Raw genomic sequence first — 559315 nt, 5'->3', positions numbered from 1 at the left:
CAGAACACCAAGCTGGGAATGAGAGTATGAGGAAAGGACAATCTGTTCACAGAAATGAGTTGTTTCAAAGGCAGGCTTGTTCTTGTGTCTTCCCTTAGGAATGTCAGGCTGATCCATCCTGACTTTGTGAAGTCTCACCAGTAATATGAAATAAACTCAAAAATAAACAGCTTTCAAATATGTGTTAAAATGCAGCTTTCAAAATGTCTCACTCATTAAAGTGATATCCCTCATCTGAATATAAGGAGGTGGTAACAGGATCTTCAAAGAGTGGCCATGGAATAAAGGGAGTGCAGTAGGCAGCTGAAGTTTTGGACTCAACGAGCTTGAGTCTTTTCCAACATAAATGATTCTGTGGAGTATCAGGGCTGATGCAGTAAAGGTTGAGACTTTAATCCAAAATAGCTCTTTTTGAAAGTGTTGGTTAAGCTGTTGAAACTCCTGACCGTTCTTGTGTGTGGTTTTCTTTCTTCATCCTGCAACTGCTGAGAGGAAGCCAGGGTAGGACTCTGAAATTAGAACCCTTTCAGTAATCCAAGTTCTTTGTTAGACGAAAATTAAATGATCTCTTGAAATTCCAGAGCTGTAAAAAATCTTTAATTTTCTGAGATTCTCTGTCATCTGTAGGAAGACCATAAAAACAAAGAGCAGAAAGATAATTGATAATGTCCAGTGGAAGTCAGGGAGGCCAAGTAATCTGAGTCATCCAGTAATAAGGAAAGCACAAGATAAATGTGCTCCCACACTTCAGCTCTGAATCATGATTACAGCTTTCTGGCTGGTTCTTGCACTGTTCCTGACGTTAATTAGTACTCATGCTCCTTGTCGAAACACTTCTCCTGTCCTTTTTTATTTGTTGTCCCAGTTCAGTGATGAATTTGGCTATATATGGGCATAGGCAGGCAATCTTAACTCCATCAGCCTTCCTGAAGCTACACATCAGTTGAGCAAAGCAGCTCCTCTGTGTTTTGGCAGAGCCCAATGGCTTGGGATGCAGTGATTTCTCCTTCTTACAGACCCCTGAAGAGTCTTAAAAAATGAAAGGTTTGTTGTTGTGTAGCTTCTGAGAATCAGATTTTGCAGCAATATTCGTGTCCAAACTGGGTGTTTTCTCCTCTTGGTGTTGTGTAATGTGTTAGACACAAGCATTCCAACAGACTCTGGTCTCCTGGTAGTGATTTCCAGACACTGAATTAGAAAGTCATTCAGAATCCTGAAGTGTTTGGGCCAGGCCTGTTATTAATTGTTCTTTTAAGAATCACTCTCTTATATCTTCAAGATGAGCAGAAGGAAGCCCTGAGCTGCCATTCTGTTTACTGGTTTCCATGGAGACACACTCCTGGAGCAGATTAGTTTGCAGCATTGTTCATGAGGGAATTTTAACTGCAAATCCTGGGTGCAGGAGCTGGATCAGGACCTGTTCGCAGTCACAGGGTCTGTGGTGGGACTTTCCTGACATCCCAGCCTGGTGCTAAAACTCCACAGGGAGTGATTATTCCTTTATCTTGCACAAACCCCCAAAGAGCAGTGAAGTGCAGAAGCTGTGGATGTGCTGTTTGAGGTTGTTTGGTGTCTTTGTGAGGGCTGGAGTCCTGTAAGCTCTGTCCATCCCCAGCCCCGAGGCTGCTGACAGCACGTCCTTCGATGTCCAGCTTGGGGACATCATCCTGACCGCCACGGACGGACTGTTCGACAACATGCCCGACTACATGATCCTGCAGGAGTTGAAAAAGCTGAAGGTGAGTGTGTGTCCCCTCAATCTCTCACAGCTTTTGTGTTTGCTAAACCTTTCTAGTTACTACCTTTACTTCTAATACATGAAACCTTTGTGTTTTATGTAAGAACCCCATCACAAAGTGCTGTATCCTTAAAAGGACTTTCAGGTGAATACCCCATGTGAGCAGCACAAGGGACACTGACCCCAGAGGGCTTTCTCTTGGATCTGCATCCAGGCTGAATCCAGAAGTAGCAGCTTGGGCATAAATTTCCCAAGTAACAGCTGGTTCCATGTCAGTAACTGGTGAAGGGAGGAGGAGGGAAGGAGGAGATGTTCAGTAGCAGGTGCTGCCTTTGGCCACACACTGCACCTGCAGGTTGGAGATGATACACAGGGAAATGGAGAATCCTCTCCTGGGTTACCTGAGGATGAGCTTACACTTAAAATAAATTTCAGCTTCTCTAACCAGTAATTCTGACATGGTATGGGCTGTCTGAATTGTGGGTTGCACATGCTTGAAAATCTTCAGTGTTCTGTGAAAAAAAATATCCTGTCAACTTTTCCACATTAGTGACCACAAATGTTCTTTTTAAATAGTAAGAATACATGAAAATATTTTAACTTGGCTGAGAACATTTAGCTTCAGGCTATTTACTTACAGAAAGGAAAATACACTTAAGGAGATATCAATATGTATAAACTCCTTGAGGAAACTATTTTGCTGTGAAATGCAAATAAGAGAATTACAGTGTGGTTTGAAGAGAATTTGGCCTCCTCTTATCCTGCAGCTCCACAGGTCACTAATGTGTCACTGGGGCTGAAGCCACCTCACACCCTTGTCTGTGCACGGGGCAAGGCTGTCCTGGCTGGCCACTGGAGTTGGAATTCCCTTGTGGAAGAAAGCTGAGCTCCACCTTTTGGCGTGTTTGGGAAAGGCACTGGAGTTTCCCAAGAGGTTCAGCCAAAAGTTAATCACATAAATGCCTGCTAATTCCCAAACCTGCGGGGAAGGCTCTTGAAATGACAAGGCATTTAAAAATGGTTACAGACAAAAAGAGCAGCGATTGTCTGTCATGTTGGCTTGAGTGAGAAAAGCCTGGGAGGAAAGCAGCAGAATCACTGAAGCAGGGAAAAAAATGTCCTTAAAACACAGCCTGGAGAAGGTGTGTGTGCTCTCAGTGCATTTTTCTCATCTGACTCTGAAGTGCCCCTTCTCCCCAAGGGTGCTCTTGGGGTGAGAGAGCCAGAGGTGCAAGACTTGCACTCAAGATAAAACAAATACTTCACCAGAGCCTGCCTGGGCGGGAGGGAGGGAAGGTCCTTGCAGGGTGCACTGCAGAGACAGAGTCACCCTTCAGGTGACAGGGTTTAGGCTGTTTTGAGTGTTATTCTTCTAAGTTTCTAAATTCTGGAAATGCTCCAAACCCAGCCTTGAGCTGGTGGGGATTTGAGGTCTGGCTGTCCCTGGTGAAGATCCACAGTTATAACCCAATTTACAAAGCCTAAAGAATGGGGAAGGCTCTGTTTGCAGTGAGGGATCTCCAAACCTGACATGGATCAGCACAAAAACTTCTGTAGACACCTGAGTAAGAATAAACTTCTTTCCTCATGAATTTAGAACTCCAACTACGAGAGCATCCAGCAGACTGCACGGAGCATTGCTGAGCAAGCCCACGAGCTGGCCTATGACCCCACGTACATGTCACCCTTTGCACAGTTCGCCTGTGACAACGGATTGAATGTCAGAGGTGAGAGCTTCTCCTCCTGCTGCTGCTTCTGTCTTGGAGAGATCTTTAGCAAAGTGAAGTTCTGCTGTTCCAAAATCCTGTAGGAAAACAGAACAGTAGCAAATGTGGTTGGCAGGAGAGCACCAAGCTCGTGTGGGATTTGGCAAAGCCCCCAGGGTCTGCACAGGCCATCATGGCCCCGGCAGAGCAGGAGCCTCCCATGGGGAAGCAGCTGGAGCATGGAGAATACAGTGCCCTGATTGTTTTACTTTTAATGTAATCTGTGCATTCCTGCCCCAGGAATCCTGCCTGAGACGAGTTCTCCAGTACTCCTGTACTTACTTGTTGCTTGGATTCGGGTGTGTGGGTGGTGTGTGAGGGTTTTTTGTTCGGGGGTTTTTTTAAGGTCTCATCTTACTGCTGTGTTTCAGCTGAGGTTCTGCCCACTCTTTGGTAGATTTGGGATTGGTTTTTTAGTTGCAATTTGAAACTCTTGTATCATTGGCATCCCCATACTGATCTGTCTGTTGGTTCTACTTCTGTGCTTTAGAAAGGCATTGGCAAAACACCTGGCAGACCTCAGAGACCGAACAAACATCTTTCTTTTAACAATTTTTTACTTTTAAATAAACAAATAAATAGAATTCTGCCAGTAAAGATGTTCTCGTCTCTGTATCAGAAGGGCAGGATTTCCTGCAAGAACCTGAAGCCCCTTTCCTCAGGTAGCAGCTGTCACACTTGGGCTCTGTGTTGCTCCAAGCTCAGTCACTCAGTAATGAAGCTGCAGATCTCCAGACTCCAAGGGATTGCTTTGACTTCCCACATAACAAAACCTCTCTTCTGGGCCATTTCTCCAGGATTTGAATGTGTTGCTCTGGCTGTTGAGGATTGAAAAATAACTATTAAAAATGTTAAGTAGCTTTTAGGAAGACCTGAGGTAATACAGTGCTGGAGAAGATGCTAAAGAGGTGTTGTTTGATTTACAGTGGAAATTCCTGAGGAGATCTGATTTCATGGCTGTTTACGTGTAACAAAGCAGTGTCAGGTGTTTTGTGCATTTATTTAAGAGTCTGCTGAGAACAGGCTTTGTGCTCTGCCAGCTACCAGCAATGTTCAAGGTTCTGACCTCCTTTTCATAGTTTGATCTCACTGGAGCTTGAAAGGAGGGTGGTTTTGTGCTGTGTTAAATGTCACTGCACCCCTCAGTTTGGAAAAGAGGTGGGGGAGGCAGAGTTTGTGGCCACTCAAACTGGGTTTTGAGCACTTAAACCAGTTTTAAAGAGCTCTCCATGGGGAATGTCACAGATCATCAGAAGACAGCCCACTGTGGTTTGATGAAATAAGAGGTTTTTGCTTCTATTGCAGGGGGGAAACCAGACGACATCACCGTCCTTCTTTCCATCGTAGCCGAGTACACAGACTGAGGTCCTGGCGCTGTCCGAGCTGCCCCCGGCCGGTTTCCTGCTGGCAGGATTGTTCCTTCCTCCCCAGCTGCTCCGGGCAGCCGGCCCTGAGCCCGGAGCCTGGCCCGAGACGCAGCTGAGGCCCTTTCTAAGAACCACTCGTAGTCCACTGGTCTTGGTCTGCCAGCAAGAGATGAAGAAGCTCAAGGCTTGGAGCTTTTCTTTGAGAGCTTAGTCCTTGTCCGGAGCAGGGGAGGATCCATCCCACAGCCTTGCTGTGCTGCAGATGTGACTTTCCAAGGAGTAGAATTGGTTGATCACCTTTCAAACTAGATCAATAGGTAACGCCTCCGCACGAGGGCATATTACTCTATTTCCTAGGAACGTTCGCTGTTGTTGAGGGTGTGTTACAGACCCAGTTCCATAAAGCATAGTCTTGTTCCAGTGATAGCCGAGGTTTCGTGTTTCTGAGCTCCGGTTTTCAGGAGATTTATAACTGCTGTAAACATTCTGCTCTTGCCATCCATGGTGTCAGCCTTAGGAGCCTTTTCTAGTACGAGATTTCAAACCTAGTTCAAGTTATATGGATGCAAATGTGTTTTGTGATTTCAGGTGCTTAACTGTGATCTTAAAAGTTCTGCAGATCATTCGTCCATAATGGGCCTGGTTCTGGATGTTTTGGCTGTGGATAATTATTATTTTTTTTTAAACAAAAATTCTAGCTCAGTCTCAAACAGCCAAGCTGGCCACACTTAAGGTCTTTCAGCATTTGAACCCATCTCAGCGTGGGATGATGGTAAATGCTACGGTGGGAGGTTGCACAAAACAGCTCATCCTCAATCCGAGCGTCTTCACTTCGGGTAGATAATTCTGTTGTTGATATAAAACATAATTTGTGTTAATAATTGCCACTCTTTGCTTGTAGAACAGAATATGCTGCACCAGTTTAAGTCCAGTTGATCCTTTCTGACTCAAACAGGCACCTCTTTGCTTCTGCTGCGGCAGCGGCAGCGAGTACGAAAATGGAAACTTAATGAAAATAATCAGCAAAGCTTACATTTCATTTTAACTAAAGTTTAGGGTTTTCAATGATCCTTAATGATGTTTACAGTTATCTAACAGCCACTTTGCAATATGACATTTCCTTTTCAATGACAGTAGCTCACGTTTGTCCCCCCCTTTTCCAGCCAGCTTTCCTTTTCCTTTCCTGAGGCTCATATGAAAGCTGAGAGCTGTAAAGATATATATATTTTTGGTCAGTTTTTCATTAACTTTTTTGCTGGTAGAGAAGTATGTAGAAATAAATTAAAGCCATGTTTTTATATATAAAAAGTCGGGTAATGTTGCTGTTTAGGTGAGTGCAGTTAAACTTGGTCAGTAAGGAATCTTACCTGCTCTCAAGAGGAGATTTTTACTACCTGGTTTATTGTATTAAAACTGTTTAAGTTTGAGGTTACCTCAACTTGTTTAAAGAATTTTTGTGGACTTGTACTGTATATTTGCGTAACTATGTCAAGCTTTTATTTAAGGTCATTTAACATGTACCATGTACATGTCATTTTACTATATTTCAGTGCATCATGCTTGTAACAGGCATTTCATTTATAATAAGTGATTAATTTGGGAGCTCTTCAGTAATTTATCTGCTATTCCTCAATTGGCATAATGTTAGATATCTACTTTAAATCACCTTGTAATTACTCGTCAAAATGCCTTAACTACCCTAACTTGACCAAAATAGGATTTTGGTGAGGGTATGGGGAGGATTATATTAATGAAGAAAAATTAATTAGTTTTGTGACACACAAACAGTGAGTGGTGGAGAACTTTGCACAACCTGTCAGTCCTTGTTTTTAACCTGAACAAGCTGTCTCTGGCTGTCTTGGAGGAATGTATTCACATGCAGAACAGGGCTTTGTTTCTTGTTTGGGAGGGGCTTTTCTCTCCCGACTCTGGGTGTCTTTACATTTATCCAGTATTTACTCTGCACGCTTCTGGATTAGAGCAGATTTGATCAATTCTTCTTTCCCTTTGCCCTTCCCTTCAGGCCATGCCCCTGTGGCCCCTGGCTGTCCTCTGCTCTCAGCACAGTCCCCCGCTCTCCCTGTTTCCCCTTCCCGGCTTTCCAGACCTTTCCCCGGGGACGTGTGTGGGTCAGAGGGTCGGGAATTCCCGAATTCCCGCTCCTCCGGGGCCGGGCGCGCTCCCTGTCTGTATCCGCAAATCCGTTTGCCTCATATCACACCATGACCTGTTGGGTTTTTTTAAATAAAGAACAAATTTGGGTTTTGATTTACAAATCATGAGTTTTTCCCTCACCGGGCACACCAAAGACCAGTAAAGCTTTTAGCTTTTCCATCTGTTTATAAAGCAATACTGTATTATAAAGAATTGATATTTTTATCACATGCTTGATTGTTTTGGGTTTTTTTTAAGACGTGCACTCTGAACATATCAAACCTGATTTTTTCCTATGAACTTAACGCTGTCTGCGCACAACTGATCTTTGGAGAAGGAAGTGACAGGGCCCATCCTATCAAAAATAATTCCCAGCGATGCATGAAGCAGTAACACTTGCTAGGGGTTAGGTTAGTGGGAATGTTCACGAGAGGAATGTACAAGAAAGGTGTTCCCTGAGTTGGAAGCGAGCGGAGCACGGGCTGGCTTGGAGCTGCTGCAGGGGGTTGTGGTTTGTTTCGGGAGCGGGAATCTGGAGGAACAGGAGGAGCTTTGTCCCCCAGGAACCTGGGATTGCTGCAGCAGCGGCCGTAGGGATCGGGGTGGAACAGGGCTAGGATGTGGTGAATTGGAAGAGCTCTGGTTCCTTGCTGTTTTCCTGGCTATCTTTGGGAGAGCTGCGACATACAGTCCTAAATGTCCTTCTTCAGGCTGAAAGCAAAACCAAACCAAAAACCGGATTTGGGACCAGGCAGTTACAAGTGAGTGGAGGAGAGGGGAGAGGCGACCATGTGGCAGGAGTGGGAGGATTTAGTGATGGAATGGCCACCTCTTGGTAAGGGATGTCCTTTCTCCAGCTGCTGTGTGGAGAACCCGACTGTATGCGGTAGTTTCTGACAAAGATAGCTGAAACAATGAAGCAAAATCTGAGTCTGTATCTGAGGATGCTTTTTTGTTGCTGTTAAAATGAGACTATCATCTATGCTTACCTAAGAGGCAATTATGTGAATTTCATGTCTGAGGTATAACTTATGCAGGAATAGTTCTGTAAATACATTTAAATAAATTGTAAAGATATTTAATAAATATAGTATTTATACTAAAATGTGCTTTTTAAAGTCAAAAGCCCTCTGTTTGTTGATGTGGGAATGGGTTGGTGGCACAGAGGCACAGCCAGGGCTGGGAGGGCTGGGCTGTCACTGTGACCTCCCTGCACTGCTCTCAAATGCACACCTGAGCGACACCCGATGCCTTCTGCAGCAGCCAGGCAGACAGATAACCATCCCTTAACTGACTGGGAATTTCGGTGTTGTATTCCAGTGTGACTTTGGAAATACTGCACTGCCCCTGATGTGGGGTGGAGGAGACGCAGGGAAAGGAAAGAATAATGCAAGTCTGAAACACAAACCTTTATTTTTTAAAATGCAGTTCTGTGACAACTTTGTTTTTTCAGTTAAACCCCGGTTCTACAGTGTGTAAAAACCCGAGTTCTCCTGGAGCTGGGCTGGGTTATTTTTCCAGCACCCTTAACCAGAACAGCGGCTTCATTTGCCTGATGTGGTAGCAGAGTTTGAATTCAAACTGAGCCTCTCTCTAGTGAGAGTGTTCTGAGAGCAGAACCCCCAGCAGTTCCTGCAGAACACACAAACCTCAACAGAGTCAGTCGTGACCTAAATTTGTGCCATTACAAGAGCACTGACAATTCCAGAACGTTCTGTGCTGCTGGGTCACAGCAGCAGTGACAAAGGCTGGGCCTGCACTGCACTCGCCACTGTCTGTCCCTGCACCCCTGCACTACAGAACTGGGGAGCTCTGCAAGGCACCCAGCTCCTCCTCAGTGTCACTGGCTGTCACCAAACTCTGGAAGGTGTCACCAAGAGCCTCCTTCTCCTTGTAAGAGACAGCTCCAAAGAATAAGGAGTGGAACTGGAAAATGCAATATTTGTGCAGGTAAGAATTCCGTGATACAAAATTTGGGCATTAATTATTTGTGAAGCTTTTGCCACTTTTAAGATCTTTCTCAGCCAGTGCAACCCACCTGCCCCCCAGGAGTGCTCCCAGCAGTGGTGGGGTTCCACTGCTGACACCGTGGGGAGTTCCCTCACCTTCTCATAAGGAGCCTCTGTGGCCTCTCCTCCCGCTGCCTCGGCCGTGGCTGCTCCTGCTCTGCCTGGCACATCCCTCTCTGTGCCTCTGGGAATATTTTTTACCTCTTGTTTCTCCAGAGCACTTGGGGCTTTTGCTGAGTGCATGCTCGGGGTGTTTCCCTTCTGCTGTGGCTTTTTGGAAGCAGCTGTGTCTGCGTTGCTGGCTCCATCCATGGAGGTCTGGGCAGATTTATCCATGCCAGTCCTTGAGCTGCATTGCACAGGGTAGGACAGGTTAGTAACTGACTTTGTGTTCCACTGGAATATATTTTCTGTTTGTGAAAGGTTACAGCTTTAGAGGAGATTATCAGCATCTTCCCTCTTGCTGCACCCAGATCCCATGGAGATGAGAAAGCAGCAGCTTGTACACAATGTTCTGTCTTGTACCCCCTTATTGCTGCTGTGCTGCTGAGATGTTCCTGAACCCCTGTAGTGCACAGTTTTCCTGTGAAAACCTGAGTTTTTCACCCTCTTAAGGCCACCTGCCCCCTCAGGCCCTGTTACCTGTGCCAGGGCCGTGGGCAGCAGGCAGGCTCTGGGGAAGCTGCTTCCTTCTCAGCCTCACACAAGGTAGCCAGGATAAAGCTGGCCTCCAGCAGCAGATCCTCAAGGCTGAAAGCAATGGGTCTAAACACAAGTATTGAGACCAAACAGCACAGGGAACTACAGATACTGTGACTCTACCTATGAATTAAAAAGGGCCTTCTCTGAAAAGCTGAAAACCTCCTGTATTTGCTACTGAGGAATGAGAGAGGGGCTCCTGTAAGAGATCTCACTGCTCCAATCAGCAAATGCTGTGCAGTAGCAGAGTCAAATTATAGCATTAAACATGTAATTATTAAAATTATATTTATTCAGAAAACATATTGTTTCTTTAAAGTGCTAAATAAATTGCCTTCAGGGGACTGAGAGGCTCAGGTGTCCAGGTAATTTATACACAGGGAGCTTGTCAGTCAGCACAGCTGCCTTGGCAATGCCCAGGTTCAGTGTTTTATGTGGAATTACAAACTCTGGATTGCAGTTTAGCAATGGCTTTTGGTTTGAAATGAAAATCTGCCCTAATCTGCAGTTCAGTGTTCACTGGGTGACTGCAGGGGTCCCAGCCAGGGCAGTTCCCACACCTACTTCCCACATCTGTCGAAGTGGATGGACACAGGAACGCTCGTGGCTTCGGAAAACGCCAGCAGGCCCTGCAGAGAAGGGTAGGGGGTGAAGTGCTCATTAAACCCAGAACATTAATACTGGAATCTGAGTTTATCCCAGCTGCTGTTCACTGGCAAAACGAGGGGGAAAGTCTGCTGCTTTTAAGAGTAATTTCTGTCCTTCCCTGCCAGAGCTTTGCCAGAGGAGGTTCTGCATGGAGAACTTCCCTGGTCACAATGCCTTCCCTGTGGCAGCTGTGCTGTGTCTGCCCAGCACAAACCACATCTGTTTCAGAAGTGTTTTGTTTCCTTTCAAAGGCTCTGAGGTGTTCTGAGGATCCTGGGGTTTAAAGCTAATCCTCAACCAGGTGGTGAAACCCTGCTGCTGGCAGTAGGGCTGGTGGGACACAGCCCAGGGCTATTCCACAGGGACCATCCCGAGTTGTCCTGGTCCAGTCAGGCAAATTAATGAGAAATGTGTTTTCTTCCCAGACAAATTCTTACTTTACCCTCAATTCTTTAAGGCAAAATGTCACTTCAGAATCTACTCCAACTTGAAAGTAGTCAAATTCCTCTGGACTGAGCTGTATCTCAGTAAGCATTGTCCTTGAAAAGTCTGTTCGAGATAACAACAAAGTCAGGGACCCACAGCAGTGAAGTTTGAACCAACAAAGCTGTGAGTGTAACCCTGAGGTTTTTACATAAGCATTGTTTGAACAAATAATTGTTTTTATAGTGGCTAACAGTAATAAACGTTTAGCTTATATACATACTAGAATGAAGTAAAATCCTCAATTTATTTGCAGTACATTGTAGATTTGAATGGATTTTAATAGAACCCATTCCATGTTCTGCTGTGTGATCTAACTTAACATGTGCTGCTGTTCTTGCAGATCTGCTTCTTCCACAGGCATCCATCACAAATAATATTCCCAGCTGCCTATTGTTGCATGGATGGGAAGCCCAAAATGCAGCGTGACTTTAATTAAGAGATTAATCAAAATTGTTGACAATCACCAGAGCACAATGGAAGTGGACTGAGGCTCTTTGTTTTAAATTAGAATCTTTTCCTGACACTTAAGTGGCAACAGGAAATTGGCTGTTCAGTTTCAGGTATTCAGTTTTTTGTTACCATGAGATTATTCTGTGGCTGTCAATGGGTGTGTGAGTCCCGGAGAGCTCAGAGAAATTCCACAGCAGCTTGAGGCCAGGCTGCCAAGGAAGTGTTCCAGGCTATTCCCACTCTTCCCTCTCTCTGCTCAGGAGCTTTGTTTTCTCTCCGAAAGCTCAAACAGGCTCTTTTAAGAAGCTCCTTGTGGCTGTGGCAGGGCTGTTTGTCACACCGTGCAGCCGCGGCTGAGCCACAAAGGAGAGCAGCTGTGGGCAGAGGGGTTCAAAGGACACGGGAGGTGCCGCAGGCAGGGAGATTGACCACAAGCACAGCGCCCTCTCACTGCCCCTCCTCCCTTCCCTCGCTGCGGTTTGGGGATCTCTTTACAACTGTACCGTTTTTTTCACTTTTTTTCTTACTGTAGTCCTGGTAAATGAATGTTTCTGAAGTCCCAAAATGTGTCATTGAAATATGTAATCCCTTTATTTTCGGTAATTTCTGCCCTGTTTCGCTCCAATCAGTTTCTATCACTTGTTGCTTCTCCTAGCCTGTTCCCAGCCCTATTCCCACCCCAGTGCGCCGGGCTCTTCCCAGGTTGGTCATAACAAGCATGAAAAGCATCTCCTTTATTATATGATACACAAGAACCTCTACTTCAAAACCACAATTACATCTTCAAAATTAGTTTGAGTCACACCCCAAGAATCTCCAGCTCGTTCTCCAGCTCCTGGAAATGTGACCATGGCAGTAACAGTGCTGACACTCTGTGCTGTCCTCAGACTAAAATATACTCTCTAATGATATCAATTCTATAATTGTGGTATTCAGATTTAAATAGTTCTTTTTAAAACATAAAATTATCCCCTTTTTCCTGGCAGTTGCCAGGCTGCTGCTCTTGCAGCACAGTAATTACCTCTTTCAAGCCTACAGCAAGTGGCTTAATTTATTTCAATTGGCTGCTCAGTCTGAGATCTGCCACTGACACCAGGAAGATGTTTCAATTTATTTAAATTTATTTAATTTATTAAAACCAGAGGGTGGCAGCATGACTTAAAATCTCTCTCTCTATAATGTTCTGTTAAAAATGTTGTTCAGCCATAAAATTCATCCCACGTTTATGTCGTGACAGTTATTATTCCTGGAGTTCACCTCAAAAAAAAAAAAAAGTTAAAAGCCCAAGTATTGGTTCACATTTTGAATTTCCTTACCAGTGTCTTCCTCAGTGTAACTCTTGAAACAAACTTTCATTGGAGTTACTGACAAGGTTATTTCTTCCTGACTGGTTGGGAAGTGAATCATCACATCAGCCAGCAGCCTATAAAATGTCATTCAATACTAAAATAATTCCATCTATGACTATTTAGCATTCATTACTTTAGAAAGTAAAACTCAAAAAAATATTTCTGTGTTTTGTTACCTGGAGTGGACTTTAAGAATGTTTGGGCACATGTGCTTTGCAAAAACAGCCTGCAAGGGATCACACTCTTGAAATGTCAGGTTATAGGTTTTTACAACACCTGAGTATAAAGGAATAAATGAACAAAAATCAGTGATTGGCTGTAATTTTAAGTTGTTTTTTTTTTAAGTATTAATTTTTCAATAGAGGAAGTAAGTGATTTAGTCCAGCTATATGGAAATAACCCACCACAAACAGGAAATGGAACCCACCTGCCATCTTAGATTCCCTCCATCCTATTACTGTGCCTGGACAGCATCTGAGTTTTTAAGGATCCACAAGAAATAAATGAACAGCAACAAGTGCAACAAATGCAGGGTGGGAAACTGCCTCAGTAATTAACTGGTAAAATAATATTAATGGGAGTGGAATGCAGAACACAAACCCTACAGATCTCTGCCTTTCTGGGTAAGGATGTACTAAGGTCTGCAGACCTAATTCAATGTATTATCCTCAGATCAGTAACCCCAGCTGGATTATTGATAATATAAACCACTGCCTCCAGCACAGCACAGCTCTGTGGGGGGAGATGATGTTTATTTAGGAATTTTGCAAAGACTGATGCTGATGAACATTCCCAGTCCTGCTGGGCTGAGGATGACAGACCTGCTCCTGTGTTGGTAACGGCATTAAATGTTGTGCTTTTGAACTCCCCTGTGACCTTACCGTGCCTGCAGAGGAGCTGAAAGGTGATGTGGTGATCACTGGGGCTGGTGGAGATGCTGCACTTCTCTACATTCCTTTCCAGCACATTTACACATCTAAACACAGGGAGAACTGACTGCAAAAAAATAAATCGGTGTAGAGGTTACCCTCAGAGCAGCTTTACAATAAATATAATTTCCCTGGGTTTGTACCCTGGTTTATCTCAAGCTGCTGCTCTTAAGGCTTCCCCAAACTGCTCTGTGGCTGATCCTCACCCACAATAATTTCAGCTGGAAATTGGGTTAATCTGCTGCTGTGTGTAACAACTCACTAAAATGTACCTTAATTATCAATTTACAGGGGAGGGATAACTGCTTCTCGTTCTGACACGGTTGGGACACGGCTGTCCAGCAGTAATGTTGGAAAAACATGGATGAGAAGAACACACATGCATACGCTGACCTCGAGGAATTCACTGATCTTAAGGCAAGCTGGAAATGGAATCACAGAGTCAGTAGGGTTGGAAAAGACCTCCAACATCACTGAATCCAACCACAGAGGGAACAGAAGTAAAATAATTTATTAAATCAAAACTGTCTCATATTGAATGTTTTAAAAAAAGCTTCCCATGGACTTCAGTGCCACCAGCAAACCTGGAAATTTACATCTCAAAATGATTAAAAATCTATAAAAATACGTACTTTTAAATTGATTTTACAATTATTTATAAAAATAATTGAGTTACACAAACACCCAGAGCTTGTGTTTGAGGTATTTAAGGGACACGATCCATACAGATGAGCAAAGCCACCACTCACACCTCAAAAATTCTTCAGATGTAAAACCAAATATCTCCACTTGTGATTTTCCATTGTCCCAGTGAATCAAGGAGAGCTGATCAGCTGATGAGCTTAGTTTTAACTAAGAAACCTCTGGAGAAAACACTAATTCTGCTGGAAATAGTGTTTGATTAATCAGAAGCATTAATGGATGTGTTCTTCCTGTTGAGTCACAACGGTACAAAACATGTTGTTTTTAGAGGCAGCTCCTGTGTGGTACAAAACTCAACCCTTGTGACCCCTGACAACAGAAATGAACCCCGTGGCATTAATCCAGATGTCCTGGACAACAAAAAAAATCAAAGGATCTTAGGGCAGAGTAGGAATAAAATCTTCCACGATGGAATCTGCATAATTACAATCACAGAAAATATGGCATTTGTCCATACTGAAAGTGGAGGGTGCTGTGAATGTAATGGACTGAAAGGTATCTGTAGGAAAACACAACATCCAATAGTATAAATACTGGGCTTATAATAAAGATTTTAAAATTAGAATAAATAAAATTCACTTACACCTTTTTCTATGGGGTCAAACCAGAATTCATCACTAATCCGTGCTATGGCATGTATTGCTCTTCCAAACACTGCCCAGGAAAGAAAACACTGCAATACGCATTTTAAATTAAAATAAAAAGGTGACACTGCAGTTTCTCCAGAGTAATTCAAGAGGATACATTACAACCTTATACATTGGAAAGAAAACTGATGGTGGGAATGTTACTTTTGCTTTTTAATTAATATTTTCATTATCTAAACCCTCAATGTTTTGGAAAGCCACCTCTCGAGGCACCTCGAGCATCGCCTGTCCCTTTGCAGCGCCTGGTGTTACCACATATTAAGCCACTACGACAAAACTCCACCTCCGGGGTTAGAAACGACATTTAAGAGACAGAAAATCTGAGAAGCAACGGGACATCTGGAGAGACGGAATCCTAAAAAACACAGCGGAACCCAGCAGAGGGCCTGGGGATTTGCCTCCGGCAGAGGCAGAGCAGCTTTTCCCACAGAATGCTGAGCCAGGAACCGCGCTGTGCCTCTGGAGGAGCACAGGGGGACACAGTCAGGCCATGGCATCTCCACCCGGCACAATGCCCGGCCCCGCTGCGATGAGGGAGAGGCGGACTCCCTGCTCCGCTCCCGGGGCTCTTGTCCCGCTCAGATCCGTCCCTGAGGTGCCGGGGGTGCCGCGTTCCCGGTGTCCCGCATCCATCCCCGCCTGTGCCGGGCTCCCCGGGGCCCCGGTACCTCGGAGCTGCGCCCCCCCGATCACGCACTTCATGGCCGCCCCCCGCTCCCCTCACGGCCGCGGAGGGCGGGAAACGCCTCGGGGCGGGGCCTGCGCCGTGAGGAGCCCCGGATGTGGAGCCCTGGGATTGCGGAATTCTGCAATTCTGCAATTGGGAATTGTCCCGAGTTACGCGCAGGAATCGTCGATCCAACCTCTGGCCCTGCACAGACACCCCAGCAATCCCACCTTGTGCATCCCTGGGAGCGGTGTCCAAACGCTCCTGGAGCTCTGGCAGCCTTCACCGTTCCCTGGGGAGCCTGGGCAGTGCCAGCACCCTCTGGGAAAAAACCTTTCCCTGAAATCCAATTTAAACCAGCTCCAGCCGTTCCCTGTCACACAGAGCACAGATCGGAGCTGCCCCTGCCCTGCTCTGGGCAGCACCAGCTCAGCGACAGCCCCAGGAAACGCCCCCGACCCAAAAGAAGGCTGAGCATGGCACTAATTAGCACGGGAAGCAAGAGAATAATTTCCAATATAATACTAATTAACAAAAGAAATATGTAACTTTTAGTCAATGTAGTCAATGAACAGCAATTCCTTTGTTTCCTAAAATGCCCAGGCTTGCGCAGCTCTGAAATAAGTAATCAGCGTCTCTGTCTCTCTCAAGTGTCATTATCGGCTCGTTTTTGGGGACAAATCTCATTTCACGTGTGTAAAAACCCAGGCAGTGGAACTCGGCGCGGGCGCGTTCGGCGCTGTGTTGTCCCTTTGCAGGCGCCGTAGCGGGGGCGGTGCCGGGCGGGTTCCGGGAGGGCCGGAGCGGAGCGGGCGCGATGGTGAGAGCGGGGGGACCGCGGGAGCTCCTCGGGACCCTCACCCGGGACACCCCGGGACCCCCGACACACCGGAACCCCCTGCACGGCCGCAGGAGCCGGGCCCGACGCGACCGGGCCGGGGGAGAGCGGGCGGGAGGGCGGTCCCCAGCTGAGGCGAGGCCCCCAGGGGGTGAGGGCCGGGCCCTGACTGTAGGAGCCCCGTTTATAATTTGTATTAATTTTACCGTAATAGCTTTTTTTTGTTTGTTTTTGTTTTTTTTTTTTTTTGTTTATTATTATTTAACGCTTCTTTCATAACATCGACAATTCATTAATTATTATTTGCCCGTTCATTTGGCTGTGTTTTCTCTTCTGTTGCTTCCTCTCGTTTAACATTGATCATGTTCCGCCCTGTTTCTCATCCCCTGCAATCAACTCCTTCATTCCAATCAGGCTGGGCACAGAGTAAGTCACTCCTTGGCTCTCGCTAACACCCGTGGTAAGGGCTCGTTCGTGTTTCTCCGTGTCACTGGCAGGTGGCTCAGATGAATTTAGGGGCTGCTGGTCAATCCGCGCTCCAGATCACACCCAAATTCCTGGTAAAATCCAAGTGTTTTGTCATTTTAAGCCGCTACTTTAAGCTCCAGGTACCTGTGGTGATTAAACCCCCTGCAGTGCTGTTCATTTGGTTTGGTTCCTGTGGTCTGCCAAGCTTTTCTGTAATGAATGGGAGCTGAAATGTGATTTTTGGGGAAATGTGGGGCTGGCGTTGTCAGCAAAGGGAATGTCTGTGCTGGGTGCACACACTGCTGGCTCGGTGGGGTGTGTGAGTGGCAGGATAATTTTACTAAACATCACATATATAACTGGTACTGCACACTTAGGTCCCTTAGGCAGCAGTAAGACAATCTATCTATTGCCACTTACTAATCCAAATCACTGCTACCCACAGTTACTCTACTCTTCAAACACCATCAAAAATGTCTTTTTTTCCTTCTCCTGGTTTCATTTCAAGTTGGTCACTCGTTGATTTAAAAGCTTTTGTATTGCTTTACCAGTACTTTCAACCATCTGTCTCCAGATGGCTTTGCTGGTGGCACTGAGATGTTCTTAATCTAAAAAAAACCAACCCAAACCAATCAAAAATACTACCCAAGTTAGCCTGAAGGTAACTGCATGGCCTAAAAATCCATGAGGAAAAAGAATCTTAAAAAATACAATTCCCTAGCCTACTTATATTTGTTTATATAAATAAATCCATGCTGTGTCCTTTACAAACACATTTGAGGGTATCATTTTAGGAAGTGCCTCACTAACATGAAGTGGGAGGTAAAAATCTCTTTAATATGGAGCCAGTCTTAGAGTTCCTAGGGCTGAGTGATCCAGGCTTTTCCCAGAGCAGTGCCATAACATTCCCTGCTTTACAAAGCTTCTCCTGCCCTTTTTGCACAATTAATTTGCCCTGTGTTGCTTGCATTATTGCTTTATTTGCAGATTTAAAGCCTATGCTGTTAAGCCATGGCCTTGCATCATCTCAGTCCTTTATTTTGAAGCCTCACACTACATTTTTATTCTGGCATCTGAAACTATAAATGTATAGAAGTGGTAACAGGAACACCGTGCAGTGACCTGGATTGGCTTCTCTGCAGTGCCCTGCTTATATTTTGTTGTTATTTTTTAGCCTTATTCAGTTTTTCAGTGGTTTCTACACTGAGTTCTGAACACCCTTCCTCTTCTGGTCAGCTATTAACACATGTTGCAGATTTGCTGCTTTTTAAAAATATTTTTTGTTTTTATTTTTTTAATAAGGTAAGAGAAACTTGGATGAAGAGTTTTTTTAAGAGAAGTGGCTGCAGTTTAGCCAGGTCTGTGCTTGAAATGTGTTAGAGAGAAAAAACAGTGGGATAGTTTATGGTAGCTCCCAAATTTGTGTAAAATACATCAGGTAGTACAACAGGAATGTGTTATTTTGCACTGTTGGCAACAAAACACAAATAATTCTGCAGACCTGTGTTTGTAAGGCTCCCTCTGCTCATGGTCTGGCAAAGACAATAATTTCCCATGGAACAGAGCAAAATTCCATCACCATTCCATTGTTATTTTAACACCTTTTGGGTCCAAATTCAAAGTGGTGTCTGTGCAGAGGACACTGCAGTGCTGGCTGTGCCCTAACCCTTGTCTGTCACCCTCTCTCCCCTCCTGCCCCTGAAGTTGGTGTTGGTGCTGGGAGACCTCCACATCCCCCATCGCTGCAACAGCCTCCCAGCCAAGTTCAAAAAGCTGCTGGTGCCTGGCAAGATCCAACACATCCTGTGCACAGGGAACCTCTGCACCAAGGACACCTATGACTACCTCAAGACCCTGGCTGGGGATGTTCATGTTGTCAGAGGGGACTTTGATGAGGTAGTGTCTGTTTTTTTTGGGGGTATATTTTACATTTTTTACCTTTGGAGTTCATTCAAGTAAAAGTGGTGAAATGAGTTCCTGAGCTCTCCCCATCTTGGTGTTGCATAGGGGTGGGTTTGAATATAAATCTGTCTAATCTGAGTTTGTTTGTTCTTTTCTTTAATTTTTAGAACCTGAATTATCCTGAGCAGAAAGTTGTGACTGTTGGACAGTTCAAAATTGGGCTGATTCACGGCCATCAGGTGATCCCCTGGGGTGACATGGCCAGCCTGGCACTGCTCCAGAGGCAGTTTGATGTGGACATCCTCATTTCAGGACACACACACAAATTTGAGGCATTTGAACATGAAAATAAATTCTATATCAATCCAGGATCAGCTACAGGAGCCTACCATGCCTTAGAGAAGTAAGTGAATATTGGGGGCAAATTTTTTTTTTTTGTTACAAAACTGAACTACAAACTTGTGAGGGTTAATATTTCAGATTTACATGTCAGGAAGAGGATACTTAGAGTTGTATAACTTAGACAGCTTTACTTGCTTAATCTGGACTGAGACATGAAATGCTCACAGCCTCAGATCTCATGTGCTGCACTTACAGAATTAATTCCCATTTTTCTTGAAATGATTTCTGCTAAATAGTGGTGAAACACTAAGGGGGTTATAGACACACAATCATATGAGTTTTTTCCTCTCTTTTCAGCAACATCATTCCTTCATTTGTGCTGATGGACATCCAGGCTTCTACAGTAGTTACATATGTCTATCAACTAATTGGAGATGATGTGAAGGTAGAAAGAATCGAGTACAAGAAATCCTAAAAAATATTTTTGCTTGTCTGGTATTTTTACCATCTCCTTCTGAGCTGCAAGTTCCAAAACTTGATTGCTCGTTTACAGCCCTGCACTGTTGCTAACAGCTTAACAATGTAACTTGTCATGAATTTAAACAACCTTGTGTTTGCTTTTCTCTGTATGAATTGATTTGTAAAATATTCCATTAAGATAAATGTCTAAATACTGTTCCTTAATGTTGTAATAAACTCCACTTCATAGAAAAGCTGAGCTGGCTGAGGTGACGTTGGGGAAGAATGCAGCAGTTGTGGTGGTTTGGTGTTCACCTTTAAGGGATGCTTGCACTGGGATTGAACAGAGTTTGAGGGCTCTAGGAACAGGCTGGGTTTGCTCCAGAGTCCAGTTTATATTTAATTTTCTCAATTTAAGATTCCCAACTAAGTTAAAGGAGTAAAATGACTTGCTAGACTCTGAAAGGATTACAGTTACCTCGTAATTTCACTGTAGAAAGTTTGAGTCTTTCTCTGATCAGAGCAGTTTCAAATCTCCCTCTGCTTTCATGGATGATGATCTCATGAAGTCTATAACCAGTGAGGAGAGGTTTTCCTTTACTTGTGGCTCACATCTGACACTCCATTTTCTGTGCACTTTGCTCCATGCACAGAGGCTCTCAATGGTGTAATTCCATGTGGTTTTTAAAGCTGCTAAAGATAAATATGGGTTGTTGAAGAAACAGCACCTTGTGGCTCCTCTGGTCCCACAGCTGCAGGGACCTGAATGTATTTAACAGCTCCCCTTTCTCACAACTGCTGTAACTTTCCAACAGAACAGATTTTTATCTTTTGCCTCCCACAGCAGAATGTTTAGAATGGGGGCCAGTTTCCTTGATCTCTGGATTATGACTTTTCCATCAGCTGGAACTCTTATTTCTGTGTCATGAACTGACTAAGTAACTAATTTCTATTCAAAATAAACCTGCTTTGCCCTGGAAAAAAAGATATTTCAGGCTGGTGTCTCAAGAACCTCTGGCTAATTGTACTTCATGCAGTCAAAGCAAAGTTGAACAGAAAACCTTGTCACATGATACTCAGGGAATTCTATTAACTGGAACATGAATTTATTGACAAACTCACAATCAAGAGGTTTATAGAATATTGTAAGGGGCCAAAATGGAGATATATAAGTTTATTTCTTTTTAATTTATACTGTAAGGCCAAAATTGACACACAAGTTTGTTTTTACTGAAATGCCAGAATTGATGCATAAGTTTATTTCCTTATTTACTGTTACTGTCAGGCCTAAATTGATACATAAGTTTGCAAAGTTACACTTACAATTTGTCTACAAAATATTTTACATGAACCACACCCCCTGCAGCTTTATAAAAGTTTATCACAGTGATAACAAGGTTCTCTTGCTGTGGATGACATCTCAGAGTGGTCCTGACAGCAGGCCTGAAGTATAGGAAATAAACTTTGCTCCTTCCCAAAGTTAAAGTGCTGAGTATGAACTGATAACAAACAGGAAATTCTGCTGTCAGTCTGAACTGTTTCTGTGGGGGTGGAGAATGGAGAAGCAGCCTAGAACAGCTGGAAAAATGTGGAGAGGTTGTGGATGCTCTTGGTGAAAGCTTTGGAGTTTTAATCTGATGATCTCTTGAGCAGTACAAGAGTTCTGAATGCACAGCCCCCGCTCCTGCCAGGAGAGGGAGGAGGGAAAAGGGTAAATCTTGACCTAATTTATGGCACTTCCAGGACACAAGACCCCTTTGATCCATTCAGGTACATCTGGAAGGTGAAAGAACAACATTAATAGGGCTTAGGAAAACGGGATGTGATCCAGGACCTGGGAAAGTCCTTGAAAGTGATGCTTAGCATGGCACAGCCTTGGTTCAGGTACAATGAGTTATTTGAATTAATGAAGGGATATTTTATTATATACATGTTACTAAAGTAGATCAGCTAAAATGTATTTTTGCAAGAAGTTGGGTGAAAGTCTTTAGATAAAAAGGAGAAAATATTGCCTGAGGTGCAGAAATGGTTTGTTTTACCTGCAGAAGATGAGAGGCAGAGACGTCTGCCAGAGCAGGGTTTCCACATTTCTCTTGATACTCTTGAATCAGGGCTCTTGCATCGTCAAGGCTGTAAGAAGCAAAAGTTGATCAACTTTGTCAAATGAAGCTCTCTAAAAAGCAACCAATTTAGGCAACAGAGGCAAAAAAGCCAAAGTATGATCCCATAGCTTTGAAGTCAGATGGGCCCTGTCATTTCCCATTAGAGAAAACAAGCCTGGCTTTTTCCCTGGGACTGTTAATAAAACGAATAAATATAGAATGTAAATGTTTATTGGTTCCTGTCCTAGTCTGAGTGTGGGAAAAGTGGTAACAGTGCCCTGCAACCCCCAGGGTTTGGGCTCTGAGTGTGCCCAGGTGTGAGAAGAGCCCAGGTGCTGTGAGACAGCCACAGGTGAATAGGGCCCAACCCAGCTCTGTTTGTGATTTAAGGGCAGCACAAGAGGTGCTTTGAATTCTTGAAAACCTCATGGCAAAACCACCAGTTCTCAAGTCTTCAGTACAGGCAGCTCATTTATTTTTTTTCTGAGCATTCTTACTGCTGAAGCTGTGACTCTGATGCCCCTGAGCTGGATTCACCTAAAGGTAAAGTCAAGGTTTTGATTATTTCACTCTGGTTGCTTCATTTTAACTCCATTTGATCTGATGCTTGTCCAGGCTTAACAATCTGTTACTTGTTCTTGAATGGCTGTAAAATTCTATCCTGGTGAGGTGCAATTTATTTCTTTATTAACCTAACAATACTTTAAAAATCCTTGAAGACTAAGTATTAGAAAACCTCCATGACTTCAAATAGAAGAAAATAAAATAAAAGTGAGATTTAATTTCTGTAATTGCTACCGGTTACACCTGGATTTTTACCATTTATTAACTTACCAGTTATTTTTGACAAAATAATCCACCAGCTCTTTTATTCTGTGGGTGTTTATCAGGTGTTGCTTTAACAGTGGATAATATTTGCTTTTCCAGAACTGTTCATATAGCTTCTCATTGATGATACTGTCCAAAACCAAAGAGCTGATCTATAGATTTAAGTTTTAGTAATGAAAAATGTTAATATTTTAGACAAAAGAGATTTTAGTTTTGAATGGAAGGAGCTCATGGTTTTCATATTGGACTCTATAGAGAATAGGCTTTTTATTTTTAAAATAATAATTTTTTAAGTGCTGTGAAATGGCAGATTTTATGAAAACTGATCCCAGATTCAGAGAGAGAAGCGAGTTAAACTTGCCCATAGGGAGGCAGCTCAAGGCAAGACAAAAGCACAGTTTCTTAAACCCTTTTAGCTTCAAGTACTTATTAAAAAAAGAATGTGGTTCTGCTGCCCTCCAAACAGGGACAGCCCTGAACACAGGGCTATGTACAAGTTTTTCAGCTGCACAACATAAATAAAAATGTATTTTACATTTTTTGAACATTATGTCAAGTAAGGCTGGACAAGATCAGAGGAGAGAATAGAAGAAGGTCCTGCAAACACTTAGCTATCAGAAAAGTTGATATCCAAGCCAAAGGGAAGTGAAGTAAATTTTATTTATTTACCTGGGAAGCAAATGCTACCAATTCTCCAGTGTCCATGTGTTCATCCAATTGTTGCAGCACAGTTTCTTTCTTACAGGTTGATAATAAACCCTTGTGAAAATAAGTTACAAAACATTATTATTCTGTGATTGATTAAAGCAGGAACTCTCCCTTCAGAAAAAGTATTTGATTTATTCAGGGATCTTTTAGAAATTCTGTGTGTAAGCACAAATTTATCAAACCAGGATCTGTGTGCTTGCACTGGAAGTGTTGTTTTTAGTTCTCAAATGGTGTTTTGCTGTAGCTGTCACAGGATTTTTTGACTCATTGCCAGCAGGCAGAGTGTCTTACACTTAAACTGTGATTTGGGGACCCCTTTCTGAGTGGAACTTTCATGACTGGAAGTCTAAAAATTTAAGGTACCTTTACTGGTCCCATTTTGCTGGTGACAAATATGAAAACAGCCTCTAATGCTTCATCCGGGAGAACAATGCAGAGCAGAAATTATGGAAGCAAATGAGAAGAGACAGGAAAATGTCAAGGATGGTGAGGATATGGCTTTAAGGCAGAAGGTTTCTATCACAATTTATGCATATCAGACATCTTCCTTGGAAGTCAGGGGCTTTCAACTCTGCACCCTTCCAGTGTAGGATTCAGTACTTTTCTTACAATCTTCTCTGGCTTGGCTTTTACTGTTTTGTTTTTAACCCCATTAGTTTTATGTGTGGGATCCCATAAAACATCCTCAAATTCTCTAAAGGCAAAGTCAGATGACAAAGCTACTGGGGATGACTGAACTTTCAAAGTAAAAAAAAAGAGGAAGTGTTCACATGATCCCTGTAGAAGCCTTTGAGGGTGGCAAATGTTGAGCATTTATCAGCAGGGATGTGTTGAAGTTAACTGGAATTTGCCTTTAATCTGCTCTGATGAGCAGGACACGCTTAAGGACATTTTCCTTGCAGAGACACAAAACTTCTGATTTACCTGAATTTGCTGCTCTCTCCCTTCAGAGTGAGGCATGACCAAAAGGCACCCCAGGGCAAAAGCTGGGAGGTCCAGCTGGGTGTATTGTTTAGCAATTCCAACCATATCCAGGTCAGCCAGGACAGGACACCTTCAGGAGATCAGGAGAGAAGTTCTCAGCTGTGATTTGTTTAACTGCATGGCTTAGTGCTGTCAGCAAAACTGCCCTGAGATTTGGGAGTCAGGTAGAGCAACACATTTCTGCCTCACATAAATTTCAGAAATGGCCAAGCAAATTGAAGTTTCACCGAATACAAACTCATGAGGATTTTCTAGCCTGAAAAAACTCCCAAATCCAGTTTCTCTTTCTAAGCAGCCTGTTTTGAGGGGAATTGTTGGCCACCTGCCCAGAGCAGAGCTTTGGTACAGATGTGTCTGCACAGTAGTGTAGGCTCCCTGTCCAGATAATCTTTAGGGTCCCTCCCAACCCAAATCTTTTCCATTTCTGAGCTAACTTTGATTCAAGTCAGGTTCTCTGAGCTCCTGGTGGGTCTTTTGAGCAAGTCAGAGCATTGTGGTGAATGAAACGATTCAGCAGCATGTTTTTTACACTGCAAAGGCAATGCAAGTCTGGTTTATGCACAGAATGTTCAGGAGCAGTGTTAGGTCAGGACTGGGCACTCACCTGAGCAGGATCACAAAGCACTCCCGGCACTCCTGGAGCTGTTTGGGACTTGGTGGACACGAGGCTGAGAAAGAAAGAGAAGAAGGTGTAGTAAATCTACCACCAAGTTACTCCAGGAACAGGACAGGGAGTTACAACCTTACCTGTGAGGAAGGGGGACAGGACCACATTGCGCCAGGCTCGGCTGAAGCTGGGAATCTGGTGGTAACAAAGTTTTTTTTCAGATTTCAGCCAAAACCAGATGTAACAGAGTGTGTTATAAACACAGACACCCCAACCCACTGCACCTGGAAGAAGCCTGTCATTATTCCTTTTTATTTATCCTGGATGAATGGTTCCCTAACATTGCTTTCCTTAGCTCAGAGTCTAAGATTTAAGCATATTCTGTCCCATGTTTACTGCTATATTGCACTGTCATAGAAATAATAGGAATTCAAACAGAATCTTTTCATGGCTGACACACAAACACTCCAAATTCCTGTTAAGTGAAGAAAAAGATGGGGAGCCAGACAATGTTTGCTTACCTCCCATAATGAAGGAATCCCAGTAATTGCAACCAAAACTCTTCTTAGATACTGAATCTGGAAAAAAAAAGTTCTTTGGTGTTTCTGAAGATTTGGCAATAATCTATCTTGCATTTAGCTTGTTTTATATGCAGGATGCAAAAGAGTTTCTCAAGGTACCCATGTTCCTTTGACACCTATGGAAATTTGCTTTGTAGTTTAGTAAATTAAATTATCAAGCACACTGCCAGGTACATCTGTTACCTCCTTAGGCACCAGCAACTTTACATAATATTTGACAGTCACAGGCAATTAGGATTCTGAATGGCAACAATCAGGATTTCCATCATCATAAATACATTTCAGGGGTCATGGTATATATGTACACACATGTAAATACATATATGCACAGTTTGTATATATTTGCACACAAGAATGTGCCTATTATGTTATAAATTGATAATAATATGAAGAAAATTTTCAATTTGTTACCATAGGATTTATTCTGAAAGGCTTTTAAAAAATGGAAGTATAACAATTTAAGATCAAAATTCAAATTCCTCAAATCTTCACCAGTTAAGTAGCTCAGAGCTCAAAGTAACCACAGTTTATAGCTTCTTGCTCTTCTCAAATCACTGGGTAAACCCAGCCTTTTTCTCCCCTTGCTGCAGGACTTTATCCTTAAAAATTCCTTACCATATTGAAGCCCAGGAGTTTCTGTAGGAGGCCATTCCAGAGCTGGGGATCATAGACTTTGTATTCCAAGCTCAGCTCTGTCACCAGTCTCACAGCCTGAAGGGGAGCAAGGACATGCTGCATTTTAGCAGAAATTCATCCTCTTCAAACCTTTCCAAGCCACTTCCAAAATTATTGTACACATGGGAGGAAAAAAACCTAAACCATCTACATGTGGTATTTTATTTTCTAATTGTAGGAAGGGCAAAGCTTTTATCTGTCATTTCCAGAGTATATTGAAGAAAAGTGCTTAGAAGAGCCTGTGCTTTGCAGAGGTGTAAATTCATACAATGTGTAACAAAATTTACAAAGGATTAAAAAATCCTACCCTGGGTTCGTGACTGTGGTTCTTCCATAGCCCTTTAATCATGCCTTCCTTAGGGCTCTTGTGGAATGATTCATAAGTGTATGCAATATTCAAGGTCTCAAACTCTGCCAGATAAATGCAGCACTTCAGAAAATACCTGTGAAAATAAACCCCCCAAAGCAGGAGTGATGTTTGTATTTTAATCCATGTATCTGAGCTCAGGGTAACGCTGGAAAGTGTCCTTCTGTTGCTTTAATATGTAAAATAATTCCTCTTACTTGACTTTCTCAATGGGTTTCTTGAAGAGTGATTCCACAGTGTCGGTATCTGCCAGGTAGAGCAAACACCTGAATGCTCTGGTCCTGTGAGCAAACGTCAGCTGAGTGTCACCAAAGGGCTGAGGGGGAAAACACAGTCCCAAAGTTACAACAATTGTCTGAACAACTAGGAAGGATCATCCTAGGTATGTATATCACCCTGTAGTTTTATAGATTTCAGACTATTAATATAGGAAAGAAAAATATTTGTGATATACAGTATCACAAATATCATTCAGTGTGGAAAATCTGGAGGTTACAGTTCTGCTGAAAAAATTTTACCACTCTGCTTTCATTCCACCCAAAGTGAGCCAATGTCTTCCACCAGCTTAAGGCACACTCTAGAAAATGTTTCATGAAGTTGTTTCAGGTAATATCAGTAATAAGTTTAGAAAACCCAGAGTTCAAGGGCTGTTCTTGAGAGTTAATAGCAAAATTCAATGAAAATTAGTTTTAACCCAAAGGTTGGTGAAGGGGGGAAAACAGAGCTCATACAAATCATAAACCATCCAAAACACAGATGCAAAGGCCAAAAGTTGAAGCTCTTGCAGTTAAGCAGATGACATTTGATTTTAATAAGAGGTAAAAAGCTAAAACAAGAATTTAGCAACTCACAGATGTGTCAGATGCTGTAATTGCAAAAAGCATTCTTGAACTGTAATCCATTGGGTGAGACTGAAGTAGGTAAATAACCCTGCAAAAATGGTTTTGTTTTTAATACTGGTACAGCTACTGAAATACAACACATCAAATGTCATTTAAGTGTAAATATTTCACTGTCAAAAAGAGAGCAAGGATATGAAAAAGGAAGGGAAAAGCTTCAAAAAGCTACTCTTAAGCACCTACAGATGTAAATTATTGTCAGTGGCATTTTGTGGTATAAATAAATACTTTATTTTTGATGATTCAAAAGTGATGTCAGCAGAAAGTAAAAATAAGAACAGTGAGTTCTGAATCACACCTCACTGTTAGATTTCATGAAAAAGCCATTTTTAACTGGCAAGTTAAAAATAATTCACCATATTACAGGTAAGACAACACACACACCTTCGGAGTTCTTCGTCCTCCTGTACATCTCCAAAGATTTCTTGGGTTTTCTTTAAAAAGAAATGAAAATTTAGATGAGTTTTCCACATTGTTTGGATAAATAGCTGGGCCATATCCCTGCTTAAAGCAGTGTTTGATGAGGTTGATCTATTTACAGCTGCTTTACTACTTCAGGCTGCACTAAAGGGAGGGTTTGATTCTCTGCACAGAGAGAAGGAAAAGCATTTCAAATCCTTCACACCACAGACATCGGTGTGCTATTTTAGGAAGGTTTTTAACTCTTAGATTCATGAGTACTACAGGCAATTTGTACAGAATAGCCTCAGTTTTTTTGAACAAGTGATGTTTAAAAAGCCCATATTTTATATAACTGGTCATTTTCCTTCAAACCCCAAAGTGATGACTTACTCCTGGGGATGGTGTGCTTGGACACAGCCATTTGGTCAGCAGTTTGTCACAAATTTTGTTCATATCCAAGTTGTTAATCTCAGCAATCTCCTTGGCTGCCACATGGATATCTACAGGAAGAGGTGCATGCAATGTAATATCCAAACCAGAGCTGGGGTTTTTAAAAGAGCTTCTCTTTGCTCCTTTGAGCCTGGATGATGGAAACTGACCTGGATAATCTCTGCCAGCTGGATTTTGGAATCTCTGGTCTATGCTGTGGTGTTCATACAGTAAAACAATCAGATTTGCTGGTTTCCCAATAGATTTTAGATGCTCCCCAGTGTTCAGGTTATTTGCAATCAGGACATTTTCTGTTGCTGCTCTCTTATACTGCAAGTGTAAGTTCCTCTGGAGGACTTCTGCTTTCTCATGTTGCTCATCCTTTAACAAAACACAGTTTTACATAAAAGAGTTCAGAGTCTCACATTAAAAAAGCCTCTTTTACTCAAAAGCAAATGAAAAATCATCTTTTTACAGACTGGACAGGAGGATCTTCTCTTCAGATATGTCCCCACACTTGTACCCACAGGTATTTTTTCTGCTAAGGGGATTAACCACATTGCTCTAGCTAGGAGAAGTATTTTGAAAAAAAATGCAAAGCTACACTGTGAAAGAGACAAAATATGTACAGGTAGGTAAAATTAAGAGATTTTGAGGTAAAATGTAGAAGGAAAAAAGGTTAATATTAAAATTCATGGCTGCTCAAATTTCAGTTTAATTTTGGCATAATTCTCTCTGATCATGTGACTAAGTGCAGAGAACTATTTAGGGTCCTTTGTGCCTCAACAACTCCATAGGAAGTTTGGATTTATCACCAAAGCTGAGATTCACCTTTCCCTGTGAAAGGTGAATAACAGCTAAAGAATCTTGGAAGAGTAAGGAAAAATTAATAATGCTATCGATCAAAGCTGGATCAGCTCCCACCTCATTCTCCTGCAGCAAGAAAAATGCACACAACAGGAGGAAGAACAAATTATTCTTCCCTAAAATTGCCCATTTTTTGTCCATGCTCCAAGAACACCAAGCCTGATTTTTGCAGAAGAATATTCCAGGACAGACTAGATTCTTCTGGGGGTGACTTCCCCAAAAGTATTTCCTATATCAGGGTTGGTTATGGTACAATTTACACACCACTGCCCAAAACACCAAAAATTAAAATACAAACATTAGTATTTTGTAATAACTTCACAACAATCTGGCAAGCAGTTTCCATTACCTCAGCTGTAGTACTCTTTAGCCACTTCTCAGCCAGATAGAGACAGAATTTCAGTGCCTGGACATGGTCAGGACCTTTTTAATTTTTTTAAGAAAAGGAAGGGAAAGAAGTAAATAAGTTTTCATTAATCCTTCTTATGCTATCTACTATATCAGTTTTCTTTTGAAGAATAAAAAAAAAAAAAAGTAGAAGCTATTTAAAACACCAGGAAATATTTTATGTCTAAAGAGCAAAAAAATATTATTTATTTGGATTCAAATAGAGGAGAAAGTGATTAAATTGGGCTGATATATTAGCTCTTGATGGAAAACTTGTCTGAAGATGGTGTGAACATGGAGAAACTTTTGGCAGGACAGCAACTATGATATCAAATGGATGTTTTTCTAACTTACTGCTCCCAGCTGGATGCAGGAGACAAATTCATTTTCATCCTCCAACTTTGCATGGTGTTATTCAGGATCAGTGAACAAATATTTGTTCCCACCCTCGCTCTGCTTGTCCCAAGCCTGTTCTCCCCCATTCCTTCCCCATCCCATTTGCAACTCACCTGTGGGGAATTCCTGGGCAATCTTGTGAGCCATGGCCACAGCCCACTCTGGGTTGACTATGGACAGCAAATAGGACTGAAGTGCCTGCACAGTTTTGACAGTTTCCTTGTTAACAACTGAGGTGCAGCCACTGGTTCTCATTTTGAGTATTTTTGGTTTCAGTTTTTTTTCAAAGACATGTCGAACTGCAGACATGTGGAAAGTATCCAGGGAAACCTGGAAAAATGGTAGAGTAAGAGTTGTCAGAGCTTCTACAGTGAGGCCAACATCATGCAAAAGAAAGATGGAAACTTCTCTTTTTAGGGTGTGGGGGAATAAGATTGAAATCAATTCCTTCAAGCTGTTACTTTACCTTCATTAGTTTGGAAATCAACAGAAGGGTTGGGAAGGTTTCCTCACTGAGCTCTGCAGCTGAAAAGGAAATGTTGCCTGTGAGAGTCTCACAATCCATTGGCAGCTCCCTCTGTGAAATTAAGCACTTCCAGTTTATTGGTGGATGGGGACCTCCATTGGGAGAGAAAGGATCTGATCCTAATTATCCCCACTGGGTTGGAAACTGGGATATGTGGATAAATTTTAGAGGTCTTAGGAGAGGATTTGAGGACAAACCCTGCACTGTATTTATCAGCTCCTCTGAGCAGCAATTTGGGAGCACAAGAAGTGCTTTCAGAAGTAGTTGTGATGAAGACTGCATTCATGAAGAATTACAGTTAATATATAACATAAACTGTGGCACTTTGAAAGTCAGAGATGGCAGAGAAAGGCAATTTGAGATCCTGAACTTACATATAATGTTCCAGAAACACTGGGCAGTTCTGAAGAACAGCAGGTGAAAGGGCAGCCTGGTGTGAGCAACTGGAGACAAGGCAATCATCTGCTCCAAAACATATTGGTGTTCTAGGTCCACTGGTGGAGAAATCCTTGTGTAAGATTTCAGATGTTTGAGGAGACTCAAAGCCTAGGAAAATAAAAAAGAAATCAGAAAATAGAAATGGCTGAGAAATTACTATAAATCACTCTTTAAAGGCTATTTTCTGAGGGAAAGATGTGTACATGGAATAATTAATTTAATTTCAACAGAGCTGAATAGCTCCATCAATAAATAGAGAAAGCAGAATCGGGGTGCCATTAGCAAGGTCACACATCTGGACACACCTGGCTCAGCTGGATGCTGGTGTTCTTCTCATCAGCACTTTGGATCACTCTCAGGACAATTTCCAGAGTTTCATAGTCATATGGATCCAGCTGTTCAAAATAACAATCTGTTTTATAAGCTCTTACATGATTTGTCTTATAAAAGCATACAAAAGTGTTGACTTTTCCCCAATTTTAGTACTAATTTCTGTTTCTTCAGTGTTATGTTAATACAGCACCATGACATAATTCTCTAAAACACTTTCTTAAATCCTAAAATAAGGCAGCAGGATTTTGCAAAGACCAAACAATTCAAACAATTCTGCTGAAAACAAACCCACAAACCCCAAAAAACTCACCCTACAAAAACCCCAACCTTCAAAAATACAAAATGAAACCCCAATCAAACAAAAACAACTCCAGCATATCATTTTTAGCCTCCAACTATTTTTAATGTAGAACTTTTCCAGTGTACTTAGAAGCTACTTTTTTGTTTAATTTTCTGTCTGGTTGTAGAGAAGCAGAAAACTGAAACTTAACATTTACAAGCTGTAAGAAAATTTGGAAAAAACACAACCTTTTCAGTTTCTGTGGAATTATTATTATATGTCATTCAAGTGACATGCAGCAATTTTTAGATGCAGATTCCAGGGAGGTGGCTGTGTTGTTTTTTTGTTTGTGTCTTTATTTTACTTTTTTTTTCTTTACCTTGTACAATATTCCACTGAGGCTCATGACCAGGTCTTTGGTGCTGCTCAGCAGAGGAATTATTTTTAGTGCTCTAGCCAGTAATGTGGAATGAGGTTGCTTCTCACTGCTTTCTGCAGAGTCATCTTCAACATCATTTGAGTTCTGGAGCAGGAGGGTTTCAATGCAAAGCTGCAGTGCAGCATCACTGTCCAGCATGAAAGTGCTAGGAAAAAACAAAACATGATTTTCTCTGTGAGCTTTGGTGTCATCAAAGATTTTCTTTCCTTAAGAATAAATTAATCCAGGGGCAGGATGTATTCTGAATAGCTTTTTTTTTTTTTTAAGGGAACAGTTTTATATTAATTAGGATTTATTTAAAGCAGACAGATTTCAGTGGCCATGGTTGATTTTACAGCAATTGATTTAATGGAATCAGTACCTGCAGTAATTCAAGATGAGATCTGTGTCTACTTCTGGGTTTTGTACCAGCACTCTTATGAGTTCTTTCTTCCTTATTGGTGGCTGTCTAAACACAGTCTCAAAAGAAATCTGCAGATAAAAACAAATTCATCTTCTTAAGAGAGTCTTTTAGACAACATCAAGACTAATTCCTTACACAGTGAAGCTTTGACTCCTTTTAGTTTCAATCCAGACACTTTCAGAGCAGGAAAAAGCAGTAGATTTGCTGATTATCCCCTGTGACAAATAATACTTTAAACTTCAATTTTCTTTTGCGGACCCTCAAATATTGCATTTTCATTTCTGATATTTATTTATGCAGACAAGCAGAAAGAAAAATCAAAAACAAAACCCTAACTTTGCTTACATTTGAACGGGAAATCTGTCTGAAAACTCATCCACATCTCAGATTATATTATTAACTGATTAGTTAATAAAACCCTAAAATAAGTAAATAAATAAAAACTTACACCAAATTTACCAAGCTGGATACCCCATTCTGCATCAATAACCAATTCCTGGAATTTTCTCTTTTCTTCTTCCTCACCATATTGGTCAGCAAGCTCTGCTCCCACCAGAGCTACTGCCTAGAATGAAGGAGAAGGGAAGTGAATACAAGTCTAATAAATAATCTGAAAATCCAGAATCTTGAGCTCTAAATCCTTAGAGGAACTTCAAATAACTCATAAATGATCCCACAACTGTGTAAAATGAAAACAAACCTCAGAGGTGTCAGGGCTACCCCACCTCCTGAGCTGGCAATTCAAAGGTGCTTTAAAATTAACTTTCTCTAAAATATTTTCCTAGCATTGTAGAAAGTAACACAAAAGGTACTTTTATCCAAAATATAACGTAGATCTAAATTCTGATGGGACCTGAAATAAATAATTTCCAGCTTTGGAATAAGTCATGATGAGGTTGAAAATCACATTCATATTGACAGCAGCTTCCCACTGTACAGAGGCAGCTCCTCTCCCAGGGCCCTAAATGAAGGATCTCTTTGACATTCTCTGTTTGCTGGAGAAACTCAAGGCCTTGGGAATTTACCGAAACTCTTCTGTAATTCTGCCAGGAATTGTTTATGATCTCCCACAACTTATTGAACATCTCTTCCTTGGGCAAAATGGTGCAATAGCCCAGGGCCAGGTTCTGATCGATGACACGAGAGTTGAACACCTGTGGTTTGGGAGAAAGAAAATGATAAACTTGAGGAATTTATTTAATTTCTTCAATAGGTCTCTTTGTAACAAGTGCAACACAGGAAAAATACTCCATAATTTAGATGTGTGTTTGGTCTTTAAGTTAGGGAGGAAAAAGAATAAAAATACATTTCAGGATTTAAAATTTAAAATCTGAATATACTGATGCCAGTCTGAAAGTCACTTGCCTTAGTATAAGCTGCCTTAGAAGATGGTAAATTGCAGGTTTTGCACAAAGCTTTTTAAAAACTCCCCACACCTAGGAAAACTACCAATCTAAAACAAACCCAGGATTTCAAGTGAGATAGAGAATACCTACAGATTCTAAAGGCCTTTACTGTCATTTGGAACCCTAAAGGATCCCCTAAAGGTGAGGCTTCCACTGTCCAGAATCTTCCAAGCAGAGCAAATTGAGCAGGAACACAGAACCCACAAGGGGCTCAAGGACTCTTTGAAAAAGGCTCTTCAGGGAGGTGGTTAAGACACCACTGCTAAAGGTGTTTAAAGATGTGGAGATGTGGTGCCTAGGACATGCTCTAGTGGTGGACTTGGCTTTAATTTAAGGATTGGGCTCCATGATCTCAGGGGTCTCTTCCAACTGAAACAATTCCATGTGACTGCCAGGTAGAGCAGAAGAAAGTGGCTCCCTCACCCTTCCCAGGGGATTCTTACCTTGTGTAGTAAGTTCAGGGCAGAGGTCCTGATTACTGAGCTGCTCCTCTGTTTCATAGCTATGAGGAAGCTTCTGGTTTCAGTGAGTAGCAGATCGCTCTCATGTGACTGTTGTGAAGAAAACAGCACCTAATTAAAAATAAAATTCTAAATCTTCAACTTCTTGTCATTTACAGTATAGTAGGAGGTGCTACAGTAATTGTATTTTCAGATTTATTTAAGGCCTTACAAAGTTTTCTTCTAGATAGGAAAAGGATTTCTGTTTTCCAAGTGCTTTTCAATTGAGGAATGGTTCTTGAATAGTCTCCTTGTGACTTTTCCCATACTAAACAATGGCAAAACAACATGAAAGAACAGAGTAAACCATTAACACTCATTCTAGTCTCTGCAGGAAGGCCAGGAATAAAAGTTCAGCTCTGAATGCACCTTGCAAAGTAAGAGGACCATGAAAAAGTAAGAGGACCAGCTCCTTTCACAAACTGACTCAACATCTGATCAAGTGGTGCTAATAGAAGGTCATGATGAGAGCCTTTCCCCTGCCTCCCAAATCCTTAGAGAACCACTCTAAACTTGCTAAAAGTCACCTTTTCACTCAGGGCCAGATCTGAGGTGTTTGAAATGCCATGCTGGAGGCAGGAGCCGAAGGCACAGACCGTGAGCTGCAGGGCCAGCTGGAACTGGCTGCACTCCAGCAGGTTCTGCACTGCTGCAGAGAAGGGAGATCCAACAGGCAGCAGGAAGTTGTGTCCTGTGAAATATTTTAAAAACAATCTCAGAAAGTAATTATGAAGCATATTGTTCTTGGAGTTAATCTAGAGCAGTTTCTCTTTTTTGTCATAAAAGTTATGACTCAGGATATGCCTTAGTTCCCTTTAAAACATAAATTTTCAAGGTTTTTAACTTAATACAGATTCCCATTTTAGTCCAAAGCATACAGATTTTTGACTAGAAGTTGTCTTCTTGGACAGGCCTTGATGATCTTCTCTCATAGTGGTAGAACTTTTGTCCTGAAGTACAAGTTTTGAGATGCTCAAAAATCCCATGGTGGAATGGTGGGAATTACCACCCAAACTAGTGACTTCTGTGCTGAACCAAACCACCCCCTAAAATCTGGCTGTAAGTGGAACATTTAGGCACCTGTGAAAACCCCCTGTGAGTCAGTCATGCTTGTGTAGGGTGAATTTAAACCTCATGTTTTCCAGCGGTCTGTTTAAACTTTCATTGTGGTGGATCTGCCCTCATGCCCCTGGAATTGGGTGATTTTTAAGGTCCTTTCCCACCCAAGCAGTGTGTGATACCTTCCATGAATGTTCTGTGTGCCAGGCTTTGAGACTCCAGGGGGTACAGCTTGCCCTCTGAAAGAGAGAAAATGTTCATCAGCAGTGTGCCAGGAACTCAGCAACACCAGCAAGTCTGGGAGAACCCTAAAAATACCACAGGACACAACACAAAATAGAGACACGTGAACCCCAAGAGCCATTTGCTGCTATTTTCAACTGTGCCTGCTCAGAATTTACTTTCAAGCAGGGAATATTTCCCAGACTCACAAAGGAATCCAACAGTTTTCAATAATTACTGTGTGTGTAAATCCCTTGGATGAGATAGTCAACATTAAACTCTTGATGTGTGGAAAGATGAACCAAACCCAAAGTCATCTTTCCATTCTCTACCCCCTGATGGGTATTTCTACCATGAGTTTGTCTGAGATTTCTGAGGCGGTAATTTCCACACGCAAGATGAATTATTTGTATTTCTAGATAAAATCAGTAAGAAACATAGATTTTCTATTGTCTCAATATTAAGGAGAGCAAGCTTACCATAAATAGGCAGAACAGCAGAAGTGAGTTCATATGCAACTGGAAGAGATGTCTGAGGATCCAGGACTATCCCATCTTCTTTAAAGAAATCATCATATGTCCACTCTTTATAAGGATCTTTATCTCCTCCAGAAGATGTTGTCTAAGTAAGAACATTGTCAAAAGTACACACAAGAAAAAGCAGAGTTAATGAGTCCACTAACAGGTTTCTGTTTTGGAATACAGGAATAGAACATGATGTTCTATTTGAAAGTAGTAATTCTGTTAAATGGCCAATGGCAATAAATCCATTTCCTACCCACAGTGGCGACATTTGTCTTTCATGTTGCAGTTGTTTAGTTGTAAAGCCAAAATGCACTCTTATTCAATTTAATGGAGGCTTTCATAAACATTCTTGGCCAAATATTATAAGCAAACATTTTGCAAATGGACCATTTTCTAGAAAAATAATATTTTGTGGATAAACAAGCCCAGCCACTCTGCTCTACTCCACTCCAGCTGTAAGAGCCCATTCATTTCAAGTAGCCTAAAGCACTGCTTGACCTAAACAGAAAACAAAGCTGCTATTCAAGAGCTTGATCAACTTAAAGTTTTACAGAACTCTTGGGAAAGCTTCCACATAATACATTCATTTAAAAAACAAACCCTCTCTGCCATACTTTCAAGTCAGCTCTCTGCCAGTCCTGGCAGGAGCTGTTTGATAAAAATCACTATTTTCAGCAGTATTTATTATACTGAAATGTAAGTGGAGAATGCTACTTGTGCTTGTCCCACAGCTGCACTGCTTTCAGGACTCAAATCAGTTTATTCTTTAAGCTGAAGAGCACACAAATTCTAGGAAATTTTTATTTGTGGATTTTTTTTGTTGTTGTTGGCTTTTTGATTAAAGAGTGCTGGAGAAATGAGAGGGAAAATAATACATAGAGTGAACAGCACAGAAAATACCTCTGCTGTAAATTCATAGTTGTCCATTTGGCACTGTCCATAAATTTCCTTGGCAAGTGAAGTATATTTACAGAGTTCCAGACAATCCAGCACTAAATCTGTAAAAAATATTAAGATCATTAGCAGGAATGGAAGGTTTGTCTGTCCAATTAAAAGGAAACAATATTGCAGCACTGATTTTCATAGATGCAGATCTAGAAATTCACTTGGTTTTCAGGTTTATTGAACACTGCTTGGAAAGCTGGACTCCCAACATGAGGGAAATGGGAACAGGAATTACCTGGACTGCACAGTGTGGCTGCTTGGCCAGCCAGCTCATGGATCACTGCTGGAAGATCCATCCCATCAGGAGTGATCATTGGAACATCAGCTCCCAGCATATGGCAAAGCCTTTGACACACTGCAAACAGCAGCTTCCCTGTCTTTCCATTCCAGCTGTTTTCATAGAACTCCCTATTAGGAAAGAGAAGGATGTTAAAAAGCCAGTAGTTCTTAGGGCTTTTACATAATTCTGTTCTAATTGTTTAATTAAAACAACCTTTCCTTTGCTCTACATAACTCAAAAAAATGGCAGAAATGTTTCAGAAAAGCCCATTAAAAGTGATGATCTTGAAAAGTTCTGCAGTTTTACCTGCATATATTGACAGCCACTTCTACTTTTCCATCATCCAGGGCCCTCAAGGCCAATTTTTCTCCCAGTTCATGCTCTGAGACTCTCAGGAGCAAAGCCAGTCTGTACAACCTGGATTCAGTGGTAGGGCTTTTGGGCTTGCCACATTTTGAATTACAATTCGCTGCTTGCACATTTCTAGACTTGGATGCAGATCTGACACGTTCGTAAGAGCTTATGTGATCCTCAAGAAGAGCAGATATCAGTGAAGGGTTCCTGTATTCCTCATCTGAGAGAAAGATATCAAAATACTTCTGCAACAACAACAACAACAAAAAAATATATTTGTATCCATGTAACTTCCTTTAAATAGTTTTTTTTTAACCTGCTGTCCTGAGATCTTAATAAATTCTTACAGCACTCTATCATGAACTCTTTGAAGTATTAATAATTAAGGCTTTAGTGAGAGTATCTAATTTTTGGTTTAAATAGACAACTGAGTTCTAATTGGGAACTGTTCCAGACTAGATTAAATTGCTAGATTAGCCTTAGGATCAATTTCAAGTCAATAATAAAAGCAACATTTTCACGCATGTTGTAAATACAATTAGTTTTTAACATGATCCATGTGATAAGAACAATTGGAGTAACTACAGTAAATCAAAAGGGATTTAAAACAATAAAAATACCCACCTGCAGGGTAGCAAGTGTTTCAAACATCTTTAGGTTTTCTTCACATTCACATTTCTTCACGGGATTGTCTGTTGGAGGAGAAAAACAATTCCATTTTGATTCCATTTACACAAGGAAGAGATAAGATGTTGAAGTTGTACCTTTACCTTTTTGAATGCTGAACCAGAATTTAAGGACTTCCACCAGTGTCTTAGTCATAAACATTTGTGTTTTTTGCTGCAGGAAAGGAAGAGATTTGGTTTTTGTTGTTAAAATGTTGCCAGAACAGACTTGGGCTTCAGCTCTTGAAGTACAATGTAATATTCCACAAACTTCTTAAGCAACAATTACCAAGTCTGAGGTACAGCCAGTTGAAAAGCAAAGGAAAACGAAGTTATTTTATATATTAATCCCTTATAGAGCTCTTGGGAAACAGTAAATATTAATAGGTGTAATATGTGTTTATTCCCCAGTCTGTTAGCTCTCACAGGAAATATTTATACCTCTCCCTTTTCAGAATAACTTGTGTGCACACTTTGTGGTGTGAAAAGCCTCTGTACCTCTTCAGGATCATCTGCTCTGTTCTGTAACGCCAGTCTTCCCCACAGAGTCAGTCTCTCTGCAACTTCCTCAGCCTTAGCAAGAGGCAGAGATTTTAACAAAGTCAGAGATTCCTCTCCCTGAAGGGAGAAAAAAACCCAAAATTAGAACAGAAATAATAAAAAGGAAAGGGCATTTGCTTTTGGAAAAGCTGAGTTATGTGTACGTTCTTGTTGTGATGCAATGGCTGCACAATGGCCATGAGGGTAAGCAAGAACAATACATAAAAATATGTGGAGACTTCAGTTCCAAACTCATCTGATCATAACTTTCACCCTATCTTGCCATAAAAGAAGGATAAAGCTCTTACAAAGAACTCATTTTCAATGCTAAACACAGGCAGTTATGTGTCAAATGAATAATTTGAATTAAAAATACGTATACAAACTGCTTACAAGATTTCAGCAATACAACTTGCCCCTGTTTTGTCAAGATGCTTCAGTGTCTGTAAATTGCAGGATCAACTGCCACAAGGTATTTCCCTACCCTTTCTTTGTCAATCAGGTCCATCATCCTCAGGAAGTAGACCTCCCCAGTGGGCAGCATGTAGGCTTCCACAATTTTCAAGGCATCCTCCAAGCAAGTAGGGGTATCTTGTTTGAGAATGTATCTCACAAGCCTCTGTAAGAAGAAAACAGAGATGGACTTTAGTTGGTTGATGTTCAGGAAAACAAAGAAATTAGTTCACACTACTTTACCAATAGAATTGTTCAGTTTGTATCAAGCAAGTTACCTGGAAGCTTAAAACTTTTATCTAGAGAAAAGCTGACTAAAGTGTAACTGGGAGAAAACAGGGCCTGGGGACTGAATTAGCTTGGGAGCTCTGAAAATTTGTCTGGTTCCTCAGGATATCAAGGAACTTCTCCAGAAATACTCATGTTTTCTCCTAATGAAGGGGAGATGTTAAAAGAACCCCAGATTGTAAAAAAGAATCACCAGGTGCTGTTCACTGAGACCTTTGGAGAAATCTAAAGTCCTGCTAACTTACCATTATCATCTGCTTGTCCTTTAAAAGATTGGTATCTCTTATCCCATAGGCTCTCAAAAGCTTCTTCATCTCCATCAGTCGGTAACTTTCCTCCAGTAGCTTCACTCTGGGGACAAATTCAAGCATCATTAACTCCTTTGCTACCCCCAGCTATGGGATTTAACCATCACACCACCTCAGACACACAGTATTTCCCTAGCCAAGGGTAGCCTGTGGATGCTGCTTACTTGACATGATTCATTTCCAGGTGCTGTTTGACCAGCTGCTCCACTGCTGCACTCCATGGCACCACAGCTCCGTGCATTATCTGCAGGACTGCATCAAATTTCAGCTGCAAAAGGGACACAAACAGCTCACTTTTCAAAATAAGCTTCAAAGTAGTCCCTAGAAACATTGTTCACATGTGACTGATCCTTTAGGCAATCTGCACTTGCATAAAGGGCATTTATTGCCATCATATGATGTGTCAAGTTTGATTAGAAAATGCTAGCAGTCATTTATGACACTGTGGTCTCATACATATTAAAATTGGTGAGTTTTCCATGTGATGACATCACAACTACAATTATATCCTCAAAAAACATCGCAGGGGAGATGACTAAAATAGAATAAGAGGACAACACACTATTTTCTCCTCACAGCACTCATTAAAAATGTCCTCAGAGAATTATGTAAAAATAATGTTTTCTCTGAACTGATGTGTTGGAGTCACTAGATGCCTTTCAAAAAATGTACTTACATCTGTGTCAGAGATGCAGCCAATGACAGCCACTGCCTTGGCCTCCCAAGCAGTTTCAAACACTGAAATAGATCGTGTCCTGCAACGCTCCAGCAAATCCTGTGTGTTTTGATAAAGGTGATTAGAACATTTGAAATCAGAAAAGATAGGAGTATCTTATAATATGAACAAAATTGTAAAGTTTTCTGGTCATTAAGGGATTGATACATAACTGAAATAGTAACTATCATTAAGTTCATTGACAGCAATAGGATTAATCTAAATTTAAGCTGGGCCTAAAATTCAGTTGTAAATTCAAATGTTCACTGGACTTGGTTTCTGCTTTCTGATGTTGAAATAGCTTCCTTCAAAAGGAAGAAAATATGGATACCTTGACATACTGTAGAAGCAACTCATCTTTTTGTAGGTTGTGCTCACACAGGTAGGGTTTAATACACTTCTCCAAAATTGATGGGACAAGCTCTGGTGCCAAAATTTTATCAAGCATGCGAAAGACAATAGTGGTTGCATTTTCCTGGGAAGCAGGTGGGAAAAAGCCATGTTAGAACATCAGATGTCAGTGCAAGGCCATTTACATTTCTGATACATAATCCAACATCCAGAGGCCACTGAAATCAACTGAAAGATTTCCAGAGCAAGAATCCCTCTTTAGCTCAAATAAACCCTTTCATTTACAAAGCTTTTCTTGTTCAGCTGTACTTTCAATTTCTCTGTTGCCAATCTTTGTTCCACAGTATATGATCTGTAACAACCTGCATTACCATGGAGTTTGAGCCACACCTTCTCACAGTCTTATATTAATAACCTGAGTTGAAAGAAAATTTGTAACACAAGTTATCAAATAGTCTTAGCTTATGAATGGAAATTTAACCAACATCGATCAGACTCCTCTTTTGTCTGACTTTAAATTACATGCAATAAGATTCTTCTCCTTTTTAGAAGAAACTGAAAACCACTTTTTCAAGTGTCTGCAGGGTTACCTTTTCAAAATCACAGAATGCCAGCCTGCAGTTGTATTTTCTGTACAGATTTCTCAATTCTTGTAAATCATTTACCAGCTTCTTTAACCTCTTTATCTCTTCACAGTCACCACACCTCTGAAACAGTGTTGAGAAGTGAAATGTTAGGAGACAAGACTATTAAGAGGCTGTCATCAACTTTTTTTAAAATCTTTAACCACAAGAAAATTGGAACTTGGTTCTTTCTTTTCATGGAAAAAAGTCAATCTTCACCAAATCCACCAGTGACCTAATAATCATTCACTCCAGCTCTAGCACACAGCATCTGTTTGAAGTTTCTTAGTAACTAATTCTTATTTCTGTTACATTTCTTACCAAAGGAGTCCACTTGCCAAAAGCTGTCACTCCCAGTTCACCTTGATTTTTACTTGTAAAAAATATTTCTGCCACTTGGAGTCCATTTTCAGGCCAGTTTGCCTGTCCAAAATAATTGATATTAGCAAACTATATTATACATCTATAAATACAAGATATACCAAGTTTCTGAAGTGTGATTTACCTTGTCAGTTAATTCAAGGTTTCGAGCAGCTTGTTCCAGCCATTTTGCTAATATTTTCTGGAAAACACAGTTATAAGTAGAGTTATGTTATCTATCAAAGCAAAATTTGCCATTAGAAACTTCTTTCGAAAGAAATAATTTCAAATATAAACTCTAGGGAAAGGAATCCATGGATTCTGGAGGTCTGACAGTAAAGTCATCTTAATATTTACAGTTCTTAAGTCAGTCTCACCTGTCCATCTGGCACAGCACTTTTTGAGAAGGGGATCACAAAATTTTTAAGCCAAACACAAAGTTCCTTCAAAGGAGCAGTGAAATGGATGGCATTGAGCAAATCCCTCAGCATTTTCTCATCAAAGCTGCTTTCAAAATCAGCCTAAAATATTAAACCAGAACAATTATAGATCCATGCAGTATATGTGCATCTGATACTCTGTAGAGCTGTTCCACTAATAGGAAGAGCCAGTAAATTTCACAAACAGAAAATGTCAGTAGTCATAGACAGAAATTAATATGCCTGTTCAGTAAAACTACAGCTTGGTCTTTTTAAATAATTGAAGGAATTTCTTTATAAATCCCACTGCTCTATTCCTTTCAGACTTGTTCTATAGTTTTGTCTTATTGAGAAAACAACAGACATGGAACGGAAAGTCTTGCACTAAAAAATAAAACAGCAGCACACAGGCACTATCTTAAATACGTCATCCAGAGTAAGGAGTCTGTGTAATCATTTTTCAAGGATTTTAAGGTAGACAGCAAATGTCTACTTAAAAATTCTGAGAGCTGTGCTTGCAAGAAAGTGAATGGAAGATTACAAGAACTGCAGAATAAATCAAATTGCCATGACTTAGAAATTATTTCTGACATCAGAAATAGCAGTTTATTCCTAAATCAATAAGGAGTTCAGCCTCCTAAGCATCCAGGTGAACAGGTAATCATTATGGTAATTGATGAGATTCTGCCATGGACCTTTGCTTCTCTGAGGAGCTGTTTTGTAACAGCTCCTGTGAAATTAGGCTGGAAAATTGAAGAGATTTAACTCTCTCAATAAATCCCAGAGATGTCTGTGCCACCTCACCTGATGCCTAAGCCAGAGGTACTGTGCACAAGCCAAATTTCCTTCTTCCAGCTGAAAAACAATAATCTTGAACATGTCCTCATTATTCAGGAATTCTGTCCAAGCAATGCCACTAAAAGTGAGAGAAGGAAGAGAAGCTTCGTTAAACATCATCATCAAAGGAACTGGGGGGAGAATTCCAAAGCTTTTCTACCTAGTGCTGGATGTTGTAAGAAACAACAGAAGTGGTGCTTTGTGTTTGTATAAAATCATAATCCCTCCTATACATATTGAACAACAAAAAAAATCTAAGTATTCGTGCAACAGATAATTTGTGTTTTCAACATACAGGACAACTCCTCTGCATTCTCCCTTCTCCACAGCATAGGATGCGAAACTTCAGGCAGAGAAGGAAGAGCTTGAAGTTTAATGAATTCATATTAAAAAACTAAAATCATCTTAATTTACGTGGTACAGGCTTAACAATCACAATTAAATTTCCTTTAAATCTTAAACAAACCTGAATTTCTCTAGTCCAAAAGCTTCACAGAATGTTGTAAGCCTTGCCTGAGCTCTCAATACCTAAATGCAGATGAGATTTAAGGTTAATATCTGGCTTAATATGTTGTTACATTACATGATTAGAGCACAGATTCTCCTTGAAGGCAGACAAGGCCAGTTTACAACAGGACTAAACAAAATAGAATACCTAAAAGTACTTTAAAAAAGGTTCCACCTTCAATTTATGGAGTCATTACTGTGCTTCTCTTTCATACTATAAAATATATTTTTGTTTAGACTTTTAAAAAATTCAGTAGGGATTTATGGTTACAATTTGAATTTACAGTTTGTAAAACTCTACATTACAATTGTTTATAGAATACTGCAGATCCAAGAAATTTGTGCTCACCTCAGCTATGGATACTGGAGCCCCATCAGATGGTGGAGCATTGGTTCTATTATCTTTCTTCAAGATCTGAAAAAAGGACATGAGGGGGTTTGGGCTGACAAGTCCAGAGAGGACTGTGAGAGCAGTAAAGACAGGAGCAAAAAGTCAGGATTTCTGTAAATTGAGATTTTACAATGTTAGATTGGATCTAACCTGATCCAGTCTAATCTGGTTGGATTTCTGCAAGGATGGAGGATCAGACACATAATGTGTATCTCTCTGGTTCTGTTTGATAAGACTAAAATAAAGAAAACCAAAAAGGTGACCTACTTTGAGCTTTAGTTTAAAAATTAATATTTTAAAGGTACTTAAAAAAACTGCTACTCAAAACTAAACCATGCTTTCTGATGCAAAAATAAAACAGTGAGCTCTTTTTTGCCCTTGAGCAATACCAAGAAGGAGGTTGGAACAAGACTTACTGCTTCTTCATGGCTGGTTACATAGGATTTATAATGCCTTTAGTTTTGCCTTTTGGAATGACTGTAACTGGTTTGTGCCCTTCTCAAGTTGCACAGAAGGGTAGAAGAGAAGTTGAAGAGTAGAAGAAATAGAAACAAATAAACCCCTTACTCTGATTTTAGCATAATTCAGCATTTCTCGGGTGGTTTCATACAGTGGCCACGGAGCATTTATGCAGTAATTCACAACAAACTGGTTGTCCTGTTTGCATAAGGAAATAACTGAAATGAATTACAAGATCCTTTATAATTTGAATTGCTTTAGTAGGGAAAGAGGGTAGAAATAAAAACAAACCTGAATTTTTTGCAAATTTTCTTTGGCTTCATTGCCAAGATCCAATAAGGCTTCCTGGCCATAACTCCCAAGAGAGGCTGAAGCCAGTTTCTCTAAAATGGTGTTTGCTTTTACTTTGTATACAAGCTGTTTAAAAATAATACAAGTATGGTGAGTTATTTTATAAGGTAACATTCCACTGCCTTGGTAATATTTGTAATATTTTTAATACTTTCTATTGGACTATAGGGCAAGAACCTGACTCATAACTTCAGTTACACTCTTTAATCTCAAATGTGTTTATCATGAATGAACAACTCACCTCAACATCCAGTCCAAACTGAATAGCAAAATTCTCTGCTTCAGTGAATTTGTGTTTGTGCAGTAAACGACTTAGTCTGGGGATGAAATAAAATAAAGCACTTCAATATAAGTCCAAATATTAAAAAAACATATAATACAGTGGTTTTTAGAGAAACCAGTACCTATTTTCTGGCAAGGCTTCAGTTAAACTTCTCATCACAACTATAGAAACTGGGTCTTCAGAGGGCCTGAGGATGAGAGGGAACTATGTGAATTTATCACCTCTGTGTGGAAGTAATCTGCTATTTTTATATAATAATGAGCTAGTTACAAACAAAATATTATCTTACATCTGATGCTTTTCATGAATTCCTTCCAAGAAATATATTGTATCCTGTAGTGTGCAATAACAGAAACCATCAGGTGAAATGAAATAAATTTCAAATAAATTCAGAGCATTTTTCTATCCTAAGAGAACTTGAAAAACTTCCCTCGGTAACAGCAGCAGGAACAAGTGGCAGTGCTATTAAGCAGTGCAAGAGACCTCAGACTAAATTTAAATTTTTCAGTTTGCTTCATAACATGGTATTTTTCTCTATCGTTTGAGGACATCACTTAATTTTTCTTTGTATGGTTCCTGCATCGTTTCTAGCAGAAATTGGTTCTAACCTAACAGTACCCTCTTTAATATTTACACATATTAACACAACTATATTTCTTCTAAGAACAGCAACAAAAAAATCATCAAAACCTACTGTGCAAATCCCACTTTGAACAAGGGAAGAAACAAGAGACACTTCCAGAGAATAGAGCTGTTGCATAGTGGGCAATGTAAAAACCATTACACTTCTCATCTATTAAAAAAAAGGGAGAACACAAACAAAGAAGTCAGAATTATTTTTCTCTCTTACACTGGTGAGAAAGCAACATTTGCAGAATAACTTCTGAATTCTTATAGAATCAGAGAGCAGTATTTGTAGGACTTTTTATGGAATACAGATGTCCAGTTTGAGAAAGTTTAATGAAGCTTCAACTGTTGCCTCCCTCTCACTCTGAGCTTATTATGCATAATTCAACAGGTTTAATCTAATTTTTAAAATTATATAATGTTCATCCTGCTATTTGATTTCAGCTGACTGCACTGACTGTACCTGGGGGTAGATACTGAAGGCAGCAGACACATTATTCTAAAGAAATCTGTGAAGGGGTGTAAGATAATAATAAATTTTGCTGCTCTTCCTTGTCTGCCTACCTTAAAAAAACCAAACAAACAAACTCCAAACCACCCATAAAAACCCCAACCAGGGACAGCTTGGCCTGGTCACCACCACAAGAATCCCAACAGCCCTCACTTGCCAGACCCTGATATGTAGATGTCCACTTTTTAGTTCCTCAGAGTTCTCTGTGCCCCAAATATTGTGCCACCTCCATCCCTCTCCCCCTTTTTTTCTTATGAGCAATTGCATTACAATTAAGGAATAGAACACAGGTAAGGAGATTATACCTGTTTGTCATCTGGCAATGTCATAATGATCAGTTTCACATTGGCAAGCTCTTGCCTAATGAATGAGAATGAGACAAAAGAAAGCAAAATTTCCTGTATGAATCTTAGGTTTAAACTGTGAACTATTTTTGCTTCTGTGTTTTAGAAAATTTTGGATTCCATGAAAACAAATACATTTAAAAATCCCTTTCTAATTTAATATATAGCTCTATACATTCTAGCACTTTCTCACTCTTTAGAACAGTAGTTACACTTTTTCACACATTCTGTTTAATCTTAATTTTTAAGGAAATTAATTTCTAAGAACATGCTGTTTTGCATTAGCAAAATCTAGCACTCAGGACTGGTGTAACACTCCACTTACCACGTGACTTGAGAGGAATCTGACTCAGTAGTGAGAAGAAATTCTTCAATATGTATTAAAGGCCAATCCCAAATTAGAGTGAGAGAATAAATATCCCACATGCTTAAGATGTTCTAGATGAAAAAAAATCAGACATGAGTTCATATTTTCCTCATAGAAGACAGTTTTGGAGCAAAATATTGTATTTTGTGGCCTAAATAATGAATAGGAGTAGAATTAAAAAAAAAAATAAAAATACAGGAACAGCAACATGCTCTTAATATAAGGAAATAGAAGCACCTTCATGTTATAGAAACTTCACTTTAAACCTCAAAAAATATGTTTATAAGCTGGTTCAAGAACATTGTAAAGTGAAGATTAAGCCAAATCATTACCCATACCTCTGTATCCAAAACAAACAGCTGATTGTCAAGGACTTGAAGTTTTGCAGCACCTAAAAAATATTAATGCTCATATAAATTCATTATTTTTCTTGAGATATGTATCAGAAGCAAAAAACATATTCAAACACACAACCAAGTGTTGGAAACCTCATGGAACTTCCTAGGACTGTGCAAAGTTTAGCTTAAAGAGAACTGTGATTTATGTAACTATTAAAGTTAATAGTTGAAGGGTTATTGAGTAAAACTGTAATTCCAAAGCCCACATTTTGGTTGTACCTTTATAAAAATGTTCCGTTTGGTACCTGTGAATTTATTAAATATAATGAAATAACAAAAAATAAGTACATTCTGTAATTAAATATGAAACCTACACTCACCTATAAAAAGATAAAACTTTCTTTACCTTGGATCAGACTTGAATCAGCAAAACTTTGAGCAGACACCAGGGCATTGGTGGGGTCCACCTCCCATTTGGAGAGCACATAATCACCTTTACCCTATGAGGAGAGGCAAAGTAAAATGGGGTTAGACAGGAGATATTTGACCACTGACATGTCTGCTTCTACAATTGATCTTTAACTTGGAAAGCTGCAAAACTAAATTTAACTTTATTCCCCTACTGATGTTCAGAAAAAATACACTGATTTCTTTATTTTTAATTTAACTTTTTTCTCTTCTCCTTTCAAGACTGGCCTTTGTTACTGTGATTGTTAAACTCAGCAGTTTTTGGCTCTTTGAAAAGCAGCATTTCAAAATATCCACTTTCCATTCTCATAGAACATAAAAGCTGAATGAAATTACTCTGTGCCTACTGAGGAAAATCCCATTGAATTCAACAGGCTTAAAAAAACAAACTCAGTGAACTTGTTTGCAGTCCCAAATTACATTTCAAAGCATGTCTATGTTTTAATTTCTTTATTAGTTCCTGTACTTAATCAATGCTTTGTTGAATTAGACCTTGCTATTTTAGCAGGCCTTGTTGAAGGAGAGCCTGACTGGAAGATTCTTGCCAACTTTGGTTTTATCTGTGTGCTCAAGGATGGCATCTATAAACAATCCAGCCTGTACAGACCAGGAACCAGTGATTTACTAAGCTCAGAAATTCAGGGTGAAAATATTTACCCCTCATCCATCATAACAAAGTAATTGTGGAAATGACAACAGTTATTTCCTTATGAGAAATAACTATGGAGAGGCTGCAGAAGTGATAACCTTTAAATTTACAGTGAAGGAAATGAAAAGCAAAACAGTGCAAAAAGCTGATGAGCTTCTTTTTCAAGCAGCTGGAGACAAATTTTGTTGTAGATCCAAAAGTGCCATCACTGATCAGATAAAAATTGTTATGATCACGTTCTTAGTGCTTACCCCAATTATCAAATGGATTTTATTCACTGAGTTGATGATCACAAAATCCTGACAGCCCAGGCTGTGATGCTCTCCCGTGGCAATGAAGGTTGTCTTTATCTGTCCTTGTAACTTGTGGGTGGGAGAGGAAGAGGATGTCAACAAATGGAGAAAAATAAGAGTTGTTTATAGTACCAGGGGGTAAAATTTCTCTGCTCATTTCTAAACGTACAGAGAAAGGAACAGTCACAGCTGTGAGGTGGAATGATGGACTGGTAAATAGTCAGTGGAATGTACAGAGCAAAGTTTAGTTACAAACTCTGCATTTTTAACAATTTAACTGGTTTTGAAGGTGTTCCTTACTTGCTTTGCTGTAGTCATATCCATCTTCTCAATTGCTAAATATTAAAAAAAATCAAAATCAGTGTTAAGTAAACTTTTTCAAAATTTTAAAAAGGCACAAAAAAACTTTTTGAATACAGGTATCCCTGTTCCAATGAAATCCCAAGGGATCAGTAGCTTATCCTACCTTCCTGTGTTTTACCAAGTGGGACACACATAATGCAGAAGCATCCATTGCTTGTGAGAATGAACATGTGATAAACACCTAAAAAAACCCAAAAGAAATATTTCAAACTGAAGTATTCAAGAGCAACTAAAGAGAAGACTTGCTTGTAAACAGGACAGTGAAATAATTGTCCCCCCAAAAAAATCATCTGACCAATAGATTTTTAAACAAACTATCTTAAACAAAAATTTTGTCATTTCCAATTAGGAGCAAAATAATATATTCAATTGTGACAGAACAGGGCTGGAGCTTTTAGAACTGAACTACTGAAGTCTGATAGAAGAAGAGAAGGAATTCTTCCTTTTTAAGCATTTTCACATGTTTAGCACAGTCTCAAAAGAAAGAGGTATTGAGCTCTGAATGTTTTTCTCCTATGGCATTTGTAAAATAATTAATGAGATAAAGAATCCTATACAACTTTGCCTTGTACACATAAAATTAACTTTAAAATTCACTTTTCTTTATGCTTTTCTGTATTATTTATTTTGCAATCTCTTTCCCTGAGACCTATTAAAGGGGAACAAAAATCACAAAAATTCAGACAAAAGGGGGAGAAAAAAAATCATCCAGTTCTTACCTGCATCTGCAATATCTTTAACAAAAAAGAGACTTAAGTAAGTCTTTTCACTTGTAGATTGTTCAACCAAAATCTGAAACAGAACAGCATAAAGACTATTATTCTGTATTTCACAAAAAAACAAAAGAAAAAACAAAAAAAAATATTGATCATCAGTTCAAACTTTAAACTTCTTTTTTTCATGAAGTTTCTTGTTTATGAATGTCATTCCTAAATAGATTTTCCTTATTCGTTACTCATGGGAACAGAAGTGCCTATTTCACCTGTTTGGTTAGAATATGTGGTCAAAAAGACAATGATGTTTATACTTATGGTATTTGGAAGAATGATTAAAAAACCTCAAGAAAGTCTAAGACAAAAATGTTTTCAGCAAAATTAAACAGAAAAATTACTGTACCTTTGTTAGCAAGGTTTGTTTTGATGGGATGTGAATAAGATGTAAACTGCCACTTCTCTCACCAACCACAAGGAATTGTTTGTCTTGACACATACCCACTACATCCACGTTAGTATCTGAAAAGTTTCATGGCAAAATGTCAGATATTAAGGTTTGGATTTAATGAATAAATATTAAAACACAAACTGGACAATGCAGTGTCCCAGATTTCTTCAAAACAAGTTATTCTGACTAAATAAAACACAGGAAGAGGTGTACAGGGAGTGGTTTTGGTATCCATTATTCCCACCTCAGTGAAAAGTTAGAAAATATTCTAATTAAATTGTACTGAAATAGTTAATTATGTTCAGAAGCCAAAATCACTTTTTATTACTTAGGCACTAGTTATAATGCTTCCCTTTACAGGCTAGTCAGACACTGGCTATGTTTCCTGTACAAACCTAGGTATTTTAAAATAATAGTATATAACAGTTTTCACTTGCCAACTGGTATTCCAAAGGAAAGAACTCACCAAACTGAATATTCATCAGAAGAGACAGCCCAGTGCTGTCCAGAAGTGCCACAGATTTGTCCACAACAATAATGCTGCCATCCCTGGAGCTGTGTGCATGGAGCTGAGGGTTTACAGAGACCTGGGAAGGGGAAAGTTGTTTCACACAGGAACACTTCAGAAAACACGACACAGAAGCCCAGGTAATTATTAAGAAAGACAAAAGCACAGCTTTGATGGGTTGTACCTTCTCTGAAGATGTGATTTGCAGCAATGTGTCCACCTGGTACAAGGCGGTGCCACACTCGTGTCCCAGCCCCACAGGGAGCTGCCCGGTGTCATCGTTCAGCAGGAGCTCGATATCGTTCCACATCTTTGCCTGGGATAAACATTTCAGGAACATCTTGTAGAGCAGACAGCTCTACTAAAAAGTTACACGGCCACAGACAAGTTATTGGTTTTATTACTGGATGGGGACACCGTGACAGGAGGAAGGGCTGTACAAGAAGACTCTTGAGGATAAACAGCGTATTTAGAACCAAGTGAGCAGTGCGGATCCCTGCCCGGCTGAAGGCAGCTTTGGGGAAACATTTCGCCAACTAAGTTCACAGCCAGAGTCCTCCCCACCATGCTGTGAACACCCCCTGCTCACAGCGACTCCGATGCCCTGCCCTCAGGGACCCTCATCCCCTCTACTGGAGACAAACCCCTGTCCACAGGGATCACCTGTTCACAGGAACCTCCATCCCCTGCCCCCAGGGAACAAATGTCCCTGACAGAGGTGACAAATGCTCATAGGGACCCCCATCCCTCCCTGCCGCCGGTGACATCCCCATTTCCAGACGGACCCCTGCTCACATCGTCTCCCCGATCCCCTCACCGTTGACACTCCCGTGCCCTCATGGACCCCCCGATCCCCTCACCGTTGACACTCCCGTGCCCTCAGGGACCCGGCTGCCCTGACTGCGCCCCCTCAGCCGCTCCTGGGTTTCAATTTGGCGGGAGCCGGGACAGGCTCAACGGGTCGCCGCGGCGGCCAAACTTCTCGAAAGCGAACGCCCCACCCCAACCCACAAAGCACCGCGTTCCCCCACGCCCCCCCCAGCGCCACATCCGGGCACCCGCAGTGAGGGCGGGCGGGGCCGCGCGCGATCGCTGTGGCCGCGCAGCCGACGGAGGTCGAGCCCTGCGAGGACGTTGCTGAGGGGCGGCGGTCCGGGCGCTCGGTCATGGCGGTGAGCGGTGGTCGCTGCCGGGGTTTTGAGGCTGGGGTGGCAGGGAAGGGGCTGGTGGGGGGCAGAGCCGGGGAGGGCCGGGTCGGGAGCCGTGTGCGCGGAGGCACAAAATGGCGCCCGCCGCGCCTTGGGCTGCGGCGCCATGATGGGCTCTGGGAGGGGCGGCCGCGCTGCGCCCACCGCTTCGATCCCCGTCTCCAGAAGTTTCTGTTTCGTTCCTCGGGGCTTGGAGAGAGGCGAAGACTCCCTGGCACTGAGCCCTGGTGGTTTCATGGCTTTGGGGAGAAGTGCTGTGGTCATATTGCCGTTTCTCACGGGGACTGTGGGGCGAAGCTTCCCTGTGAGGGGAGCGACATGGTTCTTGTACCGTGTTAAATTTTTGTTTCTCTTCTATTCTTTGCTCTTCTTTTTTGTGTTTGGTCACAGGCTTTTTTGCGTTCGAATAATTTGCTCCCGTCCTGCTTTTTATGGTGAAAATCGATGGGAAACGTCTCTGCTGTAGTTAGCACTGTCCTTCATGTTCAGGCAGGGTCTAAGTGTAGTTTTTTTTTCTGTGAAAAATTCCATGATTTGTTAATGTACAAAGGCATTTCGTTTCTAAATGGATTGAAGAATCAGTAAGAGTTATCAGAGAGTTAATATGATGTGATTAATTTTTTCAAAAGTTGTTCAATAGTTTGGAGTGTAAAAAAATCCCAAAACTCAAAAAAACTAACAAACAAACAGGGCTTGAAAGTTATAAAACTTTTCATAGTTGACTTTAAGAATTTTTGCGGAGTCTAATCTGGTAGTTAAAAGTTCTTGTCTTGAAAGTTTGAACAGTGGTGAAACAGGGGGACTGTAAACTTCTGGAGAAAGTTAATTTTTTTTTTTTTTGTTATATAACTTACCCTATTAAGAGTAAGATAACATTTTTCTATAAAAGGATTTTAATTATGTACTTTGGTTTTGTACTTAGATTAAAGATACTGCTACTATATTTACAACTTCCTCTAAAGTATAGGGGCTTATTCAAGGTAACACTGAGCCTGTGGCCAGTCTGAGCACTGAGAATAAACTCAGTGAATTCTTTCAGGTTTTTAATTGCTGGGATTTTTGTAGCACAGAGATTTCCCCCAGGTGCAGAGCACAAGGGCAGTAATGAGCAGCACTGTGTAAATAATGAGATTGGTAGCCTTGGAAAATGTGACAGTGGGCTCAGTTTCACTTGGATGTTGTGTTTTAAATCCCAGCTAATTTACATTTATTTTTCTCAAGTAACTTCAAAATGTAAACAGTAGTAGCTGAAATATAAATCAAATGTTTACCTCCAGCATGTCATGAAGAAAGTCTGCCATTAGCACACAGTACATTAATGACAATTTGTAATATCTGTTGTGACTTAAGGAAAAGGAATTGCTTTGTTTCAAATGAGCTTTTGAAGGTTTTCCCATGTTTTGTTCAGTTTGCAAACTGTTCTGCCACTTGCAGGAAAATGCGAGTTCAAGTCCTCTGCTACATTAAATTGTCTTCCTGAATAGCAGTTCTGGGCCAAAGGATGATATAGTGACATCTTCTACAGCCCCACATTGTTCAGAAGGTTTGATTATGACTGGTACAGTGGAGATCAGAACAAGAGCAGTGAACCTGTAAAATCATTAATGAGAGCACGTTCACCTTCTCAGTGTGTGCTTTTTCACTCTGCTCCTTTCAGAGCATCGTCCACCGGTTGTAGTCATTTACCTCTCACACACTGGGTCACAGAGTATCTTGATTTCACAGTATCAGTGTTTGAATTTAGTCAAACTTCGAATTCAGTCCTAGGTCAAGGTTTAGAAGGAGTGGAGGGAACATCTTGGTTTTCATTATTTGGTAAAAATGTGACGTTGGAACAGATGTAAGTGATCTGTGTGTACTCTCATACAAATAAATATTTTTGCAGAGATACTGTTGAGGTGTTTCCTCATTCCAGAGTGAGCTGTCTAACCCTAACACAGTACACCTTACTGCATTTCCCTTCAAAGTTCACTCCATGCTTCAGAACACTGGGGATTTTGTGCTGTGCCTCAGTAATGCCCAAACTTGTCAGGTCACTCAGATCTGCTGGGACAGCACTGACCTTAAGTAATCCTGGTCTTGGACATGCTAAAAAGTGATTGACCTACAAACTTTACTTAGAGAAAACTACCTCAGAGTTTAGTTTTACTGATACTCCTAGAAGTACTTGGAAAAAGTAAAGTACAGTTTAATGTAGTGAGAGAGCAAAATGTGAACTTTTTATCAGTTCTCCTTATTAAAATCTTGGAAAATTAATCTGAATGCAGTTACACAGTTCCCTGCAATTCTCTAAAGCTATTGCCTAAGGACAGGGTGAACACAGCATTGTCTTTGTTAAAAAGAATCAGATGTATCTTCAGAGGAAGCATGAGATAAATTGGTTTTTTTTTTCCTCTGTTTTCAGTCCTAAGCTTCTGTTTCTTAAAAATGGTGTCTTCATGTGCAGGGTAGTGATACAGAACGAGATGGAGTAGTCCCAGAAAAATCTTCTCCAGAAAGAGAGAAGAAAAAGGAACAATCAGATGCCTCCAGTTCTCCCAGAACATCAAAGCATCATTATTCGAGATCACGCTCACGGTCAAGGGAAAGAAGACGAAAGTCAGGTATGGTCTCGATGGAAGCAAATTGCTTGTGGAGCTGAAATCTCTTAAAAGCAATTTTGGGAAAAATAGACAGGCTTAGCCCTAGAAACTTGTTAGAATTGGGGGAAAGTGGATCTACTAACTTTTGAGATGTATTCTAAATATTGAAACTGATGGGGGAAAAGGTCTTATCAGTATTGAGGGGAGTGGGGAAGTGGGGGCATGGCCAGGCCACACCAAACAGGAACCTGTCCCATTTAGTTTCATTTTGATTAGATAAGCATAGACTGGGATACTTTTGCATAGTTGTAACAAGAATAAGGTCACCTGGCAGAAGAACATGATTGGAGTATGATGTGGGGGTTTTTTTCACTGTCAGAGCTTAAATAAATGCAAAGCACTAGGATAACAGCCAGGGTTTGCTTTCTGCAGTAGATAGTCAAATAGTGCTGTTTGTTTTTTAAATCTTGACTTTAAGAGATGGAATAATTGAAAGGAGCTAGAAAGATTATAGCCAGGTGATCTCTTCTTTATCTTGGTAAATGACAGTAAATGTATTCTTCTCCAGATACTGAAGGAAGAAAACACAGAAGCCGGAGCAGAAGCAAAGAGGTAATTAACACTTTGTAGTGTTTAGGTAATTGTACATCTTAAAAAGTATCTTGTAGTAATGCACATATGCGTAAACTTATATAAATGACTTTATGGTAAGTACAAGAAATTGAAAACTTTAAGCTTAAAAATGGATATGGAGAGCCTTTCATAGTGAAGCATGATTGCAGCCATCATGTTGACAAGGTAATAGTTTTATAGAAAATGCTTTCAGAAACTAGTAACTTTTTTTTTCTTTTCTTTTTTTTTTTAATTTTTTTTTAAATTTTTGTGGAAACAGCCAAAAGAGAGAGTTCATGTGGAGAAGTAGAATGGTGTTCTTGATCACTTTTACAGAGCTTCCATTACCCAAAAGCCTTGGGTGGCTTTGTTCCTGGCCAGTGTTCAGGACTTTGAATAATGCATACCTGTCTACTTAGGTGTATTAAAAATAATTCCCCACCGGACTGAGCTCTGTTTATTGCATCCTTTAATTGTAATGGCTGTCATAGCTTGACAAACAAGCTGAGTCAGCTGGAAACATGGCAGTAGCAGCAAAAAATTTCAGAGGGCTGTCTCTTAAAATAAATGAATAAGTGTGTGTGTGAATATATAGGGGAGTGAGAAGAGACAGCATCAATATTGCCTTAAAAATCACACACCAGAGAAGAGCTGAAACAAGCAAACCAGGAGCATCAAAATAGTCATAAAGAAGCTTAAGCTGTGTGGGGCAATAGGCTGGGACAGATAAAGCACTTTTAACCTCAAACCTGGGTCAGGAACTTCTCCTTCCCCCATTCCAATGGAAGCTCTGTTAAAAAGAAAAAAAAAAAAAAGAAGGAAAGAAAAATCTAGGCGAGTTTTTGTGAAATTGAATAATATATTGTTTAGCTCACATGATAACATTTCTATAATAAATCATACTCAGCGTGCTAATGCGCGAAGAGACTGAACTGAAGACGCTGCAGACTCAGATAGCAAAATTATAACCTACTTCATGATAAGGTAACTATTAGTCATTCAAACTCATATTTCCCTTAAAAATATCTTAAATCCGTTATGGGATATAATGGTGGTTTTATTACTTAGTGTGTGTCTGAAAGATGTGATTAAAAAAAAATTCTAAGACTCTTTAATTATTAAAAAAAAAAAGGTTTTTAAAATCCTGTCCAGTGCTTTGCCAAGCTCTAGGATCTAATCGTACACGATTTATTTAGCAGCTTTTAAGTTTCACAGAGTGAACAGATGAGAAATGGTCTCCCACATTAGATGTACTGTTGTCATTCATTTGCAAGATTAAACTCTGTCTAGACTAAATGCTGAATATCGGTAATTCTTCTTAGTATGTATGTGAGAACAATTACTTATATATACTTACAATTAATGTACAGGTAACCTCAGATGTAACAACTGATTATTAAAGGAGTTAAGAATAAAATACTGTGGAAGCAGGAAAATCATCTACTATTCTTGTTTACTTGAAGAGCAATAATCAAATATATTTAGAAATGGATACATATTAATAAAGAATTAGGCTTTTGCAAGTGGTATAAACTAATTACAGCATCTTCTCCAGACTCATTTGAAAGAAAGTTCTGTTGGAAGAAAAGTTTTTATGAGTATTTAACAGATGTAGATAAGCAAAAAAAGCAACAACTTTTGAATAATTGGGATTTATCTAAAACGTATGTATCATGCTTAGTTTGTGACTTGAGCAGAACATTATTGAAACATAAGACTTAAGTGGGCTATGCTTTTGTGCTAGAAAGGTTTCAAAACACACTGGATATATTAAGAAAGGGTGTTGATGTCACGACTTAGTCTCTAAGGAAAGCACTGGCAAAAATCAGGCCTGACCTTGCTAAATATTTTTGGCATTGCAGCTATAAAAAGGAATCTTTTTTTTTAAGAGGCACTGCAGGAAGGAATTGCGGTATAGTGGAGCAGCATATCTGTAATTTAAAACTACTGTGGGAAGTCTGAGTGATGCATGTTCATTTGAAATACTAAAAATGGGATATCAGCCTTGTAAATTACCACTTTTCTTTGTAAAAAGTGTTGGAAGTTACTGAAGAGAGTTTTGCTCTAGAAAATACTTACCTAATGATGACTAGAAGGTTTTTTGGTTCTAAAGGCAAAATAGTTTATCTGGAACTACGTGTGGATTTTAGTAACTTTCTACATGGAAGGCTCAGCCAAATATTAAATAGTCACTGCAACTGTATTTATATATATGCCTATTCATAAATTGACAGGTTCTTTAAGATAGGTACTTAAGTCCTTGGAATAGAGACAGTAACTAAAAATGACAGGTTTTTTGTTACAATGCTTTGAGTCTTATATGGAAGCACTGTAGAGATACCTGGACGGATACCTTAAAAATCCTTTCTAGACAGTGGGAGGAGGGAAAAGGGGAAAAAAATTATAGTGTGCATTTGAAACTTTGGGTAGTTGGTGGCATTAGGTAAAGCAGCTGTGGCTCACGATTGAGTCACACTCCTAAGGTTACTAATGTTGCATCACAACTTAGCATTTTTATCTTCTGATACCCATACTAACTCTCTTTGTTGCACTATTTTCCTGAAAGAACCAACTTCTTCTTAAAACAGGCAAGAAGACATGAATCCAAAGAGAAGTCCTCCAAGAAGCACAAATCTGAAGACCACAATGACAAAGAGCATTCTTCTGACAAGGGAAGAGAGAGCCTAAATTCATCTGAAAATGGTGAGGAGAGGCATAAACGCAAAGACAGAAAGTCATCCAGAGGGAGGAGTCATTCCAGATCCAGGTCTCGGGAAAGGTAAGTTGTTGCATGTGATTATTGTGTGAGTGCGTTTCCAAAAGCCATGTTTGGAATTATTGTAGAGTTCTGAAATACAGCTGAGTTCCATTCCTGACGTAGTGTAAAGCATCAGTTTATATTGAATGTTTCAGTTTTCAGGTAGTGCATTTGTGGATAGTATTTTGCAGATTGCTTCAAAATAAAAGTACAAAATAGCACTAAGGCTTCATATGAGGATGTCACTCATGTTTATAATTGTTACAGAAAATATTAAATGTACCTTACTGTTAGTGACAGGAAAGCAATTATACCTTACAGTGATATGGCTCTTTACCTCCTGAATCATGAGCTTCCTCAGAGGGTGTGCTAGCCAGTCCTTGCCTGGTAGCCCACCCAGCACATTCTGAGGGCAGGAAAATTGCCTGGGGCAAGCAGAACTTCTCCTTTGTAGCTGAGGGATGTGCAAAAAACAGGGTAGAAAGGAACAAGCTTTGGCTAATGACAGGCTGAGGGACTGGATGTGACTCACAAGCTGGAGCTTGGGCACCTCTTCCCAAAAGTCTTGGAATACCATGGAGAGGAGCAGGGTTGTGTTGCCTTGGATTTAAGACTCCTGAATTAGATTAGTTGGGCTTTGTATTTATTTTGAGATGAACACTTTAGTGAACAACTAAAAAATGCAGTGTTGATGAGTATGCCTATTTATAGAAACTGTGCAGTTCTGTTGTGGCTGGTGATGGCGTTTGGTTCTTTTCCCATTTCATCCTTAGACCTACAGCTTAATCTGTTCAAGGCATGAACATTTCCATGTATAGTTTGTAGTCTCCCCACCCTGCCTGATGCATTTTGCCCTGTGGTGATGAACCCCTGTGCAAGTCCTTAAGTACAAACTACATTTGAACTGCACAAGAATATGTGTAAGAATTCGGGGCGTGTGTTTCAGACGTCATCGTAGTAGAAGTCGTGATAGGAAAAAATCCCGATCCCGCAGCAGAGAGAGGAAGCGACGGATCCGATCTCGCTCTAGATCAAGATCTAGACACAGACATAGAAGTAGAAGTAAAAGCAGAACTAGGAGCAGAAGCAGGTAAGTGTTACGTTCCATATACATGGTGATGTTTGGTTGGATGTTTTGTGGTGGGTTTGCCAGTTAATGTCTGTTCAGTGCAGTTAAATGTGTTTGGCTTTTTCTCAGCTGTATTGAGTGGGTTCAGGACTGAGTGGTTTGCTTGGTCTTAAAACATTTGTCCTAGGCATCTGAAGTGTCTCAGGCTCTTGGCTTTTCATAGTGTGACTTCTTGTTAGCAACAGTTCTTAAGTGGGAAGAGCTGAAGAGTAAGAGACAGGTGACCCTTTCCTGTGTTTAATACAATAGTAGTATGGTTGGCATATTTATCCCTTCAGTTTATGTACATATGATAAAAGGAAAGTTTAACTGGGAATGGCTGTCAGAGCACATATACAGATCAGAAGCTAATTCTCATTAGCTCCACAAAATTAACTTATTTTTTTCTGTGATGTGGCAGTTGGTGTGGTGTTAAGGTAAACTTTGGCTCAGATGAATTATTTCTGATATGAATGTACTCTTCAGTGTTAGTGATTACCAGCTTCTGTTTGTCAAGTTTGGCTTGAGTATGTTTATCACATTAATTTTTCTCCCTGAGTGCTTTGATTTCTTCCTTAAGTTCTAGAAGCACTTGGTCTAGACACATACTGGCTTGGTCTGGGTCTGTTTGACAGAGTTGAGATTCCATACCTCACCTGGGATATGCTGGAGTTGCCATTTTCATCACTATACAGAAGTTAATGTTTTTCAATACTGATAATGCATTCAGTGTTTTGGTGTAGTCTCTCTGTATCATCTTTGAATTCTTAATGCCCTGTAGGATTTTCTCAGTGGTGAAGCTGAAATACAACTTAATGACTGCTACAGATGTTTTGTTGAAAGTAGTTTGAATGAAAATCAGTGTCCCTGCAGAGCTGCAAGAAAGTGTTGACTGTCCAGTTCTCTTAATAGTGTTTTCACCAGAATATTTTAAATTGTTCTGTGACTGGTTATGACTACTCAGCATTACAATGGAACATTGGAGTCTTAGCAATCACACTCGTGTAATGCTACAACATCCCTTGTGAAACTGTTCAGAAGACTTATCTTTCTGAAGAAGTAGTTGAATTACGTGGTTTGTGTCACATTTTTGACATGCACTTTCTACCAAACATTGAGCTGGGGTGAGTAGAGCTGGGTCTGCAGTTGGTACATGTTACTTGCATTTAATGGTATTTAAGCTACATTCAGCATGTTGTGCAAGGCTTCAGCTCCCCATTTTTTCCAGTTAGTGTAGACAATGTGCTCTGTTCAAAAGTCAGTTTGAACACTGTGTGTAATGGCTCCATGAAAACTTTGTGTCCCAGAATAAGTTTTGGCTTCTACAGTGGAATTCAAATTGCCTGAAACATCAGATGTGGGAAGAAGAAGTAAGGAGCAAGGGATAGTCATAGCTTAGGAATTTCTCCAACTGGAAACAGGCTTTGTGGGATGCTGGTGGACATAGTGCAAGAATCCTTTTCTTTTAAGTACTGTTTGTGTCTCACAAATCCTTGAGAATGGAAGTCAGTGAGGCATAAATCTTTTTTATCTGGATCTAGAACACTTCATCAAGTAGGGATCAGACAAAGCCTGGAAAAAGAGGTGACTTAGAAGCAGTCCTCAAGGCAGACTGCACAACAAGCCAGATAAATGTGATGTGGAAGTCTACCATATTAAAACTCACCTGTGAAAGTAATTCCCTCATTCCTGACATGAACTTTCTGTTCTGTTATAGTGAGCAGGCTGTGACAGAATAATTTGAATAGCAAAGCTTGACCTTCTCTTGATGGTTCTTTGCATAATCTCAAGCTCAGATTTTCAGGTGATCTGACCTCATCGGCATTTAAACCAATCTTTTGGTTTGCGAGTGCCTAGAACCTCCTGGCAGTTCTTTAGTGGTGTGGCTCTGATTAAATGCTAAGTGGAAAACATGACACCAGCTGCTTGTTTCAAATGGAAATACTTCAATACAAAAGCTCAAATATTTATTTCCTTGATGTTTACCAGTGAAATAAAGCATCACAGACCAAAGACAAGACCAAACAACAATAGTCAGCACGGGAAAAATGAAGGTATCTTTGAAACATGCATTACATCTTATCTCAGGAATGCAGATCTGTCACTTCCCAGTGCCTGAATCTGCATCTTGTCATCTTCTCTGAAAAGATAAGTCTTGCCTCCTTTGTATTCTACCAGATTTGTCATGTAAACAAGGATCTTTTGTGATGTTTGTAGATGCTGCCCAGGTTGCAAACAGAAGAAATAGAATATCTGAATGCCATGAAAAGTGGCTGTTGTCAAGTTAGCCATTATCCCCAGTTAGCTATTGCCCCAAATGGGTGGTAATAACATACAAGTGAAAAAAATAGAGAAACGCCTTTGTGCATCTCAATTTACTGGTTATGGCAAATCTGGGAAAAGTGTGAGTGATACCTCCTGTAAATTAAGCTTTGTTGAGCACTTCCAGTGTCTGTGACTTGTTTGAAACACCAGTGTCAGAGGCTTAAACTGGGATAAACCCTTATCTCTTGTACTCTAGATATTGATGATCCTAGCACGGAGAACTGCTGCTAATACTACCCTGTATATGTATTTTGAGTAGCTCTTGTTTAGATGGGATTAGATACAGGTGTCCTAAGAATGAGTCCTGCTTGGAAGGAGGTGGGGAGAAGTGAGGAAGAGATGAACTGAATGTTTTGGTATTTCACTTAAAAATACATATTAACTGGGTTCTTTTCAGATGGTCAGGCTCAAGGTAATTCATGCTTCAGAGTTCTCTTCCCAAGAGAAACCCAAGGCAAATCATGTGTTCAGCTTAGTAGACTCCCTCAAAGCACATTTAGGGAAGAGGATACAGAGGGAAGCGTAATAGTAATTTCCTGAAGTACTGTTCCACTTCTTAAATTTGGCCTCTTCAAAATTCTCTTTATTAACATGATTACAGTGCTTTGAGGTCTCTTACAGTTTTAAAACATTCTCGTAGCTTGATTCATTCAAGTTCTCTTGCAATTTTTACCAGAAGTTAGATGATTTTTCTTTGGATTTAGAATCTCTAGAGCAGATCTATTTGTTCGGAACACTTGAGTATGAGAGGGTAAATGAATACCCAGAATTGTACATTCTGTTACAGCTGGAAATCTTCAGTTTTAGCTCTGTGTTCTTCCAAGACGACTGTTGCAGTATAGACTGAAAGCTTTTCTTGACAGCTCCAAATTAATCATAAAGCATATTTTCAAAGCTGTAATCAAATACTTTATGAAATATTAAGCTGCATGTGTACCTTCACTGTTTTAGCAAGTGTTAAATTTGGTTACAGAGAGAGGAAGAAAAGAATTGAAAAGCCCCGAAGGTTCAGCAGGAGCCATAGCCGGAGTCCGAGCCCGCCGCCTTTCCGGGGACGAAACACAGCTATGGATGCACAGGAAGCCTTAGCCAGAAGGTCAGAAACTGTGATGGTTTTAATGATACGTGACATTAATAACCTCCTGATGTTGATTTTGCATGCCTAAATATTTTTGTTTTCGTGTACCTCTAGGCTGGAAAGAGCAAAGAAATTGCAAGAACAGAGAGAGAAGGAAATGGTTGAAAAACAGAAGCAACAGGAAATGGCTGCAGGTAGCGCATGTGTATTAGATTAATTCCTCAGCAATACTATGAGTGGAAGATAGGCTTATGTTACAGGAGACTTGCAGTCTTTTCCAACTGTTGGGCAGGTTGTCTGTATGTAACTGTTAATAAGAAAAACAACAAGAACTAGGAAATGTTAAAAAACAAACAGAACTAAAAATAAGAAAAGAAAAATCCCATCAAAAGTTATTGGGGTTTTGTATTACTGAGTGTACAAGAAGAATACAGTATGTTGGGCTGATAAATTATTTCATGGTGGCCATTGGGCTGCTACTTGCTCAGGGGTATTTAGAACTACAAGGTGCATTAGTTTAATTTCTGGTTCTCATTTACTAAAACTACTGGAGACATATGTGTTCTTTAGTTGAGAAATCATATGTATTTTATAATGCATTTGTTATCTGCACAGTTCCAACTTCTATTGAAGGGAAGTGTTTGAGGGGTTTGGCTTTTTTGCTTGATTATGGGGCAGGTTGGTGGTTGGGTTTTGTGCATGTGTTGGGGTTGTTTCCCAAAGTCAGAAATTCTTTCTAGCAAGTTGCCTTTGTTCCTCAGCGGCTGCAGCCACGGGAGGCTCCGTCATCAATGTCGCGGCTCTGCTGGCGTCAGGGACACAAGTGACCCCTCAGATTGCCATGGCAGCTCAGATGGCAGCGCTCCAGGCCAAGGCACTGGCAGAGACTGGCATAGCTGTGCCCAGCTATTACAACCCAGCAGCAGTGAACCCCATGAAATTTGCTGAGCAAGAGAAAAAGCGGAAGATGCTTTGGCAAGGCAAAAAGGAAGGGGTAATGTTGGCTTTTCTTACCTTCATGAACTTGGTTTGGGAATATCTTGCACTTGGTTTAAAGATGCTGATGAATGTTATTTCCAGCTTTCATATCTCTTAGCAGGTTTTAATATCAGCCTGAAGTAAAACTTCAGTAAAACTAAGAGATGGACTTTGATGATCCTTGTGGGTCCCTTCCAAATCAGATTATTCTTTGATATAGGAGTGAAAGGATTAGGATAATTAGTCCTTCAGTGATAAACAGTTGTGACACAAGACTCAGGGAAACCCCCAAATGTCATAAAGCTTCAGAGGTATAGTTGGATATTAGTGCTATTTTTGTGAGTTTACCTACAACTTGGAACTAAACATCAAATCCAGATGGTCTCCCTTTACTGGGAAGGGATGGCTAAGGTATTGAATGTATATATAACCTCTCCTTTGTGGGACTGTAGAGATTTCTCCTGTGGTGGTTGTGTCCTTTCCAATTGCAAATTGCAAAGACAAGTCTGTGGATCTTGCTGATAACTTTGCAGGAGCAGAGTAATGCAATATTAATCCTAACTAAAGTCATAAATACAAATAAGCCTTCAGGCTTTTGTGCTGTGTCAAATGCCTTTGCAGTTAAATGAAGTAAGAAAGGCACCTGTGGAAGTTACTTTTTCAGAAAGTTGCTGTATTTGAGTAGAGCTTTTGCCTGCTGATACTGTGGGGAAAAAGGGCTAGTTTTATAATTGTGTTTTTGTCTCTTGTTAGTCTGGTATAGGTTTTGTTAGGCTGGTTTCCATCTTGCAGCAGTTACACAACAAGCTGCCTTACCTTTACAGACTGTTCCATAAAATGTGGAAAACAAGCCGGTTCCCATGGCAATGGTGGCAGACAAAAGGGAGGGCAGGAGAACCCTGAGTGCTCTCCAGGCAGTTCTTCCTGCATTCTGCTGTGTATTGATAATTGCAATGAACAAATTCGTTTTTCCATAATTTACTTCAAGCCTGAATTCCAGCCAGGCTTCCAGACCTTTGGAAATACTAAAAGAAGGAACATACCTGTGTTTTGAACACCAGGGTTAGGTAGGCTTCCCTCACAAAGAGCTCCTGTGAGGATGCTGCAGGAGGAGTGTCAGACTTGGAAACCTTTTACTTCCAGCTCTGGTACAGAATGGGTTTGTCTTTAGCACTGCTCCTTTGCTTGCTGATCTATTGTGCTATTAATGGAATCTTACGTAAAAAGGTGACACATCTTTTTCTTTTTCTTTTTTTTTTTTAAATCTGAACAGGATAAATCACAATCTGCAGAAATATGGGAAAAACTAAATTTTGGAAACAAGGACCAAAATGTCAAATTCAGAAAACTGATGGGCATTAAGGTAAAAAATTCTGAATATGTAATTAAGTTTATTAATTGCAGGATAATGATTTCACTTTTTATTTTAGTGTACCTTTGCCAGTAAAGATTTTAAGTTAACCTGATGTAGTTAAGAGCTTTTAAGTATTTAGGAAGTTCAGAAGCAGCATCTGAACTTGAATTTAATTCACAAAGCAACTGGGTGAAAGCCTGTGTGTTTATTGACAGAGAAAATCTGCACTAGAATGTTGCAGCAATAAACCCAAATGCTTGAATCCTTACTCTTGTAAGAATTTATGAACCTGATTTTCCCAGAGCTGATGTCTGTGTTGTGTTTCCAGAGCGAGGATGAAGCTGGCTGCAGTTCCGTGGATGAGGAGAGTTACAAAACACTGAAGCAGCAGGAGGAGGTGTTCAGAAATCTGGATGCACAGTATGAAATGGCAAGATCACAGACTCACACGCAAAGAGGAATGGGATTGGGCTTCACATCTTCCATGCGAGGAATGGATGCAGTTTGAAAAATGAAAAAACAAAACAAAAGGCTGTTTTTGAAGTTTGGGACTGTGGAAGGTTCTTGTTCACATGTTGGGTCCTTGTTCACCAAAAAGCTGGCATTCTAGCTTGCATGGGTGTTGCATTGACTTTAATTTATTGAAAAATACAATTTTTTTTGTAAATATCAGATTAGTGATACTGGTGTTAGTGTTGTAATCAGGTTATACCCACTTCCATTAAACTTGACAGAACTAGAGGAGGACAGTATTTTTTAGTTAAAGTTCTACTTTTCAAACCAAGCAGCAGATGGGATGATCTCATACATGGATATTTCGTGTCCACTGTCTTGTGTACTTTTGTACTTTAACCTTGTACAGTTATTTTCAATTCTTGAAACATGAAAGAAACATTGTGTAGATGTTATTTAGCGGTCTGGGCCAATAGGCACATAATCCAGTGCAAAAATACTGGTTAATAATAAAGACATTTTTTTTCTCTAAGGTCACATAGTAATTTGTCTTTTGAGCCAAACTCCCATAAGCCAGTTAAGGGAAGGGAAAAACTTAAGGAGGTTTTGCTTTGGTTCTTTTGAAGTAGGATTTGCCTAAAATACTGTAGTCAGGGGCTTGCTGCAGATGCCCTATATCAAATGCTCTTGCATTGCACGCTGCTGCTGCCCCATCTCTCTCCACCGCTCACCCCTTCTCAGAAGAGGAAGAAAAACTCCAAAAGCGGGAGCGGTGCCGGTTCTGGAGGCACGAGCGCGTCCTCCATTGTGAGTACGACAAGAGCTGCGGTGCTGGCTGTGCCCCGCGCTGCCTACACCTCCCAGCATCCATCGCGCCTCGCCGCCCTCTGCTTGTGTGGTTCGCAGCCCCGATGCACACTGGGAGTCATAGTCCGCCGCGTGCGGCGTCCCGCCCGCTCCGCGCTTCCCGCCGCCCTTTGCCCCCCGCCCCGCCTTTCCTGCGGCGGCCAAGATGGCGGCGGAGGTGGACTTCGGGGACCGCGAGCTCTTCGGGCAGCTGGAGGAGGAGCCCGGGCCGCCCTCACCGCCCGCTCTGGACGAGCCGGACCCGCTGCTGAAGCTCTACGAACGGCTGCGCGACCGGGACGAGACGGTGCAGCGTCTGCGGGCGGAGAATATCCTGGCGGGAGAGGAAGGGCCCACGCCGGGGCGGGGGAAGGCGGGTGCGCCGCTGCTGCCGGTTCCCTTCCGGGCCAGGCGGTCCCGGTCCTCAGGGGGCTCCGGCTTCTCCCCGGGGGGCTGTGGGAAGGAACCCTCGGTCTCCGCGGGGGCCCGAAGCGGGGGAGATGAGTGAGCTGGGCGGTGAGGGGAGCGGAGGCTGGTGCTCCCAGGCTTGCTCAGAGCACGTTTTCCATAGAAATTCTCACCCTCAGAGCGGCCGGGCCCGTGGCAGCCCCAGCTCCGGCCCCGGCACGCGGGGACGGCTGTTACTGAATCCCTGCGTTCTGCCTTGCCAGGGAAAGCAGACGTCTGTGTGTTTACTTTGACAATCCATTTTAAAGCAGCTACAAATAATTTCAAATAGTTGAATTGTGACAGGTTCTCTAAAGGGTTTTTGGGTTTGCCACTGCAACAGAGTTGAATCTGAAATGTGTTATAATTTATTTCCCATTTACAAGTACATGTGTACTACCGTTATGTTTCTTTTGGTGATGATCGCAGATCTTTTTAAATGAAAATGTTATGTATCTGTTAACACAATCACTACACGTAATGGATGGCACTGTTTGGATTGTCACAGCTAGTTCCCTTTTTGTATGTGGTTGTTTTGGGGTTTTTTTTTTCATTTTATTGTGTTTCTTCAGCAACAGGTGGATTTTTAAATAATCCCCTGTGCAGTGAAAGGGAACCCTATTTGTTCTGTGATTGGTGTTTTCTTGCTTGCTTTGGGTGTGGGTTTGTGTCTTTCAAAGAAAATCATAGTCCTTAACAGTAAGTTAACATCAGGAACTTAAAAGGAAGCTGAGAATTCTGACTCGTCCTAGGTACGTTAATACTGACTTGAAACACTATGAATTATATAGAGAAAATATATTTATTTATATGTGTATATGTAAACAGAGTACATTTAAGATAAAAGCTGTGTGTGGTGACAAGCTGCCACATCTTGTTTCCATGTCCCAATCCCTACTCAGGTGTTGGGCTTCTAAAAAGCCATTCCAGTTCCTGAAAAGTCTTCTGGAGTTGAATAGCAGGAACTCAGTTGGTATTGCTGTAACTCTTATTTATTTGTGTATATCTGTTTTGTGAAACTCACTTGGTCTTCAGGGAAACAGTTTTAATGTAAAGTTCAGCAGTGAGGAAAAATTTCAGTCAAATGTTTGATTGAATCTTGGTTAGAAGATTGTAAAGGTTTATTGAAACTAGAGTAGCAGGAAGAGAATTCTGTTCATACAGAATTTAATATTTCTGTAGTGTGAGGGTATTTTGTTTTCCTTCTACCTCACACCAACCTGCTTTGCTTAAGAGGATAATTTCTGTGTAAGTGGATAGGAACTTCTTAAAAATACAGATTTTGTATTGACCAAATCTTCCTCTAGCTGTGGGATCCAGACTCAGCTGTGATAAAACTGGTGGGCAATATTTACTGTACCCATTGTGTGTGTTCTGTGCTGTTCTAGTGGAATCTCTGTGGAAAACCCCAAAGTTGATGGACCTCTGTTGCAGATTTTATTTATGAACAATGTCATTACTAAGTAAGTATTTAAAGAAAAAAACAATCCTGACAGGAAATGGGGGCTTTTTTGTTTATTTGGATATAACAGTGTTGTGCCCAAGTTGTGGATGTAGATTTTATTCAATAACATAAACTACTGAAGCTTAGAGGGGAGAAAGGATAATGGGGAGGATGACAGGAGTTCTGTTCATTAGCTATATCTGTTTTTATCATGAAATGAAGGGAGACTTCCAGGGACTTGGAGTGAGTCTGAAGAGTAGGTTAAATTTCAGAAATGTTGTGGGTAAAATATAAAAAATTAATCTTTCCTTGCCTCTGAAAAAACTCAGGTTTTTTTGCCACACTCAGGGGCTCTCTAATATCAGATTGCATTTATGTTGGTGGAGGTTGGGAGAGGGACAAAAAAGAATTGGATTTTCCCCTTTTCTAAGTTATTTAGTAAATGATAAATGCCTAAGAAAAGAGACATCTGCTCTTTGTTTCAGCCTTGCTCATGTCTTCATCTCTCTGTATTTCATCCCAGGCGGTATCATCAAGAAATTGAAGATTTTATTTATAGTTTAGTTCAAAAATATGAAGAGCAAAAGAAAAGTGAACAAGAAAAATCACACATGAATGCGAAGCCACAGGTACTTTAAAATTGAAATTGTTACAAAATGCTTCCTCTCCATCTCTTTGATGGAAATGTTGAAATACTGCACTGTTAAACTAAGAAAAATCAAATCAAGTAGTTGTCAGACAAATGTTGTACAACAGTTTGTTCCAAGAAATAGAGCCCAGGGCAAAGGAAGAATCCTTTCTGCCCATTAAAATGCTTCTTGAAAATTGTCCCTAGTAAAATTTCAGTGAAAGAAAATTAATAAGTTGATTTAAATAACTAAGAAGAAAGCTTAATGTATCCTCTTCTGATAGTATTTAGCCCAACTCTGAGTATATATAAGAAAACAGATGAACAACAGTAACTGAAAATTTACACTTTCTCCTCCTAGTTTAGAATTTTGGTTCTTAACTCAACATTCACTTTGAGTAAAAGGGTTGAATGGCAAATTAATTATTTTTATTTTTGCTTTTCCTGTCAGCCCTCCAGTGTTGTTTTGGAAGAGGACAGTAAAGGAACCAGCTCGAGTTCTAAAAAAGTGAAAGAAGCTTTTAGTGTAAGTTTTTGACTGTGCTCTTCCATGGTAGGTCTGACTCTTCATTCTCCACATTCAGTGTACACTGCCATTAAAAAAAAATCTGTTAACTGTTGTTATTACACTGATAAATGAAATTTAAATTCAGCATGCTTGAGCTACAACAGTGCAAAAAAAAAATCTTATGTGTACATGTTTGGGCTTGTGTTAATTGTAAATTCTTACAGAATGGGGAAAAAAAAAGCTGGAAGTATTTCAAGCAGTGTAAATTTATAGAAATGCTACCAATCTCACCTAAATACTGACACATTTCTGACAATTCTCTGACTTTTTTTCTACAGGTTGTAGGAAGTGTTCTGTATTTTACCAATTTTTGTCTCGATAAACTGGGACAGCCTATTTTAAATGAGAATCCACAGCTGACAGAAGGATGGGAAATACCTAAGTATCCTAAAACACCTTTATTTTTTTCTGTTTGCCAAATCCAGAGAATTCCAGTGGGTAAATTGAACTCAAATTCTCTTCAGTGGATTGTGTGTTTCTATCAAAACCATACAAGTCATTATAGATGGGATGATTTAATGAGTCATTATTGGCTTTTTTAATTCAAAACAAATAAGTATTTTGATATAATTGACTTGCTGATTGCTATCCTTGGAGTGAATGCCTTGTCCCCTTTAATACATCTTGTGAATTTAGGGATTTCCTTGGCCAGTCTGTAATCAGGGTTGGAGTGACAGCTTCTTGCAGATTGAATAAGTATTCTTCCTCCATAAAATCCACTCATTGGGAGAAGAAAAGGGTTTGGAGAACTCAAACATGCTGTAAAATGCTTTTTTCCAAAAATGGGAGCTAGAGGGAAAGTCTTTTATTAAAATTTAATTATGGTATGCTCTTAACATGCATCCATTTTAAAGTTGGTTCTTTATTGTTTGTTAAAGCCATTGTTTGAAAAATGGAATTGAGGGAAATGCTGAAAAAAGCTGGAAAATGTTGAAATGTTTTTTTAGTATTGATGTCTTCCATGGCAAAAGAAATGACAAGAAATTTCTCAAGTCACATAATCTCCCCAGGTTTCCAGTATTGCTTCTGTCTTGTCCTGTCTCAGGACAAGAAGCAGTTTCAGAGTTCATTTCTGCAACATCCAGTTCTTATGCTTGTAATCAAGGTCATGTCAGTGTTAAAGAATTACTTGTATCTAAATAGAACACAGTTATAGTTATGGTTAGTTACATTTTCTTAGTTACAGTCTCCCAACCTCTGGATGAAGGAAGTAGATGCCTAATGGGAATTGCTCCTTAAATGCCAAGTTAAGTGTAGCTGAACTGATTCTGAGTGAAATGGTTCATCAGGCACTGGCTTCTAAACAACCAAAGTACTGCTCTCAGTGAATCTGTCATTTTGAAACTCTATCAAAATGTGGTTTAATAAGATTACTGTGAAGCATTTCAGAATTAATAGCTGGAAATTTCTGCCAGTAAACAAGAGGGTTGTAGTTTTAGCGAATGCCGATAAAGTATTGGGTAGAAATTTGTAGAAGGAAACAGCTTAAGCTTATCTTAGTAAATAGTTTATAGTAGATATAATTTTATAGTTTATACTCAGAACTTCATATCAAAGACCCATTTGTAACTTATGCAGATGAGTCAGTGTTCTGTTCAAAGCACTATTAAGTTTTCATTGATATTTTAAACAAAATTGAAATTTTGCTTCATCCAGTAGCAGTTCCTTATTGAAATCTAAAGATATCAGCAAGTTTTCAGCCAGATTCTCTCCCTAGATGGACAAGAAATACAAGTAAAACCCAAAAGGTTTGTATGATTCTTAAATATAAAGTTTTGAGCTGAAAAGTTCAGATGCACTCTGTGATTATTGCCCAGTAAATAAACCCTTGGACATACTTGAGCAATGAGTATTTAAATTTAAATTAAATAAATCAGAGCTGAGTATTTTAGTCAGTGGGTCAGTCTTTTTATTGAGTTTCTTTAGGAAGGGCTTTAAGTCAGTTCTTCTGTTTCTTGTCTTTTTAGTGGTTGGTTTGTCATTCTTGCACTGGTGTTGTGTCATGGTTACTGTTCTGTAGAACAACTCCTGTCTGCTTACTTGATAGATTTTTTTAGACAGACTGATCTGAGAATTGATGGTGTAGTTTTTATGGGAGGTGAGAAGTGAGGGGAATTTAGTTTCCAGCTGGAGTTACCTTGGACACATGTTCTTGTGCCACACTTTTTGTCTCCACTTTTGGTTCCCATCCTAATTCAGTAAAAATTAATGTTCAGAAAATAAATCTTCCTTTACAATCTTGGTATTTCACCCCAGTAACCTTGCAAATGTTTCCTGCCAGGGTGTGAATGTAAAGGAAGATTTAAGTTGAAGCCAGCTGCAGTTCCATTCCAGGTTTTCAGTGCAGTTTCACAAAATGTATTACTTGAAACTGTGGGCCAGGACTTTCCAAATAAATGGTTGTACTCTGCTGTTCGTTTCTACTGGTGACTGATTCCCAGTATTGTGGAAGGGATCAGACCTCTGATGATACCATTTCCTATTTCCCTCTGCCCTTTCCTCATTTCCCCTGTTCTCCCTTAGCACTGTGAAATCAGCAATATTCTCTATTTAATGATGGATAGAAGTTTAAGAGAAGCAGAAGACAGCATATGACATCAACAATCATTGCATTTGGTTTTGTCTTTCTTAAATCTAAACCTTAAAATCTGTCAAGAATGAAAATAATTAGGTGTATTTAACATTGCAAAGTTGTTTTCAGGTTTAACTCATTGTGCATTTTTTCAAGCAGGCCCAAACCTCATTGTTTCAATTGTGGTTCTGAAGACCATCAAATGAAGGACTGCCCAAAGGTAAAGTCACCAGTATTCCAAAGACTGCTGCTCTCCAAGCTTTGTGTTGGGTGAAGGAGTGCATAAATTTTAAGCTGTCCAACTCTAAACTTCCCAATTGTATTATCTTTAAGCCACGAAATGCAGCTCGTATAAATGAGAAGAGAAAGGAGTATTTGGAAGCTGTTGGTGATTCGAGCAATCAGAATTTTCAGCAGCGTTACCATGCAGAAGAAGTAGAAGAGAGGTTTGGAAAATTTAAGCCAGGAGTAATTAGGTATCTCTTTTCTTTCCATTTGCTTTTCTGGAATATCTCTTCTGCCTTTGGAGTGCCAGATTTTAGTTGCCAGAGTTTATTATGTCCACCTGCGTCTCTTAACTATGAGTGCATTATGTTTGAATTTGCTAAATAGAATTTTAATAAATTGCAGAGTTATCTTTCAAATGAAAACTCACTGCTAGCTTGACAGTCCTACCCTTTCTCTAATGCAGGGAGATAAGTGTTACTCTTTGACTTCTCAAATTGCAAATTTATTGTGTTCCTACTAAAAATGTATTCAAAAGTCTGCAAATTTTGAGCGTTGAGTGTCCCTTCTTCTCTATTCAAAATGTTCAGAGAAATCATAGTATTGTGTGGCAGTCTCCAAAAAAATCACCAGTAAATTCAGTGTTAGGGTCCACCCTTCCTGTTGATAGCTGCAGTCAAGGCTGTGAGTCAGAAGTAGCAGGTCAAGTAGGTTATTCTTGATGTAGAATTAAATCTAATAAAGTGTTTAAGCATATCAGCAAGGCAAAAGGTTATATTTAATATCAGATCTGGTTTTCATCTGGAGTTGTTATATCTGGGGTTGAAATGCATCACAGTTTGAGCTAAAACTCAGCTATTTTACCTTGACAGCTGAAAACTCCATAAAATACACATAACCTTTTGTCACCAATTAATGGCTTTTTCTGGATGACATTTTGTTTTCTGTTTGTTTTCTTGCCTTAGTGAGGTCCTTCAGGATGCCCTTGGTGTGACAGACAAGAGCCTGCCCCCGTTCATTTACCGCATGCGGCAGCTGGGGTATCCCCCGGGCTGGCTCAAGGAGGCTGAAATGGAGCACTCAGGACTGGCTCTGTATGATGGAAAAGGTGAGCAATGTGGGGCAGGAATGCAGCTTTACAATGAGGCTGTGTGCTGGCTGCACCTTCCTCAGGAGGCAATAAAGTAACTGGTTTGTAAACCTTCATCTTCCTCCTGGAATGGGGAGAAAATGGCAAATCAAGTTGTTTTTATTCATGTTGAAATACACCTTTTTTATCAGCTGGGATGTAACAACAGAACAAGTTCCGTAATGGTTGTGTTGCAAAGGTGGAGACTGTCAGTGGGATTTCACTGTTAGAACCTGGAGTTGTGTTAAACTGCAAGACTTGCAAATCTCTTATTGGCAAATTTCCTCTCCCTTTTTCTCTTAAATTTTATGAAGGAAGCCATATTCCTCAATAAATTACTCTTACATAGGAACAAAACCACCAGCAAGCAAACAACACATTTCTTGGAACCTACCTTACGTAATTTACCAGCTTTTTGCTAATGACCATTTTATGCTGCATCTCACAAAAGTCCTGGTGGCCAAATTCTGAGGGTAGCAAAGGTACATGAGGAGCAGTTGTGTAGGAATACCCAGTTAGGTTTCTGAGGAGGCTTCATGCATGTATCTGATGGATTTGGTCACTGTTCCTGCCTCTCTGAATTTCAAAACTTTCTATCAGTACTTTTATTCCAAACCCCTGTTGTTAAATCCTGTGGCTGTTCTTAATTAACATCAATAATAATTATATTCCATTATAGGTGAAGTTGGAGCAGAAGATGAGAGCTCTCCTCAGCCAAAACGTATCACTTATGATGTGTCTAAGTTGATAAATTATCCAGGCTTTAATATATCCACTCCCAGTGGGATCCCAGATGTGAGTACCTGTTCTCTGCCTTCTGAACAATGTGCTGAGTGTCAGGAATTGCTTTTAGGCAAGAGTTAATGTTTTGTATTCTGCATCTGACAATTTCCCTTTAAGAGTCTTCTTTTTAAGCCCTTGCTTTAGGGCTGGGGGTTGTAATTAATGGGACAGCTGATACTTGTCACGATTCTTGTGCTAGGGTCTGACAGTGTTTCTGTGGGAATTATTTCCATTATGAGACCAACACGAACCTGGAAGGATAGTTTGGTATTTTTTAAACACAAAACTTCACACATGAATGGCTGTTTTTCCATACATGGAGGTTTTCTGAAAATTCTTGGAATATGAAAACCACTGTGGGTGTTTTCATAAATGTAATTTTGATCACAAAAAATTACATCAGACAAGTCAATGCACAACTTCTGGAAAGCTCTGTAACAACACAACTGGAATTAAACAAGTCATAGCAGAAGATCCACATAGTGGGTGCCCTCTTAAGCACAGAGTACACAACAAACCTCCTCTGAGTGCTGCATTTTTATCTTCAAAAGCATTTTAACCACCTGTCAGTGAATTCCATCACTGATCTGAATGCCTGTGCATAAAAAAGAAGCACTTGTGTATTTACACCTTTACATTTGCCCATTTAGTGGCCTCCAAATGTGTTTTTTCGTTCAGTGTTATTAACCAAAGTTCTGTTATTATGCAATATTATTTCTCTTTTCTCTTTTTTTTTTCTTTTTGCTGTAGGAGTGGCAGATGTTTGGTTCCATCCCCATGCAGCCATCTCAACAGAAGGATGTTTTTGCTCACTACCTTTCTAGTTTTCAGGAGGTGAATAACTTAAATCTGTGTATATCTCCTTGTTATTTAAAAAAACACTGTTGCCTTTTAATTAGTGTAGGTCATGATGATTTTTTGCTTGTATCTTCTTTCTGCACAAGGGGACAGACTTTTTAATGACACTAGTGAGGGTGAAATGCTCATCTGGATTATATGTTTTAATGAAAAATGGCTTTATGTTTAAAAATAATTCCATTATTTCACTTAATATAAGAAAGTCCCCATTGTGCAAAGATTTGTAAGCAGTTTGGAAAAGAATTGCTATGAATGGAAGTTTAAGACTCCCCTGATAAATGAGAAGCTTGGTTTCCATAGCCATGGAATCCCTCAAATGTCAATGTCGTTTTACACACTGGGTCCCCAAATGATTGTATAGTTACAAAATTGTTTCTTTCAGCTGGTAACCTTACCCTGTATGGTATAATACTAATTCTTTTTGGTTTTGTGGATATTTCTCACCAGCCAAGTCCAAAATCCAGCAGCAAAAGGGCTGCATCTCAATCAAAGTCTCATCATTCCAAACGACGAAGAGAAGACAGTTCAGAGATAGCAGCAGCTGACATGGAACTGGACTCTGGTACAGCCATTCTGCACTTTTTCTTTCCTTAGTTTCAACTTCTATTTTCAAAATAAGGTGCTCTGAATTTAAATGTGAGAGTTAAAAGGAGAAGCCAATGTGTTAGTAGTCCTTTTTGTCCTTTTGGTGGTAATTAAAGGCAGTGCTGACAGAGGCCAGCAGTGTCCTACTGCAGTGGCATTTGCTGTGATTGTCACTGTGGTTTTCATGTCTTTCAGTACCAAGCAGGAGGTGTCAGGTGGGCTCAGAGCAATTGCAATGTTATGTTAAAAATTCTGATCTCTTTACTTCAGGAGCATCCTAAAGAAACTTCTGCTAAGACCCCCCCAAATCCCTAAATATTTGGATGAAATAACATAAATTTGCAGGCTTACATCTCCTTAAAAATGAGGCAAACTCAAAGGAGGATTCAGTGTTAAGTGTTAGAACAGCTGGAGAAACTTCTGGCTTTCCTTTTGAAATCTGCCATAAGGAATCCTTCAGTATGTCTCACTGTGGAATGAGTTTGTTCTTAATACCTTTAATTTATTTTTTTTTTCCTTGAATGGCTGGCATAGTTGAAATAATAGTTGAAAACATAGTTTTGGTGGATATGAAAACCCTCACAAAGTTTCTTCTGTCTCAGCTGAAAACCAAGGATGAGAAGACGTAAATCTGGTAGTTGATCAGAACATTGACACTTTGAATCTTGTCCTGGTAAGATTTCAGGTTCTAAAAGGTGTGTTTTAATCTCTTTCTAGATCTGGAAGGGTCACAGAGATCTCAAACTCCCAACAATTTTCAGTTCCAACCTCCACTGCCACCTGGATCATCTCCATCAATGTCCACTCCTCCACCTGTGCCACGAGGAACACCCCCCTTGACACCTCCTCAGCCTTCCACACCCACCCACTCTCCCCTCCCTAGGACTGCTCCACCAGCAAACTCTTCCAGTGATAGTCCTCAGCCCAAAATAGTGGACTCAGTCATGGATGAGGATACACTGACCTTGGAAGAGCTGGAGGAGCAGCAGAGGTTAATCTGGGCAGCGCTGGAGCAGGCAGAGAGCACAAACAGCGACTCTGATATTCCTGTTGATACACCTTTAACTGGGAATTCTCTTACATCGTCACCAGCCAGGAATGAAGCAGATCTGGTTGCAGAAGTCAGGTCACCTGAGAAAGTGATCTCAGTGGAAACAGAGTTTTCTGACATCAGTGAGCAGATCCCAGAAAGTGAATGTACTCTAACCAGTCCCAAACTAGAGGATAGCTTGCTTGACTTAAAGGAAAATCCTGATAATGCAGTTTCTGAAGGCCTGCTGGGTGACACCCTGCCTGCTCCCAACCCTGAGGTTAATGAAGGGGAGAACACAGGTGGTAATAAAGTGCCCACAAGCACTGGGTCATCTGTGAAAAAATCTGCAGTTGTTCCTGACATGAGCAAGTTTGCTGCAGGCATCACACCATTTGAATTTGAAAATATGGCAGAATCAACCGGGGTTTATCTACGGATAAGAAGCCTGTTAAAAAATTCCCCGAGAAACCAGCAAAAGAAAAAGACTTAAATCTTAAGTTGTCTTTTGTTTTCTTATGTCCAAATCCCTTCTGTTTCCCCTTCAGTTTTACAAACTCAGATGACCTCCCCCACCTTATGAGAAAGAGAAAAACTTGACAAATTCAGGTTTGCCCTGTTCTTCCTTGGTATAGAAATCAGTGCAGGTTTCCATCTTGACCAGGACCACCAATGCAGCCAGAAAATGTAGAATTTTCCCAAGTTGCATGATTCCACTAAGGAATAACAGGTCTGATGATTTGTTAAGAGCATTTTATTTGCCAATACTCGAGACTCTAAAATGCAGAGTTTGTGGTTTGGTGTTCATTATTTTGGCTAAAATTTATATTGTCCTTGAGTTTCAGGTGGATTGGTGATTTTTTTAATATCTGTCCTTTGTACAATAATCTACACTTTATACATTTTGCTAATTATCCTGTAGATAAGTTTAATATATTCGGAATGTTTTTAAAAAGGTCTGATGTTAAGATTTCCCACATCAAAGTCCTGGCAATTGGAGGAAAATAATTGGGGATTACAGTGCTATTTTCACCATTTCAAGTATTTTTATAAATTATTTATGTGGGTCTGTTTTAATCGCCACTGTATCTTTTGTAGCATTGTCCTTCATGTAAACTTGCTGTACATACATGTTCGTGGTTGTCTACAGAGGTTTAATAAATGAGCTTTTCGCTAAAGAACTTCTAATTGGAGTCCTAAAGCAGAAAAATGCAGCTTTTTGAAAATCAGCTGCTGAAGAAAATTGGGAAAACAAGCTGAGCAAAATCAGGATAAGTAAAGTGAATTATTTTAGAAAAGGCCGCAACTGTTGGCTTCAATAAACTGTTAAAATTCTCGTAGCTATTTAAACAGAACCTTGCCATACCATTCAGTTTTCATAATCTGAAGAGCTGCCCACTTCTGAATGCTTAGAAATGTTATAATCCTGCTGATTTATTGTTCTAACACATTTTTTCTCCTTGTCTCGGGAGGGACCAGTGGCTGAACATTGTTCAGTTGCCAAGAGAGGGAGCTCTAGATTGATGTAAAGTATTCCTTGGAGCTGGTAAACCATTTGTCCTTGCAGAAATGCAGGAAAGGTCTCCCCAACCAAGTGTAAAGCAGAATAAGCCAAAGCATTTTCAAGTATCTAACAAAAAACTTGTGAAGGGGAGTGAATATCTGTAAGATAATGTTAGAGAGTAAACTTAATTCTTTCAAATTCTCTGCTTTGCAGTTGATGCATATTGCCCAAAGATCTTTAAAGTACTTGATATTGGTGCACTGCATTTGAATCTATGAGAACCCCAGGCTTTTGCAGTTAAAGCCTTTATTTCTCTTCCTTTTTTTCTCCCTAAACTTTACAGGAAGGCAAAACCAAAGCGCCTTTATATGTGACTTCTGAGAGGCTGAAAGATCTTTTTGCAGCATTTACCTGTTCAGTTTATTTGGTTGCAGTGGGAAAGCAAGTCAAGGTAAATGTTCATCATATGTTCTAAAATGAATGGCTTTTTTCTTCCTAGTTTATAGAAGAAATAATATTTTTATAACAGGAGTGGACAACAAAATAATGTGCTGTTTCTACTTTCTACATACATTTAAAGAAAGTTCTGTTGGGAAGCATATGGAGGTCTGGCACTTTTTCCTCCTCCTTCCATGGAGTTAAAAGCCAGTAATGACAGTTTACAGGAGCCTTTGTGTGCTGCATCATTGCCACGTGGAGGATAAAGGGATGCAGGGCAGGAGGTGATGATTGCCAGTGCACACCTTTTGGGTGTGTTGTGCTGCTCATATTTGAAACACTAAGTTCTCTCACCACACCTTAAAGATCTGGCTTTAATGGCTCTTAAGAAATGCTGCTGCTTGAGTAGGACATGCAGCCTAAACTAAAGGAGTGCTTGTGATTTCTGTGAGCAAGGCAGAAGAGTACACAAGATAAAAATCATCTTTATGTGCTTAGAACCTTTTAGTGCTCTGTGTGGTCCATTCTCAATCACCCTTCCACATAATTAACTGGTCACAACAGATAAGCAAAACAGTTGTGACTGAAGTACTTTCATTTGTTATTCTTTTGTCTTTCAAACTGCAATGTTATAAATGCTCCTGTAATGCTATTTTTTTTTTCTTAATATATTTGTAATACGTTTTGATCTCAGAAAAACAGGCAGGGACTGTTTAATTTCTGGGTTTATTTTTAGTAATTTAATTTCAAATAAGGATAATCATATGAAATTCCTTGAGAGCACTCAGAGGTATCTTTTAAATTGTTCTTTTAAATCTTCTCTTTGGAATTGTCCTTTCTTTGGAGGTGTCAGTCAGCATGGATAGTGCTGTGAGAAAACTGAACCAGTAAGTAAAACTCCTCCTGCATTTACTCTGCTGTAAGACACACAGTTAATTAGGGACGGGGAGTTATCTCTGCTGCTTCTCTCATGATGAGGAATTCATTCATCTGCATCTCTTAGCTATTTATCTAATTCACTGTTCTATCAAGTGCTACATATTGTTGCACTGAAGATGCTGGTAATCAGTGAGGTTTTTAAGCTGTCAGCTGTAACTACTCAAATGGGTTTTGTATATTAAAACTGCAATCAGATCACACTCTTAAGTCCCAAGGAAAAGCTGAATGGCAAACTATTTTGAGTCCTTTTAAGTGCCATTCCCATGGTGATGGGTGTGGCATAATAACCTAGATTAGAGCTTACTAAAATGAATGAGTAATAAAATCTGTAATGAGGTGGGTATAGCATGAGCAGGCATCACTCAAATTTTCCCACAGATTCCTGTTGGCATAGTCCTCGTGTTTATTTACAGTACTTGGAACACCAGAAATATTTTAAAAGGCTCATGCACGTCTTCAAAAATCAAATCTCTGCAAATATTCTGGGTATTAGTCAGGAGGGAAGTTGTGTCTTAAAAAGATCCAACTTTCTGACTAAATTTTTATAACCCAATTCACAGTGCTCAAAACGTCAAGAAAAGAGACATAGCTGAGATTCTAGAAGCTATCTGAAAGACGTGGTATCTGCTAAAAATAATTATTTCACTGCAAGTTCTGTGAGGCAACAGCATAGCTGGGTAAAAAAAAAAAAAAGGAAAAATGAAGAGGAGGAAAAAGCTCCAATATAATTAAAGTGTTTCAGTTGCCATGGAACCCCGTAGCACCTTCGTTCTGTGCCATGGCTGCGCTGCCCCTGGGAAGGGAATGCCACTGAAGATTGATGCTGTTCCTAAGAATACAGTGCAGAGTCATTGCTACATTTTGAGGGGTGGGAGGGGATGAGTCAGGGGGAGGAACTGGTCGTGATTCCTGGAGTAGCTTGAAAACAGGATGGATTTAATAATGTGGTAATTACTGTGTGACAATTGGACACTTCCTAGACTTCAGACAACTACAGCAGCAGAGATGTTACATAAGATTTTTTGCAACATGTGTTTAGTTGTCACCAGTGACTGAATGAACATTATTTACCCTTTCTTTAGAAATCAGCACTCAATAGGAGCAAAATCCTTCTGCTTTGCTTCGCTGTAGGTGAGAATTCATCTTTTATTGGTATTTACATAAGTGCTAGAATGATTTGCATCTTTATTAATAGACTGGTTTCTCAGTTATCAGGGAAATGAAACACTCATCAAGAGGAACATTATTGTTAATTTAAGTATCTTGTTTAAACCAGAGTGCAGGAAGGATTCTTTTTTAATTTGTTCAAATACTGTTCTCTGTTGTTTTACCCATGTTTTGTAGAACAAATAATGTAAAATTGATGAAAGCTTGTCTTGAGTAGCTCAACAAAGAACATGGGTTTGGAGAGCTTTTTCTTTTATTACTGCTGGGTAGTCTGGCTGGCCTGGGGAAGGGAACCAGTAAGTACATTAGCAGTGAAAAGACTTCTTGCAGCCTTTACAGAAAATAAACTACAGAAAATAGTAGTGCAGATGCTGGGATTTTTGAAGCAGCACTTCTGAGATTAAAAAAAAAAAAAGCAATTAGCTGCCTTTTCTGTAGCAGATGTGACCATCACTTCTGTATAGGAATTGCCAGATGTGCATATTGAAGAGATCGTTCAGATGGAAAAAAAATCTTTACTGAAAATTCTCATACTTGGGTGAATACATCCCATTGAATAGAAAAATGGATTTCTTCAGTCAAGAGATCCTTACATTCAGTTCTTAAAGGACAACATTTTAGCTCTTTAGAAAGCTTCAACAACCTTGGACCCTTCACAAATCTGAAAAAGGGCAGAAACAACTGCAACTAGTGTTTCCACATTATTGAGAACAATTTTAATTTTAAAGGGAGCCTTGTACTTGTGGCCAGGATGCCAGTAGTTATGTCGGCATCCTGAATTTCCCTGGAGCATCCAGCAATTCCTGTTCTTATGGAGTTATGAAAATGCCTATCTATTATTTGTTGCCCGATCTGATCATGCAGATCAGAAAACAGAGCCACAAGGACTGGAATCAAAGATATTCTGGCTTTCAATCATATGTAATCCTGTATAGGGGTGTGGTTTCTAGTACCAGGATCTTTTATTACCATGATTCCTACAAATTGGCTGTGCCCTCCTCATACACAGATGGGTACGGAGGCTGTCAGTCATTTCCAGCTGGGATGAACTGAAGTTACAGTTGCTCCAAAGCTACATTTTCATGGGATGAAGTTGATTCTGGTCAAAGAATGGATAACAAACTCTCTTTTCCTACAGGACTACAGGATCTTGAAGTCTCTTCAGTAGGAAATTCCTGGAAAAAACAGTAGCACATTTCCTTGGTCTGATCTGAGTGACATTCTCTGTTCTTAGTTCATTTTTACCATAGCCTTGCAAGGGAGTGAAGCAAACTATTTACACATTTAAACTATTTTTTATCCATTATTTCCCCACTGTTCCTGCTTCCACATGATGACAAGTTCAACAACAGCAGCACAAAGTTGAAACTTCTAGTTTTCATCTTTAAGCCGTCTTGTGGTTGCTGTGCTCTGTCCTAGATGCATCAGTCTGATATTGCTTATACAATTTTAATGCTGTGCACTGAACTGCGAGCATTTGAGATGGACTTACATGGTTGCAAATTAACTGAGAGACAAAACATCAAATTAATGATGGAGAATTATAGAAACACTTAGAGAAAAACCCATTCTACATTAGCATCAGATCAAAAAAAGCACAAAGGTTCACCACTGCAGCTCTCAAGCCAGCAGATATTTTAGGCAAGTGTTCTGTAAAGTTAGTACAGCTCTCCAATTTCTACCCTTATTGCACTTTTTGTGTTAGGGATTATTTCTATTGCTAGGGGCTGCAGGGTCATTTTTTAAAAAAAAGTGATCCTTTGCTGGGTCTGCACTTCTAAATAGAAGCCAATGTTTAAACCCTGAAGTCCTTATTCAGCAAAACTTTTATCAGATTTTGCAGGGAGAAAGAGGGGTGGCTGTACATGGATTCAAATATCTATTTCACCATATAATGACCATGGCAAGAGATTCTGTTTTATGTTTAGGAAGTGAAATTCTAACAAACATTGCTGAATGCTGATGTAGTTGAAACCTATTATTTGGGGGAGGGCTTCACAGCATTTTGTGCTTTACCGTGCTGGATTAATGCCAAAGAACGAAGCCAAAATGAAACACAAATTGCAATCAGTTCCCAGCAGTGGAACTGCTTTCTCATCACCCTTTTGTTCGAATGGCATCATGCAGAAACCAAACAAGCTATGAGACTGCAAACTGAGGTTTGCTTTGTGAGGAATTCAGCGGTGATGGGCCAGCTCTGGCTGGGCTCTGCTGCCTCTTCATAAGAGGGGAAGAAGTGGAGCAGAGCTCTTTGATTCAGCCTTGGAAATCGGTATTAAATTGTTGATGATGGCGTTGGAGCTGCTGCTCCAGCTGTTTAAACTTTAACAGTTGGATAACGCCAGCTTCCACCGTGTTGCTTCACAAACACAATGAAAATAAAAATATTCAGTACTTTGGGATGATAAATTTCTGCATCATAAATTTCTGGGCATCAGGACAAAAGGAAAATGGAGCGAAGCAGCAGACAGTGAAGTTATTCACCCACTAGAGCGATGTGCTTCACACCTCCCCGTCTGTGCCCACCCTCTCCCCCTCCCACCCAGCCGGGCTGTGCCGCAGCGGCGGCTCCGGGACCACCGGCTGCGGCGGGGTCACCCCGAGCCGGGGCACAGCCGCTCCCTGCCCCGAGCTGCGCCTGCCGCGGGGCGAACAAAGCGGGGGGCGGACAAAGAGAGAGGAGGGGGCGCGGGGAGCTCGGGGGCACCGCCGGTGCCGCTGCTGCTGGTGCAGTCCCCGCCCCGGCGGGCGCAGACGTTGTGCCCGCCCCGCTCCGCCTCCTGCCAGCCGGGGCGGCGCCGCTGCAGAGGGGGAGCGGGAGCAGGAGCAGGAGCGGGAGCAGCAGCCGGAGGAGGCGGCGGAAGCTGCGCTGGCGGCGGGGCCGGTGAGGCGGTGGAGCCGGTGGGGGGGGGCCGCCCTGGGGAGCGCGCGGGGCGACGGCGGCGCCTGAGGGCGGGGGGAGCCGCGGCCGCCGCCTCTCGCCTCGGGGCCTCCGCGCTTCCCGTCCGGGCGCCGCGCTGGGCGGGTCTGAGGGCGCGGGGGTCGGCGCTGAGGGGCCGTAAGGGGCAGCGGCGGGGCCGTGAGGGGAGGCAGTGAGGCCGTGAGGGGCGGCGGGCCGGGCCCCGGCGCTGAGGGCTGTTAGCGGCCGCCACACGTGCTGCCCGCTCCGCCCCGCAGCGGCCGCTCCAGCGGGGGCCCGGCCGAACCCCGGCGGGACGGGACTGAGCAGCAGCGAGGCGGCCTCGTCTCCCTCAGCCCGCGGGGTGGTTGTCCGGAGCGGGGACACGAAGGTCGGATCGCAGCCTCTGCTCGAGTCTCGCCCTGGGAAGCTGCGGCGCTGTGCTATGTTAGTGGTGGCTTGAGTGGCTGATTCTGAGGGAAGAGGTTTGGGTGTTCCCTATATTCTTTGGTAAGTGCTGACCCGCAGTTCCCAGTATCTTGCATTTACATACGGATATTTTACTAATAATCTACCTTGTCGGTTTGGGATTTGTTGTTTTTTTTTTTTTTATGGCCGCTCACCATCCTCGCGTTGTTATAAAAGCTACTGGTTTCCAGGTGAGCTGCTCTGGCATCCCCTCAGGTGGCTCAGGAGAGTTTGCTGCCATGTTCTAGGCAGTGTCAGAGCTGCGGGATTCCCAGGCACAGGCGCTGCTCCAGGCCCCTCTTGTTCCCGCTATAGTGCTGTACCTCAGGCCATGCAGTGCTCCCTTTTCTGTGCCATAGCTGTCATGGGGCACAAGGTAATTAGTGCTGTTACTCACAGGGCAATGCGATTCCTGCTACATAAAAAAATCAGGAGTTACTTCTCCCTTTCATCTTGGTTCTGATTCCATACTTTAAATAATTTTTCAAAATATAAACAAACAAAAGCCAACACCAAAGAAATTTTCCAAAACAGAGCATGGGGAGGAAATTTTACTCTGTAATTGTATATGTTGATGATTAAAAATATGACTGTGAAATGAAGACTTGTTCCCTACCTCTTTGCTTACCCACTGTGCGGAATGGGCAGGGTTTTATAGAAGTTCACAGGTTGCTTTGAGATCTTTGAGCAGAAGGATTTTAAAACATGTGATACTTGTGTTGACACGTAGGAAGAAGAAAGAAAAAGAGGTACAAAAGAGGAAGTGCCTTAATGCCAGCTGCTTTGCAAAGTATTTTACTCAAAGAACAGAAATATGCATTCTGAATTCAATGTAAATTTGAAACTACCAGCGGCAGAGTGGTTTTCCTGAAGTGTGTCCATGTGCACCTGCTGCAAGAGTAGGAAGATTGCAAAGCAGAAACTGTGGAGGAAAAATAAACACCTCCCCTCCACCCACAGCAGCATTTCTTTTTCCAAGGAAAGTTTAACTGTTCATCTTTTACATGTTGAGGATTGTTAGTTCTTGCTTGTAAAATGACAATATTTCAGGATTCTCTTCCTGCCCAGTCCTTGTATATGTGCTGGCAGATTTTCTGTCTGTGCTACAGTGCACTAAATCATTCTGTGTACTGAAGGGAGAGGGATGAGTTGTCTGAAGCAGAAAAGCTTGGAAATGTGACCTGAAATGTCCGTCTCTTTAGGGATCAAGAGGGAGATTTTACTTGGCAAAAAAGAGTTTTACATAATTTGTATGGTTTCACTTAAAGAGAAGATCCCAGCTTTCTAGGGAGGGCAGAACACCAGCTGTCTTGTATGCTCACTCCAGATGTATTCCGTAGGGAATAGCAGCCTCTTTCCTCGCGTGGTTACGCTGTAGGAAGGAGCAGTGCTCGCTCTGCTGATTGCTACGACTTCCTAGAGCTCTTGAAGATTTCCTGTCTGACTTTCAGGTTGTATCTGTTTGCCATCTTCTGACTGTGGATACCCAAGGCAGCCTTTATTTACTCAGCTTGTGCAGATTGCATAATTCCTGTAGTGTTCCTCCCTTTTAGCCCTGTTAAAGTTTTTCTTGGGAGGGACTGAGAATATATAACGATAGATCCTCCTTAAAAAGAAATAGAGAGCTCTGCCTTGCCAATATGATTTTTCAGAGCTGCTTTTCTTTCTCTTTCTAAAACACTCGGGTCAAATGTTAACTCTGTATGTTGAATGCAAGTTTTCTAATGTTTGAACATGACAACCATGAATGAATGCAGCTCTTGTTTAATCCTCTGGCATTCCTTAGGGACTACTGGCTCTGCTGGCACATATAAAGAGTAACTCACTGGAATCCTTATTGGAGCAGCATGTTTGGAAATGCCTCAGATGGATGGTGTTTTGTTATTTCATGAAAGGCAATTGTATACTGCATTAGCTGTAATCTCAGCTGCCCCCCAGCCCCATGCCAGTTCCTGCTGGAGCAACCTTTTCGTTGCTGTTGACCAGCAGAACTCTGTCAGCATCTCCCTGATGATTTAAACACCTCGTGCTGGTGCAGGTGTCTGTCCTCCACATCCATTTGTTTTTGCAGAGTGAAGCTGCACTCTGTGACTGACCCTTAGAAATACCCACAAATCTGATACTGGGCTGTGAAGGATTCAGATGTATCTGAGGACAGGCTTGTACAAGTTTGTGCTTTAATACCCACCTAAGTTTTTCTACTTGGAACATCTCATTAATTATTTGTACAGACTCATAAGAATAGTACCATACGTTCTTTTAATTTATAAGACACATCTCCACTGTTTCCAGAAGAGCCACCATTACAAGCTGTTCATTTCCCCTGATCTTTTTAATCTTACTGTCTATATTTTTAGCTTGTTATGAGGGGAAATTGCAAGGCAGAGAGAGAAACTCAATATTGTATAGAATCAGCTTATTTGACACTCTCATTCTGCTATTCTGCTTGACAGCAGCATCCACTCAATCACAGCAGTATTTATCCAAGTTCTGAATTTGTACTTGTCCTGAGCTCTCTGCCAGCCCTGCAGCAGTCATGGTGCTGATTTCAGAGGCTAAGAACATAGAGAGCTAAAAAGAGACAGCTGACTTGATGTTTTCACCCAGTGTGAAACAGTTACAGTTTCACCCAAGTCTATCAGAATTAAATCCGTACTATAAAAAGCAGCATCTTTGTTTCAGCTGCTTTGGTTGTAATTGTATTAGGGAGAAGTCTTTGTGCCTTTAAATGCCTTGGGATCTGAGGCTGACAGGAGATGATATATTCTTTCCCAAAATTTAAATTGTAGATCCCAAATAAGTTAAACTTGAGACTGCTATTCCAAAGTCATCATTTTATTCTGACTGATTGCACTTACTGGGATGGCTGAAGTGCATTATCATCAACAGAAATTAGTATGGACAATCAAACAAACTGTTCTTTTTCTTACTGAAACGGAGGTGTTTGGGGAAAGACAAGAATTTCCTGAGAAAAATGTAGGAAAATTAGTGAGTGATGATAATGGGCTTACCAGAAGAGGTGACAATTATTTACTTAGTTGGAAACTTTCTCTACTCCTCAATCCTTGACTCCTTCTGTAGGGAATGATGTGCTGAGGAGGGAGGATCATGTGCTTTCTGATCTTTTAATAGACCAGAGCAGCAGTGTTTTTATAATCTGTGTGCACAGTGGCAACTTGAAGTGTTAAGAATTTGCATCATATTAACAATTATCAGCTCTTCCTGATTAATTAAATATAGGCAGAATCTTTTTAAAGATACTGATCAGGCTGTGTTTGAAATAGCAGTAGACTGAGAAAAAAATTACTCACAAATTGCTGGCCTGAAATAGTTTTTTAGACATCCTCTCATTTGTGCTTCATATTCAACAGTCTGTGTTTCAGTGTTTCTTCACTGAGGATCCTGAGTCATTTAGGAATCTGAATGAGCATAGCAAGTTCTAGAATGATAAAACAGGGTGACTTAAAATGTCCTTGATGCAGAATTAAAATCCATAAGCAGAGCTGAAACTTTGATGAATTACCTTCCTCATAGCAGTGCTGTAATATCTGACTGATGGTTTCAGGTCCTAAGCCTCTTACTATCTTTGATCTGATTCAGCTTCTTCTTAGTACAGTTTCTGAGTTACAGAAATTCACCCCACCTTTTCCCTTTCCCTGGCGTGTGCTGGGAAAATCCTGTTTATACAATTTGCAGCAACTATCCTGCACTTCCCAAGGTAGGAAAACAGCCTTGCATCTTATTTAGCAATTTAGCAATTCCCTAAAACAAATTTTCAGTGGATTTAGACCTCATAATGGTTGCCTTTCTTAAGCTCAGTTTTTATATTATCTCCTAACAAACTGATAACCTGCTGCTATCAAATGTATTGATGGCAAATTTGCTTCAGAAATCAGTTGTTCTGAAGGTACTGGGAGAAACTCAAAACTCTTTAAATATAAGTCTCACTCCTGGGCACCTACTTCTGTGAAACTTGTAGGAATAGGACTTATTTTTATTAGAGATCTCCTGCTTTTTATTTTATTTAGTTGAAATTACCCAGCAGGTCAAAATCAAATACAGATTTGCGTGCAAGCCTGGCTGATGTTGAAAGATGATCTAAAAGTCTTTGGTTCTGAATACCCTGGGATCTGTGAACTCACGTGGAGAAGAGTTCCAGTCATCCCTGTGGTACAGAAATACTTCTACTTTAGATTTCAGTTGAAAAATAAATCTGAAGTTGCTGGTTGAGCTGTAGGTTCCCAAGTACTTAATGAGGGACAGTGCTGTGGGGCTTTGGGATTCCCAAACATTCTTCCTCAGTCCCTCTCAGTGTACAAGACAGAGGGAGCATCTTTGAGATCTTAAGGAAAGCGGGATTTGTTCTTTGGAGAAAAACCCAGGAGCTATTTTTGGGGATGTCCTTAGACCCGGGTGCGGTGGTTTGATGGTGGGATGAGTGATGACAAGGCTGAGTGTTTGTGTTACAGCCCTGGGATTGCTCTGGAGATCCCTGTGTGCTCCTCTCTCACTAAACACACACTGCTTGCCTCAGTTGAAGGGATGTTTATCTAAACCAGTTCCCTGGAAAATATAGTTAGAAGGTTTTTCAGGCCCTCTGCCACTGATGGGATAGCTCTGTTTCAGTTTTGTTGGTTTTTGCCACTCTTTGATTCAGGTTGAGTTCCTCACATCAGTGCCACTGTCAGAGGAGCTGTGTCATTCCAGTGGGCAAACTTCCCAAATTCCTGCAGGCTTTGGGCTCGTGTTATTATGGCAGCAAAAGCAAGCTGTGTTTGGGTTAGACTAAAGCCCTACTAAAACTTGCACACAGCAGTAATTTCCTGGAGTTATCCTGGTAGCTACAATGAAGACACTTCAGAAGAGAAAGAATTGCTTTTGCTCTGTTAATTTAATAGTTATGCCTGGTTAAATTAAGGAGAGATGCACTTTTTCAAGAGTCTGTCCCTAGTAAAATTCATATTTATGTTAAAAATAGAATATAAGAAACTGTGGCTGTGAGATTCCTGTAGGTTAAGTGTTTGCCTTTGTGGAGGGTTTACCTCTGGAATTCCTATGATGGTTATGTTGGATTGGGCTGGAAAGCAGAATGTCATAAGGATCCTGAATAAGTTATGAGACCTTCTTGCTTATTTTCTTACAAAGTTTTTATTTCCTGTTCCAGAACCTGCAAACAACAGATATGAAAAGTCTGGATTTCTTTTGTTATTTTCCACCTGATTGGCTGAATTATAAATGCAATTTTTTTCTACCTTTAAAGGTGAGGTACAAAACATTGGTCTGATGGGCAGGTGCCAGCATCATGTTTTGATGTGGACAATAAGCAGAGCATAGTTACCCAAATAAATATGTTTTCATGGCACTTGGCACAAAAAACATTGAATTAAATAATGTCTTCTAGTAGTGATGTATCTGAAGGCTAAATTCAGAACATAACATTATTTGACTAGTTGACATAAAAATCAATGGTTTCTGGAAGACAAAACAAAACTGAAGCTGTGTTTTTAAATGCTCCCTTTCTCTAGTTGCTGTGTGTTGAATGAGTAATCAAATATTGACTTCCTAATGCCAGCTCGTCTTGTATTGAAATCTTAAATTCTTAATTCTGTTTGTTTTCGGTTTTATATATAAATTCTTTCTTAAATTATATTAGTTTCATTGTGACTGATACCTGAAGATGCCTCTAATTCCACAGTGTAATCCCTGAGAAGTGCAGTTAAATCCTCGAGTGATGCTCAGATGCTCAGTTTGGTTTAACAGTGGCCTCTGCAGAGGGTGTTACCTCAGTCCCACCATAATTTGCTGTTTGTGCCTCGCTTTGTTAACAAATGCCTACGGTGCTTTCTGGTGTGTTTCAGTCTGAACTTGCTGCTCATTCAATAAATGCATCAGAGCTGACAAAACACATGGAATTTGCAGTAAGTCAGGAGCGTGAGGGGCAGAGAGAAGTTCATTTGCCTTTTCATTGTCTGGCTTCAGTGGATCAATGCAGAGAGACATGGATGTGAGTTCATTGCTCCAAAATAGTTGTATTTAAATAGTGGGTGGCCAGGAACATCAAGAGTGCTGCATCACTCCAGAGAAGCTCAGCAAAGTGAATGCATGAGGGCTTCCAAATCCATCCTTCTGGTTTAGCAACTTGTAATTGTACAGGGCTGGCTTTGAAGCTGAGTGAGACATTTACAGTGGATATTTGTGCTCTGCAGTATTTCATTGTAAATGTAATCCATTGCTTGCAGAGAGGTTATTCAGACTTTTTGGGTGCCCAGTAAGGAATTTGTCCAACAGACCCAGAATGCAGCAGAGGGGGAGTAAGGATTGAGAAGATTTTTTAAGTTCTAGGATTCAGCTTCTCTTGTGCCCCCTTCATCCAGAATTGTTCCTGTAAGGATGCTGTTTGCCATGTTCCAGTCTGGTCAGTTTGTGCACCTGCTGTACATGAATTACTCCCCCCAGAATCTTCCACAAGTTTGGCTCTGATCCAGCTCATTCTTGCACACAAAGCAATATTCTCCCAAGAGGTAGCAAGCAGCAAAAAGAAGTGCAAGGAGAAGGCATTGATTTTGTTCAAAGCAAAAATGGGGTTGTATTTTTAAATCAGGTATGAATTTCAAAAGCTTATAAAATTCAACTAAAACTATTAAGTGCTTTTGTAAATATATATACTCACTTTTTACACGAGTGTAATAACAGCCCAGGAGACTGCAAATACAGCTTTTGGAGCTGTAGGAATTAGATCTTAATCACAGAGAACATGTTTATGTGCTTTAGTTTTAAGACTGCAATAATTTTAGGAGTTGCGTTCATAACTGTGTAGGGTCAGAGCTCTTGGAGTAACTCATAGACTGGAGCGAAATCTTTCCAGGTTCAAAATTCCAAGTTACTTTCTCCAAACTCCAGATATTTAAGGCATGATTCATGAGCTCCTTCAAGCTTGGCAGCAGCAGCTGGACAAGTATGAAACAGGTATTTAAGAAATGCTGTTCAGGCAGAGATTTCAAACTGTTTCTTGTGTTGAGTTTGTTTTTCTCTCAGGAACGTGAAGTTACTGCATCATGGTGGTCTTTGGAATATGTTTTCCATTTAGCTTTTCTACAAAGGGATTTTCTGATTTATTTTGGTAATTTTACCTTTTCTTCACGGCATGGGAATTTATTTTCCAGGTGCTTATTACTGACTACCACAGGGGTTGCATGTGATGGTCTCTGCTTATAGGGCCCTGTGAGATTTTTCAGCAGTTATTTGTTCTACAAACCCCTTTCAGAACATTTACTCTTTGTCTTTTAGTATGACTGTTTATATGTGTTTTGCAAAGCACCTCTATGCTCAGCACAATGAACAAATTAAGTGGTCTCTTTTTGAGCTTGGAAATGCATTGGCATTGCAAGGCATTTTCCAGCAGTACTTAGTCTATTAATGGTGTTAGCTAAGTTAAATATTAATCTTTTTAATATGAAGTGTTTTGAAGAACTAGGAAAAGCTGGACTTAATTAACTTAGAGGTCTTTTCCAACCTAAACTATTCTGTGGTTCCACTGGTACTCCTAAATTCTTGTAGTGACTACAGGGTTAAGTAGAATGAGGCTTTTCTCTCTGTGTTCTTACTTAATTTAGTTCTTTTTGGAGTACTGTTTGTTGAAAATACTATTGAAAGGAACATTGGACAGCTGCTTTCTTTTTATTATAGGAATTCCTTTTTTGGAAAATATTCTGCTTTTGTAATTTTTTAATTATGTGGCTACATTTTATTTGTTTATTTTTAATATCAACTTGCCAACAGAATTTGTATCTATTACCACATAGCACATTAGTAGGATTTATTTACTTTAACCAGTGGTTCCGAACTTGTTCCTTGATCCTTGCAATCCTTAGAGGTCTTTAAAAAGTAAATAAGAATAAGGATATCATTAATCAGTTAAAATTCATATTGTGTGTAGTCATATATTTCCAATACTGTCACAAGTGAAAAGCCTTTGCTTAAAATCACTTTTTGTGCTCAGTTTTGTTGTTGGTAGAACACTTCAGTGGAATTTATTATCAGAGGCTTTCTGAACCTTCTCTTAGGTTCATGGCAGGATATTTTGGGACACAGTAATATTGGTTATAAGGATCCTTTTTCAGGAGAGCTGAGACAGATTCAAGGGAGGAGAGAACAAATTGAGACAAGCAGTGAGCTGCTGTCTTTTATGAGAATTGAAATGAGATCATTGACATCTGGAGCCTGTTAGGATATGTTGGAGTGTGTAATGCTCAAAATCACTTGATGCAAATTTACGTGTTTTATGAGCTTCATTAGGCAATGCTGCTTCAAAGGCCCTGTCCCTACGACCAGCAGTTGCATTTTAAATATTGCAGTGAGGCAGTCATTTATCAAAAAGTGTTGCCTATAATCTTAGCTTTGATTTTTTTTTTCTGAATTAAGCTACAATTTCAGTACCTCTGAAACCAGAACATGAGGGATTGTGTTACTTCTGGCCTAGTTGAAGGCCTGTGTGTTGAGAAAAGCAAATGACACAGCAAATATATAACCCATGACTGTGGAGAGCAAGATTAAACTATGAATGAGTACCCTGAGCCAAGAAATGCAGTGGTAGAACATTCTAACTTTCTGTTGAGCAGAGCCTTGTTAACCATCTATTAATAAATAATTAACTGAAACTGCCAAAGTCTTATCTGGGTAGTAATGTAGTGTGTGCTTTCTCTTGCTATACATGTCTTTGCACAATGCAGTTGTGGTGGTGCTGGAATGGTCTTTGGGGGCCAAAAAAGAAGTGATGTATGGAAAAGTGCTGGGGAACAGTTCCAGCTTCCAGGCTTTAGGAGAAAATTTCCTTAAGGTGGACTCCCCGTGGCCCAAATTTCCGCCAATTTGGTTTTTGGCACTGACTGTAAACTAAAAAGGACTGACCATGATGCTTCTCCTGTTCCTGTTTTTGTACCAAATCCTTCTTTATCTTGAACAGTTTTTCTGTATGGATTTTGATGGGTTGAGGAAAATAAGGGAATTGAGCATGGAAATGCTAGAATTGGAGAGGAGGGAATAGGGCCTGCAGCCTGAGGAAGAGAGTACATTTTTAAGAGAGAAAAGAAAGCTTTTCAGGCCTTGGTGTCTAATATCAAAGTGCAGTTCTAGAAGATTTCTGAAACCAAAGATAAGGAAATATGATGCAGAGTCATAACTCTGCAGGCAGGTGGGTGACAAACTTCTATCAGCAATAGGAAAAAAAAGCTCAGAAATCTTCCCAGCACTTCATCATTTTCATGGAGCAGAACTTAAATTGTAGGCAAACACAATTACATCCAAGGTGGTAATTCATGCTTTTTAAAATATAACATTGTTACAGACTTAGAAAATGCCTTGAATTTGGCATGGCAGGTCTTGAAATAGCGTAAGGAATGTTTCACTTTGGTGTTTAGGTTCACAAAGCAGTGAATAGATTTTTAGGAATGCTGATTAATATTTCATAATACAGGAGGGACAGATCTTAGACTGGTACATAAACATAGGTTTGGTTTATTCCCCTTGGTTCTCCTTGCTGCAGCAGAGCTGTCTCTCCTGGCAGGTTTGTTTTACCTTTAACTGGGTGCTGAGCTCCCAGTTTGCACCCCTGGGAGGCTGCAGCTGCACAACTTTCTGTCCTGACAGGTGCCAGAGTGCTGAGTAAAGGGCAGGACTGAGACCTGCTTTGTAGTTCTTGTTTGACGTGTTCTGAGCAAACAGTTGAGCAAATTCGCTGCGTGCCCGTTTCCTTTTCCCCTTCAGGTTTGTGTTTAGGTGTGTGCTGCTGCTGTTTAAGTAGTGTTGCTGTTCTGGCAGTGCCTCATATAAAAGTCAGCACAAAGCCAAGCTGTGTTCACACAGAATAGTTTATTCCTTTGAAGAGGGGCGAGAGCAGTCGCCTTGAAGTTCGGCTTTGAATTCGCATTCAAGGTAAAAAAATACAGATTTTTCCTTAGAGATGAAAAAGCCTTTCTGAAGCTTTTGTAATCAGAAAGAAGATGCCTCCGTGGCAAAACAGTTCCCTGAAAAGCTTTGAGCTGCTGGCTTCCAAGTTCTATCCTAGCAACGCTGGGAAGAGTCCCTCCTCTTAGCTGGGGCACTGGTGGGGACTGAAAGCCAGCGTATCTTGTGATCTGAGGTCACAGAGAGCTGAGGTGGCTCTTTGCTTTTCACTTGTCATCATGTAACTCTTAAACAATTTAAGCTTTTCAGTTCCAATCTCTTAGAAACATTACTCCTTTTATCCTCAAATTCCTGGCTGTCTTGATTTCTCTTGCTGTTTTTTCTCTAGTCTCAAGTTGGTTTTGCTGGGATGTTGCAACACTGGAAAAATGTGACTGAAAACAGTTGTGTGTGTGCAGCAGTTAAATCTATGTGTTATGTTAGCTATGCTGTTAAGGGCTTTGTTTTTCTTTCTTAAAATAGTCTTTTAGTTTAAATCTCCAGATAAATACAGCAGCACTCAGCAAAGTGAGTTCTTTTGATGATTCAGATTTTAAATAGGAAGTGGCCTTCAAAAGATGGGGAGTTGGAAATGCTGCTGCTTCCTACTGGAAAGCATTTTTTATACACAGATTGTGCATATATAAAAATCCCTTCTGCAGGAGTTAGCACTGACTTTCCTCATGTCTGAACTTTTTATATACAGGTTTATTCCAGAGTTGAAAAAGCTTGAACAATATATTTCTCCATGTTTGGAAAAAGATAGTTGCTACAGACGAGGAGGATAACCACTGGTATTGCAAAAAGATGAGTATGTTAAAACCAAGTGGACTTAAGGCTCCTTCAAAGACCATCAAGCACGGGGGTACATTGCTGAAAACACCTGCACCTGTTGCTGCTGGTAAGGAATAGTTAAATATCCTAATTATTACGTTATTCATCTTCTGACAAAAAGTACCTTGAATGCTGTATACACTATTTTTACTCTTTACACTGGTGTATTTTTGCTTGTATTTCTGATTTTAAAAAATTGCATGTAGAACTTACAAAAAATCTAAAGGTTATTAATCGGAGATCAAGCAATTTTCCTCAAAGAAACCTTTTCATGATGAAAATGCTTTGGGAGTTTTTGAAGTCAGACCTGTGATTTTTACAAGGTTTTTACAAAAACCTTCATGAAATGCATTCAGTGTGTCTGTCCTTAGATTTTGAATTACTTTTTTCCAGAGATTACAGCATTTGCACAGAAAAATTAGGAGTTGTGATCTCCTAATTAGGGACATTGTTACTTTGAAACTAAGTAATGATGCTCTTTGACATATTAGTGTATTTGATTCCCATTGTTTCTCATTGTGCTTTGATTCCAGCTCCAGCAGAAAAAACAATTCCTAGTGAGAAGACCTCAAGCACAGCCCCTGCAGATGCACACGAGGAGTTTGTGGATGATTTCAGAGTCGGGGAGCGCGTTTGGGTCAATGGGAACAAACCTGGCTTCATCCAGTTCCTGGGGGAAACCCAGTTTGCTCCAGGGCAGTGGGCAGGCATTGTCCTGGATGAGCCCATCGGGAAGAACGATGGCTCAGTGGCTGGAGTTCGCTATTTCCAGTGTGAACCCCTGAGGGGAATATTCACAAGGCCGTCCAAACTGACCAGGAAAGTGGTGACAGAGGATGAAGCCAACGGTACCCAGACAGCTCATGCTTCGAGGGCCACATCCCCAACATCCACATCAGCTGCTAGTGCAGTGTCATCCACTGCTGCACTCCCCCCTTCAGGAATTCCACAGAAAACCCCCCTTGCTGCTAAGGAACATGCAACTCCTTCTCAGATTAGCAATCTTTCCAAAACTGCCAGCGAATCTATATCAAACCTCTCAGAAGCTGGATCACTAAAGAAAGGAGAAAGGGAGCTCAAAATTGGAGATCGAGTGCTGGTAAGATTCCCCTGTTTCTGATTGATTTATTAAAACTCCTGCTAATACTCAAAACTTTTCTGCCATTTACTTGGTCAAGATAATGTAAATTTATGCTCTAGCTTTCTTTGTCTAGTGTCTTCTGTAAGCAAGTTCTTTGCATGCTGTGGGAATATCTTGTCAGTACCAAGATAAAATGGATATTTTGGCAGCTTTTAATCTATTATGTTTTGCCACTGTTTAAAACACAACATTGTGTTTAACAACATAGTTGTACTTTATCTCTCTCAAGAGCTCCAGTCATGCTAAATAAAAACTAAGCGTCTGATATTTCCATGCAGGTCTTCTGCCTTGTCCAGGGCTGTGTCTTTAGAAAGCAAATAGTTCAATAATTGATTGTTCCTGAGTGGTGATAGGCAAGAACAGAAGCAGTCACATAATGCCACTGATCTGCCAGGAATTACATGTGCTCTTGGGGATGTGCCACATTACTTGGCTGCCCCTCCTAAATTCAGACCCCTAAATGCTTCTGCCAGTGTATCATCTCACCTTTTTAAAAGGGAGTTGCTCTGTTAGTGTTAACATTTTTTTTAAATAATTGTCAGAAAACTGGTAGTAGGTTGTGTATGTTATATTTGTCATTTAAAGACTATTTGTGTAGCCTTCATATATAACTGGAATGATCCTTGTATGTCCACCAGATCACTGTAACAGAGACCTGATTTTAGGTTTGATTTACTCGAGTGAATCATTAAGCCAAAGATTTGTCTCACTCTTACTTTGATACTTTGGTCTTTTCTTATTTATGATATAATTTTAGAATTTCCATTACTCAGGTGTGAGTATCCTGGCATAGAAGCATTTCTGGGGTTACTGTAAGGACATTATATAGAATGAAATCCCCTGGATTTTATTGTTTGTCCTGCATTGCCCCACCAGATCATAATTCTGCAGTGAAGGTGGATTGATATTTTAATTAAGTTTGTTGTATTTTTGAAGGAAGAATTTACCTTCTCTTTCTGTTTAAGAAGAGCTTAAAACACAGGGCCAAGTTGAAGAAGGAGACAAAGGTGAAGTGAGGGCAGGGGTTGGCTGACAGCTGGATTTGGGCTGAGATGTGTTTTCTTGGAGTGCCAGTGGAAACAAAGATTTGTGGTTTATCCCTGGCTATTTCTGTCAGAGACTGAGCCCTGTTGTCCTCCAGACAACATGAGGGCTTTAACTACTTGTTTGCCTTTTCCTCAAGGACCTTTGTGAGTCCTACTGGGATGTCCCTTTTGGTTGGGAGAATTCTCTGGTGCTGTGAAGGCATCTCTCTGCCTTCCCTGTGTCTAATTAGTGCAAATTGCAGAAGCAGCGTATCCTATGTGCCACAGTTTGATAATAATAATAAGGTCCCAAATTGTTAAGTAGGACAAGTTAAACTTAATATTTCATCTTCTTTACTACCTCTGTTTGCCTTAAGTCGTCCTCCTGAGTCATCAAATTGTAGTTTGAGGTTTTGGGGTAATTCCTAGCACAGTATGTTGGTGATGCATAACTATAATTTCTATACCAGTATAAGACACACAGGAATGTAAATGTTAAAGGAGCAGGATCCTTGTTTACTCTTTTTTAATCCTTTAGGATCCCATGCTAATTATTTGTAGTAGATTCCAGACTCTGCTGTCATGTCTAATAATAATTCAGATGTAAATATCTTAAGTAGCCAGGTTAGTTCAGATAATCCTAAGCTTAGCTGAATAATTGATTGATCTGTTAATATATTTTTCCCTGACACTGAACTCCTGTTCAGCACTGAACTGTAGAGTTGGGGTGTCACTGAGCAATTCTGGGAACTGTCCTCAGAGCCTCCAACCAACACCAATTTTTGGGAAAGACCTGCCTGTCACTTGCTCAGCCATTCCTACTCCATCAGAGGGACAAATCCACCTGGCCTGCTCCACATCTCTTGGGTTTTACTTACGCTCACAGCAGTCCCTTTTCAGTGATATGTTACACAAGAGGATGAAAGGCTGGGTGGAAGTTGCTGGTCCAACCTCAGCACAGAATTTCCCCTCTAAGTGACAGTGTGGTGTCACAGCCACATGACATGTTCCAGGCTGACCACACCATTGCAGGGCTGGAGGGGCTCAGTGCTGCAACATCCATCAGTTCTTGCAGCTTGGACCAACTGCTGTGAGTATTTTGTGGAGGTTTTTTGATGATTATGGACACGTGGGGAAAACGACTGCTGGGAATTACAGTTTGAGAACAGGGAGCCTCCAGCAGCGTAGAACTGCAGCTCAGAACAATGAATTCATGATAGACAAAAGCTCATTTGGGAGTCCTATTAAAACAGCTAATTGGAAAATGATGTCCTAAAGGGCAAATTCAGAGATGGGCAAGGCACAGCTCATCAGCCAAGATTACATTCCAGAATAGACATCAGATGGCCTCAACTTTATTGATCTTAGTGTGTGATCTCAGGGTGTGGAGAACTGAAGTATTTCAGTCTGTTCATTTTTTTTCCCTCTAACTTGAATTCTAAAATGTCCTTAATGGGAGTTACCTTGAGTGGATCAATTAAATTACTTTAAGTTTATTTTTATTGTTGGTAACTGGCTGATTTTGTGTAACTTCAACAAAAAAGACAAAATTTTACCCCTCTTTTTGTCTGCACAGTCTGGATTAGTAAGGAACAAGAGGCCATTCCGCCAGTGTTTACTAATTCACATCGCAACTTTTTGTTACACAGATGCAAATTGGGCACAAGTTTGAACCTGAAATGTAAAGTTCAATTTCAGGCTTTCCCAGCAGCTCAGCTTCTTTGGAACATTGTCTAGTTCCTGCAGAGATGTTAATGCTGCTCCTCTCCAGGAAGAGAGGCTGTCACTCCTCACATTTGCTTCTGCATTGTCCCAGCAAACTGCTGCCTCAGCGGTGCTTCGATGAGGTGGTTTGAATAAAGGCTGGTAGGAGCACAGAAGTCTTGAGGAGGTGATTAATGCAGTGCATGGCCTGTATTGTTTTGTGTGGAGAGGAAAGATGCCTTAGGCTTTTTTTCTTATTCCTTTGATCTCTGGTGGTTTCACCAGTCTTTTGTACACTTTAAGTTAGAATTAACAAATGCTAAGTGATCTCATATGAGAGCCCTCCCAAACTTCTACAAGAGAACTAATATCTTCAAAATATAAAGGGTTAATAATAAAGGAAGCTTCAAGCAAATGTATCCCTGATTTATTTGACTATGAACACAGGTACTCTACAGATCTTTCCTTAATTCAGATAACATTAGGAAGAATAGTTGTTACATATAGATTGCTTGGGACACTTATTCAGAGTTAAATAAAAATTCCAGAGAATTAAAAGAGAGAAAATTTCTGGAGGGGAAAAAAACCCCCAAAAAACAGAGAAAAGAAATGCCAGAGAAAATAAATTCCACTACAAAAACCATGTAGAGCTGTGAGGTGATCACCTGTGTATTCTCAATACCAGGCTTGCTTGGAGCATCTCATGTGAGGTTTTGCTGAACAGAGAAAAAAAGAGGCAAAACAAGCAGCCTCGCTTTTTCAGGGGGCAGAAAAACCTCTTTTCCCAAAAGACCTTGGATATTAAAAAGACATTGACATCAAAACAGACAGTGCTTCAAGGTATTGGATATGTCAGCTGTGGGTGCCTGCAGAAAAATACTTACAACAATCAGCTGCAACCTTTCCTTGGTTTTCCCCTCAATTTGAAGAAGACATTTCCAGGCCATTAAATTGAGTTGTAAACATCAGAAAAATAACTCATGGTAGACATGAATGCCCGTAAGGGAAATATAATAATTGTGGAGAAATTCCCATTGTCCTGTTGTCTTAGAAGTTCTCTTTCTTGAGATTCCAGAGGAGTCAAAGCAAATCAAACTGAGTGCATACCCAAGTATTCACTGAAGTATTATAACCCTAAATGGATACTCTAGTGGAAAAGGACCTTTAGATATCTGTAGTTTACTCCTCAAAGATGATTAATTGAAACAGCACCCTGTGCTCTGCTGTTTGGGAGTCTCTCATGATAAATATGTCTCCCTCAAATCCCAGTGTATCTGAGCCCTATTCAGCAAGCTTGACCTCTATTTTCCTTTCACTAACAATAAACCAACAATACCTCATGCTAGTATTTGGTAATGTTGAAAATATAGGTAGATAAGTTAGATATATTAAAGAATTATGGTGTATTATGTGTAATTCACTATTCAGCTTTTCATTTGGTGCACTGATGTGTCTTTTACTGGATAAAAGTAGAAGAAACAAAGAAGAATTATTAATGCAGAGAGCAATCCAAATAGCTATGTATTAGGTGTATTTTCCATTCTTAACATATGATGTATGGTCTGGAATCTGGATGTGATTTAACAGTTAGAACATTAACTCTGGACAGCCTGATCTGATACTTGGGGATTCAGTAACACAGGAAAATTGATGTGGAAATCTGCACTTCCTTCACTGCCCTCATCCAGTCTTTCTGGGGTTAATGACACAGTGCCAGAACTGCAGCTGATTTTTCTGCTGAAAATCAGGCTCCAGCTTCAGCATTTGAACCTGCTCTGAATAAGAATTCCTGTGCAAGAAGTGCCAGTGGAAGTGCCGTGCTCAGTGCTAACCCAGATGGGGAAAGAACAACAGAAAACCAATTCAGAAAACAAATTACTTTCAGGCTCAGCCAGTTTGGGTTTCCTGTTTGAGTTGTGGCCAGAAAACCTGTTTGCCCTGGTGTTGCACACTTAGGATTTCTTAAGAGCCCAATGCAAAGTTGATTTTAAAAACAAACAAACAAACCCCCCTGAATTACCCAACCAAAACAAAGCCAACTTGTTAATAAAAGAGAGGAATCTGCTTTATGTGACAACTGTTGTCCACACCAAAAGTTGAAGCAGCTTTGACAGCGTCATCGGCTTTTCCCTGAAGGGACCAGATGCGGTATTTTAAATAAATAAATAAAAATCTTATCAACCTAAGGGGCCTTAGCCTTCTCAAGGGATTAAAGTGCTTTCATTCATTTAACCAGTTACAGCTTCATCACAGTCTGCCAAATCTGCTGCTTCTGGGGCTGAGCTGTAAAGCTGGAACTCGGCCTCTGTCCATATGTTCACAAAAAGATGCAAACTCAATTTACAGGCATGTGCTGATGTGGCCTTTTTGCAAAGTTCTTCCTGTGCATGAGTGACATCTCATTTCTCTTTATTCCATGTTTTACAGAGCTGGCTATAAGTTACTCTGTGCTTTGTTGTTTATTCCCAAGGTCTTTGGTGCTGGAACAGGCAGGGGCTGATAGGAGATTATTGTCAGATTTGTTTCCACCCATGTAACCTATCTGCAAGTAAACATGAGGTAGGGCTGTCAACTGGTTGCATTCCAGGGCTCTGGAAAGCAACCAAGGGAAAAAGAAACCTCACACGTGGCAAGGAGTTTCTCCCTTTAGCATTGTCATTGTGGTGTTTTTAAGGCTTTCTTTTTCTGGATTTTACAACTTTCTGAATAGAAAATACACTTCTGAGCTTAGTCTGTTTAAAAGTCTATGATAATATTTAACTGTTAAATGAAACAGAGATATCAAATATTCATTGGTGGTGTTACAGTTAAAACAGTGCAAAAATATCTGGCACAATGCATACAGGGATGAAAAAGGAAGAAAAATTTGAAAGTTGGGAACATGAGTGGTTTGTGCTCTCCTGGGGTTCTTCTCTCGAGCCTCCTCCATCAAATGTGACAATTTGAACTGCTCAGTCACACTTATGCTTTATTATTGAGCTGAGGTGACTGAGGTATTCTGATGGCTTTATCTTGTTAAGTCAAGGATGAAAGTAATTCTTATATTTATGTATGTCTACTTAGGCACAGTACTGGATGTAATGTATGATGTAGATTAGTTTACTAAGTGGCTGCTACAGCATGAAATACACATGAGAAAATATATGAGGGATGTGGTATCCAAAGGCTTTGCCTTAAATTCATCATCTGGGTGAGTTTCCTTGTGCAAACCTGCTTTCTTTTAATGTTACTTTTAAGCATTTTTCAGGACGTGGCATTAGCTATCTGCTCACAGCTAAGGTGTTAAATTTATCTTAGAGGAAGGCTGGAGTTGTGTCTGAGTCACTCTGTTTTGGCAACTCCTTATTTAACTTCAAATTGCATGCGAGTTCCTGGCCTGTAATGGCAGGGACTGGTGACTCCCCACATGCTTTGGTAGTAGTTGATTCCATTTTTGTGTATGGATTCCCTGGCTCCCTTTCCCTCTCCCTGCCTTCCCAAGGGGGAATATCCAGGAACACGTTGTCCTCAGTCATTTCAACACAGGATGGGAGAAAGAACAGCTTATTTACTTATTTTAGTTTTTGCTTTTTTTTTGTGGTGGTGACGAATTCACATGTGGCTTTTGTAGTATGGAATCGCTGTTAGGGTTTGGTTTTTTTTTTGTTTGTTTCCTTTGAGTTGGATGAACGAATTGAACCTCAATAGCCTGTCAGTTTTAGTTACTAAACTATTTTCTCTGGAAGTGAAGGATTGGGTGGTAGCACAGTGTGTATCTTATTGCACATGAGGTTTTTTTGCCCACTTTGGCCTTGCTTTTGAACTTTTCAAGTTGACTGCAACCAAATTGGGTAAAAGTGGAGAGGTTTCAAAGCAAATTCTTCCAAGTTCCATGGAAACAGCCCAATAGAAGGTGGAGACTCTGCCCACTAGTTCTGGAAAAGCTGCAATTTGCCTTCAGAGAACTTTACACATCACAGAATCCACATGATCAAGGCTTGTCTGAATTCTTTTCCCATCAGTGGAAACATCAGAAGTCACTCTTGCATTTTTAGGTAGTGAAGTCACTCACCCATAATATCCAATACCACAGAAAAACTGCCGTCATTAATTCTGTTAATCACAGAATTGCTGGGTTGAAAAATCTGAATATGGAGGCCAGTTTAAAGTTTGGGAGATGTTCTAGCAATGTTCCTTGATCCAGTGCTGGATGTTGTGTAGGTATTTTTAAAAGGAAATAAGATAGTCTAAAGCAAATATCAATATGTCTAATCTCAGCAAAAAAGGCAGGCAATAACTGATAGAGCAAGCAAATGTTTACAAACCAAAACATGGAAGTTTTGTCAAACACTTTTGCTTCCTTCTCTAAAACTATAGATTTAATAGAGAAAATGCCATTATGGAGTTATGTGGTGGGATTATTATTATTATTTTAAAATCCTGAATACTGTCTAACAGTATAGCTTCAAGATTAGCGCTTGACTTCATTGATAGATTTAAGAATTCAGTATATTTACATCCTTAGTTATTTGAAAAACCCATTGGCATTCAGCAGGAATTCAGAACACAGCTGGAAGATGACTCAAGCAGAGAAAGTATCTTGCAATGAAAGATTTTAAGAACTTAAGATGCTAATATTCAAAGGGAAAAATTGTAGTGTCTTGCTTAAAACTTGTGTGTGCACGTGCATGGTGGATGCTGCAGAGCTCTGTAATCTTCCAAAACAAAGCATGAGAGCCAGTGGCCAGAGGCCACAGTGAAATTTGGTTTATTTGAAATTTAAATATGTTTGAACAATGGAGTGATTAAGTATGAAAACAGCCTGTCAGTGGCAGCATGTTTCCTGATGTATATCAGCTCTGCTCCAAAAACATCCCCACGGAAATTAGCTCAGTACAGTTACAGGGTTAATTACACATGGAACTGGGTGAAATGTAAAGACCTATTCCATGAGAACCAGAGGAGATGATCCCTTTGTCCCCTCTGGCCTTGAAGGGGTGAACAAATCAATTAAACACAATTTCTGTTGCCAGCTGGAAACAGTTCTGCTAAATTTGGAGAAACAAGAGGAAGATGATTCTGATTAGAACCTGATTAGTGGATCCCAGGTGTTTCAAAGGCTGGATGAGTTGTGCTTTTCCAAGTGCTGCACATTGTGGTGCTGAATTGACCTGAAAATGCAGTAATATCTAAGTGATGCTTTCAGGAGTCACCACAAGCTCATGCTCAGGCAGAAGGGGAGACAGAGCAGTTTTTATTCACCTTTTACATCCTCTGGGCAGGCCTGAATAAGGGATATTGTTAACACAGACAACATTCAGACCCTGCCTGTCCTCTTTTCCAGCAGCACTGCTCAAATCACACTCATTTTTTAGAGTATCTCTCTCTTTCCCCCCTGGATAACACTGGTTTATTTGTTTCCTGCTTCTCCTTATCTTTGCAAACGTGACTCCACAGAGGTTCTCACAAGGTCTGACGTGTTTGTCCCCCTGTTCTCACACCAGGAGGTTTTTAACCACTTCAGGTTACCAAACCCATTTTACTATTTCACTTTACCTGGAAGCAAATTAATGTAAGCTCAGGTATAATTGGATAAATGGAATTTAATAGCTTTTTGCAGGCATTTGACATAACTCTAGAGAGTTCCAAGCAAAATTCCTCACCTCACCATGACCTGTAGTCTAACCTAGATTCTCTGGAGTATTACAGCTTCGTATTTTACAGCTTGACTCCATTGAGTGTGGGAACTGACTGAGAAAAGGTCTGGCAGTTCTTTTCTCTATCCATTATTTAGTGACCTGCCTTAGCATGAAAGAAGGTCATGGAAAACTGTCTTTGTGGTAGTGCTCTATTTTTTCATGGAACTTTCAGAAACCTTGTAATAATTTTTCCCCCTGTTTCTTTTAGAAATTGCCGTTTTTTATTTTAGTCCTTCATGCAGTACTGGGAAGTAGATCTGCTGGCAAATGCAGCTAGTTTTGTATTTTGGGGTTGGGATTTTTACCTTTTTTTTGCTGTAATTCTCACAATTTTAAAAAAGTAATTTTTCTGTAACAGATGCTATGCTCTGTAAGTACAATTCTTTTTTTCATAGTGGCTGGAACAGATGAGTTTAATCATGTCAGGATCTTTCTTTCCATTTATGGCGTTATTAAATCTGTATATGTATAGCAACTTTTATAATGAAAAGCCTTTACCACACTGTCTTGTACAGTAACACCTCACATTATACTACTAAGGGAATAAATAATAATAATTATTATTATTATTATTATTATTATTATTATTATTATTATTATTATTATTATTCTCTTGTCAGGGCAGGTGTCGTCACTTGCAAATACTAATTGCAGCTGGAGATAAAAACTCTTTTTGGGAGAGATGTCTGTGAATGATTGGAAGCCTTCACTTGTCTCAGTCTTTATAAATGAGGGCTGACCTGACTTTAAAGCTGAAATTTAGAAAGCTTTTGCTTAAAATGGAGCAAAACTGTTCATATAGACCTTCACTGATTCTCTGAGCACTTGACAGCCACAGGGTGCTCCAGTACCTACTCTTGCAAGGACACACAGAATGTGCAGAGAGATGTAGTAGCTGGTTATTCGAAGAAGCTGGGCTGGCTTTGGTAAAAAGCAGGAATTCTTTGGCATTCTCCCTTGAGTCCTGTTTAAAATAACCCAGGTACCATGGTTACAAGACGAGTCACTTTGCTGCTTCTCCCGGGAATCTCGTGTTGAGCAGCCCCATCTGTTCTGGGATCTGAATTCCTGCATTTGCTGGCTCCCACCAGGCCGTGGGTCACAAGCACTGCAGGGGCTGGAGCAGGTCCAGGGGGCTCTGGGCACTGCCAGTTTCCTTCAGGTTGTGTCTGCCAGATTGTGGTTTGAACGTGGTCTCTTCAAAATAAACCCTTCACATTCTTTACATAAACATGGAAGATGAGCAGGGCCAAGGTATGAAACAGAAAAAGGGGAATATTCTATGCCCAGGTTTCATCTGTGTTATCCCAGAGCCAGCATTACTTCTCTAGAGGTTGATTTGCAGTGTGAGTTGGAGGGAACAGATTGCAGCAGTTTTTCCTGTCCCTAGGAATCCTTGCTTGGAGTTGTTCTGTTCCACCACAGTGCTTCAGACTCCTCTTACCTCACTTACCTCACTCACCTTCCTATGGGAAGGTGGTGGGTGGCTGTGTTTAGGTAATTAATTTGGGTTTGTTTTAAAAAATTACCATGGACACAAACACACACCATAAAACAAGAAAACAATTCCATTGCCTGGCTCATGGGTTCAGCTGAGGAATCTCTCTGTGCAGCCCCAAATCTGACTCTTGTCTTTGAAGGGATGCTCCTTATCTAGGCCATTGTTCTAGTTTTCCTGTCTAATTCCTTAAATGGGTTTCTAGAGCCTCTTTTGATTTAACTCTGTTTTTTCCTTAGAAAACAGAACAAAACTGAGTGAGGAAACAGCTTCTAACCAGAACAGTCTTTTCACTTAAATATATGTTCCAAATTTATCTGTAAAGAAAAACTGCCAAACAAAACAAGACAAACCTAAAGAGACAAAAACCCCTACCCAAACTTGCTAGAAAAGGATTAAGGAGGAGAACTTGGAACTCATATGGATTGATAATGCAGTTAAAATTTATTTTTATGTTTGTACCTAAGATATTTACCCTCTAGAAAAAGTAGCTAATGTCTGAGGGTGAATAACACATCTCCTAATTTAAGGGAAAATACTTCATCAGTGTTATGTATTCCTTCCTCACCACTGTGCCAGAGATCTGGATTCTCTGTAACTCTTGGTGGTTACAATTCTTTTTTTCTAAGCCAGTCCTAGTGCTTGTTTGGGTGTTCTCTGCCAAGAGCACCAAATACCAGAGTTACTATATTAGGCTGAGTCATGATAACTGTAAACTTCGTGTGTTTTTATTCCATGGAGAGGAATAATTTGCCAGGATCTGAAGGTGACCTGAAGTTGTTCCAGAATTGCTTCTAATGGCAGAGAAGGGGCTGCCACCTTAAATGTGGCAGATGCCTCTGCCCCCTTTCTCACTTGAATAATATCAAAACAGGTTCATTATTCTCCCTGTTTTTCTGAGGTTTGTGTGGATTAGGACTCATCAGCTGAAGCCTCATCTTGCCACTGGAGCCAGATGCTGGAGCACAAATGTGTGTGGAAGCTCCTGGGCACTGACTTGGGACTTTGTGGACATGTAAAGTCCTCAGTTCCTCACAGGTGACCTCATGAGTGAGCTCTTCCCAACTGGAATAATGTGAATTCTCTCATGTGCTGTCATTATGCACCTTAATTTATGGCACAATTAGCTCATTGTTCTCTGGTAATCCTGGGAAGCTCCCCCAAGAAATAGAATGTTTGCTGTGAAAATTAAATGAAATACTAATTTACATTTTAGTTGATTAAAAAAGAAGAATCATAGTCTTTAATAGGAGGTTTCATTCAAGCACTCTGCCAAGGCCTCACAATATTCCTGGTTGTACAATGTGTGCTGGAAAACACAGGTGGACATTTTCAAACCATTGCTGCTTTTTCCATGTGGAATTCTGTGAATCTCTTGAAGAGGTTTCCATCACCATGTCTCTGTTCTCACAATGCTGGATGCAGGCTGAACAGATTTGCACAAATTTAGGGCACAACATATTGTCTTCCTGAACTGCAGGAATCCTGTGGCTTTTCCTGGCAAGTGTCAGCCACGCAACACCTTTTCCTTCTTCGCTTAATTTAATTCTTCCATCCCCTGGGTATTAGGAAAAGCTGTACCTCACAGACATTGCAAGTAATTGGAATGGCTGTAAATATTTAATATTATACGTTTGAAAGCCGCTGCTTTCTAGGCTTTCGTTTAGCAGTGTTTGGGCTGGGTTTTTTTTATTCTTGAAAGTGAAGGAAAGATAAAATGGTTCTCCCCTCCCCAAGGATTCAAATAGCTAGTTATATCTACAGTTTTTCCAAGTGCTCTGTATCATGCTTTATATCAGTTCTTTTAAATACAAGAGGGCTGTACTATGTTGTTTATCTGAATTATTCCTTGGAGAAAATATGAAAGGATTTTTTTGTCATTTAATTTCTTTTATTTTTCTTCACAGAATTAGAATAAGAAATAAACAGACCTTATAAATCCTATTCTGCTGGTAGAAATTAATGTGAAACTGCAAAATCTATTGCATTCAGAACATTGGTTATATACTGTGTCTTGTTAAATATATTTTTGGTTGTGAAGGTCAGTATTTGTTCAACATTAAAACAAACTCATAGACAAAAAATTGCATAGTTTGAAATAAGAACTGGTTATGTCATTTGTGTGCTTTGTGAACATGGTTATGCCAAAAGCTTCTTCACTGAATTTGGTATTTTATTTTGGAAATGCATTAAATGCATTACTGCTTCAGGTTGGAGGAACAAAAGCTGGAGTGGTCCGTTTTTTGGGAGAAACTGACTTTGCTAAAGGAGAATGGTGTGGAGTAGAGCTGGACGAACCCCTGGGAAAGAATGATGGAGCTGTTGCTGGCACGAGGTCAGTCCATCCCCATGTTTACTTTATGAGATTTTTATCTGTATTCTCTTCTGGGTTTCTATATTTGCCATGAAATTTTCAATCAGAAGGGAGGCTCTAAACCTGACTTGTCTGCTGGTGGTAGGGGAGGGTTGGTGTGCAATGGTTTGAATTCTCTCATGCCAACACTTCTCTGATATTCGTGGGATGAGCTGATCTCTCCTCCCATGTGAATTTTATTCATAGCCTGGTAATGGAAAACACAGTTTCCTTCTTTTGAATGCCTGTTTGATTTCTCAGCTTGGAAGGAATGCTCAGTTATGAAAATCTCTGGATATCCAGTGGTTGTAGTTAAGGGAAATCTTCCAGCATCCCAGGAGCTGGAAGCTCCTGTTCCAGCAGTTGCCTCCTGGTAGAGATGGGAGCAGTGTAGCTGCTCCCTCCAATAAGTCTCAATCAGAAGGCATTAATTAACATTACAATTTAACTTTCATTCTCATTTGCCATAAGGAATAGTCTTTTACCTCATTAAAAATAGGATTTACGAAGATTGTCCCACCTTAACACAGGTGATCACAGCTTAAAATTGTAAGTGGTTTTTGTCTATATTTAACCAAAGATATGTGTTCTGTATCTTCAAATATGCATAAATGGTATGTATGTAATAAAATATAAAACTATTTGATTTAATTAAAATCTGATTTCTATTTTTAACTGTCAGCCATCACATCTGTTGGCAGCTTAGAGGAATGTGATGAAGGGGAAAGCTGTGGATATAAAACTGAATCTGAATGGAATTTTTTAGGAACTAGAGCTGTAGTGTTAACTCTGAATTTCCAAAGTGATGTGATCATGCTGTTTCAGCCTTTCAAAGTTCCTTTTCCAAACCTAGTGTTAAATAGAATTGCAGTCCAATGTGGATGATACTCCTGATCTAGAATTCTCCATGAACCCAGCCCATGTACGTGAAAAGAAGTTAATTCCTGCTCTCCTCTGCTTGCTTTGCCCTTGGAAGGTATTTCCAGTGCCAGCCCAAGTATGGCCTGTTCGCCCCGGTGCACAAGGTGACCAAGATCGGCTTCCCCTCCACGACGCCGGCCAAGGCCAAGCCCGCGGTGCGCAAGGTGCTGCCCACGCCCACGGCCCTGAAGCGCAGCCCCAGCGCCTCCTCCCTGAGCTCGCTGAGCTCGGTGGCCTCCTCCGTAAGCAGCAAGCCCAGCCGCACAGGACTCGTAAGCTGCTTTTTCCTTGGCATGATTCCCCTTCCCAGCCCCGGGCCCGCCCGAGCTCGGCCCGCGTCAGCCGAGGCCAGAGCAGATCGTGGGCAGAGCACGCTGCGCATTTCATGGTGCTCTTCTTCATTCGAAGCATGCATAAGGGAAGGAAATCTTAGCTAGCCCTGGAGAGCAGCTGAATATTTGAATATTTAATTCAGGCTAACAGAGTGATTGCAATAAGAAAGGGGCTTAGGACATACACAAATTTCTCTGGCTGCAATCTCCATTTAATTCATTTTCCAAGGATCTGGTGTGCACTGAAGCTTCCAGAGATCACACTGGTTTTATTTAAGCAGGAAGCTTCATGTTTGCTAAAATGCTCAAAATTTCCTTTTGCTGTTCAAGAGATGAGTCAGCTGAGAAATGCAGCAGGAGCAATTTCCAAGTCTCTGACGAAAAGCCTCTTTCTTTTCTTTTAGATTTGGTTTTAATCCTATGAATTCATAAAGGCTGAGTGTTGCCAAGTGCAGTGGCTCAGGTGAAATCTAACACAGTACTAATTCCACCTAATACACTTACTATGGATTCTTTTGAAGTTGCTCTGTTACATAAATGTCCTAATCTTTGGTTGCAGCAGTAAAACGGAAATCTGGGAAGGCTGAATTTTGAGAAATCTCTTTTATGGCAATTGAAAACATAGAAATAATTGGGTTTTTCCACAGTCACCCTAGTTTTTAACCATTTTTTTAAAAAAAAAACCACAGTCCATAGATAGATTAATTAGGAAGAAGTGACTCCCAGTGATATGGAACAGGTTCCCTGACCCACTGTCCCACTGACCAGCAGGTGCCCAGAGAGGTGACTTACCCTGGTCCTGCAGGACTCAAGCAGATTAACAGAGGTCAGCAGTCGGTCAGGGCACCAGGGTTAATACCTGACCACAAAAAGGATTTTTATTTGGCACAAACAGTGGGACTTCATTACTTTATCCATTATGGAAGTTGCACATGCAGCTGCAGAGTGCCCTCTAGTTTGGGATCACAGCACTAACACATGAAGCTTTATCCCATGTGCTGTGATCCCCAAAGTTACACCTTGAAAATGCCTAAAATGTATTTGCCTATTTTGTTATGTCCCAGGGATTTTGCATGATTTAGGCCATAAAATACAAAGCTGCTGTAATCCATTATTTCTGGAATTAAAATTCCAGCTTTCTTCCTACTCTTTTTCTCAGGCAGCGTGAACATTTGGTGGCCATCCAAGTTAAAAGGATTGTCTAAATAATTCTGAGACTTTTAAAGAAAAAGTTAAGCTGCTGGGGAAACAAGATTTCCTGTAATCAGTTTTGACCCAGAAGACTTTTCTTGCTTCATTTTCTAGGAAAACTAAAACTTTTCTGGGATTTTCTGGACTCTTACATTGACTGATCAGTTGTTCAAGGCTGTTTCTATTTTCTTTTTCCTGTGTAATAAAAGCAGCTGTCAGAGTAGGGGATCCAGTGATTTAAGGGTCTGTCTGATGCAACTGACATCTGAGTCTGAAGGAAGCTACGTTTCTCTGAGGAGTTTTGAATTTGTTTTGCAATTGCGAGTGAAGGGTGATTTGAAGACCTAAAACTGTTAGAAAGCAATACACTCTGGAATGGGATTTCTTCTGGAAACTGGGAGGGTCTGAAACAGCCAATTAAGCATCAGGGTGAAGGTGGTTTATTCTGTCTGGTGGATTGTCTGGTTTATTCTTGTAGTGGATTGCAGAGTGTGCAGGGTGAGACCCAGGCTGGGAGGAGCTGGGGCAGGGATTGTGCAGCAGTGAAGAGGAGGTGTCTGTGCTGACAGGAGAATAATCCTGTGCTGTGCTCTCAGCTGGGGGTGTTGGCCAGTGCCAGCTTTCCAGGCTGGCTGTGGGCAGCTATTCAGTGTTTTGATCTCTGGAAGGATCATGCTCCTGGTTTTGTGTGATAGGACAGAGCTAAAGGGTAGAACAGCAAGTCTTTGTGCTTTGGGGCTTTTTTAAAAATGGGCTGAGCTGTCATTCTCATTTAATACTTAAGGCAAATTTCTCAGCTGTTATGTCATGCTTAGGAACATCCTGAGCCAGCCTTTGTGTGAGTCTACACCTTCAATTGAGGCCTTTTAATTTTCACTTCATCCCTCCTGCCTCTTCCTCTGGCTGCTCCTCCTTACAGGGCTCTGACCACACACATTGGCCACTATGAAATTCTGAAAATGAAGCCTTTAAGTGTAAAAGGAGAAGGTACAGTAGGTCACAGAAAGCATTTGCTTTACTAACCCTGTGTTTGTGGAGTCTGGAGATACCCACTACATCCGTTTCCTTTCTCTTGGTGCAGAATGATTTTTAATGCATTTATTTTGTGAAGTTGACAGAAACATCTTCCCGGTATGCAAGAAAAATTTCGGGCACCACAGCCCTCCAGGAGGCCCTGAAGGAGAAGCAGCAGCACATTGAGCAGCTCCTGGCAGAAAGGGACCTGGAGAGGGCAGAAGTTGCAAAAGCAACGAGTCACGTCGGGGAGATAGAGCAGGAATTGGCTCTGGTTCGCGATGGGCACGACCGGGTAAGAGAGTTATTGTTCTTCTGAAACAGAGTTAACACAATGGACTTAACACCCAAAATGGGCTTTTCTTATTGCAAAGGGCTGGGAGTAAGAGGTGGTGTGCTGAAAGTAAAACAATCCATACCTGTGAGATCTCCTTTGTGGAGATCTTTGGCTTGATGAGATACCAGATCTACTGAATTTAACTCATTTTTGTTGAACTTCACTGCAGTCTTTGATCATGTCCATATTTGATAACATTCCTGTCACTAGGCCCATCACTTCACCAAATTGTGATTAGTGAGGTACAGGTACATACTTGGAAAAAATTGCTGGATTTCCAAGCTTAGTAAATTTTGGTTTTATTCCTTTTCCATATTAGCACGTGCTGGAGATGGAAGCAAAAATGGACCAGCTCCGAGCTATGGTGGAGGCAGCTGACAGGGAGAAAGTGGAGCTCCTCAATCAGCTCGAGGAAGAGAAAAGGTAACCCCAAACTGTCCTCATTAATGTAATTAATGTTCTTCTTAGGCTCCCCTTGTGATGCAGTTCATCCCAACTCCAGACATGTTTCTCAGTGCTGACTGTTTCCTACATGAATGGTAGAATATATAGAATGTGAGATCAAACTGCTGATTTAGGTCACTTCAGATCATCCAGAAGGGTGAAAAAAGGGGAGAATCAATAAGGATTTAAAGGATTTTAATACAAAATACCCTCTTCAGAGCTGCAGGAGTAGTGAAGCCTTGCTTTGGCACTGGTAGTATTTTAAGGACAGCAGTTTTCCCTCCCTCTGATGCTTCCTGAGAGAGATTTCTCCTTAATGTTCCTGGCAGTTTGCTGGTACAATGGGAATGTTGTCACTGTCATTCTGATTTCCACTTTTGAAAAGTGAGCTTGAAAGCATTTTCTTCCTAAATTACTTGAGTTTTAATGAGTTGTCCCCACAGGAAAGTTGAAGACCTTCAGTTCCGTGTGGAAGAAGAATCCATTACCAAAGGAGACCTAGAGGTAAAATATCTCCAGCTTTGTAAAAAGGATATCTAGGAGGGCACAGAAAGGCAGGAATCATTAAAAGATGCAGTCCTGGTCCAGTAACATGAAAATGATACTCATTTTCTGCAGTCCTTTAGTAAGGCAATTGTTCCAAAATTGGAGGATTGCACCCCAAATTCAATTACACACTTTGGCAAAGGCTGTGCTATAGAACAGCAGCAGTTATTTAGAGAAATTAAATTAATTCATAGAAAATTCTACCTTTTGCTGTTAAAAGTAACCACTAAGAAAAAAAAAATAATTTTGAAGTTACAAAATTGCAAGTAAATATTTATGCCTTTGAAAATGAATATTGAAGACTTGCCCTGTTTGATCAATTTCTTGAGTAATTCCTGTGCTTCCCTTAGGGAAGGTTGATTAATGGAGAGTGTTTTGTCCTGAGAATTTGCACATAAAGTCTAAATAGCAATTCATGTGTGCAACTTTTATCTATTGTTCATAGAACTGTAATGCTGAGCTACAGCGCAGTGTGTTATTGCACAATATGGAAAGATATTCTACAGAATGGAAAACATTTAGGGAAGGATTGCTCTCAGGTATTTGAGAACTGCCAATTTTAATCCCAAAATTCCAATTAATAAGGAAGATACTTTTAGTTGCTCTACTCTGTTGCCTAATCAGAAAGATACTGGAACTTCTTGCACAACATAATGTACCAACTTTTTTAACTGTATTGCTTTAAAGCATTTGTGATTGAAGTGCTAGCCTTATGAAAAATACTCATTTCATATAACATTTCTTTTATTTTAGTCTTCCATTCATTTTAAGATACCTATCTAGACTCTTCATAGAATGCTCTTTTTATTGTTTAATCCATGGAAATATTTTAGTTTTTTATTTTCTGTTAAATCAATTGATAGTCATGGCAAACCACCCTAAAGACTCTGGCTTGTCAGGCTGCTGAACTTGGGGATTTAAAGTGAATTCAAGCTGATGAAATGTCTCCTGTTGTTTATGTTGGAATAGCAGTGCTGAGTCTGTAGGTGAAACAATTTTGTTTGTTTGTTTTTTTAATTTTACTGATAGCGAAAGAGGCAGATTTCGGAAGACCCAGAAAATGTAAGAGGGCACTTCAATGTGCAGAGACATCCCGTGTTAACAGATTGTGTGCAGAAAATGCTTATACTGATTCACTAACTGCATAATCTGTTATTGAGACATTGACTCTGGTATTTTGTGTGCATGTTGCTTTCAGAGCAATTACAACATTTCTTGGAAAGAATGTGTGTAATGACTAAACTTGGTAATGCCCATTAACTGCAGGCAGGGCCAGTGTGGCATTAGAATTCTTCAGGGTCAAAACCTTTGCAACTCACTGAAGAGTCCAGGAGCTTGTAGAAATGACTGACCAGCATCCTGAAGTTATCTTAATTTAAATGTAGGATTTTAGCTGTTTACTTCACAAAGTCCTGCCTGCTCTCCTATGAGATCCTGCTGCTGTTGAATAGGTGACAATTTTTCTGAGGGAAAAAATTCGTCTGTTCTTCATCTTCCCCTATTTGTTTCCTTTCTTATGTATGAAATGCTAAAGGGGGAGATGTTTGAAACCATCTGAACAATTACTGTGCAAAGCTGCCTGATTTTGCTGTATCTTCATGTAGCTCCTCTTCAAATTATGTAGGAAAAATGTGTTACTTGATAACAGAAATGGCCTTGCAAGATGTTTAAGGAGCCCTCTTGCTTCTCCAACTCAGAATAGTGGAATTTTAAAGGTAAATTTATCCCAGGCTGCCTTCTCTGCTGCATCCCCAGATGACACAGGAAATTCTCAAGACTAGAACTGGATCCTGCTGTGCATCTTTAAGGGGTTCCCTTTGCAGAGATCCCTCAGGGATCTGGGTCTCCTCCAGTCTCCCCATCAGGCTGATGCTTTGTTAGAAATAAATCTGCATGTGCCCTTCCTTTCTTTTGTTTTGTGCACTCCTTCTTTGATCCCATCTTTTCTCCTGACTTCCCTGTTCTGATTTTGCCATTAAAAATGGACATCTTCACTTTCCAGAGGAGTTTCCAGGCTCCCTGATCCCAGTGGTGTCCTGTGATTGTATCCCAGCACGAAGGGACTGGAGGGTATCTTGTCCCGTCCTAGAACTGATTGGCAGGATTTGTGGCCTCAGCACAATTTCCCAGTTTGATGGAGAATGTCACAGGCAGGTTTATTCTGGAGTGAAAGAATAGCCAGAACACACAATTGCTGGAAAAGGCTGATGTCTGGCCTCTGAAGTTTGGGGGAATTCTTGGAAGTTCAAAGCAGAGTAAGAATCCCATTTCCACATCACTTCCCTAACTGGGAAGCTCTGGAGAAGGGGAAGATTATTCCTTTAGCTTTGTCTGTTTTTTTCTTTCCTGCTTTTCTTTTCCATCAAAGTTTAAGGTTTACAATCAAATTATTTTCTTCTTTGTGGAGTACTCTCTCTCTTCTCAGTTCTCTGTGTTCTGGGCCGCCTCAAAGAGAACCATAATCATTAAGAACTTCTCTCTACATCATCATCAGAGAAATCTGAGCAGTTCAAAATTTTGCAGTGATTTTTACCTCGGGGAATCTGGAACCTGTCCCTTGGAAATCAGATTTGTTTAAAGGATAATCTCTTGTGCTCTAAATGGGGAAAAAGGTGTCAAGTAAAGATTTCTGGAGAATTCTTCTTTAATGTTTTATTTCAATTTTGGCAGGATTTTAACTTAATTGCCTTTGTAGTATATAAGAGATGGGATTTTAAAAAACTCAGTAATCAGTGATGGTCTGTCTGATCTTTGGAGCAGTAAAGCACTGTCTATAAAATTAATGATCAAGAGTTTGGGTTTTATGTAGCATAAAAAAACTTAAGGTTGCGTATTCCAAAGGCACACAGGGAATTCTGTAACCGTGAGGTTTGGGATTTCTTGGGTTTTAGTAGATCCCCTTGTGGATTAGAGCAAGTAAGGTTTGAACTTCCAGCTTTTAAAGCAGATTGTTTTTCAGACTTACAATTTGGTTGTGGATCAGAACTAAAATACTGAACTGTGTCAGAGAGAAAACTGTAGCCACTTATTAAATATTATTTCCCTTAGAATACTTAATTCCATTTCAAAGGCTTTGGGCAGGAAAAAGAGTAATCTGTTCAACAGATCATCAACAAATCTAAGGAGCAACTTTTAAGTGTCTGTGGACCAAGGAACTCCAAAGTAACATGGCCAACTATTTTCAAGTATTTAAAAAATTATCCCCCTTGGATGTCTGGATGCTTTTGGGAAGGAAGAACTTGCTGCTGCCAGAAGGAATCCTGTGTTTGGAGAAGCAGACAAGAAGCTCATCCCCATCATCTTATTTCTCTTTCATTTTTTTCTCTCCCCTACTTCAGAGGTGCAGGTCAGGTTTGAATTACCTGCTGGACTTTCCCTGCATCTCCCAAACTTCAGGCTCTCTTGCACACCTCAGGGAGTATTTGAATATCAAGCCAGAATATCAAATATTCTGTGTTCTTGCTGAAAATTGTTTGTGAGCAAAAGGCAGGAGGTACCTGCTCACTTGGGTCCATCTGTCCTGCTTCTTTTTAGGAACATGTTAGAATTCTAAACATCTTACTCTTTTCTTACTTCCACATATTCTTCAATATTTTTAGACATTGGTAACTGCAGAGCAACCAGGCTGATTCACTTGATTCACTTTTTTATCTGTTTTTGAGGAATCTTGTTGCTTGTGTCCTTCCTGAAAGAGAAGAGGGGATAAAAGAGGAGGGTTTTGGAGTTACAGATAACCATTCTCTTTCTATTTCTGTTCAGATAATTCAAACCATAGTGACAAAGGAACCCTCATGTTCCCAGGTCTTGGCCAGAAGCATTTTTATGGCTGAGACTTAGAGACAGCTACTATCAAAAGAAGAAAGTTAAAGTTTTGATTTGTTACATGAGCTTCAGTGGAGAGTTTTTGTCCCCCTATTAGTAAGTAATTTTTTTATAAAATCAGCCAAACACATTAAAGGAAGAAGGTGGCGAGATGACAAGGAAAGGGACTTACCATCCTGTTAGAACAGGAAGATATATATGCACATATATATATATTTTTGACATAACTATTCTAATTTGTGCTGAAAACTTCATGTACTGATAAATAACTTCTACTCAGCTGCATGAAACTTTTTTTTTTGTTCACATTTCTCCGTTTGCTATTCATTCATTTATTTATTTGTTTTACACATTTGATTTCATTTTTACGCGCCCATCCATCCACACCTTCAGCCCACCCTCCTCATCCATAGCATTTCCCTGTCCATTTCCCCCCCTTGCATCCTCTCTGCTCACCTGTTAGAAGGCTCTGGCAGCACGGCCTGCATGTGGCTCCTCCTCTTGTGCTGGCATGTGATGGTGGCACCGTTGTGTTCTCTTCCTCTCCCTCTCCACTAACAGACGCAGACCAAACTGGAGCATGCCCGCATTAAGGAGCTTGAACAGAGCCTGCTCTTTGAAAAGACCAAAGCTGACAAACTTCAGAGGGAGTTAGAAGACACTAGGGTAATGGTTTTCCCTGTTTGAATAACGAGCCTGATCTGTGTTGTGGAAGATTTCTGATGGCACAATGCCGAGGGTGACACGTGCTGGAACAGGTCCTTGCTCCTGCCGTAGCCAGAGCTGGAACACTGTAAAAAATTAGATTAATTTTGAGCTTCCATGGGGTGTGTGTGTATGCCTGGACGTGTGACTCATTGAGGAACTCAGGTAAGATGTCTTCACACTGCAAAAGTAATCCTTGGATCCAAAAGTAGCTGGATGGGACCCTGAGTTGACAGAAAGGAACATTCAGTAGCTCATTTTAAAAATTAGCAGAGTTCCTTAAACCCAAAAAACCTAAGACTGAACATACCAGTCCTTTTAACACAAACTGAGTATTTGAGGCTTGGTTTCTGTAGCTGCTGCACTACTTGCTTTGCTAAATCATGGTTTGCAGTGGCTTTTTAGCTCTTTTTTTCCCACCAATGATATAATATACAATATTATATATACATATATATATATAATCCAATTTTAATGGATTTAATGGATTTTTACTGGATAATCCCAGTAATTAGTAATACCTGCTGCCTGTCAGAATATTACTGACATACTTTGTACCAAGTCAGAAGTTCAGCACATGTCAATTCTTAAAGAGAAATATATTTACACACTCACATATATTCATGCTCACACATGGGGATTTTCTTGAAGTTCAGGTGGGATGAATAAAAAAACCCAGGATGAATATAAAACCAACAATTTAATGTGTAATAAGTACTTTTGAAGAGCAGCTGTGGGTAAGTAATATCTTTTCCAGGAGGTCAAAAAAGTAACTTCCTAATTAGAATTAATTCTGGGAGCTTTGCTGTAGCAAATACTGCTCCAACAGTCAGTGAAAAGCTCAGACAGTGTGAGGACATTTCTTCAGAGAGAATGAGCAGGTATAGAAGGGATTTCAGAGGATTTATTGGTTCAAAATGTGTTTGGCATTTTCTCTGACAGTCTTGTAGCTGGTGTGAGATGAATTTGGAAGGAATTATTTCAGCAAAGACCTCAAGGTTTTCCATTCTTTTCCAGTCTACCTTGATATGGTTCTGAGGAACATTTTGTTAATCTTTGATAATACCCATCAGGGTGGTTTATAAGTTTTTTAGCAAGTTATTTTGAGATAATACCAGAAGAACAAATTTTAGTAAATTCTATGTTTATAGACAACATAAGAGTATGAGTGTGGACATTTTTTTCCTTTTTGAAGCAATTTGCAACACTTGGTGGAAGTTTTTCAGCAAGGCCTGAGTGTCTTTGCATGAAATATATCTTTTATAATTCTTCTTTTCTTAAAATGCTGTTGCTCATAGGTGGCCACAGTGTCAGAGAAGTCCCGGATCATGGAGCTGGAGAGGGACCTGGCACTGAGGATGAAGGAAGTGGCTGAGCTCCGAGGGAGGTTGGATTCCAGCAAGCACATCGACGACGTGGACACTTCTCTCTCCTTGCTACAAGAAATCAGTTCTTTGCAAGAAAAAATGGCAGCAGCTGGCAAAGAGCATCAGAATGAGATGAACTCGCTGAAGGAGAAGTTTGGCCTTAGTGAGGAGGCCTTGCAGAAAGAGATCAAGACCCTTTCAGCTTCAAATGAGAGAATGGTAAAAGAAAATGAATCCTTGAAAACCAAGCTTGACCACGCCAACAAGGAGAATTCTGACGTGATAGAGCTGTGGAAGTCCAAGCTGGAATCTGCAATCGCCTCCCATCAGCAAGCAATGGAAGAGCTGAAAGTTTCTTTCAGCAAAGGTGTTGGGGCTCAGACAGCAGAATTCGCTGAGTTAAAGACTCAGATTGAGAAGATGAAATTAGACTATGAGAACGAAATGGCAAATCTAAAAGTGAAACAGGAAAATGAGCGATCTCATCACTTGAAAGAGATAGAGTCGCTGAAAGCAAAACTGGTGGCAGTCACGGAGGAGAAAGAGCAAAACCTGGAAAGCCTGAAGACCAAACTGGAAAGTGTGGAAGATCAGCATCTAGTAGAAATGGAAGACACTTTAAACAAATTGCAGGAAGCTGAGATAAAGGTAAAGGAGCTAGAGGTACTGCAAGCCAAGTACAATGAACAAACCAAAGTTATTGATAGTCTTACACCACAGATCAAAGCTGCTGAAGAAAAGCTTTTGGACCTTGCTGCACTTGAGAAAGCCAATTCTGAAGGTAAATTGGAAATCGAGAAACTTAGCAAGCAGCTTGAGGCAGCTGAGAAACAAATTCAGACTTTAGAGACTGAAAAGGGTGATGGAATTAGCCAGGTTTGTATCAACATCCATCCTTTTAGTTTTCTTTTGCTTTTATTTTACATTTGTACCATTTTAATCTGCTATAGGAAATACATCACAGAAAAAACAAGTTTTACTGAATGTGTATCTTGGGACCATCTGAGGAGGTTTAGAGGAGCATTAACTGGGTCATGTCTCAACAGGTTTCTGCTGCTCCACCTGCAATAAGCAAAAGGAAAAAATTCCTTCTGCACTTCCTTGCTGCAGATTTTGGCATGTCTGTGCTGAAATCTTCCTGTTAAGGAAAAGTTACTTTATTGGCTTGTTTGGGAGAAGGGTCACACATCCTAAGGCTTTAACCTTTGGGGATAGACAAGGGGACCTGGGACTCAGTGGGGAAATACTGCCCTCATTACCTTCCCTTCCTCTGAGAAGGTGATGGAAGAGGCTTTTAAAACAAAAGAAAGCACAGGAAATCCTGGTGGAACTTTTCTTTAAGCCCAGGCCCTGCAGGGATTGTTGTTTTTGGCACTGTTTTACAGCACTTTGGAACCACAGACTGCAACTTGATGCAGGATTTTCCTTGGGTTTGGATAAAACACCTCTGTAAAGCTGATGGCAGTGAAGAGTAGTGGGAAAATGACTGGAATAAAAAAAAAAGTGGGAAAATTTTAGGAAAAAGCTTCCTAAACTCTTCACAGGTGGTTCCAAGATATCAAATTTTTACCTTTGACTGTCTTTTTGAGGCCACACTGGGTTTCTGCACTACCCCTGGGTGTGGTACAGAGCCCTTGGGAAGATTCCCTCCCTCTGTGTGTGTATTGATCTGATCAGCCAATTAAAGCACAAATCAATCAGTTCAAAAAATGAAAACAATAAAGAACCAAAACTACTGATTGAAATAACCCTGAAACTTTGAAATTGTGAGCGTATTCAAAAATGTCTGCCATTTAATAATGTATTCACAATTAATACCAAAAGAACTAAATTTTAATGATTTCAAATCTATTCCAAGATGAAATTAGTGCTGTGATGTATATAGTCATCAGTGGAAATCAGCTTCACTCAGTTAACCCATCATGGTCTTTTCTTCATTTTTTTTAATTTTTCATCTTAGAGTGATTTTAATATTATAGTTATTTCTTTCAGATTCACCTTTTAATTTTCCTAATTTTTCATTCATGTTTGTCATTTTATTTTGCTCCATTTCATCACCTTTGTTAGGCCAGTAATCTGGCCAAAGACCTGCAGGGCAAAGAGCAAAAGCTTCTTGACCTTGAGAAAAACTTGAGTGCAGTAAATCGAGTTAAAGATTCTTTGGAAAAGGAACTTCAAGTTTTGGTGAGTAATACCCCAAAATTTTGACTTTACTCTTTGGATTTTGGGTTTCATGGTGAGAGTATAATTGAAATCTATGGATCAGCTCTGAGAAAAACCTTCCAAAGGTGTTTTACTCGTGATAAAAATGGGAAGGGTTCATGGCTAATGAGATCTGTCTCAGAATAAAAAGAGCATTTCTCCTCAGTCCTATGTTACCAGGTGTTTTGTCTAAATAGAACTCATCTATTTATGGATTGCAGATAAAATTAAATCAAAAGCAGCAGCAGTTTAAATTTAGACTGCTCATTAAGGAACACTAAATGACCCTTTATTGTAGCTGTTGTACCAATTAATGCTTGCTACACACTTCTTATAAATAGTTTTAAATGACATTTCTCATTTAAATAAATTTCCAAATGCTGTGTTGATGGGTGGGGTTTCCCTGGGGAACTACACTGGCATTAGTAACAAAACAATGGAATTTTTGGTCTTTCTATTGCCAATAGTAAATATTCAAACTTGGTGGAAGAGCCTCACTTGCCTTCCTGGAAATCTTCCCTTTTCTTCATTGTCTGGCATCAATTCCTGCTGGTAAAAGTGGAGAACACTGGTAGGAGATAGCTCACAGGGCTGCAGGTGTCCCCTCTGTGCAGCCTGGGAGCAGCAGGGATAAAAACCCCAAATTCTTGTTTCCTACCCTAGGCTCTGTGGCAGCTGATGGAGGAGTTGCTTTAAATGTTGAGATCTGTGCTAAGCTGTAACTCTTAAAACTTGAGATCTGTTTATGATAGGAGCAAAGATTGTTCTGATGTACATGAAAAATACTTTATACAAGTTCAGTGGTTGAGTTGTACTGTTACTACCAAGCCTTACATTAAGTTTTTATCAATTTTTCAGAAAGAAAAGTTTGCTAGTGCAGCTGATGATGCAGAGAATGTTCAACAAGTTATGCAAGGTATGTGCTGCTAAAATGAACAAAGAACTAAAAAGCTGCAGATATTAAATGCCAACAAAATGGCTTTTTAAAACACATTCAAGCTTATAGCTGATGGTACAGCAGTTTCAGTGGCTGTGGAAGGGACAGGATTATTTGTAGCCCCTCTGAAGGGTAACATACCTTGCAAGTAGGTGGAATTGTCTGCATTTAAATAGTTACTAACTTTGTTTTCCGAATTTTACTTGCCTAGAAATGGTGAAAAAGCTGAACCAAAAAGAAGAGCAGTTTGCACTCATGTCTTCAGAACAGGAGCAGCTCAAGTCTAGTTTGACTGGTAAGGAAGGGATGAAATGGAATGTTCTGGAAATGCATCAGCTTTGTGCTCTGGCATGGCTTCTGTAGCCTGTAGGAGGCTTTGCTGTGCCTTTCATCTCTTTACATCTCTGTAAAACCAGTGCAGAGAGAAGCAAAGCACAATTTGTGATTTGTGCCCTGAAGCAAATCTTGCCTGGTGTTGTTGGCATGGGAGAAGTGATCCCAAGGGCTGCCCTTGCCCCTGGCAGTGCCTACCCTGAGGCATTTTTTCACTGGAGCTTCACCTTGTCTTCCTTGTTCATTTTCTGCTGCTCTGCTGAACAGCTGATGAGTGCTTTCACCTGCAAGACCTGCAGGTCTTTTCCTCCATTGCTTCCTTCCCCTCTGAGACAGCAGGACTTGTACTAACATCTGCTGGCCTGAAGTGAATCACTTCTGAAACAAAGGGCTCATGACCAGCTGCTCCTTGCTGTTTCTGAAGAGTCCTTAACCTTGTGCTGCTGTTACCTGCTCAATCAATCATCATCTTTCATTTTAGAGGGGTGATCTGTAAGGTCTGGAGCATCAGTATTGCTGGTTTTAGTTCTTTACAGTTCTCTAGCTGTTCTTTGCATACCCTCCCTCTGAAATTTACAGCTTAAGCACCTTTGTTTTGCTCAGAGATGGAAAGGAAGCTGAGGGAGCGAGAAGAGAGGGAGCAGCAGCTGATGGAAGCAAAAGCCAAACTTGAAAATGACATTGCAGAGATCATGAAGTCGTCAGGAGACAGCTCTGCCCAGCTCACAAGAATGAATGATGAGCTGAGGTTAAAAGAAAGGTATTTCATCACTGTCAGAGCATTGTCACATCAAATCTCCACTCCCACACTCCCAGCTTCTCATTTTATTATTTTGTAAATATCTGAACAAGATGCTCCTGAGTGTCACATTGATATGACAAGTGAGCTTATTCTAGCAAACTAAATCAATCCAAACAGTCTCCTGGGAGTGATTTGAAGAGCATCCAACACTGATCATTCCAAAATTCTTACATAACGTGCTTCTCATTGCCTAGAGTAAATGACCTCTTGAATAATCCAGACTGTTTTGTGATTGTGTTTCATGATTATTTGATTACCTGATAAACTCAGTTTATTTAGATATATAAAAGACTCAAGTCACATTTTTGTGAGAGAAAATTTGGGGTTTTTTCCCAAATATTGTATGTACAATACTGGGGGCAAAGTAACTTGGTCTTCCCTGTGTATACTGAATTTAGCAGAACACTTCTGTTAAACAGTGAAATCTCTTTTTGAATGCTTGGTCAGAATATAGAACTTCAGCACAATCTTTTTCAGCACAGCTCTTTCATCTCTGTGCTTGTGGTCCTGTCAGCAAAAAGTGATGTTCTTTCATTTGGTCTTTCCAGGCAGTTGGAGCAAATACAACTTGAACTTACAAAAGCAAATGAAAAGGCTGCTCAGCTTGAGAAAAACGTGGAGCAGACAACACAGAAAGCTGAGCAGAGTCAGCAGGAAACTCTCAAGATTCATCAAGCAGAACTGAAAAATCTGCAGGATCAATTGACAGACATGGTAAGAACGACTTTAAAAGCACTAAAACTGTGCAGAAATATGGTCCCACTGCTGCTTGAACTGTGTTTTACTCTTTTATTTTCCACCAGAAAAAGCAGATTGAGACCAGCCAACATCAGTTCAAAGATCTTCAGGCCAAGCATGAAAAAGAAACTTCTGAGCTGGTGGCTAAACACGATGCAGATATCCAAGGGTTTAAGCAGAACCTGCTGGATGCAGAAGAGGCTCTGAAAAGTGCCCAGAGGAAAAACAGCGAGCTGGAGGCACAGGCTGAGGAGCTGCAGAAACAAGCAGAGCAGGCCAGAGTAAGTGGCTTTTGTCACTCTGCAAGTGACTTAAAGTTTAAATTTTCAGTCTCAGTGACTTATTCTCTCTCTGCTTCAGCTTTTCATAGCTAGATTTTTGCAGTGTTTCTGTTTTGAACTTTTCCAGGGTATGTGGGTATGGGTTAGGTTAGTTCTTCTCTCAGTTACACAAGAGTTGATGAGATACAATTCTTTGATATCAGTTAACGTTTTATGTTCATAGATCTGGCTCAGCACAGCCTGTTGGAGCCAGATGTCATTCCCTGTGTTTTAATATGCTTGAATTTTAAGATGCATTGTGAACTACTTCATTTAGAAGTGCTACACAGCTTTTGTTTTGTAGTATGGTCTGCAGCTATTCAGTGTGCAGCTTGGCTTTAGAAATTTTAATTTTTCCTCCTGTTTCTTTTACTTTACTGCTTGCTTTCATCCCTCAGCAATTATTTGCTATAATCTTTGTTATAGGATTTAGCAAATTATTTAGTGTATAAATTGACACACAATATTGTCAGCACTGATGTGGTGTTTTGAATTGGAGGGGTCATGACAACATATTTTTGAGAGAATCTTGAGGAAGTAAAACTGAGAATTGGAAGTCAGTTTCTAATAGAACTCCTTGCATTTTAATTCACTTAGAGTCTTGTGAAATCATTCTGTGGCTCTTCTTTTGAATAATTTACAGTCAGACAATTTATTGAGAGTAGTTTTATAAATTACAGGAAATTTTGGATGGAGGAGCCTTTAAATCATGAGTTTTTTAATATTATTTAGCCACTAAAATCTTCTTGTGGATGATGCATGTTCTGTAATGTAACGGGGTGTGTGTCAGCAGCTAAATTCAAACAGTCACTGTGTGTCAGTGTATACACTTTTAAAACTTAAATTAAAATTGCTCTATTTGCCCTTAAAGCACATTTCTCATTTGTCTGCTTGACTTGATTTTTGTTTTCCCTTCTCCCCGACTTTATTTCTTTAGTCCTTAAGCTCTGTGTTAGCCTCATCCAGAAAAGAAAGCGAACAAATGTCAGACAAGATGAGGGCTTTGATATCAGAAAAAGAGACTTTGGCACAGGAGGGGAGTACTTTAAAATTAGAGAGAGGTCCTTTGTTATCAAAACGTAAGGAATTGAAATCAAAGATTTCGTTAATGCAACAAGACCAAGAAGAACTGAAGGCAGAAAATAAAAGAATCCTAAAACAGAAGGAAGAAGCTGAGGCCAAAAGCCAGCAGGAGAGCACAGAAAAGGGAGCTCTGGTTTCTGAGAAAAGCAGATTACTCTCTGAACTGGAGGCACTGCAGGCAGAGCTGCTGAAAGCAGCTCAGGAAAATGAGGCTCTCTGGTCCTTGGAGTTAACCTTGTTCCAAAAGCTGGAGGAACTTCAGGCCAGCAGAGATGCCATGGATGTGATGTGTCAGAAACGTGTCAAAGAATGGAAAGAGATGGAGAGTTTTCTGAAGAGTCTTTTGGAAGAAAAAGATGCAGTTCTAAAAGACAAAGATGATGTTATCCAGAAGCTGGGAACTTCTTATGAGGCCCTGGCCCAAGACCAAAGGGAGCTCCAGCAGCAAGTGTCAACTCTGGCTGCAGAGAGAGATTCAGCCCTAGGGAAGCTCTTGGCTCTTCAAGACAAACATGAGACTCTGCAAAAGGAGCTGTGCAAGATCTTGCTGGGCTTGCAGGAAGATAGGGTGATGCTCCTTGAATGCGCAAAAAAGCTGCAAGTGAGCTTAGGCGAGGCACTCAGTGAAAACCAAGAGTTAAAAGTGAGAGAAGAGGAGATGCAAACACAGCTCACCAAAGCGATGAAAGACACCGTGGAGCTGGAGAATTCCCTTGTGAGTCTCACTTGTTGTCTTGAGGAAATGAAAGCCTCAAGAGAGACACTCAATTTGGAATATAATCAGTTACATCAAGAGAAAGAGGCTCTTTCCTCATCACAACAGAGGCTTTTGGCTGAAAGGGAGCAGCTTCTCAATGAAAAGGAGGCAATTGCCGAGAAGCTTGCGAAGGCCTCAGCAGATGCTGAGCTTTGTGAGCAAATCTGCACTGAGAAAATGAACAAACTGACCTTGGAAAAGGAATCTGTCCTTCAGAAGTCATTGCAGTTTGAAAAGCACAATGAAGCTCTTCTCCAAGAGAAGAATGAACTGGAGACAAAATACTTGGAGCTTCTTGATGAAAACAGGTCTTGTGCAAAGGCAGTTTCTGATCAGAAGAGAGAACGTGAGCTGGACCTCTCATCCAAGAATGCTCTGGCTCAAGAGAATGCCACTCTCCAAGATTCCATTGAAGCCCTGAAGGAAGAACTCAGTAAGAAGACTGCAGAAAATCAAGATTTAATGACCTGTAAATGTGACCTTTCCAGTCTTCTGAAGGAGGCCCAGGATGCCAAAAGAGCATTAGAAGGTGAGCTGGATGCTGCATCACACACAGAGCAGATCCTGTCGTCTTCCTTGGAGACATGCTCCTTTGCCAGGGAAATGCTGACCAGGGAGAGGGATGAGCTGCAGGAGGAATGTCAGAAATTAAACAGAGAAATTTCTTTTGTGAAAGAAACCTTAACCTTGGAAAAGGAAGCTCGAAAACTGGACGAGGAAGTGTTTCTGTTCAGACGTACAGAACTTCAAAGAACCATCTGCTGCTTAGAGAAGGAGCTAAAAGAGCTGAAAGAGAAAAGCAAAGCAGTTCGGGTTATAGCAAAACATGTAATTCAGGTGAAGCAAAACAATGACATGAAACTGGTGAAAATAATGAAAGAAAAATTCTGGGCAGAGAAAGAGCACATCACTTTAAACATGAAGCGACAGAAGAGAGAATATGCTGCCTTGTGCATCACAGCAGCAAAAGTCCGGGACCTGGACAGCTCCCTCTCCAGGAAGATGAGTATGTTTGAACACAAGATGGAGCTGATGGAAAAGAAGACAATGGAATATTTTCAGGGACTGGAAGAACTGGAAGAATTCAAAAGGCTGCTCTTTCAGGATTGTTGCAGACTGTGTGAGAAGGTTGAACTTTTCGAGCAAACTAATAGTGACCTCTCAGGCAAATTGCTGGAGTCTCAGGGCCAAAATCAGATGCTGCAGGAGCAAACGAACAATCTGATTTTGAAAGTAAAAGAAACTGAGACTCTTCAGGCCCAAGCAGTAGTACAGAAACCAGAGGTATTGAAATTCATAGTTAAAAGTCGAGTCTGGGGCTCTTTCTACTAATCCTGAGCGCTAACCCCTGGTGTCCTCTCTTCACTTCACTGCACACTCTGCACTTCATAACACACTGCACTTGTGGGCTCTCTCAATATGGTACTTTGGGGTTGTTGCAAGTTGCAACTGTGAGTCTGAAAGACACTTATTTTTTTTTATTTTTAATATTTTAACTGCAAAAACCTCTGTTGTTGCTGAATGTTGCAAGAAAAGAGTATAAACTGTGAATAAAAGGAAGTTGCGTTCCCTTAATCTGGTAGGAGACACTGAGCAGCTCCTTCTGGTGAAGGACTCCACAGCTTAAAATCTAAAGTAGTAATAGATAAGGTTTTAGATTGGATCTTTGTGCAGTTTTATGTTCAATTACAGCAATTACTCCAAAAAATACAAAAGAATGTGCTGCTTTTATAAATGTAATTGGATAAAAGCAGCGTGAGAGAATGGGAAAGACATTGACAATTCTGGTGTTCTTTTTATTCACAGAAGTGTTTTTTATTCACCACCAACAAATTCTTCATAAAATACTTTGATTTTCAGTTTGTGTGGCTTGAAGCCCAGAAAATCACATTGAATGCAAATTGGAATCAGGAGATTCTATAGATTACACCTGCCTGAGTATTTTAATATCATTATGAAGTATTTCCTTTATGAGGCCATAATGAATATCACTGAAATGATGCAATAATTTGCTTTATCTCTAATTCCATTATTTTCCAAATTTTGGAAATTTTTTTGTAATTCCATATTTTCTGAAAATACACTGGGGTTGTTGGAAGTGAATATCTGTTAAATTATTACTGCCTAAAGAGGTGAGAGGTCTGAGAGCAATCACAGTGGTGGTAATGAGAAATCCAGGAAGTAAAATAGAGGGAATTCCTCAGTGGTGACAAGAGCATGGGGTTATGATCTGTTTCTGCGTGGAATTGAATCTTCTCTTCAGTTCATTTTATGCTTGATGCAGCTCCAAAATGCAAATAAATTCCCAGTTGAGGTCCTTACTTACCTGGGAAGCAGCTGACAAACCACAGAGCTGTGTATAAAATATTGATCTTTTGCTGTCAGAGCTCCTGTTGGGAATAACTATTTTTTTTCCCCACCTCCCATTATATCCAGGAGGCCAAACTGACAGAAGATGTTTTCCAGGCAGTGGAACAGGTGACCAAGGAGAAGGACGCCATTCACAAAGAAAAGATTGAAACTTTGGCCTCTTTGGAGAACTCGAGACAGACAAACCAGAAGCTGCAGAATGAAGTAATCACATTAAATGCTTTTCTGTGAAAAGTTTTGCCTGGTTTGTGAGAGCAACTGTTGAATTACAGAAAATTGAAATAGGCAGGAGAGGAGTCTGTGAAAAATTACTGGAAGGGTGATGGAAAATGCACGTGGTTTTATGGCCATGGTTATTTTGTATTTTGCATGTGGTGTCAATCCAAGGTGCAGCAGTTGCCGTTGGGATCAGTGTCCAGTCAATGTCTTCCCACCACTCTGTGCTGCTGCAGGGCCCGAGGAAGGGGAGGATGCCCTCACCCTTTGATGTTCTGCACTCCCAGAGCACTGGGAGTGAACAGCTGGGCTGCCCTCAGTGTTGGAACAGGGGCGATTTCCAGTGGGATCTGCTGGCACGGGAATTAGAAGTGGTGACGTTCATATGGGAGGGGTTCCCATTCTGGATTAAAAAAATCCACAGGGTCCTGCAATGCCATGAGAATGCTGCAGATTATCTGTTATGTAATAAATACACTGTGGGCTGCATCAAACAAATCAGCTCCACAAGCTCCTGCTGTTTCCGTGGGGGACACAAGCTCAGGAAATCCCATGTCCAACATTTTGTCCCATGCAACAAGATCTCTGCAAGGAATTCATTTCCTGTGGGTGCAGGCACAGCATTCAGCCCTCCTGACTCAGAAAATAAGGTATGGAAAAGCAGAATTGATGAGTTATCTTAGAGGAAGAAAGATCAAGGGGACAGCTGGTTTTAGCTTTGCATTCAAAAAACAAATAATGCTCTGAGTGCTGCAGCAGTTAATGGAGGTGAGGTGTTTTGGGCTTTACCTTGGGTGTTGACACCACATTCCTGGAAACTTCTCTCCAGTAGACTTGTAATTCTTTGTGCTGCCCTATTTGAATGCAGAAGGTCTCAGAACATTTGTTGTTGGACAAACACATCAGTCCAGACTGGGTTAATTTAGGGGGTAAAGAGTGAAAATGGAAGAGCTCCAGCCCACATTTGGCTGCGGGTTGTTTCCTGAGAACTGTGTGGTTTCATTGGTGTAATGAGGGTTTTTTTCCTCTTTAAGTTGGACATGCTTAAACAAAACAACCTGAAAAATGAAGAGGAACTTAATAAATCAAAAGAGCTTCTAAATCTGGAGAACAAGAAAGTGGAAGAACTTAAAAAAGAATTGTAAGTATTTCAGTGTTAAATCTGTTAATTTTTGTGGGTACATTTACCTTTTTCTTTTTTTTTTTTTTTTTTTGTCTTTCACCACCTTTCTGTTATCCTAACTTATAAAGCCAATATTGGGTCAAAATTAAATGTTTGGCATGTGCAAAACTTGACATGAGAATGTTGCTACTAAATTGCTGAAGGGAGTTAAAGCAAATCCTTAGACCATAGTTTAAAATAATTTGTTTGTTGGAGGGTTCTATCACCTGAGGGCAGGAGACGATATTAAAACCTTTATTAGAAGATAATTCTGATTTAATTACAAGTACACCTGGAGTGTTAAGTGGCTTTGTTCATAGAATATTTGATTCTGCTTTTATTTTTCATTGATGACTTTATGAAGTTTATTTCTGTGGCCCCACTATTTCCTTAATGGTGCAAACCAAATCCTACATATGGGATGTGAAACTCGAGTTAATTGTTCATTATTTGAGCTGCTTCATTGAAAAACAGCATTTTACATACTACAGACTCACAATGTGTAACACTGAACACAGACAAATGAACCGAAAGCATTTGATAAAAAGTAATTTGCCCTGTGGAATCTCATTGTAGCAAAGCTGCTGCTGTGCCACAGGGAATAAAGATCCAAATTATTGCTGCTCTGCAGTGGTTGCACATCCCCAGCTCTCAGAGATGTCCTGCATTAAATCACAAACAGCTTTTCACCTGTGCTCCAAGAGGAATTTCTTGGCTCATTGAGTGAGAGCTGGAATCTCGCTGACAGCTTAAGAGCAGCTTTGACTAATTATTATTATTATTATTGTAGTTCCATTTGTCATTTTGTGACAGCTCCAAGGTGACACCAGGGCACAGGACTCAGTGTCTGGCTGTGACTGGCAGCTTGTGCTGGTGGCTTTGGAAAACCTGGGGCCTTGCACAGACCCCTTTGAGAAAGGCAGGATTTCTTTCCATGAGCAATTCCTGCCTCGGTGCTCGTGAGAAATGCCAGAGTTATATGGAACAGCAAGGGGGACTCTGGTTTTATGGAAAGGCAGCAGATATTGGGCTGTAATTTGCCAGGCAGGAATTATTTATAGGAGATGCTGCCTTGAAAATCTCCAGCAGCACAAGGTGTTCTCAGGACCCCAATCACTCTGAGGGGGTTAATTCTGTTATTTCTTAGATTGAATGTGGCCTCTGATCATCAGAGCTGAGACCCTGGGGAGAAAGGGAAGCTTGTCTAGTTTTGTTTTTTTTTTTAATTGATCTTTGCTAGCTGTTTTGTGTGTTGCCCTGTTTAATTATAGGAAGAATTAGCTTGGTGACAGGGATTCCTGAGCAGCAGGGTGTGGGTGGAGAGCACAGCTCAGGGTGAGTTGATGAGGGCTGGGTGAGGAGAGCAGAGGGAATGTGGTGCCTTTGGAGTAGGGGGATGTGACAGGGACAGGGTGTCCTTTGGAAAAGGCTGGGCTGAGGGAAAGCTGCAGTGCCTGTAGGTGCTCCCAGGGCCATCCCTTGGGAATTCTTGCTGTGAACACGGGGGCATTTCAGGCACGCTGACCCCAGAGCTGGGTGTGGGGTTTTTTTAACACCCTAAATAATCTGTGCCTTAATGCCAGAAGAAAGAGGAGGAGGGGTTAGTGCTGCTCCTCAGCAAGGAAACAGGGTTAGAATTTGGTGTGTTCCTGCTCAGCAGGAGAGGAGTCACTGTTAGAGGGGGGAACAGTTTGCTCCAGTCCAGGGGGATCAGGGTGGGAATTTGCCAAGGTGAGACCAGGTATGGTTGAAAAATCAGAGTCCCATGGGATGCTGAACTAAAGTCAGACTTTTGTCTACATGTGCCCAGTAAGAGACAGCAAATCCTTGTATTCTGAAGTGCTTGAATAAATTTCTGACTTAAGGGTTCATCTACTTCCCACAGTTATAAAAGTATTTTTAATATTCCAGTCAGGGTTTAAGTCTGTAGTGTTGGCACACAGGAGTACTGCATCTCCTTTTTTACAAAACAAAAGAGTAACAAAAATAACTATTTAGTGAAATTAAGGGTATCTTTTGTGCTTTTTGAAAGATGTCAAATTTCAAAGATTTTTCTGTTAGTCCCTCCTGTTACAGGCAGCATACTAAATATTTTTAAAAAATTTGTTGCAAATAAACGTATTTTAAGAAAACTGTACTCATTAGTAGCAACACAGGCTGATGAAAGCTGCAAAGCCTTTTTTTCTTCAGCTTTGGTTTTGTCTCATTTGCAGTTTGAGTCTGTTAAAATAATGGAATAGATGAGGTTTTGCTTCCTGTGATCCTGCACTTTTGGATGTCAGACCTGGTAGGGAGTAGTTAAATAAGTGGAGCTCTAAGCTGGTTTTTATCCCGTTGCCTTCTTTTCCAAGTTTTCTTTATTTTTTTATGCTTTTAAGCAATTCTGTTTTACCTCTGGCTGCAAAGTTCTCTTCTGTGAACAGTCCAGGCTGCAACCATCGCCAACCCTCCTGCTCTCCGTTCCCAAATCCCAGCCTCGCTGCCCGTGGGAATTCGCGAGCACCTGAAGCAGTGGCAGGGGAGGGCTGGGTGCAGCCGCAGGGTTCACCCGGGATTGTCACCGTGTCCCCGGGATTGTCACCGCTCTTCCCGATCCCTCCGCCACGTGACCCTGATGTATTTTTCCAAGCTGTGAAGCCGCCTCTCTCCCCCAGTTTTCCCTCGCCTCTCCCGTTCCTATGGTAACGATGCTCTCTGTGTGCTCACAGCGAAGCGCTCAAGCTGGCAGCGGCTCACAAGTCCCAGCAGCTCGAGGCTCTGCAGGAGGAGAACGTGAAACTGGCCGAGGAGCTGGGCAGGAGCAGGGACGAGGTGTCGAGCCACCACAAGGTAGAGCGGCCGCAGCGGGCGGGTGGAGGCTCCGCCGGAGCTCCGGGGCTGCCCCGGGGAGCCTGTGCTGGAAAGGATGAGCGGTGCTGGGAACGTTTGGAAATAAATTTGGAAGCCACCTGCACGGGGAGGTTGGAAGTGCAGGCTGACAGAAGGTTACGTAACCCGGGAAGGATACTTGGGAAGGCTTGGGAATGAGCATAAATTAAACGTGCTTTAGCCAAGTGTATTAACAGAGAGTTGCTATTTCTGTCGGGAGTGATTTTGTTACACAACTGTGGAAATGTCCATCCAGCAGTACTAAGGAAATGTAGCTTTTTAATTCTTAATTCCTTCTCTCCTCACTGAAAACAAAGAGGATTTAGGATGTATTTCAGAATACTGTGTAAAACTACTTGGTTGGACTTGTGCTGTGCATGTGCCTGCTCAAACTTCACACTGTGCTGCAGCCAGGCACTGGGTTCCAGGGAACAGAACCCCTGCAAGGTGTTTTTCTGATGGTACTTTATTTTTTTTTTAAATTTTTTACTATTCTATCTGAACATGTTGTTGTAATCCTAAAATGGGCAAATTACTCAGCTTGTATCACTGGTACTTGCCAAAAGATAAAATAGATTTACAGCCCCTAATGTGAGTTTAGTTCTTGTGGAGCAGTTCCAGTGACAGGCACATTGTGAAGGAATCTTTGGAAGATCTCATCCAAAAGATCCAAAAGCAGGAATGTAGGAGACTGAGGTTTGTGTGTCCTGCCTTTCTGAGAGATCACCTGTGCAGGGAGGGGATCCTGTTCCCTGTGACAGGGCACAGACTCTTCCACCCTGCCACAGGTTTAATATTTTTAAAGCCAAGAGGCTGATTTTTCCCCAAAGGTCTTGTTTGAAGTCCTGAGGATGGGTGATGTCCCTGGCCAGTTTGTAAATCCTTTTAGCTGCTGGCAGGAGTAATGCTCAGGCTCCTTGATCCTCAAGAGCCTTTGGAGGTGATGAGCAGAGTCCCAGACGTGTGGGCTCAGCACTGACTCATTCCCCATCTGAGGAGCAGAGTGGGGAGAGCACATCCCAAACAGCCAGTGGGAGCTGCTCCCCTCTCCCACAGGGTTTCCTAAATTATTTCAGAGTCCTTGAGGCAACCTGTTATTTTCAGGGAGAGTTGTAACTTTAGAAGGATTTGGCAGCATTGGTCAAACCTTTCTGTGTTTTGTCACCCGGAAAGGCCCCAAGGGAAGGGACCCCACAGCCCCCGAGCCACGGGCTGGCCGCGGTCACTGCACTCGGTCTGTGGCCTCCCTTGTTTGCAGCTGACCTTGGGAAGGAATCCTGCTGTGTGCATCCTGCTGGCTGTGGATCTGTCAGCAGGGATCCCTCTCTCACTGCCAGGACAGACAGCTGTGGTGTGGGAAGCACAGGGATGAGTCCATCACCTCTAACTGGAATAGTGTCAGCTCGGCCGCTCCATAGCCTGTCCTGCCTGTGAGTAGATGGTTCCAAGAGCAAGGATCTGGAGGATCTGCTGGAGCTTGGATACACAGCCTGTTTGCCTTCTTCAGCCCTTTGTGTTGGACAGTGTCCCCTTCTGCAAGGAGAGTGTGATCTGAACCTTGGGAATGTGGGAATGCTGCCTGTTGCAGTTCCCAAATGTCGTATTTGATAATGGGGCTGTGAGATCTGGTGAACAGCTCGGCCTCCCAAAAGCCTGGGAGAGGCCTTTGGTGTCCCAACACCTCCCCTCTCTTGTCACACTGTGCTCAGCCACCAGTGGCCACAGGCTTTGGGCTCCCTGGGTTCAGGCTCTCTGTGGGAAGCAGGAAAAATGTCACCACGAAGAATCCTCCAGCAGATTTTGGAGGAGTGTCTGTGCTGGCAGTGAAGGGTCTCCCACAGCAGGATTGTCCAGGAGCTGCACATGGTGCTCCCAAAATTCTGGGCAGTGGGGAGGAAAGCAGAATGCAGCAGAGCTCAGGCTGCAGAGGGTCTGTGCAGGTACCTGTGAAATGCATCAGGAATGGGAAACACAGGATTGGGAATTTTGAGCTGTTGCTGTGGTAACCACATAAATTCTAACAAGTGTGTTGTCAATTGGGTTAGAGAATCTGTGGCTGCTTGTGACACACTTTGCAAAATTAATGAATCCCGTTTCATGAATGATTTATCTGAACATCTAAAGGTTAAAGTGTCTCATGCCAAAGATGCTGAGGGAGCTTTTCTGTATTGATCCATTAATAATTAGCTGATTGTAATTAGTTAAAGAGTCACATTCAGATAGATACTGAGCTCAGGGAACTTTCCTGGCTTCAAATTATTTGTTGTGGCATTTTGGGAGCCTCAGACCTGCTCAGGCATTTGAAGTTCATTGGAGAAGGTGTAGAAATACCCAGCAGCTCAACTGGCCCATCTTTTATTAACGGTGTGCAAGGTCTGCGTCGAGGGTGCTGAGTGTGACTGTAGAGAAATGGCTGTGCTGGCAGAGGGCAAGGAATCCAAAAACCAACTGGGAAGCGTGGTGGGCAGGAGATGGGTCCCTTCACTCTGGAGATCTGCCAGAGGAGAGAGGCCTGGAACCCAGGTGTCACAACCAGGGTCTGGAGAAGCAGCCGAAGCTGCAGCTCCCTGGGTGTAACATTTCTCAGACTTGTAATATTTGTCCCTTTTTGTCACCAGTCTGCACAGATGTCAGGTGCTCACACAGGCTGCCTCTGGGCAGGAAACAGGAGAGAAACTGGGAATCATGGGGGTGCTGCTGGTTGAACTGGGTTTTGACTGGGTTTGACCTGCAGGTAGAACTTGGCCATACCCCCCCAGTGCCTTGGCTGCTGTGCTGTCCCACAGTGCTCACCTGCCTTGAGAGACACATCTTGATTTGCTCTATGAATTATTTCTAGAAGCCTCTCTACACCCTTCTAGTATCTGATTTTTGTATCAATAAAGTTTTCTGATTAAGCCCAGTGAAACGATCCTGGTTAATGCCAAACCTGGAAGGTTTAACAGCACTGCAGCACAGGGAAGGAGAAGGTAACTTGTCAGGAAATGTGGAGGAGATGGCTGCTCTCAGTGAGCTGCATTTAGCTGAGAGCTGGGGGCTGGCAGACACCCTGCCTGCTCGAGGAAACTTGTTTAACACCTTCTGTGCCAAACCTCAGGATCTGCAAAGCGCTGTAAGAATTCCCTCTGTCAGGGACAGGAGCTGTTGTCAGGGCTCTGAGGTTGCCATTATAAATGTATGTGTTCCTGACCCGGTGGATGAACCCTGGAAGCTTGTGAAATCCCACTAGAGCCTGTGCTCAGGGAGTTCTGGTACAGACACTTCTCACAGCAGTAATTTCTGGCTTTGGCCATTGAATAAGAAGGAAGGAGAAGATGGTGAAAAGTAAATAATTTACCTGGAAAATAGTTGTTTTCTTAACCTTTTCAGAAGATCAGTTGTCCCAGTGTTTCTGTGTTGAGCCTTTGCAGTTTTTTTGCTTTGCATTTCCTAACCCAGTTTAGACCCAACAACAATAATTGCAGGTCAAGGCTTTGCAGGTTTTAAGGGCTTTAGAGTGGCCTCACTGAGTTACAGGTTCAGGATGTGATAACAAACATGAGACCAACAGCTTTGGGATCAATAATTTATCTCTGAATAACAGGACAGTAACAAATAGAGATCAGTGGTACAATGATCCAGCACAACAAACCCAGCAATTCCCTAGTGCTGGGCTAAAAGTAATGGCCAGGCACACAAAGGGTTCTTGGGGGGTGTGAGGAGGGTCTGGAAATATCCTTTAACGCTGGTCTCACACCTCTTCTGTGTGCACAGGACATGGAAATGCTCGTAAAGGAGCTCCAGGCCCTCACTAGCTGATGTTTTGGTCACTGAACAGTTTGTGTTTGGGTGCATGTGCTGTGCCAGTAGAAAATCTGCTGCTTTGAGGATCTGGGGGCTCTGCAGCCTCTCCCACGTTTATTTTATGATAATGATGCTCTGATATTTTATACTAAGGAAACAATCTGTAGTATTAACTGGAGTCTGTCTGTACTTGTGTTCTAGCTGGAAGAGGAGAGATCAGTACTCAATAACCAGTTATTAGAGATGAAAAAGAGGTAAGTTGTTCCTGCTGATGTGTGTTTAACCCCACAGAAATGGAACACAAAAACACTGCTAAGAGCTGTTTTTTCTGTTGTGTCATGGTTAAAAGTGCTGAGTTGTTGCACTCGTTGGATTAGAGATGGAACCATCCACGTTTGCTTTAGTTCCACACCTCCCACATTGTGGTAATTCTTATTTGCAGTGGCCAGTTTAATGTTTGGTTTTAGTCTGCTCTGGAATGTTGGATTGTCCCTCAGTCTGATAAAATGTGCATGCACAGATCTGACCCGGCGAGCTCTTGAAAAATAATGGACAGTTCAGTGATGCTGAGGAAGGTTATTAGAGGAGAGGGGAAGAGGAAAGAAAAGTTACTGAGCACTCGCTGCTTTCATGGCTTTGGGCTGTTGAGTTCCTTGTGGGTTACTGCAGCTCGTTCAGCACTGCTTTTAAATGCCAGGAGGTTTTGTCCTGGGTGACTGGGGCATCCCTTTGTAAACTGCTGCTCAGGGAAAGGTCCCAAGTCATAAATTTAAGTGTCTGCAGTGTGTGCATGGGAAGCTGATTGGCCCCTGTGCCTTGAGGGAAATGGGGCCTTTCCAAAAGCAGTTACATAAATCCTTAGAGAACAACACAGCTCCCCACGACACCTCGGCTGTTCCAGGAAAAACAAACCAACCCCTGCTAAATTTCCTGGATTTATAATGGTCACAACAAAGAACAGTGAGTGGCTTTTGGGTGTTTATGCACACACATCCTTGGCCACTCAGTATTATCACTGTTCCCTTCCTCATTCCCTGACACTCTGTTCTCTGGGAGGGGATTGTCCTATCTCCTGCTGTTCCAAAGGCCAGCAGGCACATGGGGTGTTTCCCAAGCCAGTGCTTCCCCAGGAAATGTCAGAGTTGGATCAGCTGAACCTCCAGCTTTAACCAGCCTCACGAGCTGCGTCACCAGCCTATCACTGAACATGTTTGAAAATGTGTTTTCAGTAGTGTAACTCCTGGAAGTCACTTGAGGAAAGGAAGGAAGGAGTGGGGACCAAGTCATTCAATACTTTCCAGCAGTTCTGTTTCACAGAGAACATTTTCAAAGACAAACTCTTTGTAAGTTCTACAGAGGAAGGTGTGTGGTGGCTCTGATCTTCCTTCTCCTGTTTTACTCTGGGTGAGCTGCCTGAAATAATTCAGACAATTATGAAATCAGTGAAGTGAATTTTATCATGACTTTATCTTCAGTGGGTTACACTGAGATGCCCCAGTTTGTGACTGACTTAATGACATTGCTCAGCAGTGTTGAATAAACTGCAGTAGAAGAGGAAAATGAGCAACAGGAACAGGGGAAAATGAGGAATAGGAGCAGCCTGGCTGAGAAAAACTGCAGGCATTGGGGCTCAGAACATGTCAACATGTGGCATCAGTGCTCTTGAAAAAAGTTTGGCTGAAGAAAGAGCTAATTAAGTAAAAATAATGAAAAAAGTCTCTAAATTCCCAAATTGCACAGAACTTGGTGAAGGGAAGATGATAATTTCCTCCTTTTGGCTTAAGAATTCGAACTGCTGAACAAGAGCCATCTTTGTGTTTCAGTCAGGTCAAATCTCTCGTGGTGAATTTCTCACCTCCCTTCCACCCCCAGGAATTCTCTCCCTCTGTTTTAGCATCCCCTTGTATGAAATAATCCAGCTGGGAGTGCTGGGAGTTTGTTGTGATGGATCGTGGGGGGTTCTGTGTGGCTCAGCTCATTGGGTTCAGTGTGGGTTGCTGTCTGACTGTCTTTGAGCTTCGCTGTTTCTCGATACTCATTTCATTCCTCTCTCTTCCCTTTCCTGCCCTTGCTTCCCTTGCTATATCTGTGTGTCTTTAATGGTAAGACTCAAGAAAGTCTATCCACGTTACAATAAATAATTTTATTTATTTTTTTTTTAGTAAAGTTGTTGTACATATTTTGGCTGCCTTTGTCCCTTGGTGTCTTGCTTTTGTTTTGTAAAACACTCAGCTCTATATATATATATATATATAATGAAAAAAAAAATCTATATATTTTTTATCAAAACAGAAAAGGCCATTGGTGCAAATATTGTTCTTCCTTACAGTATTTTGCATTTGTACTCCATGTTTCTAACATGTGGTTCTTGTTATCTTGCATTTTTAAAGCTTACCCAGTAGCACTTTAAGGTATTTGCTTCATTCTTAGAATTTCTTATTTTTGCAGTAAGGGAAGAATCTGGGTGATTTTTTTTTTTAATGTTAAATCAAAACAAACCCCTTTCTCCCACGACTTCCACTCACTGCTCAGAACCTGATTTAAGTTTCTCAAGAAAGTGAAGTTTTAAAATGTCATCTAAATGAAAAAGTCATTTTTATTGTTTTGATTTCCCCCCTGCTGGTAAGCAGATGTTTTGAACTTGAATTGGCAGGAAAAAAGTTTAAGTTCACTAAATATTTTTATTTTTTTTTTTCAAATAAAAGAAATAGTTTCCAAAAGATTTTCCTTGCAAGCTCCCCTAGTGCAGTTATTTCCTATTCAGCACCTGCTCTGTGTGTGACTCCCACTGCACACACGATGCTCCAAGCAGCCAAGACTCTGCCTGGAAGTGACCTGGAAGTGATCCACACTTAGGGACCAGCACCTTCCTTGGCTGTAGCTTCTCCAGTTCCAGCGTTTTTGGGTCCCCCACTGGAGAGATTGTCCAGGGAAAGAAAACCCAAAGCTCCAGCACAGGGATCTTCTTCCCCTCTTGTTTTCTCTCCTCTTTTCTTCTCTCCTTTCTCTCCCTTTGTGTTTTAGCGTTCGAGGCTCCTGTATTGAGTCTGTAAATATTTTATTTCTATCCTTACAACCTGTTTGCCTTTTTCAACCACCTCAGCGTTGTGGTGGTTGAAGCCGAGCCCGACAAACGGCGAATTAACCACATTTGTGCCAAAAGCATCTGTTTGGTCCTGATCTCTCCATGAAGATCTGACCAAGTGGAAACATTGGCTGAATCACAAGCTCTTGAGCATGGGCTGAGCCGCTGGGGTTTCCATCTGCCCTTCCCCAGCTGCGTGCACAGCACGGGGACGCTCGGGAGAAGTCTCGGGTGCAGCAGAGCTTGTGAGCAGCAACTTCCAGATGTGATTCCCACATGTCCTCAGGGTTTACTTCCCAGCAAATCCTGGATTTGCAGCTCTGCTCTGTCAGCAGCACCCCGTGCACTGGTGGCACATCCATTCCCACACCACCATGCGCCTTTGATCCACGCAGTAAAGCACTGGAAACCACGGGATAGGCGGGGCTGGGAATCCTGCAGGAGAACACGGAGGTGGCTGTGGAGCTTTGAGTGCTTTGCTGATTCAGGCTTGGCCAGGGGGTCTTTCCATGCCAGTGCCCTTTGGGGTTTTATTATCAAGACTGTAACTTGTATTTGAAGACAAGATCACACAGTCTGCAAGTTGTGTTTCCACTTCTGTTGATTCTCTCATTGTAAAAATACACCAAAACCAAATCAAATTTTGGTGCTCGTTTGATAGCTGCCTCAGCTTTTCTAAACCCCAGATTCTCCACTTGCTGCTTCCATTCCTGAGTACAATCTGAACAATGAAAGAATTGATTGATTGTGCTCTCATTGTTGAGTTGCCCGTTTATCTCAAGTGGGTGAGGTTTCCTGTGTCTCATGGTCTGGGTATCATGGCTCTCACTAACTGTAGATACCACAGAGATGGAAACTTTTCCATTTGTGCTCGATAGTTGTCTCCTGAGCATCATCCCACGTGGATGGGCTCTGCTCCTGATCCCTCAGCAGCACTGGGGAGTGTAGTGCAGTTTAGAATCCCTGCAGGAGCTCAGAGCCTATTGCAGCACTGCTGCCTGCACCGACTCTTCAAGAGGAAGAGCCAGTTCCTTCTGGAGAAAAGGAAACGGTTTGAAGTCACTTTTTTGTTGTTTTCTTTTTTAACCAAAATCATTCAGCTTGTAAGGAAATTTGCAGCAATGCTCCTGCCATCAGAGGACAGTTACTCAATGAAGGTGTCACAGCAGTGGTGCCTTAAGGCAGGAGCTGTAGGCAGAAGTTGTATCTCTGTTAGATCCATGGAAAATATTGGGAAAGCTGGACATATGTACATGGAAGGGAGTTGTGCCTGCTTTGGAGGGTTTCTTTTTAACTTTTCTCCCATGAAGTAAAACAAATCCCATGTGGTTTCTCTAGGTGCAGGAAATGATGATGTCACTGAAATTAGTGAGGACCAGCTGATATTTCCAGCCTCATCCATGCTTTGCATGACAGCTTGTACAATGAGCTTTGCATGCCTGTTTTGTTGCTTGTTAGTAATTTTCAAGAAGTAACAAAACTCTCAAGTTAGGTTTTGTGGAACATTGTGCAATATGTTTGTTTATCCTGTATCTCCCCAGTCTGTTAACTTGCTCCTTTAAATTCAAATGGATACGGTGCTATGCAGATTCTGGCATGTACTACCTAGGTAAAGTTTTTGCTTTGTTTCCATAGTTGTAACACCTGAAATGTTTGTGCATATACAAAACCTTAGTCAAGTAGTAAACTGTAATTTGTTTTTTAAGAACCACTTCTTAAGTAGTTTAATACTTGAAATTAAATGAAACTACTTTGGGCCGCTACAGTTACCCATTCAATAGATGACTTCTGGTTTTACTTGATTTTCTTTTAGAGAATCAACGTTAAAAAAAGAAATTGATGAAGAGAGAGCATCTCTACAGAAATCCATCAATGTTACTAGTGCCTTGATCACACAAAAAGATGAGGAACTGGAAAAACTCAGACATGAGGTAAATGAGGAATGGATGATTTCAATTTCACTTAAGTTGCAGCCAGAGGCTTTGTGCTGGCTCCTAAAGAGCTGGTTGATCATTTTTCTTTTGTGTGGCATAGTTAAAGCTTAGCATCAAATCTTCAGCTGCCTGTGCTGAGCCAGGTGATTCCTGGCACGGGGTTTTGGTGGTTGTTCAGCCCTTGCTTCAAGGGCCCTGGCCTCGGTGCTCTGGCTTGGTGCTGGAAGGTCCAAGTGTTGTCAAACAACTCTTCCAGATCACGGTGCTCCGCGGAGAAAACGCCTCTGCAAAAACCCTGCAGTCAGTGGTGAAGTCACTGGAGTCTGACAAACTGAAACTTGAGGAAAAGGTGAAGAACTTGGAGCAAAAACTCAAGGAAAACAATGAGCAGCCTTTAACTGTAATGAGCCCCTCAGGTAAAGCGAGAGCCACTCCAGTGTCGGTGCCCTCAGAGCCTGTGATGTGATTTCTGACTGAGCCATGGCCGGAGTCACATTGTACCTTGTTTGGTTTTTTCCTTTAAAGGTGACGCTGCTACTCTGCTTCAGGAGGAAATTGCAAGAGAGAAGCAGGTATTGGATGTGCACATGAGCATGCTAAGCCAGCAGTGGGGCTGTAGGAGAGGGCAATATTCCAAAGACAGTCCCGGGTTTTGTCAGTCAGGTTTTTAATGGGCAGATTTATCTTGTAGCCCCTCATGAAGGGAAATGTCAGTGACAGTAAATATTAAGAATCAAGTGATGAGTGATACTGGAGAAACAGTTCAGATCATGGGAATGTGAGGGAATAAGCAGGAAATTAGGGTGGCAAGTTGTGCCCTGCAGTCTGTCAGACTGCAGCCAGCAGAGCACTCACTGCTCCTTGACCTTTCCAAAGGTTTCTTAGATGTGCATGAGGAAAAGCTGTGACCCACCTGAAGCTGGTGCTTGCCATCCTGGAGAAAGGGGCTCCCTGAGCTCCTGGGGACCTCTGAGCACTGCAGAACTGGACTCAGAACAAGGGCTGGCAGCAGTGGAGAAGGAAGGTGCTCAGCTGGCACAGGAAGATGTGATTCAGAGTAGGACAGTCATAGTGACCTTGTGAAGTGCTGCTTCACAGGGGCCTGTGCCAACAAATGCCTAGAAAATATGGTTAGAAGAGAGTCACCTTCTGCTCATGATAAAAGCCTTTGTTAAATCACTAATGTCAGTCACAGTGATTTAAAAATGTCCTTCCCTGTTGTGCAGCCATCAGAACTGTCATGAATATACACTAACCACCAATCTTTTTCTGGTTTTCTGCTTCCCTGAATTCACCTGCTGATGGCAACCCTTCCTTCCACCAGGGCGAGGTTGGTTCCCCTTCTTTCCTCCTGTTTGTTTGCCAAGTGTTCCTTGGTTACATCCAGCAGTGCTGAACCCTGGGGCTGGGGGAGGTGCCAAACCCCTGCCCCTCTGACTGTCCTTGTCCTTGGCTCTCCTAGATCGACTTCCTGAATTCAGTGATAGTGGATCTACAAAGGAGGAATGAAGAATTAAACTTGAAAATACAAAGAATGTGCGAAGCAGCCCTCAATGGCAATGAAGAGGAGATAAATAACTATGACAGGTACAAATCCTAAAGGAAGCCTTGGCTCTTGTTTTGGGAGCTGTTGGTAGAGTGGGTTGGGAGCTGCACGATGCACCAGCAGCCTGATCTCAGCTGTCAGGAGGGACAGACAGAGCTTTCCCTGGAGCTCAGTGGTTGAATCCAGCCTTCTCTTTACACTGTGGTGTAACTGGGAGTGCATACGGTGCTCTGCAGTTATCAGTCCCAAACACTGGTGTATCGTGACGTGTGTTGTATGACTTGGTGAATCTGGCCCTTTGCAAGTGCAGAAGAGTCTTTGCTCCCAAGAGGCTGTAGCTGTGTTGGGATGGGAGGAACCAATCCAGAGAAACAGAACTAAAACCTATTTGCTGTGCCATGACTTCAGCTCTCTTAAGGGAAAAGAAAAACTACTTCACGTGTGTTTCTTTAAATGTCTCTGTGCAAATATTTGCACAAACAGCAGTTTGTTCAGTAAATATTAGAGTGTAGGGGATTGTGGGGGCACTGCAGGGTGGTGGAGAAGGGTTTGTATCCTATTTTTGGTTGAGCTCTGTGGCGTTTCCTGGGTGTCAGTAACCCCGAGCTCACCGCAGGGCCGTGGGCCTTGCTGCTGTGTGACAGAGGCATTGACTCGTGCCGGTGCTGCTCTTGCAGTGAGGAGGAGAGCCAGTCCAAGAAGAAGCCGCGTCTCTTCTGCGACATCTGCGGCTGCTTCGACCTGCACGACACCGAGGACTGCCCGACACAGGCGCAGGCGCTGGAGGAGCCGCCGCACTCGGCGCACCACGGCAGCCGGCGCGAGGAGCGGCCCTACTGCGACACGTGCGAGGTGTTCGGCCACTGGACGGCCGACTGCAACGACGACGAGACCTTCTGATGCTGGGACAGCCCCACGGACTCTGCACCACCAGCAGCCGCCTGTGCTGAATGTCAGGACAAGGGGCCCCTCGCTCCCCTGCCCGCCCGCTCCAGAATCCCTACAGGCATAAATATTTTGCTCTTCCACTAATAAATACCCCCCCTCCCCCATCCCTTTTTAACAAACTTCAGTGAAAGATAAATAAATGATTTAACAAGTGACTTTATGCTGTTTCTTCCCAGGTTCTGGGTTTGTCCAGCCCTTAATAGGAAATGCCTCTGTGCTGTTGGATCTATTGGTGGGAAAACATGTATAGGAGTGAAGCACTAGAGTTATATTAAAGCTTATTTAAATACCTTAAAAATATGCTGTTAATTTTCATATTTGCACTAAACCATTTTAAGGCTGAATTTGTACATTTAGATTTTTAAGCTTTTTTTTTTGACACTGGACTGAGTTGAGAAATATTTCATCTTTATTTTTATTTACTCCTTTGATTGCGATGTCGCTCGGTGCCGTGAGCTCTGGGTTGTGGTTTGGTGTGAAACGTGGAAATGTGGCAGGTAAGGAACTGCTGGGGGTTTTTGGAAACCTGTATGCTGTGCACACCTGAGACAGTTTGTGGGCCATCCCTGTTTTGCATTCTTTCAGCTTCTCTATAGTGAGTGTGGTGTGTGTGTGTGTATATATGCATATATATAATAAAGTTATATTTTGGAAAAAAAAAATGTATTTTCTGCATTTCCATTCAGAGTGTCAGGGGTTCCATGTGGGGACAGAGGTGCACAGGGGCTGCACTGGAAGTCACAGGATCCATCAGCTGGGAAGAGACCTCTGAGATCACCAAGTCTTATGGCTAAACACCACCTTGTCAACATGACCTGTGCCACGTCCAGACCTTATTTAAATCAGGGACAGCAACTCCACCGCCTCCCTGGGCAATATTTAACCACCCTTACAGTGAAAATTCCTCCTGGTATCCAGCCTGAACCTCCCCTGGCCCAGCCTTCTGGTGCTGTCCCTGTTCCCTGGCAGCAGAGCCCGATCCCCAGCTGTCCTCTCCTGTCAGGGAGCTGTGCAGAGCCACAAGGGCCCCCTGAGCCTCCTTTTCTCCAGGCTGAGCCCCTTTCCCAGCTCCCTCAGCCTCTCCTGGTGCTCCAGCCCCTTCCCCAGCTCCGTTCCCTTCCCTGGACACGCTCCTCAATGTTCTCCCTGAATGGAGGGCCCAGAAGTGGACACAGGGCTCCAGGTGTGGCCCCAGCAGTGCCCAGCGCAGGGGGGAAGCAGTTCCTTGGTGCAGCCCGATGCCTGTGACCACACATGACAGACACACACCCATGACAGGCCCACTGACAGACACACAGACACACAGGGCCGTTCCCCGGCGCTCTGTGCGGCTGCGCGGCCCCGCCCCCCGGTCCCGCCCCGCGGTCACGCGCTCGGCCATGGCGGCGCACCTGAGCTCGGGCCGGGTGAACCTGACGGCGCTGCGCGAGGCGGGGCGGCGCGAGCTCCGCGAGTTCCTGGACAAGTGCGCGGGCTCCAAGGTGGGCACGGCGGGGCCGGGGGGACAGCGGGGACGGGCGGGCTCCAGCCGTGCTGCGGCCGGTCTGACCCCGCCGTCCCTTCCCGCAGGCCATCGTGTGGGACGAGTACCTGACCGGTCCCTTCGGGCTCATCGCGCAGTACTCGCTGCTCAAGGTAAGCGCCGCGGGTGCCGGGGGCAGGCGGCCGGGCCCCGGCGCTCCCGCCCTCGGCTGACGGCCGGGCCTCCACGCAGGAGCATGAGGTGGAGAAGATGTTCACGCTCAAGCCGGGCCGGCTGCCCCCGGCCGACGTCAAGAACATCATCTTCTTCGTCAGGCCCAAGCTGGAGCTGATGGACATCATCACGGACAACGTGCTGAGGTACCGCGGGCGGGGCGGCCGTGAGGAGGGGACGGGTGTGGCCCGAATCACCGTGCGGTTCACACCTGTGCGGGGGCCGAGGAGCGATGTGCAGACACCAAACTGCAGCACGGCCACTCTGCGACTTGAGCGGGGTGCGAGGCACCCTGGGCAGGGGGGCTTCACCTCGGCTGCGATGCAGAGGGTGCGTTCCTCCCTGCGAGGATGTACGCTCCTTCTGATTAGCTGGAAGGAGTCATGCTTGGATTGCTGTGCCTTGTGGGAACTGCAGGACAGCCACGTCCCCCTGCCCTGGTGTCAGAGCTGTGGCTGCACAAGGCTGGACACCGACACTCAAAGTCCAGGAGCTGGCAATAAGCCAGTGCAGCGTTCCTGTTTTGTGTGGATCCAGTGCCCCCTGCCCGTGGGCTGTGCCGATCCCATGTGCAGTGAGTGACCGTGTGCTGTGCTCCTGCTGCGACTTTTCCAGGGAAGACAGAGGCCGCTCTCCACAGAGGGATTTCCACATCCTGTTCGTGCCACGCCGCAGCCTCCTCTGCGAGCAGTGGCTGAAGGAGCAGGGCGTGCTGGGCTCCTTCATCCACCGTGAGCAGTACAGCCTGGACCTGATCCCCTTCGACGGAGACCTGCTCTCCATGGAGTCCGAGAGCGCCTTCAAGGTGCGCTCTCATCTCGTCCTGGAGGGAAAGCGCGATGTGGTTTTGTGCTGGGTGTTGGTGCTGGTGCAACAGCTCTCAGAGGGTTTGTGAGTGACCTGTACAGCAAGGAAAGGCTTTGCAGAGCAAACCTGGCTTGATCCTGAAGCCTGAACTTCCCTGTGTGTTTTCACACTAAATGCTGAAGGTACAGTCACTACACTGAGCTGCTGGTGTCACTGTCACAAGTGGAGCGTTCCTGAGGTTTAAAGCGCTCAGTTGTCACAAGGAGTCACAGCCAGGGAGTGTGTGATGGTTCTCACTGCACTGAGCATTGACAGCTGTCACATCCCAGCTGTGTGTCCTGTGTTCCCAGAGTGCTGCATCCAAGGACAGGACAATTTGGGAGTTTCTTGGCCTTCTCTGTCCTATGTGTGACCCAGAGGACGTGTCAGGGCTTGCACCTGTAATGAGGTGTTGGGTGCTCAGGCTGGCGTAATTAACAGGAGAGTCCTTCCAGTCATTTTTTATTCCATCAAACTGGATTTGTGTCTGGAGTTCAAAAATATTAGTGTCTGGTTATCAAAACAATGATTTGATGCAGTGACAGCACAGATAGTAAGGTCCATATATGCCAACAGCCGTAGTTTGTCCCCAGCCTTTGTCTCCTCTGAACTGTTCCCATGGACCCTGCTGTGCAGTGCAGGCAGCTGTATTGGATTGACACCTTCCATCAGAACCCCTCTTGTTCTTTAGGAATGTTACCTGGAGAGCGACCAGACGAGTCTGTACCATGCAGCAAAGGGGCTGATGACGCTGCAGGCTCTCTACGGAACCATCCCACAGATTTTCGGGAAGGGCGACTGTGCTCGGGTGAGGCTGAACAAATGCATCTTGTTCTATGGAGCTGCCTTAAGGAGTGTTTGGTTAAATGCACTTCTAGGTTATTTTAATTCAGCCATAACACACACACACATCCTTTTTGCTTCTCTCTGATCAGCCTGTGGTTTAATTGGTATTTTTGTGGTGAGGGAGCAGCTTGAGGTGCAAGCAGTGCTTTGGCCATTGCTGTCTTGCTGAGCTGCAGAGAGCAGCAGAGAAGGACTTTTGTTTTCTCAGTCTCATCCTGCCCCATCCATCAGGCAGTCTGTACCTCCTGCCATCCCCTTCCTTTACGAGTATGTGCCTGCAGGGCCCAGAGGTCACATCCATCTGCTGTGGCCTGCACCATAACCAGAGCAATGTGATTTCCTTGCAGCACGTGGCCAACATGATGATCAGGATGAAGCGTGAGTTCCCTGGGAGCCAGAATTCCATATTTCCCGTCTTCGATACCCTCCTGTTGCTGGACCGCAACGTGGACCTGCTGACCCCGCTGGCCACGCAGCTGACGTACGAGGGGCTGATAGATGAGATCTATGGGATTCAGAACAGTGAGTCCTGTGGGAAAGGGATGGGTCTCCTGTGTCCTGGGGCAGATTGCAGTGTGTTGGGTGGGTTTGTGCTTCACTAAATGTGGTGTGGGAGCAGCTCAGCTGAAATCAATGTGGGGTTTGTTCAGTCCCAAGCTGGAGCCCATCAGGATCCACTCTGGCTCTTTTTGGCTGGGAAGGAGAGCCAAGTACAGTCTGTGGTTACTGAAGGGGCAACTTTTGGCTGTTGGCTGGGTGCAGGCACAGTGACACAACAGGGAGTGTGTGAGTGGGAATGTTGTGTGTGCCTTCAGCATCCATCCTGCCTGGATCACACTGTCACATCTCCTGATCCTGCCACACTGAGGGGACAGGGACAATTTGTGAAATGCCATTTTCAGAATGATGTCATGCTTTTCAGGGGATAAGAAAACTCTAGAGAGGCATTTATGGGCTGTAATCCCTCCTGTTGGACTGGACTGGGCTGACTGCTGGGCTGCCTCCAAAGCTCTCTGAAAGCAGGGCAGCTGGCACTTGGGTTCTGGTGTTTGTGCAGGTCCTTGGCTGAGTGCAGGGAGACTCTCCTTAATTAACACACAGCCACTGAGTGGTTTGAGTGTCAATACTGCTTTGCTACTCAGAGCTGTTTCCACAGCCTCCTGATCTTAACTTCTGCTGATGAAGTTCCAGTCCTTACAAGGGTTATTTCTCTGCATTTGACAGCTTATGTGAAACTCCCTCCTGAGAAGTTTGCCCCGAAGAAGCAGGGTGAGGGTGGGAAAGATCTCCCCACAGAACCCAAGAAGCTCCAGCTGAACTCTGCGGAAGAGCTTTATGCCGAAATCCGAGACAAGAACTTCAATGCTGTGGGGTCAGTGCTGAGCAAGAAAGCCAAGATCATCTCAGCAGCCTTTGAGGTGAGGCCTGTGCCCAGCAGTGCATCAGATAATTCACAGTCTCTGTGCAGCAGGAGTGGGACTGGCAGCTCAAGCTGCTCCCACAAAATAATCCTCCATCCAGAGAAAAACCAGGAAGCTGTTCCTGTCTGTTCCCCTGCCCTGGGATGAGGTCAGCTCCACTCAGACTGTTCTGAGTAGGTGTTGGTCAAATCTCCTTCTAAGAAGCCTGTAGTAATGTGGATCCTCGTTTCTCCCCACACCTCTGTTCTGGGGCTTTCCCTCTGCTCAAAGCTTGCCTAACCCACCCTTGTGCTGTGTGAGCCCATAGATCCCATAACAGGAATTGTTCCCTTCAGACTGCAGGAGTCAGGTGCTGCTTCCATCTGCAAGAAGCCAAAGATGATTTTTAGTGTGCTGATCAATGCCACTTGGCTGCTCTTGTTATCTGTTCACTGAAAGGTCTTTTTCCCTTCAGGATGGCAGAGAAAAAGCTTTTAAGCAATAAAAAACCAGAAGGTACTTTCACAGAGTATTATGGCTGGCATCAAAAACAGCAGAAATGTACAAGAGGCAGTTGTCCTGCAGGAGGTTTGAACTGTAAATTCATGCTTGTGTGTCACCTCAGGCAAATCTGGAGTGGGGCATGTTTGTGGCTTTGTTGAAAACATCCTGTTGATAATTCATAAATTGAGATCCATTTTTTTTGACTTTGTTGGGACTCTCAAGAGAATTTGTTTCACTCCTTGATTTTATTTCATTGGGGGTGCTTTTTTAGCCTCTTAATCTCTGCCACATCTAAGACGAGGTAAGTGGTACCTTAACTGAAGTCCTGACTGCTCAGCCTCATCCCCCAGTGCAGGTCTGCTTCTGCACTATTAGTGCTCAAGGTGCTAAAGATGGATTGTTCATACTGCTTGTTAGAAAAAGAGAATTTTAAGAAATTGTCAGCAGTAATAGGTGATAATGAAACATCAGTGTATTGGCAGCAGAGGACTTCCTCAATCACAGGCTCCATCATGACTCTCCTGCCTGCACTTGCCCATTTAAATCCTTCACATATGAGTCAAATTATTACTATTTTTATTCCAACTTGCAGCAAGAGGCAGGTAGCCCAAATGCAGTGCAGACTGCTGGAGCTGAACTCTGCATGGTGCTTCAGCACATCCTCCCTCAAAACCTGGCCTGCTGTTGCCACCAAGCAGAGTGAATGGCAGACCATGCCAGCCCAATTCCTCTTTGTGTGAAAAAGGGAGTTGTCCCTGGTAGGGAAATTGAGGAGCTGGAGTCAGACAAATGTGGATAAAATTATTTACAACACTGGGATAATAAAAAACAACAGATCATGCTGTATTATGTGCTGTCTCTCCCCATGATCCAAATGCTGTTACAGATAATGCTCTGGCTTCAGTATAAACATCTAAAACCCTCTGTCTAAAAGGCTGCATAGCTCTAACTCCCTACAGGGAGTGCAGTAAAAGTTCTTCATGATAAAATGATCTGGTTGGTGTTCCTAATGTGAACAAGGCCTAACCCCAGTGATGGATTTCTTCAGGAAAGGCACCACGCCAAGACTGTTGGAGAGATTAAGCAGTTTGTGTCCCAGCTGCCTCACATGCAGGCAGCGAGGAGCTCGCTGGCGAACCACACTTCCATCGCAGAGCTCATCAAAGACATCACCAGTGAGTAGGAATAATTTAAATCCAGCAGGATGCCTGATAACTTGATGGACATCACTCAGCCTGGCAAAAACTGGCTTTGCTCCATCCAGTGCATCCCTGCTGAAATGTTAAATATAAAACATAAGCTGTCAGTTGCTGTTGTATTGATTTTCATTCTTTTCCCAAAGCATCTGAAGATTTCTTTGATAATTTAACAGTGGAGCAAGAGTTCATGTCTGGAATAGACACAGACAAGGTAAGTAAATAAAGGCAATTAGCCACTCTTACATCTTCAAAAGACTTTTTTTTTTTTCTTTATGTTTTTTTAAGAGAGGAAACATCTGATCTAGTTGGTGTCCAGTGAAATGGATCTCTGAGTTACCCATCACTGCCTGTGCACAGCTGTGGTGCTCGACCTGTTGTGGGGCACCCTGTGCTCTGAGGGATCAGTGGAACTTAGAAGATGGTTAATAAGAATTTTTCAGTGCATCAGGCAAAGTCTGGCTACTGAGTGAGGAGCTGAAATGCTCTGGGGAGAGCCTGGGTGGAACCAGTGCTGGGTCATTGTTTTACACATGGTCCTGAGCTACGTGGGGAGCAGCTGCTCTTTCTTTCTTGCTGTTTTGGAGATGTAGCAAACCAGATCTTTCTATCCAGGTCTGATGGGCACTTTAACAATTCTTTAAATAACTGCTTATGTATTTTATTTGATAGGTTAACAATTACATTGAAGACTGCATAGCTCAGAAACATCCATTAATCAAGATCTTGCGTCTCGTTTGCTTGCAATCCGTGTGCAATAGTGGACTGAAGCAGAAGGTTCTGGACCATTACAAAAGAGAGATTCTCCAGGTTTGGCTCTAACATTTACAGGAATTAATTCCTGAGAAAATCCACATCAGATCTTCAGCTCTATACTTCAACTTCTACATTCCAGACAGACACATCTTACACCTGAATATTGTGTACAGAGGGAGCACTGGGTTTCTGTTTGGGCTGATACTTGGGAGGTGCTTGTGTGCATTACAACATGTTGATACAGAAGTTTATATCACTTTTTACTATTATGATTTAAACACTCTAAATTGGATATACTCTACAGAGATCGTAACTAAAAAACTTTTTTTAAACAAACATCTTTGCTTTTTTTTCTGTTTTGAACACTGTTCATGGGTTATTGCCATGGTATTAAAGGTCATTTCTTCATATTGCAGACTTATGGCTATGAACATATATTGACCTTAAACAACTTGGAAAAGGCTGGACTCCTGAAACCCCAGACAGGTGGCAGGAATAACTACCCAACGATCAGGAAAACGCTGCGCCTGTGGATGGATGATGTTAACGAGCAGGTAAACGGGCATCTCAGCAGCAACCATTACCTCTAACTACAGAATCACGTGCAGCAGGAAAACCTCATTTTTTATTTAATGCTATTGATTTCTTTGAGGCTGTTTTGCAGCATGAAGCAGCTCTGAGCTGCTGCTCCCTCCCTCTCTCTGTGTCCCCCAGAACCCCAATGACATCTCATACGTGTACAGCGGCTACGCCCCACTGAGCGTGCGCCTGGCCCAGCTGCTGGCCCGGCCAGGCTGGCGCAGCATTGAGGAGGTTTTGAAGATGCTGCCAGGGCCCCATTTCGAGGAGAGGCAGCAGCTCCCTACAGGCCTGCAGAAAAAGCGTAAGTTTGGCTTTGTTTTCCTGTGGTTTACAGGGAAATGCATCTCTCTGAGCAGGGAATGAGGCAAATTGATACCAGGGCAGGCAGAGTCCAGGTCTCTGTCTCATCCCTCTGTCCCACAGCAGTGTTAGATTGACCTAACCCTCCTTTGACAAATGGTTTAACTTCTCATCAGAGTACTAAAATAAACCCTAAACTTACACTGTGATTTTAATAAGTAATGTTAAGTGAAAGAGGGTTAGCATCACTCTAAAGCAGAAGCACATCCTGTAGCAACTCCAGAGCTGGGACCAGACTGGATTTCTGTGTCCCAGCCACTAATTCAGGTAATTTGAGTCTGAGTGACAGTTGATGCAGGGGAGCTGTAAAAATCAAACCAAGCCAACCTGGACCTTTTGTGTGAACCCACAGGTCAGCACGGTGAGAACAGAGTGACCCTGGTGTTCTTCCTGGGGGGGGTGACGTATGCGGAAATCGCCGCGCTGAGATTTCTGTCCCAGATGGAGGATGGAGGCACAGAGTACATCATTGCCACTACAAAACTCATCAATGGGACAACCTGGATCAAATCCTTGATGGAGAAACTGGAGCCTGCTCCATTCTAGGCTGTGTGGTGAGATACAGTAAATGTGAGAGGCCCTGTGTAACACAGGCACGTCAGCTGCTGGTCCTGGCACGGCTGCTCCATTGGAGAAACACAGCACTGAAGGAAATTCCTGGGACCAGCTCATGAGCAGTTACTCTCATCCCTTCTGCACTTGTGTTCTAGTTGTCTGTGGAACTTCCAAGTAGACAAGCAGGGTTGGAAGGCACTAATGATAAACAGTGGGAAAGAGAGAGATCCCTGCTCATGGTCTGACCTGGCAGCTGAGCACTGGGGCAGTGGGAATGGGCCCTGCTCCTTCTCTTTGGCAAATTGCTGCTTTTTTTCTTTCAGTTGAGCTTTGCTAGGAGATGTGATTTCTGCCTTTTAACCTCCTAAGGTGCTGAGGAGGCAGGATGCTCTCTATTCCTGACTTCATACCAGTATTCCCAGACTGTCTGTGTCTGTCTGGTGCCTGATACATTCCATGGATGCATTGGATGTGTCAGTCAGAGATCTGTACACAGCTATACCTGTGATCCTTGAGCCTTGTACTTCACTTGTGCCCTGAAGGGATCACTGTGAGATACCTTCTTTGTCCTAGGTACTTCAACCAGACTCTGGAAAGCTCCTCCAGAGTATGAATGACATCAGTGTGTCCTGAGTTTATGGCTGAAGACACACAAACACTCCCTGTGTAGGGGCCAAAAATAGCAAGAGCAGGGACCCAGTAAACAGTGGGTTTAAAACAGACACTTTTCTCACCCCCCTGGTCAGGTTATAAACTGTGGTACTTGCTGTCACAAGCTGGTGTAGAGCTCAGACTTATAAAATGGAATTTTCCATGGGCTTGGTGGCTGGGCCCTTGGTGTGCAAGAGGCAGCTCCTGGCTCGAGGCTGGGAAGGCAGAGCAGAGTCCTTGGTGGTGCCTGTGCTGCTGCTGGGCACTGTCCTTGCAGCCACTGGGGGCTCTTGCACACTCCAGTTCACTCTTGACAGCTAAAAAGAAAGCCCACTCCTCACCTTAAATCACTCCCTTAGCAAACATTTCTGCCTTAGTTATCATGTATAATATGTCCCAATAAATCCCTTAATTTTTCCAAGCTGTCACAGTTGTGACTGTGGGTTTTGGTCTGTTTTATTTTCTAAGAATGAGTTCTGCCAAGTCCTCCAGCTGACTTACTAGAATAAAATAAAGATGTATTTAATCTTTTTTTTTGGAAGTGTTTGTATTCTCTCTCTCTCTCTGGAATACAAAAATGAAATAAAACCCTGCACTGTGGTAGCTGTATCCTTGTCTTCCTGTCCCAGGACAACTGAATAACTGAATTACTTTAATTGAAACTATTTTTCTAACGCCCGGTGTTTTTTAATTAAGGCTCACACAATTTTTTTTACTGTTCTGCCGCCTAACATACTCCATTGGAAGTATTTGTGGAATTTCTAAACTTTTAAAGGAAAAATACAATTTCAGTCACTGGAGACTTTCTATTTCAGGTGGGGAGGTAACTTGTAGACAACAAAAAACATGCTGCAACTAAAGTGATGCAAGAAGAGCAAACATGGATTGTTTGCTCTGCAAGTTCCATTTAAAGAAGCTAATTTCAGAGTATTTAAAAAGAAAACTGAATTAGGTTTGGATCAAAAATTAGATGTTACTGTGCAGAGAAAAACAAGAAATTGACTCAGAGCAACAGACTGTCCTTGGGTTGGCCTTGAAGGTCTTTGTAGTATCACAATGTCCAGACTTTTTTCCCCCAAATCTTAACAGTTGAACTAATCCCAAGGAAATACTGACCAGGCTGGTTACTGCTGTGTAAAAGCTACACCACAGGTGAATAAAGATGGATATAGGAAAACACATAAAGGGTTCGCCTTTCCCCTGGCCAGCAATCAGTAACACTACAGGCTAAACTTTTTTTGATGACAGTTTACACCAGACACTTGGCAAACTCCGAATTCATCACCAGCATTGTGCCTGTTTTCTTGCAGCCTGCACCACATTGAGTAACCACTCCACCTAGACAAAGCCTCCTTCCTGGAACTATTCAACAACAAAATAAAATCCATCCTGACGCTGATCAATTCCCTGGAGGAGCAATTACTATTTAACAGGCTTCCTGACCAGCTGATGATGTTCTGCTTCTGTCCAAGGCCCTGCTGACCATGTGGGTAATAATTTGATAACAAGAGAACCTAATTAAATTAAGGGACCATTTTCTACATCATAATATCTTTGTAGGTAAGAGATTTGATTTGCAGTACATAATCTTCCTTCTCTGCTGTCTGTGTTACTACAAAAAAAAAGAAAATATTACCCAACCTCTGCCCCAAAAGACTTTTACTCTTCATACAACATTAACAGAAGCAGTTTTGCTAAGAATAAACAGAGCCTGGCTCCCTCCTCCCCTCACTGCAAAGGAGCTGCAAGCACTTGAGCTCCAAGAGGTCAGGATGACTCCTAGGGAGGGAGGGTAAGGGTGACACTACAGCAATGACTTGGGGACAGTGCAGGGATTATGCTGCCTTCAGCCCTCACTGACTTTTGGTAAAAGATCCTGGCTCAGCCTCCACAGCCCCAGCCTGGGGATGAGCCCCAGGTGTGTGTGAGCATCCTCCTCCCCAGGTGGCTCACAGAGCACAGAGCACTCAGGGAACAGAGCAAGAGGCACTGCAGCCTTTAAGACAACAGAACAAAACGTGTAAGATGACGTTTTGTTAGAGGCAAACCCCCACATCTCAACAAATGCATGTTTGGATCTGGTGACTCCAAGCCCTGGCACTGGAACTCTGGAAATGCTGTTGCCAAAAGCCCCCAGGAGAAGGGGAGTGTTTGGCTGCTCCGAGCTCCACGGCGCTGTCGGATCATAACCGGTGCTGACCACACCTAGAGCTCAGTCCTCGTGTGGGCTGCACACACACACTCTGCTCCTGCTCCCGGATCACGGCGGGATCAGCCTGCGGCACAACCCCCCTGGAAAAGGGACAGCTGCAGAACAAAACTAGGGAGAAACACCAACTTGCTGAAATAGAGCCCGTCATCTGCCTGGGTAAGCAGTTTATTTCTTTATCAGCATCTTTCTAGATAACCAGAAATCTCGCACAGCCTACGGACAGAAAACTGTAACGCTCTGAACAGCAGAGAAACCACAGCTGGTTTAAAAATGCTGTAACTCCTGTACTGTATACATGTGCCTGAGCTTGGAATGGAATGGCTGAACTTGTTAAACAACACCAAAATGTGAATTCCTTATCACAAGAGCTCCTTAAAAAACATTCTAAGTAGCAGGAGAGGAATTCAGTTTAGTTTAGCTGGCTTTGGGCTGTTCAGAAGTGAAATAATCCTTCTGGATTAGTTTTTATTCTTTTGGGTTAGTTTTTATCCTAAGTCTGATTTTAAACTCCTTTTTTGTGCTTGACCAAAACCATCAATACTGTTGATCAGGCACAGTTGCGATCAAAATTTAAAAGAACATGTAAATTGAAGAGATAATAGAATTTTTAAGTGGGTTTTCACAGCTTCATATCCAAGAAGCCAATGTCTTTAGGGGAAAAGTTGAGATTTAATTTAAACTAACAAATGAGCAATCACTCCCAAAGCAATGCGTACATATGACTATACAATACTGTTAGAAGATGAATTCTAAGGCATCTTATCCCATGCCTCCCATTTAACGGTTATTTTTAACGCAAGATATAAATATTTGCCTGTGCAAACTTGTATTTAAGCCTCAGTTTTCGTCATTCTTAAACAAAAGGCTCAGTTTGTGCCAGTACCTCCATTAGATGCAATTATAGAATTAAATATTAATGGTGGCTTCCTTGGAGGAATTGACCACTTTGATCAGAACATGCTCTTGGTAATGCACCATCAGTGGCTGCTCTGATCCTGACGCTTCCTGGATGCACAGCCACAGCCCCAGGGGAGAGATTCCAGGAGCCAGCTGGACTCTAACAGCCCCCCAGCCTCACCCCCACGGCCGTGCTCACTGCCTGTGTCTGTATTTCCATCTCCTTCCTTAGCAGTCCTGCTCTGGAGACTTTGATCAGATCCCAAACTCTCTTTCAACAACTCAGCAGGACTCTGAACAAGCCCACACCAGTCACTAACAACCTTCCAGGTGGCCATCAGCCCTCCTGACCACAGGATTTCCCCCCATGGCAGGGTGGTGTCCCTGCTGTGAAGACTCACCTCGTCCCTCTGCTTCCAGGCCGAAGAGGAGCCAGCCCCAGGGAGCCGGGAGAGCCATGCCGGACTCCTTCACCATCCACTTCCTCAAGGTGCTGCGGGAGCTGCTGGCCTTCGTGCTGTTCAGCTACACAGTGCTGCTCGGGGCGCTGCTGCTGGCCGGCTGGACCACCTATTTCCTGGTGCTAAAATGAGGGCTCTGCCCCTGCTCCTGCTCCCACGGGCTTTCCAGAGGCACCTGGCTCCATGGCACAGCTCCACACACGGGATGGAGGCCCCTTCCCCCTGCGCCAAACCTGCGAGAGTTTTCTGCTGTCGCTGCCTCATCACGGTCTTATTTTCCTATGTAAAAACAATAAAGGTTAAAAGAAAAGGTATCGTTGTGCATGCACTTTACAGATCCTTTGTGTCTCCTGGATGGTTGTTTCTGTTCTCTGAACTATTTAAAAGCCTCCCACCAGTTTTCTCCTGAGATTCCCACCCTGCCAAGCGCAGCACAGGGGACGGCAAGGATGCAGCACCACTCCAACATCTCTACAAACAAGTCCTGCCTTGTCCTGCTCTGCCTCATTAAGGGTGTGAAGGCAGACACACAGAAATTACTTGTAATTTGTTTTAGAAGTCCTGAAAAAAGACATTTCAAATCAGCACAAGTTTTCCCCCTCCCTACGGTTTTACAAGGTACAGAGTTGTTACCTGGAGCTCTCAGGTGTGCCAGGCTTTTGAACAAATGTTTAAAGCATAGAGTTAGATGAAGAATGTGTAATACAGCACTGCCTCAGTAAAGTAACCTGTGCTGGCTGAGTCTCTGAAATCAGGAGAGAAAATAGGAATTCCTGCTGTAACTAAGAAGAATAGATTTAATTGATGAAGGCCATTTTGTGTGGAATTGCATGGGAAACCTTTGCTGGAGAAGGTGGAGATTATCACTAGCATGGAACTACCCAAAATCAAAGCAGCATCGTGTAGTTTAGAACAATAAAGATTATTGGTGTCTCTGAGCTGGTGGTCACAATCTGTTCCTGCTGGAATTCCCTTTTACTCAATGGAGCTGTTTTCAACACAGATACAAAGTTGGGTTGTTTTAATTTCTTCCTTATCTTGGGGGTTCTGCCCAATGTCCTCATGGACCATAAGCTCTGCATTTCTTTTGTCCAAATCCTTCTTCCCAAGCTTTGTTCACCTTTCCCAGATCTGAGGTCACTGAAATACATCAAGCCCTAAACCTTAACAACACAATTCTACCACCAATTTGGTTTTCTAACACCTGGACATCACTCTAAGCTTGTTGGCTGCTCTATTTTTGTTCATCAGGCTTGAAAGCTACAAAATCAAACATCAAAGAACAGCCTTTCTTAAAAGAGAATTCTTACACATTCCGCATTTTGTTACAATTAGGCAAGATCGTTATCTTCTCCAATCTCCTTCTCATTCCTATCACCTGGGCAAACTGTTGCCTATTTCTGACCCTTGCGATGTTGGACATCCCGGCGAAACACAGAGGAGGTGTCTCCCAACAGCACTTGTGCTCCACAGGGCCGTGAGGGCGGAGGGGACGCGGGGACATCCCTGGGGACATTCCTGAGGACATTTCTCGGTCGCCCCCGCCTCAGCTTCCCGCCACTGCCCTCACGGCCCCACGCGCCGCTTCACGCGCTCTGCGCACGCGCCGCTCTTGGCCCCGCCCAAAACAACCGCACCCCCCGCAGGCGCGCGCGGTGACGTCAATTTCGCGCGCCGAGGGGCCAAGATGGCGGCGGGCGGGCGGTGGCTGTGGAGCTGCTGCTCCGTGCTCAGGTACTGCGGCGGGCCGGGGGACAGGCTGAGGGGGAGCTGCGCTGCTCACGCCGCGCTCCCCACCTGCGGGCTGTAGGTTAAAGAGCACACGGCATAAAAGAAGGAAAACCGACCTGTTGTTTTCATTAAATTGCTGTAGAATAAAAAAATTCCCATTGCTCTGTGCTTCTGTTTTTCCGCTCATGTATTTCCGTGATAGACCCTGACCCCAGGGTGTTTGCACAGCTTGGGTTGTAAGTAAAACTGGTCACAGAGACCCAAGTGTCGCTGGATTGTAACAAACCTGTCACATTTCCCACCTGCATGTACCACACCACACTTTTAAGCATGTTTTTTAACCTGTTTTCCAGCATTATTGACCATCAGCAGTTTGCTGGTATCAGCTAACATACATTTTCTCTCTGAAGTATTAGTAATACACTAGTTAATATGCTTGTCTTTTCTTGCACTTATGATTAAATAGTAATACAAAATTTGAAATAAACTTACTCATCTGCTGTCATGCAGCTGCATCACAGAAACCCGGCACAGTCAGGCTCCCCTTGAACAGCTTCTGGATGTTCTTCTCCTCCTTGATCCCAATTTCCCACGGCACACAGGGATGTTTCTGCTGCTCAACTTTGCCTTTTGCTTTTCCAGACGCAGCTTCCCTGTCCTGGCCAGCGTCCGGCAGCGAGGCCTCGTGGGCAGGAGCGGGCGGTGGCAGCAGGCCGTGGGGCTGGGGGTGGCCCTGTGCGCCGTCCCCGTTGTGGAGGTACCCCCAGCACCCCCTCCTTGCACCAGTTTAACACCCAAACCCGTTTGTCCTGGTTCTCCCCCTGGGGTTTCACCCTCAGGGAGAATTTGGCTGTGTGGCCTCGCTGTGGGGCTTTTCCTCCCCTTTGTGTTGGAGTGGTGCTGGCAGGGAGGGCGATGGGAAGGTCACACAGGTGTCTTGTGTTGCAGCAGCAGAGCTCGGGGTCCCTCAGCAATGATGCCCTGATCAGAAGAGCCGTGTCCCTGGTGACAGACAGCACGGCCACGCTGCTGTCCCAGACCACCTACGCGCTGATCGAGGCGATCACCGAGTACACCAAGGTGAGCTCGGGGGTCTCACCCCTGGCATGAGCTGCTGCTGGCAGTGCCAGCTGCTCTGGCATTAACTACACCTCTTAAACCACGCTCAAAATGGGCTTTTGCAAAATTAATTTAACCAAAGAGGTTTGGGGAGTTGAAGATGTCAGGTCCCTCGGGAGCCATGGAGTCACTGCTCTACACCAAATGTAGAGGTTACTTTTAGCTTTGTTAAGTTGTTGCTTTTGGGTTAAAAGTAGACAATTCCAGAATGGTTTAGGTTGGAAGGACCTTAAAGCTTATCCAGTCCCTTGAGCAGGGACACCTTTCACTATCCCAGGTTGCTCCAAGCCCTGTCCAACCTGACCTTGGATGCTTCCAGGGATCCAGGGACAGCCACAGCTCCTCTGGGCACCCTGTGCCAGGACCCCACCACCCTCACAGCCAAGAATTTTTCCCTAACATCCCATCCAACCTTGCCCTCTGTCAGTGTGAATCCATTCCCCTTCTGCCATTCCATGCTCTTGTAAGAAGTCCCTCTTTTTACTTAGGCAAAATGACCCTGGAACTCAGAGCTGGGGCTGAAGAAACTCATAACAGTTGCTTACATTCCCTGTGTACTGAGTTCTCTGTTCTTGGGCATTTTATTGCCATTCTCAGCCTTTCTAAGGCCATGAACTGAGTTCCATCAGAAGAATGGCATGAGCCATACTTAAATCTGAAACAACAAGACACAGTTTAATTTTGTAAAGTGCCAATTTGAGTAAAGTATTTGCATTCCAGTTTACATCCTTGTCAGTACATCAAGAGTAATGTTGCTAATTAACACCAGGCAACACTGAGACAACACCAGAGCTGTGCAGGTGTCATGGTAACTGTGCAAAATGATTCCTTCATAGGCAGTTTATACCCTGGTGTCTCTCTACAAGCAATACTCCAATCTCCTTGGGAAAGTGAATTCAGAAGAAGTGGATGCAGTCTGGCAGGTGGTCATAGGAGCCAGAGTGGATGTAAGCAAACCTCCCTCCCTCACCATCTGCCTCTCCAGCCCTGCTCTCACTGCTCTCCACAGCTCAGGAGGGCTCTCAGGTCTGTTACACCTTGTTTGATTCTTTCTCCTGCTCCTAGATGACCACCAAGCAGCAGGAATACCTCAGGCTGGAATCCAGCTGGATGACAGCGCTGCGGCTGTCGGAGATGGCGGCAGAGGCCGCGTATCAGTCAGGTGCGCACAAGCAGCCTCTGCCCTTTTCCCTCTCTGAACACAGCTCAAACACACAATGTACATTCAGTTAACATCACAAGTGACAGCTGGTGCCTGGTTTTTAGAGGTGCTGAGCACGTACATTCTGGTTTTGGCTGTGAGGCTGTAGGTGCTTTCTTAGAACTAGGCCGGGAAACTTCATGAGTGGTTTAGGTCAACACCAACCATGGCCAAAAATGTTTGAGGGAGGAGTTCAGTTATTTTTAAATGCAAAGCTCAAACATGGTCCTGGGAGCCACAGAACCAAGGCTGCTTGTGAGTCCAGTAGGGCTTTCCAGCTGGGTTTAGTTATATTAAAAAAGGAAAAGATACTAATTTTTGTTTTTTCTCCCTGGAGAGATTTGAGAGCTCTGAGACTGAGTTATGTACTAGTTTGTGGTAAATGGGCAAAGTTACTGGAGTGGAGAAGGGAGGGAAAGCAGTGAATGTACAGAGACACCCTAATTCTGTAAGTGCCTGGAAAAGACCCAGGAATCTGTGGGAGCATGGGAGGAGAATGATGGGAATTCAGCAGTGCCACAGATATTCCTGCTGCTGCAGGTGCCAGGATGGGACAAGGATTGAAAAGTTCTGGCACAGAAGGAGTGGGCTGGGCTTAGCTGTCAAATTCACTGGCACAAGGTGATCACTCCTATCCACCTCCAGCTGAATCCCACTGGGAAGGGAGAATTCAAGGGAGCTGTGACTTCTCAAAGCAGATGTAAATGAACAGTAAATGCAGTGGGCATTATACAGCCAAACAGCCAGCACAACACAGCAAAGCGGATGATGATCCCATCCATTTCTTTAGCTGAAGGTTTGCTCGGTGCTTCTCTTACCCAGTGTGTCAATCCTTCCCTCCAGGTGCAGACCAGGCCTCGGTGACAGCCCGCAGCCACATCCAGCTGCTGCAGTCCCAGGTGCAGGAGGTGCGGCTGCTGTCCCAGAAAGCAGAGACCAAATTAGCTGAAGCTCAGACAGAGGAGCTCCTAAAAGCCCGAGGAGAGGACCCCTCATTGCCACAGGGTGTTTCAGGAAATACAGATGATGACCCTTACCTTCGGGAGGACTGAACAGAACTGAGCTCTCGGGGTCAATCACAAATTGAACAGTCCCAAGCACTTAAGTGTGGGATGGTGTAAAACTGCTGAAATAAGGCTGTGATTCCATTTTTTTTTTCCCCAAAAAAGGAATGCTTTACAAGTCAAGTATTTGGAAGGCTTCAATTTTGTTTGTAACTTACCTTGTTTGTGATACTTTTGGATTCATTTATTTAAATGTTTATCTATGCAAATGTGAAGACTGTTACCAGGGGTGGCCTGGTGTGATCTGCTCGATGATTCCCAATGGTAATTGTGTCTCTGCTTGGAGGGTCCTGCTGCTCTCTTGGTGTGTTTGTGGGAGCTCATTAGGGATCAGCCAGAGAAGTGTATTTAAAAATCCTTGTTTTTAACCTCTGAGGTAAATGATGTCTGTGAGGCGATGCCTTTATTAAACTGTGCAAAAGCAGCTCGTTGTGGGTGTGTCCATTTGGGGAAAAGATTAGGTCCTGCTTTTTATTTGAATTTAAAAGTTTCTAAGCTCTGAGTTGGCAGTTGCTCCAAATTAACACTGAGCTGCAGTGTTTGCTCTGGAGCTGAGAATTTCTCATGGAGTCACCCAGGCTCTTGGTGCAGTTTTGTTCAGCACAGCAACTTATTTCACCCAGTCATGTCTGGGGGAGGTTCCCTGGGAAGCAAAGCAGGGAGGTTTGATTTTCAAGATACTGTGGTTATAAACAAAATCGTTTTGGCAGCTGCTGTGTACTGTTCCACAAAGCACTGAGCAAAAGAGAGTTTTACGTATTTGAATGCTTCCCAGTGCAAGGGAATCATTATTCAGGAAATAATTATTTCTTTTGCAAGCTTAATGTTTCACTGCAGGTTTCAAAACCACAGGTGTCTCACTGTGTAAATTTCCTAACCTGACAGCTGGTGTGAAATTTGCTTTGTAGAACAGCATCCACTAGAACTTTATCACTGATGATTGGAAGCAGTTAATCCCCATCTACCAGGTTGTGCCAAGAAAACACGCATTAATCAAAAGTTTTTCACCACAGATTAGCATCTGATGTACTGCATCTGTGTCAAGGTTGCTGTTACTAAATTGAGTTGTGCCTGACCAGGGATTTTCTTACCTGCAGCATAAACTCTGTCTCATTTTGGCTGCCTTTGGAACAAATGCAATCTCAGGTGCACAGCACTGTTCATGTACAGATTAAGTGGTAAAAAGAAAATTAACAAACTTTCTTTCCTTGCTCCTCACTGGGTGCTGCTGTATCCAAGGAGGATGGCATAGTCTGGAATTCAGTTCACAGGGAGCTGCCAGTGTCTGCTGTGCCAAACACAGCTCTGGGCTGCAGCATTAGGGAAAAAAACCCCTATGATGAGAGGATTACTTGAGTGGCGGCACAGCCAAGCCCTCAGGAGCTAAATGCACCCTCATGTCAACCTCTAACCACAACTGCTCTCCTTTGGTGCCTTGTGCAGTTGAAGAACATCTGCCAAGCCCCTGACCCGAGTGCACAAACAAGTTGTGTACCTTTCAGCATGCCACAGTAACTACTCAGATGCTTGCATGGCACTGCCAGGAGCCTACAAAGCCAGGAAAGTCCCTCTTCCCCTTTCAGGGCCTGCTCCCAGTCCTGCTGTGACCCCACTTCTGGTTTCACTGCACGTCCTGCGCTTCCTGCCCGAGAGCTGTTCCCACACACGTCCAGCCTGACGCGGCTGGAACCAACCAGTCAGTCCAGCCAAGTCAAAGTGAGGGTGAGGAGCACAAATGGTTCCACATCACCCCCAAAACAGGGCAGAAGGGAGTCCCTCATCTTTGTTAGGAAGTGAGAGCTGCCAGTTGAGGGTTAGCCCACACACCTAAGCCCGCAACAGACATGACATCATGCTCTGTGCTCCTGAGTTTGCATTGGGAATCATCGAGTGGATCACAAAAGTGCTGGCACAGCAGCTCACAGGCCACCACGGTGCCCGCTCTGTCCAGTCTCCTCTCCAGGACAAACCAGCAGCAGTGCCCAGAGAATTGTGCCCAGAACCTGGGGTTTGCTGCTGACACTAAGCCAACACACCTGAAACTACACACAGGCACTTTCTCAGCTACAGTTCATGAACCCTTGTTGGAGCTGCAGCCAGAAAAAACAGCAACAGCTTGCACAAGACCACCCTGAGGATGGACACCCACCAATTGTTCGAGACAAACCCCTGCTCACACCTGGCACAGAAACACTCCTGTGAGGTGGCACCTTCTGCCCCAAGAGCCTGAGTCAACCCTGAGGCTCAGCCAGAGCTACCTCAGCTGCTCCAGAGGGCTAAGAGAGCACATCCTTACCAGCAGTCTCCTCAACATCCCACTGAGAGCTCCCACACCTCTGCTCTCAGCATGTCCCTGTCTATAGGACAAGCAAGAACCTCCTGGCAGTGCTTCCTGGGCACTTGTGAAAGCTCCAGCTCTCCTCTGCTGGAGGATGGATGCTGGGCAGCTGGCACTAGAGACAGTAATTACAACAGGACCACACAAAGGGATCTGCTTTCTCTAATCACACACTTCATATTTTCCTTTTTACTCATTTTTTTTCCCCCTAAGGCTTCCAGGCTTCTTCCTGCTCATCCACAGCTCCAGCTCTAGCAGCAAGACACTGATAAGCTTCACAAACATACTACCAAAACTTAGTTCTATATTTGATATTTTCTCAAATTAGCAACTCCAGCACATTCAGATTAATCACTTTTATGTCAATGCATCTTGTCTGGACAGGGCAGAGAACAGCTCACAGAAAAGGAAGTGGCAAGTATCTATTTCCTCATAACATTATCCTCTTTAATGCAAATACCCAGCACCACATCTCAGCCTTCCCTGGCTTTTAGGGCTCTTAGCTTTCAGGAGACCTAAGAATATTCCCATGTAAATACTTTTCAAAACCGTTTTATTTATACACAACATTACAACAACAACGAACCAAACACCTCCCACACAACACAGGAAGCTACAGCCATTCTTCCTACCACCATGATTACTCAAGGCACACGGCTCCTCTCAAACCAGAACAGAAAGTGTTTGTGCTAAAGTTTCCAGTGCATGTAAACCTGTTGTGAGTTTCTGTAAAAGCCAAGGGGCTGGAAGCAGAGCCCAGTCCCCCATATCATCATCACTGCTGTGTTAAGGCCATATATTTTTGAAGCTTTTCCTTCCCTTTCTCCTGCTGTCTGGTAGGAGCTGTGGGGTTGCTGCCCTGCAGACCCAGCAGGACGTACTGGCCTTTCTTCCATGCCTTCAAGTAATTTCAAATGCTCTGCAACTCGTTAGTCATCGCTGGCTGCCCCACATGAGACTGACTTGGGCCAGCAGTCAGACACCAGGGCAGGTGGCACTTGTGACTTCCCCTAGCACAGTCTGGCTGGGAGGAGCCGAGTCCCCTGTAACATCATGAAGCCACCAGCCACACCCCCATCCTGTGACAATTCAACTGCTTCAAGTAACCCCCGACAGGGAAAGACTCACTGCAAACCAAACCACGACAGCTCCAGTGCGGTCTGTTAGTAACAGACATGTTTCTACCACGACCTGATTTTTAGTTTAAGTACTCTGTCACCAGCCACAATCCCACTGGGCTCATCAGTAGCTCCTTTTCCAGCCCCTGCTGTAGCTGTGCGTCACTGACACCGCACACCTAATGCTGTCATCCTTCACCAGCGTCCACATGATCCACATCTCCGTTGGGTTCAGTCTGTGCACAACCATCAGCTCTTTGTACAAGCAGGGATCAAAAGGATTGAAAGGTCTCTGGATGCCAAAAGTCTTAAAGCCAGCATGGTTCTTTGGGGTCACTGACATCTTTGCCAGACACATTCCCACAAACACATCATCTATGGGGAAGAGCTCCATGTCCTCTGCGGTCCTCTGGAGGTGACGCACTGTCTCTCTAGACATCACATATCCCCCTCCTCCTGCATAGAGAGGATAGAAGGCGGCTCCATACATGGGCTCTGGAATAAAGTATTTGACCTTGGTGTTCCTGATGGGCCGGGCGTTGGCGATCACGTCCCCAACAAAGAGATCCTGTTCAGGGTCCAGCTCCTGGAGGAACTCAACGATGTTGTAAGTGTTGACAAACACATCATCGTCACCCTTCAGCACAAACCTGGCATGCAGGCAGTCCTCCATGAACCAGCGGAGGAAATGCAGCTCCTTGAGGGTCAGGTTGAAGAAGTTGTCAACAAAATCCCACTGCAAGATGTCATCGAACTCCTGGCTTTCGTAAGCCAGCAGCTGGTGCAGGGGCTGCAGCTGGATTTTGGCATCGGAGCGCCCTAGGAGGAACACCAGCCTGATGCGCCTGCCCCTGATGGAGGCCTCCTTCCCCCACGTGTTCCTGATGGCCACACGCCTATCCACGTTGATGGGTGAAGACTTGATGGCCAGCAGGAGGAACAGCTCTTTGCTACACCTGGAAGGCCTCAGCAGGACCGAGAAGTTCCTGCAGTGCTTGTAGGTTAAGAAGATGCGGTGAGGCTCCGGGAGGGCGAGAGAAGAATTGGTAACGGTCAAGTTCGGCAAACACTTGCTGTGCTCAGTGCTGTCCAGAACTGAAGGCTGCAGTCTGTGATCCATCACATCCACTTTCTGCTCTGCTGATGATGTTGCCAACTTTGCCTCCTTCTTCATGTAAAACACCCAGGCCAGCAGCGTGATTGAGAAGGTGTAAAGCGCCAGGCTTTTAATCCTGGGATACATGGCAGCATCCAGAGCTGGACCGGCCCCGGGTGGGCAGATGAAGACGAGCTGTTCCCTCCCACCTGACCTGGGACGGGAACGTGTCTCGGTGCCTGCACTCTGTTCTCACCAGGACCCGGTTGGTGAGGGTGAGGACGGTCCAGAGCCCCCGGCCCCGCCGGGGCGCGCAGACCGGGCTGGAGCCGCCACTCCACGGTGACCCCGCAAGGTAAAACCTCCGCCCTGCTCTGCGGAGGAGCCTCCTCCGGGCACTGCTGTCCCCTCCGCGATCCACCGGGCACTGCTGTCCCCTCCGCGATTCACCGGGAGCTGCTGTCCCCTCCGCGATTCACCGGGAGCTGCTGTCCCCTCCGCGATTCACCGGGCGCTGCTGTCCCCTCCGCGATTCACCGGGAGCTGCTGTCCCCTCCGCGATCCAGCGGGCTCTGCTGTCCCCTCCGCGATTCACCGGGAGCTGCTGTCCCCTCCGCGATTCACCGGGAGCTGCTGTCCCCTCCGCGATCCAGCGGGCTCTGCTGTCCCCTCCGCGATTCACCGGGCTCTGCTGTCCCCTCCGCGATTCACCGGGCTCTGCTGTCCCCTCCGTGATCCACCGGGCTCTGCTGTCCCCTCCGCGATTCACCGGGCGCTGCCGCCGCCCCCGCTGCTCTCCGCAGCTCCCGAGCCCCGCCCGCGGGAGGAGGATGCGGGGGGCTGGCAGAGGCACCGGGGCAGCGTGTCCCCGGCACGGCACACCCACCCTACACCCCCTGCCCGCTCCAGCTCCCGCAGAAGCCCAGCACCAGCCACAGACCACATGGAGCCCCGGGGCATCTCCCAGCTCTGGCGGTTCAGATAAACCAGGCTCCACGCAGCGTTCCCGTGTGGTTTATTTCCACTCACGCCTCTGCTATGGACACATCACTGAGAGTTCTCTGATGCAGTGGCTGCGTCGTCCTGGCTCTGGGTGCTGGCTTCCAAGGGCCACCGAAGCAGCTGCATCTGGAATTGAACCGTCAGCGGCACCAGCTGGAGCTCTTGACCCTCCTCCACTTCAGCAATGTCTTTGTTTTTTCCTTTTCCTGTAGTAAGTAGTACGTTTGTCACTGTCTTGAGACAGTCAATCATCCCAAAGCAGCAGTGTGCAAGGGTGTCAGCACTGACTGGGCCTTGAGGGAAATCTATTTGAATTTGACTTTGGATGATAAGCCCAAAAAAGCCTCTTCAGGCTTTTCAGTTGACCTGAGTGCAGCCTTGCTTTTTGTTATGAAACTACCCTAGGGCAAAAGAAAGGTGAAGAAATAAATTATTTCAAGGATCCTGGAAAATCAAGTGTGGGGTAAAATGAGACCTACGTGAGACTACTTCTGAAGACATCCTTCAATGTCTGGGCAAATGGTTCACTTGTGACAAAGCCCGCTGCCTTTCCTCTTTGAGCCGTCTGGAAGTGATCCCAATTCCTCTGAGAAGACTTATTATTTGTGTGCATTTGCTGACTGAGGGATGCAAATCAGCCTCAGCTCCCGGCTGTGAGAGCACTGGGCCCTGCACAGCCCCACTGGAGCTGGGAGCCATCCCCTGTCCCCCGGGGCATGGCCACTGTCACAGCTCCAAGGAGGTTCCTGGTCCCCAGGTGATGAGCAAACAGCCCTGGAGCAGCTGGTGACTCACGGGACAGGCAGGATGTGCAGACACTGAGCTCAGCAGGGCTCAAGCAGCACCCCCAAAAGCCACAACTGGGGTGTTCTGGTGAGTCACAGCCATGGGACAGCAGGTGTAGCGAGCTGTGGGGCAGCTCGTTTTTAGGCACTGTGAATTTTGCACTCACACTTCAAAATATGCACTCAGTGGCCTCACAATGCAGCCAAGCCAGCCCCCCACCTGCACAGGGACGTGGGGACATCAAATTAAGCACAAATCTCTAATTGCTGTGGGTTTCCTGCAGCACCAGCACTGCCGTCCACACAACAGCACTTTTACCCTCATTCAAGCTGAAAGGAAACCTCCTGCACACACTGACCACACACCAGGGAGGGAAGGAAGGAAGGAACAAGCACTGCTGAAGCTGAGCTGTTTGACAGCAGCTGCCTGCTTCAGCAACAGGGTGAGTGTACATTGCAAATACACATCTTCTTGTGGGGGACAGCAATTCAAGGAGTTCTTTTCAGATCGCTGGGGGAGACCACAGGCTTCTGTGACTGCAGACACAGCCCAGGACTGCAGAGCTCTGCGAGCCTTCCCAAAGATGGGAACCTTGCTGTGGGTGACAGGGCACAGGAAAGCAGCCTGAAGCTCTGTGGGTGAATTGCACTCTTAAATCTGATGCCAGAGCAGGAAAACAAAGCTCCTTTGGTAGCTCTAAGCAGTGCTGGAAGACCTGGCCCTCTCCATGCCCGCCTTGACCCACAAGCAGCTTTTCAGTATTGCTTGGCCAATGCTTTCCTTTCCCACTCTTCCATTACCCCTGATGTGCTGGCACTGCTATTTTTGCAATGAAAACCAAGATTGCTGGAAAAATAACCTGCAAGAGGCAGGGTGAGGTTTGTCTCTGGCAGATTTAGCAACGCTGCTGGCTGAGCAGCCCTGGGCTCTGCCCGGGAGGGGACACACCCGGCGGGGTCAGGGTGGTCTCTTCATGGGTGACAGCAGACTGGGATCTGTTCCCAGACCTGCCATGGGCTGCCTGGGGCACCTGGGGCTCTCTGTCCATCTCATCTCCAAACCAGAGAGAACAATAATCCCCTCTGCAAAGTGCTTGGAGATGTGAGTTGGCAGTGGATGAGGAGCTCGTTATGCATCCCAGGCAGCCCAGCTGCCCGCCCACACCTCCACCCACATTTGGCAGCCCACACAGTGGGCAGCACTTTCCTCACTCAAAAATCTGCTTTGCCCTTCTCCCCTGGCACGGGGTGCTGTAGGTGTGAGTCTCCCAGGGCAGCTGGCAGCCCACCCTCGGTGCCTGTGCAGACACCAGCTCATAAATGAGTCCAGGCTGTGTCTGTCCTGAGAGCCCCACAGTCAATGTCTGTATTCACAGCCCGAGGCTCAGGATGTGAGTAAGTCCCTGCTCCTGTTTGCTCTCTCACACACTCCACCCTCTGCCCCATCAGCTCCAGCCTCTGTCACCTTTGGAAGACGCCTCGATTTTCTGGCTGGCCTGACCTCCTTTCTCTGCTTTGGGTTTTTTACTCTTCTCTTTGCCTTTTTTTACCTCCTGTGAAGAGAGATGTTTCCACAGTAAGGCTGTGTTGAAACTCACTGCCCTCATTCAGTCCTGTGACAGCTTTCATCATCTGGGTGCTGTCACCGGGATTTCAGGAGCAGGAGCACAGCAGTGTGGCTGCTCAGAGGAGGGAATCCAGGAAACAGAAAGTTGGTACAGCTGGTATGTGCTGCCATGCTGAGAGAGGGCACCAGAGGAAGCATGAGTGGCTGGTTACACATTCTGGAACGGAAAAATTAACTCATCTATTTTCCTAGGCCCAGAAAAAGTAGCAGTACTGCTTGCTAATATTAGCTTTAAATAACCACACCAGCAGTGATGGATGGTGGATAGGCAGGGCTATTTCAGCCCCATCTTGAGGAGAGGAGAACTGAGGGATGGATGGATGCCCAGGCCAGAGAGGGCATTTGCTGAGCCCCAGCCTGCAGCCCTGCCCTGGGACAACATGCTCCTTACCTTCTCCTCCAAAACTGGTGGTTCTGGTGGTTTCTCAGGGATCAGGATCCCAAAATCACACACAGTTGCCACCAAGTCCTCTGTGGCCAGCAGGGTCTCCAAGGTCACCCTTGTGGTGCCCAGACTGCTCCGAATGGGAGGGTCACTGCGAAGTTCACATGGCTGCTGCTGCTTCTTCTTTTTCTGCTTGTCCTTGGACACGGGGCCAGGCCTCAGCAGAAGGCTGGGGTCCCTCTTTCAGAGAGAAGCAACCCCAACCCAGCCTCTTGCATCCTGGCCCAGATATGTGCCACCAGCTGCTGCCTTCCCCCCATAGAGAGGGGGGACTTTGGGAGAGGTCTGACTCTCTGACACACCAAGTCGACCCAGGAGAAGGGTCCTTGTTCTCCCATCACTGTTTTTGCAACTCAGATAGAATTTGCACCCTACCTTTGCACTGGTCTTCTTCAGCTCCTGTCCTTCCTTTTTATTTGTGACAGTGTTTTCTTCTGGATCAGCATCCACAGGCCATGAGAGCACCTGGCCAGAGAGAGAAGCTGGCCCAGGGTCACTGCCATCCCAGCCTGCCTCCCAGAGGAAATGTGATACCACTGGCTGGGCCTCCCAGCAGCTCTTTCCCCTTCATCTAGCTCGGCCACACCCTCACCTTCTCCTCCACAACTGAGACAATCGTTCCAGCCTCCAGGTAGGACTTCAGCCCCACCAAGTCCTTGGCAATGTGTTCCTTCCTGTAGCTGCAGTCGATGGTGTCTGCCCAGGGCTGTCCAGGGGTGGCAAACACCTTTGCTGTGTAGGGACACAGAAAAATTCAGAGAAGACCTCTCCCCAGGACAGAAGGACCCCCGGGACACAGCTGGTGCCAGGTCATTATCAGCCCCACGAACAGCCCAGCTGGCACTGCTAGGGACATCCTGATGCCACCATACCCCACAAAGTGCTATAAACCTGCCTGGAGAGATGGGACAGAAGATCTGTAATTCCTCATTACCTGAGTGGGCCTTGGGCTCCTCTGTGGCTGCAGGCTCCTGATGGCTCTTTGTTTCTCCTGTGTTCTGAGCAGAGCTGTCCACATCCAGCATGGCCACTGTGGGACTCTGATGGATTTTTGTTCCCTGGAACAGAGACAGATCTGCCTCCAAAATCCTATTCTCCAGCCTACCTTCATGGGAAGAAGGGACTTCAGTGCCAGGGAAAGGGTCTACCATAGTCAGCAGGGGCTTGTCCTGCTGGATGCAGCCACATGGGAATTCTGTCCCCAGCACTGCTGCTGCCCATGCCAGGCCCATCACCCCATAGCCTGGAGATGCAGTTCCCCCTGCTGTGACCTGCCATGCTGCTTGTTTCCAGGAGCATCATCAGCACCAACCTCAGGGCTGCCCCTGTCCTCGAGTTCCTCTCCCTCTGCAAACTCATAGGTCACATAGTAGCTGTAGGTGATCACTGGACCCTCGGAGCCAACCTCCAGCTGCTGAAAAGCTTCGGGATTAGGGAGTCCCTTCATCTCCCCAATGCTCACAACCAATCGTGCTTCACTCCTGATCAGCTCTGAAAGGAAGACAGTCTTGCCATGAAGCTGCAGTACTTCCTTTCCAGAGAGAGAGGAAGGAACAGAGCAAGCAGAAACCTCCAGGACCCACGTCCCACCTCCTGGCATCCCTCGGTGCCAGTCTGTGCAAATGCTGTGACAAACCACTGCCACGTGGGGTCACTCCAAAGCCACACAAACACCTCCTGCCTTGGCTGCTTAGCTCCTTCAACATTTGATCCTCCAAAAAGCACATCTAGCACATAAACTTAGTGGGGCCATCAAGAGAGGCTTCCCATCCTGGCTGGCCCCAGCCTCCTGCTCTCATGCCAGTCAGGGATGTGCCACAGAGGTGGCACCGCTGTGTGCAGACAGTGCAGCACAATGTGAGCACCTTCCCCAGAACAGATGTTCCTCTTGCCACAGCTCAGGAGGGAAACGCATGGTCTGAAACCAGATGGTGTCTGGGAAGAAAAGCTGAGGCAGGCCAGGACACTGAGGCAGTGCTGGGACTGGGATGGGTTGTTCTTGGGCCTAAGGCTGAAACTACCTCGAGTGTAATTACAGAGCTCAACCACAAGGCAAACCCCACTCGTGAATCACAGGGTCAGCACGGGCAGGCTCAAAGGCAGGGCTCACCTGGCTGCCTTGCCAGACCATGGAACTGCTGCCTCTCGTCAGGCCATATGCGGATGTCATCGAGGATGGACAGCTTGGGCAGGCTGTCCACCAGGAAGCCTCTGTAAGTGGGGATGAGAGCCAGTGGGTTCCCCTGGAGCACCAGGATGCGGAGGTTCTGCAGAGTGGACAGTTGGGAGACCAGCCCCAGCAGGTCCGTGAGGCTGTTAAAGCTCAGGTCAAGGGAGACAAGGTTTGGCCTAAGGAGAGAACCCAGGGTAGGAGGTAAGGCAGCCAGCATCCATTTGAGGAGAGAAGGCTACAGCCCTGAGGCAAAAACAGAAACAAAAATCGTATTTCCCCAGCACAAACTGGGTTGAACTGAGGAAAGCAATCTGGAGGCCAATCCCAAATTTCTGAGACATACAGTCCATTGCCCCACAACACAAAAACATTTCTTTAGCATTCATTGATGACCCCACTGCAGCATTTGGTGATGCAGTCTACCCTTCAGATCCTTACAAACTTCCAGCAGTGGCTTTGGGAAGGACATGGAAAAAGTAAACTGCCCAGGGAAATGGAACTGTGGCAGGCAGGGTGCCAGGGCAGTTCCCCTGCTGATCTCCCCATTCCACACCTTGCTAAGGACCAAGACATACCCATGTCCGGGAATGAGACAGAAGACAGCAAGACAGACTCCTCTGCACAGAGAGTAGACACAGAGCAAAGAAACAACCCTTCTGAATTTTCCCAAAATTCTGTTTTCCCAGAAAGGGCCATCTCCATGGCTTGAGGTCACGTGTTCACATCTGCTCCTTTCCCTTTCAGGAGCCCGTGTTCAGTCTGTGGCATTACCAGAAATCCACAGTGAAGTGCTTTTCCTGGGAAGGGCCACACAGCCGGTTGTAGCCCAGCCCCAAGTGCTGGAGCTCTGGGGGTGGCTGAGCACACAGGTCCTGCAGATCACCCACAGCATTGTAACAGAGCTCCAGGACCTGCCCAGAACAGAAGGAACAACAAACACCTTGGCAACAAGCTGTTCCTGGCACCCCCTCGAGCTCTTTGGCTTTCAGTGTGCTCCCACATGGGAATTCCTGCCCCATCCTACTTGCTCACCTTCAGAGTCCGGGGCAGGTGGGCTGAGGTTACTCTGCTGATGTGGTTGGCACTGAGGATGAGCTCCTCCAGCTGCTGGAACCGCAGCAGACCCTCATCCACCTCCTGCACCTGCAAAAAGCTGGGTTTGGCCAACTTGTCCCTGAGGCACCTTGTGACCAGGATGACATGGAAATGTGTTGATCTGCGTGACATCCGTGTGACACGGATTAGCACAACATCCTGGGGAGGCTGTGGGGAGAAGCTCTACTCTAGCTGCAGCATCTGGGAAGAGCTTGGGATGGAATGGTGTCCTTTTTCCCTCACAGTAGGAAGACAGGAAGGTTTCTGGCCTACAGCTTTATGGGCACCTGCAGCTGCACTTACCCCCTTGTCGAGTATCCGCAGGGATTTGAAAATCTGGAAGACTCTGGAGCCACGGAGGAGCTCAGGTGCCAGCACGGCCACTTCCCGCAGGAGCTGGTCCTGGGGGCTGCAGTCGGGGGGCAGTGCCCAGGGGCTGTGCTGGTCTCTCAGCAGCTCCAGCAGCGTCTCGGGGGTCTCCTCTCCCGGTGGCACGGCCTCCTCCAGCCCCGCTGGCTCTGCCCGGGGGCTCCTGTGGGCATTGAGGCGGGATTTGTTCTGCAGACAGAGAGAGGACAGGCAGTGGCAGCCCTGTGCCATGTCCCATGGCTGTGCCCCCAGACCCCTACCCAGCTGCCGAGGCCACAGGGGAAGTCCTGCAGCCCCAGGTGCTGCAGGTACTCCTGAAAAGCAGCCGAGACGCTGCCGGGTGCTGCCATCCAGCCCCAGCCTGGCAGGGAATCCCCCGGCTCAGTGGCTTGTGTCCCTGTCGCTAGGAGATGGTGCCATGGAACCAAACACTCTAGCAGGTTTGGAACAACACCAAGCTTGCAAGGCTGGGAATAAATCCCTGGTTTTCTGGTTCCCACTGGGTTTTGGGGGCTGCTCCCCACTAGGGAAAGAGCAGGTGGCCTCATGCTGCACTTGCAGGATGCAGAATCAGTGTACTTCCCCAGCTGGGGAGCTGCGGCATGGAATTTGCCATTTCCCTTATCTGTGTCCTGAGTGTCACTCAGGTTTCAGGGAAGAAGCAGTCAGGGTCTCAGTCAGCTGTGAAAGCCCAGCTCTCCACTTTATTGGAGGGCACTGCCACACAACCATGTAAGGCCATCAGAAAACAAGCTCATGGCTGAAGACATCAGCCTCCACACTCGAAAAAAGTAGGTGAGCTCCAGGAACAGAAACCACAGTTGTGTCGCAGGTCAGCATCAGGTCTCCACACACGGATATTAATTTCCTTTTTCCAGCGATAGGTGTTGAGGCAATGGCCACAAATTCCATTTTAGAGAGCTGACAGAGCAGCATGTGTCAGCAGAACTTCACCATATTAATTGCAGTTGCTCTGTGGTGTCTGATGGTTACGTGGTGGAAACCTGAACTTCTCAGGTTGGGTTTTACAGGACGGATGCTGACCTGCTCTGTTATCAGCTCAGCAGCTTATCACAGTCCTGTACAGACCGGAAAGGATGTGCACAGTATGCACAGGTTATGAGATAATGGCATGTCCTGGAGTGGAATAACCAGGTAAAGTGCTGTCCTTAGGAGAAAATGAAGTAAAATCTTCTGAAAGTCTTTGAAAGAAAATTACCAGTGGTTGAATTGCATTTTGTGGAAAAGCAAAGCTGTTAAAATTCTGCTTCTTTTATTTGCATCACTATTCAAAAAACTCAGCCCCATTGCCTTCACTGCTGCACAGAGATACTCCTGCTCTTGGGGAAAACCAGATCCCAGTAATCTTTGGTTGTGCCCATCTGGGAGAGCTGGAAGGGGGCTGGCAGTGCCCAATGGCACCTTTTATGTTACAAGCTCCTGCACCTTCCACAGATGTTCCTGTGGACCACTGATCAACTGCACCTCTGCAGGTTTGGTGCTTCCAAACAAGAAACCCTCCAAGATCACCCTTCTGCCTGAAAGGAGCCATCTGTACCCACAGTGACTTTGTAGGGACGTTCCTAAAGAACGCCACACACAAAGAAACATCTCTCTTTGTCTCCACCAAGTAATAATAAAACCCTCAAATAAAATAAGTGTCTGCCAGAACTGTCCTTTCCATAGGCCATGGTAATTGATCTCTTCCTTGGCATTATTTAGCACTTATTCTCTGTTTTGGTGTGCATGAGAATTTCCTGGATTTGGTTACTGGAAGCAGAAAACAGCCTCAGGGGAGAGACGGGTGACAGGGATGGGGAGGGGGAATCCTGAGCATCCCTTGGGAACAGGGTCTTCCAGGCATCCAGCAAAATTATTTATACATTTATACATGATTTATACTGGATTCCTGACCTGCCTTGCTCACAAACCTTTTTCACTCCCTGCATTGGCCCACTCTTACACTGACTCTGTAGGAGAAGCAATGGGTTTGGGCAGCAATAACGTGCTCCCAACCACCTTTATAAATAAAACAGGAGTTTATGTTCTAAACCCCACACTTTGGAGATCCCAAGGATTTAGATGGGATGGACAAGTATCCCGAGCTCCTTGTCAAAGAGATGACACAGGACACCCTCTATGTCAGTTTGAAACTGCACCTAGATCACAATCAGTGAAGACACATTTGAATCAACTTTTGATATAATCTTTCAAAAAAGAAAAAAACCCCAAATTATCACTGTAAAAAAGAAAAAAAATGCTGTGGGGAAGCCACTGACGCAGGACTCCACAGCACTTAAATACAGCCTGGCTGGCCCCATCCACAGCACTCCAGGCAGGCAGAAGCTCCAGAACCAGCTCCAACGCCAGCTACCAGCAAAGCCACTGCTGTCCCATCCCGCCATGGAATGCAGAACAGGTGGGTGTCACTTACCTTGCTACAGGCTGTAAGGTTGCTCTGGTTGGTGTTCTTCTCTACCTCAGCCACTTCATGCCCATATGCTTTAAAAATGTATCACACTGCATGAAACTATTAAGATTTGCAAAAAACTATGCAGAAGATTGAGACTAATCACTGTATTCTTTCCTTTTGGTTTCCTCTTTTCATCTGAATGCAGATATCAACAGGTTTGCAATCTTCCTCTTCTGTTTACTGGTTCCTTTGGGCTCCATGGCACCGACAGAGACATCAAAAAGCAAAGTGACTACAGGACAGAGGCAGAATCATTTCACTACGGAGATACCGACCTTGGCCATAGTAATACAACAGAAAGCTCACGAGCTGTTTGAATTCTATGTAAGTGCACCATTTTCCATGTGCTGTGCCTATGTCTGTGGAGAAACCTCTTGAATTATTATAAAACACTAGAAAGACCACCAGAAAATAAGTGTTTGGGTTAAAACTTACAGTAGGCTCTTCTCTGTATTTCATGCAAGAAGGAAAGCGTTCATTGCGTTATGCAAGGGCAGCTGGAGCAAGGGCAGCTGCGAAGAGCTTGGGTGACTGCCTCAGCTCATTGCCAGCTGGGATCTTCCTGATTCCCAGTGTTCCTTCTCAGTCTCCTGAGTCCCATTGGGCATCTTCCTGCAGGAATTCAGTCAGAGCACTGGAAACGTGGTGAGAATTGCTCTGCCCTTCAGTCTGACCCTAATGCTTGAGCACTTTTGCCAAATACTCTGCTCACCCAACCTTTCCTTAGACAGGCAAAATGATCACTGAACCCAGGTGTAAATGCCTCAGACAAAGTTCAGTCCTTGGGACCGTGTTTCCAAGAGTATTTTGATAAAAATCAACATTGGCATTTCCTATTAATTCATTCTTGAAATCAAAACCATCTCTTCCAAAACAGATGAAAACACACACAGGCCAAAACAGATCTCTGGAATAGGTACATTTTTCCCCTACAGCAAAGAATAGTACCCACGGTCTAGAAAAGCTGAGAACCAAGGCAAGCAAGGCATGGGGAGAGGAACTGCACACTCAGTGCAATGCCTGCTTGATCAAAGGGATGGAGGTGTTAATACGATTGAACCACAACCAGAAACCCCAAATGAGAAAGGGAAACCAAAGGATTAACAACTCCTCTCTCCTCTTCCTTCCCTGCAGCACAAGTGTATCTCTGCAACGTTCCACCCTGAGCCCTGGAGGGTTACGTCCAAAGCCAGAGATGTGGCAGACAGAATACCCAAATGTGCAGCTTTCCAGGCAAGCTGCTGTGCTTTGCACCACATCCACAACACTCTGCAAACCCTGCGAGGGGACATAGAAACCATCTGCACCGAGAGCTCCAAAGACGTGGTCAAGGCCAACCTCAACCAGCTGAACACCACGCTGAGCCAAGGCACTGCCTTCTACACCTGCAGCAGCCAGGACCTGCCCCAGGTGTATCCCCAGGGCCAGACCATGAGTCTGGCAGACAAAAAAACCTACATCTGGTGGGTTTTAAAGAAATATGAGGACATCATGCAGCTTACGGGAAACCTGTATTCTGAAGCAGCAGTTTGATACGCCATGATGAAAAAATAATGGAAGATGCTGGAGAAGTGGTTAAATGAGATTTGTCAGGGGTTATGGGATCAGTTTGATGCCAGGATAAACATTGATAATGTATTGCCAGTCTCTATAACTATATAATCTAGTTTAATTTAATATTTAAAGGATTAATGTGGTAAATTATTGATTGTATTTATTATAAAACTATTTATGCTGTCTTATTTGCAAGAGCACATAACAAGGAAGGACTAACATGAATCAAGGTAATTTAATTAACCAACCCTGACATATATAAGCAATCAGGAAAGTGTAATTTCAGTAATTTTATTTATATTTTTATCTTGCAGTTATTTTTCAAAAGAAAAGTTGATTGTCAGCAGGCTGATTTTGTACTTCTCTACTAGTGGATTTTATTTATGAATTTGTACAACACATCTATTTTTGTAAATCTATTTAAGCAATTAGTTTATATATTTATTTATTCATATTTTAAACTCATATTTTAATACTGAAAGGGATCTATTTGCTACTTAGTAGATGAATGATTTTACTCATTTCCTGTTACCACCTTTGGATAGAAACTGGAACTTAATAAAATATTAAATGAAACAAATATTTCTGGATTCTCTTTTTACTAACTCTTTTTTACAGTATATTTTGCACTGGCCCTGTTCTGCTCAGACTTCTCCAGGAAAAGGGGGGTTTGATATCAACTGAGTTACATTGCCAGCTGCCCAAAAGTCCGAGGGGGGATCCTAGAAAAGCACTCAAGTTTCCCAAGAGGAACAGAGGGACCAAGCTCCTTGCTGGAGCCAGGGAAAGAATTCTTCCCAAATAGGCCCCATTTCAGCAACAACTCTGGAGATGTGACATAGTGGTGACATTAAGAAGCTAAAATTCCAACATCATATCCTTCATTTTTAATAGAAAAAGAAGAGTGGTTGGAAAAAAATCACTGCCTGGGGATGTGCTTATCCCCAAGGCTGAAGCAACACCTGCCTGAAGCAACACCAGCTCTTCAGGTGGGGTCAGCAAAGCACTCCAGGGAGGAAAAGTCACATCCCCAGGGCTTAAACATCACTGTCAACGACTGGCACAAACCACTTAAGCCTTGCTGAACCAGAGGATTATACAGGGCCGCTCCCTGTGGTTTCCTCTCCCATGCACAGCTTTTGTTTTGCCTTGTAAATGTATAAATGGCTCTACAAAAGTGTTTTCCTTAGAGAGGGAAATGCTTCCTCAGCAGCATAACAAGATGTCAAAGTGAGTCAGATGGTCTGCCCAAACTCACATCATGGGAAGGGCTACCTGAGAAAGAAGAGCTGTTCTTCCCCCGGGTGGGGGGAAACTCAGACCAGTCTCTGCCAAGAGGAAAAGGCACCAGCCCCAGGCAGAACAGTGAGAACACCTGCAGCCCTGTGGCCTTCCTGGTGGTGCAGGGTTACCAGGGCTCAGATAAACCCTCCTCAGCTCTGGAGGGCTGTGAGTTGGGGGATACACCTGTGCCACAGGGAGCATCTCTGCTGTGATTATGATTTAGTCACCAGCAAAGATCTCCTGACAAGCAGTGCCCCATTAATCCTGGTTGAAAACAAAGCTTTCGAGACCTGTGAGGAGTGAAGAGTTTGGATGGAGGAGCCACAGATGGGCTCTGTAAGCAGTGCCAGAAGAGCAGCAGCAGGACCCAGGGATGTGATGAGTCTCATCTTTCATGGGTTTGTTTCCATTTGGTGGCGGAAAGGTACTGGGGGTGTGACGCACACACCTTGTTCCGAAACAGGAACACGTTAAACATCTCTCTGGATGACAACAAGGGCTCTTCTCTGTTTGCACACAGGGAACTTCCCCAACACCCAAATAACCATTCCTTGTCTGCCCACCTCCTGGAGAAAGTGCTCAGGGACGAGAATAGGCGGAGATGAACTCCTGAGGGCAAATATAGGTTAAAATAAATAAATAAAAATCCAGTGAGCATTCCATTCCAATGATTTAGATACAAAGAGAGCCCTGAGCTGTCTGCCCACTGATGGGCCAATTCCCTTACAGCAGTGATTTCATTTCCCCAGAGCAAGTGTAGGTCCACTTTTGGCAGAGTTCAACGATTAGCAGAGCCAGCTACAAAAAGAAACCACCTCACAAACTCTTTTGGCATCTCAGCTGAAGTTACAGCAGCCTCCCTGAAATCACCTCTAAATCAGTAGTACAGAAAGAGTGCTCTGCAGCCACAGCTTCCTCCCAGAGAGCTTTGATAGCATCCCTGCAGTAACTCTGGCATTTATAGTGCTTGGTCAAGTGAAGGCAGGCTGAAGAGTTGGTTTATCACTGTTGAAATAGCACTGCTCTTCACTCCCACCAAAATGCTTTATGTGAGATCAAGCTTCTGATTTCTGAAAAGTTAAATTCAGGGTTTTTGAACCCTGCTGTACCTCCTAGAATTGCAGGCCTGACTCATCAGAAGTTCTCATCAGAAATACCAAGTCAAAGGCACCAATCACAAGGATAACATCAACCAGCACAAACTCTTATGTGGTGATTTTAAAATAAAACCTTTCCTTTCACTCTTTTATTACCTTTCTCTTCAACTAGAGCCTCACTGCTGTTTCCACTAGGCAAAAAAATCCAAAATGTCAGGGAGGTGATAACTGAAGCACAGAAAGCTGGAGTGTCCTACCAGGGAAAAACAAAAATCAGTCAATAAAGACAGATTTATTAATTTCATTTTTTAAATGGACTTAAGTAGCTCAGTGCCTAACACCAACATCAATCCCAAAAGGTGTCCAAACTTCAGCAACTCCATAGAGGATACAGAGCAATGCTCTGGGAATGCCAAACACACAGATCCAAAGGTAACTCCAGCACTGTTCACAGGGAAACGAGCTCTTGTCACCTTTTACAGCTGCAAAAAGGATGCCAGGTGTTGACCCTGGTGTAGAAATAATTCTACTTACCATTTCCCCACCTCCAGTCAGAAAATAGAGGCATTACAACCAGTTTCTTCCAAAAAATATCCTTTATTGTTTTGGTTGTAAATATAAAAAAATGCATTGCACAATTTAACAGACCTACTGAAAGTGCTACATATCAACAGCACAACAGAAGTTGTCATGCAACAGAACAGAAAACCTAAGCAAAGCAAGAGCACAACCTGAAGTCCTCATACCTTCAAGCTTTTTTTTCCTTTTTTCTTAACAAGAATGAATTCCATTCACTTAAAATACATTTAAATACAAGGTTAGAAGAAGAAAACAATCTATTTATTCACTGTATTGTTAAAAGGATTGCTCGTAACATTGATATATTTTGATTGAAAACCCTATTCATGTTGGAAAAGTTCAGATATAAAAAGTTTGGACAATGGCTAGAAATTAATTCCATTATATACCTAAGGTGTGTTTCATTGTAACTGAAGTTACTGCAAGTGAAGAACTCAAGTTTTACAGATGAAGCTACAGTTTGGTTCTACCACTTCTGCTCTAACACAGTAAATGAGCAGAAAATCCAACCAAGAATGAAACCAAAGAAAACAAGAGCTTTAACCAATATTGTGGGAAAATACTGGGGTCCTATAAAAGAAAAAACCCAAAACAAATCATCTCCTCTGAAACTCAAGTGTATAAACTGAGGAGTAATAGAAAAACTCCCAATGTCTCACCTAATTCAAACAACTCCTAAAATTTATCAACAATTCTCCATAGTCCTCCAGACTGATGTGACTGAATCCCTAAAGAACCTGAACTTGATGTCATCAGCCTTTTGATTTCTGGTGGTTTTCCATGCAATAAAGGTGGAAAGGAACCAAAAAATAGAAAAAGGAGAAAACACACTCAACTTTCAGCAGTACCTTCTAGCTGGCAACATCAAGGCAAGAGTTACCCACTTCAGAAATTAAGAAAGTGAAACAGCCTTCAAATAAGCATTATCTTACTGAACATTTCTGCAGTGAGCTTCCCTCTCCGGTTCTCAAACTGCTTTTCTGGAGTTCTGGGCTTTAAAAGCAAACAAAACTAAATTTACCTGTCCCTGTCCCTTCTACCACATGTGAACACAAACACACACGGGAATGTAAAAAAACCTGAAGATACAAAGGGATTCAGTTTTTCAACAGATTTGACAGCCCTTTGTCTTTTCAAGCCGTTTCAGATTTAGAGGGTTAAGCCCTTGCCTGTTTCCTGGGTTTGTCAGAGCAGAGGTTACATCCATGTGTGCACACATGTTCCGGCACATGGCAGTGGAGAGGGCTGGATTCAGCAGGAAAGACACAATTTTTTCCAAACATAGACACAGTTACTCACAACCTCAGTATGAAAGGGTCCACACAGATGTAATGCCACACAGATAAAATCCTCTAAAAAGCCTGGGAAGCCCCACTTCCTCCATTCGTTGAATTTTCCACAGAGCATCATTTTAAGGGGAACAATGGGTGACTTACGATTTATCAAATGCATACATGACACCAAGATCTAAGGCACAGATGGAAACATTCTAGTAGCAACCCCCTTCAAGGAAGCCTTCCCCAGAGGTCTAGGAAAGCATGGAAGAACATTCCAGTCAGGTCAAATGGTATTAACCAAGAATCCTTTGGTTTTGTGCAGAGATCAGACTGTCATGGTGAAGTGTGCGCTTGTCTCTGATCCTACTCCTCAGTAATTCCTTCAATTCCAGTTTGCTCCTGGACCTTCACCCCTTGCTCCTCCTGCTAAAAGGAGGCCAGTAACTAAAATACAAACTAATAACTACACCAGAAAATGCCCAAATTCTCCAGAACTTATGTTTGGAGCCATCTACAATATACCAGCTAATACAATTTGAGGTCAGAAGGAACCAGCTGACAATCCCAGTTTGACTTTGTGCATATCACAGGCCATAAATAAGTTATTTAGCTACTCCTTTACGGAGTGAAGTATGGTGGATTTGACAGAATACGATTTGTATTCAGTTATATGGGGATTCTCCAGAAGTTTAGCACCAGGCAGATGTGCAGCACCTGCAATTCTGTGCAGACTATAGGCACTGTGTGTTTGGCTTGCTTACTTTGGTGACACTGAGGAAATCAGAGTGCTTAAATTATAGAAGAAAGTGTTACCAAACTTTGAAAAAAATAAAGTATTTAAACTCCTCCATGGGTAAGAAATACAGACTAAGGTATTTAAACATAAATTAAAGTAGAAAACTATGCAGGAACTAATACATACGTGGTCCATCTCTTTCCATACCAATCTTTAGTGGTTATACTGTTCAGATGTGAGACATAAACCAGCTTTTTTCCTCCTGTGTTTCCAAATGAAGTGAAATCACTCTCCTCACAAGGCTGACTGATAAAAGAATTCTGATCTGCAATAACAGGGTGACAAGAATATATTGAATCACTGCTTCAGAGAGCAGCCACATCATTTCTGGTAATTGCACTAGTGGAAAGTATCTTTTCACTTTTCCTTTCCTTCCCCCTACACTCTTTGCCTAAGTAAGCAATATTTATTTTTTTTCCTCTTTACGATTTGCAGTTTCTTAATAGTGCTTTGAGTTTGTTTCTGCACCACAATTTGTTAAACAAGCACATTCCCTCCAACTGTAACCAGCTCACAGTGCAACCTGATGGATGAGTTTTCCATCAAAACTGTGAATGGACAAAGTTTTTGGCAGTTCAGGTAAATTACCCCTCCCTGTTCCTTTAAGGTTGCTTTCAGTTTCCAATCCATTCAGTGAGATACGGGATGCTGGGATTTCAGTTCTCAGATCTCCCTGGGCCCTGAAGGATGATTGTACTGCACTGTGCTTGTTGAGACAAAACTCCCACATCATCGATACCAGAAATGGTAAAAATCACACACCATCACTGCTGACAAGCAGGAGACCACACTGCAGGGGAAGCATCACAGGATCTGCTCATCTGAAAAGGTCAGCAAAAACATCAGCTCTTGGACAGCATGCCTGCTGCTTTCTTGCTACAAACCCAGACATGTTTTTAACACACAAAGAGTGAGATCAGCCCACCAAGAAAAGGACATAAGGGACATCTCCAGCTCATCACAGTGTAAAGTGATTTTACTGGAGTCAAATTCACAACTAGTGATAGAAATGGGAGGATTGAAAGCACTGATTCAAAAAAGGATTTACGTATTCAACATTTCTTATCCAGATGTATCCAAAAGATTATTGCTTAACTGATTACAACATTATAAAAGAGCTAGGAATGGATCCCTCCAGAAAATCTAATCACTATATAATTAATAAGAAAACCTGTGCACATTCCTTGGCTGAGACTTGCAATTTTGTTGCTTCTGTCACAGGGACACATGTTTTCATACCTGCCACGAACTTCAAATTTTATGTCAAATCTACTTTAAAAAAAAAAGAAACAAAAAAAACCCAGAAAAGCATTTCCCCCTCTGCCTGTACAGCTACAGGAAGCTGTATTGGTACAAAATGGGCCATTGAGCCTTCCCCTTCAGCCCTCAGTCCCTCCATGAAGGGAGAGGCTCACCTTTTGTGCCTTGTCCTTGCTACAGTGCTGCTCTCACAGAAGGAACTAGCAAAGTTCTTCAGGTTTTTCAGACAGAAAGCAAAAAGAAGAAGCAAAAAAAGACAAAGATGCAAAGAACTGACTGCAAGTCTGTGTGGTTTGATATAGCTTCTGAGATAATAAAAAAGCCAAATTTTTAACATTACAAACTCAATTCTTGTCTCTGAAGTGCTACTACATTTACCTATGGATGTGTTTTCTATGTGCACATTTTGTGAGGATGGCAGCTGAACTGTGCGGAGTGCAAGAAAATAGTTCAATGATTAAACCGACATAAAATTGATGTATTTATCCTAATTGCAGAAATTATACCATCTCAAACTGCTTTCTTGCACTTACTGCACAGCCAGCTACTCCCTTGCAATGGCTATATAAAAAAAATAAAAATCAGCTACTTTATTTACTAGAAAATAAAGCACGTCTTGAAACTGATCAAATGCAATGATACACTCATTAAAATAAAAATACACAAAACACAGCCTGAGATTTTAATTCTAGTATTTTTGCCATGAGTTGACATCACTGACAGATTTTTCTTCTCCTTTGGTTTTTCATATGATCCTGTTTAACAATTTTCACTATTCAAGTAAAACACATGGAACTGAATACCAGAAAACAAAATAAAAAGCACATTTTGCTTTGTGAAATCAGAAGTATTTTTTCCCCTTGAAGAGCACATTCCTTGATGTACAGGATTTACACTTCAGAGAACTGAGGGTGTTTCATTAGTTGCATAAAGATGCATTGATGGAGATCTATTGCTGCCTGCAGGGCTCAAACCTGCTGAGTTTACCTGAGCTTGGTGTTTTTTCTCACGTGACAGAGCACAGCACAGCACTGGAGAGGAACCCAAACGTTCTGACAACGCCGCACCACCTGCACCTCTTCACCAGGCAGGGCCAGGTGCCCTGAACAATGTCTTGGTGATGGAGAGATGGAGAGAACCCTTTCTAAAGTGCACTGACTGGAGGAACCTGGGCAGGCAGGGCCTGGCAGGCTCTCCACCCCTGGGACAAGCACCTCAGTGTCTTTGGTTGTTAGGTCTCCCCAGCTCTCTTGTTCATCTTCACCACAGCCTCCTGTGCCTGCTCCGGCAGCCGCGATGGGTCCGACAGGATCGAGGTGCTCCTGCTCAGGTGCCGCAGGGTGTTCAGCACCACTATTTAAAAAAAAAAAAGAAAAAGGCAGGAAAGCATCAGGAAAAGCTGTTAATCTGACTGATCTTTCTTCTACAAAAGAGAGCACCCCTTGACAGCTATAAACGTAAATTAAATACTTGCTGAAAGAGGGAAAGAATCAAGCAATGATGCCCAAACAGAAGGTCACTCCAAAGCTGAATACAAATCTCAGAGGTCTTCCCTCATTATGAGGTAAATCACACTGCCAAACGTACTCCAACTACAGCCAAGCTTTTGAAATTTAAATGTAAAGTCTGTTTAAATTCTGGTATATTCAACATTTTTTATTTTCTGTCTTCAAAGTCATAAGAGGCTCTTATTTTTTCACTGAGCTAACAAAAAGGAAGTGAAGGTCACATTCAGCATCATGTGCTTTCTTTGCCATCCTCTGACTTTAAAGAAATGTTATTATATTTTCTGTGTTCTGAAGAGCTGCTGGATGGAACTTCACTTACTTGGCCTCAGAACAGGAAGAGAACAGTGCTGATCCAACCAGGCCAGTGCAGTTTCGTTCAGATCCTTAAAGCTTGTTGTGGAAACCATCCCATTGAAGGACTCAAACAATGGCTTAATAATAATGCTGAACTGTAAACCATCAAATGTCAAGGAAGAAAACAAAGGGGGAGTTCAAAACATTCTAAGGGAAAGGCTATAGCAGAGAAAACACTGGATTTCTAAATGGACTTCAACTGCCAGAGGGATTGCAATGTTTAAATAATTGTATTTTCAAATATTTAACACTAAGACTGAGGAAAAAACTGAACCTTAGTTCCTAGTGATATTCACTGTATTTTGCAAAATTCCTCCACACTGACCAAAAGAGAAAAAAAGGGGAATGTGCAAGTTTTTGAACAGCTTCAGAAACTGTAATTTTCTTTCCCCCTGAAATCTTTGCTGTTATCTATATACATGTCCCAAAAGACAGCCAGAGCTGCAGTTACAGCAGTCCACAGAAGATTTCTTGCAGTACAATAACCTAGCAAGAACACCTTGCCTCTGCATTGCATTTCACTTTCCAGTTACCTCTCACATGCTGAGGTGAACAAGTTCTGCAAGAATCCATATCCACACGCGTATGTGGATGAAAACCGAGGACATTTACTATTTAAGTAACTTGGCTTAAAGTCACAGAATCAGAATCCCAAGTTCTTGGCTCTAAAAGTAACCAGCAACCAAAGCCCATGTTCATCAGGCTGATATAAAAGGATACAATCCAAAACTTCCAGTTCTGCAGGGTCCTGCTTCTCACGTACTCATCAAACAATTTCCTCATGTGGTCAAACCTCTGCCGCGTTACAGGAACCCCGGTAGCAGGGAGCTGCTGCTGGCAAGAACTGAAGAGATGTTTGGAGATCAGAATCCCACCAAAAAGGAGACATTTCTTTTCCAGACTAAACTGCAGCAGGAGGAGAGTGTGTATTCCTGGTATCTCTGGCGGAGGGGCTTCCCAGTGCATGATCACACCAGAGTGTAACAGCTCCAGTCAGGAATAAAAATTTTTTTCCCAACAATTTTGCCTATATTTACATAGCTAAGTGATTTATCAAGCTGCTACAAACATTTCTAGTTACAAACAACAAAACTAGAAATGAAGTATAATATAGAACAAAGTAATTTTGGGCATCCATTAAGGACAAGGCACATTAGGAGTTATGGAAAAATTTACAGTACTCCTAAGCAATGTTACAGAAGAAGATATAACAAAGATTCTCATGAAACAGATCAACTTAAAATAAAACCAAGCAGATATTCACCATATTTTGTAAGAAAAACAAAAATATTTTGATTTACTGCTAATTCTAACATCATACCTAACCCTAAAACTTCTGGAGATGGAAGTAAAGTCACTGCACTTCTCAACATGCTTTGCAATAGTACGTAATCATAAACCCACAGAGCAAACTGAGGCACTGGGAAGGTGAAGTAATTTATCACAGTTCTGTTCAGCCAGTGGCAAACTTCTGGAGCCCAAGTTCTGTGACTTATATACTCAACCACAATTTTCTGTAAAAACTGACTGCCTTTGAAAAGAAAACTGCAGCAAAGCCATTGTGAAGAGTGAGAGTTCAGTCACCAATGAGCTTTATAAAAATACCCTCACTGACTTCTCAGAACTGTTCTGACCTGACACATCCTCTCTGATGCTGCCACTGTTGTGCATTCCATGCTCAGAGCTTGCTGAAAATCCACACAGTTTGCACCAGCGCCCATCCCACAGCAGCTCTGTTGTGTCTAACACCCATCTGCTCCCTGGTGTGACACTGAGCACACACTCCCTGCTGTTTGGCCCAGGCACCACTGAAGCTGCTGCTCCATCCCTGGAAGCTCCCCATTCTCACAGGATGGTGGCGTTCAGCTCCTCGATTTCCTCCCGGAGGCGCCTGGTTTCCTCCTGCATCTGTGCCCTCTCCTGCTGCAGCTTGGCGATGTACTCCACTGTCTTCTGGAGCGTGATGGCGTGGCTGATCTAGGCCAAACACAGACACACAGCTCGCTTCCTGCAACAGCCTGAGGTTCATGATGAGTTTGTTCTCCTAACCTGCACTCCAGCACCGTTTAATTTTCCTTCACTGTGTGTAAAAGCACCGGGTCAGGCAGAGCAAAACACTTCAGATACTCAACTCTGCGTTTCTCTGAATCCTCTTCGCACTCCAGTACAGAGAAATGTGGGGTTGTTTTCTTCCATAAATTACGCTTCTACTACTTTGTTGAAAGAACTATTTCAATAATTTAAAATGTTTTATTTCATTATCTGTCCTCTTAAAAATATTTACAGTTCTTACTTAAGTACTGAAGGATGTGCTACGTCTCCAGATAGATTTATAGTGCTGGTGGAAGCACTGCTTGAAGTTGATAATATAAATTATTTAGTTTAGGAAACCTGAAGTTTGGAGGAACCAATTAAAAATCTGAACTTGAGAAATAAAATAACCAGACGTTTCAGTAAAGCTGAGTTTTCAAAGAGGACTTCCTTTAAAAATAGGCTATTCAAGTCAGGAAGTGAAATTCTGTCAACATATCGCCTAAATTTCTATAAAGCTATAAAAGTTACATAAACAAATCAATATGCTGTGCCAAAAGCTTTCCTATTTTCCACGTTTCAAAGCTCCTAATATTTAAAGGTCACTAAGAATTTTGTTGTGCAGATATATCTGTATTTCAGTTTAGTCAACTAAGTTAACTAGTACTTACTTACTACCCAAAGTAAGTTTTTAGTCTGGAGAAACAAACTTGACAATGAAAAATCGGTTGGGCATTTTTTTCTCTGGAAACCCATGCACAAAAGACAGGTGAAAGGGGAAAAAAGGCCCTGATTCTTAAAGACAGCTTGGTGGTGTAAAGAGTCCTAAAGAGATTTGCCAAATCATCTGAACTGACCATGCCTCTGACTTCTGCTAGGAGGCAGAGATTTCAATGGTGTAGGAAATTTTAGCAGTTTAGCTGAGCTTTTCCATTCTAACACTGTGTTCCAGCAGTGTGTTCTGCTGTGCTCAGCTGACCACTCAGCAGTGAAATGATTACCTTTATTAACAAGACTTTTAGAATGGCTCTTTCTTACATTTCACATTAAACTCTAAGTGCTGCTGCAGTACTTACCAATTTGGAGTTGGCTGATACCAAGCTGTTCAGAGCACTGAAACCAATCTTGATATTAGACCTTCGTTTTTGTTCTGAAAGATGTTTCATCCTTCGATTCTGCAGAAATAAAATCAGCTCAGTCTGTGCTGTTCTCCATTACTCCTACTGCAGTGGCTATTTCAGCTACTCAAATTCAGATTTTGTTGACTTGTTGGCATTCACAGTCTCCCCTGGAACAATTCTCCAGAATCTGAATAATGAATTGACAGTGTGTTCATGGACCAACCCACCTCTGACATCTGTATCTATTTTAAGCATCACATGCCAGGATGGTAAAACAGGAAATCTGAAAGGTATATTACTTGGAAGTTCTAGACTTGTACAGCATGTACATGATCTGTTACTTTGAGCAAGGCACTCAGAAGTTTGAAAGATGCTATTTGTCTGTGGAGTGCTTTAGCAGAAAGAAAAGGTCACCCTACACCTCTTTCTAAGCTTTGGCTATGTCATCGGGAAATAAAATATTTAGGATTTATATTAACAAAAGAACAAAGATCAGAAGACACAGAATTGGTCCAGCCTGTGGCAGAAATACCTCACAATCAGTAACAAAGAAAACAACTGGCAGGAGTTTTAGGCACAGGAGGATCCTGCAGCCCCTGGATCCCAGGGCTGGGGAGCTACATAAACCACTGACAGGAGCTCCCAAGGTTGGTATCCATAGAAAGAAAAGACTTTGCAAGCTATAAAAGGAGCTCTAGTAGTTTCTGCTCCAGCACTGGGAATGCTGGATTATTCCAAGGCCTCTGAGCTGCTGAGGACAAAGGGATCTGCAGCCAGCAGATCCATTCCCAAAGCTGGGGCCACACTGCCGCCCTGTGGCTCCTGCCCAGCTCAGCTGGAGCCGGGAACAGCCAGGGATCGTCCCTGGGATGGTTACACGTGTCACAGCAGGGACACACAGAAAGGATGCAGGAAGGCCAAAACAACTCCAGATAGGACTCCAAAAATCCCCACTCTACACAGAGGTGTGTGCCAGGTGTGTGAAGGAAGTGCAGAGACCATAACTGTGTAACAGCCCAGGGATTTCTTTGTTCTGAGTCCCTCTCTGGCTGCACCAGCCCAAGTTGTTCCTATTGCTGCACCACTCAATTACTGCTTTTTCCTGGGAGTCTGCCACAGGAAACCCGGGATGAACAAACTTCTTTAACAGAGTTTGTTCTTTGAGAACACATTCCTGGCAGAGCGGGGCTTTCTGGCATCAGCTCACCATCACCCCACTTTATAATGGAGGAAAGCAATGTGATAAAGCAGTGAAGTGGTTGCCCAAAATCACAGAAAATGCAGGTTTCATGAGCAGAACTGAGATTTCCAGAGCCCTCTATGCTTTGGCAAACTGAAATAACCACATTATCTAGGAATACAAAACTGTTTATTCTAACTAACAGTACAGAGGACCAAAAGCACATACATCTGGAGCCTGGCAAATACCACTGTTTCTCTCTTGTCTTACAGAAGAGTTACTAACAGTACATATCCAAAGCAATTCCTGTCAGAGCAGGTGTGCTTACATGGCTGTAAAACCTATTTCACAGCTGTGTCCTTGCTCTTCCATCTAGTGACCACCTCTGACCATCAGGCAGCCCTACAAATTTGTTCCTTTGTTACCTTACTCTCTAGCAGCAGAACAGGCTGCATCCACTGCTTGTGAGCCAAGCCCTACCAACTCTTAAAAGTAAACTTGCAGCATGGTCAGCAAGAGGCAGTTCTGATTGTTCTCTGCAAAAGATCTAGACCTGAGTAGTAGTCACAGGCTGCAGGTGTCAAACTTACCTTTCTGCCCTGGAGTATCCAAAATGCCATCAACTCACAGGGTACACAGAGACAGACAGGCCAGAAGGGGGTTGGCACTTGCAAAACTGTTAAGTAACTCTCCCTTTCATAACAGAATGAATGAGAGGGTTACAGCTGATTGTTCTGATGGGGTTTTTGTGGAGAAGTTTCTCATACCACCATAGAAAGTGTTCTGACAAGGTCAGCTTGTGTGTGTGAGGTACAACCAGTGCTCGGGTGCTATCTCTAGACCGCCGAGTTCTTACCCCAGTAATTCTCGAAGGGTTTTACAGGTGTAACTCGTAGAGTCTGGAGCTGCTTCTCTGTGGAGCAGCATAGCATCACTGGAGACATGTAAGTAACTCAGCAGGTCAAGAACTTCCCCTCCAGCGATGGCCAGAGCCCTGCAGACTGAAGAGCCCCAACAGAACAATGGCAAAAAGCCACGGTTTAGAACGCTAAGCCTGAAACCTTTGATCAAGTAAACTGACACCTGTCACAACACTCCTGTGAGCCACAGCAGGAACTGCTGTCACAACCATAAGGACCTGCAGAGGTACAGCCAAGACTGGCCCCTCTGGTGACACATCCCTGAGGAGCAGAGTAGATTAGAGTCTGACATTTTGGATTGCAGACCAGCATGAAGGCAGCAGCAAGTTAAGCCCAACACACTAATATGCTACTGTCACGAAACACAGCTTTCTCTAGTCCATGCTCAGACATCAGGACAGTAAAGTTGCTATGAAGGCAAAGAAGAAAAGCCCCTCAAAGGAAAGGACACACACCTTAAATGCAGCCATGGTAGGGTCAGTGGCAGGTTTTCCTGAGCAGCTGTTCTGAGGAGACTGCGGACTGGGGCTCTGCTCAGAGGCACAGGGGGAAGCCTGGCCTGAATTCTGACAATCCCGGCCTTCAGAAAGGAAAAAACATGACACATTAACAAACAACTTTCTGTAGCAAATGTAACTGCTGAGAAGCTTCTACTCAGAACTGAACTGAAATGCAGTTGGCAACCAAATTACACTGTTTGATGCAGCAACCACATGCTAGAAAACATCAAGACTGCTGGGAAAGCTTAGGATATCATGTCACACGATACATCCTGAATAGCAAGATGTAATAGTCCTTTCACACACACACATTTCAGCAAAGGCATGTTGGATGCACAGGCTGTGACTCCATCGTCCTGCTGGACTCCCCCGTTTGTCTCTAAAGGCCTGGGATGTGATGGTGACACTTACAAGCCATTTACCACCAGAACCAGCCCAGGGAATGCTCTGTCAATGCACATGCAAAAGGAGTCTTTGCACTTACCTACGAGGATTGTGTCTCAGATCCTCCAGTCAAAATCAGAGCTATGACACTGAACAACAAACCTATTCAGCACTTCCTACACAGATGCCTTTCATTTCTTGGTGACTATGACAGCACATCCTTTTAGAAAGGAGCCACTTACAGGAAGCACAAAATCACAGTTTGTGGGGATGCTGCACAGTCATTTAAGACAAAAATTGCAAACTACTGGATGCAACTGAAGCTGTGGGGTAGAAGGGCCTGAAAAGCTCTTCCTTCAAAAACTATCTAGGGATCCTCAAGGCCCATTTACACCCTGCCTACTCAACAGAAACACACTTCCATGTGCAGGGGAGAGAATGCTTACGGCTTTCTAACTTACTAGGTGTAGGTGAGGGAACTTGTGAACTGCTACAGTGGGAAGGGATGTGCTCTCCTTTCACCAACACATCCTGGACTACACTAGGAGGGAAGAGATGTGAGACTGTGGACTGGCTTTGTTGACTACTTGGTGCTCGCTGTGCTGGACCAACCAGAATGTTACTACGGAACTCCGTCACCCCGGGAGCCTGGGAACAGCACAGAAACAGCACAGAGGAAAACAGAGAGAAAGAGAGAGCAGGAGGGGCAGTGTGGGGGCAGAGGGAGAGAAGGGATGAGAGAAAGGAGAAAGTGGGGGGAGAGATTAAGAAAGAGAAAAAGAGAGAGAGATTTGTTACCTTGCCTTTCACTAAAAGTAGCAAATTAATACATGATTAACAATCTGATGACATGAAACAAAAGCTAATATATAGGGAATTGGCAGGCACCAAAGTCAGGCTTCTGGCAGGAGACCAGTATCCTTTCATAACTTAAAGCAGTATTATAGCACATCAACAGCATAACATACTAAAATCTATCTCCATCTTCCTGCACACAACATACTGGGGAAACCCACTCACATACCCAAGGCATGTTTTCCAACATGGCAGTGGAAAGGTGAGCTCCCTGGGCTCCTTCCAGCTTCTGCACAGTTAAAGCACCAACCATCCCCATCCACAGCACTCTGAATACAGGCCTCCTTGGAATCTTACTGTTGTGTGAGACAGAGCCTGTCAAGACTATAAAGTGCTTCCAAGCCCATAAAATGCCTACATTAAAAATAAGCAAACATAATGCTGAATGCACTAATGCATACATTGGGTAACAGATGATTTAGTGGACTTGTTACCCGCTTGAGCACATTATGGCTCTCACTACTTGCAAATAACAGGCCTAGAAAACAAATATATAATTTTTTTTTTCTTCTCCTTACTCTGACAATTCCAGCTGGTGCAATTGCAACATTAGACTGAGACGTGGCTGGCGTCAAAATCCCCTCTCTTTTTAAAGGTGCTGGAGTTACAATCACAGCTCTGGACTGTCCCTGAAAGGCAGCTGAAGAACACAATTCAGTTAGAACAGTTAATGAGACAAAAAAGAGATGGAGATTATTTTGTATGAAATAACTTGTCATTAAACACAGGTATGAATCAATGGGCCTCTATTTGGTACTAATTTACTGCAGTATAAAATGCCACCAGTCTTCCAATAATCTCAAACCCTTTAATCCAGTACAAAGGACTTTGACACTCTGGCTATTTCTGAGTTTTCTAGCATCACTGTCACTGCTTCAAGGTGAATTTACAGAGGTATATAGTAACTCAGTGTCTTCATTCTGTCAGAGCTGTGTTTGACAGGAGGAGGACCATCTTCAGCTCTCCTCTTCCATCCACACTTTGGGATCTCAGGCTTGCTCTGCTGACCCAGGAAGTGTCAGTGACTCAATACTCCATGTTGCCTTGTATATATATCTTAAATCCTTTCCCTCAGCACTTCAGCCTACCAGCTTCTTTCACTATCTGGTTTTACAGCTGCTTTAGATGACACACAACCACAAGACAACCAAATGTGATTGGGAATCAGCATCAAAATTCCACAAAATATGCTAAAGTTCCAAGAGTTCTGTAGTACTTAGGCAATAGCAGCAAATGTCTCCACATGAATCTGTGAAGATCTCCATGTAACCAATGCAGATGTGCACTTACTACCACAGCATTCATGCTGACATGGTTCTTGCCCAGTCTAGACAGAACATATGACTTACCACCCTAAACTGTTATTAAGGGAAGAATCAGGCAAAGACACAGCTTCTGTCTAGATTTTGATAAAACAAATCAAACATATTTGGCTTCACTCTTGGCTGTACTGGTTCAGCTCTCCTTTGTCATGATGCAGAAGTGTCAGTTCAGCTCAGCACCTGCCAAGCCACCTCTCTGCATTCAGCATCAGGATCTTAAAAGGACACACACAGCAAGACAGGGAGACAGTGCAGGGTTATCCAATGTCCCCTCCTTGACAGCATCACTTGTGACTGACAATTGTGTTTTGACTCAACTGGAGTTTCTGCACAGCCTCTGTAAGAGAGGCCTATGGATTGCACAAACCTTGTGCCAGCCCTTGCGTGGGTCTGTCTGGAGAAGAGGCTCTGTCACTGACACAGGGAGTTCATTCTTTAAGCATTCCCACATGTAAAGCTGAAATCACAACCCTTCCACTGTTCACTGACGTTCAGCTGGACTTATGACATCTCTATTGACCTCAAGAGCCTACTCTTACCAGTGCATTAATGCCACTGCACAGCCTTGGCCTTTCTGACTTCCACATTTGAGGAAATACAGCAACTAGCAACAATATTTAGAAGTTGCTTTATATGATTCATGTTTCTGTCCTACAGACGCATGTTTTGCAGAACTTTCCTCTCAAAATCAGCACATTTATCGTGAAGTGGTGATAGCAGTGAAGTCTTGCACCTTGCGAGACAATCTGTACAGATTTTTGAGTCCTTATACCACACAACAGTTCTAACACAAGATATAATGTAATTTGCTTTACAGTCAGGAGATGATTTGTTTATCCTGAACACAAATGACAGGCATAAATGCCTCAGTTACAAGTACTGATGTTTATTCTGTTGCCAAAAATAAAGCTCTAGTATTTATATAAATTATTGGATTTGTCCCCTGAGCTTGACGTCCCAGCAGTTTAAGAATATCATGATCCCCAAACACATGCCACTAATCTAAACAAGAAACAAAGCCACTGGTTGCAATGGTCTAGAAGTAAATGGTGGAGTACTGGGAAAGTAATATATGGGGTGAGGAACAACCCAGGAAGCACTGAGAAAAGCAGGAACAAAGACTTTCTGAAAATGAGTTGCCTACAATCTTTACTAGGTGAGAAATGCATGTCTTGACTGCTGAAGGTACATGGACTGTTGGCTTATACTACAGACAGGAGCACTGCCATTAACACCCTTGTGCTACTAATCATGGACCAAATCGATCTTAGTGACATCCTAGAATTACATCTTGGGTCTGGTTCTTCTCCTGAACAGTGATTTTTTTTTGGTGGGTAACCTCACTATCAGGCCCTGGGAGACACACCTACTCCCTAGTAAAGCCTGTTTAACATTACTCCTCCAGGCAGGCTTTTTCTTGAATTATTGTTGCACATTTCAAGTGGCTGAAGTCACTTGGCTCCCAGCCAACACAAGTCTAAAAACAGACTGCAATAATCCCAAGGAAAGCATTCTGCCTGTCCTGCTCCAGCCTTGAGCTTTCCTACAAGAACCACCTCAAGTAAAATTGTTGCTCCTTATTATTATTTGCCTCGTGCAGCACCTGTGGCTCCAAATCCCACCCAGTGTGGAAGTCCCAGTTGTTCCTACCCTGACCTGAAATCTGCTCCTGACTTAAAGCATCTTAAGGGTCTCCAGACTGCTTGGGACAAAGATCTCCAGCTCCCTCAGGAGAATCTCCTCCTCCACTGTGGCTGAATGCTCTGAGGGACAGTTAATCACAACAGCATCACATCTAAAGTTTTATGGGGCAGGAGCACAGCTGGTGCAGCTACATGGCCTATCACAGATAGATGAGAGAGCCAGCACAGATAGAGAGACACCCCTGTGGCAGGTCAGCTTTTCACACTCAACCAAACTGCTTCCAATCCTTGCAGCTGTCCAGAGAATCCCACTCAACAGTGCAGCCACTGTATTCAGCCAGTGGATTCAAGGGTTCTGTGGACACACTCAGAAGCTCTATTTTAACTTATTATGTAAAGCGAGAAAAGCAAGAAGGTCTTTTCCTCCTGCTAGTCCCACTCAGAAAACAAAAACATCCTCCCACAGTGCTCCTCACCTGGGGTGATGAAGGCATTCTTTACCAATAAGGACACTGTTTCAAGCTTCGGAGCAGGCACTGTTTTTTGTGACTGTTTGGGCCTTGTCCCAGCACTGGCCAGAGGAACAGGTTTGGGGAGTGCAAATGTCAGCTGGGACTGCAGCTGGGGCCGGGGCTGCCCCTGCACAACAGCAGTCTGGAAGGCCAGGTTACAAGGCACTCCTGCCCCCGGCTGCTGCGTGGCCAGGACCAGGCTCTGGCTCTGGCTCTGGCTGAAGGTGGTGGCAGGGGCGTTGTGGGTGAGCGTGGCAGAAGCCGTGTGAGTGGTGACCGAGGATTCACAGAGCCCAAACTTGGGGGTTTCTGGAGCAGCGAAGGCGGCGGGCGCGGGGCTCAGGCTGGAGCTCAGCGGCACCGCGGGCAGCGGGGACTGCTGCTGTGGACTCGCGGGCTGCAGCAATGGCAGGGGCGCCTGGAACACTGACATAAAAGTTTGTGGCCCACTGAGAGACGAGTCAGGAGGGAAATCTGCTGGCTGGATGAAAGATCCACTGCTTCTAATGCTGGAACACTGGTCAGCAACAACGTCAGGAATGACAGGAGCAGGTACTGAGGAAGGAATCAGTCCGTCACTGATGTTCCCTGCTGGAAGCGTGGTGGGCAACGAACCCGACGGCAGGACAGGAGACTGAGAGACAAGGAAATATTACTGATTCAGACATGTCTGGACTCCTCCTGAGAAGACATGGCTCATGTCAGAGCCTTCTGTTTAAACCTCTCTTACCTGGGAGGAGTGGCTGCTGCTGTCTGTGGTAGCTGAGCTGACAGCAGACACAGAAGGGAAATAATTACTTGAGCGACTGGGCGTGAATAATTCTGAAATATGAAAAGTCACCTATTAATTTTCTACTTTTCATATTCAACATACAGCATTACTAGATCCCAAAATTCACAGGAATATCAGTATTATTTAGCAAATAATGAAACCATGAGATTTTGCTTCATACAACTGCTGTTGACTCAGCAGTGAATTGCTGTCTTCCAGAGGAACTGATCTCTTTGGGGCTGACTCCTTCAACTTTCATGCAAACTGGGACAATGCAAAAATCAGTCCTATTAAGGGATCATCACACAGACAGCCAAGAGCTGATCCTTAGTGAGTCCCACCAAGTACAGTTATCTGATGCAAACTGCTTGCAGAGCCAGCAAATAGATATGGCTCTTTACTTCTATGCAGATCCATAACCATCCAACTTGTCAGCAATAGTTTAATGTTATGTGGAATCCTCAACAGTGCCATAAAACATTCAAAGACAAACAAAATGTTAAAAGTCTTCATCACCAAGAAGTGTGAAATGGGGAAACCTTAGATGTTTGTAACATTTAACCATTTTTAAAACATAGTTAATAAATCACTGCAATATTTAAGAAACTAAGGAACTCTATATATGTTTCTTACCCTGAAAAGGCTCAAAAGTATCCATAAAATCAAAATTTGGCTGGAGAGGAATAAGCCCTGGTTGAATCATGTCAGCATTTCCTAAGTGTCCTGCAAAATTCAAGAGACAGATTAGATTAATTTCCCATCGCTCACATAATAACAGCAACAGGAATAAAACACTCCACAGCCAGGCTTGGCTAAGATGTTACAGAAAAACTGCTGCTGAAAGGAACTGAGCATCTGCTTCTCTTCAGAACTACTGCACATTCCAGATACCAAAGCCATTGGGGAATGAAACTTTCAGTTACTAAAGTGGAAGAGGTGAAACCTGAAGGCTCTAACTGACATCTGGGACTGCCAAGCTCCTGCTCCCAAACCTCCTGTCTTGCCCCTGCTGCACTACACACAACCTTGTTGGGAAGCACAGCCTGACCCACCACAGCTCATAGCAGAGCATTTTAAAATAAACCACCACCCATTCCATTTTTCTTGAGTACAATCATGTAAACCACGGCTGCTCTGGATTTGCTCAGACATCCATGCAGCAAGGATGCTGAACAGTGGAGATGTGCTGTCCCATCAGACATTCAGAGCCTCCAGACAGAGCTGAACAGCTCTTGGGATTGTTTGTACAGATGAAACTTGCACTGGTTCTACTGGACAAAACCAAACAAAAATACACAGGCACTCCCTTAAAAATACACACACAACTATGCTTTGAGATAAATCACAATGCCTTCGCCACTGATAGACACTGCTCATTACAGATTTATTCAGAGCAACATTAGGGGGCAAAGCTGGGAGCAGCACGTAAGAAGCTAAGAGAGAAATTAAATTCAAATCATTAATTTGGATTCTGTAACCTACAGAATCATAAGACAGCTACATTCCCTGACCTGTTCTTATCTGTATCAGCAATATAAGATAGATTTCTTAGGCAAGACTACAAGAGCAGCAAAGCAACAAACCAGAGCTTTCATAGGGGTTCTCACTGCAACATAACTACAGCCAACAAATACCTATGTCCCTGGAATTTGGCCAGGAAACCAGCTGATGTGAAGAGAGTGTGGAGAACAGGGTGTCCGTGAACTCAGACATGAGCATGTCTGCATCCAAGAGGCTGCCTTCCTCCATGGGGACAGGGGTTTCTCTGCCATACCTTCTTTTTTGCCAGAGAACCACATCATCATCCTGTCAAAGGAAAGGAATAGAGCTCAGGCTGCCTAGCAATTCCAAAGCAGTCTGGTGCAAATCTATAAAAGCACCCTCATTTTTCACATTTTTAAGGGAAGAACCTCTCTCTGAGGAGCTATCAAATGGACTGAAATACATCAGAGATGCTTCTGATATACCAGCAACTTCAGCTCACTGAAACACCACAACATTCTGGAAAAGGTTTTTGCCCAAAACCCAGATATTGACTAGAAGGATGTAAGACAAACAACACTTCCTTGTGTTTACAAAGTTAACACATTACACAGGTATTTGATGATTACACAAGTATTTTTGCACCTAGCTTAACAATCCCTTGGTTTGAATAAAGATGGAATAGCAAGAATGCAAAAAACAACTCAGGTCTTGTGAGATGTATCTGAAACTCTGATGTGCAGTGAAGTAATTGTACTCGGAGTTTGCACAGGACACTTTTTGCCCATGAAATATACAACATAATGTGACTAGGCTTACCCATCCCTCACTACAGGCTGAGTCAAACTGCGCTGCCTTGCAAAAACAGCAAAACAGTGCTTCTGGTCATCAGTTCATATACCCAAAGCAGATTTGATAGTTTAAGGGGACATACTAAATGGTGATACCACAGTTCCTTTAACCATTTTGTCCTTTTATAGGATCCAGATCTGCCTGAACTGTGGGCACAGCAGGAAGATCTGCAACATGTAGCTCCCACATCTTCACAGACCCAGTTACACAAGCAAGGCAGCAGTGCCAGTTACAACTCAGTAACAAAATGAAATCATGTGCCAGCCCTCAAAGAGATTGATCTCTCTGGGCATGCAATGCTAATTCCCATTTCTTCTGTCGCAGCACTTTACATTCAACCTCTCCTCCATCCAATTCAAGCTACAAATCTTACACTGCTCTCTGAGGCACAGAACATGAGGGTGTCTAACCTTAATTAAGGCTTAAGGCTTAAGCAAGATGCTTGTCTTTAGATTTTAATCAAAGCAAGCTACTGCACGTTACAGCTTTGTTATCTACTGCGGGTTCTACAAGCAAAAATGCTGCCACTTCTCAGTGGTGTTACCTACCCTGACCAAACTTGAAAGATCTTCATCTTTGTGTTTCTGTAACTGCAAAAGGAGAACAGAAGAGATGGTGAAGTCAGAATAAGTCCTGTATGTGCCAGTGGAAGCCATGATTTTGCAAAACTTTTAAGACCCAATCATGCACAATTAGTCCCAGCACAATAATTTTTAGTTAAGTGGAACTAATCAGATGAGCATGTCTGTACCAGCTTATCATCTGTGTTAAGTACTCCTGCATGCCAGAAAAAGTGGTAGAAAAACTCGAAAAGCAACAACATAGTCATCAAGCTCAAGCAAACTACTTTCATTATGTAAACCAACAGACCCTTTTCTTGAAGTATGTTCTCCACTTGTGGTATTCCCTAATGACTATTTCAATTCTTCGTTTCCAGTACTTCCCTTCTGTTGCAATGGCCTGAGAACACAAACACATACCATGAATTACACGGAATCACATAAGGGCTGAATATTCAATACATTTCCAAGCAAATATTCAGGCATAAAAAATGCAAAAGAAAGCATGCTAATTCTGTTTGAGCTCATGTATCAGCAGCCCACACTGTCCCAGAGTTCAGCTATCACAGAGCAAATCTGACAGTACTAACTTCATCTTCCCCACAAAAACCAAACACAAGATGATGTCTGACTGCACTGTCAGCATCTCCCACAGCAGCTCAACCATAACCAAGAGTTAAGAAACAGCAAAAAAAAACCCCTTTAAAATTAATTTACTGAAATATAATGTATAAAGCATACAATATCCTGTGAATTTCACAAGGTCACATGCACAAACACATAAGCAAAAGCTGCTATGAATGACACAAAGCAATAGAAATCTGATGTCCAGCTGAGGGAGGACCTTGCAGGCCACACACTGATGGCAACAAAAGGATCAGACAATATGGGTCTTCAATGTATCACAGAGAGCAGTGTGTAAGTTGGGGAGAGCAGACTAATGAGTGCCTTAACTTTGTTTTCGAGGGTCACTTTCAACACAAACATCAACACTGTTCTTTCAAAAACCTGAGACAGTTCCACAAACTCATCTGGAACTCCTCTGAGTTATAAATTATTCTAGAGTTATGCAGTATAGAGAGAGCCACATATTGCCACATCAAGGGCCTCACTGGTTTTCTGCAAGGAGCCAGAGGGCAGATGTTAGTTTTCATTTATGTTTACATGAGCACAAAAATGAAAGAACATAAACTCATATTTGATCTGTCTGTGAAACTACCTCGACACAGAAAAAGAAATTGCTTGTTCTCTTGAAACCACACCTCGCCAATTACATAAAATACAGAAAACTCTCCCAGGGTCACCTAGATTCAGTCCTGAAAATAGTCATCACTCTGATTTCCCACCAACTTCCAGTCAGAAGACAGCAGTGGCTGTCAAAATCTTAACTATTCAAACAGCACTTCTATGACTTATGATTCATTAAACTACAACATTAACATAAGTTACACAGATAACAAATGTCCTTCTGGTTGCATCTGGATCATCCTAATGTGATGAACTCATAAAACCAGGTTTAGTCTGCTTTAAATGGTTCCTTCTAAATAAAAACAGAGCACAGATTGGCTATGCTGCCTTTGCTTCCAGCAGACCAGAAAATCCTGTTACAAACTCCAGAGCTCACTGGGCTGTTCCCAGGGTTTCACACACCTCTGGCCGCCGGTGCTCATCGACATCCACGGAGCCGTCCAGAGGGGTCACAAAGTGGCACACAGGGTTCTTGCGCTTCTCCAGGTCTGAAACAACAACGAAAATGCAAGTGCTGAGCACGTGCAGGGCCTGCAGAGAGCTGTCACTTCAGTGGCAAGGTGTGACAGGGAGCCTAGCCAGGATTCCTTCCAGATAAACAACATGAAACAAGGAGATCTCGGGCTGTGCTCGGAGCACGCCCTCAGTGTGGGCACATCCAGGAAATCCTGATCCAACGGTTGCCTCTGAAACATCAGACCTTGAGCAGATCCCCGAGCTTTTCACCAGACAATAACTGCAATTCTCTTGTTCTCACCGATGTCTTAGGGAAGACCCGCCCCCAGCACGGTACTTACACTGCATGTACCAGGCCCTCCAGATGGCGTTATTGAGACGGATTTTATCTCTCCACTGAAGCTTCAATCCCTTAAAATTTTTCCATTTTGGTGAAACCAACCTTCCACTGCAACAAAAGAGACAACAAATCATTCTGCTTTCAGTTTTCCTTTTTCCCTTCCTTTCAAGACAAAGCATTCCCATAAAACAGCCAAACTGTCAACACATAAAACAGCAACAAACCATGCTTGGCCAGTCACAGCTTTTGCTGTCCACGGCTCACTGAGCCAGGAGCCAGAGATGAATCCGGTCTTCATTTCATTTTCAGAGTTCTCCATAGGAACTAAGAACTGTCACAACTAGTCTCACAAATATCAGTAGGAAAGAAATTAATTTCACTTTTCTCTTTGCCAGTATCACATCTTTTCTAATCCCTGCCTATGCGCTTCCACCAACTGGGATTGAGATTATTTAAAATTAAGAGGCTTTTGCATGTTTGATCAGATACAGTTCTATTTGATTTTCCAGGCTGGTAACACTGGAAAGGAGGAATGAAATGCCAGCTCTGGCTCAAGAAAAAACATAACCTACCAATTCTACACTGGGCACAAAGGTAGACCAACAAGCTAGAAAGAGTAAATTTTCTCCCAAGAAAAGCAAGGCTGGAAAAAGAAATGATTTATGCATGAATGCTCCTGGGAGGTGGAAGGGAAATGGAAGGAAAAAGGAAGAAGCAGCAGGGACTCTAGTAAGCACTGTATAAACAAAAACTACCCAGCCCTTAAAACACACCTTTTATGAATCATTAATCCATACTATTGTCAGGGCAGTAGGAAATACTCATGACACAGTAAATTGCAAACCAGAGATTAAAGTATAAGAACTGTGCCTATCCCAGGTTCTCCTTCTTGTTTGGGGGGGTTTTAGCCCCACATCTTCCAAGTTTGTTTCCTGTGCTGTTTGTGCAACCTTGCTATGAGGGAATAGGACCAACAATACCAACTGCAACCCACACAACAACAAAGGAAACAGGTTCTCCTTGACACAGTATGAGCACCAGGTCAAGGGGTGATGGACACGAAGGACTGACAGGAGCAATGTCACCTACAAGCACTCTGCCCTCTCAGAAGAGATCCCCTGAGCACATGGTCAGTCAGGAATGGTCTTTGCCATGAAGTGCAGTGGCACTGGAGATGTACCAGCACAGACAGAGCCCTGGCACAGGCCATTTGCTTCACACATTCAGTACAAATGAATGCAGAGAGGAATTATTTATCCTTAAAAGCTCATTTCACATTTAAGCTCGAAAACTGCTGTGCAATAGGAAGCACATCCTACAGAAGTGCAAGGCACTTTCTTTGGCTCACTAAAGCCCCCATGCACAGAGCCTGAGGCTGGAGAACTGATAATTCCCAGTTTCCTATTTGGTCTGGGAAACAGCAGTTTTATTAAAAGAAACCTTTTAATAAAACTTGCAACACTATAAACAAGTAAAAAGTCCTCAGCATAAACAAAAGCAACCAGAATGCCAGAGCTGCCATTACCAGGATATTAAACTAACTTTTTTCACATATTTGGCTCACCATTTCTTTCCTCCCTTGCTGACACCACAATTGCTCTCACACTCAGGTACTCCCACAACTCTTGACAGTAATAGAGAAGCAAATGTCAGGTTTCAGTCAAGAGACAGGTAAAGAAAACCAGCTCTGCTCTTTCAATTTTACTACTATATAAAATGTCAGTTGTGGCAACAGGTTGTAGCAATGCACCAGCAGATGAGATGTTGCCTGACTGTGAATTTTTTTCCCCCCTCTTTGTCCTCTTCAAAATTAAACTGCAATGTTATTTTATGCATGAGGAAGCAGATAAAAGACCAGGTATGAAGTGCAGTAGAAGGCAAATTTCCAGCAGCAAGAGAACAGGTAAGTGACCAGATTGTGAGCCCTGTCCATGCCCAGCTGCCCCTTTGGGATGTAGGCTGTACACTGGGCTACGCTACAAGGCTCTGCTGTGGCCTTTGGAATGCTGGTGCTTGATAAAAAATCAAGTATAAACAAAATATGGGACACAAAATGGAACATGAGCATCCCCAAGATAAGCAGACTTGCTGGAGCAAGCAACTTCATTGACTGGGAGTGAGAGCAAACTATGTCAACCATCAGCAAGGAATAGAAAAATTATTGTTAATGTACTTGCGCTGTCACTGGGCTTTAAGTCACTCAGTACCATCAGATTCTGTAGGGTCACGGACATTTAGGAAATCCTTCTGGATTATTTCTTTTCAGTAGTGCATCTACATCTTTGAAATACATCTCCCAAAACTCTATTTCTAAACTTCAAGACTTGTAGTTAATGGAAAGATCTCAAACTATTTAATCTCACTGTTACCCAACCCATGAGTCAGGGCAGAGAGTGGATCTCCACCCATTTAATATTTCTCCCATCACTGCAAACCATCCCAACACCTTCAGTGTTCCCTGCACAGCCAGCTCTGCTTCAGAACCACTTCACACCTTGTCTTTCCTTCTAAACACACACTAAAACAAATATTTTCCTGCTTCTCATCTGTACATTAACAGTTTGGAGACAGGAGATTAAGGTGCTGATGCATCACCAGCACTGACAAAGTGCCTACATGCCTTTGACTAAGAAATCTGTCAACTTAATGTTCATCTCCTCATAGCTCTGTGTGACTCGACAGTTAGCCAAAGCAACAAAACTCTAATAATCTGCACTCAGAATAACAAGAGCAAATGCTTTTCTATAAAAAGACTAAAAGGAACTGTAATCAAGTCTGGTACACTCTTTGCATCTTCAAAGAGCTAATTAAAATTGGAATTAAAACACAAATAGTTTAAAATATTTTCAATTATATTCTTAGAAAATGTTAAACAAGACTAGTACATCAAAAGAAGGAAGTGATTAAGAACCTATTCTTAAAATAATTATTATTTTTAGTTCCCATGGGAGCAAAACACAAGTCCAGCTTGAGGTCATAAGTGAAACGGCTTCAGCCTCAGTGGAGAGGAATCAGCATGAAGCTGACAACAATATTTAGACACTATTCCAAATTCCAAAGTCAATGGAAAGTCAATTACTTTGAACAGCACTGTGACTGAGAGCAGCTGCCTAACTGAAAGCAGTCTTCAGATTTTAAAGCAGCAAAACAACAAGAGAAAAACCCAAACAACTGGAGAGACCATCTGGCTGCTGCTCCTGCCAGCTCTGTAAGACCACACCAACTCCTACAGCAGATGTGGAGCAGCTTCCCAGCAGGTGGATGATCACCAGGTACCTGCAGCACAACCCAAGAGCACACCCATGATCCCGGCCCCCTCTCCAACAGCTGCTGCAGCTCTGCAGGGATGCTGCTTCCAATGAGGGCAGCAAGAGAACATCCCAAGGGAGAACTGGACCCAGCAGTGCACTGTACAAGCCAGGACAGCTGCAGCCACAGCTGGTGGGAATGCTGGTGCTGCACAGAGTGCCCAAGCTGAGCAACACAGGGAGCCAGGCTCCCGGGTGTATCCTGCAGGCAATGCTGCTGCCAGAAGCTCAGCTCATGTAAGCAATGCTGGAAGAACAGGTGACTTTCATGTTCTCCTCACTATCACACAGAGATCAAATCAAAGCAGCTGAAAAAATCACGATGGGTGACTTGCAATGCATTCCAGCAGCTCAGCTCAGTCTCCCATGTAGAAATCTCCACCACCTGAGTCCAAATGTCCTCATCAAGCGATTTGATCACAGCAAACCAGCCAAAAGAGCTTCAGCTCAACAGCCAAGAGAGCTGGAAATCCCCTTGGACGCAGTGACCCCAACGTGCTTTGGAGGGCTGTCAGAGGAGAGGCTGCAGGCACCTGAGGCTGCCACGTCCATCTGTTGCAACATTCACCTACGAGTCCTGGACACACCAAGAGAGACTGGAGTCCGTTCCCAAGGATTTTACACGTGTTTTCCCAGCTCAGGAACTACACCACCTCAGGCAACTGAGATCCAAGCAGACAGATGGATAACACAGCACTGATCTCTCACAACTCTCCACTTCTAAAACTCCAGTGAAAGCAGCTGTGCTTTAAAACAATTACAAACCTTCAAACATCACAAAATCTGCAGCAAAGCACAAGAAACAAACATGTACTGTGAGAGTGTGACCTGATTCCCTTCAACACCTTTCATCTAATTTTTTCTTCAATCAACTGAAATGTAATTAGGGAGCAGGTTTGTATTCTAACAGTACCCTGACAGCATCAATTTACAAGCAAAGTTTTGCCTCTTAGAATCTCATCATTCTATGTTAGTAAGATTCAATTAATGATCTTGCAGGATATTTTAGTGATGCTTTGGACAAGAGACAAGGCAAAGGGGTGACCCTCTTTGTTAACAGATACACATGAAATGCCATTCACTGCCGCAAAATTTAAAGCAGTAGCTTTCCCTAGCACTGAAACAACATTCAATTAATAAACTCAATGAGAAACTCCTTCTGACATCTGTAGAAGCAAGATCAAGCTCTGAGATGAGATGACTCACAACAGAAGAATCCCCTGTTCTCCTCCCTTCATCAGAGGATTTTAAGATGGACTTCAGTCAGCATAAAACCACAACACAAGCACCCTCCGGATTTGAGCAGAAAGGGAAATTTATCTTTGTGCAAACCCAGAAGAAACTTAGGGGATTTTTCATTACTTATTAGCATTAAGAAATGCCAGCATTTTAGGAAACTGATTTCTACAAAGAGCACTGAAGAGGCAGAGAAGCAGACTTTAAAATATTAAGATAAATTCCATATATCCTCCACTTAACAGGTGGTTTGAATATATGTGAATTAAATGGAAACTATATGGTAGAGCTTATGGGTTTTATACAGTTCAAATGCTTTATTCAGCTGTTTCTGATACAACTTGCAGTTCCCCATTTTTATCTCCCTCAGAAACACTCACAACAGTATCACAGCCTGATGTTTAAATAAATCCCTTTCTAATAAAAGGCAAGAGGGAAGAAAGACATTGCTATAAACATCAGCCTGAAAAACCCCCTTTTCCCATTCAGAAAAATTTAAGCTCGTTCTTCACACCATAACATGTAAAAGTGGCTGAGCAGGAATTCTAGCTGGGAAGTGATCTTGGGATTGTAGTGAACTAAACACTGCACCAAGTAAGAAGTTTTTAAAATACCCTCTGAGGATGGAATGCAGATCTCCTGCCTAAAATAAGGAAGAGTGAATTACATCCCATGGCTACAAAGTGTGTGAGTGACAGCACTGGAAGTAGGACATGGATTTTTTTGATGTAACACTGTGCTTTGCACATAAAACCCTTATTTCCACCCTCTCATCTTTCCCTTTTTTTGATACACAGGGACAAAGGAAAATCTCTGGCTACATTTGGCTCCCCTAGCTCAGGAGGTGTTAATTTTTCTCTTGCACTCAGAGAGCATCTGGCCAAGATCTATGGTACATGGAATTTAAACACAAACCTCCAAGTGTTGTGGTTTAGATTCCACAGGCCTGTCCTGCTGCCCAAATATGTGTTTCCAGCATAGCCCAAGCAGCCACTGCATGTCTGCAGGAATCACTTCTAGAGTCTAGTGTGCTATGGTTGTAAACAAATTATTTTGTTTTCAAATCTGAATTTTGTCAATTCAGTTTATGGGAGCAAGCTACAGAAATGACCTGTGTTTTCCTGTTTAGGTAGTGGATTCCCCCTGCTCCTGTGCTAAAACAACTCTCATTTCCCTTATTAGCTCCAGCCTCAAAACCCACTTCCTCTGTGCCTCCCCCAGTTCTTTCCTGTACACGATCATGCAATTTTTTCAGGTAGGGTAAGAATTTTACTTTCATTATGGGTAATGGCAATGAGGTTCTTAATTTAAGTAACAGGACAAAAATCAGACTTGATAGTAAAGTAGCTAATTAGATTAGCTTTTTCAGCAACACAGAAAAGGAACTTTCTGGCTTCTCCCCAGCATTTTTTTTCGAAGGCGTGGTTTTGGTTTGTTTTTTAATCTCCAATCTGTTTTGTTGGGGAGTTGGGCCTGTCAGCTCAGCTCTCTAAGAGCCAAAACTAACAGTATTTTTCCAAACAAAGGTTCATTCAGAGAATCAGATTATATGCATTGTGTGTTGGAGCAAAGGGGCAGGCAAGAGAAACCAAAACATCCGTACACGGTGTGAACGTGTGTAGGACTAGCCAGGAGACCACGTTTTAGCATCTTACAATTCCTACCTACAAAGTTAATCCCAGCTGCAGCCTGAGGATACTAATCCCAGACAGAGCTCATTTTAAAAGCCAGATTTAGGGCAGGTCATTTGCTTCATTACCTGGTTCACCCTCCTTCCCTGAAATCCTCCTGCAGCAGCAGGCTCAGGGCTGTGGAGGGATGTTCTATTGCCCACAGACCAAGAAGGACAACAGGGAGATTTGTTCTGAAGTAAATCACTTTAAAACAACCAAACCATCCCTTCTTTGTTTGATTCATCACCTTTTAAAAATAATACTTCCATCTTGAAGACAGAGATACCAGACCAGACAAATATTTTTTCCTCTGTCATGAGCATTATCAATTAAGAACTGTTAGAAAAATAAAAACAAAGATCAAATTTAGCCAGTAGCAAATTGGAATTGCAACACCTGCCAAGAAACATGTTATCTCGACTGATTTCACGCAGGCAGGCTCAGGTATGCACCTCCTGAAATGGAACAGGAAAGTGAAAGGTCAGCTGTATGCCTGAAGCAAATATTCCTGCCCCAACAAATCCACAAGAAATGCTGATTTATTTATTTTATAAATTCAATGCTATTTTAAGCTTGGAAGTTTAATGTAATTTGCATAAATGGAAGTCTGCAGTGCCTGGGCTCTTGCTCTGACAACCTGGTCTATGCTGGACTCAGGAATGACCAGGCAGGCGTTATGCCAAGGCAGCCACTCCAGGGACAGCAGAAAAACTCACATTTTGGGAGCATTATCACACTGACCTTGCAGTTTTTCATACCACCACCTCTGTGTCAACCAGGGAAAGGAGTTGCTTGCTGCAGTTTTAGTCAAACACAACATGGCCAGGGTCAGCTGTGTGCAGGGGGAGGCTGCAGGCAGCTGGGAAGGACCACTGAGAAATGCCTTCACCAGCTGCAGGTTTTATGCAGGTTACAAAAGGGTAAAAAGAGCACTGGGAAAACATAAGGAACAGTAAAAATATCAAGGAGACTTGAAGGCTATGGTGTCCCTCAGACAGTGGCTATTTAAAGACTCAGAATATTCAGACAGTTTCTCATTTCCAGTCTGAAATCAAAGGATATTTCTATAAATGTTCCTGCTTTTCAAGCGCTTGTCCAACAGTGGCTCGCTACTACAGAACTGGAAAAACAAAAAAAGAAAAACACTTCTAAAGTACTGTCATTAATATGTCAGCCAAAAGGCTGAGAAAATGGGCCTTGCCATCACATCTATCACTGCTGACCCTCCCAAAACCTCTCCCTGATCCCTGCTGTAACTTCACCTCTTTACAAAAGTCACGTACTTTGTGGCTTTATAAATATTAACACTTTATAAAAGGCCACACACTTCCACTGTCAAAAATCAGGACCTTCTTAAAGAACTACCAGAAACCCCATCATGGAAAAAGAAGCTGACACATAGAACTGGCACAGTACTCTAAGATCCAGGCTCAGAGGCAAATCCCACCCCTTTCATGGCCCAAATCTGAAATGCCAGGATGGAGAGCAGCTGCCCATGGGCACAAAGTGTGTCAGTGGCAAAGCAAGGACAGAACAGCAGCCAAGCATATCCCAGCCACACACCCCACACTAAAAATGCTAACAGCAAGGATTAGATTTACATTTTTCAGATCAGTACATTTGGTTTTCCTTCTTTTTTTCCAATACATTTTGTTTACCTTCTTTTTGGAGTGCTTCATGTGCTCTCATGCATGGTGGAAAGAAGTGTCATTTTAGAGCTGCTTCAATATAAAGGGAAGTGATCCTACTTACTTCAGTGTCTTGAAATTTTCCACTTCTTCCTAAGACTTGATTTCTGCCACAGGCTTTTTATCAGCATTCTTAGAATCACAATAGTCACTACAAAAATGCTATTTCCCAATACAGATGATCAGGAACTGATAGGGTTTTGCAGTACACCTCCATTTTAATTTAAAAGGATGTTTGTTGGTGAGGGACCCTCTTGTATAGAGAGCTATAAACGTGTCAGAATCTTCTTCAACATTAAGGCCCCAGCCTAGATTAATGAACTGATCAAGATGTAATGATTTGGGACTTAAAAGATCTTTTGCACATGGAGCTTCTGAAAAACCCAAACAAACCTTATCAGTGTGGCATATCAGCCCAGCTCTCTGAGCAGCACACATACCACCAGAGCCCAGAGCTGTTTACCATGCTTCAGAAACCCGAAACCAGCGCTTCTGCCACAGAGGATACTGTAACATTCTCTGAACAACATTACAAGCCTATAAATACACTTCAAGACTTCGGGGATCTTATTCTGAAAGCCCCTTATGGGTTTGCAAAAGCAGAGATGCTCCCTCAGCTCTCCCCATGACACAAAGCTTTCATCCCAGCTGTCTGCAACCAGCTCCCTGCAGCTTGAAAAACACCAGGCTGATTCCCAAATTCAGTTATTACAAACACAAGACTGCAACAGCACACACAGTTTATTCAAAGTTTACATAAAAGCTGAACTAGAAACTACACAAGAGACAGAAGCAGGGTAAAGGCACCATTGTAATACTTCTGAAACTACTCAAAGATCCATCAAAATCCAATAGAAAGACGGTGTAAGGAGAAATCTCCTTGAGAACTCACGTAAAACAATGTGGAATGGGTGCGGGGAGCCTCTAAAAGGTCATGCACAACTCACAGGAAAAGTCTCCACTTAGACCCTTCTGGGATCTGTGTGCAATCAAGTGTTCTGACAATGCTTCACCAAAACCAGCCCTTTGATTCATGGTGAACATCCCATGGCCCTGTGCAGGGTCATGCCATGGGGGCTGACACATCTCAAACTGCGCAGTAAAACTCCCCAGGCTGCCCCCATCCACAACCACACACTCCCGGGAAGGTTGAACATTTAGAGAAAACAGAGTGGAAAACAAACTTCCAGCTCTGGGTCACCAGACAAACTGGAGCTGTGAAGATTTGTCTGCTGCGATGCAGGGAAGGCTGTGTGAGTGACCCTTCCTTAATTAATTGGGACACGGGGCTGGCAGGGAAGCAGCTAATAATGCTCATGCCACATAATCCTCCCCACACTTTTCCCAGATGGCTCCCGTCGTCTGTCTAGGATTGGACAGGCCAAGGGCAATGCCAGGTTCCCACACACAGATGGAGAGATCAACCCTGTCCTTGGTGGCTCCAGTCCTGCTGAATTGTTGGATCTGTTACTTTATAATGATGGTGGTTATGGTAACTATGCACAGCACAGGGCACTGATAAATGTTTCCTAGCAGTTAATTTCATAAAGCAATATTTAACCTCACTATATAGGGTGAGTGACAGAGAAAGACCTTTTTTAATTGCATGATATCCTTATTAAGTCATTTGTTTGCTCCCAGTAACTACCATGATTAAATACCAAGTAACAAAATGGTTCAAAAATTCTCATGCCATTCACCTGTGCACCACTTAAAAGACACAGCTGGACTGAGATAGTTTATGTCCCAAAGCAAGTGGTGACTTCACCAGTAAAACATGCATCAGCACTTTCACAAATCTTACTACAAGCAAAACAACAACCAAGCCACTAAATGACCCTCACTCAAGCATTTTCTTTGAACTGTTTTTCCTACCTGCCAAAATCAGAAAAACCCAGTCTCAACCTTCACTCTGTAGAGTCCTATCCTGGGGGCATCACAGTCCCTTGGGAAAGCTCATGTGAAAGGTAAATAACTTTTTACATGTTTATTGCTATGGAGAGAAGCAACCTCCCAAAATATCCTAGGATCTCTCTCCCCATTTCCAAAAGTCTGCTACATGCACCCAGCCTATAATTACTACATGCCAAGCTTAGACATTGAGTCTACTAATGTGCTAATAAAAACTGCTAATAAAAGTTTTAGTCTCCTTAAGCTCTGCTAAGATTTTTACTGGAGATTTGAGGGTTCTACTGTACAACTGGATACTAAAAACAGATGGGATCCACGCTGAGTTCCTAAACAACAGCCTTCACAGACCAAAATTTTATTAGGAACAATAATGAATTAGCTTTTATTGCAGAATTGTATACATCTACTTGGAGAGCTAAGCTGTGCTCTTCAGTAACATCTGCTGATTTGTTAAGGTAAGTGCAATCTAGTTCCATGGTTTCCATTAAGGGTTAACAATTTCACACAGCAAAGAGATAGAGCAGAATTTAGGAATGCCTCTGGTTCCCAAGCTCTTTGACTGCAGATTACCCTTCCTCACAGGAGAAATTACTCAGATCACAGTGTCATTCCAGTCACAAACATACTGGCTCTGTGCTTTCACAAGATCATGGAATCCCCAGCACCTTCAGGCAGCAGCACAGAACAGGGCTGCTACCACAGAGAGCAGCCACAGCCACACACTCTGCCCTTATCTGCAGCTTCCAGAGACCAAATGCTGCCAGGAATTTTTTTCCCAGCTGATACTAAAACACCGTAGCTCACTCTAGCACTTGGCACCTGCTTTGGCAAGAGCTGTAAGAACAGCCACAGGTCCAGCCTTCCCCGTGCTGTCCCAGCAGTGGGTGAGCAGGTGCTTGGGGAAGGGTCACAACAGGATGAGCTTGTCCCTGTGGTGTTCCTGCCAGCTCCCAACAACCAGCCACTCCCAGCTCTACAGGAAAATGATATTAGCAAGTATATTAATTCACTCCCTAAAAGTGAACTGAAGGACTACACAGTTTCTCTTTCTGCTGTTTATAGACACCTTCCCCCCCAGTTAAGTATCTATATTGATTTGGCAGGACTCTGCTTTGAACAGGGAGGGATAATAATATCTTTAGTAGAGAACAGCCACTATGGTGACTACTCAACAGCTTGGATGCCCCAGCTTTTGGACAGATTGTTTTGGTTTCCCAAAGACATTATTTCACAATATCTGTTTTCTATATCAAACATGGTTAATAATAATTACCTGAAATGAGTGCAGTTTCCTCCTTGAGGATATCTGTATTCCTGATCAAGTTAGCTCTCTCATCCCAACACTAGGTTTATTTGAAATAAGCTGACAACATTCAAAGAGCTTCTCTGACTCTAACAGATCTAAATATTTCACAACCATATCCAAATCCCTTTACTTACTCCTTCCTTTCTATGAGTTTTATATCTTCTAATCCAGAAAAGTAATTTTTGTATGTTACCAGGTGGCAAACCTCCTCTACAACCCCTGCACTCATTTTTCCTCCTCAAAAGCTGTGTTTTAAACAGCAAAAGCAAGTAGTTGATTCACTGCTTCATGCTTTCCCACATCTGGCACACCACCAGCACATTTTCTATCCAAGTTCCCTCCATCCTGTCAGGGACAGATGTTTACCAAGCAAACAGAAAGCTGGACTAAGCTGTGCAGATACCAATATGTACGAGTTTATACAGGGAAACAGTGATACATTCTTTGGACACTGTAGAGGATGAGCTAACATGAGAAGCATGGTATGTAACATCCAGACCTTTGTGTGCTGCTAACACATGAGCACATTTCAGAGCTGTTCCTGAATCCACTACACAGCTTAGCAGGACCAGGACTTTGCTGTGTTGCCTTTCACTCAAATACTGGGAGTTCTCCTGATGCACAGTTATCACTGTAAATATTATTAATAGAGTTTGACTAGCCACCTCTAAGCTTACTCAGACTACAGCTTTTATGTAAACATACAGAAATTAATCAGGATGAGCAGAGAGTGACCATCCATGAACAAAATTAATTATATTCTTTGCTCTGGGAAACGTGGCAGCAGATAATACCCATATCCAGTGACTGGCAGATCAGGAATGCAACAAGATCTTCCACTGCCCTCTTCCTGTTTGGCACTTCTCTAACAACTGCCAGATCCACAAGCTCAAGTATTTCCTTTTCACCTTTAAGTTTTCCTTTTCATGTGCACCCCTTTCCTTTGTTACCTTGATCACTTCTGCCTCCAAAGTAGCCACTTTCAACAACTAACACAGGCTTAATCAAGTGTCACACCACAGCACCAATAGCAAAAATCTGCATGATAGAAAGATAATCAAGAGCAGTCATGGACTTCAAAGAAGAATTACAAAGACATGAGAAGCTCTTCCACAATTCTTTCTCCATTTGGTCTCTGTCTTTTTGTGAATGGTGGACAGTGAGGACAAACCAGATTTAAGAGCAGCCTAAAATCTGGATATAAGATGCAGCATGAAGAACTGAGCCGAAGAGCCTGTGATGGATCACATTCACATCAACGTACAGTAACTAAATGCTGTAGGCCCGAGTTATTTTTAGATCTATTGTGAAACCCCACATTCCAGCTGCTCCAAAGATACACCAGCACTACTACAGAGGCCTGGGCTCTGTATCATCACTCTGGCTGGCTGGAGTGAGTCTAACCCTTGCCCTATATTAGAATTTTGGTGTCAAGGCAACCAAGTCCCTGGCACAGATGAGGCAATGTGGACTAGAAGTGTTTTGGACAAGCTCACATGGGCTGGGGAAGGTTTTGTGTTGGATACAGAAGTCACTGAGTTGTTGCAGCCTGGCCAGGGGTCTCCCAGCCATGCTGGCCAAGGTCACTTGAGCTGTTGTGTCCTTGAACTGCTGCAGGCAGAGCACTTGTTACTATGGGACCTTGAGGGATGGGAGAGTAAACAAAGCGGCAGAGGGAAAGAAGGCCAGGATTTCAAGTAAACATCCCATGCTACAGAATTCTGAAAACAATGAACTTGACAGATTCCAGAAGCAAAGCCTCCTTCGTGCCTCTGCAGTGTTTGCTTGAATCTTGTTATGCAGACATCTCTCAAAGAACAGCCCTGCTGATCTCTGACAACTAACAGCCTCCACTGGAAGGATCAGTGAAAAGAAAAGATCTCCTCCTGCTTACTTTGTGCTTCTGCAGATCTGTTCTAGGCAGCTGTACAAGCTGCAACACTAACTCCTCAGAACAAAACACTTGCACACCTTTGTTCCTTCGCTCCCTCCACCTGGCAGGACACAGGACCAAGGTACTGCACTTACCAAATTGATTCTAAAGGCTCTGGTGTTCCCACAAGCTCTCAGCACAGACAGCTCTGAGGAGCCTCAGCAGCGAAGGACAAAGCCAGGAAGAGCAGACATCCCACAAAAAGGGTTTGGGCCAGGTCACACTTGCAAGCTGCCACTTCCCCCAAGATTTGCAAAACCCAGCTACAAACAATGCAGCTGCTATCTCACTTCCATTTCTCAAGAAGGGCAAACCTATTACACAAGAGCAAGTGGATCTGGATCTTCTCCTTACCCCCTCAGTCACCCTTAAGGCTGCACTCTTCAATTCTTGTTCTTAATTCCCTCGCACTGGGACAAGTAAGCCCCAAAATCAGCAATGACAAGACCACCCTTCATCTCCTAAGATGGAAGAAGCCCTTTCAAGCTCACAGAGGAACCAAATTGTAATAAGCATCAGACTCTTTTACCTGAGTTTTCAGCTTTTCATGGACTAAGGGTGATCTCTCAACCACTCTTCCTTGCTCCTTCAGTTGAAAGCAGCCTCAACTCTCTTATTTCTGCTCTCAACTGTCCCCCTAAATTCTGCTCTTTGTTCCCCAAATTACTGGGAGAATGCATAGGGAAATACTGTTAATGTGCAATGAAACAGAAGCACAAACACCACATATGTACTCTACCCATAAAGATATTCTCTGCTTGCTCTGGAGTGGTATAAAGGAGCAATAAATATACCTACAGAAATCCAGAATCTCCTACTATAATTAAACAAAAAGCATTTATCTCTGTATGTAGGAAGACATACCACATATAAAAAATACAGTAAGAAAAGGCATTAAAATATAGAAAAAAGGGCTGTATCCACTGCTTCCATCAGCTAAACCATCAGCTAAACTACAAGTAGAGAGACAAAAAGGTCTCTAACTGTGCATTACTGTTGTAGATAATGTGCTGCAAACAAAAAACCAAGGATAAAAAGCTCTCTAACAAGTCATTAAAATTTAACAAGTCATTAAAAATTTTCTGTGCTTTTCAGGAAAAGAGACCAATTCATTAAGCAGCAATGTTTAGCTACTAAAACAGCTGAACCTTTTCCTCACATCATGGTACATCACCAACCGTGTCATGGCAAAGGGTTATCTGTAGGTCAGGAGTATTCTGGCCAAAACACACTGACATATCACTAATTGAAGTGAATCAGATTCTTTCACTAATACCCTGCTACATGATAATCCAAGCAGTGCCCTGCAAGCCCTTTCCATCTGGCATGTCACCTTTTCTCTTACAGTCCCAAAGGTGACAGCCCTGAGAAACACTCCTAACACTGTGGGCTTTCTACCTTCATACACCTTACAAGTGGCCATGGTCTGGATAACCAGCCAAGGGAAAGAATCTTTTCCCTGGGCCTAGATGGATTCTTATGGTCATTTCCAATCCCATTTTCCATTATCCACTGATGTAATGGCTGGACAGCCAACTAAAAATACTAATCTTTCACAAAGGTAACTGCTATTGAGCTTGCTCTTAAGCAGCACTCAAGGGTTTCCATACCTTAAGGCACAAAGTGAAATCTGCTTAACAGAGAGGGAACAGGCAATTCCCCTGCAGCCATTCACACCACACAGAACACCAAGGTGTCACCCAGGCTCTCCTTACCACTTGCTCTTCAGAGGCATCAAGCCTGGAGGAGACTGATAAGAGATTGTCACTGGTGTGGGAATGGCAGGAAGATAAAACACTATCCCCACCGAGTTCAAGCAAACTTTTGCTCAATCCAACAGTAGATTTAACAAAGGGAGGCAGAGCCGAACAATTGCAGTGCATGGAGCCAAGGCAGGAAAACAGACAAGGAGCCCTCCATTTCTGTTTGCAGAGTAAAGAGTTTATTTGAAAAGACCATGTTCAGAATTTCTCTTCTGGTACTAAAACTATTAGAACTAATTTCTGAAGAACCTTGCTTTTCCTAACCCTATTTTTCAAGCCTTCCTGCTTCAGAAACTCTGACAATAGTGTAACTCAAGCCTGCACTAAAAACAGATTCAGGTTTTTCCATCACTGTCTGAAACACAAAGAACCAACTCTATTTTCTTTGGAGGCAACTGAAACAAGTACTTTTCCTAATCATCTTCATAATTGTTTTATGGACATGTTAAAGGTTTCCTTTCCAGAGCAAAAGGAAAATTGTATGAAAGCTGTAAAATATTTCTATAGCCATCAAAGAGTTTAGAAAGCTTGTCTTTTTCCTCAGAAGTAGCTTAGAAGTTTTGTCTTTAAAGAACTGTTTGTGCCAATGATATTAAGATATCAAAGGACAGATGAGGGAAACTGTAAATGCAATTAATTTCTGCATACAAAGAAAGGAAGTTGCAAGCATATAGCCTGTAGTCTGTTAATTAAAAATAAAATACCAGATTAAACCCAAACTGGTCCAGGTTTCTCAGCTGATAAGGTTTTTTTGTTGTTGCCGTTCTGTTTTAAAAAGAGAACCCTTTCTCTCCACCAGCAAAAGGCAGCAGGGCAGCATAAGAAGAGCCAGACCAGGAATTCCAGATCTCCTGTCCCCATCTCACTGCTCAATCACCCATAACTTCCATATCTGGGTCCATCCAGCTCATTCTCTCCTTTATCAGGCACACCCTCATCAAGTGCTTCCTATCTAACTCTCCCATCACAGATCAAAGCATGGGGAACAAACACTGGACTTTTCCAACTCCAGCCACACCTTCCAACATCTAACCCTTACTTTCCATATATTCTTTCCCTTCATTCCCATTTCTCCTGCCCTGAACCGCATTACACCCGACATCCTCTTTTCTCCACAACTCATCATGATGATTTATCTCTGTCCTTTTATTCAAAACTCATCTAAGTACAATTCCAACCTCTTCACCACATTCCTCACCATGATTAGAGATTTCCTTTTCTTGCTGTCATTCCATCTACCCCTGCTGCAGGGTGTTTCTTCAGGAACAGGGGCTCAGTGAGTTTGTAACCTGGGCTCAAACCCACCCACTCAGCTGAGACATCCTTTGTTTGACTTGAATTTTGCAGTATCTCATTTTTCTTTCCTGTTTCCATCCCTGTGGCCTCTGTTAACACCATCCAGATCTTCATGTGGCTTTATCTTGGCCCTTTCTAATTCACCCAATGTATTCCTCAAAGATCCTTTTAACTTCAAATCTCAGCGAGCTTCCAGCCTCATTCCTTGCCCTTTCAATTCTTCCTGCTTTATAACAGATCTCTGAGTGTGGTTTTTAGGGGAAAAATTCCACCCACCCATAGCAACTTAAAGAGGTCACTCTCTTCTTCAAGCCTGTCAGAATGCCTCTGACATCCCAGAAATGCCCAGCCTTCAGCTCCAAATGGCTACAAAGCTCCCTTTATTCCTCCCCACCCCTTCCCAGCTTGCAGCATCACTAGATACCCTTTTGTTTGATTAAGACTAATCATAGCTTAAGGACACACAGTCAGATAAGCAGCTGCTCAAGTGACTGAATATCAACTCTGCTTTCCAAAAGAATGGAAATTTTTTTCCCCCACATGGGAAAGTAACAAACAAGAATGGTTCAGTGACCTACTAAAGGGGAGTGTGGAAAAACATGAGTAAAGCCAAGACCTGAATTTTGGGTTTCTTGGCTTTAATTCCTCTTGTCACTCAGCAGAAAGAAATAAAAATGGGTAAGGGAGGGAGAACTGGAAATCAACATATTAATTTCTGTTGCCATTTAAAGCACATCATAATCATACAGCACAAAATCTTCTTAAAATTACTAAAAATAATGCCAAATTTCAAAGTTCAGCCAAATTTTTTTCAGATCACAAGTTTTTCAGAGCACAAGTTTTCAGAACTGGCAGTCTGAGGACAAACTAGTTCCCTCTTCCCTATTTCAGCAATCCATCAAAAATGATGGTTACAAAATCCATGTCGTATTTAAGCCAGAAAATAACATCTGTTTAGTGAGCAAAACCACAAGATGAGAACTACAACAAAACATGTAGATTAAATGGTAGATCAAAAGATGATAACAATATGCTTTTTTAATGAAAAAGATGACTACTGTGCCCCACACCTCTACATAACAACCTGCCCAACCAGGTCCATAGAAACCAGTCTGCAGAGACACCGAAATAGCCAGGAGCAAAACAAACAAAATTGTCCCTGTATCTAAACCTCTGTCCACAGAATTTGTCTGTTCTTCCTGTAGACATTTGTAGCCCTGAAGACACCAAAACCTTAAGGTGAACCAAGGCCTTCTCACACTACTGCTGCTAAATGTTTACTTTGGCAAAGAAATACGTCTCTGAGACAAGAACAGCTCAGCAACCCTTCTGCAAACCGTCCTAAGGTTCAAGGTTGTCAAGGTGGAATTTCAAACTGCATCTTACACAGAGCTTAAAAGCTTGTGACTATATCAAGCATTTGACATAAGCAGGGTAAGAGGCTCAGTACCAATGTCCTGATTCATACTGCACCCTGAATACAGCATCCTTGCTTTCAAGGGACCCTTACTGTGGTGAAAAAAACTTGTAACAGCAACTCTGCTCGAGTTTGGCTAAATTCAGAGGTGAATATAAGTGTTTATGTCAGAGTAGCTTCTACAAGGAGCATGTGAAATATGTAACTGAGTTCTGGAAGTTTTTAATCTCCAAGTGCTATCAGCACTCCTGAGAACTTCCCCAAAGACTGCACTAACAAAGAATGTGTGGCAAAGGTGCTCTGGAAACAAGCTGACCCCTAACGTCTGTCCACTGAGGAAGGGAATATTTTTGGCTTACATCTGCATCAAGTGAAGGAGTCATATTGCTAAAGAGGAGAGATGAAATCTAGAAATGACCTGGCAAGCTGTCCACAAGGCAGCTTTTGTCCCAGTTCCCAGACCCCACTCTCCTGCTCTGTGCAGCTTTAGCAAGCAGGATCCAGAGGGTTTTGGACAAGGATCTCATGCCAACATTAACACTCTTACCTCAACTACAACACCTGGCATGTTCCTTAAGCTCTTATTAAGAGGTGAGAGAACTCTGAGGCTACTTAGGAATAAATGAGCCCTAGGAATAAATCTGCAGCTACCCTACCATGCCCTATGCGAAGATAAGCAATGACTGACATAATGATATAAAACAGTTTAAAAAACACCACCAAGTGTGAGTAGTATCATTAATAATTCCTAAAATAAAGCTTGTGCTTTGTTTATACAATGTACATGGACCACACACATCTGAGGAGCCCTCTCTCCCCACTGCAGGACTGCCTCCCCAGCAGGAGGAACAGAAGGGAACCTTCATACACAAAATAAATTATGTACATGGTCTCAGAGCCTTATCAACCCCTTATTTCTTCACACTGGCAGAGTGTAACTGAAATCTGCAATGTCGCTTATCCATTTTACACCCAGAGAAAATAAAGAATTGTCTTAAATCTATTTTTTCCAGGAGTAATACACTGCATTTCCTACTCCCTGCAGTAATTACATTAGTCATTTTAGCAGGATTTGCATTTCTATCCTAGAGATAAACTAGCACAAGGTCACTGATTCCCAACATCCATTTTTCAGAGCTCCATATGCAGTTCAGGAAAGTTCCTATTTCAGGTTTTGAACCTTAAACTATGCATCAGTCTTCCCAAAGCAGAGCTTTCCACAAGGAAGTCCAATGTCCCATATTCCAGACTGTCAGGGCAACAAATGGTTTACAGTGCCCTTTTGTAAAGCACAATTTTTCACCTCACAGAAGTCTTCAGCCTGCATTCTACATGGAGCTGAACATGATTCTTTCACTGGAGACAACAAGTCGCCAAAACAAGGAGAAAAAATTCTTCTGTCCCAATCTCAGGGAAAAAAACCTTCATGATAGGCTGTTGTTGGAACATTTCTGATTACAGCTCAGCTTTTGGAAGTTATTTCTGGGTAAAGTAATTATTTGGATAATGGTAAAGTTATTAGAGGGCTTTACTAAATTAAATATCAAGATGACATAAAATTTAACTTAATTTTGCGTATTGTAGGTCACGTACCAGAAGCACAGTTCATTAGAACAAGCAGTGTCAAAGGTCTTTCTCATTTTGAGAAGAACGATTTTTAAGATCTTTTTGCCTGTCTAAAGTGGCCTGCCTGCAACAGGTCAATTCTAGCTACCTACACGTCAAGGTCTGCAAGGTCACATTGGTTTAAAGAGCTGAGATGAAGGAGCTGAAAGGGGAAAACCAATGTTCTTTTCTCTCTGTCAGTGTGGTACAGCTCCCATAATCAATCTCATCAGAAACATGAGAAACGGTGACATTTAGATAAAGTACAGCCTGTGTGACACCTGCTGTAAATCCCAGTGTTTATAAGTAACTTATTAATTTAAAAAAACGTTTTAATCTGCTCACTGTACAGGGGAGTATTCTATATGTATATTTTCCCCTCTGAAATTAGACTTTTCAAACTGTGCAACTGGCTACGTGACTGAAACAGCTGTGATGAAAATCAGAATCATATTAGTTTGTACTGCTCAAAGGCATGAGGGAATTGCTTCCCTGGTGGTTAGAAATAACTTTTTTTATCATAAAAAGTTTGACTATTAACAGCACAAAACCAAACAAAAAAATTTACAGCACAATTAAATCCGTGATCCAGCATAAATTTGGTCGCTTCCAAACAAACTACCCGAGGTAATGACCCAGGTAATGACCGAGGTAATCTAGAAAAACTTTGCTTTCTAGTGCATCAGCAAAGCTAATGGGTACCACACGTTTTACTGCTTCTCTTTAAACTTTTAAACACTGAAATACCAGCAATGAGTGCCACAAGTAAATAAATATTACACAGAGAGCTCCATTACAGCAGCTTCCTTGGGTTTGTGTTTAACACGGCTGCATCGCCCAGCTCCGCAGGTAGCTCATGCCCACACAAAGCAAAATCCACACATCTTCACCTTTCTGTGTTACAGTTTTTTGCTGTTGGTTTCCACACCCCCAGTTTTTTCCTAGAGTGCATTTCTACCCAGCAAAGGCAGCACAGAAAACATTAACACAGAATCTGTGTGTTTTGTCAGTGCTGGATCTGACAGGCAACAATGAGAAAGGTACAGCTGAGGGAACAGCCCATCAGGCATCCCCATAAACCAACCAAGATCAAATCCAACCTGAGGATGGTGTGGACAGAGAGACCTATAACCTACAGGCTCAATCATTTGTTAAAAAGACACTTCACAGCCACGTTCATCACCTCAAATCAGACCTTCCAGAATTACTTTAATCCTTTTTAGACCAAAGTTTACAGTCGGTTTGTTTGGCAGATTTAAAAATTGTATCCCTAAGCTGCTCAGAAAGCAGGATGGATCCAGGCAGGATGCTTCAGGGCTGCAACTCAGCAAACCCTAAGGCACACAAGGACAGAATCATTAAGAATGTGCTTTTCTTTGGCAGCCTCTAAGAAGATATTTTCTGCACCTTGCCTCACACTACCACCAGCAAGCAGGATAAAATTATTTCTTCTGAAATAAATTTGGTGCTCAATTTATTCACTTACATCAGAGTTCAATACTGTCAGTCAGTGTTACAGAATTATTCCTTTGTACCAGATGTGATCCTCAGTTTCAAAATCCCAAGGACACACTAGTGAAAGCACAAAATAAAACAAAGGTAATAGAGGCCAAGGAGCAGATGCACAGGAGCAATCCAGTTCTGTCCTTCACAATCCCTGTGGTTCCTCTGCAAGTTCCTCCCAGATTGTACAATAAAGGCAGATTGATAAATTTTTAATTAAGGCTTACATTTTTATTTCTTTTGCAAGTGCAAAGTACTTATGCCCACCGTTGCACATACCTTATCTGAGGTCAGTCTCTTGCCAATAACTAATAACATTCTTGGCCAATATCACTAAAATTTTAGGATTACTTACATTACATCTTCTTGCTACTGTACAGAACAAGTTTCTATTGTTTCCTCTTCACTGAACTTAAATAGTGGAATTTGGAGTGGCCAAAGTTAATTTTCTTTTAGCAAGCTAACGTGGTTCCTATAGACAAAAATAAATATTTCTGTCAATATGCCAAGAGGCATTTTCCATCAACCCTTTTAATCAACTTCCAAAATATGCTCAGCAGAGAGCATCAGATTGGATCCGGTTTCTGCTATATCACACGGAACAAAAGACTCGAGCAGACACACATCTTTCCAAAACACTTCTATTCCACAGCTCTGCCTCCATTTTGGATGACAGACAAAGGGGATAAATGGGAATATAACGCCTTACCGAAGAGATGAAAAGCACAACTGAACTCTGAGCAAAAGGTGCAGATAAACCCAGGAAGTGCTGCTGCCAGCTGCAGCCACCACAGGAACAAAGGAAACAGCGACAGAGCCCGCTTGCTTGACTTACTTACAAAAATAAAATTTGGGGAGAGGAAAAAGGAAAATTGGCCGGGTTTCACATCGAGCGGGGCACTTTGCCCTTTAAGGGTTTCTGCTTAGCACTAGAGGCTTCCACTCGCTCCCAGCCTGGCCGCGGGATGCTGAGGCTTTCCAGCGGCACCAGCTGCCAGCCGGGGCGAACGGGACCCCAGCCCTCAGCCCTCAGCCCTCAGGGCGGGGGGGGCAGCGACAGCCGCTCACCCCAACCACGGGCCTCGGGCCTGCGGGGAAGCGCCCGCCGGGGTCCCCAAGTTCGCTGAAAACAAAAGCGGCACCGAACCCTCGCGTGTGGTTGGGTCGGGCCGGGGGGTCCCCGCTCGGCTGCGACCCCGCCCCTCACACGGTCCCGGGCCCCGGCGCGGTTCCCCCGCCCGGCCCGGGCTGTTCCCGCGGCCGGGACCCGCTGCCGGGGCCGCTCGGCCCCCGGCGGTACCTGTAGGCCAGGGACATGCACTCGAACAGCTTCGTGAGGGACGCGTCGATGCTGAGGCGGCCGCCGGCGCCGCCGCCGCCGCGGGCCGCCCCGAACTGGTAGGTCTGGCAGGTCTGCTCGTTGACCGTGTCGAAGTCGTAGCCCTTCTTGGGCGGGTGCTCGCTGTGCGGCGACGAGACCATAAAGTGCCCCGAGTGGATGATCTGCGGGCCCGGGGGCTGCCCCCGCCGCGGCCCGCACCGCCGCCCCCCGCCCGGCGACGCTCCGCCGTCGTCCGTGTCCGACGAGTCCTCGTCGGGCTCCGTGCGGGGGGACAGCGGCCCCGCCGCCCCGAGCAGCCGCGCCGGCCGCATGAACACGTCGGCGGCCATGGCCCCGCTGCCGCCGCGGCCGAGCCCGCGCCCGCTCTGCGCCGCCACCGCCCCGCTCCGCCCCGCGCCGGCCCCCGCCGCGCTTAAAGGCGACGGAGCGGCCCCGCCACAGCCCTGCCCCCGCCGGGATGGGGACAACGGGCGACACACACCCCCAGGTTCCGCCAGGATCACTGGAAAAAGAAAGGGGAAGGCGCTGCTGCCCTGTGCTAAGAATGTCCCCACTCCTGAGGATGGCTGGTTTAAGTGATCCAGCGGGGCTTCCATCCAGCAGGACAATTTTTATTGTTTTTAAACCAAACTAAAGCACGAAATGTTCTGCCTCAACACGAGGAACAACTCCTTTACGTTGAGGGTGGCAGAGCGCTGGCACTGCCCAGAGAGGCCGTGGATTCTCCCTCTGTGGAGACAAACACACCTGGATGCGTTTCTGTGTCACCTGCTCCAGGTGACCCTGCCTGGGCACGGGGCTTGGACCCAGGGGATCTCCAGAGGTCCCTTCCAGCTCTAACGATTATGGAAAACATTCCCAAACATAAGGGAGCTGTGAGAAACACGAGATGTAGAGGACAGCCCAGAAATGGCTGAAGAATGTTGAGAGAGCGTTTGCGCTAGCAATAATTTAATTGTCGTTAATACACTAAATTGCTTATTATTTTCCAGAAGCAGTCTGCAAGAAGCCAGGGCAGCCAGAGAAGCTGGAGACCTGCACAGTCACAGAAAGGTCAGGACCAGCTGCCAGGCTGGTGGCTCACACCTAATCCAGTACCTGGCTCAGTAGCACATAAAAAGGAAAGTGAAGGAATCACAGTTGTTCCAAGGAAAGTGAAGGTCAGATTTAATCCTTCTCAAAAGCATAAAGGAAGCAACGGATCCTGTAAGTTAACATAAAAACGTGGCAACAGGGCTGGTATGGGGAGAGAGCACCATCCTACAGCACAAAACCCCATACACATATGTATGTATACACAAAGTCGAGAGAAAAGATCTCAAATTTACCCTGCAGTGTAAACCTCCATGACCAGGAGAGTAGTTGGATCCTAGGACACACATTCCAAAGCATTTATACTAAATTGCATATATTATTTCAGTTTTAGGACCTCACACTTAAAATGAAAAAGCGGGCTCTTCTACATAGCCACCCTCAGGAGGGAAAAAGCTTCCAAACATTAAATAGCCAAATGCTACTTTTTCTGGTGTGTAAAACCAGAAATAAGATCAAGGGAGACTTAAAAAATTGAGAGCAAGTCTTGGGCAAGGAGAGAAGAGGCATCCCTGCAATATCCCAATTACGCCCATGCAATGATTTGACATTCCCCATTAGCAAGGAATCAAGGCTGATCCCTGTGTTTAGGGGAGGAGTGGTAGGTCAAACACTTCTCCACACATGAAAGCAACAGTAAGGAATGATCACATCATGTGAGAGCTGTCTCAGATCTTTAAAAACCAAAACTAGCATTCAGCTCTTAGTCAGCATCATAAATTACTTAAATTGTGAAGAAAAGGCCAGTTGTATTTAGTTTCAAATCTGGTTATTGCTATCCTATATTAACATTTGCTTAAAAAAAAAAAAAAAAAAAAAAAAAAGGAAAAAAGTGCTGCCTCCCAGCAAAACATTCTGAGAATATTTTAAGTAAGAAAAAAATTTAAAACATTTCAAAACAACATTCACAATTTAACAATACCTATTAAAAGTCTCCCATGTAGTTTGTTAAGAACTAAACCTGAGCTAAAAAAGTCACATCAGTAGCAGCACTGTATAAAGTATTTCCATGGCAACAGCATGGACTGACCTCACTACATTCAAAGCATGCCAGTGTTTCCTCCTGCAGGAAAAGATGGGTAACCTGTTAAAATAAAATCATTAGGTAGCAGTGCAATTTTCTAGGAAGAGTCAGGAGTACTCCATAACTTAAAGAAAGGGCAGCAGCTTTAAGCTACAACACAAGTTCAGGGTGTTTCTCCTCTGACAGATGAAAGGAAAGGGGCATCCCTTAAAATAAATCCACTTATTTTGGAGACAGACCTCTTGGTTTGCTCTTTAAGATGAGCATTTAGGTGATCAGTAACAGTTCAAGACTGCCAGTGATCCTCTCCTGCTCCACAGCAAGGAGGCACAGGGAAACACCTAGAGGCCACAGCATCTTTTGAGTGTGTCTTTTCTTCATGTTTTTCATCAATCCACAGTGCAAGGTGAAACACAGGCCACCAGCTTCTGATGATCCTTCAAGGAACATCAATTCCCTAAAATTGGCTTTTAGCACAGGAAGAATTTGACTGTAATACACACTGTGAACAAAGCCATCCAAGCTGTTTAATGCCCACAGTGTATTCCACACCACTTAGTGGTGAGATTATCCTCCCAAATCTACAGACAGGAAGATAAGCATTTCCACACTGATGAGGGAAAGAACTCAGGGAATCACTCACAGCCTGGGCCAGGGCTGAGCGCAGGAGTCCAGCCCAGCGTGCCCCACTCTGCCGGGGCTCTGTGCCCATCCTGCTCCCAGGAAACCACAGGGAAAACCTCCAGCCATGCCCTGCTCCAGGCTGCTACTGCTCACTCCCTGGCACAAGCCTTACCTGTTCAGAGGCCTTTCTTTCTGGGACCCATCTTGAGTTACAACCTTGCTTCTACTTGTCCTTTCCTCTCTCTCCAGTTCCACCCCGTATGGAATTCCTTGATACGCGTCTCCTGGTCTAATTCACTAATCTGGAGAAGGAAAAAAAACAAACTAAAACATAGTTTCCTTTCCAGGATAGTGAGTTTAAGGGGCTGGTGAGAATGTCAGGAGCACCCCAGTAAATGTGAGGGAGGCAACAGAGCCAAGGTGGGAGCAGGCTGAGGCTCGCCCCGCTGGGAGCCAGAGCCAGCAGAGCTGTTCCAGCCTGTGGAACTGCAGGCCACCTTGGGACAGAGCACACAGAACACTAAAAATAAGCTGGACACTTTATATCTGTCTTGAATGTAAACAATCTTTCCAAAACTCTTCAAGAGTTTTACTCTTGCAAGCGTCAAACTCGTGCTCCTTTCCAAACTGAAGCACGTTTCTGCACTCTGCCTTCCCCACCCCTCCAATTTAAGTTACCACAACACATGAACCGAGCACCAAACGAGGAATTTGGTAAATGAATTATCTTAAATTACCAAATTATTCTGCAGATTGCTTTAATTATATTGGCCATATCTGTTTGTTGTTCTTACAACCACCACCTGCCCCTGCCCCACCACACAATTATCAAGACACCTTTGGACTGCTCAAAGGTGGATCATTTTACACGTTACCAAACGAGACAACACCAGAGAATGCACATTTAAAAACACCGTTTATAAAAAGAGAAATTTATTGCAAATTTAAAAAAAAAACAAACAAAAAAAACCCCAAACCAAACTGATATTAAGTTTCTTGATAAAAATTATTCACACAGCATTCATGTTGTGATTTTTGATTTTATTTTGAAATGAAACCATTGTACATTGTACAAACCATAACTACCGATGGAATAAATAAGTGAAAAATTATACTGCTGTACAACACACACACACACAAATCATAAGATGGAAAATGATTAGGTATTGAAGAAAACAAAATTCTTTACACCTTCTAACAGGCCCTTAGATATAAAGAACATTCCAAAACATGACAATGTTTATGTATGAAGATAGCCACCCAAAACCGATATTTTATACTGCCTTGTTGATTATTTTTTTGTTGTTGTTTTGTAAGTGCCAGCACTTTTTGGAATGTTTAACAACTACTTTCCCAAGCATAAAAATTCCAAGGAATAGTTCTGCTATAAAATGTTTGGCTGAGTAAATCGATTATCCGGAAGGCCTTCCCACGTGTTCCACAAACTCAGCTAAATTACTTGCTTGCTTCTAGTTTCTTTTTTTTTTTTTTTTTTTTTAATATTTTTTTTTTAATTTTTTTTTATTTATTTATTTGTAACTGAAGCTCCAACATTCAGCATTGTAGCAAGGAAGCACTTCTTGATATTTGCACTATTTCTAAAACATCAGCTGTATGAGAACTTTCAGTCATCTTGAAAAAAATTACATCTCTCCTCCTGCTCCACCTCTCAATGCTTTCAATAAACCCTTTTACAGTGAGTTCATAAAACAAGTTTTGGGTAGAGATAGGTCCAAGCCAAAGAAAGCTGGATTTATATCTGGTTTCAAACCTCAGGTGGATTTGAATTCCATGTTCTGGTTTGGTCCCATCTGTACTTTCTGGCATTAAAATGTGTTCAATCACATCCGTTGGCCCATAAATGTTATCAGGCACTTCAAAGAAAGACTAATAACAGTCTTATACACTATTTTGGATTTCTTCATACCAGATAATGTCAAAGTCTCTTCCATCAGAGACTGACAATAACAGGTCTAAGGAACCCAAATCTATCTGCTTGTTCAGTTGTCTGTTGTCACTAGAATCTCTGGTTAAAATAAAAGATCTGAATGCATTCTGTAGAAGCTGTAAATAAAGGATTTCTACCTCAGAAATAAAGCCTCTAGGAAGATGGTTATGATGCCTTGTCTCATTAGCCACAGAACAATGAACAGTTCTGAGCAGAAGCCACAGGAGAGAAAAGGAAGTTTATAATTAAACCTGTTGATGTCAATAATGCCAATAAATGCTTCTATCTAATGAAAAATTTGAGGTATTTTTAGTGCTATTTATATATTTTATTTCTTCCTAAAGTACAGGAATTAGTTCCTAAATGAAAAGTCTATTTACTCCCTTGGAAACGTCTACAAAATGAAAATTAAAAACTTGCTGCGATGCACCTGAAGAGAGGGATTAGTAAACATGACTACTTGTCAAAGGTGGCATCAATTTGTTTTGTTTTAGCATTAAGAATAACGAAAAGTTAATAAATCAAAAATATTTAGAAGTTTGAATCTTTCTAGATTTGCCCATTTAATATATCAATAGAACTTCTCACAAAATATCACTTAAATCTGAATGTAATATACATACAAATCAATTGTCATGGACCAGTTATCCACATTTTAGGCATACACACAATTCAAGAGAGAATTCTACCGTTTCATTGCATATATTGTGCAAATTCACTTTTTGGCTCCTCATTTCCTTATTTTCAGAATGTTAATGGACTTCATGATCAGACCAGAAATCCCAAAATCTTATTAGGGAGCACGCTGTTTTCATGAATGATTTGCAATCAAATTTTATTCAGTTAAAATCCAAAATGTTTTATTTCAACATAAAGGAAAAGTTGAGTGTCATAGGTTTATTTGAGGTTCAATCCTACAAACATCTTATGGAAGGTCAGTATTGGCTCCCCACTCCTCCCTCCCCTTTTCCCTCCCCCCAGTTCCTCATTATTTTTCCTAATAAAGTGGTAATTGCAAACGTAATGCAGTAGTCTAAGTGCAAGCCATTTTCACTATTGGAGAATTCAGACCTAAATAATCTTCAAGAAGACCTAATTCATGAAAAAACATTATCAACTGGAAGCAATTTTTTTTTTTTTTTCATCTAAAAAAGTATTTACAGTTTTTTCAGCTTACAAACTACACGCAACCATTTCCAGAGCTGTGAGATCGTATTTCAAATCCCAAGTTCCATCTCCCACACCAGGAGAAGACAGAGCAAGGCCCCGATCCAGCAGCACGGATGGACACATGGATGGGTGTGTGTGTGTGTGTGTGTGTGTGCATGGAAGCGGGAGATCAGCGGTTCCACCGACACCGGGTGTTTATTCCCTGGAAGTACAAAGCCTCACTGGAAGACCAGACCCTCGTGACCTGATGCAGATGGGTTCCACACTTCTGCTCGCCAGGAATTTGAGGGGAGCTGCACCTACCTTGTGCCTTTCCGTTAGTTTTGTTAGCATAAGCACACTTCAACGTTAATTGGAAGAGAAGGAACATTCCTAGCTGGAGTTAGGAACTGGACTATGGAAACAACAAGGCTTATTTACAAGACTTGCTGAAAGAGAGTAAGGAACCCCCTCCCCAATACAGTATTTTCCTGGAACATAGAAGTAAACATCTCATAATGAAACAGTACAATGAAATCCAGTTCAGTGAAAACATGATATCAAAAAAGACCAATTGAAAATAAACTCACTGTGCATCAATCCCTTTGATCCTATTTATGTACATAGTGGAACTTTTCTGTAAAGCAAGTTGTACCCAGTACAGAGATCTGGACCTAATACGTAAGTATTTTAAGTGCCTGTGTTATAATATCTATTCAGATCTGGACTATAAATGGTAAACAGATCATGTTAACTTCTGATGAAGTTAAGTATTTAGAAGACCAAATTTACAGTTGCGAATGCCATGCATTCAATAAAAGATCTCCACTATAGCTGCTAAAATAAAGTATCAAGCTCCTTTTTCTCCTTGGACTCCAAGAGTGAAAATGGCTTCCTGATTTGTAGTTGTTTAAAAATTTAAGCACCAGGGATTTAAAACTTAAAAATGAAACAAAAACCCCAACCAAAAAAAAAGGAAAAAAAAAAAAAAAAGCCTTACTACATGGCATTATGCAAACATAGGCCACTTTGCAAAGGAGACAGTTGCAAAACAACTTTTAAAAGTTAGCACTGTTTTCAGAACACAAGGCACAAAACAAAAGCAGACATCACGCCAGAACAATGAACTTCACATGAAAGCTAATACCTGACCTGTACCATCCTTAAATATCTTACAATGTTAAATAGAGAAATGAAAAAAAAAAAAAATACAGCAGCAACATAATTGTAATTTTGACTTTAGAAACAGTGCGTAGACCCCTCCTGAGTTGTTTACTCCAACCATTTCAGAGACAGTAACTTAAAAGTTCTCAATGTTTGTTTCACAGGAAAAAGTTTTCAGTGTCTGAGAAGTTAAACCTTTGTTAGGCTTTCTTGGATTTTTGCTTGGTAACTTGAAAAGTTAGGAGTTCTGTCCTCATCCAAGAGAAGATGCTTAAGTAAGGTTGTTCTATAATTAAGCCCACTGATGTACCTTACATAAAAACTGACCAGAAAAATCTATAGTCTAAATCTCTTCAACATTTTGTTGGGAAGCCTCTACTTTCATCTTTTTAGAAGGTGGCACTCCTTCAGAGTCCTTAATGAGGGGGAAAAGAAAAACAGCCACGTTATCATTGCACTGAAGTTCAGGCACCATAAACATCAAACAAACAGCACCAACAAATTCCCCAGCGTGTGACGTGTCCCAGACTAAGCATCCCTGGATGCCAAACATGTCCCAGTGCTGCCTGAAATCTGCTTACATCTTACCTCAACATCTTTGCACTTCTTGTCATCTACAAAGGGCAAAATTCTAGTTCCAGGCTAAAACCCACAGTGAATATTCCAGGGAACAGCCTCGATGGAGGGTGCACTGGAACTGAGGACCCACAGGAAAACCAGGAGGAGCAAGGCTCTGCCTGAGGATCTGGACTTGTCCTGCCCTGAGAAGGGCACAACTGCAAGGATAATTTCTTCCTCCCACCCACCCAGAATCTTTCAGTGTTTCACTGAGTAAACACCCAAACATCCACAAATGAACTCTCCTAACTGCCACAAATGTTTACCTTTATAGAAGGTGTTTTACTTCTGAATGGTCCTCAAAGGGTCCAGTAGGTTTGTTCCAAGCAATTTATTAATGTAAAATGTTAATATTCACTTAAAAACATAGTCTGGTTTAAGAAACCAAGAAATCCATCAGACCAATCTGGTTTTACTGTTCCAGTTCTGTGAGATTCACCTGGACCACAAATTTAATACTCTACAGCTGCTTTACTGTCCTCACTTTGGAAGTTAGTGGAAATACACAACTGTCCTCCTTATATTTGCTTTTAAGTAAAAATAAACTTTTCCAAGATCCATGCAATCAGACTATTGCACTTAAAGTTACCTGAGAGTTTTTAGATGCCTCTGTAATTAAATCATTTTCTCCAGAGGACTGAATTTCTGCTTTCTCTGAACTATTCATGGAATTTTCCATTGAAGACTGTGAATTCTGTTCATCAGAGGTATCTGAAATGGATAAAAATAATTTTAAACAACAAATGAAAGCTTTCAGCAGGAGCTTTCCAGGATGTCTTCCCATCAGCAACATCCCCAGCACATCAATTTCATCCACATTGTAACCATTACTGCAAACACCCATAACAAGTGTATTTAATATGATGAATTAAGATCAAACTCCAGGATCACAACCTAGCTGCTGCCTGAGCTTTTCCTTCCTGCTGCTGGAGCACAGACCCTGGGATCAGACCCTAGAGGGAGCCAAGCTCCTGCACAGCCTCAAACAGGATATCCGAGCCCTCAGCAAAATTCCTTCAAACCAGAAGCAAAAAAAAATTGTTACAATTAATGGATCTAAAAACCTGTGGCTAAGCAGAGAGAATAAAGTTATCTGAATCAAAATTCAGCCATATATTTAAAATCCCTTTTTTTGCTTGCTACTACATTTGAGATAGAACTTAGAAATTCAGCTAACTAGCTTATAACCACCAAATTTTTAATTCTGGTGGAAAGGTATGAAGAACTCCTCCAGCCTATTATAACTGTTACTTCCAGCTTTCACTGGGTTTTGGGGTTTTTTTTGTTGGTTTAAACCCTTCTCTCTCTCTCAAAGTAAAACTTAAAGAAGACTCAAGGTTAAAGCACTACTACTACTGTCTACTTAAACAGGGGACAGGGGTATGTAAAATGTATTCCTAGATCCTTGACCCAAAGATTATATGAATTTATTCCATATCAAGAGAAATGCAAGACTGTACAAAATTGTTGGACAGCTTTGGTTAATGAAGATGCCATAACCAGTGAATTATGAATATTTTTGTGGTGTACTGTATAAAAAGCATCACAAGCATTTCTGAACACAAGACAAAGTAATGCTCATCATGAGCACATGCTCATCAAAGATCACAATCAGCAAACTCAGACAGAATCCTCTTCCTGTCCATGTCTCACCAGAAAAGCATCTTCATGCCGATAAAGAAACAAGTCCCAAGGGTCCAAAGAAACCTGGGTTTTTATTTTTGCTGTCTGTCTCAGCCCCCACTGAGCTGAGGAGCACTCAGATGTGTGCCCACCTCTCCGTGACAAAGCCAGCCCCAGCTCATCATCACTGTTCTCTTCCAGCTGCTCCTGATGAAACACTCAGCCTGTTCCTGACCTTTGGGCAAGGGGATCCATACCTTAAACCACCAAGCCTCAAGCTATTCCAATGCCTGCAGGACTTGTTCACACAGCTTTGAATCCACCTGTTTTATTTAAGAATTCCTCATTAAGTATTTCTGACCACCACAAAGTGGTTTACAGGAACCTCCCTGATTTCAGTGGAGTAACATGAGATAGACATGCAAGGTCATTAACCCTGTCCAGCTGAATAATGTCCCAATTGCAGCGCTCTGACTGATCACAAGGTAGATAAATGTTTAATAAATGGTGTAATACAGCATTTAACCAACTGAAAAAACCCCACATTAATAACAGGTATTTTTTGCTATTTATCTCCCTTTCATTTTACAGTAACTGGCTCTGGAACTAATCCAGAGGACTTGGTATGATTTTCCCTGAACCTAAATTTAACCAGGGGAACATGCATGCTATGTAACAGCTTCACATAAACAGGTTCAGACAATATCAGACCAAGAAGTAAATCTTTACTGTTTACTGTGGCCAAATATGCAAAAGGAGATACTTTTTGAAGGAAATGGTGCTCTAATTTATTCCAATTTGTTGATGGTTCTGTTGTCAAATTTTAACCCCAGTTAACAATGACAACACTTAACATATTTAAGCACTCTGGTGTTCCCAAGATAAAAGTTCTAAATTTAAATTGCTCAGTGGATATACTGAGTGAAGAACTAAATCAGGAGGTCATAATTTAATTGCTTTGGTATGGGAAGAATTCCACAACCAAATCATTAGAATGGTGTTAAGGACATCTTTTATCTGTTATAATAGGATAAAGAAAGTTATCTTTCCAAGAATATTAATACAGAACATGTTTCAATTACCAAAAATATAATTTAAAGAGTAAGGTTCAGAACAATCCCTTAACCCAAATGTATTTTTAATCTGTCCACAACTGCAACAGAATCTTGTAATGCTTTTAGAAAATTAGGACAGAAGTCAGAGCTAACTTAACCCTAGCAGGGTTAAGAGGAAAGAAGACTTGCATTATAGCTCACACAGTTAAAAAAGTCATTTCAAAGTATCTCACCTCTATTTTATTGTCACACTAGGGCATAAACTTCCAGAGGTCTACAAAACCAATACCTTCCAGGATTTGTGTGATTACATGGTAGCAGCCATTTCAAAGATGATTTTAAATTATTTTTTCTTTCAAGACAGAGATTTGAGAACAATAAACCAGTATTTTGTTTGTTTCTCTCTGAAAAGACCCCTGAATGTCAGTGTGACCTTTCCAGTTGTATAAAAGATCATCAGTAGGTCAGAGAAATTGTGGCCTATTTTCACATAAATGCCAAGAATTCAGAAACCATCTCTTTCAATTTGTTATTTTCTATTTTTTAAAGTGGTAAGGAAATAAATAACACACTAAAGGACAACTTTTTTTGTTTGGCTTTCAAATGGTCCTCCCAGCTCACCTTCTGAACCAGGCTGCTCCTTTGCCTCTGCCTGAGTTTCGTCAGACTTGACTTCAGTGCCATCTGCTTGTGTTGCCAAGTTCTGCTCTGGTGCTGGACTGGAATTACTGCTGTTTTCCTGTTTTATTGGGGAAGCATCAGCTATTGAACTCTGGTTGCTATTGTCATCTGTGAACAGAAGAGTGAAAACCAACGAAGTCTGATTTGGCAAAATACAAAGCTTATTATTCCCTGATAACACATGATATAATTTAACTCATTAGGGATCCAGTCCAATAATTTAGACTCCACATCCAACTTTTTTACACACCAGCCTAAGGAGTTTTTAAGCTGTTAATAAAAATCTAATTCTAACTAATTCTATACATTAAAACAAAGAGTGTTTTATTCAGATCTGATCCAAAAGAACCCAGAATTTTGTAATATGAGTAAACCAGATCAACCAAATTGGCAGTTTCATGTAACACATGGCTAAGTAAGTTCATGCTGCAGATTTACAAATACCCATCACTCCAATGTTCAGATAAGCAGGTATTTTTGAATCGAGTCCTGAAGGTCAAAAATACCAACCCCAAAACCCTTTCAAGGTGAAATGTAACATCCCAATATCAACAGTTTCTAAGTGATAATTGTACAGAATATTCTCTAGCCCTCAAAGACTTGGATCACAGTAATCTTCTGCAGCACAGACCTGTAGTTAACAGGACATATTCTGCCTGTGCCCTCTCCCTGTGACAGTAGTTTAAGTAGCTCAGCTGTTATTTTAGGGATAGCACTGGGGTGCAACTTCCTTTAAGCCAGACTAACATCCACAGATAACCAAGAGGGAAGTTCCTGCTTCCAAAAGAAAACTAATCCTGCAGAATATTATGAATTAAATTACTAGAATACAAGTCAATCCACCTCCCTCTGTGTCTGTACAAACATTACATCCAAAGGACTTCAGGAACACAGAGCTGCTGCTGGGACCACCTCTCTCCAGAGCAGCCTGAAGTCAGTTCAGATTAAGTTTATCACAGAATTGTACAGTGTGAAATTGTACAGTTAAAAATACAGGTGATAAGTGATAAAAAAGCAAGCAGTACATTCATCTTACGGATGGGAGAATCAAGACTTCAAAAAATTAAATGATCTGACCAAGGCAAAAGTTAAAAAGGTTTAAAACAGATGAAAAACAAATCCATATCTGCAAAACCCTGGCTCCTTCCTTTAACTGCAAGACCACACTTGCTGTCAGCACTGCAAAAAGCAACCATGAGGCAACACAAATGCAAATAAAGCTGAAATTAAAAATTTACAACCCACTAAAAAGTGATCCTCCCTTATCAGCTCAAACAGTGCTGTGTTCTCAGCCATAATTGTTATCCAAACACCCAGAAGGTAAAAACTTGAAGCAGAGCCGAGCTGTGCAAGCTGCTCTGTAATGAACACCAGGCTAACACTCAAAAGTCACATTTAAAAAAAATTAAAGTGAAATAAAATTGACCTCACAGTGCCTGACTGGCAAACAAAAAATGTTTTCTTCAGCAGTTAATTTCATCAAGCTGCAGCAGAAGGAAGGCACCACAGAACCAGAGCTCACTTTCTTGGCTCTTGCAGAATTTTCTTGACCTTAATCAGTAAGAGCTAATAAGTACAAAACCTGCCTAAATTCTAGTAGGTCCCACTGAGGCTTTGGGGGATTTTTGGTTCTTCAAGCAGCAAACTGTTGAGGTATTACTCCACCTGAGTGCAGTGCTTTGAATGACGGATATTTCTAATTTTATTTTCATATTTAGCTCCACTAACAATTTTTTTCCCTTACACTCATAGCCCAAATACAAATGGCATTTAAAAAACTCTGAATACATCCACAGAAGAGGAGTCCAAGGTACCAAGTGGGTATCTAATGGTGTTTTTCATTTTGATTCAAGTCCATACATTGGAGCAGCGGAGAATCTGAGGTTGCTGGTTGACAGCAGTGTAAGAGGGGAACTGGGTCTGACCTTCTCCCACTCACCATGCATGTCCATCATCCCTGGGGAGGAGCTGTTCTCTGGAGTGGTCACTTCAGAGCCACATTTTTCATCTTTGCCCTTTTTCTTATTCTTATTTTTCTGAAAAACAAAAGGCACCACACACAAATGAGACTATGGCCATGCAGAGAAATCCACATTGCTGTGTAAAACCCTCCCCGCTCATCACTTCTGTAAGAACAGCTCACAATCTCAAGTGAAACCTCTTCCTTCTCTACAACTAATTTTACTGTTTCCTCAGTAAAATTGATAGATGGATTAAAAAAAAAATCAGATTGACCTAAACCAAAGAGCACAAGCACGACAACCCTGTATGAGCTGTAGGTCCCAACCTGCTCCCAGCCCACAAGGGTGAAAACAAAGGAAGGGACCGTGGCATCCATCACGTGGGGAATCTGTGCCTGCTAAGGGATGCAGCATTTGCAATTAGGAGGTGACGTAATCAGTCTCACAGGAAAAAGAGCCAGCTGCACTGCTTTTGGAGATCCTGCCTGCTGAGGAGACAATTAAAAGCCTGATTCCAGGAAGAATGCTCTCAGCCCACCCTTTTGGACAGAGACTGTCCTCCAACGAGGGAAGGAACTGAAGCACAATCAAATATTAGCTAAGACTGCAGAAGAAATTCAACATGTGATATCTGGAGGGACTTTTCTCTCTATTTTAAACAGATTATTAAGCTTATTTCTAAACTGTATTTTTACTTAGAGAATCCAGATTTTACTCTCTGATTCATGAAACAGAAGTCAGAGCACAAGGACTTCTTTACTTTTGCAAACCAAAAGGTCAGAAGGGTCATGATCTCCCCCAGGTTTGGTTTTGTTGGTTTTTTTTAAGGTAAAAAGGACATTTTTTGCCACAAAAGAAACACTGAAAGTGACTGTGAGCAGTTTAAGCTGACAGGTGTCTTTTAAAAAGGTTTAACCATCAAAGTGGTGAGGTTCCAGAACAGCCTTCCACAACCAGGAGGAGGAAGAGCCAAGCTAACTGTAGTGCAGAGAAACATCGAAGTGTCTAAGGAGCAAGACATGAGAGGGAAAGTAATTTAATTTCTGTTCACCAAAATCAAAGTCAACTTCCATTTGAAATAGAGGAGGTACCACTCTCTTATTTTAGTGAAAAGCAAATAAACTGCCTGGTCCTTCAGAGTGGATGAAATCAGATATCAAAGGATGTTCACAACAAAATTTAACAGACAAAATTGTCCCTACCTGGTATTTATTGTTAAAATACATGTGCTTGTGTTATTTGTGAGAAGTTCCAGAGCAACAGGACAGAAACCTTGCCAACATCAAGCCTGCAACAACCGCAGCTGTACAACAGCCTCTACTTGGAATAAAAAGAACATGACTGTAGGACACCAGCGTAACTGGTCTTAAACAAGTGTCCCAATTTCAGCAAATCTGGAGCCTCAACCTAGAGATGATAGCTTAGAAAACACAATTAAACTCTGCACATAGAAACCATTATATAAACCCACTCTTTTGTAATAGAGAACCTGACTTTGGGTAGCAGTGACCTTGAAAATTCCTCCAGAAGCTCACTTAGAAATTCTGTTTCCAAGTCCCACAGCACCCATCCTGCAGGCACAGCTGAACAGCAGAAAAAACAACTGCCAGAAGCCCTGAACCTAAATATCCTAAACCCTGCCCTCCCTCTCACATGGATAGCACAATTTCCCTCCACCATGTACTAGAAATAATAAAACCAAGACCAAACATTTGACAGCTAGAAAGAATGGACAGGTTTCCCAATTCCCAAGAGGCAACTTCAGAGAGATGCTGCACTGGAAGAACCCCTGAGGTTTACCACAACTCTGACAGTCCCTGAAATCTGTGGGACAAGCAAAGCACAGAAAGAAACCAACTCAGTTAAAACAATCCTAATTTAAAAAATAGGTCTTACATTTGGAATCTGTGTAAGACAAGGTCATGACTCTCTTGACACTCGACAGCCCAAGGAAAGAAAACCACACTTAGGATATGTTTTCTATTGTGTCATTAATTTACTGTGTATCAGGGGTTAGTTTTGTCTTTATCACAATATTATAATTTATAAGATGACAGCAACGATCATTTTAAAAACCTATTTGTAAGTCCTATCAACTTTCGATTTTTACACTTATTTTTACACCACACAAACAGTGCACACAACATAAACAAGATGCACAGACAGAACATTTATCAAAAGAAAACACACATGACAACAGAAGCGTGTGTTGCTGTATTATTTGGCTGGACATCTCGGTACAAGCGATCCCAGCACCACAGGATATTCCTACACTCATGTCAGTGTTTTGCAGCTATTTTTGAGCAAAACAGCAGTGATGCACACATAAAATATGCTCTCTGCCCTGTTCCAAATCCACTACTTTCTTTAAATCACCAGGCAGAAAGAGGGGAAAAATAATCCATGTCATAACTTTCCCTCCTTGCCTCCCAGTTAGTTAGAGAAAGGTTTCAAACTCAGTTTCAGCTGCATGTTTAACAATTATCTGAGAACTGATCCCAGTTGACTCCAGGGAGTCTGTCACACACTCACCCATCAACATCACTTGATGTAAAGATCAACATTTCCCTGGAGCTCAAAAGACCCACACCAGTCTTAGCTTAAAGGCTCAGTGAAAATCAAAGAATATTTCTTTTGACTTTGCCTAAATTTTCTTTCCACTGTTGCTAAACAGGAGCATCTACATCTGGAAAAAGCAAGATACTGCAGGATACTTACATCATCCACTTTAGGCTCTGTTACTGGTACCCATTTGTAAATCCTTAGGGATGTGTCGCCAACTGTCACCCACTTCTTCTCCCTACAAAATTACAATGCAGGAGAAGTTAAACTTCAGATTCCAAAGAGAGTGATCTACTATTGTAAGTTGTCAAGGATTTAAACAGGCTATTAAGTAGGATGATCTCTATTACATCGTCTTTAGCACTGCATTGTGCAAATTGTTTGCATTTCACAGCTTGCTAGAGCACTGCTAACCTCCAGATTTCTCAGGGCTGTTACTTGACTGGGTGAGTAACTGCAGTAGCAGTAATAAGATCTGGATTAAAGATAAAGTTAAGAAGAACGGCAATTGAAAATGCAGATTTAATGCCTACAATTTTCACTTAAGTTTCTAGACAGCAGAAGAGGGTTTAGACAGACCAGTGTGTTTTGACTGTCATGAAGCTGTTTAATGGGATTAGAAATCTAGATGCATTTTGACCATCTGAGGTTTACTTGGGGGGCAGAAATTTGCTGCTGGCAATTTAATGCTGGCTCCACACCCCTGACAGCCAGCTCTGCAATTCCAGCTGTAGCACCAACAGCCTCACCATAGGTGCCGTGGTGAAAAATCCAGACTCTGGAGAGCCCAGCTCTGGGGAAAGGCTACCAGAGAGGGGAAAGCACAACCTCAGGTTCTGTGTGCAGACCCTGCCAGCCGTGAATGGTGACACTGACAAATGGTGAAGGAAATGTGGCTGCAGGGCGGCTCTGCCTCAGGGGGTCCCAGGGCTGGGATGGAGAGGGATGCTGAGCGCTCGGCTGAGGGATGCATTCCTTGAGCTCTGCACATCAGGGATTAAAAGAAGGTCCACAATGCCAGAGAAATCTCATCACGTTTCTGGGATCAGTTTTCAGGTCACAGATTACCACTGCTGGTTCCTGGGTTTGCAATGCAGCTCTGCAAATGGATCGATTAAAAGTTAACAACAAAGACCGATTCCATTAAATATTCAGGAACATCTGAAATTAATTTGGCATGAGATCTCAGGCTTTTTTTTTTTTTTTTCCCATAAACACATTTAAATAATAGATTTGGGATCCAGTTATAGATTAAAAAAATAAAAAATGTTCTTTGCAGGATGGGAGAAGCTGGATGTGACTCCAAATATATATATTTATATATATGTGATAGCTCCATTTTTAGAAAGGGCCTCCAGAATCAAAAGCAGCCACACTGTACAAATGTCACAAACATCCTCCTGAGTATTTTAGCTACTAAAGCCAATCTTATATTTTCCCTTTAGAAGAGGCATTTTCCTGTTTAATTAAGAACAAAAGCAAAACTAAACTATATATGACTATTTGATACATTGCGGCTCTGTCTATAATGGTATTTTAATTGATGTCCAAAACTATTTCAAATTAATTTCTTTCCCACGGCTCTTCACGGAGCAGTGTTCCCTCAACGTGTTTAGACACAGCCATTTGGGTACACTAGGTGGCTAAAGTGTGTCAAAATCCAATTTCACTCTAATTTGGAGCTCTACATGCGATAAAAATGACAGTGGAGATGAGGGCATGTCAATAATGAGAGCATACTTAATTGTGAAGAGATGATCATGATATAATTTGGGGTTTTTTAAGGATACAAGACAAACTAAATTTATTTCTACTTAAGAAAACCTTTGATATTATGGAAATTAAACCAGCTGGGGTTTTGTTTTGGGTGTGGGGGGAGGTGAATAAATGCTTTTTAAAAAAAGCAAGATTTTAGTCTTTTCCTACAGCAAAATATTACTTGGAGATGCTGCACTGGAAAACCAAAAGTTCAAGATACCTGTTAGCATCTCAAAGCAGCCTCACACAGCATCTTCACTGGACAGACTGTAGAACACAGGAGGAAACCTATATTAGTAACTTTTCCCTTCTAGTATTAAAGTTAGCCCTGACATTTTAACTCTTCTGAGCTTCTTATGTACCACTTTAATTTTTTGATAACCCTCAGCTCTAGGGATTTTTTAACTGATTTCAATACACATCAATTCAGACAACAACGGGAATAAGAATATTTTGTGATGGAAGTACACCAACATCCCAGTCCTGCAAACACTTATGGCTAAAAAGAAAACCAACATCACAGTGCTATTATGCAAATATTTTACATGTGTAAGTATTTACAGTATTGACAGTTTAAGACCATGAAAGTATTAATAAGAAAAAAAGAAGACAACCTCCTCTAAAACTTAATAAAAGCATTGGCAGCACAAACACAATTTTTTTAACAAAGAAACGCAATGACTTTCAGACATTTAAGATCAACAGGGTAAAATAATTTCAAGGTTTATGACACTTATTGCAATTTAAGCTTAGAATATTATCTGAAATACTTACTGCCTTACCACCTCAAAACGAAACCCAAAATCCAAACAAGGAAAGGAAAACCCCAAACCCACTTCTACTCTGAGCACTCACTTTTTAATCTTTTGTGCACATCCCAACCTACTGATCAGGGACTTTCCTTTTCACTTAGGGAGAACTGACAATTTACTGATTCTGCCCATGGCAGCAAGTTTGGGAAATGGTACACAAATCACAGAAGATCCTCACTGGCCCAATGCTGGAATAGGAATGAGGAATTAATGAACTCTTGTGCTCAGTCTGTTGTGAAACCTTACACAATTTCTTCACCTGTTTTCCTGTCTGCTGCACCCACCCACCCCAAAATCCTGACCAGAATTCCACCCCCATCACTCAGTTTCACATTTGATAAGTGATGACTGAGCAATTTCTGTTATTGCACCATCCCCCCTGTTCTCTGTAGGTTGATCTCTGTGTTGACTGTTGGATTGGAAAAGATGGCTAATGGAACACCATCACCTGACACTGTATCAGGCTAAAAATGTGGCAATTATCAACTTTACCTGTCCATGTCTAGCTGATAAACTCCACACTTTTACATAAAAAAACCTGTTTTGCCTGTTTTCAAAGCTCTCCTGCTCCTCCATGAATGACTCAGGAGTAACAACAACAGAAAATGACAAAACTGAAATATATACAATATTTTTTCTTTTGATCTTCCACACTGAGAAGTATCTTCAACATTTTAGTTACAGTAAATTCAGAAACTAATCAGTGCAACAGAAACAAACCCTTACATTTATCTGAAATTGTGTAAAAGCATTTTTAAATTCTGAACTATATCTGCACAGCATTTAAAGGACAGCCAAGGGTACAAAGGGTAACCATTAGTATCAACACTTCTTCAGTGCTTATGCCTGAGGCATACTAATACCTCAGAACTTACATCATTATATACTCAATTCCCCATTCTAAATAACCCAAGACTCTCAAATATATTTATACTTTGTTTAATAACACTAAAGCTCCACAGATGAACATCAGATTCCACGTATAAAAGTAATATACGGGTGAGCAAACACAACAGTGTATATTACACTTATACAGAAAGTGTCAAGGCAGCTTCTGCAGCAGCAGCGAGTGCCAGAAACATTTGATGGCAGAGACACAGAAAGCCTTTACTGCCAATATATCACTCAAGAAAAGGCTTTCCCACTTGTCTGGCCTTTTCCCATGACTATCATTCATCACAGCGATCTGCGTTTACACACGGATTTGCTCCCACATACCCCATCTTCTGCTGGTGATCACGAAGTGACGTCATAATGCTGAATTTATCACATCACACTCACTTGCATTGCAACAGAGTTTGGTGAAAATCACAGAATTATGACCTCCCTGTGGGATCAAGCAAAAGAGAAAGGGGACGGGAAAGAATATGCCATTATTATACACAAAAAGTGCTGTCAGATGCACAAAAAATGATTTTTTTGAAGCGTAGGCTTGCTTTTCCGAGCACGCCTACTACTGAGTAGATGTTTGTCTAGTGACTAACGTGAAGGAGCCCCAAACACACGTGGTGTTTATTGACCAGGCTGCAAATACAATAAAATGCCATGTAGAGTGACTGGGCAAGGACATGTGGTCACAGACACCTTCTCTCTGGTGCACATTTAGGGAGACCCCTGTAATGTACACATGGCTTAAAGCAAGCCCTGCCTGGTTCCACGTGGCCACAAACATCTTGCTCACAGCAGAGAGAACCATGGCTTCCACATGCCAAAACTCCACCTTCAGCTCCCACTGAAGTCAGAGGGCATATCCTGGCTCAGAAAGAAATAGTCACAGGCCAGGAAAAAAGAAAGGTATCATAATTCAAGGATGGTAACAGTGCTTGGGCCACTACAGAACTTCAGTGCACTACTGCACATACACTTGGTATTTTTACTTCAACTGCCACTACTTGAACTACAGTCTTAGGAGAAAACCCAACACAGACAGGCTAAAGCAGGGAGGTGATCTGGGAGTAGCAAACAGCCTTTTTCCAAAGACACCGTGTTAAGGAGTTCTGTGTCATGACTCCTTTTCAGAAAGCCTATTTGAAGAAGGAGGCATGAGCAGCAAAACCTGCAGAAGCTCAATCTCAGAGCATTACATACCACACAAAAGCATTTTAGCAAGTCTGAATGGAGACACTGAACAGAAAAGCGACAGCAGCACTGCCTAGAAATCCTAACTAGCTACAGCTCACGATCCCAGCCAATGGCACCAGGTAACACAGCCCATGGGGACTTTTCCCCACAACTTTCTCCAGGTACTTTCACCAGTTGTCCAGGTTCATCTCTTCTTCCTAAGGTGTTATCACTACCCACAGATCAGGGCTTTGATGGGTCAGAAAAAGGTCAAAGGACTCCTGAGAAATACTGCAATTCAAAGGCAAGGCAACACAGTGGGATTTCCCAATTCCAGGTGCATTCTCTAAAGCCAGGGTTACCTATTCCCACCAGGTATTCCAGATCTCCATCCTTACGTGTTTGCACAGCTGTCCTAAAGTCCAGCAGTGCTATGTATCCATGCAAATTATTTCAGTGCCTCCCAAGACATCCTACCACTTATGCTTTCCTCCTGCTCATTCCTTGTGTCTCAGTAGATGTCTGTGTTTTCCTTCATTTAATAAATCAGACACTGACAAAAACCAAGAGTATATTCAGTATTTTTCTAATGCTGATTGAAGGCACAATAGTTTTTGCCCCTTTCTTCTTGAAAGCCCACTTGGAATCTACATGTACCCATCAACCTTTAAAGACAAAAAACCAATCCTGTACCATTTACTGAGATAATATAATCTCAGAGGATTTTTTAAAATAGACTGACAGAAGAATTTTAAGTACTGTTAAAGTAGAACTGTTCTCTTACTGAGGAAATTTAACATTTCTGCCAGGCAAACACAAGGCAACGGTGTATTCTGTAAGCCACGTGCTGCATGTTTTCCAAAACAGATGCTCATTCATGAGCGTGGTTTAAACAAAGAAGATAAGGTTACAGTAATCTCAAGATAAAAACGTAACAACTTCACTGTTTACTACTAAGTTCCAGCAATAACCAGAAGTGCCATGCACAAGCGGACTGGAAGACCAGGGACTTGCATCCAAGAGCTGGCTGTCCAAGAATACTGGTTTTCTGAGGAAAAAAGTCTGCCCTGATGGAAACTGCCTTTCATAGACAAGGCAGCACAGAGATTCAGGAACACCAAGCACAGCAAGGTGCTGCACACCTGCACAGGTGGACACTGCCCTGGATAAAGCCACCATCAGCACAGAAGAGTTCACAGCCCGGTCTGTCTCCCTGCCCATCCCTGGCACACACTGCTCCGAGCACACAAATCTCACAAAACTCTGTTCTAGGAAATGTTGGATGCAAGGTATTTTAATTTTCAGTGGCTGCATTTCCACAGAAGAGCTGTGGATGGCAACAAATTGCTCCTATTATGCAAATGAAACTGCACACTTGGAAATTGCCGATGTGGCTCTTCTGAAGATGCAGGAATTGCTAGTGTGGAAAGTTCAATTTAACAAGCCAAGTCCTCTCAAAACACTGAAACCACAAAACACAGGATCTCTCAAGCTAATTTCCCACTGTATTTGACTGCAGGTGTGGGGGTAACCATGAGATTCTCCATCAAATTATGATTCCTTTAAAAATAAGAAAATTGCTTTATGTAAATACTTGTGAGGTGCATGCACAAAAAGTTGTATCAATACTTCTGGCAATAATCAACAGAAAAACTGCATGACTGTACAAGAACCCGCTAAAGCAAGTTGTCTGTCGTGAAGGTTAAAATGTAGAGAAATCTATTTATACCATAAGATTTCTGTTTTACAGAATGAGCCATAGCAACTGGCATGATGGCACAGAGTCCTTGCCAAGAAAAAAATAAATAAATTAGGTATTTTGTTGAATGGCCAAGCTTCTGTCTCTACTCCTCTCTGAATTCCACAAACCAGGATTCAAAGGGAGCGTGCTGTGCTCATGAATGAAATACCTACAGACAGAACAGTCCCACACGTCCAACCACGCTCTGGCTGCAACAAAAGTCCTGTCACACCGCTGCACATTGTTCTGACCCTCCAAAGCTGGCCCAGCAGTCAGCAAGCTGCACTTAAAAACAACACCCGAGTAAAAGAGAGTTCCTGAAACCACCCGAGCTGCGGAGCTGGGGCTGCTCTGGCTCCCTGCACAAAGGCTGGATTCTTTGAAATCCCCATCCCGTGCCCGGCGTTACTGGACACACATCCCAATTCTTTGTCCGACTCAAGCCAAAGGGCCCACTCGTGTGCTCAAGGCCATTTAAAACTTAACAATCCATTTCACCCTAATAACGAACACGTTCAATTCTGTATTTTGCTCTTTTTAACGAAAACAAAGCGTTAGCTGAGGAGGACAATAGAAGTGTCCCCTTGATTTCAAAGCTTCAAACCAGCTCAGTGATGCACACTAACAATAACGCAAGGGATTTCCCCGCGGATTCCAATGTTTAAAGGAAGTATTTTAAGATACATGCACAGAGACTGCTGAACAGTCAGACAACTTGCTGGAAGAAAGATTCCCTCTTGAGTCACAGCGGCACTGCTCTTCATGCCATCCCAAATCCTCGGACCGACCATGCAGAGCACGGCGGCGACCGCTTTACTGTATTGTTTAAACACCTCATGTGGGTTCTTCTAACAAAAGCAGGGAAAAAAAGACAAAAGCGGGGAAATGCCAAAACGCGTTGAAGGCCTAACAAAAGGGACTTATTTCACACGGGGTACAAGCCTTAATTTAATGATTTAAGAAAGGTTCCAGGGGCAGTTTCGCGATCTCTCCCGGAGCGTCGGTGGGAGACGATCGCGCTCGGGTTTGCTGCGCTTTTACGCGCAAACCCCGGGAACTTGGGAGGTGAAACCAACACATAATCAGGCAAAGACAAAAAATAAACTCTCGGGAGCTTCACGGGGGTATTCTTAACGTGTTTTCTTTTTGTTCCAGAACACTTCTCCGAGCACTATTTCCACCCAGAAGAGCGGGCGGCGGAACCACCCCGGGCCCGCTCCTCGGGCCCTTTGTAGCGGCCGGCGGCGGGAGGCTCCCGGCCCGACCCCGCCGCCCGCCCATGCCCGAGGCGCCCGGCCCGGGACCCGCGGCGAGGGGCGGCGGGCCGGGGTCCGCGGGGAGCGGCGGGGGGCGGCGGGGAGGGGGCTCGGCCGCACAATGGAGCCGCCTCTCGCCCTCACACGCCGCCGCCGCCTTCATGTGACTCGCCGGAGCGAAATGGCTGCTGGGTGCCGCCGGCTCCCCGCCCCCCGCGGCCGCCGGCGAGCCCCGGACCCGCGCGGGACCGGCGCGGGGCGCGGGGGGACGCGGGCGCGGGGTCCCGGCGCGGCGCGGCCCGCTCACCATTTGCGCACTTTCTCGATGGCCGCCATCACCCGCTTGATATCATCCTTCGCCCGGCTCCGGGTCTCGGCCCGCACCGACCGGCCCGACATGCTGCTGGGGGGCGGCGGGCTCGGCGGGGGAACGCGGCGCTCGGCGCGGCCGGCGGCTCGGTCCGTGTGTCAGGGCGCCCGCCCGCACAATGCCGGGGCTGCGCGGGGCTCGGCACGGCTGCGCTCGGCGGCTCCGCTCGGCTCCGCCCGCCCGCCCGGCGGGGCCCGCGCTCCGCGCACGCGCGGGGCCGGCGGGAGGGGAGGGGCGGGCGCCGTGAGGGGACGGCGGGTGGCGGGAAGAGCGGCCGGGGCGTGAGGGAGGGGAGGGGGTCCGACCCCCGTGCGGTTCTCGGAGCTGCGGGGACGGCGCGGAACCGCGGGCACAGCGAGCCGCCCCCGGCGGGGACCTGCGGAGGAGGTGCCGGGCGGGAAGGAGCCCGTGCGGGGGAGAATCCGGAGGCGGCCCCCGGCCCCGTGCGCGCGGGGCTTCCAGAGTTCCTGTCGCTGGTTTTCCTCGAGTGTTCTCTGGAGCGAGCGCAAGACAACGTTCTTTTTCCCCACTTCCACCAAGCTCAGGCAGTAAGTTACCTTAGAACTAAACAGTTTATCCGATTTCAGCTCGCCTCAACTCTAAAGGGTCATCAAGAGCTGCACAGGCAGGGGATGGAATCACCTTCCCTTTAGGGAAAGACTGGCTGTGGCTCTTGGTGCTATAGTTCACTTGACAAGGTGATGACCTGTCAAGGGTTGGACTCGATGATCCCAGAGATCTTTTCCAACCAAATTGATTCTCGGTATTCTGTGATAAACCAAGGCATCATGAGCACTGTTGTATTTCACCACAAAGCAAAATCCCGTCCTAAAATCCAGGGCTTTTAAAAACGTCAAAGCACTTTACACAGAGATAATACCTATTTTTGTACAGGGCAGTGACAGGCAGCACCCATCCTACCCTTTCACCAGTTTCTGTGACAGACCTTGAACATGGGGACGGGTGATGAAGTCCCCTGTTTAACAGGAAGCATCAATCCATAATTAGCAGATTTTGATGATTTTTTTTTTTCTTGTGTTTGTAAAGTTTCTCAGCTGCTTTAAATAGTTCCAGTAATATCCATAGAACTGGGCTGCTTTTGAGCAGTGGAGGCTCAGCTCCAACAGAGATCCATGGAAGTACATGTGCATAAAGGGTAAATGAGTTACATGGGAGGTGATGCTCTGCAGGAAATTTGTCACAGACCTGCGAGCCCTGGTGTGGAACTGCTGGACTCCTTCATTAACTTCTCCCTAATGCACACCTTCCTGCTCCTGCTAATTGTACAATCACAGATGCACTGAGTACACAACAGCGATCTCTGTTTGCAAAAACATTGCTTCTGAAAAGAACGCTTCTTAAGGGCCTACATTATTATTCAAATTGATGCCGAGGATGATGTAAAGAAGGAAGCTGTTCAACAGCACTTCACTGATCTTTCCACAGCAACTTGTATCAGTCTCATTATGCTGTTTATACACACACACAGAGATGCCGTCCCATTGGTATTACACTGCTAATTGGAATTACTACTTTCAGAAAGAAAAAGTCAGTTTAAAGGCCAAAAGAGCGTGGTTTTGATGTGTACCACAGCATTTATTTCTTTACCGAGGTCCATTGGATTTATAATTACAAATCCATTCTAACCTGTCAAAGCATTTATCAACGTATTTAATCAATACAATACTCTTACACTGGTCTTTTGCTGTCAGGTTTCACAAATGAATACTGTCTTAACGTAATGAAAATAGACTGCATCTGGCATAAACCCACCTGAAATTACTTCTGGGAAGGTTCCAGCCAAGGATAGAGTATCCACCTGCTTCATTCTTTCCAGCCATTCCAGTGTTTCCCTATATAGGTGTGAAATTACAGGTTTGTGGCATGTGCCAAACTGGGGACTTGTTCTAGAGTTTGACTGAAATGCAACTATGTGACCTTTACTTTGCAATAAACACAAGCCATAAATTTTGCAGATATTTGAGGAGAGGATCCTGGAAAGTAGGAACAAACAGAAAAGCTAGTGGTAGCTATGATTCTGATCCTTTGTAGATCAAAGATTCTTCTTTTTCCTTCTGTTCCTTTTTTTCTGATTTAGCAATAGGTAAGCCAAGAATGTCTGCAACAAATATCTCTGCTGTGATTTCTGCTGGAATCTCTTCTTCAGTCAAAGCTTCTGCACCTGGAGAGCAGTAGCAATAACACAAGACACACAAAGGCAATGTCAAAATGGCTTTCCAGTAAAATTTATAAGCAGCAATAAGGGAACGAAATATTTTTAAAGATATATGAAGGGATCATGACAAAGTGATGATTTACTAGCTCGACACTTGATGTGTTTATATCAGGGATTAAACCTGTCAAATCTGTGTGTCTCACCTTGCAGCAGGTCCCTGCCTCAGAGGAGTCATAGGACAACTTTTACACTTGGTCGATTTGATGTGATTTAGGATCCTGAGAGATCCAGGGATTTCAAAGTTCCCTTCGGGAGCAGCACCTTTGCTGCATGGGGCTCATTGCCGGTGACCCTAAACAGATGCTGTTTCAAACTGGTGGGGACTGGGACATGAATTGTACAAAAATGCAGTTCCAATTACAATGGGCAATTAAATACAGCCGTTTGGCTCAAATCAATGCTATAATTTGCTGCTCCAGACTGGTGTGGACTGGGACATAAATTGCAGACAAATGCAGTCGTTACCAACAGCTCTGTTACAATGGGCACTGCAGCCTGGGTAAAACCAGCACTGGGATTTCCCTGTGTGTTTCTAATTTCAGTTCCAGCCAGCAGATAAACAGCAATGTAATCTTGTCAGGCCCCAGTTATAGTTCATTGTCCATTTATTTTTAGATACACCCATGCAATTGCTGCGTGGATAAAGGACAGTCTGTAGCTCTGTGACTATTTTTGCAATCCCATCTGAGCAGTTTTGAGAGCTCTCGGCCTAACAGGGTAAATGGGTTTGAAATTTAAATTATTCCTTTTGGGAATTGAAACAATCCTGCTTCTGTTCTGTGTGGAATGCTAATCCTGTACCTGTGGCATCGCAGGTGTCCAGTTCAGATCCTCCTTCCCTGGATCTCCTGCCCAGCAGGATGGTCAGACACTCAGCCAGCTCGTCCTCTGTCATCTGCTCCCCTGTATAAAACAGAGCACCACCAGTCTGTGGGTTATGGGGTTGAGAGCACAAAACCTCAAAAGAAACTCAAATTAAACTGAGCAGGATGGTTCAAAAGAGCATCTGGCTTCTCTGAGATAGAGACATATACAGTGACAACTGAAACACATTATATTAACGCAGGAAAATGTTGATTCTAAGGAAAACTGCTCTCCCTTATAGCATTTTGGGGGAAAAATGTCAATCAAAGGGAGAAATTCTGATGCAGGCAGCTCTTTAAGCAACATTGCAGTAGCAGGGGCTCGAGCTTCTATTCCCACTGGAGAATTCCTGGCACAGACCACAGTCCATGAAGCCGTTTTCATGCAGAGGAAGAGAAAGGTGGAGAAAAGTCCTGATTTAGTATCTTCAAATAACATGGACATAGCACTTGTTCCCAGTTAGTGGTTGGCTCATGCCCTGGAGCATGAGGTTATAGATCTGTTATGAAACTGTTCTATCTGATGTACCTATTTATGGATGTTCACACCATCTGTATAAATAGCTAACCTTTCTCACACTAGTTGAATCTGTGGTTTCCAAGGATCCTTGTGGCAAGGAGTCTTGCCAAGTGATGTACTGAGTAAACCAGCATTTCTCTTTACCTTTTTTAAAGCTCAGCTGCATTTTTACACCAGAAGACAATAGAAGTTTGTTATTAGCACTCTATGGCACTGGCCACAGGCATATTAACACCCACATTTGTGGTGCTCTCCCTGATTCAGCTCCATTAAATCATCCCATCTTTTCAGTCTTTCGCACAGATTCAGCCCTGGACCAATTTCATCTCTCCTTTCTTGCCTTTTATCAGTTTTATATTACTTTTCCAGAGCCTGTGTGACTCTAACAAGGAATAGCAATTCAGATAAGGGCACACTGGGAAAAGGATACATTTTGCCAAGATCCATACTTATCATTTAACAGCTGCGATACCTCAGGCCAGCAGAGATTTCCAGAGCAGTAAAAGAAGCACAGCTGGGACAAGACATGTGATTATTCAATTTAAAATCTTAAGGCAGGTGGCTCCTCACGCCTGCCCTGGTTACCACGTTATCATTCCAGAATAATTTCTTGCTGCAGGGAAAACGTTCTGAAATTGCAGGCAGAACTAGCAAGCATAGAACTTATATTAGAAACAAAATAACTCACCTCTGCTCTGAAGCAAGAACAGGAAGTCTCCTCTGTCAATAACTTTGTCTCCCTTCTTGTTATCATAACCAAGAACCTGAAATGCTCGTTGTATGGTTTTCATTGGCAAGCCAAATGCAGGTCGATGATTTATATAAAGTTTGATAAAATCCCCTAAATTGATTTTTGTAACTTCTTCTCCGGTATCCGCATACTTGCTGAATTTTACTTCATTTATCATTTCTTCAATCTAAAGATCAAGACAAGGCAGATTGTTACATAGTTTTATTTTGAAGAGCATTGGGCCAGTTTCCAATCCATGAACACCAATGTCCCTGAACCATGCATGTGTTGGTGCCACGGGTGCCATGACCGCTTCCAGGAGGAAGCGTTGGGAATGGCCAACAGTTACACACCTGCTGACATGACAATAACAAGTAAAGATGTGTGTAACACACACACACACACACACACACACGCACACACACACACACACACACACTCATTTTGGATTTCCTCTCTTGTGACAGGCACTCGATGACCCTGCAGCTGTTACCGGCACCTTGGGCACAGCTGTGTCTCCCCACTCTGAGACAGTGGGGGCAGGCAAACCACAAACCAGGAAACACACCATCCTTGCTCTGGAAGCACACACACAAGGGTCCCAAGAGAACCAGGCTGCACATCCTGACTGGATAAGAAACCTTATCTTCCCCTGCTCTTCCTCGTGTCTAGGGCGGTTCAAGCAGTGCAGAAGCCAAATCCGAAATGGGGCTGACACCCTGCGCTGCCGGATCCCTCACTCTCCTCTCAGACAAACAGGCAAGCACTGGCTGTGCTGGATACCAGTGGTTTTCCTGAAGTCTGGTGCTGTGAGTCAGCCCAGTTGGCAGCTGTGCAGATGTGTGTCCAAAAGGCAGCATCTGCTCCATGCCTTCATTGTACTTGCAGCCCCTTCAGAGATACACGGGCAGCAGAGAGACGCCGGGAGAGTTCCCGGTGCCAACACGTACCAGGCCTGCTGCTCCCCGGGAAGGGAAGCTGATGCAAGATCTCCCCAGGGAGGACTTTGCATTCAGCCTTGGGTCTTTGTCCTTGTGTCACAAGTTTTTCCACTGAATGAAGCCCAGGGAAGAGGGAAATCTAAGCCTTATATTTTTCCTGTAGCGAATGTCACGCCAAGCAGGAACAGTCATTTTCACTCGGCTCTGGCTGATCTGGGATTAGGTTTTATATCAACCCCACTGAACTACAAAAGAAAAACACCAATTCCCAAAAGCTTTGCTAGTCAGCCCAAGCTGCCTTTTCTCCCTCCTGCTTTTCTTTTATTAAAACACTCTAGAGAGAGATGAACCTTCTCTTTGGATTTATTACTGATTGTAGGTTGCCTGGTTTCACAACAGCTCAGCACCTCTGTTTCCATGCCTGAAAAGCTGTTTATATTTTAATTTGGGGAAGTGTAGGGCATTATCAGTTATTTTTCCAAAGACATTTCCCAAGGGAGTATGTGCTCTGTGTCCCCAAGAGGCAAAAATGTAATAACCCAAGGAAAAGAGCTAACACAGTATGAAGAGATAACACCTCGACTTGACACTAGCGTGAAGCAGCCCCAGCTCAGGCAAACATTTGCTGGTTGTGGGGACTCCAAATTGAATCACTTTGGCAGCAGCTGTGGCAAAGGTGCTGCTTCCCATCTGGTGGCTCTCCTGGCAGAGCATCCCTGGGCAGATGGGGTGGCACAGACTCACAGCAGTGCCTCAGCAGCCTGTGGGTTGCTGTGCCATGGCAGAGATGAACACAATCTCCCCTGCAGAAAGGCTGAGGGAGTGCAGTGATGCACCTCTTCCCTTGGGAGAGCCTTTCCTGCGGCGACGGGCTGGAGCTGGTGCTCAGAGGCTGTTATTCAAATCTCCTTGCTTCAGATTCAGTCATGCCAGGTGACACATTACAAATGAGGTTTGTATACAGTACAAACAGGAGAAACAGCAACACAAAGGGGAAGAAGCAGCACCCTTATTAAATCAGTTCTCTCTGCTGTAAAATCTTGACCCTGAGGTTGCCTTGTTGAACAGCTCTGAGCTGTCAGACTCTAGGTTTGTTCAGCCTTCCTCTGCAGTTTCCCAACTTGCTAGCAAGGAAACTTTTTTGGGAATTTTCTGCCAGATTCTGACCACTGTATTGATGCAGACCAGATAAAAATACATTGAAAGCCAATAAGTATATCCCAGAGCCATCCAGCATGGCAATGGTCAGAATCTGGCCCTTAGAACACTTGGGAAGTGCAATCAGTCTTGTTCTTTCTTTTTTTAATAACAACAATAAAAACAGCTGACCAACCTCTTCCTCTGATGGATAAAATCCTATTGCTCTCATTACAGAAGGAATTTCCTCCAAGGGAATATGTGTTGACACCTGTCTTTTCTCCAGTGTTTCGATACCTTGGTTGCACAGCTGTACGTAGTAAAAATAGTCCTCCAGTTCCTGCCAGGCATTCAAATAAACACCACAAATTTCAGTTACCAACAGGCACGGAAGATAAGGCTCCTTTTAGGGTTTAGTAACAGCCATATCAATGGGATTGCTGTTAAAGGCGAGCTGGACAAAACATAAAGAAATATCAGGCCTGTATAAATTAAACTCCAACCAGATGTGGCCAGACAGTGTTCAGAGTGAGCATAATTACCCTGAAGAATTTGCCTTCTCTGCCGCCATCCAGGAGGTTGTAGAATGGGATCAAGTCCTCCCCACCCAGGAAAGAAGCAGCATCCAAGGCACTGGCAAAAGTGGAGGAAAGAAGGTACAGGAAGGATTCATGTGAGGAGAGCTTTCACAGTTCCCTTTCTAGTCATTGTTCACAGATACTTTGAGTAAATAAAATCCCTGGGCCTCAGAATTCAGGAAAGGAAAGCACTGCCTTGAACCTTGCGCTATTTTATCATCAGCTGCACTTCTACAGCATATTTCATACCCAGGTTTTACATACAATAGCACAGTGTGGGAATTAATTATTACTGAATGGTCCTCTTGTTTAGTGGAATGAGTACAGGGCTGGGAGCCAGGAGCTTTTCCATGGACTTGAACTTGGTGTCTGGCATTTGGCTTTTCTGCTTCCTTATAGAGACATTGAGGGAGATGAATTAGCTAGATCAGCATTTTGAACATGCAGAGAAGGCTGGGGCTTGGTGTTTGCAATAAACCACACAACTCCCTGTTCCTTGATCCAACACATTTTTCCCCAATAACTCAGTGCAATCCATTACCCGACTTCCTTTGCCGTGGCGGGCGACGGAGTCGCAGGTGCAGTTTGCATTAAACTGAAAGCGCCGGAGTAGCCACCTCTTTGTTTCAATTTCATAGGCAGTTGGAGCCAAAAGAATCCCTTTGGCTTGTGCAGATGTAAAAAGAAACCAAGCCTGGAAGTGCAATCATGGCATAGCACTGCCACATAATACCCCACGCCTGGCAGCCAGGCTGCAGCTTTCACACACCTCTGTAGTGCTGCTTCCGTGGGTTTTTTTGCAAGCTTCATGCTTTTTTCATAATTAAGTTATTTGGGTATTAAACACAGTGGAGATTCACAAGATGCCAGAAGCAGCAATAAAATGATAATTAGCTCATCAAAAACTTTGCTCCAAAAACAAATTACATAGAAATTCAATGTTGCCTGGACTCTGGCCAACCATTATAAAGAAGGATCATTTATATTCTATTGCCTTCCTTAAAATGTCGCTTATCCTGACCCCCGACTGTTTAAGCCACACAAAGTGGAAAAGAAAATAAATAAATCCATTGCTTTCCCACCCAGGTTTCCTTTGTTCTGGCACATGAAGGTGAGCTGGCTTGGCACTCCTTGGGCTTTCCTCAGAGTGAATGGTACCTGCAAAATGCGTTCCTTGCAGGACCAGCATGTGTCTTAACCACAAAGCCTTGGTCCTAGGAAGGCGAGGGGCAGTAGTGTTTCCCAGGTGCACGCCAAATGGCAAACATGGGAGCAAGGGCTAAAAGCCAGTTCCCATGGAGTTATTTCCCAGAAACCAGGAGACACAGTGCTCTGTCCTAGGAGGGTGTTGGGCAGGATTTGAAAAAAAAACCACCTTGAAACAGCACAGGCTGAGGGAGATCATGCCACACTATCCTAACTCTGCCATGGACTAAGCTCCCTTTCCAGTTCCTGAAGTGTGAAGGAGTTCCATGGTGGCCTGGCAGTTTTCATGCCATTCACAGCGGCCTTGCTCTGTTTCCATGTACAAATGTATCTATTGGGCACCTACAGCTGTGAGGGAAGAGCCTGTGCCCCAAACATGTATTGCATTGAGCAGCTTTGGTCCTTGACATGCCAAGAAATGAAAACATCTATCCTGCCTTTGCTGTGTTACCCTCTTGTCATGTGGGAGCACGTCTGGCACCACTGCCCAAGGGATCTGGCATAGGGAAACCTGCAGAGATGGCGTAAGAAACCTGGCAGGATTCATCACTGATGCTCTGAGCCAGAGCCTGGAGATCCTCCTCTGTTAAAGCAGCCTCCACTCTTCAACCACCCCATTTACTGCAGGCCTTTTTTTTCACATAAGCAAAGCTTTATAGGATTAAGGTGGCTTGTCCTAAATACAGTCCTCAAACACAGGGGATTTCCCAGCAATTTCCTATCCCATTTGGAGAGCAGACACTTTTGTATCAGCAGCTGCCCTCTGTGTTCTTCCTGCAGCCAGAACTGCTCCTCTGGTCCCTGCCTAACCCTGACAATCTCCCATCACACTGGCCAGGCCCTCACAAAGATCACAAAATCCTCTGCCCAACTTCTTACCATGTGGGCACCATTTCCCATGCTGGAGTATTGTTTAGGCACTATGGCCACCCCTGTGAGGTTTGCTGGCTTAATCCCTCTTACATCACAGAGAGGAGAACGAAACCCCACAAAAATATGTCCCTCCTGCTTGAGCTGCCACCCCACCCAATGGGTCAACCAAGCAGCCATGGAAAGCAGTAACAAGATTCCCTTTCCTGCCATAACTCACTGTAGGTTGACTTTCCATTTCATAAAAGTGCGCTCCTTCCCCCCAGCTGTAAAGATGTAACGCCCATCATGGGAGATGGCAAAGTCAGAGGCACCATCTGGGTGGCAAATGTAGGCTGAGGATTTGTGGGGGTTGCCATCGACAGGCAGCATCTGCAAGCCCACCTGTAAGAGAAAAGGAGTCTGGCAGGGCTGGGGGTCCCACTGGTGCCACATTCTCTTCCCCAGGAGCTTGCTCAGCTCTCAGGCAGGACCAGCCTACACGTGGTTTCATCTCCAGTGAAATTCCCAAGGGACCAGCAGCTCTGCAGGTGGGGCTCCATACCTTGTCCTTTGTAATGTACACCAGGTAGTGTTGCTGGGGGTCTGCAGAGCTTGTCCTAGGGAGGATTTGTATCTTCTCCAAGGGGGAGCCATAGGTTGGTCCCAAAAGGGTCTTTCTAAAGGCAAACAATGTATTTATCCACGCTAGGCCACCCAAAACATTTTTCCCCTCTGAACAGCTGTTGTGTGGAAGGATGGGTAGATATGGGAGGTGTGCAGAGGCTTTGTGCTACTTGCTGAGAGAACAGGATAGGACAGGCTAGAAGGGACTACACTGAGGCTCAGAAATTAATTTAGTGCTCAGGAATTACTATGCTGTGCTCATGTGGACTGTGGTCTCTTTATCTGATGTCTAACTGCTACATCTCAAATCCAACATACTGAGCAGACCAAGGTCTGCCTGCAGCCACAACCTCGCTAAATGATACATTAGTGAACAGTAGAGTGGGCACAGGAATGGAGTGAACTGAGGGCTCTAGGGCCACCAAGAACCAGTGTGGTGGGTCTTTAGACCAAGGAGAACACAGGGTCAGGAGAAGGCTCCCAGACAGTGGCAGGCCTGAATCAATCCTCTACCTGCACATTTTGGTCGTTGTGTTGTAGAGCTTCATTTTGTAGCAGTTGTTGGCAGTGAGGAAGAAGGACTCAGTGCTGAGCTGTGGATACCAGGTCAAGCACAGGGGCACTGCAGCCTGCTCCAGCCTGTCCCTGTGTGTGACCACCAAGTGGTCCTTGATGCTGCTGTTCAGGTCATATTCAACCTGGAGGGAAGACAAGGAAACACAGCAGCTCCCCTGTGGTCTGCCCTGCACCCTTGACCTTGTGGATTCACTAGATTTGCACCTCTGGGAGAAGCCACAATAGGAGAGCCTCAGCACCAAGACCAGGCTGAGAAACAACCCCCAGCAATGGAGCTGGTGTAGAGAGCCATGGAACCAGATATGGAGTCTCCTTTGATGGCCTTGTTCAGCCCCTTTAACCACAAATCTTCGCTGTCCTTTAAACTTTTGAATCAACGCACCAGCTGCTGGTCCTCCCCGAGGCTCAGGAGCCTGGGCTCGTTGCTGTCTGAGTGGACTCCAAAGAGGATGCTCCGGATGGGTTTGTAGTGGGAACACAGCCCTGCCAGGTGTTCCCAGCATCTGCTCCCATTCTGCAGGACTCTCTTGTAAACAGTCACTGAATAATTCTCATCCTGCAACAACAGCACAAAGGTCAACGAGGGCAATCTTTATACAGTTGCTAAAACTTCTGAGCCAAACTGCTTCAAGGCTGCCTCCCTCAATACTTCTACACCGAGACATGGAATTGAGGGAGCATCCCCCTCCAAGAGCACCAGCCACGAGGAAATCCCTGCTCCAGCCCCTTCTTTAGATGGATGGAGAGCTAAGACTTGTCGCTAAAGTTAGGAACGGGGCAGCGTTAGCAGCGGGTCTGAGGAGCCGCTGTGACTGGTGACGTTTTTACAGAGTGACTCTTCAAGCCAAGAAAAGCATTTCGGAGTCAGGAAGCCCCAGGGGAGGAACAGCCCTCTGCCCTGCTCGCTCTGTGCCTCGCAGGATAGCCAGCAAATCCCAGTCCCTCCCAAAGCTGCCCCTGGGAGCAGCGCATGTAAATCACCGAGCGGAAAAAACAAGCTTACAGCAGTTGCGAGGTACTTGGAATCGTGAGAGAAGCTGATGTGAGTCACGGGACCTTGTGAAAACTGGAATTCCTCGCAGATGGACTGAAGGGAAATTGCATCAAGGATGTGAACGCTTCCATCAGTAAAACCAGCAGCCAGAAAATGACCTGGAAAGCAGACCAGAAACCTCTCACAACACCATCACCTCCCAGGAAGGCCAATGCTTGGCACGTGGGGATGTCACAGGGCTGGGATACCTTCAGGATCATAGGATAAGCACTGGATGCCAGCCTCAGTGAATATCCTGCTAACGAGGTACTGGGTCTGCTTGTATTCCCACACCTTCAGCAGCCCACAGTGACTCCCCACAGCCACGAGTGGCTCCTGTGGGTGGCAGGCAATGGCATTCACAGCTTTCTTTGCCTCTTTCATGATTGTTTCAAAGTTTGTGCTGTCTGTTGCAACATGGAACATGGTTGCATCAGAGGTTGAAAGGATAAAGTTCCTGTTTAGCGTGAGAGAAACAGAATTCGATGAATCAGACCAACTGGCTCATGTCCCTCCAAGCTATATTACACATCAGTCTGTTTTTGGCAAGTCAGTTGGACAATCACTTCTATTTTGTGATACACAGCATGCAAACGCTCCTTGACCTGGAAGGCACTTTGTATTCATGACCTGGGAAATGGCCATGGGAAGACACTGGAGCCAGTTCCATTTTCTACTTGGCTGGGCAGGCCAGAAGATAAATGACATCTGGGGGGGCTCCTGCCATTTTCAAGTCACTGGTGTTTGAGATGGACAAATGGGCAATTTGAGATACTCTGGGTTTTTCAGGTGTCTCCACACCTCTGTTGTCAGTGGCTCCATGTTGACGGTGCTGCCGTGGCCAAGGTCAGAGGACAGTTTCAGTCCCTGTTTGCTCGCTGGGCCATGCTGACCAGCACAGCAGAGAGGTTTCACGGTGTGACTGGTGATGTGTGAAGCAGACAGCTGGATAATTATTCATGTTACAGCACAAACATGTACAGTTTTTGTCTGCCTGACTAAGAGTTTGGACTCAGTAAAAGGGACAAGAGAGGACCACACAGAAATCCCAGACTGGTTTGAGTAGGAAGGGACCTTAAGATCATTCTGTTTCAACACTTTTCACTAGGTCTGGTTACTCTAAGCCCCATCCAACCTGGCCTTGAACAATTCCAGACATGGAACAACCACAGCTTTTCTGGGCAGCCTGTGCCAGGATGTCACCATCCTCACAGTGAGGAATTTCTGCCTATATCCCATCTAACCCTGGCCTTTGCCAATTTTAAGCCGTTCTCCCCTTGTCCTATCACTCCATACCCTTTTCCAAAGTCTCTCTCCAGCTGTTTTGGAGCCCTTGAGGCACTGGAAGGTACTATAAGGTCTCCTTGGAGCCTTTTCCAGGCTGAGTCTAGGAGCTGCACAGACAGACAAGTGGGGAAGCACAACCTCTTTGCCAGCTGTTCCATCACAGGCACCAGTTTATGCACATCTGGCCCAGGCACTGCTGGACTCTGCACCCCTTGCTTGCCTTAGCTGGGCTCTCCAGCCATTCCTAAACCCACCTGCCTCTGGGATGAGCTCAGGCCTTCCCCTTTGGTTTTCTGCCTTTTGTGCTGCCCAGAGCGGCTGCAGCAACCCAGAAAGAGGGATGAGACCAAGAGGGAAACCAAACCAAACCCAGGACACTGCCCCGGGCTGGAGAGGAATCTGTCCCACATGTCTCTTTGGAAAACACCCATGGCTAAGAACAGACATTGCCAGGAAAGCCTTAACAGGAGTGACAGACATGGTTTGCAGGCTGGATGGAGCCACACAACAGCTTCATCTGGCCTGCAGACACCCTATAAATCCTCAGGCACAGCCACGTCACACAGAGGGACAGAGAGGGGCTGGTGATCACTCGGTGTGGTACAACCCTGCGCTGGTGCCACGGCCCCAATTAGTTTGCCAAGCCATGATGAAATCCAACTGGATATAGCCATCCCTGGGAGGGGTTTAAGGGAGGATTAAGGGGCCCAGTCAGAGCTGGAGGCTCAGCATTAGCACTGCCTGGTGTGCCAGGTACGTGACAGAGAAGCTGATCATCACCATGCCTGCACTAACGCCGTGTCTGTGCCAAGGCATCACCTCGAGCTCAGTCTGGGATGTGCTGGAGCCCACCCACACTCCCTCCCTGTCCTGCCTCCCTCTCCTGCCCAGGAGCCTGGGCACAGGGTTGAATCCTCCTCCAGACCAGGCAGAAGCTCATGGAGCAGCTTTCACTGACCACCTCCCCAGCTTTCAGCTGCGAAGCAAACACAGGAGAAGACCTGGGTTTGTAAAGAGACACTCACCTGGTGAGAAAGGGCTGGCTGCTGCCTGCAAGGGCACTGGGGGGATCACGAAGGATTGTGGAGAAGGAGATGGACTGGATGGGACCCACTTTGTCATGGCTGTAGATGGTGAGGAGCCACAGCTGCCCATCATAGAACTTAACCTGCCCTTTCACATCACCTGTGACTATACAGCTGCAGGGAAGGGAAAGATTAACCAACACACTGACAATTCCCAAATATTTCTTGGAGAGTATCCTTGGGTGGAAGCAAATCTCTTCCCCATTTCTCTGCACAAGCACGCGAGCAGAGCCCTGCCCAGATGTGCAGGGGAAAGCCAGGGCTGTGCAGAAACCAGCTGCTGAGCTGTGACCCTGACGTGTCCCTGCTGTGTCCCCAAGGCTGTCGCGGCGTTTGGTGGCTGTCTGCTCCCTCTGCTGGTAGGAGCCGGGAGGCTGAGCCACTCAGCTGCCCCAGCAGAGCTGGCTGGCATCGCATCACCATGACTCTTCAACTTCATTTCCACCCCCAGGCAAATCCATTGCTGGAAAATTACTCAAAACCAGCAGCACTTTCCTGCATGAGTGACCATACTGCCGAGTGACTTAGAACTCCAACATTATCTCTGCCACTGCTACAGCTGAAGTACCTGAGGACTGTACCTACAGCTACTGAAAAGGGCTGTCCTGTTACCTCTCCAGCACTTTGAGCACGGTAAGACTCTCCTTCTGCATTGACACCACTTTGGTGGCTGTTATTCCGTGGGGTTTGGCCGGCAGTTCCTCGGGGAGAGTGCGGGGATTGTCCATGTCCCACACCACCAGCTTCCCGGCCGAGGTGCCCGTCAGAACTTGGGTGTTGTTAAAATGGAAAACTGACTGGCTGAACTGTCCCACCAGGCACTTGAAGGTCTGTGGAGACAGCAGCCAGACTGTGTTTTTATCCCAGAGCTGGCTCTGCCCTCCTCAAGCAGAGAGGTTTCTGCTTGGTCCTCATGACATTCCCTTCCTGACCCATGGCAAGACAAGAGATGAGAGCCCCAGGAGAAAATGCAGTGGGGCACCTTGGAGAGAGCCCTGCTTGAGCTCAGCTTGGGCAAACGTGGCTTGTCCCTGTCCGAGTGGGACAGGCTGGGGCTATGGTCACTGTTTTTCCTTAAGGGGATGGGGATGGACAGTGCTGCTGCCAGCAGGAAAGCCAAGAGGGTGACATGCTGTGGTCCCTCCCTGCTGTGCTCACCTGGTTGCTCAGGAATGGTGCCCCATACTGCAAACCAGAATCATCCTGGGGAAAGAAGATAAAACATCCAGGAGAGGGATTTTGGAACTGAGCTCTGCAGTGCCACCATGTCCCTTCCCCACCATCTGGACACTGGCCCTACACTTTGGTGACCAAAGCAGGGCTCCTGGGGCAGAAAGGCTCCAAAGTCTTCCAGAGAGCTCAAAACATCCTCTCCTTCCAGCTGCTTCTTTCTAAAAGCTGCTGAATGGCACAAGGTCCATGGGAAAGCAGGAGTGGGAGAGATGAAGAGTATCCCTGCCACACCTGGGTCTGACCACTGTGGGAGTGGAAGGAGTCCAGACCACTTTTGGATCTTGTAAGGGCAGGGAGCAGGGAAGGGACAGATCTGCAGAGTGTGACCCCAGCTGTGGACAGACACCTGGCCCCTGAGCCCCCCCTGCCCCCTCCTTTCTGGCACCAGAAACACAACTTCCCATGTCTCTACTTACCCACAGGTAAAATATCATCTGGGTTTTGCTGTTACTGACAAACTCATGGGGATTCTGAGGGTTAAAAATGACATAATCCTGAAATTCAAAGAGTTGCATTAGCACCAAGCTGAGCAATGCTTTCTGTTTATTCTTCCATCCAAAACCTCTGCTTTAATCCAAAACCACCTCACCAGCTGCACAGAACTGAAAACAGAGGACACCCCATGCCTGTCAGGTACCAGAGGAATAGGTATGACCCCTTGGGATGCTCTGCTGCATCAGGGTGCCCCAGGGATGTGGTGTGATCCTGCCTCCCATCCCCAGCAGCCCTGTGCTGGATGGGGGCAAGGGGGTACAGAGAGGTGAGGATGGGGCTGCCCAGTCCAGTCCCCCCTGTGCCCCCCTTGGCCATGGTCACTCACCTGATTCCCAAACTCAGGCTTCAGCTCCATGCTGCATATGGCTTTCTCTGTGGGCAAAGTCCATTTCCAAACACAAACTTTCTGGAAGAGAAGGGAAGAAAAATCCAAGGAACATTTGTGGCTTTCTGAGAGGTTGGGGTAGCCAGGTAAATCCCATTCCCCAGCCACTGCAGGGGCTGGTGTGGCCTAAAAGACTGGAGCAGGGTAAAACCCAGCACAGCCTGGCAGAAAAAGCTTAATTTCAGGAAATACTGCTAGAAATTGCTTAGATTAAAGTGATTAAGTCAGAAGCTTTTATCCCAAATTAAGACCCATTTTTTTTCAACTCTGCAGCATTCATTTTAATGAAACCCAGGTCTGTCTTCTTAATAGCTCAGCAAAAACAAGGCATCATTCTGCAAACATGCTCTCCCTCTCTCCTGCTCTCCCCATCTGAAATCCCACCTTCCCTGTGCTGCACTGCAAAAAACTTCCAGGTGCCCATCCTGCAAAGCTGTCAAAGAGGAGATATTCTCTTCACCTGCACAGCAGCAGCACTGATGGTCACCAAATACTTGGCGTCCTGGGAAATGGCAATGGCACAGACGCCGTCCTCGGAATGGCTCTCGAAGATGGTGCGCACAGGTACCCTACGGAGCAGAGATCCCATGGGTGCTCCTGGCTGCACAGGAGGTTCAAGGTGGTCACTTGGCACAGTCTGTGCCACAACCCACCCACCCTGGTCTGTGTGGAAGAAGGCATGGAGGGAGGGAGGCTGCAAACACTGGTGCTGCCACAGGCTGGTGTTCAGTGTCCCCTCCATCCCTTCCTCCCAAGTAAATGGTACTGGGGAACAACTCACCAGGAATCTTTGTGGATCCTACAGCATGGAGATGTGATGTGCTTAGTCTGGGGGAGCTCAGCCCCATCTCAGTGTCCCGTGGGTGTGGGTGATACAAGGATGATGAAGGACTTAGTTTGGTTTTGGTTCCTTTGCTGCTTTTTAGTCTGTCCATGTGTACTCCCATTTTACTCTCAGCTGAGACTAGAGTCGGTCCTGAGTGATTTACTGGACACAGGGGATTTCCAAAAGAGGAGGTTCCTGGGAGCTTACCCAGAGTAGGAGTCCCACACAATGATCAGAGCATCTGGCCCTCGGTCAGCAGTCGCAACCCAGCGCTTGTCTTCACTCACACACAGGCAGGAGATGACATTTGTGTGGCCCTGGGGGAGGGAAGCAGCAAAGTGCCTTGGAGGCTGCAAACCTGGGGCTGTTTTGTTCCGACCTTTTGTATGGGCTGCTCCTGGGTTTGGTTATAGGTGATCCCTGAACACAGGGCACCAGAAAGAGAGATGGAGGGAGGAGGTTCAGGAGGAGGAGGAGGAAGGAGGTGCTTGGCTGTGTGCCAGACCTGCAGGTGGAACTGCTTGTTCCGCAGGATATCGTGGATGACCACTGTGTGGGAGGAGACGTACAGGAGCACCCGGTCCTCCCCGTCCATCAGGCTGTGCACAGCCAGGCTGCTGTTGTAGCCAAACACCCAGGACAGGTCCTGCAGGGAAGAGGCAGCTCTTAGCTCTCAGCAGCCAGGACAAAAAAGGCACACAAGGTCTGTGGGGTGATGGAAGAGAGCAGGGCAGGAGTGCTGGGTGGACCATCTCAGTGGCACTGTGCCCATTGGTACTCACAAGGGGGTGAAGGCTCCTGTCCCTTTTCTTCCCAAACAGCATCCCCGGCATGGCTCCCCACACCAAGCTGGCAGAGCCTTTGTGCTGTGTGTGCTTCTCCCTGTAGCCTGAGAGAGGGCTGGAGATCATTCCCTTGGACTCAGACACTGCTTGGGGTGGTTCAGGGCGTCCAGCACCCTCCAGACATGATGTCCCAGCACTGCCTTTCCCCAGGGTGCTCTGGCTCCCAGCCCAGGTGCTGGGCAGGGTGTCTGAGATCCCCAGACCTAAAGGAGATGACTGGGGACACAACGGTGACTCTTCGGTACCCTCTGGTGCTCCTTTCTTCTCCCCGGAAGCAGCAAGGGGATCCTTGAAAAGGAAGAGAGATTTTGGTGAATGCTGACTCCTGGGCTGGTATGAATGGGGCCCTGGAATGAACCCCAGCATGTCTCAGGTCCCGGGGGCTCTGTTTCCAATAGGATCTGCCCCAGACCCTGTCTCAAACAGGACTTTCCATGGCGCTGCCCTCACCTCCTCAGGCTGCACATCCATCTCCTGAGCTGTCTGTCTGTCCTGGGACATCTCCCCGGGCTCACTGCTTGGTGCTGCTCTTCCCTCAGGGGGTTACTCCAGTGTAAATTCGCATGGACCATCCATCCACACCTTCACCCTCCTCTGAGGAAGCTGGGGTGTGGAGATCCTCTGAAACACTTCCCCACACACACTCTCCTAGGTTTGGCTGCACAACAACCTGGAATTTGGCACAGCAGGAGGAAAGGGCACCTGTGAAGCTGGGAAATGGGTCCCAGAGCCTCTTCTCAGCTCCAGTAACATTCCCACACTGAGCACAAACAAGCCCAGTGCAGCGGTAATTCCAGCTGAGCTCCCCCCGGTCTGCCCGCACACCGCACCCGGCGTGGAAATTTCTCTTTTGGATGGGGTTTTGTCTCAGCCCCTGTGAGCACAGAGCTGCTCCTGGTGGCAGCTGCTTCATCTCCGCCTTCAAGGGTCTGGACTTGAGCCAAGACCGAAACCCTGTGCACAGAAAACTTTCGCGGGAGGGGAAAGAGGCCCTGGGAAAAGCCTTCTCCGGGCCCCGGCAGGAGGGACGGGAGCTCGGGAGCGGCCGCGGTCACCGGGTCTCACCGGGCTCACACGGAGCCGTTCCCAAAACCCCTCCGAGCTTCGGTGCCTCCTGCTGTTCCGAGGGACCCCCCCGGAGACCCTCCCGAGGACCCCCCCGCTCACCGACACAGCGATCCCCGCGTCTCTCTGCCTCTGCGACCGCCGTTCCCAGGCAACGGCTGCACCGGCAGCGCCACCGGCTGCACCGGGAAACGCCGGGAGAGACGGGGGGAACCTTCCTCATCCTCACCGCCTGCACCGGGAAACGCCGGGAGAGACGGGGGGAGCCCTCCTCATCCTCACCGCCTGCACCGGGAAACGCCGGGAGAGACGGGGGGAGCCCTCCTCATCCTCACCGGCTGCACCGGGAAACGCCGGGAGAGGCCGGGGAACTTCCTCGTCCCCACCGGCTGCCAGAAGAGGCAGCGCTGCCCCACCCCGCCCAAAGCAGGGTCCCGGAGCAGGGAGCATTCAGCCCTTCAACCTGCCCAAGCCCAAATCCCGCTCGTGGCTGTGACAAAGCTCCTCTTGGCATCGCCGGAGCCATTCGGGACCGAATCCTCTCCCTGCCCGGAAAATAGGATAAGGGATAGATGTGGGCATCTTTACCCAATGTCCACAAGGAGTTGTAGGCAGCTCTGCTCCAGTGGCTTCCCTGAGCAGGACAAGCAAAGTCAAATGAGAAAAATCATCCCCCAACCCCTGCCAGTCCCCAGGGTCCCCAGCCAGGACAGCACTTGCACAGGGAATGCACTCCAGGGCTCACTCCAGGCTCTCACTTCACCCCTGCAGATGATCAGCTCCAAACACTCCCAGCTGTTAACCTCAGCCTTGCTGTTAAGCTCAAATAATAACATTTTCTAAACTTAATTTGTTTTTCCTTCTGCCCAGAAAGAGCCTCACACCCTGCTGGGAGCAGAAAGGAGATTTGTTATCAGCTCCCATTATCTCCCTGACCCAGAGAGGCTGCCCCAAGTAATGACTTCTATGAGAACAGAGAGAAGCAATACTCAGTTTTATTGTTTTGGGAGACTATTTTGAAATTCAACTGGAAATAAGTTTCAAACAAACCAGTCATTCCTGGAATCCCTTCAAACAGTTCATGCACCTGTTGTGGTTTATGAATGGTATTCCCCAATTTAATGTTCCAACTGAAAAACACCCCAGACCATGTGCCCCTCACCCACTCCCCCTCTGCTCCTGCAGCAGGATGGAGAGAAGAATGGGAGGCACAAAAAGGTAAACCCTGTCCTGGCTGGAACCAGGAAACCACCCCAAAATCAACTCCTGCAAATAAACTAATTCATAAAAAATTAAAAGGAAATAGAGAAGCCAAGATTAGGAGTGTTTTTATAATGACTACATAAACTACTACAAGTTCCAAAAGTAGAATTATAACCCCTATTCCTTATTGTGTTAAAATAACTGGGCATTCCAAAAATCTTTTCAGTATGTTCACTGACTTTACAAGTTGTGGCAACGTGGGGAAGATGAAGTATCAAACTTGCATATCTCTTGCCTGTAATCTACTATGACAGGCATCAAAAAGTGCTCTAGGACTTTTTAGCATATATTACATGATACTCAGGAGTTTTAAAGGAGAGGAAAAAAGAATGCTCTGTTATCACCAAACAAGAGCCTTTCAAGCTCTTTGGAACGTGTATCAAGTGAGATTTGGGTCTCTCTAGAGCCTTATTCTAAATTGATAGAAGGTGGAAGAGATGAGAAGCCACATCTTGCAGCTCTGCAGGTTCCTCCTGATAATAAGTGCAATTCTGAACTGCAGGCAGGCCCTGTTCTGCCAGAAGCCTTCAGGCACCAGAGGTCACAGCAACACCACGTAGGGAAGTTTTCAACCCAGATCAGAGTCCAGAAAGCAGGCACAAGCTTCAGCTTTATTGTTCTCCAAGCCACAGTCATCTTTGTAAAGGAATGATATTGCAGCTGAAAAAGAAGAGGGTAGAAGGAAATACTAAATTTCCTTTCTCAAACAGGCACAGAAGACCTGACATGGGATGGATCAGACCCACCACAACCCTCCTCCACTGGTTTCCTCTACCAGACAAACCAGCCACTGAGACTTTCTCCCTGTGCTCATATTTGATGGAACTCGACTCCCTGTATCCCTGTGCAGAACCAGCAGCCTGCAGCCCCCTGCTGAGGTCTGTCACAGTGGGCAGTGCAGTGACACAGCTCAGAAACGTGCCCTGAGCTGGTGAAAGCCTCTTCCCTTCCAGCAAGTGAAAAGAAGCTCACCCCAGGAGGCCCTTCCCGGCCCAGCGCTTTGGAGTCAGCCCCACGTGCACCCTTCTGCCACCACGAATCACAGTCACGCTCAGGGGCCTCTGAAAGAGAGGAAAAAATAAAAACCAAAACATTTCACTTTTCCAGCACAAAGTCAACTCCCTTCTTTTGCTGAAGCACCAGAAGAAGGAACTTTAAGGCCAAGGAACTTTTCTGCTGCAGGGCTCATTCCCACTCCTGTGGGTATAACTGAAAGAAGTGTTTTGTGTGAAGTCATCTCCAGGGAGATCCCTCACTTCCACCACCAAAAACTTAATGGCTGTGGCAGCTTCTCTGGCCAGCCCACGAGGGCAGCACAGCAATGCTGCTGCAGGGAGTCCCCAGGGAGAACAAACTGTGATGCTCACAGCAAAGAGCACACACTTCTCACCTCTTCCATTCATGAGCAAATAGCTCAGTGCTGTGAGAGAACATGGCTAGGAACAGCACAGACTGAATCTGACACTGTTTCTGAGGTGGAAATTATGATTCCAGAGATCCAAGTTCCATAGAAAAAGCTGTGGCTAACAGAGGCAGGCAAGAGAATGCAGTCACAGCAGGAATAAACTCACCCCCTCACTGTGCTGCACCACCGTGGCAATGTTCTGCAGGTTTTGGAAGTTGTTTACATTGACAGATCCAAACTCCACAATCTCATCATCAACTTGAAGTCCCTGGATAGAAACAGAAGAGAGATGAGCACCTGCATTCTCCAAAGACAGGTAATAACACAGGAGCATAGCCCTTCACCCAGCCACAGGGAGAGAGATGTGCTGTAACACTTCTCACACTCAGGCGAGTGAACATCACTGCAGTCTCTCCATGGCCACAGGGAGAGGTTAAGTGTTCATTCCTCTGTTTCATGGGAAGAGAAATACTGAGGCTGCAATGGTCAGTGAGGCATGGGAGGAGCTGTGTGGTGCCAGGATACAGCTCAGAGAACACCCATCTCATCCCTGTGCAGTGACCAGCCCCTTCACAGAACATCCCAAAGTGATAGAAAAAAGTGTGTGACACCCTAATCAAGCCTCCAGCTTATTCCCACTTATTACCAAGGGGCAGAGGAAGCCATGAGCTGTCTGGCTCCAGACAAAGCCCTCCCCACGAGCTGTGCCCCACGTACCGAGACGCTGGCGGGAGAGCCCGGGGTCACGGCATTCACTTTGGCAAAGGCCTGGGGCAGGCTCTGGTTCTGGCTCATGGCCTCGGCCAAGGCCTCCGCCTCATCCTTGGCGTGTTTCTCCTTCTCCCGGGCGTGCAGCTTGTGCAGAGCTTCCTCCACCTGCTTCATCAGGGCCTTGTGATCATTCTGCAAACCTGGGGGTGACACCGTGAGCGCACATTGAGCCGGAGAGGCCTCCCCCAAAAAGCGTCTCTCAGCACCTGCTCCCCCCTGCAGCCACACAGAGCAGTGCCCCGGCTGCCTCTGATCTCAGCAAGAACCTCTGCTCTATCTGCTGGGGCCTGGTGCCAGCCCAGCAGATGTTTATCAGTAAAAGTCAGACACAGAGAATACTACCCTGTGAATTTTGGTAAACACGCAAAGGCTGAAGGGCTGGCCCGTGATCCCTTAGAGCTCAGTGAGCAGCTTAAATCTTCTTTTCATTAAGTCACCTGCTGTTACACATGAAGAGAAAAACCCATCCTGAAAGTCAGGGCACTGGGAAAGCCTGGCATGAATAAATGCCAAGCTGTTTCCTACCCGAATTTTATTCTACAAACAACACAGAAAAGCTTTGTTATGTTTCACAGATCGCAAAAGGTCCGCAGCAGCGGCAGAATTTCAGCATTCTGCAGCAACACGTGGACAAAAGCATTTCACTGACTCAGCCCAGGCGGCAGCTCCGATCACTGGGCAGAACCGCTGGGAAACAGCGCAGCCCTGGGCTCCGGTTCTGGGGAATAACGAGCGAGATGGGGGTAGCAGAGAATGAAGCGGTGTCACCGCTGTTCGCGGTGCCTGTTCCCGGCCACGGGCCGCGTTTCCCCCGCACATCCCGGTTTCCATGGCTCATCCCGCGGGATGGGGGCGCGGCCCGGCCCCGGGAAGGGCCCCCCCGCCCGGTTCCCGTTCCCCGCTCACAGATGATGTTGTGCCGGGCCGTGCGCACTTGGTACAGGTCGATGTCTGCGCGGGGAAAGCCCTCGGCGTCCACCAGCGGCTCGTGCATCCCGACGCCCTTTTGCTGTGAGGGAAGAGGCGGCGGTTGGGAGGGGGCCGGGCCCGCGGGCCCGCACGGAGCCCCCCGGCCCGGCCCGGCCCTGCCCGGGCACCGACCCCCTCTAGCAGCTCGTAGCAGGCCTTGATCTGCGCCTCGATCTCGTCCTTGCGCCGCACCAGCTGCTGGACATCGCTGACGGTGACGGGGCGGCCCCCGCCGGGCTCCGCCATGGCCGCGGCCGGACGGAAGCCGGGAGGGGCGCGGGGCGGGGCCGGGACGGGGAGACCACGCCCAGGGGCGGGACCAGAGGCGGGGCCGGGGCCGGGGTGGCACAGCGGTGACACAGCGGTGGCAATAGCAGGGTGGCACAGCGGTGACAATAACGGGATGGCACAGCGGCGTCACCCTCCATGTGTCACACTGCTGTGGCAGTGCCATGGGGTGGCTGTGATGGTGACATGTGGTGACACAGCAGTATCACTGTCAGTGGGTTACCCAGCTTTGATGGTGACATGTGGTGGCACAGCGGTGTCACCATAACTGTGTGACACAGCGTTACGGCCCTGTCGCTGCCTGCTGGCCCCTGTCCAGTCTGTCTCAGTGGCAGCAGGGGACAGCCCCACCACGAGACCCCCACCCGTGTCCTCCGTGTCACTGCACCCACCCAAGCCTCCCTGGCCTTGCTGGTGGCTCCGACTTCCCACACCCCCAGCCAGGTGGAGTTTGTGCACTGGTGTCTCACCGGCAGGGCCATCTCTTGCTCCCTCTTCCTGCTGTCCCACGTTTTGGGGTCCCTGCAGCGCTGGGCTCGAGGTGCTCAGACACCACCACACACCCAGCAGGGCTCTGCAGGCTGTCCTGGCTCAGCGCTGCCAGCATGACATGTCCCCAGGGAGGGGTGAATGTCCCCAGGGGCAGCGGGCGGGTCGGGGGATGTGCTGCCCGAATTGCGTCACCCCCCCGTAACCCCGGCACACACGGGGCAGGGATTCGGCTGCGGGGTCAGCAGGGTCCCCACCCTCCGCAGAGCCTCATGTGCTGCACACACACACACACACCCCGCAGTGCCACCGCCGGGGCCGCGAGGACCCCGTGACACGGCCCCAGTGACAGCTTTGGGCAGTTCCCAGCCCAACACATCCCTGGGTTGGTGGGGGGAGAAGGTGGGGCCGAGGAGGAGCCTCCCTGTCCCGCCGTTATATTGAAAGCCCTCCCGTTCTCGAGCTCGGTTCCTGTCACATCTCCAGGTCACAGAAATGGTGAGGGGCAGCAGATGGGGATGAATCCATGGGCTCCATGGCACGGGACGCCTCGGGAGATTTAAGCTCTGCTTGAATTCGGATTTCCCAGTGGCGGTGCTGGAAGCGGCACAGCAGAGCTGCTCCTCAGAGCCTGACCTTTGGATTCAGCTCCCTGGGGGCTGCTGTACCTGCCCGTCCCGCTAATGTCTCTCTTTTCTCATTCTCTTTCAGACGTCCTACACAGACAAGGGAGAAAAGGTAAGAGTCGTGTCCCTGTCCTGTCCCTCTGCCTGGTGTGAAACATCGGTCATGTTAGTGCAGGTTATATCAATTCCTTGGTGACTTGTTGAAATCAGAAGTAAAAATGCTCTGGATGGGCCACACAAGATCCTTGTTGTAAACTGGTATTAATCATTGAAATTTCTGGTTTGGGAGGAGAGTGACTACCAGGAGATGATGGGTATTTCTCAATCAAACCAAGCCTTAAACAGAGTCCTCATCCCATGTAACATTTATTTCCAGATGCTGCATTTTTTGCCACCTTTTTCACTTTTCAAGTGTTTCCAGTGCTGGGTGCCCTGTGCCAGGCTGGGCAGTGGTGGGGAACAGAGCAAAGGGGGATCTGTACTGGTGCTGGTGGTTGTGTAAGAGCTTTTGTGGGAGAATTAATCTTTAACACAGCGAGGTTTGCAGGTGGGCAGCTCACTGGGACATCCTCTTGTGGGGAGCACAGGGAGAATGTGGCTGTAGGCAATGGCAAATCAGTGCTTTGTACCTTCCAACCTGTAGTTCAGGATCCTGTGGCACTTGACTGTAAAGAACTTTGGAAAATCACCATTCAGGGGCTGTTCCACCCAGTTAATTCAGATCATTTGCAGGAGATGCATTTGCAGGGTCACAGCTGCCGCTTCCCCTGCTCTGGAGTGGAGTAGTGCTGCAGGAAAGGCAGCAGCAGCAGCTTTTTCAGCCTTGTTTTCCCTTCCTTCTAGCCCCAACGAGGCCGCTTCATCCATTTCCACTCCATCACCTTCTGGGTCGGCAATGCCAAGCAGGTGAGAGGCTGTGGCCACCAGGCACGTGTGTAAGGGGACAGCTGTGCCAGGGGACACCTCCCACACTGGGACAGGCATTGGCTGCCAGGGGGGGTGTTGGTTCATCCCAGCAGCCCCTCGGCCAGGGATGTGCCGGTGTCCCAAAGCCTGGCCCTGGCCTGGCGCCGATGGCCTTGGTGGCCCTTGCGCAAGGCGAGGGGCGGCTGCTGGGGGCACGCGCAGGGACGTGGGGCGTGAACCAGCGCACGTGGCTGGGCTCAGCTGTGGCCACCAGCCTGCAGAGCTGTGTGGGCTCACGGCAGCTGTTCTCCATCCCTTGCCCTGGGTGGCTTAAACAGCCCTCTGCTTCACACTTGAGCTGCTTTTCACCCAGCCTTGCAGAACAGGGGACACACAGAAATGTTTCCTGCTCCATGGCAGCCCTTGCAGAAAGTTCTGGAGGCAGAACTCCCACTTCACAATGAATTTGGGCTTTTTGCTCAATCCTGGCCCTTTCTTGCCTCTGCTCCCCCTCGGGCTGCTGGAGGAGGCAGAGAAGCTTCTGCCTGTTCTCACACACACATACAGACACACACACACAAACACAGGGCTAGTGTGGCTTCCACCTGCCTTGGTGGCTGTTCTCCATGGCCTGTGGGCCACCAGCACTGCAGCTTCAACCAGAGGGACTCTTCCCTGCCCACAGGCTGCATCCTACTACTGCAACAAGCTGGGGTTCGAGGAGCTGGCGTACAGGGGGCTGGAGACCGGCAGCAGGGAGGTGGTGTCACATGTCGTCAAGCAGGACAAGGTAAGGGAGCCCCTGACAGAGGTGCCAGGGCAGAAAAGGGTGAGGTGGTGTCAGACATGAGGGTGCTGCCAAACCCACCACGAAAACCATCACCTGCAGCTCCATCCTCACCTCTCCTCCTCTTCCTCGGCAGATCGTGTTTGTCTTCTCATCCGCTCTGAACCCAGGGAATGAGGGTAGGTGTCTCTGGGGGGCATGGAGTGGAAAATGGCCCTGGCAGAGCAAAGCAGTTCTGCTCATGCCTGTGGCTGTTCCTGCTCTGGGCAGAGATGGGGGAGCACCTGGTGAAGCATGGTGATGGGGTGAAGGACGTCGCCTTCGAAGTGGAGGACTGTGACTTCATCGTGCAGGTGAGCAGCCCCTCCACTCCTTCTCATGGAGCCCCCCAAAACCATGAGGGAGGCAGGGAGGGCCTGGCTGATGTCTCCCCCTGGTGTGGGGGAGCTGCAGCAGGACAGGATCTCTCTCCTCCTGCCCAGAAAGCCAAGGAACGTGGTGCTGTGGTGGTGAAGGAGCCATGGGTGGAGCAGGACAAATTCGGGAAGGTGAAGTTTGCAGTGATCCAGACGGTGAGTGGCAGGGCAGGGCCATGGAGCTGGCTGCAGCTGGGAGGCCCCCACATAAACAAAGCCACAACACAACCACTTTCCCCCCTCACAGTACGGTGACACCACCCACACCTTGATAGAAAAGCTCAACTACAAGGGCCTGTTCCTCCCTGGGTACCAGCCGCCCCTCTTCAAGGACCCCCTGCTGCCCAAGCTGTGAGTACTTTCCAGAGGGTCCTGCCTGGCTCTTTGCCATCACGTTCTGGTGGGATATCCTGCCAAGGAGCTGGACAGGTCCCCACTGCCTTGCCCTGGGGCCCCCTGAGCTGTGGGGTACCCCTGAGCCTGGCTGAGACCCTCCTTGGCTTCCCCCCGCAGACCAAGCGCCAAGCTCAGCTTTGTTGATCACGTCGTGGGGAATCAGCCTGACCTCCAGATGGTGCCAGTGGCAGACTGGTGAGAGTGGGGAGAGCTGGTGGGAGGTGGATGGAGCAGCAGCACAGCTCTGCTGGTCTCACATCTCTCTGATGAAGCCAGAGCAGAGCTTCATTGCTGTGGGGATGGAGTAAGGGCTTGACTGTGCCCCTTGTGACCTGGGCAGGTACCAGAAGAACCTGCTCTTCCACCGCTTCTGGTCAGTGGATGACAAGCAGCTGCACACCGAGTTCAGTGCCCTGCGCTCCATTGTGGTCACCAACTATGAGGAGACCATTAAAATGCCCATCAATGAGCCAGCACCTGGCAAGAAAAAATCCCAGATTCAGGTGAGTGGACACTGGTGGTTGAGCCACCTGGCTGCCTCCACTCCCAGGGGGATCTTGGTGAAGGAAAAGGGACCAAGGGTTAGTGATTTGGAGCCAGAGCAGTCCTGCTGTGCTGAAGTGGCTGCTAGAAAGCAATCCTGGCTCTGCTTGGGTCTGGCAAACCCTGGGGGGCTGAGCCATTTTACCCCAATCTCATCAATACTCTTTGTCATTCCATGGTGCTCCTTCGCTTGCCTGCATATTTTTAAGCCCACACCCATCCCTTCAGAGCTGCAGCTGCGCTGTCACTTCCACAGTGACATCTTTTCCCTCTAGGAATATATCGATTACTACGGAGGGGCCGGAGTCCAGCACATCGCACTGAACACCCCCGACATCATCACAGCAGTGAGTGCAGCCCTGGGACCCCTGCCCTGGGACCCCCTGCCCTGGGACCACCCCTTGCCCCAGCTCTGGGCACGGTGCTTGTCACAGGGTGGACCATGACCCTGTCAGGGTACAAGGACACAGAGCCATCAGGCTTTGTGCCGTGGTTGTTTTACAACCAGGATTAACTGCCCAGGGAGTCACTGCAGAGGGACTGGCCTGCACCTGTGAGCTGCCTGTCCCTCCAGTTTAAAGCAACTGGGGTCTGCAGGGCTCTTGGTGGCATCTGTGTCCTTGCAGGGTGCCTGGTGGGACTGAGGCAGCCACGGCTGCCAGGCTGAGCCCCACAGCCCATAACCTACCTTCAGCCAGGGTGGGGGCAGATCTGGGTTGAGCCCAGCTGCTGCTGAGCACCCAGGTTTGGGCTCCTCTCTGGACCAAAGGGCCTCCAGAGGTATCAGTTGAGAGCAGGACAAAAGATCCTTGCACAGCTCCCTGCAGTGCCTGGGGAAGGCATCTTGGGCCTGCCCATTCCTGGTGCCAAACAATGAGGCAGGTTCTCACGCTTGAGGCTGGCCAATGCCATGGGAAAGCATCTGTGTCCTGTCCCAGGAAACGCTCCTGGCACAAACCCCTCCCAAACTGAGCCCTGCTGGCTCTCCCCTGCCTTGCAGATCACCAACCTGAAGCAGCGGGGCATGCAGTTCATGGATGTGCCCTCCAGCTACTACCAGGTGCTGCGGGAGAGGCTCAAAACTGCCAAAATCAAAGTGAAGGAGAACATTGACAAGCTGGCGGTGAGTCAGAGCGGGTCAGGCCTGCCCAGGGCTGGACCAGCTCCCCAAAGTGCTTTGCAGGGATGTGAGTGACACAGAGAGCCCCACTTGCTCCTCTGAGGGTGTTCGAGCTGTCGCCTCATTTCTTTTCTCCAGGAACTGAAAATCCTGGTGGATTTTGATGAAAAAGGCTATTTGCTCCAGATCTTCACCAAACCAGTTCAAGACAGACCCACGGTCTTTCTGGAGGTGATCCAGAGGCACAACCACCAGGTTGGTTTGAGGATCTCCTGCTGATCCTGGCCATGAGCCCTCAGGGCCACCAAGCCCCTGGTCCGTAACGCTGCCGTCTCCGCAGGGCTTCGGCGCCGGGAACTTCAAGTCTCTGTTTGAAGCCATAGAAATGGATCAGGATGCCAGAGGAAACCTGACTGTCCTGGAGCCCAACGGCGAGACCAAGATGATGTAGAGGATGGCAGGAAGTGCTGCCTTCATCCCTAAGGAGCTGAATCCCAAATGAACTGGGAAACACCCGATGTCCTGATAAATAGCCCAGACTTGAGAGCCACAAATCCAGGGAAGCCACTGCCGAGCTGGACAATGTTAAAGGACCCAACACCTCTCCCAACCCCACCCCAGCACTGCCCTTCGGTGACTTCCTGGGAGACAGGGCGTGGGAAATAGCAAATGCTCTCAAAAAGCAGCTTAATCTGATCCAAACCACGGAATTCTTAACAAAGGGCAGATTTAGGGCATGTGCCAAAGACACGCAGCTACAGAGGAAGACAGAAGAAACAACTGGGAGTGCTCAAATTTAGTCTATCCAAAGTTTTAATTTTAGCTACACGGGAAGCTGTGAAAGCACGGAGGCGTTTGCCTCTCTGCGCATCTCCTTTTGTAAGATTTTGGTTTAATTGCTTTTAGAGTCAATCTTGAATTTGAATTTGCTGAAAATAAACATGGTTTTAGGGTAGCTCCAACACTCTGGAATGAGAATTAATTGTATTTATATATTTCAGCCTTCCCAAGGCAACACAGCCTTGCTCTAATACCTGTAAATTCCTGCATTAATGATGGGTTGGGGTTTCTCCAGTGTTCCAAGCAATAATTGCTGGCATTGGCAGCGATTCCTTGGCTCAGATCCTGGCTGCATGTGCAAAGTCCCCTCTGGGTGTTGCTCTGGTGTTGTCACTGTCCTTTGCACGGGGAATTCCTCCCCAACGCAATAAATCCCTTTTCTGACACGGCCTGAGTGCCTGGGGAGTCCCTGTGTTCCCAGGGGCTGCAGGTCCAGCACTCCCTGTCCCAGCTGCTGAAGGACACCCTGGGGTGTCCCCACTGTTGCAGAACCACCCTCCACAGCCCCTCTGTTCCCAGTTTCCCAGCGTGGGAGCTCTCAGAGCCCGAGCAGCCCAAGCTCCTGCCGAGGCCGGGCTCCAGACACGAGTCCCAAGGTGTAGCTGTGTCCTGCTGCCCTGTCCTGTGCTCACCTGAGGAATGCAGGAGCTGAGCTGGGGAGTCACCTACAGCCTCTGTCCTGTCTCTTCCACCTCCTCCTCCTCCATCAGCCATTCTACTTGTCCCTGCTCCAGGTATTTCTTATTAAATAAAAGCTCAGAGAGGCCACTGTGATCCCCCAACCCCCCAATGTGGGGGGTACAGCTCACCAAACCTGAGCTGCTCTCCCTTCTTTGGATCCCAGATTTCTTACAATGGCAGAATATCCTGGGAGGGACCCACAAGGATCATCCAAGTCCAGCTCCTGGCCATTTGAATAAACTGATTTAAAAAGGAAGAAAGCAAAGAGCCTCTGGCCACAACAGCCTCACACATCACTGACACCTCACCTGGAGGTTCAGGGCTTTTGACTCCATAAAGCTAAAAAGAAATAAATAAAAAAAAAAGGATATTAACTCAGAGCAATCCAGGGCAGAAACTGGAGGAGCAGGAACCTCTCACCTGCAGAGGTTGGACGTGTTTGGGACTCCTGGTTCACTGTCAGGAGAGCTCTGCTTCAGCTCTCCAGGGTTGTCAAGATTGCTCATACTGAGACATTTCTTAAAGGTTATAGACTAGAATCACTCATGTAATTCTTTCATGCAATATAATGTTGCTTCATTTCCTGCTCACCAGAATTAGTATTTTCAGTAAACTTTGCTGAAAATCAGTTCTTCACACTGTTCTTGTTCTGCATCTGCCTCTTTGAGCTCTCACAGCTCCCAGCACAGGTCTAAGAGCAAAAAGCTTCCCTGATAATATATTAAGCACAACATAATTTTTCTGTAAGAAAAGTCAGTATATTTATGGTTTGCTTTATAAAAGTTACTATAATACAATGGTACATAGTATTCAATTCACAAAAATATGAACAAATATATACAGCATGACACATCCACAACAAAAACACTTTCTTCAAAACAAGATACATACTGGTGACAGATTCTATATGCACAAAACATCCCTAAATTTATAAATTTGCTTAACAAAAGAAAAAGCAGAAATCCTAAATCTTCAAAGCAGAGTTGTTGGTTTTTTTTAAAAGGAACTTAGGAAAAAAAAAATATATATTTTTTTTAATTTATTGCAAACCATTTGACCTGCCTACTTTTAAAGGAGGCCCTTGATTTCCACGATGGGAATTAAAACCAGTAAACTGCAAGAATTGGGAGCTGGGTGTTCTTCCACTTTGCTTCGAAACTGCCCCATTGTTTTAGAGTGTCCTTCTTGATGTGTTTCTTTTCACTTGGACAAATCCTACAGTGGCAATTAAGGAGGAAACTCATAAAAACAAAACAAATATTAAACTGAAAAAATCCAGTTGCAAATTTGCTTAAATACATTTTAGGGTGTCTATTAGACTGTACACATTTCCTCGCTTGAAATAAATAGAATTTGCACATTAGGTTTCAGACTGAGGGAGGGGGGGAAAGAAGAAGCCTTGACTTGGCAATTTTTTGTCTTCAGTTTCTTAATGCTTCTAATTTCACCTATTTATTTGACAAAAAAACCCCCATATTTATACAGAATTTACATTATACAAAGCTTGACACAAGCTGTAAATGCCACCAGCTCCTTTGCTATACTCAGTCCTTCTTCCTCCCCATCTTGACATGATTTAGAGCTGGAATCTGTTTAAAAAGAACTCCAAATTACAATAGTCACTTTTAATAAACTATTTACATGCTCTTGAAGTACAAAGAAATCAGCAAAAAAATTTCAACATGTTTCTACAAGAAACAGTGTTTGAAGAGAAGATTCTTGAGTTCGCCTATGTACAGAAGATGCATTTTTTTATACTTCAAAATCCTTTTTTTTCCTTAAATTTTTATTTTGTACAGAAATGCACTGAAATGATCCCTGAAAAAGGTCACAAAAACCAGAACTGAAACTACTGTGTAATGGAGTTTAAAAATTATGTTTTTTTTCTTTCCTTGTAGAAATAAGCTGCTCTATACAATATAAATAACTGCAGGATGAGCCCCCATCCCCTCCTGGACCCCCCCAGAGTCTCAGACCACTGTGGGACCAGCCTGGGACTGCAGAGAGGTGTGAGCCACACGGATCCTGTGGATGCCAGCACGGAGGCACCTGCACCCTGACCTCCCACAGCTGCAAACCAAAACCTTCAATTCTATCTCCGTAATTTTGCTCTGTTCTCTTGGGTCATTCCTCTCAGCAAGATGGAATTTTGCAGGGAGCACTGTAAATGTCTCTTTTTTTGTCTGAGGCTCAAATTGAAGTGACAATAAATTTGGGGATGGGCTTTTCAGTGGACAAAAGCACTGCAGTGCCTGTTAGCAACATGTGCTGGTGAGGTTCCTCTTTATCCCTGTCACTGTTTCCATGGGGTCCCAGGGAACTTGTGCTGCATGTGAACCACACAGCTCCTGCCCTCCTCTCATCCCATCCCCTGCCAAGTACAAGGCAAAGGATTTGAGGCATCTCCAAAGCACATCTGTGGCTGCAGGGCTCCCCTGGCCCAACAAGACCCTGCGGGTTGGCAGGGACAGGGCACCCACAGAAATCACTGCACCAGACTTGAGAGTCCTCACCATAAAATGATTTGTTTGGAGGTCAGGCAGCTTCCCAGTCCAAGACAAAATATCTCCCAGGTAGGACTCTGCAAGCCAAGATTTATGGGGAAAAAGAGAGAAGCCTCAGGTTTAGCTTTGAGACCAGACTAACATGATTTTTCAGAAGTGCTGTGGCTTCTCAACAGCTCTGTTTCTTCCTGGGAAACTACCGAGAGATCAGCTCTTCTAAAAACTCACATTATTTGTCCGGGATCCTAAAAGGGGATAAATTACAGGCAGCTTTGGAAGTACCCAAGTGATTCAGGTGCTCATGGTCTTTGGCACCCAAATCCTTTTGGTGCTCCTAAAAAGCACACGGGGAAGGATGTGAAGGTAACAGTGACCTTCCTCCCCACCTTCCTCACCAAGGATTAAGGCAAACTGCAGGGGCTGATCCCATCCAGAGCACACAGATCTGCTGGGAGACAGAACTGCCAGCAGGGCTGGGCTGTCTGGGGTGTCCTCAGCCCCACAAATCCACCGTTAATGCACTGGTTTGATGGAGCAGAGAGGGAGAAGGCCAAGGACAGGGGCCTCAGTTCTGACACCCAGGAAACTTCCGTGCATTCCCAAAGCCTCAAAAGTCAAAGGCCAAGCTGTGGAGATGCCAACACATTGAATCTCATTCAGAAAAACAATAACTAAACTGAGCAGCAGTTTAACTCCTAAATGCCATCACTGCAGTTCCAAACAACATTCAGTGACAGAAACTTGTGCTTCTCACAATTTTAGGTTCTGGGTCACCAACACCCAATTGCTGGATAGATTTAGGATGAAGGGGGGAAACAATAAAACTAAACCAAAACAAAAGCAGAGATGGACCATGGATTGTCCAATCTCAGAGACAATTTGTTGGCCCTCAGACAGAAACACAGGTGGTATTAAGGCAGCTTGTAGCAGTCTGTGTGTTCCTGCTCCCTCAGGCCTTTTGCCCAGAGAAGAAATTTGGAGGCAGAGGTTACATTACAGAACCTACATTACAAGCTCCATGCTGCAGTGCAGGCTTGGCAATTCCATGGAACAGCTGAAAAAACTTCCAGGAACCTCTTTTGCAAGGTTGTCACCTCTGCTCATGGAGGTTTGGAAAGAATACAAGAATACAGCTGTGCAATTTGTTCTGTGGGGAGAAGGTGTTTAGTTATGCAGATAATCTTCCCGTTTCGTAATGACATTGCAACTTCCCCTTACAAGCCAATTAAAAAGGGTTTAGTATGACTATTCTCTACTTTTAAAGCAGGAGAAATTCAATGCAAATTGAAAAACTGGTCCTGTCTATACCTGAACGGTGGTGTAACACTTCCAGATCTCATCCAAAGAACTATTTTTTTGGTGTTTGGTCCCATTTTTAAATGGAACCTCTTGAAGAACTGCAACCTTCACCTCAGCACATCTACAAGGACAAAACATATTGAGAAATAATTTTAAAACATGCCTACCAAATTTAGAGAAGCATTCATTTCCATGGTATAGATGGGGGGGACAGGATTGCTCTCGGGGACACTTTTACCATGATTTTCTGGAGGCGTGGGACCGCCCCAGGCCAAGTTACTGAGTAACAGAGGGAGGAGAGTGGCAGGACACAGCTTGCTCCTATCACAGGAGGCATCTCCCACATCCAAGGACAGAGCAAATACTCCATATAAAACATTGGAAGGGCAGGGAAATGCAGATGAAAGTGAGAAAAAATGAATACAAGTCACACATCAGCCTGTTTCCCACCCACAGGAAGAAAATCCTGCTACAAACGTGGGCCATAGTCTTTGCTTGCAAGCAGGGCAGGATTTCTACAGCACAATCAGGGGCTGAGCTGTCCACTTAATCTCAGCCTCTTCTGCAAGCAAGACAAGCCCATCTCCAAGGAATGGGCATCCCCCAAAGGCCACACGATGCTACAGCTGCACAGCTGGCTCCACTTCTTCCTAGTGACTCAAGTATCCAAGGTTTTCTCACGTGCAGCTGCAGAGGTTTGGATCCCCCATGGACCAGCATGGCATAGAAAATGAGAGGGGAGCCCAAGGAGGGGAGCTGAGGTCTGGCTGACCTGGCTCTGCCCTAGGGTCTGGCTGAGGGGCCCTGTTCAGGCTCATCCCTAACGAAAAGGCAGGACAGTTCAGCTCTAGTCTCACTGTGGACACACCTGCACACACACACACACACACACTCTCATTCACACACCCTCAAGCCTCTGGCTTGCTCTGTAACATCAACCTTACATTTATTTACAGCTTACTCTGAGAAAACTGTGCAATTTCAGCCAATCAAGCTCCCAACAAACCCTATATGGCATTTTCAGTCTCTGCTTCACATTTAAACGTTGAATGTCTTTTTCAACCAACGAAAACTGATGAGAAAAAGGTAGCAGCATTTATGAAAAGATGAAGGTTTATAAGAACAATTAAAAAAAAAAAGGTACCATTATCCCATTATGGAGCATTACTGCAGGGACTGAACAGAGAAGCTAGTGTTTGGATAGACCATGCCACAAAAGGTAGCCACCTTTTTGTGTGCGTGTTGGATCTGAAAAGGAAAAAGCACCTGAAAGATGAACAGTCCTCGTAAGCGTGTGCGCTTTTTGTTTTCACTCATGATCCTGGCAGAAGTGCGAAACTTGCTTGGTTTTCTTCTCTTTTTCCTCTTTTTTTTTTTTTTTTTTTTTGGGTAAGTATTTTTTTGCTTTTAAATTTTTTTTTCTTCCTTTTTTCTGTTGTTTTTTTTTTTTCCTCTTTTTTTGGCAAAGTGCAACCACACCTGGTTACCACAGTTTTGACATGGCCGAAGGTGCAAGTGTGATGAGAGAAACCTTGAGTTCAGTTCAGGGTTCCCCTGCAGTTCTCAGAGCCACAGAGACACGGGATTTTTACATCCTCAATTGGAAACTTGTAGTCGTAGGTAATTTCCTCGTTCACATTGATGTGCTGCTTGGAGTAGATAACGATCTTCTTTTGAGACTCCACCGTGATCACTTTAGCATAACAATTTGGCTGCAAGGGTGACAGAACAGGTGATGATGTAGGTTCCCAGCCTCCACACAATTATTTCAAGATAAAATAAAACAGGACAGTCCTTTCCCAAGACATGACTCCAGAGCCTGGACTCAGGGCAAGCCTGGGAGGGGAGGGGTGAGGCCAGAAAACAGAGCAGCCCTCCTTGTGCTGCTCCAAAATATCCACATTCTGCTCATTTGTGGAACAAAAGAGCTTGGCTGATGCTCCATCAAATTTGTCACAGGTTAAGAGAAGCTCAGTGCTGAACAATTTGGCCAGGCAGGCACATCTGAGTGCAGACTGCAGCACAGAGCAGAGGGGGAAACAGCAGGGAATATTTTCCCATCAGGACTCTAGAAGGAGACTGTTCCCACAGCTGAAATTTGGTATGTGTTAAGGAAATATTTGTTAGATTTGCTTGCTCACTGTCCATCAGGATCCCCCAAGACAGTCAGGAGGACTCTTGAGTGCACTCAGTCTCCCTGCATGTTTCATTTCTCAGGTCTCTCCAACCTCTTTACACTACTTTAAACCCTGCTCTGATCTGCTGTGGCTCATTAACATTTAATCACAACCCTGCGGCCCCCTGCCACTTCTGAGCACCCCAATCAGGGCTGGCAGGGTCTCCCCGGGTTTGTCAGGGAGCCAGGCAGCAATGACAGGCGAGAGCAGCATACTCACATTGCAGCTGTGATTGATAAACCTGGCGAAGTTCCCGCATTTGGTGGCATCGATGATGGTGTCGTGGTCGACTCTGAACATGTAACTGCTGCCAATGCCCTCATCCTCGTATCGCTTCTCTCGCATGTCAGCAATGACCTGCAGAAACCCCAGGCAGGCTCAGGCCACGCTGCACAACTGACCTGTGAGCAGCCACCTACACAAGGCTCCCCTGAGCTCTGCTCGTGCCAGGCAATGGGGATTTATCTGATCCCCATCACCCCAAGAGAGCACACACCTGACTGGAAACACAGAATGTCAGGATGGGCTTCTTAAGGAGGATTCTCCTGAGTGTTCAGTTTCCATGGGCTGCTGAAATTCCCACCCTTGTACTCCCAAACCATAAGCCAACCTCTGCCCAGCCCAGAGCTGACACCTCCAACCCAGGACTCCAACCCTGGCTCTCATACTCAAGGACTTCTTCCAGGGCTGGTTTTTGCTCAGATTTCAGCCACAGCTCACCTGCCTGATGTTCTGACCCACGTACTCGATCACCATCTCATCAGCTGCAATGGGCTCCATAGCAAAAAGGCCCCAGTCGTGAATGTGGCTCTTGCAGAATTTTAGTTTTTTCTTCCGGAACTGCATGAAGGAAACACCCCAGAACCCCAACCCTGAATTAGCCACAGCACAGAATGGGAAAGGATGTCTCTGGGTTCACAATCTGCAGCAGGGGGTGATCTACCTTGAGCTGGTTGAACTTGAGCAGGTCACTGTCGCAGCTACCAGTGAAGGAGGAGAGGAGCCTGCGTTGCTCTGATCGCCTCTCGGAACCAGCCCGGGTGGAAGCGTGAGGTTGGGCAGGGATGCTCATACCCTGAGAGGACAAATGGGTGATCAAAGCTGATCCAACATTCTGCAGGCTCCCTGTGAGCAACCCCCTGTGCTACAATACATCACCACAGAACACCTGACATCAAACATTAACACTTCCCACACAACCCCAGGACGATCGATGAGACACAACAGCTTCCTCTCCCTCCTTGCCAAAAGGCAGGAAGCACCTACTGTGTGTGACAATGTCAAACCAAATCCCATTGACACCTGGCACTCGTGGATTCCTCACCTGTGTGTCAGCTGGAGGCTCCTCTGCAAAAGCTCGGCTATTGTTGAGGTATTTGAGTTTGTCCTTCTTATCAATTTTGTAATAGCCTTCGCTTCGTGCACAGCCTGTCACGTGCTCCCGCATCCCATCATCCCTCTTCTTCTTCTTGGGGGTAGAAAAGCTGGTAGGTGGCAAGAAGTTAAGGAGAAACACAGCCAGAGGTGGATATCAGACTAAACTTGCTACAGTTGCATGGAGCTAACACTGGGAGCCTGGAAAATTAGGAAGGTTTTGTGGGGTTGCAAAAATTAACATTACTACCAAGATGCTGCTCAGCCCAAAGGCCTTGGAGAGATGCTGCTCTCACCAGCCTTGGGAAATCAGCTCCTTCAGACACTCATTACAAACCTTCAGCTTTGAAGGCACCTCCAGGGCTTTGGCTCCTGGAAGGACAGTGGAGGTGTACTGCTGCCAGCTCACCCCACAAACACAGCCATGAAGGCTACAGCAATTGAGACTGACCTAAAAATGCTTCCTGTGAGGCAAAACATATCCTTGACACCAGAAAACTGAAGCAGTGGGACCATAAAAACCAAGAGGTGAGGGCCTCCAAGCTGGAGTGCTGAGGGTTTGCTGCAGAGCAGGTGAGCCTGCAGGTACTTTCACACTTGCCATGCAGTGTGGCACACGATGAACTCAAGGTGATTTTGAAGTGGCTTAAAAAGTGAGCGTAATTTTGCTGTTACAATATAATCCTTATCAAGAGGGGAAGAGATTTATTTTCACTATGGGTTTTGTTAGTTATCACTCACTGTTTTTAGGTGGTTTGGGCTGTTTTGGTTTTGCTTTCCTGTCTTGCAGGAAGCAAGGGATGAAGATATCTAAACTTCACACAATCTCTAGCAACACACACAAGGTGGTGTGTTTGTTTTCTTCAACACATAAACCTGTACATCCTTCCTGAAAACAGTACTGGAGAGTTCTGAGGTTTTCAGAACAGTCTTTTAGGCTCTGCTCCGGAGATCACTACTGGTGGCTGCACACACACAGAGCCCTGATGTATCACTTGGAAACCACTGATTCTATCAGTATTTCAATCTCAAAGCAAGTTAAAGATGCTAGAACCACAAACTCATTGTTTTAGGAACAGATGGTGAGATTATTTTTACAGCAAGTTTTAGCTCCAAGTGAAAGCTGTGTATGTGCAGACTAGAAATTCCACAGGCAAGCTGGAAAAAAAGTCTGGTTACATGCAGACAGAAGCTTCTCAAACTAGGAAGGAAACCTCCCCAGAAGAGGTGCCTAGAGACTGTCCCTGCACTTCCAGACTGAATGTGCAGCAAGAACAGCCACTTCTCCAGTATTTTTGTGTTGCAGCTTCACAGAATAAAACAGCTTAAAATCCCCTGCTCATCCAAGCAATCGCTATTCTTGTTAGCAACTGCTTCTCCCACCAACTTCTCGTGCATCTCACACGTGCTGCCAACACAGAGAGAAAGGATATAAGGATGGAAAACCCACAGGGTGTCATTGAGCCAGTCCATACCGTTGTCCTGCTGTAACAAGCGGTCGTATGTGATACACATGAATTTGATATCCTCCTCGTCGATGCCTCCGTTCCAGATGTCATACAAAATGGTCATCTCCTCAAACTCGGAGCGCGGCCTGAACTGCGGCTGGGGTGGGGAATACTCGGGGGAAGGGATCATGGGCAGCTCCTCTGATGTCTTCTTCTGCCTTCGCCACTGTCTCTTAGGTTTTGCGTGAGCTTCTTCTTCCTTGAAGTCTTCATTCCACTGGTTCTCCAGCTCCTTGAATGGCAGTTTCTCTGCAACTGTCTCAGCTGCTATTTTCTCATGGAAACCGTCATTCCTGAAGTCCAGGGTGACAGCTTCAGGGTCTTTCAGTCCATAGTAGGCATCAGGATGTCCACTCAACAGCTCTTTGCTCACAGGACCTTCCACCAAGGCCACTGGCATGGGAGGAGGCTCTATGGTTTTGCCCGAGTACACATCCAGCGAGAGGACAGAAGGTGGGGACCGCCTCGGCCGACCCGGCCTCCTTTTGGGAAGAACAGAAGGTGGTGGAGGGGGAGGAAGAATAGAAGCCCCAGGGGGTACTTCTGGGGAGAGCAAACCGGGTTTTACTTCTGCCTTGCATTCCTCGATGGGCATTCTTCCATCTCCATGCATGCATGGCAGGGCTGCTACAGGTATTGGCTCATCAGGTGGCAAACCCATGTCCATGTGGAAATCTGCTTGTGGGGGGCTGGCAAAGGGGATAGGGGAAGGAACACTGTTCATGCTGATCGTAAGGGAAGCACCAAGAGGCTCTTTAAAGGGTTTCTCTTCTAGTTCATCCTCTGACTGTTTCTTGCCAGGCAGAAGGCAAGGAATGGTAGCACCAGCCTCTGGGAAAGTAGGCGTGAAATTGAAATCTCTCCCAGGAGTCCGAGGAATGCCACTGTTAATGCCAGGAGATTGGGACGGGTAGGAAAAGGGGCTCCCTGGGACTTGAGGGGAACTGAGGGTCAAGCTGCTTCCTGTAAGGGGAGCATCACTTCCTGGCGTGGCTGGAACAGTGTCCGTGCTCTGCGACTTCGCGAGGGGGTGTGAAGACTTGGCCAAAATGTCCCGCCCGGGAGTCCTAGGAATCTCCTCTTCCACGGACGTTTTGGTCACCAGTAATTGTTCAGGGAACTTTTCTGGAGGGACTAAAGATTCTTCCTTGCCGGGAGTCGATGGCAAGGGAAGCATGGAGGATGGCACCTTGTGGGCTGGAAGCAGGAGAGTCTCAGTCTCCGAGTGGATCATCACCTCCCGTCCAGGCGTGCGGGGCAGCCGCTCGTCCTCCTCCGCTGCCGACGGCGGCTTTGCTTTAACTCGGGCTTCCAAGCTGCTCTCCTCAGCCTTGCCAAAGAAGCTGCTTTTGCTGGGCAGAGGTTCTCCAAAGACTGCCACTGGAGTAGAGATACAGAGAGCTGCTTCCTCATCTTGAGATTCAGGCTTTGGACCTTCCTGTACCTCTGGCTCCAACATGGAAGTGGGTTCGGACTCTTCCTCTGAAAGGGAACAGAGAGGAGAATCAGGAGCTTTGCCTCCACTTGGTTATTTGCCACTTTCTAGTAAAGACATGTTTAAGATGCCACAATTAAAGAACAGCTCAATTCCACTGGGAGGATTTAAAACTCCAGTGCTTTACATTTTGGAGGCACAGAATGTAGAGTAATTAGACACTACCACACACTTTCCTAATGGACCATAAAAAACCCACACTATTAATTTGAGGATTAGCTACGACACAGACCAGAACGAACGTTTCTCTGCTTTCAAAAGCCCTGACAACCTTTCTTACAGACATTAGAGGAGTGAGTGGATTGTGGGGTGAGGACTTTGGAGAAGAGCTGTCAGAGCTCAGAGTTATCACCTTTTCTAACGTGGGAACTAAACTAATTGCAGGCCAAGGAGCACCCTCAGCTCTGCAAGGAGGGAGCAGTGAAGGGAATAGCAGAACACTCCTGAGTAACACGTGAAGGAAATGGGAAGCCCCGGTAATGGATGAGGAGACACTCAGATGGTATCAATGAGGCAATTTATATGCTGCTCTCCCTGCAGCAGCCTCATTTATCTGGAGTTTATTTACCCACTTAGGGCCAGGTCCAAAAGGAATCAACGTTGAATCTTGTTAGGCAGCTCAAAATAACATTTTGAAGTGGGAGAATGAAAGGAGGTGAAAACGCCTGGAGAGTTGGAAGGGAAGCATTCCCTGCTTGTGCTGAACAAACCCGGGCTGCTGGAGAAGGGTCTGAGCCCTGCAACTCCTGTAGGACAGAGCTGGGCTGCTCAAGAACAATGCTGCAGTTTGAGTTTGTTCCCATAGCTTACCTGGAAAGCTCCTTACATGTCAAGTTGCTCACGTGCAGGTGTCTCCAAATTTATGTTCTTTTGGCACACTGACCTGTTCTAGAAAGGATTTGTGCAAAACCAGTTCTTCTTTGCCCTGCCCAGTTTAGCATTTTACCTCTTTGTGACTTTCAGATTTTGCAGCAGCCAAGGAATGACTCCCTGTGCATGGACTGGACCTCCAGCTCTCCAAGAGGCAAAACACTGCCCAGTTCTCAGACATCAGTGCTGCCCAAGGCTCCACAGCAGGCCCCACTAGATGTGCCCTCCATGTTGGCTCCAATTTCAACTTTTAGATTTCCCCCAGTTCCTAAATTATTCAAACTATATGCATCTCATTCCTGGTCTAGTAAAAGGTTTCCAATTTCCTTGGGTTAAATACAACTCTGTACTGATTGAAGACAATTTCCTTCTTCCAGAAAACTAGAGAGTAACTCATTTAAAAGGAGTAGGTGACTCCCATAGTCAAAGTAGTATTTCCCCAACAAATAATATTAGGAACCATACATAACTCTGAGACTCCGCTCACCTGCCCCACACAGCCTCCCTGTCACATACTGCTTGGATATGAAAATCAAAAAGAGCCAGTAGTGACATTCCTGTTCTGTTTTAGCAGCCATGGCTTTTCTATCTTGAGCTTCAGCCACCCCATCAGTCACCCTCGGATGAAGACAACTGTTCAGTTCCTGTAGGACTCCGACTAAACTGGCCCAGGATAAGATTCTGGATACAGTAACCACAGTATTTTTAGTAGCAGATGGCTCATGTAAAGCTTCTTACTAGGAAGGAAAGTTCAGCACAGACCTCTTTCCCTGTACAGATAATCCCTAGCCTAGAGCTGAGACTGGAAGAAGAAAGAGAACAAGGGAAATACAAACATTGGATACCGGGAGAAAATTTACTTGGAAACATGGTAAAAAAACTCCAAAGCACATGGAAGGGCATACCTGGCCTACAGATGGGAGAGAGTGCAAGTTTTGTCTCCTGGTCTCTTTCCATAACCAAGTGTTTCAGAGTTTCAGCAGCAATAGAAGCCCCCGGGACTTGGCTGCACTCACTTTCCCCTGCCTTGATTTCTTCACTGCCTTCATCTTTCACAGCCAAAGCTGGCTCGGCAAGTCCCAAGCCTGTTGCATCCATGTAGTCATCCACAGGATACAGGTCCAAAATAGTCTCCCTCTCATCATCAGGAAGCTCAAGACCAGCAGGTTCATGCTCTGGCTCAGCAACCATGGCTTCTCTGCTTTGATCTTCAGCCACCTCTTCCTCCTCTTCCTCCTCCTCATCTTCATCGTCATCATCGTCCTCCTCATCTTCATCATCCGAGTCTGAACTTGACTCGAATTCAGAGGAGTCCTCACTTTCATCAGATGATTCAACTTCAGCCTTGGAAGACGAGGGACTTGCTACATCTACAAGAACAAACTGCCATTAGTTCTGCTTTCTGGCTTTATTAAACAATCAGGGGCAAAGATCCCTTCTACTGTAAAAGTGTGGGAACAGCATCAACAGCAGCACACAGGTTTGAAGGAGTGGCCTTCCAATTTATTCATTTCTGCAAAGATTTATAAATCCTGTCTCTGGCTGCTTACAACAATCACTGTACAACAGATGAGGAGCAGTGCTGCTGGCACCTTCCCAAGTGGGTCTCTTGGTGCATTGTATTTTTTACTGAGATTTTCTGCTGCCTTTACAACACGGGCTTAAAAAGTGGAAACAGCCACCTTCTAGAGCAGAAACTGATAGACAGGACAGAGTTATTAGCAGCCAAATTACCCTTGGCTGAAATCTGGTCCCTCTTCCCCCAGCCACTCCTGTTTCACAAAACAAGCACACATTTAGCTGAGCTTGAGACCTGTGCCCCTGTGCCAGGCTGGGCTGAGATCAGGTAGGGGCTGGAGAGCTGCAGAGGGACCCACTGACTGAGGGATCAGGGGAACCTCACAGGTAACAATTAAAAATATCTCTCTGCATTATATTGTGTAAAACTGCCTGTCAGTGAAAGGAGGCACACAAGTAACAAAATCAGCTTACAAAAGCAGACGGGAGACCATAGCTGACCCGAGGGTGACACTCGCTGCTTCCACTGGAGCTGCTTACCCTCCTCGGAGTCCTGCTCCTCCTCCTTGTCACTTGTATCTATGCCTGTCTCCTCCTCATCATCTTCATCCTCATCTTCATCATCATCTTCATCCTCATCATCTTCATCCTCCTCATCCTCCTCTTCCTCCTTTGCAAGAAAGCATTGCCAAAAATGAGCAGTGCCTGAGCCTGTGACCTGGCTGCCAGTGCAGTAACCACCAGAGACTCTCAAGGAGGCTGCCAGAGAACCTGAAGAGGGAGTGACCTGACAGAGGTTCTGTAGGCACAGACCCCACCAGGAGCACTCAATTCCCAGAAAAGGGAACTTTGGCATTTGGCATTACCAGGCCCCCTTTTAATGACAGACAGCATTGAAACTGCAGCCACACACCGACATACCTTGCCAGGTGCTGCTTTCACCAAGCCTCCCTCTTCTTCCTGCTCCTCTTCCTTCTCTGAGGAGGACTCTTCCTCTTTCCCTGATGTCTCATCTCCTTCTTCTCCCTCGCTGTCAAGCTCCAATGGCCTTGCTGGTCGCCGTCGCAGCCCCACTGCCTCTGCATCCTTCTTTGACAGCTCAGATGTTGTATCAGAAGCATCCCTGTCCCTCTCTGACTCTGACGAGCAAAAGCAACAGAAATTATCATCAAATTCCTTGCAAAGGACAGAGTTAACTACATAAGGGAAATTTCTTCTCTGGAAAGACTGAAGTTAGGAGCAATGTGCCCATGTGGTGTGAGGCTTACAGGGACTCGCTGATGTTACAGTGAAGAGTGCTGATGGCAAAATGTGGGTGACCAAAACTGACATTTCCTAGCCATAGCAGACAGGAGACATGGCATGACTGAAGTCAGGACAGGTAACCTGAATTTAATGCTTTTTTTTTAAATTTTTTTGCTTCAAAACCTCTTGTTAATCTGAATCTACTTCAACATGAACCCATGTGTAAAGCAAAGGGTATTCAAAGCTTTGTCTCCTCTTTACTCTTTCCAGGTTATAGGAAATAATGTTAAGATATTTTCAAACAGATTTTTCTGGCAAATAACTTTGGTTTCTTTCTCAAACCAAATGCAGAGCTAACTGTTGTGTGCTTCCTCCCACCATGTCCCAGAGAGCTGTGAGCACACCCCAAACAGCCCATGAACCCATCTGAGCTCCTTCTGCTGGGGCCCAGCACAGCTAAAACAGGTTATGAATTATTCTTAAAATGTGTGTCTTAAACTTTCCACCAGTGAATTTCAGATAATTGAACCCAGAGAGGCCATGTCCCAGCTGATGAGAGCTCTGTGAGAAGCAGGGTTTGGCTCAGATCCTTGACTCTATTTAACTGTAAGCTAGCACACTGCTGTGAAGTTTAAAGGGATTCAGCTTGAGTGGGGTTTGCATCTGCTCCTAGGTTTCAAACAAATGCACTTTGCAAACCTTCATCTTCATCATCCACAGAAGTAGAAGGCCGGATTCTCTTCTGATCTCCCGCTGAGGCAGCTTCAGGTGGCTCCTTTCTTTTCACCTGAACAAAAGACACAATTAGCATTTCTAAAAGTTTAGAAACAGCAGAAATCAACTTCTTAAGCAAATTGCCACTTCTTTTTGCTGTGGTCACTTACAGCAGAAACCAAGGGCCACTTCCCAGCTCTTGATCTCTTTATTTGCTTGCAAACAGAATTTCACTCTGAATGAAACTCTACCCCTTCAATTTGCATGAAAACACCCTGGGTACCAGCATGGTGCATGTCATCACCAGGTACTTTGAGGATGACAGATCTTGACAAATCCATGTGTTCTGAGATTGTAGCAGAACAGAAAGAGAGCCTAATCTTAAAGAACCTCAAAGCAAGTTTTACTCTAAATAAAGACTGGAGAATCTCTCATACCAAACCTTTACTTGCACCTTCTCTGCATTCAAAAATCCTAATTTCAGGGAAGCCCTCTACACTCCCCTACCTCACAATTCTTTTGAGGAACTTCTAATTTTTTATGCAAATGCTTTTCAAAACAGATACCCTGTGCTTCTGAGGAGACAGAGTTTAAGCAAACTTCAGGTGAGATTCAGCTGCCAAAGCAAAACAGTAACTGTTTAAAGCACCATGAGCATAGGTGTATTTTTATGATCATGCTGAAATGCTGTGTCCTAAACACAGCCAAATGTTCCCTTTCCCTTGCTGAGCAGGGAGATCCTCTAGAGACAATGCACACAAGCGGAGGGTGAAAATCTAAGGGAACAGAGGGTCCTTGCTCTGCTCCTGGAGGGTCAGAAGCAACCCCCTGAGTGAACACAGAGTGGGGTGAACAGCCTGAGGGCTCTGGGGCACAAACCTAGTGAGGTCTGTCCTCCTAAGGCTCCTCTCTGGGGGATGTCAGCATAAGGAAGAGAGTTTTTTGTTTTCACCTTGAAGGATGGCAGCCGGATGGCCCCTCGTAACCCAATGCCCAAGCCGATTGCCTCATATCCCAGCCCTTCTCCTTTGTTCCAGTTCTCCAGAAGACAAGAGGCAATTCGATCCTTTGGCTTTGGTTTTTCCTCCAGTTCTCCTCCAGACTTCACTGGAGTGAGAGACGCCTGCAACAGAGAAGGCACATTTGAGAGGGAAAATTTCCTGGGAAGGACACGAGCTCTGGAAACCATTTAGACAGTTGAGGTTTGAGAAATGCCACTGCCCTGCCCAGGCATCAGTTTCTTTGAGGGCATCTGAAGGTGCCCCACACTGGAGAGGAAATAGAGCTGCACAGAGTAATACAAATAACTTGAGTGTGCTTTAGGCAAGTCAGCCCAACACTCTGTTATCTACCTTCCTTTGCTAAGCCACATAACTGAAAGCAACTCCAGACCTTCCAGTTGGGAACACCTTCCTTCTGTTGAGCATAAGGCCAAATATAGTGCATCAAAAATCACACACATCCCTGTGTTTCCTTAGCAACCACAGCCCCAGTCCACAAAACCTGTCAGAAGGCTCCAGTCCTGGGAACAGGAATATAAAAATATTTAGACGAAACACCAAAGGGTCTACAAAATAGACACACAGCCTCAACAAATCCTTTTTCACCAGAGCTGAGATGCAAAGGAAGAGCAGGAATTCAGACCTCTACAGCTGTGGAGAGGTGGACAAGCCAGGAGAATGTCACACATGGTGTGCCAGGGGCACAGGAGGTGATAACCACCTGCATCAGCCCATGGCACAACACCCCAAACAATTTCTCTTGCACACCCTAATGGAGCTCACATGCTGAAGTGGGCTGTAACCACCAAAGAGGCAGCACAAGCTCAGCTCTCCTGCTAATAAGGGACAAGACTAATGGGAATATCAAACAGAGAACCCAGCAGCAGCACTCCATGGCCAGGAGTTATTCCTGGCACTCTGCTTAATGCATCTTAATCAGGCTTTCAAACCTAAACCCACCACTAGGATTTGGGAACAAGGAAAAGCTTTCCCTTAGCTCAGGCAGAAAAGGTTCATGGAACGTGCTGCCTTCCCTAGCAACATTCTCCTTTCACAGCTTTCACCTCACACATTTTCCACTCTGCCTGACCCAGGACACCAGTTTTATTCCTGAGCCTTCCCACCCTTTACCTAGGGCATGACGCCTCTTGGCTGCCAGAGTTGGAATCAATCAATCAATCAATCAATCAGCTGCCTTTGATGGAATATAGCAGCCAGAATCAGTGTGATGGCAGAGATGGGGAACTGACCTCCAACTGCCACCAAGGAGCCCAGTAACCTCATCCTCACACACACCAGCAATGGGAAGGTACAGTTTAAGCTGAATATTCATATTTTGTTTTTGCAAAAGCAGGCAACTTGTGTCTGAAAAGGAATCCTGTCTCACCCAATTCTAGGGGTGCCCAGTCCTAGCAGAAAGGAAGCTCTGTGAGATTTTTCTACACACAACAGTAACACATGCTGTGGGGCAGAAATGGTTCTGGCATCTCTCTTCCTGGACAGAAAGCACATGTGGTTTTCCATGCAGCAATTTCATATTTTCAGTTACACTGCTCACATCCAACATAACCTGTGGCAAGGACTGTGGTAAGCTACTGTGGTACAGTCAGCTTCACTTCCCAAAATTGCTTATAAATCCCAGGTAAGTGAAGAACACCCCAAATCCAGCCATAACTTGGGATGTAAAAGAGCCTGAAGATCTGCCTCAACTTGCTTCTGCTTCTTCACCACAGATGTCAGGTTTAAAACAATTTCTTGAGTATTTCAGTTGCTGTTTTTGCAACTATTTGCTGGATCTGTTTCTTTTATTGCCCTGGAAACTCAGGGGCCTCTTCCAACACTGTCAGCACACGCTTGCTGGCAGAAGACAAGCTCTGAGCATTAGTCAGGAGGAGAGGGACAGGGTTTCTGCTGCACGTCACGCCAGCCAGCTCTAAGCCACAGCAAATTACACTGTCATAAAACAGCTGTTAAGCAGCAGCATTACCAACCCCTCCAGAAAGCCAAGGAGCTCTCCCAGGCACCAGAGTTAACACGCAACTGGTTTACAAAAACAGGTGGTGAGGATACTGCTCTGAAAACTGACATCTGAAACAGATCTACCTGCAGGTTGTAGTTTGTTTTGTTATTTTTACAGTAATTCACTGCAATGGTAATTTTGAGACTTGCATTAACCTTTCTGTAGTGTTAGGTTTTTTGAGTAGTGACAAATTCACCACACGTTAGATCACAGAGCTGTTTGCTCGCTGAGGTATACTTCAAATTGGGTGAGAAAAGGATCAGAGGATTCATGCAAAGCTGTTTTCACAACTAATCCCTGGAACTCTTTGTGTATTTGGCCAATGTTCAGTTTTTGAGTTAATTGCTGCTTTGTACATGCACTGGGGAGGGGCAGAACTGGAAATACCCACAAATCTCACTGCACAAAGTGGGGAACACAAAACAGAGCTTTGGTGGTTTCAAACATTCCTCTTGCATCTGACCTTAGTTTTTCGGAGCAAACCTCAGCTTCCTCTTGTACGTAACAATTTAGGATTTTGGGTTTTTTGAAGTCAGCTCCAGACCCCTGCTGACCCCACACATTGACCACAACACTCTCCCCAGGACCCAGGACAAAGCATGCAAAAACCTACTTTTGCAAGACGTTCCTTCTTGTCCCACCAGTCATCAAACGCCCGGAATGCCACCACTTCGACCATCTTGCGGTTCAGGTCCCTTTTCATGATGGCCTTTAGTTCCTTCACTATGACCAGGAGGACTCCATCCACAGTGGCTTTGTGGGGATCTTCCTTCTTCGGCTCATAACCCGGGGGTGGAACCGAGGGGTCAAACTTGGGCAGCGGTGGCCACTGCTGCCCGCGGGCGAGAGCGGCTCCCATGGAGAACGGGCGGTAGGGAGGAAGATTCACAAACTGCATCCGGCCCGTCATGAAAGGCGGGTACTGGTACGTGTTCTGCGCCTGCATCATGCGGCTCAGCATCTGAGTTTGCATCTGGAAGGACATCGGCATGCCACCCCACTGGTTGCCCAAGACACTGATCATATCCACCTGCATGACCGGGAACATGCCGGGATGGAAGGGGGGCAGCGGGGGCAGGATGTGAGGCGGAGGGACCCCGGGTGGGGCGGGCAGCGGCGGCGGGGGCACGGTGACGGCCGGGTGCGTGGGCGGCGGCGGCGGAGGCAGCGGCGGGGGCATGGGGAAGCCGGGCTGCGGGGGCGGCGGAGGAGGAAGAGGAGGGAATCCCGGTGGTGGCAGAGGGGGGATGGACGGGGCCAGCACGGCCGTGTTGCTGACGGAGGAGTTCACCACAATGGTTTTGGCACATTCCGCGCTGGTGATGGGCGCAGGGTTGGTCTCGTCGTCGGAGATTTCCATGTCCTCCCCTGAGGAATGCTGACCCTGCCACAAAACAGAGAGAAAAGGTGACGAGCACATTCTCTTTACATTAAATACCACAGCGCCGGGCTGCTTCAAACAAAAGCTAAGTTTAACACACATTTTAATTGGGAACGGAGAAAAGCGAGCGATACTCTGAAAAGACAGGGCCCACTGAGCAGCTGGTGCCTATTGAAGCTTTTCTCTTCCGTGTCAGACCTCGGGAATCAGAGAGGTAAAAGCTTTCTAAAAGAGCATCAGCACCAACTGAACAAAATCCTCAGCTTCAGTGGAGCAGGAGGAATTGCTCCGGTGCTTGGTGAAATACACACAATCCAAATCCTTCCCTGCAAGATACATTATCTCTTATTTGCATCTAATACTCCTAGGTACATTACACCATGAGTTTTTATTCCTTAGTTTTTCCATGCACAAATAATTACCCTTTTTTTAATTATAATCCCTGGCTCGTTTGCTGTCAACTCCTAACCTCCAGTTGTGGAAAGACAATACCTTCACATGGTTGCTGCTGCTAAAAGTTGTCTTGACTAGACCACAGCAATTCACATGGGAAAACAGAACCCCAAATCTGGTTAAATTGCTTTTAAACATCAAAGTCATAAAATGCTGGGATTCAAAGACATGACCTATGTTGTGTTTTGGGACAAAATTAATACTTTACTAGCCAAAAGAAATACAGACTTGTAGAAAATGCTAAAACTATGTCCTACCTCTGCTGTCAAAGGGATGGAAACTGGATTAAAACAGAGAGTGCCAGCTTGCTCTGAAATCTCAAAGCTGCCTGACAAGGTCTTGTACAAAAGAAAAGTTCCAGGAACAACCTCCACCCTCCACAGCACATGGTCACACCTGCACACTGTGTCCTACAGGCACTTCAGTCCTCGAGGTGTCTCCAGCACCAAGAATCCACATGCATGACTGTCACATCCCTCAGGTATTGAAACCCTGATATGAAATAAAGTAACCAAATACTGCTGGAAGACATATCCACACGGTGACAGGATCTAGGAAACATGAATGGGGCTGATCTCTGACTAGAGTGATGACAGCAGACAGGACAGAGTCCCTGTAACCTCCAAACACGTCTCACATTGCTGATGTCAGTGAAGAACCCCCCCGTGTTCCCCAGCACGGCCCAGGGCACAGCAGGAATGCTCCTCCTGGCCAGAGCCCTCCAGATGCCCTGGGAGCCAGGAAGAGATCACCATCAAGTGCCTCTCTCTATCAGAATCCTGGCAAGAGTTTCAGAACCTGCTGGCTGTTATCAGCCAAATTTAACTGTAGATCCCAAAGATATTTATTATTTGCTCCACATTTTGTGCCAGCAGGTGCCTCTTCTGTCTGCTCTCCTGCCAGTCTCCCCAGTGTGAAAGGAAAGAGCAGTATCAGACACTGGAGAACCTGGAAGTTCTGGGAAGAGCTGCTGAGGAGCAGACTTTGTTGGCAGTTTTCACATTGAAGCCGCTATGATTTGGTTCTTAACCTGTGAATTTCTTACTGTGGTATGCAAACAAAAGCAGGAGCAGCTGAGTTGACTCTGCTACAAACTGTCACTGTGTGAAACTGAGCAACCACAACTATCCAAATCGCTCCAAATGTTTCCCGTTTTATCAAAGGTCATCTCTGCTACAGCAGCTACCACCAGAGAGCAGGCTGAGCACGATGCTTGCAACAGCAGCTGTGCAAATCCTCCAGTCCTGGCACCTCCCCTCGCCCTGGCTTCCCCGCATTCCTCTGCTGCAGCACGAACTCACTGCCTCCCGCAGTGCCTGGGTCACCCCCAAAAAGCCACTAGCAGTTTTAGTGCCCAAAATGCCCAACAAGGAGACACCATTCACCTGGCAAACCCTGAGCAAGAGCTATAGACCCCTGGTAATGGTGATGGAGAGGGGACTCCCCCGTAGTCACGGAGTCACTTAAGTGCATCTGTGCATGCAGAGAGAACTCCGAGGGCTGTTTTGTAAACCCTAAAATGAACAGCTAAAAAAGAAGTAGAGGTGATAACCCATTGCACTCGAGTCTTTCCAAAGCCCAGTTGTATCATACCCTTGAGCTGCCCACATCTGGCTCACACTTCTCAGTGGGTCTCACACCCTGCATCCTCTCCCCAGCTGCTCTATTGCGGTCACGTCCCACGCCGAGGATGCCGGGGAATAAAAGGACATTCTGCAGTTTCAACTACTGCAGCTCCAGTGAAAGGAGCAGAGGAAGAGCAAAAAGGACGACTGTGGCAGGTGTAAACAAGATTCCTGTGAAACAGACCCTGGTTTTCAGTAAGTGAACACAAAAGGCCCTGTTAAAAGCACTGGCTCCAATTGCAAACGCTGGATGATGCTAAAGGTCGGCACTGGATAGAAAGCCAGGAGTGTTCAGGCTACCAAAGACAGACAAAATCAGCTTCAAGTTCACACTCATCTCATCTGATAGGATATGGAGAAAAGTCACCTTATGAGGCCTCAGGGGAGACCAGCACTGAGCAGTGTCAAGGCACAGATTCTCCCCAGTCCCTCCTGCAGGACCTTGCATCCTCCCAGAGCCCTCCCAGCCTCCCACCCTGGAGCACCAGCAGCCCCCAGCCTGTCCCAGCCAGTCCTGCCACACAAGATTTGTGTGCTCCTGCCCATCCACACACAGCCTCTCATCAGCCTCAGAGTCCTGCCTGATAAATGAGGCTGGTTTTCCCTCCTGAAGGAATCACATAGAAAAAGCCAGTCCTGAAATTGCAGAGTGCTGGCAGGACTAGCAGGATTCCATGCTCTAGGGCACAGAGCTTCCTTCATCCACACATGCATTAATTTTTACTTAAGATGAAATGAGAATTGCCAAAGCAATAGCCAGTGTTTGAAAGATTGAAGACTTTTCTGGTTTTTTCACTTCTGGTGCTCAGATGGGTCTACAGGAAGCAACAACAGATTCCCTGCTTCCTACAATGTTGGGCTGACAACTCACCTCCACTTGCACAGTGCACACAGTCTGTGCTCCAGTTTCATCCCAAGCAAGATGGATAGGGAGAGAGAAGGAGATTAAATGGCAGGGAGAAAAGGATCAGAAAAGGCACAGGAGGTAGGGGGAAAGAATCACAAGGTTAGGAAAGAGGTCAAACCAAAAGAAGATCATCTATAAGGAAGCCTTTAAAAAAAGTTAAGAGTAACGAATATTTAAAGCGGATGACTTTCCTGTAACTGCTCGTATCTAAGGGGGGAAAATGTAGGCACCAACTGAAAGAGATCAAGGTACATATAGAAAAACCAAGGGGAGACATAGAAAGATCTTCTGTTATTTGAATTTCTTTTCATTCACCTGTCTGAACCTGGATTTACTATGGTTGCTACCAAATACCTCTCAGGGTACAGCTGAAAAGCACCTGTGCTGTCCTCTCAAAGAAACTGCCTTCTAGCTGGCCTCCCTCTTTGCTCTCACAAGCAGAAAAAAGTGAGCTGATAGATGACACACATACTGCTCCAAGAATGTCACAGCCATCACTGTCAAAAAAAACCTGTGCCAATCAGTCCCAGAGTTCACCTGCCTGTTTCTGAGGTCATCTGGTACAATGCCACCAGGAAACCTTCCTTCAGCCCACTGAGAGAAAAGCCATTTCCAGCTAAATTAATTTGTGCTGCCATCTTTAGTTTGGATTAATTAAATTAAGAGTTAGCAAAACAGGTATTTAATTATACGCATGACACATTTTTCCAAAGGTTCTTTAATGATGCAAATTCGTTGGGAGAGATTCATGTCAGTGTAACTGGTTATAAATGGCCTCATTCACTGTTCACCCAAAATGTTAATTGCCACCTTTAACACCAGCAGAGTGTGCAGAGACTCTTAAGCTAAATGAGGGAACATCCTGGGATGCCACTCCTTCATCAGCTGGAACAGTGACAGGGTAGAGCACTGGCTACAGGGTATCGATCCCACCTCAGAGCCCTACCCAGCATTTTACAAGCAAATGTTAATACCCCCAGAGAAAAGAAACTACATCCTAATATTTGCATGTAGACCTGTCAGCTTCCAGGTGTGAGGAGGCTGTTCCATCCCCTGCCCCAGAGGAGCACTGCCACTGTGGCAGTGATTGGGACTCCCACTGTACAGTTGTTCAGTACCTTTCTTACAGGCAGAGAAACTTCCATTTCCTTCTAAAAGGTTATCTGATAAAAAAATTTACTCAGAATTTCAGAACACATTTTGAACACCATCAGCTTACAGCTCATTTCACTTAAACATGCTGCTGGGCACCAAGTTACTTATATTTGAGGTAGGGAACTATACCACTGAACACAGCAACTAGCATTACCTGGCTGAGCTCTGGTGCATCAAAATAATGAAATGCAGGATTGATGGCATTTAGCACTGTACAAGGGCATTAGCCTTCATGTTTTTCAATAAAACTAGAACTTCTAAGAAGAAGGGACTCTTGGACAAAAAAGTTTTCCTAACCTGGTTAAACAGTCATCACTTGGTTTTAGATTAAATCCAAGCAAGGGTTGAAAAGAATTCACAAGAGATTATCTCGCACTTTATCCTTACAAAAAAGCAGGGAAAGAAAAGCCTTCAGAGGTGAGGAGGAGAGGACAACTGACTGAAGAGGGTCATACAACAAGTCACTAAGGGAGTCAAGAACAGACTCCAGGTCCCTCTGACCTCCTATGCCCCAACTTCAGTTGCCTTCCCATGCTGGGATCACACCAGGCTCCTCACTGCCTGTACTCTGTGTTTGACAAAGGAAACAACCATGATCCCTGGGTGAGACCAGCTCAAGTTCTCTAACACACATTTCTATTCCCAGACTCCTTCAGCAAAGCACATTAAAGAGAATGAGGTATTTCAGACCCGCCACATTTCCTATGCTGCCATCCAGAACAAAAATGAAGCCTGAGGTCACCACAACCTGCGACTCTTCCTCCAAAACCACTGAAAAACTCCTTTCAAGTTTGGCCCAGAGAATCCCACCATTCACCCTGCTGACAGAGTACTAAATAACTCTTGCAGCCCAAAATTTGCACACCCAGAGAGGGCTTCAGAGAGTATTGCTTTGTTCATTTTTAATCTACTTTCAGCTTGTATGTTCCCTGTTCTAGGCACACGAGGAGGAGCCGTGGCTCTGAACTGTCCTTGTCTTGCTGGGAAACCACGATGACATGGCAGAGGGATGGTGCAGAGCATTCACACCTCACCGTGTCAGGTGTGAACAAGGCAGACTCGGCACCTTATTTACAATGCACACGAGTATTTTTACTTTGCTCGCCATAATTATAGCCCTGCCTCAGGAAGAACATGCACAAGGGTGGTGCTTCGCTGGCTGTGCATTGTACAGGAGGGCAGAGCCACCCCAGGTGGTTTGCCAGCAATCCAGCAGCAAAAACACAGAGCAAACTGCTGCCTGCACCTTCCTGGGTGAGCTCTCCAAGCTGGTCAGGTCACTGTGCCCGTGGTGGCCAGCCCACCACCACTACAGCCTGGATTGAAACTGGAATCAGGTTGCTGCCTTCTCCCCGTGGGTTAGTCAGGTCTTTCAACCTCCTCTGAGCAGCTGAGAGAGCTCCCACCCTCCTGCTGCAGTCACAGCCCACAAGGGCAACCACAGCAGCTTTTAATTGGAACAACTTTCTGGTGTTTGCACTATAATAAAATGCTCAGCTCAGTAATTGGCAAATGGAAAGATTTACATGTTACAAACCAGTCATTATAAAGTATCTCCAGCAACATGCGATTCTATCTCCAGAAAAGACTGCAAGGCTTTTATATAGTTATATATTTATACAGCACTTTATAAATGAACTCCCAAGCAAAGGCTGCAAACATACAGGTGAGAGTGATGGACCCAATGCTGTGTCCCACAGAAAGGTGGGTGCACCAAGGGGCACCAAAAAGGCTCTAAAGGAACAAGGATTTGTCACAGAAGGAGAGACACTCCTGGGATGTTTTGATTTCTCTAGTACCAATTGCCAAAGTACCTCTCACTACTTGAAAAAGAGAATTCAAGCTCTCTGTGATGACAATATCCCACCTAACACACACTCTGTGCTGGCTCAGGTTGTGTTTTGGTCTGGTACTTGCAGCACTTCTTTGGCACAGGCAGTGCTCCCCACACCTACAGGGCTGCCCAACAAGTAAAACAAGTGACAATAATATCCAAGTGCTTATTGTAAACAAACAGCACTGCAAACACCAGCCCAATTTACACCACTTACTTTCCTTCCTAAGGCCAAGAGGGAACTTTGAGTTGGTATCTCAAACCACAGAAGGATAGAGGGAGAATTCCCTGGAAGACCCTGCTGGTCCCAGAAGAGGGGGACAGGGGTGAGGAAACACCACGTGCTCGCTTGTGTCTCACAATGTGCTTGTCAGGTGCTGGTCCCTAATTAGACCATCCTGCACATGGGGAGATGCCATGAGTAGGGATTTGGAAGGATGCAGGGAAGCAGCTTAACTGGGCTGTCAGTGTAGGGCAGGAAAGGCTCTTGAGAGGGGAAGGCACATGGGGCTAATGCTTACAAAGGGAAAAGGTCTCCTCGCTGACTTCCAGTATTTCCTGACACCAGGAACAGAAGTAAATTGACTTATGTTTTAAGGACAGCAGGAGAGCTGGACAGCTGCCCAACAGTCCATGCCATCATCAGAAAATCTAGTGAATCAAGATGAGAAAACAAGCTAAAATGACTCCTGTAGGACGAACAGCAGTGCCAAAGAGCAATCCAGCCTCATGCAAAGCCACCCCACACCTCCTGCAGGCCGTCACATGCACTGAGCAGCTGAAATGGGTCTCAACACTTCAAGGTCCTGCTTCAGACTCCAGAGGGGATTATCCTGTCTCCCTGCAGGACAGTGGAATAACATCAACATCTCCATGGAAAGGAACTGAGCAGTAGCTTAAATAAGTATTTCCTAAAGCAAAGCCCCTGATGTGACACAGGGCATGAAACATTCCACATAAAAAACCCACAAAAAATAGGAGAAAATTAATGCAATGATTGAACAGGGGGAGTTCAGGCTGGTTTTATTTGACTGTACATAGGATCTCCAGTGACTGTAAGACATGATGCACAGATTCTTCCTTCCAGAAGTCAAAATAGATCCTGGAGTAAGAAACACCCACTTAGGCAGCTGCTAGGCATTTTCACAAGGCTAAGAACTTCTTTCATTCAGCAAGTGGTGCAGGGAAGGACAGATAATTCTAGGTGAAGCAAGAAGACAGAGATGGGAAGCCCATGTGGTGCAGTCTGAGATAAACAGATCTTTACTGATCCAGAAAAAAGACAACTTGAGGAATGTGATCCCAAGGGGAGAACACTCAATCATCATTCAGTACTTTCAAAAATCCATTCTCTTGGCAAGACAGCACCACAGCCCAGTTTTCAATGTGGATTTCAAGAGCTCACTGCAAGAGGTTCTTAGGACAGAAATCTTCAGAGCCAGGAATTAAGCCAGTGGGAAAACAACTGCTAGATCTGCCTCAGCAGAAATCCTGAAGAGATGAACTGGCAAAGAGAGCCAGGTTGAGGGGGTTGCTCTGTTTGTAAGTTAGCAATCCATCCACAAAGAGGATGGCTTAATTCAGGTCTTCCTCCCTCCCAAGATGAGGAGGCTCTGAACTGCAAACCTCACGGCATATGATGTGGTTACACTGGCTCCTGTCAGCAAGATCATCGAAGAAGGGATATTTGGAGCAGCCAGAGCCATTGCCTCTGGGCTTCCCATGCACAAGAGAATCTCCAGTGTCTGCAGGGAGAGGCCAACATAACATCCTTGGGGTCCACATTCAGCAACGCCAAGACTGGAAACTTCCAGACTGCACAGATCTGAGCGGGACTGACATGAACATCCTACTGGGCAGGTCACAAAATACAGTGAGAGTATGAGCTCCCTGGCCCCCAGCCCGAGCTCAGGGAGGCCTGGGCAGCCCATGCATGCCCCCATGTGAGGCTGGCCTGGACAGTTGCCCCTCCTGCATTATGTGGACAAATCCGAACTGGCAGGGTGAATGTGTGCCAATTCAGGGGCAGCGTCATGTGGCCACAGTGTTTTTCATCACATATGAAACACCCTAAAATTGGATTTACCATCTCATGGAACCATGGCCTTTTCCCTCAGGTCTTAAGTAGATCTTATTAAGGGGGAAAAAAAGGGTTTCTTTATGGGGGGGAGGAGGAGGTAGGGAAAAGGAAGGAGGAAAAGAGAGGGGTGTTAACATTGGGAAGCCATGTAACAAGGCAGGCTCTTTCCACAGCAATGGTTGTTCTGGTTTCCCTATTTTAGATGGGGGGAAGGGATAGTTGAAGAGCTATTTGCAATCTAACTTCAAAGGCTTTAGTCGGCTGGGAAGCTAAGTCATGCATAAAAGGATGGTAGAGTGGCAAGAAAATACCCCCTACAGATAAATTAGTCAGGGAATGTTCTCTACTTCTCCCAAAGACTTTCATACAGCCAGACTAGCTTTACCCAGGTAAAGCCCTTTTCAGGCACCAGGGTCAGTGATGCAGAGTTCTGGGAACTAACCAGCCAAATCCAACAGAGGAACTGAACAGTCTCTCTGAAAAACAGAAAGGCACTGGTCCACATGCAGTGCGCTCCTCTGTAATTTTCTGTCACCTCAGCTGTTACTTCATTTTAAGGTCTGTCCACACACAAAAGATGCAGAACTCACGGCAGCATCCCCTTCACTAAAGCTGCAAAGAAAAGCAAGGAATTCAGAAGAAATCACACTGTACATAGAGAACTCATTTCCCAAATGATTCTGTAACACTGTCGTGCTCTTCACACTGGTGTGCAGAAATGCACCCACATTTCTAAAGGTATTTTACAATCAAAGATAAAGGGAACTGGCAACATTGGATCAGAGTCCATCTCTAAGTAAAAAAAAACCCACTCTGCAATAACTGCATGTGCAGAGTACACAGATCCCTCACACTTCAGTGCCAGGCAGGAGCTCGCTCACATGCCAGCCCCTGACCTCACCCTCATACTTAAACCTTAGGTCAAATGGAGCCATGAATTCAGATCTTGCTACCAAGAGGGTGATAAGAAAGGAGATAAGCATGGAAAACAGTCTAGCTCCCCAGCTGATAGCAGCCTGTTGAAGAATAGGTTGTACACATGCTGTATTTAAACAGTTCTAATCAGCACAACTAGGCCAGCTTGATACTCTTCCCCTTTTACACAGTACTACTGACTGTACCCTTGAGTATGTGAAATCATGTGGCTATCACAGTTATGGCAGCATTATCACTGTGCTGCTCAGTGCTCTCTGCATTTCAGTGTTAGTACCAACAGTGGTTTCAATTGCAAGACCTGGATGTCCCCAGTACAACCTGTGCAATGTTGAGTCTCCTCAGAAGAGAGGGCAGAAATTCAAGAATTTTGGGTCTTGAAGGAGAATGGGAAAAAGAAAAGAATTTTTGTTAGATCATTCATCAGCTTCATCCTTTAAGGCTCTCCTGCTCACTCCCATCTGCCCTCCACACCACTCTCCTTCCAGCAGCTCTGTTCTCGCCCAGCACCAGCTATTTGAAAAGAAATATGCTTGAAAGAGGAAACACACTGTTAATAAGGTCTTTAGGACCTTGTTATCATCCCAACTGAAGTCATGGTGGCTGCATGGTATGGTTTCAAATAAGGAAACCTGTGGCTTTCTGTTCTGGAGACAGCCACTACCATCACCCCAGACAGGACAATAGGACATCTGCAGCATTTCTGAATTCCCAGAAAAATTGCTGCAGAGAAGATGTTTCAGCCAGCCCACACGATCTTGACTGACAAAAAGCATTTGCCCACTTTGGACAAAGCCCCCACTGGAGGTGGCACAAACACTCTGGGTGTGCTGGACACAGCTGTGGAGCAGCCCCAGGGAATGGGAGGCTCAGGAGACACAAACCCTCCCTGGCTGTGGCCAGGCTGTGAGTCCTTCACAGCAGTGACCACAAGCCATGAGTGACACCCTAATGAGCTTAGCAGCTCCTCATTTTCTGAGCATTACAACACAAACCTAACAAGTCCTTCCCAGCAAAGAAGTAGATGCATTAAAACCCAGCTAGACCGCAGGAGATGCTTCACTCTGAGGAGCCTATTTCCAGCAGCTGAGTAGATGTTCTTCCTCAAAAGTAAGGGTGAAGCCACCAAGAAACAGTTCCCCTTTGGTAACATTTCTCTTCTCTCTGGAGGCAGCTTGAATTTTTCACTGCTTTATTTCCTGCTTAGATTTTTCTTCTCTTGCTGTACTCAGATTTAACTAAGTGGATGCAGTTAGAGAGGACAGAATCAGGCTCATCAATGGAGGAATGTAACATATTAATATGAGAAATATTAACATATTACAATAAACATATTTTTCTAAGACAAAGAGCAAGAAATACCTTCAAGCTGTCTTTTTTCAAAACCTGTTCAATGAGGGAAATGCAACTTTTTCCCCCTACCACTCCCTTTGGGTGATAAAAACATAACCCCAGCCAACTGCTGTCTAGTCAATCCCTTAACAAAAATAAACCCTGTCCAGGACATAACATTTCTCATGGCCTTCAAGAAGACACCAAACTTTTACTATCAAACTATCCCCACTGTATGCAAAATAAATTGTAAAACCACAAGTGTTTTAAAGCACCAGAGTGGAAACACCCCCAGCTGGGCTGCATTCCCACTGCCATTTGTGCAGGCATAAAATATGCAAAAAAGAGAGGAGAGGTAAAGTGTGCTGATTTCCCCACCTGTCCCCCTAATTAGCAAGCAGGAGGTTTAAACAAACACATGAAAACACTTTTCACCTAGAACAAAATTCAGCTGTGCACTGCACTGTCACAGGATACTGCACAGGCCCAGGAGTGCAGATGGGTTGAATAATGGATTAGATGTTTGTGGAAGACAGGTCCAGCAGAAGCTACTGAGCTGAGCATTGCTAATCTGCTGGTCAGGAGGGACCCCAGGGGAGCTGCTGAGAGGCTGCTGCATGGCACCCACTGCAGACCCAAAGGAAATAACCCCCAGCAACACAGACAGCCAAGGAAAGGTAAAGATGTGCCTTTTCCTTGCTCACTCATGAGTTAGTCTGAATTCTCTCCTGCTCTCTCTTGCAGCAGAGCTGTAACCAAGCTCTCCCACGGGTGACTGCTCAAGTGGAAGGGCAGCATGTCCACAGCAGAGCCCTTCAGCAGCAGCCAGCATCAGGTGATCCATGTTCTGCTCCTCACACCCACCACTCCAGCTCTCAGGCTCCTCTAGGCTTCCCCATGTTGGTGACACTTTAGTCACTTCTTTCCTACCTGCTTTAAAGAGCTTTGCTAAAATGCTCGAGGTGAGTGAAGAACTACAGAAGTTCACAGCAGCACAGCATCACTACAGCCCATTCTTGAGCAGACACAGCTAAACCCCTCTCAGTCACACAGCTCTTTATTCATATTTTTAAAGCAGCATTCCTATTAGACTGGTTCATTAGTTTGAAGTTATATATGAAGTCTTAAAAAGGCAGGTTACTTATTCAAAGAGTTATGTGAAACAGTTGTGAGAAAGGCACAAAACCAGGCAAACACAGCTCTGTGCTCACGAATTCCATGCCCTGTTCACTGATCCAGGTGGCCAGCTGGAAGGCACGGGCATCTTTTTATTTTTTAAGCAGTTCTGCAGGAACAGCTGCTGTGCTGGTTTGCAGCTCATCGTTTACTACTTAGCACCGTTTGGCCCCAGCACCTTTTGAAGCACCAGAGCTGCACAGTGGTCATTTTATCACTGACCATCATTAATACATCTCACTGGATGTGACACTAAAGTTGTGCCTCACTAATACAATTGCACTGTGCAATGCTCTTTATACCAGAGCTCAGTGAAAATAGTAAAAACATTGCAAAAACTGACTTTTCTCTGACTGCAGCACATGTGCCCCAGCAACAACCCAAGACAAAGTCATGCAACAAGACTTCTTCGAGCTGAAACCTGAACATCCAACCTCTGAAGGTTCACAGCTGATTACTGGTGTCTTGCAGCCAGGCTGGGTGCCCCCAGCATGATGCCAGCTCCCAGGGAATTTAAAACAACTCCAGCATCAGGAGAGCATCCTCCATCAGGGCTCTGCTGGGGCCAGGCTGCCCCTTGCCACCAAACCCTCAACACCTGCCTGCTTCTCACTGACCTGGAACACACCTCATCTTTGCAAACCCATCTGCTGTTACCCCTTTTCCAAGGTAATTTAGGAGATACATCCCACCTAACACTGTATTAACAAGCAAATAAATTTGTTGAGATTCCCTTGTCAAAATTCATCCCTTCACACACGTCTCCATGGCATACATTCCACTGGTAGATTGCCCTTTATGTATTATTGCAATTTGAATAATTTCATGCAGTATGAAGGACTTTCATATTTTCCAAGTATTTCTTTTTCCTGACAATAGCAAAATGCTTGTAGCACCATGATAACAGTTGCTCACATTTATCTGCATCCTTCAAAGACAATATTTCAATTATCTGCACTGGAAACTCCCAGCCACATCTGCCGACCAAAATGCCACGTTTGGCAACTGCTTAGCAACAAGGACTGGATTGGGAAACAGTCCCCAGAGCCACGTGCCAACATCACACCAGCTCCTGCTTCCACCAAACAACACTGCTATCACCTCAAATAAGTGTATTTTGTTCTGTCTGGGATACACAAGGCACCAGAAATAACAAGTTCCTTTGGGAAAAGGGATATCTGGAAAAAAGCTGCCTGCTTCAGCAATCCTTCCCCAGGCTCCACAGGGAATGTCTCCCTGGTGTGTGTAACACATGTTGATCCTGCAACACAGGAGGAGGACAGGCCACTTGGACATAAGCATAAAACTGTATCTGCTCACTGCCAAGCACAGCTCTTGTGGAAAAAATCTGGATGCAAGAGTGCAACTCCCACCCCACACCACCCACAAAAGCAGCAGACATCAGATTCCTTGATCAGGACAGCAAAAAGGCCCAGGAAAAATAAAACCCCTTCCATCCTTGATGTCACCCACCCTGCACCATCATCAACCCTCTTCTTCCTGAGGCTCTGTGCCATTGCACCCAGTGGCACAGGGAATCTGAGCAGTGGCGAGCCTGAGGACATCCCACCTTGAATGCTTGAAGGTACAGGCAAGGAGGTGAGACAGGAAGGACTCAACCTTGGCAAATCCATCTTTGTTTCTCCTCTTCCTCCCCTCCTCACCATTCTCAGAGCCTTTTTCCCAACCATCTCCCTGTCTTACTGCCTGATACAGAGAGAAAGAGAGATTGGGCAAAACACAGTCGAGCTGGTCAAAGGTGTGTGGTAACTGCACTTCGCACACTGTTATCAACTCCACAGAAATACACTGTCCAAACACAGCCGTTGGGAGCAGCCAGCAGCTCCAAACACCGCTAAAAAGTGCTGAAGTTGAGGGAAAGCTGGAAGGTGAGCTTCAGCTGTCTGCCCCTTTTGCAGGCAAGCCTGCCAAGCACAGACACTGCTGCCAGCTCCGTGTCCAGGCGGTTTCGGTTCTGGTGCAGGCGATGCCCTCTGTGCTCAGAGCCACTGCCGGAGCCCAAGCCACCAACAACTTCCTCTACTCAAACTGCTCCTAGAGCAATACCCTTGCAGCAGCCAGAGGAGCAAACCTATTCCACCTATTCCAGACTGGAGAGAAACCTCAATTTGCTGCCTTGCTATTTGCACTTTGTGAGGCCTGTCTGCACTGCTGAAAATGCGTGAAAGCAGACGCTGACCTTATTTTAGCACTATGCAAATAAAAAAACATTTTAAACTTCATTTTTTTTTAACTTTACTATTTTCTTTCTTCTTTGTTTTTTTTTTTTTATGCTTTGTTTTTAGGAGCAAAAAATGTGAGCAATCTTTTTGTCATGATGAATGGGCATTTCCAAAAGCAAGCACTGCACTTTCATAATAAATCCTGAGACAGCAATAACATGTCTGGGTCAAAGGAGCCCTCGTGGGCAGGTACGTGATGCACAGAATTAACGATCTCACAAGTTTCATTTTGAGTTCTGCCCCGTCTTCCCTCGGTACAAACAAGTACCCCAAACTGAAAATTAAAATTAACAAAAAGGGGATAGCAAAGTCTTGGGCCTCAAAATTGATGCAGTATGGAAAAAACATTTTTCTGATGAACTGTATCTATTTAGAGGACTCCAGAAAAGGCACCAGCCAGCAGAAATTTGAATAAGAGCTCGTCTGCTCAGTGCTCTGTGTCAGACACAGACACATATAGAACACAGCGGCTGCTCCAGCATCTTCACAACCAGACCCAGAAATTAGTGCTGTTCTGGCGGCTGCCAGCACAATATGTTAACAGCAATTATTTTCTCAATATTTCTACTGATTACCTAACACACTGGCACGTTTTCTCAGTGTCACTGCATGTTGCAACACACGCCGCCATCCAGTAACTTGTCTGCATTCCCTTGGTCACTTTTCACAGCCATCAGATGCGAAACGCAACTGGAATGATAATGGGTTGGAGAAACTGTGAGGAAAATGTGTCACTTCAATGTGAGGCTTCACAGCCTGCATTTATGACATCTGAACATTCAATATCGTCACTGCTAAATCCTGAGTGTTGTAAAGAATAGGAAGAACTCTGCCAGCAGCAAAAGGAAGATGGACAATGGCTCTCTAACTGTGGATGGTCTGCAGAGCTCAGAATTTGCAGGTATTGTGCCACCATAAGTTATGTGCTACGGTTAAAAACCATAATTTGGATCTAACTTTGCAGTGCAGGGGCATCTACAGATTACACAAACACAAAATAAGCAATGCTCTACCTATTAATAAGCAGTTCAAGTATACACAGCCAGTCCACCAGGAACTGAAAATTTACACAAAGTCACTGATGGAGAAACAGAACAAACTGAGCTAGCGGTGAGAGTATTGTCAGCAACAGTGATTTATAAAAAGGAATGGCAACGTCAATTCTATCAGGTATGCAAAATGAAAAAGCCTCAAAGCCTTGGCCTGGTGTGAGAGCAAAAGAAGCGCTCAGCCTCCCAACCACAGCCTGCTTTCTATTTTTCAGTTACACTCCAGAGCATTTCACCATTTCCAGCTCTGTTATCAACCAGAGACATGTTCCCTCACTCTACTGGAGTTGTTTGGTATCCAAAAAAACCAAACCACAAACAGTCAAATATTTTTCCATTCAGGTTTCCTTCCCCCTAGAAGCATACATGCATGAGGGTTGTATCATCAGGAATGCCAGGTGAATCCTATGCAATACTGCTCTGAAAAAATGACTGTAAAAACTGACACTGGGCTTGCTACCTCTTGCTGCTTCCTCTATTGAACATTTGCCTGGTCAAGCATTCTGCTCTGCTAACCACTCTGCCAGCATTCCAAGAATCAAATCAGAGCCAAATACAAAAAGTCAAAAGTGAAATACAACTTAGCAAAAATGAACAGACTCCTCTGCCTCATATAAATTTTTGTAGGAGCAGCAGGTTGTCATGTGGTAAATGAATCAGTGTACAAGAAAGCAGTCCCTGCCTGTGGTCTTCCAGCATTAATTCTGAAAAAAAGGGTAAAATAACAACCTGCACTTCCACTGCTCCAGGAGCCTGGACATCCTTGCCTTGGTCAGGTTATTTAGGAACTGACCCTCAGCATCCTCAGGAGGATGCAGGGCTGCAGTCCTGCCCCAGCCTGCTCCCTCCTCAGGACTCAGTGGCTGAACAGATCACTGAGCTCTCAAAGGGGCCGGTGTAGTGTCACATTTAAATCACCTCTTGAGGGATTTGTGTGCTGCCTTTCTCTTCTGAACAAGCTTAAACTCCACAAGATCCCCTGAAGTCTCTGTGGCTTCTTGCTGCTGCTGTGCGTGGGTCAGGGAGGGCAGAACTGAACCCACAGCTTAAGCAGTTCACTCTCATTTTAATTTCACAGGTTTAGCATGGCTGGTGTAATTCACATGTAAAACCACAGCAGTCATCCAAATCTCTGCTGCCTGGGCATTGGCTGGCTGCATTTCTGGAAATTCATGGTCATAACATGATACCTATTTTTTGAGTTTCCATTAGGAACCGGTTCTGTCAGGCGTGATCGCATTTGCAAGAGCTCAGGAGGCAGGAAAATTTGAAAAAGTGTTTATGAGACTGGGTATAAATCACAGCTCTCAGGTTTTTCTCCCTTCTTCAATTAAAAAACTACATTCAGAGGAACCATTTCCTCCATCTACTCTCCTCATCTCCCTCCAGAAATGATGAATCCCACTCCAGCTGTAAACTGGATCCCAGGTGTACCCATATATATTATATATACTAACAGCTACTCATGGGCATAAGGGCTCTTTCACAGTTACTGTGGAAACAAAGGTATCAAATTTCCTGCCTCTTAAGGATCTACCTTCTCAACCTTAATGTGCATTTACCTTGAATAAATCACTTCTGAGCTCTTCAGCCCAGAAACATCCCTCAGTAGAGTGAGATTGGGTTCACCTTTAGGAGGCTCCATGTTAACTCAACACCAACGTCCCTGGGGCTGCCTCCAACCCACACAATCCATGGGTGGGAGCAGGGTACAGGAGAACATCCTCCTGCAGGCACAGATGGACTTGCTCCTGCTCAGCTCAGCTGGGGCAACCACTGCAGGTCCTGCTAGCACCAAAACCCTCATCAGCTCCTCTCACTGCCTGGACAACCTGGGCTCTGCTTTGTCTCACCAGAGTTTGAAGACCTCAAGGCTGAATTTGGCTCTGCAGGAATGGGCAATCATTTACCAGCTACTGAAACAATGCCCAGTCTGGATGGGGATGCAGCAGCATGGAGCCACACAAGACATGAGGCAGTGTCTTGAGGGGAATGTCATCACATGCTGCTAAGGCTCCAGAGGGACAATATGACACTTCAACAAAATTTTCTTCCACTTCTGGTCGTGACCACATAAGAACCCAAAGAACTTCAATAAAAAGGGCAAATTCAGCCCAGATGTAACCTCAGGGACTTCAGCAGAGCTTGTTGCAGGGCTGAGCTTGACCCACCTCGTCTGTGTGTAAGCACAGCTGGGAAATTCTCCCTGGACAGCTGTGAGAGGACCCACTGCATCCACACAGCTTGTCCCAGGGATGCTGATGCTGTCCTGCAAGAGGCACCTCAGCACCCAGCACAGCATTAAAAACATTCACAACAGCCAGGTCAGACAGCTGGTGACAGCAGTGGCTTTCAGAGTCTTTAGGGCTGTTGAGCACTGTGTAACTTCCAGTGCACTCCCCAGTCCATTTGCTAAAATTCCCAGCAAACAGCAGGAGAACTGCTCTCACCTCAGTCATGCTTCAGGATCTTTATTTTTATGATGATCTTTGGCATTTTTAAGGCACCCCTCCCACCTCAATAACTCAGTGCTTAGCCAAACTACCAGGACAGGAGACTGCTGATCCCTCAATTAAAATGTGCTTTTGTATTTATAAATCTGGAAAAATACCATTGTCAACCATACAGTCTTCCTATTACACACTGACTATACACACAAACTGATACATTCATAAGCTGAAACATGAAAGGCATCACCAATATACAACAAAGTGACTCTCTGCAATCCTGTCACCCTCCCCAGCACAAAGGCAGGGCCTCTTCCTGTCACAAGCCAAGCCAAAACAAGACCTGGCTCAGATGGGATGTCAAAACGTCAAACTGTACGTACTTAACCTTTGCACTTCCAAAACAGCAAAGATCCTGTGAAAAAAAATTATTACAATTCTTTCCTTTTTATCTTCTCAAGCACTTAGGAAGGAAAGTTTGTACATTGCTCCCTCAAAAATTTCCCTCATATAACAATGCAGCTCAGCTTTTTTTTCTTCTGTTTTTTATTTGCCATGTTCTAGTTTCTTGAAAAAGCCCTCTCTGCCCTGCCTTCCTGTCTGGCAGGTTGTGCTGTTTGGAAAGGATCCTTTTCTTCCCCTTACCTTGTACTGCCCACATCCCACTGTTCCACCCCCCAGCCTGGTCCCTTGGCTAAGCTTAGCTGGACTTTCTCTGCAGACCCTAATCACTGCTCTGAGATTAGCCGGGTTAGGTGTTGCAGACAGATGCAGAGCCCTTCCTCTCCCACACCCCAAATCCCTGCCAAACTCTGGCTTAGGAGTATCACACCGGATCTTGAAATCAAACTCCAGGATCTTGCATGATAAATCAGAGCATTTGCTGGGCTTGGCTGTACCTCCTTTACTTATGGCAACTGTGGGGGTTTAATCTGCCTGAGGATTTGACAGCACTTCACCTATAGAACAGATGTTACTGTATCAGCAATCATTGACAAAAAATCGTGCTTGTTTTGATGGGAAACAGGAGGAGGTCCTTCAAAAGCACTAATCACCTCAGGAAAAACTTCCTTGTGACTTTGCTGGCGTCCTCATGAATCCTGCAATTTTCCCAGCTAGAACATCCACCCAAAGAGAGCTGGCCTGGGGCTGTTTGACCCTTGAAGAGCCAAATATTAAGTAAATAAGTTCAAACTCTCTGCCCTTTATTGCTTCCTTATGATACTTAATGAGCCTTCCCTACACTAAGATATCAATCCTCCTCTGCTCCCCAAGCCACACAGTCACTAGAAATATTAGTGTCTGCCTTCCCTCTGTTTTGCTGGAGGATTCTCTGAAGGACTGGAGTTGAATAGTAGTATCACAATAGGCTGAAGCTGGAGGTTCAGTTTTCCAGCCCTTACACAGACTCAATGCCCCTCTCTAACTCAGTTGGAAGGCTGCAGCTCAAATTTCAGCCTATGTTAAGTCACTGTTCAGCTCTGCTCCTTCAGCAAAAGAGAGAGAAGCCAGAAGAGCCTTTTTTCTAAAGCAAAAAACTGTGTGGTGAGAAGGGTGGGGAAAGGAAGCAAAAACACATGGAGATCGTTTTTTCTGCATCACAAGGAGCAATGAAAGGCACAGGCAACTTTTCAAACACGTCAGAATAGCTTAGTGTGATTTGTAACCAAGAGGAAGTTTGCATAAACAGCTACAAGAAACATCAACTTTTTTGGGGGAAGGAGACAAATAAGGCAGCAATGACCTGCATGGAGACCCTTCTGACTTCTGCAGAGGATTGAGGCACTTACATAATTTTGTAACAGAGAACCATTGACATGAACTTCTGAAACCAGCATCTCATTAAGGGGAAACAAAGACTTAACATGGGCTTCAGCATCAGCATGCTGCTGCCCCATATCACAACCTACATCACATCCCAGCCAGTCCCCCAGACCCGGTGGCAGCTACAGAAATGCTTGACCCCACACACCATGCTGGCACCTACCCATCTTCCTAAACACACTGAGAACTGGCTGCAACCCACTTGCATGAGTGCAAGGACAGCAGATACAAACCCAGAAAGGAAAGGAGATGAGGGATGTCTTCACCGGTTTTTAGTCAAACTAAGAGTGTTCCCTCTTAAGCCTGCCAGACTGAAGCTTAAGGAATCAAAACTCCGTTCCTAATTAACACATCATCAGGCCCCACCAGCCAGGGACTTGACTCCCAAGAGGGGAGCCTGAGCCAGCCTGGATGATGAATGAGAACTCCAGCAGCTGAACTGTTTCAAAGCCTAAACTGGCAACTGCAAGGACAAGCAGGTTTGGAAAGGCATACAGGAAAAAACAAAATATCCAGTACAGTTACATTTCACTATTTAGCACCCAGACCTGCACTGTGTTACTGCTGCAGAGCTTTCCCTCCAGTGAAGCATCCTGCAAAGCCCATGGCTACAGGAGCAGCTCCTTCTCTCCCGAAATGCAGCCACTTCTCCACTGAAAACCTCACAACTGCAAATCACTGGAGGGAAACTCATTCTGCCAGCTTAACCCCAATAAACTTTCACGAGTAAATTAAATTGATCTACCACACTTGGGACATTTACACAAGACCAGCCCTCTTGACTGCAGCATTCTTGCACACCAGGGACAGCAGTTTTATCTGCTTGCATGACCATTATAAACATTGAGGAGAAAGGTCTGGAATTTGCAAAGATCTCTGTTTTGACTGTTCCTTGACACAGCACAATAGGACCAACACATCCACTGCAGTGATACTCACATTTGTTGCAACAGACCTCCCAAACAGACACACCATGCAACATAATTCCTGTCTGCTGGCACCACTCCACACTGTTCAGCTCTCTCTCCCCCTTCAGTCACAAATGCCCCAGCAGAGGCAACAAGCTCTGCTCTATTATTGGAAGACTCAGTAGAGCACATCCCCCACAAGTCAACTACCTCCCCCTTCCAAATACTCCCTCCCTCCCGAGCAAAGTGAGTATTAAAACCCAGCAACTGTCTCCCGTTGGAACCAGATGGCAGGAATAGCTGGAGAGCTTTCAAACACCCTATACACTCAATACTTCAGTGCAACATGAAAGTCCCGTTAAGCAAGTGTGTGCCTGCATACACACCCCTGCTCAGGGACCACAGCAATGGCAGAAAGCGCTCCATTAACTCCTCTAGTGCCTTAAGTGTCTGTCAGCACTCAGGACCTTCACACAACCTGAGCACTGGCCAAACTTTGGTGGCTTGTGCAGTCCTTGAGCTCTCCTGAAGCTATAAATTGCAGCAGGCTGGTATTATAAATAAGGAAAGCTGGAGACTGCAAATTGATTAACACCATTACTTTGTGTCACATCTAACTCATTTCCAGCTGGCTCGAGTAAAAGGAAAAGCCACCAGAAACCCCACACTCTGACGACACAAAGACAAGTGCAATTCCCTACCCTGTCCAGCTCTGGGGATACGTGCAAAGCTTCATAACTCAGTTCCAGCTCACTTACCTCATCCATTTTTTCTGATGTTGGAGTCTGGTCACCAGGTACCATTTCTTTAGCCTCCAGGGTCTCAATTTTGGAGGTCCTGCTCAGCTGATCAATGGGAGTCATGCTGGCCTCCGATGTCCCCCGGGAATTCTGACTCAGAGAAGCTGTCCCAGGGATGGGCTCGTCATCATCAGAGTCAGGTAAGGGTGTGGGGCTGATGTCCTCCAAGCCTGTGCTGGAAGGGCGTGAGGAAGGCGTCTGACCCCTGAAACCGGGCTGAGAGTTCGAACCGTATGTTGGGATGGGGGAGAGCTGGGAAGAAGAGGAGGAAATAGGGCTACCTTCCATTCGGATCTCATTATCTGAGTCATGCTCGTTAAGAAAAGGTAATTTTGTTCTCTGCTCTTTTAAGAGCATCTCAATCCTTGAGTCTAAACTGTTATGCTGCATCTCAGACTCCATGGTGGGGGTGCCAGGGGTCTCACTCCTCTCTGGAGTCTGAGAGAAGGATGCTGTGCTCGGTTCAGGAACAGAGTTTGAGTCGGGCAAAGGCGGAGGCTCCTCTGGTTTCTCCTTCACTGGGACAAAATCGATGCTCGGGGCAGCGCTGCTTTCCACAACCATCTCGGTGGGAGGCGGCGCAGGTCTCCGGTACTCTGTCTCCCTGGAAGTTTGGGGAAATGGCTGCTCATCAGATTGGGGAAAAACAGCTGGTGCTTGGTAGGGGGAGAAGGCAGATTTATAGCTCGAAGAACTAGAGTGGCTCAGGGGAGGAGTGTGAGAGAACTGAACTGGCTCCTGCTGATGGGATTTGAATGTGCTAAACTGATGCTCTGTGCCTCGGAACACCCCCGCCGAATTGTGCAGGTAGTGGTGTCCCGGGCGACGGTTGTACGCATCCGTAAATTTCGTCTCGTGCCTCCTGGGTTTGTACCCACTGTCCTGCCCAAAATGGTACACAGGCGTTGTCTGTCGGCTGGAGTAGGTGGAATCCTGGGAGAACGGTGTCCCCAGGCGTGGGGTGTGGGGTGTTCCTTGGGACTGTGGGGTGAATTGGCTGTAGGAGTTTGGGGTGTCTTGCCGACAGCTGGAATAGGCTGTGTCGTGGGAAAAGGGCGTGCTGCTGTTTGGGGTAACGGAGGATCCTGCGGAAGAAAGGGAACTGTCCTTCAAGCGCTTCAGGGAGTCCGTCAACTGTAACAGAAAAGAGAACAGCACCTCAACAAACACTTTTATAAAGATATTTGTCTAATCTGTTTGGTTTTCAAAGGAGTTGAGTACCCAAGAGTTCGTGCTGACTTCCACGGCAAAAAAATAAATAAATAGGTTACAGCATCCCTGAAAACACAAATCATTATCCATTATTAACAGTCCCCTTTGATTTGAAAGAAAATGTCAGGCTAAGAGTAACTTGTCTGCAAGGGCAGGAAGAAGAAAGCAGATACAAGTTTCCCTCGTAAGCTGCCCCCAAGAGCATCAGGTGAACTGGAGACTTTATATACCACTTCTAGCTGGAAAAGTTCCAGTTTCTAGCAACTATGTAATGCTTGTCAAAACTGCAAACAGGGAAGAAAATAAGAAAAGTCTGAGATGTGAAATTGTCAATTTATCTTTTTTTCTTGTGAGCAAATCAATACATACAAATGAGTGAACTGCCAGCCTGCAGCCAAACCTATGCAGCAGAGCTGGCCCACCATCCTCCCTACCACTCACCTGTAACAAGGGAGAAAACTACATGCACAAAAAGTACAAAAAGTTCTCAACTGCTAGAAAAGCACCATTTTAAAGCTTTTCACAAAGACAAATGCTCAGAGTGCTCCTGATTATGGCATTTGAAGCTGAAACCCTACAAGCCTACAGAGCAGCCAAATAATTGCCCTGCAACTCACTTCACAGGCACGTTCAGGGGGTTTCTAGGAGCAGCCCTGCTCCAGCTCAGACTCTGCTGAGTCATAACAGTGCCACACTTATCATCAGCTCCAGAATCAATTTTCCATCATGCAAAGCAGGAGCTCAGTGAGAATCCTCCTGGTAGCAAGAGGATGGACTGAGCTCCAGCTGCCCAAAGCACACCAGGAGAATCAGCTGGTGAGACCTCTTAAGCACAGGTAGGCAGAGACGTGTAAAATGACCTGCTTGGAACATGCCAGCACCATCAAACTCAAGCTGAACTCTCACCTGCCTGCTATGTTCACACGTCTCACCCACTCAGTAGTGTGGACTTGCTCTCAGTTTGACCCCCTGGACACCATGACCAGTGAGACATCAGGAGAATTTCTTCCTCAACTGTCCTAAAACCCACAGAAAGGAGCAGGAAGCACGTGGCTGGCTCTTAACAACATCCACACTGCTGCACCTTTAGTGTAGATGTGCTGTGGAGTGTTTTTCAGTGGGGTTTGTGTATGGCCTGGAGGCAGGGATTGCAGAACTGTCAGATCTTTTCTGCTCTGCATGAGAGGAGGAGCAAACGTCAGGAGTAATTTACTACACTACAACAGCAAACAAGTTTGTTGGCAGATTCTAGTGTCAAAACCATGATGCAAACAGTTAAAAGTTACTCACAAAGCAATAATTCTAGTGGTAATTGGGAAAAAATCAATTCAGGACAATAATATAACACATGAACACAATATCTAGAAAAAGAATCTTAAGGATAATTACAGCAGGGGCTGCTTTGGGTGATACCATCAATTAAGCATTTTGCTCTTAACCCTGAAAAAAAAGAGTAAGAACAAATCTGCCCATTTTTATTTGAGATGTGGAAGCAGCAGAAATGAGCAGTCAGGGTCTCCTCATAGCAGAGATCCCAGCAAAATCATTGCTTGCCTCCCTCCTGCCTTTGAAAGCACCTTGCTGGGAGGTAAGGAAGAACCAACCTCTTTATGACTTTGTTAAAAAGATACCAAGGTTTTGCCTTGGTGCTGTTGGGGTGCTTTGTGGGAGGAGACTTTTTTGTTGTTTTTATTTTATTTTATTTCAGATCAATGGGATTTTCATGTTCAATGTACAGCTATTACCTGTCCTGACAATGCTTGACCACGGATTTAATGAAATCATGACATTTTAGGAAATTGTGTGAGTACAGAGAAGTAGAGAGAAGGAAAAAAAAAATCTTTACTAAATCTCTTTTAAATTTGATGACTTAAAATCAGTTCTTAAGACAGAATGAGGAGCCAAAGTACATTTAGACAAGCCAAAGAGGCTGATGACTTCACACAAACACGCTTCCCTTCCCCCTGACCTTCTCATCCCAGTGGGGTTCACAAGGAAGCAGGTAATCGTGCAAAGCCACGTAGAGAATTGTGCTCTAAATATTGAGGGACCCCTGGAAGCCCACAGGAATTTTGTCCACTGCTTTTATTAAAAGCTGATTCCAGCAACTAATTAAGATTCTGGAAAATTGATGCCACTACTGAAGCTCAGACACCTTCCACCTCTTAGCCTTTAAGCAAGGCTGAAGTCCGTGCGCGCTGAGGATTACACACCGCAGACGCCAGGCCAAATGTACCACTGTAAATCATTCCCCTGACTTCAAGGGAATAATCTCATCTCAGGGACAGATCTGATCCAGTCCTAACTGCAGGAATTTCTAATGTTAATAGGGCACGTTCTGTCAGTTCTGTAGGCATTTTTCACTCAGAAAGACAAAAAGCACTTCCCGTGCAAAGCAGGCACACATCAGCCACGTGCTCCACATTCAGAGGCACGTTTGCTATGGCAATTATGAGCAAGTTCTATTTAAATGTGAATTAATAACATCCATTGGAACCATGGCAAGACACAAAAAAAGCTAAATTAAAAATGTTAAAATGCTAACGTTCATGTTTGAGATTTTCTACAAAGTCTTTCTTTATAAAAAAGCCAAGCACACCTACCTGGAGAGCTTCATTCCCAGTTGGGGACACATCCTGTTCAGTGCCTACAGGGAGGGTCTGAGGAGTGTAAAGACCATTAACCAGCAGTTCATAGAATCTCATGCGGGTTTCACCTGCACAGATCACAATGCAAGAGTTGATTAAATGGAAATATCAAAATCCATGTGAAAATACACATTCTTGACACTCACGTGACCTTGCTACCACTCCCAGCCCACTGCATCCATGCAGGAGAGGAGCAGTTATCACCTCGGAGCTCACAGGGATCATTTTTAAATAATCTGCTGGGCAAGTGAAGTCAGACACTGCCTTCTCCAGCCAGGACAAGGAGGTTTCTAAATCCTTTTTCCTCTTCTCAGCCTCCTTGGCAGCTCTGCTCCTTTACCATGCTTTCTGGAGCGCAGCCGTTTCCCTCCTCTCCCAAATGCCAAGCAAATAGCTTGCAGATTTGAGAAGTGAAACTCTCACCCAAGGGAGAAGCCTCTGCCAACACCCAGAGCCACTTCAGAAAGCTCTCCCTACACACCTTGCTCATAGGAACTGCCTGTTACTAATTCCAACACAATGCATGGGAATGCTGAGGAAAAAACTGTTAATGCTGCCTTTCCAAAAAGACACCAATTAATCCTTTTTTTCCCCCTAGTTTAAGGAGAACTCAGTGGCATCCTTCAAAGAATAAATCCAGAGAAGCAAACTGTCCCATATATTGTTACTGAACCTCAGCCTTTACATTCCTAAAGTCTACAAAGACCCAGTTTCTTAATATTGAATTTTTCATTACTACAAAAACTTAATCCTACTTATTTTGCAGTCTGTAAGAAATCTGTCATCAGCTTCAAAGGCAACAGAATCAGCCCCTGAAACTGTCTGAATTTTGCTCTGAAAGATAAATACATAGAAAAATGGACAGACCTGGCACCTGAGCCCAGAAAATTAATTCAGGCAATATCTCCCCAAAACCAGGACTACTTTTATGAGAAAGTCCTGCAGGAACAATCCACAAACCCCCTGTGAATCACCCTGCTCAATTCAAAAACAAAACACCCCTTAGCACAATTTTGTCCTGAAAAAGACTTATTTATCTTGAACAAATGCTACAGATGAAGTTATTTGGGTATCAAATCTCATTTCACAAAGTCCTTAGCCTCATCCTCAACTATGTAAACCGTTTAAGTTCAACCAAACTCATGACAAAATAGATCTCTTCACTGCAAGAGTCTGAAGATAAGCTTGAAATATTAAAACACACCACCCACACATGACACTACAACACCACGGATATGGAAGTGTTAGGCCTAGTTTCACTTGCTCTTAAAAAAAAAAAAAAAAAAAAAGTAATTGTTACATAGTTCTTCCTGGGTCCCAAACATACTGCAGGAAAAGTTACAATTTCAAAGAGGTTTATGAATGTGCTGTTGTTCTAAGACAGATAATTACTAGTTGTGTCCAGTCTGAAGATGGATAAACTTAGCCAGAGAAGTTTCTTTAAACAACCCTGTCTCAGATGAGGAGACTGGATTTATTAGTTTCAGATTCCCAGGACAAGGCAGACAGATAAAAATGACACTTCCACTCCTAATATTTATTTTGCTACACTGTTTATTTATTTTGCTACCAACCTTTCATTGTCTTACAAAGCAGAATTCTAGAAAGAAACGGTGAAAATGATACATATATATTTTAAGTATCTCCTAACCTGCTAATGCTATTTTAAGAACACCATTTTTACTTGATTCTGACAGATTATAGCACACTGACAGTCCTGCTCTTTTAGAACGAAAGAGAAGCAACTGTGTGAAAAAAACTACATTAGGAGCATAAAGCTGGCAAACAAAACAGCAATGCAATTTGAAACTGACTTCAGCATTTTCTCCCAGGAAAGAGAAGCATAACCCCCTCCATCTCCCTGATGTGCTACAAACTTTCAGGAACAGCTGCCTGGTCAAGACTTCCAGCATAGTTTATAAACTGAGGAGAACAAGGAGGAAGGCAGTATAATCAGCTTGTTTAAAATGATTGTCATTAAGATATCCATCACTTACAAAACAGCTTTAGCTTATATTATTAAATCTGCAAATGGTTAATTTGTCTTTAAATGTGATTTTTACCTTCAAATTTAAAAGCAAGGGAAGGAGCCTGTCTGTAAAAATTATTGATACTAGAATTTCAAAGTATACACATGTAAGGTCAAGCCTAGCTCCCAACAGAAAATATTATAGTGCTACTGTAATTTTTCTTCTAACAGTGGTCAGTAATGTCAATAAACATCCTGTTCTACTCTATCACATGTGGCACACCAACTGCTGTGTTGGCTGTGTACTAAACTGTTGAAACCTCTAAATACAGAACAAAAATAACAGCATTTTCAAGAAAATGGTGTTGGCAATGTCTTTTTCCCAAGAAAGAGTGCAGCAAGCCAGTTTTAAACTAGAAATCCCACCTTTGGAATGTAGAAATACAATCAGCAACTGATCTACACCTCCTCTGTCTTAGACATTTTCTAAAATTCAGGCAGATTTTAGCAAAGCCCTTTCACTACCGTGCTTGGAGGAGAGAGAACAGACCGAATGCAATGCCTTCACACTTGCAGAAACTTTAGTGGGCTTCTGAGGGCTCGGGAGTAGGGCTGGGAGCTGGTTCCTCCAGCACAGGGAGCTGCTGTCGCTTTAAGAGCCAGTCTCACACTTACACACTCGCACACACTGACAAGTGCTGCGTGTGCATTCTGCTGTGCCAGCCCCCAGCCCGCTCTAAGTATCAATGAAATGCCAGGCACGCAGGGGACAGCACCCAGCCTCACTGCTGCCACCCAAATCCACAGATTTGGGTCCCAGGGACAACCAGGACTTGCCCAAAAATCCCAAGTTTGCAAAACGCTGGTGCCACCGGGTCCAGCAGCCCTGGCAGGTGGCTGAGAGGGACCAGCCCGGGGCAGGGAGATGAGGGACATGAGAGGGCAGCGAGCGGGGACAGGGACGGGCAGGGGACAGGCAGGATGGCAGCATTTTGCAAATTACAGGGCTGTCTCTTAGCAACAGACAACACATTTGGCTCCACGTGACTCGCCCAGGCCCCAGACACCAGACCCGCTGCCGGCTCCCTTCGTATTTTTAATCACCAGGTCCTTGCCCTCTGCAACAGCCTCTGTGGTGGGAGTGGGACGGGCAGGGGCTCTGCAAACCCCAAACACGCGAGGCCCAAATGTGCCCCCTCACCTTTTGTATCCAGCTCCACGTGGATGATGTTGCCCATGACAGAGGTGTTGTGAAGGTGCTGCACAGCCTCCCGGGCACCCTTGACAGTGGCAAAGATGACTTTGGCAATGCCCAGGTGCTTCTTGTTCTTGGGGTTGTAGAGAATTTCCACCTCTTCCACTTCGCCGTACTTCTTGCACATGTCGGCCAAAAAGTTTTCACGGATGTTGTCATTCAGCTTGGCAAAAGTGACCTGCTTGGGAGGCACTGGCCCCACGTAAAATTCATCAATCTGGAAACGGGCACAAGGTGAGGAACGATAAAGCATTTTTAATGACTGTGGGGGAGGGCCTAAGGATGACACGGGAGGGAAGGGGTTAAAGCATCCTGCAAACTTTGGGGGCGAAAAAAACAAATCTCCAAGGCTCTGGGTAAAGCTCAGAGCTGAGCAGAGGCTCTGCCGCTGCAGCCATTCATTGGAACCGGCTCCTTTCTGGGCTACAAAGATGCATTTCGAGCAGTACTGTCAGCGGAGGGCCCCCCCCACCACTGCCCCCCGCCCCAGATGCCCCAGCTCCAAAATCTTCAAGTGATCTTGTTAGACAGATGCACTGATTTCTTGTTATCTTCATAGAAGAGGATTATTGTTAAACAGTTTGCTAAATAACAATGTTAATAGAAATATGACTGTCAATTAAACGGTCCATTAAACTATTTGGAATTAAGGCTTCGCTCCCAGATAAACAAGTTTCCAGAGCTAAAGCCAAAAGTCAAGACAGTACCTTGAATTTGGGGACAGACAGCTCCAACTCCTTAGTTTTGGTCCATATTCGCCCTATTCTGGGATCCCTGACACAGTCCACAGGAGCGATCCCCGAGTTCTGGGAGAAGGAGGAGGAGGAAGAGGAGGAGAGAAAACATAGAAACAGCAATAACAAGACTCGAAATTTAAGACAAAAATAAAAGAAAAAATAAACCCCAAGGAAGCACAGGCTGTCTCAAGGGAAGGGGAAAGCGCACACACACACACGTGTCAAATTGCAATACTGCTGAGAAATACACAGATTGGAAACGTAGAAAAAAGCCGCAGGTTTGGGCTCCTGACAGTTGAATACACAGTGTCAGGTGGCTGTAACTTTGGTGGCAGTGCGTATCCCCCCCCCAGACTCCCCTCCCACACACATGTGCTACGGCGAGGATTACCACGACCCGGAGGGACCCCCAGCCCCCAAAACGCCGGTAAGACAGAGGCTGGCAGGGGGAGACACGACACAATGGGGGAAACCCGGGAGCCCCCCACTCACAGGCATGCTGAAATGTTGCCCATCGTAACGGTAGAGTTTGTGCTGTCCTTTTTTCAGAGCCGGGTCAATAATCAACTTGTAACTTCTCCAATGGTGATTTCTTTTCTCGACAGAAGTGCTGGCTTGCGTGCTGTTCTCCATTCCGTTGATCCAACCTGAACGCGGGGGGGGGGGGGGGGGGGGGTGGCGGAGAAGAGAGAAAGAGGGAAGGGGAAAAGAAAAAAAAACACACGAAAAACCATAAAGTTAAAAAAAAAATTCAACAAAGACCTCTTCGTTTCGGTGTGTTTTTTTTATTTTTTTTTTTTTTTAACGAGCCGCCCGCTCTACACACCCAGGCAGGGAGGAAATCCACCGCCAAGCGAGCCCCAAAATGGGGGAATTGCCAACCGGGTCCCCCCCTCCACCCCAACCAGACAAGAGGCAGAAAGGGAGGAGGAGAGAGGAAAAAAAAAAAAAAAAAAAGAAGGAGAAGGGAAAAAAAAAAAAGGACCCAATCTCACTTGAACTCTGCTTTTTGCCATGATCTTCAGGGTGCTTGGCTTTTTCCCCCGCCTTGGTCTCTCGGAAAGACATCGCGCTGGGCGGCCGATCGTCTCCGGGCAGCGAAAGGCGAGCTCCCGTCTCACATGGGGCCGGTTACCGGCGCGGGCTGCCCGCCAGGCTCCTGCCTCCCGTTTTCGCGAGCCACCACATATTGTGTGTGCTCGCTGCTGGCGGCGGCCGGGATCCCACAATACACCGCTGCGAGCGCCGCGAACGCCTAACCGCGCTCCGCCGCCTGCACATTCACGGCGGCCGCGCCGCGCAGCCCCCGGCCCGCGGCCGCCCGCCGCCGCCCCGCCGCCGCCGAGCGCCGCCGCATGGGCCGCCGCCGGGACGCGCGGGTTTTTTTTCCCTCCCCGCCGCGGGGTTAACGGCATGCGGGGGGGCGAGTGGAATCTGCCCGCTGCATTTACCTTAGCGCAAACTGTTTCTAAACAAGATGGACCTATAGGTGGGACAAGTTTGGTTTTTTGGTGGGGTTTTTTTTCGGCTTTTTTTTTTTTTCTCTCTTAATCTTTTTTTAGGGGAAGACTTCGGCGAGCCCGGGCGACCGCGGGGGCGGGTGGAGCGCGGACCCGCCGCGCTGCTGCGGCGGAGAGTGCGGGGGGGGGAAAGCTAAGGGGGGGGGTGGCGACACACGCAGAGGAGGGGGTGATGGAGGATGGGGGAGCAGCTTTGCTTATTAAAGGTCCGGAGCCTTCGTCAGCCAATCAGCGGGGAGGTTCCATTTTGTTTTCGGTATTAAAGGCGGGCGGCGCGGTGCCCCCGGCGCTCGGCGGGCGCGGGGCCGGGCGGAGCGCGGCGGGCGCATGGCGCGGCCGTCCCGGGGCGCGGGGCCGCGGTGGCCCCGGGAGCGGCCGCGCCATTGGCTGGGGCGGCGGCAGCGCGGCGGGCGCAGCCAATGGGAGCGCGGCTTCCATGGGGCCTGAGTTATTAGACGGCGGGGTAAAAGCACCGCGCGGCAGAAGCCAAGGAGAGGCCGCGGGACCCGCAGCCATTTTTCTGCAGTGGAGCGAAATGGCCAACTGGGCTTTTCCTTTGTTCCATAAAGGGGGATCCGCCATGTGAATCCACACCACGCGGGGTGGTGGGAGCCTCTAGCACGGTGCCAGACGACTCACTGAAGAAGGAGGATTTAAATATATATATATCTCAAACCCTTAACCAAAAAAAAAAAAAAAAAGTAATGCGGATTTTTTTTTTTTTCTCCCTTATGATTCGGGATCCATCTTTGTCTTGTGTAACTAGGTCATGGCACACCCTATGTCAGCAGTTAACAATTTCGAATGCCAACAAAAAAAGAGTAAATACATTCTTTTTATATTTTTTTCGTTGTTTTGGGGGTTTTTAAGCTTTAAGCAGCTCTGATGACTGAACAATAAATTTGAGAGACTTCTCTCCTGTATTAAACACTTGATTCCTGGCCATTTTTATTAACTCCTTTGGTGCTTAAAAGGTAATGTTTTAAATGTAGGTATAGGAATAGTGAATTCTGGCAAAAAATAAGGCAATTTTACTATTATAAGCTTTTTCTCTTTCTTTCCTCTTATATTGTAAGTACCCAATCCATTCTGTCCTTGCTAAGTGTAGTTTTCATGTTAATGTTACTGAAGTGGTCCTTATTGCTAAGCCTTCATTTGCATGTCTTACATTTTTGTCTGTTTAAACCAATTTATGCTTTTTAAAAATATTTTACTTATAAAGCAAACTATCTGGCTAAGATATGCTTAAAAGTTGTTTAGAACCAGTAATGTTAATTAGGTGTTTTCACATTGACATGTGCAGCCTAAAACTATTGAGGAGAATATTTTTAGTGTCTGCGTGCTCTGTGGAAAAACACTGAACGTCCTTTTTATGTACAGAGTAAATCTGCCACAGGAAGGTAGATTTACTCGAGCAGGAGTCCTCGCCTGTGTACGGTCAGTCAACATAGCTGGACTTTTTTATATATATATATTTTCCCCCTTTTTTTTTTCCTCTTTTTTTGATGCTAGACCACTGCCATACAAAGATCCATAACTTATCTTAACAAGATCCGCTTTGGCTCGCAAACTTACGAGAGAAGTGGTGATACAGATCATATATATATTTATAGCCATTATTTTAAAAAAGAGTAACAACTTCACCTTCAGAGCTGCATTCAACTATGGTGTGCGGGTAAGTAAACCCTTTTGCCCTTGCAGAGGAACAAATAGCCCAGGCCTGTAGCTAATGGTATTGTCCTGGGTGGAAGGATCCCAATGGTCGTCTGAAAGCGGTGGCGATCTCCTTTTCCTCAGAAACATCTAACAGTGCCTCTGAAACGTCTCTTTTCAGGGAGGGATTTGATTTCTCTTTCTGCACAAAGCTCTTGGTCGTCCTCAGCCCTGGGTGGGTTTGGTTTTTTTTTTTTGTGCGAAGAGACGCTGTGAATCCATTGCAGGCATTACGTGGCTGTTAAATTGTAAGCACCAAAAAAAAAAAAAAAAAAAATCTGCCTGCGAACAGTAAGATGTTAGTGAGGTTGATGTTAAAAAAGGCGAGAAGGCGGTGGTGGTGGTAGGGATCCCTTACATGTTTTATCCGTCTAATTACAGAAGCTCGACAAAAAACAGGCAACAAAATGGGGGGGTGTTTTTCACGACGGTGAGTCTTAATGGCGGATGTCTCCCTAGAAAGCACTGTAAAATCCTTCATACCGAGAGGCAGTGACTTGGAGAGAGGGGGGAAAAAGGAGGTCTGGAAGTATATCCAAAATGAGGGAGTTTCCTTCCAAGTGAGGGACCCTTTGCAGCCTGAGTGTTACAGATGGAGAGCCGTGACGCAGTTGATATTCACAGCAGTTGTGCTTTAGTGCCGCCACCCAGCCCACGAAAATGGCCTCCCCGCCGAATTCTGGTGGGTTTATTATGTGAAAAGCTGCGGCAGCACCGTGTCCCGGGCGGCGGGAGGGGCGGCCGGCGGCGGGCACGGCGCTCCCGGTCGCGCTCCGTGTTGTGTGAGGGCAGCCGCCATCATGGCTTCTCCTTCCCTTCGGCGCCGCGTTCTCCTCAGTGCTGGGCGGTGGCGCGGCAGGCTCTCCCCCCGCTACCTCCCGGCGCTCCGCGTCCCGAGCGCTGCAGGGAAATGGAGGCTTTGGGGTGGTTTGGGTTTTTTGGGGCTTTTTTCCCCCCTTTTCTCCTCATTCCCGCCCCCCCTTCCCCCAGCGCTTTGTGAGGGGTTGTGGAAGGGCGAAGCCGGGCAAGGCGCGGCGGCTCTTTCTCCCTGCTCACAACATGGCGGGAGCGCCCTGCGGCAGCGGGGCTGGCGGCGCTCCAGCCGGGCCGGGCGGGGGGGCGGCCGGCCGGGAGGACAAAGGCAGCTCGGATAATGCCGGCGCAGCCCTGACTGCTATAAATAACACCGCCCTTCCCCCGCCGCAGCCTCCCGCTCTCTTTATAAATACCAAGCCATGGAAGTCGCCTAATGCAGAGGGGGGAAAAAGAGGAACAAACAACATTACCCCCCCTTCACCACACACACGGGAAAAAAAGAAAATGCACAAAAATGTTAAAGCCCGGGCTGTGGTAGGGGACGGGGAGAACCAGCAGCGGTGGCCGCGGGAGGGGCCGGGCGGCGCCGCCACCTCCCCGCCCGGAGCGGGTGCGCCGGGGGGAGCGCGGCCGCCGCTCCCCGTCACATGGCTCTTTGTTGTTTTCCTTCTCTGCCTCTCCTGGGCTGTTCCCCCCTCCGCCATCACCCAGCCGGGGCAGCGCTGCCCTGCCTCCTCCGGCCTGCAGCGCCGAGCTCCCCGGGCCCGCACGGGCAGGGCTGGCGCGGAGCCGGTGCCGTGCTGCAGTGGAGCCGCCATGGCCCGATGAGGTGTTACATGTGGCGTCGTTGGTTTTTTTTGGTTTTTTTTTTTTTCCTTCTTTTTTTTTTTTTTTTTTCTTCTTGTGTTTTGTTTTTTTGGTGGGATTTTTTTTTTTTTCCCTGAGCAGATTCTGCTGCAGCTCGCTTTGGGTGGAGGCTGAGGGTTATCTCGGAACTTCACAAGCCTCGCTGTGCTCTGTGGGGAATTGCAGCTTGTGCTCACTGCAGACCCAGAGTAGGTGAGCCAGGAAAGCCTGGCTTGAGCAACCACTTCAGAGGGCAGGACAGGGAGGAAAAGCAAACACTGTAGAGAGGTGGCCTCCCTGGTAAGGCTAGAGCAGGACCGTCCTGCGGACTCTGAGGGAGGGTGAAGGTAAGTGGCTGCTTGGCAGAGGCTGTCTGCGGGAGCGGCATGTGCCGGGCAGGGTGCGCCCTGCCCGCAGTTCCTGCGGCTCAGCACCAGCCGCTCCGTGGGTTTGTACAACTTGTGCTGTGGTATGTGCCGAGGCTCAGGGCTGTTTCCCTGCGAGGGAGCAGGGTGCTGCCGCGAAGGAGGCACCGCAGCCCGCGCCTTTCGCAACAACTGCGCTCATCGCTCCATTCCTCGCTCCCCCCCTCGCTCCTCACCGGGTCAGGCTCTATGTCGAGAACAAGCGACAAACCGTCCGCACAAAACAGAACACGTTCCCGTGGAGGGGGAGAAAACCAAACAAACCAACAACAAAACCAAAGCGCTTCCGCAGTGCCAGGCTGGCGTTGTAGCGCTGCGAGCCCTGTCGGGGGCTGCGGCGCTCGGAGCCGGGGCCGCCCGAGCCGCCGCTCGGTCCCTGCCCGGCCGGGAGCGCCGGGCCCGCGCTGGAGCCAGCGCTGAGCACCGGGCCCGGCTCACGGCGGCTCCCAGGGACCGTCTGCCGGCAAAATCGGAAGGAACGGTGACGTTGTTCTTAGCTGAACACCATTAAAATGCTCCTCTGGTATCTCTCAATAGAGGTGAAAAGCATTTCAGCTTCCTGGAAATGGCCGAAAGAGGCGACGTGTAGATCAAAGTACGGCGCAGAGCTGGGCTCCTATTTGCAAGGGTTTTTGAACTGTAGTGAAAACGTTTCTGCAGCTTGCATCGTAATGAGTTAAGTCAGCACGTGAAGCGACTAAAAAAGGCATATTTAAACAGCATCGGGCTATTAACTTTCCTGGGATTTAAGATTTATGTTTAAATATATATTTGGCTATTAGCAATACCAGCATTTAAACCGTAACGTTGATCTGTTCAACCTTGAAGCAAACCAGCTCTGCCTAACGCAGCTTTGAAGCGACACAGCCAGACCATAATACTGTGGGAGCTTAGACAGCTTTGTCTGTACTTGCATCTCTCTGCATATTTTTCCAGGACTCTGATCTTTGTCTGCGATTAATCATTGTCCAGGACGGCTGTTCCCGGTGGTAGAATCCATGAAGTGCTCCAGCTGGGAGAGGTCCTAACGCGTGTGCCTGGCGCTGTGTACGTGCAAACCAGGGCCAGAAATTGCTGGGGCAGCAGGCGCTGGACAGCGAGCCTGCCGTGCCGCCCCAGTGAGTTGTGTGGGTCCTCAGCACTTCTGGAAGTTGTTTTTGTAAGTCTGAGCTGAAAATTTCTTTCCGTTTTTTAGAGTTTCTAAATGACTGTAATGTTCAGTGTAGTTTAAAAGTCGCCAAGGCAGTTGAGACCAGTTGTGCTCTCAGAGTGGGTGGTTTCATGGCTGAACCTTGTATCTGAAAAGCAAAATGTTCTGGTACAGTGTGTTTAAATCCCAGAAAGGTCAAACCAGACTTTCATACTTGAGTTAGATTGACCCTGGTTTGCTGTGTGAGACTCTTTAGATAAAGAGATCTTTCAGGGAAAAAGAGGGGGGGAAGATTTTTTTTCTCTGAACAGCTTGTGGTGACTCTGTGCACATTCTTGAAGCAAAGGAGCTTGTTCTTGCCCACAGCATCCCTGCCTGGCATTGTTGAGTGGAAAACTCTTATGCTAATTATATCACTGTCTGTTATCAATAAGAAGTGATTTAATTTCTTTGGCAAAGTGTTGCAACAAGAGCAAATTAGATTGAGAGGCAAAGTGAAATAAAAAATATGCAGCTGTTCTGCCAAACAATGATCCTGACTGTTTACAACATTTTGTTTTAGGCTGCCTTGTACACAGAATCCTTTATACTGAAGGTTTTCAAGTCACAATCCACTGCTTGTGCAAGGAAACTAGATTAATAGATTATAAAAGACAAAAGAGACCAAGGTTCATCTGGTTCAACTTCCTGCATTATGCAGGTCTCTGGATTTTTGTGATTTTTTTTGCTTTTTCTCATTTCAAAGAATTTAACTGCAGCATAGCTGCATCTTAGATAAAGATCAGATTTTCATTTTCAAATGGGATCTGAAAGGGAGTAAAATAAGGGTAAATTGTTTCCATCAAAAATCTACCTGACAGACTAGAAATCAAAGTACCTTTTCAAACTTGTCTAGTTTCTGCTTTCAGTTTCTGGATGTGTCTGTCCCTCAGTCTCCTTGGCAGAAGAATGCTCCATGACCAGATTTACATCCCCTCGTAGCTGTGTGCAAGCTGAGCATTTAAACACTCCATTGCAGGCTGCAGAGCTCCCCCTCGGGTCCATCTTTACTAATCCTGTAATTGTTCCTGCTCCAGTTTGTCACCATTTTGATCTGGGCAGAAGGGGACAGAGCCCTCGGCAGTGACCATGCCTGAGCCAACAGCCCTCCTGGCTCAGATGTGTCTGTCAGGCATCCAGGATTACTCCAGCCCATGTTCAGCTGGTTTCCCAGCAGGGCTGCTAAAATACTCTCGGATCTGATCCTTCTAAGAATGACCACCCTGCATTGTAGGATTGTGCTCTTTGTTCTGCATGTATGGCTTTACTCTGGTCATCTTGAGAACTCTTAGACAGCGTTGTTGCTTGCAATGGCCTTTTTAAATTATTATTTTTATTTGATACTCCCTCGTGATACTGCTTCGTGCCACCTACAAACTTGGTTATGATTTTAGTTTTCTTCCAGATAAACAACCTGTCAGCACTGTGTTTCCTGGTTCCGGGTGTGTGTACACACACCTCAGCAGTGTCAATATTGTGTCAGGAGGAGGTCTGGTTCCACACCATCCCTTGCCACACCCCAGTTGCATGGGAAGAAAGCCCGGTTTAGGAGCTGGAAGGGAGCCAGAGGCAGACTGCAACACTTGCCTGCCCTGGTGTCTATTATGTAGCCATTAAATAATGCAGAGCACAAAACAGGTGGTTGCAGGACCAATAAAAGAAAGATGAGTGTGTCTGGGGCAGGGTGGTTACAAAGTACATTTTGAGACCTTCCTGTTAGATGAGGTTTTTTTAGATGTGATGCCTCACCACATACTCTGTATCCAGCTGTTCATTCAATACCTAAATACATTAGGGACTTCTTCCCCGCCGCCAAATTTGATTGACATTGGAGGAATGAGGGGGGAGATTACAGAGAAGAACACAGTCGCATTAGATGGTTTTATTTTTAGGAAACCAGGCTAAGAATATCAAAGGACTATTGAGTAGGAATATGGACAGGGTATTTGCCTGTTCATATTTTCTTGCCATGAAATTTTTTATTCCTTCCTAAGAACAGCAGATGATCTGTCTAGGGAATTGTCAGCTGAAATAAGCAACCTGCTGACAAGATTTCACCTGTGTCCCAGCATGCTCTGAGGATGCATGGGGATGTGAGCCTTGAACAATGACAGGGAATCACTAGGCTGTGTTGTTTGGCTGCCGGGGTGCAGAGATGCATGGTGACACCCAACAGTGGAACAAACATTTACTGTGTTTAAAATCCAGACAAATTTTGATGGATGTGTTGGCTATTTTCCAGACCTGGGGGTGGTTGTTGCTTTTTAAACTGTATGTGATCATATTATTTCTGAAAGTATTATGACAAAGCCACCTCTGTAAGGTAGGGAGTGAGTGCTTTCAGAGATCTAATCTTTCTTGAGCTATAAAGGAATAAAGAAACTGTTTCAACACCTGACTTGCAGAATGTTTTGTGTTGCTTCTTGCCTATTGAAATGCAGCTGCCATTGAAATGCTGTGATCCTATCAGGATGTACAAGTGGTTATTTTTTAGAATGCTTTCAAGCTTATAAAAATCACGAAATAAATCAAGACTGTTGGCAATTCTAATCAGCATTCTAAAGCCATAGAATTACAAAACAGTTCAGTGCTTCATGGCCCCTGAACAGTACAGTTTCACAAAAATAAAAGAGAAAGAATGAAAAGAATGTACCATTTAAAGGTCGGGCACTTACAAAGCTTGCATGAAAAGGAAATGAAGATCCAAATAATCTAAAAGAATATTTATGCATTAAATTACTTGTGTCTCTGGACACTTCATTAAACAGCCTAGATATGATAGTAGCCGGGGACCTGGGAGCCATTTTAACACATGTAGCAGATACAAGGAACATTCTGATTAAAAGTGATGGAGTATAAAATGTTGCAGCCAGAAACCGATGACAAAGATCAAATGAGTTCAGCTTACAAATCAGAGCAGTGTCTTCCCACTGGTGCGATGTGACACGAGACCAGGGCTTTGTTTTGCCCTTGACATTGCCACCACTTCTCTCAATCGTACAGTTAAGGATTTGCATCTTGATTTATTGTTTGACAGGACAGCGAGGAGTGCCCCAGCTGGTCCCTCGAGCCCTGGGTTGCAGCCGAGTGGGCCCGAAGGCGCCGGGTCGGTGAAGGCTGTGCTGCCCATGGCTCCCTGTGCTGCTGCACTCCAGCAGCTCCCAGTTGCTACACAGCTGCAGGGCTGTGTGTGCCTGTGCTGTACGAGGGGAGCAGCACAGCTTCCCCTTGGTCGCTGGAGAGGAGCATGGAAACAGGAGCAGTGGCCGTGGCAAAATCGTTCCATTCCTGGCTAGCTCACAGAGCCGCTGGCAAAAACGCTGGAGCGAGGAGAAGGGACACTTGGTGGAGCAGGGGGTGGCAGGAGGGGAGGGAAGAGCCAGCATATGTGCACAGCAGAGGTTACAAAGACAGCAGATCCTGGCAGAGCAGGGGGCACACACCGAGGAGAAAGGAATGGGAGAGAGGCCAAAGGCACAGTTCAGAATTAGAAAAAAAACTAAAAAACAGGAGGAGAGTGTGGCATATGGAGAGGGAAAGTAAAGCAGATCTTGCACAGCCTGCAAATAATTGAATAGAAAATACAGGAAGAGGGAAGGAGCTTGATTCATTACTGCCCTTCACCTTGTGGAGACAGCTACACCCAGGAAGAGGAGGTGTGGAATACAACAGCATCCTTCATGTTTCACGGTGAACTGTAGGTTTTACATTTCGACCCCTGCCATTTGTGGTTTTCTCCTTTCACAGCCCATGCCTTTTGTTCAGACTTGACTTCTGCAGGCTCTGTTCTTATCTTTGTCTACTTTCTGAGTTATTTTTGGACTTGCTTTAACTTTTATTTTTCTCTTTTTTAAGGTAAGTTTTAAATTAAAATACCTCTTCCAGATATTTTAGTTGTTTTAACCTTCAAGAGGGAAAGGCCACTGCTAGTTTCTAACTGAAGTTAGTTTCCATTAAACCCACACAGCCATTGCTGCATTTCTGCCTGCCTCTCTCCTGGGAGCTGCTGATGCAGGACAGGGTTCTCTTTGCTTCCTGACACCTTTCCCTGCACATTGTCTTCTCCTTTCCCTGGGCAGTGCCTGCCAGCAGTCCGGAAGGACTCACAGTTAGCAGCGTGCAGGAAGTGGTTCCTGTGGCAGTAAATTATCACAAGCGCCTGACGTGTTGCATAAAGGGGAGTGAAAAAAGTGTCACGAACATCTGCAGGGCGTTCTGACCAGAAGGGATCCTTAGTTCCACCACCACTGCCCACATGAAAAAGCACTTCATGGTGTCGGCAACTAACGTGCAATTGCCTGTGGAATAGGAAATGCCAGTGGAGCTGGCAGGGAAGCAGGAAAGCTGGACATTCCTCCATGCATAGGACTGAGGAGCATGGCTTGTACAGCAGGGTGGGGAGAGGAATTTAAGCTCGTGCAGCTGTTGCTCCACTGTGACCAGCCCAGGCTTGCTTGGAGGCCTTTCGACTGAGAACACTTTTTCCCAGGTCCAAAACTGAGTCCTAAAAGGAGAATGGAGGTGCCCACTCAGAGTAGAAAATATTTGCTGTGGGTGCTGTGTGTGTAATTCAAGCCAATAAAGTACTTAAGAAATACACAGCCAGATGTGTTCTGTACTTAGAAAATTTTTGTCTAAGATGTCTGATTTCATGGGGAGGCTGTATTTGCTTCCTTCTTCCATTTGCCTGGAGCCCTTATCTTTGAACAGGCACTGTCTGTACTATTGTTAGACTCCCAAGACCATTAAAGGTCTTGAGGCACTGACATTTTGCAAGCAGATCCAGCTGCCATTCACACAGGGGCATTTTTAGCCTTATGAGAGATACAAGTTTAATTAGAACAGTTTTAACCAGGAAATCTCCCCACTTTAAGAACTCAGAGCTACTACATTAATCCCAGTAAGCAATGAGGAACTTGACAATGTGCCTGTTGTTATCAGGAAGGGTGAGATGTATGTAGGAAGGGTGAAACACAGGAAATGTGCCATCAAAGACAGAGGTGTGGAGCAGGGCAGGGCAGCGTGCCAGACCCAGCACTGTCAGCTTGCTGCTCTCTGTGCCTGCCCTCACTACACCCACACCACTGCTTGAACACCTTCCTGAGCCTCTCTGGTGACTCTCAGTAAGGACATCCCGCCAGGTCACTCTGCACTGTCAGCCCAACCAGCTCCCACAAACCAGGCACAGGCCAAGAATCACAGCTCTAAAGCAAATATCGCTCAATTACAACCTGGTTTTATTTCCAGTGCCTCAAGTTATTAATTAACCTGCTCTGAGCATCACTGTTCCTCTCGGAGTTTGCTCTGGCTGGGTTATGGCTGCTCTCAGGTCTGAGAAAATTTCAGTCTGGGCCTGTGCTTTGCCTGGCCATGCTCTGACAAGCCACAAGCTCCTCTGGCTCCTGCCAAACCTCCACCTCTATGAATGAGCATCTTGCCAGCCAGACTATGACAGAGCAAGTACTTCCCACTTAGCTCTACCCATACATCCAGCACTCCACAAAAAACAGGCAGAAATTGTGGTGTCCCCCATATAAACAGGGCATTTTATCATCTCTTCAGTCTGCCATTGCTGCCTTCCTGTGGGAAGTTTGCACAGATACCAGAGGGGAGGATGCAAACTTCATGTTAACTGCCCTTTAATGTCAGTGCTATCCATTACTCAGCAAAAACATGGCACTATTTCATCCACAGTCCATTCTCATAGCCTACTTCACCAGCTTTTATTCTCCCCTATGAATATTCCCAGTTTCCCCACATGCTTGTCCATAAGGTTTGAGAGCTTCCTGCCTGGGCCAGATGCAAGAGTGAAGGAATGAGGTGTTGATCAAAGCCTGACTCATGACTCTGTAAAACACACACTGGTCAGGCTGCACTGTAGCTCACATAGTGAAAAGCATATTTAGGAAGCCTGGGTTCAATTAAACTTGATGTTCTCTACTTCACAAAATAAGTACAACTCCACATACTTCAGGTTTAGAGGAATCTTCCAACAGAATTTTGGGGAGTGTAACCCAGATTTGGCAATCCACAGTTGACTCACCCACTCCATGTTAATCCCTCCTGTGTAAACTAAAGCAGCTGAATGCAACTCCTGCCCTGGTGCTGTGGTCATCTTAATTAACACACACTCCTCTTGGATTCAGTCTTCCCTTGTATCTGAACCAGCAAGTACATTAAAAGAAAATATCCCTATCCACAAGGAATTACATAATTTGGGAACGAGAGAAGGGAAAAGTGATCTGAAGGAAGCAGATACTGCAGAGAGCGCTCCAATTTTGAAAAAAAAAAATATCTGTGCTTGCTGGGTTAGGTGGAGTTTTGGGTAATGAAAACACAGGAAGGCCTAAGCCAGAGGGATTTTAGAGGTTATACTAAAGGGATTGGTTGGATACTGGCTAAGAACGGATCTTGTTGCAAGCAAAGCTATTTGTAGCCTTTTTCCCTAAATTTCCCCAAATTACTTCCTGATGAGATGTGTTCTCTGCTGCAGATCTGGATGCAGAAGAACATCTGATGGTGAGTAATTTCATGCAGATCTGTAGCAGAGCCCTGATCTCTGTCAGCCATGAGCAAGGCTGTGCCTCACTCCTGAACCCACTGCTTCTGCCTGTTCCCATGGCAAAACCAAGCCCAGCTCTCAAGGCAAACACAACTGCAGATCTCACCTGAAACGAGGCGTGCTGTGATAGCTCTGCCAGCCTGTGGTGACAAATTCCTGCCCATGGCTCAGGGAAGCCATGCCAGCACATCTGGGAGACACACATCCCAGGATCCACGGGGGCAGAGCTGTGGAGGTGTTGGCAGACACTTGCCTGTTCATTTCATACTTTTCAGAGATTACTCATTGTGTTTGATGTTCCAGAAAAGCATAGGATGATCCTAACCTTGTGTTACCCATATTCCACAACAGAATTTGGCTTGAGAGTTCACGCTTTAGTAAGCAACAGAAACTTGAAACTGCCTCTAAGCACCTACTCTATCAGGATGACATTTTACCATGTTGATTTACTTCAGATTTGTAAAATGGGGTGGTTTTCCCCCACAACTGCAAAGCCAAGAACTCCGTTTCTAATGAAAGGTGAAATTCAAAACACAACACGATGGCCATGCATTTATCAGGTAGGCCATATTGTGGCACCCCTGATTTAAGAGTACCAGAGAAAATAACCAAGAAACAGTTTGTGTTTCCTATAAATAGCTGCTCACCAGGTAGTCATGAGTGTGTGGTTTATGAATAAAGTTTGTCCAAACTACATCAGAGTGCCTGAATATTCTCTGCCTGATTTTGCTGAGTTGTGTGTCTTAATTTGTCTCACACCTCCCCTTGCAGACCCTTGTCCTGTTTTCTTTCCTAACCCTCTGAACTCCCTGGTAGCATTTGGACAGATTTTATATAGAGTTTATCCAAAGATTTCTGCACTGATTTAGTGCAGGCACTACTTGAGCCAAGTGAAACAGGAACTATTTCTAAGGCATGAAAAGGCAGAAAGGAAATTTTCTTATTGAAATATAATTTTTCCATATGACTTAATAGTCTAGAAAGTTAATGCCATTATGGCAGCACATCCCACTGGGAAAAAAATATGGTTTCTACTCAGCCAAACAACAGTGTAATAATGTTTTAGGTTGGGTTAAATGTCTCAGAGACTGGCAGGTGTCACAGCCACCTTGCTTTCAGTGAAAAAGGCAATTGAGAGCCCTTATGGAACAAGGGATTTACATCAGTAGGAGCTACTACACAAAAAAACAGGCACATGGCAAGGTTTGAATAGATGGTGAATCATGTAGCCCAAGGGATTTTTGGGGTGGGGGCATGTGTGTAAAATATCAGGCCATGAGGACCAGATGGTTGAGCTCTGCATGTGCGAGAGGAACAGCGAGAAACACTGCAGAAATGGAGACTGAGAAACAGCTGAAAGTCAAGGACATTGGGGAGCTTTGATTTTGGAAATTGTGTGGACGGTTTAGTGAGGGTCAGAGCAGTGTTGGTACTGTGAGCAAAAGCACAACTGAAAAACAATTTTCTTCATTTGTTCTGTAAGCAGGAGGAATCACTTGAGTAGCATACACCTGCTTTGTCATAGGCTTCTCCTCTCACAATGATTCTGTCACCAGAACTTTGTGTTGTGTGCAGGGACAGTTCAGCTCTCCCACATCATAATTCCCCCTTCCTTCTGTGCCCTATCCATACTAAATTCCATGGGGCAGAGACTCTCCCTCAGTAAGAGTCTGTGTGCACATGACAAGCAATTGTTGGCCTTGTGCAACATCTGAAATTTATCAGAGATTCACTTGACTTACTTGGTAAATTCCATTCCTTAGGCTTTGTCTTTCCTATTGTGATTTTTTTCAAGGCATTCCTCTTGCTCAGTACATGCTGTAGTTAGAATTAATAGTAGAAAACACAAAAAATTAATGTCACTGGTAATGTTAAAAATAAATATTTAAGGCTCTGTCTTCTTATGCACTTTGTTAACTAAGTTTATTAATATTTCCTTGGACATAAATGGGGTTAGTTATTGTTATGCTGAAGTCTTTGTAAACTGGGGTCTGTGTTATGAAGAAAACAATTAAGTGTATTTCAAAAACATAGTTCTGAAGACAATAAGGAAGAACAGGTCCCCATTCTTGTCCAGTTTGTGTTACCAAATAAACTAACAATATGGCTATGCAGCAGATGGTGTGTGCAAACAATATTGAACCTAATCTGTGAGTCTTTTTAGGGGTGTTTTTATAACTAACCTGAATTACCCATCAATACCATCCAGTATAAAAATCACAAACTCCCAGCAGATTTCCTAAGCAGCACAATAACCTTTCACTCCTTCCTAACTTTTTCATTGGTGATCATGAAGCAACAAATTGGCACTAAAGATTGGAGCACGGATATTTTCCATACCCCACTAATGCCCTGGTTTTGTTGTGCTCACTGGGACTCTCCACACACACATTGACCCCTGAGCTGCAGATGTGTAAGCTTTTGATGAAAGAACTTGTGCCAAAATCAATATACAGGCCAAAACAGAACTAGAGAAGGACGCTTACAATTATTGTAATGATTAGATTTGAATTTCACTAATAGAAGGTTGAATCTTCTTCCATTTAAATCAGTGGCACCATTCCATTTCAGATTTTGCATTTTTTTTGAGTCAGCAAAATAGGCTCAGTTTTAGCTCAAACCCAAATGATATGCCTGAAGCACTGCATAGCTGTTAATTAAAATTAAGTACCTGAGACACTGAAATGTTGTACTTCATCCATACAAAGTAGACTCATTACAAGTAGAACATTAATTACTTAAAAACAGTCTTTGGAGTGTTTACAGTTGTATTTGTAATCTGCTCATTTTATGTTGTTTCATCCCAAATCTAAAGGTGTACAAATCTAAAAGTTTCCATAAGTATAAAATGTACAAGAGGACAAAGCTATGAGAAATGTAAAGATTGTTTGGCGAGACTTGGAAAAAGCCCAAAAACAAAAGGAAAAATCAACCCCTCACAAATTAATAATTAACCACATAATATTTTTATCCCCCCCAAAAATCCCCTTTGTGGCAGTAATTGACTTGCAAAAAAACCCCTGAATTCTTCAGTTACAGGAAGACTGCTAACTGTACCTGCTGATTGTATCATATATAGTGTGATACTGGGTTTGAGCCAGGTTCAAATAAATCATTTCAGGATGAAACAAATTCTTTCCTGGCCCATCCATTCCTGTGTCACTGAAATGCTCTCAGCCATTACAGTGGACAGGAGCTGATGGCTTTTCCTGTGTTCCAGATAAGATTTATAAGACTGTGGCTTGTGAAACACTTTTTGACAGTTTCTACATGCTTGCATCAACTTCTTCCTCAATAAAATGGTGAATTTGAAATAGGTGTGAATTTGATCGCTTTTTTATTATTATAATTTGAGCTATATGACACTTTTTTGGGTATTACAGGTCCTTCTTCTGATCTTTTGCAGAAATATCCTTTTCTAGCGTTTTGTTTGCCCTGTGCACAAAGCAGGATCCTCCTTGCCCGAGTGCAGTTGTGTTTGTATTGGGTCTGGAAGGCCATCTAGTGACACAACCGCGCAGGGGAAAATGAAAAGCCCTACTCGAATTGTGGTTTTGGTTTTTTTTTTTTCTTAGTTGAATTAAACAGTTTTGTTACACCCGAACATATCCTTAGGATTTTGGGGCTATTCTCACAAGTGGTATTTAAAAAAAAAAAAAAAAAAAAAAAAAAAAAAAAAAAAAGAAATTAGAGGAAAATTTTATTTCTTAAAAACAAACTTACTTAAGATAGAGCACACTGCTAATTTCTGCCAGAAAAGAAACGTGTTTTTTTAGTGTTGAATGGTGGTAGATTTGGACCTGAGTCCAAAATTCAGTGTCACTCCCCTGACTTGTGCATTGGGACCAAACATAATCCAGCAGTTGTGATTCCCTTCCAGAGCCAAACATACCCAGCTGTTGTGATGCTCTGCATTCCATGGTAGCAAAGAATGCCACGTGGAAGCCTGGGGCCACCACATCTCTGCGATTAAAATGAGAAATTCTAGTTATTCTCATTGCAGCTCACCTTGGGTGGGTGAGCAGATGATGAGCAGAGCTGTCGGTTCTTAGCCAAGCAATAAATCAGCGGAGAACAGGCAGTGAGTCACTGCCAGTGCCAGCACCCAGGTGCCTTTCCTGGGGTGCCTCGGGGGTCTCTGCCTGCCCTCACCGTGCCTGGCACCGCTCGGCCCTCAGGGCTGGACACACATCGGCGTTGAACTGGAGCGGTCCCTCAGCGCTGGCCGCTTGGAGGGACCCAGCTCGGCACTGGAGGGGCTCCCTGTGGGAATAAACGAACGGGAATAAATAAATAAATGAGAATGGGGTGTGTGGGTGGAAGGGCAAAGGGACGCGGCCCGATGTTACCAGGGCATGGAGCCTCGAGGGATTCCCGGCGGGACGGGCGGGCGGAGCAGCCCCGGTGGGTCTGAGGGGACGCGGCCCTGAGGGGCCTTCCCGCCACGACCCCGAGCAGCCGCAGCCCGCCATGAGGTTCGGCCTCCAGGAAAGGCTCCCCCAGTGTCCCGGGGGGCCCGGGCGGGGCCCTGAGGCACCTGAGGCGGTGGCGGCCGCGGCGCGGCCAATCCCCGGCGGGGCGCGGGCGGCTCTGCCCGCCCCGGGCGCGGAGAGGGAGCGGAGCCCCGTCCCGGCCGCGCTGCGCCCTCAGCGGGCCCGCTCCGCTCCCGCTCCATGGAAGCGGCCAACGGGGCCGTGCCCGAGGGCGCGGCGGAGCAGCCCCGCGGCCCCGCGGCCGCCCCGTCGGGCAGGAAGGAGGTGAAGGTGGTGATCGTGGGCGACGGAGGCTGCGGGAAGACTTCGCTGCTGATGGTGTACGCCAAGGGCTCCTTCCCCGAGGTGAGGGGCTACCACCCGCAAGGGGATGGGGTCCGCAGCCGGGGCCGGCCCCAGCGCTTGGGCCCCGCCAGCACCGCTTCTCACAATTACAGAGTCCATTAAGGTTGGAAAAGGCTTCTGAGATCACCGAGATCGTTCTCCTCCCTTTGCAGCAATACGCGCCCTCTGTTTTTGAGAAGTACGCAACGAGTGTGACGGTGGGGAAGAAGGAGGTCACCCTGAACCTGTACGACACCGCAGGTAAGGGGTTCCGCTTTCCCCATGCCAGCCGTGGGGCAGCTCCTCTGCGGCCACTGCCATGGCACCACTCAGGGACATTGGCCTGGGACTGAGCCCAAACCCGGCCCAGCCTTTCGTAACTTCAGGCAAATAAGCAGAAACTGTACTGCTGTAAAATGTTGCTCCGGTGAATGCACCTCCATTTCTGTTACAGCAAATATTTCACTGTCAGCTTAAACTAGACCAATATTTGAAGACCGTAAAGATGGACAGATTTTCAGATTGCTTCTCTACCAGCATAGTTAAACCATAGCATTGCAGGTGAGACTTCTAGAGACTAAAGTACAAACAAACCAACCATCATTACCTGTTGTATATCAATGTGCCTTTCAGAAAAAAAAAGGATCAGTTGTCTAATGGCAACTCTGCTCATTGACTCATTCATTATCTTAACAACCCAATTAATTCAGAAACATCAAATAGCAAACATATCTGGAAGTATTAAAACTCAATTCCCAGATGCAAAGCATAATACAATCAACCAGGAAAATATTTTAATCTGCTGCCATGTGTGATTGAATAGGGAAGGAGAAAAAGGCTGGTTTGTGTTCAAAATCAAAAGGTCGTGGCAGTAAAAGTTATTAGAAAATGCTGATAGTTGTTCAGGTTCATTTGAAGAACTTGTGAAATGGTTTGTGTTCAAATTCACTCAAAGTTCCTGGACTGTTATCCAGCTGTGTTCCTAAATGAACCCTAAAATTGAAACGTACTCCGTTTCAGCTCAGTGTAAATCATCTGTTTCAGTTCAAGCCTGTGAAGTTGTTCCAAATTTACACCAAGACAAATAAAATCTGAATGCAGTCCAGTCATTTTTAATAGTAATAAAACATACCTTCTTGTATACTGCATGTGATAGGTGAAAACATAATTTAAAAAGCTTTTAATCTAGAAGTGAATTTCACTGCTAATTTTTACTACAGTGTAGTAAGATCCTGAGAACCCAATTTGCCAATGTGTCTTCTTGTGTCAGTGTTACTGTTCTAAGTCCATTTAAGTGGGATAACATACTTTCTGCTGAAGAGCAAGGGGTTTGGGTCTAAGTCTTAGAGGAAAAGAGAAGGACTGGAAACTGGTGTGAGCAACCAAAGAGTTAATACAGGGTGTTGGCACCAGGAACCTGCCACTGCACTCATCATTTTTATGTTTGTTTGCTGTCAGTGGGGATTTTTTGCCTGTCACATAGTTCCTAGCTCTCATTTAAAATCCCTGTGCCACACATTCCAGCATTTGCCTTTGGAGTCTCTTCCAGGCTGTAAGGAGCACGGGATGGATCTGGAGATGGGAGTAGGCTGGGCAGGTCCAGCATTGCAGCACCGAGCTCTCCCAAGCCTGGCAGGAGTGCACAGCTCTTTGTGTCTCAGAGTTTAGCTTTGCACAAGACCTGCAGCCACCAGCAGCCCAGGGACCTCTCACTGAGCCTGGTGCTGGTGGCTTACCACAGAATCAGGAGAGTTTGGGTGGGAAGGGACCTTTAAAGGTCATCTAGACCAGCCCCTGTGCAATGAACAAGGACATCTTTAACTAGATCAGGTTGCTCAGGGCCCTGTCCAAGCTGACCTTGAATGTTTTCATGGAGAGAGCAGCCACGGCTTCTCTGGGCAGTCTGTGCCTCATTGTGAAAAAAATCTCCTTTTTGTCTATCACAAGTCTGCCCTCTGATAGTTAAAACCATTAACCCATGTCCTATAATTTCCCTGTTCATGCATGTAGCAGGCAGTGTGTACCTTCCACATTGAAATCAGCTGTAGAAACTGGTTTGGACTAAAGCACTGCCCCACAGAAGAACAGTGGGGTGTATTTTCTCTCTCGTGAGACACTGGGAAGTGGAGCTGCCATTGTTGCCATGAAAGAGCAATTGCTTTCCATCTCTCATCTGGAAACCTTGAAACCCAACATTTTTCACCTCCCAAAACAGCATCATGGCCACAAGGCTACAAATTTCTTGAGGCTGTTCACACTTGTCTCCTCCCTTCCTGTTAAATTTCTTTCGCTTTCCATAAGACACAGCAAGAAAGAAAGCGGGAAGATTGTCACCCAGGTTAAGACATTTGATTGTGAGGGGGGAAAACCTGAATTTTGGTTCTGTTTCAGAGCTGCTTACATAGTTTTATGTTACATATCTGTAAACTCTGTCAAACTCTAATTCAAGCAGCTTTACAGCCTCTTTCTGTAACTGGAAATTTCGCTAGAGGAAGGACTCACTTGAAGCACACATTTTAATCTCATCCTGTTTTTAATATTACAAAACTGCTGTTGAGTTCCTTAAGGGTTAGACTATGACCAAGAGTTGTGTATTTTTAGAATCTTTCTTGGAGCAACACTAAATAGAGCTGGGTGTACTTCAGCATCATGGAAAGGTAAAGGACAGGTTCAGCTCCATGGGCTGCTTAAAATTGGAAGGATTCTTTGTATTGTCAAGTCCTGTGCAGCTTGACCCTTTGAGCTTGTCCTACTTACGGGGAAGGAGGACACAAACAAAAAGCTTTAAGAAACAAATGTTTCAAGATACAAAAGCTATTCTTTTCTTGACAAGAATTTCGGTAACAAATGAACTTAATGGGTTAGTCTAAAATGTACCAGAAAAAGAATTTTTGGTGAGAGCTGTGCACTGTCCTACTGTGTCTTACTCATCAAACACTTCTTGCTGTTGCAAGAAGTTGGTGGTACACATATGTGTAATGGCTTTGTAATGTCACTTGTCTGGTCTGCAAACAACCTTTGCAGCTGCTTTTTCAATTAAAATTTTCCATTTCCAGCTGTGCTTGACAGAGGCAAAGGCACTGTGAGGTAAATGAACTCTGTAGTTTTTCCATGCCAAGGGAGCAGTGTCAATGCTCTAGGTGCAGTTCAGACACGAGGCTCAATTCCTGGTGCAGGCGTTTCTCAGAACAGAGAGCAGAGCACTGCTGAGCTGGGGAGGAAGTAATGCCTCATCATTGTGGCTTCTTGCTCTGCCTGACAGGAAGCACATGCAAGGCCTCCAGTGAGGTTTTTCAGGTCTCTGATGTCAGAAGCATGAGGTCTTCAGAGAAATTTTAAAAGCCAGTGAATGCAAGAATAATTTCTCATAACTTCAACAGGGAATTCATGGCTGAGTAAGACAAAAGCCCCAATTTTTTAATTGACGTGTGCCCCTCCTGCCCCAGGTATCCTCTTCTACTAATTTTCTTCCTGCCAAGAATGTCTGTTTCCCAATTTGTTTTAAACTGAATAGGGAACAAACATAGGCTCACAGGCTTGGCACTTCTTTGGTGATGAATGGGCAAAGGGGTGAGGAAGAGCAGAAAGAGGTTAACATGCACATGAGACCTGTGGTTTCACTTCTGTTCACCCTCAGCCATCACCAGAGCTCCCTCCCCACCTCAGGGCCTGACTGCAGTGATGTGGTTACACAGCATCTCCCAGAGGCACACAGGACTGGGAACTTGGCAGAGAATTAGCAAATTTTAGGTGAATTCAGTTGGGTGGAGTTTTTTCTTTAGAAAAACCCAAAGCCTCTCATGGTACAATGAATTGAGGAAGACAGAGGGGTCACAGATGTGCTCACACGTAGGCAGATACTTAACCAACTCCTCCACAGCATGTTTTGTGTTAACTGGGGAAAGAAAACAGCTACCTGTGTTGGAGGAAGCACTCACAGGGCTTTGCATAGACATTCAGTTACTGCTTAGGTTCACCCCTGTTCCTCCTTTTTAAAACTCTTTTAGTAAAAAGACCTAAATCTGTGCCAAATTAGCTCTGACCACAGACTGAGCAGCTTTATAGAGGGAAAAAAAAAGTCTCTCAGGCCCTTTCTTGCATTTCACCAGCGGCACTTGAGGACAAGGGGTGAAAGGGATTGTTTTCAGAGAGGGGGATGTCTATGTTTAGACACAGCTTGATCTGGGTCCCGTTACATCCTCAGCAGCTGAGGAGCTGCATCTGAGCTCCTAAAAAGCAGCTTTCTTTTCCTTCCCTGTGAGTGCTGCAACCACCCAACTGTAATATAGGTTAAGCAATTGCCACCTTACCTTCCCCCTCTGCTCTCTGCACCCCGCCTTGTCCTGTGCTCTGTATCCAATATTCCAAATATTGCATTTTCTCATGCATTTATTGTTTGCTTAAAAACCCATAACTGCAAAGCTAGATTTTTAAAGATGAAGGAGCAGTTCACCAGGGTATATCTATAGTTTTTGACTTGCAATACAACATGTTGTGTCACATAATTAGACACTTTTTCTGTTATCCCATCCAGGAGAGTGTGAATTTAGAGGTTTGTTCTGATTACAAGCAAATAAACATGATCCTCCCAATGGGACAGCCCTGTCTACCTCACAAATTGCCAACAACAACTCAGAGGACCTTTTAATTTTACAAGCTATGTTGTTAAAAACTCAGAGGCCTGAATTTCAACAAGGAAAACTTTACACAACACTAGTGGAAGTTAGGAGGGAAAAAAAGGTTTGGCACCTGATGCATTTAAGGGATTGTCTCAGCAACAAAATGGCAAATTGGTTGCAAAGAAGTAGATGGATTGGGAGAATAAGAAGGGATAAGCAGTACAGTCTTTGCTCTGAATATTTATACAACATGCATAATTTTGTCAATTGTGTATTATTTCTGGATTAAACCCTGAGAGATCAATCCCTCTTTGTTCTGCACCTTCCCATAGAGCACATGGCTCTTGTGGAAGCTAAAATACAAAGTGGTCCAAATCCAAGATTCCCAACATCTCAGGCAAACTGAGTAATGGCTTATCCAGCAGGGATTTCCTTGGAATAAACTGTATCTCAACCAATCATTTAAACTAAGGAAGGGAGGAAAATACTGTTGTATTATTTGCCTTCTGGTATCTGCAGTTCTTCAGACTGGAAACAAAAGTGTTGGCAAGTGATGAGTACATGATTTTGGACTGAGGTGGGTGCCAGAGTAAGAATCGTTGCTGTAAAGTTGGGGCACACTGAAATTTTCTGCATTTCTTAATTTGAAATATCAACATGAAGATCTGAGATGTGGAATTTCCCTGTAGGGCACCTTCTGGTCTGTGTGTGGATTGTGGTGATAGTGGGAAGGAATTCCCAGCATTCCCAGTCCTTCTCATGGAAATTCAGTACATCACAGGCAATTATCTGATTCCAGCCTCCAGATGATAAATACACCTTCTACAGACTGCTTGAATCATGCTTTCTTCCTTAATAAAGGAAAAAGATTGGGTTTTTTTTCCTGAGCTGCCAGCTGTATCTGGGAATTACTGCTTTCTTGACCTTAATCTCTCAAAGCAAGACACCTTCAGACCCTGGCACAGTGATTACTGTAAGGGGAAGAGTACAGGTCTGAAGCAAATCAGCTTCCTCTTGTCACATCACGTGCTAGAATATCCCTAATCAGAAGTATGACAAATCCCCTGCTTTTCCAGAATTCAGCAGAATTTCCTTAGATCTGCTGGGGAGTCCTGCTTCAAAGGCCAGTTAAGCCTGGCTCATGCTGCAGCATGGCTTATACAATCCTGTGTGTAATCGCTGCTTCCTCTCAGCTCACCAGGCTGGGAAAAGCAAGTTTGCCACTTCACAGGATTCTACTTCACTGTTCCTGTCTGGCAAATACAGTGTTTCTTCTCCTCACAGTATCACATGTGCAAATGATTTTGGGGACTGCCACTGTCAAACTGAAAATGTTTCATAATAATTGTCAGATTCCTCTTGATGACTTTATTTTTGAGCAGCAACTTGGTGGTCAGTGTTTAGAACTGCTCCTAAGTCCTCAGCAAGTGGACAAAGCAGGCTTTTTATTAAAACCCACCAAGGATGTGTTCTGTATTCTAAACCGTCGGTTTTGTCAGTGAGGGGGAATCTCCTGTGCTCAAGAGATGGAATTTTAATTGGCAGTCTGTACAATGATAGTACCATTGTTCTTGATCACAAGTACATGTCTGTACATATCCCCATTGTTCTGCTTGTTCAGGACAGAGATTTCTTCATCCAAACCATCCTGTGTGTTTCAGGGCAGGAGGACTACGATCGGTTACGGCCACTTTCCTACCAGAATACCAATGTCGTGTTAATTTGTTACGATGTCATGAACCCCACTAGCTATGAAAATGTAGCAGCCAAGGTAAGAGGCTTCTAAATGAGTTACACATGCCTGATATATGACAAGATGTCAGATTAGAAATGCTGGTGCTTTTAGTGTCCTGTACCCTGGGCTTGTAGATGCCCAGATCACTCATCATGTGCTGAGCTGCAGGTCCCAGACCTTAGACCTGGGGCTCACCTCACCATGGCTGCTAAGTGCTCAGAACCAGGGCTGACTCTGACTAAAAAGATCAAACACCAGCAATGAAATCACTGTAGCAATGTCACACAACCAACATTGCACATCTTAGAGTCAAGACTACTTCCATCACATGTGTATTTAATTGCAGGGGAGAGGTGAGTGCTGGGATTTCTGTGATGCTCCAAAGCATTCTTGGACATAGCACCAGAAAAACAAAGCAAGACTTAGACCAAATTCTGTTTTTAAATGTGACTTTAGAGGAGCTCCTCAGAATTTAAACAAATGGTAAATAAACATTTTGGCATAGAGACACATGCCACTATGTTTTTATAAAACAGCTGACTTTTTTTGACTTTTAAACATTTCTGGGATGTAAACAGTGCATGTTGCCCCCCCACCTCCTCCCCACTAGACTAACTCCAAAGCTCTGAAATTGCAGCTTACATTAAATGCTGCTTGGCTGTATTGTTTTGATTTCAGGAAACAGACAACAAAATAAAAGCCAGATGTAAAAGTTTTGTTTTTCTACCCCCAGTGGTATCCTGAAGTGAATCACTTCTGCCGGGGTGTCCCGCTCGTGCTGATCGGCTGCAAGACAGACCTTCGGAAGGACAAGGAGCAGCTGCGCAAGCTCAGGGCTGCCAAGCAGGAACCCATCACCTACAACCAGGTAAACATCGGTGTTTCTAAAGTGGTGGCCTCTTGGCAGGAGATAAAGCATGTGATGGCATTGCTCCTCACAGTTGTCATCACAGACATTGCAAAATTAGGTGATCCAGATAAAGAAATGATTGGCAGAACTAACAGGTTTCTGTAAGTTCTTTTTGGAAGTGATCAAATCACCAACCATTCTTAGTGCCAAAGTAAAGAGAAATATGAACAGTTTTAAAGGACACAGCTATCTACCTTCTATGCTCATTACATCTCATTCTTCTTTCATAGCTGGGTTATTACTGTTGCAAGTTTGTAAGCCTTAACAAGTTTGCTGGTCTTCCTTCATAATTGTTATTAGCCTACATGGCAGCCATCACTGATGCTTTGATCAGTACTATGGTAAAGATTGGAGATGTTAAGAAACAATTCCAGTATTAAATACACTGACTGCTTTTCAAATCCTACTTAAAAATAAATCCTTTCAAGGACAATAGCAAGAACATCTGCAAGGTTTCTCTGACATGAGTTTTCTTTGAAGTCTCTAAAGTAATCTTAAGAAAACTACATATTATCAGTAACTCTAAGTATTATGAAGCAGTGAGATTTATGAGTAGTGTTATGTCACTGGCATAGCTGTCCTAGGTGCAGGAGAAATAGTGATGGAACAGCTTGTCCCATGTCACACAAGACCTTTCTGCTCTGGTCCTTCAATTTTTCTTTTTCTTTTTTCTGGACTGTAAAGCCATCCTTCTCCTCTCACCTCAGAGCAAGAACAGCAGCTTTCAAACTGAGACACACGTCCAGGGAACAGGGTCAAGTGCACGATGACCTTGAGTGAATCACCACTTCTTCTAAACAGGAAAATAAACTGCAACTGCATCACTATGAAACCATGCTGGGCCTTTTAGTTTGTCTCCTTTGCACACAAGATGAGGTCCCAGCCTGTCGTTGTGAGCAGTTGCAGATTGTCCCTTGTTTGCATGAATAAATCCCTTCATCATCCTCACATGAGAGAGGTTCCAAGCAAGCAACAGACACTTCTGAGTCTGCTGAGGCCTCGTGCAGTTAAACTCAAGGACCCACATGTTATACAATCTGTGTCTCCTATGTGAGCCCTCTCACTTGGTTTTTCCTCCCTAAATATGCTCTACCTCAGTTTTTTACAGCTGATGGCACCTTGAGCCACATGACATGATGCTTCCCATCAGAGGATCTGAACAGTATCTGCCACCACTGCAGCTTGCAAACAACTGGAAGGAAACAAACTGCTTCCCCCCTCTCCCAATAAAAGCCCAAGTGATCCCACTCCCAGAGATTGTAATGAATAAATGCAGAGTCTGTAAGCCATGGGTTGCAGATCTGGAATTCACAGTAAAAGGCTCACAAGCATTCAAACCTGGGGGCTGGCTCTGCAGGGACAATAAAAGGATCACAAGTAAGAAATCACTGCTTTGTCTGTAGTGATTTCACACAACCAGCATTGCATGGAAATATTTTAGATTCAAGCCTGTTCCCATTGCATGGCTGAGAAATGCAGGCACCCGTTTGTTTTCATGAGGATTTTGGCTGAGCCCCTGTGATGCTTCAAAGCAAAAGTCAAGGTTCTTGCATGTGCACCAGCAAAACAAGACAGATTCTGTTCTTGCATGTGACATTCATTACTAAAGGTGACATTACAGAATAGTTAAGGTCAGGCCTGAAAAAAATACCACCATGTAGACATCTTATCCTCACTTAAGTACCTACCTCAGCATTTAGTTTAAAGAAATACAATACTGGGAATATTTTTGTGCTGTCAGGACTCTGCATCTCAAGAGTCTCTAATGCTCTGAACTCTTAGGCCAGGCTTTGGTTCAGCATAATGGAAAAACCCCAAGTTTATTTACAGTGCTTCAGTTTATTACCAATGCCACTCACACTCTAGCACTGCACTCAGAGGCAGCTTCTTTCTTCACAATTGCAAAGATGTACAAATTAATTCCCTTTCTTCCCAACTCACCTTCCTTTCCTCATCCACCAAACTTACATCTTTTCTTACCTTTTGTTTGTTCTTCCCAGGGTGAGGCAGCTTGCAAGGAGATTAACGCAGAAATTTACCTGGAATGCTCAGCAAAATGTCGTGAGAACATAGAAAATGTTTTTAAAGAAGCCACAACCATTGCACTGGGTGCCATGAAGAAAGCCAAGCGCCACAGGAAACAGAAAGTGTGCTCAGTGTTATGATCTGGACTGAACGAGAGCCAAGTGATTCAGATTTTATAAACAGTTTAACTTTAAAAACTTTTTTTTTTACATGTTTGTATTCCTAGGATAATTTTTATTTTAAAAATTTAATTATTTTTAGTATTTTTGCACTTTTGTTACACTGTTCTCAGAGTTTTCAAAGCTGTTTATCACAGTTAACTCATGCTGTGTGCCTTCACCCATCTGGCTTTTGCTTCCAAGTGTGAACAATTCACTATTTAAACTGCAATGAACAGCAACTGCTACTATATAACTTAGTGTTGGGGTTTTTCTTCCTCTGCAAAATAATTGTGGCACATTAGAGCTACAATTTACTGCCTTTTTCCAGTAGAAAACTCATATATTTCAGAAGCAATGTTAAAGCAGCTCATCAAGCACCTTTGAAGAAAAAATTTTTGTCTTAACATTTTCAAGTTAATTAATTTGGTGGCAATGGCCTGAGTTGGCCTCAAGCTGTCTCCTGAGTGCAGATGGAACATCCACCACCCCCTGGACCAGCTCTGCAGACCTGCACCTCAGAGTTCTTCAAGGCCTGCTGCTGGAATGGAAAGTGGCATTTATCAATGGAAAGCCATCAGTTGCTCCAATTAAATGGTGGAGTATCATGGGAAATGGTTAATTTACAGCACTTGAATTTAGAAGTACTCCAAGCAGCTACTACATGTAATGTTAAGTCAGTCTTATGATAAACATTTACAGCTTAATACAAGACAGATGCAAATCATGGTGCACACTGAAAGAAAAATTCATTCACTCATGAAATCATCTCTACTGGTATAAATTAAAATTCTTCCTTTTGTGATGAAGGTGTCAGTTGTCTAAGGATCAGGGAGGCTCCCACTGCACACCTGGTACATGTGCCTCGTACCTCCTGGTTCTTTTGCACATCTCCTCACTGAGATCTGATTTTAGTCATCAGAAAGCAAACCTGAGAGGGGAAATGAGACTCCTGCAGTACAGGTGAAAGCTTTCTGTGTAAGGCAAACTGTACGTGACCAGCTGGTGCAAAACTGTTTTGGAGCAAGCCACCATTATTGTTTTACATGCAGAGTAAACAGATCTTGACTCTTGAAAAATCTTTTTCTTTTCATTTTTCTCCTAACTTGTTTTGATTTAATTAAGGTTTGTGAATACCTATGAGCCTAAAAAGGGGAAGTTTAATTAATTGGAAGTTTGTGCACATCCTTGACTATACAAAAACCTTGAAGAATTGTGCAGCCTTTTCTTCACTTGTCACTAAAAGAACCACCCTTCACCTCACCCAGTACAGAACTGAAACACCAGTGTTCAGGAAGTGACCCATTCACCATCAGCTCCACAGTGGAAATCTCTCTGGCTTTTTTAATCTGAGTTTCTCAGGTTGCAGAACTCACGTTACTCACCCCTGCAGAACCAGGTTCCAGCATAATACAACAGATCACATAAACAGCAAAATACAGCCCAACTGGTGTGAAAACTGTTGAAAATATGCAAATTGCAGTTTATTGTTCATGCCCACAGGACAGTGGCATGGCAAAGGTAATTGTTTTACCTAGTTTGCAGCAACAGAACTGATGAATCCAGCTCAAGCCTGTGGTGCATTATCTGTCCCCTCGTGAGCAGACTGGGGAGGAGGGCACTGTTTTCCACTCACACTGCCAAAGAATGTGCCCAGTTTGGGCTTTGTGCTGGTTCAAAGGGAGACTTCACTGCTGTGAGAGACACAGCCCAAGGCAGCTCAGTGCTGCAGCTGCCTGAGGAGGTACAGCACCCAAAAAAAGGGTGTTCAAATGAGTGACTGTAAAGTCAAGCAGCACAAGGACTGTAGCAGGGTAGCAGTCAGTGTTTGTCCCCTGCCATCCACTTGACCCAGTGTTTCCATTCTCTTCAGCATTGGTACACGTGCAGCATCTAAAGACAGTATTTAATATCTGAGCTGAGTCTGTCCTCCCCCTTTCCAGAACCATGCCTCAAAAACCAACCCAAGGGCTGTGTGTTTGTTACAAAAAGGGGGCAGAGGCAGCTGCATATTGAATGGTTTATTTTAGGTCCTGTCAGGCCTGGACAAATGACCTGGTCTCCCTGGAAAAGGACTAGCAGACATCCCTGCCATTTAAAAACTGCTTTTGCTTGCATGATTTTGTTTCCAAAGGAGGAATTTCTCTTCTTTAGATAGCTTTTTAGAAGTGTATATAGCAGCAGTATGGTACAAAGATGAGCATTTTCTTTTCACAGTACACATAGTTAGTATTGCCACTGAGAATATGCCTTAAACAAATGCCTTAAAAAACAGCATTCGCTCTGTATTACTGATCCACCCAGAGTGTTCATAAATCTCAATAAATTCAAAACCCAGAATTTAAATAATAAAACTGGAAAGTGTCAGGTATCATTCCAGAATTGGAATTACAGTAGATCCCACATTTTCCCCAACACTGGCACTTTGCCAGGCAGGTGCATGCTGCTCTATATACAGAACAAAAATCCCAGAAGCAAATACATTTTATATTAAATATACATAAATAGCAGGAGTGTGACTGTAGAGCCATGCTTGCATTAATACTGAGTCTGTGCTGGCAGAGTCCTTCACCAAACACAGGGACAGGAGAGTCCTTCCGAGCCCATCCATCGCCTGGCTGGGGTTGAGCAGGATCTGTCCCAAACCCAGCCCTGCTGGGGACAGAGAGATAGATGCACACTGGGAACAGGGGGAGTCACAGCTTCTTCACCTTGTCTTTGTTCTTCTGGAGTTTAGTGTGCACCACCTTGAGAGTAGTGAGGAAGTTCCCGAGGAAGAGCAGCAGGAATGTGAAAGCCAACACAAAAACCTGAAAGGGGAGAGGAAGCAGCTTTTATTACCTTGTAATATTACAACATGGATTATATTCAGTACTGCTGGGCTCTGCCAGACACAGAACAGGACCTGTGCTACATTATCCTGAGATATTTGAATGAAGTCAGAAGCCCAAATATCTTTCAGGACGTGGTCAAGCACCCCCTCTCTGCCCTGCTCTGTTCTGCTCCTGAGCAGAGCCAACACGCACCTGCCATTCTTTGCATTCCTTGTGCCTTGACAATCTGAAAAGCGTGATTGCATTGTACAGCTGCCAGAACTGCAAAGGGGAAGAGAAAAAGGCAACTTAATTACAAGCAAAAAGAATTAAACCTTGGATACATTCATCATGGTTGCCTGTGATCCAAAGCACCTTTGAGGGGGGGTGCAGCAGCAGACATTGTGCCGCAGAGGGAGGAGGGCATCATCCAACTTACATGCCCGAAGAACAAGAAGGGAAGGAGAAATGTCAGCCCCCTCCACATCCAGGACTGAAATCCTTCTGGAAAAGGTTGACAGAAGAGGCAGAGCATGAGCATAAAGAGCCAGGACTGGACCTACAGCTGTTCCCCTCCCAGACCACCCCATGAGGGCTATTCTTGTCAAGTAAAAATATTTTCTTGAAATTGCTGTAGTTGGAGAAGGATGAAGTTGGGGATGACCAAAACCTCCATCTTAGTCTCCTCAAATGCTGACAAAGCACAGATACTTCTGCTCCTGACCCACAGGACCCAAGGAGGGGGATAAAAGCCTCGCTACCCTTCCTGCCTTGGGACACAGGCAGGTGGGCAGGGGACAGCTCTGCAATGTCAGGGCACACAGCCCTCTCCCTCTCTATCAGTGCATCCAAAACCTGTGCAGAAGCAGGGCAAAGAAAGCATAGCAAGAGACCTCACCTACTGTAAGGTCCAAGTGGTTTCTCTCCCCCAAAGCCCGGAGCCTATAGAGGCAGCCCCTTTGGTAATAATACTGTAAGAACTGAACACAGCCTGGAGAAGGAGAGAGAAAACATCACTACATTGGTTATTCAGAAGTGTGGTAAGTATCAAACTACTTTAATAATGTTTAATCCAACAGCATTTAATTATTGCTTATATTTATGGATTTCGTATTTGTACACTATCTTTATATTCCTACGGTTTGATATTCCAGTATTTACCAAACAAAAGTGTTTTCTTCTAAGCACATATGACACAAAATTAATTCATCCCTTGAATTAGCAAGGTAAGATATACTCACTCTGAAATATTGAAAATGCTAAAAATTGACTGCGAAACATCTGATACATGAGTCCATCTGGCCTGGAAGCAGAACACAGGGGAGGTCCATTAGTTTGCTAAAAGCATCCAATGCATCCAACCCTTCCCCTTCACCACCAGGCCTGATCCCATTAGCAAATGAACCAGCAGCTGGTACCCAGCCCATTCCACCCATTGAGAGGTGCTACAGCCACACAGGAACTGCTCTCATTGATTAGGTTTCCCCTCTCTAACAAGGATAAATGCTGTCCCCTCTTATCCATTATCAGTTTTCTCCAGGCAGCAAAGCCATTCGGCATTATCTGCATTGAGAATTCGAGCACTCAAACAGGGGGTGGTTGTGCTATTTATCCTGAGGGCAGTTCAGGATAGATGGAGGGGAAGAGACCTTCTGCCCCAGCCACTATGTCAGCCCCTTACAGATACAGGAGAAGAAGCTTCTGTTGTTTTAAAACGATTTTTAATAATTAACTCATCACTTCATGCCCAAGTTGAGACAGGTTGCACGGGGGGTGCATCGTGGGTTGTCTGACCACCACCACCACCCACAGCAAGGCAGTAACTTGCATTTTTGGCTTTAAACTCTGTGATTAAGGCTCAGAAAAGGCACCAAGCATTCATTTTGTGGTGTCCTTCCTCTATAGCAAAGTGCTGCTTGTCTCCTTAATTACAGAGACAGAAACTGGGAGACTTACAGAGATTTTGCTATCAACAGCCCAACTACAGCCACAGGGTTTGCATTTATTTCTATTTTTTTTTAACTAGCAATGTAAATACAAACTTGCAGCGTTGTGTTTATCACTGAAAACATCTGTAACATCAAACAAATATTAAGGCTGACACTCTGCCATGTGTCCTGTGGCCACAGCTTCATGGTCACGCCGGATTTAAATGCTCAGATGATATAAACACCATGAAACAGGCTTGAAGGACCTCGAGCAGGCAGGAGCAGACTCACCACGTTAACATCACTCCAGACAGGAACGTGGAAACGTAGTGATGAGACACCCACCAGCCTTTGATCCTGAGCAGAAAAAAACATGGCAGTTAGACAAGAAACATGGATTTCAGCACTGAAGTCCAACCTCACAGGCAAAAAATGATCCAAAAAATGGGAACAAAGCAGATGTCCCAACTCAAGCACAAGGGATGCTGTGGCAGTTCCAACCAAAGATGTGTGACCTCTAACAAAAGGCAGCACACACACCCCAGAGCACATCTACAGCTAACCCACAGCTACCAAAACCAGCCAACACTTTGGACCAATAACTTAGGGACTCTCAGGAACTGCAACTGCTCTTTCCCCAAACCTCAGGTGCCCTTGGAAGTGACCAGGGAGGAGGAGAGAGACAAAAGACTCTGCAGAGAGGCCATCAGCATCTCAGATTTGCTGGGCTTCAGTGCCAAGCTGAATCCCTTTTTGTTGCTTGGTTTTTTTCTAAGGACATTTGATGCTTTCCATGGTTTTTGCAGGAGGCACTGTACCTTGAGCCATTGCTAATGAGAATGCTTTCCCGTATCGTCAGCGTGCAGTAATACCACACCAACAGAAAGTTAAACACTTCATCTGTCACCCTGTTAAACAGAAAAAACAGAGTAAAAAAACATCTTGTTAATTATAAAGATGCATTTTAAAAATCCCTATTTTTCCTTTCTCTTCCTGGGTAGATGAAAACCTGCCCAAGTGAAGCTATGGACACAAAGTCCCATCCTGAACATCTCTAACCCGCATGCAGCACTGCCAGGCTCCAGGACCCTTTCCCCTGTGATTCAACACTGCAGATCCTGAGCTGATAAGCAGGTATGCAGGGATGACATTAAGTGCTGCTCAAGGAGAGAAAGCACCACAGAAGCAGCAGATGATCCAATTTAGAGAGGCCTTTCCAGGCTAATTCAATGAGGAGATTCCATGAGATCTATATAAATCCAATCAACTAAAAGAATGGAAGAGCATTATGCTCTGGGGCAAAAAACCCAAAACACCAAAACTTTATTTTGTCATTTGCAAACTCCTGACACCAAAGGAATTTGGGACAGCCTCTGCACAGGGCAACATCATTCCTGGGATGATCCTGTATTCACCCAGACACACATAGACCATAGTGGAAGTGCATGGCTGCAACACCTTCCTGGTTTTTAATCAAAACTGAATAGTGGAAGCTTGTTGGTGCTCAGACACTTTATCACAACCTAGAGATAATGCTTCAGGTCTGATTATTTCACACATATTCTCTTTTGTTACCCCAGAGCTGCAGCACAGTGTTGGTTCTTGCCTGGACAACCCATAAGCAAAACCAACTGTTCCCAAGGACAGCTTGATGCCAGAATAACAACATCATCAGAAAACACAATGTTGGGCTTCCTCAGTTACAAAAGACTCTTTTAAAAAGGAAAAATAATTAGATAAAGTATAGCTCCTGCCAGAGCTGCAGGTGTCCTGCTGTCCAATTGCTCAAAGCCTTAACACCACCTGAGCTGTCTCACTGTCCTTAACAGTACATAAGATAATTCAAACCCAGCACAATTATATGCAAAATACTTGATAAGAAATAAAACTGCAGCTGACCTGTAGTGGAGAAAAAATCTGCAGGCAACAGCCCCGAGTAACAAGATTATTGTCAGATAAAGTTTGAACTTCTCATACTCGTCCTTGTAGGCAAACCTGGAAGGAAACAGGTGCTGTTTATGGACACAAACAGATGTTTGACTGGAATGTGGCTTCACCTTTTCCAGACCACAAACAAAGCTAAATGCCAATCCAGAGACAGAGGTTTTGCTGAAACACTTAGAAAACAGACAGTGATGAAAGGCAGCGTTCTGCCTGCAGGGAGGGTCTGTCTCAGCTGCAACACAATGCCTTAAGTGCATCAGAGCTGGTTGCTGGGTTGGCACAACAAGATTTAAAATATACATATATATCTCCATTTTCTGGAGCATTGTATGCCTAGAAGTCACAGTACCATTTTTCATCACTAAAAAACTCCAAACACTTTTACCATTAAGGCCACAGGCTGAGCTGGACTTAAAAACAAGCGATGGATGGAATCAATTTGAGCTATATAAGATGTTTGCTTATCCCCATGTCATAGTCCAATCACCCACCCTCAACATTTCACTTATCAGGTCTAAGAGAAACCCATTCCCCTCTCTGAGCTTCAGTCCACACCCACAGCTGGCCCCAGAGAAATCCAAATTCACACATGTGGGGAGGCTCACTCACTTTGCTTGGTTGCTCAGGAGAGTGACATTCACATTTCCCAGCACCAGATTTAAGTACAAGCTGAAAGACAAAAGCCAAGAGCAGACCCAAGTAAGTTGTTTTATTTGAACAACACAGGATGATCTAGATCAAGATGATGAGGCAGTGGCTCTGCCAAAGCCACGTTTGCTGGAGGTTTTTAATTAAGACAGACTGGAGGGAAAGACTACAGAAGAGGTTTACACGTGGAAGTATTGGTCAGCACTTCCAGGAAGTTACTGAAAAGGTTTATTTTCCTGGTCCCTTTTTTTGCACTACAGTCTAAGGGCAATATATGTAGTGTGTACTGTCCAAACCCAAATACAGGGAGGATTTGGAAGAAAAGTTTCTTAGAAACTTCTGGGGGCTTCAGCACCACACAGTCCTTGACAACTGACATAACTCTGTCCTAGAAAACCCACTTGAAGAAAAAGTTACAGTTGGTCAAAAATATTATTTAAAAAAAAAAAGAGAAAAGTCTTGTGCTGATTCAGCCCTCAAAAAATTACCCCAGGAAAACATCAGTGTGGAACACTGGCACAATCCCTTGCCAGTGCAGGTTACTGTCATTTTAACAGAAAACCTGCACTGCCCACACACATTTACATCCACTCACAGCTAATGAATTCTGTGTACAACTGACACAGCAGCTCAGCAAGAGATTTATGACTAATCCAATTTTACATGTCTTTCTTTAACCTTTTCCTTCAGGAACAAAGCGCTGTGAACATTTAAAAATCCAAAATTCCTGGAGCGCGCGAGCCTCCCCGGCGGAGCACGCACCCGTTCCTCTTGGGCAGGTAGGCTTCCATGTCAAAGAAGACATTCTGCCTCTCCTTGATCTGGCTGCTGATCTCCTGAATGAGAGCAAACTCCTCAGGACTCGCTCTGGGCTTGCACCTGCAAGAACACAGAAACAAGATATTCCTGTTCATGTTTTCACCTCCTTTTTATTTGAAGGAAAATAATGTTGTCATAAAACCCAGGTTGTTATAAAGTTGGCTCTGTGAGGTGATGCACTTTGCTCCTGTAGTTCTGAGGCACCATTTGGTTTATCACAACTTTATTTCACTGCCAAGTTTATGCTGCTGTAGGTTACTTCAACCAGCTGATTTATAAATCAGCTTCTCTTTTCATCAGCTCAGTGACAGGATCGCGTGGGAATATTGTGCTTTTCTGAAGGAACTCCCTCCACCCTGGGAACTTTGTGCGTGGTTTCAGGCACTGCCCTTGCAGAGGCTGCAGCTCTTCAGGCATGAAAGTATTTCAGGACATAACAGGACACAGAGCTGATGATTTACTGACAAACTGTGGTTTTAGTAATTAGTGTTAACCAGAGAGCAGCAGAGCCAGCAGCCTGTGGTGTCAGAGGTGCTGTACTCAGGCCTGCACACAAGGAATTCAGCACATGGCTCCTGGGATCAGCCAAGCAGCCAAAAACAGTTCCCTCCTGTAAATCCACCCAGGAACAAGGTACACCTTCAGGTTCAAGGACTGATATTGCTCTTCCAGTGCAGTTTACAGAGCAAAGCACAGCCAAAAGCTGCCCAGTCCTGCAATGTACAGCATGCACTGCAAGGATGAAACCCACACCAGCTCCCTAAAACTTCTTTATTTACAGGATTCCCTCTCTCATGCAGTATATTCTATTGGGTGTATTCTATTTAGCACTGCAACATAGATTGTCTATTAAAAGTGCTAAAAATCCAAGCATTTCAGCATTTGGGAAGGAGAAATATCTCATCCCTGCCTCCTCCACTCTCCAGGTTACCGTTGCAGGCTGTGCTTCAGATCCCTCAGTGTCTTCTTCTGCCGGTGTATGGAGCTGCTGCAGGCTGTCTGCAAGCCAGTGACTTCTTCCAGTTTCTGCCTGTAAACTTTGTGTGTTTCCTGCAGGAGAAGAGGAGATGATTGGTAGGAAGAGCCCTTCTAGATTATTCACAGCATTTGGTCCTTACCTCCAAGTGAAACAAGGAAAATCCTGTTTTTATGGGATACAACAGGCACCCCTTTAACAAGCAAGGAGGGGAGATGCCAAACCAGTACAGATACAATAGGGCTTAAATGGACATTGATGAAATTCCTGCAAGAGGAAAAGCATCCTCTACACTCATCTCATTTCCTCTTCAAAGAGCTTTCCCACTCAGGAGCTCCTCTCTCCCATCCCACCCTGCAATGGAGCCCCTAATCCTTGAATCCCCTAATCCTCCATTTGATCTTGATCCATGCCCATCAAATGGTGGCTAAATCACAGAGCAGGCACTCCAATTTCACAGCCAGATTAAATCTTGGAGAAAAGAAATGGGGACCTAAAGAAAGGGGCAGGGGGGAGGAGAAAGACACAACACCAGGCACAAATTCGTGGCTGAGGGTTTAGGCACCTCCTGGCCACAACTGCCATCCCAACCCCACAGATATTCAGGCAACCTACTGCTCCTTATTCTGGTTTAAAGAGCTGAACTGATGTCCCTGCCTGTGGCCTCAGATGCTCCTGAGAGGAATTGCTTTATCACAGCTCATTGGTCCCCTGAAGCCCCCAATTAGTGCTCAGCAGTAACGAGGACACACCAACTGCAAACCCATCGAGAGGAGCCTCTGCTCTCACCCCTCCCTGCACTTCAGGATACCTGGGCTCTACTTTTCCACCCCTTGCGAGGATTTCACCCCTTCCCCATGAGGAAGGTCTCAGGAAGGGCTCCCCAAGAACCAAGCAATGACCTCTGGGTCAATTTTAAGACCTATAATAAGCTGGAAAACAAAGTTTGCAGAGTTAGTGCCAAGAGACAGTGTGGGTTACATGGGTGCTTCACCTACCAGCACACCAACAAATTCCCACCGCTCTTTCCAGAGCATAAACATGGTGGTGAAACCACACAAACCAAATCTTTGCTCTCCTCCTTGCTAGGACCCACCTGGTAGCTGCTCTTTATTTACAAGAACAATCCAAAACAAGTTCCAGTATCTGATTTCAAGACCTTAATAACCAAACCCCTACAGTCACTGCAGCTCTCAGCGTTTCAGGCTCACTTTGATTTTGCTGAGCACACCTCTACAGCACTAATCCCTGGTCAATGACACCTCGACCACCAGCAGCTGCCAGCCCACCAGAAAGTGTTTCTACTTTCCTTTTACAGGTGGGGAAACTGAGGCAGGGACAAGTCACTGACATTTACTGTGGTTTAGGTCAGATTCAGGCAGGGAGCTTGTCAAGAAGGTGCACACAGCAAACGGGTGACCAACAAAACCACACCAGCTGCTCTCCCCCAGCACCCAACCCTTGTTTCTGCTAACGGGAGTACAACCTGCACTGAGCTTTAATTAAGAAACAAACTAAATCTGGAAATCACACTTTCGTTCTTTGCATGCACGTTCTGTTTAACAGTCTAAAAGAGGCTAAAACAGCCGCCAGAGTGAGAAGCCGGTTGTACTTTAAAACTGGCTTTAAGATTTAAAGCACGTGTATAGGTGCAGCACTGATGACAAACAGGGAAGGAAGGGAAGGTTTCTGGAGGTAAAAGCATCTTGCAGAACGGGTCCTGGCCCCTACTCCGAGGCCTTTCCGTCCCTCAATGCACTTTTGCAAGATGGAAAAACAGCACTTGGACCCGTCGTATCCCAGCACGGGAAATCAAACTCCGCCAGGAGATGCTGGCGGGACAGGCGCTGCCTGCACCGCTCTTTGCACCACGCCACGGGTGCACAACCGCACCGCGTCCCCTTTTCCCATCCTTGTTCCAGCAGCGGGAACCGCGGCACCACATCTTGGTGCATCCTCAGAGGGAGCTGGGGCACGGCCGTGGCTCGGTCTGGGCTGCCCCGTGCGCTCGCAGCGTGGGGGTAGCGGGGCACAAGCTGCCGTGCAGGGATGCACATCCGAGCACCGCTGCGCTCCGTGCGGGCACCGCGCACCGAGCCTGGCCCGCACCTCCGGCTGCTCCCGCCGAGCCGCCCCGGGGATGCGGCCGGTGCTGGGGACCCCCGGTCCCGCTCCTGCCGGCGGGGGGCGAGCCGGGGCCGGCCCCGCGTACACACAGCGAAGCGGAGCCGGCAAGGGCAGCGCGGGGGAAGCTGCGTCCGCGCCGGCGGGGGAGGCACCGCGATGCCCCGCAGGGCCCCGCCGCCCCCCGCTCACCTGGAGCTGCCGGAACTCCTCCTCCAGCTCCCGCCACTCGCCAAGGCACCGCTCCAGCTGGTCCCGCATGGCGCGGGGCCGCGCCAGCTCCCCGGGCCGCCGGCGCGCGCCCGCCGCCCGCACCCGCGCGCCGCGTGCGCCGCTGACGTCATCGCGCGCGGTCATGGGCGCGGCCCCGCGGCGGCGCGCGCCACCCTTGGCCCCGCCCTCCTCTCCCCGCCTCAGGGATGGGACCTGTCAGGTGGGGGAATGGTTCGCACCGTGATTTCCCCGTCGGGCCAGAGAACGCCTCGGGCCACAGATTCCCCTCACGTCAAGGCTCCCCTCAGGTGCGGGATCCCCGCAAGTGTGGGCTCCCCTCAGGCCCGGGACCCCCTCCCGTGACGGTCCCCTCAGGCGCGGGTCGCCGTCAGGCCTGTGCTCTCCTCAGGCCTGTGCTCCCCTCAGATGGGTGGGTCCCCTCAGCTGCTGTCACCCGCCCTGCCCCGGTCACCTCCTGGAGGCCCTGCACCTCTCCTGAAACCCCCTTGTGTTGTGGCAGCACCTGAAGTGCTCCGTGGTGTGACATAGAAGCATCTTCCTGCCCTTCAAAGGTGGTTCATCACACACGGGGCTGAGAGTGCAGATAAAACCCTCCACTGCACAGGGCCAGCCCTCTCAGAGAGACCTGGTGGCTGAATCTGAGGCAGCTCAGCCCTGCAGTTGCCTGGACCTTGGTGAAAGGTCCTTGATATCAGAGAAGACAACAAGAGAAGTTTCCTGTTGTTTTTATTTTTACAATAATTACCCACTCAGCAGCTGGACTGGCCAGTTGTGAGCAGGGCCTGATGTTCTGGGGCAGGGTGTAAAGAGTTGTAAATATTGGCACCACATCCTGTGGGTTTATTGTGAAAGGGTAGAAATTGGTAAAGAGGAAGAAAAAGGGAGGGGGGAGGAAGCAATTAAAAAAAAGAAGGGAAAAGGGAGAGGGGAGGAGTGAAACCAAAGTAAAAACACAAATGCAATGTTGTCTTTTCATGAGGAGTGTATGTAGGATCTCATTTCCTTGAATTTGGCATAAACAACCAAAAACATTGGGTGTAGAGACACTCCTCAGTGTTCTTGCTGTCCCTGGTCCTTCTCTAGGTCTATATTCACACTGTTTGCCTTTTAGCATGTTTTTATTCATACATTTGTGGGTGGACACCTGAAATGCCGTTGATGATCTTCTGCATTCAGTTTCCAGAGAAACCCGCTCAGAATTTGTAGTGGTTTGGGATTTCTGCTGATTTGAGAACCACTAACCCCAGGGATATTTCATTTTCCTTTCTGCTTCTCCAGTGAGGCCATGATTGTCCAGAGATCAAACACATATGTTGTGACAGGTCTTGGTAATCCTGAAGTAGAATAACAAATTAATCAACATAATAGAAATGTCACAGTAATTTGTTATGTCTGTATTCAATTATTCCTGGATTCTAGCTTTTGTCCACAATCCTGTGTAACAGGACTTTATGTTACAGGAGGCTTGGATAAACTTTTGAAGAGAAAGGATCACATCTCAGATCGGAGCATTAATTCTGCGCTGGATACGTGCCAAAACTTTCCAGTTTGCCACAAGGTTGGAATACTCCCTGCCAGCAAAGTTATTTTTCCTTCCCACATGAAAACATTCCCTCCACCTTTGCAGCTCTCTGTCAGCTCAGTTTATCACAGAGCCACCCCTAGGATGTAGCTGCATATTACCCATTGCTGTTGGGGTGCTGACACCCTCTTGCAAATCTGGGGGAATCCAGAAAGTTAAAAACACTTCAACATTTTTAGGATTGCTTATGTCAGTCCTAACATTCAGGAAAAGGTGCTTCTAGAAAACATCGTAAATTGTCAATAAGCCTTAAAAGTATTCCTTTTGCTGCTGATCTATAAGCCTCCAAAGAGCAGAAGGAAACTCTTATCAGAATGAATATGTGTCCTGGGCTGTGATTCTGCAGGCTGATGACATTTTGTTTGGGCTGTGGTTGGTGTTTCACATACAAAGGCAGGAAATGTGCATTTCCCACTCAGAGCCCTGCTGTGCAGGCCCCAGAGCTCTCCCAGAGCACCAAGGAATCACCAGACATTTATCCCAAACTTTCCTACCTCTCCCCTACACCTCTTGACAAGGAACAATTCTTACACATGTTGTGGCTGTGCATAATGATTACCCCAAAAGATTTCTTTCAACTTTTTAACAAAGCCATGCTAATTAATATTCATTCAAGAGATCTGCATTTTCTTTCAAAACAGAAACCACAAAAACATTTAGTTAAGCACAAACAATGTGAGTGTAGCGGGGCTGGCCTTACAGCTGGTTCTGCATTATTTAACCTTGCACCATTACAAAATACTTCAGAATTACCTGTAAGCTCTCTCCACTTCCTGGGAGGCTGGAGCTGTTTGTATAATCTCATTATTTCAATCACATCTTTGTGAATAAAACCAAAGCAAGCTGAGATAACAGTGATCCCCTCAGCCCTGGATGGGGAGCAGAGCTCTGTGCAGCTGATGCTTGCGGTTCTCACACCTCGCCTGTCCTTCACTTGTGGCAACACATGAGGAATGGTGCCTTTCCTCTGAATTTCAATATTTTATGACCATTTTTCAAGGTATCTTGCAAGTTTTAATGGCTGTTTTCTGCTGCCAGAGATCACCTAAGGCCATGGAACAGCAAATCTACAAACATGAAATCCCTGGTTTGCCTTTATCTTAATTAATCCCCAACTCACCGGAGTTCTTTCACTGCCAGAAAACATATCTAAGAAATTGAGTTAATAAATCAAGTTAAGGATCACAATGAAATTGTGACTGTTCTCTGTGTGTTAGATTTTGTTTGAGCACACATAGTTATATATATATATATATATATACAGTCACATGTGAGCTCCTTTCCTTCACCCTCCAGACTATTCCTGAGTGCAAATTCCATTCATTCTTTCCTCTAAAGATAATTGAGGCTGTTTCCTTTGATGCTTTTCCCCTGTCCTAGAAATACAGATTCTTTCCAGCACAGCAAACGGGAAAGGACAAAATATAAATGTAGATGAGTCCCTATTTTAACATCAGGTGACAAAAAGCTATGATAAATAAAATACTTGGCACATTTTTCAGCTGGAGATTGTTGCTGATTCATCTTGTATTCATCTGGATTTATCCCTCAATTAAGGAATAAATTAAGGACTTGAAGTGAGGCATTAGCTCAAGTATGGCCAAATTTATCTGCCTCCAATGATATTAAGAGTCTTGCAAAGTACTCCGTGGTCAGTAAATAATTCTCAGCTTTGGGTGACTTCAGGAATTAACATCATAACTTTACTTTTAAACCTCTACCCTGTTGCAGGTAGTTAATCAGAGAACAAGAGTGAAAAATCTGCAGCAACAGGAACTCATGGGGAGAGGGTATCTGGTGTCAGCTTCCAGGACTATCTAAGTGCCTGAATATTCCAGATAACCCAGGGGTTTAACTTCAGGTTGTTTTGATGTAAAACCAACATGGTTTTTATCTTGACAGAACTGCTCCTGGCAAAAAGGAGGGAAGAATTTAAAATGTTTTTTCCTACAAGGCTGCCTCTCAAACCAGAGGCAGCCAGGTGAAGTTTACACCTCAAACCTTTCACTTCAATCCCTCCTAAATCCTGCTAATGACAATTCTTTAGAGCAGAGTGGTGGGGATTCTCCTTCAGCTCACCAACACAGGCTTGGTCGGAGTCCAAGACCCTCCCACCTCTTCCCTGACTCTTCTTTTGAATATAGCAGCAATAAAACACACATCTGAGCATCCCACTTCCACAGTATGTTGTTGTCACACTCTTCACCTTTAAAGAATTCCAACATATGTTTCCCTAAATGCTTTTTCTCTATTTATTCTACAAAGTTCCCAGAATAAATTTAATTTATTGATTCTGACAGTTTTCAGTTAGTTTGGACATTTCACTTGGGTGATTCCCCAAGCTTAGTGAGAGCAAACTCAGCTTGGAACAGCTGTCTCCTTTGAGTTCAAAAATGATTGGTTTCAGATGAAGAATACTGAGGGCCTTGGGCTATATTTAATTTTTTAAAAAATTAAATCCTGCCCTTAAAAGAAATATATAAAAAAATGGAAGTGCATCATAGAAGTCACAGGACCTTGCTGCAGAAAGGTTTCCATGCACAAACTCCCAGTGCTTGGTCTGATCTTCAGTGTGTCCAGCCTGGAAGTGGAGTTCATTACAATGAACTGTGTTTCCAGAGTAATGGGCTAAATTACAGCACAATTTATAGGGACAGATTTAAAAGCTTCCTTTCAGTCTTAATAAATGTAAGGTTTAATCAACTGCCAGACAACTAAAGTAGCAGTAGTACAAACAGCAGCAGAACTGAAGCCCTGGCACTGCCTGGTGAAGGTTTTGCTGTTGTTCCTTGGTGTCAATGGCCAATGCCTGTCAGAGTGAAACAAGAAAAAGAAACCAAAACAGCCAAGAGGGGTATCTGGGGCCAAATTTTGTCTGGCAAGGCTGGAACAAGGGGAATTGTATCAAGGAAAACCCAAATTCTCCTCCTAGCACATTGTAACTTGAGTTTTTGACCCTGCTTTTCATAGTGGCCTCAGTGTTGTTCCTGGGAACAGCTGCTCTTGGGGGAGGAAGAGAGTTTGGTTAGGACATTTCTGGGTCAGTTTGAGTTTATATCTCACTCCTTGACTGAGTTATATATTCTAGATATATCTGACACCCTTTACAAAAATTGTCCCCACTTCCTACTTGCTAAGGGGGTTCCTTCTCTCAAAATGGAATGACATTTTCGAAGTAAAGTTTCATTTGAGTGAGTCAAAAGAACTTTCTGATGAAACTTCAAATATCACCACCTTCTCTTCAAGATGGTCTAATTTTGTCTTTTTTTGTAAGAATATGCGTACATTTTCCCACTCTGTACCCTTGTAATACAAAAAGCTACAGAACGATATTATCAAGTGACAAAATAATTAAGTATGATTCAAATGTTTATATCTGAAGTAAGAAAGCTGTAGATGGGAATCACACACAGCCTCTTCCTAGATAAATGTCTCTGTGAAGTCTCCTTGGAGGGGGCAGGAGGGTCTGTGAGGGTGCTGATAACCCACTCTGGGACCACTCAAATAAAATTACAAACACACAGACACCAGTAGCAGAAGAATTTAAAATAAGCAACCCAGAAATGGAGGCAGCACCTTCTGTCATATCCAGATTCAGAGGTTTTTGCAGAGGCAGTTTTTGATCCCATTTTGTGAATTTTAATTTGTTGCTAGAATATTTTAACTCTTCAAAAGTTTTTATTCTTTTCAAATGTATATTAATTTTTAAATGTGTGTTTAACTTCTGGTTAGCAGAAGGTGTGACACAGTTTGGACTTGAAGCTCAAAAACCTCAGGCAGCCTGTGCCCTTTAAAAATAAACAAATAAAAAGGTCTGAATTAGCTAATTATTTTAATTGCAAATCTCTCAGTTAAGTGCAGTGCAATATAGGGGCTGAAATAGTAAAAATAGTTAATATTTTTCCAGAGAGGGCTATTTCTGGTTGTAATTTCAGGCTGTAGATTTTGGGCTGCAATAAGCATTTTTTCTTCTCTCTCAAGGGTTTCTTTATTTCCTCCCCAAACCTCTGTCCTCACTCCAGCCCTTACAACTGGCCATGTGAAACACAGGGATGATTGTCTTCAGTAATTCTTAGGCTCTGCCCCAAACCAGAATGCATTAACATGAGTGACTGTGAATAAATCCTTCCTGAATATCTTCATCTCATTTTTAATAGCAGGAGACATTTTCTCTTGTATAAGTATTTCTTAACTTGGTCAGCTTCCATGGTTTTGTCTCTTTTTTTTTTAATCCCTGCTTAAAGAAGTCTTTAAGTTCTGCCTCTCCTACATCTCTGGAAATGCTTGCTAGCAGCTGCCATCTTCCCAGTTCATCTAAAATAAACACAAGAAATTCCATGTGTGTATTTTCCCTTGGTACAGATCTAGCTCTGTCATTTCCACACCAGCTCATGTTGTCTGTAGAGCACCTCTTCCTTCCCCACACTTCATTTTCCTACACCTGACTTCCCAGGCAGTGACATTGTCTCCTTTGGCTCCATGGCCCTCACACATGCCATGGGAAATGCAACATTTGCCTTTAGTCACACTCACATTTGGAATAAATCCATTCTCTGTCCTATCCGAGCATGGACACAGCATTTAAACCACGTTCAATGCCACAGACACCAAAGATGGCAAAGGAACACCCTTCAGGGAAGTCTGAGCTGTATGTCATCTTTACAGAGGCAGCTGCTTTGTTTCATCACAGGTTTTCCCACCTGCCTCAACATTTTTACCATACAGCCTGCAGAGTTGTGTACAAAAATGTGGTAAAAGGGTGAGAACCAAATGCATTTGGCTCATGGGAGTCATACAAGAGCTTTGGTGTGATACTGGAAATGTGCACATTCAATTATCCATTAGGGAAGATGATTATAGACACCCATAATGCCAGAGTGGCAATCCCTGCGCACCATGGGTGTGGAAGAAATGTCATGGATGAGGGAATTCATGCCAGATTTATTCAGATTTCTCCTTTAAAACCGCTGATGTGCATTTTCAGGAGCTTTCTCCTATTTCTCCCGACATTTGCGAGGCTGATTTATTTGTTACTCATCGCTGCTGTAATCAGTGCTTTCATTTCCAGCCTTCTGCTGCTGGGGGTATAAAACACCAAGCAGAGGTGAAACACTCGTTTCTTCTTAGCACTTTATATTCTGCTGGAACATGCGGAGCTCCGGGCACGGAGCTGCCCAGCGCTGTGTGTGCCCGGTGGCTCGGGCTCCATCCCCCGTGCTCAGCGAGGGGACGAGCGTGCGGTGCCGTGTCCCGGCACATCCCCGTCCGCCCGGAGCCGCTGCCGCGGCCCTTAGCGCTGGAGTTTGGCATGTTGCTATGGCGACCCCGCCGCCGCAGGCAGCACCGGGCCGCCACCAGCGCAGGTCGGTGTCCGCAGTTCGGCCCTCGGCATCGGGGACGGCGGCAGAGCGGCGGCCACACTCCGGCTGCTCTGCAAACCGAGATCGTGGCTTTTCCCTGTCGCACCGCTGTCCTGCTGTCCTGCTGCCCGGCTGGGGAGGAGCAGCAACAGGCGCCCTGAGCATTCCGCTCGCAGACAGCGCCCTGGGGGCCGGGAGGTGACTCCGCTCCGCCGGTGGGTGCTGGCAAAGGGACCCCTCTGCAGGGCACTGCCGTGGTGCTGGATCACGGCAAGGGCTGAGCTCAGCCGGGGCATTCTAGGGGCCGGGGGACTGTCAGGCAGGGTGCACGGGTGTGCATGGGTGTGCACGGGTGTGCACGGGTGTGCACGGGTGTGCGGTGCCAGGCCGGCTTCTGCCAGGGACGGCCAGCAGCCGCTTCTCTGCAGCCAGGTGTGTTTCCCTCGCTCTTCATTAAGATGTAAGATGGAAAAAGTAGCCACACCGCATTGCTCTGAAGTTCCTCAAAGAGCCAGGGAAAAAAAAAAAAAATGTGTTTCCTGCAGGGCCGTGCAGGCTAAAGCTGCATTTTACCAGAGACCAGACAAAAGTCGCATTTCAGCGTCTGCAGGGGGTGGCGGGGGTCTGTACGGGCCTCATCCCCAAGCGCCTCGGCAGAGGCGCACGGGAGCAGCGGCGTCTCGCCTTCTGCACCGAGAGCTGCAACCAGAACGACTCTGCACCGCCTGCCCCTCGCTGCCAGCCTCCCCGCGCCCTGGTAGTGGGCGGCTAAAAACATCCAGGGAGGTGAATACCGACTGCGTTATCACTTACGCAAACCTGGCATGACTGACGTAAATTTAGAAAGGGATTCAGCAAACAGAGGTGGCTCCCTCCAGCCCGCATTACCTCGGGTACTCTGCGCGGGCTGTGCCTCGCAGGATATGGCGAGCAGATGGGGCTGCCCCCGCAGCTGGGAATCCTCCCTGGGGTTTGTAAATCCTAAGCTTTGAGTTAAAGAAGTGGTGGGATGTGGCGGTGGGAAAGCGATGGTCCCATCTGGCAGGGGTAGTGAAGAGACTTCTTGTCACAGGCATGAGCTGCTCAGAGGTCATGGCCAGTGTCAGGACGGGTACAAGATGCTGTAGCTCGGCTCTTCTGCTTCCCCAGCAAGGGCAGGGCAGGCTCAAGCCAGCAAAGTGGGGCACAGTGTCCTGAGAAAACCCAGCCCTTGGCAAATATTGGGAAGAACCCCATTCTCCAGGAGCTGCAGCACTCAAAAGTGAGGGAGGAACTCAGCAGCTGTAGTGTATCCTGTGTTTGCATTGCTGGAAAAACATCCTCTGTGGTGGGCTGTGACTCCATCATACCAAGGGACAGATCCTGTCCTCGGTGTTCTCTAACCAAGACTCATTTCTGGATACATAGGTACTTTCATTTAGCAATGCTATCCTTCCTCTTGAATGACCATTTCCCAAAGCTGGAAAATGCAGAACTGAGGTTGAACAATAATAGTATTTTCTTAGTTGGAATTTCTAGCTTTTATTTCCTAGCAAGGACCTAAAGCACCTTTCTTTTCCCCTCTCCTCACAAGGTCCAGGTTTTCTCCCCTGCCGGGCTCCCCGGCACCCACAGCACAGCAGGAACCAGAGCTTTGCTCCGCCGAGAAGGGAAAGACAGCAGCAAAATCATTCTAAATGGCTCGGTCCCGCCGATCAGGACAGAAGGGGGAGCCCAGGAGACAAAATCGGAGCATCCCACCCCGCCGGGCTCCAGCCGAGCTCTGGATGCTAACGGATTTCATAGAAATTTGCTTTTGTTTCTACAGCCACCTTTTGGCTTTTGTTTATGGTTTATAGGAGACCCAGGCAAGCACTTGGCCTGCCCTGGGCAAGTCCACAGCCTCCTGGGAGAGGGAAATGTTGTGGTTTCAACCCCTTTTAAGAAGGCAGCTGGAGGACTGATATTTTTAGCAGGAAAGGAGCCTGAGCTGCATTACTGCTGGGAGTATGAAGTGTCCCAGCTCCAGATGGGACTCAGGGATGCTGGACAACTCCCATTCCATCAGCTGTATGGAGGAGATGCCTTTCCCTGCACTCCCCAAGATCTCTGGCAGGTGCAGAGATCAATGCCCACCACAAACCAGACCTGCTGAGATTTGTTTAATATTTCCTAGCAGGCTGGGCTATGCTATGAACCCATTTTCACATAATGCTGGTTTCTTTATGCAGTATCTTTAGTTGCCTCCTGTTTGTTGTGTCTCTGTGCATGGCTCACAAATATTGTTCTGCCTGTACTTGCCTTAGTAATTTCTAATCTATTGCTGATAATAATTTGTTTTCTTCTCCAGGTACCGACAATATGCCCGTTATAAAGTACCCCAGGATTAGAGACCCTCTCTTTTATGAATGGGACAGGAAAGCCCAGAAATGTGGATTAAGGCACACAATTTATTTTGTAAATGGGGATCAGTATACTGGAGAATGGCTGGACAACTTGAAACATGGTAAGATAGATAATTTTGAGAAAAAATAGCAACTTAGATGTCCTTCCAAAGGTTCCTGGGGGCAGGAAGTGGTCAGTGGTTCTGTGTGCTCTATATGCTCCTAGAAGAACATTCATTCATGTATGACTATATGTACACACACACAAACATATATTTGATATATGTAATGCAAAAATGCAGAAACGTTTCTAATAGGTAACTTGAAGAGCTTTTGCATGCACTTAGGGGCAATTACCCAAAATATCTCTATTACAGATGTTTAAAAATCCTTTCCAAATACAGCAAACTGCAGTCAGCTCCATGCACAGGGATGTGTCCTGGCTGCACAGTCCATGTAGCTCTCTCAGCTCCTGACTTGGCTCCAGGAATCTTAATTTATTCCCAAGATGTGGCAGGGGCTGCAGGGGACAGAGCAGGAGAAGGAGACCCTGTCTGAGCCAGGAGCAGCCGGAGCAGGACAGACTTGTTTACAAGCAGTAAACTGAGGTTTGGAAAAATTTCAGTGCATTCAGCAGAGACCACACAGGAAGTCCCTGATCAAGATTAACGATGGTTCCAACTTGGGAAGCTAAACTGAATCCCAGACATAAGCCTGACTTTGTGCAGGGAGTGCTGCCCTGCCTGGGATGGAGCAGGAAAGGCAGTCCTGTGCACCCTTCTCCTAACCATGATGGTCTCCCTGTCATTCCTCTTGTTTGTTAAACAGGTAAAGGCACCCAGATTTGGAAAAGCACAGGAGCTATTTACAGCGGAGACTGGAAGTTTGGGAAGCGGGATGGTTGTGGCTCATACAGCATTCTTGACCCAGTGACCAAAGAATACAAGAAGGTGTACACAGGCTGGTGGGAAAATGACAGAAGAGGTGTAAGTGAGATTTTCTGCCAGCAGTGAGGCAGTGGGACCCAAAACACAGGGAAGAGTTGGGTGCATATGTGCAAAAAGATTACTGAAAGTATTATTTTTTGCAATACTGAGGCTGAATTGAATGGTCAAGACTAAAAATCCAAGATTTTTTTGGGAGTGCTGTCTCCTTCCTGGAGAGGGAGTCATTCCCACCCATCTGCTGGTTACCAGGCTACAGCCCAGAGCTCCCACTGACTGCAACAGAGCAGTGGTTACTGCTCAGACTCACCTGCAGCTCAGCCAAGGACGATGGGAGGTTTCACATCCTGTCTCTTAATGCTCCCCACCCATCCCTTTCATTCCTCTTGTTCTTGAACAAGTCAGAGGAACCAGTATTATAAGCACTGCCAGAAAATGCACCTTCTTCTAGGAGTTTTACAGCATGATAGGCAAATAATTTGAGTTCTTTTGGAAATTAAGCCTGTCACATAAATCACTGTTTTTCCTGAAAGGAACATAATGAGAAAGTCATCTTGTAGACTGCAATCTAATGTGAAAATCCTTGTAGGAACGTTTCTGGATCTGCCAATGGAAACCTTGTGTTTGTCTTTGTGTCTGCTCTTAAATTAAACTCATCTCCACCAACGCTTTTAATGAGCGTGTGGCTCCATGGCTCCTGTCTGTTAGAGGGAGCTTCCCTTCCGGTTCTTTAAGGTTAGATTTTGCATAATTGAGCTTTGGTGAAAGATTTATAATAACATCCACGTATCACTAGGGTTGGGTTTTCTTCTAAAACAGTTTCTCCCTTACATCCATGCAGTTTAATAAAATTAATACTCAGAAAAATTAGTTGTTTCCAGAAGTGGTTTTATTATTTGTTCAGAGAAAAAAAGAACACTTCATTCCTATGGGGAAATGTGTTAGTGATATGGAAATATTTCATATTGGTATCACTTTCTGGCATAGGAGGTACCTCTGGACTTCTCTTATGGCAAACATACACGTAAAACAAACAAAGGGTGAAGTTGGCCAGCCTGGGACATCGTCAGGGTTGAAAGACATGAAATCCCTGTGTTGAGAGACACATCCTTTAATGCTGCTTATCCCCAGGCAGGTTTATATACTTGTAAAACCCGCTTTTAGCTAAATATTAGCAGCAATCATGCCAATAATAACACACTGAGATATAAACCCAAGGTTTTGTCAAGGGAATAAAACTGAAAAAAAAAATTCCATACTACCACATCTCATTTCCTTCAGTGTGAGAACAGCCACAGAGCTGGGCTGCCAGCAACCATGTGTAAGAGTAATAAACAATGGAATATTCTATCAAAGTGATGTCCTAAAACTGAACACTGTCCCCTTTCAGTAGAGCAGCTCCTAACCAGCCATCTCTGTGCTGCTCTCCAGGGCCGGGGGATGTTCTCTTACCCCAACGGGGAGCGCTACGAGGGCGAGTGGAGCAATGGTTTGCGGAGCGGCTGGGGAAAGATGCACTACAGCGATGGCTCCATCTACGAGGGACAGTGGCTGATGGATCAGCCCAACGGGCAGGGCGTGCTGCGGCTCCGTAAGTACCGACCATCCCCACCCTGACCCCTCCAAGCTGTTTGATGTCGTGCTGCTCTCCGGGTGTCTCTGCCGTCCACATTTCTGGGTGCTACACTGCAACCTTGCAGCAGGACTGCGGCCGCTCCGTGTCATCCCTGCCCTCCTGGTCTGCAGCAGGAGGCAGCACAGGCTGCGCAAGGGCCAGCACTGAGCTGCTCAAGCCCATATACCCACACGCATGAAAGCTTACTTTTGCTGTGATTTACATTTAAATGACTGGGTTGGTTCGGGTTAGAGATAATATACTGTTGGGTCAGGGAAGAGCAAATCTCTCTTTTCAAGCCAGGCACTTTGCCAGACAGGCTTTCTAGCCCTGCATACCAAAGAAGAGTCCAGTTTCCAGCACAGGAAAAAAAAACCAACAACATAGTTTTCTTTTTGAGTTCACTCCATCTTCTCTGTCTGCTTCCGACAGTGGCTCATATTGAGTGAACACAGGGGTTTCATTAGTACACAATCTTTTTCCATAAATAACATCAAGCACATCATGGATTTGGAATGTTAGGGCCAATCTCAGCATAAAGATGAAAATTTAATTTTTCCCCCTTATTTTCCTTGGAGTTTAACACATTTTCCCCTGAAGCCAAGAATCCCAAGAATCTCTGCCATACCAGGCATGGCATTCCAAGAACATCTGAATAAATATTATCTCCATATTATTATTCATCTATTCTATCTCTTTTTTTGCTTGAAAGTGATCTCAAGGCTAGTAATTAGCTAAGCAAAGCAGCTGGGAGGAATGAGCATGACCTTCTCTGCACACCACATGCATGACTGTGCTCTCTCTGCTGACTGTAAAGTTGCTTTGGACCGATGGCTCATCTGGATGAAATCAGCACCTGCTTCCAGGGGATTCTTGCACTGATCTGCCATGCTCCTGTCAAAGGCCCTGTTAGTTATAAACTAACAGCCCCCGCAGGCTGAGCCGTGGCTGATGCACCATTTCAGAGCCCAGTTGCCTCCAGCCTTGCCTGCAACTGATTGTTAGCTGGATTCCTTTTGGTTAAAATTAGCCAGAGCAATTATTTCATACCCACAAGCTTAATGCATTCAGCTCAGCTGCTGGAAGTGCGCCCACGTGCCGGCAGCTTTGCCATGTGAAAGAAAAGGAGTTCTTCAGTGGAGGTCACGATGAGCTGCAGCTCAAGATTAAATTGCTTGTAGTGGCAGTGTGCCCAGTGAGGGTGAGCTTGGCTGAGAGCACCGTGCTGATCTGCCGCCTCTGCTACATCCATTCCCCAACAGCTTTGTACCACAGCACTTCACATCCACAGGGATCGTGGTTGTGAGCAACACAGCCTCGGGTGCTCTGAGAGGAGAGCAGATGGGAGCAGCTGGGCACCACAGTGCAGTCAGGGTGTTCACTGCCCCCTCCCTTGCAGCCAGGGCTGTGATTTTGGTGCTTTCTCACTTGGTGGATGGAGTGCAGTAGAGCTGCTCCCACCTGTGGGCAGGGCAGCTTGGTGTTGCAGATAAGCACAAAACCAGATCAGAGTTGCAGATAACCATCACCAAGGCTCCAGCCTGTAAACTAGACCCACATTCTCCTGAAGAGTTTTTGGTTTCCTCCTCTTCCTTTACTGTCAGGTCCCAGCTATCTCTGCAGCACCCTGTGGGGTGCCCTGGTATTTCAGCCATTTCTTGTGATGAAGAATGGCAGAATGCTTCTGAGACTCAAAGGTATTTTCACTAACATGGTCAGAAATCCCAATGGGTTTGGGTTTAGAAACTATGTAGGAAAAGGGGTGAGCAGAAGACTGTCCTAGTGACAACAGGGTAGTCTGGATCTATCCCAGCCCCAGGACCACCATGGATATGATGCCCCTGCTCAACCAGCATCCATGGATGAGGCTGCTCTCTTCCCCTTGCAGCTCTGCTTTCCCTGTTAGTGATGGATGGGTGAATTCCTGGAGAGCAGCAGAGAGTCCAAAAAAAGCCTCTCTCAACTTGCAGAAAAATGCCAAGAGAAGCAGTACAGCTGGAAAAACAGCCTGTAACTGACTGCCTAAACTCTTCAGACTTCTGCAACAATTCTCACCCCGTAATTCATTCAGGAAAAACTTAACTAAAAGTATTCTTTGAAATCAAGATTATTTTAACTGGACAGAAATCAGTGCTCTTCTTCCTTGCCCAGACAAGCAAACCTCTTCAAGCCAGAGATCCTGCATGATTTGTTGCAGTGACAAATCTGAAACTTGTATCCTGTAATTTTTTATGTTGTGAAGAGTGACTCAGGACCAGGTCCCTTACCCTGAGCACACTAGCTCCTTGTGTCAGCAAAGAGTATCACTGTGAGAACAAAGCAGGTGAACACAGCCCTGGTTCCAAGTGAGCAAGCATGGACTCCTTTGCAGCATTTTCTCCCTCTGTGGCACAGCAAATGTAGCACTGCAAAATCAAAATGACACACAGTGCCATGGCCACTTTGAAATTAGTAAGAGGAGCCAAACACATGACCTTCTCCTGTGCTGGTTTGCTCTGTTGATTGATTTCATTTGTAACCCCTAAACAAAATAGTGCAAGTTTCAAGATCTGTTCACGTATTTAATTGCAGCAAATGGAAATCGGTACGAAGGAGGTTGGAAAGATGGCAAGAAGCATGGCCCAGGGAAATACTTCTACCCAGATAAGGGACAGCTGTTAGAAGGCATCTGGGTAGCAGATATACCAAAGTGTGGAGTTCTGATTGACTTTGGCAGAGACAATGCTCCAGCCCCTACAGAGTTTCCACTCCCAGAGGTAATTGCTTGGAAATTTGGGTGTTTGCATTCATCAGTGCTCGGGTCATCTCTCCAGGTAACATTTCACTCCTCAAGAGATTTCCCCCATGGGTTGTGTGCTCAGAGTCTTTTGGCCAGCAGCAGCCTAAATGGCCCCATAGGGACTAACAGCTCATGCAGCCTCTTCTGGAGCCTCCCAATTGCCTACATCTGAAAAAATGCAGTTCTCATGCACCAGAGAACTGCTCAGAGACCTGATGCAGCACAAAGGAAATGGGGACAATAGAGGCAGAGACAATAGTGGGATTTGCGTCAAGACCAAATGATTTCACCAAGCCCAACTGCTGAGGCTGAGCAGACCCTGCAGGAACCTGAGCAGATGCAGGGCCAACAGCAGCTCTTTCCTCCAAGTCAGGAGCTCAGCACCGTGCCCAGCAGCCTTGGGGGCAGAGGGGGGTGTGCAGTTTCCCACCTGGGCCCAAGGGGGGCAGATGGTGTCTTAGAGCCCACATCCTCTGCTCCTCTTTTCCCTTGACTGACACACACTGCAGAGGAAAAGCCAGGCCCTGTCCCCATCCCAAAGATATGGTGAGACACAAAGATGCACTGGGCCATCAGCCTGGCAGCCACTGGGTCCTTGCACATCACTTTGGTGCAGGACCTGGAGGACAGGAGAGCCTGGCCTCAGCTCCGTGCTCGTGGAGGAAGAGGAAATGGAAATCAGCAGTGAACAGATGTGACTCCAAGTGAGAGCTGGCCTTAAGAGTCTCTGCTTGAGCCCTCATGGTCTGCAAACCACAGCTGTGGAACAAAATGGTCAGTGCAGGATGGGCTGGGGAAGCTCTTCTTCCCCTAAAGCCAAGCAGAACCACCCCGGATAACCACAGCTCACCACTTTGCTCCAGTAACACGGGGAATAGTGCGGCCCCACGGCAGGTAACCCACCTTCCTCTGGCCCAGGGACAGGGCTGTTCAAAGTGACACCAGGCACATGCAGCCTTCTAAAACTCACTGCTATTACACCTTCATTGCCCCTATCTTTTCAAATTTGGTTTCCATAGCTAAAGGCCATTCAAGCAGAGTTTTGAAGAGTCAGTTAGTCTCGTAACTACCAGGCAAACCCATGGCAGTGCAAAATAATAAGCCCCAAATACCCAACAATCTCTGTTTTGCAAAAAGGAGTGAAAGGAGTAGCACTTCTGTAGCTAAAACTATTTACTATATGTGGTTTGTCAAAGGTCACTGAGAAGAGCCTCAACAATCCAACAGCCTGGGATGAACTGCTGGTATGCTAAGGCAGGATGTGCAAGTCTGGCTGTTTATTTAAGTCCCTGAAGATCAGTTGATGATCCAATTCTCTTCTGTTCTATAAGCAAAAACAAAGCATCAGCTTTCACTGCTGTTACTGTGCTTTGAATGGGTTGAGATCAGTTGATCTCAGAATATGAAGTAATAGAGAAAAGGAGAAAAATTGATTCCAGGTTTTGATAAAACTCCTGTCACCACTACCCCCTTTATTAAAACTACAGGTGAGGCCCAGCAGGCTACAAAAGTGGCTTAGCTTTTGCCCAACAGTGTTTTGTTAAAGTCACTCACACAGAGATATTTCAAGGAGATAAAGTGATGTTCACACTAATAAAATTAGGGGAGTGTAGTTGTTTCTAAAACAATTGAAAGGCTGCAATATGAGCTGAAATCCTGATACGTGGGAGACTCTCCAATAATGCTCAAGTAATCAAGATCTATAAAACTTTAAGTTTCTTCAATTACACTGCATAACTGATTTGTATTCTTTTTATTTAGATTGAACTACGTGATCCAGCTGGTGTTTCAGCAGAGGCTCGGGCAATGTTTGATGACAGCCATAATTAATAACCAGATGCTGAAGGAAAAGAAAAAGAACATGATCCTGAGTTATTTATTTCTTCGAGACTCAAACCCACACTGCGGTTATCGTGTCGTGGTTTGCTTCACCCTTCCCTCAAGGCTCTTCAGGTATACTTCCCTCTGCAGGTGGCTTTGCTCAGTAACTTCTTCCCACCCCCATTATTTTGGAAAAGTAAAAAAATTAATGGGAAAAAACCCAAAACACCAAAACACTGGAAGACAGGCAGAGTGACTCTTTGCTCAGCTCCTCTTATTCCTCCTGCTAAGAAATCACACTCCTGTTGGTTTCAAGACCTTTGCTTTAGAGAAATAAGGTTTCTAGTATGTTTTAAAATCAAGTAATTGTGTCCTCCACTTTCCCCAAACACAGCCCAATACATACCTGTGACAAAAAAATGGCTTTTGAAGTTACAACAGATCATGTTTCAGTTAACAAGTATAGTTTAGGCCTCTAGATAACAAATAATCCACAACAATTGAGTATATTTTATTTCATGAAAGTATTTTATACCCAAATAAGTGATATACAATAACCAATGTTTAAAATGATTGAGGTAAATGCCTAACACCGTTAGTATAAATAAGGGATAAAAAATTTTAAGTGCACTCAATGTTTAGATCCATGTGTTTGTGTCTGGTTACTGCCTGAGTACACAGTGATAAAGGTACCCAAGGTGTAACTTTCATGACCATTTCCACAGGTGGAAAACGACAAAAACATACTTGATATCACGGCTTAAAGTGCAGAAAATAGTCAGAAAATTAGCTGTAATAACAGCGCTATTAGCTCAGAGCCTACCAGCTTGAGAAAACTAAAAATAACCATGTCCCGCTAGCTTCTAATTCTGTATGTCTTAAACAACAAGAAAACCCCATACTTCTCAGTCACTTTGTAGAAGATCCACAAATCAATGAGAAATTCAGCTTCCTATGCAGAACAGCAAGGAATTTTACAAAATAAACTTGGAAAACTGATTTTTTTAACTTACATTCAGAACCATGTAACTTCTAAATACAAAATTTACAGACAGAAGTAAATTTTTTACACCTGACCACATCCTTCCAATCAGTTTCTCTAGTGTGAATACCAAGTCAGGTTTTCTTCCTTTAGTGGGGAATTTTAGGGGCCTGTTTCCCCAAGACAAAACTGGTAAAGTTCAGCCTTGGATGGGAAAATACATTTTGTGTCTACTACCTAGATTTTGTGTTTTGGAATGCTGCTTCCTTATTGCCTTGACTAAAGCAATGTTTCCAGTGCTCCATGAACAAACAACTGTGAGTCTGTAGTTACAGTCCACACCATCAGATTTACATCAGGAATAGAAATATATTTGAAGCATGTAATGGCAGAGCTGAGAAAATCCAGTTTGGCCTCTGTATGCCAGAACTCGTGAAAACACCAAGTGGAAAGCTGTTTGCTGCTTGTGAACCACAACTGCTGCTGAAAAAGCAAACAGCCCAGCAGGTTGTTTTCTTTTAATAGTTATGTTTTTAGAATACAAAGGCACCACGGGTGACCTTGTCAATGCTTTGCAGCGCAGCGCTGCTGACAGGAGAGATCAGCTCCCATCTGCTTCAGCAGTAACCACACTCTGCACCTGAACTGCACAGGCACTTTGTACAGATTGCAAGTACATTGGGATAACCTGAGATGGAGGTTGGTGTGAGAGACCACGTTCAGCCCAGGCTGTCAGGCACAGCTCCACTGGACTGTCACAGTCCCTCCTGTTTCATGGCAAAATCCCAGGTTTCTATTCCACAGTGATTGCTACAACTAGTGTGATAGGTAGTTGGGTTGTGATTTTTTTTTCCCTTTGGCTTGAAACTTGTCTCAGTTTGTGTTCAAAAACAGCTTTTTCCCATTAAAGCCCAAAGCTCCTCTATAGAAGAACTGTGTTCTAAATTCAACTCCTAGACATAGCCCATTCCAGCCCAGGACAACTGCTGGAATCTTTCTTGGACAAACCTCTTATGTAGGAGACCAAATGGAAGTTTTTGCTTAGAGGAAATGAACAACACAGTAGCCCTGATGTCACAGAGGTGTCTGAAAGAAAGCAGCAATATTAATTACAAATAACCTACTTTCACAAATAAATATACATCAAGAAAAGTTGTCTTCCAGATCCATTGAAAGCAAAAAATGTATAATGAGTTATTAAATACAACACTTCAGCAAAAAGAACACTTTCCTAAACAAGGAAGACAAAGGCATAGCTAATTACTTGGGAATCCAACACAGAGAAAAAGCACCTTTTGCTGCTTGTTTCTGAGGATTTATTAAAAACATATTTTCAATATAAAAGTATAAAATAATTACTACTTTGGCTTGGATAAAAACCAGCAGTGGTTCTGATTTTCAAGCAAAAAAAAATTATCCAGTGATAATTTCCATCTAGTTCCTTCTTTTCCTTCTTTTTAAAAAATGATTCTTAAATGAGAAACAGGCAAATCTATCTCTCCAGATAATATGTGCCAGCTCATGAGAACTTTAAAACAGTTATTGCTTTTATTTTCTTCCACTGAAGAGAAGAGTTGAGTCTCATTCCTACTCATGTGGCCACACCACATCGCAGCGAGTCTAGTCCTGGATGTTTAGCAAGTTACAAAATGTGTAAGTGCCACGGGAAAAAGGCACTGGAGAAATCAGCAAAGTAATAATTACTTGGCAGCAAAACATACTGGGGAAAGTGCTGGGAAAGCTTTCACTCCTACCATCTGTCAGGCTTTCCAGGGAGAGCAGCTAGCACTGAAACCGAGCGCTAATTGCTGCATGTCCCAAGTAATTTGTATCATGCCATGCAATATGGATAGGACAAGCAGTATCTTCTAGTAAATGCCAACATCAGATAAACAGAGAAAAAAAATCCACAACTTCTCTATCAATTCCTAACAAATACCCAAATGTACAATGTTATTTTCCATGTATTTATACAGCCACCATTCAGCATTAACGAGAAAGATGCGAGACAGTGTTCACAGGAGGAGGGCTGCACACGCAGTGCAATCACACCCCACCATCCATTCCTTCAGATAGCAAAACTTGTATGAAAGGAACATTTTTTTCCCTCTCTAAAGGGTTAGAACAATATTTATAATTAAAACTGTAATCAGCAGTTCGACCAGTTCATCCACAGGGAGTCACCATAAGGCAGAAGCAGAATAGTGGGTTCATTTTCTTAAGCACAGGTTTACGCAAAATTGGTGACAGCTGAGGTGACAGCATCACCTCTGTGATCCAGCTGATCCTGGAGCCGTGCAAATTCAGCAAGTTCATTGAGTTCCTGAAATTGCCTGTCTGTTTTGTGGCTCACCAGTGACCGGTAGAAGTGGACTGCAAACACAATGAAAATCAATCCAAAGGGCACCATAATGGACGTCGATGCAATGGCTGCTGCCTGTCCTGATGTGATGGTAGAACTGTTGCTCTGCGGGGTGTTGTCAGTTTTCTTCTTTAAAGGAAGGAACTTCACCCAGCACAGTAACACCACTTCTGCAAGAAAGAGCAAAGTCCCAATGACAGTGGAAAACGCCCACGCAAGCTCAATGTGGCGGTGCATGCGCTCGTGAGGAGATTCCTTGACAGAGTTGAGGTTATGCACATTGCTTACAGCCTCTATGTTTGGAAGAATGCAGGTACTTATCATGAGTGCAAAAAGGTGAACTGCAACAAGCACAGTAGTGCAGGCACTGAAGGCTATCAAGAGCCCCTGAGGATAGTCGTGTTCTGCGTCAAGCTGAACTTCCACCATAGCCACCTGAAAAGGAAGAGAGAGAGAGATGCAGTTACCTACATCTTATATTATTTAACTATAAGTTATTCAAAGTTTATACCATATTTCTAGAAGATCATCTGATCCAAACAAAGTCTGCATTTACATTTATCTTCATGTCAATCTGCACACTCTTCATTAGGTCTAAATTTAAGTCTGAGCTGTCAAGCAAAGGCCACTGTTTTCATATTTATTGTTCTGTTGTAGAGCAAACTCACATCACCTTGCCACCTCCAGCTCATGCCAGTAAAACACCTGACCCTTATGAACAGCATACTTGGACTCCTTAAGTGAAATATTTCTTCTTTTGTGTTATATTGAAGACATAGCCTTTGATCTTTTACTTAAGAAGGTTTTTGAAGTATCTGTGAAAGGCTTTGAAGGCAGCGGACTGCCTGAAACAACCTCGGTGGTCCTTTCTCCTTGGATATTTGGGTTTAAGTTCTGAAGTGCAGAAACCTTTCATGAGAAAGATCACCTTTCCATGGGGCTCTCAGCTATATTCTTTAACTCAAGTATTTAAGCAGACTCTGGAACACATTCCAAAGTGAGAGTCTCCACAATATCCATGCAGCCAAGCAAGCCTGTTAAGAGAATGGAGGAAAAACAGTGTCTCCAGAAAAGATAACACAGTGCTCCCAAGCATCACTGCTCCCCCAAAGATGAGGCTACTCATGAAGATGTTCCAGCCCTCCACTACCATATGCACCCATGCCTTTCCCTAAGGAGTAAAAAATCAGCATTGAATAACAGCCCTAGGAAACTCATACAACCAGCTGGGATATTTCTGACAAAGAAAATTAACTCAAATGCCTTTTAACTGGTTTTAAAACTGCCAGGTGGCTTTGTGCATATGTGCTATTGATGAGTGACATTAATCCAAACAGCTCTCCTGAAATCTTTCCTGATAAATTTGCCTTTCTGAAAAAGGACAGTTCCAAAGAGGGGATAATGCACCCAGGCCTCCACGTTCAGTGCTCTATCTTAAATGAACTCATTAAACAGACAAAATACGGGTAAAATGCAGAGGAAAAACCTGACAGTAATCTGAAATATAAGCACATCAAGCTGATAGGAAGAAAGATTCCTGAGTAATATGGATGCAGGGAGGCATGGAAACCAGGGCTCAAAGACAGCTGCAAAAGCAGCAGGAACATTCAAACCTCACTCTTTTGCAAGAGCTGAGCCAAGCTAAGCTAGTCCTGGATCCCATCTTCTTACGCATGTTCCAGGACACCAGAACTCTTAATCACTAATGCACCCAATATATTAAGGCAACCCAGGGTTTTGCTCAGACATGTTTCAACAGGCATTTGAGGCCATTTGCCAATTTTTTAATTCCTTTATTGAAAGCATTTATTGTCATAAGTCTAACTACCCAGCCAACTAGCAAGCAGTATCCAAGTGTTATGAGAAACTCAACAAGAAATTATATTAATGCATATACAGTCCTTGCTTGAGGATTTAAAAATACGATTTTTCTGTTGTGGGAAACTTCACGTTTGAGAGGATAAACATTTGCTTGTCAGGTTTCTCTTCTGCAGGATTGCTTGTTAAGTCACAATGTACTCGTGGGATGTTGGGCTTCCTGTGTTTTTCCCAGAACAATTGCAATCCTTCACCACTGAGGATTCATTTTCATACTTAAAGATTTTTCTTGTAAGTCTTCTGCTGTACCTAGACTCCTTCCAGCACAGCAAGACACTTTAATCCTTTATTCTAGTTCTTAGTCTGATAACATAAATGTGGGACTAAGGAACTTCATGAGATGAAGACTTTATTTTAAGAACTGATTGTATTTAGTTTGCCAACACTGAAGACATTTTATATTTCCACTTATCAATGCCTCCACATACAAATGATATCAAGCATCTGATTTTGAGCTATTTGTGCTCATGTCTGAGAGTAACCCCAGCCTGACCCATAAGTGAAAAATCAGTTCATGTTTTCTGTCTCCTCAGCAAACAGCTAATTTGGGAACTCTTTAAGTGTAAACCAGCAGAAAAACTGCCAACTCTGAGTATACTTCCTGGGCCAAGCTTGAGCCAGGCACCTAAAACAAAAAGCTTCATTTTTCACCATGAGGAGCTGTGCCTGTTTTCTAACAGCGACGCAAAGTGTCAGAAGTTCTTCCCTTCTTTGCTCACGCTGCAATTTCAAAATAAACAGATCACAACTGCTCTTGTAAAGTAATACCTGCAAGAACAGGGCCCTAATGAGGTCATCTGGTACAATCCAAATTCATATAAAGCCTGAACTCACAGGTACATGCTGACGTTCCAGGCAGGATATGTTCCTGCTCTGCTTGTTCAGAAGAGCTGCTCAGGGCAGGAACTGTCGTCAGTGGCTGCACACTTTCCAATACAACACTTTTAGCACCTTATCCTTCACCCCTTTAAAAGCTTCTCTGAACACTTGCTGCATGATTTGACCATGCAGCTGCCATGCTGCAAGTGCCCTGCCTTGCTGTGTAATCGCAGTGTAACGTGGGCTGGAAGACACCTCAAGAGGTCATCTGGGCTAATCCCTGGTTCAGAGAAGAGCTAACTTTAACTTCAGATCATCCTACAGATATGACTGACAGATTTACTATGGCTCTTGACAAAGCTGTGCATCTGAAGTACAGCTTCTTGACAAAACTAAAGGACTCATGACTTTAGGACACAAGACTGAAGCTCTCATAAGCCTGAAACTGGTGGGCATTCAGATGTTTTTAGAAGATAGCTGTAGAGAAAAAGATATTAAATGCCTTATCTCAAGTAAATCTATGTATTATCTATGAGCTATTATTTTTCACTTCCTCTCCTTCCCCACAAAGATGCCTCTGAGCTCAGGTTGGTAGGAATATAACCCTGTACTGGAACTGCATTTTATACAGTCTAGCACATCATGAATGGCTTAAAAGAAAGCTGTGCTGATCAAACATCACAACTGCATTTTTGAGAGTCCATCCATCATTGCTTGTCCATGGGTGGGACCACAGAGGAAAATCAATAATGAGCTGAGTGTCAGAGCAGGGAAGCAGCTCCTCTGGCTGGCTCCCTGTTTTCCTGACAGTACAATTCACTCCAGAGACAGAGGCGCAGAGCCAGGCTCTCACAGACTGTCTGCACCATTCATAAAGAGTTATAAACAACTCATACAGAGGCTCTGTATGAGCCAGAATAACTCACCGGAAATTAAAAACAGATAAGTCAAAATAATCAACTTATTTACTGGCTTCATACAGAAGGGAAACTAAGCATCATTTATCCATTAGTCCAGGATCTTGACTCTGCAGATTATTGTATGCTGCAGAATGGCAAAACGCATTAATATTTGCTGATGCTGACACTGGAATACAAACACAGTATCTCATTTTATTTTGCTAGCAAAAATAAAAAGGCAATACCCAGGTGATTGGAGCAAATACATCTTGAGAGAATATCCCTCTACATAGTGTAACTTACAGCAAATCTATTTTAAGTGCAAGTTTAGATTATCCAGGGGCTCAGTATCCCCTTTATATCCTCAAAAATACAGCAACCACTCCAAGACAGAACAGCGAGATCTCCAAATACTCCACACTGCCTGCCTTGCTTATCTACAACCTTGAGACAAGAATGTTCAAAGGAGGAACAAAACTTTCCTGTTGTGACTGGAACAGGAGAAACTTTTTGCATGGGCGAAGATTCTCCAGCACAGCTCTGACCTGTAAATGCAGCAGCATTACAGAAGGCTAAGTGGAAGCAGAAGCCATAAAAGTGGGCCTGTAACTCTTTCCTGCTGCTTACAAAATGCCAGTTTCATGCTATTCTACCAGCAACCAGCTAAATACCACTTGGAAACTTCTATAGAAGCTGTTTTAGTATTTAGAACAGCCAAGTGATCTTTACTAGACAAGGATGATGCTGTCTTGAACACCTGTACTGCTCTGACACCAGTGGCCCCAGGTCCTACCTAACCTCAACTCAGCACCAACTGTTGTTATGGAAATGTTTCATAAAATCAGTTTCAGTCTTCTGCAGAACACGACTGAAGCTGTCTTCAGGAGACCATACTGGCCATATTTCAAAGGCAAGAGTTGACAGTTCTTTGATGATATTCAATATTTTAAGCATATATCCCATCCAGACAAAGCCCAGCCAGCTTGGACCAGAGGTATTTAAAAGAAAATTGCTGTCTGGTAAATATCAACCTCTGAATCCTACATTTAAGGAAGCCAACCACAGTGTACCTGTAGTTCTGACTCAGTTATTTTTAAAAAGCTGTTAATTGGTGGCAGGAGGAGATGTTGAGTTTTCTGGTTTTATGACTGTTGGCATTTAACAACTTTCCTTTGGTTTCTGACTCCCATATTGTAACATTGTCATGCTACTGTGTTATGCATCCCTGGTGACAAAATGATGCCAAAAAGTCAGAATAATTGTTCAAACAAAAACAACCTGCCAGCAACCTATTCACTGTGAAAAATAAAAACAGATAAAGCCAAGCATGAGAGGGAAGATCATGCAGCAATATCTGGGCTATAATACAGAAGTGAGAAATATCTGATGCCCTCAGCAGTGTATGGAATGAATCCTCTATTCTTTAATGCACTACACATCCCCTACCATCTACAATTTCTTTCTCTACCTCTAACAATGTGTTAGAGTGGAAATTGGAAAAGTGTACTAAATGAGGTTATAAACTTCATGGATTTTCCCTTAAACATATGGCAGTGGATGATAGCATCCATGGAAACCTCAGTGAAGGAAATGCTCAGGTTTACTGAGGCAAGCTCAGCTCTCACATCAGTTGCCATCACCAGCCCCTGCAACTGTTTCTGAAGCTCACACAGGGTGGCAAAACCTGGTGTGGATCTCTGAAACAAAACTAATTGTAAAACAGGTTTTTAATCTTCTCTGAGGAAACGTAACACTTCAAGGGTTTGAAACCTGGCTGAGCGTTTCATACTCCACCTCACTGACCTCAGCAATGCCTTCCTTTGGCATGCCTCATCCCACCAGGGGTTACATCACCAATCCTGAGGGAATAAACTTTGCAAAATGGCTGCAGTTAAACATAAAAAATATCTAAAAAAAAGGGAACAGTTCAACGGGCATAAACTTAGCTTCTACTAGAGGATGCAAGCACTCTTTAAGCAAAGAGCAAGGATCAATGGGGCTGGCATGGAAACCAGCACGTTCCACTCCTGACAATTCCCATCAATTCACTGGGTGGTCCTGGATGTGTCACTTAAGCGCTTTCTTCCTTGCCTGATAAGGAAAAGAGAGGAACAATGACCCTTCATTGCTGTTGGCAGCTTTGATCCAAGACTAGAATGTACTTTAGCAGCATTTTGTTCAAGTATCAAGTGCCAAAGAATTGCAGTCAGTAAACAATGCACAGGAGTGACAGAACAGCCCAGATTTTCAAGGCAGAGGGACAACTCTAAAAGATCAACAAAGTTTTTAAAAGAAAACTAAAAATACTCGGAAGTTAAGTCAGCTCTTCTGAAACAAGACTAAGAAATCTTAGCTAGAGGACTAGGGTCTGTCAATGCAAAACCAAAGAGACTACGGGTGGATTTCCACGCTGAACTTGTTAAAACAAGAAAAAGTAGATTTTTTTTTTTTTTGAAGAGGAGCTTTGGAAAAACTTAGTGTTCACATGTAGCATTCTTGGTAATTAGAGATTTTGTTAATTGGAACGAAGTGGTTTTTTCCTGAAATACCCTTAGCAAGAAAGTCAAAAGCAGCAGTCTTCAACAGCAGGAGACTGAAGCCCTAGAATTCTAAGAATTAAGAAACAAGTAGAAGCTTCACCTCATACATCCAGGGATCTTGAGAGTCCACATACCATATCTTTAGAGAAAAGCCAAGAAATTCAAAACATTCAGTATGACCTTAAAACAACAGCGTTTACATTGAAATGCAACCTCCCTTAGAAAGAAAATTAAACCGCAACAAACGACATTTTTTTCCTCTGTTCCCTCTCAATGCAAAGGCCTGACTCAAGCAGCCACAAACTGCTCTGAGACGGCAGAAGGGGTGTTTTAGAAGGAAAACTCGTTATCAGAAGCGGAGTGTGAGCTCCCAGCCGGATGCGTGTTACCCAAGGAGAAGCGACTCAAACGCATGACCACAGCCGCCTGTCAGTCAAAGCAGCAGCGCTCCAGCACCTCCCGAAGAGCTGCGGTCTGTTTTTAGCCATTGAAGGAGGACAGTGACATTTATTTGACCGTCAGGAGGCTGCTGTGTTTTCCAACAGCATCATTGGAACAATGGCTCTGGAAAGGAATAGGTTCCAAAGCTGGAAATATTCGGTTTGTTAAAAGCGGGGCAAAAAATCAAAATAAAGCGAGTCAGAGGAGTGAAATTCCGAATTTATAAACCGTGAAGCGTTTTAACAGCTGCATAAAGAGAACGAGGGCAGAGTTTGCAGCTTTGTATGTCAGATGTCTGGGCAGATGAGGAAGTCTGTGAATTACTGCATTTCAAATTCTGTGGAACTTTCATATGAGATAATTCGGGCTACCAGACCGCGCTTCACATCAAACTCGAAAGGAAACACACACGAACAAAAAAAACCATGCACAAAACTTCAAACCAAGTAACATTCAAGTCTTCCTCAAATAAAAACCAGAAACCTCGCAAGAGCAAAGGACTGATGATGGATGAATTTGAGCGGCACCACCAACTTTTACCAGCTGTATTTCTTGGTTTATTTGAAAGCAGCTTCAGCGCGACAGCTTCTCTGCACAAGGCGTGCGGTGTGAGAGAGGAGCGGGATGGAAGCTCCGCAGCCCGGGCAGCGCTGCGGGGCTCCGTGCGGCCCCTTCGCTCCCGATCCCCAGAACACGACACCGTGACCCCGCACCCAGCGGAGCTGCCCACGGCACACGCGGCTTCTGCGGTCCCGAGCATCCTCCGCGGGGGAAATACGTAACTAATCAAATGAATCTTTCATTATCTGGCGGAGATAAAAGCCGAGAGGCAGCTCTGAACTCCTGCCACGAAGCGCTCCAAAATAAACGAGCTACCGAAGCGAGTTGCCGGGAGCGCTGCCTCCGCTGCCCGGGCCGGGCCGGGCGCTCCGGGGCGGCGGCAGCAGCGCCCGCCCCGCTCCGCTCCGCTCCCGCCGCCCGAGGTGCCACACGCCGCGCCGGGGCAGCGCCCGGTTCGGGCCCGGCCCCCCCGTCCTCACCGCAGCGAGCTCCGGCGGCAGAAGCAGAAGCGGCGGCAGCGCTCCCGGCCCCGTGCCACCCCCCGCCCGCCGAGCCAGGCCGGGCGCTCACCATGGCGAAGCCGGAGAGCAGCGCGGAGGTGCGGCTGGAGGCTTTCAGCTTGGCTCGGCTCAGGTAGAGCTTCCGCCAGGACAGCGCCTGCATCGAGTGCTCGTTCAGGCTCATGGGCTCGGGGCGGAGGAGCGGAGCGAGGCGAGGCGGAGCGGGGCCGGCGGGCGGTGGCGGCTCTTTCCGGCACAGCGGGCCCGGCCGCGCTAACACCCCATGGCGGCAGCGCGGCTCTGCCGGCCCGGGGCCGCGCCCGCCGCGCGCCCCGCGAGCCTGCGCGCCCCGCCCCGGGTCCGCCCCGCCGCTCCCCATTGGCCCGCGCCGCCAGGCCCCGCCCCTGGCCCCGCCCCTTCCCGGCAGCCTCGAGCCTCGGCCGCGGCGCGCGCTGTGCCCCGGGAGCGCCGCCCGCCGCCAGGGGGCGCCGCGCCGGGAGAGCCGCGGCTCCTGAGGGCGCGGCGGAGCTGAGGGGCCGAGCCCCGCCCCGAACCCCGCCCCGAGCCCCGGCCGGAGCCCCCGCCGCGATCCCCGGGTGAGCAGCTCGGCTGGAGTGCGGCTGACGAGAATCTGTAGCTTCCGGTGGGTTTGTGTCCCTCAGCCCGGTGCAGGAGCCTCTGCGCTCACCAGGGCGGACATCATGTGGTGTCCCTCAGAACAAAACACAAAGCCGTGTTTCAATATCTTCCTTCTGTAGCCACCCGTCCTAAAATGCTTATACATGTAACCTACACCTGTCCAGTGGATCCAGACCGGTCAGAGAATCCACCCTCTCTTCCAGTTAAAACTGACCCCACCTAACCCTTTGTCACGTAGCTCAGGTTTTTCACAAGGTTTTGTAGGCCCAGAGCTCTTGATAAACCCGCCTTTATCAGCAAGCACTTGATAAGGTTGATTAAGCAGAACATTTCAACATCTACACATGCCAGTGTTGAAAGATTTTTTTATTACCAAGTTCACATAAACCCTTTAAACCATAATTCATTTTTTCTGTGTTTTACAGAGGGAAAATTGAGGCGTAGAGCAGAACTCCCTAGTGAATACTTGGCACAGTTCTGAAGGTGATTTCTGAAAAGGTGAAGCAATACACTGCTTGTGCCACATCAAATTTGTGCATCAGGAGACTCAAGGGATAAGTAAGAAACAAACCTGTTGCTATCAATTTGTTGTTAAGAAAAATAGGATTTTAACAATACAAATAATACTCAACAAGGATACTTTTACTATTAACAGGCACATGGATGGTCACCTAGGAGACGAATCCATGCATCTTCACAAGCATCATTAGTTTGTATTGTTTTGTCATTTTCCACCTTATTTACAAGTAGGAAAATCACGGTAGATTGTCTTTAACATTTTTGCTTTGTTCTTCACACCTTTCTGATTTGCAAGGTCCTTCACTTCCTTAAGCACAACAAAGGGAATGACAATCGATACCAACAAGGTCACTTGACGCTTTTCATGTACAAGGCATTCTTTTTAAAAAGATGTAGCGAAAACATCCAAGAAAAATAATCTTAAGTATTTGAAGTCTTCAGAGGCATTCCCTGTATCATGTAGATCTGATCTCATTCCCTTCTTGGGAAATAAACACAGTCCTCTTGCTATAAACAACTTCGGGTGAGATTTTTATCTACAGAAGCATTAAAACACCTCAGCAGAAGAATAAGTTTGACTTATCTTCTGCATAAAAGCTTCTGCTGTTCTATTATTGACCCCACAGAATTTTGGCCAAACTTTCCCTTTTTTGAGTGACAGTACTGCTGTGTAGGACCCATATGTTCAGCATACGTTAAAATTCAGACGTGGATTTGGATTTTATAGTTAGACTTGATGATCCTAAGGGTTTTTCCCAACTTAAATGAGTCTGTGATTATAAAACACTACTCTTTCTTTGGTGTGCTTTAATTATTAACCACCACCCCCCCCCAAAAAAAACCACCTCAGAACAGAAGACCACCCCACAATCAACATTCTCTGTCTCCCACTGGTGCCTGAGGCTAAGTCAGAGCAAACCAATTGTGATTTATCACTTTTTTCTTGGGAGATACTATAACCATAAAAAAAACAGTAACTAGAACTTCCTCCACATCTCAGATAAACATTTGAGTCTCTGTCCTGTGGAATCATAAATTTTAAAATATTACGAGCATTGCTGCTCATAAGCTATGACAAATGTTTATGTACATGTACATAATCAATGTGGATTTTTCACTATTTCTTCTTGTTTCTATGCAAAATTATGGTTGAACTGTAACATCGTGAGGGAGTACTACTGCACTAGGTCTTGACCTGTTCCCTAAAATCAGATTTCTCTAAAAAAAAAACACCTGCAAGACATATACATCTGACAAGGACTTCAAGTGTCTTTCTAAATAATTGTATTAAAATAGACTCTTTGAACTCACTGTTCCTCTGCTTTCCTGTCCATCACTCTTATTCCTGTTTATTGGAAAGGGCTTTGAAAGATACAGCAACATTAAACACTGATGTACTGCTGAGTTTGTATTTCATTCAGAGGATCAGTATGAAAAAGGACCTGCAGAATCAGCGAAGGCATTTCATCTCACGCCCTTTTCCAAGCCAGACACATGTGTCATTTTAAGATTCCAAGCCTCAGTGTTGTAGCTTTGAAGTAAATATTTCTTTCCTGTAAGAAAGAAAAGAAAAATCAGCTTGTTAAACAAAAAAACATACACTAAGGATCAACATGAGGTCCACAGCAATGCACCCTTTTCCCTTTCTGACCCATTTTACAGCTCCATCTGAGGTACAAACTAAACAGGAAAAATTATTTCCAACTCTATTACTCATTATGACACAACTCTACACTGCCACTCTGGAGTGAGCTGAAACTAAAGGAGTCAGCCATGCTTAATTAACTCTTAGAAATGCTTCAGGGAGTTCTTCTGAAGTCACGCTGGGGCTCAGAGCCGGGGTTTGCTGTCACCTGTGACCTGTGCAATTGCGGAAGGCCACCAAAAGGGTGTATCCTGCCCTCTCCCTTCATCTCAGCCCTCTCCAGCCTGTGGATCGCACCGATCTAATGGTTACAGAGCTTCAGTGGATTGACTCAATGAAATACATATATATTATTTTTCGTAATGGCTGAGTTTTCTGCTGGTTTGGGTCACTGAACTGCCTCGCCCCGTGGCTGCACCAGCACCAGACCTAATGCAGGAAAAGTGAGGGATGTACATGCAAGAGAAAGGGAACGGGCCCTTTCAGCAGCAAGCTGTTATTACCCCTAATTAGAGGTAATGTCAACCCGTTCTCTGGATCATTTATGCATGAACACAATCGAAGCAGGTGGCAGAAGTCCAAGTTTCTTTCCAGAAAGCCCTGAGAAATCTGTACACTGTCACAAGGATACTCACAGTTCTTTTTTTTTCTGCTAAAAATGTACTTCTGTATTTTCTGTAGGAGGCTGAATAGGTTCTCTAAGTACCCTGTGATTAATGTGATCCGGTGCTGAGCGCACCGTGGTGCTGCCCTCGCCAGAGCAGCTTTGCTAAAACGGATCTCCAGCTTCATATGTAAATCAGCACTTCCATTTGTTCCTGTTCCTGCATCCAACCCGAATCAAGCCACCACAAAGTGGAAGTCATGGTAGATCTGCATTAAAAACAATACATTTGAACTAGCAAAAGGCAAATACAGGTTTGCCAGCAGTCCCAGGGAGGTTAAGGGAAACATCTGAAGTAGAGCTTAACATTTAGTTGATGGAATTTCTGCAGAGGAAAGCTTTAGATCTGCCATGTCTAGAAAAATGTCTGCTTCCTTCATAAAACAGTGAAATACTTAAATATCTCATCTTCCATCACAACCCAAGGTAAAGAAAGTATAGAATGGTAGATCTCACAGGATAAACAGTATTTTCAAAAAATGTTTTAAGATTAGTCCAGTCCATTCTGTGCAATGGGAAGTAACAGTTCTAAAGCTCAGTGGGGTGAAATGATCCCGTGTCTTCTTAGAGCCTTCCCCAGCACAGCACTTCAGCTCTGCTTTCAGCATGAGCCCCACAGTACAACATTAATTAAATGACAGCTCCCTGCTCTAAGCTAACAAGGTCAGGATCCAGCGCCTTGGCATGATTAGATCTTAAATAATTTAAGCTACATTTATATCTAGCAAAAAAATGTTTTAGTGGTTTTTTTCAAAGAGTTTAGCCCAGCCCCTTTCCCAATAACCACCACTCCTTTTCCACAGTTGATACTGTGGTTTTGACACTGTTTCACAAAGTTGAGGTGTTTTTCCCGTATTTTTGACTGTGAAGAAGGCCAGCCTTGTGTCAGCCCTGGGCTGTCCCATCCAAGCACCTCCTGATGGGGCCCAGCTCTGGGCACTGTTGGAAAACTGTGCCATGATCTGCTCAGAGGGGAAACCCCAACCCTTTTCAGCCATCACTAAGCATGGAAATTTAATATTGCTTCTAAGTGGTTTTATCCTGTCTAATGCAGCTGTGGATATGGATATTCTCATCATCCACAACCTACACATTCCCCCTCCCCTTTTTTCCCCAGTTCTTTTAAGTCTGGGATAGGCTTTTTGTTATTGACACACAGACTATTTCTATGGTATAATGAACTGTATTGGAATAGGTATCATTTCTGGCCTAAAACAAGGTTTAAAAAGTGTTTTCTATTTTTGGAGATCTATAGATAGAAACTGTGTTGTTTCTGAAGCATTTACTTCCACACTTCTATAATGTGTTCTGGTGTTTCCAGGTGTATGTGATGGATAGAGTCCTTGGTGGGTTTGCTTGATACACCAAGAGTCTCAGATTGTCCATGTCCAAAAAAAAATATTTAGAAAAATGAGTTGATTTTCTTTTATGTCTCTCTTCTGTCTCTTTTGGTAGACTTTTGCAGTATGGATGGATGATGTGTTTTTTGTCTGATGATTCTCTAGTAACATCCATTTATCTTGTATTCTGACCTCAATCCTACAGATGTACACATGTATTTAATTTTAAGATTGAGTAATCTTGGCTGAAAGGTCAAGATATGTATATATCTCCTCAGGATTATGGATTAATAATGCACTTGCTCCAACAGACATCTGGAATCCACACTTCAACATATAGCCTATAAAACACTTCCATACCATAATAAAGTTCAATCATCTGCAAATAGGGAGATGTTAGAGAAAGATTACATGATTTTTCAAGATTCTGCAAACAGTTCTTGGCAGAATCATAAGGAGAAGCTCGCTGCCTTAAATCCTGTTAGAACTCCATCCTCTCCTGCCTTTATCCACGTGTCATGGATCATTAAAAGAGATCAACGGCAAGGCCTGCAAAGTTGAATTTTAATGTGTTTTAAATTTTGCATTAACACTTAATATATTTCATATAATACCTAGGATGCTTAACTGATTGCAAAAAGCAAACCAGAGGAGCACTGCCAAAGCCATCAGCCCCGACCCTGGGTTTGGGTATCCTTTGATGTTCCCTTTCTTGGGAGGTGTGGAGGGGAAGTAAAGGATGTCACTTCAGAGAGGAGCCACGCTGTGGAACCTGGGGGCTGTTCAAAACCTGCACTCTGACCCTGCTATTGCAATCAGATGGTCCCAGTATTGCTCAGCATCAATTTAGAATAGATGTTAGGGGGTGTTGTAGAAATGAGACCCGCCGATAGTTTTAGGAACTGCAGGATCTCCATCAACAACTACTTTATAGCATTTTTTATCTACTTTTTCATGCGATTTCTAACTACCTGTTGTACATGCATATTGAAAAGGCAATTTTGTTTTATTTAACACCTGTTTAGCACCATTTACAATACATTCTAGATTTTATGACCGGTTCTCACAAGACACGTGGGTGCAGTGCCGGGAGCGGTGCCGGCACCAGCCGGGTACGCGTTCCGCGCCGAGCTGCACCACACTTGTGGCAGAGGCACGGAGCGAAGCCACCACCAAAATTAACCCCAAGTCCGTGTATTATAAGATTATTTTCAAGTGTTTGCTGCATTAATTCGCCACTCTTTACCCCGGCTTTACGCCGTTGGGGTCGGGCACACTCGCGGAGTTCAAATTCCCCCGGTTGAGCAGAACCGCTCAACTCTTCGGGCACATCCCGGGGGCTGCGGTACCAACCCAGGGACCGTCCGCGCCTTTGTGGGGCCCCGTCCCCGTCCCCCCGCTGCCGCTCAGCGCCTGCGTGCCGCGCACTCGTGACCGAACACCGCACGGCGGGGCCGGCGGCCAGCACAGCGCCGGTACCGCCCCGGTACCCCGGCCAGCAGAGCGCCGGTACCGCTCCGGTATCCCACCCAGCCCCCCATCCCTGCCAGCCCAGCGCCGGTACCGCCCCGGTACCCCGGCGAACCCTCCCATCCCGACCAGCACAGCGCCGGTACCGCCCCGGTATCCCACCCAGCCCCCCAATCCCGGCCGGCCCGGCGCCGGTACCGCCTCGGTACCCCGGGCGTTCCCCCCATCCCGGCCAGCCCAGCGCCGGTCCTATGCCGTGGCCTCGGACATCAACCCCGCCCGCCCCGGCCAGCCCAGCGCCGGTACCGCGCCGTGTCCCCGGTCCGCCCCCCCGCCACCCCCCCCGGCCCCGCCGCTGTTTACGTTCCGGGCACTGCGACGCCTGCGCCCCGCTCCGCACGCAGCGCCTGAACATGGTTCCTTAGGACTTTGCAAAAGGCATCGCCGCCGCCCCCCTCCCCTTCCCTCCCCCTTTCTCCCCCCCCCCCCCAAAAAAAAAAAGTCCTGGTGCAAAATTGCAAAACTTTAGCGAGCCCTGGATGGCTTTTGTTTTGCCTCCTCCCCATTTGGGCCAAATATGCAGGACAGGAACTGTTGACAAATAAGTGATGAAACTCTCCAAAAAAATGGAGGCAAAGAAAGACTCTGGAAGAAGATTGGTGTGTAGCTGGCTTCGGTCTCTTTCCTATTCGTGCCTTTTAATTGATTTTGCTTAATTGTTTGCAAAGGGAGAAATGCATGTGGGACGTAGGCAGCGGAGCGACTTAGTTTGCAAGAGCGCGGCTGAGGCAGCGGGGAAGGGGCGGAATGGAACCGAGGGACGGGCAGGGTGGGACGATCATGGATCATTATTTTTTCCGGTGCGTGCGGGTTTGCGCTGATCCACCGCGCGTGTCCGCGGGGCTGCGGGGCGGATTCGCAGGGCGAGAGCTGCCGGGAGAGGGGCAGAGCCACCGGCGGCAACCGGTGCACCGGGCTCGCCCCGCTCCTCCGGGGACCTACCTTGTGCGCGGCCGGTCCCCGCCGCCTCCAGCCCCGTCTCCGCGGCCGCCGCAGCATCCCCAGGGCAGCGGCACCGGCCTCCGCCGGGCCTACCCTACATCCCCCAGCCTTGAACTCGTTGCTGCCCCTCGGCCGCGGACCCCCGCGCTTTCGGCGCTGTCGAGCGTGCGGGGCGGCGGGGGGAGCGCGCGGGGGCTGCGCATCCATCGCGGCGTTACATAAAGCGATCTGGTTTTTAAATCGCCGCTTCCGGTGTGACTATGGAAACACTCGGATTATGTAAATACCGAAACCTTGATGCTGGGCATCAGATGCGAAGATTCGCCCCCCTTCCCTTCCCCGGGGAATTAGCTCGTGCTCACGTACAATAATAAATAATAATAATAGTAATAGTAATAATAATAATAACAACAACAATAATAATAATAGTAATAAAAAATAATGATCCGGTAGTTAACGAGCGTTGACCGCCGCCGTCCACGGGTTTTTACGGGATTGCAAAACGCATCGGTGCTGTAGCTTGTGAATTGTCGGCGAGTTACGAGTCCCCCGCTCGCCTTCCAGCGCCAGCCCCTGCTCAGCAGCCCAAGTTTGAGTTTTCGTGAAGCCAAGCACCTGTTATTCCTGCCGAGTTCCGTGTCACGGGATGGAAAAGGTGCATGGAGCGGGATTGGAGCTTGTTTGGGTTCAGGTTTTGTTCAGTTTGTGCCTTGCCATCTTATTTATTTCCCCCAGAATGTGTTTATCAAACCGTTGTGCACGATCCATGTGCTTTCCTCGGTTTTTTCTTTTCCGGACAATGTGTTTTATTTTGGTTTTTGTGTCTTTTCTAGCGCTGCATCGGCCGAAGGAGGTACGATGAGAACGAGGACCTTTCGGACGTGGAGGAAATCGTCAGCATCAGGAGTTTCAATTTGGAAGAGAAATTAAAGAGTAAAATGTACCACGGGGATTTCGTGCATGCCATGGACGGCAAAGGTAACACTGCCGGCCCGGGGCGGTCCGGCCGCGCTCGCCGCCGCCTCCACGTGCGGCTCCGCTCCGGCTTCGGATTTCGCGCCCGTACCCCTGCCCGGGGATCCGGTGACGCCGCCGGCCCGAGGGGAGCCGGGGGGCGGCTGCTGCTGGGGCCCTGCGGCCCGTCCCGCCCCGGGGGGCTGCCCCGGCCCGTCCCCCCCGCACGCAGAGGGCGGCTTTTGCCCCGGCGCAGTGCTGGGATGAGCGCGGTGATCCATGGCAGCGCCCGGCGCTCCTCCAGCCGTGCCCCGCCACCGTGACCCACACCGCTCTGGTCAGGTCCTGGCACGGGAGAGGCCGAAACCCCAGCCCCCACTTAGCCAGAGGTGGTTCCTGCTCCCCCTCCACCCCCTCTTGAATCCAGGACCCCTTTTGCGAAAGGGTGCGATTGATGAGCCTGTTCTCCAGGGTCGGAGACTTTAAAGTCAATAACTTCTTTGTGTGTCTATCATATATTAAATTACAGGGCTCCCCTCCCCAAAGTTACTTGCTTTGCTTAGGTGACTCGAATTCCGGAGCGCTAAGCAGAGCCAGACAGCCCAGCTCTGCCGCACGCTATCTGGCAGGAAGGGAAACGGGAGAGGTTTGCCCGGGAATCAAACGGGCCGGGAGGGGGTTGCAGGTCACCTTTATTTACCGCTGTGCTCTGGACACGGATCCCTAATCCCTGATGGCTATCACCAAAACTCGGCCTGACTGAGAGCGCCTGTTTAGGATGGCTTTTTCAGGAAAGAGAAGTTTTGGCTGTAATCCTCCTGAAATTGCTCTAACTGTGTGTAGCCACTAATCGAGTTTAGAAAATTTCCTTTTCTCCCCTAGGCTTAGTTTTGCATGAGCATTTTAAGCTCCTTTTAGAAAAGTTGATGTGGTGGAGAAATTAAATAACCATCTTAGTTAGGAAGGTATTTGTTCAGGAGATAAGCTCAACCCTGACCCCTCTTCCTCTAAACAAAACACAAACAACTATTTTTTAGCTGCAAAATGTTAATTAAATTTCCAGAAAGTGATTGCATTCTACCCTCAGCTTCCAAACACTCCAGTGGTTGCCACTGCTCCATGCTAAGGATAGTACAACCCACATCTTCCCTGGCTTGGCAGCTCAAAAATCTTTGGGCAGCTCTCTTCTTTCTAGGGAACTTGAAAATAAATGAGTGTCTTTTGTTATTTTGTTGTGGTCTGTGTCGGCTTTGTTCAACCCCACAAGGGATTTAAATGCTTTGTTGGGGCATTAGGAAGAAAGGATCTGCATTGCTATTTGCTCTGGGTTTATTTTTACTATTGGTTTACTTTTTTTCTCTTTAAACCGTAGAGTTGAATTGAATCTGGGCAAAACAATGACAGTAGTATGTAAGAATAAAACAATTTATATGAACACATGGAATCAGTTGAGCAATTTTTTTTATTCTTCCCCATGCCTTTATTTTTATTTTTAATGATAACTCATCTTGCAGTGGTGTGATTTTTGGCTTAAATGCAGTTTGTCATAGCTACTTGTTCTCTAGTCTGCAAGGCTACATAGCTGCCTCTGCTTCTTCCACCAATATTACTCCTGGTGTTTGTTGACTTTCTGACTTGGACCAGTGTCTGTAAAAAGTCTCTATGGTTTATTTATTTGCTTACCAAAATGCAATAGCTTTAATGGGGATGCCTATGGGGAAGGATGACTTCTTTAGCACAGAAATATTTACTTGGTAACCTTAGTTAAATGGAGTGTTCATTACACTTTGAGACTAGTGGCAATAAAGTTTCTGTAGTTTTAATGTTTCTGTAAATGGATAATTACAGTGCTCTGATTCGGTAACTCTTAAGTAGGAACATTATATCCCTACTTGTCATAATTACTAACTGAAAACAGCCAAGAGAAAGCTGTATAAATAGAGGGCAGTACATGTGCAGGCATGGGAGTTTGGCCTCTGGGTCCCTCTTATTTCAGCGTGGGTTTTAGAGCAGAGAAACATCAGGAATAGGAGCTCAGGCTGTGGTACTTGTGCTGGCCCAGGAAGTGTGGACAGCTGGATGAATCTTGGAGTTAAACTGCTCGTGTGTACCTGAATAAACTGCAGGGAGTGTGCACTGGGTTTGGCAGTGCAGGGCATTTTGTAGCGCTGAACAGCCAAGCAGTTTCCATTTCAAGGCAGTGTATGGACTCTTTATAAAAGTCATTTTTTCCTGTAAAAAAGGGGGAATAGCAGAGCCATAGAAACAGTCCATGGCTGCTGTAGGAATTCCTCTGCTCTCTGTGGCAGAAGGCTCCAAACTGAGCGAGGGGTTTTGTAGCCATGGCTCACCCAAATCGCTGCCTTGTAACTTCCTCTCTAATCCCCAAATCACTGCTATTGTGTCAGACCGTGCATAGAGAAATCCCCAGGAAAGGCCAGTCCTGTGTAATCCTCAGAGAGGAGCAACAAGGTAATGCTGGCCAGTGTTAACGTGACAAATTTATGTTTAATTTTCACTTTGATTGTGTATTATACTGTGAGTCCCTGCAATTCATATTTCACAGACTTCCTAAGTGTCAGGAACTGTATAAAATCTGACTATCAGCTCCTGGAGTTACACTGCTGATTAATCAAAGGAAAATTGTTCTGTTGAAACCAACAGTAAGCCCCACATAAAAAGAATGATGTGTTCACAGAATCAGGCCTCTCTGCTAGAACCAGATAATGCTCACAAGAAAACATGTATTTATCCAAGTAGAAATGTGTAACTTAGAATATCTAAACTTACACATACATTTTAAACTACACATTTGCCCAAAAAATACCAGACGGATTTGCAGTAATTTGGTCAGTATTATCTTTTAACTGTTAATTTGGTATTTCATTACAGCCTGGGTGTTTCAACACAGACCTTAATTGACAAACTGACTGGCTTCTATTTTATGTGCATCAGTGAACAGGAAAAATAGGGAGCAGCTGGGAGAGCATTGTCTGTCATTGGGTTTCCGGTTTGGATCTAAAATATGCATTCTCTTTCTATTTCTCTTAAGGTGATAGGGAGTTCTTTGGTGAGAAAAGGGAAATGGGGAGAGTCTGAGAAAATGTAACGTGAGGTGCCAACACCATTGTAATTGCTTTTGGATGTTATTCTTATTCATTTTCACAGATTTTACTTTTGAGTATGTGCAAAGAGAAGCTCTCAGAGTTCCCCTCATCTTCAGAAATAAGGATGGACTGGGAATTAAGTAAGTTACAACTAAATTTTGGTGATTAATAAATGCTTTTATAAAATAACCATCATGCTTTCTACTTGTATCTGATACTTCTTTTGATGATCTGAAAATGGATTGCAATTAGTAAGACTGTTAGCAGCCTTGAGAGGAGGAATGATTATTTTCTACTTATAAACAAGCAGATAATGAAGTCTATAAAAGTTAAGTGCATACAGCATAGTACTACACAGTCAAAAATAAGTCAGCAGTGAAAGTTAAGAATGAAATCCAAAGGTTTTTGCACCCAATCCATGCTGTAATGACAGAACAAACTCCCTTCAATTTTTGACTTCTCAATTATTTCCTTCATTGCAGGTGGAATTCTAATGATGCCTGTCGTTTTCCATTATAATTATATCTCTTCAGAATGTTATAGCTTTGTAAATATTTAATAATGTCTAGTTAAATATGGGATTACTGGAGCCTTTTTGAGGTTGCATTTTGTTAATATCCAATATAAAGGATTTGGTATTTTAATAAGAGAATCCTGCAACTTTGTGAAAATGACAGTGTCTAAAAGAGAAGTATTAAAACATTAACGTTGTCAGTATTTAATCCATAATTTAGATGAATGTTAAACTTTTGGAAATTAGGATGATGTAACTGACTATTGCTAAAAGAAAGAAAAATATTTTTTTTGAAAGCATCATTACTTTGCTCAGTTACACCTCAGTTTCCAGCTGTGGAACACCTCCCAGTTTAGGGGACCAATGAGTCCCAATTATTAATTTAAAGGAATCAAGCCACCCCAGAATAATTTAAAGAGAGAAACAGATGAAGCAGAGTTTGGGGTATTTGACAACCACGTGTCCTTTTACTAGAAGAGCAAACAGGAGCTGCTGTGATGCTTCTGGTGACATCGTAAAATAGATCTGTATGTTGAACTCTGAACAAGAAGTGCTCAGTAGGCTCTCTCTGTATGCACTGGTTTTAAAGTGCTGCTCCTAAGGGGCAAATACCCTTCAAGAAGAAAATTGGGAAGATGATTCAGCTCCTGATGTGCCAATGGTACCAGTTTAGCTCCAGAGTGAAGAAGTGTGGAAATGAGAGCTCATCCTGCAGATACAAACATTCCTAGACTTCACCACAGGATCACAGGAGGCTGTGAACATCATGATGCAGTGGATCGGGGGATCCAGATATATGTAGGGTGACTTTTGAGATACAGTGGTCTACAAAATATGTCATATAAGATGATTTTTTGACTTCTGATGTTTTGAATATCTGCTAATCCAAGCTTCCACTTCTGCTTGTGCTGAGCAGTCAGCCTGCATGTCTGTGCCTGGCAGATGTACAGAGCTGAACAGTTTGGTTACTGTACTTGGAGGTACTCTGAAATGGCAAGGAATGAGAGGAATGAGGAAAGATCCTTACAATGAAACTGAAAATGGCTTTCCTCTGTACTTCTGACCATCATGCCCTGCTACTTGTACATCTGAAAGCAGGAAAGGCCCCCTGTGATCTCTTAGAAGAGAAGAAGCTGTTTTTCTTGGAAGACTGTTTCCAGGATTGTAACTCAGGGAGAGAATGCTCTTTGCAGAGGTGTTATCTCTTATCTGAACAGCAGTCATCTTGCATTGTTTTGTGGTTAATCAGATACTTGTGCTGGCCAGAGCTCATCCTCATTAGGATTTGAATAGGTTCTCTAGCAAATCTTTAAACATTTGCTAAAATGCACCCAGTGCAGACTGAGGTGTTTGCATTTCTCTTCTGGCTGAGGAAACTAGCAACACAATTTGTTTGTTACAGACTGCTGAACATCTTCAATGTAGTCAGTCATATTTTGGAGTTAAGTCACCCTGCTGTACTTTCCTTCACCACCTTTTATGATATTTGAAATCTTTAGAAGCATTCTAAAGTAGTTTTACACAAGATGCATTTGTCTGAAAGTTGTATAACATCAAGGGAGAAACATTTCTGTGCAGTTCTTGCATTGCTGCTATTCTGGATTTATAAACAGAAAAGCAAATGACATTTAAGAAAACAGTTGGTTTTGTTTTGTTTTTTTTTTTTGCTATCATAGTTTGTAGCAAACTAGCCCTAATTTTGTAAGAGGAAGTGTGGCAGTAATGCTGGTGGGGCTGGAGCTGAAGAAGTACAGCCATCTGTGGCAGCAGAATGGGTTGGAATTAAAGCTGGACCTCCCTAAACTACCCAGCTACAAAATGAGTTCTTGAAACTTGCTGTTCCTAGGACTGATTTTTTTCACTTAGTGTAATCCTTCTTTTGATGTATCACACATCCTTAGACTGCAGAGAAAAAAAACCCAAGAATCTGCCAGGTGTACTCTCCAAAGAGCTAAACATATTTATTTGTTTAAAAAGATTGTATTCAAGTTTCTGTAATGTTTATTTTTGACTGCTGCTGAAGCTCTCAGAGAGAACAGAATTGCTCATATCCATCTGGGCTAAGGTTGTTCTCCATCTTTGTGGTTGATTTTTATTTTGATTTACGCACATACGAAAAAGATTGCCAATTGTTGGACATTTCTGATAGCAAATATAAGCAAGATGTGTCATTTGCAGACAAGCCTGGCATGTTCTTTTTACCCACAAATGGTTCCTGTTTCCCCTACTTCTGACTTTCTAGTGCTTGGAAAAAAAAGATGAGCTCTGAATGAACCCTGAAGGTCAGTAGATTCAGGCTGTTTCATTCCAGACAGGGAGTGAATTCCAAAGCTGTGAGGCCCTCACAGCCAAATGCAAAGATGTGAGGGTTGGCAGAGAACTAACAAAAGATACTGTCCAGCCTCTACATCCCACCAGAGGAAGGTGATAAGGGTAAAAGAAAGTGGGCAAGGAAAATTTGGCAAATAATTCTTAAGATATGTGCATGCCAGTAAATACTGTTTCTAACTTTACCTTTCAGTGTTTTCCTAATGGTAAAAATTATTGTTCTGCACCTTTGCCCATGTGCTGGATTGTTCTAATTTTCAACTAAATAATGTCAAAAGTCCAGAAGAAAATTGTTTATCTTCAACCTAGGGCAGTACAAGAGGGGCAGAGCACTGAGCTGGCAAGTCCCACTGGGCTGTTTTTCATTACAATTCCTTAGTCAGCCTTTGTGCAATGTGAAGTGTGAAATATTGTCAGTAAAATGAAGTCAATCACCCTTAAAACCTCACTACTTTTTTTGTTTTCTTTTTCCATCCGGTTTCTATGCTGCAGAATTTTACTTTCTCCCTGACATGTAGAACTCACTCTCTTGCTGGAGCAGGCTACTCTAATTACATTACACCCTAAAACATTGCTTGTGTTAGAAATGATCCTGTAAATGCATCAACATCCCTGAACCAATTATGCTACCATTTAATTTAGCTCTGAATTAGCCCAAATTGAACTGTACAATTTCCCAACCCACCAAATACAGCCTGGATGTCTTCTGCCAGATGAGGAGGTTTGGAACAGTCATTAAAACAAAGGGGTTTAAATTTTTTTTATTTATTTTTAATATAATTTATTTCCAAGCCATGATTCCAGCCTGTGATGATGTGGCTTTGAGCAGGTTGTTTTACTGCTCTGTGCCTCAGTTTGGCAAGTGTGATAATGCTCACCTTGAGAACAGACATGAGGCACCACAAGTCGCAAACACTATGAGTTGCTTAACAAGCTATAAAGATTTAGGATTTTATTGAAATCACTCCCAACCCCTTCCCTTTTCTCCCACTCTGGTGCTGATAAAAAGTCCTCAAAAAGACACCTCTTTTATTGTGGCTAGAGAAACTGTTGTACACTTGCCAATGCAAAGATGTCATGTGCGTCATTAAAACTTGCACTGTCCACACTTCAGAGAGGCCTTGCTTGATTCCACCTCCTGCACTATGGACAAAGAGCACTATACATTTATTTCTTCTTTATTATGGTAACGAGAGTGTACCCATACTTATCTTGACAGTATTTAACATTGCTTTCTTTGCTAATTACAGAATGCCTGACCCGGATTTCACCGTCAGAGATGTGAAGCTATTAGTGGGTGAGTTATTTTGAATGCACTGGATTAACTCTATACAGAACAGAATTGCTTTTAAATACTTGTCCAGTTGTGTTTGTCGACATTTGTGATAACTCTCAGAATCTGGGAGAAGGCATGGAGGAGCAATTTGTAAATTAAAAAGGCTGGGAGAACCCTAATTAGTAGTTGTGCTGACCGGACTCCGATCTCATGCTGGATAATTGGCCATTTGGAAGGGAGGGAATGCTTTTGCTCTTAACAGGTGTCCTACAAACACTTTTGTGGTCCTGGAAAGCAGCAGTTTTATTGATTGAGTTCCTTTTTTTTTTTTTTTTTTAATCTGTTGTAGAGCATCTGTTTGTAAAAGGTGTGACTGGAGCTGTATCACCTTTTGCCTGTGTTCTCCCCACAGTATTTATCAGTGTCAGGCCAGGTCGGTGCTTTGAGGGAAGGTTGTGAAGAGAGGCTGAGCACAAAGCCTTGCAAACTGCCTGGCTTTTGATGAGACACAAACCAGAGAAGTGGTGACTGTCATCAAATGTTTCCTAGCAATCTTTGCAAAATAAATGCTTTTTAACTCTAAGAAAAGCTACATTTTGGGTAGGAGATTATATTGAATGTTCCTTTGAAATCTGTTTTTACTGCAGATGGGTGTGTTATTTATTGTTATCTGAAATTGTTACTGAATGTGATCCTGCACTCCATGAAGTCGTTGCTGTGGAACAAGCTGGATGTTGGATGTGTTGACTGCAGTCCTTCTTGGAGATTTTTAACTGCATTCCTGCTAGTTAGAATTTACTGGGTTTATTTACCTGTCTTGTGGCAGCAGTTGATCTTTAAAATTAGCTCAAATGCTGCATTCTGAAAGAACAGTTGTTTTAAAAATTACTCTTTGAGTTTTATAGTCAATAGGAATATCAAGTCTGGAAAAGATGTAGCTAAGAAAAACAAAGGAGAGGAACTTGTGCCTCATTTCTGCTCACTTGGGGTTATCAGTGAGAGAGGGGTTATCTCTGATAACCTTCCTTCACAAACAACTCAGCAATGTTGCTTAATTTATGACCATTTATAAGTTCAGGAAAAAAGCCTCAAATATCTGGTAGAAAATGTTTGGGAAGTAGAGTGGGAAGCGCTATTTGGTGGTCAAGCTGCATTAAATTAGAAAATAAACTCCTAAATTTTTTTGGATTTCCTAACTACCTGCATGTGTACATTTGCAAGTACAGATAAAAGCCTTTTTGCTGTGGAGAAGCCTTGTGCATAAACCCTGCAATTATCTGGACCCTGTTGCAGTTTTCTGAACTTGTGCCATTTCTTTCTCTGAGGCTGTTGGAGCTGAGGCTCTGACATTTGAGGTGTTTTGGAACAGTGTAGTGTTGCATAACAACTGTGTTTTTCCTGTATAACAGTCAAAGTGTGGGAGTTGCATTTCCTCAAGATTGATGTCCTTTGAAGTGTTAGGGGGTGGAGATTCCTGTGTACATGGCCAGCAAAGCAGGAGGATATTTATAAATAAAATTGCATTTATGAAACAATGGAGCAGAAATAACATTTGCAATTAACTTTGACATTAAGTTTAATGTAAGAGCGTGCCTGCTCACAGCTGGATCAGCAATCCTTGTACCTGCTCTTGGACAGATATCACATCATGGTCCTTTTATATCATGTTTGGGCAAACTCCCTTTGGAGTCATTGTGCTGAGCCCATAATGTGATCCAGAACATTGTCACTTCCCCTTTTTATAATACAGTTGATGACTTTTGGCATCACAGGTGGAAACTTGGATTCAAAAGATCTAAAATATTTGGGAAATTAAACAGACTGTAAGTTGCACCCGAAAAATCACAGTTCTTGTGGCAAATGGTTTTTTTCGCTGTGGAATTTGTGCTGGGTGGAACAGCCACATTGACACTGACAGCACATGGGGGAATTCCTGTCTCCATGCCAAATTTTAAAATTATCTACTCATTATTTCTGGAAACACTAGTGAGCATCTTCCTATAGCATATCTTTGCTCATATTTTTTTTCTAGTTTTAGGTTACATGTGCTACACTCACTATCTAATGTTCAAATTAAGGACATAGAAAATCTTGTTTTATTAACATCTCCTGTCACTGGAGATGTTGATATATCATTGTCCCTGCATTTTTTTAGCAGATCCCTCAGATCTTCCTGAACCTTCAGGTTTACATTCCCAATGCATGGTATTTTCAAAACTTACTCAATCCTTGCTGAACCTGGGGAGGGAAGGATGTTTGGTGAATGTGAAATGCAATGAGCATAACTCTCTGCACCTGATTGTGTGTGGGAGTCAATAGAGAGAGAACACAGTCTGAAAAATATTGTGTTCACTGTAAACTTGTTGGGTTTTTAAGTGCTCATCATCATAGTTTGCTGGTGCTTTCTAAACCTCTCATTTGTTCTCTTCTTTCAATCAGAGGAAGCACATTTGTTACAGAACCCTTTAAGGACATGGTGGTGGATTTTTCTAAAGTACATAAATACCATGGGAAGTTAAGGAGCCTTTGGTCACAAACTCTTCTGAAATATTACTTTCTATTTCTAACGTGACTGTTGTACCATCCTCACAGGGGAGTACCTAGAAGTCAGAAGGAAATAACAACAAGCTTTTAAATCTCCCTTTGAAACCACTGGTCTGTGGCAATAATAAGGAGTATTTAAAAGAGATGGTTTTTTCTATTGTTGTTTGTGTTTACTTGAGCTTAGGTGTCTATTTTTCAGTCTTTTGTCAGACTTCCAAAGAAATACTGCCATTGTTGGATGGATTTTTTTGTTTTCCTGGCTTAAAAAATGCAGCAACCAGCTGTAATTTAGTTTGGTGATATTCTGTTGCTGTTTGCTGTTTCTGACACAGATGCCTGATTGTGCATCCATGTGTAATGTGTGTGCATGAAACACTCTGCCCTACAGTAGCTTTACAGACCCATCCATAGCTATAACCAGGCTCCCACCTCCATATGAACCATATCCTGGATGCTCTGTAAAACCTGACCTGATGGATTAATTTCAGCAGTTGGAAATGTCTCATCTCTGGAATGGCTGTGAGCCAAGAATACAAATGGAGAAGTGGAAAGGAATTCCTGGCCTGCTCAGGAACTTGAGACAACTCTTGAAAGATATAAAGCTCTGTTGTAATTTAATAACTCTTAAGCTTTGTAATTTCATTGCATTAGGTAGATTTGATTGCCTAATTCTGAAGGGGAGAATGTCACTGTCATCTCTTCATAAGCTGATTTAAAATTTGATTGAGGGTCATTTGCTCTCTTAGAGCGTCCTTCAACATCTGCCACATCTGCACAAAAACTTTGGTGCCTGTCATAGGTGGGCAGAAAAGCAAAAGTGTTTTATCCAGATTGTCAGCTCAATTCAGTACATAAGTACCTGCATGAGAGTTTTATGCCAGATACTCTGCAGAACAAGGGGAATCACTTGCCTGGGGCTGAGCAAGAGGAAAGGTGGCTGCCTTGCTCAGCAAACTGCTGAAAGCCAGGGCTTCCCTGGTCACTGTTTACCCTCTCCAGCCTTTGCCACTCCTGAATTCAAGGACTGAATGCAGTCATTTGTTTTAGTCTTTGATGTTAGAAAACCAAAGCATTCCATTTTGTCATTTGTTTGAATTTTGTCATTGTATTATCCTTCATGACATCACACAATCTGAAGCTGGCAGCCCTGGATACTTTTGGGAGCTGTGAACCATGTAAGGGAGAGAGAAAGAGGAAGTGCTCATGGATGTGTGCCTCAGTCTATCACTCTGAGCTCCTTGCTCTTTCTCTGATTACTTCTTTTTATTGATATTTTTTTAGAGGTTTTCTTGGGTCACCACTGGTTGAATTTAGAGGAATGTCTGCTTTTCTGTGACTCTGCACTGCCTTTGTCTCCCTGGGTAGGTGTGCAGGCCCTGCACAAGCACAGTGTCTCTCTCTAAACAGTAGTGGCCAGTCTGGATATATTTGCTTTTATTTCTAATTTTTAGCTGACCTATTTTCAGTTTGCTCACCACAGGCCCACAGTCTAAGGCTATTAAATCCTAGCTTTTACACTTGCGCCTAAATACAGTAAATAAAAACTAAATGAATGAAAGTGGTGCTGGGTCTGTGATGTGCATCACCTCCTCCCTCTCTGGGCTGGTGTAGCTTTTAGTGCCAGGGTAGGTATTTGTTATGCACCCCCAAAATGGAGCTTGCAATCCCAGCAAGTGGCAAAAGGGGAGATTTCAAACATGCTGAGCATTGTAAGAAAGAAAAGAGACTTTGGGTTATTGTGATCTCTGGGCTGAAGAGGTTAAAGTTGTGACCACAGCGGTCACTTCTGTAGGATCAGCAGCATTGTCCTATGGAATTCACCGTGCCCAGCCAGGCATTGTATCAGTGGGAACAGTGCAAGTACAGGACTTAGACTATTCATGGGGTGGTCTAACAACTGACATCAACTCACTGATTGATTTTATTTAACTAACTCACTATGGGTTTATTTATAGAATTAAAAAAAAATAAGTGTAGGAGCAGCAGAGGATGTGTCATCAGTCATGCAGTTTGCTATTAAAATCTGATGCTGCAGACTGGACTGGGCCCTGATGCTCATAAGCATAGGAAATGTTTGGTTGCTGTGTTCACAAACTGCATTGAAAGGCTTTGGTGTTTTCATCTTGTATAAAGAATCCAAGAAAAGTTGAAAGCAGCAAAGCTTTTAATTGTGATATAGTTTGTGCATTGAGGTATGGCAGTAAAGAGCAATCATAAACAAGCTCCAGTAACTGTTGCAAAGACCAATCTTCATCTGCCCAAGGAGATGATGCACAAGATGGGACCTAATAAATCATTTCAATATTTAATTCCTGTGATTCTGTCAAATCCCTAAAGACCTGGCAGCGGGCTTTGATCTCAAGACAAAGGGTGAAAGGAAAACCAAGGATCTACATATCCTGTTGCTTTCTTTGGTGGGAGTAGCTGAAGAAATACTTGATTATTGCTGGGATTTGCCTTCTCATTAGAAACAGCAAAAGAACAGGAGCTGAGCCAAAAATTTCAGTTGCAAATTGACTGTTTACAGAAATATGTGTGAAGGTCTCTGCCTCAACTATGAGTTTATAATCGTGGTGTCAGTGGAGCAAGATAATAGAATAAATGACATCATTAAATCCTGACGTTTTCAAGAGAAAAGTCCTATAAGTAGTGGGGGGTGGCACTACAAGTGCAGGTCAGCTTTCCCTTGTGCTGCTGGCAAGTTCTGGAGGAGATGCTGTGTGCTGTTACACATCTGCTCATGGTTTATTCACTAAGTGCATCATAGTGCACAGAAATGAGGATCTGAGCTTTCATTAACATCAGTGGGTGAAATCAGACCTGTAAAGGAGTATTTCCCTGGCTGTTTAATTGTTGGGTTTTTTTCACAGGAGAGAGCCCTAAGCAAGGTTTGTGAAGTTTGGTACAGCAACATTTTCCTCATTCTAGGAGGAACTGAAATTCTGAAGTGTAGTGGTGCACAGTAAAAAGTGTGGCCTTGTTTTCCCACATGGGAACCAGGTTGAAAAGTGAAATGATCCACTAAAATCAAAATTTTGGCAATCTCAGTTTCTAGTTTTCCTTTAAACTGTAAATGATGTAGTGAATGTAGCAAGCCATGGCCTCTTTGTGCAGGAATTGTGGTGGGGAGGAACAAGTTCCCTAACTAGTTAATGGCAGCAGGCTGATGTAAATAATTTAAATTCAGTTGGGACAGAAAGGACTACTGCCCATCAAATGTACCTAACAGCCATAAGCTATGTGAGGCTCTGCATCTTTCATCCAGCCATTTTTGTTCTCTTAAATACATACACTGCTGTAGTCCCCAGGAATTCCAGCTAAAATGGGAATATGCATGCCAGGTACTTCACAAAGAGACAAGAACCCCCCTAATCCATGCTTCTGAAAGCAGGTGATATTGAAGAAGGAATAGAAAGAGATATAAACATTGTAGGTAATAATTATTCTGGCTTTATAAAATGTTTTATATATATCTATTAAAAACTGTACACACATTTATAGATGTATACACATACACATGTATAAATTTCACTCAGTACTGAATCAAGAATCATAAGCAGTGTTTCCATGGAAGAGAAAATTGTGGTGCTGGTGGTGACAGCAGGTCATGTGGGTAAAGGCAGGAGGGAGGGCAGATACCCTGTAAAATGCTCCTTTTTCATTAGCATACATTTCTTGAGGTGTGTCTGCACAATGGTCCCTGAGCTGGCTGTGCAAATGTTCAGCTTTTTGTTAGCAGCTACTCAAAAAAGCTGGAAGCAAATCAGAGAAGTGTCCCTGAGTAGTTGCTTCCTAGTGATTTTTTGGTTCATTCCTCCCGTGTGTTTGCTGCTCCTCTCAAATTGATCTGTTCTGAAAATTGTATCATGGTTGAATTCACATCCAACTACAAAGCAAGTCGAGAGGCTCGTAGTGTGGTCTGCGGGCAAGTAGGGGAAATTTTGTCTTAATCAATGTACAGTTCTCCATCCTGTGAAAGAAAATTAGCCGTGTAGATACAAAAGAAGGACAAAGCAGCCACACACTGCAGCTCAGAAAACTTTCCATCATTTCTGCTGAATAGGGACCCAGTGTTGCTTTTTCTATAGAGCAACGCTCCATTTGTTTCAAGGAAGTTGTGAAATTGGAGACTGAGAGGAGTTAGGAGGGAGGCTCATTAGAGAGGCTCTGTTGTAAGGAGCACTTCCCAAAATTAAACTGGCTGCTCAAAGGAAGTGCAAAAGTCTGCCCCCAGACTTGCATCTAAGTCTTGATTAAGATGTATGGTTCTCCCCTGGTGTGGGGATTTGTCCTGTGAATGGGAATGCCACATTGGGAAGAGCAGAAGAGCTGAGTCAGGAGTCATTAACTGCTGTGTCTCCAGGAGTCTTGTGTGGAGGGACAAGGAGGAAGCAGCGAGGTCTGTGCTCTGCTCCTGGGGCTCAAATAATGCATTTTTCAAAACACACTGGACCAGGCTGTTCTAGGGGAGAGGAGTCATCACTGATCTCATGGGAGGGGAGGTACTCAGATGAAATATTTCCATTCATTGTAAGATTTCTCCTCATTTCTCACGGGGTTTTTGCGCCCCACTGTGTGATCTGTGCCTGGCCTGCTCTCTGGGTTCTGCTTTTTTTCTTTTCATGAAAGTGGGACTGTTGGAATAGTAAGAAAACTGAATTAAAGAAACATCCATAGTTTGGAAGGCTAATGTCTGTGTAGTTTTATACCAACTTGTGAATGTGTTCCTCAGGCTGTGAGAATTCTGACTGAAGGTACCTCAGTCTCTGGACCCTGCAGGTCACACCTGAGTTCATCAAGGAGCTCAGATCCACAGGAGACCCACATGTCTCTGACAGCTGAGAGAAGCAGGGGACCCAAGAGCACCTTGAAGCAGGAGATAAGGATGGCTCCCTGCAGGAGAAAGCTGAACTTGGATATTCCTCACAAGTGACTGTAAAATAATTACATGTCACTGCTACTCCCATTGATCTGAGGCTACAAAACCAAACCCTGTGTTTTCAGGGAGCTGGGTTACGTACCTGCCTACAAAATTTCCAAGAGGAGAAATGGAGAAAAAAATGTAAAGCAGCTTTCATCAGGGCTCCACTGATTTGTCTCAGATGTTATTCAGAAACATGTGTTTGAGATCCAGTCCATAAAAATAAATTGTTTCCTCTACCATGTTGTTTTGAGACCGAAGAGAGTTTTAAAAACTCTCACTATTTAAAAAAAATGCTTTGTTTTTAAAGTGAAATTCCAAATTGCTCACAGTCATGCTGTTGGGCCTGTCAACAAACTTCATGCTCTAAACTGGGAAATGTGCTAAGTCAGGCCTAAAATCAGCAAATAAATACTATCACTGAAAATGATCATTTCCCAGTGCCTGAAAACTCAGATGCTCTGTCAACAAAAGGGTTTATAAGTACTATTGGTATGAGCTGGACAGACTCCTAGCTGCTGCATTTATTTTTGAATTTGAGTACTGCAAAAAGGAAACACAAATAAAATAAAATAAAATAAAATAAAATAAAATAAAATAAAATAAAATAAAATAAAATAAAATAAAATAAAATAAAATAAAATAAAATAAAATAAAATAAAATAAAATAAAATAAAATAAAATAAAATAAAATAAAATAAAATAAAATAAAATCGGTATTTCATTGAAATGATTGATTCCAATTCTGTCTAGTAGGTTTCTCTTTCCAAAGTACAGCACTGGAAGTTTATTGGCTCATCCTTTTGTCTTTGTACTTCTTTCTTTCTTTTCCCTTGAGCGACCTCTCCTGTTTTCTCTGTATCCTTCTTTCCTTGAGGAGGCTGCTGTACTGTACAGAACTTGTTTTACTCCCTAATTCCATAGAAGTTTGTGAGAAAGTACAGATCAATCCTTCCAGACTCGAGCAAGTACTCTTAGGAAACTTTCCAAGCGTGAACCAATAGTGAGAGACCAACACACTTGGCTGCAAACAGGACCAGTAGGACTTGACAGGTGAGGTTTCTGTGGTTTCCCAGGGAGTCTATCCCTTCTCTGTGGGACACTAGCAGTCCCATATGTCAATCAGACAGCCTAATGTGGTTTCTGACCTTCAACATGTTAGCTCAGGGTTAGGAAAAAAAGATGTGGAGCTGCACTGTGTTCTCTCCTGGGCAGAATTAAAATTAGTAACTAGACAGCAAAGTTTCTGAATGAATTTTTTTTCAAGTGAAGGTTCCATTAGTGATTTTCCTATGGTCTGAGGGCTCTAATTTGTTGACAATTAAAGTGGTTTATAGCAGCTCCGAAGGAACCCTTTGGGACTTTGGCATCCACCAGTGTTAAGGTGGAGCAGTGCATGAATAAAGTGGAAATCTCTGACTATTAAAGTGTTGTAGTGCAGACTTTCAGAGGATGTTGCTTCATTTAACACTCACTGGTTTTGTGCCTCTTAAACAGCTCATTGTTTAAGAAGAAAAGCTGCAGTCTGCAATAGCAGGAGGGAGCTGGGGCTGTGCTTGGTGTCACTGTGGGATTTCCCACAGCGCCGGTGCTGGCTGCACATCCTTCCCCTGATGTTTGTGGAACTGTGCTGGGAAGCACAAGAAGCTGACCCTGCTTTAAAAAATTATTTAAGCCTCATCAGTTTCTTGAGTATTGGTGAACAGTTTGTATCATGAAACCAGGACCTAGGGCAGACAGAGGTTAAAACTTACCCAGTATTCATGATGGACTAGAAATAGAAACTTCTCCCTCTAACACCAGTACCAGGCTCTGGTGCCAGACCATCTCTTTGTCATCCAAACTGGCCTCTTGTTTTGCTGCTGCTGCCTGTTATGTGACAAGGGGAAGTGGCTCTGTTCCTTGTGCTCCCTGTTGCATCCAACAATTTGCTTTTTTTGCTATACCAATTAAGCAACTCTAAATTGGCATCCTGCTCATTCTCTTCCTTCTCTCCTCAATTCTGGCATTGCTCTCCATCCCCTCCTGTGTGCTGGCACAGGCTTTCCTCTTTCTTGTAGTGAGGTGGTTCAGGAAGTTGAACTGGCAGAAAACTCACACTGTCTTTCTCCCTTGCAGAAAGGTGGAGGAATAGATATACATTTATTTTTATTTTTTTGTTTTTTTCTGGTGCTTGTTTAGCTCTCAGCACTAACCAGTGCTGGGCTAAGCTGTGATGGATGTAGTGTTCCACCTCTGACATAAGTTTCCATTGTGCTCTGTGCATCAGAAGTGCCAGGTGAGTGAGCTTTGAGCCATAATTAGGGCTCCTGTGTAATAAAATAAACAATACAAGGCATTTGATGCTCTCTCATTATGCTTTTTTTTTTTTTTTTTGTCTCCTAGAAGTAAAAATGAAATATTATAACAGTCACTTGCCTATGTTTAGCACATCCACTGACTTGCCATTTTGGAAGTAGAACCAGTTCTATTTTTAGAGCTGAACTTCCTGTTTGAGCTCTCTTTAAGTTTGTCCTTTGCCTAACACAGGCAAACTCTTTAAAAAAATCTTAGTTAAACTGGGACAGTTTTGCTAAAAACAGTCATGTTCAAGTCCAGATATAAACAGCAATAAATCTGCTTTGAATGAATGTTACAACAAAAGTACAACCTCTCAAGAGAATGTATTTCCATGATGTCAGGACATGAAAGTGAAATTGAAGTGATGTGTTGGCGTGGTCACAGGCATCTCAAAGCCTTTGTCTACAGGTGGATTTAAAGATAAATTGTCCATGTGGGAAAATCAAGCAGAACAGCTGTTTTAGAAAAACTCCCCATAGTCACACTATGTTTCTGCAATAAGAATCCTCTGCTTTAGATCATCCAGACTAGAAATGAGCTGTCTTATTTTGGAGTGATGCCACCCAAAATCTGAAATATTTTATGGTAGTTATGATGCTTTAGTGTCACAATATACCTCAGTTCAAAATTATCTTCAAGTGTAGTGTCTTTACCTAAAATATGTATTAATACCAGCATGTTTTGGAGGTTTGATATAATCACAGCTATGTATTTTTTCAGATGTTCTCATAAGTGTAGGTACAAGATGTGTGGGGCTGTTGCCAATCCTTTGACATCTTAAAATACCCTTTTAGGACAGAAGGGAGCTGCAGGGTTGCTGGTATAGTGCACATGTTGATTGGTAATGTGAGTGTAGTTGGAGGTCTTCTTCCATTTCCTAGTTTCAAAGTACGAGGGAAATCAAGTTTTCCTTTTTATGGGCTGATGATGAGGTTTCATAGGGCAGAAAGGTTATAATTTTTACAATTTTATTGTTACTGTTAGGGATATTTTATGTTGAGACATTTTAGGAAATAATTAATCGTCTTAAAATAAAATTGTTAGATAAAGAAGACGTAAGATTTTCACTGTCCCACTTTTCTTGGACCCTGTATTATTTTTCTTTCTATAATTGTTATTTGTGTGCTCCGTGTTTTCAGCCACCTGGAGTATGCTTACACTACAGGTTAATGTATTGGGACACTATATAAAAAATCAGAAGTAAAGGAAAATATTCCTTCGTATAAGGAATATTTTTCACTGCCTGAAGCTTCTAAGAATCACGAAAAATGAAGGCTTGGGTAGGTGTAAGGATACTGATTAATTCCATTTAATGCCACTAAAGCACAGGATTTGCCTGAGCCCCGCTGATGACGGCTGGAGAGGTTCCACAGGCTGTTCCTGGCCATGCTCTGCACACCTTTTGTTGTGTGCAAACAGCTCCTCCCGCGGGTTATCACAACTCTCCACTTCTCCAGCAAATGCTGCAGCTGCAGAGGGCCCGGAGGGGAAGGTTGGTGTCAGGAACAGCACTTTCACCCCTCGGTGAGGAGGAGATGCTGTGAGAGGGATCCTGCACTGCCGCACCGGCACCGGAGCCGCAGCCGAGGAGCAGGGGGAAGGCAGAGACAGAGCCCCGCACAGGGGATGCCCTGGGATTCGCGTTTCCTGGGGAAGGGCATGGCTGGGAGGTCTGGGGACAGCCTTGTGCGAGCCCGAGTTCCTTTCCCTTTGTTCTTCTGTGCCCTCTGCTGGCACCGGCAGCGATGGGATCGGGACGCGGCTCTTCATTTGTTCGTGCCCTCTCTCTGAAATGCAAGGAATGTCGGGAATAGCTCCACTTGAGCAAGGACTTTCTGCTCGGATTCACATCCCTCCCAGTTAGCAGGGATATCATAATAGTCTCCCGTGGGCAGCAGAAGAATACGTGCTTCCAGCTCCGGGAGCTCCGGGGGGATTAACCGGGATGCGAGTCAAAGCTTCAGTCTTTAGGTACAATTAACCCGCTGGCGAGGCTGGCAGATTTCCTGAGGCTCTGCCAAAAATCCCGCTTTACAAACCAAGGATTTTTTTTCCTCATAAGAGGCATAAAGATTAGGCAGGACCAGTGGGCCGGTCCCTCGGCACTGGAGGTTGGTTTCTGGTTGTCAACCAGAATATTTTGTATTGTACCTTCAGCACAGATCTCAATTCAGCCACAGAGGGTTAAAATAATTCCCCCAAGGTAGCTTTATCCTCTTAATGGACGGGCTCGATAATCATTCTTACAGAAAGGACATTTCCTCTTTCCTCTGCTGTGGGGGAGTTGCACCTTTTCCTGCTGGTGCTGTTCTGGAGAAGAGACCACAGCCTAGAAAACTCTGGTGTCATTTGCAGCTCTGATTCACACCTCCTGTGCATTTCTCATACTCTGCTGTGTGGTTCATGTTTGCCTTGCTTCCACTGCTCCAAATATCCATGCTAAATCCACATCATGGAAAAGGATGGGCCATGCTGAATGCTGGAATCTGGAAGCTTGGATAACCTGAAGCTCAGGGCAGGGGAAGGCAGTGCTTCACTTGTTAGAAACAAAAAATGGCAGCTGCTGGACAACAGAGGAGATTATTATAGTCCCAGCATTTCCCATTCCCTGTTCCCTCTCTGGAAAATTGTTATAATATTCTATACCTGAAAGGAAGTGTGGGTCATCTCTGCAGGGGAGATCAACAAGAGCTTTGCTGAATGACTTCAGAGCTGGAGCCCATCATTCCTGAAGTGTTTGGGGTGGGCTTGGTGAGCTGTGATGTGGGAAATCATTTGCTGGTGCAGGGAAGGCGGCTGTGTAGCCTGCATTCCTGGAGGGCAGTTCTCTCTCTGACAAGGGGACAAGGTTTGCTTCCTTGGTTGCTCTTGTTTTAAGAAGAAGCCCAGAACAGAAAAGACCAACTCTCTGTACCAAACCAACTTGTCTAGGGTGGGCAATGGGAGGCAGGGACCCCACACAAGTAATTTTTCCTCCAGATGTTCATTTCTATTTGAAAAAAATATATGTTACAGCATATAGAAATGTTGTACAATTCAATCTATTAGAATCTTTACAGTGTCTTGGTCATTAGGCCTCTAAATAAAGGAAACTGATATTATATATGCTATTGTGCCCTTAATTTTAATAGGAATTTTTCACTAATACATGGGCTGGAGTAACTTGATATGTTTTTAAGGTTTTAAGTAAAGCACAGTTCTTCTGTAGCTCATCCTGATGGATGTTTTTTCCAACTTACATCCCTGCAATTGATTCTTCTGCCTCCTTCTTGCTGTTGTCTGCTCCCCTTGTCAGAGATGGCACTAGCTTGTTTCTTAGTTACTGTCTTTGTGATCCTTTGGGGATTTACTTGTGCTCCATAAGCAAGCAGCAGGAGAGGAAGATGTTTCTTTAGGCTGTAAAATCCCCCAGCATTACCACTCTGCCTCTGAGTCACATCTGCTGCCAGAGATGAAGCAGTGCCTCTTAATCCCACATTGCCCAGTCCAGAGTTCTATTGGAAAAACATCCAGGGAAGTCAAGGGTGAAGTGGTGCACAGTGCAATTCCCCTGTCAGCAGTAAGAGACTTTGCCAGGACTCCAGGTGTCTGTTAATCCATGTCCAGTGGATGATGAGCTGAAGTGAGGGACAGATGGGAAGGAGGGCGAGAGGCTGCCAGGGTCACTGAGATCCTGATGGGACCTGCTGGGCTGCCCCAGAGTGGGGTCCCTTCTTTGAGAACATAGTGACAGTGTGGTAAGGGGATGCCTAGGAATTGGTTAATGGAAATGGATCAAGGTAAAATATGTGCGGAGCTGCTCAGAAATCCAGTCTGACCTGAGATCTCTCAGCCTGCCATCACTTTTTGGAGCCTCTGTGTGCTTCATTCCCCTGTTCTTTACTCTCCTAGATGATATTTCTTCACCTTGTACTAGGAACAGGAGATAGAAGAAAGAGCTGAATCTTTTCAGGACAGAAGAGATAAAGCTGGCGGTGAGCCAGAGCTGCTGTGCAGTGGGCAGTGAACACCAGGATGTGAACCTGTAATTATACATCTCAAATTCTGTGAGCAGTACTCCAAGAATCATTATGTATGGGCTTGTTTGACAGTACTGTGGCTTAAGAGAAAAACATCCCCTCAAATTACTCTTTAATTTGGAAGTCAAGAGATTATCAATTCAAATCTTAAGCTCTTCTGCCTGTAATTGATAATCGTGTTCATTTAACAATCCTGCTATTGAACTACTCCTCATATTCTTAATTCATCAGGTAACTGCTGATTTTTCTTTTGGAAAGGATAATTGAGAGGCTCTACAAGGTTGCTTCCAGCAAAGCTGAGATCAAACCTAGACTTAAAATATGGCAGATCCCAGGCTCAGCCACGCAGCCCTTCAAATACAATTTTTCAGCATCTGTGTCCTTAACCCTTCTGGGCTGTAGCCATAGCTTTGATCCCAGGCTCTGGAAGCAGAGATCAGGATGGCTTTCATTAGGGGCCTGTTTAACGGGACTCCACCCCAGCTGCTAACCTGTGGAATTGAAAAAAGACCATTCCTCTAGATAGTAAAGCTTCCAGTTAAAAAAACCCACAACAAAACCCTCCAACCCATAACTAGATTTTATGTGTGTTGTTTCAGACACGCAGATGCCAAATTTAAAGACTCTTGCACTTTTTCACACATAACTAAACTCGCCCCATCCTGCCTCAAGGTGGCAATGCTCCAGAGTCCCAAACCCAGCTCAAGGACGGGCTCCTGTTCCCTGGCCTTGGAACGAGGAGTTTGACTGACAGGCTGGTGGGGCTATTCCAGATTTACACTATATAAATTTTTCTTTCTGATTTTAAAGCTTTATGGTCTTGAGTTCCTTTGCAGAATCATTATCACATCTGTCACTGTCATTGCTATCAGGGGCTAAGAATGTTTGTAATGGAGAGCAGCAATCTAAGCTATCACTCTTGCTGCAATACTGCTCCCAAGCACACGATAGGCCAGGTGCTGTAATTATTAATAATTCCCTCTATGGTGCATATCAGCCCTACATTTTGTATTAATGCAATTTATTTTGAATTATTTCTTCGGCGGTGAAAATTGTTTTGGAGAGATTTTTTGGAAGTGTTGTGGGTTTGTTTGCTGGAATCCTCTCCTGGAAATGAGGCATGTCTCTCATGGGCTCCTGTTCGATCTCACACAAATGAACTGCTAATTAGGATGATGAAATTGCTGGGAGAGGTGAAACCTTCCAGTTGGCCAAAGAGAAGATTGTGGATTAATCTGTGTAAAGCTGAAGGCTCGACTAAAACTGCTGCTCAACATTCTGGTGCTAATGAGACTTGTATGTCTGCCACTCCAGGAGCTGAAAGTATGGCCTGTAGATTTTGTGGAGAGATCCAAACTGGGAGCTCACTCCTCTATGGCATTTAGTGCTTTCATCCCCACTGGTGATGACTGGAATTGGGAATGTTCAGCAGTTTGCAGTACCCAGTGATGCAAGGCAGTTTTGCTCTTTGTGGATAGTTTTTGTACATGAGTAAAAGCATCTTGAGAGACATATGGATGTTTAGAAAATTGCAGTATGATTTGGAGAGCAATTTGTCTTGCCTGCCCCCTGCTACCATATTGTATCACTTCTTCATAGTTTTTAGTGTACTTCTGCTTGCATCAATTCACATAAAGGAGGAAACTGCTCTCTCCATCTTTGTGAAGCACCAGGTGACCTGTTCAGTGTCATATTGGGCAAAAACTCCAATTCCAAGTTAGTTTCTCGCTCGCTGTTTGAGCTTCTTAGGAGCCATGGAGAGGCTGGTACTGGTCTCATCCTCTTTTCCTGCAGTTTCCCTGCGCTCACTGAGAACTGATATACAAATATATAAAATAATATATATACATATATGTATATACATACATAAAGGCAAGACAGATGTTTTGAGACTGCTGCTGTGTTTGCAGGAAGCCGCCGGATCGTGGATGTGATGGATGTGAACACACAGAGAGGAGTGGAGATGAGCATGTCTCAGTTTGTGAGGTACTACGAGACCCCAGAGGCCCAGCGGGAGAAGCTCTACAACGTCATCAGCCTGGAGTTCAGTCACACCAAGCTGGAGAACATTGTCAAGCGCCCCAACGTGGTAAGAGAGCCCGTGGTGATGAATTTTATTTCAGCTTCTTCCCAGAAAGAAATCTGGAAGTTTAAGCAAGGTGGTGGGAAGTGTCCGGAACTCCTGCTCGTTTAGTGTCAGGATCTCATTTTTAGCCAAGTAGAAAGATGGTCTCCTTGACAGTGGAACTTAATTTACAGGAATTAGGTACCTGATGAGCTGTTAATCATGCAATTTGCACTGATACACAGTTCCTCTCAAGGTATTTAGGAGAAACTTCATCCAAAATTAAATACCTATCTGGTGTTTTTCCTCCTCTAAGGAAGCTTAAACTATCAGGAAGCTTGGATTCATTATATATGAACACTCCTCTTACCTAAAAAATGTTCAGGGGGTTCCAAAGCAAAAAAAGTTGGAAACACAATTGTTAAATATAGAAATGTTTACATAATTAAATCAGCATAATCACTGCTATGTCAGAATTCGCAGTAGTGGAAGGGGGTAGATTTGTACATACTTTTTAAAGGTAGAGGCCTCTTGTGATTTTATTCCCGGTGGAGTCACTAGCATGAAACTGACCTTATTAGTGAAGATGATTTAATTTATCTCTGAAATGTAGCCACATCTGCTGTGCTAGCATGTAGCTGGATGTAAAACTACAGAAGTGTTGCTTTCTGACACTTTTCGCCTGATTTCTAAGTCCTTTTCTAGTTACAGCAGCAGGTTTTTTTCTGCTGGGGACATCTTTTACCCAAGAAGACAACATAAACACCACACTTCAGCCTGAATGGTCACAAATAAATGACAGCTTTAATTGCTGATTTGTAGAAGTAATTCTTAACTAGACTTCTTTGTTCTTTTATACACAGATCACAAATTGAATATTAAACACATATTTAGAAGTTCATTCAGATTTTTGCTGTCATTCAGACACTTAGCGGGCAATTTGAAGGTGCTCTGGGGAGTTCCTTGTGTTCAATTGATTCCGGTTTTCCTAAACACATTGTGCTCAGCGAGCTTTTAAAACATCTGTGCAAATTTCCTGGGTGCTTAGAGATGAAATACGCAGTTAGGTACCTGTTATCACGTGAAAATGGTTATTTCATAGTTGTTTAAAATGGCCTGAGTCCACAGTTTGTAAAACCAAGAATATTTAGATCTCACTGAAAGAGAGATTTGCATTCCCATGGGAGTAGAAGAGAGGGTGTTGTGGAAGTCCAGTGCTCCAAGTCAGCTCCCATATATTTGTGTAAGATGTTCCCTTGAATCCTGCAGATTTTTTAGCCCATGTAAGGCAGAAATACCTGATTTAGGTTCCCTGTTGTGTAAACTCTGGGTTGCAATGTCAGAATGTGACAATTATTTCAGAATCAGGGCAGTAAGCAAGTTTTGTTTTCACATACAGTTGTGATATTAATGGAATAAGTCCTATTTCCTCTTTGAAATGGAAGATATTAGCATCATATAATCCCTTTTATGTTTGCATTTTGATGTTCATAAATGCAATTTCTAGGCTGTTGGCTACAAAAATGCCACAGAGAGTACAAGAGAAGGTGCTCACAGGTGCCCATGAGACAGAATTTGCACTCAGGTAAATTGACAGTAAAATTCTCCTTCCCCTGTGTTTTAAAGGGCTGTGAGTTGTGGTGATGAAAAGCTGCATCTTAACAAGTTGGGTGCATGGGACTTTTGCTGAACAGCAAGGTTCTCTGTCTGTGAACATCTGCTGCTGTCACTAGAGGAGTTTTAGCCAACAAGAATATGTCCTACCATGTGTTCAGGAGCTAACAGTTGATTTTGGTGACATTTCAGGTGGACTTAGTCGACTGGGTGGATAATATGTGGCCACAGCACTTGAAGGAGAGACAGACAGATGCTACCAATGCTATTTCAGAGATGAAATACCCCAAAGTAAAAAAGTAAGTCTTTAGAAATCTCTGCTCTTGACTGCCTTAAACATTTTAACTTTGCTGAATACAATCTTTAATCAAGCATCTTTGAAAAGTGCGGTTTTATTTTTCAGTTTTGAGCTACTGTTTTGAAAGTGGCAGACTGACCTTAAGCAGTAAATTCTCTGAAAGTGCTGCCCAAAGAAATCACATCACACAGATGTGTCACACACTATAGTCAGAGTCCTGCTGTAGGCTGGGCTCAGATCCTGAGGAGCTTCTAAACTGCTAATGACAGACATTAGAAGCTGAGAAATATTTTGTGAAACGAGCTTGAAGTCCATCTCTAATAGGTGTGTGCGACTTCCTAGAAACTCTGTCACTGCCCTTCCTGCCAGTTTGCTTTTCCATTCACTTTTTCAAGAGCAAGGTCAAAGATTGGACTGATTATCGAGGCTCAGGACCTGCTCAGAGCAGGTTTGAGACTGAACACAAGAGCAGTTTGTCCTGGTTCTGCCTATCTCAGCTGTAGGTTCTGGGCAAGCATAGGCTCACCTTGCTTTTTCTTCTGCTTTAATGTCTTCCTGGAAACTTCTTATGTTATGATTGGAAAAAGGAACTATTTGGGAGCCTCAAAACGTGCACTGCAAGTTTCATGGGAATGAGTACAGCTGAGATAGGCTTCCTTTAGTGATGTAATGACCTGTATGGCTGATGAACACCAGGTAATCCTGGAAGCCCTTCACTGCTGTTTGTTTTATTGGCCAGACCAAATGCTGGCAGCATCCCAGGCTCTGCTGTTAAACTGACCTCTGGTGTTCTGCAAACCACCCAGAACTCCTTCCAAACTGTAAAATAGATTGGTACTAACAGATACAAAGGAGTGTGCAGTCAGGAAGTTATATGTAGCATTTACTCTTGTTCTGTAAAAATAAACATTTTGGAAGGTAAAGACCTCCAAAGAAGAGAGACTCTGTGGCAGGAATTGTGGATTATGCTTAGCACGACTGATTTCAGTGGAAGTTAAAGATACTCCTACATTTTGAAAAGATCAAACTGCTCATTAGGGTAACTGGATGTGGATTGGAGTGCCTCATGTATTTGGAAATGTCCTAAGTGACTTGTCTGAGGTCACACAAACCAGCAGCAGAGCAGCATTTGCTTCCCAAGTGGTTAGTCAGCAACATAACATTATTTATAATTTGCCAGAGCTAAGAAACTTAATCATGATTCAGGGTCTAAGGATTCATGGATGGTACAAGGAAAGAAGTAAAGGAAACTATTCCTTTCCTAGAGAAGGCACACTCCAGATGCTGAAAAAGATGTAGCAAGCACACAGAGCAAGGCAGAGATGGTTTGAAAGATAAGGTAGCAACATGACTAACAGAATTTAGCAGAAAAAGCAGAGTATATGCTTGCAGTTCACTACTTGCATCATGAAATGCCAGATGGTAGGTTTCAAAGGGATTTTAGAGACGTACCAATTCAACAGATTTTGACATGGAGTTTTTCCCATTTGTGGAGGGTGGCCTGGTAGAAAGGCAGGAGATGCCTGATGAAGAAGCAGACAGGGAGTCGTGGAGGTTGCTGTCACTGGCAAAGGGAAGGTGGAGGGTGACAGCTTGATAAACTAGTAGATGTGATAGGTACAGGGAAGCTAAACACTGAAAGACTGTGAATGCTTGAAATGTGACAATAGAGTTTGATGTTGGGAAAAGGAGTTACCAGGCGTGAGTGTTAAAGGCGAGGGTGATGCAGCTGGAGTGATGAGGATGTTGCTACTGAGTGTCATCTCACAGAAAGACTAGAGAAGGATGATTTACAGCACTGTTGGCACAAACCCCTCATCAGTCTGAAGAAGCCACAAAGATAAAACCAGTAACAAACAGTGACAGTATGTGAGCACAAGAGGAGCTGTATCAGATCGGGATGAAGATCTGTGGCTCTCAGTAACCTGTCTGCTGTTGGGTGCTGGCATTGATGCCCTGGCAGGAGTGTAAGAACGGTATGAGCGTAAAATGATGCCACTCCTAAAAATTACCTTCTGAACTTTGACTGTCTGCAGTCCAAACAGGGGCTGTCCTGAGGCAGAAGTGGATTTTGTGTGCTCAGTGACTCTCAAAGAGATTGCTCTTCCATGAACTCATCTGGTTTAAAGATGAACTTCTCAAGAGATTGGTTTTCTCCATCTTTGGGAGTTCAACTTGACCCTTTCCTGTAGAGATACTGGTCCCAGCTATTGCTGTGAGCATCCAGAGGGTTTGAGCCCTTAACATGAGACCATGTTAAGTTGTGGAGGCAAAAGTCAATGCTGTCATTTGCTTCACTCCCCATTCTTCTATGTGAATCATCCATATTCATATGCTTTATTAATGACTGTTGTTGCTCAGAAATGGGATCGATTCATTCCATTCTTGTTCTGAGCATTCCCATAATTCTGAGAGTTTGCAGTATGCCATCCCCACCATTAACGTGTTCCCTACAAACAAAAAGCACTCCAGCGAGAGCGCTGCAGTTTCACAGACACAGATGGCATTACCAGACACAAATGTCTGTCTTGGCTCCTGCACGTCGAGTTCCGTGCTGGGAGTGAAGTTAGAGAACGCTCCATCTGCTGCTTCGGTTACCAGGAGCACCGCGTGCGCTGGAGACCACCCTGCCTCGCACTTGGACTTGCACCATTAACTTCTTAAAAAAAAAATCTGGGTAATGAAGTTATTTTTCTGTCTGTAGGTAAATGGCTGCTTACCTCACAGGAGCCTTAGAGGACTGAATTAAGTGGGGAAATAGCTTGTGTCCCCTCTTTCACATCCCAGGGTGCAAGTTCCTGAGGAAAGTCCCACAGACGTGAGATCCTGGATGAGAGTGGGAAGATGCTGTAACCAAGAGCCAGCAGAAAAAGGCAATGATCTTTTAACATCAGCTTTTAGGGGAAGAAGCTTGTTATTATCACCAAAACCATTTTCAAGTAGCTCAAAACAAGCTCAGATTTTTCTGTTTAAATTCATCCAGAACTGAAGCAATCTGGATACAGCTGAGTCAATAACAACAACAAAAAAAGTACTAATTTGATTTTTCATTTATCAAAAGAGATAGCCCTGCTGAAATTATCATCCTCTTTATTAGCTTTTGTGTTTGTAGCCTTGGAAGATTATTTGCAATGCAGTGGCAATGAATAGCTACTGTTGAGGACATGAAACAGTAACAGGAATTTCTAAGAACTTGGTAATGTTTACGCTGTGGAACAAATGAAAACTAAAGCTTTAGTCACTGCAACATCCTTTTTACCTTCAAAATTCTTCCTGTTACTTGAAATATCTCAGCAGTGCTGTGATAGGTCTCTATAATGATGCTGGCCTTCAGTTAAGGATGGGGTATGTTGTGTGAAACATCTACCTGTTCACAAAAGAATGCAGCTCTTTTAGCATGTCCTCAGCCCTATTCTCCCTCTCCCAGGCTGTTGTTCAGCCATCCATTCCTTTCTATTCATTCCTTTACTAAGTAGGGATGGATTTAAACAGATGCTAAAATGCTCTGCTGAGCTGTGGTCTAATTAGAAGCTGAGGGTGCCTCTGGAGACAGGGAATCGAGGGAGCTCGCAGCTCCCACAAGATAACCTGGCCCTGGCTCATGCATGTGAGAGACTTGTCTGCACTTTGTATGCCATTTGAGGATTGCTTTTGATACAAAACCTCTATAAGTACAATTCAGTAAAAAAAAATTAGACCAATACGTGTGAGCTCTCGTTAAGACTTTTCAAGCTAGCAAAGTAAGTAAAATCTGATGTCTTCAGATGGGTCCATGAGTCTCAGGTACTCCTTTGGGTAGAACTCGGAGGACTTGCAGCATCACACACGTAACTCAAATAACCACCAGTGTTTACAACAGTTTGTGGTGGCCCTGGAGCTGAACATCCTTGTCACAGGATGAAGAAACGAGTTGTGCTCTCACAGACACCAAACTGCTGTTCCAGGGGCAGACAGGCCCGTCTCGCAGAGAGCTGGCAGCTTGCTTCAGTTCACTGTGCTGCTGGGAACCTCTTCAGGTCAGCCGGGGGTCCCTGTGCGGCCCCCGCTCGTGGCAGCGGCACTCTCGGCTGTGAGCCGGGGCAGGACCGGCCGAGGGTGCGACGAGGGAAGTGTCGCTCGCTTTGGTGCCAGTGTGGTCTGGAAGTGTGATTTGCAGGCACTTCACAAACTCTCCGGTGCATGGCAGAAAACTGGCTTCTCTTATCTGGGCTGTTGTTTCTGTGTGTGACCGACTCGGACCGTAACCCCCTCAGGGCAGCAGCCGGGCCTTTCATGTGCGTTTGAAGTGCACGGCGTGTGGTGACCACGGTGTGTGACGATTTTGTTCGTTCCCTCGGGCTGGGAGCGCTCGGTACCGCTCCGCAGGAGGGGGACGGAGAGAAGGTTGGTCCCGGCAGGGCACGGGCACAAGGCCCGCTCCGGCCGCCTTTGAGCGGCCCTCCGCGGGCAGGGCTGGCCTGATGCTGGGGGGCCCTGCCGAGCGCGGGGAGCCGGGGTTCGTCATCCCTAACGGGGGAGCCGGGGCTCGTCGTTCACGAAAGCCGGGTTCATTCCCCGCAGGAGCAGCCAGGATCACCCCTGGGGAAGCCGGGGCCCTCCGTGAGGCGATGCTGGGGCTCATCCCCGCGGGGCAGCCGGGCCCTCCCCTCAGCGGCGGGGCCGGTCGCTGCCCGGTGAGGCGAGGGTGGGGGCGGCAGCCGGGCCGGTGCCTCCCGGGTGACAATGGTTTCTTTTGTCTTGCGGCGCAATTTGTGGCTTCCAGTTGCAGGGCCCCAGTGTGGGAGCGCTGTCGGTGCGGGCCGAGGCGCCCCGAGGTCGCCTTTGTTCGTGCAGCCTCCCGGCAGCCCCGCTCGCAGGCCCGGCAGAAGGGCCCCCGCGGTGCCGGGATGCTGCCGGGGGCCGCTCTCCCCGACACCCGGAGCGTCGCTCCCGGCCGGGGATGGGGAGCGAGGCCCGCGCCTTTCCCCGCGCTGGCACTTGCAGTTGGCTCATGGGTCTGTGGTATTCGGTTTCAGGCTCAGGGATTTCAACCAGCCGGCGCTGCTCCTGGGAGGAAGGAAGAGCGAGCTATACTTTTCTCATTGGCCCGAACAAAAAACAGAAGCCTCTGCTGGGGTTTGGGAGTGGTTTATGGGCTGAGCTCAGTGGCAGGGGAGCCCTCGCAATGCCAGAGGGAATAGAGCCGTATGGTGCGCGGTGCCTATTGCGGGAGAGAAGGAGCTGAGCTCAGGGTAATGCTGCTGCCTGTGCGTCCGCTCGCGTCTCCCCGGGCCCATGTGCATGAACGCTGCCGCTGCCTGCCCTGCCCGGCGCTGCCTTCGCATCCCGGCGCGGCTCTCGCTGTCTTTGTTTCTCTGTTTGCTTGCGGGTTTGTAGCGATGCGTGGCGAGTGCATTGTGGGTTTGCCTGGGAGTGTGGGCTCTGCGCTGGTTTATGGAGCGGTGTCTGTGTTGTTCCTGTGTTCCCAGCTCGCTGTGTTTGCTTAGTGGTTTAGCTTCATTTTTATCATCTCCCTCTCTTTTTTTTTTTTTGATCTCTGTGTTTGTTCTTCCTCGTGAGTTTGCAGGTTACTCCATATTTCTTCGCATCATTTCTCTAACAAATTTCCCCAGATGTTTGTTTTGTTTTGTGGGGTTTTGGTTTTTCTTTTTTTTTTTTTTTTTTTTTTGGGGGGGGGGGTGGGAGGGGGAAGTTCCCCTTTTCTCTACATCACAAATCTTTCCTCCAAAATAACAATACATTAACTGGACAAATTTCAGGCTTGTGGAGAGCACAAACCAAACTCTTCAATCGGGAAGCTTCCCCCAACAGATTACAAGCAGCTGCGTGTTTTAAAACCCTGACTGAGGCTGTGCAGGGAGATAAAGTGGAGTGTACAGGGGTTGGATGTGGTAGCACTTGTGAAAATATTCAACTTGGGGCATCTTTTGCCCTGCTTGTGTTTTCAGGGTGTAACTCTGGTCAGGTTGTATCCCCATGCCTGACGTGGGATTGCGTTCCTGTAACCACTGTACCTGCCCTGGCCCAGAGTGCTGTGGCCTCAGCACAGAGTGGGATGTAGTTCCTAGATTTCTTTCAACATGGATGCTGTGTTATGGCTTTTTTTTTTTTTTTTCCCCTTTTTTTTTTTTTTTTCCCTGCTGTTGTTATGGAAAACCCTGAAAAGTTGAGTGGTTCCCCAAATTAGCAGCTGTTGGTGATGAGAAGGAGCTGGCTGAGGCTGTGCCTGAGATTAGCTGTGGCATGGAGTGTGCTGGGACCATGTGACTGCGGTGTACATTGGAAGAGGAAGCTGTAGAGGTCAATGCAAAGGCATTGTGCCAGACTCTGGCAACCAGGGAGAGAGCTGGATGGCGGAAGATCCTCCTGCAGGCTCCTGAGCCGGCCGGGAGCTGTTGGGTTTGGACAAAAGCAGGCCTGGGAGATTACCAGCATAAATTAAGGCATGGCTTGTTTGTGGATGGAAAGAAAAACAGTTTATTTTCCAAATGTTTTGCAGGTTTTTATTAATCGCCATATGTGACTCTTTCACTAAAACCACCTTTATTGGAGTGAAGATTATGTTTAGAGGAGTTTCAAGAAAACAGAGGGGAGAATGGGGAAAAACAAGGAAACGAAAGAGTTGCGTGTTCACAGTTAATACCTGCTTTGGCGTTTTCTCACAAAACTAAATTTTAAGTGCTTTGATTTGACAGGATTCAATCCTGTTGTTTCCTCTCTGAACATAAACAGTTTGACTGGTTCAGGTTTAGGTTTTTGACTACTGAAGAATAGTTAAAAGCAGCTAATGCCCAGGCCGTGTTTGCTCTTGCAGAATATCTTAATTCAGTGGGTGATTGTTGGTAGGTAGCACTGTCTAGAAAATTTTTTGTTGTTAATATGTGATGTATTTTATATCTGGCCTTTTGGAAACTCAGTTGACTCCGTAAGGATTTGAATTTTTTACTTTGAAACAACATGAACCTTTAATACTCAGTCATCACTGCTTACAAGCTGAGAATTTCCATGCTGATTTTTTTTTTCCTAATGAGCAATAATTATTCAATCTGTGACTTTTTGCAGTTTGGCTGGAAGAAAGGCAACTTCCTTTCTGGGCTTCTTTTATTGTTTTTAAATTCTATCTGACTTGTAATCAACAACATCTTGGTAGAGAAAACATAAAAGGAGAAATTAAAAAAAAAAAAGTGTTTGGGAGGGAAGGACTCATATTTTGAAATGGAGCATATTGAGAGTGTAGACAGCTTCTTGGCTAGCTGTGATTTTTGAAGCATCTGAAATACCCCAGGGGCAGCAAAAGCTTCTTCCTGCTTCTGAAGGATTAAAAAAAAAATTAAAAAAAATCCAGAGTGGGCAAGAGGAGAGACGTGTAATTGCACAAGGAGAGGTTTTAATTGTGAGATGAAGGCGCAGGACCTTTTTTGAAGCCCACAAATTGACTGTCTTCATGACAGCATTGCGTATCATTCTGTCAACTCCGGCTCGGGATGTGGTTGCTAGGCAGCGGCTCTTATGGACCCAGAGTGGCTCTGATTTGCCAGCCTTCTGCAGACACATGGTAAGGTCCTTCCCAGCCTATCATCTACAGGGACTTCTGCACGCCGGCTGCATACTGCTGAGCTTCTCCTACCTGAATGTGAGCAGAAAAAGACACACTTAAATCAAACCTTTTTTTTTTTTTTTTTTCCCTTTCCTTTTTCTTTTTTTTTTTAATTTTTTTTTTTTTTAAAAAAAAAAACCAAATCCCCTTCCGGTAGTGTTTCCATAACTCCCCTTAAAAACCAAACCAAACCAAACCAAAAAAAAAAAAAAAAAGCAAAAAAAAAAAAAAAGCCATGAATCGGAGACCGGAACAAGGAAAAGAGGTTAGTGGGTTAAGTGGTGTGTGTTTCCTGCGTTTGCAAAGGTGCCTACAGTGAGGAGGGCGGCTGTGATTCGGCCATTAGTTACAGATGGTGGCTGCAGGCTGGAGATTCCTGCAGCCAGACCACAGCTCTTGTGTCTTTTCCAGCAATGCAGACTTTAAACTGCTCAAATCCTGTATCAAGACGGCGTAAAAAATAGTGGATTTGATACTTAGTGTGGCTGCCAGCTGGGTCCTTTATGTGTTTTGATGCAGAATGCCTAGAAATGTGAACAAAAAGGAGTTAGTTTGCCAAATGAGGTTTCTGTCCCCTAATCTTTGCAAAAATGGAATGAGTGGCAAGTAGGTAAAGAACATTTAGGAGGATTTATAAGCAAATTAGATTTTTCAAAACTTTGAAGCAATTTGTGTACAACTTTTGGTGAAGGTTGTGTCTCTGAAGCAATGAAGGAGAGCATTAAACAGATCACCCCAGGGACTGGCAGTGACATAAGAAATATTTCTAAACAGTCTAACTTTTAATGTTTTTCTATTCCCTAACTCTGAAAGCTTTAATTCCTCTTGTATGAACAGCAAACTCAGACATGGAGATACACATTTTTCAGCAGAAACCTTGTTACCTCCATGAGACAAATTCCTGTACTGTAAATGCAGAAACTTAATTGGTGGAAGCAGCATTGCACAGGCAGTTAACCTCTGCAAATTAAGATGTGAAAAATACTGTTTCAGACTGATTCCTTTTTGTCCTTCACTCTGCTTGCAGGTACTGTTTGATGAGTGTGAAAGGATGCTTCACTGATTTTCATATTGATTTTGGTGGCACTTCAGTGTGGTATCACGTTTTCCGTGGGGGGAAGGTAGGTGAACCTTTTCTGATATTTGTTTTTATTTCTCTGGGCTTCTTACAGAGGGGAGGGCTCCTTTTCTTCTTTTCTTTTCTTTTCTTTTCTTTTCTTTTCTTTTCTTTTCTTTTCTTTTCTTTTCTTTTCTTTTCTTTTCTTTTCTTTTCTTTTCTTTTCTTTTCTTTTCTTTTCTTTTCTTTTCTTTTCTTTTCTTTTCTTTTCTTTTCTTTTCTTTTCTTTTCTTTTCTTTTCTTTTCTTTTCTTTTCTTTTCTTTTCTTTTCTTTTCTTTTCTTTTCTTTTCTTTTCTTTTCTTTCTCTATATTTTTTTTTTCCTTGAGGGGATCAGGCAGTGGTCAGACTGCTTCAGCAGCTTCGTTGATATACACAGAGCTTGCTGAACTAGAAGGACACCACTCACGTTATGAAACAAACAAGTGATTTATTTGAAATACCAAATGTGTTATTTGCTGGTGGTGGTGCTTTTAGGCTCACTGTTGCTGTGTGGTCCAGAAGTGTCTTGCAGTGAGATGTGACTGTGTGTACCCTTGTTGGGTCAGAGTGCCCTCACAAGTCTCCTGTAGCTAAAGCTTCTGTTCCTTTTAGAGATCCCACATTCCTTTGCTGTGTACAGCACAATAAGTGAAACATTAAAGAATACAGAAGCCTTAAAATACACAGCATGTACAGCTGTATTGCCATCTTTCCTGGTCTAGGATGTTTATCCCAGCTGTAGTGTGGACAGTGTATGGTGGGAACAGAAGTCAGTCAGTGTTACAGATCCCATTCCTCTCAGCAGCTCAGCACAGCTCCACTGTACCAACACGCTGTTCTGAGCTGCAGGTAAACCACAGGCAGCTTCTGAGTAAGATATTTCTGGAAGAGAGATGACAAGTGACAGTTACCCAGCCACTTCCAGCACGTGGGCTAATTGCTGCTGCTGTCTGTGTGTGCCTCTGTGTACAGCACCTGGAAAACAAGTGCTTCATGCAGAAAGCAGCTCATATGCCTAGCACATGGTAGCCTGGTGGAGTCTCTCAGCTGTTTGGGTTTTTTTGTTGTCTGTTGGTAATAGTTAAATCTTTATTTTGTTTTTAGATCTTCTGGCTGATTCCACCTACTCTGCAGAATCTAGAACTTTATGAAGAATGGGTTCTCTCAGGAAAGCAGAGTGATATCTTTCTGGGAGACAGGGTGGAACGGTGCCAAAGAATTGAGCTGAAACAAGGCTACACGTTCTTCATTCCTTCAGGTATTCCTGTTAACTAACCTTCTGGAATGACTGGGAATGTGTTTTACTAACAGTTCTCTGTAAAATAATTCTTCACACCTAAATCCCATACTGACTTCTTTATTTGCTGTGGCAGAAGAAAGGCCAGGGACTAAATGTGCTTAATTTTCCAGAAATTAAGACCAATGGAAAATGTACTGTAAGGAAGTGTGTGCAGTGATCACGTGTGTGTACTGGGAGAAAGGAGAGAGGAGCTGGGCCTCTGGAGCTGTCAGTTCACCACTTCTCATCAGAGCTGTACTGACTGCTGCTGTTAGCTTTCTGGGAAAGACAGTTTTCTCTTTTTGTGATCTCTTCTGGCAGGTTTCACCTGCAGTTCAGTAACTTGCTTCTTTGCCTCTATCTGTAGCCAGAGGTGGGTCTTGGCTCCCTGGTGGATCTCAAGAGAGATTCCAGTCCATGGGAGAGTGGGTGCTGTGCTGCCTCAGGTTGCTTCTTGGGGAGACAGCTTCATTGTTATAACTCTTCAGAATTTCAGAGATGGTGCTGAATCTGGACATCTTCCAGCAGCCCAGCCACACTCAATTTTATACTGCTGCCCACCTCAGTAGCTGTGTTGCATGATCCAGGCTCATCTTGCAAAGCCACCAAATAGTTGCTGCTTTGAAGGCTGATGCTTCAGCCCTTTCTGCTCCTGCCTAAATTGGATTAAGGATGGTGGAATGTGTAACAGCCCTTATTTAAGATGATATCAGACTTTGCTTTCCATGACTGTTATGGGACCGTAAGTTTATAATAATTTAACACATTGCCTCTGTCTGTTGGATCTTACCAGGGAAATAAATATAGGTAGACCTTCTATATGACAGAAAGGCAGGCTGGTAGTTTTTCAGCTCTGGAATTAATTACTCTGTGGAGATCAGATTTTTATTTTTTAACCCTTGAGACAGAGAGAATGCAGGTCATGCAGAGACAGGAACAATGTTCTTGTCATCTGAGGAGTGTTAGGATCAGTTAAGGCCACAAATGTGCACCTTTCTAAGTATTTGTTAAGAATCAACCTGGGAGATGAGAGGCAAAATGGCTTTGAGGGTGGAGGAGTTAATCTGTTAAAGGAATTAGATCTTGCCTTGAAACAGGTCAGAATGTGCTGTTAGTGTTTGAACTGGGTGTTTGAGTGTGGCTGTGCTGTTTGCTTAGATCCCATTACTGCATCTTCTATTTATCTCCATCCTCCTGTGAAAAGCCTCCTACAAGTAAGACTTTCTGTATGTCAGTTTAGTCATGTTCAGCAGCTGGAACATTGCAGGTTGTGGGAGCTTGGACAGGACACAGCTGTAACATGGTGGCTGACACAAAGTGATTCCAAATGGGTTTTTGACTGTAGTTTCTGTTTTCTTAGGAAAGCCCCAAGTACAGAAATGCCAATACCTCAGACATTTTAGGCTCCATGCCAGATTTGAAAGGCATTTATGAATAATTTCTCTGTAAGCACCTCATAGATTCAAGAGTTTTTGCTCTGCTGTATTTTGTTTAGGAAACTTATTTGCAAATCTCTTATTTGTGTGAAAGGGCATTATTTCTGCCTTTGTTTTAAGAGTATGGAAATGCCTAATTAAAGGCTGTTCCAGGTCAGTGAATTGAGCACAGCTGTGTAAAACAGGTCAATTCCTGTGACCTCTTTGCTCTGGTTTGTGCACATATCATGTTAGTTAATGTTTGAAAGTGGTTTTTATGTGCTTTAGAAGTGTTCTTAGTGTTTAGATTCTGTTTATGGGTGTCTGTAAAACCAGCGTGTCCTGTATTTTCAATTGAGCCTGATAAACCCTTGACCAGCTTCAACTCATCCATGAGGAAATACCTTCTAATTACAGGTTTGGTCACAGAAAGTGTAGAGGAATTAGTGCTCAGCTGGGCTGTGAATGGGGATTTCAGCAAGGGACCTTTCACATAAAATACCCTGCTCTGCTCCTGCTTTCAAGTAATTTTTGGGAGAAATGCAGTTCTACCATAGCACTGTGAGAGTGAAGTAGGTGGAGAAGACTGTAAGAAGAAAAGTGAGGCAGTGAAATCACAGACTGCTGAGAAATGGAAGGTTTGTCTGAGAATCTGGGATCAGCAGTAGATCCAGTAAATCCCCGAAAGTACAAACCACTTGGACAAGAATGGGGATCATTCTTAGGGAAGGCATAATTATAGTGCTCACCAGGGCCTCAGGGTATTTTCCTCTGCATCACTGCCATCATCCTTTCAGGATTAAGTTTAAGCCAGTAGATTTTTACTGGTGGTTGTATGCCCTGCAGAGCACTGAGAGTGTGATCCCAGCTGTGGTATCAAGGAGGAATTGAGTCCAATATTGCCAGCAAAGTGAGTTGTTATGGGCCAAGGTGCATTTTTCAGCTTTTTAGGAGTTCCTCCTAAATTTCAGGAGGGGGAGAGTAAACTGGGAATCTGAGGGATACTCTTGTAGGAGCCCAGCTGTACCCTGGTGTTTCCATGGAGGTTTATAGCCAGAGTAGATTCAAGATGTTTGACCAACTGAAGCTTCAAGAGGGGAGGAACTACCAGTGTCAGGGAATGATTTTTAAAACTTTTTTCTGTAGAACTCAAAACTGTTGTTTTTCTAGGATGGGAGCAAACTTTTCCTTATCCAGGAAAAGTGCTGTGGCCCCAGGATATTTACACTGTGTATATTACCATGGACAGAGTTTAATATGTAAAGTTTTCATATGGTAAACATTCACCACAGATGAAATCTGGTTAAGGTAACACATCTCAGTCTGGGAGAGTGGACAGGGGATGCTGCCTATCTGACTCACATGCCAAATAAAAGGGAAATTCTTTATAAAGTGTCCTTCAATTGGAAACTGTGATGATCCAGAGAAAAAGCATAATTTCAGTGCTCAGTTATTGTTTCAGTAGGTAAACAACAAAATGTTACCAGTCACAGTCAAATCTAGAGCTTGTCCAGTGCTATTTTATTGCTGTAGTTTTCTTCTGCACCATGTGACAACTCTTCAGGGGGGATGTGTGAAGTGTTTGGAGTCTGCTGTGGTGGTGCTATGGAGTAGTAATTAAGGTTTCTCCCATCACTGTGCTGGGACACACAGAATCAGTGTTTGGGCAGCATCCCTCAGATTTCTGCAGCTCAGGATTTCTGTGGATGCGTATTTTTGGCTTCTACAGGCCAACTGCACTGTTACATCATGTAGCAGAGTTCATGTTCCTCTACAGCCCTTTTGAAATACCACTCCCTAAGTTAATGCCAGTTAACCAGGTTTTGTATCTTCAGTGCTTCTCCCTTTATAAATATTTTCTCCTTTTACATCACTGCATAACTTCACTGGAACCTTTCTCTCGCCTTCTCTTGCCCTTCACCCTTCACTCCAGTCTTTATTCTCTCTAAACTGTCTTTTGCTTCTCTCCTTGCACTTGTTTTCTCAAGTGCATTCATTGATTTCCCTCTCTCTTAGTCTCTGGACACCACATTAGTTCCTCTCATGTTCTCCTAAACATCACTGTTGCAATCTCAAAACTAAGCATACACAAAAATTAATCTTTTTTTTCAATCCACTTGCTCTTTTAAGTCGTAGCCTTGCTGAATATGTAATTTTGGTTGAGTGGTGGACCTCTGACATAGATGTTGTCTTTCTTCTCCTGCTTGCTGTCCTCTACAAGCAAGATTTTTGCCATAATTTGAAATAAGTTAAACGTATTTGCTTTTCTCTCAGTTTTTTGGCAGGCCTCTCTTTCAAAAAATGACCTTTTCTTTCATTCAAGTGTGTATATGTCTGGTGCAGACACTTGTACTTCAGGGGAGTTTGCACATGTAAAATTGGTGCATACAATAGCAGTCAGCTTGTGGTATCTTGTGGAAAATGTGTCTTGCAGTGTTCTTCCTGTTAATCTTGTGAAGTCAGAGAGCAATCAGTGTCTTGAAAAGGTGAACTCCAGCCAGTTCTGGATTGTCACCGATGTTTCTGCCAGAATATGGATAAATTTGGATTTTCTTCTGTTATTGTGAAGACCAATTTTGCTGACCTCCCACGTCATTGCCACACTTGTTGTGGATACAAGTTGCTTCCAGGGTTTGCAGTGATTGGTCTCAGAAAATTTGCAAATATCCTGGTTTTGGTTCCTTTGGGAGGAGATGGCTGATGCTGCCAAGGATTGCTCTGTCATCCTCTCTTTCTTACAGCCTTTTTCTGAGCTTCTGTCACTGGTCAGAGGCAGGGGGCTCATGAGCAGCTGTGGGCTTGGGTTGGGTCTTCTGATCTTACCATAGGCTTTTCAAATCTATAGCTTTCATGTGAGTCCATGAGGTGAGAAGTTGGGCTGCCATTACATACCACAGAATACTTCTGCAGTGCTAATTTATTCAACATTCCTTCAATCAAAATCCAGACATGGTAACCTGCTATCAACTGGATGATGTTCCTTTCTGGTTCTTCTTCAAACTTCTCATGTTGCTGCATGCAATTTTGTAACAGTTGTGTTTCACCTGGGAGCTGGCAGTGTTCCATGAGGAGTAAGCTGTTTGTTTTACTTTATTTTTCTTATGTTCTCTGTACTGCATTTCAGGGCCTTTGGCATGGAAACATGCTGTTAAAGTCTCTCTTAATTATTGTGGTAACCTGAGAGTCCTCCAGAGTTCTTGTCTCCAGTCAAAAGCAGAAATAATGACCTTTCTCAGATGAATGTTTTTGGGAAGGAGAGTGGACAGAAAGAGATGCTCTGTGTGGACTGCAGGCAGCTATTTGCAGGGATTCAAAGTGTTTCAGATGCTGTCTCAGTGGTTATCAGTGGGATTTTGCCTATTAGGAGTGTGTGGTCCTGGGTCACCTCTGCTGTGCCAGTGAGAGTTTGATGGATTATTGTGTGATGGGGCCAGAAGGTGGCACGTAGCCCTTACAGCAGGGAGAATGACAGGCTATTAAAATCTGGCTGGTACATTTTTTTTGCAGGGTGTTGTGTTAGGGCTGCAGAGCTGCCTGGCTATTTTTGGTTGCTGTTTAGCTTTTCCCATTCTGTGAGCTTCCACTGACATTAATGGAATCTCTATGCCTGGAACCTCAGGGACCACATGAAGAATATTGGTGGAGAGGATCAAAGAGGAGAGGCTTTTTGCCTTGAGTGTCTGCTTTCAGATGGAAGGTGACAGCAGGATGTTGGATTTTTGGTTCTGTACCTAATGCCAAGCTCTGCCTCGTTCTTAAAAACAATTTAAGATTGAGAGTTGCTGTATTACTTGTAATACTGGGGCAGAATTAGTAAATTTTTAACTTTAAAAATGTAAACATGATCTTTCTTTAATAGATTTGGTTGTGGGCACTGTTATGATGCAGTCATTCTTTTGAGATTTGCTAGCAGTGCCCACTCTCGGGTTTTCTCTTTAGTCACTTTTTATTTTTGAGACATATGTATTTCATCTTTTCCACACGAAGTTGCTGTAGAATTGCAGGAAAATCTGTGGCGACTTCTATATCACAAGGCAAAATATCAGTTTAGTTACTAATGGAAACAGATGCACCATGCTTTTGGCTTGGAGCTTGTAGGCTGTTTGCCCCATAGCTTTGTAAGTTAATATTCTTTTTCATTATTCTCAGATGGATGATTGCATCCTTGAGTAGGAATTTGCAGCCCACTGAAACCTTCCAACAAGTTTGCAATGTTTAATAATACTTGTTTTATAAAATTCAAAAGATAATGAGATCATATCTTTCTTTTAACTGTTCAGAAAAAATGTTTGTTACTGTTAATTTTACCTTCTTGATTTACTAGAGATGATAACATCTAAATATTCGAGTGTATCTTAGGAGTGGTGGAATAATTCATAACTGTGAATCAGCTGAGAGCATTTCTGAGTCTCCTGAATAGAATTCCTGCTCACTGTTGGCTTGGCTTCATACACTAGGATTGTTTTGGGAAGGAAAAAGCACTTATTGATCGCCAGGAGCTGAAATAAAAACCATCAACTTCAGAAAAACCATAAGTGGAAGGACTTCTTATTGAGGCTTGACATGAGGGCTGTGAGCAGTGACTGTGCAGTGTCTGTACTCCCAAATCCATTTATCCCATGTGGCTGAGCCTGTGGTGGGCAGGACTGGGCAGTGGCTTCACCCACGGGGAAGAATCTTCCTAGTTCATCACTGGTCCTCAAAGCCACACAGTCAATGTCCTCCTCTCATCTGTAGGATTTAATTGTAGCTTTAGGTAATATTTAGCAGGTGCTTTTGTTCGTGGCTTTCAGACAAAAATTAACAATTTCTTGTTCCGCTGACCTTTGACTCTCAGTCCTTATTCCAGTTGTTCTGATATTATTCCAGTGGGGTTTTTTAACATTAAGGATGGAATTAAATTTTTGGCATTTTTTTCTGGTTTTGAGACAATTACCAAGAGGTGAGAGGTTATCTCCTGTCTTGCACAAAGCCATGAAAGGCAGAGGGTTGTGCAGCAGTTGCAGGGTTTGTGTGAGCAGCTCAAAGCAGTCACTGAGGAGAGAACTGATGAACTCACTCCAGAGGTGTTGGGATTGGAGGCAGTGGCAAGTTTGTGTTGAGAGAGCTGGAAGTCAGACACACAGAAACAGACATGCCAGGCTGTTCAGCACAGGTGACATGATCTAAAATGTCAACAGACCTTCAGTTCATCCAGCAAAATATAACAGCACAGGTGAAGATGAGGCAAGGGTGTGGTGGATGACATTAAAGCAAATCCTTTGGCTGTCCTTTTTTCTTATCCATATGTGCAGCACCTCCTATTCTGGAGGTTTGTGTTCCCCTTTAAAAACCGTGGTAGTTGGGGAGCTGACAAGATGGGTGTTTTTGTTTGCAAATGGTCACAATGAACATTCTTCCTCCTCAGTTTATTTCTGAGTCGTGCTGTAGCTAAGCTGTGGGAATGGATTGAATGTGCCATCCAAGCTTCTCTTTTCTCAGAGCTCATTTCCACAATACGTTACCCTGATGGAAACTGTTTCCTGTTTTCTGCTCATCTCTCTTTCCTCCTACTTCTACTTTTCTGCTGCTGACCTCCAGTTTTTCTCCATACACAGTCTGGTTAATATTAGAACAAGAGATTTTCATGTCGGCTTTTTTTCCTCTGTAACATCTGTGCCAGTCTTGCTGGGATTTTGTACCTTGTCAGTTTTTCCATCTTTTTTGTCTAACCTTGCCCATTCTGTCCTGTGTCCCTGGAATCCACCCCTTGGTGCTCACACCTCTGCAGTTTCAGTTATGCACGTACGTTCCTCAGGCAAGTGGCAGCTATTTTGGGATGCAGTGTGACTGAAATGCTGCACAGCTGAGTGGCCAAAATCTATTTTATGCACAGGTGACTCCTCTGACAGGCTGTGTCCTGCAGAGGGGCTGAGCTGGATGCTGCCTGTGGGAGCACATGAGCTGCAGGGAATCTGGGATTCCCCAGGACTGAGCTGTGTGCCCAACTCAGCACTTCAGCAGCGAGGGGATCGTACCCACAGGCATCATCTCAACCTATCTCAGAGCTGTGCCTGGAAATCATCCCTGCCTTGGCAGGGGTAACAACTTGACTTCCCAGGACTTTATAGTCGATGGTTTTGGTGTTTGGTCTCTTGTTTATTTTTGTTTTCCCAATCCTGATGGATTTTAGTGCTGTGTTATTAAAGGGTTTTGCTACTGAAAACTGTGTCATTAACATTTTCAGTCTTGTTATTAGAAATATTTGCATCTTGAAGGACCTAGTGGTCAGTTAATTCAGCAACTGGGAGCTGAAGGTACTAATTTCTTGTAAGATGTTTAGTCCTGGATTATAAATGCAAGTAAGGAATTAAAGACCTATTCCACTGAACCAGAGGTTCTTTCAGATACTTTAGAGAAGATTTTCAGTTTGTACTGTACCAGCTCTGCAAGAATAGATGTCTGAAACTGTACTTGTGTTCATTATTCTTTCTGTTGAGGGTTTGTCATGTCTGGAGCACCATTTGTTGGAGCATTGGCTCAAGCCAGTGATAGATCCTTCCGCACTTCTCCCAAAAATACTGGGACTACTACCAAGAAAGTCTAGCAGTTATTAACACAAAAACTCTTGGCATGGGGGTAGAGTTGTGAAGTCAGGGAAGGTGTGATGAGAGACCCAAAGGGCAATGAAACAATTTTACTGAGGAAATACAATTTGTAGGGGAAGGCTACTGTGTGGTTTCAGTGGAAGCACCCACTCAAAGAACAACTGCATTGATGTGATTTAATTTTATTGATTATTAAATGAAGGGATATCTCCTTTTAACCTTTCAAATAAGTCAAGAATCAGCTCAGTTACTCCTTTTAATTAAGTTGTAAATATTTGATAACAAATTGTATTTTGAATGATGTTGATAATTTCACTAAAATAACAGCTCCACTAAGGCTGGACATTGACACCTGTGCTGAGAGAACTGCTGTGGGAAGTGGTGCTGAGGACTCCTCAGTGTTCTGCTGGTAACTGCCTGGTTCTGAGCTGTTTTCTGCCACCTCTTAATTGTGGGGCTATGAAAGTCATTTCACTTTTTCAGGTTTCAGTTTGTTCATCTCTAAACCTGACAATTAAGGTGGATTATCACGCAAACCAAGCCTGTGTTTCAGCACCCAGCCAATAAGTTGGTTCTGGGGACCCAGATTTGCCTCAGTGCATGGTTTCCATTCTTTCCCCCAACCACAGAAATCTTTGTTTACCCAGTGGGAGCAGTGGCCCCAACTTCCCTGACCTTGGATCTGTTTTCCTTCCCAAAGATTAGGATGAGGATCATTTCTTTTTCTAGTAGTTTGCACTTAGTACAGACTGATGTATTTTGTGTGAGGTGCTGAACTACTTCAGCTGTGAATTATTTATAGTGTTGATGTGTGCAGATGTCACCCTACCCTTACATGAAAAAAAAAAATTCCTCTCTAGATGATCTTGATTTAGAAGTAATAAACATGGTGGATCACTGTAACTGAAATTATACTGACCAGAGAAGGAAAGATGGAATAAGTCCGAGAGCTGCCAGAGCCATGAGCCACCCACTGTTTTATATGCATCACATTTAGTGTGTGGAGTCAGACCTGTAAATTGACTGAAACCTGGAACAGGCTGCCCAGAGGGGCTGTGGAGTCTTCATCCCAGGAGATACCAAGGAGCCATCTGGACACAGTTCTGTGCAGCTGGCTCTGGGTGGTCATGGGGGCCGGACCTCCAGAGGTTCCTTCCAGAGTGATGGGCTTGTGTTTCCTGGGAGAAAATTCTAGTGCTGATTTCCTTTCCTTCCTATCACTCTCCCACCAACACGCCCTTAAATGAAAGATCCAGTCCTGCCATCTGCTGTGGCTCAAGGACTTCCCAGATAGAGCTTTGCAGGCCTTTATGGTTGAAAAATTGTTGTGGAGGAGCACTTTTGTGGCTGCTGGCTGGAAAGCCCTCTAGGCTGAATGGTATTTTCCTGCTCCCTCACTGATCTGGAAGTGAGGGAAAGCTGCCACAGCTTTAATGGAAAGTACTGCACAGTCAGGAGAAAATTGACTGCCCCCCATGTTGCTTTGCTGTCTGCTGGTTTATAAATTGTAATGCTTTTCATTAAAAAAGAAGAGGGAAAAAAGTGTCAGGTCTCTGTGGGTCCCAGATCATTAGCAGGATCAATTCCTTTTTCACTGCAGAGATCAGAGGCTACAGTCTTGCATAGCCAGAGCTTCAGCTCCTGACAGACCAAGCAAACAATGCAGAGGCAGAAGAGCTGGTGTGTGGCTGCCTGAATTGCTGTGCCTGGATTTTCGTTGTGATAGAAGATTCTTTGGAGCCTGTGAAATTAATTCAGTCTCTTGCAGGATTGGGTCAGAACAGTCTCATCAGCTCCAGTACCAGAAATGTTAAATCCCTTAACTTGAGGTTTGAAGTGAAAACAATTTCTCAGTTCCTTCAGGAAGTTGATCGTAGGTGATGAAACTTTCACCTCTGAAGGAGGGCTGGTCATAATTTGAATCTTTTACGTCTGAAGGTGTGTTCTGGTGCTGGTGTGAAGGAAGTTTGGTGTGCCTCAGTCCAGTTACTCAACCCTTGGCCCACCACCACTGCTGACATGGTTTGCAGCCATGCTGGAGGTGCCAGTCTGAGAACCAAGTGTATGGAACAGACTGAATTTACTTCTTAGTCATGGACGTGGTTGAGTCATAAACTTGCGTGTGCTCAGTAAACACTGTAAGTGTTGGGTGAATAAATAGAAGGACTGATTTCCAGAGGGTTGTAAGACTGCACACCACAAGGTGCCTTTCTGCTATGACTAGACCTGAAGTGTGGCTGTGAGCATCCCATTTAACCTCTCACTGCTTTAACCTCTCATCCCCAGCACAGTGGGATTCAGGGGGTTGTTAACATTTGATTATAAATTGCTCTATAATGCTACGTAGCACGAGGCATTCTCAGTTCTTTGCTTTCCCTCTCTAGGGTGGATACACGCGGTTTATACTCCAGTAGATTCTCTGGTGTTTGGTGGAAATATCCTGCATAGCTTTAATGTTCCCATGCAGCTTCGCATCTATGAAATTGAGGACAGAACAAGGGTAAGGATACTCGATTCTCTTTTTAACTGAGCAGTTCTTTGTGACTATGATCTGTCATAGTCTCTCCCTCGTATTCCCTTCTGACAAACAACAACTGACGGGATCTCCGTGTCAGAGTCGTTGAAACAAGAGGTAAACATGAAGTAATGAGACTTTCAAATGTTGGTTATTTTTAGTGGGATTTACTCATATGCTTCCCACAGATGTGTCCCTTCTGTGTCTTTTGTCTGCCTGTTAAACTTTGATAAAACACCTTCCCTTTTGCACAGAAACATATTGCACTTTACAGACCTTTGTACCAGTATTTCTGGTAACCCTCTGCTTATCACCTCTCCGTGCACACCTGGGGTGGATGCCTGATCCTGGGGAATTGATGGCACTGGGCTGGTTCTGCTGTCCACAGCTGAATTGACAAAGCTGTGCAGAAGTTGTGTATGAAATTATCTTCTGTAATTGGCAGTCAGTGACTTGATACCATGCAAGAATTCCTTGGAATGGAGAGTCTGGGGTGGGACATTGATCTGAACATTGAGATGTTCATCTGGCTGTAGGACCAACCTGAGGGGAAGGCTGGGGGAGGTTTCTGTGCCACCTCTTTGTTGGGAGTGACAGTTTTATCCTTGGTTAATAAACAGGGCACCTACTCATCATATCCTTTGAGTTTCAAAAAACAGCAGGATCTGAAGGAAGTGACTATTTTAGCAGGTTGTTAAATAACCTGTGCAAGGCCATTGTGGCATTGTTCGCTGTTGTTCACCCCTTCAAGAGGGCACAAATCTCGCTCCAAGTTGGCTTTTACCCCAAATTGCTTTCTTTGCAGTGAGAGTGCATAGGCCTGAAGAAAATACAAATTGTTTTGAAGTACATCTCTGACTCAATGGGAGTGAGGTGTCCTCCCCCCAGCCTCCCTGGCTTCCCAGCAGGTACAAGGCCTGGTAATCTTCATATTGCAAAACAGTGGTGGGAGCAGTGGGTTTCCTGGAGTGACTTTAATGAAGAAAGGCAGGAAAAAGGAATTCTTAGTGGAACAGAGATGAAGACAAAAGCTGAAATTTAGGGGAAATTAGAACAGAGGAGTGTGGCAAAGAGCAGAAGTCGAGGTAGAGACGAGTGGATTCAGCCTGGCTTGGAACAGGTGAGAGTGTCAAGTGTCTTGAGAAAGTGCCAGAGGATTTGGAAGGAAAGTTACAGTGACAGAGGCAGGAAGGGGCTCACCTGGCAGAGGTGCTGGGCACAGGAAGGTTTCCAGAGGGACTGTAAATAAGAACCAGCAATACATGCTGGGAGTGCACTGCAGGTGTGCAGGGAGGGTGTGTTGCCGCTGAGAAGGATGTTTGCACAGGCAGCTCACATGGAGAATGGAGAAGGGGAGGCTGGGAGGGAGGATCAATGCCAGAAATGAGTTATTTCCATTGAAGTCTTTGGGGAAGATGGGCAGGAAACCTCTTTTTTCCTTAAGTAGTATAAAAACTGACATTTGTTCACACAGGACTTGAGCTACCCAAGATCACATACCTTGGGTTGTAGCTGCTCAGCTGTGCTTCATGTCTGGCCCTTCTCATTGGGAAGCTGGGTGCAGCTTTGATTTTCTAAGCTTTTTATGCCAGCAGGCAAAACTCCTTATAACAGTCAAATATTTTGGTAACTTCTAGGAACTAACCAGCCAGTTACACAGAAATGTTTTTTAAAATTCACTGGCTCCCTAATCCTGTGAGGAGGATCTGAGAGTTGGGTATCTGCATCTTGAAAAGTGTTCTGTCACCATTAAAGGGATACTGCAATATTTTGAAATCCCAAATCAGACCTTTGTTCCAGTCATTTTTTGTTTAAATTTTCTTTGAAGTCTGTGTAGTTCTTTATAATTTTCTTTGCAAAAGTACTGGAGTGTTTTAAAAAAGACCAATGAAAGCCAACAGCCCAGAATATCCACGACTTCACAGAAGGAATTTCAGCACTTGGATGTTGCTGTGTGCTGGCAACGTGTTACGCACAGGCTGTACCTGTGCTCACAAACTTGTGCTCGTGGGCAGATGTATAAAATCAGAACTGTGTGAACAGTTGAAGAATAGCAAGAATTTCTGGACAGAAACAAAATAGAAGCTGTGCAGCTAAGGCATACAGAAGTTTGATACAAGGCAGGAAAATCAATACTGTGATTTAGAAATAATAACACTCCCCCCTCCCAAACTAAAAATATCATGCAGGAATCTTGAAGGGGAAATGGTTTCAAAACAGGATTCTGGTGTGTACTACATTATTTGCTTTGTCAATCAAATTTTGTCATTTCTTTGTTGAAATAATTCCATTCATTCACTGGCTGGTCTGGCAGACTCAGTACAGTGTATTTCACCCAAATTTGCCAGTGTGAGCATACTGCAAATGAGTTTCTCATCAGTATTGATCTTTCCATTGTGTATGGCACAGAAGTAAATTACATGATGTGATTGACAAAGTAATTTGCCACACTAAAATCAAAGTGTAATACAGGTGTGCTTCCCCTCTTCATTTTGCACAGAGCAATTTTATGGAGGTTTCACTGTGTTTAAACCTGCTATGTAATGTTTAATCATCTTTGATTGCTGATATTCAAAGTCATTTTTATGCTAGGTGTAGTTGTTATTGTCTTAGCTCAGACAAGAATAAATACAGGGTTGAAATGGTAATGCTGATTTACAGCCTGATAAAATTGCCTAGTTTATATACTTGTCATGCTTATTCTAGCTTAATTCCTCATACCCCTGGGAGACTTTTTAAGAGGTTGTAGCCATTTAAAAATAGTTTTAAGGAGTAATAAAAAACATGTCTATTGTTGGAAATAGCTCCTAATGTGCAATTGAGGTAAACAAATATTCTCCAGCCTTCCAATTCGTAGAGACTCTCATTTTGCAGCCTGGCTTTCCTGGAGGCCAATTAACAGCCAGTCAAACAGGCCAAGCTGTTTAGCTCTCTGCAAGCCCAGCTTGAGGAACTGCAGAGCAGGATGCCATGCAGGGATTCATCATTTGGCATAGGGGTGATACAGCTCTCTAGTATTGAAGAGGAAGAATGTGTCAAACTTACCCCAAATTCATGTAAATTTAACTGCCTTAAAATATTGGAAGTGGTGGGAACAAGGGCACTCTGAATATATACGTAAGGTGGTCACTCACAGATGATGGTGTTTGCTATTCACTTGGTTTTCTGGAATGTAAGATAGCATTTAAGTGGCTAGATTAATTATTTTGTAAATAATCATAAACTGCTTTCCAATATTGTGATTAGATTGATTAAACACAAGTGGAGTTTGTAATGATTTTAATGGGCATTGTGGAAGAGATTATTACTTTTCTCAGGAAAACGTGTGTCTTACTTGCTTAGGGTTTTTGTTTTGTTTTTGGAGGGGTATATAAATCTCTAAAATAATTTCACTTTGAACTGAAGAAATGAATCATATTCCAGAGAGGATTTTTTTCTTGCTGTACTGGAATAATTTTTTTTTTTTTTCAGTGGATTGTAAATTATTAATCACAGAAGTTAGAGCTGGAAATGACTATTAGATGATCCAGTGTATTTCCCTGCTGGTGGGGAATTCAGTCCTCTGGCTGTGTCTGTATCAGATATTACACTTCGAACTCATCATAGAACATTTTTAATTTTTTTCCTTCTTTCTCTTATTCCTCCTCCCCTGCCCGTAAGGGTTCATTTGCCTATGAGTGTACAATGGAAAGAGTATGGCCATGCACATAATGCAGTTCACATCCATTATAATTAATAAATGTTCAGGGATATCATAAAGAGCATATTCCTCTATACTTTTCCATAAGGCAAACTTAGAAAGTTTTTAAAGCACTGTTTGAGTCTCTTTACTGGCAGAAGGCCCTGTAGATCTCTGCACAGAATCTCTATCTACAGATGGCAGAGAGAGCTCTTCCTTCTGAAGGTTTGTAAAAGCAAAGCCTTCTCGGGCAAACAGTGGATTACAGAGGCATGGAGGGATTTGCTGTGGGTTGGAACATTGATAGTGAGGCAATTAGGAACTCAAATTGAATATTAAAGATTGATATACATAATGGGAGCACTGCATGCATTACTGCCTTGTCTTTCACATTGAATTAACATTGGTAACAACTAAATTTGGTGAAGCTCAGAATCTGTCAACAAATGTTGAGCAATGATGTCTTTAATATTCCCAGGCATGTGGCTGAAAACCTTTTGAAGGCTGAGGGGTGGAAGGCGGCTTCCTGTTTGTAAGTCAATTCTTTGCAAATTTTGTTTCCTGCAGTGCTCTCTTGGAAAAATTTGAGTTCCTTTATTAGAGTATATTTTAGCATGGATAATTTCCCCTGTGTTCCCTAATAGTCATAAGTGACTTGATCTCTTCTCTATGACAAATAACTAAACTAAAGGAAAATTTTTTTTCAATGCAAAAAGGCCCTGGGGTTAAATGTTCTCACATTTAGGGGGTTGTTGTTTGGCTGGTTGGTTTTATTTTCCCTTTTCTTTTTTCTCTTCTTTTTTTTGGTATGTGTGCTTTGTAACAAACCATGCAGGGAAACATTTGGAAAGGTGCAGCAGTGCTGGATGCATGACCTGTAGCAGCAAGCAGTTCAGATTTGCCAGCAGTATTTGTGTTGAATTTAAGGGATTTTAACTTCTGGGAATTGCCAGGGAGTATTTAATCCTACACTGTGATACATCTAGTGTGACAATACAGTATATTTCCCCTTTGTTACATTTTGTTTTACTGCTAAGAGTGTTTGCATTTCCTGTGCCCTGGGAACAGAGGCAAGTTCTTTGGCTGTCCACCTTGGGGACAGGTTTCAAATCTGGGCATTCCAGTAAGTCACTGATCTGCTCAAGTGGATGCTTTGATCACCACGCAGGTGTTTTGGGCAGTGCCTGCTTTGCAGAGCTGAGTCTGAGTTTGCAGGTGCTGGGTTAGTGGTTCTGTTTAGACTTTGGGCTTTTGGCTGATCTGTGGTGGGTGGTGCTTTGGTTTTCTTTTCTGAGATAATGCTCCTTTCTGATGCAGTCCAGCTTTTCACTAAAAATGGGTGTCCACCTGTGGGCTTAGGGAGCAGTGAGTATGCAGAGAATGTTTTAAAGCAGCTCCTGTAATCCCAGTGCAGTGCATGCACGTGAGCCTGCAAAATGCAGATTTCTGTGCCACCAGGAGAAAGAGGTGTACAGTGTAAGTACAAGTGCATGCAAGATGCATGGCATCCATTTTTAACAAATCAAAACAAGTACACATATCTTCCTGCATTTTAGGAGCTTCCCAGATCCTTCTGTGGTACAGCGACTTTCTACAGATAGAAATCTATGTTGGAAAGGAAGGAAACCCTCTTTGTTTTCTTTTGTATCTGAAATACTCTCACAAATAACTAGGGTTGGAAAATTCAGCTTTTTGTGTGAGAACAACAGGTCTGAGATGTAAGAAAAGGTACACAGCTTGACAGGATCTTTTGTCAAAATCCTGCTCTTCTATTCTACTCTTTTTGTGGCAAAAGCTGACTTGCTACCAAAAGGTGAACCACATAAGGGATTTTTACTTTAGTGTGTAATTATAGAGAATTTGTGTTTTCATTTCTTTAATTAAATTGTTGAGACAACCACAAATGAAAAATATTAATTTCCTGCTTGACTCATTTTAGGTAATGTTGCCATTTTGATAAAAATCCTCTGATAATGTTTAGGAGATGAAAACCCACGCCTTTATTTTAAGTTTTAGTGACTAGCATCTGTATGTGACCACCCTATGTTTATACAGCAGGTAAATAATTCTGTAGGGGCCATCCATCAGTTTCATGATTTCACAAGAACACAAACCCTCTCCTCTCCCACCACCCCAAGAGGATACAAATTAGTGAACCAAGAAATGATGCTGTCGTGGCAGGCAGGCTGGCTCCTCATTCCGTATGCTGGAGGCATTCAGCTCCCTGCTCCCACCCTCTCCCCTCCCCCTCCTCACACTGTTTGTGCTCTTGATAACACGATGGGAATGATGACTGGCCCTTGTGCTGCAAACTTCTCTCCCTTCCCCATGCACTGACAGTGTTGATCTTGCTTCCAGGTGCACGCCAAATTCCGGTATCCTTTCTACTATGAAATGTGCTGGTATGTTCTGGAGAGATACGTGTCCTGTGTGACCCAGCGCTGCCACCTCAGCAAAGAGTACCAGAAAGAATCAATGTTAATTGGTGAGTGAATCCTTTGAGTGCAGATTCAGAACTGATGCTGGCACCTCAGGCTAGCTGCTGCTTTGGTTTCTGCAAAGCAGATTATAAATTGAACAGGAGAACTGGAGAAATTCTAATGAACTGTTTCTTTATTTTGGGGTTGGGAAGATTTTTGACTCTTAAGCATTTCCATGAAGTACCAACCTACTTTGAATTGTATTTACTGAACATTCCCTTAGCAAGTGGATCCCAGGAACGTAATTTCTGGGTGTGTTCGTTCCTGCTGGTTTCAGTAATGTTGGTGTTGGGATGATCTGCCAAAGAGTTGAGGATTTACTGCCATGTTCAGCACAGTACCTCAGTAGCCAGAAATGTGTGTATTGCAGATGTGCTCTGATGGGGTGGATATTTTGTCCTTTTGTAGAGCAGCTCCTCTACAGAACACGTGGTCACCAAAACTTCCTTTTTTCTCTTCTGTTTTCCTTAAATTCTCCTGTAATTCTCTGGTGACTGAGTTGTAGTTCTGCAGAAAAACAAGCCCAAGAAAACACCTACACAAATCTCCAATATCTGTAACCCAGGTAGAGGGAGGTCAAAGAAACCTTTACAGCAGGAGCTGAAAATGGACCAGAGGAGAGACAGACAGATGTGCCTGAGGCATTACCTTGGCACTGGTGTGAGCTTTGCATCAATGTGTGACAGTTCAATTGTTGCTGTGCTGAACTGCCCTTTTTCCTCCTTTTGATGGAACAAGATGGTGGGCCATGTTCCCTCTGCTTTTAAGCACAAAATAGCTGAAAATAACACAAACACCAGCTAAATCTTAACTTACAGTGTTAAGTGTGTAGGAGGACTAAAGTATTTCTATGCCTCCTACTCTCTGAGGCCACTTGGAGTGAACCTGGCATGGCTGGCACTGCCCCAGGCTCTGGACAAAGGAGGGAAATATTCACCTACAAGCACAATTCTTAGTAGAAGGGATTGAGGAAGTTACGAGCAGGTGTCACTCTCCAGTGAGTTTTACTGACCAAGAATAATTTGACAGAGCTAATAGTCTGTGTAGATAGGCCAGGAGGAATTCCTGGGGTCACTGGGAGTTTGGGTGCTTCACATTTTAGCTCTGAGACCCTGGCCAGAAAGGTTAGTTAAGCAGAAATTCTGTGTCCAGAGGAATTTTTCTCCTACGATCATCCTAGAGGAGGAAAGGGTGAATTAGCCCTTTGGATCAGCTCTTCAGAAAGCAGTGATGAAACTCTGAGAACTGCATTCTTTGGAAAATAAGGAACAATCTCCTGTTGTCTAAACCACTGGCATGGAAAGAGGCTGGTCCTGCAGGCAGGGCAGAGGTGCCAGATCAGCAACATGTAATTTCAGAACAAATTAGATGTGGAGAGTGGATGGTTCAGGATATTGAGATGGGACCTTTTCCAGCTAAAGCACCAGTGTGAATTCCAGCCCAACTCCATAATTACTGATAATGGTCTGGTGATGTGCCTCACAAAATGTGCCTGAGTCCAGTTAGCTGGGAGATATTCCAGTCGTATAAAAGCTCACTAGGAACTATAGATGTCCACTGTCTAGAGGGAACAGGATTGTTTTGCATGACCAAAGACTGCCAGCTCCAAAGGCTTCAGAAAAAGGAGCCAGGCTGGTTGGAAAAGGTTTTGGTGGTGACTTGGTCAGGGTCTTGTGACCTGTGGTGGCTTCAGTTGCTGGCAGAGAGAGATGTATATTTTTGTATTGTCAGAAACTTGGGGTTTTGTTTTTATTTCTTGGCAGAAACTTGACCTTAAAATAATTATTTTAATGTGGGTTGTGGTTCAAAAGACCAGATCTGCTATACTGCTGGATCTTTCACTTTGGCATTTGCCAAATTCAAAGGAGTAAAGGTACATTATTTACCTTTGCAAAGCTGCATTGCTTTGTTCTGTGTGAGTAATGCTGTTTCAAATACATGCTTTGCTTTTCTTTTAACTGGTCTGTGTGCAGCCTCTTAACTGGAATCTCTATGAACTGGAATCTTTGAGTTAAACTGGTTTGTTCTGTGGAGTCTGTATCTTGATACTGTTCACTTGCTGAGGAATGGGTTATCCTAAAGACACCCGTGTTCCAAACCCTACCTCTTTGTTTTTAAGCTTTTCTTCAGAGCTGCAAAGGTCCTCAAATTGTCTCTTCTTTGGGGACTTCTCTATCTGCAAGCAATTTCTTGATTTCCCATGAGGGAGTATCCCTTGACAAAGAATTTCCCATTATTCTCCTTAAAGAATAATGAAGCAAAGTACTTAACTTCTCCTCAAAAACCTCAGTAGATTTAATTGTCTTCTGTCCTTCTTGGTTTAACAAAAAATTCTTCACATCCTTGTATTCATTTTCAGAAATTTCTCTTGAGTAACCTAAATGTTTCTCCCACTTTCAAAAAATAATTTCCTTGACATAGTTTGTTCTAAATGTCTACTTTCTGCCTTTCCTTCTGGGTGCTACAACTGTCTATTTTTTCACTTTTTTTTCTATTTTCACTTCTTTTCGCTTTTTTTCACTATTTTTGAGTTGTGCTGCTTTCTCTCCTTACGTAGCTTCTGGTGCAGTGGTTGCAGTGGATCTCTGAAGTTCAGAAAGTGATTAGAGGAGGACATTGACCAGAGAGAGTGCAGGACACTGCCCACAGTCTCTGGGATTCACAAGGGAGTAGTTTTCATAAAATTCCTGGAGATTCTTTTCTACTGAGTAAAGAAATAAAAAAAAATTTACTGTATTGATAAAGAACATCATTGGAAAACACAGAAAACTGAGTTCATCAGCAGTTGGATTTTAAGGATATCTTTAGACTTTTCATACTGTGTTTTTATAATGTAGTATTTATTTGTTTTGACATGAAGGTTTTTAAATTCAGAGTGACTTTCAAAACATAGTCTGTTCATGAAAGTGTATTTGTGTGATTGTGTTGTGATACCTCTGTCCTGATACTTTTATGCTGCTGTAGCAATTTATATTGTCCAATGTCTCCACTCACAAAACTTCAGACAGGAAAAAACCCCACCTCTTTGGAGGCACAGCTGAAACCTGGAGTCTTCCCACTCCCTAAATAAAAACAGAGTGCAGCTCTAAATGAGGTGGAAGATGATGGCCGTGCCTTCCTCCCCCTTTCCTCAGGCCCAGAATGAATTTCCAGGCCGTGTCGTCTCAGGCAGTGTTGAGGCTGTTCTTTCTCAGATCTTTCCCAGGAGGGCAAACACTCAGGGGAATTCTGGCATGACAGCAACCACGGGCTGCTGTAAAAGCACACAATCTCTTTTTCTCCTTTCTTTTGCTTGTCTCTCTCAACTGGGACATTTGTCCTGCCAGCTGAAATCAGAAGGGAGCCTGTTTGGGTCTCCTACTAGATTTGAACATGCGCTGTTTTTCAGGGTGGATATGTCTTCATTATTTTCACTCTTACCATGAATGAGTCTGTACTGGATGTTTTCAACCACAGCTGACCTTCAGTGAGATGTGGATGTTCAGAGTGAGCTGACAAAGAGTAATTGGGAGAAGATCCTGGGCTATCAGAGACATGCTTTCTCTGTAGCCTGCAGCTTTGAAGATTCCCATTGCTAAAATTTTAACAGGATGGCTCTAACTGTATGTTAAGCCTGATGGATACAGAAAATATGCCCTCAGCACAGTGAAGGAGCCATGTCTCTTTTTTTTTGGCCTCTTCCTCAGGGGATAGAATAGATTTGCTTATGATAGACAGGCACCTGAAGTTTATTGAGTGGTTCCTGTGTGGGGTGCTCCATGCAGTGATACATTTCCAGTATGCTCAGGGTTTTTCTGCTAATGAAAATGTCATTGCTGTCTTTAACAGACTGATAGCAACTGCTGCTCCCAAGTCACAGTGGCAGGGTTTGGAGCTGGGAATGCCAAGTAGACACTACACACTGGACTGCTCTAAAGAGTTCAGAAAGGTTTCATAATTACGTCTGACCCCCATCCCTTTCTTTTAAGTTCTATAATACAGCAAGTTGCTTTTCAGAAAGGAAAGAAACTGTGTATAATTATTCTTGTACAAGTGGATAACTGTGAGGGAAGTTAAGTGGTCTGCCCAGAACCACAGGGAAGTGAACTGTGACAGAAAAGATTTCTAATGCTCTGTCCTGTGGTCAAGTCTGTGCTGCTCCACATCTTCACTGAGCTAGATCACAGACTGGTCTGTATTAGCTGCTGTTATTTGCTCTGAGATGAGGCAGGTGAAGGTCTTTTTGCACTGAGTTGTGTGGGAGGCCAGACTGGATAACCCCTCTGAAACTGGGGTTCAGGTCTGGGATTCATTGGTGCATTGCCTCAGAAGAAGAAACAGTTGAGCTGAGCAGGCACTGTTTCCCACAGAGAGCCTCTATAAACCAGAAACCTCCAAGTCAGTGGAGTCCTGGTAATACAGCGCTTAAAATGCACTTCTCAACAAAGTAAATGCAGATTATGCTTATGTAGGGCCTCAGCTCACAACACAGTAACTCTGTCAGACAGTGTTTTCATTGAAATGAATAAATAAAAATCATGGCATGTTGCATTACAACAAAACACTTGAAAACACAAAATTGAATCTCCCTCACCTTGAAGTTATCCTTCCATTATTGATTTCCTCGGTGCTTTTTTTTTTTTAGATTAGCAGCAGTAGCAGACAGTTGTTGTGTTTTGAGAGCAGCCTGCTCTTAATCCCATGGTGCAGCACCACTGTAATCCCCTGGTGCTCCAGAATAGCCTGGTACACTCCAGGTTAGCAGCAAGCCCTGTGCCCAGGGGGGAAGGTTAGCAAGGCATGAAGTGACTGCCAGGCATGCAGAGAACTGCTTTGGTGGTGGTTGTTTGGGGTAGATGGGAGCTGTTCTTGCCTGTCCATGCCCAGGTGTGGCTGGCACAGCAGGGCAGCCTCGTGCCGACAGCCGGTGGCAGGGACGCGGTGGCAGGGACGCGGTGGCAGGTGGCAGAACGGAATTGCTGGCCCCCCTCCGTGTCTGGCTTCTCCTGGGAACAGACCCCCAGTATGCTCTGGTGCTCCACTCCTCTCCTGCCTTTTGTTTCCATAGATTAGAGCAAGAGACAAAAAGTGGAGATGTCCCTTGGAAGCTTTTTCTCCTCACGCCAGAGCATTACTTGGAGTAAATTATTCACACCTCCATAACGTGATCTCCCTCGTTTTCTTTAGGCCTTATTTATGTCTGTGCTTTGCCCCAGTTACAGCCATTAGTTCCTGTTCAGCAGAGCTACGGCATAGGAGGACAGAAACACGATTTTCTTTGTGCAGATTTATACCACTTTCTGTTAATGACACCGTCCTGGCAGCGTAGGGATGTGGATCTGCTTTCACCCCCTCCTGTTTGATGGCAGATCACTTGCATTTTCTCCCATCGAGGCTGGGCTTTGTGCTTGAGTCAGTTGTAAAACAGCTCACCGAGGTTGTGTGGCTCAGAGAAGGGGACTCCAGCCCTGGATCCGAGAGCCTGGATTCTGATTCCTGGTTTTTCCCTAGATTTGATGTGTGACAATGAGCAAATCGTGCTTTCTCCCAAGCATCTGTTTCCTCAGTTGTAAAATGGGAGAATGACATAAGCTGATTATGTAGCCTTTGAGGTGGGTACGTGTGCTTGCTACTGTGGACAAAGGAAAAAACAGTGTGAAATAAAAGTTGGATAACTGAGTGGGTTTTAAATGTTCTGGTTAAGATATTTTCTAATCCTGTTTATTTTTCTAAGAGAAGCATGGGGGTGTATTAGCACAGAGCAGAGAGGAGGAGCTGCTTTGGAGTGCTGATGCCACCACCTCAGCACACAAAATAATCTCTGAGGCTCTTTTGGAGGGCTGCAGGGGGAAAGTTACCCTGCCCTGTGGATGGAGCTGGCTTTGGCTGCACCCTGCCTTGGTGATAGCTAAGATTTTCTGTAGCTGCCATCTTTTCACAGGCATTTCAGCTTAAACTTGCCTTTCAGGAGTCATTTTATGGCCGCTTTGGTTTTGAGAAAAAATGCAAGCCTGTCTGGAGGAGTAAACTGGCTGGAGATGCTGGATTTTCTGCAGACCCTGTAGCAGCAGCAGCAGCACACTTGCCCTGAGAAGTGTGAGGTGACCAACTCATATTTCTGGGGCAGTAACACACAGAGCTGAGCTGGCCTTGCAGGGTTTTTATTGGGAACTGCAGAGCTGAGCAGCCAGGCAGGCTGAGCAAGCTGAGACACTGCCACTGCCTGTGGCATCTCTGACCAGGGTGTTTGTGACAGGATGGGACAGACTGTGCACAGACAAGGAGCATCTCTGTGATCAGGAGGAATTCTCCAGCTTGGAATTGGGCTCCAGCATTTGTTTTGAACTCCACTGTTAAACAACCGGATGCTGAGCTTTCTCATTAATGTCCATTTAATCCTTCCTTAAGCATGTTTCACATTGTCCTAATCCAAAGCTACTGCAAAGCATGGAAGCTGTGAAAGGAACTTTTCATTAATTGTTCTCTCACTTTTTCTGTGTGACTTCTGTTTCCTTCGCAGTGTGTTTTTTGCAGCTTGATCTCATACCCATTTCAGCCAGTAATAAAATTCACATTGACTTAACTGGGTGTTGCCAGTGTTAAATGTATTTTCCACAGAAATTCCTGCTGTTGTTAGCCTGCATTCAGTGTTGTTCACTTAGTAAGGGAAATTGTGTCTAATAAATAAGAAAAGATGTGTGCTTGAGGGAACCATGGCCAGTGGTTTCCTACATTGCTTTCACTGGTTGATTGCACAGAGTTGGGTAACAATTGGGGCTCTTAGGGGAAAATTAGGATTAATAGTTCTTTAGACTTAGAAACTTGCCTTTAAATTTTCCTGAGAGATACCTAAAATGTATCAGGGATGGCATTAAGAAAACCAGTAGCACGTAGCTGTGACAGTCCCTGTGTTCTCTCAGTGTGCTTTGTCTTGTTGTCGTAAAATAAGCACAGTTGAAATCCTCTGTCTCAGAAGAGCAATGAGTATTCATGCACTAACAACTGGGGGCTCTTGTTTTATCAACAGTTAGTTGCTTGCAGAGAGGAAAAGTAGTGAGGAGTTGATTTTGTGCTGTGCAGGGTTCCTGGAAGAATGATGATGTACAGCATTTTAACGTGCTTTCTCCCATCATTTCCCCCTCCTCCTTCTGTGCTAACTCTCCTCTTAAAGCTGTAAAGCTGCCGAATCTGGTCTTTTTCGGATTTGTGGGAAAATTAATTGTGTGTGACTTAAGAGCTCTGCCTACTCCTAATTGAAGGCATAGAGGACTGAAGCTTTGAAGAAAGCATAATTTTTCCCTAAATGTTTCCCAGTCATTTGAACTGAGTAGATGTTAATGAAAACCAGCATTAAAACAGACAAACAAGCGCCCCCCTCAAAGAAAAAAAAATTAAAAATCAGCTGACTAAAGCCCATTCCTGTCACATACTCACTAAACCATTCTCCAGTGCCCTTTGAAATAGGCAGCACCTGGCCCCAGTGGTACAGAAGTGCTTCAGCTGTGAGGTTAGTGGCTAAAAATTCAGCATTCTTTTTCTAACTTTCAGATGCAAAAAGAAAACGCAGCACAGACAGCTACTCATCAGATTCGTGGTTAGACATGGATGAAGAATCTTGTGATGCCCATCTCCAGGAGGAGAAGGATGACAGCTTGGATAAGAACTCCAAATCCTTGGTGGATGGCTCCTCCTCACCCAACAGCACACACTCAGAAGGGAAGGAGGCTGCAGGGAGGAAACAAAAAGCCACAGTAATGAGGTACCTAAAAAGAACTTTGTCTAATGAGTCAGATGACAGCGTAAAATCAACGACCCCTACGGACTATCCCAAAACACCCACGGGGTCTCCAGCTACAGAAGTTTCAACCAAATGGACTCACCTCACAGAATTTGAACTGAAGGGTTTAAAAGCCCTGGTGGAAAAGCTTGAATCTCTCCCAGAGAACAAGAAGTGTGTTCCAGAAGGCATTGAGGACCCGCAGGCTCTCCTGGAGGACATGAAGGTGGGTGTGATAAAGTGCTGATCCACACAAACTCTGCTTTGTGGGCACAGCAGGAGAGCAGAAGACAAAGTTCTGCTGCCGAGGGCTGGCAGCTTGTGTGTGGTGACCAGCTCATGTCAGGCTGCTCTGCCACAGACAGGGAAACGATTCCTTCAACCAAAGCTGTCTCTGGCTCCTGCTTGCAGCCAGATTTAAGTGACACAGTCCTTTCTGACTGTCACAGTAGTGGCCAAAAGCTTATATCCTCTCATAATTCAGCACTTGTTATGTTCCACATGTAAATATTACACCTCAAAAAGTCTGTTTATATTTATAGTCTTAATCAACCCTTTTTGGTCTCGTGTCTCCCTGGTGTACACCTCATTAGCTGACACATACAAAATGTAAATACTTGATTGCAGCTCAGAAGATAGATTGTCTAACACTTCCAGTTGCTTTTTTTTTTTCTTTCACCTTTTTCATTTTCCTTTCCTCCATTGCCCTCTATTGGTTGATAATTATTCTCCACTGGTACAATATATTGGTTTTGGAGCTGGTGTGAGGAGTGCTCACTAGCGACACAACTTCACAGATTTTCTGTTCACAGATTTTCAGTCTGTGAACAGTATGGGTCTTCAGTTACATATTTTCTATACACAAGAGCTCTGTAAGGCACAATCTGAAGGGAAATATAAGTGTTTATGTGGTAAATGGGGGAGGGAGCCTGTACTTTTTTAGTGCAAGTGGTGTAACAGCTGGTTAGAAAGGCTTCAAAGCCAGTTAGAGAAGGCTGAACATGTGCAGTGTGCACTGGAACCATATTCCCTGATGTTGGAGCTTGGAATTGCTCTTGTTCTGGTAAACCACAAGAGCTCAGAAATTTTCTTCTTGCAAAATCAGCCACTTTGTACATGAAAGTGGACACACCTGCTCAAAGTTGCAGATGTAGATTCATGAGCTTGCTCTGGGATCAGTCATCTTTTAATCAGAAATCCAAATGAAGACCAGAAGTTGAATTTTTGGTGAACCAGAAAGAATGGTCATGTTAATTCTCCAAGCTTAATGCACAGGTTAATTTTCTCTTAAAAGTCCAGAAAGGGGTGCAACATATAATGGCTGGTGCAGATGTTCCGAGTGGGATCCTGCTCCCTCTTTGGATGACAGACTCCAGAGTGCTGTGAGACATCTCCCTAGAACACAGCAAGGTACCATATGTGAATCTGGCTTAAAACTCCGTGTGGGAGTATCTGTTTTCCTCTCCAGAGCAGTGGATTCACTGACTACACTGACTACAGAGCTGGAGAACTCCAAATGGACATTTTAGAAAAAGGCCAATATCACCTTTTTGGTGATACTGTGCTGTGACTGGTATTAAGTGAGCACCTGCCAGTTTATTGTGCACAGCTTGATGTTCCATCTCCTTTGATAATTGCCTGCTTCTAAACTTTCTGTCCTTGCCAGCACACACTGTAACCATCAGAATGTAGCCCAACATCTGGATACTGATGGTTCCCTGCTGGTTAAAGAGCCCATGACCACATCTAAACATCAGACACGCTGCAGGATTGTTTCCCCTGGAATCACCTCTGCATGTTTGGCCAGTCTGTGACTGATGAGTCAGTGTGAGATTTTTTTTAAAACCATCTTAACTCAAACATCTTCTTGAACAGTGTCTAAAGAACTGCTAAAAAACTTTCTCACCCATCTTTTTTAAAGTATTGACCCACATATAAGCCAGCCCTCAGTTTTCAGACAGTGGGAGTCAGTATGGCAGAGTAAATGAATTAAAGTTCTTACACTTAGCTTCCTCCATAACTCCCTGTGGTTGCACAATCCACTTTCCAGGTGCTCTGAAGGAATGGGGGCAGTTAGGGGCAGTTGAGTACGTTTCCTCCCAGGTCAGGAGGGACAGCAGGCCTGCTCTTTGCTCATCAGCACATTGTCACAGGCAGCCACTGTCAAGTGTGACCCATTCCCATCTACTTCTGGGACCCTGGATGCAACAGCCCCTCACTCCTTTCTGCCACTGTGCTCGTTGATGTGGTAGAGAGCAGTGCAAGGCAGCCAAAGCATCCCATCTCCTCAGAGCATGAGGTTTGTTTTATTCACTTCATTCACTTAAAAAAAAAAAATAATCAAACCCAAGTGTGTGAGTGTGTTTAGAGCTTTTACCTTCAAAGGATGGAGTGTGCTGAGGGAGGAGTTGCCAAGTGACAGATTTTAGTCTCTGAGCATGCATCCAGCATAGTGGGCCTTGCAGGATCCCTGTGTTCTCTGGTGTGAGGATGCAGCTGTTCCATCCTTGCTGTTCCACCAGGTACTGATGCTCAGCCCCTCAGCTGAACAGGGTGATTGAATATATTCCCTTGGGGTTCCCAGGGATCCTCACTCTCTTCTCCACACATAATGGATGAGCTGCTGTTATCACAGGGAACTGGAGTGCAAAGAGATAAAGATAAAAGTAATTTTGGATACTGGTTTTATGTGCCACAGAGCAATTAGTGTATTTAACGCTGATATGTGCAAAAGATGATTTTAGTTACACTGAAACTGCAATGGCTTAACATTTCCATAGAGCAGAAGTTCTGATCTTTAGCATCCAAATCCCAAGCCAGGTGTGAGGATGAGCAGGAACACACAATTCATGACTGCCTGTGGAAACTTGACTTAAAAGCTTTGCCCTGTACCACATAGAGACGTATGGCAAAGAAAGAAATACAGTTCATTTTCCAGAATGGTATTTATCTCCTTGACCACTGAATCATGCTCTCTCTTACTTTGCTACTAGTTTTCCAGCCTGTACAGATAATAACGTGGGGGGTTTGCTGATAGCATCAGCAGCAGAGTAAGCAGAGACCTGGCTCCTTTAGCTCACCCTGATGAATACCCAGAGCACCAGTCAGCTGTGTGACTGAATGGAGGCAGAAATCCTGCAGGAGCTGTGCAAATTACCCGTGCTGTGACTGTATTTGGCTGTATTAACAAGGTTTATTTCATGGGCAGCCCAACTTTCAAGCATGTGATGTATTAATAATGCTTCCTATTAGAAGTACCCTTTTAGTGCACCCATTTGAGAGTTATTTTTAACAAATGCATAGCAAGAACATGCTCTGACAAAGTCTGAAAGCTCTTGCTCTGCTTGGAAAGTCTTAAACAAGTTTCTTCCTGAAGCAAATAAATCAGTGTTTATTGTAGCACTTTTATTTCTTAATGAAATACACTCAGGAACTTTTTTTGTATGACATTCAAGTCTGTCTTTGTGCTTCAGGAAGATAATTAATGTTTTCAGAAAACAGGATATGGATAGTTAAACTGGAGAAAGGAAACCATTTTATTCAGTGATGTGAAATTTCACAGAACTAATCGGGGTAGCTCACAAAGAATCCATGCTTTCCCAGCTGAGCAAGAGCACAGGAAAGGATGGGTGACTGGATTACTGCTTTTAGTGGTAAACACAACCACAGCTGTATACAGCTATTTAATGTCAAGTAGGTGAGACTTTCTGAAGTAAAGTAATTTATTTTCCTTATGAGAAGGGAGACTGAAAACTAAACTAAGCCTGTGTAAATTCCTTACACATCATCTGAGCTCTAAACTAAGTGTGCCTGTCTGGTGGGGACACAGCAATCCAGAAGTGCCAACTGCTGCCTCTGCAGATTGAGCACCCATTTATCACCGTGATCGATGGAGTGCAGCAGCACAAGGGAGGCTTATTTGCAGAGTGGAACAGGCCTCATTGGAGAGCAGGTCAGTTCTTCCCTCAGCCCAAACAGGGAATTAAATCCCTGCTGGATGCAGCAGTGCTGGGGTGGCCTTATGCATGAAGAAGAGGTTACCCCCGTACTCCTTGGTGTGGTTTGCACTCCACATCACAGGACAGGTAAAGCTGAGCAGACCTTTGGTTGTGGCAGTGCAGCCCACACACATTAAACCCAGTGCCAGGGATACTCACCTGTGTGCAGCCTCTGATTTCTGCACATCTGTGTGTGTTTCGAGCAGGATGGTAATTCCTCTGCTGCTGTTGGGGAACAGATTGGGAGATCTGCCTCTTACTAATGCCACAGACTATGCCCACTTCACAGTAAAAACACTGCCTTTCCTCAGAAGGGCCTGTGGAAGTCCATTAGGGCAGAAGAAACTTGGTTTGAAGAACAGAGGTTGTCAAATATCTGCAACTCCTTGGCAGCAGGAGAAGATTCTTGTGCAAGACAGATGATATCTACTGAAATATGTTCTTACTTTTTCTTGCCAAGAAATCTTACCCCCTTCTCATTCTGATGACAGGAAAAAACCTCCCTCTACTGAATGCATTTCAGGGCAGTCATTCCTTGCTGTGCTTTTGAAATTAATGGCTAAGCTGAATTCTTACACAGTTAATCAGCTTCTTCCCTTCATAACTGCTGTTGTCACCACAGCCCTCAAGTGTAATGAATCGGGCTGCCTTGTGCTGGAAGAGCATCGTGTTTTTCCTTTAACTGGAGCCCCATGGCTTTTTTTTTTTTTATCTTCTTTTTTCTTGTCTTTAAGCAGGTGAACAAAACCCTGCCTCCCCCAGCCTGTTGTGAGCTGACACTTGACGCTCCAGTCATTGCAGCCGTGGCTGTGCTGTGGCTCTGTGCGCAGACAGCCGTTGTTTTCAGCTGCCTCAGATGATAAGCTGCCATAGTTTTACATTTCTCCTTGGATAATATTTTCACGTGATACATATGATAACAAGAAACCTTCATTACCTTGCCAAGTTCTTGGAATATACTGTGCTTTCCATTCAACTCTGAGTCTCTGACAGTCGTTAGTGGAAATGTTAAGGTTTTCTGTCTTACAGACTTTCAAACCTAAGAGTAGCAAAGTAAAAAGGGATTAATTTGTCCTTTGTTTATGGCTCTCAAGCTGCCTCCTTGTTCTGGAGAATTTTGGCTTTGCAATGAGAATACAAAAGAGCTCTCAGTTTTAGGATTGAACTTTCAGAATGTGGTCACAGCTCAGTTTAATGCAGTGATTTCAGACATGAGAAAAGAGGTGTTCCCTTCACCTCAGCTTGGCCAAGAGTTAATTTGCCAATGGAAGGTACAATACAGACTCTGCATCACAGCCAGGTTGGGGCGAGCTGGGCTTTACTCCTCACCTTTGCAAACCCCTGGGTGCAGCCACAGAGCTGGGCTGATGAAACTTGTACTGCTATCACTTATTTTGGTCACTGAGTGGTAGCACCCCAGCCTTGCTGGTGTGTGCAGGAGCAGCGCTGTGCTGGGGCTCTGCTGCCTGCTGCTAGCACAGCTCGTGTTTAAGCACAGGCTGGGGAATTGGGCTGAGCGTGACAGGTTGTCTGAGCTCCAGGGAGAGAGTCAGCCCCAGGGACACTCATCCAAACTCAGGCTCCTGGGGACTGGAACATGCCAGTACACTGTGGGCTTTAGTTGGATGATTACAGATGAATTCCAAGTGCACTCCCTATTAAAACAATTACTGTATTTTAAGCTCTTTTTGTATAGTGTGTGAAATTACTAATTACTAGAGTGCTGCACTGGGGACTGACAGAGCCTGCTGCCTGTTGTTGGCTAATTAAGCTTTTTTCATATACTTGGGAACAGCATCGCTGAACTTCATTGTCTGGGGTCATCTCCTAAATATTCTGTTGAGGTAATTTCCAACCTGCAGTTCTCGTTTGTTCTATTGGAGCTTTCTTTTTTTGGTCTTTAACCTGTTAGTGCTGATTTGGCCTTCAGTTTTCAGCAGCACTTCAGAATCCTCCTTCTGACTCCTTTTTTTGTTTTCATTTTTTCCTTTTCAGCCACCTGAACTCCAAAATGAAGAGCTTTGTAGCTAAATTAGTGAGTATGTAGGGAGTCACGGGAGGCGAGCGTGGACTATTCCCAGCTGCACCACTGAGTGTTTTACCACCTCTGTGTAGAGTTACTGGTCATGGGAGTGATTCATAGTGGTGGAAGCTGTGTCAGCCTGTGCAACCCACTCATGTAATTTCTAGAACAGTGCATCAAAGAAAAGGGTTTGGTGGGGGTGGAAGGGAGGGGAGACCAATCTTTTTCCCTTAATGCTGTCCATAGTCAGATCCTTTCCTAGTGAGCACTCAGGAACCCAAATGCCTCAGCTGGTCACATAAAGGGAACTGGATTCCAGCAGCTCTGTCCTGCCCATCATGGGGGAAGGAAGGGCAGTGGGAATGATGGTTCTCTTGGATTGCCATGTGCAAAAAGATGGAAGGTTCCAGAGTACATTTTTATTCTTGGCTTACCTGAATGACCAGACATCTGAGGATTGCTCCAGACTGCACACCTGATGCTCTGTGCTGGCTGAAATAACAGGGGCAGAGCCTCACTGCTTCTCGGGCCTTCTGTAGCCTTGATAGGAGAGAAGGGGTCAGTTGTGGGGTCACTTGGGATTTAATGACCTGGACTTGGAGGGAGAGAGGTGATAGTGGTAAGACATCGGTCTTGGACACACCAGTATTAAAGAATTCTGTAACATTTGAGGTGATTGATGGCTGATTTTGCTGCCTGTTTTGCAAGGAGTTTCACATCTTGGATGTTAATGACAGGTGCAAGAGTTTCAGTGGGAATTGGAAGTTTGGAAGCAAAAGTAACTTGCAGAGATCTTGTCACTCTGCCATGAGAGCAGAGTATTCTCTTCTGTAGGTCTCTGCACTCTTGAGTTGGAAAAATGTTTCTCTGGTTAATAAAGGCCTTTCCATTTGCAACAGAACATACTGAAGGAACACGCTGATGATGACCAAAATCTTGCCATTTCGGGTGTCCCTGTGGTCAGCTGGCCCAAGAAGACCACAAAGGTAATGAGACACAATTACTTACTACCCATTGTGTGTGGCCTGGTGTTTATTTATCTATAATCTGACAAAGTGCTGTGTATTATCAGCTGATAGCTGCTAGCATTTTTAACACAAAATGTTACTTTTAATTGTTTTGTGATTAAGACTTGTAGCAAAACAAGAACGTGTCTTAGCAGGGAGAAATCAGAGTTTCCATTTGGAAAGAATTTGTTTGGGTCTTACTTACCAGTATATAACTTTGATACATCCTGATTGTTTACTAAATATGGTTAAATCTAAAAATTTTGATGCATTTTGTGTAAAATTAAATGATGTGTAAACCACAAATCAGTCAATTAGGGAGCACTCTTGTCTGAAGGAGAGGATGATTTTTCTCTTACACTACGAGACTTCCTGAGTGCTCTGTACAATGTGCCACTGTAACTTTGAAGCCCTGTTTTCTGCCCTTATATCCTAATTTTTGTTCCTATACATGGGAGTAATTATTTTCACTTTGCAGAAGAACTATGAGGTTTGCTTTGTTAAGGCTGATAAAAGAATTTGAAATAATTAACGAAAGAACAATGTCAAAAGGCTGGTTGTTATTTATAACAGTGGTATGTTTACCACACTCCAGTTATTCAGCACGCTGTAAAAGCAGCTTTGCTTATTTAGAAGATGTCTCATCGCTTCTATTTTTACTTTCATTTTTCACTGAATTAGTTTTATAATCCAATATTTCTTTCGAAATGCTGAAGGGGTCGGTCAGCTTAAATCAGGCTTCAATCTGAAAATCTGTCGTTGTTATCATTGCAGATACCTTTCAAATAATTATCAGGGAAGAGAATTCACTCAGTTCTCACTTTTTGTGCTGGTGAACTTGTTATGGCACGTGTTGCCACGAGAATTTGCAGTTTGCAGATGGGAAGTAGGAGACCATAAACATGGAACTGCCAGAGGAGAGCAGGGCAGGATGAGCACATCACGTTCCTTCTTGGTCTCTTTTTGGGTTTTAGCTCAGCACATTTCAGGAATTGTGTCCTGTTAAATACATATTTCCCTTTTAGCTTGTAATAAATCCATGAGGATATGCTCTGTGTTTAAAACATTGGTTTAGAAACAACAGTGGAAAACCTGAAGAAATAGGTGTGGGGTTCTCCACTCCTCTGGTTTTATGGCTGTTGCCCATTCCATGTTCAGGTATATTTTAGGCATTGAATAAAGCAAAATCTCTGTGACCAGAGAAAAGGTGGTGTGGGAAACATGTAAGAGAAAACTAAGGAAAAACTGACTCCCTTTTGAGCTTGTGAGAGAAGGGAGGATCTGAATGCTTTGAGGCTTTTATAAGCTTTGGCATTTGTTAATGTTCTTGTTCACTTTATTTTGGAACCTTGATAAATGCTTCATTTCTTCTATTTTATTTCTGTGTATTGGCAACGTAACTGCAGCTGTAAAGGATATGTCATTTTTGTGACTTAAATCTTAACCTTTTTTTGCAAAATCTCCATCTTGCTGGCTGCAAGGGGTTTTGGTTTTTTTTCAGGTGTTTATATTCCTTCTGCCTTTCTGAAAGCAAAAACTTTTAGGAGGCATCATTCCCGCTGGTATGACAATATCAAACATACCTGTTAATAACAAATACAAGGAAAACTTCTACAGAAAGTCAGACTTCAGGTTGAAGTTTGGAAATAAACAAAAATTGATAGCAGGAAAAAATCCTTTCACCGTTCTCTTCATATTTGCTTTGTTTAATCTCTGATCAGTTTGTGTTATGTCTTATGTTTTAGTTCAAAGGTACACTTGCAGATAGGGCTGAACATTTCCCAAGAGAAATTTGTTGTTGTGCTTCTAATTGGCAAATGTCCTTGTCATTTTCCATGTTCCAGCTATTTCCCTTCCTGGGAACAGAGGCCAAGTGAACAGGCTGGGAAGAGATGTTTTAAAGCTGAGCCTTTGAGTCCCAAATTAAAATCTGTGGGAAAGACAATATAGGGGAGATTTGTCTAAAAGCAGTTTTAGTAGTTAAGCTTGGTTATTTCTCCTTTGTTCCCTGTAAGCCCTGATAATGAAATAGAAGATTTTACAGAGAAGAAAAACCCTAAGGGAGGGGGAAACTCCCTTGGAAAATGGATTGTAGCTGGTGGAGCAAGTCTCCATGGCCAGAAGATCCCACAAATGTTGAGCACAAGGCAGGGGAGTAAAATCTACCAGTAATTTTGCTTTCTGCAGTCTTGCTCTTGTAGTATTTATAGAAGAAATGGCAGATATTCCCTTGTGCTTTCCTGAGATCTTTGTGTTCAGAGGGAGCAGGAGATCCAGTACAGCACAATACCCACTACTGTGGGGCTGCAAGGAGACATTTCAGCTGCTATCAGCTTTCAAGGACAGGATTGTCTGATTCCAAGCCATGAAGGAAAAGAAAGGAACTAAAATCCAGAAAGATGAAGCAGTTCATGGAACAGAGTACATCTCTCTTGCTTTCTCCTGAGAGAAGGCTCCAGAAGAAATTTAGAAAGACAAGAGCAGCAGATGGAGAAGGAAGAATAAAGCCAGCATTAAATGCCAAAACATTTCAAAGAAAATGGAAATTACTGTAAAGAAAGGAGGGGAAGAGACTAGAAATGGCGAGAGAGCAGGATTAGGAGAGATGCAAGTACTGAAAAGGGATGGAGTGAGAAAAGCAAAGAGCAGAGGGAGAGAACCCTGACTAAAGTCAGAGGTCCCTGGAATAGGGACAGAGAGTGTCTGTGTAAGTAATCCAAGTTGAGGAAGGTCGAGCTTGGTTACACTGACTTGGTTTTGAAAGAATGTGCCTTTGATAACCTGAGCGATTATCGAAGCAGCAAATAATATTTCCCTTTAAAACGGAGTCGGTTTCTTTCACGTGTTGGGAGTGTGACGTGAGCAGCATGCACAGAGCTGCAGAACAGCTGCTTGAAGGAAGAAATATGTTCATTCACCTCAAATCCCACTTCAGAGATGATGAGGTGTAATGGGCAGGACACTGAACCAGGGAAGACCCGTCCATGTGTCGTGGTCCTGCAGTGGTGCCACGCTCTGTCCACCTCTTCCAAAGGCATTTGGGGCTGTCACTCTCTGAAAAAGAGAGGGATTGTCTGGGAAAAGAAACAGAAGTAATAATCAGCACTGGTTTAGTGAGTAGATGGAATAACTGGGTGACATTTGATGATCTTATGGTTAGTGCACAAAATGGGAGGCCGGGGTCTGCACTGTTCCCAGCTCTGCTGCAGCACCTGGTGTCGTGTGAGGTGAATGGCACATTCTTGCTCCTGGCCTTTCCCTGGTGGAGATGGGGCTTCCCATCTGGGAGGCTGAGGGGTAAAATTAATGTTTATAAAGATCCCTGGCATCTTCAGTGGAAAGTTCTCTAGTAAAATGTATGAACCATTATTATTTTGTGGTAATAAGAGAGATGGAGTGTGATTCATAGATACCTCTTCAGATCATATTTACTCATCTTTGTGGAGCTATTTTGAGTTGCTTGTACTTCTTATAATTTGTTGATAATTATTTAGCACAATAATTACTCTCCTTTAGGCATCTTTTTTTTTTCCCACCCCTTTGGAAACTCTGTTTCAGAAGAAGCAAGAAATGTCTTTTTCTTTTAGCTGTACAGTAAGAGAAAATATGCCAGTGCCAGGGGTCTTAGGATATGTACAACAACCCTAATTTAGGCTTGTTGAAGGAATCAGGAATGTGGGACTGAGTGGATATTTGAAACCTGCTTGTCCTGATGGCTGGCTGACAGTTTCTGTACCTTCAGGCAGGACATTTCCCACTGGCTGCCGGCGCGGATGCAGCTGTGGATGTGCAACCCCCATCCTGTTCCTGTGCCGGGAGCTGTGCAGCACCGGCCTGTCCTCACTTGGTGCAGGGCTCAGTGTTATCTGGGGGGTTGCAATCATGGGTCATTAACGTTGCAAAAACCTTAATGATCATCAAATCCAGCCTTTGACCAAATCCCGCTGTGCGATGCTGTCCGAAGGGAAGAGCTCCACAGGGCGTGCTGCCTTCAAGTGCTGGGTTCTTCAGCAACTAAAGAGAAGCCAGAAATCTTCCCAATCAATTTCTACCCCATCCCTGGGACATAAACTTTTGGGTGGTGTGAACAGAGCCTGAGCCTGATTTTGCCCTGTAGCAGCTCACAGCTGGTCCCTGGTGCAGGAAGCTGGTGACTGCCAAGCCCTGTCTTGAAACCCATTCCTGTGAGTTACTCAGCCCTGCAGTACCAGAGTTCCCATTTATCTGCACAGGAATTAGGGATAGTATTTTATTTAAGGAACTCAGAATATGGCCCAAGCAGAAACCACGTTTTTCAAACCATTTCCTATTTCTGGAAGAAAACAGTCAACTCCAGCAGCATGTAATTACACTCTGTGGCAGTGCCTTCTGTTTTTATCGTGATAAAGATCTTTAGTTGTCTATGAAGAGCAGCTATACAGAACTAAAATATGTTTGGACTCTCCTTTTCTGTGAAGAGTCAGAAATGCAGACTGGGAGCTGGATTCTCATCTCTCTTACCTGGCACAAAACTAAAGCCACTGCATTTGCAATGAGAATGAGTGTCCAAATATATTTAGGTCTGGCTGTGAGCAGGAGATGGAGCTGTAATTTTCAGTAGCTGGTTAACAGTGCTGCAGTATGTGGCTGTTTCTATGATGCCTGTTTCTCCATGTAATTTTAACCTGTTGATTTTAAAAGAAGATAGCTGAGAAATATAATAAGGAAATGGTAATATTCCTATTAATGTTAATATTAATTAGTAAAGGTCACAAACTGAAACTTTGATCGGATTATTGTTTTTTTAAAACACCAGTTTGCCTGCAATTGGCAATGCAAATAATGTTCATAGCTCTGTATCAGAGCATGAAAACCAGGAAGAAAAAGCAATCATTGAAATAAAAGGGAAGGCATCCCTCAGGATGGTTTTTTTGAGGGGGTTGGGGTGGTCATGGGTGGGCATCACATTGAAAGGGGCCTTCTGGGATGGCAGCATCTGATTTTTGTCACTAGTGACTTCTGTCCTACAGCAGTTCAGTTTGTACCCCATTATTTTTACTAGAAATCTTTGTGTAGAATTCTACAGATACATCCATGGATCTGAAAAAGAAGGGTTAACTCATACAAACTAATCTGTGAGGGGCAGAGCAAAAAAGGCTGATTCCTGTGGCTGAGGAAAGTCATGTTCCACCAGCCCACAGTCCTTGCAGCACTGTCCTGCTCCTGGTGGTGCCGTCACCGCTGTTAAAGGAGTTGTAGGAAAAAAGCAGAAATTCAGAGATTCCCTTTGTTTATCTTCCCTGTTAAGATGGAAGATTATATCTTCATATTTTCTGCTCAGTGTCCCCTGGTAGAATTTTTTTCTCTCTGTGAATTTACCTAATAATTTGTGGAACCTGTTGATCTTTTTGATCTCCTCAGCATCCTGTGCCAGTGTCCCCTGCGGTTTAATAAAGCTCTGTGTAGATAAGTACTTCCTTATGTTGTTTCAGATCTGTCCTTTAATATCATAAATACACTTCATGCCTTCTGTATCATGCATTCTGAGAAATTTGAATGAGGTCTCTTGTTCATCTCTGCTGTCAAGGATTTTTTTTATGTCCCCATTATTGTGTTTCAGTATTTTTTTCCCCTATTCCCAAGATGAAAATCACAAGTCAGTTCAGTCTTTTCTGGTACAAAAACCATACACTTGAGCTTATTTTTATTTTTATTTTTTTTCTCTATTCAAGTTCCATTCTAGATAGTTTTAAGGTGAGGGTGGATGTGGTAGATTTTTTTAATGAACCTGTATTTTAGATAATCAAGGTCAGTGGGATTAGCCACCATTTCCAGATCTGGACCCCACAGATGTCCCTATGTACTTTCACATGTCTGCCACCATTTCCAGCAAGGAAACTTTTTCCCTCTTCTTGGTATTTCACCTTAAAAGTGCTGGGAAGAGAAGATAATCTACCAGATTTTAGTAACAGAGCTCCTTTATTTATGGATTCAATTTTATATGACATTATGCATTGGATCAAACCTAAGAAATAGTAAGTAAATGGACTAAGAATCAGTGGACACAATAAATTCATCTGTATGCAAAAATTAGGGGGTAACATGTAAAATGGAATGTTCTGATTAACTTGAAACCAATGTGATTTTTCAGAAGTGTTGAGCATTGTTTTGTATCAGGCTTTCTTTCAGTTCAGGGGGAGAGGTGTGAGGTGGACAAAGAACATTCCTGAAAACCTTTGAATAAGTGCTTCCAGTTTTTACTTGCTTGCTTACTAAGAATTCCTGCCATAGCTATCACTGGGCCAGCTCCACCCAGAGAAGCAGCAGCAGTGAGGGACTCGTTACAGCAATTAGTGTTTTTTAACCAGAGTGGTGTCTGAAACAGATCTGAGCACGTACAAATGGCACAACATCAAACCAGCATCAGCTTCAGGAGCCTGCCTGGGGCTACCACCAGGAAAGCAGCATTCCATGTAGAAGCAGTGGGAAAAATCTGCCAGATTCCAAAAGACAGGCCAGTTCCTTGGAGATCTACTCAGGGAACTTCCTGTGGGAATACAAATGTATTAGAAAGCACATACTGACAATTAAAAACAAGCACTTAGGAATTAAAGTAAAAATCGAGTCTATCTGGTGTTAGAAAAAACTTGGAAAGGATAAAAAAGATAAAGGTAAATAAGACAACCAAACAATTCTGTGTAAATTGTTGTGTGATGTATTTTCTGGTTGAGATTCTGGGTAAGTTGTTGTATGGTGTATTTTTCTGGTTGAGATTCAAATAAGTTTTCCATCAGTCATTCCAAGTGGCGCTGGAGCAAAAAGGAGATTTAAACTGTCACATTTCATTCTTGCCAGGCACCAGCTTAAAGGTGTTTGAAGCGATCCCACACAGCAGAGCCTGAACTCTGTTTGGTGTCAACAACAATTTTAAATGCCAGTAGTCTGCAAGGAGATTTGCATATACAAATATGTGTGTATTGTGAATCCTTTTTGTTGATAAAAAGTCCTGATTATAAAGTTCATAATCTACTGCAAATCAGGCATTTCTTCATAGTTATCAGATGCTAATAATTACTCGTCTCCCAGAAAATAACACAAGTACAAAAGAAAATGGGGATTTAAATCAATTTAAATTTGTGTTTCTCTTTACTGATTTAAATTGTGATTGGAATCAGTGATTTAAATAATTTTGAATAATTTGTGTTCTTTTACACTGTAGGATAGTAGATGCCATGTGCTAGGAGAGAGCTGAAATGTATTCAAGAAAAATACTCCAATTCTTGCTCCTGACAAATCTATTAAGACACAAAACCACATAGTTGAGGTTTGGGGGATATTCTTTTTTAGGGGACTTCCCACAGTAGCTGTACACATACAAAACCAAGGCCTTCCCCTGCTAAGTACACTTGGAGGCAGGAATAAAACCTGATGCACCAGAACCAGAGGTCTCTCGGGGTCCTGTGCAAAGGAGTGAAAGCTGTTGAAGCTGCTGGGAGTTCCTGTCAAGCCTCTGCTTTCCCAGGGCAGCACTGCCCAGGAAGGAGCTCCTTGCCTGACCTGTTTATTTTTCTGAGTGCTGTTTCAGGCTCTTACACACATTAGTCCTCCAGACAAATCTGTTTGTGCAGTAACTCGGTGCAGACCTGAGGAGTTCCATGGTTTGGTGGATGTGCATCATACCTAACGTGCCATGGGGGGCTGGAACTGGGTGGTCTTGAAGGTCCCTTCCAACCCAACCCACTCTACAAAAGAGCTTCACTATTGCCTCAGTAGTTTCCTAAAACCTTTGTCTGGTGACTTGACAGATTATTTCTCACCTCAAGAGGCTGTACTTGAAATATTGTGTCCCTTCAGGGAGTAATTATAAATAGCAAGGACTTGAATGAGCACCTTCTTAATCTTCCATCTTTGACTTAATATTTTCACTTCTTATCAACTCTCAGCCACTTGCTTTGAAATCTGACCAATGCCTTTATGTGATGAATACATCAAAGAGGTAAATTAGAGCCATTTTGACTCTGACTAGAAATCTAAATGGATTGGAAAAAAAATGAACAGACATCTCTGTTTTCCAACTGTTGTGCTCCAGGTATCACACAAGAAGATTTATGTATTCCTCCCCATTGTCATTCTTCTACCACAGACACGAATATTCAGTAATATGAATTTTTTCCAACTACGCCTTGACTACCCTTTTTCAAGACAGAAGCTTTCCTTTTATTTCATGACAGTAAAAGTGCTGATGAAAACTCCTGTAGTCTTAAGACCTTTTCCTCAGATAGTCCATGTGAAATGAGTTGATAATCTTAGATTTTATCCCCAGGAGCCTGACCTACGTTTATTGTGGAGCTGGCCAACAGAAGCTAAGGTTTGAACCTGGCTTAAGTCTTCCAACATCCTTTTGCTCTCCATCACCCCAACATCAGAACAATCCAAGCTTTGAGTTACGTATCTGGAAGTTAATAGTTTTGTTTCTGGATCGAAGCACATTGGCAGAGCAGTGGGAAAAGCGTTTGTCATTCCACAGTACAGGCCGTGCAATTATGGATATTAATCCTGCATGCACTTTTCAGAACAAAATTGAATTGTATGTTCTGTCCCCAAGAAGATGGCTTCCTCTTAGTTCCACAGCACATTGAAATTACAGTCTGCTGAGAATATAAATGAGGGCTGGTTTCAACTTCAGGACTTTCCCGCAGGCACCAGTGGACCAGATAGAAGAGGGACCAGCAGTGCTCTCCTTTTTGAAAATAACCAATATAGAAAAATATATGGGTGAATTCCAGTAAAAGCAAAGCAGCTGCGAGTCTTAGCCTAGTGTGGTTTACATGTTAGTCCTGGATGTTTCCCCACAAATCCAAGTCAAGTTTGTAGGTGATGACAATGAGCAATGAGCCCTCATAGGCAAACTGCACTTGAGCTTTTCCTTTGCTTACCATGTGTTTGGGTTTGGTCTCTGGATTTTCAGGCTGCTGCCCACACGTTGGACACAGCTGAGTGTCTCCCAGCATTCTGTGCTGTGTGTCAGAGCACTCGGAGCCTCTTGCAGGAAAGCAGGTTTCCTATTCCGGTTAATCCACTCTTTCAGCCACATCTATTTGCATGTTCCTCCATGGCAGTCACTGCTTATCTTCTTAGGAGCCTCCTTCACTGGTTTTTGCATGTACTCAGAGCATGGCTCTTGGAGACACAAACTGTGCTGTGGAAACACTTCATGCCATAAGGCTCTGTGGAAGGAAGCATGGCAGGATTTCCCTAATTCCTTGGTGGATAGTTGCAATCATGTCATGGCTCTTCCTGCAGAGAAGAGTCTGTCTTGTGTGATAGATGAAATCCGTGTTTCACCATTCTGCAGTCTTACTTATTACTTTTTAAAGATGACAGGGTGTTGGGGTTTGGGGAGGGTTGTTTGGGTTTTAAGGTTTATGAGTGAGCTCCTGTCAGCAGTTCTCTCTAGGCTCTTGCTTATTTGGGTGTTGCTCCTCTGCTGCAGTAGCCCATGGCTGTGTCCTCCAGGAGCTGTTTGTACAGCCCTTGCTGCCTTTGGCTCTCCCAGAACAGTGCTGGACACTGGTTAGGGAAGTATGAGCAGTAGCATTGCATGGAGGGAGCAGTCAACATTATTTCATCTTGTGTTACTTTATTTGATCTAAGGGTGATCAATCAGACTTTATTGAAAAGATTGTGACAGATATGCTGTGCATGTGATGACAACTCTTGTGTCAGAGTTCAGATAAAGTAGATGGGAAGTAGTAAGATGGTGGATATTTAGGCTGTCAGACTGTCACTGCTAGTGTTGAGAATACAACTGAAATATTGGTTAAAACTCTTGAAAAAAGTGTCATGAAATTTGCCCAGGCCCAACAGTTAAGATCATATTTCATGTGAATAGACACTTACACCAAAACAATGAACCTTAGAAAGCTACTAGGTAACTCTCTTATTCTGATACAGGTCAATAATTGTGATTCATAAACATCTCAGTGGGTTTCCTTTACAAAAACCTATGTGCTGGCCTGCAGAAAGCAGCAGCAGCAGCTCAAATCATAACATCTTTTTTCAAGGACTTGCATATCAACCAGCTTGAGGTTGTTTGTCTAATAGTTTCTGTGAAATATTTTTTTTCTAATACCAGCTAAATATAATACTCTGTAAAGGTGCATAAAAAGTTTCAAGGGAAGGTTAAATCAAAAGTGTGTTTGTGCCACATAAAAAACTCGATTTCACTTCATTATTGAGCACCATAAACTCTGGTGTGTAATAGGAAAACACGGATCCTGTTCAGCGCTGGCAGCAGCAGCTGCAATCTGTTGGTACAGGAGATGCTCAGGAGTGAGTGAATACAGCACAGGGGTTGTAGTCGTCCTCCCCCAGCTTGGTTTTACTACTTAAGGATATTTGCATGAGAATAAAATCTGGTTCTTTGGCACTCATCTGCTCCTGCTGTTTATTCTTCGCTTGAGGTTATTGTCTCAGTTTGTGACAACATAATTGGTTTCTGTGGAGAAGATTATGATATTGATGAGACTTATATATGACTTCAGGTGAGGTGCAATCAAAGCAACAGTTCAAAATAGAAGGTGCTGTCTGTTTTCATGCAGTTTTCACTATGGCTCATTCAGCAGCGTAATTAAGGATGTTATTTATTACTGAACTGTATCGCACTAAGCTGAAGTATGGACACAGTTCTGCCACTGCAGGCAGGACTGGGGTCACTGCTGCTTATTTGTTGTTGTAAACTCCACCAGGCTGGGCAGCTAGATGCTGTTCAGACAAGGATTGCTCACTATTTGTTGTAATTTAGTGTTCTCCAGTGTAGACAAGCTGAAAGAATTGAGCTGGAAAATGCTCTCTTAATAGTTCCTTCTGTGTATTAAATATTCTTTGAATGGTTAGCTGCTCTTGTACAGGATGAGGTTTTTTGAGAGCAATTATAATCAGAAAAAAATTATTTTATTGTGTTGTTTCCCCCTTGCTGATTCCAAATTTGTTATTTTATATCACACCCTATCCCTTTTTTTTAAACACCATCTCGGCAAAGTTTACCTAGCGTTTGGAAATCATTCCAAGATCTTGGCATGTGTGAGCCTTCCCTCCTAACTCCAGCTCTGTAATTAGAGCTCACTTGGCACTTGTGGTGCTGGGCAGCGTGGCCACGCTCTGGGGTGGCAGGGCTGGCTCTGGGGTGAGGATGGTGTGGGAAGGAGCCTCCTGCAGCCCAGAGAAGCCAATGCCAACACCAGGAGTGTTGGAATGCATTGCAGATTGAGAGGAGTAGGATGATCTCTGTCATGATTAAATTTGCTGTGAATGACATTTCGCCGTGGTGTGACTGGTGGATTGTCCTTGGGGGATGTCACAAGTTATTTTTTTCTCCTGTCTGGATTACGGAGCCAAAAGGCCGGAGGGACAGACAAGTGCGAGCCAGGTTACAGAGAGACTCGAAGGGAACCGGGCTAGTGCAGACTTGGTGTGCTCACGGGCAGGTGTGGGACCAGGCATTTTCCTTCTGGATGTCATCTGTCCTCCTGCTGCTGCAGGCCAGGTGTATTATGGCACCACAAACACGGCTGTAGCCAAGGCCTTGCTCGTGGTTTAAAACTCTCCTCTGTAGGCCTGTCATTAGATGCATCCCCCTCATCCTCCCTCCTCTAGAAAACATTGGATTCTGATATTGCCTTGTGATTCTGAAAGCCAAGGCCTTAGGCACATGCCTTTCGTGCCTCAGCTTTCGTCTGCTCCTGCTCCTGCTCCTGGTTGTGTAGGAACACAATAGGGGGAAGAGAGAAACCTGAGGAGCCAGGCTGAGCACATCCCATCACCTTCTGGGAGCCCCATTGTGTGTTGTGAATAAATGCTTTGCTCCCATCCTGGTAGATGAGCAGGACCATCACCTACCCATCACTTGGCAAGAGGATGAATACAATGGGTATTTAATGTACTGAAAATAAGGAAGGGGCACAATGGCACGATTCACGTGGCTTTATCAGCAGTTGCCTGTAAATATGTGTTGAAAGTTTGACTGTGTTTTGTTACTTTAACTTGAGGGACCAGGCTCGGTGTGGCTCCTGGTGTCACACGGGCTGTGTTGCTGCTTGCTCCCATGCCAGCTCTTGCCTGTTGCTGCCTCTTCTGAGCTACCCAAAGCGGTTGTGCCGTGTGGTAATTCAGTCCAGGGAACCGAGCTGAAACTAGTTTGGCAAAAATCCTGATGCAAGGACCATTAGATGTGCTTCTTTATGGCTTCTTGGTTGCTCAGCACATGCAAATATTTAATCTCATGTTTAATTCTGTGTTGTGGGCGTAGGAGCCGGAGGCAAAATCCTAACAACTTGAGTGGAATCGGGATTTCCCCTGAAAGCAGGCCCATAAATCCAAGGGGAAATTTAAATCTCCGGCACTCAAATACAGGCCTGTGACCCTCAGGTTCTGGAGGGCAAAGGCGGTGTCCATGTGGAGGTGCTAGCCCCGGGACCTTTGGATCCAGAACAGGTCCCCAACTGAGCGATGTGTAACATGTCACACTACGGGGAGGGTATTTCATTGTGAGCCCCAGCAGAGGGGCAGGATGATCAGAGCGGGGCTAGAAATGGTTCCTTGGGACCAAGTCAAAGAGGGGGTGCCGGCACAAGGAGCAACGTGAGGCCAGATGCGAGCAGCTCCACCAGCCGGGTCGCCTCTTTTCCCGGCGCTGGTTCTGCCGCTTGCAATCTGGAAGTTTGCTCGGTGCCTTCCTCTGCCAGGGCTGGAGGCTCCCCTCTGGCGGGCCGCCCCGCGCGGCGGGAGGGGAGCGGGCAGGTATCGCGGTGCGGGGTGTGTGTGTGTGTGTGTGTGTGTGTCTGTGCCTGTGTGTGTGTCTGTGTGTGTCTGTGCGCGTCTCCTTTGTCTGAGCAGCCCGAGCAGCGCCGAGCGCCCCGCGGGCGGCCGCGCATCCTCCCCGCCCAGCGCCGCTCGGCACACCCGAGCCTCGGCCCGCCCCCGCCGGCCCTCGGCACACCGCGGGGCTCATTACCGGCGGGGGGCTAATTGCCGGCCGGGCGGCCGAGCCCCCCGTCCCCGGCCGCGCCGTGTGCGGGGGGCGGCCGCGGTGCCCCGGCCGCGCGGTGCCCGCTGTCCCCGCAGGCCGGCGGTGTGGAAGCGGCCCGCGATTGGCCGTGCCGGCAGGGCCAGCCCCTTCCTGGCTGCCTGGCATGAATATGCACGGCCCCCCTTCCTCCTCCTCCTCCTCCTCCTCCTGCATGTGTGTGTGTGTGTGCGGGGAGCGGGGCTCCGCCAGCAGCGCCGCTCCAGCCATGTCAGCTCGGCTCCGCCTGGGCCCACCATGAGCCATGGCCATGTCTGCGAGCGCCGACGAGGAGGACTACGAGTCGGAGCCGGAGCCCGAGCCGGGGCCGGGGCCCGAGCTGGGGCCGGAGCAGGTCCGGGGCGGGCGGCGAAGTTTGCAGCGGGAAGGGAGGGGAGGAGGCCGGGCCGGGCAGCGCCGCGCCGGCCGCGGGGACGGGAACAATGTGGGGTCGGGAGCGGCCCCGGGGCAGCGCCGCCCGCCGAGGGGCCGCGCCGGGCGGGGCCGCGGAGCCTCCGCGGGGCCGGCCCGGGGCGCTCGGCCTCGCCCGCCGCGGGCGCCCCGGGCACCGCCACTTCGGCACCTCCGTGGGCCCCGAACGCGCCGCGAGCGGGTGGTTGTTGCCTCTCGGGGGCTGCCCTGTCCGCGGCAGAATTGTTATTTTTTTTCCTATTAAGATTCCTCAAATAGCTGAGAGGGCTGCGGGACTTGGGGGAGAGTCTGATGCTGAGCCTGGCTACCTTGTCTTGGTTTGATTTATAGCCAAAGCCTCCTTTCCATTCCCAGGGACGAGGGATGTAGAAGAAAGAGAAGGATGTGTGCCGAAATGAAAAGAGAACTTTTATTAATACTTGCAGGCTTTATTCTCTGAAGGCTTTTTTTTTTTTTTTTCCCTGTGGGGGAAGGAGAATAAACTTTTTGAATTTATGAAGTAATCTGTGAAAAATAATCCAGAACATATGTTCTAGATTGCGTATTTTACTCTCTAAGAACTGCCTAAGCAATTAAAAATGCACCAGGAATAGTATTAAACATGTGTATGCAATTTAAACATAAACTTGATAGTTTTGTTCATAACTTGAGGTGTTTAGCTCTTTAAAATAGCCTAATATTTTGTTTTTAGAGACAAGTTTCTACGTAGTCCAGGTGTTGAGACTATCTTCTAAAACCCATCTTGTTTTGAGCAACTTTACCTTGTTTTGGTTCAGAATTGCACATAGAAAATGGCTAAAAAAGAGTTTCGGGTGGTGGTGTGCCTTGGGTGCTCCCCAGGGATGGCAGATGTGATGCAGGGGGGACACAATGTAGGTGTAGCATCAGTCCAAGAACCTAAGATGAGGTTTGGATGAGTAACTTTATTAATCCTTTACTTAATTCTGAGGATTGTGTGAATGTGCAGGCCTGTGCTGCTGCTGAGTTCACTGCTATGCTCCCAGACATAGCAGTTAAATGTCCCAGTCCTTTTCTTAAATTTTTTCTCATGCCAGGCCTTTTCCATTTGTGTTTGTGTCTTGGTGCAATCACTGCACACTTTTTAAAAAGAGCTAATGCTTGGGAGAGCAGATTGGTCTCAGCTGTATTGTACCAGCTGTGAAATTGCTACTTGGAGGTACTGGTTCTTGCTGGATGAATCTGGAAAGTTGGTCATGTTCTGGGATTCTTCAACTCTTCAAAAACCTGAGGCTTTTATAGCATTTTTGTATCTTAGAAGTTTAAAACAGAAATTAATGCAAGACAGGGGAAATCTTTCTTTTGGAGTTTCTTAAGAATCTTGGTCTGATCCTGAACTATAACGTAGTGACCTATGTACCAAAGACCTGTGGAATGTTTTCCTTTCTGTTCAGAACTGTTCCAGTGGTAAAACACCTCATGTAGCTCCAGCTGTATTTTCATACAGACCTGCTTTAATGTCTGCTTACCCTATTTTTCTACACAGGACGTGTCAAATCAATATTATATTGCTTTTTCTACTGCGACAGCCCTTGTATGTAACAGGTGAAAAGCTTCACCTCTAAAGGTGCGGTTGAGCAGCACAATTTCAATGCTGCAAGTAGCCTCAGGTTTTGTCACTTTTTATGCTGACTTTCATTCCTCTTTCCCTGGTCTGTGTCTAAACTAAGAAGACAAAAAGACTGTGGGGTTTTGCAGCACAGAGCACATAGGACTTGCTGCACTTGTAGTTGCCAACAGGACTGGGGGCTTGAAAGTGTGTGGGTGCTGGGGCTGTGTCCTGGGCTCTGGGGTGGGCAGCACCTGCCCCAGCCTGCCAGGTCTCTGTGTTTCTCCTGGTGTGAAGAAATTCGATTTCTGACAGTGGCATTTCACTGTGTGTAAACAGAGGAAATTGCCCTTGGCTGGGGCAGGGGGATTTGTCCAGATGCAGCAGTAAAAAACCTGCATTATGCCCCAAGTACTGGTGTCTTTGTTTTTAAGAGCTCCTACTTTTGATGCAGCTTATCTCCCAAAGCATATTTTTGCCAATGTATCTTATTCCACCCTCCAGGCCTAACTTCTGCCTCCTCACCACCAGAGGAAAAATAAACAGGGGCACTGGTGTTTGCACTGATGTGCCAGTTTATCACACCCTAAACAACATTGCTATGGTGGTAGAAAAGCTGCTGGAGTGTCATTAACACCAAGATGAACCTGTAAAGTATAAACTTTTTTATTCTTTTTCTATTTTCTTGTGGGGAATGAGTCTGATTCAATAGTGGAATTCTGTGTGGTCACCTGAAAGGGTGACTAGGAGCTGCTTCAGTTGTGGTAGAAGAGAATTTCGTAGGTATGAACTGGAAGAGATGGTGGCAGTAAACATCTGGAGAGGATTAATGCTGATTTGGGATGGCTGGGATTGAAAAAGTTCCAGTGCCTTCCCTTTCCTTCCAGTGCTGCTGTTTAATGAGGGGCCTTGGACACCTCCACCCCAGCAGGAGTGTATTCTGAAGAATGGTGATGTAACTGTAAACACTCACTGTGAGAGGAGAACAGCTCTCCTGGAGTTTGCATGTGCAGATTTTTGGGCAGATGTGCTTTAGTCAGACATGATCCGTGGTGTTGGCATGTGCTCTTCAGTTAATACAACTTTTTAGGATGTTACTGGCATCAGTGGGATTTTTTGCTCTCTTACTCCAGCTTCTTCCTTGGCCCCACTGCATTCCTGCAGTTACATCATCCTGTCCTTCCTTCTTCCTCTCAAGTTCTTCCTTTGACAAGGGTTTCTGTTAATTGCTAAACAGACATGAGGGTTTAATACAGAGGAACTGTTGACTTGGTTGTGATTATTCCCAGGCTCTTCAGGGAAGTGGTGCAATCATGGACTGTGGAAGAGTTAAAAATGCATGTGGATGTGGCACTTGGGGACATGGTTTGGTGATGAACATGGTAGTGTTGTGTTGGACTCGATGATCCTGGAGGTCTTTCCAACCTGAACAGTTCTGGGATCGTGTAGTGCCTGGAGGTGTAACAGGCAGAGGCAGCCAAGGCCAGCCCCTGTATTTTGGGGTAAATGTAGAGTTACCTGGTCTGCACCACTGCTGGGAATTGCCAGTTTGACTGGGGTTTTAGTCACCAGAGCTCCCTGCCTAAGGAGGCTGGGAGAGGAATGTGGCACTGGAGCAGGAGAGGACAGTGCTGCTCACTGCCCTGGGCAGCACACAGGAGTCTTGTCCTCCAGAACTTGCACCCTGTTTGGATGGAAAAATGCACCTCTGGTGCAGTGGGAAAGGACAAAGACATAACTGAGCAGAAGCCTTTGCTGTGCCACCCTGTGGGTGTCTCCAGTGCCCAGTGTTGCCTATGACCCAGCCCCCTTAGGGTGGTGTTTTAGGTGACAGCAGTTACAAATTGTGGGTTAATGCGTGTGGCTTCTGTAAAAAATTGTTTTCCCTTAGTGTTTATTTATCAGACCTTCTAAAGAAACAAGTGGTAGTTAGATTTGGCTATCCTAATTCTGTTAAAACAATTGCATTGGGATGCAGTGCCACATAAAGCTCTAAGCTCAGGACTGGCACCTGGCAAGTCCTGGATTTTCATCCTAGGGTGCTGTTGTGCTTGTGTGGACATGGTCTAACTACAGTAAATGAGAATAATCAGAATTTGTCTGTGTGTTACAGAAGGAAATCAGTGCTGTCTTGCAAATGCAAGGATATATTTGTGTGGCACAGCACCTTGAAGCAGTGAACACTGCACACATAAAAGACCTTGTCTAGGGGAGAGTACACAGCAGATACATGAGCTGTTCAGATTGTACTTGGTTGAAGTGAAGTGCTTCAGGGTCTCACTGACCTGCCCCCCTGAGAAGCCATTCAGAACAGTGCCACACGTCTCTGAGTTTTTCTTGGAGATGTTGAGTCTGAAATAATGGTTTGGTGCTGCTGGCAGCAGTTTAAGCAGATCACTGAAGCTGGGTAGTGGAATAAGAGCTGAGCCCAGGTAAAGGCCACTTGCAGAAGAGCTTGTTTCCAGGCTGCAGACTTAGTCAGCTTTGCTTTGAGAACCAGGACCTCCCTCCTTCTGCACTTGGTCAAAGGGTCAGCTGGTCTTCCTCTCTAGGGTGGAGGAGTTTGTATGTGAAGTTGGCCTTGTGACATCTCCAGCAGATCCCAGTTGGTGTTGGGACATCTGAGGAATATTAGCACCTATTTAAGGATACATTTAATGGCTGATAGCTCTTGCAGTTTTCTCCAAAGCTTGGTGTTCCTGCTGTTTTTGTTAGCCCGAGGTATTTTGAGTTTTCTTTGTAATTGTGAAGGTTAGAAATTTGCTGCTGTAAACATCAGGGTTATGTTTCTGTTGCAGTAAGGGTTGTGCTCAGGGCAGAGGCCTTTCCTTAGTGCCTCTGGTCCTTTGAACCTGGTTGGTGTTTTTTTAGTGACAACTGAGCAGGGCTGGGATGTGTGAAAGTGTGCTGAAGTACCTGTAAGTGGGCAGTGGAAACTGCCCAGCAGCCAAATGTTTGTCCATAACCATGATTAACTCACTCTCTGAGCAGAGGCTTCCAGGTAGTTCATTTCCCAGGGCTAGTTTAGAACTGTGAGTGTTGTACCTGAGCTTATTCCCAGATCTGCTCAGCCCTGTTGAGAGACAATTACTGACCATCCCATCTAGTCCCCTAATTGCTGTCCAACAGGAGCATGTTGAATTTGATGGGGTCTGTAGGAGGCCAGCTCTTCAGAAAATCACTGCAATCCGTTTCCTGTTGGAGGAGTGGGCTTGTTTAAGCACTGTGGTGTGGGAGGGCGAGCCCAACTTCATGACTTGTAAATGGTTTTGTAGATAGTACATGTGGTGGCCCATGTTTACCCCCAGTGCCCAGGTGCTGTCTGCTGTGGGAACAGGAGCCAGTTACCTTTGTGTGTCATAGCAGTAATATGGAGAGCACAAAAAAAAATCCCACAAAAGGAAAAAAAAATGTCCTGTTCACTTGTCTATAAGGCAGTGCAAGTCCACCAGCTTCCTAGATTTCAGTGTAATAGAGATATGGATTTAAGATATTAATCCTAGTACATTTCAGCAGCTGCTTCTCTGCCTTTGTTGAGAGCTTGGCAGAGTGGCTGTCACCACTTCAGCATCCCCCTGCTTCTCTTTTGAAGATGTGCTGTGGCCATAGAAGTTAGGAGCACAGTTTTTGTGAAGATGCTGGAGAACACGGTGGGTGGCTGGTGATGGTATTCCAGGCAGGCTCTGTCTCAGCTCCCTGGCTTCTGTGGTAAGGTTTAAGGGGAAAAAAAAATCTTCAAGTTTGGTACAATCTTTGTTTCCTTGAAGGTTCTCAGAGATGTTGGTGGGGGGGCTACAGAGTCATCAAGCCCAAGCTGTGCTTATCCTTGGGAAAGGAGATGGTGGGGTCCTCTCCACAGGAGTGAGATTGTGTCAGCCTAGAACCTGGAGTAGGGCTTGGTGTGACACCCAGCCCTGAGCCTCAGGCCATGGAGCTGCTGTTGCTGGGCACTGTGGTAAAGCCAGGGTAAGGAGTGCTGCCATCTCCTGCCATGAGACAAATCCATGGAGTTGTGCTGAGAGGGTGGCAAGTGGCAGTGCAGACATGGGGACAGGAGCTGTGATTTTCCCCAGTCTCATTACCAGGGCTGGTATGTTGTAAAACTGCAGCTTGAGCTGGAAATCCTGCAGCATCTCCTCACTAACATCGACCTGGAATTTATCTGGCTGTCTGCCATGTACTAAATAAACCCCAAGCCATGTTGGAGGCTCCTTCTACCCCCTTGAATCCCAGCCCCTTTCTGGGAAGAACCCACAGGCCAGATTTTCTTCTGTGGAGGTTTTTAAACGACCACTTTTGGAGCCCCTTGAAACTAGATACGAACGGGAATTCCTGCAAGGCCTCTCTAGCTTTGCTGGCTGCGACATCCTGGAGTGAAAACGTGGCTTGGATGAGGATTGTTTGGTTGGTGAATTAGTACAAACCCAGCTAATACAATTTGCTAACGAACAGTGAAGAGGTTTGGGTAGGCAAGAAATCTCATTGTTCCATACAGTGAGATGGAGGTCTGCATCTCTGCTGTGTTCTGGTGGTGTCTGGAAGAAAATATGAGTTGTGTGGTGTTGGTCTGACTTCAAGGCTTGTTCTTGTACTTCCAGCTTCCTGCTTTTGTGGGTTTTTTAGGATTCTCAAATTCTGTGTTAAGCTGATGCCTTTTTATCACTTGTGCCTTTGCAGTGTCCTGGCACTTAAACTGTTGTCCTCGGAATTAGGACTTGGCTCATATTGCTGTGGCAGAAGCAAGAGTTGTCTTTCAGCTGGAAAAGTACAGAGTTTGATTTTTCCTTGAAAGCATTTTAAAAACAGCATTCTCACGGTGTCATAGCTGTTGTTTGCCTCAAACTTAATCATGTTGCTTCCCAGTAGGCAGGAGTCAGGTGCTCACACAGTATCTTCCATGTGCTGTTGTCCAAGGGGAGCTGCCAAGGTTGCTGTGCATGTTTTGGTTTAACTTGTTCCCACTGATATCCAGCCTTTGGTTCGTGTCTCGCCTCCCTTCCTAGCTGAAGGAGACTCTAATAGAATGGAGGAGTGATTCATGCTGAGGAAGAAAATTATCTCTTATCTAGGTTGCCTCTAAGCCAGTCTTGCCAGAGCCGACTTTATCCTTGAGAGGCTGGAAAGTTGGTCTAGAAGGTAAATATTTATTCTTTAGAGTGTCTGACATTGATCTGAAATCCAGGCGGCTGCTGCGGTTGCCGATGGGAAGGAAGCTGCGCTCGTCCGTGTTCACTCAGCACGGTGAGATTCAACCTGCACACGGAACAAAATCTGTTCCGGAGGAGTGCAATTAAAAACTTCTCTGCAACCTCATGGACTAAGAAGTGTCTTCTCCCACCTCAGTAATGATAGTCAGTCTGTAGGAGAGAAGGCTTAAGGGGTCTAGCTCCTGACTTCTTCTGTCTCCCAGCACTGAGATTCCTGGGATGGAGGCTGTTAAAATATCAGCACTTCTCTGCAGCTTGGAGAAAGTCACTGGAGCTTTGCTAAGTCAGCTGGGAGGAAGATCAAATACACTGCAGTGTGGCTTCTCTTCAGGGCTGTACAGCAGGACACTTGGGAAGCTTTTGTAGAACCAGGTGCAATGTTTCCACATCTTTTCTTTTAAAAACTCTGCTGGAGTTTCTGCTTGGCTCCTTACAGCCAAGATGCTCCTACCTTGGTGATTGCCCAGAATTCAACAGGAACAGAAAGTGAAACTGGGTGGTCTGTTGATCATGTGCAGAGATGTGCAGAAAATGAAAGAGTTGTAGAAATGCTAAACCAGATGAACTTTGCGGTCTTGTTATTATCATCTTTATGGAGAAAGCTGTCAGGGGACACTATGAGCCAAGCCAATTCTTGCATAATTAGCCCCATACAATTACATGGTATTTAGTGATGTTTGGCTTGAGCTGTAAGTTCTTGTGTATAACAGGGAGTTTCTGATGAGAACACGAAATTTGGATGTCCAGAGTGAATATGTTGCAGTTAACCTAATCATTTCAAATCTTTTCATGCTCCTTTAGTTTCTGTCTTAAAGGTCATTGAAATCTAGACCTGGGATGCCCTTTTTAGCCTTTGCACATCATCAGTTGGTGTTCTATTTTTGAGCACTTGCTAGTGTTGGATAGGAGGGGAGCTACCTTGGAAGGGTTTTGGAGCATTTATGTTTTATTTCCTGCTTTATCGCTTGACAGTAGTTCATACTCTCCTGATTTTTTAGGGATATTACTGGGGGCTTGAGGCACTGGCTCAGTGTTTCTGTGCTGTACCTAACCACCAAATCCCTTTTGCTGCTTCTTGGCTTCAGTAGAGGAAGTTCTTCTGGCTTAGTGTGAGCACAAATCTAAGATACCTCTAGCCCAGAGCTGAGCACTGGCACAGATGATCTATTGACCTCAGCCAAGCATCTCCTCTGGGATTTGATCTTGTGTTGAGCTGTGCCTAAATGTCTTCTCCTGCCCTCCTGTTGAAATGGGCTTGCTCTGGCTTTGGGTTCTCTCATTTGTGTCCTGGCATCTGTGCCTTTTTACAACACAACCTTTCTTGGGGAAGCGATGAAACTCCTTTGTGACTAAGAATGATTGTATGTCTCTACCTGCTGAGCGTTACCTGTGCGTGCATAATTCCAGTAACACCGAGCAGTTTTCCACAGGGCTCAGCAGGGCTGTGGGATGTGCAGCTGACCCTGTGTGTGTGTGTCTCTTCCAGAACAGGGCAGTCGGGCGGCCCAAGGGGAAGCTGGGCGCTGCCTCTGCGGTGAAGCTCGCGGCCAACCGGAGCACGGCGGGCGCGCGGCGGCGGAGGACGCGATGCCGCAAGTGCGAGGCGTGTCTGCGGACAGAGTGCGGAGAGTGCCACTTCTGCAAGGACATGAAGAAGTTCGGGGGGCCCGGCAGGATGAAGCAGTCCTGCATCATGAGGCAGTGCATAGCTGTAAGTGTTCCTGGGCCTGCAGCTCGTCTGTAGAGTCCTTTCCTCCCGCCGTGTCTGCTGGGTGAGAGGGTGTGGGGCTGGGAGCTCTGAGTACTCTCTAAAGTGCATCAGACAAAAGTGTGTGATCCCTGCCCTCCCAGCTTCTTCCCCAGTGCTTCTCATCCTCCACAAATCTTAAACCAGAATGCCACTAAAACTTAACAGGACAGCTTTCCTTTTAGCGCTGTAGAAGTGGAGATTGTCAGTACATCAAAAATCAGTGCTCAAATCGCCCTCAAACTCTGGGATTTGGGGGAAAAGGGGAAGAGTGGGAAGTTCTGATTCAAAGGATGAAGTGGTGTATTTGGTCTGGATGTTGGAATTTCCTGAGAAAAGCTGCTCTGCAATCATCTTTACTGTGTTAGCCACATAAATTAGAATGTGAAAAATCCTTGACTGGCAACCTCCAAGATTTTGGTGTTGATGACCCCAGCCCCAGACTCCCTGAGATCTGAATTTCAATTTGTTTGTTGTTACTTAGGCATAGAGCAGAGGGTCTGATCTGGATGAGGCAGAGGGCCATCAATCCAGGGTCTTGTCTTCCTCAGGGACTGGAAATGGCTGTCAGGGAAAGAGCATCGGAACAGGGCAAGCAGCAGTCGGTTTCCTGGGCTCCCGTGGTACATTACTCAGGAGCTTCTTGAGTCACAAGCAATAGCTTTCTATTTAACAAATATTGACAGATTAATCTTCCATTAAGTTGTTCAAGCAGCTTTTGAATCTGTTGCTGCCATGCTGACTTGTGGAGCTTCTTCTCAGGTCTCATGTCTGCAGTGACTCTGTTCAAGGCTGAAAATCAGCTTTAGTTTTTATTTTAATTCTTTAGAAGGTCTTGTTTGTGCTGTTGTTATGGGTTCGGGTTTCTTTTGTTGTTGTTTTTTTAAGGGAAGGAATGTTGTTTATTCATAACTGAAATATCACCCTATCTATACCGATTTCTCTCATTACAGTTCCCTTCACTTAGTATTTGAGGGTTTTTCTTTTAATTCTTAGGAGATGACCAAAGTGGAGGGATTAAATGACTTCACCTGACACTGATAAAAAACTGATAAACACATAAGGTTTCCAGTAGTTGTTCCTGGTAGCTCACTCCATGTCCTGTGCCAGGCTCTGCACTGTTCCTGCCACAGAGGATTGGGTTCAGCGCTGCTGGATCTTTCAGTAAAGTACACGGAATATCCACCTTTCTGCAGAGTGCTTTTGCAGCTCAAGTGTCTTTTCTTTGAACACTTGATTTCCTGGAGTGTGGCATGAATTGAACAGCATGGATGAAGAATTTATTATTCTCCAGGGGCAAGAAATAGTGAAATCATGCTGCCTTTTTAGTGGAAGGATTAAATTAGGGCAGCAGCATGCTTTCTCATCCTCACTGATGAAGGAAACTTTCATACTAAGCTGTTTCACTCTCAGTAACACAGGCTGAGCCTTTTGGAGATGATCTGGGTTCTCTTCCAGCTGAGTGTAGTCACCCTCTTGTCTTCCACTGAAGATTTATTTACCTTCTTGGTGCCTAGAGTTCTACTTTCAGTTAGGACAGAAGTAGCCAGGGGTCTCTGGTTACTTGCCCCACACTCACATGCACTGACAGTGACTTCTCTGCACTTTCTAGGTTGGTGCAAATATCAGGGAGATTATTGCAAACTCTTAAAGCAGCAAAGGCCCAGAAAATTAGGAGTTGAAGGGTTGTAACTTTCAAGGTGCTTCACATTTCTGTAAGCAATCCTGTTGGCCTTGCCCTTGTTCTCTCTACAGTTCAGCAGTAATATGCTGTGGTACCTATCCAGCAGCTTCCAGCCAAAAAAACCCTGCAAGATGCCGAAGCTGTATGGAAGTAATGATCCCTACAGTTCAGGGATTGTTCTTGCTCTGGTTAATAACACTGACAATATTAACTAGACAGACTTTCATTAAGCTCAGAATCCTTCAGAGAGCCCATGGTAGTGCTGTTCAGAGAGCAGGAACCTCCTCTGCATCACCAGTTCCATCAGGCAGGGAAGCAGGAGTGCCTGGGACGCTGCTGCATGGAATGGGTGCGAGGGGAGCATGGGGCTGGGAGGACTCGTGACAGCACAGCTGCTGTTCCAGCCCCTCAGTGGCACAGAGGCAGTGGTGGCACAGAGGAGATTGCCTGGACACCCTTGCTCCCAGCAAGAGAAGTTGTACTGCTGTTTGTAAAATGCTCTGTGCTCCAGTGGCTCACTGCAGCTGGGCTTCCCCCTGCCTGAAACTTGTTGAAGGGTGCACTGTTCTGAAATTTGGGTTGGTGTGCAGGTATTCTCTTAGGGATTTATTTATTCACTCCATCCACAAGAGATCCACAAGATTTTTCCTTGCAGGGAAAAACCCCATCTCTGCCCTCTGGCTGTGGAATAGTTAAGGACTGGCAGCCTAATCAATTGCACTTCCCTTTGTGGGCAGTTTAGGATCTTCCTTTTCTTTTTTGTAATGAGGTTTATACCTTATTGCTGCAAACCAGAATTTTGTTAATCATTAGCAAAAAGGTGTCTTTTTAATTAGAGCAGCATTCAGTGCTTTGACATGGGTCACAGGTATGTGAGAAGCTGCAGATCCCTTTCTGCCTCACCAAAAAATAAAAAATCTGTGATCTCACTTGTGACACTTGCAGGAGCAAATCCTCTTTCTGAATGAGCAGAGCTTTTTACAGTACTCAGGTTGGGAGCAGGGACCTGGAAAATGGACTGCCAGTCAGGAAAAGGTCTGTTCTTGGTTCTGTTGTGGGCTTGCTGTGAGACCTGGACCAAGTCCCATAACATCTGTCTGCCCTGTCTGTAAAATAGGGGAGCTGCCAAATTGCTCCTTGGATTGTGGAGACTAATGGATGTGAATAGTGGTGTTCTAGGTGGCTTCTTTCCCCTCCCATTGTACACTGGTGAAGTGACTTGCATGCCAATATCTGTGTCAGCTCACAGATTCAAGGAACCCACCAAAAATGCATTTTCATCCATCCCAGTAATGCTCCCTGAACCTGTATTGCTACGGGGAGGGCACTTGGCTGAAACGTGTCCTGTGGAGCTTGGTCTGGTACCCAGCCTGAATTTGTTATCAGGTTTTTTTGCCTTCATGTCAGTTTGCACAATTAATCTCTATTTAGCTCCTCTCTGAAATGAGATCCTGTAAATGCACATTGAGCTCTTGTGTTTCCATGTCTGCCATGTCTTGATCAGTTCTTTCTGGTACATAAACAGCCGGTGCTGCCTCATACTGCTGTGTGTCTGGTGTGTGGAGAAGCTGGGAAAGAGGACACTGTGGAAGAGGAGGAGAGCAAGTTTAATCTCATGCTAATGGAATGCTCCATTTGTAATGAAATCATACACCCAGGATGCCTTAAGGTGAGTACAAGGATGTGATACATGTTGGAAACAAAAGCTGAATTAGTTATCACCTTAATGTAAAAGTGGTGCACAGAAATTGGGAAGCTTTTAGGTTTTCATCTTTGGACAGAGGAGTAAGTGAGTAGAGAGCTGTTGTGAGGAGCAGGGTGAGATGTGTGGCACAGCCCTGACCAGCAGGCAGGTCCTTGAGGTAACAGCATTCCCTGGGAGCAGGGACCCTGGCTTGGGACATCCCCTGGGTGCCTGTGCACATGAAGATCTTGTGGGTTTGTTTCTTTCTTCTTGCCCCCTGTTGAAGGAAGTGAGGTGTTTCAGTTGGGAAGGGGAAGGCAGAGCAATCTGCCTGTACTTCAGGGTGAGATATTCCCGGGTCCATGTCAGTAACTTCTCCCTGAGTCCCACCAAGTACAGATGAGCAATTGGCTGCTCATGTAGGTCCAGGCACAGATGTGCCTTAGGGTGGCAGCTGGCTCTAAAGATGTTAGGAGCAAATGTTGGAGCAGGAGTGCAGTTCTGGAGAACAACAGCCTGAGCGAGTGTCAGGCTGCAGGAGTGCTCACCCTTGGCTGACTTGAGTCCTGTGAGCAGCTGTATTCTTTGCTGGTAACAAAAGTGTCATTTTGGGCATATCTTAGTGCATTAGCATTTAGAAGTTGCCTTTCTCCAGAGCTGGTTTCTTTCAGCTGATCAGCCATTTCCTGTTGCTGCTTTGTTTATGGTTAAAGTGATTTGCCAAAGCAAATGTGTTCTGACACACCGTGCCCCAGAAAGCAGCGTTTGGGCTCTTCTGGGATGTCTGGGAGGAGAGGTGGGTGTGTGTGTTCCTTATGCAGGCCTGGGGTGAAGCTCTCCTGGCCTTTCATTTCTCCTGAGCTGTATGTGGTGCTGCACCAAGCTCTGCTGTCATTTATTAGAGCAGAACGTGGGGAGCTGGCACACCAGAGCTGTGCCTTCTCCCTGATTCATGGAGCTGGTGCTCAGTTCCTGCCACAGATGGGCTCTGAAAAGGAGCTTTGCTTGTTTGGCTCTGCTTAAAACAAAACTTTGGGGGCTGATGAAGCAGAGGAAGGAGCTGCTCATTTTCAGAGTTACTTTAATTTTGGCTGCTTTGCTGTTCCAGCCCTTGCTAGAAGTGCCCTGTGTACCCTCATCTCTGCCTTTCCAGTGTCAGTGGCACCTCAGGGCTGAGTTCACAGGACAGTTATTGTCCAGTGGCAGCTCAGGTATGATCTCCTCTCCCCATACTACGTTTGGGACTAGTACAGGATGTGGGTCAGATCTGTGAAGTCAGGCAAGTGCTGTTTGTTCTCTTGCACATGCGTGGTGTTCTGAGTGTTCTTTTGGTAACTAGGAGCCGCGTTGCTTTGGGTGTTCCTGACAATTAAGCACTGGGAGATTTACTGTGTGCCTTGTGTGTCTTGTATTTTGATTTCTCAGTGCTTCTGCTGAGCCGAGATGGTGGGTAACTGGGAACTGGTGCTGTTTATTTCCTGAGGTGAAAGAGCATTGGTAGAATTTCAGAATCATTTTGGAAGGTGAGATGAGACTGCTCAGGGGAACAACAAAAGGAAAATGGAGCCTCTTCCTTGGATCCTTCCTTGCTTTTTATTCCCAGGTTCCATGATTTCCTGCAAGACAGAAATCTCTTGCCATGTTTACATGTTGTTTGAGCCCTGAGGATGGAGCCCATAAATATCCTTTGGTGCAGCCCCAGCCCCAGGGCAGCTGCTTCCGCTGCCCACGAGGCAAAGTCCCTTCCTGTCCCACTTGGGAAATAGCACCATGTGAATTGCTGCTGTCTCCAGCTAAATGTCTGGCAAATGTGCTATTGGGGGAGACTGGAATAAACTGGATCAGTGAAGGGCAGATGTCCTTTCCTGGCTTATTCCCATGTGGAGTGAATTCCCTCCAAGATGCATTTCCCAGAGCCTGTGGAGCAGTTCAGTGCATGCAGGGGTGATTTAGGCTCCAGGTTAGGTTGGTTGTGGTTTGAAGTCCATCCTGTTCCAGCTCCCTGATTAGGCTGTACGTGTTCTGAGGGTTTTCTCCATGGAGCAGCAGTGCCAGAGGACCTCTCTGAGGAGTTAAATTAAAGGTGGCTTGGGTGACTGAGCTCACTGAACCTTGAGACGCTTCTGTGGGGGCCCTGGTACCTGAGCACCTGCAAGTGCTGGTGTTGGAGCTGTGCTGGGGACAGCCAGGATGTTCCATGTGCTCAGAAGTGTCACAGGAACTTCCTGACATCCTTCTTTCCTTGAAAATACCACACCAACACAAATGCTTGTTTTGCTGAACGGGTTTCTTATGAAAATGATCTTGGTGAGAGTTTCGCAAGCACAGCGCTGCTTCCAGAGGGAGCTCATGAGATTTTGGGATGAACACTGCTTTTCATTGTTACACAGTGTTTGAGTTGAACCAAGAGTGGTGAATTTTTCTTGCTTCGTCTCAAATTGCTGCTATTGCTGGCTAGTATGTTTGATGTTTCCTTTGGGAGAAAGGGTTCCTTTCTCCACCAGGAGCCTGTTCTTTTCCATCTCAGCTGAACGTAGTGATAACGATGGAGGTGAATATTCAGGTGCCTTGTCAGAGCAGCAGGGATGCAAAGGCCTTTTCCAGCACAGGTGTTTCTCACTGCCTGCTTCAGTCTGGGCACTGCCAGAATTTGTGGCTCTCCCTCAGGGATGCCAGATCAGCATCCTGGGGTCTCCACATCCCTACCAAGCACGAGGTCTCGTGTTCAGGTCTGAATTGCTGACCTGGTGCTGCAGGTAGGTTTCTGTGACGCCTCACGCTGTGCCTCAGACACCCACCTGCTGTTTGCAGCAAACACTCAGAACTGGCTCCCACCCAGCCTTGAAAGGCTTTGGGACAGATTCAGTGGCAGGTTTGTGTGTGTCTAATTAGTTTGCTTACAGTTCCCTCACATCTGTTCAGTTCCTTAAACTTCACAGAAGGGACAGAGCGGTAATGCTTTCCCTTCAGCAGCACTTGTTCTATATTCAGTGCGGGAAATAACTTGTTCCCAACTTGGGCTTGGGCCAGGAATTGTTCCCCTGAGGCAGAGATGTATACAACAACTTCTGGAGTATCTTACACCTACCATGGGAAAGAAGGTTCAAAGGCACACAGTTGTGATAAAACCAGTATTTAAATTCTGCCCACTTCATTTACTCATTTATTAACTCCAGAAGTCTTGCTGAGAGACTGACATGTCATCACTCTCACTGGATGGTGAAACTAGAATGGCTGCTGTCTGGCTCAGGGACTTGAGGAAGCAGTTCCTAAATCCAAGGGCTTGCTCCTGCACAGCCAGTGTCTTTTCCCTGCCCTGGGAGGAGAGGAGGAAATGTTTCAGAAACATGAAAAATCTGTAGATCCCTGCCTGTGCTTGTTCCTGTCTCCTGCAGCCACACTGCTGCTGCCAGTGCCCAGCTGTTAGTCTGGACAGCCGCATGTTTTTGTTGTCTCCAATAGTAATAAATCAATATTTTTCTTTTTTTTCTCTCTCAAGTTTTTTATTTCTGAATATGTAATGAAACCCTTAAGTGGTAATGTGCCATCAGTGAGTGTGTTTGTGTGGAGGGTGTATCTTAGCTCTGCTGTTCATTCACAGAAATGTCTTTTCTGAAATGCCTGTTCCTTGTTTGGAAAGCACTCCAGGCTCCTGTGTGAAAATCCAGAAATGAGGAGCATTCCAGCTGTGTAGGGCAGGATTGTGTCTTTGCTGGAGCATAACAACACTGAGCATAAGCTTCTTTCAGAAAGCAGAATGTCAGTGTTGGAGGTAGTGAAGTTGTCAGCCTTTCTCTCCCTTACCCTGACTGAGGATCTGGGGGTATGAGAGGCCCTGGAAGTGGCTCTGTGTGTCCAGTGCTGTGAACAAACGTGCCTTGGCATCCACCATCCCCAGTGGCACATGGGCTGAAGGGCTGCAGCCTGGGACTGCGAGTTCTGATCCTGAAAGAAAAGTATTTTAAGGAACACTTGATTACAGTGCAGGGTGCTGTGCTGCTAAAAATGCCCGTGGGATTAATGGATGTGAGAACATGGAAGGGAGAGCTCTGCCTGTGGGGGGATCAGGCTGTGCCTCTCTGGGGGGACACAGGCCTGGGCTTTGCAAACCTGAGGTGTGGGAGGGCGTTTGGAGATGGGGCAGTGCAGCCCTGGGTTTGGGGGGTTGCTTGGGCTCTCGGGGTGCTCTCTGTTGTTCTAAGAGCAGAGTGTATGAATTGGGATTGACACTGACCTTATGGAAAGCCCAGATCTGAGCCCTTTGTCAGATGTGCTTGGTCACATCCCTTCCTCCAGCATCATCGAGGGGTGGCTGTGCCGCACTCAGGGCCTGCTCAGCACCGGCAGGACGGTGCCTCTGCTCCCCTGGGAGCGCTGCAGTCCAGCCCAGAAAACAAGGAGCTGTACAACCTGCCTTGGAGTGGTCTTCACCTTCCTGCAGGCTTGTGCAGCACAGTTGTGAGTTGTGTCTCTCCCACAGGTGAAGGAATCGGATGGTGTGGTTAACGATGAGCTGCCGAACTGCTGGGAGTGTCCAAAGTGCAACCACGCAGGGAAAACTGGAAAAGTGAGTTTAATGGGAATAAGTGGTGCTGGAATGAGATACAAAATCTTAAGCATTCCCTCTGGTTTGTACATAGATTTTAGCCCAATACCAGCTTTGGTTTTGTGCTTCATTTAGGTTTTGTTGTTAATTACCCATGGTGGAGGGTTGGAATGTGGTGATCTTTAGGGTCACTGCAAACCCAAACCATTCCAGGGTTATATGGCTCACTCCGTGGTGATTCTGTGAGTTGGAGACAAGCTCACAGCTTTCTGTTCTTCAATAATTTTTGTATACTTGTACCAACACTTCACCCTGCACCTGGGGAATATTTAGGTTAGTTCTGTGCACTGCTGCACATTAATTTTGACAATGAAAATTCCTGAAATTAAAAATTCACAAGCAATTATGCAAAACCTGGAGTGTCTGTTGGAATTAGTGAAACATTATTTCTTTACAGACAGAGACAGACACTTGCAAGTGTATAGTTAGAAAAATAATCTCAGGAAAATTAAAACTTTTTAACTCCTTTCTAATCATTTTGTGAGTTAAAAAGTGACCAACCCACCAGCGTGGGAGTGCTGGTGGCAACATAAAGAGCTGGGAGATGCATAAGGTATAAAGTTGGTTTGTGTTTTGTGTCTCTCTGGCGTACAAGCAAAAGCGCGGACCAGGATTTAAATACGCATCAAATCTCCCGGGCTCGTTGCTGAAGGAGCAGAAAATTAACAGAGACAACAAGGAAGTGCCAGATGCTGCCAAAAGGAAAGGGGACTGCGAGGAGACTCCCAGGCGGAAATCGGAAGAACATTCCAAAAAGGCTCCGGTTGACTCAATCCTGAGGAGAAAATCTGACGAGGTGCATCTGTGGAGAAAACGGAAATTCGAGAAATCCCAGGAACCCACGATGAGAAAGCGGGTAAGGCACAACCCCTGCTCACAGGTCTGCACAGAGCCTGGGCTGCCTGGGGGTGCTGTCTGAGCTCTCCTGGCTCAGAGCTCATCCCCAAAGCCCAGATGGGTTCCCAAGGAACTGTGATGTGTGACCGTTCTGGTAAAAGCTGCTGGTCTGACAGGACAGTGGCTTGAACACGGACTCAGGTTGATGTTCAGAGGCTGAAAACACTGGGTTATGGCTGCTATTTTATTCAAGATACTGGGAAACCCACTTTAACTGCAAAGTCTTTACAAGGTGCTCAGAGTAGGAACAAGGTGAAAATCAATTTTTCATGAAGCCTTTTCATGTGTCTCCACGTGGTGGCGCCTGGCAGCTGTTTTGGGGCTGATTTGGGGCTGTGCCACCCTGGGAAGCCTCTGGAAAGGACACCTTGGGGTGCCTGCAGAGAGCAGCAGCTGCTCCCAGCAGTTCTGTAGACAACTTGGCCCTGAACATGACAGTCAGGACTCTCAGGCCAGGCAGGAACACTCCAAATTTTCATGTGGATTCCAAAATGTGGTACTTGGGATCTGCAGAAATGCTGATTTGCAGAGGCAGAAATGAGACTCCAATTTACTATGTCTCATGACTAAAGTGGCTGATGGCTGTAAAATGAGAATCAGTGGCTGGACTGGTGTTGCCTGTGAAGCTCCCAGGGGTGGGAGTCAGTCAGTCCTGCAAGGCTGGAATGTGGGAATGCTGCAGGATGGCAAAAGTAGGGATTTGAGCTGCTTTGGTGGAAAGAGAGCAAAATTCACAGTAGCAGTTCATGCATGGCTGCTTGCTGGCGTTGCTTTCCTTTTCCCATCCCTTTGGACTCCCCCCAGGGAGGAAGGCACTGTGGGTCACCACATTACCACACAACACAGCTAATGTGTTTGGGTTTTTTACTTTCTTCCAACAGCTAAAATATGGAGAAGAAAACAAACTTTATCCCATTTACATCTTGAAATTACATATTCTCTTACGGAAACCTTTAACTCTGGGATAGTTCAGCTGCACTGTCTGGGTTTCTATTTTCTCTTCTGGTGTCCTGTATTAAAATGCAGCAGCCAGTTGTGTTTTGATTACCCAAGGAACAAAAATCTGTTCTGATACTGCTGCTTGGCCCTCCCTGAACATTGCCCCTGCCACACAGCCCCTCAGCAGGTTGTGCCACAGCACATCCCAGAGTCCCTGCTCCCCCCAGGGATGTCCTGGCACACTGCTGCCCTCTGACAGCCTGGCATGATCACAGAATTCCAGTGCCTGGAAGTGGAATAGCCCTCACTGCCCTGTGTGAGGGGAGCTGCACTGGGCTGGTGTAGTAATGGTTTTATTCGAACCTGTCATTAACTTACTGTGATTTCTCTCTTTATAATATGGTAATTTAAAGGCAGGGTGATCAGCTTTCTCCACCGTGTGCCACGGGCTGAAATTTGGGAACACAGCCACTGCCTTGATCCAATTAGTTTATTGGGAAAGCAAAAGCACGGGCCCTCTGACACAACAAGTGTGCTCACAGCAGTTCCTACTCCTTGCCAGTCCAGATCTCCTTATTAGAGCTGTCTCATTGTAACAGCTGGTGGCTTCTTTCTTGCTTGTGGTGATCAGATTAGGCTCAAAGCTTTCCTGGGCCTTGGTTTGTCTCACACAGCCTGGTGAATGGGAGTGGGGTGGGTGAGGGGGAGCGAGTGCAGAGCAGGGACTGGGGCAGGACCAGTGCTGGGCCCTGTGACGGCTCAGCAGTCCGGGGGTGTCACATTCCCTGTTGTGCAGGCTTTGGAGGGGATGGCCAGGGTTTGGTTGGTGTAAAGGAGCACCTAAAGTGTCTAAAGGAGGCTGTGGGTGTCCAGCAGCCGGGATGGCAGCTGTGAGTCCAGGGGTTTTGGGAATGGCCCTTCTGGCCACGGTGTGAGGACACTTGGGCAGTGTTTGATGTGGGTGCCCAGTGGGAGCCTGGATTGCTGTGGCCCGCTGGGGACAAAGCTGTCCATGGTGTGCTGCTGATCTTCTGTGTGTAAATGATCCACTCGGAGATGGGCATGGCCCTGGAACGTGCAGGAATATCTGCACAGTGAACCAGTACATTTATCACTCCTGGAGTGCAGTGAGCCAATAGCTGGACTCCTCATCCCTGCTGGCTCTTGAACTCGATACCTTTGGCCGGTGGCTGCGCCCGGTGCTGGGATGGTGCTGGGATGGGTGGGGCCCGGTGCTGGCAGGGGGCCCGGGCTGGGCTCCTGTGCGGAGCATCCGCATGGCAAGCGCCGCTGGAAGCGCCGCACGGCCTCGCTCCCACACTCAGCCCTTGTCTCTTCCTTCCAGCGGCGATCGTGGAAGGCCCCGGATGACCGAACTGCCATGATCAAACCCCTGCGGCGCCTCAAGCAGGAGCCCGAGGATGAGCTGCCAGAAGCACCCCCCAGGTCCAAGGATAGCGACCAGTCTCGCTCCAGCTCGCCCACAGCTGGGCCCAGCACAGAGGGCGCCGAGCCCAGGGACAAGAAGAAGTTCAAGATGAGGAGGAAAAGGCGGCTTCCCAATAAGGAACTGAGCAAGGAGCTCAGCAAAGAGCTTAACCAGGAGATCCAAAAAACCGAGAACAGCCTTGCCAATGAGAACCACCAACCCATCAAATCTGAACCGGAGAGCGAGAACGAGGAACCCAAGCGTGCGTTGAACAACAGCGAGAGACTCCATAGGTTCAGCAAAGGGTTGAACGGGACTCCCCGGGAGCTGAGGCACCACCAGCTCATGCCCAGCCTGCGCAGCACCCCCCGGGGAATAGCCCGGCCCCCGCCCTCGCTGTCGCCCCCCAAGTGCATCCAGATGGAGCGGCACGTTATCCGGCCACCTCCCATCAGCCCCCCTCCGGACTCGCTCCCCCTGGATGACGGGGCAGCCCACGTGATGCAGAGGGAAGTCTGGATGGCTGTCTTTAGCTACCTCAGTCATAGAGACTTGTGCATCTGTATGAGAGTTTGCAAGACCTGGAACAGATGGTAAGGAGGGCGGGACAGGAGGTGTGGCGGGATGGGCATGGCAGGGACCGAGGCACCGGTGTCTCCTGGGAGAGGGGTGTGGGCTGTCCCTGGAGCTCTGGTGAGCCCAGGCAGAAAGGGTGAGTGGCAGAAGTGGCAGGTCTCACGTTGCTTTCTCAGAAACAGCAGTTCCCAGCATTTCTGATGGAGCTGTGTGTGTCAGCCTCGGCGTCAGCCTGCCGGGCTCCGGAGCAGCCTGTGCTGGAGTCGGACACCGCGGTGTTCCTGCTGCTGGAACAGCCAGCCTGGCTCAGTCTTGGTGTCATTCTGCCCCAGGACTTCCTGACTGCCAGCATTTGTGCAGTTCAGCTATTAAATACCTACTGAGATAGTGAGGATCCCACCGTGTGCTCCTCACAAGGGCTGTGCTGATTGTCTCCCTGTGGAGGGTATGTGGAGAGCCAGGCTGTTCCCTGTTCCCTGGGCCAGCAGAGCACGTTCTGGAGGAATCCTTTGTTGCTGGTGTTTGCTCACAGTGTGTCCCCTGTGCTCGTGTGGCCCTGACACAGCTGTGGCTGCACAGCAGCAGCAGAAGCTTTAGTGCAGATTTACAGGTTTCAGTGACCCCTCAGTGGAGCCTTGTGGCTCTGGTGACTCCTGTCCCGGGTTCCTGTTGTGCACAAGGACAGACAGACAAGGAACAGGCTCCTTTCCAGTACAGCCTGCTAACAAAACATGCACAAAATAGAGAGGCTGATAATTCAGTGTGAGGTGATGTGTGTGGAGTGTCTCCTTCGTGGGCTGCTTGGTGTCACTGAAACCTGCTAAATGCATTTTCTACTTAAATACAGTATTTGCTAATTAAAAAAAAAAAAAAGGAAATGCAGACTCCTGCACACTCATCAGGACTTGGCGTTGTTGCCCTTATTGAAGCATGAGGAGCAAAATGACACATAATCCCACATGGATAGGAATAACACAAACACAGGGAGGGAGGATCTGTTTTCCTAAATGCACTGGTTTTAAGTAAGGAAAACACAGGAAATGGGGTATTATTTAAATCAGACTTCACATATAAATAAATCAATAATATAAGGAAGGAATGGTGACTTGTCTTCAGGCTATAAAATAGATTTTAGTAAGTGCTGGGATGACTTAAAATGGGATCTAAAGTTGTTGACACTTGAAATTCTGTGGAATTAATTCCATGCATTATTGCAGGATATATTTGATGGAGAAACTTGAAACTTACGTAACATTGTGTCAGGTTGTGTTTATCTTTGCAATACTTGGCCTTATTTTTGAAATTTTCGGTTAAATGCTATAGTTTTTCCTATTGTTTAATGACACTTTTTAAAGCCTTACCAAAATCCAAGTTAGTGCCAAATTAAGTGCTGTTGGCTTTTTTTCTTTTTTGGGTAGGTGCTGTGACAAAAGATTATGGACCAAAATAGATTTAAACCATTGTAAATCCATCACTCCACTTATGCTTAGTGGCATTATTAGGAGACAGCCTGTAACCCTTGATCTTAGCTGGACAAATATATCTAAAAAGCAGCTGAGTTGGCTTATCAACAGACTGCCAGGTAAGTGATGTGTTCTCATCACCAAATCATGAACCAGTTTGTATAACAAACCTCTGTATCTAAACTGCAATCTCTGGGGAAAGCCTCCAGGGACTGGGGTGGCCTAGAAGAGGAGCAGACTCTACTAGGAGGGCTGGAGATGGATAAAAATGAAGCATCAGGGAGTTAAAATGAGCCAAAATGATTTTTTGTGACTACTTGATATGTTCTGTTAAATAATTAGAGGCAGGTCTTGCCCAGCACGTAATGAATGCTGCTGTGGAAAGGGCTGAGAGGACTGGGGAAAGGAGTGAAGTTGCAAGTGGTGGGACAGATGGAGAGCTGGGCAGGAGGAGGGGATCGTGCTCAGAGCAGCCTGGGGGTGCCAGTGGAGGTCACTGGGATGTGTTTGGGAAGGTCCCAGTGCTCCAACCTGTTCTGTATCCGCAGGTCTGCGGGACCTGCTGTTATCAGGGTGCTCATGGATAGCAGTGTCGGCACTTTGTAGCTCCAGTTGTCCCTTGCTGCGAACTCTGGACGTGCAGTGGGCAGAAGGACTGAAAGACGCACAAATGAGAGACCTCCTGTCCCCGCCCACGGACAACCGGCCAGGTAACAGTGGGGACAGCCCAGGAGCCCCGTCCACCCCGGGGCCTGTTCTGTGCTTAGATCCCCTCAGAGCAAACAGGCAGGAGCCCCCACAGCCGAACCCGGTGGGGCTGGGGCCGTGCTGCCCCTCGGGGAGTTCGAGGTAGTGACTGGCAACATTCCCGGCTGGAGCCCCAGGATAACAGGGATGTTCTCTGCCTGCTGAACCATCATCTGAGCCACTGTGCTGGTTTTCTGTCTGACTTTCTTCTCTTCAGGCTGCAACGGGTGTACTTTAGAGAGTATGGAAACACTTTCTTCCAGTTCAGGGAAGGAGCAGTTCTGTGGGTCATGCCACATTTGCCCGGATTTCAGCTCAGGTGAAATTCTGGGCAAATCAGAATTCTGGCATGCACTGCACAGCCTACTGCTTATTCCCGACTTGTAATTCTGCTGGGCCCCTGCAGTTACTTTCATCCCTTTTGTTTTGAAATCAGGAGGTGGCTTTGTCCACATGCCTGTTCCAAAAATAGACGAGTGTTCCTGCTGATCTTCCCTCCAAAGCTCCAGACAGGGAAAAGCATCTGAAGTTGACCCAGGGCAGCAGTGTTGTGTGTCACGGTGCATTTCATAGAGGCCTGCAGATGTTGGCAGCACAGGGTGGGGCTCGTGGGCGTGACCTGCTGCCTCTGCTTTGCAGGCCAGATCGACAACCGGAGCAAGCTACGGAACATCGTGGAGCTGCGCCTGGCCGGGCTGGATATCACGGATGCTTCGCTGCGGCTGATCATCAGGCACATGCCCCTGCTCTCCAAACTCAATCTCAGTTACTGTAACCACGTGACAGATCAGTCTATTAACCTGCTGACCGCCGTCGGAACCACCACGCGGGATTCGTTAACAGAAATTAATTTATCAGGTACGGGATGTGGGGGAGGGAATTGGCCAGGGCTTCAGAGCTGGGAGGGGCTTTGACCTCTGCAGCCCCTGCCCTGCTCCTGGTGTCAGTCCCTGGCAGCAGCTGGACACGCTGGAAATGGCTCTGCAGCTGCCAGAGGTGTTGTATCCATGCTCATCCTCCCAGGGCATTTTCCAGCGCTGCTGCTCTGCACATGTGGGCTGCCTGGCTTGATCTCATGGGTTGCAGAACAGCTGGGGGAAGGGGATGGGCGATGGAGCTGGCAGGGATTCCTCTGCTGGGGATGGGGCTGGAGCTGGTGGGGATTCCTTGTGCTGGAGAAAAACATCAGTGTTCAATTCCTGCCCTCTGCTCTCCCCAGACTGCAATAAGGTCACTGACCAGTGCCTGTCCTACTTCAAACGTTGTGGGAACATCTGCCAGATCGACCTGAGGTACTGCAAGCAAGTGACGAAGGAGGGCTGTGAGCAGTTCATAGCGGAGATGTCCGTAAGTGTCCAGTTTGGGCAGGTGGAAGAAAAACTTCTGCAAAAACTGAGTTAGTTAAAGGACTCGTGTAAATACTGGGGTGAGGGGGGGGAAGGGACTAAGAACACGTAGGGATTTTATTTTCAATTGGGAACTTGGAATATCAGAAAATGCCGTGATTGGATTTTACAACTCTTGTTGAGGAGAGAACAACGTGAAACTACCCATGTTAAGAATTTCAACTTGTGCCACTAATTCAGTCCACCTGGGATGTCCTGCACTGGCTCTTATGCAAATTCATAAGGCGACTGTTACCGATGATAATTGTTCACACCCTGGAAGAGGACTGAGCTCCAAGAAATACTGTTATTTAAAGTACCACAGCATGTGCTTGGTAGTGTAAATTTGATTTCTGCTTTTCATTTCTTAAAACAAGAAAAAAAAAAAAGTTGGTGTCATTTAAGTGGACCACGCACTGCATTTCTGCCTTCTTAACACGTTTTGTTTTGTTACATCTTACATTATGCAGAACTATTTTTGTACAAAAATTGTTTAAAAATTATTTATGCAATGTTTGAATGCATTACCAGTGTTTCGGTTTTGATTGCCAATTTTTATCTTTACTTATGGTAGGCGAGAACTTAACCTATACTTCGTAGGCAGTATCTATCTACAAACGTGCCCAGGTCAGGAAAAGTAGGTTCATACTTTCAACTTAAAGCATGTTTTAATGGAAGTTTATATCCTGCTTTGTATACTTCAGAAGTGACATAAGCATGTTGTGGAAATAAGGTGTAAATTATAGTTGAAGTAAAACACTTTTATCTGTATAGAAATCACCTTTTTCTCAAAATTTTAAAAAAATTCCAATTTCAGCTTTTGCACATAGGAGGGTTTCACTCTGTAGCATGAGCTCTTGTACTCAATATAAAATTAATTTATACAGTGAGTCCAGCAGTAGAATAAATGGTCAAACGTAGTCTCTCTTTCTTTGAAGTGTGAGTTGAGTTCTCATTTAAGGTTTATAACATGGTTATTTCCTGATTGTAAAATTCTGCATTCATAAGTGCCATTGTTGTACGGTGTTGTTTTCGTAGACCTTCCTGATGCAGTTTTACCTTTGTTGAATTTGTATAAACAATTGTACAAAAACAGGCGCTGGCTCTGCTCGTTTCTGTGGGTGAGGGGGGGTGGCTGCAGGGAGCTCTGGTCCAGGACTCTGAGCATTTGCTGGGCATTGTTACATCCACCTCTCCATTCCTCCAGCAGGGATCTGCCCAGGCAGGCTGCAGGAGCACTGACAGCTTGAGAACATTCAAACTGGAGCCGAGTAACCCCCAGCACTGCCAGGGCTGGGTAAGAAAAGAGACAGAGGCTGAGAGAGCCCATCACCCATCTTTATTAAGCTCGAGTGGCTAATGAGCAGCATGGAAATAACACCAAGGGCATGTCTGTCTTCATTAGCCTCCCCTCTGGACAGACTCCAGGAATTAAGTACCATTAAAAAGTTATTTCTAAAAAATAAAGCCATTGAGAGGTTTGCTCCCTTCTGAAAAATACCCAGTAGAGCTTGGAGCTGTGTTTTGTGTGAGGAGGAGCTGCTTTCTCCCTTCCAAGCCAGCTTAACAGTTCACAAAAGTAAGAGCAGGTGCCAGTGCAGCACAGGTCCAGTTCTCAGGTCCTACTCCCTCAGCCAAGAACAGCCTTGGCTCTGGGACTTTCCTGCCACAGGGGGGATCAGAGGAGAAACTGTACCTTTTAAAATCAACTCAGCTTAAAGAACAACTGGACACACATGGTCCTTCCTCACCTCTTTTTTACAATGAACTTCACCAATCCCAGTTGTCCCCATGCTTGGTCACAGGGATCCTGTTCTCACCCCCAGCACAAGCTCCTCTTGCTGCTCCCTTCCCCAGTTCATTGCTCACACACATCCTACAGGGACCCAGGAGCAATTCCTGCTGCAAGAGGACCTGGATCCCAGCTCATGGCACAAAGCTCAGTCTGACCCTGGGCCCAGGGCTGGCATCAAGACAGGGCCCTCAGCAGCCCCTGGGGAAGCTGGTTTGGGTGACTTGGCTTTGGGTGAAAGTCTGTGAACAGGAGATTTTAAACAAAAACCAGCCCTGCTCCTGTTTCCCCCTCCCCAGTTAAGGTTAGTAATGCCGTACATTCCACGTTAGCAGCAAGGAGGTGGTGCCCTGACCAGGACTCACAGTAACATCAGGCTGTCGGCACATGGAGTACAATCATCACAGATTAATAGTTACAACAGGCATGAGCGGATTAAGGACCACATTAACATGTTTTACTATTGTACCCCTTCTTAAAAAAATAGTTTATTCCTAAACTAAAAACCACTTAGTAACTGGTTTTTGGAGCCCACCAGGCAGAGCCCAGTGCAGCCCTTGAGCCCTGCAAAGTGATGGAGTGTTTGGTACACAGACAGAACAGCCAAGACAGCACGCGTGTCATGACAGACATTCAGAGGGAGCAATCAGCATAAAGCAAGATTGCTTAAGGGCTTCTGTGCAGGAACAGTTCATGGCAGTGCTGCCTAAGCTGTGTCCGACACCAGCAGGAGCCAGGCTGTCGGAACAGATACATTCTATCATTAGGGAAAAGCTGAATAATCAACTGATATATTCATTGCTTCTAATGCACTAGAGAACACCACAGGCTAATAGGCTCAAGCAGAGGTGTTTGCTGACCACTTGCCGAGTGCTGAATGCGTAAGGACAGGTGAGATTCTTCAGAAGAGAGCAAGAACTGCTGTAAACAGTTTGACTCCAGCAATCTGTGGGGCAGTAAGGTCAGTGGGGCAGCACCTGGGCCTGCCCAGCCCTGCGCTGCAGGAGCTGCTTGAAAAACCTTTCACCAACTTGGACATCTTGACGTTGAAAAGGCCGAGTTTAATCAAAATGACAACGCTGCCGTGCACCCCAGGGCCCAGCATTCCTGCCCACAGGAATCCTGCCCACAGGAATCCTGCCATGGGCACTCGGGGCAGGGCTGCCTTAGGATTTGAAGACGTGCACGGCCCGCACAACGTACTGGCGGCAGATGGGGCACTCACTCATCCTCTTGCCGCACTTGGTGCAGGTGACCATGTGGCCACACTCCAGCAGCACGCAGTCGATCACGGCGTCCATGCAGATCCGGCACAGGTTGTCATCGTCCTCGTTCAGCTGCATCCTCTCCCCCTCTGGAAACCAACAGAGAGGGAGGTCACAGCCCTGGGCCCTGCAGAACCAGGGCAGTTCCAGCCTGGCCCTGCTCCACTCCCTCACACAAACTCTTTTAACCCCCAGCTATGAATTGATCTATCTTCCACCAAAAATAAGCAAAGAAATAAGAACTAGAGAGCCCCTCAAGTGAGCATCCAATATTTGGCTTCATTCTTTAAACTCAAACTATTTTCAATTCTGAATGTAATGACTACGAAATAACATGCTGGATTAAAATGCAGAGCATGTTGGTTTTCCATCTCAGAGCTCATTGTTTGGCAGAACACTTTCCTCAGAAGATTAAACACAATAATAATACAGCAGACTAAGAAGTGGAAGCCTTAAGTAGGCCATAAAGGTGGCAGAAGTGAACAAAACCTTTCAAGTTTCATTGCAAATAGTCACCATCCCCATCAATAACTGAACATTCCATCAGATCATGCAGATCATGGTGAAAAAAATAAACCTTAAGCTCTAGGGTTTTTTTCCCAAGTTTTGTGTGAGTAAGAATTGGTCTGAGGACAAATTACCCAAGTGAAAGGTTCCAACTGCTGCATGGAGCAGAGGGTAGAACAGCAGCACTGAGCGGCAGCCACAGAATAACCTTATGAAAATGTGGACTGAGACCAAAGCACTTGGACTTTTGTCACTGTAGATTTTAATTCTGCAATAACAGCCCTGACCTGCACAGCTACAGAGCAGCTCTGGCTAATGCCCTGTGAAACCAGCAAAGCACGTGGAGGTGCCAAGTTTCAGTTCTCAGAGGAACCAGTTCTTGGTTGTGCAATTTTACCTTCACCATGAAAGCTGAGCTCTCTGAACTTTGGAAGAAAGTCTCAAAAAAACAGCACAATCCTGGAATGCTTTATTTAATCCCTACAGCCACATTCAGCTACTCTAGGGCCACCCTGCATTGCTAAAACACATTTTCCAGGTGTTCCAGCAGAGCATACTAAGTTCAGATACCGAGTTCTTCCACTGGCAGAACCAAACCAGAAACCGGAAACTCGGTATTCTAAAGAAAGCAGAAATAAAGTATAAACCTACGTGTCTTGTGGTTCTCCTTGTTCTCTCTGTACAGTCTGCTCACTTTTTCCACAAGTTCCCATTTTTCACAGCATCCTGAGTAGTTGACAAAATTGCAAGCGAGGATTTCCTTCAGGTGCCGCACACTCATGCCTTCAATGTCTTCCAGACTGGAAATATCAGACAGGGATGCCCTCGCTCTCTTCCTGGCCAGTCCCGGGGTCTGAAACACATCAGGTGTGTGGTTTGAGCTGTCTTGGTTAGTTCAGAGCAACACAGCTGGAGCACGAGAAGCTGCAGCAGCCTGGCTAAAGTTAAATTGTTTCTGAAGCCAGTGTGTGCAGACATTTATTGCCAGACACAGCAAACTCTGCAAGAACCCACAGCATGAGGCCAAATGTTGGCAGACATCTAAAACACTTTATGGTATCACATGCCAAAAATCTATTCTTTGGATAGTTCATATCTCACCTGCTCTTCTGCACTTTCTTCTTCTTCGTTATTTACAGATGTTTCCATTTGTCCCTGCATACAAAATGAAACTCATCAGGATAAAAAACCATGCTATTCCCTTATAAAACACTTTCCTTCCTACCAAGGTGATCACAGGTCACAATGAAATGACATTTTGAAGTTCCAATTGATACTAACAATTCCAGGTTTAAGTCACTTCTGACATGAACTAGGAATCTTTGCTAATTATCTCCAGGTTTCAGGTGCAGGGTACAAACAGCATTCTTCCTGTCCCTCCAAACTGTACCAGTTGGTGTTTTATTGATACATAACTATTAAACAATAATGCTATTGCATAAAACATGTTAATCACTGTACCCGTGAAGGTGTTCCACTTCCTGTGCTTCCCCTTCTGTTAGCAAGTTCTCCTGGGTTTGACATGGATACAGACGTGGAAAAGGGATGGGTAAAAAAGCTGGAAGTCTGTGAGCGTGAGGAACGCAAGCTGCCAGCGTCCATGTCCTCCCCCGAGCCATGGTGGTCCAGCACCAGGTTCACCAGGTCCTCCTTCTCCCTGCAGGTGTCCGTGGGGATGTTTCTGAGGATCAGGTACTGACGCAGATCCTTCACTTTCAATCTCATTAGCTGAGGGCGCTGGAAGGCCGTTTCTTGCAGCAAGTGACAAGTGGAACATCTTCTGAGATTCTCTTGTAAGACTGAACAAACTGAGCAAAAATCCTTTTTGCAGTCACAACACACGTGCTGAGGGGAAAGGAGGGAACCATTCAGCTCTGGATACTGGAAACAAATCCAGGCCCTGCTCTTCCTTCTCCAGGTTACAGAATTTACTATTAGCTCTTCCACTGTCAGTTGTGACAGACATAATTTTTATTATTTAAATAAAGAAAACTGCCCTGCCTATTTTACAAGTGTACCAAGAGAGTCCCTTGCTCTTTTGTCACTACTGAAGCTGATTTGAGGTTTTGGTGAAAAGTATTATGAACAAACAAATAAATAAAGTAATTAATTTGTAGTTTAGACAACAAAGGAAACTAAAATCAATTTTATGGTTTGTTAAAATATTTCTGAATATACTGTCACTGCTCCTTTCACATGTGTAGAACAACAGTATAACCCCAAACTTTAGAGAACCTACTGCTTCCTCAGCTGATTCCCAAGAACTCAAAGTAGGCCTTGCATGTGATGAATCACATGGGAGGGAAATACTCCCAAAGCCCAGATGTCACTTCTGAAGAGAGCTTTGTTGAAAGGACTCACAATACACAAAAGCTGGAATAGGCAAGACTGTCAGCATTCCAGCTGCTGTGAACAAACCCAAACTGCTCAATGTTTCCAGGATTATAGTAAATTAATATCAGCTTCAGAAATGTCCCTATGCAACACTTCATTCAACAAAGCTCTGCCATGTGAACAGGACATGTTGGAAGGGAAAAACACCACACAAGCTGAGAGAAGAGGTTTCATGATTATCTCAAAGAGCTGCAGAGGATTAGGGCACTGAGGGGACAAAATAACAATCCTGGACAGTTGTGACACACAGAAATAATAAAATATGAACTATCTCAGTGTTATTTATCTGCATTAACCCCCCAAACTGCCTCCCAAGGAAGAATGAGGCTGTTGGAGCACAACAGCATGGAGCAGAACTAAAGCTGGTTTGTAAAAAACCAGAACTGCACGAGAACTTCCAGAAAGGAGCTCTAATACTGTTTTGTGAGTTTTTAACTTTTCCATCACCCAGTTTGTTCACTTCAGTACTCAAACACCGTTTGGTGCCATCTTCAAAACCAGATTTGCTTTACTGTTTAAGATTTTGAAGCTAACATGTATCTTACAAATCAAGAGTCCATTAATTTCCAGGCCAGCCCAGATCCAACGTGTCACTAATGAACATCAGAGTCACTAACTTCTAATCCTGGTTGACAGCAATTTCCTGTGACCTCAGAACAAGGCACTTCCTCCCTCCCTGCCTATATCCACCTCAGGTTTCTGAGAAACACACACGGATTTCCCAGTACGCCACAGATGACTTCAGAGGGGTAAAAATACAGTGCAATAGGAAATATACTCACTTTTTTCCTGAAAACAGAAAAGGAAAGTCCACAGGCTTTGCAGACAATGTTGGTGCCAGCTGCAGCAGGAGCTGGATATGCTGAGAATCCTGTGCTTGGTGTAAACCTGAAGGGGCCAGCACCTCCCCCAAAGCCAGCCTGCTGGCCACGCACTGCTCCCGTCCCCATGACTTCATTCAGCAACCCGCAGCAGGAAGCCCACATGGAAGTAGCTCCCGCCTGAAAACATCACAGAGCAAAGGCAGAAAATCAGTATCTGAAAGCCCACATCAGATGTGACTTGCTGCTGAGGAGCTACTTCACTCCATCTGTCATCATCCCAGGAGCATGTGGTGCCAACGCCCGGAGCTCCAGGATCCCAGCAGGCTCACGGCTGCGACAGACCAGCTCCACTCCCAGCTGAAATCCAAAGTAGGAAAGATTTGCCTCCGAGAGGCCAAGGCAGGCACAAGGAGCTCACACTCACAACTCCTCTTCTACAGAATTCCCTACAAAAGTCAGGGATTTGAGGAGTGATGCAACAGTGGAGCAAGGAAGGAGTGACTGACAGCCCAGTCAGTAGGTGAGGGCCAAACCCCAGAACGGTGACAGGCACAAAGGTGACAGGCACAAAGAGCAACTTCTCATGATTAATGCACAACTGTCCTTGCAGGAGCTGCTCCAGAACTCATCCAGCTCTTGCATGACTCACAACAAAACTCACTCTAAAATAACATTCCTGGTTTTCAAATTTGAAAACCAACGTTCGTTAGAAGATAATTACAGTCCGGTTTCACTGAGAAAAAGACATTTTTCAAGATCTCCCTGAACCTTCTTGTTTTGTTACTTTACAAAATGTCTAACAAAATTAAAATAAATCTACAGAAACTTATTTTCTATTGATTGTATTTCAATTTTGTGTCACATAATCTTAAAACACTGGAAATTCTGAACACATAAACAAAGTGCTACTTTTTGTCCCTGGAAGCCTTTAGCACTGGATTCTCTACCAGAAGTTCATATTCTACTTAGAGGTGGAATTTGGACTCCAAGTTGGGCAGGTCATAAGTTTAATCACTGTCAGGTGGCTCCCTGAGACCTGCTAGAAAAAACACAGGGACAAACAGATTCACATCAGGTTCTCCAGCTGAGGTATACAACTTCCTTTAAACACAATGATTTTTTCATATTTTTTTCTTTAACAGCTGTTCTCTTTTTCATTCCAGGGCAGCATTTTTTTTTTTTTTTTCCCCCAAAGCACCAAGACAAAAAATAATTGCTTTTGAGACTTTTAATTCTTGCTGTAAAGCCCCAGCCAACCAGAACATGCACTTCAGCTGTGTATTGTGGTGCTTTAATTCTTGTAGTAACTACAATAACTAATTTTTAGATGAAGTTGCACATTTGCCCTGAATACAATCCTCTTACATTTGTGGGAACTTAATGCCAGAATAACTGGGGATAGGCCAGAACATCTCCTTTCAAACCACAGAGCACAAAAGGTAAGAACAAGAGCTTTAGTTAAAACATCAAATATACATTCTAATTAAATCCTCTCATCTGTTAAATCCACTCATCATTATGGATATTTCAACAGCAGAATTCATCCTAGTGAAACAAGAACCCTCCGTGCCCTGGGCACCCCAGGCACAGATCTTCCCCAGCTTGCTGCAGGGGGATGAACTCCAGCGGCCCTTCCCTGACCTCCAGGGCACTCACAGCCCAGCCTCAAACCAAAGCTTGTTTTACACTTCTCCATTTTAAGCACTGTGGAAATGCATTAATATTAATTTTCCCTGGACAAAACATAATTATCCTGGTTTATTAGGCGAGAGGAACTAACTTTCCAGAAATACATCCTGAAAACCAATGACAGCAGAGCTCTGAGTTTTAAAACTTGGAACTTCTGAAAAGTACTTCCTCTCATCTTAAGAGAAAGCTGTAACACAACCATTCCCCTCATTCATCACCTATTCTTCAAAGCTGAGGAGCCAATTATGTATCTAAAATATCTCAAAGCAGCCACATATAAATAGCAGAAAAATAAATTAACGAACCAAAAGGATCTGTCAAAATTCAACTTCCTTTATTACACAACTATGGCCTGTGCAGGGGGTCACAGCAGCAGCAGAACACACAATGACTAAAAGGACATGAGACATTTGAAACCACAACCCTGGCCTGAGACTTTAACACCTGCTTCTTAGACTGATTTTATTCCAGAGCCTGTAACAACTGTTCAGACATCACTGTCAACACCAAACACATATATTTTTAGGAACTTTTTGCTACCCATTTCGGACACACGGAAGTAGTTCATATCAAACAGAAAATCTCTTTATCTTGCTGCCAACCACTCACTTAAGGTGAAAGGTAGGGCTACGTTGGCATTAATTTTCTCCCTAACCTACGTCACCTGTGGATTCCTTCTATGCCCTCAGGTCATTAACTGATAATTGAATTACGGTGTCTAGACTCCCCATATAGCTCTGTAAAAGAAATGGCACCATGCTGTAAAGCACCAACACAACACACAAAGTAAACACGCTGAAACAAAAAAAAAAAACCCTCCTTTGAGAATTAATCAAAACATTCCCAATTTCTGCACCAAAACCATCAGTCTCCACTTCCATGAACAAGCTGGCATCGGTATCCTCCCTCTCCATACCTCATGTGCATCTCATAAGAGCAAAATCCCGAGTTCCAACTTCTCTGCTGTTGTTTTCAGCTTTAAGGCTTTTTAGTTACCTGACGAGGATTTCACCTGCTGCTCCTGACACACCTGTGCAAGCCGGGTGTGCAACCAAAGCCGCAGAACGACAGGAGAGCGGCGGGAGGGATTTATTTTTAATAATTTTAACTGAAACTTCCTCTTTACACCCACCCTTGGACCGAGCAGAGCTTTTCCGGGACGGCGCAACAGCCCCGGACGCGACGCGGCGCCTCAGGGGAACGCCCGGGGCTCCGGTCCCCGGGAGCCCCCGGTGAGCCCCTCACGGACGCGGCCCGCCCTGCCCGGCTGCTGACTCAGCGCGGGGCCCTCAGCTCGGCGGTGCCGGCCCGGCCGCCCCTCAGAGCGGGGACGGCGGCCGCGGCCTGAGGCGAGCCGGGAGGGGCGGCCCGGCCCGGACATCCCGCTGGACTCCCGGCCCCGTCACCCTCCCCGGTTTGCCCCCTTCCTCCTTCTCCCTTCCTGGCAGAGGGAGAAGCGCCTCCCCAGCTGGCCGAAGCCCTCACCTTCAGGGATCCCCCCCTCACCTTCATGGCCGCTCCCGCCGCTCCAGCGCCGCGCCACCCCCGCCCCGCGCCGACCCCGCCGGGCCGCCGCTCGGAGGGCGGGCCCTGCTGAAAGACCGCACGCCATTGGCTGCCGCGCAGCCGCGCCGCGCGCCCATTGGCTGCTGTGCCCCGACGGCGAGCGGGAGCTGCCAATGGGAGCAGAGGACACGGCGGGGCCGAGGGGGCGCGGAAATGCCCCGAGCGGGGCCGGGACATGCGGGGGGCACCGAGAGTGGCATCGAGAGTGGCACTGATGGGACACGGAGAGTGGCACTGGTGGGACACTGATGGGACACCGAGAGTGGCACTGGTGCTGTCACCGATGGAACACCCATGGTGTCACCCATGCAGTCACTGACTGGCACCGATGGTGGCTCCGAGGTGATGCTGCCCTGGCACATCTGGAGTGCTGTGTGCAGCTCTGAGCTACTCAGGACGGGAGGGAAGGAGCTCCTGGAGAGAGTCCAGCAGAAAGAACGGACACAATGAAGGCTCTGGAACATCTCTCTTCCAAGGAGAGACTTGTGGGAGCTGTCTGCAGATGAGAAGGCTGAGAGGGGATCTCATGGATCCGTACAAAAATCTTCAAGGGGTGCCAGGAGGATGGTGCCAGGCTCTTTTTGGTGGTGCCCAATGACAGGATGAAGAGAAATGGCCATAAACTAAAACACAAGAGGTTTCACCTCAACATGAGGAAGAGCTTCTTTCCATGGAGGGTGGCAGAGCACTGGAACTGCAGGGACACCTTTCACTATCCCAGGCTGCTCCAAGCCCCAATGTCCATCTCGGCCTTGGACACTTCCAGGGATCCAGGGGCAGCCTCAGCTTCCCTGTGCCAGAGCCTCCCCACCTTCTGCATAAAGAACTTTTCCCTAACACCTAACCCAAATCCACCCTCTTTCAGTTTAATTCTACCAAACCCTTTGGTAAGAACCATTAAACTTGAGAAAAGATTTATTATCTAATGGCTCCTAGATGCCATTATTATTTTCTCTAGGTTGTGAGTGGGATACATATATATAAAATAATAATCATAGCTTGCAAGAACTGAAGGCTTTTAACCAGAAGATTACATTAACCCCAGCAGTACAAACCTGACCAAGGCTTCAGGAAAGCTTTATGTAACAGCACACTGGGCCAAAAACCAGGCAGGCCTTTGCCAAAAAAGAGGAGCAGACAAAAGTGGCTGAAAATAAACAGGGAACACAAATCAAATTTACCCCTACAAAGGGTTGGATGCAATCTGCTAATTTCTGCAAGAAGGATCTATTTTTTTCAGCAAATAATATACAAGAAGTGGATAAAAAAGGGGGGGAAAAATGTGTGTAATTGTCATGTGAATGGCACAGTCCTGGCAGCTTCAGGAGTAAGAACAGATACTGCACACAGCCCAACTTCTGGATTTGTATTGACACCATATTTTAATTCAAAAGCAGGTCACCTTTTTTCAGAAATGCTTATGCTCCTTGACAAGCTCTAGTTATGTTCTGAACTTGTACACATGGCTTTATAAAAAACTTCATTTTTCCCCCCCATAATAGCTTGCAACTAAAAAAATAGAAAAAATAGAAAAGCCTTGTGAATACAACGTTGGAGCTTGCAGTGGCACCTTCCTCACATTTCTCCTGCAAGGGATTGCTTTAAGACACCTTAAAAATATCGGTACAATTTGGTTTTTAAGAAGTTCTATGTCATTTCAACTCTGTCAATTCAGAGCCACCCTTGAAATACCAAATTATACACATATTTTTGTTGATAATAATACATTAAAACATGAGAACTCCCATTACAGTCACTGTAATGGGGTAAAGGCTGTCCCAAACCAAGCAAAACCCAACATTTTCGCTTTTTCTCTGTTAAGGATTTGTTAACAAGAAATCCTCCCAAACACAGATGTTTTAGGGAGTAACGTGGGCCTGACAGAGCTGAGATCTGGTGACAGTGCTGGCAGCTGCACTTGCCACTCCTGCCTTAATTTGGGCAGATCTGGATGAATCATGTCCTTAACATGTGATTTGAGATGACTTTTACTGCATTAGCATGCCCAGACTGTAACCACACTGAGGGTTTTAAACGAGGATCTTTAACTGTGCCAGCTACTCCGTGGGTGAAAAGGAGCATTTCAAGAGGTTCTATTAATAAAAGACTTGCCCTCGCTGAGCCTCCTGGACTGTGCCAAAGCAGCATTAAAAGATTTAAATCTATTATTGCAAGATGTCCCATTTCCTTCTGCCACCAAATAACAAGTGACAATGACTCGCTGCAGCTCCGTAATCCCCCGAGGTTTCACACAGCACCAGAGACAGAGGCAGGGATGTGATTCTTCCCAGGAATATTAATTTGGTTTTAATTTAACGATCTGCAAAATTTAATAGTAAAGTTTAAAAAGACAAATTTAATCGCTGGGGTTTATCTGGGGATTTCAGGTTGGATATTAATGGCTATGGGAAGGATCAAGGAATCACAGAATCAGAATGGTTTGGGTTGGAAGGAATCCTAAAGATAATTTATTTCCAACCCCCTGCCATGGGCAGGGACACCTTCCCCTATCCCAGATTACTCCAAGCCCCTCCAGCCTGTGTGACATTTCCAGGGATCCAGGGGCAGCCACAGCTTCTCTGGGCACCCTCACAGGGATGAATTTCTTCTCAAAATTCCATCTAACCCTGCCTTCTGCCAGTTCAAAGCCATTCTCCATGTCCTGTCACTCCAGGCCCTTGTAATCAGTTTGTTTAAAAGGGCCTCTATCTTTGTTGGCCCCTTCAGGCACTGGAAGGCCACAATTAAGTCACCCCAAAACTTCTTTTTTCCAGGCTGAACAAGCCCAGTTCTCCCAGCCTTTCCTCACAGGAGAAGTTCTCCAATCCTCAGATCATCCTGGCGGCCCCTCTGGCCTCGCTGCCAGGCACAGCCTATTTTAGGTAAACTGAAAGATGACTTTTTCAACTGTGTTACCTAATCTTAGATTTAATACAATCAAAGTCATCCCTCACTGCTGGTTTTTAGGCGTGAGAGCTGATTTAAATATACTTCAAAAGTGTATTCTAAATGTTCCCTCTGCACCACGCACTGAAGGATTGTCAGCAGAGTTCACACTTCGGCTCCAGAGCGTTGCACAGAAACATCAGAACCAGATGTTTGTCATTTCCTTTTCCCTCCCAGTCCTTGCACTGGCTGGCTGCAGCCCGGACTTTATCTCATCCCCCTCCCCTGCCTGTCCTGCCACGCCACCAATTCCGTGTTTCCGCCCAGGCCATCGGGCATTATTTTCAGGAAATGTCAGCAAATTGACCTTTATAACATAATAGGGGCTGTTACTTCCTGCGTTCTGCATTCAGACACAGCTCAATGAGTTCTTTGAGGGCGAGGAAATGATCATTAATTACGCCAGCAGCAGCAGCAAGCTACAATGTTAAGTTTCTTAAATGTAAATGTATCCTAGAAAATTACTCCCCACTTGATTTGCCTCCTCCTCCTCCTCTCACCACCCCCAGGCATGAATCAGGAGCAGCGCAATGGAAATCCCTGGGGACATGCAGATGTATAATAATATTGAGTTTTGTTTTGCACTCACTTACAAAAATGAGAACTATTATAATAATTGGAGTATTTTCTTTGGGAATATGATGCCTTAATGAAGTACTTTAACAAGTTATTGAGAAAATAAAAACTTACATGTGGAAGCATCTTTATGGTATCACAATTAACTTGCAGGAAATCCAAAGGAGAGTGAATTCACTCCGTGGTGTTCTCTGTAACATGGAAATGCTGGTGTCAGAGCACAGGGAAAATGTATTAGATAGGTGGGTTGATCTAAATTTTACTGTATATTTTGTATATTATATGTACATTATGTATATTTTTACTGTATAAAATATGCATAACTACATATATATATATATGCTGTATGAAAGATGTCTCCTTTTTAAACAAGACTCTCTGTTTAGAGAGCTTCAAAATTAATAACCCCACCAAACCACTGCCCATGGTCACTTTTACCTCACCTGGTATAAGTGTGGCCATCTCCATTAATCATAGGATCATTAAAATTGGAAAAGACAAGACCATCAAGTCCAACCTGTTACCAACCGCCAGACCCTGTTGCAAAGTGCCATCTCTACTTGTTTCTTGGACATTTCCAGGCATGACGACTCCACCACTTCCCTGGTCAGCCCCTTCTGATGCTTTACCACTCTTTCAGTGAAGAGATTTGTCCTGATATCCACCCTGAGCCTGCCCTGGCCCAGCCTGAGGCCGTTCCCTCTCCTCCTGTCCCTGTTCCCTGGGAGCAGAGCCCGATCCCCGGCTGTCCCCTCCTGTCAGGGAGCTGTGCAGAGCCACAAGGGCCCCTGAGCCTCCTTTTCTCCAGGCTGAGCCCCTTTCCCAGCTCCCTCAGCCTCTCCTGGTGCTCCAGCCCCTTCCCCAGCTCTGTTCCCTTGCAGCTGCAGCCCCTTGCAGCTGTTCCCTGACACGCTGCAGCCCCTCAAGGTCTTGCTTGGCATGAGTGAGCCAGAATTGACTCCAGGATTTGCAGTGCCTTAGCAGTGCCAGCACAGAGGGAAAATGTCTGTTCCCTTATCTAGCAGATAACTCCTCAAAGCTACAGCTGCCCAAGCACAGCGCAGCCCATCCCCTCGCTGTCCCCATGGCTGTCCCCAGCCGTGGCCTGGCTGCACTGAGGGGGAGCAGCCCCGTCACCGCCCGGACCCTTCTCTCCCCGGAACGTCTCTCTCGCGCCCGGCCCATCGCGCCGGCCCCCAGTGCCGGCGCACAGCCCCTCCTGTGATTGGCTGCGGAGCAGCGCCCGTGCAGGCGGCGGGGGCGGTGATTGGCCGGCGGGGCGGGCGCGCGCGGTTTCCCGGGTGACGGGCGGCAGGGAGCCGCCATGGCGAGCGTGCACGAGAGCCTGTACTTCAACCCGATGCTGACGAACGGCGTCGTGCACGCCAACGTGTTCGGCGTCCGCGACTGGGTCACCCCGCACAAGATGGCTCTGCTCGTGCTGCTCAGCGAGCTGGGACGCGCCGGCGCGCAGCTCGGCCTGCTGGAGCGGCGGCGGCTCAACCGGCTGCTGCTGCCGCTGCTGCAGGTCGGGGCCCGGGCTGGGGCGGGGGGAGAGGCGGCCCCGTTGTGTCGCGGCCTGTCGCGACATGTCGCTGTCCTCCGCAGGGTCCGGACATGGCGCTGTCGCGGCTGCGCAAGGCCATCGAGGAGTGCTGCCCGCACCTGGCCAGCTCCGTCCACATCAGGTGCGGGGCCCGTGCGGGCGGGGCGGGGGAAGAACCACCGGGGCCGCCGTGCGGATCCTCTGCGCTGTTTGTGTCCGCTCGGAGCGCTGGAAAGGGCTCTGAAACCTGTAAATGTCAGGTTTTGAAAGCATACATTTGGGCCAAAACTCTACTCCGACAGATTTCTTAACTTCTCATAACTAAGTTCTGAAACCAACATCGAAGTCGTCATATTTAAAGTTTCTGTGATGATATATTGTCATATCAGATAACTCACTAAACAGCAACAGTTCCAAAAATGTAATCAGTCACAAATTTTAAATTTCAAAAATAAAAAGGGTTCCTATTTGTTTTATGAATAACAATCTCATCTAATATTATAATAAAAACAACAACAATAATAATAATAGCAATAACAATAATAATGTAATGTATTATTATTGAATAATAATATTGTCTAATTATTCTCTTTTAATAAAAAATTAAAAAGAAAAAAAATCCCAAACCTGATTATTATTTGGCTTACCAATATTTAATATGATCTTATTCATCTCAGTGTGAAAACCTCCTGGGTCCAAGAAATTAGCTATCACTGGTTTGTGTTCACTCATTTATGCAGGAAGCAGGAGAATATTTTATTTGATGTCCATATTAATACCCTAAAAAATGTCATTTTCTTCTCCTGTTTAGGTTAAAACTTATGGCAGAAGGAGAACTGAAAGACATGGAACAATTTTTTGATGACCTTTCAGATTCGTTCTCAGGGACAGAGCCAGAAGTTCACAAAACAAGTGTAGTAGGTAAATAATTGTTATCCATAAGCTATTTTTGATGTGATATCTGTCATTGACGTGATTCCCTCAGGACAAAGCTTTGTTTTGCTGGGGAGGTGTAAAATTGCAGAATGTCATTTTTCTCTTGCTCAGATGTTGCACATTAACCGATGGTTTTGCACGTTTTGAGGTTGTCACTGATTTTGACAATTTATCACTTATCTTTAGTGAGACTTGCTGCCAAATTAAAACCAGATTTACACCCTGCCACATTGAGATGAGACTCACTAATTTCCATTCCATTTCTCATTAATTTCTGTTCAATGAGGAACTAAATGATGTTGTTTAAGCTGCTGGCCATGATTTTAGTGTCCTGTCTGCAGCAGCATCTGACAGCCTGTGCTCACAGCAGGTGTTTCCCCTCTCCAGGTCTGTTCCTGCGCCACATGATCCTGGCATACAACAAACTTTCCTTCAGCCAGGTCTATAAACTTTACACAGCCCTCCAGCAGTACTTCCAAAAGGATGAGAAAAAGGATGGAGCCGACGAGAATGAGATGGAGCTGACAAATCCAGAGGAGCTGGATGGGAAAATGGAGAAAGAAGAACTTGACGGGCCTTTAAGGTGATAAATTCATGTTAAAGCCTTTCCTGTCTCTTAAGAAAATGAATCTTTGATTTTTTTAAAGCATCTTGCAGCCGGGCTGAGCTTTGTGGCCGCTCGTTTCCTTGGTGCCACCGTGTGGTAACATTTGTCAGTGGCTGGGGAAGGTGACACTGCCTCATCCTCGCTTAGGGAGCCACAGCCCTAAGGCAGCTGCTGGCCCCAGTTTCCCACTGCTGAGTGACTCCTCTGTTTTTTACATGCTAAAACTGTTGGAGAGGTCACTTCTGCTTCCAACAAGGAAAGATTGCTCAATAAGGAGAAGTTGAACGGTTTTGTTTTGCTTTTCATCAGTCTCCAAATAAAAGAACTCGTGTCTTTTTACCTCAAAAAGGAGAAGCAAGTGCTGAGAGTTTTCATCTGCTGAACAGGTGTTCCATTTGAAGAATAATCCTGGAAGTATTATATGTGTGCACATATTTAAAATCTACTTTGCAACCTGTATTTGTATAATCTTCTGCAGGAGTTGCTGCATCGTCAGACAGCAGCTTTTGGGGTCTGGCTGTGCGCTGGACTTGCTGGCTTTCCACAGAGTAAATGTCTTGCAGAGCAGCTGTTTCCAGCAGTGATGGATGTGGCCCTTCAGAAGACAGAAAAAATAGAGCAGAGCCATTTGAATATGTCAAATACTCTCTCTGCTGTTTTTCTTTAGTTTTTTTTAGGGTGCATTTAGGGTAACGTTGTTTTCAACTACAGTCTCTGCAGGTTGAAGCTAAACTGTGTGAAATCATTTGGATTGCTGAGTTTGATGGATACATTTTGTTCTTTATTAAGTTTTCTCAGTGTTCTTTCATGCTTTGAGCTGTAATATCTCAGAAGACTTTATAAAGCAGAAGTGTGGGGTGTCTGATGAAATGTGTTTCTGTGTTGTCTTTCCTTGCCCCTGTTTCTAACCAGGGAAGAAGAGATAGCCTGCAGTGGGCCTCTTTCCCAGAAACAAGCAGAGTATTTTCTTTCTCAGCAGGTATGTTAATTCTCATTAAAGTGGAAGAAATGTTCCATAACATGAATTTCACCTTGAATTTTATCCACAGTGTCAGCTGTGATGTTTTCTCTGGTCTGGTAGAGGCTTGTTGATATCTTGCATGTTGTTGCTCAGTATGAGCACTTGGGGTTTTATCCAGACATGTCACCATATGCTGATATTTGGTTCTCAGAAGGTCCTTCTGCTGTGCTTGCCTCACATTCTGTGAAATGTGCAGTTTTGTTGGTTATTCCAGCTGGTAAATAAAAAAGGGAACAGAAATACACATGGACACAAATGTCAGTAATTCAGTAGTCTGTAATGCTAATTTAGGAACTACGTTTTTGTGATTTTTTATTAATTGAAATCCTTGCCAAAGCTAACTGTGGATTCATCGATTTGTTTTCCTGAGGTTTTGGCTTTTTTTTGTGTGAGAAGATAAATGAAATTCCAGTGAGCTGTGTGTGGCATTAGTTCTTCATAGAGAAACTTAACCAGGATTCTTTAAGTGCCTTTAAACATTCATTTGAATAAGGTTTTATTTGACTTGGTCCCTCTGATCTCTGGAAAGTGAACACTGTAATGTAGTATGGAATCAAACTCCCACTGTCATAATAGACAGAGCTGCTACAAAATCTTCTTTAATGTCCTCTCCAAGCAGATAACAACCTGACAATCCTGTACCACAATATAATTTTATAACCCTCCTTATGGAGTTAGATATTTTACTTGTACTGTTCAAATTTTATTCCCAGGCTTCTTTACTGAAGAATGATGAGACAAAGGCTCTTGCTCCTGCATCTTTGCAAAAGGAATTGAACAACTTGTTAAAATTTAATCCAGACTTTGCTGAAGCAGTAAGTATCTTTTTCTTCATCCAGAATGGTTGTAAAAGGATTTCTTATCTCTAGGGTAGGATTATTTGGAAGTAATTTATTCTCTATTGAAATTTAAGTAGATGATAAAAGTGTGAGCAAGTTGCCTGTAAATGTTTAGTAATTCAGACTAAAACTCCTGAAGGTACAGGAACCTTAATTAAGCAAAGTATTTCCCCTTTATGCACAGATGTAAACCTCTTAATTTTGGTGGGACTGAGTGCATTCTTAGTCAACTAAATCTAAAACTTATATCTTTTACCCACATTTTTCTAAGGAATTTCAATCCTCATACTCCTGTAGTTTAAAAGTCAGTATTAAATGCAATATCTGTTAATTTTGCTGGTTACTGGTCATTTTGCTTCTGGTCCTTAATAGCAGTTTATACTGAAAGCCACAGATAACTCGTGCTGAGGGACATTTCCAGAGCTGTGGTGTGAGCTCTTGCTTTGTCCCTCAGCAGCTTCTTCTTGAGCAACTTCCGTAAGTTCAACTCTTTCCTGCCTTGCTTTCTACCTCTTCCTCCCAGCAGCCCTGGGCTGAGCAGACAGGATTTTCCTTGCTGCTGTTTGGAAGGGTATCCTTGAAAGGGTTGCCACAGTCCCTGGCTGAACTTCACAACATAGAGGATTATCCTGCCCAGGTCTCAATGACAAAAAAAATACATAATTTTAGCATCTCCTTTCTATCTGCACAGCATTTGGAAGCAGTGCTGATGTTTCTCAGTATCTTCCTGAGTGCAGACACTGTGGGAGTCCTGCCTCCATTCCCACTCTCACTTCACACATAAATACAGGGATTCCACCTCTGTACAGATCTCAGATTCGCTGGGATCATTCTGACAACCAGATCTTGTAATCTTCACCATTTGGCAGATCCTGTTAGGGCAGAAAGCCAATTTTGTCCAAGAAATTACCCAATTTTTTCCAGAAATTCTGCCCAGGTAGTATCACTATTGCAACTTCTGATCACTATTTCACGGTTTTGGACAAAAATAAGTAGTAATTATAAACAAAAACTCTGGTTTAGTATCTATACAATTTAAGCTGATTTTGTTTCCCTTTCCAGCATTATTTAAGCTATTTAAACAACCTCAGGGTGCAAGATGTCTTCAGCTCCACACACAGCCTCCTGCATTACTTTGACCGGCTGATCCTCACCGGGGCAGAGAGCAAAAGCAACGGGGACGAGGGCTACGGGCGGAGCCTGCGCTATGCCGCGCTCAACCTGGCTGCACTGCACTGCCGCTTCGGCCACTAGTAAGGAACCCACCCTGGGACATCTCAAAGTGTTGACAAACAGAGCTCCCCTTCCTTCTGGAAATCCCTTCAGGGCCTTTCTCTCACTTGGCAGCAGCTGTGGTTGGGTTGGGATCGTCTTGCCATCTTGATTTGTTTGGGTTTGTTTTTTGTTTTGGTGTTTATTTGGTTTCCATAATAACTGAGACATCTAAGAGTTGACATTTGTTTGTGTCCTGGGTATTTTTAAGTGTTCAGTTATGTTTCCATGACCTCAGAAGGGTCAGTGGGCATGATTGCCTATTCTCATCCATATTCTCAAGAAAGTGTGGTTGGTTTTCTGCAAGTCAGCATAGAGCTGGTAGTCTGGCAAAAGAATAATTAAACATAAAAAACCATCTGAGCTTTTAAAATTTAAAATGCCATACAGGTGGGATTTATTTTGTTGATAAAGCTGGCCTGCCCATCTTCATTTATGGTTTGAATTTATTGATTGCTGCCTGGAGGCATGATGTGAAAGGACTGGAGAGGGGAAGGACACTGCAAAGTTGAGAACAACAATTTCTACACAGGCAGATTCTAAATGTTGCCCCTGTTCAAGCAATGACTTGGCACCATGACATGTACAGGGTTTGAAAGCCCGTGTAGGGGTTACAGCTGCATTTTGGTCAGACACTGTCCTGAAAACCAGAATGCACTGCAGAGTGCTGGGAGGAAAACACAGGCTGTTAAATCAGAGATCTGAGTGCATTATGTATAATTCAGATCAATTTTCCTCTGGATCAGGATGCTGTATCTTAAGCACTGTAGGAATACTAATTGTTCTCCCTGTGCTCATAGCCAGCAGGCTGAACTGGCACTTCAGGAAGCCATCAGGATTGCCCAGGAGTCCAATGACCACGTCTGCCTGCAGCACTGCCTGGTAAGAGCTCTGTTCAAACGGGGCTTGAGTCGTTCTGCTCAGTGAACTGTTGCACAACTTCTCTCACACTGCCCAGCAGTGGGGTGACATTGCTCCTGGCACACAGGGCAACATCTGCAGGATCATGGGATGTTTTGTTGCAGCTCAGAGTTAATTTCTTAAGCAGGAGTTTTTATCCTAGAGATCTCAGCAATAAGCTCAAAGTTGGGTCTTAGATGTTGCAAAAAGAAGTATTTTAGAAGCTTCCTCCTTCCTATCTGTTGAATTCTCAGAGTAACCAGCTACCTTTAGAGCATGCATAGTGAGAGGGAAGGACTTAGATTTCTCTCTATTTTTTTTCCTGTAATTAACATTATAATGAGTTGACATCAATGCTATCAAGCTCCTGAGGTGCAGCATTCCACAGTTCCCTGTATTTTTGTGCATCACTGAACCTAACCAGCATCCCAGCCTAGCTGCACTTCTGATATGTTTTGCTGTGCAGCATTTAGTAGAAGTTTCCTTAGAATCAATCCTCAAGTGGTTTGTATTTCCAGTGAGTTTTTGTGCATTCTTTAACAGCAAGCCAAGTTAAAAGTGCTGCATCCATCAGTTATTTGCAATGAGATTTTGATCTTTTTCCTTGCTAGAGTTGGTTGTACATCCTGGAGCAGAAGATATTTGATAGCTGTGTTCTGCTGGAGCACTCTGTGAACAAATCCTTACATTTTGGATTACCAGTGAGTCCATTTCATCAATCCTTTATTCTGGGACAAATCCATATGGTGATGGATGGGTGTGTGTGTGTGTGTGTGTGATCAGAGTTTGTGGTTTTGTGGCTTGTCTGTTCAAAATATGTGACTGGATTCAAGCAAACATGTTTTAACCCTCCAAAATCTAGCTGTTTCTATGACTTCTATTCTTCATATTAATAAGCCAGAGCGTTATTGCAAGGCTCACTGGTTTTCCTTCTAACTTGTTTGATTTTCAGGCAGAAAACCTCTCTGTGGCTACTGGCCCAGGCATCATTTTGGTACAGTCTGGTGCTCAGGGGAGGTTCTTAGGCCTCCACCTTCCCTGAAGCTCAGTGCTGATACCTCTGGCAGGGCTTTGAACACGTTTACTTGTACATCTCTGTGAAATCTTGCAGGGCACCCCTCCCCTTTGGTAGTTTGTGCCCTGGTAGATCGGTTGTCTGATAATGTTTAGTTCTTCCCCATATCCGCAATTCCTTTTTTAAAAGAATTGTTCTAAAATGGACTAAACTGCTGTTGTTGGGAGAAAGGAGTAGACATGTCCTCTTTGTGGGGAAGGGAAGGAAAGCAAAGGCTGTTTTCAGAGCAGTTCTGGAGAAATCCAGGTACTGGTCCTGTCCTCCTCCATAAGATTTCTGTGTGGGGGAGTGGAAATTACCTTTCACATCCAACAAAATGACATTCACATATGTGTGGGTGTGCATAAGTGAGTATTTAAAGAAATGCCTGGAGCAGTGTTCCTTTGTCTGTGCTGTCTTTTTGGGATTCTTTTTTAGTAGTTTAGAACTCTGCTCCAGTGTAATTTGCAAGCCTGGGTTACTCTGCTGTCTTCCAACACTCTAGATATGTTTTTTTTCCTTCTTCCCAGTATCTTGCTTCCTTGGGAATACAGTCCTTGGTTCAGCAAAGAGCTTTTGCAGGAAAGGCTGCCAACAAACTAATGGATGCCTTAAAAGATTCTGATCTGTTGCATTGGAAGCACAGCCTGTCAGAGCTCATTGACATCAGCATAGCACAGAAAACAGCCATTTGGAGATTATATGGCCGCAGGTATTTGCTTTGTTTGGAACTCCTGGATTAGCTGCTGCACTTGTTAGCAAATAATGCATTTATATAGGTGTAACAAGTGAGTGTGTCTCGCCAGTGCACTAAAATAAAGCAATCAGACTGTGATTCAGTACAGGCTGAGTGCAATTATTTCCATTCTCTTGTGTTCCTTTAAAACTCATACTGAAGAAGAGATAGAGTTTCCATTTAGTAGTGGCAAATAGCTCATAAATTGTTCCTGTGCCCCCACTTTGAGCATCTCTGTGCTTTGGCTGTGTGCAGCTATCAGTCTGTAGTACTTGCTGTGCCTGCACAGTCCAGAGTCCTTGGACAGCAGTTGTTTTGCAAGTTTTCCTTCTCCCCAGGTCCCTGGCTTAACCAGACAATGTAGACTATTGTCATAACAAGACCATAGTTTAAAAATGGTTGTTGTTTGTTGCTTGAAAACTAAAAGATATTTTTCTTGCACAAGCACCATGGCACTTCAACAAGCCCAGACCTTGCTGAGCATGAACAGTCTGGAGGCTGTGAACGTGGGCGTTCAGCAGAACAACACCGAGTCCTTCGCCGTGGTGTTGTGTCACCTGGCAGAGCTGCACGCCGAGCAGGTGAGCTCTAGGGCTGCTTGCACCAGGTGCCATTTGGTGAGAGGATATGTGGGTGTTACTGACACAGGGTGCAAGATTTGACTTGTGGTTCTTTCTGCCTGCTCTGGGGGCAGAGATGATGCAGGGTGTTTGCTTGGCAACGCCCTTCCCTGAGGGTTGTGCTGGAAGGGAGGGGAGCAGGACACCCCCTGCCCCAGTGCATTAATCAGTGTCCTTCTATGTTCCAGGGGTACTTTGCAGCTGCTTCTGAAATACTGAAACACCTAAAGGAGAGATTCCCTCCCAACAGTCAGCATGCACAGGTAGAATACTTAGCATTCAGCCTGTAAGTTATGTAATATTATACAGTGTGATCTGAATCCCACTGCTCCTGAATTTTCCTCTGGATGCCTTGGGCTATACATTTTCTCATTTCCCTTGGCTCATCCTCATGGGAAGCTGTACAGCATCAGCTTTTTTACAAAAGCATGGAAAAGCTGCCTGTGTTGTTTTCAGACTGGTGAGATGTTTCTCTCAACACAGCCTCCTAAGATGAAGCTGTTCAAGTAGAAATTTCATTAACAGAGGAATATACATCTCCTTCATGAGCACATAGAGCAATTAAATGCTCTGCATTGACTTGAAGCTTCAAAGTTCTGTTTAATTAGTGCTGCTTATTTTGATATATTACAATCCAGAAATAACTGAGATAATTGGCTAATAACCTGATTTTTGTGTGACTCTGGGAAACATTTCCAGAGGAGTCTGTAAAATAGTATTTACACTGAAGTGTTCAAGATCCCATTAAATATAGTATGAGCTTTCTCTTTTCACTACAGAACAGGTCTACTTGTCTACAATTCTGAAATCATTAGTAATGATTAAAAAGAGTCTTTTTACTTAAAATGCAGTCAAGTAGGTGAGCTTCGATACTGAAACATTAATCCAGACCTGAGCATTTCTGTTGAGGACAGTAATTCAGTAAATCCAATAATTGGACAGTGGAGTTAGTGTGTCTAGACATAAATACCCCCAGGGGAAAATAAAAACTAAATTCTAATTTGTGATTAGAAAATGAGCAGGCACAACTTCTAAAACTTGTTTCTGGATGTTCTTTGTTTAGCTTTGGATGCTGTTTGATCAGAAAATACAGTTTGAGCGAGCCATGAACGATGGCAGATACCATGTAGCAGATTCTCTAGTAGCAGGAATTACAGCACTTAATAGCATTGAAGGTGTATACAGGTAAGAAATCATGGGTCTTCATGCACTTGCAGGTGTGTTCCATGAAGATAATGAAATATTTAGCAAAATGATCACTGGCAGTCTCATGTGCTTGTATATTTTTCCCTTTCTAGAACTAGTTAGGGTCATGTTGTCTAACCTATAGGGCTATTCCCTTAGAGCATCCTGCAATAATAATTTGTAGTAGTTCCTCTGGACATTTTAAGAACTGGAATAGCTGAAGCTGGTGTTATTTTAGAGCTATGAATCTATTGTGGTAACATCTTCAAAATCTGCTATACTGAAACCTGAGCAGAAAGCAGATTTTTATGTCAAATAGCTGGGGTGGGAGCTCAGGCCTTGAGCAAATTCCTCTGTGGCCTTGTTTCTACATCTCCAAAATGGAACAATGTGATTTTTTTTTCACTCACCTTAATGGGGTCTTGTTTCTAAATGAGAATAACGCGTTAAAAATAGTTACAGCTAAAACTTGGTATTTGGTGAGTATGAAAACCAGCTTAGTGTTCAAAGAATTTCTTGCAAATTTTCAGTGGGGCAAAACACGTAGAAGTAGCCAGTGCCAGTCAGCCAGAAGAGCAATATTCAAGCTGTGGGACCTGATGCTTGTCCTTCTGCAATTGGACTGATCATGAATTCCCTGATCTTTAAATGTTCTGCTCAGTGTCTGGTTCAGGGCATTTGTACCCATCCCCTGCTGCTCTGCATTTGGTCCTGACTTCCCTGTTCTCCATTTTCCTGTTGCTCCATATCCTTGTTAGCTCTGGACGATTTTAGCTGCTTTACCTCATACCTGTTTTTCTCACAGATAATTACTTATGCTTTCTAGTTTGCATGTCCTCCCACTTCTGCTGCCTGTTTGGCCTTTGGTTTTGGCAATCCCTGGTTTCTATCTAAAGCTATTTTATGAGTTTGATCCTTTCTGCCTGGGAGTTGTCCAGTTGGCACCAGAGAGATCTGTTTTTCCTCCTGTCTGTGTGTGCAGCATGTGTACACTTTGTCAGGGTGCCAGTCTGCAGTTACAAGAAACGCAGGTCACAAAATAGAGACCTGATTTACTGTGTTCTGAAGAGCAGAATTCTATGCAAAATACAAAAATACAGTCATGTTTTTTCTTTGTACCACAACAGAAAAGCCATTGTATTGAAAGCTCAAAATCAAATGTCAGAGGCACACAAACTTCTGCAGAAATTGTTGATCCACTGCCAGAAAATCAAGAACACCGAGATGGTGATTAGGTAAGAATATTTCATTTTCAGAGTATTAAAGCCACTTTGCAGTGATTAGAATCAGCCATTTCAATTTGTCTGTGTTCAGACTTCACTAGTCTTCAGATTGCCTGCTGTGATTCCGAGATTACAGAGTCATTTCAATTATTAATCACAGTATGGAGAAATCCTCAAAATATTGTGTCATTTAAACCTAGTTCTTTTTAATATGTAAACTAAAACGTGGTAAACTTAAAAGTTCCATGAAGGTTCATGGAAGAAGGGAACACTGCATCTAAAATAAGTAGGAAATGGAAATGTGTGTGTGTAGTTTTATCTTGGTGTAAATCTTAAGAGAGCTACAGTGTTATTTAATCTTTTTTATGTCTGTGGCATCTCCTTTTAAGGGTGTAATTTAAATTTATTGTACATGCAGCAGCCTAATTCATAATAAAAGCAATACCATTGTGGATAGAATAATTCCCTGAGAAACAAGTGGGTATTTTTCATCCAGAGTAAAGGTTTGTAACTGCTCACCCCTGTTTGTTCAGGGTGCTGCTGTCCATAGCAGAGCTGTACTGGAGATCCTCGTGTCACACCATCGCGCTGCCGGTGCTGCTGCAGGCTCTGGCCCTCGCTCGGGAGTACAGCCTGCAGTACTTGGCTTCTGAAACTGTGCTGAACTTGGCTTTCTCCCAGGTAGGTCTGATTTGTGTTTTCACAGGGCTGCAGGGCAACATTTATTCTGGGGATCTGGATGCTGTTTTTACTCCTGTGAGATTTAAGAACACAACCTCGTTGGAATTAAATTATCGATCATGAAGAAGCAAACTCTGAATGTAAAAGCTTTCAAGGAAGTTAATAAAAGTTGAGTTTCATGTGTATCACTAAAATGTATAGTTATTGTATATAATTAAGCAACATAAAATTCCCCTGTCTCAATGTCTTCAGTTATTTTTTTATGCTGGTATATTGGCTTTCTAGTAGCACAGGTTGGCTTGTATATTAAAAATAATGCTGGTAATGAGTTCAGTTGTGTTGTTTATTCTGAGAGGCGTGGCTGTCAGCACTGACTGAGTAGAGAAGCCTTTCCCAATCATTTCAGAGAGCAGCTCATTTCTACTCAAAAGTTTTGATTTAAAAGAAGATTGTAGGGAAAAAGTTGAAAAAAAATTGTGTTACATTATGTTATTAGAAACAGACAAGGCTTGTGTTGGTGTTCCCTGAAGAAGCTGCTCATATCAGTGGATTCCTGTGTGAAACCAGCAAGTATTTCTCTTTCAGCTGATCCTTGGCATTCCTGAACAAGCCCTGAATATCCTGCACATGGCAATAGAACCTGTCTTGGCCCATGGAGCTGTCCTGGACAAGGGCTGTGCCATGTTCTTGGTGGCCAAATGTCAGGTGGCATCTGCAGCTTCCTACACTCCACAAAAAAAGATTGAAGGTAGTGTGAAGAGTAATTCTCTCTGAAACAGCTCAGAAGTGCAAACCAGTGTCTGTACTGGAGTCCTGCTACAGCAGAGTGTGTTACCTGCTTATTGGATACAAAATTAACTTGGAATTAGTTGTTCTACAGATGTTTATAATGGAACATTGTTTATCTGCATACTTTCACATACGTATTTTGCAGCAAAGGCTGAATAATAGAAACTAGCTGAGAGACCATGTTGCTAAGACACAAATGGTTTTGAAAAGCTGAGGAATTTATAATTGGCCTCCTTAGACTTGAGCTGCCTTGCTTGGAGTTCTTACTGTGATATTTTCTTAAATATGACTGTCCCCCTTTTTCCCACAGCTTTGGAATCTGCTATCTTGAATCTAAATGAAGCCAAGACTTACTTTGCCAAAGTGGACTGCAAAGAGCAGCTCAGAGACGTTCTCTACTTCCAAGCCCGGCTGTTCCACACCCTCGGCAAGACCCAGGAAAGGAACAAATGTGCCATGTTGTTCCGTCAGTTGCACCAGGAGCTGCCAGCACACGGTGTCCCCTTAATCAACGCCTTCAAATGATGCATTTAAAGATGAGATTTGTTTGTTTTCCTGTTTCGGTTTTGTTTGGTTTGTTTTTGTTTTTTTTTTTACAAACATCTTTTTATTGTATTCAGTCATCCGTGTTTAAGAATTACTGCCAATAAATCATGATCTGCTCTTGAACAGACTTGTGTTTTGTAACACAAACATCGTTTTCCACTCATTTCACTTTTATTCTGTACTTGAAATGAAGAAATTAGTGGGGAAAAAAGAGAAAAGACCCTCTTGACTGTGTTAAAAGCACACTGAGGGGAGTAGTGCAGTCACGAAGTAGTGTTCTGTTCTTAGTAGTGACATTTCCCGAATCAATGCAGGCTTTATGGACACACGGGTACAAAAAACAGTGGAAAATGTAGGCAAATCTCCTTTGTGCTCTTTTTAAGTGGTATGGAAGGGGGAGTCTCATTTAAAACATGTCCTTGCTTTTAACCTGTCTGCAGTTGTTTACGCTGCAGAAACAGATGGTGCTGGCAGGAGGGGAAAAGACAGGGTTCAGTCAGAGAGGTGTAACAGTGCAAAGTCCTGGCACTGTTGTTTCGTGTGTCCTTGTGCAGAGGGGGGATGAGAAGAGTGAGGAGTGGGAAACAACAGCCCCAGCTCAGCTGGAATGTTTTTATTGTGTGTGTTCTCCCCTCAGCACTGTGTGTCATTCACCTGCTCTGCTTTTAGGGTTGAATAGACAACTGATGTATCTGGAGGGGCCTCCAAGAAATCTGGAGAGGGACTTTGGACAAGGGCTGGAGTGACAGGACAAGGGGGAATGGCTTCCCACTGGCAGAGTGCAGGGTTACAGGAGACACTGAGGAGAAATTCTTCCTTGTGAGTGTGGGGAGGGAGGCACTGGGACAGGATGCTCAGAGAAGGTGTGGCTGTCTCATCCCTGGAATGTCCAAGGCCAGGTCGGGTGAGGCTTGGAGCAGCCCGGGATAGCAGAAGATGTCCCTGCCCATGAGATGGTTGTTGAGGTCCCTTCTACCCCAAACCATTCTATAAATGAATCTGTGATGTGCTAGCATTGACTGCTGGCAACAAGATCCTCATTTTGGAAGAAAATTTCATTTTGGCTGTAGTGTGGTATTTGAGGGCAGATGGGATTGCACTCCTGTGAGTGTAAACCTTTAGTGAGTGCCAGTCACCTGGTGAATATATAAAGCTGAGCATCATCAAACCCCAGGAGATACCCTGCTTTGAAGCAGTAGATTTAACTGTGGCATTATCAGCAACGACAAAGCAAGACCAGACCTAAACCTGGTTCTGCTGGAGCCCAGCCAGGTAAGGAGGAAGAGAGAAGCACAAAGGTGTGGTTGAGACAAGGCTAGTCCGGTGTTAGTTTACACATTCCATTAATTAGTGCTGCATCGGGGCTGTTGGCAGATCATCACAGCCTTGATTTTAAAACTACGTTTCCAACAGCAAAGGGGAACCCAGCTTTGTGGAACACTGGTGATGGCTCATTGCATCTGCTGTGTTTTAATCAACATCGAGCAGTTTAATCCTTAAAATGTGCTATGGTAAGTGCATAAACCTGATTTTTAGAGTGGCTTTCAAGATTCTGGTCAGAAATAGAGTGTTTATTGACAAAGCTGGCATGGAGGGCTCGCTCTGCTCTGGGGAGCTCTACAGTGTCAAAGTGGTGCCTACAAACAAGCCTTGAAGCAAAATGAGGAAGAGGGTCTGGTCAGGCTGGGGCATTTGCATCTGCTCAAGGCTGAAGCTGCTGCTTCATGAAAAGAAAACCGGGGGCGGGCTTGGTGCAGAAATGGTGCTGGATGGAAATAAAAAGCAGCCCCAAATATTGGACAAAGCAAGGGATATGTTTACCGAGGGCTGGTGTCAGCTGGGGTGTTCAAGGCCCTACCCGTGAGCTCTGTCTCAGCGCTACAGAACTGCAACTTGTGTGGGAACTGTTCGGTGGTGGCCTCTGTGACATTTCCAAACAACTGTTTTCCAAACGTCCCCTTTAGGGGATGATCTGGGCAATGGCTCAGAGCGGGGAGCTGGCGCAGGTAACCCGGTTTGCCCCCAGCCGACCTGAGGCTGGAAGGCCAGTGCTGGCACGGGGTCAGGGGCAGGAAGCGGCGGCGGGGACACCGGGGCTCGTGTCCCTCCGAAGGGGACGCGGGGAGCCCGCAGCGGGGGCGGCGGCGGCGGGACCGGCCGGGGCTCCGCGCTGCATCCCGGGGGAGGTGATGCGGGGCCGCGCGGCCCCGGGGGAATAAAACACTGGGGGAAAACATTATAAATAAACAAAAGAACAAAACACACCCCGAGAGCGGCTTACAGGGGGCGGGCGAGCAGGATGCGGCTGCCCAGGGGGAAACCTGCCCTTCCCCGGGGCGGAGCGGGGCCTCCCTCTCTCCCTCCCTCCCTCCTTCCATCGCTCCCTCCCTCCTTCCCTCCCTCCTTCCCTCGCTGCCGCCGCCGGAGCGGAACCGAAAGCGAAGGCGGTGCCGGGCAGCCGCGCTCCGGCCCAGCGCGGCGGGGGCTGCGGGGGCTGCGGGGTCCCGGGGTCGCTCCCCGCCAGGTCGGTGCTGCGGGAACGGGCGGGGAGGCCGGGCGGGCCCGGGCGGGGGATGCGCCCGCGGTGGCGGAGACAAAGCCGCGCCCGGAGGGACCGGGCGGGCGGGGGCGGCCGAGGCGGGGATGGAGCGGGGATGGAGCGGGGATGGAGCCGGGGCTGGGGCTGCCCTGCGGGCGGCGAACGGCGTCGCCTCCGGACGGGGCTCTGTCGCGGGCGGGCCTGTGCGGACACCCCCGCGGTGCGGGCTCGGTGCTGTCATTTGCCCATCCCGCGCCGTGGCCGCCCGGGCCCCGCGGACATCCCGCTGCCGCCGGCCCCGACACGTGCGGCGGGACCGGCCGCACCACGGGCACGGCGATGGCACCGGCCGGACACACCGCGTGTCCTACAGACCCCACGGGACTCTGTCCGGGGCTTGAGGGCCGGGATCGGGGGTGCCAGGGAAAGATAGGCCATGGGGATGGGGAAAAGTGGGGGTTTTAAGGCCAAGGGGTAAGTGAGAGGGGGGATGGAGCTGGTGGAGCGAATGTGCACAGGGGACTGGTGTCATTAGAAGCCACAGGTTGGGTTGCTGCGAGTGACAGCGTGGTTAGGAGGTGAGATGCAGCCCTGCAGCCACGTGCACGGCACAGAGCATCAGGAGCATGAAGGTAACAGTCAAGACCAAGAGCAGAAGTGAGATGACCACGGGAAGCTGGTGTGATGGAGCTGCGGGCTGACTGCAATGCTGCAGGGGCAGAAACCACCCCTGGGGACACAGGAGCGGGTTCTCAGGGCCAGGGGGATGGCGCTGGGGAGAGGATGTGTGGCAGCTGTGGGCACCAGAGCTGCCTTCATGGCCCGCACCCACAGAGACAGCCCCTCTCCTGGGAGAAGGAGCCCTGTCCTTCTCCTGGTTCTCCATGAGAACTTTCTCTTGGGAAAAACACCAAACAAACCCCAAAAGCCCATACCTGAGTGTGCTGTGAGGGGTGTGTGATGGACCGGCGCTGTTCCAGGGAGGTAATTCAGAGGAGCCTTTGCTTTTGACTCTGCCCTAATGTCTTTTAAGTGGTGTTCACAAAGTGGAGAGCTGCTCTCATTTCGTCTCTTGAGGGCATCATGGGCTGGAGCTGATATTTCCAGGAAAGCTGGGAGTCACTTGGCAGTACTGGACAAGGTGATGGAGGTGTTCTGAACTTATCCTGGCCCATGCTCAACACCGTCTCTGCAGCTTATGCTCTTTTGGGATGCTCATTACACATTGCTTCAGCAGTATTAGGCAGTATCCTCAAAATTATAAAAAACCTCGGTAAAGATGTTTTTGTGACTCCTGTCGAAACCTGCTGCTGGGTGTTGTGACACTACAATGTTACCAGCCTGGCTTTGCATTTTTTTTCCCCAATTCTTTCCACCCTGTGTTGGCCAGGCCAGGTAATACAGGAAGCTCTTCCATTTGACCTGGGGATGATGAAAAGCTTTGCTGCTTGGGCACAGGGACCTGTCCTAGATGGGGCATGAGTGCCTGTTTCCAGTATCTCATAAATTTGGGTGTCCTCTGACTTCTAGAGAAGCTGCTGAGAGATTTTTTTTTTTTCCCCCATTAAAAGTCAGGTGGGGAATGCATATGGTCTTTGTATACTACAGTGACTAATATATTTCTGGCAAGGTCTGTGCTCACCCGTAGGAAGGGAAACTGGGATCGATGCCCCCATTGCTGCAGATGACACCACTCTTGGCATGGGCACTTCCACTGCTGACCGTGACCGGGGAAAGCAAAATAGCCACTGGACTGTGCCCAGGGAGACCAATAACTGCCCCAGGCTGGCCCTGCTTGGCTTTTAACCAACCTTCAGCAGTAGCAGGGGAGGATCTCTGCGAGTAAAATCAGCCCTGTTTTCGGTGTTTTGAGTTCAGTTTTTTTAAAAAAAAGCTGAAGTTATGGTTTGTGAGCTGACCCCCATGGAAGGATGGATGGAGGGGTCACTACTCAGCTGCCACCAAGTCTTACTCCCTTGGGAGGGTCTGATCCTGACACTGTGTCTGGCCTTGCCACAGTGACACAGATGTGGGGAAGGTGAGAGTGCAGCCCCTGCATCTGGGTAGAGAAACAGCTCCGGGGAGGGAAGGGCAGGCAGACGCATCCGGATGCTCTGATTTAAATCCCCAAGGTGCCACCCTCTGCACTCGCCCAGAATCGGTCAGCGTGGTCCCCTGCGGAGGTGGTCACATCCAGCAGGGCCCAGGCAGGGCCCACACGCTCTCAGCAGAGCTGGGGCGGCCCGAGGGGGCTGTGAAAATCCCTCACCCTCGCGGGGGCTGATTTCACTCCCATTCGCTTCCGCTCAAGCCACGTGGACGCTGAGCGAGCGGGAGAGCTGCTGCCAGGGTTTCACAGACCTCTTTTCATTTTAATATCCCTCTCCTTGCTGAATTAGATGCGAGACTGATTGCTTCGATAATCCTGCTGCAGCCGCTATGGGTTATATATGGATTGCAGCCAAAAGCTGTGCCGATAAATCATTCCTATACACCAGGCTGTTATATTTCCTGAGGATTTTGTGGGCATGTGCTGCTCCCTTTTACATAAGGATCTGCTGGAGTTCATACCAGAATGTGCTGCTTTTCCCCAGGCAAGGGCCCGGATGGGTTGGTGAAGCCAAAGCCCCCAGGCTGTATTTTCTCTCTTTGGGATTACTGCCCTCTTTTCAGCTATTTTACTTTTCTCTCTGGCTGGGAATACAGCTGTTCCCCACCTCCTCCTCCTCATGTTCTTATTAAGAATAACAGGGCTGTGTTCAACAGTGTGACTCCACTTTTGGGTTTCTCCCAGGGGAGGTGTCATCTCAGAGGGCAATTTCTGAAAACCCCCATCCTCTGACCCTTTGCACACATGTAGAGGGAAAACCCCTCTGATTTCCCACTTGAGCCGATGTTACGATGGGGCTTGGATGACTTTTAGTTTACAGAGCCTGGGGAAGCCTGCTTGAATTAATCAGACTTGATATGTTTATCCTGGTAAAGCCAATTAACTCCCGCCGGCCAGGACACGCTCAGCTCTCAAGTGTGACTGAGACTTCATAACTCAATTTTGCTCAAGCCTGGCAAAGTTTATCAGGAACCCTTGGAAATCGGGATACAGGCGATGCTCTGAGGGCAGGATGGGATGCCCAGCCGTTCTGTGGCACTGCTGGGGACTGGTGTTGCTACCAGTGATGTTCCTGGGGTGGTTTGATCCCAAGGCTGCCCCGATGAGCTGCCTTTTTTGGTGCGGCTGCAGAGCACGGTGAGGGTAGAGGGCACAGCTCTGTGCCGGCTCCAGCTTCAGGGCAGCTATTTATATGTGCCCACTGGAGGGGTGCCCAAAGCAGGCCAGGCAAATGGCCTCGAGATGCATCCCTGTGAATTCAGGATGAATGGGGGGGACTGTCTGTTTGTTTTAATCCATTTGGGAGTGCATTAAAACACACTGCCGTGGGCTGCCAGCAGCACTGCGGGGGGAATTTGACTTGGCTGGTGGCTCCTGGCTCTCTCATCCGGCAAAGCTCTGTCCAGGAGCGGATTCAGCCCCATGAAACTCGGTGTTTCTGGAATAGTTTGTCCTTGTTGCTGTTCATTGGCTTATTTATAGCCTTCCCATCCCTGTGCTTCTCCGTGCCTCGGAGCAGCGAGCGGTGCCGCGTTGGCTTCAGCTCCAGGCCTATCCCACTTGGGCACAAAAGCTCTGGTTTATAGATCAGTGTTGAAAACAGCAATTAGGCCATTGTGAAGCCTCGAGGACGGGGGAGACGATTTGATTTCTGTACTTGACCCATAATTTCTGCTGGGCTGATTCAGAGTGGTTGTGCTGCGGGTGCAGCATGGAAACTTCAATGGAGATGAGTGGAGCTAATTTTAACCGGCCGCCTCGTCGAGGTGTGGGAACCAGGCAGAAAAACGCCTCAAACCCTGTTCTTGCTCCTGGGCTGGTTGTTTCAGGATATTTTTTTTTTTTTTTTTCACTTCCTTCTGTGGCAACTTGTTAACCTAGAAATTAAAAACAGCACCAGTGTTGGGGCAGGGAAGAGCTATGGTTTACAGCCAACCAACCACTGACAGCCCCAGGTGCTGTGGGGTGCCTGGTGTGTGTAAATTAACATAATTTTCTCCTCTTTTTTAAGTTTCACTTAATTATTTGATTTTTTTTTTTTTAATTTTGGTTGCTAACAGTTTTCTCATTTATCTCAAGGTTTGGGGACCTGAGTTTTGCACAGAAAGCCACAGGGCAAGGAACAGAAATCACTGGCAATGATGGGCTGTGGGAGGAAGCAGTGAGCCAGGGGGCTGGTCCTGCACCCCACGCTTGGTAAGTGGGTCCCTGTGCCCCTGAACTGCTTTGTTTGGGGGAGCTTGGCAGAGATGTGCCCACTTGGAACAGTAAAGTAGGGAACTCAGTGGTATTTGTGCCAGTATAATGTGATTCTTTATCCTGACCCTTTCAAACAATCCCTCTGGAGTATTTCTGTAGTGGAGATGATGGAGCTGATATTCCCTGGAGGTGTTTAGATAAAAAGGGTGTAAGGAGCAGTGGCAGCAGCCCTAGGGTTGAGGCTGGCTCTGGCCTGGGGTCTGTCCTGTCTGTGGCAGGGTGATTGTACATCCTGGTGCCATCCTGCACCACTGCCCTTGGCTTCACCATTCCCTACGGAACTAATAAATCAATCTGTAGCACAATGACCAGCAGGAAATCCCAATTTCCGGAGAGCCTGGCTTGACCCACCCTGTGTTTGCAGGCACATCTCCCCACCGCAGCATGGCCAGGATGAGGCCATCGGTCCCTCCACGCCGCCACGTGTCCCCAGCAGCTCGCCCACCCCACAGCCCCTCTGCTGCGCCGGAGGCTGCGGCCGCCGAGCCCCCGCGGCGCTGCGGGACCCCCTGGCGCTGAGCCCCGGCCACGCCAGCATGGCCTCGCTCATCGTGGTGACCGAGCACGAGGGGAGCGCGAGCGAGGAGGAGATGGAGGTGCCCAGCAGCGAGGGCTTTGGGGATGGCCGCAAGCTGCACCTCTCTGGCCGCAAGCTGTCCCTGCAGGAGCGGCCGCAGCCTGCCCGCTCGCCCGGGAACGGCGACGGCGCCAACCAACGCTTCATCTACCCCTCCCTCCCTTATTCCCCGGTGACGTCCCCGCACTCCTCCCCACGGCTGCCACGGCGGCCAACGGTGGAGTCCAACCGTGTGTCCATCACGGGGCTGCAGGTGAGGGGGATGAACGTTACAGGTGAGGGGGATGAATGTTACAGATGAGGGGATGAATGTTACAGATGAGGGGAATGAATGTTACAGATGCGGGGGATGAATGTTTCAGATGAGGGGGATGAACGCTGCTCCTGCGGTTCTCCTGTCCTCATCTGCCTGGATTTTCCCACTGTGGCATTTCTTCTCACTTGTTTTTTTTGGGATAAACCCCCATGGCATGTCTGCAGGTGTGTGGCAGGGGGACATCCTGGGCCATGGGGAGAGCCCTCTGGGAGGTGAGACCCCAACTCACGGTTTTTTGTGCCTTTTGCTGATGCCACCAGCTCTCACGGCTGTGTTTGATGGAAACCAGGACTGTAGCGCAAGTTTCTTTCTTTACTCCTTAAAAACAAAAAAAGAGAAGTTAACTGATATCTAAAGAGAAAACAGGCCTGCCTGCCCCCAGCCTGACAGAAAACAGGCAGCAAGTGGCTGCTTTGCCCAGAAGAAATAAAATTACTCGGTGCCAGGTCACCAACATTAAACCCCTCAGGGCTCTCGGTCTCTCTCGTTCCACATGAGTGGACAGGACAGCATGGTCTGCCCGGGTGTTCACGTTTGCAATTAGCCATCTATAAATACATCAACGTGTGGCTTGGTGGGTGGCTTTTTTATGAATCAAAGCTGCCCAGCCCCACGTGGGTGCTTGGGCAGAGCAGGTCGGGGTGTGAGTTTGCAGAGAAAGTTTTGCTGGAGATTTAAAAGGAGAAGAGCAAACGAGAGCAGTTCTCATGCCAAACTTCCCTGTTCTCTCCCCACAGGACTGTGTGCAGCTCAACCAGTACAAGCTGAAGGATGAAATCGGGAAGGTGAGTATTGGGTTTGGGGTAGGAGAAAGGGTTTAGGGTTAGGAGGGTGTCAGGCTTGCTTTAATTTTCCAGTCATAGGAATGTTCCAGAATGGAGCAAGTCCAGCCACTCACCACAGCAGCACTTTGGTACTCGCTGTTCTATTCTGAGTGGTGCCAGTTGAATTGTATATTTTTAAAATTATTACTAATTTTCCCCCTTCCCCCTCCCTCCCACACAATGGGGCATTTGAAGCTTTTCTTTGCTGTCAGTGTGATGTCAGACCGTACACCCCCCTGCTCGTCCCAGCATCGCCCACCAGCTCTGCGATCCCTGTGGGGTGGGTTTGCGGAGGAGCCAGAGCCTGGTTTGGTGATGTGGGTTTTCTGGATTTTCCCTCACTTGTGCCCCATGTCTGTGCCCCTCTCCAGGGCTCCTATGGGGTGGTGAAGCTGGCCTACAACGAGGATGATAACACCTACTATGTGAGTAGCTCACAGCCCTGGAGCCTGCAGCAGGGCAGGTGGGAGGGGGATGGATCCCCTCTGGTGACTCCCTGCCCCATCCCACCAGCCACATTTTATCCTTGACTTGCCCCAAATTCCACATTTGTTCTCCTCTTGCAGGCAATGAAGGTTCTCTCAAAAAAGAAGCTGATGAGACAGGCGGGCTTCCCCCGTAAGTGGCAGAAAGCCTTTTGGGTGGGTGATATTTTGGGGATCCTGGGGGATTGTTCCCAACTGGACACATCTTCGCCTTTCCCACAGGCCGCCCTCCGCCCCGCGGGGCCAAAGCTGCTTCCGAGGGCTGCCTGCAGCCCAGAGGGCCCATTGAACAGGTCTACCAGGAGATTGCCATCCTGAAGAAGCTGGACCACCCCAACGTGGTGAAGCTGGTGGAGGTAAGTGCTGGTCTCTTTCCAAAATTCATCCTTGAGTGTGACGGAGCCTGAATGCTGCAGGGATAGGTTGGGTGAAGGGGAGCAACCCCAGGAGGGGGCAAGGGCAGGTCCTGCCTTTGGGAGAATTGTGTTTTCCTTGGTTTAAAAGGTTTTTCATTCTCACCTCCCAAAATATTTTTTTATTCCCTGCTTAGAAAGGGAAATGCAGAAAAACGTTTCTTCTATGGAGGAAACAAGTGCTGAGACAGGTTTTGGGGGAAGAACTGGTGTTTCTGTGAGTTCAACAGTGCAGCTGCCTTGCCCTCCACCCACTGCCTGTACGAAACAGTCCAAAAATCAAGAATTAAGGATGTGCAGGCTGGAGTTTATTTGGCTCATGAGTCAGATGATGCTTCCTGTGTGTTTTAAATATTTGCTTCCTTGAAGTACAGCTATATCTCTGTCCTCTTTTTTTCCCCTACTCTTGTGGGTAGAAGCTCAGAGATGAGCAGACCGTGCTGGTGGTGCAGATGGTGCAGAACTGAGATGGCTGCTAAATAAAATAACACAATGCTTAATTTGCAAGGTTTTCTAGGCACTGTTTCATTGCCTTTTTGCTTTTTTTGGCAGGTCCTGGATGACCCCAGTGAGGATCACCTGTATATGGGTAACTGCTCACTGCCCTGGGGTGTCAGAGGGATGGGTCAAAAGGTTCCCACTGTGTTTTGGAACAGCTCTGTGTGGGGCTGGGTCTCTCCTTTACTGTGGGTATACCCTGGGTGTGCTGGAGGAGCAAATGAGATGCAGTCTGGGTTGTGAACAGAGACAAGAATGCTTTATAGCACTTTTTTGACCTTAATTCGACACCAGGCATGCTTTGCCATGAGAGGCACCAGTGTTGATGCTCTCAGCTTTGAAGCCAGGCTGATGGAAAGTAGTTTTATTTCTTTGACTTCCGGAAAAAAAACATGAGTTGATTTTCCAAGGTACAAATGAGCCACATCCAAACCTGCCTGGCAGACTGCAGTTGTTTGCTTGATGTAAATACAAAAGTCTTGGAGAAAACATTTTTTTCCATCATTTATGTTCAGCCTGTACTAGTGGAGGAGCATGTGATATCTTCATGGCCAAGTGCTGAGGTTTGCCCAGGGTGTGGGCTAAGCCTTTTTGGTGGCAAACTGACTTTCTGTGTGCCATGGAGGGCACTTCACAATGCTGAAGCTGCAGCACTGAGAAGATAGTTGGCAGCATCCCCTTAACTGAAAATGGGAGCAACCCAAATGCCTTGCACAAGACAGCATCTCCTTTTTAAAAATATATTATTTTTAGAATTTTTGTTATTAAAATAATTGCTTTTGTGCTGAGGCTGTGCTCGCAGGAGCTGTACCCTGTAAGCGATCTGTAATCACCTTCTCTTTTGTGTTGCAGTGTTTGAACTGGTGAAGCAGGGGTGAGTACTGAATTCCAGATTTAATCCTAACACTCGAACATGAGATGGGTTTGTGGGTGGCAGAGCTTGGCCAAGGAGGTGGGAATGGGGTGCAGAGGTGATGGGGAGGTTCATGGTGGGGCTTGAGGTTCGAGAAGCATCTCCCCAGTCTGGTTACAGCTGAGTACACCCTGTGTACTGTGTGCCTGTGTTTGGGGTTGTGTGCTGTCACCAGCCAGTGACAAAGCCTTCAGGCCCTGTTTCAGCACACCTGGGTGGGGAATGAACTCCATTCTCTGTTGCCTTCACAGCCCTGTGATGGAAATCCCAACCTTGAAACCTCTCAGTGAGGACCAGGCTCGGTTTTACTTCCAGGATCTGATCAAGGGCATTGAATACTGTAAGTGTCTCTGCAAAAACGATGGGATTTCTTATTTTTGGCTATTTTTCTGAACACCTGAAGCTGGCCTTTCTGCTGGTGTACAGTGCTGTTTTTGGTGGCTCATGCTGCACAGGGGCTTTTAAAGCTGGGGCTGGTTGTGGTGTTAGCAGAAGGAGCCGCATGGAGACCGTGTGGCTCCTTTGCTGCTGCTGCACCACTCATTGTCCCTCTGGCTGCAGTGCACTATCAGAAGATAATCCATCGGGATATTAAACCTTCCAACCTCCTTGTGGGGGAAGATGGGCACGTCAAGATCGCAGACTTTGGAGTGAGCAACGAGTTCAAGGGAGCTGATGCCCTCTTAACCAACACAGTGGGCACTCCTGCCTTCATGGCCCCAGAGACACTCTCAGAAACCAGGAAAATCTTCTCTGGAAAGGTATTTCATAGCAATTTGAAAGGTCTTGGACTAACCTTGCACACACATAAATCTTGTTACAGATTTAACTATGGTTTCTTCACTCTGCAGGCTTTGGATGTCTGGGCTATGGGGATTACACTGTACTGCTTCGTGTTTGGGCAGGTAATGAGATGGATTTTTCAGTGCTGTTGGTTTTGGGGGTTGGTTTGTGCCTCCCATATTCCAGGTAATCAGTGGGACTGGTACCTTGTGTTCCTGTTCAAGCTGAGTGGAGATGAGGATGTGTGGATGGAAATGGGAAACCTTTGCCTGTCCCTGTGGTGGGTGCAGACAAAAGGGCTGGGCTCCTCTTCTTCCCCAGTTGAAAAAATTCTGTGCCTGGGCAGATTTTTTAGGAAAGGAGCTCTTGTGGTAATTGGTAATTTTTGGTTAAATGTTTTTCTTCGTTGCGTTTAAAAGTAGATATTGATATAATTGGAAATCTTCTGGGATTTCTCTGTAACTGGCTCTTTGCTTTCCTTCAAAGCCTGTGAGCTCCTGATGCTCCTCTAGCTGCCCCACTGCTGTCTCTTAACAGAGGCTGTTGCTTTCCTCATTGCTCTTTTTCTTTGTGGTAGTGCCCTTTTATGGATGAAAGGATTTTGAGTTTACACAATAAAATCAAGACCCAAACTTTGGAGTTCCCAGACCAGTAAGTACTCAAAAACAAAACCAACCCATCAATCCTTATTTTACAGCTCATTTGAGTTGTTTCCCAAGCACTGCCAGGGTAGGGCTAGCCCTACTCTTCTGTGGTTTTGTGAAACTCAGGCTTTGAGTTAGTCTCTTCCTGCCCTGTACATGTGGGATCACACTTCAAATTGACTTAAAAGGGAATATTTTGCTTTTTCTGGGGGTTTGGAGAGGAGGGGGTGTACAAGAACCTCCCTGTTGGGCCTGGAGCTCAGCCTCTCAGCCCAAAAGGCCCACAGTAGCTGGCACTGAGATGAAGAACATCCACTGAGATGAAGAGGCAGCATCCATTCCTTTCCCTATCTCATCTCTCCCTTCTTCCTTCCACAGGCCAGAAGTTACGGACTTCTTGAAGGATTTGATTACACGGATGTTGGATAAAAATCCTGAATCTAGGATTTCGGTCCCAGAAATCAAGGTACTGACCCAGCATCCTGGTGTTGGCTGTGGCTTCACTTCTGTTGGGTTCTCCTTGCTCGGCTATTTTTGGGAGTCAGTTTGACCGCGCCAGGCTAGGTCCTCCCCCTGTGCCCAGGGCCCCTGGGCAGGTAAGTCCCAGCTCCTTCCCCTGCTCCGGGACCTGCTCAGCTTTGGGACCTTTGGTGCCTATAGAAGTTGCAGGCAAAAGGAAATCCCCTGAGTACAGTATTTCCTCTGCTACCAGGAAAGTACTGTGCAACAGCCTTTCGCAGGAGATTTCTGGTCCTTCGCCCCTGCGGGAGCCTGGAAGGGGCGAGAAGCTGAGAGAATGGAGACCAAGGTAGGGGGAAAGGATTGCGGGGGAATTGTGGAACCGTTTTGTGATCCTCCTGCAGCCGACCAAGTCACCAGGTGTGTGGGCAAGGAGAAACAGGGATTCTGCCTTCAGTCAAGGATTAAAGCAGGTTCAGAATGAGGGTTCAGTGGGTCTTGCCATCACTGATGCTCATGTCTGTGAACTGGAATAAATCGCTCCTGCTTCCTGGTGTGGTCTCATCCATAAGATGATGAGTGAAGATAGGTCTCCTTCCCTAAAGCCCAGAGATGCCCAGTGCTGTAGGTCACCAAGGTTATGGCTTGGTTGTGTAGCTGTGGATGAGCCACACCATGGTGTTTTCTGCACTGGGCTGTGCAGTTCCTGGTGGCACCAAGGTGAGCTGGCTCACCAGTGACATGGCACATCCCTGCCCTGCTCCCTGGCATTTCAGGAGCACATAGGGGCCATAGCTTGGACAAGGAGATGCGTTTGCCAGGCTTGTGTTGTTTGAGTTACGAAAAAGAGGAAATCGTTCCTGACAGGCTGTGTTATTAATTGAAGTTGCACCCTTGGGTCACCAAGAACGGAGCGGAGCTGCTGCCCACGGAGGATGAGAACTGCACTCTCGTCGAGGTGACGGAGGAGGAAGTGGAGAATTCAGTCAAGCACATCCCCAGCCTGGCCACCGTGGTGAGTACAAAGGAGTTGATGGTCTATGGATGCACAGTGGGGTCCATGCTGACTGCTGGGGTTGGCCCTGAGCAGCTGGAGTTCTGCTGAAGGGCAAAAGCATTGGGCAGGATTAGAGCAAAAACCTTCCCTCACTTGGAAACAAGTGCTGCAAGACACTCGGGTGTCTCAGGGTCTCAGCAGCTCACTGGATGTGGCTGTACCCCACAGTGCATGGGAATATTTTAAAGGTGTTCCAAAGGCAACTGTCAGTGGGTTGCTGGTCTTCACGCTTGAGCTGGCTGCCTAAATATCACTGTATTTGTTCAGGGCAAAAGAGCATCTGGTCCAGAACCTGCCTGTGGCCAGGACCAGGTGTTTTGGCCAGGCACAAGGAGTTCCTGCCCTGTTCTGCCTGTCCAGCTGTAGGGGCTGTGGGAGCTTCCCAGGATGGAAGTTTTATCTGGGCCACGACGTGCATCAGCCCCCGCCTGGAGCTATTCTTGGTGACTTCATCTCATCTCTTTTCAAGCTCATATTTTTATTCTCTGCAACCCACTGTGGTGGTGAGAACCATACTGTAACCCTGTCCTGTGTGAAAAGTGAAATCCTTTGTGGTTTTGAACCTAATGATTTCTTCGGATGCCGTCAGCCCTTACGTTAGGAGAAACAGCAAGTGACCATTCACAGTTCCCTGGTGTGGTGTTAGCTGCCTGTAGGCACCCAGGCTGTGATTTTTTTGAAGAACAGGTTTCTCTTTGAAGCTCCTTTTCCACCTCATAGCTGTGCCCACATCTGGCCTCATTTCTGGAGCTTCTCTCCCTTTTGGGTACCCTGCAGAGATCTCACTGACCACAGACATGTGAATAATCAAATATGCCTTGTGTTGCCCAGGATGAAAAAGCAGATGTTGCTCTAAAGACATCACAGTTGATGAGGGCTTTACCCCTTTTTCCTGTTCAGAGGGGACTTGATCAGTAGGCTCAGTGCTCCCAGCCCTGTTGAAATCCAGGTGTGTTCAGCACAGCTCAAAGCAAATCAGATTTCACTGCACATCTTTGACTCTTAAATAACACACTGCCTTCCAGGCAGATGTGATATTTTCACATTTGCATTTGATCTTCAAGATTACCCTCTGGTGCCTGATCTTTGTGCAGCCAAGTGCAGGTGTTGACGCTCCAGTATGAGATTCATTCACGTGGCTTTGACTTTACACACTCTCACCTTCAGACACAGAACAGCTCTCTGTGTGTCCTGGTGAGCAGACACACGAGGCACAAAGGATGAGAAGCAATATCAGATGAAGCCTGGGGCTCTCAGGGATGCTCCTGCCAAGGCAGGGTCCAGTGCTGCTCACCTTGTTGTCTGCTCCCACCAGCAAAGCAGGATGGGGGATGCCAGGGAAGGATCCTGACACATCTCTGTTTCACCAGTCTCTGATTGGTATTTTGGACACAAAGCTAGACAAATGGCCAGCTTTTCAGTTTGGTTTCGGATGAACATTAAGGTAAAATCATGCCAGTTTCTTCCTCTCTCCCTTTCCAGTGAATTATTTTGCCAGGTAATCATGGAGGACTGGGAATTTGCAGGTATTGGATGCAGTAATCAGTAAAACTTACTTCTGGGCAGGAAAGAAACCTCCCAGACTTATCTTTGCTCTCCTTTCCAGCCTCTTAGCCTTAGTGTGGCTCTCACCTGCAAGGGTTCCAGATGAGGATACAGCCCCTGTATTAAGCAGATGAAGACTTGCAAAGATCCTTCCTTCTGATTTCTGTTCTTTTAATAGTTGATTTTGACTTGTTTTCACTCGTTTATTTAATTGCTTGGTCATGAAAGTTGGATGTTCCTGTTGCTCTTGAATGAAGGAGAAAGCAGCTCTGATGAACTGCATTCTGGTTTTGCAGATCTTGGTTAAAACGATGATCCGAAAGCGATCCTTTGGGAACCCATTTGAGGGGAGCAAGAGGGAGGAGCGGTCACTGTCTTCCTCTGGGAACCTGCTGCCGTAAGTGTCATCACCTCACTTCAGCCACAAAATACAGTTGTATGTTTTTCTGATGCTCTGGAGGAGAAATTAAATAGCTGGGTTTGAAACTTTCATGGGGGCCATGACTGGGACATTCACACCCTGTTTGTCTGATCTGTAACTGCTTTATGAGATTTTTGTGACATGGAATATCCTGCTGTTCTGATGGGATGAAAAACTTCTTTTTATGGCACTTTCCAGCCTGTTAAGTGGGGAGAGATGATACATCCACAGCATCCCGAAGATCCCATGGCAGGGAAGGGGCAGAAACTGGTGTCTCATGGCCTGCTTTGCCTTTTTCTGATTCACTCAGCAGCTGTTTCATTTCCTTTGAAAACAGGAAACAAGGCAGTGAAGATAACCTGAAATGCAACGACTTGCCCAATGTGGGAGAGGAGGAACTTCTTTCCTGAACGTGGACTTCATGGTTCTGTTGAGCAGCTCAATCCAGGGCACGTCACCAAGCGTGCACTGGGGACGAGGTGACCAGAGCCCAGAGCAAACACAGCATGACATGGCGCTATCTCAGTACAATGCTGGATGTAGAGCTCACATAGCAGCATGTTATCACGTGTTATCAGACATCTGATTATTTGCCATAAACATGGAACATCTCCGATCACTTGGACTGCTGACTTCTGGTGGGAGAGGTGCTGGCAGACAGCGGAGAGGTGAGCGGTGGTGGTGAGCAGCAACAGGGCTTTGCAAAACAAAACCCACAGCAGCCAAAGGAAAATGGAACTGCTTTTAGCTGTTTGGAACTGCTTTTAGCTGGTTTTAATGCCAAATAATTTGCAGGGAGTGACGCCAGCGTCCCAGGGGCACGGTGCCCATCACGTGGCCGTGGGCACGCACAGAAGGGTGAAGCTTTTGCCAAGTGGGATACACAGCAGTAAAACCAACCACACGTGTGCACTTTGAGAGTTCACGACCTACCAGGAATGTTGTTGCATCTATTTCTTGTCGTTCTGGTTTGTTTTTAATTGACACCTTTTTAACTGCATGGGAACAAAGCAAAAACCCACCTTTTCAGCTTTTTAAAGAATGCCTACCTTTGTGAGCCAAGTTGTATGAAACAGCATCTTCAGGACGTTCAGAAAGTGAGGTTAATTATCTCCTCAGGTAATTAACACCTTTTCAGAGGCCTTGGTGTGACCAGGACTTGGTAAGTTAGGTATTCAGTGTATGAAAGGAAAAGGTATCTAAGGGCTTAAGTTCAGTTTGAACTACTTTTGCTGCAGACATATGAGTGAAAGGTGGTGTTTAGAATGTTTTAAATAACAGAAGAAGCACTAACAGTTTGTTTCTAAATATTTTACTTGATCTAGGTAGATATACTATAAAATATAAAATTCAGGGTAAAATCCTTCACTTCCATGTACATTACATGGTTTACTACAATTAAAAATTATAAAACTTATGCTGTTTTTTAAGTATAGACTTAGGGCTTGCTTAGAATTTAAGATCTTAATGATTAGCTAGTAATTTTCAAAGAAACGTTTGTTTTCCAAACTCTTAATCGGGATTCTGGGGCCAATGCTATGTATTTTTTGCAAGTTTGTTACCAGTAATTTGTGAATGCCTGTGGATCAGAGGCTTGTTAGTAAATTAAGTGTATATCTAGTTCATGGATTGTTTCTTACCAAGAGCTCTTTCACCTTCAGTCAGATTACTCTGATTATTTGTGGTGCTTGTACAAAATAATAATCTGTCGTGGTGGGAGAGACTCTGGTGTTCAGACTCACTTTCCCAAGTTCTCTGTGCTTGGATAAAGCTGGAGAACGAGGAGCCAGGGTTTGCCTGGGGAAAGGGGTCATGGTAAGTACAGTTGTTTTGTGGATAGACCGTGGGACTAGGGGGCAAAAGGTCTCATTTTCTTCCTTTCTCAGTCTGATGTGGTTATGTGACAGAGAAGGAGGATTTGAATCTCCCAAGCTTGTGAGGGACTGATAAGATGTAATTCTTTGCCCTCAGGAGGAAGGCACTAGGAGACTGCCAAGTGTCTTGATTAATGGTAAGATCTCTGCCTGTTAACACTGGCCATGGATGCCCTGCCTTTAGAAAGTGACCGTTCCCTTGTCTTCCTTTATGTTATCTGGGCAGCACAAGCAGCAGCGTGCTGAGGTCCTTGGCCCCGCTACAGTCAGACCTGGCCTGGTAATTCCTGGTTAGGACTGGTTTTTGTTAAAGCCAGGACAGCATTAGCAAGGGTGCAGATGCCTACTCAAACTGTCCCTTACACCTTTTGATTACTTGAAGCGATGTTCCCCCTGAATTGCAATTCTTTATGGAAGCATTGTGCTGCTGGCCTCTCTCCAAAGCCAGTGAGGACAGTTGGTGGTTTAGGAGCAATACTACGGAGTTTGGAGCCATAAGACACGCACTGTTTTCCTCCCATTTTAGTCCGAGGCTATGCCAAAGCCCTGCAGCTTCAGCTATAGGAAAACCAAACAGGTAACTTGGGGGCCAGCACTACTACAGCTGCCTGCTCCCCCTCCACAGGACTTTTCATTTTGGAAATGTGTGTGAGTGGGCAGCTTGGTTCTCTAACCCTGCAAATGGACTTGATCTGCCAAAAAAAAATGTAAAAAGCTAGGGGATCCGATTCTTTGTGTGTAGTACATAGCAATGTGTGTGGTGTGTTTGCTAGAGGTGTGTTGTAGAGATCTCTGTGCTGCCCATCCCTGGGTGTGATTTGCCAGGTGAGACAGTTTACATTGACCAAACAGGTCTGCCAGGTGTAACGCAGCTTCTCAACAGCTGTACCAGCTCCCTGATGCCCAGCCAGTCTCTGGGCCTCACATGCTCCACTGATCAGTGTCTGACTGCCTGCATGGGCTTAGTTCTAAAGGATGCTAAACCCAGCGCTTCCCCCAGGTGCTCTCCAGACTGAGCATCCCTCAGTGCAGGCTCTGGTGGGGCTGCAGCCAAATGCACATTTCGGAAAGAAACACAATGTGGATTTTTCTGGTTGGTCAGCTCTGTTGAAAGCATAAAGCGTGGCCATGTGAGGGAGATCTCTCTAAATGCATGACCTGTTAGAGAAGCTGTACTGTGTATATAAACCTGCTCAGTTCCCCAGCTGCTGTTCCCTAGTAGTAATGCTGGCTTTCTCCTTATAGTGAAGTGAACATTTTGCTTGTGCCTTGGAACTGGGCGATAGCTTGATTTCCCCAACTCCCTTCCTTCCAAGCAAGCCCGGTGCTGACTGTGGGCTTATTGCTGGGTACTAAGCCTTTTTGGCTCTGAAAGCACACAGGAAAGTGCTAAGGGGAAACCAGGCCTCTTATCTGGGTAGTTTTCCATGGTGGTCCCCTCTTACCTATCAGGCAATTGATCTGTTTCTTTTCTAAGGTCCTGAACTATTCCTGATTTTTATACTGTTTGTTTAATGACCAAGGCTTGTGTTTCACTCCTACCCCTGTATTATGCATTTAACTTTATCAGGTGTATCAAGTTTAAATACTGTGTATTTACCACTTTTAAATTATATTACCTAAGAAGAAAGAATAAACCAACAACTAAGTGTTTTTCCACACAGATGTTCAAGCTTCACTGTACAAGTTGAAATAAATGACATGCAACCAAACCCAGAGTTAGTTGATCAACTGGAACCATTATTCTGTTTGAGTGGTCTTTATCAAGGTGTGAGAGTTTGGTTGTTGGAAGAGGAATCTGAAAGCACTCTCCTATGTTAATGAAGTCTGGTGCTCTACCATTACTGGGGATCTTGGGCTAGGATGAGACCACAGCAGCTTGAGCATTGTATAATCCAAACTGAGTGTTCACATGCCCAGATGAGCGCTGACTCTTGGAAGGGCACTCTTTGAGCTGGGACACAACTTAGTGCTCAACAGCAGCAGGCACATAAAGAGTAAAACAAAATGATAATGCTGTGGTTTACCCATTGTGCTGCTGGAGAAAGGAGCCAGGATGCTGGAGGTATGGAATAGATCCCAGGGCTCTGTAACACCAGAAAAGGTTCAGAGAAATGGAAGACCTGGACTTGGTGAGTCAGTGTGATCACTAGAGGTGCTCAAGGCCATGTGAATATAAAAGCTAACAAATCCACTTCAGTCAAATTGTGTAAACCCATTAAATGCAGCAGCCCAAACACAGGGCTGGTGTGGTGGTGAAAGGCACGGGAGGTGTGCCAGGGAATAACAGATCTGTTCTTCCAAGCAGTTGGTAACAGCACTTAAAGTCCCTAAAATCTTGGCCTCTGACTTACAAGTCTTTTCCCTTTGAGAGAATTTAAGGCAACAGACATGGACAAGGTGTCAGGAGAACCAAGGCAGAGCAGCTGTAGTTGCAGCAGCACTTCTGCTGAGAGAATCAAGAAGCAATGCCCACAGAGCCCTGGCTTTGATAGCCCTCCACTAACACTTGGCATGTGGAGAGAAATGAACAATCAAAAGCCAGCTTGCAGAACTTCAAGAGAGCAGAGGGAAAGTAGTATTTTATTTAAGTAAATTTTAAAGTAATAGCATAAAAATTAGACAAAACAGAAAAAAAAGTTCTGTAACCAGTAAGCACTTTATCATAGCACAATGGAGCCAGACCCTGCTTTATCTTGGGCTGTGGCCACTGGAGCTTGGAGACCCAATTAAATAGTAGGTCTAGGCTCAGCTAACCTTCACAGTCCTTCAGGGAAAGAAAAATGGCAACAGCAAGGAGCTGCTGTCTCAAGGTTAGGCCCCTCCTGGCAGTGGCCATGTTCACTCTAAGGAAGAATCTGTGCCTATTGTCCTGTGCCCTCTGCTATCAGTGAGCTCAGGAACAGGAGGACTGGCAAAACGATGATGCAAGAGCTGTCCCAGGCTCAGCCAGTGCAGAGGTCTGGCATAAAGCACAATTTTCCCTCTGTGCTTAGTGCAAATAACCTGGAAATACAGCGGACAAGGAGCAGACCCAGTTCTTCTCCCTGGCACTGGCTCCCAATTAGTAAAAGAGTAGTGAAGATGGTCCCTTTCTCAGTTTGGTTCCCCACTTCCTTCCAGCAGAGAGGGGGTGGTCTCATGGCAGGGTCAAGAAATGTTCCCAGCAGCAGTTTAGAGCAGCAGTTGATTCTGCAGCACCAGGAGCTCAGGAGTTTGTTCCGTATGTCTCACCAACTCCCTGCAAGGATCAGAGATTACAGTTCTCTGCCAGAAACTCTTCTTTCTCCCCCTTTCAATCACATTTGCACAGGCAAGCTACCTCCTGTTAGTCAGGCTTTACTCTTCCAGTGGCACAAGGTGTTTTGATTGAGAAATCTGCCCTTTGCAGCCACACTTCCCACTGAGTGCAGAGCTGCAGGGCTGAGCTCTATCCTCAGCACCAGTCAAGCAAACAACTAAATCCTACTGACCAAACAGATGCTTTGGACCCTGGAGGGAGCTGTAACTGCCTGTCAGCACACTGGGCTCAGAAAATACCAACCCATTGAATGGGTTTTTTCACAACTGAAGGAACCCCAAAAAAGCCAAGGAAGGATTTGATGGGAACAGAGCTGTTCCCTACAGCTCTTAGAAGGCAAATGACTGCAACCCAAAAAGGAGGTGCAGGAGCATGACAAGTTCTTGAACATGTATTTTCCTCTCCAAGAGTGGTTGCCCAGGAAACATGACAATATTTGTTTCTAGTGCTCTTCCCTGCAACAGCTTTGAAGTAAAAATTAGCTTCTCTGACAAAGTTTCCTTAGAACTGTGGTTCAAAATCTCCATTTGATGTGGACTTTCTACATCCTGTTTCAGAATCTCTGTGGAATCAGAGGAGGAAGCAATTTTGCCTTTACCCTGCCTTTGTTGATGCTTACCAGTTCATAATCCTCCACATACTTGTATTTCTTCTCCCGATAGTAGTATTTCTTCTTCATGCAGTACAGAACAACAATGTCACACAGCACTGTTGCCTAGTAGGGATTGAAAGAGTTTAAGACAGTGATCCCCAGCACTGAGGCACTAATCTAGAATCGAGTCCAAGTGCAGACAGTGTCACTTACCACACCAAACAGTGCTAAGCCAGAGCCGATGTTAATCATGGTAGGAATTACATCAAATTTTCCTGCCTAGAAGACAGGTAGAAGCCTGAGCATGCTTTTCAGCATCTCTGAAAGCCCTCACTACAAGACCTCCAGGAACTGTCACCCTACCTTTCCAAACACTATGATATCAAAGCGGATGCCATAAGCTTTGACAAGCGTCCTTGATTCAGTGCCATCACTATTCTTGTAGTATTTTGCAAACCTGCAGAAAAGATAGGTCAGAGCTTAGCTGGAAATTCTGAGGTTGCTTATGTGATCATGCAACATCCAGGTGTGTTCCCCATCCCAAGAGGATGATATAAAAATTGGTACTTCCAGACACAAGCCCCGAGTGATGGAGATTTCATGCTGGCAAGCTCATATAGGAGAAAAGCCCAAAGCAGGTGAATTCAAGACAACAGTAAGCACCATGAGGAAATTTGCAAGGCATAGGAAGGGGAGAAAGCAGCGTTAGCAGGGGAGCAGAAGGACTAACGGGAAGAAATTCAGCTACACGAGAGGCGGGCAGGCGGCTGCAGGGGACCAGGCAGCCGCGAGAGGGCAGGGCCGGGAGCACTGCGCGGCTCGGCCTGGCACACAAAGGCTGCTCCCTGTCCCGCACTGGATGACAGCAGGCAAAAGACAGGGAAAAGGGATGAGAACAAATAAGTGAGATCAGACTTACTCCACCACGTGGTTGACTAAGCCAGGAGGAAGCAGAAAAGAGGGTGGAAGAGAAAAGGAAGGATTGGTAAGGGGCTATACCAGAGTCCAAAATTAACAACAGCAGATTTCAGATTCAGATCCAGCTGTGATATGCTCCAGATGGTCCTGACACCCTGATACCTGCTGGCCTGGCACCTCCCAAACACACATTTGTGTTCTGCACAGCTCTCCAGCAAATTCATCCAAGTTCTACCCAAAGATACTCTGCTAAGTGAGATTTTGTGATTCTAGAAGTAACAGCCCTGAGCCATGTTTCCTCACAAGCAGGAGTCCTGCAAGGACCTTGACAAGGTGGCCAGTCTATATTATTACAGTCTTGAGTCTGGAGGCAACCAGCTGCCATCTCTGTGCTGGTGTTTTACTGGAAGTGCTGGACTTTGCAGTATTGGCCAGAATGTGTATGTGGTGGTGTATGCCACAACACTCCTGGTGCAGATATGATCTTCAGTTGACAGCCACTTTCACAGGTTAGTTTTCTCCCCAAGCAGAGTGAAGGACATGCTTCAGTCTCCCAGCCTCACCTCAGTCCCCTCAAACTCTGCCCTATCAGCACACCCTGAGACAGACAGTTGTCCCATTGCCACCCCATTGATCAGCCACCCACCAAAAAGCTGATGGAAACACGACTCAGGCACTCTGACACAATCAGTGGAGCTTCACTGACCTCCCCCCTCTCCTGTGGTTTGCACACAGTGAGGATCCCACCTGCTCTGTCTTACAACATCAAAAAAGCTCTCCAGGTTTGCTTCTGTTGCTCTCCAAGCACCATTGAAAGCCCCAAACTACCATAACTGCCAATGGCAGATGGAGCTGCAGGGACACCAGACTCCCTCCACAGCCACATTACCTGAAGTTGTAGCCAGGTGAGACGGTGTGGGCAGAGTCCTTGTTGTCGAGGCGCCGGAAGGAATATTTTGGCACACAGTGGGAAGCAGCTCTGTCCAGGTTGCAGTCCCAGTTGATCTGCAGTGCCATGACTCCACCCTGCAAAGTGAAGGAGAGGAGGTGATGGGCAGTCCAAGTGTAGCCAACCCAGCACTAGGCTTGCTGCTGACCAGGACCTGATTTACTGCCTCTAATCCCAGGCTCAGTCCAGCATTCTTTTCTGCTGCTACAGAACCTTGAACATAACCCCACCCAAACAAAGCAAGGCCAATTATTTGTTAAGTAGGATTGACTCCAATCCCTCTGGTCAGAGCACTCATCATCCTGAAGCTGATCTGTGTTCTGTGGCTCATGCCATGAGGAAGAGGGGACAACCCCCTACCATTCCTCTAAAATACTGAAACATTTTAAAATGTTAAAATTTAAAATGTCTAAAAACAGCTGAAGGCCAAGAAAAGGGTCTGCCAAATACCTCCACAGCCATTTCCTGGAAGTCTTGCCCTGCAGCTTCAACTATTTTCCCTAAACGGAAGATAGGGCAGAAGGGATCTGTCTGGGCATCATAGATGCAGTTCTTGAGGTAGGTGGAGTTGATAGTGGGGAGGATGTTTCGTCTGCAGGAGAGCAAAAAGGAGAAGGGTTGTTGCATCCCCTTTACTGCCCACGAGACCAGACAGTGTGAAGACCCTCTCACTATTTACTTGCTGAAGTTGAACTTGCGGTACCAAATGTTGTTCTTCACTAGAAGTGTGAAGTTCTCAGCTTCTCGCAGGAACGCTGGCCTACAAAACAGCAGGGAAACAAACAGGACACTGCAGAGTCCTTGGTGCTCATCTCTTCAGCTATTCCCAACAGCATCTCAGTGGGAGAAGCATCAGCTGTGTACCATGAGCCTGCCCTCAGAAGGGGCACTGTGGAGTAGGAAGACAGAGCACTCACTTGGGTATGTGATAGTCATCCTCCACAGGGCACCACGCAAAGACTTCACAGGTCTTAATGCTGCTGTTGTAGTGAACACACTCCCCAGTCTGGATGCCTGGAATGACATGTGCATGGAGGTACTACTGAGCAAAACCAGGCAGTATTTGACCTGTGACATCCCCTCACTCCATATGGAGAAAGCAATTTCCCAAGAGGTGAAGTGCCACTACCAAAACCCACATTATCTTTCATTGCAAGTGTAATTTCAGAGAAAGAAGCATCAGGTCCTTTTCCTGAGTCAAATCCTCATCCATGTGAAATACTGCATCAGGGACTGAAGGCCATGAAAAAGCTTCACACTGTTTGCTAACTCTCCAAAGCCCACATCTACCCAGCATCCACCCAACACAGTTGAAATTCATCTGGTCTAAGTCCACCAGGAAGAAAATCTGAGCTTCCTCTTCAGTTCTCTTACATGTGAGAGAAAGAGAACAAGGAGGCTGAAGTGAAACGCTGCTTCCTTCACAGCAGGGAAGGCACAGCACAGGGGCACCACAACCCAGACTGAAAGGAGCCTTTGCAGCAGGTTTCTTACCACTGCTGTGGGTGCTGACATATCCTGGAACACAGTTGTTCTTCTCCTTGCACTTTGTTTGATCATCTGGGAGCTGGAGAGGAACAATAGTTACATAAAACTCTGAGAACTCTCTCCCCTGCACTCCCACCCACACAAGACAGGATTAAAGCAGATTCTGCACCTACCTCTGGGCAGCGGCCTTGGCTCTGGTTCAGTGTGAGTATCACATTGGTCATGACAAACACAGTGTTCTCACCCTGAGCATGCAAAACAAGAAGGAAACTTAGAGTGAGAGTCTGCAAAGAGCATCCAAGGCACTGCACCAAACATCTTTGTTGAGATGGCCCACGTGGCCCAGCACAGGGGACTTGCTCTGGACACTGCTGGTGCAGCGCTAAAGGAGCAGATTCCTACGTGTGTTGCCTGGTGCTGCTGTGTTTAGCCAGAGGAAGGACTGTGGGACTGGCAGCTCTTTCTGTCCTCCCACTCAGCCCAAAGTTCCTCATTCACATAATGAAAACAGAGCTCACACAGCTCCTCAGGGGAGCTGTAAGGCAGGCAGAGAAAGAGAGCTCCAGCTGCAAGTCAGAGCACAACTCCCACTCTTTCTTTTTGCAATATATCAGTTAGGAATTTGCCTGGTCCTGTTTCTTCAGGGAGCACTATTTTCATTACTTTACTTTCACTACTTTCAGATCTGTATTACTCTAGATCTGTCATCTGCTTCCGCTCCACTGATACACAAATATGACCACTCAGCCAAAATCTGGCTAAATCTGTCTTTTTTTCTGCACCATGTGTCATGCAGAGAGGACCCAAAACCAGCAGCTTGGCTGTGCCTGCCCAGCCCAAAGGGCACCACATATGGACCCCACACCACAGATTCCCACAGATACAATCAATCAGTAACTACAGCGATGCTTCCTGCTCAGTTCTGCATCAGGTGACTTGCAGGCTGTTCCTCTGGTTTCTGCCAACAATTTAACTTGGGGATGTTTGCTTTAGAAAGCAGTAAGAAAGATGACGTGGTTATTGTTGCAGCTTCTTCCTGACACCTGCAAAGTCCTTCCTCCTTTGCCAGGACAGGTGCTTGTTGCAAGTCTGTGGGCACCATGGACAGTGGGATCAGTGCACCCTTAGAGAAGGAAAGGCTCCAAGGAGAAATTAAGAGCCCATCTGAGTACCCAAAGGGGGCTTATAAAAAGGAGGGAGCGGGACTTTTTATACAGGCAGAGAGGGTAAGGGGGAACAGTTTTAAACTAAAAGAGGAGAGACTTAGATTAGGTATTAGGAATTCTTTACTCTGAGGGTGGAGAGGCCCTGGCACAGGTTGCCCAGTGAAGCTGTGGCTGCCCCATTCCTGGAAGTGTTCAAGGCCAGGTTGGGCAGGGCTTGGAGTAACCTGGGATAGGGGCCCTGACCATAGAAGAAGGGTGGAATGAGATTATCTTGGTCGCTTCCAAACCCAAATCATTATACGATTCTACACAAACACACACACAGACACACTTTTCTTCGAACAAGCTTCCCCAGGGCAGGTGCTCAGCATGATCTGCAACAAAGCAAAGCTGCTTCATTATCTCATATCACGGCCATGCTGGAGCCAAAGCTGCTCCAGCTCTTAGTGGACTTTAGCAAAGCAGTAGCTGTTTATTAGAAAACCTCTCTGTATGTGAAAGTGATTGATACCTGAGGAGGGATGACATAGTCAGCTACATCCCAGATCCTGACTCCCAAGTTGGATGTGTTTGTCAATGTCACTCCCTTCACCTTTGTGGTTACAGAACTGACCACAGAGTCTGTTTCCTGGTAGCCTTTTTCCCACAGAAAAACCCACCTGAAAGAGAAAGATTGCAAGAAACAATAAACACCATAAACAAGTTCAGGCTGGAATTTCTCATTTTTCCATGTCACCTGAAAGGGCCATTCCAGGCAGTTTCACAGCATTTCCTTACAAAAGGGTTACCAGATTGGCAATCTCCTGACTGATTTTTGGGGTGATATTTTTTATTTCCAGACTAGTTTGTAAACTCTAAATTACTTTTATGCCCAGTTCTGCTGGAGGAAAGACAATCACCTCCTGAGACCGTCCCAGTCCTGAGGGGCCCTTGGGCCGTTCGCTTGAAAGTTGGACTTGATCCTTGTGGGCTCCTTTCCAACTCAGAATATTCTGTGATTCTGTCCACAGTCCCAGTTAAGCGGTGCCACCGGGCTCCCCTCAGCCCGCGCCACCCTCACGGAATCGGCGCCGCGGCCCCTGAGGGCCCCTGAGGGAGGGGCGGCTCCCGCCCTCAGCCCCGCGGGCTCGCAGCGCGGAGCCGCCCGCTTCCCCTCAGCCGCGGCCCCTGCCCGCTCACCCGATCACATAGGCGAGGATGCCGAGCTGCACCGCGCGGTTGATAAGCCCCACTTTGCGGCTCCGGATCAGCACGATGCGCGGGGTGTCGTACTCGAAGAGGAAGCTGTGGAAAGCCCCGCACAACGCCATGGCGGCGGCTGGGAATGGAAGGCGGCCGGGACGGAGTCGTCCCGGGCCGGGCCGCGGCTGCCGCAGCCCCACAGCGCCCCGAGCCGCCCGCCCGGCGCTCCCGCAGCCCCGGGGCCGGGAGCAAATCGCCCGGGGCCAGGGGAGGCAGCTTCACCGCCAGCCACGGACTTTCCACGGCTGTTGTCACAGAATCACAGAACCGATTAGGTTGGAAAGCACCTCTGAGATCATCGAGGCCAACCTGTGACCGAACACCACGTTGTCAAATAGACCAGAACGCTGAGTGCCACGCCAGCCTTTACATAAACGCTTCCAGGCTCAGGGACTCCAATACCTCCCTGGGCGGCCCGTTGCAATATCTAATCACCCTTTCTGGGAAGAAATTCTTCCGAATTCTTCCTAATGTCCAATCTAAATCTACCCTGGCACAGCTTAAGTCAGTGCAAGGACCAAGCAACTGCCTGCAAAAGAGAGCAGAGCATATTAAAGTCTGTCACCTTCCCATCCACAATGACCAAATTGGTTTTTTATCCTCTTGCAGAATTAATCTTAGCTATAAAAGCAGGGATCTACCATCTAGTTCGTGTACCCTCTACCTGATCCTGAGATACCCAACACAGTGCTTACAGTAGAAACATCACTATAACCCTCATAAG

General features: G+C 44.7%; 27 protein-coding genes and 3 long non-coding RNA genes across 117 annotated transcripts in view; 15 read left to right on the top strand and 15 right to left on the bottom strand.

Annotated features, from left to right (window-relative positions):
* Nucleotides 1-8130, top strand: part of PPTC7 (protein phosphatase targeting COQ7) — a 26943-nt gene extending 18813 nt beyond the window's left edge. For all 16 annotated transcript variants that reach the window (XM_086855446.1, XM_086855444.1, XM_086855443.1 and 13 more), the window contains 3 exons: nucleotides 1616-1739; nucleotides 3336-3465; nucleotides 4810-8130. In XM_086855446.1, the coding sequence (XP_086711572.1) occupies nucleotides 1616-1739; nucleotides 3336-3465; nucleotides 4810-4868 (313 nt within the window). In that variant the 3' untranslated portion in view covers nucleotides 4869-8130. The remainder of the gene's footprint in view (nucleotides 1-1615; nucleotides 1740-3335; nucleotides 3466-4809) is intronic.
* Nucleotides 8131-8419: 289 nt separating this feature from the next.
* RAD9B (RAD9 checkpoint clamp component B) lies at nucleotides 8420-16309 on the bottom strand. Of its 9 annotated transcripts, none has more exons than XM_086855423.1 (11): nucleotides 15842-16309; nucleotides 14881-14970; nucleotides 13868-14017; nucleotides 13548-13662; nucleotides 12843-12942; nucleotides 12634-12740; nucleotides 10824-10930; nucleotides 10298-10362; nucleotides 9677-9799; nucleotides 9131-9383; nucleotides 8420-8951 (listed from the first exon to the last, which is right to left on the bottom strand). In XM_086855423.1, the coding sequence occupies exons 1-11, from the start codon at nucleotides 15848-15850 to the stop codon at nucleotides 8820-8822; spliced, it is 1251 nt and encodes a 416-aa protein (XP_086711549.1). In that variant the 5' UTR covers nucleotides 15851-16309; the 3' UTR covers nucleotides 8420-8819. The 9 variants fall into 9 exon arrangements, with proteins under 9 accessions (XP_086711549.1, XP_086711552.1, XP_086711550.1 ...); XM_086855426.1 differs by having other exon boundaries at nucleotides 14881-14951; nucleotides 15842-16296; XM_086855424.1 differs by having other exon boundaries at nucleotides 9677-9784; nucleotides 15842-15928.
* LOC147649881 (uncharacterized) lies at nucleotides 11306-13969 on the top strand. Its single transcript, XR_015277646.1, has 2 exons — nucleotides 11306-11427; nucleotides 13887-13969. It is a non-coding gene; the product is annotated as an uncharacterized LOC147649881 (long non-coding RNA).
* Nucleotides 16310-16863: 554 nt separating the features above from the next.
* Nucleotides 16864-19874, top strand: VPS29 (VPS29 retromer complex component). Its single transcript, XM_086855452.1, has 4 exons — nucleotides 16864-17009; nucleotides 18622-18813; nucleotides 18987-19222; nucleotides 19519-19874. Exons 1-4 carry the CDS (start codon nucleotides 16956-16958, stop codon nucleotides 19634-19636), a joined length of 600 nt encoding a protein of 199 aa, XP_086711578.1. The 5' UTR covers nucleotides 16864-16955; the 3' UTR covers nucleotides 19637-19874.
* Nucleotides 19875-20704: 830 nt separating this feature from the next.
* Nucleotides 20705-51911, bottom strand: KNTC1 (kinetochore associated 1). Of its 2 annotated transcripts, none has more exons than XM_086855399.1 (64): nucleotides 51601-51911; nucleotides 50925-51056; nucleotides 50699-50819; nucleotides 50188-50303; nucleotides 49791-49863; nucleotides 49175-49252; nucleotides 49009-49043; nucleotides 48667-48777; nucleotides 47705-47798; nucleotides 47299-47351; nucleotides 46919-47031; nucleotides 46555-46609; nucleotides 45806-45904; nucleotides 45401-45444; nucleotides 45233-45298; nucleotides 45070-45145; nucleotides 44769-44894; nucleotides 44586-44675; nucleotides 43977-44042; nucleotides 43587-43648; nucleotides 43088-43199; nucleotides 42242-42385; nucleotides 42010-42066; nucleotides 41826-41927; nucleotides 41472-41588; nucleotides 40862-41005; nucleotides 40492-40590; nucleotides 39980-40083; nucleotides 39753-39858; nucleotides 39251-39385; nucleotides 38725-38844; nucleotides 38332-38401; nucleotides 38186-38253; nucleotides 37514-37806; nucleotides 37163-37335; nucleotides 36883-36980; nucleotides 35938-36079; nucleotides 35419-35475; nucleotides 34705-34868; nucleotides 34121-34228; nucleotides 33297-33425; nucleotides 32720-32836; nucleotides 32230-32339; nucleotides 31809-32013; nucleotides 31122-31211; nucleotides 30753-30924; nucleotides 30319-30377; nucleotides 29966-30182; nucleotides 29419-29492; nucleotides 28373-28583; nucleotides 28164-28273; nucleotides 27756-27805; nucleotides 27324-27402; nucleotides 26670-26788; nucleotides 26413-26548; nucleotides 26046-26141; nucleotides 25371-25427; nucleotides 24990-25044; nucleotides 24847-24910; nucleotides 24183-24312; nucleotides 23220-23309; nucleotides 22557-22702; nucleotides 21660-21750; nucleotides 20705-21396 (listed from the first exon to the last, which is right to left on the bottom strand). In XM_086855399.1, the coding sequence occupies exons 2-64, from the start codon at nucleotides 51048-51050 to the stop codon at nucleotides 21349-21351; spliced, it is 6672 nt and encodes a 2223-aa protein (XP_086711525.1). In that variant the 5' UTR covers nucleotides 51051-51056; nucleotides 51601-51911; the 3' UTR covers nucleotides 20705-21348. The 2 variants fall into 2 exon arrangements, with proteins under 2 accessions (XP_086711525.1, XP_023793098.2); XM_023937330.2 differs by having other exon boundaries at nucleotides 51558-51778.
* On the top strand, nucleotides 51772-65728 carry RSRC2 (arginine and serine rich coiled-coil 2). 2 transcript variants are annotated; one of them, XM_086855429.1, is made up of 11 exons: nucleotides 51798-51912; nucleotides 54395-54551; nucleotides 55099-55142; nucleotides 56050-56126; nucleotides 57709-57921; nucleotides 58847-58990; nucleotides 62307-62429; nucleotides 62526-62605; nucleotides 63173-63405; nucleotides 64663-64752; nucleotides 65072-65728. In XM_086855429.1, the coding sequence occupies exons 4-11, from the start codon at nucleotides 56119-56121 to the stop codon at nucleotides 65249-65251; spliced, it is 1071 nt and encodes a 356-aa protein (XP_086711555.1). In that variant the 5' UTR covers nucleotides 51798-51912; nucleotides 54395-54551; nucleotides 55099-55142; nucleotides 56050-56118; the 3' UTR covers nucleotides 65252-65728. The 2 variants fall into 2 exon arrangements, with proteins under 2 accessions (XP_023793095.1, XP_086711555.1); XM_023937327.2 differs by lacking the exon at nucleotides 56050-56126 and having other exon boundaries at nucleotides 51772-51912; nucleotides 57731-57921.
* Nucleotides 65729-66070: 342 nt separating this feature from the next.
* On the top strand, nucleotides 66071-77489 carry ZCCHC8 (zinc finger CCHC-type containing 8). 3 transcript variants are annotated; one of them, XM_086855420.1, is made up of 14 exons: nucleotides 66071-66379; nucleotides 67204-67241; nucleotides 67878-67952; nucleotides 68457-68562; nucleotides 69013-69087; nucleotides 69408-69511; nucleotides 70812-70877; nucleotides 71861-71921; nucleotides 72035-72177; nucleotides 72892-73034; nucleotides 73735-73850; nucleotides 74589-74672; nucleotides 75144-75258; nucleotides 75999-77489. In XM_086855420.1, the coding sequence occupies exons 1-14, from the start codon at nucleotides 66209-66211 to the stop codon at nucleotides 76802-76804; spliced, it is 2103 nt and encodes a 700-aa protein (XP_086711546.1). In that variant the 5' UTR covers nucleotides 66071-66208; the 3' UTR covers nucleotides 76805-77489. The 3 variants fall into 3 exon arrangements, with proteins under 3 accessions (XP_086711546.1, XP_086711545.1, XP_086711547.1); XM_086855419.1 differs by having other exon boundaries at nucleotides 66110-66379; nucleotides 71858-71921; XM_086855421.1 differs by having other exon boundaries at nucleotides 66182-66373; nucleotides 67201-67241; nucleotides 71858-71921.
* A 5433-nt stretch (nucleotides 77490-82922) lies between these two features.
* On the top strand, nucleotides 82923-143819 carry CLIP1 (CAP-Gly domain containing linker protein 1). 17 transcript variants are annotated; one of them, XM_086855400.1, is made up of 28 exons: nucleotides 83260-83768; nucleotides 94375-94569; nucleotides 95036-95601; nucleotides 107759-107883; nucleotides 108878-109094; nucleotides 111457-111654; nucleotides 112016-112119; nucleotides 112584-112644; nucleotides 113716-113748; nucleotides 117070-117174; nucleotides 118512-119456; nucleotides 120648-120764; nucleotides 121641-121698; nucleotides 121931-122014; nucleotides 122656-122812; nucleotides 123403-123568; nucleotides 123658-123873; nucleotides 124850-127036; nucleotides 128189-128326; nucleotides 129373-129479; nucleotides 132209-132329; nucleotides 136353-136405; nucleotides 138542-138562; nucleotides 141050-141167; nucleotides 141427-141586; nucleotides 141696-141751; nucleotides 142633-142757; nucleotides 143394-143819. In XM_086855400.1, the coding sequence occupies exons 2-28, from the start codon at nucleotides 94476-94478 to the stop codon at nucleotides 143614-143616; spliced, it is 6555 nt and encodes a 2184-aa protein (XP_086711526.1). In that variant the 5' UTR covers nucleotides 83260-83768; nucleotides 94375-94475; the 3' UTR covers nucleotides 143617-143819. The 17 variants fall into 17 exon arrangements, with proteins under 17 accessions (XP_086711539.1, XP_086711528.1, XP_086711534.1 ...); XM_086855402.1 differs by lacking the exons at nucleotides 83260-83768; nucleotides 113716-113748; nucleotides 138542-138562 and adding an exon at nucleotides 82938-83243; XM_086855408.1 differs by lacking the exons at nucleotides 83260-83768; nucleotides 124850-127036; nucleotides 138542-138562 and adding an exon at nucleotides 82938-83243.
* Nucleotides 143820-144942: 1123 nt separating this feature from the next.
* On the top strand, nucleotides 144943-153665 carry VPS33A (VPS33A core subunit of CORVET and HOPS complexes). 2 transcript variants are annotated; one of them, XR_015277642.1, is made up of 13 exons: nucleotides 144943-145145; nucleotides 145234-145299; nucleotides 145379-145506; nucleotides 145976-146165; nucleotides 146898-147014; nucleotides 147400-147574; nucleotides 148277-148470; nucleotides 150005-150131; nucleotides 150299-150366; nucleotides 150825-150962; nucleotides 151325-151462; nucleotides 151561-151791; nucleotides 152203-153665. XR_015277642.1 is itself a non-coding variant. In XM_086855422.1 (13 exons), the coding sequence occupies exons 1-13, from the start codon at nucleotides 145044-145046 to the stop codon at nucleotides 152394-152396; spliced, it is 1806 nt and encodes a 601-aa protein (XP_086711548.1). In that variant the 5' UTR covers nucleotides 144982-145043; the 3' UTR covers nucleotides 152397-153665. The 2 variants fall into 2 exon arrangements, 1 of the variants encoding a protein (XP_086711548.1); XM_086855422.1 differs by having other exon boundaries at nucleotides 144982-145145; nucleotides 151623-151791.
* Nucleotides 153666-155335: 1670 nt separating this feature from the next.
* Nucleotides 155336-156940, top strand: LOC147649880 (uncharacterized). The gene is made up of 2 exons (XM_086855453.1): nucleotides 155336-155424; nucleotides 156586-156940. Exon 2 carries the CDS (start codon nucleotides 156623-156625, stop codon nucleotides 156755-156757), a length of 135 nt encoding a protein of 44 aa, XP_086711579.1. The 5' UTR covers nucleotides 155336-155424; nucleotides 156586-156622; the 3' UTR covers nucleotides 156758-156940.
* On the bottom strand, nucleotides 155731-158266 carry LOC147649879 (uncharacterized). Of its 2 annotated transcripts, none has more exons than XR_015277644.1 (2): nucleotides 158005-158266; nucleotides 155731-156905 (listed from the first exon to the last, which is right to left on the bottom strand). It is a non-coding gene; the product is annotated as an uncharacterized LOC147649879 (long non-coding RNA). The 2 variants fall into 2 exon arrangements; XR_015277645.1 differs by having other exon boundaries at nucleotides 157260-158255.
* A 2-nt stretch (nucleotides 158267-158268) lies between these two features.
* DIABLO (diablo IAP-binding mitochondrial protein) lies at nucleotides 158269-162165 on the top strand. Of its 2 annotated transcripts, none has more exons than XM_023937304.2 (6): nucleotides 158269-158360; nucleotides 159000-159114; nucleotides 159306-159437; nucleotides 160313-160423; nucleotides 160542-160638; nucleotides 161521-162165. In XM_023937304.2, the coding sequence occupies exons 1-6, from the start codon at nucleotides 158314-158316 to the stop codon at nucleotides 161727-161729; spliced, it is 711 nt and encodes a 236-aa protein (XP_023793072.1). In that variant the 5' UTR covers nucleotides 158269-158313; the 3' UTR covers nucleotides 161730-162165. The 2 variants fall into 2 exon arrangements, with proteins under 2 accessions (XP_023793072.1, XP_023793073.1); XM_023937305.2 differs by having other exon boundaries at nucleotides 158275-158360; nucleotides 159309-159437.
* A 2450-nt stretch (nucleotides 162166-164615) lies between these two features.
* Nucleotides 164616-167114, bottom strand: B3GNT4 (UDP-GlcNAc:betaGal beta-1,3-N-acetylglucosaminyltransferase 4). Of its 2 annotated transcripts, none has more exons than XM_023937303.2 (2): nucleotides 167005-167114; nucleotides 164616-166778 (listed from the first exon to the last, which is right to left on the bottom strand). In XM_023937303.2, exon 2 carries the CDS (start codon nucleotides 166438-166440, stop codon nucleotides 165322-165324), a length of 1119 nt encoding a protein of 372 aa, XP_023793071.1. In that variant the 5' UTR covers nucleotides 166441-166778; nucleotides 167005-167114; the 3' UTR covers nucleotides 164616-165321. The 2 variants fall into 2 exon arrangements, with proteins under 2 accessions (XP_023793071.1, XP_086711556.1); XM_086855430.1 differs by having other exon boundaries at nucleotides 164616-166865; nucleotides 167005-167099.
* A 177-nt stretch (nucleotides 167115-167291) lies between these two features.
* Nucleotides 167292-175230, bottom strand: LRRC43 (leucine rich repeat containing 43). Its single transcript, XM_023937300.2, has 12 exons — nucleotides 174050-175230; nucleotides 173724-173978; nucleotides 173358-173468; nucleotides 173097-173236; nucleotides 172263-172501; nucleotides 171465-171643; nucleotides 171087-171210; nucleotides 170745-170884; nucleotides 170528-170617; nucleotides 170099-170290; nucleotides 169546-169633; nucleotides 167292-167501 (listed from the first exon to the last, which is right to left on the bottom strand). Exons 1-12 carry the CDS (start codon nucleotides 174335-174337, stop codon nucleotides 167341-167343), a joined length of 2007 nt encoding a protein of 668 aa, XP_023793068.2. The 5' UTR covers nucleotides 174338-175230; the 3' UTR covers nucleotides 167292-167340.
* Nucleotides 175231-180774: 5544 nt separating this feature from the next.
* On the bottom strand, nucleotides 180775-227368 carry MLXIP (MLX interacting protein). Of its 6 annotated transcripts, none has more exons than XR_015277639.1 (20): nucleotides 224089-224481; nucleotides 202151-202257; nucleotides 201756-201841; nucleotides 200416-200505; nucleotides 200094-200135; nucleotides 198846-199017; nucleotides 197845-197934; nucleotides 197170-197261; nucleotides 196404-197073; nucleotides 193481-193602; nucleotides 192569-192755; nucleotides 191679-191803; nucleotides 189079-189177; nucleotides 187821-187948; nucleotides 186692-186815; nucleotides 185937-186066; nucleotides 185324-185462; nucleotides 184265-184320; nucleotides 183612-183670; nucleotides 180775-183114 (listed from the first exon to the last, which is right to left on the bottom strand). XR_015277639.1 is itself a non-coding variant. In XM_086855418.1 (17 exons), the coding sequence occupies exons 2-17, from the start codon at nucleotides 202155-202157 to the stop codon at nucleotides 185341-185343; spliced, it is 2286 nt and encodes a 761-aa protein (XP_086711544.1). In that variant the 5' UTR covers nucleotides 202158-202257; nucleotides 227043-227368; the 3' UTR covers nucleotides 180775-185340. The 6 variants fall into 6 exon arrangements, 4 of the variants coding, with proteins under 4 accessions (XP_086711544.1, XP_086711542.1, XP_086711543.1 ...); XR_015277641.1 differs by lacking the exon at nucleotides 184265-184320 and adding an exon at nucleotides 185097-185222 and having other exon boundaries at nucleotides 182976-183114; XM_086855418.1 differs by lacking the exon at nucleotides 224089-224481 and adding an exon at nucleotides 227043-227368 and having other exon boundaries at nucleotides 180775-185462.
* A 522-nt stretch (nucleotides 227369-227890) lies between these two features.
* BCL7A (BAF chromatin remodeling complex subunit BCL7A) lies at nucleotides 227891-247818 on the bottom strand. 2 transcript variants are annotated; one of them, XM_086855451.1, is made up of 7 exons: nucleotides 247567-247807; nucleotides 243420-243528; nucleotides 239788-239869; nucleotides 237048-237144; nucleotides 235049-235216; nucleotides 232339-232460; nucleotides 229637-231546 (listed from the first exon to the last, which is right to left on the bottom strand). In XM_086855451.1, the coding sequence occupies exons 2-7, from the start codon at nucleotides 243452-243454 to the stop codon at nucleotides 231475-231477; spliced, it is 576 nt and encodes a 191-aa protein (XP_086711577.1). In that variant the 5' UTR covers nucleotides 243455-243528; nucleotides 247567-247807; the 3' UTR covers nucleotides 229637-231474. The 2 variants fall into 2 exon arrangements, with proteins under 2 accessions (XP_086711576.1, XP_086711577.1); XM_086855450.1 differs by lacking the exon at nucleotides 243420-243528 and having other exon boundaries at nucleotides 227891-231546; nucleotides 247567-247818.
* A 1386-nt stretch (nucleotides 247819-249204) lies between these two features.
* On the bottom strand, nucleotides 249205-266919 carry CFAP251 (cilia and flagella associated protein 251). 13 transcript variants are annotated; one of them, XM_086855368.1, is made up of 24 exons: nucleotides 266863-266919; nucleotides 266735-266780; nucleotides 265532-265751; nucleotides 265285-265369; nucleotides 265019-265125; nucleotides 264742-264882; nucleotides 264444-264553; nucleotides 263871-263979; nucleotides 263351-263431; nucleotides 262947-263024; nucleotides 262456-262500; nucleotides 261910-262127; nucleotides 261238-261411; nucleotides 259135-259382; nucleotides 258896-259044; nucleotides 258275-258448; nucleotides 257830-258014; nucleotides 257255-257369; nucleotides 256931-257094; nucleotides 254599-254689; nucleotides 254253-254396; nucleotides 251937-252165; nucleotides 250667-250768; nucleotides 249205-249811 (listed from the first exon to the last, which is right to left on the bottom strand). In XM_086855368.1, the coding sequence occupies exons 3-24, from the start codon at nucleotides 265580-265582 to the stop codon at nucleotides 249660-249662; spliced, it is 2952 nt and encodes a 983-aa protein (XP_086711494.1). In that variant the 5' UTR covers nucleotides 265583-265751; nucleotides 266735-266780; nucleotides 266863-266919; the 3' UTR covers nucleotides 249205-249659. The 13 variants fall into 13 exon arrangements, with proteins under 13 accessions (XP_086711494.1, XP_086711493.1, XP_086711496.1 ...); XM_086855367.1 differs by having other exon boundaries at nucleotides 266735-266892; XM_086855370.1 differs by having other exon boundaries at nucleotides 261238-261336; nucleotides 266735-266883.
* Nucleotides 261408-277087, top strand: HPD (4-hydroxyphenylpyruvate dioxygenase). 2 transcript variants are annotated; one of them, XM_086855381.1, is made up of 14 exons: nucleotides 261408-261930; nucleotides 272043-272069; nucleotides 272801-272863; nucleotides 273549-273653; nucleotides 273787-273829; nucleotides 273921-274003; nucleotides 274133-274222; nucleotides 274314-274417; nucleotides 274580-274657; nucleotides 274803-274965; nucleotides 275281-275352; nucleotides 276006-276128; nucleotides 276264-276380; nucleotides 276466-277087. In XM_086855381.1, the coding sequence occupies exons 6-14, from the start codon at nucleotides 273923-273925 to the stop codon at nucleotides 276574-276576; spliced, it is 939 nt and encodes a 312-aa protein (XP_086711507.1). In that variant the 5' UTR covers nucleotides 261408-261930; nucleotides 272043-272069; nucleotides 272801-272863; nucleotides 273549-273653; nucleotides 273787-273829; nucleotides 273921-273922; the 3' UTR covers nucleotides 276577-277087. The 2 variants fall into 2 exon arrangements, with proteins under 2 accessions (XP_086711507.1, XP_023793059.1); XM_023937291.2 differs by lacking the exon at nucleotides 261408-261930 and adding an exon at nucleotides 271741-271829.
* Nucleotides 267124-270864, bottom strand: PSMD9 (proteasome 26S subunit, non-ATPase 9). Its single transcript, XM_086855397.1, has 6 exons — nucleotides 270687-270864; nucleotides 270492-270594; nucleotides 269532-269725; nucleotides 268981-269082; nucleotides 268382-268470; nucleotides 267124-268069 (listed from the first exon to the last, which is right to left on the bottom strand). Exons 1-6 carry the CDS (start codon nucleotides 270798-270800, stop codon nucleotides 268042-268044), a joined length of 630 nt encoding a protein of 209 aa, XP_086711523.1. The 5' UTR covers nucleotides 270801-270864; the 3' UTR covers nucleotides 267124-268041.
* A 1295-nt stretch (nucleotides 277088-278382) lies between the features above and the next one.
* On the bottom strand, nucleotides 278383-326673 carry SETD1B (SET domain containing 1B, histone lysine methyltransferase). Its single transcript, XM_086855354.1, has 18 exons — nucleotides 326335-326673; nucleotides 325832-325986; nucleotides 325310-325408; nucleotides 324549-324819; nucleotides 321334-321446; nucleotides 317477-318652; nucleotides 295985-296755; nucleotides 293303-293473; nucleotides 292336-292423; nucleotides 291313-291530; nucleotides 290932-291061; nucleotides 289779-290243; nucleotides 286434-287990; nucleotides 284951-285117; nucleotides 284570-284701; nucleotides 284347-284466; nucleotides 283846-283983; nucleotides 278383-283161 (listed from the first exon to the last, which is right to left on the bottom strand). Exons 1-18 carry the CDS (start codon nucleotides 326405-326407, stop codon nucleotides 282988-282990), a joined length of 6018 nt encoding a protein of 2005 aa, XP_086711480.1. The 5' UTR covers nucleotides 326408-326673; the 3' UTR covers nucleotides 278383-282987.
* A 7042-nt stretch (nucleotides 326674-333715) lies between these two features.
* On the bottom strand, nucleotides 333716-343036 carry LOC111936396 (uncharacterized). Its single transcript, XR_015277628.1, has 4 exons — nucleotides 342760-343036; nucleotides 342419-342673; nucleotides 340153-340228; nucleotides 333716-336352 (listed from the first exon to the last, which is right to left on the bottom strand). It is a non-coding gene; the product is annotated as an uncharacterized LOC111936396 (long non-coding RNA).
* RHOF (ras homolog family member F, filopodia associated) lies at nucleotides 343008-360983 on the top strand. 2 transcript variants are annotated; one of them, XM_086855396.1, is made up of 7 exons: nucleotides 343008-343248; nucleotides 343401-343488; nucleotides 349508-349617; nucleotides 350315-350449; nucleotides 352492-356527; nucleotides 358417-358549; nucleotides 360698-360983. In XM_086855396.1, the coding sequence occupies exons 1-5, from the start codon at nucleotides 343084-343086 to the stop codon at nucleotides 352654-352656; spliced, it is 663 nt and encodes a 220-aa protein (XP_086711522.1). In that variant the 5' UTR covers nucleotides 343008-343083; the 3' UTR covers nucleotides 352657-356527; nucleotides 358417-358549; nucleotides 360698-360983. The 2 variants fall into 2 exon arrangements, with proteins under 2 accessions (XP_086711522.1, XP_023773432.1); XM_023917664.2 differs by lacking the exon at nucleotides 358417-358549 and having other exon boundaries at nucleotides 343009-343248.
* TMEM120B (transmembrane protein 120B) lies at nucleotides 354681-364262 on the bottom strand. Its single transcript, XM_086855392.1, has 12 exons — nucleotides 364119-364262; nucleotides 361758-361876; nucleotides 360770-360886; nucleotides 359969-360028; nucleotides 359315-359410; nucleotides 358234-358323; nucleotides 357707-357772; nucleotides 356729-356790; nucleotides 356386-356478; nucleotides 355927-355991; nucleotides 355701-355769; nucleotides 354681-355484 (listed from the first exon to the last, which is right to left on the bottom strand). Exons 1-12 carry the CDS (start codon nucleotides 364185-364187, stop codon nucleotides 355371-355373), a joined length of 1020 nt encoding a protein of 339 aa, XP_086711518.1. The 5' UTR covers nucleotides 364188-364262; the 3' UTR covers nucleotides 354681-355370.
* Nucleotides 364263-364268: 6 nt separating this feature from the next.
* MORN3 (MORN repeat containing 3) lies at nucleotides 364269-387182 on the top strand. Of its 5 annotated transcripts, none has more exons than XM_023937284.2 (7): nucleotides 364269-364359; nucleotides 365621-365718; nucleotides 373432-373587; nucleotides 374294-374451; nucleotides 375841-376000; nucleotides 378596-378780; nucleotides 380565-387182. In XM_023937284.2, exons 3-7 carry the CDS (start codon nucleotides 373443-373445, stop codon nucleotides 380631-380633), a joined length of 717 nt encoding a protein of 238 aa, XP_023793052.2. In that variant the 5' UTR covers nucleotides 364269-364359; nucleotides 365621-365718; nucleotides 373432-373442; the 3' UTR covers nucleotides 380634-387182. The 5 variants fall into 5 exon arrangements, with proteins under 5 accessions (XP_023793052.2, XP_023793053.2, XP_023793051.2 ...); XM_023937285.2 differs by having other exon boundaries at nucleotides 364298-364447; XM_023937283.2 differs by lacking the exons at nucleotides 364269-364359; nucleotides 365621-365718 and adding an exon at nucleotides 371041-371317.
* Nucleotides 381115-391956, bottom strand: LOC111936395 (calcium release-activated calcium channel protein 1). The gene is made up of 2 exons (XM_086855395.1): nucleotides 391677-391956; nucleotides 381115-384403 (listed from the first exon to the last, which is right to left on the bottom strand). The coding sequence occupies exons 1-2, from the start codon at nucleotides 391788-391790 to the stop codon at nucleotides 383837-383839; spliced, it is 681 nt and encodes a 226-aa protein (XP_086711521.1). The 5' UTR covers nucleotides 391791-391956; the 3' UTR covers nucleotides 381115-383836.
* Nucleotides 391957-398240: 6284 nt separating this feature from the next.
* On the top strand, nucleotides 398241-505202 carry KDM2B (lysine demethylase 2B). Of its 7 annotated transcripts, XM_086855361.1 has the most exons (22): nucleotides 398268-398542; nucleotides 399719-399863; nucleotides 403008-403086; nucleotides 407039-407085; nucleotides 422799-422977; nucleotides 424760-424866; nucleotides 433490-433583; nucleotides 434665-434818; nucleotides 445226-445341; nucleotides 451394-451520; nucleotides 459043-459497; nucleotides 466192-466278; nucleotides 488034-488258; nucleotides 491504-491647; nucleotides 496143-496230; nucleotides 496856-497124; nucleotides 499450-500126; nucleotides 501528-501691; nucleotides 502121-502282; nucleotides 502537-502638; nucleotides 502959-503177; nucleotides 503539-504624. In XM_086855361.1, the coding sequence occupies exons 1-22, from the start codon at nucleotides 398492-398494 to the stop codon at nucleotides 503718-503720; spliced, it is 3873 nt and encodes a 1290-aa protein (XP_086711487.1). In that variant the 5' UTR covers nucleotides 398268-398491; the 3' UTR covers nucleotides 503721-504624. The 7 variants fall into 7 exon arrangements, with proteins under 7 accessions (XP_086711481.1, XP_086711487.1, XP_086711482.1 ...); XM_086855355.1 differs by lacking the exon at nucleotides 502537-502638 and having other exon boundaries at nucleotides 398241-398542; nucleotides 496143-496229; nucleotides 496864-497124; nucleotides 503539-504799; XM_086855356.1 differs by lacking the exons at nucleotides 398268-398542; nucleotides 502537-502638 and adding an exon at nucleotides 398819-399540 and having other exon boundaries at nucleotides 496143-496229; nucleotides 496864-497124; nucleotides 503539-504799.
* Nucleotides 505022-518508, bottom strand: RNF34 (ring finger protein 34). 8 transcript variants are annotated; one of them, XM_086855385.1, is made up of 8 exons: nucleotides 517707-518462; nucleotides 517378-517454; nucleotides 514797-514888; nucleotides 510445-510663; nucleotides 508730-509113; nucleotides 508370-508423; nucleotides 507920-508121; nucleotides 505022-506850 (listed from the first exon to the last, which is right to left on the bottom strand). In XM_086855385.1, exons 4-8 carry the CDS (start codon nucleotides 510646-510648, stop codon nucleotides 506663-506665), a joined length of 1032 nt encoding a protein of 343 aa, XP_086711511.1. In that variant the 5' UTR covers nucleotides 510649-510663; nucleotides 514797-514888; nucleotides 517378-517454; nucleotides 517707-518462; the 3' UTR covers nucleotides 505022-506662. The 8 variants fall into 8 exon arrangements, with proteins under 8 accessions (XP_086711511.1, XP_086711512.1, XP_023793049.1 ...); XM_086855386.1 differs by having other exon boundaries at nucleotides 517378-517470; nucleotides 517707-518435; XM_023937281.2 differs by lacking the exon at nucleotides 514797-514888 and having other exon boundaries at nucleotides 517378-517470; nucleotides 517707-518508.
* Nucleotides 518467-531341, top strand: ANAPC5 (anaphase promoting complex subunit 5). Its single transcript, XM_086855374.1, has 17 exons — nucleotides 518467-518791; nucleotides 518872-518951; nucleotides 519621-519730; nucleotides 520133-520328; nucleotides 521265-521331; nucleotides 522087-522188; nucleotides 523275-523465; nucleotides 524285-524366; nucleotides 524996-525085; nucleotides 525969-526150; nucleotides 526620-526755; nucleotides 526983-527057; nucleotides 527858-527979; nucleotides 529107-529214; nucleotides 529736-529883; nucleotides 530469-530631; nucleotides 530983-531341. The coding sequence occupies exons 1-17, from the start codon at nucleotides 518588-518590 to the stop codon at nucleotides 531195-531197; spliced, it is 2271 nt and encodes a 756-aa protein (XP_086711500.1). The 5' UTR covers nucleotides 518467-518587; the 3' UTR covers nucleotides 531198-531341.
* A 2294-nt stretch (nucleotides 531342-533635) lies between these two features.
* On the top strand, nucleotides 533636-550647 carry CAMKK2 (calcium/calmodulin dependent protein kinase kinase 2). Of its 2 annotated transcripts, XM_086855379.1 has the most exons (18): nucleotides 533636-533742; nucleotides 537947-538063; nucleotides 538491-538956; nucleotides 539757-539804; nucleotides 540215-540268; nucleotides 540410-540461; nucleotides 540551-540684; nucleotides 541294-541330; nucleotides 542092-542113; nucleotides 542404-542492; nucleotides 542714-542913; nucleotides 543004-543057; nucleotides 543513-543586; nucleotides 543958-544045; nucleotides 544292-544387; nucleotides 544925-545053; nucleotides 546937-547037; nucleotides 547399-550647. In XM_086855379.1, exons 3-18 carry the CDS (start codon nucleotides 538663-538665, stop codon nucleotides 547469-547471), a joined length of 1545 nt encoding a protein of 514 aa, XP_086711505.1. In that variant the 5' UTR covers nucleotides 533636-533742; nucleotides 537947-538063; nucleotides 538491-538662; the 3' UTR covers nucleotides 547472-550647. The 2 variants fall into 2 exon arrangements, with proteins under 2 accessions (XP_086711505.1, XP_086711506.1); XM_086855380.1 differs by lacking the exon at nucleotides 544292-544387.
* Nucleotides 550648-551490: 843 nt separating this feature from the next.
* P2RX4 (purinergic receptor P2X 4) lies at nucleotides 551491-558959 on the bottom strand. 3 transcript variants are annotated; one of them, XM_023937274.2, is made up of 12 exons: nucleotides 558529-558959; nucleotides 557861-558008; nucleotides 556357-556428; nucleotides 556190-556262; nucleotides 555613-555709; nucleotides 555375-555455; nucleotides 555146-555287; nucleotides 554636-554772; nucleotides 553192-553285; nucleotides 553042-553107; nucleotides 552856-552951; nucleotides 551491-552176 (listed from the first exon to the last, which is right to left on the bottom strand). In XM_023937274.2, exons 1-12 carry the CDS (start codon nucleotides 558657-558659, stop codon nucleotides 552144-552146), a joined length of 1170 nt encoding a protein of 389 aa, XP_023793042.1. In that variant the 5' UTR covers nucleotides 558660-558959; the 3' UTR covers nucleotides 551491-552143. The 3 variants fall into 3 exon arrangements, with proteins under 3 accessions (XP_023793042.1, XP_023793041.2, XP_023793040.1); XM_023937273.2 differs by lacking the exon at nucleotides 551491-552176 and having other exon boundaries at nucleotides 552613-552951; nucleotides 558529-558763; XM_023937272.2 differs by lacking the exons at nucleotides 551491-552176; nucleotides 552856-552951; nucleotides 553042-553107; nucleotides 553192-553285 and adding an exon at nucleotides 553346-553763 and having other exon boundaries at nucleotides 558529-558764.
* Between the last annotated feature and the right edge of the window lie 356 nt (nucleotides 558960-559315).

Source organism: Cyanistes caeruleus, chromosome 18, assembly GCF_971803275.1.
Source record: "Cyanistes caeruleus chromosome 18, bCyaCae1.hap1.1, whole genome shotgun sequence".
Taxonomy (NCBI): domain Eukaryota; kingdom Metazoa; phylum Chordata; class Aves; order Passeriformes; family Paridae; genus Cyanistes; species Cyanistes caeruleus.
The sequence above is the reverse complement of the archived record's forward strand: the minus strand, read 5'-3'. Positions and strand labels throughout refer to the sequence as shown.

Excerpts from the sequence above, each read along its gene's own strand:
- PSMD9 (XM_086855397.1), bottom strand. The coding sequence starts at position 270,800 with ATGGCGGAGCCCGGCGGGGGCCGCCCCGTCACCGTCAGCGATGTCCAG. Across the intron at positions 269,083-269,531 it reads GCTCTCCCGCCAGCGTCTCG|GGACTTCAAGTTGATGATGA; the intron begins GTACGTGGGGCA and ends GTTTCTATCCAG. Across the intron at positions 268,070-268,381 it reads GCCGGGAAGGGCCTCCTGGG|CTGCAATATCATTCCTTTAC; the intron begins GTGAGCTTCTTT and ends CTTCTTTTTCAG.
- RSRC2 (XM_023937327.2), top strand. Across the intron at positions 62,606-63,172 it reads GCAACAGGAAATGGCTGCAG|CGGCTGCAGCCACGGGAGGC; the intron begins GTAGCGCATGTG and ends TTTGTTCCTCAG. Across the intron at positions 64,753-65,071 it reads GAAAACTGATGGGCATTAAG|AGCGAGGATGAAGCTGGCTG; the intron begins GTAAAAAATTCT and ends TTGTGTTTCCAG.
- CFAP251 (XM_023937293.2), bottom strand. The coding sequence starts at position 265,582 with ATGTCCCAGGACAGACAGACAGCTCAGGAGATGGATGTGCAGCCTGAG. Across the intron at positions 257,370-257,829 it reads ACAACGACCAAAATGTGCAG|AAAGACCCTTTTGGGACCAA; the intron begins GTAGAGGATTGA and ends GTTTGCCTTTAG. Across the intron at positions 252,166-254,252 it reads TTTATCCATCAGAGGAAGAG|ATTGAAGAAATGATAAATGA; the intron begins GTTGGTCAGCTG and ends CTTGATCTTTAG.
- SETD1B (XM_086855354.1), bottom strand. The coding sequence starts at position 326,407 with ATGTCTTTCCGAGAGACCAAGGCGGGGGAAAAAGCCAAGCACCCTGAA. Across the intron at positions 285,118-286,433 it reads CCTGTGGGTTTTCCATCCTT|CTACCAGCTTTTCTACCCCC; the intron begins ATATCCTTTCTC and ends ACTTCTTGCCAC. Across the intron at positions 284,702-284,950 it reads AGCCTCCAGCTGACACACAG|GGTATGAGCATCCCTGCCCA; the intron begins GTGAGGAATCCA and ends TTGTCCTCTCAG.
- KDM2B (XM_086855361.1), top strand. The coding sequence starts at position 398,492 with ATGAAACTCTCCAAAAAAATGGAGGCAAAGAAAGACTCTGGAAGAAGA. Across the intron at positions 407,086-422,798 it reads AGATGTGAAGCTATTAGTGG|GAAGCCGCCGGATCGTGGAT; the intron begins GTGAGTTATTTT and ends CTGTGTTTGCAG. Across the intron at positions 496,231-496,855 it reads CGCAGGGAAAACTGGAAAAG|CGTACAAGCAAAAGCGCGGA; the intron begins TGAGTTTAATGG and ends GTGTCTCTCTGG.
- DIABLO (XM_023937304.2), top strand. The coding sequence starts at position 158,314 with ATGGCGGCGGGCGGGCGGTGGCTGTGGAGCTGCTGCTCCGTGCTCAG. Across the intron at positions 158,361-158,999 it reads AGCTGCTGCTCCGTGCTCAG|ACGCAGCTTCCCTGTCCTGG; the intron begins GTACTGCGGCGG and ends TTGCTTTTCCAG. Across the intron at positions 160,424-160,541 it reads TCATAGGAGCCAGAGTGGAT|ATGACCACCAAGCAGCAGGA; the intron begins GTAAGCAAACCT and ends TCCTGCTCCTAG.
- RAD9B (XM_023937334.2), bottom strand. The coding sequence starts at position 15,646 with ATGAAGTGCGTGATCGGGGGGGCGCAGCTCCGAG. Across the intron at positions 14,952-15,612 it reads CGGGGGGGCGCAGCTCCGAG|TGTTTGGAAGAGCAATACAT; the intron begins GTACCGGGGCCC and ends TTTCCTGGGCAG. Across the intron at positions 10,931-12,633 it reads TTACACTGAGGAAGACACTG|ACTTTTCAAGGACAATGCTT; the intron begins GTAAGGAAATTC and ends TATCTCGAACAG.
- LOC111936395 (XM_086855395.1), bottom strand. The coding sequence starts at position 391,790 with ATGAGCCTGAACGAGCACTCGATGCAGGCGCTGTCCTGGCGGAAGCTC. Across the intron at positions 384,404-391,676 it reads TGCTCTCCGGCTTCGCCATG|GTGGCTATGGTGGAAGTTCA; the intron begins GTGAGCGCCCGG and ends CTTCCTTTTCAG.
- VPS29 (XM_086855452.1), top strand. The coding sequence starts at position 16,956 with ATGAATTTAGGGGCTGCTGGTCAATCCGCGCTCCAGATCACACCCAAA. Across the intron at positions 17,010-18,621 it reads AGATCACACCCAAATTCCTG|TTGGTGTTGGTGCTGGGAGA; the intron begins GTAAAATCCAAG and ends CTGCCCCTGAAG. Across the intron at positions 18,814-18,986 it reads TCAGAGGGGACTTTGATGAG|AACCTGAATTATCCTGAGCA; the intron begins GTAGTGTCTGTT and ends TTTAATTTTTAG.
- RNF34 (XM_086855382.1), bottom strand. The coding sequence starts at position 513,687 with ATGAAGGTGAGGGGGGGATCCCTGAAG. Across the intron at positions 510,664-513,660 it reads TGAGGGGGGGATCCCTGAAG|GCGGGAGCTACTTCCATGTG; the intron begins GTGAGGGCTTCG and ends TGATGTTTTCAG. Across the intron at positions 506,851-507,919 it reads CAAGGAGAACCACAAGACAC|AGGGGGAGAGGATGCAGCTG; the intron begins GTAGGTTTATAC and ends GTTGGTTTCCAG.
- ANAPC5 (XM_086855374.1), top strand. The coding sequence starts at position 518,588 with ATGGCGAGCGTGCACGAGAGCCTGTACTTCAACCCGATGCTGACGAAC. Across the intron at positions 521,332-522,086 it reads AGTATTTTCTTTCTCAGCAG|GCTTCTTTACTGAAGAATGA; the intron begins GTATGTTAATTC and ends TTTTATTCCCAG. Across the intron at positions 527,058-527,857 it reads CCAACAGTCAGCATGCACAG|CTTTGGATGCTGTTTGATCA; the intron begins GTAGAATACTTA and ends TTCTTTGTTTAG.
- HPD (XM_023937291.2), top strand. Across the intron at positions 272,864-273,548 it reads GGGTCGGCAATGCCAAGCAG|GCTGCATCCTACTACTGCAA; the intron begins GTGAGAGGCTGT and ends CCCTGCCCACAG. Across the intron at positions 274,004-274,132 it reads ACTGTGACTTCATCGTGCAG|AAAGCCAAGGAACGTGGTGC; the intron begins GTGAGCAGCCCC and ends CCTCCTGCCCAG.
- KNTC1 (XM_086855399.1), bottom strand. The coding sequence starts at position 51,050 with ATGTGGAACGATATCGAGCTCCTGCTGAACGATGACACCGGGCAGCTC. Across the intron at positions 49,253-49,790 it reads TAAAGATATTGCAGATGCAG|GTGTTTATCACATGTTCATT; the intron begins GTAAGAACTGGA and ends GGGTTTTTTTAG. Across the intron at positions 44,043-44,585 it reads TGAATTATGCTAAAATCAGA|ATCTTGAAGAAAGATAATAG; the intron begins GTAAGGGGTTTA and ends TCCTTTTTTCAG.
- MORN3 (XM_023937284.2), top strand. The coding sequence starts at position 373,443 with ATGCCCGTTATAAAGTACCCCAGGATTAGAGACCCTCTCTTTTATGAA. Across the intron at positions 373,588-374,293 it reads GCTGGACAACTTGAAACATG|GTAAAGGCACCCAGATTTGG; the intron begins GTAAGATAGATA and ends TTTGTTAAACAG. Across the intron at positions 378,781-380,564 it reads CAGAGTTTCCACTCCCAGAG|ATTGAACTACGTGATCCAGC; the intron begins GTAATTGCTTGG and ends CTTTTTATTTAG.
- BCL7A (XM_086855450.1), bottom strand. The coding sequence starts at position 247,658 with ATGTCGGGCCGGTCGGTGCGGGCCGAGACCCGGAGCCGGGCGAAGGAT. Across the intron at positions 239,870-247,566 it reads ATCGAGAAAGTGCGCAAATG|GGAGAAGAAGTGGGTGACAG; the intron begins GTGAGCGGGCCG and ends GTAATTTTGTAG. Across the intron at positions 231,547-232,338 it reads AGGCATCTAAAAACTCTCAG|GACTCTGAAGGAGTGCCACC; the intron begins GTAACTTTAAGT and ends CCCCTCATTAAG.
- TMEM120B (XM_086855392.1), bottom strand. The coding sequence starts at position 364,187 with ATGCGGGACCAGCTGGAGCGGTGCCTTGGCGAGTGGCGGGAGCTGGAG. Across the intron at positions 360,029-360,769 it reads TACCTGCCCAAGAGGAACGG|CTTGTACTTAAATCTGGTGC; the intron begins GTGCGTGCTCCG and ends TTTGTCTTTCAG. Across the intron at positions 357,773-358,233 it reads CTCATTAGCAATGGCTCAAG|GATCAAAGGCTGGTGGGTGT; the intron begins GTACAGTGCCTC and ends TTTTCTGCTCAG.
- VPS33A (XM_086855422.1), top strand. The coding sequence starts at position 145,044 with ATGGCGGCGCACCTGAGCTCGGGCCGGGTGAACCTGACGGCGCTGCGC. Across the intron at positions 145,300-145,378 it reads CGCAGTACTCGCTGCTCAAG|GAGCATGAGGTGGAGAAGAT; the intron begins GTAAGCGCCGCG and ends GCCTCCACGCAG. Across the intron at positions 150,367-150,824 it reads CTGGAATAGACACAGACAAG|GTTAACAATTACATTGAAGA; the intron begins GTAAGTAAATAA and ends TTTATTTGATAG.
- LOC147649880 (XM_086855453.1), top strand. The coding sequence starts at position 156,623 with ATGCCGGACTCCTTCACCATCCACTTCCTCAAGGTGCTGCGGGAGCTG.
- LRRC43 (XM_023937300.2), bottom strand. The coding sequence starts at position 174,337 with ATGAGGCCACCTGCTCTTTCCCTAGTGGGGAGCAGCCCCCAAAACCCA. Across the intron at positions 170,885-171,086 it reads GGAGCCCAAGGCCCACTCAG|CAAAGGTGTTTGCCACCCCT; the intron begins GTAATGAGGAAT and ends GTCCCTACACAG. Across the intron at positions 167,502-169,545 it reads AATCGAGGCGTCTTCCAAAG|GAAAAGGAAAAAACAAAGAC; the intron begins GTGACAGAGGCT and ends TACTTACTACAG.
- MLXIP (XM_086855416.1), bottom strand. The coding sequence starts at position 224,459 with ATGGCCGCCGACGTGTTCATGCGGCCGGCGCGGCTGCTCGGGGCGGCG. Across the intron at positions 202,258-224,088 it reads TGCATGTCCCTGGCCTACAG|TGGAAGGTTGGTTTCACCAA; the intron begins GTACCGCCGGGG and ends CTTTTGTTGCAG. Across the intron at positions 189,178-191,678 it reads CTACCATGGCTGCATTTAAG|AATCGAAGGATGAAACATCT; the intron begins GTGTGTGTCCTT and ends TTATTTCTGCAG.
- B3GNT4 (XM_023937303.2), bottom strand. The coding sequence starts at position 166,440 with ATGTATCCCAGGATTAAAAGCCTGGCGCTTTACACCTTCTCAATCACG.
- CAMKK2 (XM_086855379.1), top strand. The coding sequence starts at position 538,663 with ATGGCCTCGCTCATCGTGGTGACCGAGCACGAGGGGAGCGCGAGCGAG. Across the intron at positions 543,058-543,512 it reads ACTGCTTCGTGTTTGGGCAG|TGCCCTTTTATGGATGAAAG; the intron begins GTAATGAGATGG and ends TCTTTGTGGTAG. Across the intron at positions 543,587-543,957 it reads ACTTTGGAGTTCCCAGACCA|GCCAGAAGTTACGGACTTCT; the intron begins GTAAGTACTCAA and ends TTCCTTCCACAG.
- RHOF (XM_086855396.1), top strand. The coding sequence starts at position 343,084 with ATGGAAGCGGCCAACGGGGCCGTGCCCGAGGGCGCGGCGGAGCAGCCC. Across the intron at positions 343,489-349,507 it reads GAACCTGTACGACACCGCAG|GGCAGGAGGACTACGATCGG; the intron begins GTAAGGGGTTCC and ends TGTGTGTTTCAG. Across the intron at positions 350,450-352,491 it reads AACCCATCACCTACAACCAG|GGTGAGGCAGCTTGCAAGGA; the intron begins GTAAACATCGGT and ends TGTTCTTCCCAG.
- ZCCHC8 (XM_086855419.1), top strand. The coding sequence starts at position 66,209 with ATGGCGGCGGAGGTGGACTTCGGGGACCGCGAGCTCTTCGGGCAGCTG. Across the intron at positions 71,922-72,034 it reads AAATGAAGGACTGCCCAAAG|CCACGAAATGCAGCTCGTAT; the intron begins GTAAAGTCACCA and ends ATTATCTTTAAG. Across the intron at positions 74,673-75,143 it reads ACCTTTCTAGTTTTCAGGAG|CCAAGTCCAAAATCCAGCAG; the intron begins GTGAATAACTTA and ends ATTTCTCACCAG.
- P2RX4 (XM_023937272.2), bottom strand. The coding sequence starts at position 558,659 with ATGGCGTTGTGCGGGGCTTTCCACAGCTTCCTCTTCGAGTACGACACC. Across the intron at positions 555,710-556,189 it reads TGTCAGCACCCACAGCAGTG|GCATCCAGACTGGGGAGTGT; the intron begins GTAAGAAACCTG and ends ATGTCATTCCAG. Across the intron at positions 555,456-555,612 it reads GATGACTATCACATACCCAA|GCCAGCGTTCCTGCGAGAAG; the intron begins GTGAGTGCTCTG and ends GCTGTTTTGTAG.
- CLIP1 (XM_086855400.1), top strand. The coding sequence starts at position 94,476 with ATGAGTATGTTAAAACCAAGTGGACTTAAGGCTCCTTCAAAGACCATC. Across the intron at positions 119,457-120,647 it reads AGGGTGATGGAATTAGCCAG|GCCAGTAATCTGGCCAAAGA; the intron begins GTTTGTATCAAC and ends CACCTTTGTTAG. Across the intron at positions 121,699-121,930 it reads TGTTCAACAAGTTATGCAAG|AAATGGTGAAAAAGCTGAAC; the intron begins GTATGTGCTGCT and ends TTACTTGCCTAG.